The following is a 487,587-nucleotide window of genomic DNA, read 5'->3' as shown; positions in this document are numbered from 1 at the left end:
AACAACTGCAGTAACGTTATGAACCTATTTAAAAAATATTTAAAAAAAAATATTAATATTCATAAAAGTTATGTGCATATTACATAAAAATTGCCAAATCTTAAAATCCAAAATTAATTGCTTTATTAGATGCGCAACTTAAATCCCAGATAAAGAAATTTGCAAAAAAAATTTAAAATAAAACAGTTAAGACAAATTTTTGTTTTGGCCAGTTGGCCTTTAAGTGACCCGGTGAAGTCATATGCATATATAATTATAAGTTTATACAAAATTTTCTTTTTTTTTTTAATTTGAACTTCAATTTACCAAAACAACTGCAGTAACGTTATGAACCTATTTTAAGAATATTTTTCAAAAATATTAATATTCATAAAAGTTATGTGCATATTTCATAAAAATTGCCAAATCTTAAAATCCAAAATTAATTGCTTTATTAGATGCGCACTTGTCTAACTTAAATCTCAGATAAAAAAATTTGCAAAAAAAATTTAAAATAAAAAAGTTAGGACAAATTTTTGTTTTGGCCAGTTGGCCTTTAAGTGACCCGGTGAAGTCATATGCATATATAATTATAAGTTTATACAAATTTATTTTTTTTTAATTTGAAATTCAATTTACCAAAACAACTGCAGTAACGTTATGAACCTATTTTAAGAATATTTTTAAAAAATAATTCATAAAAGTTATGTGCATATTACATAAAAATTGCCAAATCTTAAAATCTAAAATTAATTGCTTTATTAGATGCGCACTTGTCTAACTTAAATTCCAGATAAAGAAATTTGCAAAAAAAATTTAAAATAAAAAAGTTAGGACAAATTTTTGTTTTGGCCAGTTGGCCTTTAAGTGACCCCGGTGAGGTCATATGCATATATAATTATAAGTTTATACAAAAATTTTTTTTTTTTTAATTTGAAATTCAATTTACCAAAACAACTGCAGTAACGTTATGAACCTATTTTAGGAATATTTAAAAAAAATATTAATATTCATAAAAGTTATGTGCATATTACATAAAAATTGCCAAATCTTAAAATCCAAAATTAATTGCTTTATTAGATGCGCACTTGTCTAACTTAAATCCCAGATAAAGAAATTTGCAAAAAAAATTTAAAATAAAAAAGTTACGACAAATTTTTGTTTTGGCCAGTTAGCCTTTAAGTGACCCGGTGAGGTCATATGCATATATAATTATAAGTTTATACAAATTTTTTTTTTTAAATTCGAAATTCAATTTACCAAAACAACTGCAGTAACGTTATGAACCTATTTAAAAAATATTTAAAAAAAAATATTAATATTCATAAAAGTTATGTGCATATTACATAAAAATTGCCAAATCTTAAAATCCAAAATTAATTGCTTTATTAGATGCGCAACTTAAATCCCAGATAAAGAAATTTGCAAAAAAAATTTAAAATAAAACAGTTAGGACAAATTTTTGTTTTGGCCAGTTGGCCTTTAAGTGACCCGGTGAAGTCATATGCATATATAATTATAAGTTTATACAAAATTTTCTTTTTTTTTTTAATTTGAACTTCAATTTACCAAAACAACTGCAGTAACGTTATGAACCTATTTTAAGAATATTTTTCAAAAATATTAATATTCATAAAAGTTATGTGCATATTTCATAAAAATTGCCAAATCTTAAAATCCAAAATTAATTGCTTTATTAGATGCGCACTTGTCTAACTTAAATCTCAGATGAAAAATTTGCAAAAAAAATTTAAAATAAAAAAGTTAGGACAAATTTTTGTTTTGGCCAGTTGGCCTTTAAGTGACCCGGTGAGGTCATATGCATATATAATTATAAGTTTATACAAATTTATTTTTTTTTAATTTGAAATTCAATTTACCAAAACAACTGCAGTAACGTTATGAACCTATTTTAAGAATATTTTTAAAAAATAATTCATAAAAGTTATGTGCATATTACATAAAAATTGCCAAATCTTAAAATCCAAAATTAATTGCTTTATTAGATGCGCACTTGTCTAACTTAAATTCCAGATAAAGAAATTTGCAAAAAAAATTTAAAATAAAAAAGTTAGGACAAATTTTTGTTTTGGCCAGTTGGCCTTTAAGTGACCCCGGTGAGGTCATATGCATATATAATTATAAGTTTATACAAAAATTTTTTTTTTTTTAATTTGAAATTCAATTTACCAAAACAACTGCAGTAACGTTATGAACCTATTTTAAGAATATTTTTAAAAAATAATTCATAAAAGTTATCTGCATATTACATAAAAATTGCCAAATCTTAAAATCCAAAATTAATTGCTTTATTAGATGCGCACTTGTCTAACTTAAATTCCAGATAAAGAAATTTGCAAAAAAAATTTAAAATAAAAAAATTAGGACAAATTTTTGTTTTGGCCAGTTGGCCTTTAAGTGACCCCGGTGAGGTCATATGCATATATAATTATAAATTTATACAAAATTTTTTTTTTTTAAATTTGAAATTCAATTTACTGAAACAACTGCAGTAACGTTATAAACCTATTTTAAGAATATTTTTAAAAAATAATTCATAAAAGTTATCTGCATATTACATAAAAATTGCCAAATCTTAAAATCCAAAATTAATTGCTTTATTAGATGCGCACTTGTCTAACTTAAATTCCAGATAAAGAAATTTGCAAAAAAAATTTAAAATAAAAAAATTAGGACAAATTTTTGTTTTGGCCAGTTGGCTTTTAAGTGACCCCGGTGAGGCCATATGCATATATAATTATAAATTTATACAAAATTTTTTTTTTTTAAATTTGAAATTCAATTTACTGAAACAACTGCAGTAACGTTATGAACCTATTTTAAGAATATTTTTCAAAAATATTAATATTCATAAAAGTTATGTGCATATTACATAAAAATTGCCAAATCTTAAAATCCAAAATTAATTGCTTTATTAGATGCGCACTTGTTTAACTTAAATCCCAGATAAAGAAATTTGCAAAAAAAATTTAAAATAAAAAAGTTAGGACAAATTTTTGTTTTGGCCAGTTGGCCTTTAAGTGACCCCGGTGAGGTCATATGCATATATAATTATAAATTTATACAAAATTTTTTTTTTTTAAATTTGAAATTCAATTTACTGCAACAACTGCAGTAACGTTATCAACCTATTTTAAGAATATTTTTCAAAAATATTAATATTTATAAAAGTTATGTGCATATTACATAAAAATTGCCAAATCTTAAAATCCAAAATTAATTGCTTTATTAGATGCGCACTTGTCTAACTTAAATCCCAGATAAAGAAATTTGCAAAAAAAATTTAAAATAAAAAAGTTAGGACAAATTTTTGTTTTGGCCAGTTGGCCTTTAAGTGACCCCGGTGAGGTCATATGCATATATAATTATAAGTTTATACAAAGTTTTTTTTTTTTAAATTTGAAATTTAATTTACCAAAACAACTGCAGTAACGTTATGAACCTATTTTAAGAATATTTTTAAAAAATATTAATATTCATAAAAGTTATGTGCATATTACATAAAAATTGCCAAATCTTAAAATCCAAAATTAATTGCTTTGTTAGATGCGCACTTGTCCAACTTAAATCCCAGATAAAGAAATTTGCAAAAAAAATTTAAAATAAAAAATTAGGACAAATTTTTGTTTTGGCCAGTTGGCCTTTAAGTGACTCCAGTGAGGTCATATGCATATATAATTATAAGTTTATACAAAAATTTTTTTTTTAATTTAAAATTCAATTTACCAAAACAACTGCAGTAACGTTATGAACCTATTTTAAGAATATTTTTAAATAATATTAATATTCATAAAAGTTATGTGCATATTACATAAAATTTGCCAAATCTTAAAATCCAAAATTAATTGCTTTATTAGATGCGCACTTGTCTAACTTAAATCCCAGATAAAGAAATTTGCAAAAAAAATTTAAAATAAAAAAGTTAGGACAAATTTTTATTTTGGCCAGTTGGCCTTTAAGTGACCCCGGTGAGGTCATATGCATATATAATTATAAGTTTATACAAAAATTTTTTTTTTTTAATTTGAAATTCAATTTACCAAAACAACTGCAGTAACGTTATGAACCTATTTTAAGAATATTTTTAAAAAATATTAATATTCATAAAAGTTGTGTGCATATTACATAAAAATTGCCAAATCTTAAAATCCAAACTTAATTGCTTTATTAGATGCGCACTTGTCTAACTTAAATCCCAGATAAATAAATTTGCAAAAAAAATTTAAAATAAAAAAGTTTGGACAAATTTTTGTTTTGGCCAGTTGGCCTTTAAGTGACCGGGTGAGGTCATATGCATATATAATTATAAGTTTATTCAAAAATTTTTTTTTTAATTTGAAATTCAATTTACCAAAACAACTGCAGTAACGTTATGAACCTATTTTAAGAATATTTTTAAATAATATTAATATTCATAAAAGTTATGTGCATATTACATAAAATTTGCCAAATCTTAAAATCCAAAATGAATTGCTTTATTAGATGCGCACTTGTCTAACTTAAATCCCAGATAAAGAAATTTGCAAAAAAAATTTAAAATAAAAAAGTTAGGACAAATTTTTATTTTGGCCAGTTGGCCTTTAAGTGACCCCGGTGAGGTCATATGCATATATAATTATAAGTTTATACAAAAATTTTTTTTTTTTAATTTGAAATTCAATTTACCAAAACAACTGCAGTAACGTTATGAACCTATTTTAAGAATATTTTTAAAAAATATTAATATTCATAAAAGTTGTGTGCATATTACATAAAAATTGCCAAATCTTAAAATCCAAACTTAATTGCTTTATTAGATGCGCACTTGTCTAACTTAAATCCCAGATAAAGAAATTTGCAAAAAAAATTTAAAATAAAAAAGTTTGGACAAATTTTTGTTTTGGCCAGTTGGCCTTTAAGTGACCCGGTGAGGTCATATGCATATATAATTATAAGTTTATTCAAAAATTTTTTTTTTAATTTAAAATTCAATTTACCAAAACAACTGCAGTAACGTTATGAACCTATTTTAATAATATTTTTCAAAATTATTAATATTCATAAAAGTTATGTGCATATTACATAAAAATTGCCAAATCTTAAAATCCAAAATGAATTGCTTTATTAGATGCGCACTTGTCTAACTTAAATCCCAGATAAAGAAATTTGCAAAAAAAATTTAAAATAAAAAAGTTAGGACAAATTTTTGTTTTGGCCAGTTGGCCTTTAAGTGACCCGGGTGTGCATATATAATTATAAGTTTATACAACATTTTTTTTTTTTAATTTGAAATTCAATTTACCAAAACAACTGCAGTAACGTTATGAACCTATTTTAAGAACATTTTTCAAAAATATTAATATTTATAAAAGTTATGTGCATATTACATAAAAATTGCCAAATCTTAAAATCCAAAATTAATTGCTTTATTAGATGCGCACTTGTCCAACTTAAATCCCAGATAAAGAAATTTGCAAAAAAAATTTAAAATAAAAAATTAGGACAAATTTTTGTTTTGGCCAGTTGGCCTTTAAGTGACCCCGGTGAGGTCATATGCATATATAATTATAAGTTTATACAAAGTTTTTTTTTTTTAAATTTGAAATTTAATTTACCAAAACAACTGCAGTAACGTTATGAACCTATTTTAAGAATATTTTTAAAAAATATTAATATTCATAAAAGTTATGTGCATATTACATAAAAATTGCCAAATCTTAAAATCCAAAATTAATTGCTTTATTAGATGCGCACTTGTCCAACTTAAATCCCAGATAAAGAAATTTGCAAAAAAAATTTAAAATAAAAAATTAGGACAAATTTTTGTTTTGGCCAGTTGGCCTTTAAGTGACTCCGGTGAGGTCATATGCATATATAATTATAAGTTTATACAAAAATTTTTTTTTTAATTTAAAATTCAATTTACCAAAACAACTGCAGTAACGTTATGAACCTATTTTAAGAATATTTTTAAATAATATTAATATTCATAAAAGTTATGTGCATATTACATAAAATTTGCCAAATCTTAAAATCCAAAATTAATTGCTTTATTAGATGCGCACTTGTCTAACTTAAATCCCAGATAAAGAAATTTGCAAAAAAAATTTAAAATAAAAAAGTTAGGACAAATTTTTATTTTGGCCAGTTGGCCTTTAAGTGACCCCGGTGAGGTCATATGCATATATAATTATAAGTTTATACAAAAATTTTTTTTTTTTAATTTGAAATTCAATTTACCAAAACAACTGCAGTAACGTTATGAACCTATTTTAAGAATATTTTTAAAAAATATTAATATTCATAAAAGTTATGTGCATATTACATAAAAATTGCCAAATCTTAAAATCCAAAATTAATTGCTTTATTAGATGCGCACTTGTCTAACTTAAATCCCAGATAAATAAATTTGCAAAAAAAATTTAAAATAAAAAAGTTTGGACAAATTTTTGTTTTGGCCAGTTGGCCTTTAAGTGACCCGGTGAGGTCATATGCATATATAATTATAAGTTTATTCAAAAATTTTTTTTTTAATTTGAAATTCAATTTACCAAAACAACTGCAGTAACGTTATGAACCTATTTTAATAATATTTTTCAAAATTATTAATATTCATAAAAGTTATGTGCATATTACATAAAAATTGCCAAATCTTAAAATCCAAAATGAATTGCTTTATTAGATGCGCACTTGTCTAACTTAAATCCCAGATAAAGAAATTTGCAAAAAAAATTTAAAATAAAAAAGTTAGGACAAATTTTTGTTTTGGCCAGTTGGCTTTTAAGTGACCCCGGTGTGCATATATAATTATAAGTTTATACAACATTTTTTTTTTTTAATTTGAAATTCAATTTACCAAAACAACTGCAGTAACGTTATGAACCTATTTTAAGAATATTTTTCAAAAATATTAATATTTATAAAAGTTATGTGCATATTACATAAAAATTGCCAAATCTTAAAATCCAAAATTAATTGCTTTATTAGATGCGCACTTGTCTAACTTAAATCCCAGATAAAGAAATTTGCAAAAAAAATTTAAAATAAAAAAGTTAGGACAAATTTTTGTTTTGGCCAGTTGGCCTTTAAGTGACCCCGGTGAGGTCATATGCATATATAATTATAAGTTTATACAAAGTTTTTTTTTTTTAAATTTAAAATTTAATTTACCAAAACAACTGCAGTAACGTTATGAACCTATTTTAAGAATATTTTTAAAAAATATTAATATTCATAAAAGTTATGTGCATATTACATAAAAATTGCCAAATCTTAAAATCCAAAATTAATTGCTTTATTAGATGCGCACTTGTCCAACTTAAATCCCAGATAAAGAAATTTGCAAAAAAAATTTAAAATAAAAAAGTTAGGACAAATTTTTGTTTTGGCCAGTTGGCCTTTAAGTGACCCCGGTGAGGTCATATGCATATATAATTATAAGTTTATACAAAAATTTTTTTTTTTTAATTTGATATTCAATTTACCAAAACAACTGCAGTAACGTTATGAACCTATTTTAAGAATATTTTTAAAAAATATTAATATTCATAAAAGTTATCTGCATATTACATAAAAATTGCCAAATCTTAAAATCCAAAATTAATTGCTTTATTAGATGCGCACTTGTCTAACTTAAATTCCAGATAAAGAAATTTGCAAAAAAAATTTAAAATAAAAAAATTAGGACAAATTTTTGTTTTGGCCAGTTGGCCTTTAAGTGACTCCGGTGAGGTCATATGCATATATAATTATAAGTTTATACAAAAATTTTTTTTTTAATTTAAAATTCAATTTACCAAAACAACTGCAGTAACGTTATGAACTTATTTTAAGAATATTTTTAAATAATATTAATATTCATAAAAGTTATGTGCATATTACATAAAATTTGCCAAATCTTAAAATCCAAAATTAATTGCTTTATTAGATGCGCACTTGTCTAACTTAAATCCCAGATAAAGAAATTTGCAAAAAAAATTTAAAATAAAAAAGTTAGGACAAATTTTTATTTTGGCCAGTTGGCCTTTAAGTGACCCCGGTGAGGTCATATGCATATATAATTATAAGTTTATACAAAAATTTTTTTTTTTTAATTTGAAATTCAATTTACCAAAACAACTGCAGTAACGTTATGAACCTATTTTAAGAATATTTTTAAAAAATATTAATATTCATAAAAGTTATGTGCATATTACATAAAAATTGCCAAATCTTAAAATCCAAAATTAATTGCTTTATTAGATGCGCACTTGTCTAACTTAAATCCCAGATAAATAAATTTGCAAAAAAAATTTAAAATAAAAAAATTTGGACAAATTTTTGTTTTGGCCAGTTGGCCTTTAAGTGACCCGGTGAGGTCATATGCATATATAATTATAAGTTTATTCAAAAATTTTTTTTTTAATTTGAAATTCAATTTACCAAAACAACTGCAGTAACGTTATGAACCTATTTTAATAATATTTTTCAAAATTATTAATATTCATAAAAGTTATGTGCATATTACATAAAAATTGCCAAATCTTAAAATCCAAAATGAATTGCTTTATTAGATGCGCACTTGTCTAACTTAAATCCCAGATAAAGAAATTTGCAAAAAAAATTTAAAATAAAAAAGTTAGGACAAATTTTTGTTTTGGCCAGTTGGCCTTTAAGTGACCCCGGTGTGCATATATAATTATAAGTTTATACAACATTTTTTTTTTTTAATTTGAAATTCAATTTACCAAAACAACTGCAGTTACGTTATGAACCTATTTTAAGAATAATTTTCAAAAATATTAATATTCATAAAAGTTATGTGCATATTACATAAAAATTGCCAAATCTTAAAATCCAAAATTAATTGCTTTATTAGATGCGCACTTGTCTAACTTAAATCCCAGATAAAGAAATTTGCAAAAAAAATTTAAAATAAAAAAGTTTGGACAAATTTTTGGTTTTGGCCAGTTGGCCTTTAAGTGACCCGGTGAGGTCATATGCATATATCCTATATTACATAAATGTTGACAATTTTTTTTTAAATATTGCCAATTCTTGAATATCAAAATTTATTATTTTTTAATAACTTTTATGAATATTAATGTTTTTCGGTAATATTTAAAAAATAGAGTCCTAACACATTTTTGGTTGGTATGGTAAAACGATTTAAAACTAAAAAAATTTTTTTTTTTTATATCATTTTTTTATATCAAACATTATATCATTTTGTAGAATCAATGCTTTAACGTTTAGACAAAGTCAGTGATGTTACTTCAGTTTACGTCAGTGATGTTACTTCAGATGTTAAATCATTAAAAGTAATGTATAATGTAGTCAATCGTAATCCTTTTAATAACACATACTGTTACGTCTCTTTAAGTCACGTGTTCAAAATATTTAAATATTGTTATTGCATTATTGACAATTTTGGCTGTTAAGTTTATTAAAACAAAGTAAAAAATCATAATCTTTTAGGTTAATATTGTTGTTAATTTAAACATTTTTTTTAGTTTTAATTTTTTTTTTTAAATGATGTAGTTGCAATAATGTAAAGCGTAATTATCCACCCTCATGGATTGAAAGTTAGTACCCTCGACTTTCGATCAAACTCCCCAAGTTCGAATCCAGTTAAGAGCCCAAATAAATTTATTATAGTTCGAAATCTTAGATTTCAAAACATATTGTTATTGTCAATATTATTGTTATGGTTCGAAATCTTAGATTTCGAAACATTTTGTTATTGTTATTATATCTATTATTATTATTATTTTTAATGTTTTTTATTCTTACTAATCCAAATTTTGGTTTAAAATATTTTTTGTTTTGGTACTTTAAAACTTTTGAAATTTTAATATGTTGTTTATAAAAATATTGTTTTTTGATCCTTCTATTCTCAAAATTTAAATGTTACTAATTACTAAGTGTATGTTTATTAAAATTTAAAGATTGTTATCAGGTTTGTAAACTTTAGTCAGTTATATATTATGATATTAAAAACTTAAAAATGAATTAAAAATTTAATTTTTATCACTTTTTACTAATCAATAGATGTTTGTTCATTAAAATTTAAAGAGTTTTATCAGGTTTTTAAACTTTAGCCAGTTATATATTATGATATTAAAAACTTAAAAGCGGATTTAAAAATTAATTGCTTTTTGTTTATTATATTTTAATAGTTGTTTATTTATTCAAAATTGAAGATTGATGTTAGGCGTTCAGAATTGGTTCTTATGTTTATTAGTAATTAAAAAACATATTTAAAAATATTTTTTGTTTAAAAAAAAAAAAAAATATATATATCGAACCAACCGAATGCAACTTACATATTTGCTTACATAAACGAAAATAAAAACAATTCAAAAAAAATAATTTGTTTTAAAATACGTTAAAGATATATATTTTTGGCATAAAAAACAATAAATTCTTTTGTTCATATACAGTATTGCAATATTCTTTCTTCAAAATTTCTGAAATACAATGGTAGAAGTTATTTACCCTGTTTAAAATTTCAAAACCTGTTCAAACAAAAATTTACCCCAATTCTTAATTATTAAGATTTTTCTCGAATTTTTTTATTAAGTATTTAAATTATATAAATTCAGCTCCATTAAAACAATTTATTTTGATATTCAAGAATTGACAATATTTAAAAAAAAAATATGTTATATAGGAATAACTTTAATGAATATTAATATTTTTCGGTAATATTTAAAAAATAGAGTCCTAACACATTTTTGATTGGTACGGTAAAACGATTTTAAGATTAAAAAATTTATTTTTTAGTTTATTTATTCTGATGACGTCATTTAGTATCAGAATGAGTTAAAACAAAAATTCACTCTTTTTATTTTTCAATATTTTTGCAAATTTCTTTATCTAGTGTTTAAGTTAATCAATTGCGTTTCCATTTGAACAATTTCTTTTAATATTTAAGATTTAGCAACATTTATGTTATATTTCCATAACTTTTATAAATATTAATATTTTTTGGTAATATTTAAAAAAAGGTTCCTTACGTCAATAAAGTTGTTATAGCAAAACGATTTTACAATTAAAAAAAAAATATTTATTTTTTTGTTTAGGTTTTTATATGCTGATGACGTTCGCTACCATTCAAACAATTTTTTTTTGATATTCAAGAATTCGCAACATTTAGGTTATATAGGAATAACTTTTATGAATATTAATATTTTTCTGTAATATTTAAAAAATATGGTCCTAACATATTTTTTTTTCAAAAAAATTTTTTTTTTCAAATTTTTAGTTCGGTTTATTTATGCTGATGACGTCACAGGGTTATTTAGTATCAGAATAGGTTAAAACAAAGTTTTGCTCTAACTTTTTTATTTTTAAATATATTTGCAAACTCTTTTATCTAGTGTTTAAGTTAATTAATTGCGTTCCCATTAAAACAATTTATTTTAATATTTGAGATTTAGGAATATTTATGTTAAATGGGCATAACTTTTTTGAATATTAATATTTTCGGTAATATTTAAAAAATGGCCTCCTAACATCTTTGCGGTTGGTATAGTAAAACGTTTTAAAATTAAAAAAATAATTGTTTTTGAAATTTTTTTGTACGAGTGTATATTTGCCTCCAATGTTAATGGTTTATTTGGGGTCAGTATTGACCAAAACACAAATTCAAACTGGTCTAATTTTTTGTTTTCTAGTATTTTTACGAAATGTAATATAGCCATAACGTTTATAGAAATTAGAATATTTTAGTGATTTTTTTTAAATAAGGTACTTAACGTCACTGCAATCGTTATAGTAAATCAAAGTTTTTGTACATGATTTTATATGTACACGATGCACAGATTTAATTGGTGTCATAAGGATATTATGTTGTAAAATGTTATATATATTTTAATTATTTTACCTTTATTTTTCGATCTTGTTTGCAGAAGACAAGAAATCAGTGAAATTTAAAATAAGGGTTTTAAATTCGCTTGTCAGATTTTCTAGCTTTAGTTTTCGTTGATTGACACAAAACTAAAAGTTAGAGAAATTTGTATTTGTGTAAATCGGTAATGTAAAGTTTATAACACAATTAAAATTACATAACTTTGCAGTTTTGAATAAACATAGTCATAGAGCATTAGGTTGCCAATTGTAATAGCTACTTACTTTAACAAAAACTATTTTTCCCTGATCTTGCTGAGTTTTTAAAGTAAATTCGTCAGCTAAATCTTGTTCCATTTTGATTAAATATAAATGGTGACGTCGCCACTGAGATAGATCTACAAACTTGCTTGTTATATTTCGATGAAGGTGTTGTCTTATGTCGATACCTAATAAATCAGTTTTTAATATTTAAATAACCAGTATGAGTATATCTATAAACACAAAACTTAATAGGTTTTTGATAACAGTTTTAACATGCATATGCTCCTATTACTAAGTTAAACATAGAAAAAATTAACTTTGAATTTACATACTGTAATAAAAACTAATGTATAAAACCAACCTCCAAGATTTAACGTAATTTCATTACATTCTTTTTTAAAAACAAAATTTTTTAGTTCAATTTCATCATTAAGTCCAATGAGTTTTGCAATTTTAATTCCAATTGCTTCAAGTTCTGCTTTAAAACGCTTCAACTGTTCTATGGCTTCATGATTTATCTCGTCAAGTTCATTTTTCATGCGTATTTGTGGCAAAATTAAATCTACAAATGCAATTTTAATATAAATTATCAGCTGTTTAAGTTAAATATAGATTTAATTATATTTAAACTTTTATTTTTATATTTTTGACCCATTTTTATTCCAAACTTTTTTATTATAACTTACGTTGTAATTTTTGTTTGCAGTTTTTCGTTTCAAGTATTATATTTTTCTGTTGTCGATTAAGATCCATTAATTTTTCGACAAAACTTTCATACCGAGAGGAATATTTATAAAACTGATTTAGAATTCTGTCATATTCCAGGTCCAAAGCTATTTTAGCTTGAAGTAAAATTTCATTCTCAGTCTAAAGAAAACACCAAATTTATTTTAAGTATAATATGAGGTTTAGATAGAACTTATATATAATTTTCTAATATTTAGTTTCTAATATGTTAATCTTAAGGCTAGTTAAAAACCGTTTTAGTTTCAATGCTCTTGTTGATAACATCAATTTTTCTGATAAAATTTTTTGTCATGATGCCTAATTTTTTCTGTTTTTTAGTAATCTTAAGTCTTAGTTCAGCCTCCTGAATATCTAGTTCCGCAATTTTTTTCATTAATTCATCATATTCATTTTTGTAATCATCTTTGAGTTGTCTTCATTTAAAATTTAATTTAATTCTACATTTAGATAATTTGTACATGTTTGTATTTTTTAAATCTATTCTAAACACAAAAAAATATTAATTTGTTTCTTACAGTGATTTTTTAATGTCGTTTTCAGATTTCTCAAAGTATTCTTTCGTTACTTTGTTCCAATGCTTTAAAACAGTTACAGAATCCTCCCAGTGGCTTAAATGTTTCTTTCTACATTACATAAATAAGAAAAAAACAATTCAAAAAGTTTATAACATTATTAACTGTACCATTCTTTAAAAAAAAGGTTTAAAAACATGTGTTAACTAATATTACTAAATTTGGTAAGAAAACAAATTTTTAATAACAATTATTGCTATTTTATTTAAAATTAATAAATATTAACAAAAAACACTAAGTGTATTAAAATTTACCAAGTATAGTGAATTAAACGGCAGCGTGGTGTAGTGGTAAGAACACTTGCTACATCACACGTGAGGTCGTGGGTTTAATCCCCACTGATCTCATCCTGTACTCAAGGGCGCTATAAACGGTATGAACTTCTGCCAAGCCAGCACTTAATCAGCAGCATAATTATCGGGCAGTTATAATCTATAATAACCCAAACTGCTACAGGCAACTCGAGACTGGGTCAGGGTAACTGATGTTACTCTATGTTTAAGTCGCGCAAATCGACTTTCCCACATCGAGGATAAAGATATATACAAAAAAAATATGTAGTTTTATCAACTAATAATCTACATTTAAATAAGTAAAAAAAGAGCAAAATGTATAGGCCTACATATAAGATAGGCCTACCTTAGTTTTCTTTCCTTTTCGACAGTCTTGTTTAATTTGTTTAATTGAAGGGAGAACATTCGTTCCATTTGATCTCTAGTTTCTCCAACTGTAATCAAACTCTTCTTGTATTTCATTCTTGCCGCTCGGGCTGTGGCTTCATCTGCTACCACCATATTCATCTATAAAAAAAAATTACCAATTTTTATTACTTTAAAATTTTGTTTTTGCAATTTTTTTTTTTAATAATTAAAATATTTTTGGTAATTTTTTGTTTGGTTCTAACAAAGGTATAGCATGTGACAAATTAGTTTTTGAAACACAAATATATACTAAAAATTACAAAAGATGAACAAAGTTGTTACAGAAAATCAAGTTAATTCCTACCATGCTTGTTATTTCCATTAGTTCATTTCTCCTTTTTCTTTTTTTCTCTTCTTTCTTGTCTTGATCAAGGCTTACCTCTGTCAGCCTTTCAGTCACCATCAATTTTTTAATTTCAAGTGTTTTTCCGAACTTATAGGTTTCCATGCATTCTTCTCTTGTCTTGGCATCATTATCTTCTAACTCTTTAATATGTTGCTATAACAAAAATTCTAATTAAGAAAAAGTCTGATATAAATTCAAGTCTTACCAATATCACTGTCTTAAAAAATAGTCTTGCTTAAAAAAAGTTTTTATTTTAAAGAAACAGTGCAGATTTTATTTTATTTTTTTTGTATATATCTTCATCCTTGATGTGGAAAAGTCACTTAAACATAGAGTAAGATCAGTTACTCCGACCAAGTCTCCAGTTGCCTGTAACAGTTTGAGATATTATAAATTATAATTGCACGATAATTATACTCCTGATTGAGTTCTGGCTCATCAGGAGTTTATACTGTTTACAGCACCTTACTCAAGAGCGCTACAGCATGAGATCAGTGGGAATTCAACCAACGACCTCATATGTGGTGTAGCAAGTGTTCTTTCTACTACATCACGCTGTCAGACAGATCAAACTCGTTTATAAACCTAACTGCTATAAAATTTTGTTTAAAACTTGGTATTTAATTTAACCCAACCTCATAGTCATCTCGAAACCAACTCAATTGAAGTTGTTTGTTTTTTATTTCAGTTTCAATTTCTCCTTTTTCATTTAATTTCAATCTTACTTGTTGTTTAAATCCCTCAGTCTGAAAATGAGAATAAAATTTAGGTACAATAGCTTAAAAATACAAAGTATTTTTTTGCGTAATGATATGGTTTAAAGACACTTAATATATTTAAAAAATAATTGTACAATAGCACAACTTAGTAAAAACTTTAAAAAATAAAAAACTTCAATAAAAAATTTAAAAAATAAAACTTTTTAAAAAATTTTAATCTTATTATAAACACTAAATACATAAAAAAAAACTTACCTTTTTCTCTAACTGGGCCAGTTTTTCTTCTTCTGCCTTTTTTTCCATGTTAGCTTTTAAATTTCTTGTCTGTGACCATCTTGTCTCCTCCTGTAGATCATCCATCTCAACTTTAGCCTCATTAGTTTTTACATCTTGTTTTAAAATCTTTGTAATAAAAAGAATAGTTGGAAGAGGTTAATATCTAGTGTAACACTAGAGTGACAATTATAAAACAATAAGTATAATTAATCAACATCAAAATTTAAAAGTGCTTTATATATATTAATGGAAATTGCCAAAATATGATTTAAAAAAGATTTATAAATTACCTGTACAAGAATAATAATCCAAACTTAAATTGTTTTTTAATCCCTTCGTTTAAAATACATTACTATGAACAAAAAAATTATCAAGAAATAAAATAAAGAAATTAATTACTTCTGCCTTCCAGATATCAGCAGCTGATTTAATTTTATTTGCTTGCACGCAGCAATATTTCCAATAATTCTCAATGTCTAATTCAATTTCCTCACATTCGCCAAACAAAGCAACTGCTCTCTGATGTGATTCAACAGTTTTACATCTGATTGTAATATAAAGTTAAAACACATGTTTTAATTGAAGTTCAATAAAAAACATATATGAAATCATTATCAAACTGAATATATTTTTTGTATATATCTTTATCCTCGATGTGGGAGGGACAATGCGCATACTAAACATAGAGTAACAACTGTTACCCCGACCCAGTCTCGAGTTGCCTGTGGCAGTTTGGAAATGTTATAGATTATAATTGCCTGATAATTATGCTGCTGATTAAGTGCTGGTTCAGCAGGAGTTTATACCGTTTTTATTGCCTTACTCAAAGGTGCTACAGCATAAGAGAAGTGGGGATTGAACTAACAACCCATGTGGTGTAGCAAGTGATCTTACCACTACACCACGCTGCCGTTGTTTGTATACAGTATTATATAATGTAAAACATTAGTTTTGGTAAGATAACATTTTATTTATATAAAATGCGTGGTAAAACATTTTTTTATTATTTTTAAAATATATTACAAATACAAGAAAATTTTTTTAACCTTGTCTCGTTAACTTTAATTTGGAGCTCAACCTTTTTTTGCATGGTTGTGTCCATCATGGCTGATAATTGAGGCCACATTAGCTTTGCTTCTTCTGCCTTTACTTCAAGCGATTTATTCTCATAGTTTAATTGCCTAGCTTTCTACAAAAAATTTTTATATGCCGTAAGAGTTAAACTCTATACTTTATGAGATCTACTTCAGTGTATTAATAATATAAAATATTGAAACATAACAACAAACAAATATAAAAACCTGAATTGCTTGATCCATTTCAGTTTGTATGTCTTCAGTAATTTGTTTGACTTCTTGAATTGATTCGTCATTCTGTTCTTTAGCTGCGCTTACAGCTGCAATCTTTTTTTTTAAACAATCTTATTTCTAAATCAAACAATTTCCTAAGACCTAGATTAATATAGTTTTCAATAATATAGTATTAAAACTAATATTAATAATTGCTTGTTGGTCAAACTACGCGCTGTTTATAAAAATTAGTAAAATAGGGTATTTTTTATCACGTGACTCAACACAACAAAAACAATATAATATCATACTGCATTAAAATATCATAAACGTTTTACAATTTAATTTTAAATCAATACTTATAATAATATTAATACTTCTATAAAATAGTTTGACTAAATGCGTATTCTAATACTTATTTATAATCTTTTATTACTAATTGCTAACTCAGTGAAATATTTTTACAATATTGTAACGTAAATTTGCCTGATATTCTTTTGTATGAAAGCCGTAGTTATATTTAAAGTAGTTTTTTGCGCGAAGTTTAACGAACAATCGTCCACAAACTCGTAACACGAAAACTAACGTACAATACTTTTGAAACAGTTAACTAACAAATCACGTGATAAAGAAAAGGTGTCAGTACGTGACTTATGGTGTAAACACGTGACTAGGACCTGATAACACTTAGCGTAAACTACAAGATGGCGGATTTGTTACAATATTGTTACCCATTCTTTACTTCTTTCTTTTTCTAACTCATTATGTTTACGTTGCAGACTACCAGCTTTTATTGTATTTTCCTCCCATTCCGATCTTAGCTGAGTTCTTTCTTTGAATAAACTCTCAACGCATTCAATTAAACTTTCTATATGACCTTGGATTTCTGGGGCTAATTATTACAGATTATTTTCACAAAATTCAGATACTGATTTTAATTTTTTAAAAAGCAACCTCTTTATACATACTAAAAATGCAAAAAAAAACACTTATCGAATGGACTTTTATTATAAACACTTACTATTTTTTAGCTCAATATTTTTCGCAGCGTGATCTTGTAAAATTGCAACGCTATTTCTCCAATCGTTTTGACACTGCATTTTATTTTATATATACCGATTTTAAGGCAGTCTCGTGAAATATTTTTTCATAGTATTTTACATGTTGTTTACATAAAGTTTATTGTGACAACATAACAAGTTTTTGTACTACGTATACTTTCTGTTTTTCATTGATAAAAAGTATGTAAATATTTTAACTAAAAACAATTTAAACCAGAAAAATTAAATATACAACATTATTAAAAGCTTTTAATTTTTAAATCTTACTATGTTCATTTTTTATAAAGTAAAACTCAACTTCAAGTTTTTAATTATAAAACTTTTCTGGGGATAAACTTTTATTTTAAATATACTTTGAACCGTGACGTATTGTCCATGGTAATCAATGTAAACAACAATAAAATGAAAAATTAAATTTTCTAGAATGGCTTAATTAAAGACTTACAGTAAAGGTAAATCAATTTATTTTTTTAACAAATTTGATATTAAAACTAGAAATAAAAAAGTAAAAGTCAAACATTTTATGTTTTTACATGCATTTATTTACTTATCATATATTTTAAACTTTTATTTCTTTTTAAAAATTATATTTTCTGTAATATGTTTTTAATATACTAAATAGTTAAATTGTTTTAGGTAACATATGGATAAAATAAACCTTTAACCTTTGATTTAAATTTATTTTTAGAATGAATAAATCCCAGAAATTAGATAGTTTAGTTTCCAAGGAAGAGGTTTTTACTGTTGATCATTTACATGATATTAGAACAGCGGTTGTTTGTGTTTTAAATGCAATTGGTGGAATAATAAGCAGTAGACATGAAGGAACTGATTCTTATTTTGCCATGACAAAGAATTTAAATATTTTGGTTTGTTTGTTATATTTTAATTTAACATACATTTTTCTTTTATCATATTTACCTGATAGTTTTAATGTTTTTGTTTTCGGCATTGGTTTAATAAAATTTTATATTTTAACAATTTAGGATGAGGAATTATTTAAAGGAATACATGATAGATATTTATGGTGGACATCAAGCATAACAAACAAACAACAAAGAACAAAAAAATTGGTTGAATACAAAAACTTACACAGCCATGGATCACATTTAAATCGACCTCGTTTAAGAGCCATGACTGCTAATGGAATAGCTTTAAAGTATTTGTTTAAATGTTTTAAAAAATTTTTAAAATGATTTTGTTATTTTTCTTCAACCTAGTATTTTGTAAAGTTAATATGTATTTAAACTATAAAATTTACACATTTTTCATCAAATTTTGCAGTTTAAATATTATTATTTAAATAAATTAAAAGGAGCTATATTATAAATGTAGTTCAAATTCTAGGTACAGCAGAATAGAAGCAGACAGATTTCTTCAGAGTTTAATCATTGCATTTGATTCATGCAAAGCCACTCTTCTTCAATCTCTTAAAAGAAGATCAAACAATGAAGTGAAAATAGCTGAACAGTTACGGAATTTAAAAAGTAAACCACAATGTTTATTACAGTAATCACGGTATATATACTATACAGGATCGAATGGATCGAATGGATCGAATAAATAGAATGTACCCAAACGTATATCAAATGGTTTTCGAATAAACCAAATGGATCGAATGGACCAAACGGATCGAATGGACCGAATGGATTACATGCATTATGCTTATTCTGAATGGGTGAGGGTCGGGGTTAGGGTTTGATTTATGCAATATTTTTGTTCCATTCTATCCATTTGATCCATTCGATAACAATTTGATATACATTCGATCCATTCGATCAATTCGATCTATTCGATCCATTCGATCCTGTATAGTTTATAGGTACCCCAGTAATCATAGAGATTGTATTTTAAAATACCAGTGAACAATTTTATGAAAAAAACTTACTATACAATTATCTGCCAATACTTTGTTGTATTACAATAACTTGATGATATGTTGTACCCTCTTATTAGTTGAATTTGAAAATAACAAAAGAGAATTAAAACTTGCTACAACAAAGTTAGATGAACGAAAAAGGGAAAAAGAAAACTGGTGTTCCCGCATCAATAATCTTGACGAACAATTAAAGATTGCTTTGGAGAAAATTGAATAGTAATTCACATTTTTTATAATTTATAATTCACAGAGAATTAAAGTATTACAAAGCATTTCTTGTGTTTTTAGTTTGCAGGCAAACTCATCATTTATTGATTGGCAAAACAAATACACAGATCTCGAAGAAAAACACCAACTTCAACTCGAAAATCTAACTAATAAGTTAGCACTTGAGCGTGAAAAATATAAAGAAAAATGTCTGACCATGAAAAACAAAATTAAAGTAATTTAAACCAAACATTATTGATATAACTTTGTAAAGTCAAAAAAAAATAATATGATTTCTACTTAACTTCCTTTAACAAATTAATTTATTACATTGTAGAAGTTAGAATATGAAGTGACAAGAGTTAAAGTAAAGAGTGAAATAATTCCAACCTATGACCATTCATTCGAGAAACTGAACCATGCAAATCGGCAAATTTACTTAAAAGATCAGGTAGACAACACTAAAACAATTACAAAAATACATAACAAATTCATAAAAACCTAAACCTTTTATATTGTTAAAGGAAATTTTTCGGTTAAAACATGATTTAGAAAATCAGCAACAAGCAATTATTGGTTGCATGAACGGACTACAACAGGACTTTAGGTAATAAAATTCTTTTTAACAAATAAATTTAAATAACTATATTCTACTTTACATAAAGTTACTGTTATAGATAATTTACATTGTAGTTGCAAAAGAGCAAAAATTACTTGGTAATTATACTAACTTTTTTTATTAATTTAATAAGAGGTTTCTGTGTTAAGGGGTCTAGTTTGTGCTTGGGAATCTGAAAAACCTGGAAGAAAATTTAGCCCAGATCCGGAAAAAGTTAAATATCAGGTGTTATATAATAAACATTTACTAGAATATTCAAATAATACAACTCTAATTAAAATCTTTAAAAAAAATCAGATTTAATTAAGTTGTAATGAATAAATTTTTTTTGTGCAGGCCATGTTGCGTTACATACACGAGTTAGCACAAAAGGGAAATTTATCAGAAAATAAATCAAGTTTACCTCCACATTACAAAAGCTCAACCAAAGATCTAAATACACCAACAGGTTATGAAAAAAGGTATAAACTTATATTCAATCAAAAGAATAATTATTATATTTCACTTTTTTATTAAATTTATTATTTTAAGATCTAGTCCAAAAAATGACAACAAAGAAACTAAAACACAAAATGAAGGGGGAATGGGAGATTTTTTGTTACCAACTGATGTAAAAATAAGATCCAACAGCGTTAGTGCTGTTAGACCAAGTAGGATTATAAAAATAATAAGAACTAGAATTTTTTTTATATTATTGGTTTACATGTTTAATACTTAATAAGTGTCATTTTTTGTACCACAATGTTTTAGAAATTGTAAAAGAAAACACCAAAAGACCTATTAGTGCCAAGAACTCATTTCTACAAACAAACCATTCAACATATCATTCAACCAAACCAGGTAGAAATATTTCAATAAAACAATTTTAATCATATGCTCATTTTATTTTGTAATATATTTGAATATTTTACAAAGTTATCCTTTTTAGTAGTGACAAAAAAACTTCCCCACCCACAACTTGTTAGTAAAGTTACAGGAAGAGCAAACATTATGCTGATCAAACAACATTTTCCTTACTTAAATATGAACCAGGTAATTAAATCTACATCAGTAAATATTTATTCAATATTTGGCCTTTACAAATGCAATGAAATGTAAGGTTGCTTTTTATTATATACTTTATATGGGACATTTTCCTATTGATTTTTAATTCTACACTTTATATCTTACATTTAATTATTAACAGGTCACTCAACAATGGGAAAACTTTTGTAAATACAACAAAAACAATGATTTCAGTTTAGATTTACCAGAGGTATATAATTATATAAATTAAGATATCTTTACCAAGCTTGATATTCATACCATCATATGTTATAGTCATTAAAGAAATATTTATTATAGCTTTACGAGGTACTTCAAGATGTATGTGGATTGAAAATAAGTATAAGCGAAATGAAGGAACTGATGAAAGAGGTAGATAGGGATCAATCGAATAACATTGACTTTTACGAATATTTGAAAATTGTTGAAATAGTCATCAAGAGACAAGGTAAATTTATAAAAAAAATTAAATATTACACTACATAAAAATATGATAATTTACCATACCTTTTCTAAGCATACAATGTCTTTAAATAAACAATTTATGTTTTTATGTAAAATAACTGTGTTTTTTTTCTGTGTAACTGTATGACAACTATTTTATATATTTAAGGATACTTGACTGATTCATCTACAGATTGCTGCATTCAATAATAAAACTTTTCTTTTTTCAAAAGTTACACCTTATATAGCATTTTCTTGTATTTTAAATGTAAAAAAGGCTTTTGGGCTTCCTAAAATTAGTTTTTAAGTTCGCACTGTCTTCTTTTACACCTTTACTGTTTAAAAACTCGTTCAGAACTAGTGACCAATAGCTTTTTAGTTTGTAGTGGACATAGGCAATACTAGTAAAATGCAATGCCGTCAATACCAATTTTTTATGCATCCTTTAATTGTTCTTCCTCAGTTAAAATAATTTAATTTGCAGTTTTCTTAAGTGTATGCAATTTTATGTTTTTGAACAAAAGCAGTAAATGTCAACTTTTTTAGGTTTTTTTATTTTAAAATTTTAAATTAGTTTAATTTAAAAAAAATTGAAATTGCAAAATGTTAGTTTATTTTTCTAATTTAACATGGTTTTTATGTTTAACTTTCTTATTTAATTTTTGTATTGTCATACATTTAACCACGCCATATTTAATCATAGTCATGCAATAACCTTTTTTTGCAACTTATATTTGCACAAATGCTATTTATACCATCAGTCACAATAAAACAACATAAAAATATGTGCGCATACTAACTTAATCTTTAATATTTTAGAACCCTTTTGGAAATTCAAGGGTTAAAAAATTTAGATCTAGTTTAAAACTATTAGGAAAACACATTATGCTTTATATTTTTAGTAAGACCAAAACAAATAAAAAATTTAACTTTATTTAAAGTAAATATTTCTACTATAAATAAAATATTTAATAACATGTATTTAAAACAATATTAGGGCATAGTTTGCTGAAGAATTCTACAACAGCCTTGAAGAATTCTACAACAGCTAAAAATAATTTTTGAATAAAAGCACCTTACTAATTTAACATTGTTTTAAAAACAATTATTATAAAGCAATAGTACAAAACTGCTTCTAAGGTGCAATTCAAAAACACCTTCTACATCTAAAACATTAAAAAGAAGGAAATTTAATGAAGATTATCTTGCATAAAGTGAGTGTAATAAAAAACAAACAAAAAAATAATCAAAAATAAAAAAAATACCCTGAGTAATATTTAACTAAGAAAAATATGACTTATATTTTTACTAAAAAAATTATTTTATCTAGCATAACCAGTTTTATGAAATGCTATCCCATTTATTTTTTATAATAGATGAAACATTATCTAAAGATATTTTTGGCAACGGAATTGTATTTTTGGTAGCAGATAACTGCTTAAACACATTTGAAATTGAAGTTATAAGATTGGGATTCTTGCTTTGTTCGTACTGATCGGTTACTGATTTTTGACAGAAGAGATAAAATAATTCGTAAGCTTTGGAATGGACTTCTTGTAAATTTAAAGAGCCCCGAATATTACATGCAATATGAAATACATCTGATGCTTCAGTGCAGGCTAAAAACTGTTGCCGTTTAAGCATTATTACAGCGACGCACACAAATATTTCATAAGTGTATTTGGGGATTTTAGCGACGTGGTTCGGGGTTCGAATCTTACCCTGGTCTTTTTTCACCTAAAAATGTAAGGGTAAAATTTTAAGAGAAAAATTAGTTTTAAAACATTAATGTTTTTCAAAATTTTAAAATAATAGTAAACCTCCAATCTATGTTGTTCTTCCTGTACTGAGATTGCTAATGGAGAATCGAGCTCCAAAAATTGAGATTGTGCAATTTCAAAGTATTTAATCGACTCATTGTAGTCAAATTCTCGTTTAAATGAAACGAGTAACCATCTATGAACAAAAACTAGATCTTCTACATCACAATCAGCCAGGTGGCTATAAAAATAAAATGGTTTTTAGATTATTGTTTTTATTTAAATTCTATATATTTCAAATAGTATTAGGTTAACAAATCAAAACCATTAAAAATTTTAATTAAAAAAAAGAATATATATTTTTTTTTTCAACTTTTTTGTTTTTATTTTCTTAAACATTGTGTGGCCGTCTATTGCTTTTAATACCAATTTATTTTGTTTTGTTTACATATTAATGTAATTAGGCAAACCTAATTTTGTTGGCAATTAAAACAATAAGGCTGACAGTACATGCAGTTAATTATTAATTACGTATTAATAGGGTACATTAGCAATATAAATAGTATTTAAGTAATTGAAGCAAATACACATTTATAAAAATAACTTTAAATAATGAAAACTGAAATAAAATTAAAAAAAGAATAAAAACATGCACAAATTTACTGGAATTAAAATATCAGAAATTTACAAAATTAAAGGATTTTACCTGTATAAGTTTGGTTCTAAATCTTTTAAAAGATTTTGAACGAGGGTTACTTTTTCCACCATTCCATCCTCTTCAAAATCCCTCGCACAACCCTCCATATAATGTGAGAAACACCAGTAAGCATCAACCTCATTGTCCAATACCACCAAAAATCTTGTTAAAATGTCGTTCATACCCTAAACATATTAATAATAGAAAATAAATTGTTTAAAGGTATATAAAACAGATGATATTTTTATATTTAAATGCTCAATATCTAAATAAATACCTGTACATAGCCGACATTTGGGTGAAAAAATCCAAAAGTAACAAGAATATTTTTCATTTTTTCTGAGCATTCTTCATCCATGTTTTCGAAGTAAGGATGATCGCGATCCGTCCTGGGTATGTCTTTTTTTATCACTCGATACCAAGAGTCAACGGTACTTAACTCAATGTTTTGCTTACCAGCATAAACTTTGGCAGTGTTCATGTGATGTTTATGTGAAAAAAAAGAATCATCAGAAATACATGTACTATGTCTCGGTAAGTCCAATTCATCACTTAAATAATAATCCACGTTAGAATCATTTGATATAACAAGATTGTCATCATATGGATCTTTGCTTGGTTCATTTAAATACATGAAACATCGTGAACGTAGCGCATGATATTTATAATGATTTTCAATGTCTAGTTCTTTTCGCTCTAATGCAGTTGACAGCATTGGATAAAGACCAAATAAAAATGTCCATATTTTGCGTCTAACATTTTCCTCCGCACCACCATAAAATAAGGATTTTTGTAGATTGGATTCCTGTACTAGCCTACCTTCCAAATCAAAATACTTATTCAGTTCATCTGAAGTTATTGCAGAAAATATAAGATTTTTTGGTTTTTCCTCTTCCTGGCTATTCTCAACAAATTCATAACTGGCACTTGGTCTTCTGTTTTCTTCTTCAGCTTCTGAAGTTGAATTATTTGAATCAATTAACACAAAATCATCAACAGAACCTTGTTTTGAAATTCGGTAGTTGTCCATAACAATTATTTTATACGTGTTCAGTAATTTTCTAAAAAGTAACATGTGTTAAACAACACAAAATAAAAATCGTAAAAAAATAAAGGTTGCAATCGTCAATTATCAAAAAAAACTTTTTTAACGTTCAGATTTTTTTTTGACTTTTTAACGTTTAGATTTTTTTCTAAGCAGTTAAGCTATCTGATAAAATTTAACAATACACAGACAGTCCGTTCGTATAGCCACCTTTCCGTCTGGACTAAATAATCCTTTTGTTTACAAAACACCAAAAAAACAACAACGTTAATTGACTGCCCACATTTTGTATAACAGCTGACGCTTTTGTAACCAATTGCAGTCGCTTATGTTTACGTTTTCTCACGAGTTGCCACGTGACTATGATGTCATCAGTATCTGTCATGCCCCTGTGGTCACATGACAAATTACACGTGATCGTCTACCTTTGTTTATTTTATATATGTCGTAATTAGGATTTTATACCATTTTCTATTTCCAAAAATAGCTGCCATTTACACCACTTGTTACAAAGAAGTCCTTTATATTTAAATGCATTATATATTATAAAGTTTAAACAAGCATGTACAATGTTTTATAACAACTTTTTATAAAACAAAAAGTGTTTGATATTAAGAGGAACTATACTGAAAATTGATAACAAAATATTATTAAAAAAAAACGTTTGGCAAACACTACAATACAATTATAATTACGAAGGATACCAAAGAAAAAAGTAACTTAGTTCAACAAGTTTTAAAACACAATTTGAACTTTTACAAAGATAAATATTATTAGCAATTACACCTTGCTTTTAATTTTTGCTTAAAAAAACTTTTAAAACTGATTGCGGTATTACAAAAAACTCCCTAAAATTAAATGTACTATTACAAAAAGCAGGTATTAAACTTAAAAAACGTTTTAACAGTGAAGAACCAAATTATTAAATAACCAATTTATGTTTTTTAAATTAATACGTTTTCAAATTACAAATAAGTTGTACCTTATGCAACACTAATTAAATACAAATAAAATACACCAAGTTATAAAAAGAGAAAAAAGTTGTTTATATTTTAAACATTACACTTTTATACACAAGACTTTAACAATTAATTCTTCGGAATTTATATCAAAATGGAAAAAGAAAAATAATGCCCAAATTAATTCGAAAAAAAAAATATGTCAATTAAATAATGGAACTATAAAAATTAGTAAAATAAACAATATCAACAAAAGTTGTAATCTGGGAAAAACGAAATAAATGTTAATTTGAATCAGCTCTGCCAGGAGGAGTTGTATCTTTCTCCACTTCCTCAATATTGTTCTCCTCATTAGTTGTCGAAGCTGTATCACTAAGATATTGATCTTTATAACTCACAGGAAGAGTGGAGGAAGGACATTCGAAATGAACACAGTGAAACACCTCGTTTGCAGTGTTTCCGGTGCCTATAATTCGAATAAAAGTGGCGGCAACCCTGTCAAATTCAAGCACCACCCAAGACACACATTCTTCATTTCTCTTGTCAGCAACAATCTTCCAATTTTCTTTATCCTTGGACACTTCAACATAAAAACTGTAACTTCTTTCATCAATGTCCCATAGCAGTAAACGCATTGAACTAAATACATAGGGCTGTGCAAGTTGAACGATGATAGAACCATTCCCAAGTTGATGGCAAGTGTAACCAGAATCCCAATCATAAGTTGTAGTATCCCCGTTAATCAGTGCATTCCTGTCTCTGCTTACCCCTTCAATAATACAAGCACTTTTGTCGACCGTTGCTATGTTTTCAGTGGCAACAACAATCCCGTTATGAAGTCTAACTTCTTGTGTACTGTACATTGCCTCCAAGGCAACAAGATGAAAAAGCTTGTTGATTGAATTTCGAGTACCCACGATTCGGATAAACCTAACGACTTTGTCTGGAAAGGGCAGATCTTGCCAGGAGCGACAAAAATACTTTGAGTAATCAACAACCAACACCCAATCCTTATCATCCATAGAAACCTCAATGTAATATGAATATGACCGACTATCCTTATCCCACAGCAAAAGCCGAATTCGATTAATTATAGAAGGTTGGCCAAGTTTCACTTTAATACATCTTTCTGTTCGGCAGTTAACATCCCCACTATCATTAATATCGTGCCTCGTATATCCACGATCCAAGTCATAATTTCTTGTGTCGCCGTCCAAAAGTGAAGCACACATTTCACCTTGAACCACTTGTGCACCATGCTGAGCTGTTGCGATGTTTATGTCTGGCATTAAAATGCCACGATATTCTAACTCCTTGTCACTACACTCTGATTGTGCTTTTATAGCATCGAGTAAAATCTCTGATGGTACTAAACCTGTTGGCCGAACAACGTTTAAAAGATCAGGTAAAGGGATAAGAGGAAGTCGAACAGCAGAGAGTAACACATCTCTCTTCTTCTTCTCAGCTTTATAGCCCTCCTGGTTTTCATTCGGTATTGGATTTGCAAGACACCACATCTCTATGCTTTTAAAAATGTGTTTCTCTGGTACACAGAATGAATCTCGTTGTAGAATAGTATACACAGCATCAAGAGACATCTTCGTAAATTCATTGCAACCTAAAACTTCAAGAGCATTGCGATCCATAAACTCAGAGGTGGCAACATTTAAATCTGTGAGGCAATAAAGCAATGAAATGTCATAAATAACACATGCATTTTGCGGAGTCAGTGTGCTTTTTAGATGAACAGAAATATCCTTCTCCAGAGCATCAAACCCATACTTGTTGGATAATTGCAGGATTTCAATAATATGCATCTCCTTCATGTCGTTCAGGTTCATTTTTCCAGTGTAAATATACTTGAGTAAAATTTCGAATGCAATTGCTGAGGCATCACCGATATTAATCACAGCCGATGGGACTGACTCTCTCATGCCACCAAACAACAAAGCTCGAAAATAAGAACATCGTGCTGCTAATATAACACGGTGGGCAGGGAAATGTTGTCCGTCTACAACAAAAGTTACATCATGGTAATCTTCTTTTAAGACAAGATCTCCGATATTTTCAGCCAGTTGAGCACAGTGGTCGATTTCACTTTTATTTGGACGAACTACAACTGGAATGTTATCATCACCACTACCCTCACAAAGGGCAACAGACATTTTTTTTTAATTATTTTTTAACAGGTTTCTAAAAATAGAAAAATAATTCCCGATTAATTTTATGCTAAAGTATCCTTAGTCTAAGAGTATCCATTAAGCTGATATTAACACCATATTTTGTGATTACAGTACATATTTGGCAGTGAAAAAACACAGAAACACTAAATGTGCAATAAGTAATGTGTATGTGATTGTAAAATTAAACAAAAAACAATTTATGATTAAGCATAGTAGGCTTTAAATGAATTACTACCAAAATCTCTATAAGTTTCAGCATTAACAAGACGATTTTCTAATTTTGGAACATTTTCAGGGAGATGTGGTGTATGAATAACTTCTTCATAACTCAATGAATAATTTGGCAACTCAATTTTCTGCTCAGGAAAGCTATCCAAGAACAGTACAAACTGTTCTCTTGTTATTAAACACTCTAAAAAAGGCTTTACACAATGAGCAGTTGCACGAAGAAAGCCTCCACTTAAAACTTGCAGCATTTCGCCAGTTTGAATTGCAAAGCAGTCTTCAGGTATGTCTATTGCAATTACTTCGCCAGTTGGTGATTTAACATGCAAGCCGCAATTATCAGGTTTTTTAACCCTTTCCCCTTGTAAATCTAAGTACAAGGGAGATAAAAGAACTGTTAAATAACCATGATCTAAATGCCAGCCACACAGACCATCAAAGTCATCCATTGAATTTTTATTTGTGTTTTGAAAGTAATGCAAAATTCGTCCAGTGCAGTTATTCGACTTTGCTATCATGTTATAAAACTTTTCCTTGTCATGCTTTTCACCAGTTAAAACATGAAGATAACTGTCTAATAATTTTAACATAATTCCTCCAACTTTTAATTGCAGCTTCATCATCTTTATGTAGGCACTTTTTAATCCAGGTAGCTCTTCATCAGGCCATACATTATCTCCATATGTCTCAGGATATTTCTTTTTTAAATCATCAGTTGACTCTAATTCTGTCGAGTTAACATAATAAGATCCCTTTCTTTGATCAGGAGTTCCCTTTTTCATTCTTTCTTTTCCATGGGACCAACCAACTGCATAATTAGCATCAGGTCGAGAATATTTATTTCTTACACATTCAGGCAAATTCGCAAACTTTCGAATTGTATGAAACAAAGCTAGACGTTCTTCTTGAAAATTTGGAAAATCTTTTAACAAGATTATACCCAATCCATTTTTACCAAAGGCTTTCTCAATTGAACTTGAAACATCAATGTTATTGAGAACATCTTTATAGGATATACTTTGAAGGGTACACATTTCAAAAACTTAAACAGCAAATTATTAAATCATGCAAAATCAAAATACCTAAATTAAGCATGGTAAAAAAAATTAACATTAATTGAAAAATTTAGAATTAACTAAATAAAATTTAACGTGAAAGAGTGTTGACTAAAAACAGTTTTGTTGTTGTGATTCATTGTCAACATTAAACTGTAAACAAACCAAATATTTATTATTTTATGCAAACAAATTTTGATGTAGGCCATGTCTACCCCATGCATAAACATAAGCATATTAACTTTTGCATTGAAAAGAGTAATTTCAAATTAAAAATTGATTTTAAGAATTTAAAACTGCTTTATATGATTAAGTTATACGTTGTTTGGCAAACATTAAATTGTTTATAACAAACCATTCTTATTCTATAACACAGGTGTCTTAGGCCATTTTATATATCGGAAAACTGTCTTGCACATGCAGATTGCCCTCCTTCTTGATATTCCTCTAAAGTTAACCAATGTTCAGATATATTTCCATTATTTGCCCAATGTAATCCACCCTGACAGGCATATGTGATTGGATTTTTCGGTAAGTGAATATCAACATCTAAATAATCAGGAGCCAAACTTCTTACATCTTGTTTTAATCTTTCTAAAAAGTTTGGAAACAGACAGTTGCCTCCAGTTAAAACAACATTTCTTAACATGTGGGGTTGTAATTCTTGGGGGCATTTTGATACTGAATATAAAATTGCTTCAGGTAAGCCCATTTGTGAGATACCAACGTCAGAAGGATGAAAAATTATTTCAGGAATTTTAAATCTTTCGACCGAAAGTCGGATTTTTTGTTCCTGAGTTTTAGTTTTTTGGTCTTTTGATGGTTCGTCGAGTGTTTTAAGGTAACCACGTTTAATGTGAGTATAATCGGGTAAAATATAATCTCTAACAACAGTGTTTTCAACACCCTTTTTCCGACACAAGGACATATCTTTTTGAAAATCCATGCTCACAAAACATGAATCTTCTTTAACTTGATTCATAACATAGGTTTCATCCATAACTTGTAACTGCTGGTATGAAATTACTTCTTTTAAATGATTGGATAATAATTTACCACCAACATCGATTCTACAAACGCCTTCGACTATTTTTTTGTGTTTATGATAAGGAGCAATGTGAGTAAAGGAAAAACCACTATCAACTATTAAACAGCAATTTTCACCTGCATTTTCACTTATGTATTGATGACATGAAAGAGTTGTGGGGTTGGTTCTTAGAAGACTTTTAAACTCATATTCCTCAAAGAATATCTCGTTCATTGCCTCCTGAATTGATGTGAAGTTAAAATGAGGTTCCGTAATTATTAGCGAGGTGTCGTTGCATTTTAAATTTAAGTTGTCTCGTCCGAATAAAAAATCCCACACTTGTCTTTGCACGTCCCAGTTTAGAAGATATCCTTTCTGGAACGGCAACAAAAAGAAAAGACTCGAAAAATCTTTGCAAGTATCGAGCTGGTTTGAAATAAAATTTTTTCTTCTTTCGTTTTTCGAACGAAAAATACAATTTGGTATAGTTTGAATTGTGCTACTATCTTGACCAACTTTTAAAGAGTTAGCCCCATTATCCAAAACAATCGTATTCATTTTTAATTTTTTTAAAACACTATCTAGAAAGGTTTATATTATTTACTAACTTTTGCCTGTTAAAAATCTTGCGATAACCTCATGGAGTTTTAAACAATAATAAAAGAAACATACGTTGTAATCGAGATGTGACAAATATAATTTCAACAAAAAACGTAACAATATTTTTTAGAAGAATAAAATTATTTTTATAATAAGAATAAAACAAAAAAATTGTAAAAGACAAGCAATATATTATATTAAATTAAAAATGTATAAAAAGAAAATGCAGTTTTAAATGTTATTTATTAGCGTTTCGAAATAGATTATATATATATACCGTTAAATAAAAAATAAAATAATTATGATTATTTAAATATCGCATACTACAAAAACGACTATCAGAAAAACAAGTTGATATTTAAATAAACATAAATCGAAAGCAGTACAATTAAGGTTTTTTTGACATTAAAAGAACGTTGTGTATATGTCAAGCCCATATTTAATTTGGCCTACGGGTTCTAGCTAGACATGTTGACTTAGCCTTGGCGTTAAATACATACAAGCTGCGTGAATACAAGTTTAGACATGTAAGAAAAATATTGACAGTTATATTATTAAAGCGACATTTTAAATTAGTAATAGTTAAGTTACATAACTAAAAATGTAACAAAAAATATCACATTTTTAATGAGTTAAAAAGGAGTGTACTTTTACAAAAAAAAAAAAACTAAATGCGTTTATAAAGTTAACTTCAGTACAGTGAATTAATGTTATATGTCTAAGTAAAAAACCACAATTTTAAATGGGAACCAATTTAAAAACGACTGACAGAAGATCAATAACGTGTGTTAATAGTAAAGGATAAGCGACTCGAAGATTATAAATTATTCAATTTATGAATACTTAGCCTTCTATTATATTAATTTCAAATGTTAAAACTATTTTTGCGGTAAAAAATAACATTTATATAGTAATAGAAAATCAAATTGATTTAAATGCTAGTTTTTAATAAATTCAATGCTACTGGATTTCGAGAACTCGCTAGCGTGTAATTGCTCTAATAACAATGTTGCGTTAGCACAAATGTTAAAATTGGACATATAATAACAGCATTAAGGCATACAATTTCCCCTCAGGGAAACAGAAAAGGTAACTTTTTGATGTTGTTTCCGCTCGTAGCACTTGAGACTGGAATGTCCAACCAAGCGAAGCGATTTTTCACAAAGGAGAGCTTGTGTAAGATAACATAGGTACCGGCTGAGCCTATGCTATCGCCTATATTTTGGATGACTAACTTTAACGCAAACAAACTAAACAGTAACATATTTGGTTAGGCAGCCTAATGGTTTATTGTATTTAGGCTTTATTAATGTGCTATACTGTATATTGAATAAGAAATTGCTCACAGGCATTATAATACAAAAAACGAATATTAACCGAAACTTTCAAAAGAAACTGTTACATTGATGGGTAAACAAACCATAACATTTTACTAATAAAGTTAGACTTAAGTAGTTTAAATACTTTAAAATTAGAGCAAAGAGAAACAGATTTAGGTAAAAACTTAAGCCTTACGAGATTATTATTCTAGTGTTTTTACATTTTCGTTTTATATCATAAAGTAAACATTTACTTTCATGACTTATAATATCATAATCGCTTGTACGTTGTGTGTTTAGGTATTAAAATTCCTTTCTTACTGTGTATAAGTGTATAATATGGCTATTACTAAACCCCTTAGTGATTTGGTATCTAACCTATCGGAAAAACTAAAACCAGAGGATTTAAGTTCTTTGTTAAATGCATCTAAAGATGATATCGACGGAGTAGACGAAAAGGAATTAGAAAAGTTGTCGTCGAATGCTCAATGGTTTCAATGGCTTTGCGATAAACTGTTATTAACAAGTGGTAAGATGTAGAGCCATTAAGTTAACTTAGAACTTGTGACTTAATTTATAGAAATGTTTATGTACGCTTGAATGGTGTGTAATATAATTCTAACTCCCTAAACAGACTGACTAATAGTCATTTAAAGTCACAGCCATATTAATCATAACATAGCTTAGTATAAACCACGAATTCTAGGTTTCAGTTAATGTTTATCTAAGTTGCAAATACTTTTATTATAACCCTCCAATATGTAATGTGTATAAAATTTTGTGTATTTTACTTGCTTTGCAGACGACTTAAGTTTTATCGAACATGTATTTGAGCTGTGTTGCCGACCCGATTTACTAACAACTGTATTAGAATACAGAGTTAAAAACCTGAACACAGATCAGCAAGAAGACGAACTGCCAGCTCGTACGTTATCCCGTGTTTCAAGCGCAAAGAAATACATAGGTAAGTTGATTTATAAGAAGTATAACAATTACAGTCTTCTGAGATTCAGGTAATATTACTATATAGGGTTGTAGGCGTTTTAAACAAGTATTGTCAAAAGCTTTTTAAAACCAACCAAGCAATGAATATATTGGATAGTTATATATGCAATTTAACAAAGTACTGTTGTTATAACACATTCCATTCAGAAAGCTATAACCCGTTCTTTCCGTAAATGTTACTTAACTGTGCATATAAACCGATCTAAAACTAGTTTTTTGTTCAGCTTCACAGCTCGATTCACCAGAACGAGTAATCAAATCAGATCTAAAACTTTCTGAACCACCTAAAACTCGACGAAAGAGCACAGCTTCATAGGCATTTAAACCAACCTATCAAAAAAAACTTTTTTTTATCTGTATTTGTCGTTTTGTTATGCGAAATTTTCAGTTTTTCTTGGCAAGGCCGTAGATTTATTAAAAGCTTGTTATGCTCAAGTCTTGGTTGCGTATATTAGTTTATAAATTTTCTGTAATTTTTTTGTTTTTATTTTTTTGTATCTGCAAAGCTAAGCTTGTAGATAAACATTATTATGTAAATAAATTTCTAACGTGAAATTTGTGTCAAAAACTTGTTTTTTTTTACCTCAAGATGTCTCATTTGAGCTAGAACCTAATATTTAAATATTGTTTAAAAAAATTTGCCTCTGGGCTACAATTTTTTACTAAAACTCATTTTTTGTGGAGAAAAAAAAATCGATATAAATTAAAAAACAAGAAAATACTTGATTGCATAAAATTATGAGCGCGAGATATTTAAAATTGAATTCAAGCGTTTTTTCATTATAAATATTTTCAATTTACACATAGAGTCTGGAGTTCTTTGAGCGAGCGTGGTTAATTGTCCAAACCGATGACGCTTCCCCGTCGCTCGTGACGTCTCTTTCTGACGTAGTGAAACTAACTTTTGACAGGGACTTATATGGGATATCTGGGGGATCAACGTATGGGATATAGTACCCATGTGGCACTGTGGTTCCATGAATAATCACCCTACCCCTCGATAAACCGTTGCTAGGGTAATATTCATCCACAGTGCCTAGCAACTGATCTTGTTTTACACTAATTGCCATTTTCTTGCAGCTTTGCTTAATTTTAAGTACTCCTAGGTAATGTAGCTCAAATAAGTTGATTAGAATGCAAATTATTCCTACCCCAAACATGAAATAAAGAAAAAAGGTTTTTTCCATTGATCTTGATACGTAACACTGAACCGTATTTGGGCAAGAATTATGTGTACATTCAAATATCTCCTTAACACTCCAATCAAACAAGTAATACTAAATAAAATAAAATAAGTTCTGGTGTGGATTTAATGAATGGGACATTTTAATCATAATGGGTATTTTGTTAAGTTCATTTATATATAGGACTTAACTTTACAACAAAGCAAATTTACAGTTACCTGTGCGTAAGTGCATGCTGCTTCGATTAATGTACTAATGACAAGAGTGATGATGTACGCTTTTAATATTAAATTTTTAATGTTTTGAATAATTTTTTCTTTGCAAACCTTGAAAAAATGGTAAATATTTTAAGTATTTATCAAAAAAAAGTTTTTAGAATTTATTTTACAAATTTGAAAACTAATAAAGTACAGTGAATTGCGATACCCCCTTGCGGCATCAATAAATAATAAAAATATTAAGATAAAACAAAATTTATTTTAAAATTTTACTTTTGCATTTTGTGGTGATGCACATGAAGCACGGTTGTCTTTTAAAGTTACATCACTACAGATGAGGGAGTGTTGATTAAAGCTTTGTGACTTTTTAAAACTTAAGTAAAAATTAAAACAAATTTGGTTTAAATAACAAAATAGAAGAAATGACGTTGTTCATGCGACCCTATGTGTAAATGTAAACGAAGAGTGATCACTTGTGTAAAATTAAATTTTAACTCTAATGTGTTGCAATTTAGTTTACCTAAGCCACCTTTTAAAGGGGGGATTTTGCAAAACATTTGAACATAATATTTATTTAACCTGTGTATAAATAAAATATTAATTCTAAGAAATCTTAACAAATAACAAATAAACAGAGTATTAATATAACTAATAAAATACCCTTTTGTTTTACAATTTTTTTTACAAGTGGGCGTAAAAAGGGTGGTGACTTAACGTTAATTCTAATATTAAAAGTAACCTTAAAAGGGATAATATGATTTACCCAGAAATTAGTTCCGTATGACCTTTTTTCCATCTTTTGTTTAAAACTGAAGCGCGTCGCCAAATTGTTTGAGTTTCTGCATCTTTGCTCAAATTATTATTATTCTCTTTGTTTGGGATTATTGCTGATTTGTGCATAGCGTACGTGATAAAAAGCTAAACATAACACAAAGCAATTAACAACCACACTTTAAACGTAGAAAAATAAATGCATATGCTTTGATATAATTAACGCTTAACCTGCATAGATTTACTTTTTAAATGTATAGTCTTATATAGAAAGTGTTCAGTTTGTTGTTTGATTTAAGTACTTACTACACTCGGTGTGGCGGTCGCTATGATTTGAAAAGCCCAAAATCGAATATGAGAAATTGGAGCAAATAAATTGTAGCAAACTTGCTTGCAACCTATATCAAGTAAAGACTAAAATTAAAATTTCTGGAAATCGAATCTATAATATTTTAAAACTAAAACTGCATTTATTTTTGAATAAATAGATTCGGAAATATTTGCTACACTGCATATTCGACCTGTTTTTTTTTTGTAATTTATTATTTTTTAGGCTGTATTTAATTGTCTTTTTCTTTTTACATAAAAAAGTTATTAGCAATATCACCTGGTTGCTTGGTATTGCAAACGAACTCAGTCTGTTCGTCTGAGTAAACCGTGTCTCCGATGCTCACAACAACAATTATTCTAAACACAAACATTATTGCAATCCACCATTTTCGAAATAAAGTAGAATATGGGGCAAAATGTTCGATTGCATTTTCCAGTAAAAGCCGCGCCATTTAGACTTTTTTTAATTTATTTGCCAAACCAACGTCTTACCCTTATGTGTCTCACGAATAAACATATTATATACAGAAATGTATTTATGTTAAATTTTATTTGCATGTGGTAGTGTTCAATTATTTAATTAACAAGTCATTAAGCAATTTGGACTATGTGTAAATTAAAAATAATGAGGTTCCTTAAAGACCAAACAATCTAAAAACAAAACATAATTACTATAAAAGTTAATATTTGACGAATTTTTTCTAAAATTCTTACGCTTCACGCGACATGATAATTATCTTTAAGTTGTTGGTGGTGATTTAGTTAATAACATAAGCATTATAAAACTTATTTTAACAAATTTTTTGACGCGGACTATGCCTTAAAAGTAAGTTGTATTGTATTTTTGTGCTTACTTCTTTCTATGATTTATATCACGTTTTTATGCTTTAGGTTTTATATTTTTAAGATGAAGCTAATCGATAACGAATTTTATAAAAAACTTAATTTATTTGTATAAGAAGGCACAATTTATATTCAAAAGTAAACTTAAACGTTTACAAATACAGCCTTGAGTTTTTAGAGCGAGCATGGTTAATCGTCCCGACCGATGACGCTTCCCCGTCGCTCGTGACGTCACTTTCTGACGTAGTAAAACTGGCGGCCCGTAATCGAATAGGGGGAAAACCGTTTGACGGGGACTTATACGGGATATCCGGGGGGTCGACGTTCGGAATATAATACCCAGGTGGCGCTGTGGGTTCGCGGATAATCACCCTTCCCATGGGTAAGCCGTTGCTAGGATAATATTCATCCACAGTGCCTAGCAACTGGTCTTGTTTTACATTAATTGTTTTTTTCTTACAGATTCGCTTGATTTTAAGCACTCCTAGGTAATGTAGCTCGACTACGTTGATAAAAATGCAAATAACTCCTACTACGAACATAAAATAAAGAAAAAATGTTTTTTCCATTGGTCTTGAAACGTAACATTCAACTATTTTGGGACAGGGATAATGGATACATTCGAATAATTCGTTGACACTCCAAGTGTACATGTAATACTGTAAAAAATATTAGGTTAAATACTTTAGATATTTTTTTAAATTTTTTTTTCCAAATCTCAAAGACATAGTTTAGAACAAGGATAGAATTATAGTTTTACTATATAGGATTATTTAGTTTGAAATCTAATATTATTATTAAGTCGGTAATAGTAAGTAAGTTATAAGAATAAAATACGTCAACTTTAAAGCTATTATGAAACGTAATAGGTTTTCAAATCTAGACGCCCATTGTCGCCTTATAGGATTTGAAACTAAATCTTAGTAATAATAGGTTAAAAACAATGGGATCAAACATTTAAGTTAAACTTTTTTTGGTAAAAAATTAAATATTTACCTGTGCGTAAACGCATGCTATTTCAATTAACATTCGAACAACAACGTTTACTATATAAGCCTTTAATATTGAAGTTTTTGTGTTTTTGATTATTGCTTCCCGGCTAGTCTGCGTTTAATAATAAAAAAATATAAAACTAATATAGACTTTAAATAAAAACATTGTAAAAAAATTACTTTTTCGTATTTTGGAGGATCAGATGACGGTGTATTCACATAATCTCTTACAGTTACTTCATCATAAGATAAAGGGCTTCGATTTGAACTTCGCGTTTTTTCGGAACTTAAAAAAAGTAAAACGAATATAAAAAAAAAATTCAATTTGCTATTACTTAAACTAATAAAGCATTAAAAGTTTAAAGAGAAACAAAGTTTTATTCTGGTTGTAAATTAAATGTTGTTAAACCCAAAGTGGTAAAAATTTCTCTTTAAAATCAACTTTATTAGTTTATTCAATAAATTTAATAAGAAGAATTTTATAAAACTTTGTTAAATATTTGTTAACACGTTTATCATATAATGAATGGGTTTGGAGGTCAACATGTAAAATGTTGAAATAAAGTTAAATACATAAACTTGACATTTATATTCAATAATTAATTTTAAGCTTGTTGAATTTGGTTTTATCTATAACAACTTTTAAATTATTTGTTTTAAAGTAATAATTTAAACTTCATGACATTAACAAATATACGAAGCGCTAAATCTCATGTTAAGAACAACTTTCACAATTACAGCTTAATTTAATTGGCAAAAATATTTACAATTTTTCATCGAATAGTTGTTTTTTCTCACTATCTCGACTTTCTTTTCTTTTTTTGTTTAAAATCGAGGCACGACGCCAAATCGTTTGAGTTTCTGCATCTTTACCGGGGTTATTATTTTCCTCTTTGTTTGGGATTATTGCTAATTTGTGCATAGCGTACGTGATAAAAAACTAAACATAAATCAAGATTTTCGATATATAGATCTACATTCAAGACACAATAAAAAAACGAATTATTTTTTAATTTATTGTCTATTACAGAAAGTGTTTACCTAATTGTTTAGGTAAAGTACTTACTACACTTGGTGTGCCGGTCGCAATGATTTGAAAAGCCCAAAATCGAATATGAGAAATTGGGGCAAATAAATTGTAGCAAACTTGCTTGCAACCTATAAAGACATTTAAGTATTTATTCTACAAGCATTTTTGTTGGTATTAGCATGAGTTAAATCTATTTAAAGTATGTTAAGCGTATGTTAAATCGTGCCTATATAAGCATTAAGGTTGTAACTTTGTTTTGGTAAAACAAAAGTTAATTTGGTTAAAGTTCAAAACAATACACGCTTCGTAACAATGACGTTAACAACAAATTGCGACCCAAATTTCCTTTTTTTAAAACCAATAAATATAAATTAATTCTTGACTCTGGGTGGTCACCACGTAACTTATGTTATAATGACGTCATAAATAAAAAAAAAAGAAGTAAAAAACAAACAAGACGTCACGATATTAAAATATAACAACGCGCCAGGTAAAAAAATGAACGTTATAAAAATATGACGTCACAAATTTAACGATGACGTCACCTGGTTGCCTAGTGTTGCACACAAACTCGTCTTGTTCGTCTGAATAGACAGTGTCTCCGATGCTGGCAACCACGATTATTCTAAATACGAACATTATCGCGATCCACCATTTTCCAAATATGGTCGAATGTGGGGCAGAATGTTCGATAACTTTTTCCAGCAAATGCCAAGCCATTTAAGCTTTTGTATTTTTTTCGTTAATGTCAATCTCTAGAAACTGAAATAAATTAATATTGTTAGTTTTTTTTTTAAATAAAATTTTAAAATAAATTTTATAAAAAACAGCTGTTTAATTACCTTGCAGTTTTATTTAAATTCCGCTTTTTGTTTTTCACTTTGCAGCAACATCCGCTTAATGTTTAACTTTATTGTCTTTTTACGAGATCAACTTTAACATGAGATTAGATGCAAATATTGTTTTAAGCTAGCATAAAAACCTTTGCTTTTAAAAAAACATAAGAAAACCCACTGTTAGTTGTTTAAGTTGTTGAGCAATAAAGTTGTCAAACACAACTTATTTAATAACTTGTAAAAAAAAAAGCGGGCAATATGCTAATAAATCTGTTGCGGTAAATTACCTAGTATATGTAAATTCTTTCGTGAATACGTGATGTTATTTCGTTACATTTCTGTTTTATTTTATTGTTTTCTAACACTTAACTAAGTTTTACTTCTTGAAATTAAATTTTATACCTTCTTTAATTTATCTGAATGACTTTGATTCGTCGATCGCTTTTAAATTGTGCGCTATTTCAATTTACTCTAACTTGCCTAAAGCTAGTAGTTAAATTAGTTACCTAAAACTTGAGGTCCTGAATTATTATAAAAACAAAAAAAGACGCGATTGAAAATGATTGATAACTTTGAATTGAAATAACCGTTTTGTTAACGTTAAAGTCTGATGATTGACGGATATTATTTTAATATTATAGAAAAGTTAAAAAAAAACGGTGGGAACAAATGAAACGCAGGTTATATATTAAAAAAAATTTTTAGTAGTACTATTATTAAAAAAAATAATTTATTTTTTTGACAGATTTTAAGTTTAAAAGTTTAAATTTCAGGTCACGTTGTTTTAAAAAGCCAGAACAGATTTTTTTTCTACCAGTTTCACGCTCGAAATCACATCAAAAAAATTTTAAGTTTGCTTGTTCAAATTTTCGAATTTTAAAATTTTTAGCCAAAATTATTTTGTTATGACTTTTGATATGAACATGAATAGCTGGTTATATAAAGTTTTAAAATTAACGTCTTGTTAGACTCTGCTATTTATATCACACCAGTTGTTCTATAACTTTTATAATACCTCCAAAAGCTTATTTTTTTAACTTTTTAATTTTTTGATTGAGGCACTGGTTTCTAAATTGTTGTGACGTAAACTATTGCACTTGTGAAGTAGTTTTGGGGTCCGATGTCAGTAAAAAGTTTGTAGTAATTTTCCCAAATCATTTGGCGTGACTTTAAAAAGTTAATAAAATGCATCTAAGTTCTTGTTTTATTTATATATTTACCACTGCTTTCTATATACAATCTCAAAACCTTAAATCCATTAACAATGGATTTTTCTTACTTAGGCTATCTTTTAGCTTGTTTAAGCAAATTTTGGTATTCTCTAATTAAACCGAGATATTATTGTTAGCACTTATAACATACTTATTAACATTTTCTAACTTTAAGTCCAATTTTCAGTTTATCTACTTAAAAAAACATTAACGCATTTCGGTTCTCTTTTTAAATACACTGACCCTAAAAAAGTGGGTGAAAAATGACCCAATCGGGGCTTTTTAGATGAAATGGAACGAAACGGGGGAGCGACTATATAATATTACGAAGTTAGGTTGCGTACTGACGTTCTTACTCAAGCCATCTATCTTATCGTAAATGAAACCAAAAATCAAAAAATCTTTTAAAAAGTACTAGATTTAAAATAAGGCGCCATATCTCTGTTTTCTTCTGTTAATGTAACACCAGGTATTATTTTTATAAAAACCGTTGGTTCTTATAAAAATACCGGTATTTGTGAAACATTTATAACCATATTTCGAATATTAAACATGATTTTTATTGATTTCAAAACCTCAAGAAATGTAATATTCAATAAAAATTAAATTATCTATGATGTATAGGTTCACATATATTTTTCCCGCCAAATTTTTTTTTTTCAAATTCCGTTTTCGTTACATTTAATTTAATAAAGTAAGACGATCAAAAAATTGTTTAAATGTAAACCACTGGCGTTTAAGTAACCTTAAACAAATAGGTATTTAATATTCATTATTACATTTCGTTAAAGGCACAAAGTTGGTACAAAATTATTTCTACGACAGAATTATGGTGATTAAACTTTTTTACCCATTACATAATAAAGATTGTTTTAATATAATTTATTTTATGAAGGCATTGCGTTAAAAAAATATGTATTGCGCTTACAAAATGAATTTATTCCCAAAAATTACATGAATGACAAAGTGACATTAAGAAAATGGTACATAGAGCGACGTCTAGCGGATGATCAAAGAGACACGAATTTATTTTGTACAGTCTACCAACAGTGTATAGTTGCATAGACTACGTCGTTGTACTGCCAGGGGTGATAAAAATTCATAGCTATTTTCACATTTTATTCAATCTGTAATAAGAAAATTAGTTTCGATTAATTAAGTATTTCAGCTTAGTATAAAAATACATTAAAATGGTGTTAACGAATATACCTGTTTACTATAGCGTTTAGATTGACCAGAAAGTCTATTGTCAAATCTATCGACCGAATTTCGATTTCGAATAAGCAAAACACAACAAGCGGAAAACAAAAGAAACGAAGAAAATAAAACCAAATAAAAATCCCGATCCAATCCTAAATTCCGCATGTTGGTTGCTACGCGACGAGACCAAATTTGTGCATCTGTAACAAAAATATATTCATAGTGACGTCAACTAAAAGCCTATAGCTTTAAAAGTAGGCACAGAACGAAACCTAAATTTTCACAAACAACACACCCTTTATTTGAATGAAACATAAAGCGCTTTTGGCTTAAAGAGAAAATAAAGATATCAAGATTTGTTTTAAAATTTAAACAAATGGTTGTATACTTTTCTAATGTCGCCAAGATAAGATATAACCTAAGTACAAAGGTATACAAAGTGGTTTCTTTTTATAATTTCCATAATTCACCTGGTAAGTCTTTCATTTTCCAGTTTATTTGTAAGATTTTTGAATAAACTAAATTAATGCTAACGAGCATATCGTTGTAGAACTGGGATCGATCGTTTGAATACGAACGAGATAAAATGGTCATTGGTAAAAGACCAAGTAAGCACAAAGTCCCTTAAAAAAGCACAGAAAATAATATAACGAGAATAATTAAAATACTTTATACAAAATATGCAATTTAGTGTACATTGAACTAATTTTATCAATAAAGTAGTGGCCAATTTTTCATACAAGTATTTCTTACCCGAAATAAATAAGAAAAATATTGAGCAGTAAATCAAAATTTCGTTTAATTGTGAAAACTTGGTATTAGCAATTTGATAAACCGAAAAGCTGATCAGCAAAACTGAAAGAATTGACAAACTAGCACTTAATATAATAGTAACAACGGTTGTTTTTTCAGGTTTCGCCCACTTTCGCTCTAAACATAAACAAATTTGAATTTATCGTGACATAAAATCTATATATAAACGTTTATTGTTTCAATAAATACACTTAACAAACCTTTATTAGAAGTAAAATACAATTGATAATCTTCAAATGAATAAATTGCATCTCCATAAATGCAATAACCAAAAAAACCTTGCGAAAGGCAAATCTCTTTGGTTAAAATTTCGTTGTAAAGCTTCCGTTTCTGTAACATAAACAAACGACCTAGTTTAATCGTCGGTAAAGTATGCCAGTGTGTGTGTATTGTGATTCCATTAAAGCACATTAGCAGTTAAACTTTAACATTTGAAAACTATAAACCTACGGTATTTACTTAAAATTGAACTTTAAAAAAGATCCAATAAACTTTAACTTAGGACATAAAAAAAAATAATTTTGGAAATGTTTAATATTTTTTTACATAGATTTAACTTTAAAAACTATTTTTCTAAATCGTTTATTTTTAAACGTTTAGGCCTTTCAGCTGTTTAGATTTAAAATAGAAATCAAAAACGGTTTTAACGAAATATTTGTTGAAAGGCTTACTCGTAAAAGTAAAAAAATCAAATTAAATACATTCCCAACGATACGTTGGTATCATACGAGATTTAAAAAAAAGCTTTTGTAATATTTGTATAAAAAAGAATAAAAACACATAGACAAAACGAAGGTACCAGCCTATAGAGATCGCGGTGTTGAACAAATAGCAATTCATTGTCTCCTGACAGTTATACAAACATTAAAACCCGGGCTTTTCAATGTAAAGGTTTGGTAATAATTGTCACGGTTTAGGAGAATAATCTTTTAAGAGAATGTGAATCTAATTTTTTTATATATATCGAGTCCAAGTCTCTTTTTAAGGTTTTATATTTACGCCATACAAATTGTTACCCTACAATTTGTAGTATGTTAACTAATTTATTAACCTACCTCTGGTATAAATTCTATATCAATACTCCCATCATTAGTGACGATATCATTTTCCATTAAGGACGAAAAAACTGATTTTTTGCTGGCTTCCAAATGTGATAAATCCACAATGTCATTATCGAATAAGATTGCTGTTACGGGAACACAAGTTGAGATCCATTTCGGTGACGTCATTGCTATGTATGACGTCACTAAAGAACCAAAAACGAGGCATGAAGCAGTTACTAAACTAACCACGGGATTCATTTTAAAAATTTTCTGTAAAAATAATTAATTAAACCATTTTTATTTTGAATCAAAAAACAGAATTTTTCGAAATTAAATTAAACGTTGGCTAATAACTTTAGACCTACTCTGGTTAAACTAACAGAAAACGTGAACAATATGTAAAAATAAATACTTTAAAAAGTACCTAGGCTGTTTTTCATAAAAATAAACAGCCCTGTCCTACGTATCATAACAAACAGTATAGGTTGGAATATTCTAACGCTTATAGACTACATATTAGATTCTATTCTTACGATACACCCTGAGAATCAATAATTAAACCTTTTCAATAAAACCCTTATACAAATATTACCTCAACCGTTCTATATGATTTCTTATTAGACGCTTTGTTTATTGAATACTAATTATCTGGTATTTAATTTAATTTTGAATTCTATAGTGTCAAACTATAAATGTCTATATAATAGCATACAGTATACTTCTAACACTAATAATGCATTTTTTGTAATGCTGAAAGCTTTAGAAAATCCCCTTTAACTATTAATAAGTCGTTTAAAACTTTTAAACAGACCTGCACATACTTTTTGACTGTACTACAATATGATTTTACAGGCAGTAGAGCCAGCAACGGAAGCTCTAAAGCTGTGTTAGTCATAAAGTAGTTACGAAATATCAGTGCCTATTATAATATCCTGAACAAAAAGGCATTTTTTGTTTACAATTCCGTTACAAAAAGGTTATTATGAGTTTCCCAGTACGCAAACTGGTAACTACCTAACGCATTTGTTTAAAAAAGATTTACAAGCGGAGATATTACGTATACTATACGCTGTGAAAGCCTACGCAAAATTTCCTTACTGAAATTTACCACCAGTGCAGTTTATGTCAAAATCTATGCTGTTCAAAATTCATTAAAGTTTAAACGCTTAAAGCATTCCTTTAAAATTGAAAAAACTTTAACTGTCGTACTAGCTACTCTTTAGGTATTTTTAAGAAGTTTCTTACAGTGTATTTTTAACTAATTTAAAACTTTCTCTTAAAATTACAAGGCGAGTTTTCCTCATATGTTTCCTAAACGACAAATAATCATATCATCGTCATTATTGTCTTATACTAAACCAAAATACAAGGATGTATGCTTCCTGTGCCTTTACTTTGCATTCTACAACAATTCATAACAAACCGATCAGTTACACAGCATATGAGAAATCTGTTGTCAATTATATTAAAACCTAGTTTCTTTTTCAAGAATCTAAACCGTATGTAATAAAACAACTAGCTAATATAGCACGGCCCGTTAGACGAGTATAAACAAATGTTAGTCAGGTTGTTTGAATAATAAGAAATCGTCGCTTTATACTGTACAAGCTTGTTCAGTAATACTATTTTAGATTAATATATATATATATAGATGTTATGTATATATTCAATTTTGAAGCTTTTGTTTGAATATCGTTATAACTGTGTTGAAAACAATTTCGTGCTTATAAATTATTCATCTTAGATGTTACGCTACTTTAAAATTAGAAATTAAACTGTAAAAAAAACTAATAAAAAATTTATATATTAAATGATATTATAGTAATAAATCCTTATTTAACAATAAATACTTATAAAAAAAACTAAATAACTTCAACACGTTATAGAAATCATATATTAAATATTGGTTTGTTTACTTTTTGAGGACGATTTATAAAGCACGTGCCCAAGAATGACGTCACTACCTAACAAATGTTGTTTACATAACACAAAAATAAATTTTAGACAAAATTAAGTTATATATAGTGTTTGTAAGTTTGTTATTTTTGTATATTATCTGGTATATTTGCAGGTTTTGTACTTGATTTATTAAAATGGAAAGACAGATAACTTGTGTTGTTATTGGTGGTGGACAAAGAGGAAAAACTTACGCAGAATTTGCCAACATTTTTCCCAAACAGGTATCACACAAATTATATAATTTTAAATTATTTAACAATGTTTTATAAAGTCTACCTTTTATTTTATGCTTAGTTAAAAATAGTGGCAATAGTGGATCCAATGAAACAAACTTTAGCACATTTTCAAAAAAAATTTGACATAAAAGATGAACACTTATTTACAGGTTTGTTTTAACTTTTATATGCATCATTTTGTCTAATAAATGACAAAATAAATGTTGGACTAACTTAACAACTTTATAAACTTTTTTTTAGATTACAGGGAATTTGCAAAGTTGGATAAAATGGCTGAGGTGGTTTTTATTTGTACACCAGACAGAACTCACAAAGAAGTTGCTCTTACCATGGCAAATAAGAAATATCATATTCTTCTTGAAAAACCAATGGCTGTAAAAATGTTTTTTTAACTTTAAAGATATTAAAAATTTTTCATGGTATATGTATATCTATAAAAGTTATTTTAAATTACAGTTATTAGGGTCATTAAAAGTATATAAATAAAAAAATTTCATTTAAAAAATAATGGTTTAATTTATAGACAAAAGAACAGGATTGTGTTAAAATAGCAAAAGCTTGCAAAGAAAACAAAGTAATGTTGTGTATCTGTCATGTATTAAGATACTATCCACCAAATGTTAAAATTAAGGAGATAATAGATTCTGGAATTATAGGAGATATTGTGAATATCCATCATTTTGAACCAGTATGAGTTACATAAGCAATTTTTAATTTTCATTTTTTTTTAATGTAACATTTTCTTGCAGCAAATCAATAAATAATATAGAAACATTTTTTTAAATGTTTGTGTAAATGTTGTACCATTAAATGGCATAATTAAAAGGGTATTTAATCAATTTTTAATTTGAGATCATAAGTCTAACTTTAAACTTTTTCCCAAGGTTGGATTTTATCACTTTGCACATTCCTATGTGAGAGGAAATTGGAGAAATGAAAAGGAAAGTTCATTTTCATTACTGGCAAAATCATGCCATGATATTGATCTCATTCATTACTGGATGGACAAAAAATGCACAAAACTTTCGTCCTTTGGATCTCTACAACATTTTAATAAAAAAAATAAAGTATGTATAATAGCCAATCACTTTGGCTCGCAGATATCTTTAAGAAAAAACTGCAGGCTGAAGTGTCTGTGGACCGAAGTGACTAGCATTCGTATATACCATATACCCTTAAAATATATATTTTTAAATTAACTTTGTATAAAAACAGTTATCGAATGCAACTAATTATTTAAAATTCACTAACAGCCAAAAAATGCTTCAAATCGATGCATGGATTGTCAGGTAGAGTCCACTTGCCCATACTCGGCCAAACAAATTTACTTAGATCGAGCGAAATGTGGATATTATGGCTGGCCTATTAATATAGTTACTGACATTGAAGATATAAAAGTGTTAGAGGACAAGTTAAAAAAAGGACCATATGGAAGATGTGTTTATGAATGTGATAATGATGTTTGTGATAATCAGGTAAAGTTTAAGTTAAATTTTGCCAAACCATTTTAGTGTATCACCATTCCTTCTTATATAGTATTCTATAAATCTTAATTTAATTGCTTTAAGTTAACTTTTTTATATATTTTTATCCTTAACTGAAAGGTTGCTGTCACAACCTAAACATAGAGTAACAAATATTACCCTAACCCAGCCTCGAGTTGCCCTTGGCAGTTTTGGATATTATAGATTATAAATGTACGATGATTAAGAGTCGGGTCAGCAGAAGGTAAACCTGTTTATAATGCCTTTCTCAATGGCACTACAGCATAAAGCAGTCGGGATCAAATTTGTGTAAATATTTCTAAAAACAATTTTATGAATTTAGATTTTTTTATATTACATGATTTAAAAATTTAAGGTGGTGAACATGGAATTTAAAGATGGCACAACCGCATCTTTTACAATGATTGCTTTTACTGAGAGCATTTGCCAGAGAAAAACAAAAGTGTTTGGAACGAAGGGTGAGATAACATATGATGGGGGTAAAAATGTGAAACATTATGACTTTCTTACAAGACAATCTACGGATTATAATTGTACATCTGATGCCCCAGCATCCATGAGAGGACATGATGGGGCTGACTATCATCTTATGTTGTCATTTATAAAAGCCATTCAGGTAAATCATTTATTTTAATATTTTTTTTCGAAAAAAAAAATTTTGGTAATTGTCTGAAGTTAGCTTTTGAACATAAATTAAAATATAAGTTAAATGCACCTAGAAAAATGTTAATTTGATCTATTTTTTATAGTTTAATGATCCAAACTTGATTAAGAGTGGAATTGATGATTCCCTATACAGCCATCAGCTAGTTTTTGCAGCTGAAAGATCAAGAGTCCTTGGCCAAACTATGTATCTACAAAGCGATAACAGTTGGGCTGATAATAAAGTTTAAAACTTAAAATTTGTTTAAAAATTAGTTATCTTTTCCCGAGATTAATTCTTTTATATAAAAATGATTTGAAATATTTCATTGGTTGCGTTTTTTTTTACTTTAGTATTACTTGTACATTATTTTAATTATTTGTGTTATGTTTTTCACTATATTGCTGAAATGTAACATAAATTAATTTTATAGTTAAAAAATGTTGTAATTTCAAGTTGTGTATAGTATATTTTTTAAATGTTGGTGATTACAATATATTGTAGATACTTTGGTCCATGATTTTGCAATTCATTGCGCTTAAATAAATCCATTAAGAAATAAGTAGTTTTTTATCATATAACAAAGTAGGTATACTTTTGAAGAACATGCATTTGTTACCTACAATGCATTAAAATTGTAGCAAGTGCTTTACTCTTTATCCGGTAAGTTTAAACAAGTTTGCTGAACCGACACGTCATTAAAATTGGTTCGGGCGTCAAGAAATGTAAGGCGAATGACGACGTTTTACCGGTCAAACTATAAACAGTGTAATTAACAGACCCAATAACGCAATCTATCGAAACGGCGATCAATGTAACAATCGGATTTCTAACCGCTCCAGGCCCAGTTTGACAACATTTAGATTTTTGCAATCATTTTACACAAAACCAGGTAACTGAACGCTAGTTTGTTCTACTTTGATCCTAAGCAAAATGTCCTATTTTGATTCTAAGGAAGGAAGCGATAACTTTTTTAAAGATTTTGCTGATCTAAACAAAGTAGAAGATGGTGATGTTAGTTCAGTTTTATAGATATATGATCAACTTGGTCCTGGGTTTACTCTGCATATGGAAGATATTAATATTCCTATATATGAAAAACTTATTAATTTGCTTTCCGAACAAATAGAGAAAAATAAAAGTTTAAACAAGAATTGCTCGGTTTTAGATGTATGTTGTGGTACTGGTATAGTTGGTCAATGTTTGCGCAAAGCTGGTTTTACTGGAAATATAGAAGGTGTTGATGGCTCACAAGGTATGCTCAACGAAGCTGCCAAGTTGGAAAATGTATACGACAAACTGTATACAGAAATTCTGACGGCTGATAAAGTGACATCTTTGCCAATAAACAATTATGATGTAGTTATTGTCGGGCATGCTTTCTACCCGAGTTACCTTTCAGCTAGCGAAATAGAAGTACTACTTGGATTTTTGCGATCTGGTGGTCTATTTTTGTTTAACTTAGCCTATGAAATTGTGGAGGGACCTAGTGAAGTAAAAGAGTATATTAACAGTATTCACACAAAGATGAACGAGTTGTTGACTGTTGGAAAATGTGAACTTCTTGTCGCCTGTGATGTTGATGGAATCTCAAAACGATTGAAATTTTACGAGCCAAACAAAGAGTACAAATCAAAGGCCGAATTCTTGCACGAAACGCATTATTGCTATCGAAAATTATAGATAACCTAAATAAAAATTGATAACAATATCAAGTGCAAAAAGTGTGTAAATGTTATAATGTAACAATATAGTGAAAATTGTTAGTTTTCGCTTAATAAACAAACCCTGAAAATAGGTACCACTCTACTAGTGTACCTGACTTTGTGTGCTAAATAAACAGCCATCTTTTGTTATCTTTAAACTTGCAATGTAAGCAACAATAAACTAACCCAAATGCTAGGAGACAAATTTAAAATAAAGCATTTATATAAAAAAACTACTTTATAATACAAGTAAATATTGCGTAAAACACATATTGGTGCTGTACAATTGACTAAAATAAATTTAATTAAAAATTTTAAATTGTATTAAAAAAAGTAATACCAAAAAGTCATAAGGTTAAAAAAATAAAAATAATTGTTTTGGTTTTATGTACATATTTTTTCATTCTTTGAGGATAACCAAAAAAAGAGATTAAGATTTATTTGTTCAAAAAAGAAAAAAGCTTTAATGCTTTTCGAGTCGCGTTTTGTGAAGTTTAAAAGTAAAGTTAACATTTGAATAACAAGTTGCTTGGTTAATTGTGGATAGCTAAATTTAATTAAAGTACATATTATTAGTAGAATGTCCTACTTCGATCCTAAGGATGGAAAGGATAACTTTTTTAAAGATTTCGCTGTTCTAAACAAGGTAGAAGATGGTGATTTAAGTTCAGTGTTAAAGATATATGACCTACTTGGTCCTGCGTTTACTTTGCACATGGAAGATATCAATCTTCCTGTATATAAAAAGTTAATGGATTTGCTTTCCGAACAAATAGAAAAAAGTAAAAATTTGGACAAGAATTGCCCGATCTTAGATGTATGCTGTGGTACTGGTATAATTGGTCAGTGTTTGCGCAGAGCTGGTTTCACTGGAAGTATAGAAGGTGTTGATGGTTCACAGGGCATGCTTAAAGAAGCAGCAAAGTTGGAGAAGGTTTACGACAAGTTCTATACAGAAATTCTTTCGTCAGATAAAGAGACATCGTTGCCAAAGGAAAAATATGACATTGTTATTGTTGGGCATGCTTTCTACCCTAGTTATCTTACTGCTAATGAAATAGAAATGTTGCTGGAACGTTTACGTGTTGGTGGCCTATTCTTGTTTAACTTACGATATGACACTATTGAGAGACCGAACGAATTGCAGACCTATATTGAAAGCATTCACGCAAAAATGGACGAATTGGTCAAACGTGGAAAATGCGAGCATGTTGCAAATGACGTGGATGGGGTATCGAAACGATTGAAGTATTATCAATCAATCAAGGGGCATGATTCGAATGAGAAATACGTTCACGAAACTCATCATTGCCTTCGAAAATTATAAAACAAATAAAAACCCAAAAGCAAATTCAGATGACACCATTTTAATTTACATACATTTCATTAACAGGCTGGTTTAGGGCATATGTTTATACATTTCCTGCTCGGTATGTTCAGTATGTTCGGTATGTTCATTTTAACAAACAACATTTCTTGAAACTGGTGTTATACGAGTAATTACATCCGTTTTGTATTACAAAGTAAAAGTCTACGCAGTATGTCATATGGTTATCAATTCATAGTAAAACTTTTATAAAGGATTAAAAATCATAAAATATTAATTTGTATGCAAATGGGTGTTATCATTATCGTCCAAAAAAAAACAAATCATGCAAAGAAAAAATGTGTTTCGTTATCGTTTAATATTTATTTAAAGGAGAAATGGAGGTTAATAAAAAATGACGTTTTTAGCCATTTATTTTTTAATAAAACGTGAATTAAGTGAAATAGTTTTCTATAATATGACAAAAATTCTTGTGAATTTTGTTAACATATACTTTCATGTAAATAAAGTTATTTAAGTAATAAATGACTGGGATGCCTAAAAACACAAAAGTTATAATTTGTTTTGTTTGTCAAAGTGAATGCTTAACGTGGTGCCTTTTTCATGTAAAGGCCAGCTTATTTTTTATGTAACTGACACGACTTGATTTAATTTGTTTGTTAAAAGTTTTTAAAATGTCGTATTTTGATTCCAACGATGGCAGTGACAATTTTTTTAAAGATTTATCGCGTTTGAATAACATAGAAAATGGTGATGTTAGTTCAGTGATGAAGTTATATGACCAACTTGGCCCTGGGTTCACCCTGCACATGGAAAATATTAATGTTCCTGTCCACCAAAAGCTTATTAATTTGCTTTCTGAACAAATAGAATTTGATAAAAATTTGGACAAGAACTGTTCGATTTTAGATGTATGCTGTGGTACTGGTATAGTTGGTAACTGCTTGCGCAAAGCTAGTTTTACTGGAAATATAGAAGGTGTCGATGGCTCACAAGGTATGCTCAACGAAGCCACTAAGTTAGATAAAGTATACAACAAGCTGTATAACGAAATTCTAACGCCGTATGGTTTTACTTCCTTGCCAAAACAATATTATGATGTAGTAATAGTCGGGCATGCATTTTACCCTAACTACCTGACTGCCAATGAAATAGAATTGCTGCTTGGATTTTTACGTTCTGGAGGTCTGTTTTTGTTTAACTTAAGCTACGAAGTTACTGATAAACCAAATGAAATAACTTTCTATATTAACAGCATTGACGCAAAAATGAACGAATTGGTAAAAGTTGGAAAATGTAAACTTCTAGCTGCTCGTGAAATAGATGGAGTGACACCCCGACTAAAATACGATCAGCCAATAAAAGGGTTTCAAACGAAAGCCGAATACATTCACGAAAGACACCAATGTTTTCAGAAAATATAACTTGCCCTTACACGAATATCAACGTCAATACTGCGACCTTTTCTTTTGCCTCATTTAATGTTTAAAGTAATCAACTATAGGTCATGTGAAGTACGTCCGTATGTTATACACGCATTTCCGATATAGTGTCTACCATGCATTTTACTAACATAACTAACAACGTATTTCAAGTGGCTAAATGTATTATGTAACCTTACGTGTCCGGTTGTTTGCTGAGCTTACATGTAAAAACTACTAATTTGTAATATCCTTTACTAGTTAAAATGCTTTATCACACAGCTAATTAATAAAATTTTGCGACACAAATCTTGTGTTATGGTTACTAGTTATAGTTCAAAACGAGTAAAACACATGTACGTTTAATGAAAAAGTAGCACGACCTAAATATTAGGATTTGTTTAATGTTAAAACTAGGTTTTGAAGAAAGCAAGACACAAGTAATATCAACTAGTTTTTGAAATGTCAAATTTTGACTCAAAACATGGAATTGACAATTTTCTTAAAGACTTTGCAAAAATGAAGAGGAAAGCAGACGTTGAAAATAGGTCGACAAGTCCTTTGTATGATAATCTTAGCACCAGATATAATTTACATATGGAGAAGATTAATACCACGGTGGACCAGAATTTGGTTAATCTGCTTTCCCAGCAAATAAAAGTTAATGAAAATTTGGACAAGAGTTGCTCGATATTGGACGTGGCATGTGGTACTGGTATAGTTGGTCAGTGTTTGCGCAAAGCTGGTTTTACTGGAAAAATAGAAGGTGTAGATGGCTCACAAGGTATGCTTAACGAAGCTGCCAAATTAGAAAACGTGTACAACAAACTGTATACAGAAGTTCTTTTGATCAATGGCAGTAAAACAATACCAGTCAAGAACTATGACGTAGTTATAGCTGGCCATGCATTTTTTCCAAGACATCTCGATGCTGAACATATTGAAATATTACTAGATTTCTTACGTGTTGGTGGTTTATTATTGTTCAACTTAAAGTACGACATTGTGGGGGAACCTGATGAAATGATGACCTATGTTGCCAAGATTGACAAGAAGTTGGATGAACTTGTGAAAGATGGAAAATGCGAACGTCTTGTTGACTCTTGTGTAGAAGGGGCTTCACCAAGACTGAAATACGTCAATCCTTTGAAACAAAATCAAACAAGTTCAGACTTTGTCCACGAAAGAAGGTTGTGCTTACGAAAGCTTCTTGAATAAATAAGATGAAATTTTGAAATAAAAACAGCAACAAAATTTGAGTTAAAAACAAACGGAAACAACTAACTGTTTACGGAAATACCAAAATTTTTAAATTGAATGCCAATGCTCCTATAATAATACCAAAATAACCTCATCACTTTATTTTTATACTACATTTTTATAACTCATGTATCACAACACCTCAAAGAAATTTTGAAATTGTGCCGTTTAGATAACTTTGATTAAAATATATTTTTTAGAATGATAAAAATAGATTTTATTTTTATATTGCAAATATTATTTTATCTTATGTATAATACGTTTACCTTTTGTTTTTTAAATATTTTAAAATTTTTATTGAACTATCAAAACACTAAACCTCAAAATTTGGCCAATACTGCCTCTTTTTTAGCAAATTCGAATACAACATAATATACATTTTGTATGCGGAAATATTAATAAATATTAATAGGTTGAAATTTTGAATAATGTTACTGTCCTTATGACAAGATTTGATTTATTAATAAAAAAAATTAAAAAAATTTATAACACAGGGGAAGATATTGAAATAATGTAAGCCAAAAAACTAAATAATTTTCTGCTTTAAAAATCATGAAAATTTGTTATGATAAATTGATTTTAAAATTTGTTGTGGTTAGCGTTATCTCATTTTTCATGAACAGGTTAAAAAAGGGAAAATCGTGCGCTTTTTTGTATTCAAAATAAATGTTACACTATTAACAGGTGCAAGCCAGTCAAGCATTGATATTGTTGTTTAGAATTATATGAAAATGTCGTACTTAGACCAAACAGATGGAGAAGAAAATTTTTTTCAGGACTTTGCTCACTGGATAAAAGTCGATAATACGAAATCAGTTATTTCACTTTTTGATAAAATTAGCTCTGGATATACTGTTCATATGAGCCCTATTGTTTCACCAGTGTTTGAACAACTAGTTAGCCTTTTGTCGAAACAAATAGAACAAGACAAAAATTTGGACAAGAATTGTTCGATTTTAGATGTCTGCTGTGGTACTGGTATAGTCGCTCAGTGTTTGCGAAAAGCTGGTTTTACTGGAAATATAGAAGGTGTCGATGGCTCACAAGGTATGATTAACGAAGCTGCCAAGCTAAAAAATGTATACAGCAAACTGTATACAGCACTTCTTACACCCGAGGGCACTTCTATATTGCCAAAACAAACCTATGACGTTGTTGTTCTAGGCCATGCATTTTTTCCAAATTATCTTAGCGCTAATCATTTGGAAATGATTCTGGGATTGCTACGCGTTGGGGGTTTGTTAGTATTTAATTTCAGATACGACGTTAAGGAAGGCGAGGACGGGTTAATGTCCTACATCGAAACCATCGATCAAAAGTTAGCACAAATGGTTAAGGAAGGAAAATGTAAGCTTATCGTTTCTAAAGATATCAACGAGTTAGCCCCACGTATAAAATATGTGGAAACCAACGACTATGACACCATCGTGCGGTTAAAGAAAAACTTCATCCACGAGCGCCATGTTTGCTATAAAAAATTATAATCAACAACTTTTAAAAAATGCCACCTTAAGTATTAATTAGTTACCAACGTAATATTCCGCTATGCTACGTGACCCGTTGATCTCATATTTTTTTGTTATATTAATTGAAGGGCTTATAAATCATATTGACTAAAATAAGTTTTAAATTTCCGGTCGTGCCTGTATTTTTAATTTACAATCAAAAAATGGCATAAAGTAATAAGTATGTTCTAAATGTTTTTGTTGTTGTGGAGATTGAAAATTTACAGTAAATTAATCCAAATATATACTAATCGTTATATGTTAACATCCCGTCATTGATATTTAACGTTATGCAATATACTCAATCAAATAAAAATTCTTACTAAAAAAATTATGTATTTGTGCTTGATTTGTTTCATGTATTTGTGCCTAGACAAATAGTGTTGGCATTTTTTTTTAGTTAAATTAGCATAATATGCCAAAATAGTTATCTGCATTATTTACAAATTTGTAAAAATATTAATAGCGTATATCTAAACACGACCAGTAACATTGAAAAAAGCAACAGCAAATAAGAAAAAATCCGTATTCTATACATAATAAAAAAAATCAATAGTTTTTATATGTACTTGTTTAATTTGCAAGGCAAGATTATATAAAAAATAGCTTTAAATGTCATATTTTGACCCAAAGAATGGAAGCGAAAAAGACTTTACGGAATATTTCGAAATAAGTAATAATGATTCGAATGCAGTTGTTTCTGTTTTTGATAAAATTACCCCTGGATACTCAATCTCTATGGGTCCAGTTATATTATCTGTTCATCAAAAGTTAAGTATTTTCTTTTGGACCAAATAGAAAAAAAATAAAAATTTGGACATAAATTGTTCCATTTTAGATGTATGCTGTGGTACTGGTATAATTGGTCAGTGTTTGCGCAAAAGCTGGTTTTACTAGAAATGTAGAAGGTGTTGATGGCTCACAAGGCTGGTTTTTTTACTAGAAATGTAGAAGCAAAGCTGGTTTTACTAGAAATGTAGAAGGTGTTGATGGCTCACAAGGTATGCTCAACGAAGCTGCCAAGTTGGGATATGTATGCGACAAGTTAGATACAGAAATTATAACATCAGAAGGACCAACACTTCTAGCCAAGCAAAATTATGACGCTGTGATTATTGGCCTTGCGCCTTTTCCTAAATATTTTAAAGCTGACCACATGGATATATTCTTAGGTCTGCTACTTATTGGTGGCTTGTTAGTTTTTGATTTAAGATACGATATTGTGGAAGGCCCAAACTTAATGATGTCCTACATTGAAACGATCGACCACAAATTAAATCAAATAGTAAAGAAAGAAAAATGTGAGCTTGTAGCTTCTACGGATATCAACGAAGAAGCTACTCGTATACAATATGTTGAAACCAATAAGTTCAATGGCTGGAATCCCTTTAAAGAAAAGTTTATGCACGTACGCCTTATGTGCTATAGAAAATTAGAAACGTAATTTTCTAAAAACAAAGCTAAAAATATATGCTTTAATATCACTGTTGTTTTATGATCCCTAGTTATAATCTTTTCTAAACATTACAAAGTGTAAATTTCCGGCTGTGTCAATTACTTCCTTTCTGCTGTTATCACAAATATTGTGTTAAGTACAAAATTTTTAAAATAAGTGATCTTAATGTTTAAAATATAATATAAAGCTACACAAACTAAATTGTGCTGTGCTTAAATTTTGGTTGTGTGGTTTTAAAAATCTGTTTTATAATGGTTGTTAAAAATTTTAACGGCGGAAACAATTTAACATTTCCTTGAAATCATTAACCCAAAAACCAGAAAAAATTTAAAATTTTGCAATTGCTAAAACATTATTTATATATATAATTCCCACTTGACCAAAAATAAACTAAATTTCACATAAAAGACCCTTATTATTTTTTACAAAAAAAATATTTAATATAATTACATTTAATATAATTACAAACAGGGTTTTCAAAACTTGCATATAACACAATGTCTACAGGGCGTATAATTAAATAAAAAATGAATATAATATTAAATTACAAAGTTTTGTTTAAAGTTTTTTTTTAAATATTAAGACAGATTTATTGATGACCAAATTTCTCTTTAACCTCTGCGCTAAATCACAAGCGTATCACTAAATCACAAGCGTAAACTGCCTGCAAGGCGGATATGTCAGTCTAACAGTCAACAGTTGAAAATGTCGTATTCAGATTCAAAAGATGGAAGAGAAATATTTTTTCAAGGATTTTGCCGAAGTTAATCAAATAAAAGATCATGATAAGAATTCAGTCATTTCACTGTTTGATAAAATTAGTTCTGGCTACACTTTGCATATGAAAACAACCAGCACATTCATTCACCAGAAGTTGGTAAATCTATTATTTAAACAAGTAGAACTTGACGAAAATTTGGACAAGAATTGTTTCATTTTAGATGTGTGTTGTGGTACTGGTATAATTGGTCAGTGTTTGCGCAAAGCTGGTTTTACTGGAAATATAGAAGGTGTTGATGGCTCACAAGGTATGCTCAACGAAGCCGCTAAGTTAGAAAATGTGTACAACAAACTGTATACAGAAGTTCTTATGCCAGGTCAGCCTACGCTAATACCCAAGAAAAACTATGACGTAATCATTGCTGGTCATGCATTTTTTCCAAGTTTTTTAAATGCTGAGCACTTGGAAATACTTTTGGATTTTTTAAGTGTTGGTGGCTTAATGATTTTTAAATACGATAAAGTGGAAGGTCCTGACAAAATGATGACTTACATTGAAAAGATCAACAAGAAATTAGACCAACTTGTTGAAGATGGAAAATGTGAGGTTGTGGTTCGCCAAGACCTTGATGATTGTGTTCCTCGCATGCAATATCTAGAAACAAACAGCTATAACAACATGGTACCTTTAGAAGAGGATTTTATACATACAAGCCACAACTGCTATAGAAAATTATAACAAACTCTTTTTTTAATGTCAAAAAATATCAATGCTGATTGCACTATTCCAAAATATTTTTTTTGTTTTCATTTTTTAAGTGTTTGACAGCGCCAAATTTTTATCTTCATTCATTCATTTATATCGTATGTCAACTTTAGCAATTCATAATTTAAAAAATTCAATTACAAGTTTCAAAATTTAATTAAAAGATTTATTGCAAATTCAGTATTACTATTATTGTTTTTTGTTTGGCATAGACGTTTTTGCATTATAGGCCATGCAATATAAAATAACTTTTTCAAGATTTTCAAAAGTTTTTTGAAATACTTTTCCGATCAATTTACGATACAAATACCGTTAACCTACATTAAATTTTTCAAGCAATTGGTTTACGTTATCTATTTTTAAAAAGGGGCGGTGCTCATTTAGCAAAAAGAAAACAACTAAACAAACACCAAAAAGGAAAAAGGAAAAAGAACGCATATTGGTAACAAAATTAATTATTTGATCACAGCTACTAGTGCAATTCAGCGGAGCAGTGTTGAATTTTGAAATATTTAAGAATGTCTTACTTTGATCCAAAAGATGGCAGTGAAAATTTCTTCAAAGACTTTGCAGATTGGTTTAAAATAAAAGAAAATGATTCGAATTCAGTTGCTTCTTTTTTTGATAAAATAGGTTCTGGATATTCATTACATATGGAACAGAAGGTTTTATCTATTCATCAAAAATTAGTCAACCTTCTTCTAGAACAGATAGAAATAGATCAATATTTGGATAAGAATTGTACGATTTTAGATGTGTGTTGTGGTACTGGTATAATTGGTAAATGTTTGCGCAAAGCTGGTTTTACAGGAAATATGGAAGGTGTTGATGGCTCACAAGGTATGCTTAACGAAGCCGCCAAACTACAAAATGTATACAACAAACTGTATACCGAAATTATAAAATTGAATGGGCCAACCCTTTTACCCAAAGAAAGTTATGACGTTATAATTGTTGGCCATGGGTTTTTTCCTAATTATTTAAGCGCTGATCACTTGGATAAATTCTTTGGTCTGCTGCGTGTCGCGGGGTTGTTAGTTTTCGATTTAAGATACGATGTAGTAGAAGGTCCAGATGTAATTATGTCCTACATTGCAACTATTGACAACAAACTCAAGCAACTGGTTAAGGAGGGAAAGTGTGAGCTTGTAGCCTACAAAGATATAACCAATGACGCCCCACGTTTAAAATATGTTGAAACCAACCAATATCACAACTGTGTGCCATTGAATGAGAATTTTATACACGAACGGCACATGTGCTACAGAAAATTATAAACGTAATTTAACAAAAAAATAAAATAAATGCTTCTTTGTTATTTTAATCTCAGTAATTTTAAAGAAAATTCTTATGAAAATGGACCAAGCATCATTGTTTTTAGTCGATTTCCGGTAGTGTCAATAACTTCCTTTTTTCTTTATCGCATATGCTACAGTATCTACAAAAATCCATGTTAAAAAATCGTTTTTAAATATAATATCAAAAAATTCTGGTTATGTATATTTTTTTAAATATTTAGGTACTGGACCCTTGAAAATATGCATGCAACATGCTGTAGGTTTTTCAGTTTTTCATTTGAAAAATAGTAAGGTGAAGTGTCTTGTTTTGCTTGAAATCTATGTTAGTTTAGAAGAAAACTCCCAGACAATATCAATCAATCTTTCAATCCTGAAAAATAATTTAATTTAAAAGACAGAAATAAAAATAAAATTAATTTTTCAATAAAATGAAACTTACCTTTTATATGAAAAACATTATTGAAAAATCACACTTCTGATGTTATCAATGTTAATTTTTAAAAACTTATCACAGCAACTAAGATTAATGTATATAAATATGAAATCATACTAAAATCAAATATTTTTTTAGATAAAATGATCAAATACTTGTTTTAAAAGGTAACCAATTATATTTTAAAGTAAATAAATATAAGATGACATCATATAATACTATTACAATGTTTAATAATAAAACAGTTAACTAAAATTAATGTTACAGACATGTAAAAAACTAATATATTAAAATTATAACTGGTTTGTAAAAAAGGGCAAGCTGATATGAATATTTGAAAAAATGAAACAAAGTTTAACCTGTTACACTTGTTAATTTACCCTGCTTAACTTTAAAAAAATTAGGTAGTGAAGTCTAAAAATTTTAAATAAATTATTTAAATTAACACAAAAAAAATGAAAATTTATAAAATCGATTTTTCAAATTGTAATATTGCATATATTAGTAAATATATGGGCAATTTACAACAATATAATAAAAATGGCTTAAAGCTAACAGCAAATATACATATTATGTTAAAAAATAAGTAATGCCACATATATAATATACTGGCTTGTGTTATAAAGAATTTAAAATATACTTTAAAAAGTAAAAATTTGGGTACAAATTTTTCTGAAATGGTTATACCATATTTTTAGTAGGGAAGCATGGGCTTAGATGGATATTTGTAAAAGAAATAAAATCGCACAATGCTGGATAACATTCCCAGAAAGTTAGGGATCTGAAAAAATCACAAAATTTATAAAATCTACTAGTCGATAGCTTGCCCTACAATTGGCAATTTATTTGTCTTAAGCAATAAATATAAACGTACTACTCACCACAATGAAGCTATCTTTTAATGAAATTCCATAACAAGTCCAAGAAAACCCAACCAAAAATGAAGTAATTGTTAGTGGGAAAGAGATACTAGCCGTTGATTTTTCTTCATAAACTGTTTTCTATATTAATCCAGGAATATTGTTTAAATATAAACTGTTAATGATAGAATTTTGTTCAAAGTTCACTAAGGAAAAAAAGTTAGAAAAAGGTTGAGAATAAAATACCCAAACTCACAATTTCAGCCAAGGGTGATGAAAACATCAAGACAGTAATACAACAACAAACAATCCCCGAAATATTGATGGCAACTTCTGAGCTGTCGAGGACTCTTGTTGCAATAAACCAACCAGTCATTATTGAGATTAGGGCAACAAATGAGTGAAACAAATTCTTGAGCTAATAAAGATAATAAAAATTTATATTTGAAACCAAATTATTATTCAAAAAGAACAATATATTTAAAACACATAACTTACCTTGTCGGTAGAGTAATACACATAAACAATCATATAAATAACTTGCAAAATAGATCCGACTACGTTCACAAAAATAACTGTTTGGTTGTTTGTCATTTGTGCGTAAATTATCCACGACAAATTACTAAAAAACAACAAAAAAAAACATTTACAAAGTTGAAAGTAGAAAAAATTTAAAAACTTTAATAGTCATTAAAAATTGTCCAACTTACCTAACATTTGTCATCAAAAATACCAAGAAAGAAACATTTTTTGTGGAACGCTGAACCATCATTTGCCAGCATTGAGGACTGAAAATAATTAAACAAGTTTTAATCAACTATAATTAAAGACAGATAATATCTATTTAAAAACACTTTTAATATTGGTAATACAAAATATTTTTTTCTGACATAATACTTACATTCCAGTAGCAAACATTATAAGTGTAAAAAATATACACATGTTTGGAATTATAACCTCAAAACTTAATACATCACTCATCTTGTCGATTTATGTCCACAACTAACTTTTAAAACTAGACTTATTGTCTAAAAACTAAAAACATTTAAAACATTAAACGTATTTGTAAATATAAAACAAATATTCAATAAACAAATACTTTTTAACCTAGCAGTTTAAAAGACTTATTGAACTACACTTTTGTAACATTTTTTTTCCCAAATCTTTACTGTTTTAAAACATATTAATTCATTCTTATAATCAATCCAGAAATGCAATTTTTTTCAAAGATTTTGCAAAATTGTAACGTGTTGGTGATTTCCCCAAATACGTCATATCAGTGTTTCCAATAACTTACTTAAATATTTATAATATTTGAATTTTAAATGCTTAAGCAATAACGTGGTTTTTAAGGTCAAGTTAATAACATTTCAGTATTATTAATAACCAGAAAATATATGTTATAAAGAGCTTAAGTTACTAAAATAGAAAGAATATTAATTTTAAGAAAAATAATAAAAAAAAAAAACATGTTAAATTTGATTTCATCTTTATTCAAAAAATAAAATTTAAAACAACAAGGTTAAAAACAAATTAATTAATTTACAAACATATTGTGTGCTTTGCAAAAAAGGCAATATTTTATGATACAACATTTTGATTTTATTTTAAAGTGAGGATAAGGCATAAAAAATAACAAATAACACTGGACAACTATACACACAGGTAACATACCACTAAGGACACACCTAATAAGGGCTCTAACGTTAAGTTTTAATAAAAGATAATGCAATATATAAAATTCTAAAAACATAGTTTTTCTAAAAATATAAAATTGTGTATTTTGACATTAACAATTTATATTAAATACCTGATTCAAGTTGTAAAAATTAATTGTTTACTGCAAAAAATATTAAATTAGTTATGTAAAGGGCATGATTAAATTATTTTTGGCAAGAGAATATATTTTGCATAAAATTTAGGCAGTTACTTCGTTTTTATTATCATTCCCTTTTTCGTCTTTTTCTTTTTTCTCTTCGCTTTTTATACTACTATCATTACTTGCACTTACTTCTACTACTTTATCATTTTCTGATGAGCCATTAATTGATTTTTTTGTTCCAAAACCAAAACTTTTACTCTGGCGACGCTGTTCTATTTCCTTTTTGATATTTTTGGTGGCTAAAAATATTAAAAAAAAAAATTATATTTCTAAATATAAAAGTTTTAGGTATTTATTTATTCAAAATTTAAAAATAAATATGTATATCTTTTTGTAATTTTTTTGTAAAAAATGGCAACTAAATTAAGATTTATAGACTACCACAGTATGTAGGTTATCTTTACTAAGTCAATAAAAACAAATGGCACAGATAAGATTTGATTGCTTAGGTTATAACATGTTTGTATGGTGACATATGTTTACCACATACTCAAATTTATTAAGATATTCTCTAAGGGTAATATAAACATTTTTATAAAAGGTAACAATTTAAAAATTTTCCCTCAAATAATAAAAATAATGTTCTTCATTTATTTTTTTTTTTATAAGAAATTAAAAAAAAAAACACCAAAAATAGAAAAATTGAATTAACTTACTTTTAGACATTCGATCAGCTACACTTGCAATAAGGGTAATCATAAATGCAAGGCCAAATAAAATCCAGAAAAATACCATAACTCGATATAATTCAATGTAATCTATTTTTGGATTCTCCCCTATTAATTTAAAAAACAATGATTTTTTTTAACTAATTTATATAAAAATAATAAAAAAATGTTTTTAGTATATATATATAATTATTAAATAAAATTTTAGGCAAAAAACATATAAACATTTTCTAAATTTAAATTTTTTACTTTTTTTATTAAAAATTTAAATACCTGCAACATAATCTCCAAACCCAATAGTGGTTAGAGTGATAAAACAATAATAAAGACTGATGTGATAAGGCCAACCCTCTACATAAGTAAATACAAATGATGGTATGCACATAAATAGAACAAACCCAATAAACATGAAAATTCCAAAAATGATGATGTTTTTAAGCCAGGGCTTTATATTCTGTAATCAAAAATATGCAAATTTTTTTTGGCAATTTTGATTAAAAAAATTTAAATTAAATTTTATGTCATCATGGCTTTGAGACACTTAAGGCATTAGAATTTTAATTCAATGTAATCCCTTGATAATTAAATCACAGTAAGTTAAGCCAATACACTAACAGGGTAAAAGTTATACTCTGATAACTTATATTTTTATAATATTTTTCTATTTATATAAGTGTATAAAAACTGGTGTGTTTATAATTGAGTTTAATAATTTATGACATGACAAGGTGATAAGTTATTATTATTTGTATCCTGTATAAGTATTTTCATTATTTATAAATAATGAGTAGGTATAAAACATAGTTTGAAATGGGTGGCACTCTATTTCAATTACAGAATATAAATAGTCTATAGCAATATTTTTTTAATACTACTACACTAAATAAATTGAATTTTTATAATTCATTTTCGCCCCCAAAAAATTATTAAACCTAATATTTAAATGGGAAAGTACCTGGTGATCAATAGGCCCAGCTATTTTGTTAATAAGTGCTGCAAACATTAACCCAAGTGTATTAAACATAATACCAAACAGAGGTATTCCAATTATTGCATAGATTACACAAAACATTCGACTTCTATCTGTAGTGGGTGCAATATGACCATAACCTTTAAAAAATATAACAGATCCTTTTTGAAAAACAATATACATTGATCAGACATAATAATTTCATTATATTACTCTTTCGAATATGAAATGCTAGAAAGTTTATTTTAAAATTATAAAAAAAATCACCAATAGTTGTAATGATTGTCCCTGAGAAAAAAAATGAACTTTGAAAATCCCAATTACTTGGACAGCTTATGTTACCCCGGAAGTCAATATCATGATCTGTAAAAACTCTAAGAACCTGTAATTAAAAAAAAAATATTTTTAATAATTTACAAAACCGAAAAAAAATCTAAACGCTAAAAATTGTATACATACACACAAATATATTCAAATGTAATACCTATTAAGTATATTGGTTTTAGATAAACAAAAAGTGTAACAGTATTACATAAATTATTTTTTGCCAAACCTACATCAATTAAATTCACTAAATCTTCTCTTGTAAAATTGCCAGTCATAGTCTGATTCATGATTTGTTTTTTATAAGCCTTGGCAACTTCACATTGTTCAATTTCAATTCCTCTTTCCATTGAGAAAAACACACCAGCACCGAGTAATAAGTATAAGAGATACAACAAACCGAGAAATATTAATGTTTTGATTTTCATGTTAATTAATATGGGGGCTAAAAGTTAATTTTTTATCCTAAAAAAATTAAATAAAAACGTTATATATTTTAAACAACTTCAACTTAGAATAATAAACTCTTAAACAAATATTTTTCTATTCTATTTATAAATTATCAAATTAACTCATGCATATTTATCATATATATATATATATTAATTTATAATTTATGTTGCATTTATTTATTTTAACATATAAAAAGTACAAAACAGTAAATATTTGTTATTTAATTGCTCTTTCATCTATCTTCCTGCCTAATCTGCTAATAACGTTTGTTAAGCTTCAGCGCTTACTCATATAACTATGCAGTTTTTCACGTAGATAATTAATCATCCACAACCGTTAGTCAACGCTTAAATCTGACGTAGTTAAATTAAATAAATTACTTGTCTGCAATAATGCACGTTGCAACTAAAATTTCCGGCTGAAAAAATAACGTGATAACCGATTTTAAATTTGGTCGCAAATATTTTTGTAAACAATGACAATGATCTACACAGGGGATTACCCAAACACAGAACCGGCAAATGTTAAAAACATTTTTTTTCGGTTTTGTTTTTAATATACTTTAAATCCTATTTTTTTTCTTACAAGGTTTGGGTTAATGATGTGAAATCGTTACCTACAAATTAATAATCGGATTAGTTTTGCCTCGCTTAGTGATAACATAATACTAAAATATAAGTTTACTCTCTTATGCTTTAACACTTTTATAGAAATAGTCCCAAAGCAAAAGGTGTTTCTTTATAACATATGACGTACTTGTAAGACAATACTTACTTAATGCATAGGTTTTAAACAAAGGCCATGTGACTCGACTTTTCTCTGCTTTAATTGATTAAAAATTATATTTTTAAAAATAACATTTTTAACTTGTTTGAAATGTTGTATATTTTTGTTAACCCGATTTTTTTAAAGATTTAATACAAGTTAATGTAAACACTTAAAGAACGTGGGCTGTAAATAAACAAAGGATTTATATGTCGAATAAAAACGATTTAGGTTGAAGCGCTTTGATTAAAAGGCAGAAATTGAGGTTTATGACCCCGGGTTCGCAAAAAGCGCAAGAAATTTTAAAATCTGAACACGTGACCCTTTCTTGGGTATGCTCAGTTCATATCAAGTTTAATCGTCAATTTTTATCGTTTTTGCATCGTCAATTTTTATCGTATGTTTTTCTAACAAACAAACATTTTTTATTTGCCAACAAATAAAAAAAACAATCATAAGGATTAGACAAATAGTATAACGAAAAATAAAATCAGTTACATTAACCAACAGTAGTTTAACACAATTGCATATCAGGCAAAAGATCGACATTTACACTCTAAAGCAGCGAAATGCAAAATAGACAAAATACTAAAACCTATAGACAAACAAACAAATCTCAGTTAATTGTTAAACAAGGTTTATGCCCCGCCTGAGTACACACTTACCCTAACACATTGTCTAGAGCAAACAAATGATTACTAGAATACGCTCTAGTCACGACTAGATCTTAGTTAATGATACATATTAAGTATCTTTATTTTGAGAAAGATAATAGTAATTTTTGCACTTTGTATGTGTTTAACTTGGGTATAAAATAATAACGCAGCTACTTGAATATGAAACATTCAGTGTATTTTGTTTTGTTTTGTGCATTTGTGTTATATATGCCGATAAGTAATGCGAAAAAAGAAAAAGCTAAAAGCAAGGTAAATGAATTTTAAAACCTATCAGCTAGTGAATATATGTTTTAAGATGTTTCTTTTGATTCACTTTCCTTGATATTATTTTAGGTCGTTGATTCTAAAGTAGAATGCCCTTCTACGTGTAAGTTAAAACGAAGAATCGGAAAAGTTGAAGCTACTTTAACTGGTACAAATTTTGATTTTTTATAATCTTATAAGTAAATTAAATTTATTTTTTATTTAAATTTTTATAAAAAATTATTGCAAACCACGTGATAAACATATTTTCAGATCAAATACAAGAACTGATCAATAAATTTGAAAACGCCAACGCAACCAATTATCAGGAATTAACAGACTCGATTCAGAACTTGCAACAAAATCTAAGTCAATATTTAATAAGCTATGTGAATGAATCAGTTGGGGAGTTGGAAGTTTTATTGAGTGAGGGGCAAACCGCAGTTCAACAAGCATCAACAGATGTAAGTAACATGGTGCTAAGTCACCCTAGGATAGCAAACTATATTTCTTACGTTTTTACATCACCTGCGACTCTAACGATAAAACTTTGGCTGGTGATTTGAAACCCTTGCAGTTATTTCAAACTACTGTTCTGAATTTTAGAAATGTCAGCATATTAGAAAATACAGAGAAATGATAGGTTGTAGTGTGCAATATTTAACGTGTTACGAACCTATTACGACCAGCAGTTTTTATCCTGACCTGGCAAATAATATTAAGTTTAAATCATACACAAATATTATTTATACCAAGCCAAAGTTTACCTTTTTTTTCAGGTAACTACTTTGATTCAAACTATTCCAACATTAATCTCACACAAAGTTCAGCTTCAGTTAAGCAACAACAATATACAAAACGAACAACTTATAACATCTTTAAACACAACTATCGACACTTTAAAACGACATAACCGACATCTATTGAGAAAAGTCAAGGTAATTTAAGCGTTATTATTAAAAAAAATTTTGTTTAAATTATACTTATTGACTAAAACTATAAGACCCATTTTTATGAATTAAAGTTTTTATTTCTAATTTAACAACATTTTTTTAAATTTTAAAAGTCCGGCGAGGATTTGGAGAAGATAATACGAGAACAAAATGATATTCTGTCTTCGCAAAATCGTGAGCTAAGAGAAAATAATCACAGACTTAGTAGAAAGGTAATTTAAATTTTAAATTAAAAATGTTTTAAATATTAATGTACTAAACATAAACGTCTGAATTTATTTTTATTTAAATACTTAATAAAATTTCAGTCAAAATTTAAAAATCTGTTAATTGTTATGCCGTTTTGATTTTAGACAGATTTTTTAGTCGAAAAACTGGAATCGCTAGAGGGCGTAGTTGCGTTTCACAACACGACATTGGGGTCCAACGGTGGTAGCAATACAGGAATTTCCCCAGCCACTCTATCAAGCATCGATATTAAAATTCGCGACGCAAAATCGACCGCTGTCGACGCTAAGGAGCGAGTGGCGCGAATTGAAAACTGGTTGTCAGAAGCCGGAAGTGACGGCCTTCGACTTCCGCTGCTTACCCCCACCACCCACCCACAACCCGACTCGCCACCTAACGGTAAGTCTAGGTAATAAAAATGGATTTATTTTTTAATGGATGTGCAATCATTAAGTATTTTAATTGTTTAAAAATGTTTAGCAAATATTGATCCTTTAGGTCTATATCGTTATTGCATAGGTTAAATTTCCTGGCTTATATATAAATTATATTATTGGCTACAATTGTTTTTGAATTGGAACATTATTTTATTAAAAACAAAACACAATTTGGCAATATTACGCGCACAGTAAAAAAAGAAAAAAATATGATGAAACTTTACAAATAATAAAATCAAGTACAGAAAAATAGTGAAAACAAACAACTAGAAAATGATTGTCTAATATAAAACTTTAAGTAGAATACTGCAAAACTTAGGCAGCCATAAAAACAAAAAACTACAAATTTTAAGAATAAATAAAATGCTATAAACAGATATGTACAAAAGGCATCAATTACCCTTAGACGTACTTGTATAGTATCAAGGTTATGAAACTAATTCTAACACATACGTTTTACTTTAAGTGTGTTTGGAACAAAAGTTAAAACACTTAAACGAAAATTGTTTTAAAACAAAACACTTTGAATTTGTAGTATGATAGATTCTATTGGCTAAGTTCAAATTTGCAAGAGATTCTTAACCGAAAAAATGAAAAAATGCCGCTACTTTTTGAATATTTAAACTTTTGAAGTGGAATTCAAGTGTTGCTAATTTTCTTTCAAACTGTCATCCGAGATTTTTTGTTTCTACCGTCACATGATCGAACGACGAACATTTCCCTTCGACAACCTCGCATTTCAGTAGAAGTATTTCTGATTTCATAATCATCTCTTTTTCCGACTTTTCGAGTCAGATTCCGACAGAAAAGTGAGAGTTTTAGACTGCAAGTAAGTCCCTTTAATCTGCGCATGCTTCTGCGTGCAATTCGCAACACTGATTGCCTGAAATACGGCATCCTAGCGCCATATATTACAAAGTTCCAAAAACTGTTCGAAAACAAAATTATAACCGCCACAACAAAGGTGGTGACGTCACTTCTAAGATATTGTGTATCACTGTATGTGCTCATACGTATCATCACAGTTAGTAATGGTAACACAGCCAGAGTTATGGTCACGACAACAGCGATTAGAGTCTTGGCAATATTTGTTTCGAAAGACTTGGATTTAAGTAGCTCCCTAGCTCTGTAAACCGAAGATCGTCTTCGCTGCATGCGATTGGCTCGCCTAACTGGTGGCCGCGAAATGTCACCTTTGCTGTCACCTAGTGAATTATGCATTGGTAAACTCGGTATTGGACTATCTGAGTTTCTGAGCGGGCGCGGAGAAGGCGTTTGCGGAATCTTTCTTCGCACATCAAGCGATGATTTGGCAACTAAACCTGATTCCTCGACGATTCCGCTCCAACTGCGGCGATACAGTAATCTCATCGCCACAAAACTAGCAGACGACTTTATCGAGTCCTCAACAGCCACGTTCGGCGCTGTTTCATCCTCTAGGGAATTTCCCCTTGCGTTTTTCAGTTTCATCAGTTGTTCGACCTGGGGTAACAAAGTCGCGTCAAAACTGGAAGGGCGACGCTTTTTTCGATCCAGTAGTGGGCGCTCTACAATCGGGGTCGGGGGCGAGTCCGAGGTTCGAACCTGCGAACTGTCGTCTTCAAAAACCATCGGATAGCCCTCCGTGTCTTTAACGTCACTCATGACACGTGACTCACTCATGCTCGGGTGAGGTCGGTTTGTCTCGGATATCTTACGCCTGCTAGCTTTATGCAGCGAAGACTTAGAAGAATGAGCGCTTCTTAATCGCCGCTTGCGTCGCCAGAGCGTAAGACAAATAAGAAAACTGAACAACCACGTGACCAAGAGAGGCAAAGATAGAAACACGACGTAACTAAAATCAAGGTCACAGATTAAAATTTAATTGCTTATAGGGTTAATACAAAATTAAAGAGATCCTAATAACAGCAAAAACAGGAAATGTCACATAAAAAAACGGAAAATGTTAATCTGCGAACACTAGATAAAACTTTATTACGCATTACGTTATCTGTTTTTTCTCCTTAAGTGATTACAAAACGCCCAAAATAATCAATTTTTGATAAAAAAATCACGATTTTACTTACCACATTAATATTGAGGTATATATCTCTGTCGAGGATAAAAAAACGAATATGTGACCCACGGTTTCGTATTTAACCACGGGGGATAACCCCAGTGGGGTTAGGGAAAACACCAGACCCAAAATCCAGATAAAAATGACGAAAAATGTCGACCTGTTGATTTTGGCGGGTCTGAATTTTGGGAATTTTAAGGAATTGATGCGACTTAGTCTTGAGCTAAAAAAAAAACAAAAAAAATATTTTAATACATTTTGGTTTTAAAATACCTGGCATATTTTAATCCATGTGAACTTAAACCACTAATAATAAAGGTGACATACAAATGAAAATCTTATTCAATTGCGACGCGCTGAGGTGAAATTACAAAGTACATGCCCAAAAAATGACACGAATCCGACTTAAGTCCCAGATAATGTCTAATCATATGCGACGTTAAATGCAAGGCTGCGGTCAGCAAGCGATTAATTTAATCAATAGCTCAAGGATTACAACTAAATATCGGCACCTTCAGTCAAATTACGAACTAAGGTATGCTTTCTAGACAAGTAACGATGAAAAATTAATGAAAAACCAGATGCTCCAGGATAACACAACGTATCGAGATTATATCAATATTTGATGTGAATTTAAGAAGGATATAATTCAATTAGCTAATAAGGCGATAGGAACTTGATATTAGATAAAGGATCATATTCCGTAGTCGAATATTATACGGAAATGGTGATTATATATTATCTATATCAAATACACTTTTTTAGTTTTCTTGAAATTGTAATTTTTTTTCTAAAAATTTTTTTAAAACTTGATTTTACTTACCCTGAAAACTTGATTGATTTGTGACTAATTGGATTAGTGGAAGTGTAAAAGCGGTCCGCACTTGCGCTGGCGAGTGTAAACAACGACACAAAAATCGTCAAATGAGTCAAGACTCCCACGCAAGTTTTCAAAGCTTCAAGGCTCGATTTATCTTCACATTCAAGTGTAAAAATATTATTGTTCGTTGCCAAATTCGAGCCAATTAAAACACCTTGATCGCCAGTTACATTAACCTCGGTGTTATTACCGACAATGTCTTGTGCAGTGGAATTGTGGGTTATAATTGCATGGTAGGATTCCGTGTAGTTAGTATTTAACTGTCGTGGTGCGGTGACATTTAAGTAGAAGTACGCTGTAATAAGAGGTAGTACGACTGCACCAACTAGCAAGTCAGCAACAGCCATGGAAACGACATACGTGGAATAATTCAGCATGGTTGGGTTCCTATGTAACAGACGTCGTGTGTTAGACGACAGGCTGGCGACCAAGGCCATGATGTTGAATATAGTTGTAAAGAAAGCCAGCATTGAGAGCAGTGCGATGACAACTTCAAGTTTTCGCTTGCATTCCGAAGGCATACATTCCCATAATGCAACTGTGGTTTCGTTGGTTTTGGGTTGGCACAGAAAAGGGTTACAGAAGGGTACGTCACGCTCAATATACCACGTGCTTTCCATTTGTGACGTCATAGGTAGTTTTAAAGGGAAAGATGTCCGTATCATAACATTTCACTTTTTAGTTAATTTTATTAAAACCTGATAATCTTTCGTACCTTAAAAATAGGGTTTGGTTTAAACGGTTTCCTCATACCACCGCGAAATATTTAGACGAACCCCGACAAGTTTAGCGACACCATAAAACACATGTAAACACTTCATTAAAACAAGACTGACTGATATTTTTCAACCTGTTATGAGTTTAGGATTGGATAATTTTAGGGAAAAATGTAAACAGACGCCAAGCCTAAATTCTGCCCACTATTCACTAATTTTTATTCTAAAATCCCCTGAATTTCGACAAACTCTTACATGCCGAAAGACTAGTCCAAACTTTTAAAGCTACATTTTGCTAACTTTTAAATTTTTAATCTGTAAACCAGTTGTTCTCCCCCAAGAACAAGAAGCCTACATTTCATTGCAACACTTCATCGTTACAACCCGCCATGACGTTATTGAACTTTGCCAGCCCCCGACTCACTCAGCCTTGTTTATTTATCACTTCAAACTACGTCATAGTCATATATGCGGTCACGACAATCGACTATTGTCGAGTGTAAGCCTGTAATAGCGCGACACATTTATATTAGCTGCTACTCAAATGTATAGAAAGCGTAGCCAATTATATGTAAACTGTCACTACCGGTGTTTATCCGTTTTTTAAGCTTAAGCAATTGGAATCAATTTGTTGTTGACTTTTGTGCCAGACTCGAGTTGTTTAAAAATGACGTAACTGATCGCGTATGGCGCAACTTGTTAATTTACGCGCAAGCGATTTTGATAGGGAACTTCGAAGGCGGGAATTACGGACAAGCAACATCAGCGAAATTTCCCTTTCTAATATTTTGAAAATAACCCTAAACATAATTCCTCCGCAACCTGAACTATCTTAATATATGTAGCCGGAACATTAAATAAATAAAACCAAACTAGGCTTTCCCATTTAAAACACAAACAGCATTAAATATCAAGGCAACTTAGAAACCAAAAAATTTCCGTAAATTTTTAAATCTTATCGACCGTAAAATTTTCGCAACTCTGCCTTATATTATTACACCCGCTCTTCAACTACATGTTGATGCTGTAACTAAGCTTAAGCTAAGTGCAGTTTAATTAATAGAACAGTTCGATTTAAGGCCCATAAGCAGGCACTTAAAAAAATAATGCCCACGGCATGTTAGCCGCTTTCCCAGAACTAAAACTGAGTTCATTCTCAACGTATTATGTCACGTTTACCTTCAGCTATGTTTTGATTTTTTAATACGTCTTCCATATCATTAAGGATTGCTCTGTTTACACTAGCTGAATTACACCAGGTTTTGTTTATATTTTCTTAAAACGCGCTGTGACAAAAATTTTTAGGTTTTAAATTGACCAACACCATCTATAAGATAAAAGTGTAAAACAACTTTAAATTCGGCTGGTGCAATAATAAATTTTTTTTATTTATTTTGCATTTTTAAATTAAAAATACAAAAAAGCCCACTGACCAACCGAGCTTTAAATCATGCCTCGTTAAGAATGCCAAAAATTTAAAATTGAAATATTTACAATTTCGCCCTACCTCACTATCCAAGCAAAGTTGTGCCAAGCAAGACAGGCTAAAAACAAATAAGAAACTGACAAGTAGTGCTCGTCAAATAGAACTGACCTTCGACGGCTTAAAACATTTTCGTAAATTAATCTTTCTTTTAAAAATGTCGGCTAAAAATATCAAATTAGCACAACCGTGTCGAGCGCAAAGAATTCAGGTAAACTGATTTTCTCTTTCGGTTTACTTGATTCCAATAACATTCAAAAGCATTTAAGGTAGGCTTATATGCCTGGCAGTCTTTCTAGTACAACGCTTTCTATAACATATACAAATCATATCCTCAGTTGATTTCCTAATTTCCTGGATAAACCTTCGCATTTTGTCGGTTGTGGTACAGCCTAATCACAACAAATGGCTTACAGTCTTATTAGCCTAGTGTAAAAGTTCCCTACATGAAGTCTATGATTTTTATATATGTTATAATAAGGGACTGTTATGGTTTCACCAATACTATCGCTATAAGCAAACTAACACGTATTCTAAGTTAGCGTTTCTAATTTAAAAACCGGATTAACAACTACGCTAAACTGTAATAAACAAATATATATATTTTTGAAATAATGTTTCGTTACTTTTAATATACAAGTTAAATTTAATATAGCTGAGACGTTTCTCATATTCGCGTCAATGAATTAAAACGCACAACTAAGAATATCCACTAGTTGTTGAACTCTAATACATATTTATAAAGACATCTCAAAATAATTATACTGATACCATAATTTACCATATCCACTTAAAATAAAATGTAAAACCATCAAAACATGTTTTTTAGGATAAAAAATATGGTACGTGCTAGAATTGCATGATCATTTTTAATTTGTTTATTGTGGTTTAAAATACAAGCTTAAGTTTCCTTAAGGGTAGAACTCAAAAATATTTTTTTACCTAGAAGTATTTTTGACAAAATTTCCGATAACGTTTTAAGGGGGCGGCAACAAATTATTAACACAGTAAATATCTCAATTGCAGGCACGAAATTCCAGTAATACAACACATTACTTAACTATTGCATTTAACACCAACAACATGTGACTACAATTCTTCTTAATTTGACCAAAAAATAATAAATAAATCATTTGTGTATACAGCCAACGTAAAATAAGTTTTCCTATTTGTGGTACGGGCATAAATATTATATTATTTGACTAGCTTACGACTTAGTAAACAAGCAGATACTTATGTACAGTGATTTAGCGTTTTCTTCAAACAAAATTTTTAAAACCAAAAATCTTTGATTTTGAAGTAAAAATTTTAAAAACGTTTTTTAGAGAGTCGATTACATTACATAATAGCTTTATTATTTGCGCGCTTAAAAATTGCATTTTTATAATCATATCAGCTATAAAACTTGACATATCGATTAAAGATTTAAAAAGATAAAGCTTCCCAAATTTGATCTAATTATCAAGGTGAATTTTCGATACAGATTATGGAATTATCCGTTTAAATGCCATATAATAAATACAAGATCAAACAAAATGCCAAACAAACAAAACCTAATTGACTTTTAACTGCATCTGAAGTTCACACACTTACAAAACGCACGTTTTTCGTACACAAGATTAAGGAGGTGTGTTCAAAATCTTAATTACGGGATTACACAATTTCACGGAATATATGACGTCAGAAAAAAAAAAAAAAACGCGGATGAATTTTCACAATAGAACTGATTCGCTTAATATGCGCTTTGCGGGTAAAAAATAAGCACGTCGAGAATTGGAGGTTTTTGTGATAGTTACGTCAAAGAAAAAATTACGGGACCTTAGGTTACCCTAATTCCATATTATAATATTTCATTTCAACAGTTTAAACGTTGAACAATAAAATACCTTATTATTATTTACCATATGATAGTTTTAATCCAAAAATCAATTTAAAAGATAGGTTTTTAAGAAACAATGGCCGATAAATAATTTTGATTTTTTAGTTTCAATCGAAAATAAGAATTTTTTCAGTCCAAAATATTTTCGAAAATCTTTAAAAAAATTCCGACAGTTTATTTACATTATTTTAATTTATTTGTTTTGATTTAAACAAATCAACAAACAATTGATTTTATATCACAATGACTGGCAACTTAATTGATGCGTCATCGTTGCGTTGGATTTCGAGGATTGTGACGTCATAGTAACAAGCGAAAGACAACGCATCGGCCCTTTAAGTCGCAAGTTGAAAGTAATTTAATTAAACCGCAAAAATAGAACCAAATATAAACTAAAAAAACAAAAGAAAAGAAAATTCTTAATTTTAACCTAAGCTTAACGAGATAATTAATACGCAATGGCCTTTAAAAATATTATTGATCCAAAAATATCAAAACTTGTTTACAAAATGCTACAACATATTTACGTCTTTAGTTTAGTATATATCTATTTAATTCTTGTTTGCCATAACAACTTTACAATTGGTTTTAACTTTAATGATATTATTGTACATTTACAAAAAAAATTTTTTTTAATTAGTTAGAAAGTTATGAATTATTTTAAACTGCTGTTTTTTTGCGTTTTTACAGTTTTTTTACTTAAAATTAGTTACAACCATTTAAAAATTTAAAGATTTTAAGTTATTCAATCTCAAAAAACAAGTTTTAATCTAAATCCCAATATTTAAGCCAAATTAACTAATTCTAACCGGTATGAATCATGGTTAGTGACGTCATAATAACAATTATTTGCGAAAAATCACAGCGAATCGGCAAATCGCAGGCGATGACGTCAATTGAAAGCTGATAATTGTTGTTTTCAAATATTTCCAAAACTTAACGGGTTAATAAGTTGTAATCATAAATGGTATGTTGTTTCAACTACTTAACCAAAAAATTACTTAACTCTTGAAATTTTAATCCAAATATTTTAATTTTCTAAACTAATTAAATTTAAATTCAAAATATTTATTTTTTTGTTTTTTTTTGCTAAAATTTTAATCTAATTAAAATTTTAATTTAAAATACAATTTTTTTGCAAATTTTTGTTTAAATGTCGTCTGCAATACAATTCAGATAATACGTTATAGTTCACCGGTTTGCATCCTAATTAGCCACACAATTACCCCGGAAGTGACGTCACTGCTTCTATTTTGTATCCGGGTTATTTAAGTTTAAAAGTCACGTGACCACAAAACAACAATTAGTTGATATTGTTTTCGGTCTATTTTTAAAACCCCAAATTTCCTAATTATAACTCTTTATTGCCATTTGTCGCCCTTTTTCTATAACTTATAGCGTAAGAATGGGTTTATGGTTTGCTAAAGAGTTAAAAAGGTTATAAGTAGCGGACGGAAGGAATTAAAAGTCCTAAGTCCAACTTTTTACGTTCTAATGCTTCGCACATGATTTTTAGGACGTACTTACGGCACTTTTCCTGTCAAAAACAACACTATCTATCTCCTATCTGCTTAACATGAACTTGCTAGCGAAAAATGACAAAACTTAAATACCAAATCTTTAAAATCTAACTATGTAAAAATCGTCCTGCAAACATACAAACCTTTACAAAATCCTATTTTAGCAAAAATTGATTTAATTCAATAACCAATTTTTGTTTTGTAATTGTACTTTGCGGTGAAAGGTATTGTTAGCAAATACTTTTTTTAAAGTTTGAATTAATTAAAAATTTATATTTTGTTTCCTTTATTTTTTAAAAACTAGCGCGATTGATTTTTTGCTATTGATTTTTCACCTTACGTTTTGCATAATGGATAAACAAAACCTACGTAAGTTTACAAGTTTACTTTGTTAAACATACAATTATTCAAAGAGTACAACTATAAAGACATCTTATGCTGCAAAAAGTCAAATTTAATTTAATATTAGAGCTTATTTTTACTTACATAAGCCTATATTTCTTTGTATTACAAAAAATAAACCGCATATGAAGGAACATATATTATCCATTATTTCGAATTCGAATAACGTTACTTCAAAATTTAAAGACTAATTAAAAAGCAAAAGTAACACCAGGAAAAAAAACGTGACTAATAAACCTTTTAAATAGAATGTTCACAAGGTAATCATAGTGTTCATAAAACAAACTTAAACTTAAATATTTTGGAAAGCACCGACTAAACGCTTAAAGGTACGACTTTGATATTTATTCAAGTAGCAGTTTTGCAAAACTTGTGAACCGTTGTTGGATATTAAGCAAGATTAGCGTGTTTTTAGTTACAGCAACGCGGTTAAAAATTCAGTTTAAATTACACCTAATCATCGTTTTAATAGTGGATAACTTTACCGTTTTTAAATTACTGGGAAAAATCGGTATTTAATCATCTCAATCTTATTTCCTGAAGCTTGAAACATTGTTTTAAATGAAAGCAAACAAACTATGTCGTACATAAAAACATAAGACAAAAAAATTTCAACAAAAATCAAATATTTATTTTTCTAACTAAACTCTAACGCATTCGGTAAGAAATTTTACTTAAAAAAGTTTTATATTTAGGTCAGTCAAATTTTTACTTTCTTATCTTATTATAATTGCTACACTTTCTACCCTATATTTCTTTAACTTCAGTCTAAGATAGTGGCCACATGCGAAGTTTATACGATGCCTGTTACGTCACTGGGCAAATTTGTCGTCCTCGTAAATCATGACCCAAGAGGCCATACAGTCACGTGTAGAATTTGGAAACACGCGACAAGAAAAGACCGAGGACCATAAAGCAAATATCAATTCAAATAAAAAATAATATGATTTTAAACTACAACAATCAAGTTAGGCATTTAACAACACGGAATTTTATTCATAAAAATGTATACAAAGTTTCATTTTTACCATCTCTAATTTTTATCCCAAATTTTTTTGCAAATTGTTTTTTTTTTGTGCTACCATAAATGGACACAATGCTATAATGTTGACGTTAAAATATTTGTTATCTTTATAATCCCAATAAGTTGTTAAACAAAACAACCGAGATAGGATCATGACAAATTTAATCCATTACCATAACAAGCTCACTTAAAAATTCGTGCTTTCGTTAATCACGAAAAATTGTTTATTTTATTTGGTTAACAATTTATCAAATCGATTTATATAAACAAAAATTCAAAATTTTTATTTAAAATATTTTATTAAACTTAACCCTTCTAAAATAATATATGTATAAACAATCAGTTGCCAACATAAACAAATAGCGTACGTAACCTTAATAACAGATCATTACATAGCGAAGAATGTAAACTTCGTAAAGGGCAAAAAAATTTGCATATAAATTTTATAAAATAAATAATTCAGCTGTTATATTAGTGATATTATTGTCGCTATTTTACTGAGAATAAAATATCATTTTACGGATTCAATGTGATTTAAAAATGAATTTAAAACTGCCTTAAAAAAAACTAGTATTCTAAGTGTAGTTAACTTTTTTTCCTAACAGAACTTTACACTTGCAGAATGTACAACTTAATAACTAATTGAAATGATAAAGTAAGCCTTATATATATTCATTTTTTTGGTTATGGAATTTCATGGTCAATATTTTTATTTTCATTGTACTTTAAAATTTCTTGGAAAATCCGGGTTTATTTTTTTCCCGCGAAAAATTCGGGTTCCGTGTTTCTGCGAATTATTTCGACAATCCAGCCTATATATCAAAACAAACGTCACATTGTGACGTCACTGCTTTGTAAAGGGCTCTTTATTGCTCTATTTACCTACAGCATTTATTAACTCAAAAAACATTTACGTTTTTTTAATGTCCCATTACTTTTTATGAATTGTTTGAGTTATCGGTAAAAGGGCTTATAGGCAAATGTATGGTTTTGGTGCGGCTCGAACCTAAAACCTATCGGCTCGTGAGTCGATGTCATAAACGGTATAATACACTACCAGCCAACTAAAGAAATATAAATATTTTTCTTTGTGTAGTACAGCACAGAACTGCCCTCTACCGGTAATAATCTACGTTAATATTGATTATGTTTCGCGTTTTTTTGTCCTAAGTGTCTTGAAATATTATATTATAGGATTATTTTATCAACAACTTGAAATGTCTTACATATAATCACATAAAATTTTTAGACAAAAAATAATAAACTAATTTATTTTCTTTATGTGTCCCTATCAGCAGAGTTTACGAAATTATAATCAATCACAATATGACCTATGATGCCTCGGTCATCTTAGCGTTAAAAAACAAATTAGTTAAACTTAAACACAATTTAATAAAGCTAGAACTAGCCCAGGGCCAAAAAGTGCATCATTTTAAAATCAAAATAATAATATTTTTATATTTGTTAACCCTATAAACCCTCGACAATATTAAATTGATTTAGTATAAAGTAACATATACTTAAATTAACAAGTAGTAAAATATATATTAATCACAGATTTCTTCAAGAACATTTAAATCTAAATCTTACTTAATAGTTTTCTTGTAATGTTATCACAAAAGATTTTTATTAATTCCATTGAAGTTTAAATTCTTGTATATCTATGTTCTAATGTCATTATTCTTGATCATTGTTTAGTCTTGTTTCTAGACTATATAAGCTTTTAAAGTAACTTGACAAAAGCGTATAAAACTTTGTTTAAATTGTAGATATATTCAAAAGTTAACTCACCGTTTAAATTACTTACACAACATAGCATACCAAACTGTAGCAACGTTCAAACCAAAGCGTAAATGTAGTTTGAAGCAGAGAACGCAAAACGCTTTTAAATTCCACGCGTCTTAAACCTTTAAACTACTTGCAATATAGAATATATATTAAAATAATTCAGAGCAATGTGAATTTTATATTTTTAGTTGCATTTCAAGTCCCTTTTAAAAGTAACAAATCCATTGTGAGTTTTTACTAATCAAACCTTTACATTTTTTGGCAACAAATTTGCTGAAAGTTATCTTCACAAGAATTCTAAATAACTTTGTATTTTCAGACTGCCAAGAGTTATTCGATATGGGGTACACCGAATCAGGATCTTACCGAGTCATGCCGTGGCAATCCCGAGAACAGTTTGATGTTTATTGTGAGCAAAGTTATTATGGAGGGGGTTGGACTGTTATACAACGAAGAAGAGATGGATCCGAAACCTTTGACAGAGACTGGAATGATTATGCGCTTGGTAAAATACCTTCGTCTTTATAGTTATTTGCAAAAAGTAAAGTTAAGGTGAAGAAATTAGGTTATAACTGTCTATATTTGTCCTATACCTTTTTTATTGTACATTTTCTTTAACTAGTAACCTCGCCAGTATTTAAAAAGTTTCTAATTTTTATCAAAACTATATTTTTTCATAAAGGTTTCGGTAATGTAGAAGGTGAATTCTGGCTCGGCAATGAAAAAATCCACCAACTAACAAACCAAAACACATACAGACTTCATATCGTATTGCTGGACTGGGAAAATAACAGAGCGTATGCTGAATACGACGGTTTCAAGGTCTCAAGCTCTCGGGATTACTACAGTATCAGGTAGTCTTAATTGGTAACTTTTGTTGCCAGATTTACTTTTTAAATTTTAGTTACCTTACCAAAGTAAAGCGTTTTTGATTATTATTTATGACAAGCCTTTTTGTTGTTTATTAAGGTTCGGAGCATACCGTGGAACGGCTGGTGACGCTATGCGTGGAATGACTGAAGATGGTTCTAGAAATCTTTACCTAACTAGGTTCGGAACACGTGATCTCGATAATGACGTATGCGATCCGTGCATGTACGAGGGTAGAGGTAATTTTTCGATTTAAATTTTAACCAGCTTACTTCCATTACAAAATTCTCGGATCACTTGTAATTTATGGTTCTCTAAAAAACTCACAAAAAAGAATTAGGTGGGACCGTAAAGTACAATAGAGAATTAGCGAGGGCCGTGATGTAGAACTTTTCTTTTTCTGAGAACTGTAAAGTGCAAGTAAACCAAAATCTCTATTTTAAAGTAAATAACACCCCATTTTTTGTTTTTAAGCCTTTACAAATTGTGCCAAATTACAAAACGGTGGATGGTGGTATAAGGCATGTGCTGATGCAAACTTGAACGGTAGATATGTCAGTAGAGAAGACTTAACCAGTTGCAATAGAGAAGACTGCTACGGAATTAACTGGAGAACTTGGCATAATGAAGTTGATTACTCACTTAAGGCAACTCTTATGATGATTAAAACCATATCACCAGACCAAGAAGAATATGAAGATAGCTAGTCAATACATTTTATTAAAAATTAAACAAAAATATGCAAAAAACGTAAGCATCTGATAAGATTTATTATACAATTAATCAAACATATTATAAATTTATAACGGTTAAAAATTTAAATATTTTACATATTTTTAAATCTATAATTTATAAATTAATTATTTGTTTTTAAATATTACAATTACATTTACTCTAATAAAGAAAATAATATTATCGCACGAAAAAGATAATTTGTGCTATACCCTTGTACAAAAAAATTATATAAATAAATATATAAATATTATTGTACAAAAATTTCTAGATTTTAATCATGTGCAAATAAATAATAGTGCACAAATCAATGTTAAAACAAAATAAAAAATCTGAACTTAAAATAAATATTAAATTTTATTTAAAATATTAGAACTTTATAAATATTAAGAGCATAAATAGAGATAAAATTTTCAAATATATATTTAATAAAAACAATATTAATTATAAATATTTTACAAACCTATGATTTGCTTATAATACAAATCGTAGCCAAATTAAAACTGTTAAAACCTCTATCTATATACATTATATAAACTCTTAATTACTTTCACTACACTAAAAAACAAGTAAAGCACAAATCACATGCAAAATTATCCAAAAGGCAAAAAACATAAGATATAACAATTAAAATATTTACATTAAATACATTAAAAATTAATAATATTGAAAATGCATTTTAAAAGTCAAGTAAACTATAAAAAAATATAGATTATAATTCAATAAGTGTAAAATCCACTAATTTCAGCAATTTCTTGAAAAGTAATCGCACGTGTTACCTTGAAAGGTGCATCTTTCCACTTTTTTTTAAACTTAATTACATCTCCTTTTTGCATAATAAAGCTACTTATTTTAATCACAGATAAAAAACACCTTTTGTATTTCATTCTAACTCCCCAATCTTTTCTAAAAATAAAAAAAAGAATTTTTTAAAATTAAATTTGCATTTTGGTTTAAAAAAACAGTTCAAGTGGCCTTACATTTTTACTTTGCGTATATAATTTTTTTTTAGTGTGCTGCTGTATATCTAAATCTCTCAGCAGACTAATATTTATTTTGTTTAGGATAGTTAAAAAAAAATTAGGTAACAATAGGCTATAACAAAACATTATATAAAAAATAATAAATCTTAGTAATACATGTAACTAATTTGCTGCATTTAGTTAAAGTACTGTTGGTTTTAAAGAAAAAATAAAAAGTAATAGTTGTACCCGCATTCTGAATTATTACAGTAAATTTTGCCAACCATATATTCATCCTCTCGAATTTGTTCTGGAGTCGAATAGTCTTTATAAAAAGCCACGTTACAAAAATTAACATCCGCTGCAATATGGTGCTAAATAGAAAGTTTCATCAGTTAGACAACAAAATATTTAAAAATATTAATTTTTCGTATTGAAAAAAAAAATTGATTTAATTTTTAATAAAATGTTTACTGAAGAATTAGAAGTGTAAACTTGATAAATGTACCTGATTATTCAATACTGCAAGTTTGTTAGACGATATAACCTCAGTTCTACACTCTTTGCAACTTAATATCCAAACTGATTCAGAAGCAGACTCTCTCATATCCTCAGTTGATATATGTTTCTCTAGATCTCTATCTATTTTAAATTCAACTTGCTTCTCTAAAACCTAACATCAAAATAAAAAACAATTTAATTCCATAACATTTCAAAATTCAGGTTCTTACCAAAGCATTGTCTTAAGTTCTACTAATAAATACTTTTTTTATGATCTTGTTACACAAGACACACAAATTTTAGTAATTAATAAATACCCTTTCTTTAATTTCATTGGGAGAAAGTTGATACATTTTATCTAATGTTAGTTTTGTTCGTTCTGCATTCAATTGATTTTTCCTCTCCAGATTAATAAATTTGCTGTCTTTGTGTGAAATTATCACAGTTTTGATTCTGTCTGCTCTTGCACGACCTTTCAAATAACAAAAAATCAAACATTTTAAAAAGTATGAAATAGTTGGACCAAGTTTTCTAAGCTTAAAAATAATATTTAATTTAATATACTTCAAAACTGAAGCCAAAGTGAAAAGGCCAGCGTCACAACCTAACAATAGTTGACTTTTTCAATTTACTAATGTAGCTGAAAAATATTACCAATTCTTTGAACAGATCCAATTTCAGAGGTGGAATAGTTGTAAGTAATGATCATGTTGCAGGATTGTATATCCAAACCTTCTTCAGCTACTGAAGTTGCTACAATCAACTTGCAATTTCCTTTGAATGATTGCACGACTGTATTCTGCATTGCAGGAGTCATTCCTATTTTAAGTACAAAAAATAAGTTTATTACCGCTTATAATTTATATTACCACTAACAACACATATTACCAGCAGAGTGTAGTGTATAAAACACTTGGCTCAACTGCATGAGGCCCTAGGTTCGATCCCCACTGCTTTCATGCTGTAAGGCCACTGAGAGCACAGTTTAACTTTTGACATTCAGAATCTATAGTATTTTTAACTGCCACCTCAAACTAGGTCAGGTAACTAATATAACTTCATGTGTAGGTCTTGTGGGAGTCAACCTTTCCACATTAAGGAAAAATATTCCGTTAAAAAAACAATACCTAAAAATTAACAAATCTTACCAAATTCTGTCTGTTTTGCATTGGTGCCTGTTAAACGACTAGCATTTAAATTCAGAGGTCTAAGCTTCTTATTTGCCTGTATAAACCACACCAAACCAGCAGCAATTGCTCTAGTTCGAGCAAAAACAATACACTTTGAGTCTGGCTTGTCTTGAAATTGTTTTAAAATTTCCTCTTGAAGATTAGTTAACATTGGGTTAATATGCATCGGTTCGTAATCCTCCACTAAATAATAAAAATGCATCGAAAAATGTATTAACTTTATTACTTGGACATATAGTACAAGTTAAAGTTACTAAGGATCATTCTTTAGGACCCTAATTACCAATTCGAAAAAAAAATGGTGAAAACCAAATTAATAACATACTGTGTTGTTCATAAAGTTGTTTCAACTGCCGTTCAATTGAATTACGGGCCATATTTTCAAATAAGTTTTCATCAATATATCGCACTGCATCAATTGCCCGAACATGATCATTTATTTCAAGTGAATCGTTGTATTTCTAGAATTAAAAAATTGTCCTTGCTGAATTCTGATTACATTATTATTTTAAAACGAAATACGTAAAAAGAATGTAATTTATAAAAATTACATTAAAGCTGTTATCTTATATTTAATTAACAAAATAAAATAAGTAATAACCCTTAAATGAGTTGCATAGTTAATAAGTTTTCGACTTATCTCATCAACAGGATGTACAGCTGCTTCCTTATTGTAAAATTCAACAATAAATTGAACATAATGCTCAGTGCCTTGTTCAGGAAAACTTACAACTGACTGATTGTAGTTTTCATCTAAAATATCAAAGTTACATTTTTAAATATCGTTTTCCACATGTTTATTAACTTATTTTTAAAGCACTAGCATTAAAAAAAGGTAAACTTTAATTTTCTAGTAATTTTTAAGTATTAGTTTTTAATCTAATTTAATATTTACATTCAACACTTATCCAGGATTCAATAGTTCTCATAATTTTCGAAATTCTTGGGGTAAATGTGTCTTTGTCAGGTTTTAGAACAGCAATGACAACTTAAAATAAAATAATATTTATTAATAAAAAACAATTACTAAACAATATTGGGCATCTTCATAAACAATGTGTAAAATAATAGTACATCTCCAATACAAAAGAAATGTTTTTATAGGCCTTCAGTCATGTGTTGGTTATACAAATATTACCATTCTTTAATCCCCCAAACAAATAAAAGGTTTAACCTGCATACTAATCATTGTTGGGGCTAGTTGAAACTATGTTTAATTAAACACCAAGTCGTTTTAAATATTAAAAAAAAAAAGATTTAAAAGTTGAAGCTTAACTAAAATAAATTTAATCAACCAACTTTCTTCTTTTTGTTTGCTGTCATATTGATTTAACTCCTCAATGTTTTCACGAACCAAGATTGGATTTTGCGTTACATCCATATTCGCCATCAATATTAAAATTGATTCCAATGCCTTTTCTGGTTCTTCCCCCTTTCCAATACCTGGTGAGGCAGTCAAACCAACAATCTAACAAAAAAATATTATTTTAATTTACTTTTTTAGAGCATACTTTAAAATTAATAAAAAAGTGATATTTTTTCCAACATTTAATAAAAATTTATCACCTCTATAAAAATTGTTTAATAAAATTCATGTTTACTGAGAAATTGTAAAAAGGAAAATAAAATACTAGATATATATAGATTAAATTTTTTTTTTTGTATATATCCTTATTCTCGATGTTGAAAAGTCGATTGCGCGACTTAAACATGAGTAACATCAGTTACTCCGACCCAGTCTCAAGTTGTCTGTGGCTGTTTAGGATAATATAGATTATAATTGCCCGGTAATTATGCTGCTGATTAAGTGGTGGCTTAATGAAGTTCGTATCGTTTATAGCGCCTTACTCAAGGGTGCTACAGCATGAGCTCAGTGGAGATTGAACCCACGACCTCATGTGTGGTGTAGCAAGTGTTCTTATCACCACACCAAGCTGCCGGTGAAAAATTATTATGCAATTGCTCACTTAATATTTTTTTTATTTATAATAGGGGAGAAAATTATTTTATATAAACCTGTGGAAGTAGTAGATGGTTTTCATATTTTTCATCAAAATATATTCCCATGATTTGATTGTAAGGATGCCTCTGAACAGCATGGTGACATTCATCAAAAATAATCAAACTTATTTCTTGAATGTTCAACAACTCTGACTTATCACTTTAAAAACAACATTTTAAATTTTTTTGACTACACCCAAAAATTTAATGTTGTTTTCGTAACATAAAACATAAAAGTTAAGAACTATTTGTACAAACAATAGGCAAATTAAATTTTGTACCTAGTGTTATCATATGATTTTAGCCTATCTTTCAGTATTTGTGGTGTCATGACAGTTACAATTGACTCCGTTAATGTTGCTTTAACAGGCACCATTGGACTTATTTCACCGCTTAGATAGTTAACTACATTTCCGTTTTCATTCTCAAGATAACTAATAAAAAAAAATTAATAAATTTTTCATCATAAAAATAGTATTTCTTTATATTCTATAGGATTTTAACATTAAAATTATTGTAACTAAAAGGTGAACAAACTAAACAATAAAAAGTATTTAAAAAAAACTATTTTATTAAAATGAATTTAGATTCTAAAACTAATATTCTTACTGCCTTAATGATTTGTATTGTTGGTTTACAAGGGGTACTGTCGGTACTAAGAAGATGATTTTAGCTTTGGAATTTTTTTTCATGTGTTCTTGGCATATTTTAGTGGCAACTCTTGTTTTTCCACTGCCTAGAAGTTAATGTTAAAAGCAATTTTTAAACTAAATAAATTTTTAGTTGAACAATAAATATAACTTATCCCACCATACTTTAACCATACATTTAATTCAAATTATTTATAAACCTGTTGGAGCAACAATTATACAATTTTCTCCTCTTAATGCAGGCTCTGCGAGTTCTATTTGGTAAGCTCGCAGCGACAAGTTATCTTCCTCTTCTTCTTCATCATCTAAAATTAATTAAATTTAAAAATAAATTTCCAGCAAAAAGTAAATGAAAATATGCAGTAAACTAATTTCTAATCTCCAAATAGCTATTTTATTCACTAATTTATAGGTACTATTAAAAAAAGGTCTTAAGTTATACAGATTTAAAAAAAAAACTTTTGATAATGCAAAATAACTGCAAATACAAAAACAATCATTCTTCATAATACTGCTTTTTTACAAAAACCTTACTTTCGAAGTCAGAAATTAAGGTCGAACTGTTAAAGATTGCTGCAAGTTTCGTAGCCATTATAAAAGCTATATCTTACTACATAGATAAAGCTTAAATGTTTCCTCAATACAAAGCGAAAAGTTAAAAATAAATCGGTACCTACCTTACAATATTTTACCTCTAGGGGATTTCCCAACAACAATAACATTCTGTTTCTCTGTAACGTGATACTTCGCTTGACTAATTTCTAAAAATAGAAATTATTTAATGATTTAAATTTTAAATGTAAAAAATATTAGCTAATGTTCAACAAAACACAATTAAAATTATATTAAAGTAGCGAAAAGATTACAATAAAAGTTCAAATAAAAAAAAAACAATTCCAAAGTATTTTTTAGGCTATGGTTAACATGCTTAAAATTTAGTTTACTGTTTATTTTTAGGCGAAATGTTCACATTTGGCGGCTGCAACGCATTTTCACTCGTAATCGAAAAAATGTCTAAAACAATCTTTTTAAAAGTTTCGTTTTTTAAACACCGATTTATTATCGTAAAATTTTTTTTTTAGTGTAGGCAGAAAATGATCACTTACTACCAAATTTCGTTACATTTAAAACAGGCACTAGCAATTTCAAACCTGAGTTTTGGTATGATATCCAAAACTTTTTATTAAAAATTATAAAAAACGGCTTTTGAGAAAGGCTTCTGTTAAAAGGTAAAAGATTTATTCAGTATAATTTTATCGCCCACACAATATTTCACAGAAAAAAAAAATTTTGTCAGCCAATAACTCTGAAACTTACTGTTATTAAATGCTGTGTAAGTTTTAAGTCAATTTGTTCGCGGCATCACGAAAAGACGAATTTTTAGCAGGTTTGTTTATCATTTACAGCTTTAGTTTGTTTATTGTTCAAGTTTTATTTTTCTTATATCACGAATATAGGAAGCAATAAATTATTACAACATCCTTAAGTGAACGTTTAATGTTTATAAGAAAGTTACACCAAAAGTATATATTGCTAACTATAGTCTAAATTACATTAAATTCAAGATGAAACTTTGCTTTTTTTACTACAGTATCAGGTAGACTAAATTGGTAACTTTTGTTGCCAGATTTACTTTTTAAAGTTTAGTTACCTTGCCAAAGTAAAGCGTCCTTGATTATTACTTATGACTAGCATTTTTGTTGTTTATTAAGGTTTGGAGCATACCGTGGAACGGCTGGTTACGCTATGCGTGGAATGACTGAAGATGGTTCTAGAAATCTTTACCTAACTAGATTCGGAACACGTGATCTCGATAATGATGTATGCGATCCGTGCATGTACGAGGGTAGAGGTAATTAGTAACTTCCCAATTTCAATTTTAACCAGCTTACTCCCATTACAAAATTCTCGGATCACTTGTTTCTTATGGTTTTCGGAAAAACTTAAGACCGTAAAGTACAAGAGAGAATTAGGTAAGACCGTAAAGTACGAAAACGCATTCGCTAAGCCCGTGAATGACAAAAGAGAATCAGAAAGGACCGTAGAGTACAATAGAGAATTAGCTAGGATCTTATAGTAGAACCTTTTTTTCTAAGAACTGCAAGATACAAGTGATCCAAAATCTCTATTTTAAAGTAAATAACACCCCATTTTTTGTTTTTAAGCCTTTACAAATTGTGCCAAATTACAAAACGGTGGATGGTGGTATAAGGCATGTGCTGATGCAAACTTGAACGGTAGATATGTCAGTAGAGAAGACTTAACCAGTTGCAATAGAGAAGACTGCTACGGAATTAACTGGAGAACTTGGCATAATGAAGTTGATTACTCACTCAAGGCAACTCTTATGATGATTAAAACCATATCACCAGACCAAGAAGAATATGAAGATAGCTAGTCAATCCTTTTTATTAAAAATTGAACAAAAATATGCAAAAAACGTAAGCATCTGATAAGATTTATTATACAATTAATCAAACATATTATAAATTTATAACGGTTAAAAATTTAAATATTTTACAAAATTTTAATCTACAATAAAAGTTAATTATTGTTTTTAAATATTAAAATTACATTTATTCTAATAAAGAAAACAATATTATCGCACGAAAAAAGTAATTTGTGCTATACCCTTGTACAAAAAAATCATATAAATAAATATTTATTTATATTAATGTACAAAAATTTCTAGATTTTAATCATGTGCAAATGAAAAATAATGCACAAATCAATGTTAAAACAAAATAAAAATCTGAACTTAAAATAAATATTAAATTTCATTTAAAATATTAGAACTTTATAAATATTAAGAGCATAAATAGAAATTAAATTTCTAAATATATATATTTAATAAAAACAAGACTGATTAAAAATATTTAACAAATTGGTTAAATGCAAATCATAATTGAATTAAAACTAATAAAAACATCTATCTATATACATTATATAAACTCTAAAATACTTTTACTACAGTAAGACAACAGTAAAGCACAAATCCTATGCAATATTATCCAAAAGGCAAAAAGTATAAAATCTCACAAATTGAAATACCTATATCTAAATATTTAAAATTATTAATATTAAAAATGCATTATTAAAGTCATCTAAACTGTTTGTTATAACTTTAATGAGTGTAATCTCCAATAATTTCAGCAATTTCTGGAAAAGTAATCGCATGTGTTACCTTAAAAGGTGCATTTTTCCATTTCGCTGCATGCTTTGTTTCACCTCCTTTTTCCATTACGAAGCCGCTTATTTTAATAACAGACAAAAAACAGTTTTTGTATTTCATCCTATTTCCCCAATCCGATCTAAAAAAAATTCTGTCTGGTTTTAGAATTTCTTACGAATCATTTCATGATATTTGAAAACTAACTAGGTCACAAACTTAATTGCAATATAAAAACATTTTTAATCAAAAAAAAGTATAGATACAAAATACAAGAGTAATAATAAATGCATCAATTTGTTGCATTAAGTACAAAATGCAACTAAGAAAATACAAATTAATGTACCTGCAACCTGAATTATTACAGTAAATTTTTCCAACTGTATATTCATCGTCTCCAATTCGTCTTGGGTTCTTCAGATCTACAAACCTGGCCTTCATTCGAAAATTAACATCTGCTGCAATGTGGTGCTAATATAAAATGTTTTTATTTACTTTCCAAAAGAGTTAAGAGTAAACTTGTAACTGTACCTGTTTATTTAATAATGCAAGTTTGTTAGACGATATAACCTCAGTTCTACACTCTTTGCAACTCAATAGCCAAACTGATTTAGAAGCAGGCTCTCTCATATCCTCAGTGGGAAGTTGTTTTTCATGAATTCTTACCCCTTTTAATTCAACTTGCTTCTCTAAAACCTGTTAGATATTCAAATCTATTTAAACCACATACAACGAAAAAACGGGTTCTTGTAATTTCTATGCAAAGTCTTAAGTTACAATTGTCATTTTATATTATTGCGTTAGTGGTAATATTTTTATAATATTGTCATAAAAGTAGTAGTTACCCTTTCTTTAATCTCACTGGAAGGTAGTTCGTACATCTTGTTTAAAGTCAGTTTTGTAAGTTCTGCATTCAACTTATTCTTGTTTTCCAACTTAATAAATTTACTATCTTCATGCGAAATAATCACAATCCTGACATTTCCAGCTCTTGCCCGACCTTATAAACAAAAAATATAAGTAATGTATTGATAATTAAGCATAGTTTTGAATTTTCTTGATAACTAAGCATAGTTGAAAAGCCTAATAGTAGGTAGGCAAATACAACTTAAAACTGTAAGCTATCCTATAATAGGGCTGCATACAGTTCGCCTTCTTACATAGAGAAAACAAGAGTAGCAATTAAAAATTACCAATTCTTTGAACAGAACCAATTTCGGAAGTAGAGTAGTTGTAGGTTATGATCATGTTGCAGGATTGTATATCCAAACCTTCTTCAGCTACTGAAGTTGCTACAATCAACTTGCAATTTCCTTTAAATGACTGCACCACTGTATCCTGCATTGCAGGAGTCATTCCTATTTTATGTACAAAAATAAATTTTCTTTTACATGAATATATTGGTATGTTTTACTGCTTTAACATAGGTTACCACCAACAACATATCTTACTGGCAGCAGTGTGTAGTGGTTACAACACTTGACTTTACTACATGAGGTTCTGGGTCCGATTCCCGATGCTTTAATGCTGTATGACCCTTGTACAAAGCGATATGAATGATGTAAACTCCTGCTAAGCCAAAAACCAATCAGCAGGTCAATTAACAGACTACTGTAATCTATAATAGGCAAAACTGCCAAAAACAATTTAAGGCTGGTTTGGGTGACTGATATATCCCTTTGTTTGGGCCATTAAGCCAACCTTAATTTGTGAAGTCATCCCTTTAACAAGGGTGAGTAAACACAAAAACTACACAAAAAAACAAATTTACCATATTCTGTTTGTTTTGCATTGGTGCCTGTTAAATAACTAGCATCTAACTGCAGTGGTTGAAGCTTCTTATTTGCCTGTAAAAACAACACTAAACCAGCGGCAATAGCTCTAGTTCGAGCAAAAACAATACACTTTGAGTCTGGCTTTTTTTGAAAATGTTTCAAAATTTGATTTTCAAGATTTGTCAGCATTGGATTAACATGTGTTGGTTCGTAATCTTTCACTAAAATATAACACTGATAATTAAAAACAACTTTATTAGTCATAATTTACTTTAATCTTTAACAATTTGGAACCACTAAATATTAAACAACATTAAGTAATTGTTGCAAAGCATACCTACATCAGTCAAACAATGATAAAATTACAGCTTTAAAGAAGTAAGTTAAATAATAACATACTGTATTCCTCATAAAGTTTTTTTAAATATTCTTTAATTGAATTTCGGGGTTCATTTTCAAACAAATCTTCGTCAATATATTTAACTGCATCAGTTGCCCGAACATGATCGTTTATTTCGAGTGAATCGTTGTATTTCTACAATTTAAATAAAATATTTTATGTTCAATGTTGTACGCTTCTAATTAAAGATTACTATGTGTTAATATTGAAATTGGTTGAAAAATTTTAGTTGAAAAATTAAATATTTTCATACCCTTAGATTGTTTGCATAATTAATAAGTTTTCTTCTAGGACCTATCCTGGGAAGAACAACAGCAATCTTGCTAAATTCAACGATAAATTGAACATACTGCTCAGTTCCTTTTTGAGGAAAAATTATATTTTCTTCATTGATCTTGTAAACTAAAAATGTGAAATTTGGTAATTAAAATTTCACGAAAGTTTTTTTTAAGCGGTTAGGCCAAAATGCAATTTTAAATTTCTCAAAAGTTTTATTTTTTTTGCAAAGATAATTAAACAATTACATTCATCTTTCATCTGGGATTCAATGGTTGTCATTATCTTTGAAATTCTTGGAGTAAATGTGTCTGTGTCAGGTTTTAATACAGCAATAACAACTTTAAAATAAAACCAAATTTATTAATTATTTACAAATTTAGTTCCAAAATGGTAAGAATATTAGTCAAAATCTACTTATTGCATTTCAACCGTTACAAAAGCAAAAATTTACAAGCATTCATCATGTTTCTGTAACACAAAAAAACATGCTCTATCAAAAAAAGTCTTTTGTTTTAATAGCTTACAAAACAATGCATAATCTTAAAATTGTACAAAGTTGGATGCTCTAAGTATTTAAACTAAAATTAAGTTAAAAAAAACTAACTTTCTTTTTTTTGTTTCCTGTTGTATTGTTCTAATTCTTGAATGTTTTCACGAACCAAGACGGGATTTTGTGTTACATTCATATTCGCCATTAATATTAAAATTGATTCCAATGCCTTTTCTGGTTCTTCCCCCTTTCCAATACCTGGTGAGGCAGTCAAACCAACAATCTAACAAAAAATTATTATTTTAATTTACTTTTTTATAGCATACTTTAAAATTAATAAAAGAGTGATATTTTTTCCAACATTTAATAAAAATTTTTCACCTCTATAAAAATTGTTTAATAAAATTCATGTTTACTGAGAATATGGAAAAAGGAAAATAAAATACTAGATATAAATTAAAATATTTTTTTGTATTAGCCTATATTTATCCTCGATGTTGGAAAGTCGATTGCGCAACTTAAACATGAGTAACATCAGTTACCTTGACCCAGTCTTGAGTTGTCTGTGGCTGTTTGGGATATTATAAATTATAATTGCCTGATAATTATGCTGCTGATTAAGTGGTGGCTCAGCAGGAGTTCGTACCAATTATAGCGCCTTACTCAAGGGTGCTACAGCATTGCTCAGTGGGGATTGAACATAAGACCTCATGTGTGGTGTAGCAAGTGTTCTTATCACCACACCAAGCTGCCGTTGAAAAATAATATGCAATCGCTCACTTAATATTTTTTTTATTTATAATAGGGAAGAAAATTATTTCATTTTAACTTGTGGAAGTGGTAGATGGTTTTCATATTTTTCATCAAAATAAATTCCCATGATTTGATTGTAAGGGTGCCTCTGAACAGCATGGTGACATTCATCAAAAATAATCAAACTTATTTCTTGAATGTTCAACAACTCTGACTTATCACTTTAAAAACAACATTTTAAATTTTTTTGACTACACCCTAAGATTTTAATGTTGTTTTCGTAACATAAAACATAACAGTCAAAAACTATTTGTACAAAAAATGGGCAAATTAACTTTTGTACCTAGTGTTATCATATGAGTTTAGTCTATTTTTCAGTATTTGTGGTGTCATGACTGTTATGATTGACTCTGTTAATGTTGCTTTAACAGGCACCATTTGACTTATTTCACCGCTTAGATAGTTAACTACATTTCCATTCTCATTTTCAAGATATCTAATAAAATAAAAAAATAGTTTACATTATAAAAAGGATTTCTATATATTCCAGTGGATTTTGACAATAAAATTATTGTTATTAAAAGGTGACAAACTAAACAATAAAAAATATTTAAAAAAACTATTTTATTAAAATGAATTTAGATTCTAAAACTAATATTCTTACTGCCTCAATGATTTGTATTGTTGGTTTACAAGGGGTACTGTTGGTACCAAGAAAATGATTTTGGCTTTGGAATTTTTTTTCATGTGTTCTTGGCATATTTTAGTGGCAACTCTTGTTTTTCCACTGCCTAGAAGTTAATGTTAAAAGCAATTTTTAATCTTAATTAAAGTTTTAGTTGAACAATAAATATAACTTATCCCATCATACTTTAATCATACATTTAATTCAAATTATTTATAAACCTGTTGGAGCAACAATTATACAATTTTCTCCTCTTAATGCAGGCTCTGCGAGTTCTATTTGGTAAGCTCGCAGCGACAAGTTATCTTCCTCTTCTTCTTCATCATCTAAAATTAATAAAATTTAAAAATAAATTTCCAGCAAAAAGTAAATGAAAATACGCAGTAAACTAATCTCTAATCTCCAAATAGCTTATAGTATTCTATTTACACAATTATTTCTTATATTACTGCTTTTTTACAAAAACCTTACCTTCGGAGTCAGAAATTAAGGTCGAACTGTTAAAGATTGCTGCAAGTTTTTTAGCCATTATAAAAGCTATATCTTACTACATAGAAAAAGTTTAAATGTTTCGTCAATACAAAGCAAAAAGTTAAAAATAAATCGGTACCTACCTTACAATACTTTACCTCTAGGGGATTTCCCAACAACAATAACATTCTGTTTCCCTGTAACGTGATACTTCGCTTGACTAATTTCTAAAAATAGAAATTATTTAATGATTTAAATTTTAAATGTAAAAAATATTAGCTAATGTTCAACAAAACACAATTAAAATTATATTAAAGTAGCGAAAAGATTACAATAAAAGTTCAAATAAAAAAAAAACAATTTCAAAAAATTTGAAACGGAAAATTTTTAGCGGTAAATAGCCTACATATTTTTGCACAAATTTTAGGAAAAAGGTATTTTTAGGCTATGTTTAACATGCTTAAAATTAAGTTTACTGTTTATTTTTAGGCGAAATGTTCACATTTGGCGGCTGCAACGCATTTTTCATCGAAGAAACGTCTAAAACAATCTTTTAAAATGATCTTTTTTTAAACGCCAATATGTTATAGTAAAATTTTAGAGTAGGCAGAAAATGATCACTTGCTACCAAATTTCCGTTACATTTAAAACAGGCACTAGCAATTTCAAGCCTGGGTTTTGGTTATGATATCCAAAACTTTTTATTAAAAATTATAAAAAACGGCTTTCGAGAAAGGCTTCTGTTAAAAGGTAAAAGATTTATTCAGTATAATTTTATCGCCCACACAATAATTCACAGAAGAAAAAAATTTTCGTCAGCCAACAACCCTGAAACTTACTGTTATTAAAGGCTGCGTAAGTTTTAAGTCAATTTGTTCGCGGGATCACGAAACGACGAATTTTTAGCAGGTTTGTTTATTATTTACAGCTTTAGTTTGTTTATTGTTCAAGTTTTATTTTTCTTATATCACGAATATAGGAAGCAATAAATTAATACAACATCCTTAAGTGAACGTTTAATGTTTATAAGAAACTTACACCAAAAGTTTATATTGCTAACTATGGTCTAAATTACATTAAATTCAAGATGAAACTTTGCTTGTATATGTTTGCGATTCTTATTTTAACATTGGATGCAAATGCATTTATTTTTGGGTAAATATATAAAAAAGAAAGTTTCAATATATTGCAAATGATTCTCAATCTCTATATTTAAAACAATTTAAGCAGCTTAATAGCCTAAAGTAAAAGGTGTAAGTAAGAAAAAGCATAAATTTGCAGTTATATTCACTTACAATTTTTTTTTATTAAAAGTCGCAGAGGACGTCGTAGACGAACACCAATAAACTGCTCGTGGTCTAGTTGGAAAGGATTTGGAAGGTGTACAGCCAGTTGTGGAGGAGGTCAACGAATAAGGACTAGAGATATTCGCAGAAATAGCAACGATGTGGGAAAACCTTGCCCAGGAGCTAACACCGATATTCAAAAGTGTAACATTCAACCTTGTCCAGTTGATTGCCGCATGGGACCTTGGGGGGCATATAGTGTATGTTCTCGTTCTTGTGGTGGAGGCGACCAAACAAGATATAGGTCCACAGCAGTTCTAAGTCTATTTGGCGGGCGAAAATGTTATCACAAAAGTGAAAAGAGAAGGTGTAACACACAATGCTGTCCAGTGCATGGTCGTTGGGGAAGTTGGGGTCAATTTGGTAGATGTTCAAAAACATGTGGGCTTGGAATAATGACCAGATCAAGATCAATTGCGGTCAGTGCTCGTTGTGGAGGAGACGCTTGCGTTGGATCCTCAACTGACACCAGAACATGCAACTCTAACTGCTGTCCGGTGTCTTGTTCTCTTGGTTCTTGGGGCGCCTTTACTACATGTACAGCTTCTTGTGGAGGCGGCAGGACGACGAGATACAGAGCTATAACAGTTAGCCCTCAATGTGGTGGAAGTGTATGCAGAGGACCTCTTTCTGAAAGCGAACTGTGCAACACCCAATGTTGTCCTGTGGATTGCCAGTTGGGTGAATGGAGCGAGTTTAACGATTGTTCGAGAACCTGTGGTGGTGGTCTTACCTCCCGAAGTAGAGCAGTTTTAGTACCAAACAGTTGTGGAGGAGACATGTGTGAAGGACAATCCAACGAGACCGTAAATTGTAACAATCAGTGTTGTTCTGTTGATTGTGTATATGGAAACTGGAGTGAATTTGAATCTTGCTCAGCAAGCTGTGGAGGCGGACAAAGAAAAAGAACTCGACCTATTGAACAAATTGCTGAATGTGGTGGAATGTCTTGTACAGGACCGGAAAGTGAAATAGAGAAATGCAACACTGATTGTTGCGCAGTGGATTGTCAATATGGAGAATGGAGTGACTTTAATTCATGCTCTGCCACTTGTAATGGTGGTGAAATGACAAGATATAGACATGTAGAAGTAAGCAGTCAATGTGGAGGTGTAGATTGTGATGGTCCAATGGAGGAAACAATGAACTGTTCAACACAATGTTGTCCAGTAGATTGTACTTGGAGCGAATGGGCAGAATTCGGAGATTGTTCTCGAACGTGTGGAAACGGAGAAAGAACAAGAACAAGAGAAATTTTAATTCCAAGTAGCTGCGGAGGTAATGAATGTGCTGATATGCCCATTGATATGGAGGAATGCAGCCTGCAATGTTGTCCTGTTAATTGCGCATTTGGGGAATGGAGTGAATTTGGAAACTGCTCACATTCTTGTGGAGGTGGGTATATGATAAGAACTCGGGATCTCGAAACCTTGGACAGTTGTGGAGGCGATGAATGTGATGAAATGCCATTTGAAACACAGTCATGTAATACACAGCCTTGTCCAATTGATTGTCAGTTAACTGAATGGCAGGAATGGAGTGACTGTTCAAGAACATGTCGACAAGGAACCCAAACAAGAATAAGATTTGAAATTGGTCCTTTGGATGGTGGTGAACCTTGCGAAGGTCAGACAACCATGGAAAGGTGAGTTTATATCTATTCTTATAATAACACATTTTTAAAATTAAAATGTTTAAATTGTACTCTTAAATGTCATAAAGTGCTAAGCACATGTTGTCAAAGTATATGGAGAAAATAAAGTTATGGCATCATATGTTATAGATCTTGTAATGAAGAAGTATGTTGTCCAGTCAATTGTGAAGAAAGACAATGGGGAAATTGGGGAGAATGTTCAGAATCTTGCGGAAATGGTAAGCTACCAAAACAATATACATTCTTAATTCTAAATATATGTTTGAGATCGTGCCTACATCTACTTAAAATAAAAACAATAATATTAAACTTATTTCAAGGTCAACAACAACGAAGTAGAGAGATAGATGAAGAGACATGTGAAGGAGAAATTTGTTCGGGAGAAACTCGGGACTGTAATGTAACTTGTTGTCCAATGGATTGCGTGTGGGCTACGTGGACAGCTTTTAGCAAGTAAAGCTTTATAGTTTATTACATTTTTATGTTTAAAATGCCGTTTTAAAAATTAAAGATAAGAGAAAACAAACACTACCGTTTTTTGTTGTTGAATAGTTGCAGTCAAGACTGTGAAGGAGGCATGACGTCGCGGAGTAGAACGATCTTAACAGCAGCATCTTGTGGCGGTGCAGAATGTTCGGAAAATGCAACAGAGTCAACAGATTGTGGAGAAGGATGTTGTCCTGGTAAAATATATTGTTTTCATTTTAAAAATTTAGATTAATAATATGTTGAAAATAAAGTATTACTTTATGTTTGTTTAAAGAAAACTGCAGCACAAGCGAATGGGGTGAATGGTCGGAGTGTCCCGTGACGTGTGGGGACGAGGGGGAACAAACTCGCAGACGAAGGGTCACTGGGTTATCAAGTTGTGGGGGAGTGGAATGCAGGGATACAAATTTAGTAGATCGAAGGTCGTGCGAAAGGATTTGTGAAAATGGTGGAGTTTTGAACAATAACGAATGTTTTTGTCCATTGGGTTGGACAGGACTGTGTTGTCAAATTGGTAAATATTGTAAAGAGCTGGATATCAATCTGTAGTTTAAAGTTATTCTTTTGTTAGTGATATAAAAGGTTAAGGTAAACTTATCAAAACAGAAAGTAATTTTTTAATAGTTTGTTTAAAAATATTTAATTTTATTTTAGTTTTAATTAACTAAAGGTTAAAATTAATATTTTTTGTTCAAGGTACCTTGGAAGAATGTGATCAGGAACAACCTCCTGTAACTCCGGCAGAATAACCTTAATTTAATTATATTTATTCAAAAAATATATATTTATATACCAATAACAAAATCGTTGTAACTTAATAGCATATACTTTGAGTGCATATTCTAGATTTTTAGTAAAATGTATTTTAAGCAGTGTTGTACTTTATAAAATGTACTGTGTTCTATCTAAGTGTTTCCTTATACCAATAAAATGGCTTTGTATTAATGTTTTGTTAAAAAAAATATTAGTTGTGTAATATTAAAGAAAAATTTTAAGGTTTACCAGAATTAGGAAAATATGTTAAGAATAATAAAGAAGAGATAAATATATGTTTTTACAAAAAACTAAAATCTTTATATTAAAAGAATTAAAAACGAGATAATTTTTTAAAACTTTCCATTTACAGAGTAACTATTTTAAATGCACAAACTTGCCTAAGTCTTTTTGAAAATTAAATTTCAGTGATTAAGTTCAAGTTGTTTTTTGTTTTTATATCATATCTTTTTACTGTTGTTGTTTATTAAGTTTTAGACAAAACAAATACATTGCAAGATCACGATAAGACAAATTTTTCAATGTTTTTGTTTATAATTCACAGCCTTAGTTTGTTTATTGTTCAAGTTTTATTCTCCTTATATCACGAATATAGGAAGCAATAAATTAATACAACATCCTTAAGTGAACGTTTAATGTTTATAAGAAAGTTACACTAAAAGTTTATATTGCTAACTAAGTGAGTCTTAATTACATCTATTGCTAGTCTAGATAGGTGAAATGAAGCTTTGCTTATACATCTTGGGTCTTCTTATTATTGCTTTAGTTCAAGATCAAGCACATGGGTAATTAAAACTTACATACTTGGAAAGTAATATTCGAAAATAAAACTTGAAAGAAAGTTGAATAATCGTACAGCCTTAAGAGCTTTATAAATAAAAAACACGGAAAATACTAAATCCAATATGTTAAATTTAAATGAGACATTTACAGAGATTAAAGATCAGTAAATATTTTTAATGATTAATTTTAGTTTATTCTTCGGTCGTCGTCGCCGAAGAAGAAGAGTTCCACAAAATTGTGTTTGGAGTCGATGGAGCTCTTATGGAAGATGTACAGCAACATGTGGAGGCGGTCATCAAACAAGAACAAGAAATATTCAAACAGATAACAGTAACGGTGGAATACCTTGTCGAGGATCTACAGGTGAAGTTCGAAAATGTAACACACAGTGCTGTCGTGTAAACTGCGTGTACACACCCTGGGAGGGGTACGGTAGCTGTTCACAATCGTGTGGTAGTGGTCAACGGGAAAGATATAGAAGCATTGTGGTTGAACCAAAATGTGGTGGAACAGGTTGCCCTGGTTTAAAAGGAACAAAAACTTGTAACACACAATGCTGCCCAAGGAATTGTAGATGGGGAAGCTGGAGTCAGTTTGGTAGATGTTCGAAAACTTGTGGACTTGGATCAATGACTAGAACAAGGTCAATTGTAGTCAGTGCTCGATGTGGTGGAGATGCTTGCATTGGCCCTTCGACTGATACGAGAACATGCAACTCTAACTGTTGTCCTGTGTCTTGTTCGCTAAGTTCTTGGGGTGTTTTTGGAACATGTTCTACAACTTGTGGTGGCGGACAAAGAACACGATATAGATCAATAGATGGTAGTCCTTCTTGTGGTGGCAGTACATGTGGAGGAACAACATTTGACAGACAAGTGTGCAACAGCCAATGCTGTCCTGTGGATTGTCAGTGGAGTGAATGGCAGAAATTTGATGATTGTTCACTAACATGTGGAGGTGGGAGAACGTCCCGAAGTAGAACAGTGTTAGTTCCTAACAGCTGTGGAGGCAAAATGTGTGAAGGACAATCCTCTGAAACTGTAATATGTAACGATCAGTGTTGTCCTGTCGATTGTAGATACGGAACCTGGAGTGAATTTAATTTATGTTCAGCTAGCTGTGGAGGAGGACAAAGAAGAAGGACAAGATCCATTGAACAAGTTGCTGAATGCGGTGGTATGTCGTGTACAGGGCCGGAAACTGAAATAGAGAAATGCAACACTGATTGTTGCGCAGTGGATTGTCAATATGGAGAATGGAGTGATTTCAAATCATGTTCCTCCACTTGTGGTGGGGGTGAAATGACAAGATATAGATCAATAGAAGAGAGCAGTCAATGTGGTGGTCTAGAATGTGAGGGAGCAATGATCGAATCAATAAACTGTTCCACACAGTGTTGTCCTGTAGAATGTACTTGGAGCGAATGGGCAGAATTTGGAGATTGTTCTCAGACATGTGGAAACGGTGAAAGAACAAGAACAAGAGAAATTCTAACTCCAAGTAGCTGCGGAGGTAATGAATGTTCTGGCACTTCTTCTGAAACTGTAGCCTGTGGAGCACAATGTTGCCCGATTGATTGCTCATTTGGTGAATGGAGTGCATTCGGAAACTGTACACTTGCTTGTGGTGGAGGTTTTATGGTAAGAACTCGGGACATTGAAACTTTGGATAGTTGTGGAGGTATTGAATGTGATGAAATGCCATTCGAATCACAGCCATGTAATGTACAGCCTTGTTCCATTGATTGCCAGTTAACTGAATGGCAGGAATGGAGTGACTGTTCAACAACTTGTCAACAAGGAACCCAAACCAGAATTAGATTTGAAGTTGGGCCCTTTAATGGAGGCGACCCTTGCGAAGGCCAAACAACCATGGAAAGGTAAACAAACAAATATCTAACACAGGTAATGTTTGAAATTATAAAGAAAGGAAATTTAGAAAATGTAGCCTCAATTAAAGCCATGTAACCTTGAGTTTTGTGTTATAGGAGTTGTAATGAAGATGTATGTTGTCCAGTTAACTGTGAAGTAAGAGATTGGGGAAACTGGGGAGCATGTTCAGAAACTTGTGGAACTGGTGAGTAAGCATTTTGCAATTAAATATATTAAGATTAAAAAGTGCCTTTAAATTTTACAAATATTTGTTGGATTAAAAAGTCTTAAAATCTTTTGTTAGGCCAACAACAACGAAATAGAATGGTTATCGAAGAGACATGTGGGGGGGAGAATTGTTCAGTTAATTCTCAAGAAACCCGAGATTGTAATGTAACATGTTGTATGATAGATTGTGCGTGGACAGAATGGTCCGAGTTCAGCAGGTATTTACTTGTTTTTATTTATATAAATCTTTAATAACTGATACTGTTAGGGTGTTTTTCTGGTTTATAAACCGCCAAAAGGTTGTAACAAAATATTTTAAAATAATGAGTTTTTATCTAGCAATAGGTGCAATTACATATTAACTACCTTGTTTTGTAAATTAGTTGCAGTCAAGACTGTGAAGGAGGCATGATGTCACGGAATAGAACGATCTTAACAGCGGCATCCTGTGGCGGTGCAGAATGTTCGGAAAATGCGACAGAATCAAGAGGTTGTGGGGAAGGATGTTGTCCTGGTAAAATATATTGTTTTTTATTTTAAAACTTAGATGTATATTATATGTCATATAGGAAATTAGAATATTATTTTAAATTTGTTTACTACTAATTAAATTATTTATTTAAAGAAAATTGCAGCGTGAGCGAATGGGGTGAATGGTCGGAATGTTCGGTGGGATGTGGGGACGAGGGAGAACAAACCCGCAGCCGAACAGTTACAGGATTATCAAGTTGTGGAGGCATTGAGTGTAATAACACGAGTTTAGTGGAACAGAGAATGTGCGAGAGAATATGTGAAAATGGCGGAATTCATAACAACAACGAATGCCTTTGTCCATTAGGATGGACAGGGTTATGTTGTCATTTTGGTAAGCATATTAAACATATCTATGCAAAATTTAAAAAATGCCTAAAACAACATAGTTAGTGGCCACATGTGCTGGTCTATATACCTTATACAGAACCTAATGTTTGCTTTTAATACAGCGGGTCAGGGATGCTATATAGAAAACAAAATTAAAACCTTACAAAAATTCAAAATTTATATTTATTAACAAACGGGTTGATTTTTTCCAAACTTTTTTAAAATTAAATTTACGATTACTACAACTTTTAATAATATAGAATTCTTAAATTTGTAATTTTGTTTCAAGCTACTTTAGAGCCATGCAATATGGAACAACCACCTGTTACCCCGCAGCAATAAAACAATCAACAAACCTATCAAAATACTCGGAGCTTTTTTAAAAGTTCTCGAACGATCTTATTAACTTTACATATTTTTCCAAATATCTCTTCACTTTTATAGTTGTTTGAAATATTTATACATATACTCTATATATACCATAAATATATATTCTCCAATTCTATAAGTAGAATGATGTTTTGAATTATTATATCACAGAGCATAAAAATATGTTCTTAAGGTATATACTCTAGTAAACGTTATGTTTATGGATAAATATTCGTATTAGTTGGTGTAATAAATATTTGGTTCAACCGAATGGATTTAGTTAATTAAGGATAGTAAATGACCACCCAATAGTAAAAACAAAGACTTAGTGATATGATAAGTTTAATGAAATGACAAAGAACTTTGAAAGGTTGAAAAAAAAAACACAAAACTAAAAAACTGTTAAAAATATATACACTTACAATGCAACATAAAAAATTCAAAACTACTGCATATTTTTACAACAACAAAAAAGTTAAAATTTCTGTACCTTTAATATTTGAAATGTTGTTTGAGTGTACCGCATATATATTCCAAACAGTAAGATATCCATATTTTATAATCAAACAATACAATATAAAGTTAAACTACCTAACTTTTGCCTTAACTAAAATCTTAAAAGAGAACCAGTGGAGAGTATGGAATGCTGAAAAAGAAAGAGAAACTGCGAAATAACGAATAACCACCCCAAGGCAAAAAATGATTGAAGTGAAAAATAGAACTTAGCGATAAAATGATTTTGGTTAAAAGCACAATCGTCGTTAAATAGAAAAGTATGGTGAACATTTAGGTTAAAAAAAATTACATAAAACAAAAAGTTGAATAGTGATAATGTTTTTAATTTTGTTTTGGGTTGGAATATTTCTCAATTCCATCATTATACGAAGTTAGATTTTGATTCCTAAATGAAAAAAGAAAATGTTTATATTTTTACATTTCCCGCTGTTTTTGAACAAAAAGCTTTGTTAATAATTTACCCTTCGACTTTTCCAACACATATAAGCACTAAGAACGATTATAAAAACCACAAGAATCACTATTATGCTGATAACTGCTTGTAACCAAGGTTGCAGGCCGGCTATGACACCTAAAATTAAAGAAATTAATTTTATTAAACAAATACTATAACAACAACTTAAATCTGTAGTACATACATCATAAATTTTTTTTAATGGCAGTCTAAGGATCAAAACTTTTACTTACATAAAGTTAAGTCCGAATTTAACGTGCTTCCAGGAGGACAAACGCACGCAAATCTTCCAGAATTCTCGCTAACACACATTGTATTTCCATGGTTACCACATACGCCAGGCTGTTCGCAGTAGTTAGGCTCGCAAACGATCAAACTTGTCACGCAATTGTTCCTAAGCGTTCCTAGACATGAATTACACATGTACTGCACGCCTTCCGAACCTTAAACACAAGTTTATTAATAATCTCGTCTTTAGTTTAGAGTTGTGTAAATTTACCTACAGCACAATAATCTATTTAAAAAATGCAATTACATTAGTTTGTTAATGTAAAAAATTATTTTAAATAATCAGTAAAAACTTACTTGATTCTGATATAGAACATAAACCTCCAAACAAACAGTTTTGATTTAGATTGTCAGAGGAACATGCCTCTGCTATTGTTACATCTCCGCACCTACATTCATTACCGTTTCCTATAAATCCAGCGTTACAATTGCATGTAAAACCTCCAATTATGTTGGAGCAAGTGGCATTTTCGTGACAATTATGCAAAGGATTTGTTAAATCACATTCAAATATATCCACACAGTTTACCCCATCACCAGAATAGCCGTTGTTGCAAGCACAAGTAAACGATCCAGCTGTGTTAGAGCAAGTTGCGTTATCATGACAATTGTCTGTCATTAAATCACATTCATTTACGTCAGTGCAAGTTTCTTCATCACCAGAATATCCAGGTAAACAGATACATTCGTCAGAAAAAGGTCCTGTCACTACACACGTAGAATTGGGACTGCAAGTTAAAACGTTTTGGCAATGTTCATAACCACAATTTACCCCATTTCCAGTAAATCCTTCATTACAAGTACAAGTAAATGAACCATTTCTGTTATTGCAAGTAGCATTGTTATGACAATTGTCAGTTATTAGAGCACATTCATTAATGTCTACACAGTTTATTCCATTTCCAGAATACCCGATGTTACATGTACAAGTAAATGATCCAACTGTATTAGAGCAGTAAGCGTTATCATGACAATTGTCTGTCATTAATTCACATTCATTTTCGTCAGCGCAAGTTTCTCCATCACCAGAAAATCCAGGTGAACAGATACATTCGTCAGAAAAAGGTCCTGTCACTACACACGTAGAATTGGGACTGCAAGTTAAAACGTTTTGGCAATGTTCATAACCACAATTTACCCCATTTCCAGTAAATCCTTCATTACAAGTACAAGTAAATGAACCATTTCTGTTATTGCAAGTAGCATTGTTATGACAATTGCCAGTCATTAGAGCACATTCATTAATGTCTACACAGTTTATTCCATTTCCAGAATACCCGATGTTACATGTACAAGTAAATGATCCAATTGTATTAGAGCAGTTAGCGTTATCATGACAATTGTCTGTCATTAAAGCACATTCATTAAAATCATTACAGGTTTCTCCATTACCCGTGTATCCAGTTAAGCAGACGCAGCTATCAGTAGAAGGTCCTGTTACTACACACGTAGAGTTTTCATTGCAACTGGAAACATTTTGACAGGGCTGATATGTACAAGATACCCCATCCCCACTAAATCCTGCATTACAACTACAGGTGAAATTTCCAATAGTGTTATTGCAGATAGCATTGTCATGACAATTATCTGTCATCAGTTCACATTCATCGATGTCCGCGCAGTTTACTCCATTTCCAGAATATCCATTATTACAAGTACAAGTAAAAGACCCGTTAGTGTTAGAGCAATTGGCATTATCATCACAATTATCTGTCATTAATTCACATTCATCGATGTCTGCGCAGTTTACTCCATCTCCAGAATAGCCAGCATTGCAGGCACAAGTAAATGACCCTATTGTGTTAGAGCAATTGGCATTATCATCACAATTATCTGTCATTAATTCACATTCATCGATGTCTGCGCAGTTTACTCCATTTCCAGAATATCCAGAGTTGCAGGAACAAGCAAATGACCCTCCGGTGTTAGAGCAATTGGCATTATCATCACAATTATCTGTCATTAATTCACATTCATTTTCATCAGTGCAGTTTACTCCATCGCCACTGTATCCAACATTACAAGCACAAGTAAATGATCCTATTGTGTTTGTACAAGTAGCATTGGAATCGCAGTTGTCACTAATATTGCATTCAACAACATCTAAAACCAATTTAATCACTTGCTTAGCTATTCAAATTTTATAAAAAGAAATACAAAAATTATACCGATAGAATCATATACAAAGTGTTATTTTTTTTAGAAAAGTTACTAATATCAATTTACACAAACCCGTAAAAATACTAAAAGTTGAGTTTGGTGATGATAAAGTGTTGTTGGAAGCTGACCGAACACTGACTTCTACATCGATAGAAATATTCATGTTTGAAGGTAATGTGCTAAGTTGGACCTAAAAATAATACCAATGTTTTTTAATAAGATTATTTGCGCAAAAATTAAACGAATAATATTTATTTACGCAAAAAATTGCTGAGTTTTTAAGAAAAGCTTAAAAACACATAAAAAAATGTAAATTCTGACTTGGTAGGTGTTTGATCCGTCCAAGTCATTTTGAGTTAATCTTCCAACTTCTATTCCACTGTAATAAAACCTGTAGCCTGTTGCCCTTTCTGTTGTGGTAGAAGGTAGAATAATTGTGGCACTGGTTACTTCGGCACTTTGTGGGTAAGAAGCAATAAAGTTGTTTGTCATCACAGGACCTGGATCTGCAAATAAAAACAAGTTGCAATCCATAAAAGTCAAAACTGGTTAAAATAAACTGTTGCCAAAAAATAGAACGTTATTTATTGATCCAAAAAATCAAAAAGGTTTATAATAAGGCAATATACCAGATCACTAAAACACCAATCTGACGATAATAACTTAAGATTAAATATGTTTTAGCTGTTTAGTCATTGACCTCACAAAAAGTACATTTAAAGATAAAGATAATCTATTATATAGATTGGGTAAATTACTTGTAGTAAATATAACAGAATATCGTCGAAAGTCTTGTCTAGTTGCTATACTTGTTGCATCGTAATATTTTCTTTCGTAGACTGCATTCCGGCAACCCAAATAATAGTTTTGTTCAATTCCGTAAATCGTGTTTTCCGATAAGTTAAAAACAGTGGCACTATTTGTAACATCGCGAATATCTAAAAAGAAATACACACTTGCAGATATCGGATCATGTACGTTGTCCGGTTCTAGACAAAACATAATTACACTATGGCTCTACTAAATTCTCTTGTCTGGATTACGGTGCGAGAGATGTATTACCTACAGATTACGGATTCTCTCCTATAGTAAACGACACGTTGTTTTGTCTGGAGCCGAACAACATACGTGACCCCAATATCACAAATATTGGTAAAAAATTTTATTGTATTATGTAAATGTTGTTTAACCAAAGGTTCGAATAACCTAAGGTTATTGAATAAGAATCAGTTTAAACTATTAGGCAATATTAGGATAATAACAAACTAACCACTGTTTGTAAATTCTACTTCAGTTTGTGTCTGTGCGCTAGAATCAGAGGAGCCAGGAATTGCAAAGGTATGAGCCCCAAGCAGTCCGTTACCCGAATACAAATTCCAATTTCGTATATCCCTACTGAGACATGGTGGACTATTGTCAGAGACGTATGCTATAAGATCATTTGAGGTAAATGCGTAAGCACCATCGAATCGACCTACAGATTGAAAAAAAACAGACTTGATTTGAAGGGCTGTCACTTTTTTCGGAAAATGTCTATTAATTTCATAAAAATTTTTACACAAATTTCGGTAAAATTTAATACTTATATTTACTTCCAGCTGAAGTAGCCATTACAGTATTATTTCCAAACATCGAGGACAAAGGTGTAGCTATCAAATCAGCATTGCTTGGAATATTTAAACTATCAAGAAAAAATATTTCATGATCAACAAAACTATCATCATTCAGTTCAATAACTTGTACGCTGGCCACATTGGCAGATAAAGCCATATAGGCTGTTGTAAGATCCGCCGATATTTCGTTTCTAAATGTTTCGTTGCTGATATCACTTGCAGTAAACGATCTAGTTGTTGACTGCACTCTTCCAAATCCGGAAGCCATTCCTTTAATTTAAAAATAAGCTTACTTTACTTTTATTTTTTTTATCTTTATCCTCGATGTGGGAAAGTCGAATGCATAACTTAAACACAGAGTAACATCAGTTACTCCGACCCAGTCTCGAGTTGCCTGTGGCAGATTGGGATATTATATAGATTATAATTGCCCGATAATTATACTGCTGATTAAGTGCAGGCTCGGCACGAGTTTGTACCGTTTATAGCGCCTTACTCAAGGGCGCCACAGCATAAGGTCAGTGGGGATTGAACCCACGACCCCATGTGTGAAATAGCAAGTGTTCTTACCACTACACTACGCTGCCGGTTTACTTGTTAGTATATTGAGTTGAAATCTAAAGAGCAGATTTGTTTTGTTTATTCTTAGGCTTGCTTTGTGTAAAACGCTGACTAAAAACTTTAACTGATAATACAGAACGTATGTAACAAAGTGACAAAGTCAACCTTAAAAAACTTGCAGCAAGGTGGCAATAAAGAACCGTCTTAAAATTCAGTAATACTTGCGTACAAGTCGTAACATCGTATTGCGGTTTAAAAGTTCGAAGTATGATTCGCACCAGTGCCTTGCTATTTTCACTTAAAGCAGACGCTGGGTGCTTTACCAATAAACAGTTTATTAAAATACCTGTAGTGATTGTAACTGGAGGTCCATACGGGCTTTGTACTGCAGAAAAGGGACTTGATCCGAATAGTGTTCTGACTCGTGCTCTTACACTGTATTCTGTATTTGCCGTTAGATTTCGAATTCTAGTAAATAAACACATAAATTTTAATAACAGAGGCTATAAGATACAAACAGCCATATGCAAATCACTACACATAGGATTCACAATAGTTTAATAAATTATTTTAGAGATTGTGCATAAATCTTACATTGCCAAATAAGAAGTAGCAGGCGTTATACCGTCCGGTACAATAACAGTGTTGATCACATTTGTATCCAAGTTTGTGTATTCAATTTCCCAGCTTGTAGCACCGGGATTTGGCTCAATGAAAACGGTAATAAACTCAGGAGTGGAAATAAAACTAGAGATGTTAGCACCGGAGGGCGCTATTTAAATAATAATAACAAAAATTAGGTTTTGAAATTTAAGTTTTGAGTAATTTGTGTATAGAACCTAAATATCCACTTTTTAATTCTTTTTTTTTAAGACAATATAGGCGGTTAATTTTTTGCATTGTAACTGATAAAAGACAAAGTAATTTAATACGGTCAAATTAAATAAAACATAAAACCTGTTCTTGCTACGATGATGTCACTTAAATTCCCCGAAACACCGTTGACATCAACACCACGAACTTGTACGTCATAGTTCAAGTTGGCCATTAAATTTGTCTAGAACAAAAAATAAGAATTAAAAATAAAATACTTTAACACAATGTCAATAAAAGAAAATAAAACTTTTTAGTTTTGACAAAATAAATTTGGCTTACTGATATTGTGATTGGAGATGTGGCTCCATTAGTAATTGCTACATTAGCTGGATCGTGTTGGGGAGAAAACCGAACCTGGTAGCTTACTGCGCCACTCAATGGGTCAAAGGTCACATCGAAACTTGTACTGGTAGTTAATGATTCCGGAACAGCAACAGTTGAGGGCGCTGTTAAAAAAATTTATTTCAAGTTTTTTTTTTTGGGGGAGGGGGGGGGGAATAGGTGATAAGCAGGTAAATATAAAAGGTCATGTGTTAATAGCAATTTGAGACTGGTTAAGAGTAACAAACGTCACCCCCAGTTAAGTTTTAAACCAGCCATTGGATCGGCCAAATCAAAAATAACTGTATAAAAAAAATTATACTTAGATGTGCACTAAAATTGCTTGAATAATTCAAAAATGTGAAATAGTATTTACATTTTTAAACGTCATTTTAGTGTAGCCGGTTATCAAATTTTTAGTTTTTTTTTGACATTCAATGTATAATGTTTTTTTAACCATAGCTTCGCTAACTAAGCCTTTGTAAAAGTATAACCCCTACTAAATAAATACACTTGAATACTGGTACAACAATAAATAACAATCTTTGTATACCTTGTAAGGTCTGAGCGAACCCCAATTGTAAATTCAAGATAAAGAAAATCAAAACTTTGACAGCAATCGTCATCACTTGCGATTTAAACATTTTCATTTCTTAACGTAACTTAGCTCAGTTGAATTCCTTTAAAATAAATATTTTGTGTTAGTGTCACATGCTATAAGGTCTGTGTCACATGCTTAAACCACAAAAAAACATATATGTGTAAATCAGAAACCCCCGATTCGTGCTTCAATCTTTCTCTTTTTTTTAGTTTTTTGAGTTAGCGAATAAAAGAAATTCAATGGCGAGTGCACTTAAATAAATAACAAAACAAAGAAAACCTTGATTCTTTCAAAAAGTTTTTGATTCGCTTTCAAAAAGTTTTTTTTATATCATAATATATCTACTGCTGGTCTAATCGGTAAAAAAAATGCGAATCAATACACCTAAAAAATTCCTGTGTCAAATTGATCGTGCAGCGCAGTTGGTACTTTTACCCACAAAAAAAATTTTATACTAAAATGTAAATTTTATGCTAGTTTTGGTTTTATGTACAAGGAACCATAAAAGATTACACCATAGGTTGCAAAACCTTATTTTTAAGTCGAGCCTTTGTAATTTATCTGTCTTTTATTGTCAGGTGTTATTTAAACTCTGTGCACTTTTTTAGTATACAAAAATATTATGTATTCAAATGACGTTAAACCACTTTTCTTCGCATCTAAGATCTTTAATTGCTGCAACATGTTAACTTCCTTTATATACTTTTGCCTGTATACCTGCAACTCCATACAAAGGGTTTATGCGGTTAAGGTTTAGTAAAGAGAATAGTCAAACGCAGTTGTAATTCAATCTGTAGCTTATTGAAGCATAACAAAGAATAGAAAAATGGTTTTAGTTACGTCAACTCTGGTTTTCGTTACGTTTGTTAAATGCGCTATCTCCACTTTTTACGGCGTCATAAAGTCGACTAGTTTTATATTTACTCCTACTTTTCAGACGTCATTTCCGCCTTGCAAGTTACCGTATGATGATTTTGAAAGAGATAAAGTTTAAATATAGATCACTCTGTGACGAAACCACCTACAAAATATAGCATTAATTACATTATCTATTACAACATGTCTTTCTTAATTTAGTTCATTAACGAAACCTCGCTACTAACTTGATTTAAGTCAGCTTTACCGAACCTGAACACAAATAATTATTTTGTTGCGACATGGATTTTAAACGACGGATTCGTTTTTTTTATAGACCGTGACGATCGCAAAATAATTAAAAAAACAACTTTAAATAATTCAAGTTTGACGAAATAAATTTCTGTTTGTGTTTTAAAAATAGTCACTGAACCAAAGCGAATGTAAATTTTCAAATATTTTAAGTAACGCCTACTATTTTTCGTTAAGTCTTGATGTTACTTTAGATGTAATATGCTTAAAATTAAATTTAGCACTAAATCGAAACTACAACTATTAAAAATCATGGTGAAAAACTTAAAACCTAACTAAAATAGTCGCACTACTCGTACATCGCAATTGTAATACAGTTAAATTGATCTACTTACGACAATGCAATTACGTTGATCTACTGTAGGTGGTGGTAAAATAAAATAGCCAAGCTGATGAGCGCATGAAAATGAGTCATTAAAATTCAATACAAGATTAACCATAATACAATATTAAAGTATATTAGTCTTAATTTTAAATATTAATGTTTTTATAAGATTTTGCAAGGGCTTACCTTTGGTTAAATACTGCAAAGTCTTGATGTATTTATGACAAAGTGATGACGTCATTTTTTTCTGCATTAAAATAATCCTTTCCGCAAAGAAAATTAAATTTCTTTCCCAAACAAATCAACTTAGTTTGTTTTTGTTAAAATATAGTAAATTGAACTAAAAATAAAATTGTCTCATGTTTACAAAATGTGATATTGAAAAACGTAGTTTAAAAAAAGCGAAAAACAGGGCGCTTTAGGTAATTGAACGCTGCATTCCAAAGTGACGTAGCTATGTTTCGCTTTCGTAAAAAAATTGGATTTTAGCAAAAGTCGAGTTTACTAAAAAAAAGCAGATAAAATGGTTTTAGTTTTATTTATTAATTTTTCATTGAGATTTTTGCTTATAATTAAACTGTAAAATCTATATTAAAACTGCTTTTACACATATAACATTTGAATTTGTCAAACAAGTTCAAATTATTTAAATAAATCAATTAATTACTATACCATACATGAGGTCGTGGGTTCAATCCCCACTGATCTCATGCTGTAGCAACCTTGAGTAAGGCACTTTAAATGGTATGAACTCCTGCTGAGGCAGCACTTAATCAGCAGCATAATTATCGGACAATTATAATCTATATAATATCCCAAACTGCCACAGGCAACTCGAGACTGGGTCAAAGTAACTGATGTTACTCTATGTTTAAGTCTCGAATTTGACTTCACCACATCGATGATAAAGATATATACAAAAAAATCAATTAAACCCAACCAGTAACGAAACACACTTATTTTCCAATACATTTAATTTTAATAATCAGATATATACAAAAAACAAACAGCGCACCCCCTACCGCTTATTCGCAACGTTTTCAAATTTCGATCATAGTAAAATAAACATAAATGTTGCACAAAAACACAAAAATGTATTGTTTCATTTGAGATACAAAAATACAAAACCAGTTTATAAACACAAGTAACTGGTTTGTATATATGATTAACAGGACTATATAACTGAAATGTACCTAATAAACATTTTGGTCAACACAATGCACAAATTTTTACAACATCAAAATTTTGGAAAAAAAACAAATTCTAAAAATATACCCTTTATAGGAATTTGTGTGCAAAAATTTGTCACATTTTGAAGTGCATTATTTAACTTAATGCTTCATAACAAGTAAAATATTTTGTACTATATGATAATAATCAGGTACATTTAAAAATATACTTATCTAATATTAGTTGAAATTTACAACAAAAATGTAAGGCCTGTTTTTATGAAGTTAGTTAGAATAATAAAAAAACTATTGCACAAAATTACTGAACAAATTATCTTTAAGTGCACTTAATAATCTACAATTTTAATATTTTAACAATATTTAATTTGGAAATAATGTTTAAAAATTTGATTGTACAATATATACATATATTAACCTTTTTTTAATGAAGTCTTTAGTTTAAGAAAATGATAAGTTGATATAGAAAAGTGATAACTAAAATGAAAATGCTTCAAAAAATTGTAAATTAAATTTCAAAACACCTTAAAGTTTGTAAAAACGTTAAAAATAAATAAATGAAACAGCTATTTATCAAATGGGTTAAAATGTCACACAGAAAAAATATTGTACAAAAATTTCAAGTACAAAATTTTAAAATATGGCCTCGTTTTTTTAACTTGTTTGCAACGATTTGGCTTTAAAAAGCGATAATTTCTTTCTTGAAGGTAAAGTATTGGATGGATCGGATTTTCTTCTTGTATCACCTGTTTTTATTTGAAAGCAAAAATGATTAATCAAGTTTAAAACAGTCAGCAATTACTCGAAACTAGCAATGAAATTTACAATAAACATGCACAAACTTTTCATGCAGTACATGCAGCTAAATACACCAAAAAAATACAAAATATTACGCACTACACAAAAATTATTTTGCCAACTAAAATACCACGAAACACCACAAATTAACATTTAAAAATAACACACTAATGCCATTTCACCTGTTAGATAAAAGTCAAAATTTATTTTTTTTGTTTCAAATAAAAGTTTTGTAAAAACAAGATTATTTTGTTTTTACCACCCTTATTAAGATAAGCTACAACTAAATCACCAAATTTGCTAATATTTTTACCAGGTTTTTTTTAACTTTTTGAACTGCTATGAACAAATAGGTGACCAGCTGGAAAAAATGAAAAAAAAATTAGATTTTTCAAATTTGTCAAATTATAAAATTACTGATTGTTCGCAGTTCAGTTACATTACACAATTAATCATAAATTGGTTATATAAATTATCAAATAAAATCATTACAATTTAAATTTGTACAAATTACCCAAATTAAATATTATGCAATTCAAATTAAACCCATGAAATGAAAACTTTTAATTACTGAAAAAGGAATAAGCAAAAATACAAGATAATTTTAAATTTGCAAAAAATTTGACGTATATATTGACAAAATGTGCATAAAAAACAAAATAAGTGAGTTGATAAAAGTGCAAAGCCCATTATTCTGAGCTTTTGATACTACTGCAAAAAATTTAATTCAGAAATAAAAATTAGAATTAAAATTTTCTAGACTACAAAAAATTTTTGGTAAAATTAAATTCCGTTGTGAAACATTTGACCCGATGAATTTCTTCGTTCTTCGGATCTTGAAGGGATTTTAAGCGCTAAAAGTTGGCAAAAATTTATTAAATTTCATTTTATACAAAAGTAAAAAAATTTTGAATTTTAATATATAACTAAAGCCCTATAAAAACAAAAACAATTTGCAAAAAATAAATAAATTTTAAATGTTCTTTTTACATCGATATGAAAAATGCAAATTTACAAAATATAAAAAGGTCTTACTTATTGTTTTTAGAAATAAAATTCATTTTTTTATCATGCAGAAATAATATAACACATTAATGATTTAACTAACATGTGTAAAAAATAATCAAAAAAGCATGTATACATAAAAATCTATACAAAATAATTTAATATATAAAAAATATATTCTTACCTTTTTTTATTGTTTGTAATGAGTGGGAAGATAAAAGGCTAATTTTGCAAAATGTCACTTTCAGTTATAGTTTAAATGGTCACATAATATACATTAAGAAATTTAAAAAAAAAGAAGTTTATTAATTAAAATTTAGCATTTTGTAAAAAAAAATTTGAAAATAAATAAAAGTAAAAGTTAACTATTTTTAGAATCAGTTGAAGATTTTACAAAATTTAAATTTACTTTTGAGAAATTACTAAATTGTTACAATAAAAAGTACAAGAAAGAAGAAATGAAATTAAGGAATTTCGTCGATTATAATAAACTCATTTTGAAAAAAATAGTGCAATTAATAAGAAGTAATACATAGAAATATTAAAAACAATTTTCAAATAATTGTACAATTTAAATCTAATTATACAACATTTTTTAGCACCTGAATTGAACAAATCACATAATTATAACAATTTTTTTTTCGAAAACTAAAATATAATAAATAAAATTAATATTTTTCAAAAATGGCAAAATAAATTGACAATGAAATAATGATAGAAAAACATTCCCCCAAAAAATTAGGTTTTCATGCAAAAAAATATTGCTAATTAAATAAAGCTATTACTGGTTTTTAACTGTTGTTAAAATATTACAAAAATAATGTAAAAATCAAAAGGGGATATTAACCATGCATTAATATATAATATCATTACTTAAAAAAAAATTGTAGCTCAAATTTAGACATATTATATATAATTTTCGTAGTTTTAGAATTTTATAAAGGTAATTTAAATGTTAGTGAAAATAAGTTTTATACTTTAAAAAAAGTTAGAATTTTGTTAAAAAATAGGTTTGGCGAGTGTTAGCATTTAAAGTAAACTTGTTAGAATAATTTTACAAAAATTTTAAAGTTGAAAAAAAGAAAATTTATAGAAAATATAGATAGCATAAAGTAGTGCAAAAAACCTGATGTCAGACAGAAAAAAAGTAGTTAAACTAAAGGCAGCTTTAAAGCAAAATAAAATAAAAAAAAACTATTTGCAAACAAAAAACATGAATCAAAAAAATATCGATTTTTAATTAAAAAATCCTGAAAAATTTTTTAATTTTTTTTATCATAAAATGTATAAAAATGTTGTTATAAATAGGTAATAAATTCACAGTTATTTTCAGAAAATGAACTGTGTCGTTTTGGCTTACTTGAAGTGAGTTCTGAGCGCCGAATCTCATAAATTTTGTTTACGTTGTTCACATTTTCTTGATATTCACGATCAATTTTTTCCATCATCTATAAAATTTTTTTTTTAAATATTTAAAATTTATTTTGCAATTTATTTAAAAAAAAAGAGATTTACAAAATTGGTTTTTAGATGCTTACATTTTTTCTTTCTAGTTCAAGATTTCCGAATATCTCGTCCTGTTGTTCCTTTACCCCGTTTTCACGATTATGTTGTTTTGCAATTAACTACATTTGCAAGTAAACAAAAAAATATTTAAAAAAATTATAAAAAATTAAATTTTTAATTTTTTAAACTTACATTTGAGCGAATATTAACACAAGCTTTGATGTGGTTTTGCGTGATGTCCTTTTTCCTTTTGAGGATTTGATCCGGAGACAAATTAACCGGTATCATCTTCATCTTAGCTTCTTTCTCCACATCTTTCTGCTTCTGGACTTTAGTCTCCTCCCTAAATAGTTTAGATGCTGTATGTCGTGCATTTTGAAAAACGAAATAAAAATTAAAATAAAAAATAAAAGCAGCTAAAATTTAGATTTTTAAGTTTTAAAATACATTTTGCTGATTTCTTCCAATTTCCTCCTTTCTTGCTGCTGATTTATTTTTACAACGTTCCCGAATTTTTCTATATACTAAAAATTCATTTAAAATGTGTTATTTATATCTTTAAAAATTTGGCATAATTTTTTCGGAAATTTCATTTAAAATAATATAAAAACAAATTTACGTTAGGCACATCTTCTATTTGAATCTTCCTCTCTTCATTAAATTGCTCTTTGAGGAGTTTAATCAACTCATCTTTCTTTGCCTCCTCTGGTAGAGCAGGATTGGTGTCTATTGATGACATTGAAGAATCTGTGATGTCATAATTAAAATCATCGTCACTTTATACTGTCATAATTATAATTACTAAAAGGCCACAATAATATAAAAAACTGCCATTTGTGGTGCAGGCAATTAACTAAAGTTCCTATTAGACTTATTAATTAATAAAAAATTTAAAATAACAAACTTATGCTTCTTCTGTTTAAACTGAAAAAAGGTTTTCTGCCGGAAGGAAACATTTCTTTGTAACATCTTGTAAATTCCTAAAAAGATGATTATTTTTGTGAAAATTCATAAAACAAAACAATAGAACTTTTACGTTTTTAGAATAGTGATTAGATTGGTTTATTTACCTCCTTATGTTTTTTCATTACTTTAGATAATTTCTTTTCTTCTTCTTTGACAAGCTTCTGAAATTGTTTTCCCAATTTGATGTCATTCAAATTCTGGGGTTCGAAACTCTGGACTAAAATTCAAAAATTAAAAACAAAAGTTTTGAAAACTCAACACAATAATTAAAAAAATATATAAATACTTAAAACCACGTTAAAAAAAACTCACAAAATTCCCAGTCTATTTCTGGACTTTTCTGTGGTGGGGGTTTGCCCGAGGGAAAAGGGGGTAATTTGTTTGGATTCTGGCCCGAAGAAAAAGAATCTATGCTATTGGGTCTACCAGGGGGTTTTCCCGGTGACGGTTTAGACCCATCATTCTACAAAAAAAATTTAAAAATTTTTACAAAAAAATAAAAAAAATTTTACAGAAAATTTTTTTTTTATTTACTTTAAAAATATTTTAAAAACTTATTTAAAAGTGAATATAATACAAAATGTTTGTCACCATGCTATTAGCAGCACTACTGCGCTGTGGAAAAATGGGGGGAAGTTTTTCAAATTCCTCATTGTCCATTAATAGCTTGAGAGCCTTTCCTCTTTGTTGTCTAACTTCTTCTTCCTTATCTTTATCACTTAAATATTTGATTGGGTTTGCAAGTGCATCAGAAAACACTATAGAAAAAAATTAAAATTTAAAAAGAAAAAAAATAACAAAAAAGGCATGTAAGAACTATTTTTGTTTAATTTATTTTCTGTATTATATTTTCACATAACTTTGATAGTAATGCTCGTAAAAATATCTTCAGTTATATTTAACTAATGCTACACAGTCCTAATAAAACATATGCTGTAGTTATATTAGTGACTGTTTTAAAAACTTACTTTGTAACTCTTCAGGCACAAAATCTTTTACTTCAAGATGAATAAAAAGTGAGGGCATTGTAAGTGGTTGATTCCCTTCATTCCTTAGTGTAATGTACCTAAAAAAAAAAGTATTTTTAAATTTTTACAAACTAAAAACAAGTTTTTTTTTTAATTAAAAAGTGTTAAATTGGCTGTTTTTTTACCTGTAACCAGGTCTTATGCCTTCTATGGGGAACAATCGATGCCCAATTAAGTTGTTGCTGTTATCCATGACTGCTATTCTTAACGTAGCCATCTGAGGCAAGATAATCTAAAAATTTCCGCCAAAGCGTTAAGATATTGAAATTTTTTTGTAAACAACAATAATAAACTTTTGTAAAAATTTTAAACAGATATTAATATTTAATTCTTATACGAAAATTCAACTTTTAAAATTAAAAAAATCTACATTTTGAAACAAGAAAGCAGGTGAATCGTAGTGGGGGTTGATCGAATTATTGTCAATCGTTTTCGTCTTAAATTTCTTGCGGTTTGTGTCTTCTGGTAAACCATATGTTTCCACTTCAACGTATGTACTTATCTTCGATGTAGACAAATACTGTCCTGATATTATCTAAACAAAAATGGATTTTTAAGATTTAAAATTAATTTTTTTTTATTTAATTATAAATTAAAATCATAAAAGATATTAAAAAGACCAAAAGTTTGGTAAACCGATCATGGCATAACAGTTTAGGCTAAATGGCTTTAATATTCACGCACACTATTTGCCTTTCACATTGTGTTTTTAAACCAAACAAATAGAAATAGCTTAAAATATACAAAATCACACCATTTTTCATTAAAATTAAAAATGACCTTGAATGGATTATTGGAAAAATAATCCAAAATACACAAAATACAGGTGTAACTATAAAAAATTTGCATAAAAAATTTAAATAAATAACCTTGATGGAAATAGATGTAGCAACCACTCCGTCTATGGTTTTGGAAAATGGATCAAATTGTCGCCCGATAGTTTTCATGATATCAGGTTTTAATAAATAACCAGTACTTCCGTTAAACTCAAACAAACCAAGATTCAACTGCATCGGCAAGTCTAAAAAATACAAAACAAAAAATTTAAAAATTTTTTTCTACAAAATACAAAAATTTTTAAAAAATGTAAAATTTTGACTAAATTACCTTTTAGTAAAATTAACGTTATCAAAAAATAATTTAGTTTTAAAAAAGTTGTTGTACTTTACCTAGAACTTGAAAGTTTAATGCCACAAACTGACAACCCGCATTCCAAAACACATGAGGCATGTAATTCGAAGAATCCATTCTGGCACCTTTAGGGTAAATACGACTCGTCTGCCTACGGTTGTAACTAACAAACTCACGAGGATAGTAAGTCAACATCCGCATGGCCGCTGTCTCGGTAAAGGAGGAGATCTCATGTGATCGATTGCGACGTTTTGATTGGTCGAAAGATTTGAATCTAAAAAAAAATTTTTTTTTAAAGTCAGTAACAATCATTTAAAGTTTTTTATTAAAAGGATATTTTTTTCATTTTACAAAAAAATTTATTTTGTGATTTCAAAAAAATTAGAATTAGACCAAACATATTTTCAAGCATTTATATAAGTATTTGTAACTTCTGTCATCATTCTAATATTTAAAAAAAAACATAAAGATTCTTTTTACATTATTACAAAACATTTTTTAGAAGTAAAAAAATTTCTTAAAAAATTAGTTGTTACTTCAAAAATGTAAATTAGTAATTCTGCTTAAAACTAATCACATTTTACATCTTCTTAAAACTAATTAACTAAATAAATGTTAACTTTTCAGATATTTATAGTTCCACTAAACAGAAAAGATAAACATTTAAAATGCAAATTAGCATTTTAGCTTAACATTTTACAACATCATTAAACTAATTAAAGGGATATATGCCAAATTTTTCAGATTTATATTAATAAAAATTAATTTATTGATTCTACTAAAACTTAAAATTTTAATCAACTGCTATATAAAAAATAAATTGAAAACTTTTTACCTGACAGGTTGAACATAGTTCACCAGAGCTGACATTGCCTCGTAAGCTTTACTTTCCTTCAATGCTGTACCACATTCCTTCGCATTCTCCTCAAACTCCAAGTTGCTCAAACTTCCCTCATCCTCACTGTCATCATCCTCCTCATCTTTGGAAAGAGTAAAAATATTTTTTTTAAATTTTAGAAATAAAAATTTTTTAAACATAAAAAAAAAAATTGAAAATTAAAACCAAATTATAAAATTTTAAAATCCAAGAAAATAACAAAAATATATTCTTAATTCTGTGAATATTTGTTTGGTAAACTGACAGCCATGTCAAAAAAGGAAAACATAAATTACTACATCAACAAAAAAGAAAATTTACATATGATATCATGTGACATTGTACTTGAAAAAAGCACTTGATAAGCATAATTTACAATCAAATTTCAAGGAACACTTAAGTCTTATCTTAGTTTAATCATTTACTAAATTAATATATATGGGTATGGTTATAACTTAACCCCCAATTTTTGCATAAAAAATATATATTTAGACCAAAAGTTATAAATTTTTTGAATTTTTTTTAAGTTTAGAAAAATTTTTTGAATTTTTTTACAAACTAACCAATAGTTGTGTTAACTTTTGTTTCCTTTGATTCACCATCTTTTTCTTCTGTTTTTTGCTCTTCATTTTCATCTTTGGGTTTCCCTCCCCCATTTTCCACCTTCTCTCCATTCACCTTTTTCTCTTCTACAATCTCCCTTTTTTCTTCCCCATTCTCTTTTATGGTTGGTTTTCTGACCTCTGGTTTTTGATCACTTTCTTTTTTATCTTCTTTGTCAGTTGGTTGTGGAGTTTCAACAGTTTCTGTTTTAGTATCATCTAATAAAAAATAAATAAATAAAGAATTTGGTGAAGAAGCCCATTTATAAAAAGTTGGCCTTCCCACATCAAGAATAAATCAAAATAATAACAAAATAATATAGAAATTTATATATCGCTTAACAAATCACTGATATTAAAGTAATTTTTATTTCAAATTACTTTAAAGGAATTGCTTTAATAATCAATTTTTAGGTTAGTCAATTTAATTTATTAAAATCTTTAAAGATTTGATATTAAACTTAAGACATTATGGACTTGACAACATAATAACATGCAAAAATGCAAAAATGACCGTTATGACAAAAATCAAAAGATGAAAAATTGCCCTGTAAAATTAAAGATCTTAAATATCCCTGATTGCAGTTATGTACTTACAAATTATTGATTTTTAACAAAACAAAAAACCTGAGTTTGGTTCTTCTAATATTGTGTTTCTCTCCATAGATGAAGATTTTAACGTGGCTTTACGCTTTACCCCATCAGGGCCATACCCATTTAGGAAGTTCGTAGGGGTGTCAGGGGTAGTGACATGTTTATGTCCGAGGGGGGAAATTGGTTTTGATAAACTTGAGGCCGCTGACTGCGACCTCGCTGATGGACGGGGGGCTTTTGTTGGACTATGTAGTGCATTTGATGAAACTGTTCTTGAATGAAGGTTTCTCTGGGGGGAGTTAGTTGCCGACGACGACAAAGTTATATTGATTTCTGATGCGTTTGACCCCCTCTTGTGTTTAGGTTCTTTTTGATTTTCGAGCAAAAATAAAAAATAAAATAAAAACAAATATTTGCATTGCACATGGCAGCCATGTCAATGATATACTTTTTAAAACAAAACGGTGATGAAAATGTAAAATAATAATTTTCAACAAAAAAAGCTAAAATAAATTGACAAGTAAAACAAAAAATATTTGTTTAAATATTAAATAATTTCCAAATTTTATTACTAAAATTAGTTACTAGGAGACAAATTACAAATGTCTACTTTATTTATTTTATCGTGGGATTAAATATTTTACCGTGCCTTTCATGCAAAATTTATTCATTTATTTCAAAAATATAGATTCAATATCTTTTGACTTTTAATATTAATTTAAAAATATTTTTCAAGTTCTTACCTTTTACTTCTTCTTTATCTTGAAGTTTGGAAACTATAAATATTTTTTTACGTTTAATTTTTTAATTAATATATTTTTTAACCCATTTTAATATTTAAAACTATGCGCAAATTTTCATGTTTAAAGATTATGGGGTAAATTTATTGACCAATGACTCGGGTTAATTAAATTTATAGAAATTAGTATACATAATTGATCAAACTATTTGATCAAAATCAATAACTTTCCAATAAACATTTTTTTATTTAACAAAATAAAGTTGAATTTTTTCAACCAAACCGTTTTTTTTTATTCATTATAATAACAAGAAATAGTTTATAAAAAATGTATATATTTAAATTTTGAAAAACATTTTAAAACTATTTGATATTATTAACTACCTGGCACTGTAGTTTTTTGTTTCTTGTTTTTTACAATAATTTTGTACATTAATTTTTTGGGGGGTGGCAACGGTTTACATGGTTCAATCTGAAACGATAAAATACAAAAATTATCCATAAGCACTAAACTTAATGAAAAATATAGATATTAACAACTGATAAACATGAAAAAATAAATGCTTTTAAATTATTTTATGTTCAACATCAAGAAGTATAAATGTAATCAATTTTTTTGTTTAACTACTTACGTTAAAACCTTCGATAGGATCAACTAATAACTTGTCTCCAAAAATGTCCCTGCAATATTGCGCCATCTTTGCTTGTTGTTGGGGGCTGATAAAATAAAAAAAAGATTAAAAAATAAAATAAATTAAATTCTTCCAAAAACAATGTTTAAATTTTATTCTTTGTGCAAATAGTGTACTTAAACATACCCTATAATGTTCATATTTAAAAAGTAACAAATAATGTGAAAATTTTGATTAAAAACAATTTTAAAAACACAAACCATGGGCAAAAACAATAAAACCACACTACAATATTATAAAAGTATAATGATAGTGAGAAGAGTCTTAAACAATGTCAAAAACAATGCAAATAACAATGTGATAGTTTACTTGTCAACATGGTTCTCGAATGACAACACAACAGGATACGGGGAAGTTTTAAAAGCACATTCGTTGATCGCTTCAATAACTTCTCTAAACAAGACGGGGGAACAGAGCGTAAATCCGTGGTTAATGATTGGTTCCTCGTCACCGTCCCAACAATCGAGCTCAACACAGCGACACCCAGTGAGCAAAACTTGACGATACATCTCAGCAGTTGACTTGGAACGATATTGATTGCCTTAAAAAAAGAGTTTTATTTTAAAATTTTAATTACAAAAATAATAAATTTTTAAAATAAACTGTTTTTTTTAATTAAATTATTTTATTCTTAAATCCCCATACCTGTTAAGTAAGTATTATGTGATGAGTTAATAAAGTAAAAAGACATGGGAAAGCTCATGTCTTGATGTTCAGCATATCTCTCAATTCCTATAATGTGGTTTTCGTCAGATTGCAGGTAAGCATCCAAACCTTCTAATGTTAATTGACCTGGAAAATATTTATTTTTTTTTTTTAAAAAGTTGAATAGTTAAAAAAAAATGTGGGTAATTCCAACATGATGAGAAAAAAACTGTTTTTACCATACATTTAAACAAAGTAACAAACAACGTTTATTGACTTCAAAATATATTTTCGACTTTTAGAGGCTATGGATTACAGAAAAAATGTTGATTAAGTAAATGTTAGAAAACATAGAAACCTTATAGGCTTAAGACTTTAAACCAAAAAAAAACATATAAAAAGTCTTGGGTTTTGCTTAATAACTTTAAAATCAAAATTAAAATCAACACAAAATCATTGCTCCAGTTTGTATTTCTAATTAGTAAGTCATTAGCTGTCGCGATATAACTACGATGAGTAATGAAATGTTTACATTTTATTCTTTATTATACTTGATGGCAATCAATCAAACACACAACGCACCACTGCAATGATAAACAGTACTTTAAAGTAAACTGATATTGTCTGATTGTCACGTTTTTAAAACCACATAGAAAAATCTTAAAATAGAATGGAAGAATGTCGCTTTTTTTGAAAAATTTTGTATTCTAAAGGGGTCAACATCAAAAATAACTGATAAAATTTTTAAATTATTTTACAACAAACTAAAATTAAACTAAAGGCATTTTGTTAAAAAAAATAATTTTTAGTATATAATTTTGTTACAAATTTACTGAAAAAAATAATAATTTTGTGACAAAAAAAAATAATAATTACTTTTATTAGCGAACATCTGATTAGGTTCGTAATCTCTAATCAAATCTACAGCTTGGTCATCTGTTTTCTTCGGATACAAAATTTCCAAAAGTTTTGGGTCGCGCTGTACAGTGTTGACAAAATCTTTAAACTTTTGTTGATGGACGTACATTTTTTTCGCCCCAGTGCCCCTATTAAATATAATTATTTGGTTTAAGATATAGAGTTACATCAATGGCGTAATTAAAATAACTTAAAAAATTTACAAATTATGTTTGAGCTGGATAGTCTAGTATTTTTTTGAACTTATTGTCTAATGTTTTATATTAAATCTAAATATAGAATAAAAACCAAAAGTAAATTAACTTGAAATAACAATAAAGCCTAAGGTTGTTTTTGCAATTAGATAAAAAATACAATAAAATGATAGTAAAAAAATATAAAACAAATTATTTGTAACAAAAATATTATCTTAAAATTTTAGTTTTGAATTAAAAAAATTTTTTTATAAAAAGATTAGGAAATATCAGTCATTTAATGTGTTCTGCCATGCTTAGGTATAAAGGTTAATTGGCTGGTAATAATGTAGTAATCTTCCTGAAATAAGGGCCGACATGATACACTAAGACTATAAATAACATGCTCAACTCACATTTCTGAAAACACGAGATCCATTTCAGGTCGATGGCAACTCAGTTGTAAAACTTTTTTAAATTGGGTTAGTTGAAACTGGGTTGGGTCAATGGTCTGATCCTTTTGCTAAAAACAACACAAAAATAATTTTATTCACTAGTTATATAATAAGTTAACACACTTAATAATGTTCCTAATTTTTAAGTAAATTTCTATAAATTTCTATAAACTCAGTCACTAACACATATTTCAAATAAAAAACACTTAAAAAAAGTGGTTACAAAAATTTTGTTGTGATATCGTAAATGTAAAAATAATGATAGCAAAAAAAATATAAATTTGTCCTAAAAAATACCACAAAAACAGCAAATAAAAGTAATTATTTGCTGCGTCATTTTATAAGTTACTACAGACTTAAAAAACACAAGGAAGTATTAAAAGTAAATAACAGCCTACTTATTAATTACTCAAGTTTGTAAATATTTAAATTTTTACATTTTTTTTCAATTAAGGCTTACACAAATGCATGAAATTTTTGTAAGAATTTGATAAATGAATAATTAGGATACAGGAAATTTATCAGGTAATTTAATCATAACAGGACGCCAATCAGTGCATATCATCAGCACATTTTGTCAACCACAGTATATAAACTAAATTCATATTAAAATAATACCAAAAAAATAATTTAAAAAAACATAGTTTACTATAAATTTTTTAAACTTAAAATTGTATTTAAATTTAACTAATATTTAGTAAGTCATTTAAATATCAGTAAATTTTACCTGAGTTGACATAAATTAAATTTAAAATTGATAAAATTAAATTGCACAAGCAGACAACTATATGCTGAATATTTACTTTTACACAACTCCTACATTAAACTTATCCGCTAATTACACAACACATTATATCAACAAACAACATTTAGGTAATTAATCACACAAATTTAATTAAAAAGTTGTCCACAATCACAAAAATACATCAAATATATCCAATTAAAAATTACAAAAATTAAAAACACATATAAATATGAAAAAATACTAAATTGATTATTAATTTTTGAATGTTGATCATTTTAATTGCAAATAAAATCATAAAAAATTGCGTGTGTTAAATTGCTGCTTAAATTAATGTCATTTTACCTGTTTTTCTTCCCACATCTAGGATGTTAAAGCAATTAAAAAATTAAAAATTAAAACTTTAAAAAAATATTTTTGTGTTTTTATAGTATTATAAATACAAATTTATTTTTTATAATATGAACCCTTTAACAATTACCATTACCAATCACTTAAAGGCACATAAAAATGTTAATTGACTTTAACAATTAACCATCATACCAATTAAGTCAATTAAGGATTGCATATATTGAAAATGTACATTATACCTTAACCTACTTTATATACTTTTACTTAAGAGGGATTACGAAGCTGTAGTATTGTGATGTTCGTTTAAATAATATTGCTTATTTTAAATTGAACACACTCAAAAAACAGTAGAAAAATTAACCACACACCAAAAACCCATTTAAAATTTTTTGTTTTTGACAAAATCCTAAAAATATATTTTAAGAAAAAGGAATTTTTACCTTTCCAGAAATAAGGCCGACTGATGTAAGTGCATTTTCAACTCTTTTTGACCGGCCACCGAGGGTTTTTAACAACCTAATAACATACAAAACAGGATGTTTAGTGGTTATCATTTAATGCCAGGCAGGTACAAATTACTGTGCTTTGTGTCATACAAACAAGACTGCAATATTAAATTGACATTTTTAAGCATCATTAAAATTATGAGTACCATCGGGATAGGCTTTTTAAATGTCATAATTGTAATTTCTAATTTAAAAAAATTAAAGATAAAAATGATTGACTGGGCTGCTTACTTTCTTACAGGAATTTCTCCAAATTGGTTAGTCTCCAATTTCAATTTTGTGAATCTAAATTGAAAAATAATAACCCGGTAAATAATACAATAATAACTTGACCCAATTCTCGTTTTTTAATTGTTATGAAAGTTCTAAACAAAAGTGTTAGCAAGATTTTCTGTAAATGAGGCTTGTGTTTACAGTAAATAAACAAAACTGTAAATGTTGTCTTTATTAAATGTCATGTTTACAGTTTATTTCTAAAATTACATAACAAAATATCTCAGTATTAAAATATATCACTTTATTAAATGTATATTAAATAATACAATTTGCCATTTTTTTATACCATTTGTCAAAAAAACTAAAAAAATAAAAAATGGTAAAATTTTTACAGACTAAATATAGCAAAGTCATTTAATCAACCAGAACAAACTATTTTTAGTATTTTCAATAAAAAAAACGTTTAAAAAAATGGTAAGAATACATAACAGATCCTTCAACCATAACGTTTGGATACAAAAGCTTTGTAGAAGTATTAGTAGATTTGAAATTGAGTAAAATTGTTACTTACGCTTTTTCTATAGAAGTCTGAACAGATATGTGTCTTGTGGTGGGATGATAAGCAAGTTTTAACAAAAAATCTGCCCATTCCTAAAAAGTTATTAAAAAATATAAGTGAAAATATATATTTTGGAATGTAATAATTATGTGTAGTAATTCACCTAAATACAAAAACATTTTTTAATTCCAAAATGTATAATTGCCGTATTTTAAATATTTAAAAGTTTTAAACCTTTATTTAGATATATACAATAAATAGAAACATTTTTAATCACCAACAAATACTTCAAAGTGTGATATTAATAGGAGATGATTAATGTAAATTGAAAAGGGAAGTATTTAATAATAATTTGATTTAAACGTAAGTTCGCTTAAAGTGAACAAATAAAAGCACAACAATGCGAAAAAAAAGAATTCAAAAAAATTATAAAAAGTAAGTTTGGTAAATAAAAAATAATTTACAAAAAAAAATTCCGAAGGGTATTTTTGACTAAAAATAAAGCTACAAACTTATAAAAATTTACATACTACACCCTTTATGCTGAGGTGACATATAACGTTAAAATTATTACCTTGACAACAGCTTGTGGGTTAACTTCAACAGCTACAAAGTTCAAGAAGTTTAAATCTACAAGTTTAGGTCCATAAACAATAGTGAAACATTTCTCAAACAATGGAATATTCGAGTTACAAACCATTTTACCAAGCTGTGGATCCTAAAAATATAATTTTTTTAAATTTTTAAAAATTTTTTTTTTTTAAATTTTTAACAAATATGGAATAACTATTAATAATTTATGTATTTTAACTCGAAACAAAAAGCAAATAATGTGGCATGGTGTGATAAAAATTGTCTGTTGCGCAAATACTTACCGTTTAAATTATTAATTGCAACTGCTTAGATATTACTGTGTGTTTTATTTTTCAGTTAAGCTTTACTACAAACCAAGATAAAAATTAAAACTACCAAGTTAAATTAAATGTTTTTTGTTTTGATAATTTTATTAAAAAAAATTAAAACAAAAAGTGTTTACAAATCATATACAAAGGTTATGACTGGTTTTTAATAAAAAATCAACACATATACAATCAAATTTAAAAATAACAACTTCATTTAAGTTGACCAATTTTTGACAATACATACAAATTTGCACCAAAATTTTGCATCCATTCAATCTGCACCTTATACCAACCCAATACTAATTCAACTGACTCAGTATAGCACAATACAACATAAAATAATTTCTATAAAAAATAGTCTTTGTGTCCAAAAAAAGAAGTTTCCTTATTTTGGTAAAAAACAAAAAATGCAGTTAAAACATTTTGACAAAATCTGATAATCGACAGATTTGTTTTCTTTATGCACCATTTTTTCTCCAAAAATCAACATAAAAAATACATAATGAACATGCATAGTACACAAAGTGTATCACCAATATTTTGTGTTAATATTCTTATTAACCACATGCACCGAAATGGCACCGAAATAATATGACAGCTTTTTTTTGATTATCTTACCCCTATATTTTGAACCAATTTTTCAAGTTTGTCTTGCTGTTTAGGGAAAATAAAAGAAAAATAATAAAAAAACTCACAAAAAATGTATCATAAAAAAATTCAAGATAGAGCCATAGAAAACAAAGAACTTAAAATATTCATTTATAACACTTCATATTATTCTATATAGGCTACTATAATAAAAAATGAACTCAAATATTAATGTATTTTTAAAGCTGTTAAAGCTTAAAGATTAAGTTCAATCTAACCCATCTATATCATCATACCTGTCAGTCAATATTTAACATGGTAAATATAGAAAGGAAATCCTTTTCAGTACTTAGGATTTAAAGTAACAAGCCTATGATTTATATGCAAAAAGTAACAACTTATAGCAATTAAGATAAAAATGTGTTTCAAAATTTGACACTTCTTAAAAAGTAAAAAATATAAATAAAACTTTTTTAAATATATATTTTATTTAGATTTTATCAAAAATAATTAACATTAATTTTTACTGTGCATACCTTTGGTTCTTTAGCATATTTTCCATATCTTGTGTCTCTAATGTTAGAAATTTCCAAACATTCAGTATCCTTAAAACAAGATTTAATATTTTATTTTAATAAATTAAAACAAGAATCTGTTTATAAAGTGTTTTAGGTGGAATTTAGAGTAAATTTTTTTATTCAAATGTGAAACTAAGTAATCTTGAAAATGTTGTGATGAAATGGTTAGTGACAAAGTGAAAAATGACTAATAACACTTTCCAACATTTCCTTTTAGACTCACAAAAAGCAAAACAAAAAAACCCAACATCATTTCATGATAATTAGTTCAAAAATTCCTAAGTATTATACATGCTGGTGTAAGCTAAGAAACACAATGGCACATAATGATATATTTACATTTATTTTGTTTTTGTTTTGTAAAAGCCATAAAGACTAAGTACATATTAAAGCCATTCACACAGCCCATATAAATCAATTAATAAAACAGTTTAAATCCACACTATATAACCTTAATCTAATATTTGTTTGTCTTTTTTATCGATCAATAGGAAACGTCCTTCAAATTTGAGGGAAAAATTACTATGGAATTTACATAAAGCCTGCTAGTGTATTAAAGGCTTATTTAACAAACCTTAATAAAGATTAAAAAAATTACCAATATTTTTTTATTGTAAACCTATATAAATTTCTAGAATTTATTTTTTATTATTTAACAATTTTTTAACTATATATATATTTTTACTTTTTGTATAAAAAGTAAATTACCTTGTTTGGTTCTTGCCAAAAAATAAGAAATCCTTTTGGATCAACTCTTAAAGTGATAGGTAATCCAACTGTAGAGTCCTAAAAAATACCAAATTAAAGATAAGTTATAAAATTTATATTGGTATAAAACAACCAGACTGAATAGTAAAATCCTGGTAAACAGTTTAAAAAAAAACAATTTATACTAAAAAAATACTAAAAATAAAAAAAGTTATAAAAAATAAACCAATTTAGCACTTAAAAAAGTTTAAATTAAAAGTTTGGTTTAAATGTTTAAAAAATCATTTTTTTTTGTATTGTTTTATGTTCATTTACTGAATCTTTTATGTTTATGGCTCAATAACCAATTTATTTACTTACTGTTCAATTACAAAAGAAAACCACAAATCAATAAGTTTAACAATGTTTATTGTGGTAAGTATTTTAGTACTTTTTATTGTCTAGTGTGTCTTAAAAGATTAGTCTCTCTACTTTACAAATATATTATCTAAAATTTTCAAACTATTTATAAAATTGAATTTAAAGAAATTTTTACACCTTAGTCATCAAATTGTATTAAATTAAAAATGAAAATAAAAACAAATAAATTTCTCACGTCTCCATTCCATTTTAAAAATTTGCTTCCTTTTAAAAGTCTAGCAGGAATTTCAGGTGCTTCAACTACCATTCTATGCACAGTTGCTTCTGCTCCAGCCATGTTTAATTAACGGTAATACTTATTTGATAATTAAAATTGTAATACCATTATTCATAAACAATTAAAACAATGCAGTTGTTTATGTTAGATTCTACACGTACAGACGTAAGTTAAATAGATTAACAATTGGTAATTGTCAACGTATTGTTTAATGCTGCTGTTAGAAATACATTAACTGATTAATACCATTAAATAATATTCGCAAGTTATGTGTAGAGACTAAACACTGCCGTTCGTTTGGTGTTTAAGTAACCCTTTTTCGGTATCGTATACGTCAGCTGTCGGTATATTAACTGTTTATTAACTTCTGCATTGTTTATTTAAACAGGTAACACCCAGTTCTGCAACACAGCAGCAACAAACCTTGCTAAATATTCTTAGCGACATTAAAATATATTTAACTAAAAACTAATAGCAATTTTAGAAACTAACACGCCGGACATATTATAACTGCAACCACGGCTGTTTTCGTTTTTCGATTGGTCTCTTTCTAAACCTTTGCGTTACTGTGATGTATTAAGAGAAACAGACGACATTTTCCCTTTTTCTTTTTTGTGCACCAACAATCGGTCATTCATTTAAAACTATAATAAATAAGTTTCTCTCACAGTTTATTTTATGTAACAATAAAATAAATGTTAATTACTGCATAAAAACTAAATTTACAACGTAGTAACTAGTTATTTTATATAAATATTTAATAGTTTACTCCATGCTTCAACTTGAATTTTTTTTGGAACCTTACAAAAAAGGGTTTTCTTAGCAAATATATTAGGGAAAAATTATTTTGTTGCAAAAACATTTTCATTTATTAAATCTATTTAATATCTTGTTTAAAAAGAGTATGTCTTAAAACAAACGATTAAAAAATCGCTAAAATAACTTTATTATGATTCTATAACGCTTATATCTTCAGGATTCACTCACCCGGAACCATAGTCTTGGCTACAAACAACGCCAAATATATTTTTTGGGAAAAGTAAAAAGTTTTGTTAATTTTTATTTTTATTATAATCAAATATTAAAATTTAAGATTTTAGAAGTGAGTACTGTAACGTTTTACTGTAAATTTCGTAGCTTGATTAAAGCTTAAAGTTATTTTTAAATATTTTCATCCCAATAAATCAAAAGTAAAATGTCAAAAACACCTCGAAGTTCCAGAGCAAAAAGTAGTGGAATGAGATCTTTAGGTTCAATGCGACTGCAACAAGGACCAAGTCCACAAGCATTTAGGTAGTAATAGAAATATAATATGTTCAATATGTTTATTTTTTGACTTTGTACTGTTTTTTTTACATTGTATATATAACCTTTTCTAGTGTGCAGGTAAACTTGTTTAAATTTGCTTTTGCCCTTTATGAATGTTTTTTCCATAACTTGATTTTTTAGAAATGATCCTGCCCTTCACATCAACCAAATACAAAAAACTCAAGTTACTGTTCCTACAAACACCGACAGAGATTTTGCAAAGGAAAAAGAGTTTTTGGTTTGTAGCACTTAATTTTATTTTGAGCAAAAAATAAAAATGATATTAGGTAGAACAGCTCTTAATTTTAAAATATAGACTACCTTTTTTAGGAAATTATCACATTTAAAGTATATATAATTATTTTGATTAATTTATTTTGTAGGATCGTGAAAAAAAATTGAGAGATCAAATATCAGCCTTAAAAAAACTTATTTCCCAATTAAGATCTGAAATTAAACAAAAAGTTGAAACTTGCAATAATCTGAAACTTACAATTCAAACAAATGTACAGCAAAATATATTTGTTTAAACCGTTTAATTTAAGTCTAACAAATTATTTTTTATAATTTACAATCATTTTTAATAAAATAGAGATTATGAAATATTCCATAACCCGTTTTAAATCAAATAATATTTTTTAGTTAGATCCTAACAAATAAATAAAAAATATTAAAGTTTTTGTATTTTGTAATTAATTTAGGAAAAACAATATGAAGAGAAATTAAATGAGGCTGAAGTTCAACATTCCCACACAAAAGAAGCTCTTAAACTTTCAGAACAAACTTTACAAGAAAACAAACTGGAAAAAGATCAAATGCAACTTGATTATGAAGAAAAAATTAAATCTATTATAGAAGAAGTAAAAATTTTATTTTGTTATATTTATTTAATTGAATACCATAAAATGATAATTTTTTATGCAGTTTTGTACCTAGATGACTCATAATTAAATAAGATATGTAAGTAGAATATAAAAATAATTGTTGAAATTGTTTTCAGTATGAACAAAAAATCAAAGATTTGAAGGAAACACATGCACAAGAGATTAAAGAAAAGAATGAAAAGATGAATATGTTAAAACATAGAATGGCAGAAAGCATTGGAAAAAACTCACAGTAAATTTTAAGCTTTTTTATAAAAACATAGGCCTAACTTTTTTAATTTTTTCAATATATCATTTAGAGAAAGACAACAGCAACTTGAAGAGTTAAAAAAAGATTTAATTAAACAAGCACAAGAAGCTAGAGATTTACAACAAAAACTAAAATATGTTTTAATGAAACCAAAACAGGTAGATTGATTTTAATATAAAATATCTATATTTTACAAAATTAAAAAGTAAGGCAACAATTAAATAAAATCTTATAACCTAAGCTAAAATTACCATCTTAGTTGTATTTTTTAACCTTCTGAAGTTTTTTATTTTTGTATATATCTTTATCCTCGATGTGGGAAAGTCGAATGCGCGATCTAAACATACAGTAACATCAGTTACTCCGAACCAGTCTCGAGTTGCCTTTAGCAGTTTGGGATAATATATAAATTATAATTGCCTGGTAGTTATGCTGCCGATTAAGTGCTGGCTCGGCAGGAGTTCATACCGTTTATAGCGACTTACACAAGGGCCCTACAGCATGAGAGCAGTGAGGATTAAACCCACAACGTCATGGTGGTGTAGCAATTATTCTACCACTACACCACGCTGCCGGTTGGAAATTTTAGTAAGTTACATTGGAATTTTATTTACCTGTATATTATTTTATGTTTAGTGCGACAATTGTGCCAAATTAGAAACCAAATTGGAAGAGAAAACTCTCCAGGTCAGGTTAAAAGAAAATACAATCAATGAACTACAGGGCATAGGAAGAAAAATGCAAGTTCAACTACAACAACAAGTAAGTTTACGTCAACAAAAAAAATCTTGTAGTAAAAAATAAATGCAGGGAGTATACAACAAGTTAAATCAGTGAACTATTTGCAAAGGATTCAATTTGATGCATGCCATTATTAACCAATTAATTCTAAACAAAGTAAAGATCATTTAGTTAAAGTGATATTTGGATGAATTGATATTTATGTTTTGTTTTAAGAGTCAGAAAGAAGATTGGTGTAAAAAATTGGACAAAGGTGATCTTCCTAAACTGAAAGACAGAAAAAAAAGAAATAAAGAATAAAAACTCAGCATTTTAGTTCATTACAGTTTTAAGACAATAAAAAATGTGCCAATAGCTGTAATCAAATATTAATGTATCTGAATAGTTTAACACACAATTAGATTAGCAATAGCAATATGTTGTTATTATCATTTTAATAATTAATAAAATTTCTAATTATACTGATTTGTAACATGGTTAAAATTTTTTTGAAACAAAACAAACAAACTTTTAACTTTTTAGGATGTAATATTAGAAAAATGGGAGGAAAGAGAAAATAAACAATATTGATTTATCTTAAAATAAAAAAGCTTAATAAATAACCCCTGCAATTACTAACACATTTTTCTATATGCAATATATCAAAATGTTTTAACAAAACAAACTCTTGAAATGAAAAGCGTTGTTTGTAGGCGTTAGTGTTATCCTTTTAATACTTTAGTTTGTGTAGGAGTCTCTGTGCTGTATCAACTAACAATTGTGTTCTATTCTAACTTAGGAAGAAAAGGGATCTTATGAAAGAAAAATGTAATGTGAAAAGTTTGTTTTGTAGTTTCTAGTTGCTCTAGCCTTAACTCTAACATTAGAATGTTATAACCATGTCAACAATCTTGGTGTTTGTTTATACTGTAATTTGCACATAAACAATATTTGTATTTTACCTTTGTTTAACTACTGTTTAGTTTTATGATAAAAAGGGTTTTTAAGTTAATGATCAGTATCGATATATATTTAACATTTTAAGTTGTGATTATTTGTTTTTTGTGTCAAATTTTTTTCTGAAAAGTAAACTTATACCTTTATTTTTTTAAATATATAAATAACAAAATTGCAATAAACTGGATAGTTTTAGTCGAAAGAAAATAAAAACTTTAAATTTAAATTGTATTTGCAAGACAAATTCTCACGTGAAAATATTTCAAGCAAAACAAAATGATATTAATATATATTTAAACACAGTGTAAATGTGTCTTTAATATAACTTTAGGTTTTAAGTGGATAGCAGCAACATTTGACAAAAACGTCAAAAATATTTTTTTAGATTAGCACCTTAAAAAATGCCTTCATAAACACACTAAAAAATTTAATTAAAAATACAAAGTTTTAAGACTAAGGAGTTTTAGCAACTGGTGTATTAGTTACAGCATTCATTGCTTCTTCATCGTTTTTAGAAATTTGTGTTAATTGTTTTCCTATTTTTTCATGAATGTCCAAATATTTTGCAACACATCGATCGATACAAACCGATTCACCTTTTTCAAGATCACCACTACCATAATGAGTACTTATACACTTTTTTTGGCAACACTGGGTCATTCTAAATTTATTAAGATATTTACAAAACTATTTTTACAAACTTAAATTTCCAAAATTTTCATTTTATTACTATAAAATTATTGTTACTATTAAATTTTTGTTACTATAAAATTATTGATTTTATTACAATTAAATTATTTAAATAATAAAAACAACTACTCTTAAAATCATATTTATTTTATAAAATTCTTATTAGATAAACAATTTTCAGTATTCAACATTATTGAAAAATTTTGCTTTTTGTAAACTGTATAATGTAAGTAAGATGGGACAATTTTAATTTAATGTCCAAACTTAAACTGTTCACATTACACCAAAGTTAACTGGCAGCGTAGTGTAGTGATAAGAACACTGCTACACCACCATGAAGTCGTGGGTTCAATTCCCACTGTTCTCATGCTGTAGCGTCCTTGAGTAAGGTGCTATAAAACGGTATAAACTCCTGCTAAGCCAGCACTTAATCAGCAGCATAATTACCAAGCAATTATAATCTAAAATATCCCAAACCGCCACTAGTTTAGCCCGCGCATTCGACCTTCCCACATCGAGGATAAAGATATATACAAAAAAATACAAAATACTAATAGGAGTATATCAGTGTTAATTTTAAAATTAAATCTTACAAACATGTTTTAATGTATTAAGCAATTTTATTATAGTTATAAACCGCAAAACCGGCAAAGGCAAGCAAAAAATATACTTTCTGTTTACCTCGAATACATGTCTGCCATCATTTCTACCTCTAACTCTGCCGCAAGTCGTTGGGCATCAGCAGGATCCATTTTACCAAGTTAATTTTTACCTTTTACTTTAAAGAATGCGTTTAAAATTTATTATTTTTTTCGTTATTAGATCGCTAAGTTAAATAAATTTAGTTGTCAATAAATGAAATTGATGACGCACGTGTTCAAGGTTGTCAACTCTTTTTGATATTTTTTAAAATATATAAATGTCCTCAATTAGTTTTCTCCTAATTTCAAAACATTTTAATATTCAGTTTCAAAACTTTAATATTTAATATACAGTTAAGGTAATAAATCTTTTAACAAAAAGTAAACAATGGTATAATACAAAAAAAATATAAGATGATACTTGAGTAATACTAATATACAAGTAATATAAATATCAAGAGGTAGTAAAGTCATCTATTTAACATATACTTTGGGCTGTTTTTTTCTTAAACGGTTAAATATCAACATGGAAAATAGTAAAAGCACGACAACAATGCTAATCAGGAAAATGTTATAGTTTTTTTCATTTCGCAAATGAATTTCTTCTGCAAAAAAAAGAAATAACTAATTAAATTCTACACAACCAACTTTTTAAACAAATATTTAACTACCTTCATAAACAACATTAATGCAAGTTACTCCATCTTCACTTAATATTTTTCTTGGTGAACATGTACAAACAATTTTTATGTCCACAGTTAAACATATATCTTCACAACCTCCATTGTTCTGCAGCAGAAAAGTACACTATTACGGTTGCTTTTATGCATTATAAAAGAACTGAGTCAAATGGAATAAATGCTTACAATTTTACATAATGTCTTTAGAGAGTTCTCCATTTTTAGTGGTCCAACGCTGACCACATGACCAATCTCAGTGTTTAATGAACGTTTTGTTACTCCACATGGCTTTAATCAAACCAAATTAAAATTGAATTTATATACCAGTTCTTATATAAAATCAAATTTATCTATAGAAGTTTAGTAGAGTCCAGTTCATGATGAAGTTAATGTTAAAGTAAAAGTACAATCTAAGTAAATTAACATACCAAATTTCGGCATGTATGATTAAGTACTTCGTTACATAAAACTGAGCTACAGTGAACATATATAAGTGGAACCGCTGAATCTTTCCATTCAAATGACTCAAAAGAAAATTCTACCTTGTTGTCATAATTTGTAATACTTGAACTATCTGCTGAACAACTGCAATTAAAATGTTAACATATTACATGAAGTAAGATAGGCAAAGTAGTAATTGTAATATTTAATTAGTATTATCTTACCTATTAATAAGAATGTCAAATCTATTAACTCCTTCCCCATCCCCAGTAGATGTTGGTGATGCCCAACATTGAGTTGCCTAAAAGAAAAAAATTTATCATTTGTTTTAAACAAGATTAACATTTAAAAAATTGATCATTTCATGCTAACATTTAAAAAATTGATCCTTTCATGCTAATAAAATTGATCATTTCGTGCTAATATCCTGTAAAGTGCCCATTAAAATCTTAGATAAAATATATAAAAACATCCCCCGATAGAATTTCCTGTAAATCACATTGTTAAGTGAATCATCTTGTTATGTTATATTGGGTATACAGAATTCATACAAGGATTTAAAATAGGAATATACCGTATCGTACATTTTTATTATAAACAAATATACCAAGCTAGGAAAACATATTGTTATTCAATTTAAACGTTTATATGTAACAAACTGTATCTGTTTAAATAAAAAAAAACGTAGGTAATCCAATAACCTGCTCATTTACACACCACCTATATTTAGAGAGCAAAGTCCTTCATACAATCATTTAATCAATAATCAACATTTAGGTAAATAATCGTAAATTCGTAAAAAAGTGCAAAAACGGCAGATTTTCAATGTGTATATCTTGGTAGATTATTGCATTTGTCAATTTTTGTAATAGTGCAATGAACTCACTACAAACAAATGTTAACATAACTTTTATATTTTAAAAGGTATAATATTTTAGAAAAATGGGAAAGCAATTTATAGCAATAACTAGTTTAGTCTTGATAGCGATAGGTTTAATTTCTTCACTTCTGGTTGTCTTTTTGCCGACATCACCTCAAGAAAATACCAACCAAGGTGAAAATATATTTAATAAAACTAGGTTTTAAAGGATTTGAGTAATGGCAACTTAAAATGTGTATTGTTTTACGGAAACTGTATAATTACCTTTCGTTTGCAGTGCGAGGTTAATACACAGCACCAGATGTACGTAACTACGATAAAGTGCTAGAAAAGGGTTATTTTTTATAACGAATAAACATTTAACAATTTCCGTATAAAATTGCAAATATTAACCCTAATTGTAAAACTTTTACTATCCTTGCAGAGCCTCTAATTTCAAAATCATGCATTCCACGCCAGTTCGAATATGATTCGTACGTCTGTGTTTGCAACTCCACTTATTGCGACTCCATTGCTCCAATACCTGACATTGAAACAGGAAAAGTTTTATTCTACACCTCAACAAAGAGCGGCTTGCGATTTGCAGAAAAAATGTTGGCGTTCGAAAACACTAATTTGCAATCAGGTAATAACAATTTATGTTAACAAAAAATAAATTTCTACTATATCGTAAGTTGGCTAGTTACACTAACTATATTTAAGCGCAGAAAAATACTAACTTCTGAAGTATGTATACAAAAATTGCGTATATTAAAATTATAAACAACATTTTTTAAAGATACCAACTTTACTGTTGATTTAAAATCGGCAAACAGATACCAGAAAATTAAGGGTTTTGGAGGTGCATTTACTGATGCAGCTGGTATTAATATTCTTAGTTTGTCCGAAAAAACGCAAGAACACTTTTATGCAACATTATTTTCTGATACAGGTGCCTTTTATAATTCATCCTATTTTAAAATCTTTGCAAATTGTATTTGTTTGTTCTATCGACCGGTTGTGGTTAAAACATATAGTTAGGCAAACAAAGCAGATTTGCACACAATGTATTTTGGCATACCTGAAACAATTATATTATGATACAGTCAGTAAAAAATATTTAACAACTCTCTGTATAGGCATTGAATATAATATTGCTAGAATACCAATGGCAAGTTGTGATTTCTCAACGCGACTTTACACGTATGCTGATGAGCCTGATGACTTTGAAATGAGCAAATTTAAGTTACAAGATGAAGATTTTACTTTAAAGGTAACGTTTTATTGAGTTTCGATCCACAAAAAAAAACATTATTGCCATTAATCTTTGTAGATTCCGATTATTAAAAAAGCGCAAGCTATTTCAAAACACCCAATCAAGTTATTTGCAAGTCCCTGGAGCGCCCCCGCCTGGATGAAAACAAACAACCAACTGACGGGAAACGGATTTTTAAAGGGGGAGGCTGGAGGTGAATACTACCAAGCATGGGCTCTTTACTTTGCAAGGTTAGTAAGTATAATTAACTAAGTTATTGATTTATGCATTTGACATCTTTCAAACCAAGGTAAATGTTTTTTGGTTTAGCAAAAGTTGCAAAAAAACATATCAAGTTTTCAATACACTAATGCAAAGTGGCATTAAATATTTTACCTACAGGTTTGTTGAAGAATATAAAAGCAACGGGATAGAGTTATGGGGTTTAACAGCACAAAACGAACCAATGGCTGCATTTTCAAAAAACTTTTCCTTTCAGTGCATGGGTTTTTCACCAGAGGACCAACGAGATTTTGTTAAAGTTGACTTGGTAAGAAAAAAAAAAAATGTAAAACATGCACCATGTCTTACAATAGCAAATAAACCATTTTAAACAGACTAATATGCCTTATTCGTAACCTTTTTTTTACAAGAAATCTGTAATCGACGAAAGTTTTTTACTCTTAGGGACCTACACTGGAAGCAAGAGGACATGGTAATCTAATTCTTATAATAGGAGATGGTCAGAGGCCATTTGTTCCCAATTTTGCGGATTCCGTTTTAAACGACGCGGAAGCAGCAAAATATGTGGATGGAATAGGAGTACACTGGTACATAAAACTACGCCATAATTATTCGCATAACCCTTACTACACAGGCGATAATCAATATTAAAAATAATTCTTGACATGTGTAGGTATATGGATTTTATCACTAACCCTCAAATTCTTACTGATATGCACAACTTGTTTCCCGATTATTTTATTCTCGGAACAGAAGCTTGTGGTGGGTATCTTCCTTTTACTACAAGTCACGTTAAACTTGGTGACTGGTTTCGAGGTCAGAGATATAGTGTGGATATACTTGAGGTAATTAAAACATACACCTGACTACATTTTTTATTATTCAACACATTCGTTCTATCAAAGTATGACTTAATAATGAGAAATTTTGCCCAGGATTTAAACAACTGGGTAACTGGTTGGGTAGATTGGAATTTTGCATTAGATTTAGAAGGGGGACCGAACTGGGTTGGAAATTTTGTTGATGCTCCGATCATAGTGAATAGCAAAAATGATGAGTTTTATAAACAACCAACGTATTATCATATGGGACATTTTAGGTATTTTACAAATTATTCAAATTTTATTAGTAGATAGAATAACGTTTTTAAGTCTACTAAATAACAAATCTAAACGCTTTTTTATTTACCAACGATTTGGAAAATTAGAAATACAAAAATGTTATTTTTTTTAGCAAATTTCTCCCTGAAGGTTCGGTTAGAATCGAAATCAGTGGACCAAACGACAACAGCAGCTTAAAATTTACTTCGTTTTACGACGAAACAAACAATAGAATTGTGCTAATTGTTCTCAATACTTCGGATTCGGTTATTAGCGCGACAATTACCGACGTTTCTCAGGGTCAGGCACAAATTGAAATTCCAGAATTTTCGGTTCAAACATATTTATGGAACGCAAAATTATAAATCAATAGAATAAAAAAAATCATGTTAAAAAAAGTCATCAACAAGCGTTAAACCAATGTCACACGTTTTATTGCCAAAAATGGTTGTATAGAATTATTCACATTCGAACTTTAATAAAAAACAATCTAATCAAAAAAAATTAATCATTGTTATTAAAAAAATTATTTGGAAACACTTAATACCACGTGACTTTATTGACAATATTTTCGTCGCCATGGCAATAAACGCCGCTAAAACATTTTGTGCTAGGATTTAATAATTAAAAAACATCTAAAGAGAGCTGAAAGTAAAAAAAATTGTAGGTTTAACCATTTTTATTGTATTTTTTAGCTTTATAATACATAATACCGAAATAAGGGTCATTAAGAACTTATATTGTCAATTTGCTAGGCCGATATAACTGAAAAATCAAAGGGCGACTAAACTTTGGGCGCAGGTTAATTATAATGGAATTGCGTAGGGGACATGGCGAAGTTGGGTCAGACTTAAATCGACATGATCTTAACCTAACAAGCACCGGCTGTGGTCATTATTATTCTAAAGGATATTATTTTCCACCTTCTAACTTTAGAGTAAGTATTTAAATAGAAAAATATCTTTTTCTGTCCTTAATTGGTTTCTGCCTTTTTGTTATGGAATTGTATATTTAAAAAAATATTAAGCAGGTCAAAATAGCTTACTTTAGTTACCATAATTGGTTGTAAAAGTTTAAATATTCCACATAACAAGTAATTTAAATAAATACCAAGATTTGTCACCTTCATTAGACAGAAAATACAATCAGACAATTATTAAAAAAGAATCTTTTAAACATTGTACATAGACTATTTCTACTTAAATAAATTCATTTTTTAGAGAACTATTAATGATCCCCTACCACCCCCATTAACTGCCCCTGACCAAGTTACCCCAAATGATCAAGTTATAAACCATTATGACACAACAACAGGAACCACCCACAATTTTAAACACATGGGCGGGGTTCTTTCTCACCCCAGCTACAAAAAAGCCCCAGGTTCATGGAAAGTTCATTATGTGAAGGACAATATTGAAAAGGTAAAACAACCATGGAGAAATATTCATTAATCAAGAAACAAAATTAACTTCACCAATCATTATTTTTTTGTTTAATATCTACCTCAACTGTAAAAATAAAAGCAGGTTTAAAAAAGTAATTTATTACATTGATTTGTTTATACTTTATCTTACTATATTTTTTGTTAGCTAGATATACCATTAATACCATACTATTTTCTTGATTTAAATATAGTTTAACGAAATCTATAAGCTCAAATGAGATAAGTTATAGCAAAACAAAATGTTAAGTTAGACAAAGTAGTTAGGTATTTAAAGGGTCTAGATGGCCTATAGTTATTTAACATATAAATCAGTTCTTTATGACATCACAATAAAGTTAAGATGAGGTTATAAGATAAAAAAAAATTGTAGTAAGATTTAGTTGAATTATAAATTTGAACAAGAAGCTCATAAATTTATAAAAATGAATGCATATGATTCTTCAACAAGAACACAGGTTAGTAAATTAAGTTAAATTATAGTTTAGTTCAACAGAAAAGCTACTGGTTTATTTTTAATTTAAACAAGCTAACGCCTTAATAATTATTTCAACAGATACCTTTCCACTGCAGGTAAAATTTTCTACTTATAAAACATAAAGAATGTATGTTAAAATACAATATGCTATTATTTAAAAGACCATTCAGATATATTATTTTTATAATATTGTACAATAGCTGTTAATTTTATGATATGTCTTTACAGTTACAACCAAGGGAATGGCGAACGCCACTTACAATGGGATTCCAATCATCAGAAATGAAAACAAAGTACAATGGCAGTCGTGGTCTCTCCTTGAACACAAATTTTAAAGCCGGCCCACAACCATTTGTTTTATCCCAACATCATAAACAGGGCCCCTCACAGAAGGTTATAGGAAGCACACAAAACAAAGCAGTTTCAGGAAGGCCTTTCTTTATAAGAGACAAGCAAATGCTTAATTTAAATGATGTTTATATCAGTACATCTCAACAGGCTTGGAGATCGTTTAAAAGGTAAGATTAGCTATTAAAGTTGGTGGAGAAAAAAGAGCACTGTATTATTAGTAATCAAATAAAGACAATCCAATATTAAAAAAAAGGAAATTTATTTTTCTTTGTGTTTTTCTTAGAGAAGAGCTGCTAGATTACCCTAAAAAAGATGCATCAACTTATTGGGAATGTGAAGAGTACCCGAAAGCATGGGGTCATGGGTCAAAACTTAACCCCTTACCCAAAAACTCAGTGCCAAGAGAGCCCCATCCAATGAGGGACCCAACTTGGTTTACTACTCCCTCGAAAATACCCCGACTTCCTAAACCAATGGTCCCAGTCCCACATACCGGTAACGAAATAACTTTCGTAATTAAAGATCATTTATAAATGAATATTGGTCGGAAATAAAATAACATATAAACCAGACTCCACTTCAAGTCTAAGTAATAAATTCAGTTATAATTTAATAACTATTGATTTTATTTTATAGGTTTAAGCACACTGGTTACGGATTCATACAGAAAACCATCAGATATAAAACTTAAGGAAATCTTTTCCTGCCCGATAGACACGCCTTGGGTAATTGCTAAACCAGGTTCCAAAGAAGTTATGTCCATACCACACATGTACAAATCTGAATATACAACTTATGGGAGCGACAGGCCTGTAACAGTCACTTAAAATTGCAAGATTGACTGATTATTACTATCGATGAGCATCTATTCAACAGTCCTATTCATTATTAGTCTTTTCATTGTAATAAAACTATAATTAGTATATTGTTAATGGACTGTTATCATGCTATATATTTTTAGGTACGTTGCTTTATTAAAAACAATTATATTTATTATGTAAAAAAATAAAGAGTCAGCAAAATTATATATAACAACAAAAAGCAACCCACTAATTAAATATTCTATTGTTTTTTTTAATCAATGATTTAAAGTTGATGTATCAAAAAAACAATGCATATTACTCATCTTTAACAATAATTTTGACTGTTTAGTAATTACCATAAACAAAATTAAACAAAACCAAATATTTACCATGTTGATGTTCTGTGTTGATTGGTTAATTAATCATCAAATTAACAAGTAGGTTAAACATTTGTTAACAACTCCTACCATTAACCTGATAAATAAAACAAAATTTAAGATAAAGAAAACTACATTTATTTTGAACTAGCACATTACAGACAAGATATAGCTTAGAAAATATATATAAAAATAAAAGTACTTGATTTTTGAGAATTACTATTGTAAGTTATCAATTGTTTCCCAAACTACAAAAACATGAATTTATCATTGTGCAAGTATGATAAACAAAAAGGAAGAGTTTAAAAATAAAAACAAAAAATTAAGTTTGCAATAACTTCTCAATTGCTTACTTTACAACAAAAACACAAGTAATAAAATAAAAAAACATCTATACAGTATATATAGCCTATATAAATGAATATATGTATATATCATAAGAAAATAACATATATAATAAAGCACAAAACTAGTACATAATTTCATAGAAATTTGCACAGATAAAAAAAAAAAAAATGTGCTATTGTATTTAAGCTAAATATAAGAAAATGTTGTCCTTTATTTAAAATAATATATATGTATTGTAGAGCCCTTACATTTATTTCAGTTCTTATGATTTAAGTACTTTTGGTCAAGCGTTGGTGAAGGACAATTTTAGTGTTGTGCATAAAATAAAATTAAGCTAAACATTACACAGTGAAAAAAAAAACAATAAAAACCTTAATTGACAAACATACTACAGTGAAAAAACTAAAACAATAAAAACCACACAAATTAAAGATTTAACAAGCCACCAGCATTACCCTTATGTGAGAAAACTGTTTTATGATTTAAAGGATTATCTTCAAATATCCTCGTAGAGTTGACTTCTTCTGAATAGACGTCTGGTGCGCGATAGTTTTCAGTCGCCTTTTTACCGGCTAATATCTTAGAGTCTAATTGCTTTAAAAACGAGAATGCATCTTGCTCTTGGCTTACTTCAATTACTGGAGCACTTTTCTCAGATTTCTTACCATTTTCGTCTATTTTTACAGAAGCGGTTTCCTTTGTTTTAACTTTTTCAACCAAACTTGATTTCGTGACTTCACTGTTAGGTTTGTTTTCTGTAAGACATTGACTTGATGTAGATGGGATGTTACTTTCAGGAATTAACAACACCTCTTTAAGAAAAATGGTATCTGAACTATAAAGTTTATTTACTCTTCTTAATTCTTCAGTAGTAGTCCCATATTTTAAAGACAATCCTTGCAAAGTATCGGAAGGTTGAAGGTGGTGTTTGTAATATGAAACTGTTGATTTCGTAGCAGTTCTTACACACGAACCATAAGAAGATCCTCTGTTTGATTGAATTATTGAATCATATTCACTCATTTTTTCTATTTACGAAAACTAAAACATTTAAAAATTTCTAAACCTGGATTTTCAAAAAAAAGGTTGGGTTAATTTTTGTAATAAAAGTAAGCCTACAAAATTAAGATCTATGATTGAAATTCGAAAACAGTTACTTTGTAAATATATAATTATTTAAACACAAATTAATGTTGTTAAAAACAGCACACAATTAAATTATTAAACCTTACAGTAAATCAAATATAAAAAACTACACATTGTAGTTTATATTCATATAAATTATTCCTTAACTGAAGCAGCTGCAATTGCCCGATTAGATTCAGGATTTACAGTTGACGACAACTGTTCAGACGACTCTATTTGTTTTGTTTGTTCTTCATTTTCAGTTTCTTTAAAATTGTCTGTTTTGGAATCTGTACTTACATCGTCATCTGACGTTCTATAAATTTCTTTATTCTCGGCTAAACAATATTCCCATTTTGTAAAATTCTCAAAACAATTACTTGCAAAGTTTTCTTCGTCGTCTCTGTTTTCCACCCAACATGAGAATGCTTCTTTAAATGCAGGGCCACATGGCCCACTGGGAAGATTTCCTAAACAGGGACAGTCCCAATTTATCTCACCATTTGGTAAAATAGCGCTAGCATTACTAGTGTCAATGTCACTTTTATTGTCAGGTGCTAAAGTTTCTGTGCTTGGGGTTGATAGAAATTCTTCTGTGGCAAATATAATTGTATCTTTGCCTTCTTTGCGGCAATAAGACATAGTTTAAAAGTTTACTCTAAAAATTTAACAGCCTGTCAGTCTAAAAAGGCAAACAGATTGACAATTGTTATAACTGCATGCAATAAAAAATAGTTGATATTTACAAAAATTGTTTTTTGTTTACAAGTTTTACAACCGCATTTTACAAACTGCTTAGTCAGCACCCCGCGGCGGTTTAGCTAATTAGCTTGTTATTACTTAGCTGACTCACTGACTGCTCCCACGAACTCGCTGTTGGGCGACATTAAACACTTTTCTTTTAACATTTTTAACAAAATAACAAGCGCTTTTTCTTAGTTAATGGTGGAAGTAAACAACTGATATCTAAACAAAGCATTATAACGTTTTAAAAGCCTTACTAATTAAAAAAATGAGGAAAGGTCATTGCAATCACGAGAACTTATTTAAACAGAGGTTATAACCGCTTTTTATATAACTTCTATTTATCCCCATGAATGCCAAACTTATTGTTATAATTTCTAAGTAATAATAGATATTGGTATTTAAGATAATTGATTTAACTATAAAAAATTAAATAGGGTTAAATTATTAAACTTTGGTAAATGTTTAAATTTAATAGCTTAAAAGACGTTTTGTTTTCCACTAGAAATAGAACCCTATGTGGCTAAAGTAATTTAACAAATACATAACTTAAAAATAAACCTTTTTTTAAAGTATAAACACCACTTATCTCTGACAAAAAACGTGTAATTAAAAGGATCCAAACCAAGCTTCTCTGGCCTTTTAACTTATCCTTGCCAAGAAAAGTAACTAAAAATTAGACACACTAGAACCTTTAAATGTTTTTGCTTAAGCCCAACAATTATTTTAATATTCTCTGTACATATTTAGCTACAAAATTGAGTACAAACAAAAATCAACACGAGAAGGCAGAAAAAATTATAATGAATTCAACAAAAGCAACAGAAAGAAATTTAAAACTGATGAAACATGCATATTAGTACAAATAACATGGTTAAAAAAATAATTTGTAAATAATTAATACATTTGTTCTTCTTCACAATCGTTCGTCCAGTGTCCAAACACTAAGAAATAAAAAAGATATTTGTTTAACAACAACTTTTAAACTAAAAAACTATATATTTTTTAAGGTTTGTGGTAATCCCGTAGTGTAAAATAAATTATTCTATACATTTAAGGGAATAACTTTTTAAATATATTTAAATAAATAGACTTAAAAATTTAGTAGTTAAAATTTTTTAATTCAACTCAAAATAAACAGTTAGTACATCTCAAAAAAAATTGCAAAGAGTTGTTATAACAAAAACCCATGGTATTATTTCAATTTATATTTTACCCTTTTGACTGAACATGTTTAATTAGACACTGTAAATAGATTGGTAAAAAAAACTGAATTAAAACGTAAAATATAACCTAAATAGTTAAACAGAAGTTTAGTTAAACAGAAGTTTAAAGTAATAATTCTAAGACAGTAATTTACAAAAAAAAATAATTTGATGCTTAATTTAAATTAATTTAAAGACCTTCACAATTTTCACAGTATGGTCTCTCTTCTCCTCTCTGATAATGATGCAACGATCCGTGTCCTGCTTCCGGATCCTCCATGCTCTGTGTCGGACAATCTTCTGTGTCATGAGCATCAAAGATGTCACAAATATCACAAAACAACCGAGGGGCTATAGTTCTTGAAGGATCACTTTAAAATTGAAAAAAGGTAAAAAAAAAAAAAATTTTCTAGGTTTTTAAAGCTGTGCTTTACGAAGTGACTAAAATAGTTGGAAAATATAGGCTGGTTTATTCATAATTAAATTAATAAAATCAATCCATTTGCTACTACCAAAACAATACCAATACATTAATTATCTACCCAAATTGTAAACTCAAATAATTAGTAATTAACAACAAATCCTACCCATCATCATCTAGATCCCTGTCATAATTATTTCCATTCACCATCATATTCTCAAGTTCCACGATTCTCTGATTAAGTTTTGTGATTTTTTGTTGTTGATCAACTATTACTGTGTTAAGAAAATCAGAGGAACCCCCATTTTGGCTCACAACTTGATTGGACTCTGTAAAAAATAAAGTTTTTTTTATATAATAAATATTCGTACACAACACAGATATGTCTAACTAATACATAAGGCTTTAAAATAAAAGATCACTGTTTGTGTAAAAATTGATGTTTTATTTTTCTTCTATCTTTTTACCTGTGCCCAATGAAGTTTGTTGTTTTAATTTTTCGACATCTTGTTTAAGAAGAAACTTTTCATTTTCAACATGTTTAAGATTTAATTCAAATTGATCAAGTTGTATCTTGTTCGCTTGTAAGTTCTGAAAACATCAATAAAAATAATGTACGAAATTTACTATCAAATGTCAAGTTCCTATAAAACAGTGGACCAAAAATGTACTAAAATTTTAAACCAAATCTTGTAGTTAATTTGTTTACCTCTTTACAAGTTTGAATTTCTTTATTTTTCTCTTCAATAAGTGAAGCTGTTATATCAAGAGACCTTTGCAATGATTCTCTTTCTTGGGAAAATTCCCTTTTTAGAACATTTTCCCTGGGAAAAAATTAAGTTAAAAATAAATATCAGAGAACATTTATTTTTTCATATTATATTTACAACAGTTTAACAAAAAATAAAAATTATACATGCATTTTGTAAGCAAATATCATGTTGTGATATATATTTTTTTTAAATAAATATATTATGCAAGTTTACAAATTTATGTTCTATATAAAATAGTACATTAAAACATTATTCAGCTTATAAACTTTAAATAGAAATACAATTCATGCAAAATAATATGAATTGAATACCTTTCCTCTATATCAAGTGCACTGCAATAAATTTTAACAAATTAATTTAAACTACAAGTGTTTAGTTAAAGTAGTAAACACACTAAAAAGCATAATAATAAACACAATTTAGCAGTGTATTATTATTATTATTAACTAAAGTGTAAGTTTCAAGTCAAAAATTTAACAAAAACTAAGATAATAAAAACTTACAATACGTCAAATTAGGGTTTAATTAGAAAAACCTACCAAAATTAATTTTAAAAACTATTTTAGGTGTTTACGTAAGTGCAGTTTAAGTAAATCATTTACCTTTTTTCCATAAGTTTTAGTTTCTGTTCATGTCCCTCTTTTACATTTAATGCCTTAAAATATGGACGTCATGTTAAATTGTTAATTGTAAACAAAGTGACGTCAAAAAAATAAAATATTCACCAAAAATTGTACTTTTACCTCTTGATTTTGTGTTTCTAGTAAATTAAGTTTTTCGTGAGTGTCTTTATTTGTATTTTTCAGCTCATTAAAATCTTTTTCCAGGTCAATGTATTTCTATAAAATACAATTTTATATTATAAAGTAAAAAACATTAAATTTAGATGAGTTTCTATATTTATCAGTATTTTACATTGTTGTAAAAACCCTAAAGTAATAACCACCTGATTGTTGCTATTGTTTTCTTGTTCTAGTTGTATCAAATTATTGTTAATTTCTTCTTTTTCATTCATCACCTAAATTTAAAACAATAAAATATATCAACACTGTATTGTTATTAAGGGTTACAAAATATAAAATACATTAATTTTAAACGATTTGTTTTCCTTAATACCTCTTTATTTTGAGTTTCGAGTAAGTTATATTTATCAAGAACCTCTTGGTTTGAATTTTGTAAATCATTGAATGCTTTTTCCAATTCAGAAAATTTCTAATAAATAAAATCATTAATTTTTTTTTAAAACATCAGTTAATTTACATAGTATTTTGTTAATGTAAGCTTAGTTGGTAAAATATATATGTTTTTTATGATTTAAAGTTAATTGTGTGTATATACAATACCTCATCTTTGCTACTATGTTCTTGCTGTAGTTGTAATAAGTTAACATTTATTTCTTCCTTGTCGGTGGTCACCTAAAAGTAAAATCAAAAAAGTTGGCCACAAATTTCATTTTATTTTAGTTAATAAATTAAGGCAAAGGTATTACTTTATGATAAAATGTTCACTTACTTGCTGACTCTGAGCTTCAAGTAAATTATATTTCTCAAGTATCTCATTATTTGATTTTTTCAAATCATTGAATGTTTTTTCTAAGTCAGAAAATTTCTAATAAAAACAAAAAAATTAAATAAGATTTATGTAAGTATATCACTTAAAAAATCATCTTTTTAAATATATAAATACCTTATCTTTGCGAATATTTTCTTGCTGTAACTGTAATAATTTAACATTTATTTCTTCTTTGTCTGTTGTCACCTGAAAGTAAGATCATAAAAGTTAGCCACAAATTTTTGTAATAATGGTTTTAAATATAATTAAAGATAACTTAAACCCAGCAGCATAGTGCAGAACAATTGCTACACTACATGAGGTCATAGGTTCGATCCCAACAGCTCTCATGCTGTAGCGCTCTCAAGTAAGGTGCTTTATACAGTATGAACTCCTGCTGAGCCAGCAGTTATTGGCAATGTTATTATGAGACAATTATATATTCTATAGTATCCCAAAATGCTAAAGGCAACTTAAGACTGGGTCGAGGTAACTGTTACTCTATGTTTAGGTAGTGAAGTCGACCTTTTCACATTAATGATAAAGATATATAAAAAAAAACTATAATAAAATCTTCAGCTAAGCTCACCTGCTGACTTTGTGTTTCAAGCATATTTAATTTGTTTACAGTTTCTGTATTTGAATTTTCTAATTCATTAAAAGCCTTTTTCAAGTCCAAATATTTCTAAAATTGTAAACAAATTTTTATAAGAAGCTAATAAAACATTTCAAATGTAGTTTTTATATTAAAAAAATTTACCAATAAATTAAGCAACAAAAGTATTATTTGATTAAGTTAATATGCCTGATTATTAGTGTTGTTTTCTTCTTGTAATTCTGTATATTTAACATTTAAATCTTCTTTCTCATTTGTAACCTAAAAATTTAAATTAAAATAATATTATAAATTTAAAATAATGTTATAAGAAGCTTTACTTTAAAAGGCGACAAAATATGAAAGAATATTACCTCTTGATTTTGTTTGTTGAGTACATTCAACTTTTCGACATTTTCTTTATTTGTGTTTTCCATTTGATTAAATTCCTTTTTAAGTTCAAGGTATTTCTAAGCATATAAAAAGATTTATTAAACAAAACAAAAACAATTTATGTTTTTTTAAACATAAAAGTACAAAATATCAATAAGATAAATTTACTTTGTACAAAATTGTTACAGTACATAAATATTTAGCCTTACTAATTTAATGATACTATTAAATTAATTTAATTAAATGTACAATTTGGTTTTAAGATATAGTGATTAAACTACTAAAATCAAGCAAAACAATGAAATAAACTTTCTAAAAATGAACAAAAAATCAAATTTGGTTCTACATGTAGTAATTACAACATCATAAATTAGATTTTGTTAAAAAATCAAAGTTAATATATTTAGGTTAAAAAAATAAATTTAGGTTAGTTTCTATTATAAATCACTTAACTTTAATACCATTACTTACTTTATAATTATAAATGTTTTATTCTTATATTTAAATACCTTAAAGTTACTTTAGTTGAACAGTTTTTTTTATAATATAAGATATTTAAATAGCAATAAATTATAAACTAACTAATAATTTTAATTTTCAATTAAATAATTTAACTAACCTTAAATTTAATTTAATTGCAATATTATTTATTAATTAAATTCACCTCGTTTTTAGTATTACTTTCTTGTTGCAATTGTGTAAATTTAATATTTATTGCTTCTTTTTCGTTAGTTACCTAAAAAAAAATAACAAAATAAAAATGAAAAAATTTGCCTAAAAATATCTAACCGAAAAAAATTTAAAGTTTTGTCAACTTTGTCCCTTATAAACTTACTATAATAAGTTGATTATTAACAGATTCAATTGTAGATTCCGAATGTAATTTATTTTGATTTTGTACCTCAGTAATACTTTGCAACCTGAAAAAAAATCATAAAAAATTAAAGCACTAATAAATATAAATCACTGGCAGCGTGGTGTAGTGGTAAAAACACTTGCTATACCACCTTGAGGTCTCGGTTCAATCCCCACTACTCTCATGCTGTAAAGCCCTTGAGTAGGGTGCTATAAATGGTATGAACTCCTGCTGAGCCAGCACTTAATCAGCAGCATAATTACCAGGCGATTATGATCTATATAATATCCAAAACTGCCACAGACAACTCGGACTGGGTCGGGGTAACTGATGTTACTCTATGTTTAGGTCGCACATTCGACTTTCCCACATCGAGGATAAAGAAATATACAAAAAAAAATATAACAAAGTTAAATAAATTCTTTTATTAAAGAGATAAAAAGTTTTTAGATTTACCTTTGTTCTAACTCAGAAATTGTAGCCTCTTTTTTAACGACATTTTCACTCAAATTCTCATTTTTATTTCTGAAATCTGTTAAACTAAATTCAGTTGAGGCTTGTTTTGTTTTTAACGCGTCAAATTCACTTTGAAGCTCATTTTTCTTTTGAGTCAAGTTTTCTAACTCCGAGGTTAACTTTGAGTGATTATTTTTATGGTCCTCAATTTGAGTTTGAGATGTTGTTTGTAGTAAAACAAGTTGTTCTTTCACTGAAGAGTGATTTAATTCCATATCTTTTAACTGTGTTCTGAGGCCATCGCCCATAGTCCTAAACCATACAAAAATACAAGTTTTAAAGCAAATGATAAAAACTAACATAATTGCCTTATGAAATTGACTTATAAAATCCAATAAAAAAAATAATGATATATTTGTATAATTTGTTTTAATAATGTTAATTTTACCTTAAATCATTGGTTTTTGCATCCCCAGAACTAATTGTAAGTTGTAGTTTTTCACTCAAATTTTCAATTTTTTGTTTCGAGTTTTCATTGCTCACATTTGCTTCATTCACCAACTTTTTTAACTTTTCAATTTCACTCAAATTTTGAATCTTTTCTTTCTCGAGTTCACACTTAATTAGCTCAACATCTTTGAGTTTGAGTTCATTTTCAGAATTAAGTGCAGTAAGAGTAGAATGCTCAGTTTGTAACTCACTCAATTTGGATTCTGAGTTTAATTTTTCTTGCTCTAACCCACTCAATTTAAGATTTAGATTTTCAATTTTCGAGTTTAAATCAGTAAGATTTTTGTTTAATTCCTCTATTTGAGTATTTTGATTTTCGATAGTTTCAGAGTTTTGACTCAAGTTCTTACTCAAGGCTTGATTATTAGTGGTGACAATTTCAATTTGAGTTAACACATTTTCTTTTTCTGATTTCACAACAGTGTTGAATTTCTCCAACTCAAGAATTTGTTGGTTAAGGTTATCAATTTGGGATAATAATTCTTTTTTGTTGTTGTTTAAATCATTTATTTGTACTACTAAAGTCTCGTTTGATGATTTCGAATTTTCAAGCAGTAGTTTTTTTTCCGTCTCCAAAATTTCACACATCGAATTTAATTTAGTAATTTGTGACAAATTTTTCTCTAAATTTAAAGCATTTTCTGATTGAACTTCAGTTAGTTTGATTTCCAATTCTGACAACTTTGCTTCGACAGATTCTTTATCTGATTTTACTGTACAAAAGTTATGATTTAAATCTTTAATTTCTGTTACTTTATTTTCAAGATTTTTGTTTAATTCGTCGTTTTTAGTATTTAATTCTAGAATTTCTTGAGATAGATTAGTTTTTTCACTTTCCAAAGCCAACTGGGTCTCCTTAAATTTCGTTTCTAATTCCGATAATTTTGATTCAGTTAATTCTTTCTCAGTTTGCAAAGAACTATAATTGTTATTTAATTCCGCGTGTTTATCAGTCAACTCTTGAATCTCTTTTGAAAGATTGTCCTTTTCATTTTTCATTGTATTGGTGAGGTCATTAGCATCTTTGAGCTGATCCATTAAATTTTTAATCTCCAATGATAATTCAATTGATTTTGTGATTGCATCTTTATGATTTTTGTCCAAATTTTCAAATTCAATTTGTAATTCATCAGATTTCTACAAAGCAAAAGAAAAATTAAATATTGGTTAAACTAGTAACTTTACCAGTAATAAATATTTATGTAAAAGTTTTAAAAAACAAAAATTCATTTTATATATATATATATATATTTTTTATATCTTTATTCTCGATGTGAAAAGGTTGCAAATTTAAACATAGAGTAACATCAGTTACCCTAACCCAGTGTCGAGTTGCCTTTGACAGTTTTGGACATATACAATACAGTTGCCCAATAATTATGGTAATGATCAAGTGCTGGCTTAGCAGGAGTTCATACCATTCATAGTACCATATTCAAGGGGGCTACAGCATGGGAGCAGTGGGGATCGAACCAACGACCCTATGTAGTGTAGCAACTATTCTACTACACCATGCTGCCATATATTTATAAAGTGACACTAAACACCACAATTGTTTTTGTTAAGTTAAATTTAACAAACCACAAACCTTTTTTAACAAGTCATGGTCATCACATTTTTTCTCGTAGTTGTCTTTCAACTCAGTAACAATAATCAACTGCTCGGTATAATCAGCAATACTTTGTCCCTTGTCACTCTCTAATTCATCACATAATGATTGAAGTTTGCTTATTGTTAGTGTCTGTTTCTCAGTGGTCAAAGTATTTTCTGATTCCGTTTCTTTGAGTTTTTTCTCTAATTCTGATAACTTTGATTCTACTGATTCTTTTTCGGTTTTCATTGAATTTATATTTTCTTCTAAGGTGGAGATTTCTGATAATTTTGACTCAATGATTTTTATGGATTTATTATTTTTTGTAGTCAATTCTTCAATTTTCTTGGAGAGATCAGATTTTTCATTTTCAAGATTACATTTTGCTTTGTTAAGTTCACTAATCTGGTCACAGAGTGTTTTATTTTCAACATTCTTCAATTCGAAGTTTTTATTTGCCTCGTTATTCTTGAGAGTAAAATCTTCAACTTTTTTTGACAAATTCGATTTCTCTAGATCAATATTTAAATTTTGTTCTTCTAGTTTATTTACTTTTTCGTTAAGGGAGTTATTCTCCAAGGTAAATTTGTCCAGTTTTGTGCATGTGTCAGCATGGCTTATATTTAGCTCATCAAATTTACTTTGTAGTTCTTCAGATTTCTGCATATATTTTATAATTTAAAAAAGTAAAATTTATAACAACAAAAAAAAATAAATACTTTTCAATAAATCAAAATCATTTTTAGAAAGACCGAAAAAATTTGAACCTTTTTTAATTTATTTTCCAAGTTTTTTTACAAAACCCAAACTTGTATTCTAAAACAAGTTAAGTTATAAGCCGACTAACCTGTGTTAATGTCTCATGTTCTGTAGATTTTTTCTCCAAGTTATTTTTTAATTTATTGAGTGAGTTAGTTTGTACTTCATAGTTGGATTTATGTTGTCCTATTTCTTTTTCTAAAGCTTGGATTTGATCAAGATAATGAAATGATTTCTAAAAAAATTATAAAATTTGTTACAAAACAATTTTAAAAATTGTGGTATTTACTAATGACCCAAAATGAAAAAAAACAACTATTTATTTGTATTTTAAATCTAAACCGTTGTTGCTAAAAAATGTATTAATTATAACAACACAACAATACTTTAAAAGTAAATTTAACAACAAAATAATCAACAATTATAGTTTTAACCTGCTCTGTATCTCCCTTTTCCTCCATCAAACTATTCAACTTATCCTCCAAAGTTTTGACTTCCATTTGAGAGTCTCGGAGCAGATTTCCACTGTTGACAGATTGCAAACTTTTCTGCTCACCTTCTGCTTCTGCGAATTCTAAATTTTCCTTCAAAGTTATTATTTCCTCTTCATATTGCTTTACCTAAAAAATATAAAATTTGTAACTAAGAAATAAATAAAAATATTATTTAACGTTATCAAACATTAGCAACATATTGCCACAAAAAACTATACCATGCATTTACTGAAAATGCATTTACTTAAAACCTTTTTTATCAAAAAAATTGTAAATAAAACATTTACCGATTTTAGGTTAGGTAACATTTTTTTTTAATTTAAGGGCCTTTTTAAACTAAGGGGTTAGAGTGTAAGAGATATTACAAAATGTCTTATTGCCAGCAAAATGATGTTCAGAAAAATAGCTTTTTGGTAAAATAGTTTTCAGTAGTATATAAGTCAATAATTTAATCTATACAAAGCCTAATTCCAGTAAAAAAATACAAATTTTAGAACAGTTACAATTTTTTATCAAGGTTTTTTACCTTTGCTTCCAAATGATCTAACACCGTTAACTTCTCATTTAACTCATGTTGTATTTTCTCTAAAACTCGATTTGTCTCAGTGAATTTATCTTTCAAATCCTCCCAATTTTCCAACATATTTTTTTTTTCAACCAACAAGCTGCTTGCTTGATTGGTTTCTGCTTCAAGTTGTTTCGAAATTTTTTCGTTCTCTGATTTTAAATTTGTGATATCTTCATCAGCAAGATTTAATTTCTAAAAAAATACATTTAAAATCTTCAAATTTAAATGCAGTAAATTTTTTTTTAATAATGTTATTATTGGAGGTAGTTTAACCCTTGCCTGATGGCATTAATATTTTCCCACTTGTGGGGTTATTAATGATTAAATTGTTTTTGAAAGTGGTCGCAATAAATTTTTGCATAGCAGCAGTTTCATATTTTTTAAGGGCCATAAATAGAACATATTATACATAACATATTATGTCCAATATATACAATTTAAATATATAAATATTGGGTATATATCCAATTTATATGTATGTAATTATATATATATATAATATCTATTATCAATATTGATAAATGTTATACCTTGATATTAGTTTCAAGCAATTCATTTGCTTCATTTAATTTTCTTTCACTGTCATTGAAATTTGATTTTTCAGTTGCCAAGTTTGCCTCTGCAATATCCTTGTTAGCATTTGCTTCATTCAACATTTCAGTGAGGTTCATAATTTTCTATAATATATTAAAAGGTTTAGTCACTGCTGAAAATATAATATCATAATAGCAGTAAGTAAAAACAATATAGTTAAAATTTTAGCTTCACACAATAATTTTTTAAATGAGGTTCATGTAACAAAAAATATGCATGTTTTGATAAAGAAATTACAAGCAAATGTAATTAACAAAAAAATCAAAGTAAATTAAAAAATAATCATAAAACAATTATTTTAAATACCTTATTGGAATCACTCATTTTAGATTTTAATTCATTTAATTCATCGGTAATTAAACTTTTATAATTAGCATCGGATTTAGATAATTCATCAGCATCTTTAACTAAAGACCGAAAACGATTTAAATCAATTTCCAGTTGATGAAATTTTGCATTTTCTTGTTCAAATTTTGTTTCGTATTCCTGTATTTCTTCGTTTGTTGATCTGATGATTTGGTTTGCTACATCTAATTGAGAATACAGTTCTTCGATTTTAGTCTTATATTGTTTTATTTCTTCTGATGCCTCTTGATGGGTTGTTGCCAACGCTTCGTTAATTTTTGTCATTTCGTTGAGTTTTTCTGTTGTTTTTTCTAAAGATTCTTTTAGTTCGATAATATGAGATTCATTTTCTAATAATTTTGTTTTAGAAAAATTGTCACTTTCTTGTAAAACTAATTTTTGTTCAACAATTTCCTGGTTTTCTTTCTGTAAGATTTCAATATTTGAAATCAACTTTTCGATCTGTTCACTTTCTTTTAAATTGTTTTCTTTTGTTAAATTTTGCAAAATTTCGACTTTTTCAGCAAGCTGAGTATTTTCTTTTCTCTGCTTTTTTTCCAAGGTTTGAGATTCTGCTAAAACTCTTTGACTTTCTTCATTCGTGCTTTTTAGTTTACTAATTTGTGCCTCAAAGTTAATTTTAATATTCTTTAACTCTTGTACTTCAGTTTCGAAATCAGATTTAGCTTGTTTTGTTTCATTCAACTCTTTTTCTGTTGCCTGCAACAAATTCTTTAGTTGATCAACATTCGTAACATGCTTAACATTCTCGTTTTTCTTTTCAGATAACTCCAACTCAGTTTTCTGAAACATTTCTTTTAATTTTTGAAGCTCTTCTGCTGCAGTTTGTGATTCTTTTTGACTTGAAGCCAGTTTTTGTTTAAGATCAGTTATTTCTTGGTTTAAGTTGTTTGTTTTTTCTTGCATTTCAGTTGATCCATCTCCTTTATTTTGAATTTCTAATTTGTGATTAGTTTTTATTTCATTAACCTCTACAGTTTTGATCTCAATTTGTTTATTTGCATTGTCCAATAATGATTTGAACTCATCAAGTTGTTGCATGTTTGCTTCTTTTGTCTACAAAAAAAAGAAACATAGGCAAAAACTAAAATTTATATGTAGTCAAGAAATAATTCAATCATATATTTAAGGGCCAATATATGCACATATTAAAAAAAATAAAAAATTATTTTATAAAAACTTTTAAAAATGTAAACACCCTAAAATTAAAATAACTTAAAATAAAAAACAACTTACATTATTAAGATTTTCTATCTCTAGTTTAAATTCTTTAATTTGCGTCATCATATCTTCTTTCTCCTTTTCTTGTGCTGAAAGTTTTGCTCTAAACTCATCTAAAGCCTGGCACCAAAATTTTGAGGCAAAAAATTGATTTTTTGTGAAATGTTAATCAAAAAGGTGAAGTGATTAAAATGAAAATATTAAAAATCAAATTTACTACTGATATAAACTGATTAGCGCTATAAAAAGTCAACTAACTAACACACAAAAACACTCATGAAAAATTAAAAATATTAAATTATAATTATGTAAATGAACGAAAATCAAAAAGTTAATGTGAAAAAATGATTTTAATTTTTTTACAAACCGTATCCAAATTATCCTCTTCTAGTAATTTAATTGTATCTTGAAGGGTTTCGTTTTCCTTTCTTAAACTTGATAATTCATCGTTTAGTTTTGATAAATCTGATCTATCATTTACAGTCAAAGCCTTAAAAAAAATATTAAATTTTAACACTTAAGAAAAAAAAATAATATCTGAAATTGTTATTTTTTTGCCAAGTAAAAACCAACCATTAAACCATGCACAAACCAGAATTTAATTGTGTTAAAAATAAACATAATTGTGTTTTTAACAAAACTCAGTCGGAAAAAGGTTATTTTTACATGCTTCATAAAATAACCTAAATTTGAGTCAACTCAAAAACCAAAAAAATTTAAACATTAACAAAAATTTAAAAAAGTTACATTTACTAATTTGAAGGTTAATAAAGCTTTAAATAAAAAACAAATTTATTTTAGTTGTAGGCCACCTTAAGCCTTGTTTAAGTAATATGACAATAAAAATATGTTAATGCCTACAAATATATAAATTTAACCATCTGATCACTACAAGAAATCTATTTCTTGTTACCCTTGTGTTTTCCAAGTTAGTTTGCAAACTTCTTGACCGATTTCTCTCAATTTGAAGACTGGAATCCAGCTCTTTGCTTTTTTCTTGAACAGTATGAAATTGATTCTTTTTTCAAAGTGTTAAAATGAAAATAAATGTCAGTAAAAAAGGTGCAGTTGTTATTTTCGTTTCAACGTGCACTTTTTATAAATACATGCGCATGCAAACGTGAAAAAAAAGTTCGTAAATCTTATTTTATAACTTTAACCAAAACAAAATAAAATAAATTCATTTAAAAAAAAATTTTTTAACAAAATAATTTAGTATATTTTGTAACTATCGTACAATAACCATTTTTTTAAGAATTTATAGGATTTAAATTTTTTTTTAAGTTTTATCATTTTTTTGTCAAAATATTAAATAATTTCTTACTTCTAGATCTTCTTTATCAATTTGCCCTTCTTCTATCTGAAATTGAAGATCTTCCACCTTAGTTTTTTCTTCTTTAAGTTGATTGGAAAGTTGAAATTTTTCCTGGTCAGCTTCCTGAACTAATTTTCGAAGTTCATCTAGTTCTATTTCTTTTGATTCCACATACTAGAAAAAAAATAAATTATTAACAAAAAATAATTTTTTAAATTCAACTCGGTATATAAAAATATATATTTCTAAAAACAAAAAACTATTTTTTTTTTTATCGCATAGAACAAAATAAATATTTCTTTCGGGGCCAAGTTAAAATCTCTATATTAACATTTTATAAAAACTATTTATATAGTTTAATAAAGCATATATGCAATAAAACAATAATAATAAAGTTCTGAAAGTATGGAGTTTTTACTAAAATTAACTAACTATGAGACGCTTTAATACAAATATATATACATAAAACCTACTGTTGCATATTCATCTTGTACTTTCTTTAGTAAAGCTTGTTTCTCTGCTGCTTGTAAATTTATTTCCATAAACTCATTTCTTTCAGCTAATAATGAATCAACATGCTCTTCTTTCTCTTTTAATGCTTCTTGTAATGCTTGCATACCTGTGGAAGTAGTTTTCTGGGTATATCTAGAGGAAACATCTTTCCTTGCCTAAAAATTTGAGTATTAAAAAAATGTAAAAAAAGGGGAATGTGATAAGAAAGTTAAATGAAAACTTTGTGTTTATACTGTATTAAACATTGTTATTAATATACAATAGTAACAAAACAACCCTTAAGAGAAGTAAAAATAAAAGAATGCTCATTTCCAAAAAGTTGTTATAAATACAAATATTGGACACAAAAAAATTACTATATTGTTAAAAGTTTAATTTATTTAGAAAAAAGTAAATAAATGCCCACTTTTAAAGATTTGTTATAAGGAATGAAATGTTCAATAAAATTGGTTTATTTTAAAAGGTTTTATTTATTTAAAAAAACTCTTTCATCTTTTAACAATAGAAATAAAAACATTTTAAATAAACTTTTATTTCCTTAGACCTGTTGTAAGTTATTATTACAAAGCTGAAAAGTAAACAAAGAAATATGACTTTTTGAATGTGTGTAGATTTTATCTTTTAAACCAAATAATTCAACTTACTTTTAAGCCAGCTGGTCGTTTAACACTTGATATTGAACTCATGCTGCTCACTGATACATTTGAACTTGGAGATTTGATTCCTGTTCTTGGTTTTGCTAAAACAAAAACAAAAACTTGCATGAAAATATATTTTAATAGTACTTATGTTAGGTTTGTGTACAACTTTAATATTTGTTTTAGTTCTGTTTTGAAAACTTATTTTTTACAATTACTTTAATGTTAAGCCAATTTTTTTTTTAAATTACCTGTGCCAGAAGCTCCAATTTTTTGAACTTTTTTTTCCAAAGCAAATAAACCGTGATTAGGTGCACACTGAAAATATCTGAATCAAAAATTAATTTTTTAATTAAACCGAGAAAACAGTTAGAGACTAGAACATAAAATTAAATATTTGATTAGGTATTTAAGGGACCTTTTTACATCAAGTATAAATTGGGAAATCTTTAAATTAAATTACCTTTTTCCGGCAACAGAACCATCATTCTTTCCTTGTGGACCATCTAATTCAACCCCAACCCACTGCCCCTTTGCAAAGTCTGTCTGACCAATAAATTTTACTATACCTGTAATGAAAAAGTGAATGACATCACAAAAATATATTAACAAATAAGGTAAACTGCTTTTCAAATATTTTTTCAAATATCATACAAATTTTTTTTTTGATTTATGTTAAATACTTGGTTTATTTTAATCGTTTTTGCTGTCTTTAAAATTAACAAATTTTTCAAATGATAATTTTTTTTCCAAAATTTTTATGCTTTACCATTTTTATCTCCGACCACAACTTTGTCTCCAACTTTTGTATCTGAAGGTTTTTGTACTTTAGGGGTTCCCCCTAACTTTAAACTTCTCAGTGAAGCAGTTGGACTTCTCAAACCTTTAAAAAATTTATGTTTAAAATTAAAAAAAATTATATATATTTTAAGTTTGGTAAATACTATTGATTAAACTGCCAATGTTGAAAAATAAAAATCAATATTAAGTTAAATAAAAAATGAAAGTTGTATTTTATTGTCAAATATAAAAATAACAAAAACCATCAAAGTTTTAAATCTTTTATAAAATGGAACACCACAGGCATCTGTCATTACTTGGTAAATAAAAAATTAAACAATGGCAAAGTAAATAGTGATAAGGTTTTGTCAATAAAAATAAAGCTCCTTTATAAAAGTCCTTGTGTATACAAAACTGACAAAAAATTAATCATCTATTAGCTTTTAAATTTTTATTTTATACCTAGCCAAACGCCACAAAAATTTTAAATTTAAAATTATTAAAAGTTTTCAGAAATTAAAAAATTAAAAAACTGTTTTTTAATTTGTCCCCAAAATTTATAGATTTTTTTGCATATTTTTTAGCCATCAACTAAACAGTGAATGCATTATCTTACCACTTTTCTTAGGAGCGGGAGTAGAAGTGGTAGAAGCTTTGACATTCTCAACAGTTAATGCAGAAGGCCTTGCTGTTGTGGTTTTCGGTTTTGTAAACGTGGATTCTAAAAACCAAAGTGTTATGTTACTAAGTTCTTTATAACACAAATGAGTTCATTGTTATTTCACAAAATTTAATTAAAACTTTTTTTTATAAATCATATAATAATAATAACACACCTGTAGTTTTTGGTGGACCTCCATCCGCTTTTATTAGTTTACTAACTCGAGTAAAAACACCGTGCAATGGCTTACACTAAAAATATTTAAAAAGTTAATTTAATTTTTAATAAACTTTTTCTAAAACACTAAATTAAAAAAAAAAATTTATGATATTATATAGGCTATTTATAAATCAACACTCTTATTTAAGTAAGGCTATTAACCTGAAAATATTTAACCCCCGCGACTGACCCATCATTTTTACCGACAGGTTCATCCAACACAACCCCGGCCCACTGACCTGGGGCAAACTGAGTTTCACCCAAGAACTGGATTCTACCCAATTTGTTCCCAGTCACATAAACTTTGTCACCTGAAAATTAACTTTTGTTAATTAACACTACAGTGGCCTTCATGATATTACGAATATGTTAAAGTTATTCTTATATGACCAAATTTAACAATACAGCTACAATGTATCAACTTTAATAAATAGGCTATGTAGTAAAACAAATAAAGCCAGAAAACTTTTTTCAATTATATAGGCTACCTATAATAAATGTATCTTCATTCGATAGACTAGTTGTGGTTGCAGTTAAATGTGTTCCTGATTTGGGAGGAATTCCACCTTTAAAAATAACTTTATTAACATACAAATACAATAATATCAGAAATAGGTAGAACAGACCGGCAGCGTGGTGTAGTGGTAAGAACACTTGTTACACCACACATGTGGTCGTGGGTTCAATCCCCACTGATCTTATGCTGTAGCGCCCTTAAGTAAGGCGCTATAAACGGTAAGAACTCCTGCTGAGCCAGCACTTAAAAACTGCCACAGGCAACTCGAGACTGGGACGGAGTAACTTATGTTACTCTATGTTTAAGTCACGCATTCGACTTTCCCACATCGAGGATAAAGATATATACAAAAAAAAAACAATTAAAATGTGAGGAGTTATTACAATTATATAACATCACATGGTTATAAAAACAAGATTTAAACTTATGTCAACATTTAGTTTGTGAAAAAAAAAAAGAAAAATAAGAAACTTACTTGGTTTGGCAACAGATTTTTTAACCAACTTTGAAGGAGGTTTTAATCCGGACGTCTTTTCTGAAGACATCTTCTTTTTCAATTCGTTATCCTTCGTATTTAGCCAATATTAGTTCATTTTTAGTTAATATTATGAGTACAAAATATAATAGCTTTAACACTTCTAACTAAAAAATCGATAAAACTTTACATTATTACAATAAATGGGTTATTATTTGTAATTTTAATCGATTTAGCAAACAATTCTATTTTAATGTTGACGACGCGATGTCGTACCAGAGCGAAACGATATTTACATTGCCGGTGACGTGTGACGAATAAAATGCGGAATAAAAGTTGTACAATTTTGCAGTCATTTGTGGTATCTTGTTATAGTATATATGTACTAGGTCAAATAAAAAAGTTTTGTAACTCGAAATTGTGTTAACATTTTTATAGTCAGTAATAAAAAAATTTATATAAATTATATTATAAAAAATTATGCGTAAAACTATTCTGACAATTTCGTCCGACTCTCCGCTTTTTTTTTCTAATGGATTATTTTTAACTTTAATGTTTTAGTGATGTAAACAAAAAACTTGAGCAGCAAAAGTCTGAAATTAGGTTAACTTTAACTAAGTCGAAACGAGTTTAACCCGAGTTTACATAACCTGTTATTTAAAGAAAAAATACTAAATCTTGTAATGTTGTTAAAATTAGTTGATTAACACTTTACTAAACCTATATTTTACAACCCAGATTTTTTAATTTAACTTTTAAATACATGAGTACGAACCATGAGTTCAAATTTAATTAGAAGAAGTGCAGGAGCTGTTAAAGGAGTTGCAGTTAAACCAATTTCCTCAACAAATTCAGTTGAAGCTAAAAGAAGGGTTTTGACCTTATATAAGCAGTGGTATCGAGCTGCCCCAGATATAAGTAAGTTCTTTGGTTTAATAACATTACAAGTTATTATATTTTATTGAAGATATTTTTGTAAATAAAATAGTTTTTATTTCTGTGTATAAAAAAATTTAATAGTTGTTTTTTAAGTGTAAACTTGTCAAAAATTAAATTGTTTTAGTTTTTCAATTTCGTCTGCCTTATACTAAACAAATTGTTCGGAATAAAATCCGTGAACAATTTCTTAGAAATGCTCACGTGAGAGATGTGCGTGCAATTGATCTACTAGTGGTTAAGGTAATCATTTAACATTATAAGCTATTAAATCAAGTCAAGTTTGTGCTTTTCAGATTTACTTACTGTTTTTAAATATATTTGATAAACTGTAACTTGCCAATTACTATTTTGTTTTTGTTATATTTATAGTTCTCATGTTTTAACTTTGTGAAATTTGATTTAGGGACAAATGGAGTTGCAAGAAACAGTTATGATGTGGAAACAAGAATGTCACATTCACGATTATTTTAAGAACGAAGTTGGTGTTCAAGAACACACCGATTTTCTGGGCAAATTTTTTACCCAAAAACATTAATTATCAGAACCTTTTTTTGTAATATTTGATTGTTTAAATTATTTTGTCTATTTTGAATTTGTTTATTAAAATAAAGTTTTAGTGCTTTAACATATATTTTTTTTTTTAAACCTAGCCATTTCTACCTTGTTTATATAGTTTATAAGTTCATAAAGATAATCATTTTTAGGCAGAAATGACGTCATAACCCCTGTGTTCAACATTTTTTTTGTATATATCTTTATCCTCGATGTGGGAAAGTCGAATGCGCGACTTATACATAGAGTAACAACTGTTACCCCGACCCAGTCTCGAGTTGCCTGTGGCAGTTTGGGATATTATAGATTATAATTGCCCGGTAATTATGCTGCTGATTAAGTGCTGGCTGAGCAGGAGTTCGTACCGTTTATAGCGCCTTACTCAAAGGTGCTACAGCATGAGATCAGTGGGGATTGAACCCACGACCCCATGTGTGGTGTAGCAAGTGTTCTTACCACTACACCACGCTACCAGTTTTTCTATTGCCAATTCCTAAAAGAAATTTAATTTGCAATAGAATGAGAATATCTAAAAGTTGGCACAAAGGTAATGCAGGGGTCAATATATGACGAAATTACATATTTCGATTATCAGTTTTTGGGCAGAAATGATCATTAAACCCATGTGTGCCACATTTTTATTGCCACATTCCCAACAATAAGTGACATTAATTGCTTACCTCTGAGTTATTGGTAAAAGTGCCTACCTCTGAGTTATACGTAAAAGTGCCTACCTCTGAGTTATAGGTAAAAGTGCCTACCTCTGAGTTATAGGTAAAAGTTCCTACCTCTGAGTTATTGGTAAAATTGTCTGCCCTCTCGAGATATTGATAAAAATGCTTACTTCTAAAAGATAGGTAAAAGTGTTTATCTTCTGAGTTATTGGTGAAAGTGCCCACTCTCTGAGATATTGGAAAAAGTGCCTACCTCTAAAAGATAGGTAAAAGTGTTTATCTTCTGAGATTTTGGTGAAAGTGCCCACTCTCTGAGATATTGGAAAAAGTGCCTACCTCTAAAAGATAGGTAAAAGTGTTTATCTTCTGAGGTATTGGTGAAAGTGCCCACTCTCTGAGATATTGGAAAAAGTGCCTACCTCTAAAGAATAGGTAAAAATGCCTAACCTCTAAGTTATTGAAAAAAGTTCTTACTTCTGTGCTATAAGTAAAAGTGCCTATCTCGAAGTTAAACTTCCACACATGCCTCCTTATGTGTTATAGGTAAAACCTTAAAGTTAAAGATACAAGAGCTTATTTAAAGTTAAAGTGCCTACCTCTAAAGTTAAAGTAACTCAAAAAAGTCTACATCAAAGTTTACATAGAAGTGCCTACCTCTAAGTGGAAGGTAAAAGTCCATACTTTATAGTTATACATAAAAGTGACTACTTTAAGGTTAAAATGCTTGCCTTTAAGTTTGAGATAAAAGTTCCTATTTTAAAGTTTTAGATGAAGGTGCCTACTTTAAAGTTATAGATAAAAATGCCTACTTTAAGGTTAAAGTGCCTGCCCCTAAAATATAGATGAAATGCCTGTTTTATATATTTAGGTTAAAGTGCTTTCCTTTAAGTTTTATAGGTACAAGTACCTATCTCAAAGTTATAGATAAAAGTTTCTCTTTTAAAGCCCAAGGTAAAAGTGCCTACTTTTAAGTTATTGGTAAAAGTGTTTACCTTAAAGTTATAATTAAAAGTGCCTTTCTTAAAGTTATGGGTATATATGACCTGCCTATAATTTAGAGTTAAAAGTGTCTAAGTTATGGTTATATATATCCTATCTCTGAGCCAAAATTTTAAAGTAAAAGTGCCGACATGGAATAGTTAGTAAAAGAGCTTGCATCAAAGTTATAAACCAAGTGCCTACCTTGAATTCTAAGTAAAAGTGCCTATCGTAAAATATATTTGCAAGGCGCCTTGCTTAAGATTAACAGTTTCCAAGTTTCTGCCTACCTTAGAGCCTAACTAAAAATTAAAGTACTGCACCTAAACAAGCACAACAAAAATATAACACAACACCGAAATCAAAACAACAAGAAAACACAAAACAAAAAGTATAGGATGAAAAAAAGTAAAAGCATCGATTTTCGTAGTTAATCAGCAGTATATATCGTAAATTTAGTAAATACATCGACATTTCAATTTACCCATACTTCAAGGGTAGGTTTATTAAAGACATATGAGGTTATGCTTGTCTGATCCAATTTTTCCAAATGTTTCTTTTGCTTTTAATCCAATTTTTCCAAATGTTACTTTTGCTTAAAGTTAACCACTAACCAATTGTCAAAGTTTTTTTTTAGGTTTTCGTTTATCTTGGGAAGTTTTTCCTTAACTTTACAACAACAAAAAATAAATATTTGTTATATTAAAACGATTTAAAACATAAACTAATTTAAACTAACTTTTATATGGAAAAAGTAACTTTCCTTTACTGCATGCAATGAAAACATTATTCAACTCTTTTTAACCGAGTTTAGGTTATCTTATTAAAGGTTGGAAGATTCCTAATGGAATAAGTGAGTGATTAAATAGTTTATCAAATGCTTTAAATTGTTAGATTATTTTTATAATTTAAAAACTGAGTCCAAAGTACTTACATGAGTGTATGCACATTTTTTAATCTTTATTTTTTTTAATAAAATAATTTAATCAACGATTGATTTCTCCTTCCTGAGAGGTTGAAAGGTCGCAACTGGATGACAAAATGAAAATAAAAGTTTAAAATAAAATTATGTGTCTAATAAACTAGTATTAAAACTTTACTTAAAGGTGCTACAGTATGAAAGCAGTTAAGATCAAAAAAATTTGGATCACTCGTACATGGCGGTTTGCAGAAAATCTTAGAACTAGACTGTATAAGAAAGAATTAGCGAGATCTGTTAAATAAGAGAGGATAAGCTAGGACCATGAAATACAGAAAAGCATTAGCATTAGGCCGGTCAGTAAAAAATGTGTGAAAATTAGGTAGGACTGTTAGGCAGGAATGTAAAGTCTAATAAAGAATTCAGCAGTACCATAAGGTGTGTAAGAGAATTAGCTAGGACCACAAGTCCAAGAGTTTTTCTAAGAACCTAAAGTACAAGTGATCCAAAAAAATATGTTTTAAACATCAAACAAAAGTTAAAGTTAAACTTTGAATCTTTAAAAATAATAAACTGTTAAAAAAGACTTACCCGCTGGGCAAGGCCCCTGGGGGCTGCTACTCCCATTTACACACCACCCTCCCCTAGGACATTCCCAACATTCATCCAACCAAGCTAAATTTGTTTTGTTTGAGTATGACCCTGCGGGGCATGGGTGTTGGGTCGTATATTGGGTCCCATTGGGGCAATAATAACCTTGAGCACAGTTGGAAGGTGGTTGGTTTGTTCCGCCAGTACCTTAAAAATATTTTTATTTTTTTTGTTAATTTTTCAATTTTTTTAATTTACAAAAAAAATCTTTTTACAGATCTACCAACCTTCAAGACAGGCAAACCTCACTGGACAAATATCGCATTGGTCAGCAATTGTTAAATTAAATTGGTCAGTAAAAGTCCCAGCTGGACAGGGGTTTGCTGTTTCTAGATAACTTCCAGCAGGACAAAAGTAACTTTAAAAAATAAAATTTAAAGTTTTAACTTATTCAAAATATGATAAAGTGTAAAACTAAGGTATTTAAAATACAATAAAATTTGAAACTAATTTACTTAAAAATCAATAAAAATTAAAACATAATAAAATTTAAAGCTTTTTATTTAAAATACAATGATAGTTGGTTAAAAAAAATTGGCTTCTGGCACTAAAGGTGGTGGGTTTAATTCCAATTGGTGGCATGTTAATAAACTTCTACCTTATCTATAAAGTTGACTTACCTTATCTATACCTTATCTATAAAGTTGATAATAGGTTCGATTCCCACTGAAATCTTTTTTTTTTTGACTTTTGCTCAATCGCTTAACCTTATTTTTTGTATATATTTTTATTCTTAATGTAGGAAAGTCAACTGTACCACCTCAACATAAAGTAACATCAGTTACCCCAACGCAGCCTCAAGTTACCTTTGGCAGTTTAAAATATTATGAAATATAAAAGTGCTGGCTCAGCAGGAGTTCATAATGTCTATAGTGCCTTAATCATGAACTTTACAGGATAAAAGAAGTAGGGCTTAAACACAGGACCTCATGCAGTAAAGCAAGTGTTTTGATTACTACACCACGCTGTCTGTATCAATTTTTAAAAATGGTACAAAACATATCTTACCCAGGACTGCAAGGCTTATCAGGTCCAGTTAAGCCAGTAGTTGAACAGACTTGCCCAGCAGTACATTCCACACAGTTAGCCGCACTAACTTGTTTAATATCAGGTTGAAATGTACCTTGATCACAAGTATCTGGATTGGCAGTGCCCGATTCACAGTACTGTCCAGCAGGACAATCAACACATGCCCCACCACCTAAAATAATTTAAATTAAAAACTTTTAAAAATTAAATTAAAAAATTACAAAACATGCATAACTCTAAAAACCCATAGTGGATATTATAGGCAATGTGGACAATCTTAAAAAAATTTTAAATTTAAAGAAAATTTTATCATAAATTTGAGATTTTGGGCGCATAAGGTACTTAAGTCCAACGTTTATTAGTATCCTAATGCTGATCTAAATAACCAATTGTTAGTTTAAGGCTTAAGATATATTCATATATTTTTTTTCAACTCTAAAAACCTATAGTGGATATTATAGGCAAAGTGGACAAAATAAACAATAGGCAAATGTGGCTAACTATGCTATCACTACTATTAACTTAAACTATAACCTTGCTTGCTTTAACTATACAATAAAACTTAAAATCACACTTTGCTTACACCTAAGTAGCTTTTAGTAATACTGCTTATATCTCAAACTTTAGGTTTTTTAGCATAACCCGAATATATATAAAATGACAATTTTGTCCAACACAATTTAAATAAAAATTTCAAAAAAATTTTTCTAATATTACACTTGTTACAATAAAAATCTGTTATTACGTTTTTGGCAATATCTTCCCGCAGGGCAATCCTTACATGCAGAAACTTCATTAACTTTCTGAAGGTCAGGACCATATGTACCAGCTGGACATGGATGTTCGCCAGAGCTTTCAGTATTAATTGGACAGAATGCTCCTCTTGCACATATATTAGCAACAGTAGGAGTACCAGCAGTGCCTTCTTCACAAAAATAACCTAAACCAAATTTAAAATAAATAATTTTTTAAGTGTCATATTACCAATACATGTTATGCAAATATTATCACACGAACATTCAATTTTTTTTTTTCAAAAATTTTTATTTTTTATCGCAATCAAAGAATAGTATTAGAATAGTAAGAATAATATAAAACATTGTGTTTTTGTGCTATTCTTAAATTTATATATAATAAAGCTAAATAGACAATAGATCCGGCAGCGTGGTGTAGTGGTAAGAACACTTGCTACACCACACATGAGGTCATGGGTTCAATCCCCACTGATCTTATGCTGTAGCACCCTTGAGTAAGGCGCTATAAACGGTATGAACTCCTGCTGATCCAGTACTTAATCAGCAGTATAATTATCGGGCAATTATAATCTATAATATCCCAAACTGCCACAGGCAACTTGAGACTGGGTCGGAGTAACTGATGTTACTCTATGTTTAAGTCGCGCTTTCCCACATCGAGGATAAAGATATATACAAAAAAAAAAAATACAGAAGTTAATTAGTAAACCTTTAAAATTAAAAAAAACTGCTGTTTTTTGCCCGTGGAAAATTTTTAAAGGCAAATTTTTATTGCAACCATATTACAACATAGATTAAATAGTAACTGGCCAAATAAACAAAAATGCAGCCTGTAGGGTTAAGTATTTAACTAGTGATATTAATTACCTTCAGGGCAATCAGTACATTCTGCTTGAGATTCTAATTGGACTGTTGCACCATAAAATGCTGGTAAACAAGGTTGTGCTACAGTAGCCCCCAATTCACAATAAAATCCTTAAAATATAAACAACTTTAAATACACCGTTGACCCAATTTTATTTGCCATTATATATTATAGTTATTTATAATAAAAATTGAGCGTACATTTTTTTTCTATTTTACTTATAACTTTATTAAATTTATATGTAAAAAAATTGATTTTTTTAATTTTAAAGTATTTTTCATAAAAAAATTTGTTTTACCTAGTGGACAAATTCCATCCTCAGGAGTAGGATTTGTGCTTGCTTCACCGCATAAATAACTAGCATTACAATCTGTACACATTGTTGCTTTTGCAGGGGAATATGTACCTGTAAAATAAACAAAATAAACCAAAAACCAATGCTATATTTTAAAAGTTAGATAAGTTAAACTTTAAATAGTAGTAGGAACACTCAGTCATACTACATAAGATCCTGTGTTTGATTCCTACTGCTGACATGCCAAAAAAAAAGCCAACTGATAACCTAATAATTGGACAAAATTACACAGTTTATAATATCCAAAACTGGCAAATGCAATACATAAAGGTTTAGGATAACAAATGTAAGCCTAAGACTGTAAAGACCTCTTTGATAAATTAAGAAAAATAACAATCATTTTTTTTTGTATATATCTTTATCCTCGATGTGGGAAAGTCGAATGCGCGACTTAAACATAGAGTAACATCGCAATTACTCCGACCCAGTCTCGAGTTGCCTGTGGCTGTTTGGGATATTATAGATTATAATTGCCCGATAATTATGCTGCTGATTAAGTGCTGGCTCAGCAGGAGTTCATACCCTATATAACGCCTTACTCAAGGGCGCTACAGCATGAGATCAGTGAGGATTGAACCCCTGACCTCATGTGTGGTGTAGCAAAAGTTCTTACCACTACACCACGCTGCCGGTATAATCATAGCATAATCATTTGGTATTTTTATGATAAACAGACTTAATACTGGTTTGTAACAGTTTAATTTGTTATGGATGAAAAAATGATCTCTTTATTATAACCCCTTATTTTAAGTAGCAAATGCCCAACCTATAGTATTAAAATAGCAATACCATTACTAGAAATGCTTAGAACTTAATTTAATTTAAAGTACCTGCAGGACATGTCACTGGTGCAATTGTATTATCAGCACACTGAAACCCAGCAGGGCAATCTGTACAAGCTATTTGTCCACCTAAACTATAAGTACCAGTAGGACAAGCTACCCCTAGTGATGTAGTAACTTCACAGTATTGTTCCTTCGGGCAAGTAGTACAAGCCTAAAAAAATTATTTGGACAAAATGTAAAAAAAAGCCAAAAGTAAATAAAATATTTTTTTTTATTTATTTATTTTTTTTTTTGTACATATCTTTATCCTCAATGTGGGAAAGTCAATTGCGCGACTTAAACATAGAGTAACATAAGTTACTCCAACCCAGTCTCAAGTTGCCTGTGGCAGTTTTGGATATTATAGAGACCATAATTGCCCGATAATTATACTGCTGATTAAGTACTGGCTCAGCAGGAGTTCATACAGTTTATAGCGCCTTACTCAAGGGTGCTACAGCATGAGATCAGTGGGGATTGAACCCACGACCTCATGTGTGGTGTAGCAAGAGTTCTTACCACTACACCACGCTGCCAGTAAATTTATTTATCCTCATTATGAGAAGGTCAACTTTACGACCTAAACATAGAGTAACAACAGTTACCCTGACCCAGTCTCAAGTTGCCTTCGTCAGTTTGGAATATTATAAATTATAATCGCCCAAAAATTATACTGCTGATTAAGCGTTGGGTCAGCAGGAGTTTATCTGTTTTATAGCATCTTACTCAAGGGTGCTACAGCAAGAAAACAGTGGAATCAAACCCATGACCTCATGTAATGAAGCCATGTGTTCTAACCACTTTACTTTGCTGCTGGTTTTTTAATCTTCTTAAAAAAAACAATTTTACTAACCGTTTTTTTGGCTTCAGCAAATGTTCCAACCGGACATGTAATTACGAAAGCAGTAAAAACAGTCGGACAAGCTGTGCCAGGCTGACAGTCGGTGCAAGCATCTTTACCACCTATGCTATATGAACCACTGTCACATGATTGGGGGGTGGCAGTTGTTGTTGAGGAACAAAAATATCCTGCTGGACATTTTGTACAGATCTAAAAAACAAAACATTTTATTACAAAAAAACATAAAAATATTTTTTTTATTTATACATCTTCATGACCTAAACATAGAGCAACATTAGTTACCCCAAGTCATTACCAAATTAGCTTTGGCAGTTTGAGATATCATAGATTATAATTGCACGATAATTAAGCTGCTAATTAAGTTTTGATTCAGCAGGAGTTCATACTGTTTAAAGCTCCTTACTCAAGGGCGCACAGCAAAAGATCACTGGGGATCAAACCAAGGATCTCATTCAGTGTAGAAAATGTTCTGACCACTACACCATACTGCCGGTGCTTTCCAGCTTAGCAAGGGTACATACTGTTTATAGCATCTTACGTAAGGGTTACAGCATGCAAACAGTGAAGATTGAACCCAGAACCTAATGTGGCAAGTGTTCCAACCAATACACCATGCTAACGGTTTATTTTTAGATAAACATGTAAAACTTTACTTGACGATAAATAAAGAAAAATGAAATACATACTGTTTGGTCGGCGACAGCATAATACCCAGGCTGACAAGTAATCACTAAATTACTATTAGTATAGGAACAAGCTGTACCAGCAACACAATTTTGACACATAGTTGCTCCAGCTAAAGACCAAGTACCCTAAAAATAATATAAAACCTGGTTTAGGCTTGCTATAAAATAAAATTTGAACAAAATGTAAAATAAGAATTTAAAAAAAAAAAAAATAATTCTATATCTAATGAGCTTAGTGAAACTATATATAAATATAACCAATCTACAGGCCTACAAAAATAATAAAACTGCAGTTTGTGGCGCATAAGACTGGTGCATAAGATAAAATCGACTAGTTTTTAAAAAGAAAAATGACACACATTTAATACCACATTTTAAGCTAAAAAAACTAAATGTGATTTAAAAATCTATATATAATAAAACAAAGTCAACCCCTGCAAAAATAATTTCATAATTCAGATAAAAAAGATAAAAAATAAAATTCAAACAAAACAAACTTACCGGTAAACAAAATACATTTCCGCTTCCATCTGTGTTTGGACATATCTGACCAGCAGTACATTCGGTGCAAGTCTTCTGCCCCCCAAATGAGTAAAAACCAGTTCCACAAGCTGTCATGTTCATGTCTGAATCTGTATCTGGACATTCAAAACCTGGTGGGCAAGGGGGTACATGATGTTTGCTTCGCCAATGAATACGTTCCTGTTTAGAATTTGTGATATATCATTTAATTAACTTATAAATCAAATTTAAAAATATACAACTATCAAAAATATTTTAATTTAAAAAATATGCAAAAATACACTTTATTATTTATCCTTGATGTAAAAAGGTCAACTACACAGCCTAAACTTAAGTAATATTTGTTACCCCAGTCCCAATTTAACTGTTGCAGTTTTGAATGTTATTAAACAAAAGTGGCCAGCACTTAATCAGCACCGTAACTTCGGGCAATTATAATCTATAATATCCCAAACTGTTAAAGGCAACTCCAGACTGGGTCGGAGTAACTGATGTTACTCTATGTTTAGGCCGTGTAGTCAACCTTCCCACATCGAGAAAAATGATATATATAAAAAACTGCCATTACGTTTTTGCCTCAACAAAAGTTTATACAATTTAAAAATTGAACCTAAAACCTCATATACTATAGCCACTAAACCCTTGTCTCCAAATTAAAATCAAAATTACAAAATTAAGTCCATACATAACCTTAAAATAACTATTGAATTAATTTAATCAAATTATGCTAACCTTCTTGGCATGTTACTATAGAGGCCTGATCAATATAAGGACAAGCAAATCCAGGATCACAGTCTGTACAAGTTGTTTCACCATAAAGAGAATAAGTACCGGATAGACAAGCAGTAGCAACACTCTAAAAAAATAAAGTTTGTATATATACTCAGCATTACATTAAATGGTTATAGTAATACTTAGTTGAAGACAGTTGTAATTATTACTGTTAGCAATTCCTACCCAGACCAAGTCTTAAGTTGACTTCGACAGTTTAAGATATAATTATTTTTTTTTTATATATATAACTTATCATCAATGTGGAAAGGTTGAATGCGCAACCTAAACATCAAGTAACATTAGTTACTCCAACCCAGTCTCGGTTTGCCTTAAGCAATTTAGGATATTATATAGTTTATAATTGCCCATTAATTATGCTGCTGATTAAGTGCTGGCTCAGCAGGAGTTCATACCAGTTACAGCACCTTACTTAAGGGTGCTACAGCATAAGAGCAGTGAGGATTGAACCCACAACCTCATGGTGGTGAAATCTGACTTGGCAGTAGTTAAATACTTATAGTCTCTATAGAATAAAAACAGTAGGAATAAACCTCAACCCTTATATAGCAAAGCCAAATGTCCTTAGCACTACTTCATGATAATAAAAAGTAATACAATATAATAAAGAGTATAATTATTGATTACCCATTAAATATTGCCTTTTTTTATAAACTTATGACTAAATATTTTTGGTCAAAGCAACTTACCCCAGAGCAGCTAGCTCCAGCTGGACAAGCTTGACATTCTGAGCTTCCAGGAGGAAGATAACTTCCGGTCGAACAATTTACAGGAGCAGTCCTAAAAAATTAAGATCACAATATTTTAAATAAATAAACTAATAAACTAAACAAAAAAAACAGTTTAAGGTCAAATTTTCCAAGAAAACTTTTGCACAAATACTTTAAAATATTTTTACTATAGAAATTATTTAAAATCATCCTTTAAAAATAAAACCGGAAGTGTGATGTAAAGGTCAGAACATAACACTTTCTTTACTACATGATGTCCTAGGTTTGAACCTCAGTGCTCTTATGCTGTAGCACCCTTGAGTAAGGCGCTATAAACGGTACAAACTCCAGCTGAGCCAGCACTTAATCAGCAGCTAAATTATCAGGCAGTTATAATCTAAAATATCACAAACTGCCATAGGCAACTCAAGACTGAGTCAGAGTAACTAGTTTTATTCTATGTTTAGGTCGTAAAGTCAACCTTCACAAATCAAGGATAAATATATCTAAGAACAAAAAGAACAAAATAAATTTTATTTACTCAGGGTCGGCGCAAGATGATCCAGTTGGGCAAGCATCACAAGTTGTTGCTCCTTGCGAACCATGTGTTGTTGTTCCTACAGGGCATTTATAAGGAGCAATAGATGCATCAGCACAAGAATATCCTGAAAAACAAAATTTTTAAACAATGTATTTAAACAAGTAAGTAAATATTTAATATAAAATAACGATTTTACAACCTAAATATAGGATGACATTAAATAAATTATTTCAGCATTGAGTTGAATATGGTAGTTTTTTATATATATCTACATATTTTTTTTATATATAAATTTATTCTTGATGCGGAAAGGTCGGCTTCATGACCTAAACATAGAGTAACATAAGTTACCCCAACCCAGCCTTGAGTTGCCTTTGACAGTTTGGGATATTATAGATTATAATTGCCCGATAATTAAAAAGCTGATTAAGAGCTGGCTCAACAGGGGTTTATATTGTTTATAGCACATTGCTCAAGGGCGCTACAGCATGAGAGCAGTGGGGATCGAGCCCAGGACCTCATGTAGTAAAGCCAAGTGTTCTAACCACTACACCTTACAATATTGAATAAAAAAATAACATTTTGTTGACTCTTACCAACTGGACAAGGCTCACAAGTACTTTGTTTACTAGCACTATAGTCTCCTGATCCACAAGCTACTGGACTTACACTTTTGTCCACACATGAAAAATCAGCTGGACAATCACTACATGGAGCATCCCCCTTAAAAAGGATTTCAGATTAATTTTTAATATAGCATTAAAAAAAGTTAACTCTTTTTTAATTAATTTTATTAACCTTTATTTTACTATTAGAACAAATTTAAGTTACCTTTTTTTCGAAATAAGTTTACCAAGTTTTTTAAAACAAGTTTACCGAAATTTACAAAAAACTAATTTACAAAATTTCCTTTTTTTTATCTTAAATTGTAGTCAACATTTTTTTACGAAAACAATTTTTTAACAACAATCTAACTCTAAAACCCATTTAACAGAACATTAAGTGTAATATATATGTATTTATTATTATTGCATTAAAAGTGCATGCCTATGATTTAAATTTACACCAAAAAAAAATTTAATTTTTAACTATTAAAAAAATATATAATGAAAAAAAAAATTTTAATTTTCCAACTAAAGTATTATAATTTACCAGCAAAGAGTAAGTTCCATCACCGCACCCTACTGGTAGTTCACCGCGATCTTCACAAGATTGCCCTCCAGGACAATTAATGCATGCAGTATATGCTCCAGTAGTTGAGTATGTCCCTATTGGACATTGTGTTGGAGAAGCTGGTGAAACTGGGCAGTAAAAACCAGCAGGACAAATAGAGCAGATGGCCTTTAAAAAATACAAATTTTTCTACATATTTTTTTTTTTTAAATTTATCCTCAATGTGGGAAGGCTGATACTACAGCCTAAACATAGAGTAACATTTGCTACCCTTACCAAGTCTTAAGTTAACTTTAACAATAAGAAATAAGGTTTCATAACAGTTTATACTGTTTATAAAGCCCTACATAAAATCACTACAGCATGGAGGCAGTGAGTACCGAACCAAAGACCACAAAATGTGGGTTCAGTCTCCACTGCTCTCATGCTGTAGCGCCCTTGAGTAAGGCACTTTATGCAGTATAAACTCTGCTAAGCCAATACTTAATGAGCAGTTTAGTTATCGAGCAAATATATTCTATAATATCCCAAGTTGCCAAAAGCAACTTAAGACTGGGTCAGGGTAGCTGATGTTACCCTATGTTTAGGTCGTGCAGTCAACCTTTCCACATCAAAGATGAAGATATAAAAAAAATACATAAACACAAACAAGACAACTAATTATTAAAAAAAGTTACTTACATCATTTAGGTGACTAAATTCACCATTGCTACATGGGGTAGGAGCATCAGCTGGATTAGTACATGAAGATCCTGCTGGACATTGCAAACATGTACTTGCCTGTGGTTTCCCATCAGTATGCTGATCTAAAATACAAAATTTTTATTGTAATAAGTATAATGTTATAAGTATAATTGACCGGCAGCGTGGTGTAGTGGTAAGAACACTTGTTACACCACACACGAGGTTGTGGGTTCAATCCCCACTGCTCTAATGCTGTTGCGCCCTTGAGTAAGGCCCTATAAACGGTATAACTCTTGCTGAGCCAGCACTTAATTAGCAGCATAATTACCGGGCAATTATAATTTATAATATCCCAAACTGCCACAGGCAACTCGAGACTGGGTCGGAGTAACTGATGTTACTCTATGTTTAAGTCGCGCATTCGACTTTCCCACATCGAGGATAAAGATGTATACAAAAAAAATGTAATTGTTTTTAATGTGGAAATGCCTACTTTGCAGTTGTAACTATATTAGTAGTATGACATTAGTTACTTTAATGTAGCCTGGGATCCAAATTTTAGATTTTATTTTTTATCCTCGATGTTGAAAAGCCGACTTCACATCTTAAACATAGAGTAACTTCTTTAAGTTGGCTTTAGCAGTTTAAAATATTACTGATCAAAACCTAAAAAATATTCCTATTTTTATGGGCTACAGCTTAAAAAGCAGTGGGGATTGAACCCAAGTTAGCCTTGTCAAAAAACTCAAATATTACTAATTAAAATTTTTTACTTTTTTTAAACTTGAAACTGTTTTATAAGCACTACAGCATGGGAGCAGTAGGAATTAAACCACGAATAGCCTTTTTTGGCTTTAAATCATAAATTAAAAATATGTCATTTTAATGTTTTACCAGGAAGACAGGCCTCGCAAATTCCACTTCCAGCGATAGAGGATGTTCCAGCTAAACAATTATTTTCCACACCCCCTACACACTCCTTACCAGCTGAACAAGGCAAACAAACTGAAGCTTTTGCCCCACTGTAATGCCCACTTTCACATGGCTGAAAACAAAAAAATTAAAACAAAAATAAGAAAAAAGGTCAAAAATTTGCCAACTATTGCATCTATTTATAGATTTCAAATTTTCTAATTTAGGCTAAAAAGTAAACATTTATTAAAATTAAAAACATTTATATTAAAATTTAATAAATTAAGATTGACTCGTTTTCAATTTGTTTTTAAAAATCTAAAATAAACTTTTTTTAGGCTACTTACAATACAGAGTGAAGATCCTTCTGGGCTGAATTGTCCAGCATTACAATCTACTGGAGAACCTGCCACGTTCAAACAACTTTGCCCTAAAAATTTAAAAAAAAGTTATTAAAAATAAAACATACTCAATTGAAATAACATATTAAAGCTTGTGGCAGCCTTTTTGTGCAGTTATTGGTTTGTCAAGGTGCCTAATAAGAGTTATAGTCAAACTTAGAAAGCGCTTTCCCAAATTTGCCTAACAAGACTTCATTAAAAAAATTAAGTAGTTTATTTAAAGGTAAGTTGGTCACAGAAATAAGCTTATCCTAATAAGCTTACGAGTTGGTGGGATTTAAGCTGATTGCTTAATCGTTCTTAAACTTAGACGCAAAATGTTAGTTTTAATAACAATGTCTTCAAGAACGTAGGGCAAAAATCTTGAAACTATAAATAAAGGTTAAAATGTAATTAGAATGCTTTAAAATTAAACACTAGGTTTATTATAATACAAAAGTTACTTACTTTTGGTGCACAAGCAAGGAAAATAATATTTCTTTCTTTTTCATCGAGTTTAGGTTATTTTCTAGGTAAAGTTTTATTTTTGTTGAATATCGCGAGATTTCTAATGGATACTAATGATTTTTAAGAGTAGGTTTAATAAGGAGGAAAAGGCCAATCCAGGTGTAAAACTATATTATTGTCTACCCAGAATCAAAATTATAGAGTTGGTAAATAGAGTCGATATATCAGTTTAACTTGAACTTAAAAGGATAGGTTCACTAAAGGAGGAAGGACCAATCCAGATGTAACGTTAGACTAGTGTCTACCCAGTATTTAAATATATATGGTGGTAAATTTATATGATTCTATTGTCCACCCAGTATCAAAATTATAGAGTAGGATAGGGCAAGACTGATCCAATATTGACGACTTTTTTTTTTAATAATACTAAAAGGTCATTAAAGTTTTTTGTTTGGTTCATCTTTGTCTTGAAAAGTTTTTTTCTTCCTTGACATTTACAACTAAATAGATAAAAGTTCAATAACATTTTTTTGTATATATCTTTATCCTCAATGTGGGAAAGTCGAATGTGCATTTAACGTAGAGTAACATCAGTTACTTCGACCCAGTCTCAAGTTGCCTGTGGCAGTTTGGGATATTATAGATTATATTTGCCCGATAATTATGCTGCTGATTAAGTGCTGGCTCAGCAGGAGTTCATACCGTTTATACCGCCTTACTCAAGGGCGCTACAGCATGAGAGCAGTGGGGATTAAACCCATGACCTCATGTGTGGTGTAGCAAGTGTTTCTTACATATATAATTTTTTTTAAAAATCATTATTTAATTCTTTTTTATCAGGTTTAGGTTATCTTAATAAAGGTTGGAAGATTCCTAATAATAGAGAAATCCAAGTTTTTTTAACAAATATTATAAATTGAAAAATTATTGAAAAAAATTTAAAAACTGAGCCAAAGTACTTACATGAGTGTATGCACATTTCTTGATCTTTATTTAATAACATGATTTAATCAACAATCGACTTCTCCTTTCTGAGAGGTTGAAAGGTCACTAGATAAACAAGCGAAAATAAAATTTAAAACTTTTATTTAATAAACTATTATAAGACAAGCGAATTTATTTTATACAGAGACAAAAAAATTATGTTAAGTTTTTTTTTAAATTAAAAAAAATATTCAAATAAAAATTTTACTGTACTTTTTGGTATATCTTCCTTGTCATTTATCTAGATTACATTTTTTGAGTAAAATATCAATTTCGTTGAACTTAAATAAAAGATGTTTGTTAAAATTATAAAAAAGAGCTTTTTTTAAAAGTGATTGGTTTGTACAAAGGCTTACCTAAAAATAGGTTAAACAACAAAAGGACCTACTCATACTTAAATTGTTCGTAGATGCTAACATAAAAATACTATAAAAAGTGCCTACCCATATTTTATTACTTTAAAAAGGTTTTTACACAAAAAACAACCTTTATGTAAATAAAGAAATATTTATCTAAAAGTAATTTAGTTACAAAGATAAACTCACCCAAAGAAAGTTTTCAAGTTAAGATTTGTTGTTTAATCTTACTTAAACTTGGACACAAAAGGCTAGGTTCAATAACAAAAATTCTTTTTCTTAGAAGACTTCTAATACAGTAACTAAAATAATATGAGAGTTGATTAAATATTTTATACAGTATTCTAAATTGTTATATTAAATTTATTTTACCAAAAATGAGTTAAAGTACATACATAAGAGCACTCAAATTTCTTGATACTTATTCTTTGATAAAAATGTTTAATTGACAGCTGACTTCACCTTCTTGAGAGGTTTAAAGGTTGAAACTAAAAAAACAAGTAAAAAATAGTAGATAAATATAATTTTTTTTTTAGATAAATATAAAAATTTTAGTTTGATATTTTAAACTAGTAAAATACTTTAACCTGATTTGGTATAGTGGGTTACAAAACAAACTTTTATAACCTACTAATAATGAATAATCTTGCAAATTTTAATTAACAAACTATCAGTAGAATAAAACAGGGACAAATTAATATAGTAAGTAATTTTTTTGTATAGGCCTATCTTTGTTAGCGTGACAATTTTCTAGATTACATAATAAAGAAATCACCAATTTGTTGTGCTAAAATGAATAATGTTTGTTAAATTTATATAAAGTATTTATTAGAAGTAATAGGTTTGTAAAAGGGCCTACTAAAAAAAGGTTTTATATTTAAATTAATTTAAGGTATCAATCGAAAAATATTACAAAATGTGCCTATTAAGATTTGATTCGAACAAAACATGTTTATCTAAATCAAAACATGGTAATTTAGTCACAGAAATAAGCTTACCCAGAGTAAAGTTTTCAAGTTGGTTTTATTTAAGCCAGTAGTTTAATCTTTCTTAATCTTGGACACAAGATGCTGGGTTCAATAACAATGTTGGTCTCGGAGACTATAAATGAAAGTTTAAAATGTAATTAGAATACTATAAATTTAAAGATGTAAAATAAAAAAGTACTTACTGTGGTGCACACACAAAGAAGGTGGCAACGGTCTCAAAACAGTCCGAAAATTGTTAGAAGGGCCAATCCAGATGTAACGTTAGACTAGTGTCTACCCAGTATTTAAATATATATGGTGGTAAATTTATATGATATTTCAGTTTCATTTAAACCTTTAGTGTAGGTTGAAGGACTTCTGAGATAATCAATACTAGTCCAATTTCGACAACTGTTTCTTCAATTTATTAATATCCAAAGACCATTAAAGTTTTTGTTTGGTTTCCCCTTGTCTTTGAAAGTTTTTCTTTTTTTTAAATTTACAAACTAAAAAAATAAAAATGTAGTAAGTTATTATAAAAATTTAAATTAAAAACATAAATAACTTTCATATTGAAAAAGTTGCTTACTTTTAGTACATACAATAAAAAGATTATTCAATTTTTTTTATCGGTATTAGGTTATCTTTTTGAAGGTTGAAAGGTTTCTAATAGAGTAACATTAGTTATTAAATAGTTTATTAAATTCTATAAATCAAAATATTATTTTTTTATTACAAAAACCAAGTTTGAAGTACTTACAGAGGGTATGCACATTTCCTGATCGTACTTTTTTTAAATATTTTTGAAGCAATTATCTAGATTGCATTTTCTGTGTAAAATATCATTTTTGTCAGGCTAAAATATTAAAATCTTCGGTAAATTTATAAAAAATGCTTTTTTAAAGTTATTGTTTTGTAAAAAAAGCTTTGTAAAAAGTAGTGTGTCTACCAAAAATTTATTCCAACAAAGGAAAGTATTTATAATTTAGTTACAAAAATAAGCTTAGAACTAATTATGTTACAGAAATAAGCTTACCTAAAGTTACTTACTTAAACCTGAACACAAGATGCTTAGTTAATAACAATGGCTTAAAGGGTTAGGTACAACAGTCACGAAATAGTCCCAAAATTGGTGAATAAGCCAATCCAGATAGGCTTGGTAAAGTCTGATCTGATAGGTCAGCTGCATTAATAAAAGTTTAAAATGTTAAATATGAAGATTACCGTTTAAAAAACATGTATATAACTTTTAAACTCACTCGTGAGGCCCACACAGAGATCTAATTCTTTTTTATTAGGTATTTTTTATTGACAACTGATTTCATCTTCTGATAAGGTAGAAAGGTTACAACTGTAGAAATAAGCAAAAATAAAAATTAGTTATTAATATTTTTTCTGTTTGTTATTCTTAACATATTTATCCTATCAGTTAAAAAATATGAAACAAAAAAATTAAGGAACAAAAAAAATTAAGAAACAAAAAAATAAGGTAGGCCTAGTGTTTAAATATAATGTATATCTTTGGTAATGTTTATCTAGATTACATTTTCTGAATAAAATACCAATTTTTGTTCCGAAAGAAAAATACAATTGTTAAATATATAAAAAGTGCTTTTTCAAAATTATTAGTTTTTTTGCATTCCAAAATTTTACTGTAAACTGAAAATGTGCTTACCCATATTTAAATTAATCTGAGGAGGTTCTTACAAATAAGTGGCTTTTAAGACTATATTTTCACAATAAAACATTTATTTAAAGTTAATTTAGCCAAGAAATAAGCTTACTTTATTTGTTCGATCCTATCTAGGCTTTAAAAAAATGTTGGTAAAATAACTATGTTATAATCGCTTCAAAGGCTTTGTGATAATAAAAGTAAAAAGTACTATAGACTGTAACAAAATAATAAAATTTAGTTAGAATTGTAAGGTACTATAACAAACTTTCATAACCCTTTATTGATAAATAATTCTGCAAAATTTACAAAGGTAATACAAAATGTGCCTACCACAACTTTAGTCAGAAAAATATATTTATATCTTAACTTAATTTGATTACAGAAATAAGCTTACCAGGAGTAAAGTTTTTGAGTTGATTTTAACTAATCCAATTGTTTAATTTTTCTAAAATTTGTACACAAGTTGGTGGGATTAACAACTGTCTTCCTGGTCTTAGGTGCAAAGGCAGTGAGAATGGCCAAGAACGTGAAAAATTTGCTTTCTTTATCAATAGGGTTGTTGACTTAATTAAAGAAAAAAAAATAAGCATAATTTAAAGCGCCTAAAAAATTATAAATATTTAAAAAAGTTTTTACGTGAGTGCTCGCAAATAAAAACTTCCTTGGGTTGCAGAAATCTTGATTGTTCTTTTTTACGTTCAGTTATTCTAAACAAATATGTCGAACTGAGAAATTAGTTAGATGAATAAATACTAAATCTTTTGTTCATTATTTTTAATATGTATATTACTTTAAAAATAAAAATCATTTACTTTAAAAACTATACTTATAAGTTTAAATGAGAAAATAACACTTACTCAACAAAATTCCACATTTGAAAATAAAAAGAGTTTTTAATTTAATTATATAATGCTTACCATACTTATTAGTGATATTTTATTCTGATTCAGGATTTTTTTGGAAAGAATTGAACTACTTTCTTTAAACCTTTTTTTAATAAAATTGTCATAAACCTAAATAATAACAACATCTTGTTAAAACAAACAGAACTTTTGTACTTTATGGTCCCCAGTATTAGTAAGGATCATAAAGTACGAAAGAAAAGTAGCAAGGACTGTGAAGTACAAGAGTTCATTTGACAACTGTAAAATAAAAGTGATTAATTCGAACAATTGTTCATTAAACAAAACAAATTTTAATTAAAATTAATGAAGGTTGTACAAAATAAAATTTATATATTCAAAAAAAAAAGGATAACAACAAAAATATTTTATGTTTGTATGTGTCATGTATATAATAACAACATTTAAAAAAAATAGACACCTTATGCCTGATGGCATGCACATTAACTGGCTTCTTTTTTAGTCAAATATCATAACCATAATAGCAATATTTACAATCTTTATACCATGCACACATGCCAGAATGTTACCGAGCAAAAATGAGTAAGCTATTTCATGACACACCTGTAGCATAATTCTGCATACGGTTTCTAAAAATAGACCCTGTGAAACGGTTTAGATTGTTTAAAAACTTTTGGCACAGAGTCATTTTAATCTATCATGGGATTGTTTATGGTAGGATAATAAGAATAACTTGGTAGTGCATATATAGCAATGTAAAATTTAGTTTTGGAGTTAAAAATTGTCCTTATGCAATTTTGAATTTAGTTTTAATTAAAAAATAAAATTTTTAAATTTTTTTAAAAAAAATAAAATTTTTAAATTTTTTTGCCTACAACATTTTACATATTTTAATAGTTTTAGTATAAATTTGACCATAAAGATGTTAAGGAATTTTATAACAATAAACATCAAAATATAAGTTTAAATAATTTTATTTTATGCATGTTAAATTTTTTTCAACAAAATCCATACTTTTAAATTTTAAAAATTTTGTATATACATGCTTTTTTTACAAAGCTTATATTAGCTTCGGTATTAAAAAAAAATAAGAAAAAGGACATTGTGATCACAAAGAATGAACACACTTTAATTAAAAACAAAGAAGTTTAATTTTGTGTTATTAATGTATTGTATACATGTGTTGTGTTAAGTTTGCCAGGAATAAACTAACACCACATATTGTTAATTGTGTGTTTTTTGCAAAATATTTGTTGAAGCTTGACAAAAGTTTTTTTTAAGTCGTCACTCTTTGAATTTTCTTTGCATGGTTACTTTTTAATTGTGCTTTGAAAATACACAATTCAATAACCAGCTGTTTGGTTAACTTTGCTTGGAAATTTGTTATTATTCACTTTCCACCAATTTTTCTTTTCCAACAGTTTTCTTTAAATTAACATTGTAGTTTGGCATGTTTTTGTAAGCAATTTAGTTTTTCCTTTTTTCAAAATAGTTTTTAACATGCTTTTAGTGTTTACAATGTTTTTTCATAGTAAGTTTTATTTTGTTAGAGCATAACAACAGCAAAAATGAACCTCAAATTTTAAAAAGAAACGATGTCCAAGTTTTTATACTGCAGTACGTGTGTATTATTCTTTACTCAGTATTGTTTTTTAAAGCTCTTTATTTCTTTTCAAGGCTTTATTTAATGTAACACAGCAGCATTTTAGTTGTTCGTAAATTCATTGAAGTAAAATTAGCATAATGTCTTGTCTGCACAGTTTTTTTAGTTTTGCTCTAAATTTCAGAAAATTTTCAACCATCACTATTTTACTTGTTGTTACATAAAAATAGTTTTTAGTTTTTTTATGCACATTTTTTTCATTTTTGGTTCATCAGCAAAATATTTTTATTTATTTTTCCTTGATTTCCCTTTTTTCACTTTTTTTAAAAGGGTTTTTAACATGCTTTTAGTGTTTTCAATGTTTTTTCAGAGTAAGTTTTATTTTGTAGAGCATAACAACAGCAAAAATGAACCTCAAATCTTAAAAAAGAAACGATGTTCAAGTATTTTTATACTGCGTATGTCATGTGTAAAACTTTTTCTTCAGTATTGCTTTTTAAATTCTTTTATATTTCTTTTCAATGCTTCTTTTATGTACCACAGTAATATTTTTAGTTATTCGTAAATTTGTTGAAGTAAAATTTGCATAACATCTGCATAGTTTTTTTTGTTTTTGCTTTCCATTTCAGATAATTTTCAATTTATTACTATTCTACTTGTTCGTTACGTAAAAATAGTTTTTAGTTTTTTTGAGGCACATTTTTTTCTTTCTTGATTCACCAGCAAAATATTTTATTTTTCCTTGTTTTTTAATTCATAAGTAGAATTATAACTTGGTGTATCAGCATGATGATTAGCTCTTTTACTGTTCTTAGATTTGTTGTCCATCTTACAACATCATAGTTTTTTTGACAGTAATGCTTCTTGGAAAGTTTGTTTTAACATTTCATTTTTTTTGCTTCTTGGAAAGTTTGTTTTAACGTTTCATTTTTATTGAATAATTAAGCTCAAAATCAGTGTCCAAAAGATATGCAGATTGATGTCAGTTTCATATTTTGCAATATTTGCACAAGTTTTTTTGTGTTTATGTTTTGTTGAAAATTGTTTTATACTAAAGTGGGTACTCCAGGAACGACCACACTTTAATATCGAAAAGAGTTTTTTAAAAAAATTATTTATTATTCAATGTATATATAAATATAAAAAAATTTTAGTATTGTAGTGAGTACTCAAAGAGCAACCACACTACAATAATTAAAAAAAAAAAAAGGTTTTAATATTTTAGTGGGTTCGCCTCGAATGACCACACTATAATATTTAAAAAAAGAAAAAAAATATTTAAACTTCATATATTTTGATTATTGTTAATAAAAAATAAATTAGTTATTGGCTTAACATCTTTTTCAGTATTTTTTTTGCAAATAAAGAAAGATTAAAGCAGTTTGTTTTTTTTAACAACTACTTATTTTTTTTAGGTATGTAAATGTTGTTTAAGAAAAAAATTCTTATTATTATTTAAATTTTGTCATATTTAGTTTTTTCAAAAAAATTTTTTTGATTTAGTTTTAACATAGGCTAGAATATATTAAATTTAGGTTTTAAAAAAACTACATTGCATTACATGGCTATAAGTTGAACTACCAATCATTGTATCAATAATTTTGACATAAATTTGTACATAATTTTTTATTTTTTTAATAAAAGATTAATTTTTTTTTTTAAGTTTTTTTCAAAATTTAGAAAAATTTTTGCTTATTTTATGTTATCCTACCAAAATTAAACAATCCCATGACAGTATTTTAATTTGAAACAATTTTTTGGATTTTAATGTTTTTTTTTAAATTTAACACTCCATGCCAAAAGCGTTTAAGCAATCTGTTTGCCGTTTCTATGTAGAGATCTATTTTTAGAACGCGCAGCAGCATGTATGCTACCTGTGGACCATAAAATAACTTAGCCATTTTAGCAGGCAAAAGCATTCTTGGAATGTGCACAGAGTACAAAGAATTATAAAGATGCCACATGGCTACGTTACTTAACTAAAAAGATGTCAGCAAGGTGAATGCCACAAGGCATATAGTATATATTAGGTCCAAACATGTTACTTTATACATAAAACATAAAAACATAAAAACACATACTGATATCCGTTAATTAAACTAACAATTAGCACAAATAAAAAAGTTAATCTGGTTTTATAGTGAATGTAAATGCCATATGGTAACAAGAAGAACATAAAACAAATCATAGATATTTACATCAATATTTACAAAGCCTTTTATATCTAAAAAACAAAATTGTGCCAGGGTAAATAAACTGTCATTTTGGTAGATTTAAATACTTCTTGTTTTTATATGACAAGCACATTTACTATAAACCTGTTAGGCAAAGGTGGGCACAGTTATTTAAAAATTTAACCTTAATGAGTGTTGATAACTACCTATTCGTTAATAGATAGAAACATAACACAAGTTCAAATAATTGTTAAAATTAATCCTAAAAAAATAAGATTATCGAAACTGATATTAACAGTTTGCATTGTTAGAAACCTAGCATCTGATAATTTTTATAGTCACTTTAAAATTCTAAATTTTACAGAGTTTATTATTTTAGTAATTGCCAAAGTTAAATGATTTATTGACCACCTTTGCTATAAGACATAAATCTTAATAACATAAAAAAAAGCAAATGAAAAAATGAGTAAAACCTTACCTAGTCTGAAAAATAATGCAGCGTGTACACACAAGATTAAAATTTGGGTACCTGTATAAGCACAATCACAATAACGCTAGATAGTGTCAAAACTGCCCTATTTTCCAGACTATGTCCCTACCACATCTGTTAGTTGTAAAGAAAGTGTATGCAGATCAATTGCTCAGTCCAGATCCTGATAATCCAATCATGATTTGAATATCTTTTAAATAACAAAATTTTAAATATAGGCTATAATAATTTTTAAAAATATAAACGTTAAAGTATATCTGTATGTAGCTGGTTTAAAAATTCAATTTGTGAAAACAACATTTTTTAAATCGACGATTGTCTATGCTTGCTTTGTTTGCTTTAAAAATTTTTTTTTAAATATTATAATATTTTTTACGAAATTAACTTACCTTAAAATATTTCCATTTATTGATATATTACTTGTCTTCTTGTTTCTTTATAGGCTCTGGTAAATATATATTAATATTATTTATTAACATTCTTAAAAAATCAATAAACTACTAACAAAATAGAAAATTTTGCTCATGCTATCAGTAAAACGCGCAAAAATCACTTCAAAAAAGTGCCGATTTCGCACCTTTTACTGATAACGATACCGTGACAAAAAAGTTTAAAAATTAGTGTTTCCCCAATAAAAGTTAAATTTTTTTTTAATTTTCAAATTATAATGTTCTGTTAAAAAACTTTATTAAAATAACTTAAATTAAGAATTCTGTTTAAACCTTTACATTCAAATGTTTTAATCCATTTTTGTGTGTTAACCTAGCGTAATATTTAAAATAGAAAAAGTGAAAAAATTTAAATAAAATTAAGAATTAATTACGAATAGGTTGCCTAATATAGTGTACATGAATATAAGCGACTGTAACTTGTTATGTAAAAGTTTTTTAACATATAGGAAATACAGAAACTTCTAGATAGTATCGTTCGATTGCAAATTGAATTTACTTTTGGGACTGGGCAATAAAAACGTGGGACACAGGGGTTATAACGTCATTACCGCCCAAAAACTGATAATTGAAATACATTATTTCGTCATATAATGCACCCATTGACTGCGTCACCCCCTTTGTGCCAACTTAAAGTTAGCTTCATCCGATTAAAAAGTAAATTTACTATAGAATTGGGGGAATAAAAATGTAGCACACATGGGTTATGACGTCATGTCCGCCTAAAAGTTATTATCATTTATCAGTATCTGCTGGGTATAGTTTTCTACATTTTAAGTACCACAGATGGTTGTATGTTAACCTTATGCTATCATCGTACCAACATAACATTCTGATGACGTCATCATAAGTTACGTCAATAAAAAAATCAAACAGAACACTCTGCACAAGCACTCCGCCTTTTACATAGTGCCCAAAAGTTTTTATCCTACGTGATATAAATTTTAGGGGAAATTCCCTAAAATGAACAAATGACGAAATTTCGGCGTAAACAACATTATTTTGATTCTTTCTCCTGTTTTGACAAATAACTATCAACTTTCAGATGTTATTCATTTAACGTTAGCCATTACTAGTATAACCTTAACCTTGGGGTGTTAACAACGTTATATAACGATATATATTAGAATTGATATTGCGTAATACTCTTTCTTTAAAAAAAAGAAAAAGGCAAACTTTGTAAAAGTTAAAGGTCGTTTGGTTATTTATAATTTCACGTATTGAGTTGAATCATCCCACTTTATTAGTTATAAAAGAAGTTCAAGGAAGTGACTTTGCGAGTTTTTTGTTTACTTACCTCAAGTATATTTGAATAAATTAATTTTAAGGTTTACCTCTGTTTGTCTGTCCGTCTGTGTTGAATAAACTGTTTTTAGTTTTAATAGTCAGAATTTTAAAATTTACCTGCATGTAATTCGTGAAATAAACGTTTATGAACAAATATCTGAAATGAATTTTTTTTTAATTTCTAGTTATTGCATTGTTACCTTGAAATAAATTTAATATATAGGCCAAAATATTAAAACAACATGTCTGGAAAACATAATAAACCTGACAAAACTCTGTTTTATACAGGTAAATTGTTTAAATTAAAAATAAAATAAGCACATAGTATTAAATAATTTTTAAAGTTTTATTTAAACAACCAAACAAGGTTATTAAAATGTTTTTTTTTATTGATTTTTTAGGAGTTGGCTTGCTTACTAGCATAGTTGCTGTTGGATTTTACGGAATCAGAAAAAGAAATATTCGACTTTCGTTGTACCTAATTAATATGCGGCTTGCAGCACAAGGCTCATTTGTAAGTTAAAAGACATGTTACTGTTTTAATATACTAGCCTTTGAAAATGCACCTTTTTAATATTATATTACGCCCAAATAGGTAACAGGCTATTAATATCTTTACAGATATAATATGTAATATGTTAAAAGTTTTTGACCAAGTAATAAGATAAATTAATTATTACCTTTGTGATGTTTAAAGTAGAGTAAGCAGTTTGTGGTTTTACTTTAAATGACAATAGTAGCAAAAGTTCTCTTTTTTTTCAAATAAATAATCTTGTTTTTCAGGCCGGATTGTTAGCATGTGGTGCAGGAGTAATGTTATACCAAAGATTGACCGGCAAAACTGAAGCTGAAGAATTTGCAACAACCAAAAGATAATCCCTGTTCTACCTTTTTCATTTTATCAGTATTTTATTTTAACTTAAATATCGCCCGGCACTTGAAAAGTTGCTGTGAATAAAAAAATTGCAAAATTAAACTGTTACTAACATTTGTATAACTACATGCTGATGTTTGTTTTAAAAGCCAATCATAACTTTAATCTAAGTTATTGTTTTTAAATGTTTTTGCTGTGTCGCTGTCCGATTTTCTTCTCAAATAGCAACTTTAATTTGTACATTTATATATTCGACAAGCTGTTATTATCGTATATTAAATTTATGGAATAAGCTGTTTCTATTGTACAATAAATGTTATGTGAAATAAATAAAAAAATAACCTTTTAGTTATATATAAGTTCAGTACTTGAAATCCCTACAGAAGTTATTTAAAAGCTTTTGGTTGGAAAGTTACTTTATGGGCTTAGTTCCAAACATTTTTCTGACAACTGACTACAAAGTAAAGTTTGTCAACAACTGCATGTTATCAACACTTTCTTATTACTTCAATTAAATAATCTTCTCAACTTTTTTTAATATTAGTTACTTAGTTTATTTCACCATTCTATCTTAAGTCTACTTTTTTACCCATGCTATTTAAATTTACCTTTTACCATATGTAAAATTAGTTTTTGTTACATTATTTAACATGTTTTTAACATGCTTGCCTAGAAAATTATATATTAAAACTATTAGAAAACGAAGTTGCACGTGCTCTAAATAGAAATCATAATAAATCTGATGTTTTTCCCCGTGAGCAATCATGCGGTACTAAAACCGTTGTCAGTCCAGCTCGTTCAAACGTAAATTACGTATTGTGATGTAATAAAAGTCAAATAAATACGAGCAGGCATGCCCGTCTTCTGCCGATTGGTTTCACAATGTAAAAAAACACAGTTAAATTCCCTGACAACACATACATATAAATACTCCACGCTTTTCAATTGTTATTAGTTTTTAACTTGACTTATACAGTTTAATTCGGGCAAAGTTAAACTGCTAGATTATTTTTTGTTTTAAACACTTTATTCATTTAAATTCTGACTAATTTTAAATTGCATTTTCTTCGTAATTAGGTTTCTTGTTATAAAGTTCTGGTCTAACTTTTTATGTTTAAATGGATGACTCAAATTCCACGAAATTTTCTTGCGATTACAGCAAGCGAAAATCAAACTGCAAAAAATGCAAGCAACCGATCGAAAAGGGGGCGGCTCGGATCGCAAAAGTGACTCCAAATTTTTTCTCAGATGGCGAAGGCACGATGAAACAGTACCATCATATCCCATGCATTTTTCTAACTTTTGAACGTGCAAGAGCTACAACAAAAAAGATTGAGGATCCCAGTGATTTAGAGGGATTTGTGGACATGAAAGATGAGGAAAAGGATGAGATTAGGTCACTTATTAAAACGTTATGTGAGGCACAAGCTAAAAAGAAAACGCCTAAAAAGGGTACCCCAAAGAAGCGAAAGGCTTCTGACCCAGTAACAAGCGCTCCCCCTGCAAAAACAAGCATTAAAACATCTCCTAAAAAAGACAGTCCAACGACATCTGTGTCAGTGTCTCCTATCGACATAAAACCTAAAGTTTCTATTTCCAAAGATGATCAATTTCGTGAATTTCGACGTTTGTGTGGAGCTGTTGCAGAAGAAGCAAGCTATAATGAGAAATCTAACATCTTAAAACGATTCCTGGAAAAGGGTACGTCTGGAAACGGTTTCACTGGTGATGTGTATATGATTGTTAAGCTTCTTATGCCAGGGTCAATTAAAAGAATTTACAATCTTCAAAGCAAACAACTAGTCAAATTGTTCAGTCAAATTTTTGTGCAAGATCTAGATGAAATGGTTGAAGATTTGGAGCAAGGTGACGTTTCCGAAACAGTTTTTACATTCTTTGAATCCAGTATATCGTGCCCTCCTTTAAAGAAAAGCAATCTTACTGTACATGATGTTGATAATTATCTTGAGAGGTTATCCAAACTTACTCGTGAAGAGGACCAGATGACTTTACTGAAAACAATCACAAAAAAATGTACTGCAAATGACCTAAAAACCATTGTTCGTTTGATCAAAGGAGACCTTAAAATAACTGCTGGCCCTAAGCATATCTTGGATGCACTAGATTCAAACGCGCATGAAGCATTTAAAGCATCCAAAGATTTAAAAGATGTTATTGATCGGATTTTTGAAAAAAAGAAGAATGGAACCAAAGAGCTTGAAATCAGGGCTTCACTAATGACACCTGTAGCTCCAATGTTAGCTGAAGCCTGCAAATCAGTTGAACAAGCAATAAAAAAGTGTCCAAACGGAATGTATTCCGAGATCAAGTATGATGGTGAAAGAGTACAACTTCATATGAAGGAAGGTGATTTCCAGTTTTACAGCAGAAGTCTTAAGCCAGTGCAAAAGCATAAAATTGCACATTTTGAAGAGCATATACCAAAAGCTTTTCCAGGTGGCAATAGCATGATTTTGGACAGTGAAGTTTTGTTGGTGGACAATAAAACAAGTAACCCACTTCCATTTGGTACTTTAGGTGTTCACAAGAAATCAAAATTTCAAGATGCAAATGTTTGCTTGTTTGTTTTCGACATTCTTCATTTCAATGGGAAAAATTTAATGAAATTATCGATGAAGGAGAGGCGCAAATATTTAGAAGAAAACATGACAGAGATACCAAATCGTGTTATGTTATCTGAAATGAAATATGTTAACAAGCCCGATGATCTTAAAAATATGATTATCAGAGTTATTAAGGAAGGATTGGAAGGTCTTGTTTTAAAAGACATAAGAGGCCTCTATGAACCTGGAAAACGCCATTGGCTTAAAGTTAAAAAAGATTATCTAATGCAGGGTCAGATGGCTGATACTGCGGATCTTGTGGTTCTTGGTGCTTATTATGGTACTGGTAACAAGGGAGGGCTGATGTCAGTGTTTTTAATGGGAGTTTATGACCATGTAAAGAAGCGATGGTGCACTGTGACAAAAGTAGGTAATGGTCATGACGATAAAACCCTTGAAAAAATCAACAAAGAACTTAAAACCATTAAAATAAGCAAGGATTACAGTAAAGTACCTGCCTGGCTTAATGTAAGCAAGCAGCATGTCCCAGATTTGGTTGTTGAAGATCCAAAGAAGGCTCCAGTTTGGGAAATTACTGGAACAGAATTTACAAAGTCTGATTTACATACTGCTGATGGATTGTCTGTTCGTTTTCCAAGAGTGACAAAAATTCGCAAAGACAAAGATTGGGAAACAGCAACATCTTTAAAAAGACTACATATTTTGTTCGAAAAGTCAAAAGAAGAATCTGACATATCCTTACTACTTGACAAACCATCTACCTCAACAAAATCAAAGAAAAAGTCATCAGAAATATCAAACGCAAGTGGTTCTGAGTTACTTAAGGCTGGACAAGCTGATTTTTTGAATGATGTTTTCAAAGGGGTTCAGATTTATATTCCTAAGGATATTTCAGACTTTAAACTTTTAAAACGACATGTGGTGGCATGTAATGGCGATGTTATTGAAGAGTATGAAATAGAAAATGCAACCCATGTTGTGGAATCTGATTTGATTAAACCTAATGACATACCAAAGTTAGCAAAGTTGGTGACCTTAGAACAAATCTGGAAGTGTATTAAACAAAAAATTTCACTGTAAAATGTAAAAATGTTATTTTAGTTGCAATTGTGTTGGCGATAAATTTGTTAAAAACCATTATTTACTCATTTTAAAGGATTTATTTTAGATTATGCTGTACTAACAATAAATTAACTTTCAGTACTAAGTTTCAATGAATAATAATGTTGTAGTTGATTTCGTTTCTAATCTTATTTAGAATGTTAAATGTTAGCATTGTTTATTTTTTATGTAAATTTAATTTTAATTTTGACATGCCCTAAATATGTAGGCGAAAGTTGTTATTTTCAATAAAACAGTGTAACAAAATCTTTGCTTACTTTTGCATTTTTGGCCAATATAAAGACTGGCACAGAAGTAGTTTATGTTTAATAACAAATCAGAAATAACTAGGACCACTAAAATGGCAGGATACAAATATAACAATTATGTTATATTTATAAACAATTTTAGTATTACATAAGGTGGTTAGTGGGTGGGAAATTACTTAAAACTACATCACTGTTGTTAATTCCATTGGGCCACCAACTCGGTACCAACAAAAAAGTGATTTGCATAGTATCACACTTTTTTATTAAATTTTAAACCTTTGGTGGCCCTTGGAAGATCTTACCCGCCGCTAAGCACCATAAAAGGTGACTGCACGGCCGCTTTGGGCAAGAAATTCACAAGGACCGGGTGTGGAAGGGAATTGGGGTTGTCAAGAAGTTTTTGAGGCTTCCGACGGAAAGAAGGGGTGGAACTGCATGAAAGCAGCGCCAATTTCGATGAAATCAGTGCTGTGGGCGTGGTGTTATTTCTCCAACACGACGGTTTCTTTCCAATGAAATTGCGATGTAAGCGAAGTGAACACGACTTGAACTGCCATGGTTAACCCTTCCACGTCACAACAGAATCGAGTTACATCGGTAAGCGAGCGATGCCTTTTATACTCCAATAAAAAAACGTTGCCTTTTTCTTTTTACTAGGTTGCTAGGAAACAAATATACGCGTCATAATCATGCCGTCATAGATATGATGTTTGTACACACACAAAGGTTTTATAACTTTAAAAATATCATTTGGTGGACTGTATCTTTAAAAAAATTACGTTCTATAACGTACAAATACTTTACTAAGCTAACTAAAATTTGTGGGAACGTTGTCACTTTCCAAAGGGCCACCAAAGGCATCAGCAAAAAAATAAAATGCAAAGTAGCACACTTTTTTGTTAAATTTAGTACCATAGGTGGCCCTTGTAAGATCCTACCCGTCGCTAAGCACTATAAAAGGTGACTGCACGGCCGCTTTGGGCAAGAAATTCACATGGACCGGGTGTGGAAGGGAATTAGGGTTGTCAAGAAGTTTTGGAGTCTTCCGACAAAAAGAAGGGGTGAAACTGCATGAAAGAAGGGGTGGAACTGCATGAAAGCAGCGCCAATTTTGATGAAATCACGTGTGGTCTTTGACGATGGTTTCTTTCCAGTGAAATTGCGATGTAAGCGAAGTGAACACGACTTGAACTGCCATGGTTAACCCTTCCACGTCACAACAGAATCGAATTACTTTCCGAACAAAGGGAAGCTTTTTATACTCAAAACGAATTCATAAATCTTTTTTCTTTTGCTGTAGTTGCTAAGAAACAACTTTACGCGTCATAACTAATAATAGAAGTTTGGCGTTATGACAACATTGCGCAACGTAATGTAATGTGACTGAATGTAAAGTAAATAATAAGGTAGGGCACGGAATTAATCTACAAATATTAATGTTTATCACATATTTATTTTCTAGCAGTTAAAGGTGGTAATAAGATTTATTTGTACAGCTATTAGCACGCCTTTGTAGATCATTTGTTCATCTACATTTCCTAAACAACTGCCACAAACTTCTTTTAAAATTGATAAAAAAAAATTGATGTGCTTCCACAAAATAACTAAGTTTTGCTTTTGTTTATTTCGATATTGCAATGACGCGGTAGCTTATAACAAAAAAAATCGACATTAATTTAAAAGAAAAAGAATTGCCAAGAATAAACATATTTAATTCCTTTAAAACACGATTTTAAAAACGAACTTTGTTACTTTTTATGCTTAAATAAATTTAATTTGCTCTTTGTTAAGCCTTAAAAATGGCTTATTTTTAATATAAACAGTTGCTTAACAAATACCATTAAATGTGCAAATATAACACAATGAATAAATATGAAAATCAACACAATGACCATTTAAGCAACATACTAAATATTTTCAGAAACATGTAAGTAAAAAAATAGTTAGGAAAAATCAACTCTTTTACATAAACTATTTTGCTATAAACTGAGATATAAATTTTCTTTTGCACCTTAATCAGTAAACATAAAAAAGGGGAAAAAATATTTAAGTGTACCGGGTAGTGATAAAGTCTGATAACTCAATTGCAAGTAATAATACTTTTCTCTTAAAAATAACACAGCCTTAACACAACACTTTAACAAAAAGGAATGCTATCATTTGTTCAACCTAAACAGTGCGAATTGGAATAACAGATTATTTTCAAAAACACAGCAAATCATTTTTTAAGTTAATATCTTAACAGTCGCTTTATTTTTTGAAGATTACCTCTGTTTTAAATGCACCATGGCATTGTCAATTCACAGTGCGACGATTTTAGAGTTCAAATTGTGAGAAAAAAAAGCAAAAAAGGTGATTTTGGCATGGCGGAAAACATGATCAAACTTAAATTTGTTACAAAAAACCTATTGATATTTACTATTTGCGTAAATAAATGTTTTATGAACTTAGCCATCAAGTAACAAAAACTTGAATTTAAATCAAATTCAACCAATGTTTTAAAGGCATACGAATTTTATTTATTAAAATTTAAACCCAAGATAAACTAGAGCAAGCGGACTGCGCTTGATTGACAGGAAAATCTTGCGCCGGAGTCACGTGACTGATGGGCGGAGCGTAAGTTTCGTGCTGGTAGTAGTTCAACGAGGCAATACTTGCTCGCGAATAATTGGAATTGTTTGTGTTTTGTTGCCTGTTGAACAACATACCCTCGGCGTACGACGCGCGCTGTTGCTTTTTACGCGGCGTGACGTCATAACTGTGGTGAATGACGTCACGAGCTGGGGAACTGACGTCACAAAATGGGCGAATGGTATCACGTGGTGGGTGAACGCTGCTATGGGGAGGATTAATGTTGTCACGAGTTGGGCGAATGACGTCATGCGGACGAGTGACGTCATCAAAATGTTGTTGTCGTTGGGAATTATTTTCGCCGAAGTCGCGATTTAAAACCCTGCGTTCCAACTGGTTTTGGTGAAATAATTTTCGACGGGGAGGGTAGGAATGTTGTTGTTCGTGGTAGTAATTGGGTTTGTCAAAATATGGCTCCACGTTTTCGACATACTCGTACGTTTTATTGCTGTATGACGTACCTGGGTTGTCGTATGACGTCATGGGAAAATTGTTCGACGTGTCAGAAGTGGTGTTTGGTGGATTAGGTGAGTTATATTGGTGGTTTTGGTCATGAGATTGTGATGGGTGACCTAAATTATAAAAAAAAATTAGAAATTAAATAATATTGATTATGTTGTTTTAAAATGTAGCTTACTTGAATCGGAGAGTCTTCTTCTGCTATTGCTCCAACTATTGCTATTAGAAGGTGGAGGATAGCTAGGTCCATGAGGTGAGGACCTTGATAATCTTCTTGGAAGAGGAATAGGCCTTGCAAACTCCGGAACATTATGAGGATCTGTATCGTCTCCAGTTGACAAAGATCGACCATGCTTTCTTGGTGCTGGTAACGGATGATAAGTGGTACCGTTGCGGTGCTGTGTGGTAACGGAATGGTGCCGTTGAGGTAGTATTGCAGTGTGAGTGGGTAAATCGTGCAAGTTTTGGTGATTATTGGTATCATGAGATGGATAGGAATCAACACTTTGTGAACGGTTGTGATATAATTTCTGTTGATTTTCGTACCTTGATGAACTTGAGTTAAATAAGTTCATGAACTCAGGTTTTGGCGGGGTCAAATCGATATAATCTTGTCTTTGTTTACCTTCTGGGTTAAATGTGTCAAGTTTTGGAGTGTAAACTGTACAAGAATGTGCTGATGATTTATAAGTAAGACCAGCTTCGCTGTCGTAATAAGTTTTATCACATTGATAACCTACTAGTTTCATACTGTGTGAATTCTGCGACATTGGATAATTCTGGTGATCAAGTTTAACATTAGATTCAAAGCGATTTGAATTTTCACTTAAAAAATTAGGATGATTATTATGATTATGGCTGTTTTGATGTGACAAGTTGTTGTACACTTGGTTTACATTGGGCTGTCTCCATTGGTTAGCTGGGTAGTGAGGTTGCTTAAAATCCTTTCTACTATGTGGTTGAGTGGTATAGTTTTCACTGTAGGTTTTATTTAATTTTCGATGTGATTTTGAGCTGCTTTGATCACTTTGATTATAATTTTGGGACTGTTTTTCATCTGGTTTTAGACCAACAAGAGCAATAAATGAACCATAATGAGATTTTTTCTGAAGACCCTTATCTTCTGGTATGGAATAACACTGAACACTGTATCGTTTATTAGAAGTTGTGAAATCAATTGAAGCTTCTTTGTTTAAAGTCGTGACCGTTTCTTTATCTTTTAAATCCAAAACTTTAAAGTTCTCGTTCAAATCAAGATGTAAATCATTCGTATCTTCATTGTTTGGTAATTCAGAATTACCTTCTTCGTTATATATATTCGAAATTTTTTCAGTCTGTTTAGTTTTGTTAATTTTCATTGATTTTAAATTGTTTTCCCGATCTGGACTTAATTTTCGAGGAGACACGCCAAGTAATTCTGCTGCACTTAGTTTGGTTTGTTTTTTAAAATTATCAGAAACAAAAACGCAATCATCAGCTGTTAATTTATCAATATTTTTAATAGATTTCTCTTTGAAATGGCTTGCTATTTCTTGTTTTCTATGACTTCTTACATTTTCCTTTAAAGAAATACGCTTTAAGAGTTGATCTCTTGCAAAAGTTGATTGTTTTTTAACAGAACGAGCTGATTTTGAACCAGAATTATCAAAATCGATTGATTCCGAAGTTAATTCTTCAAGTTTTGAAGTTTTAGACCTGGTTTGGTGAATTTTTTGATTGTTGTTTTTGTTTTGTGACGAGGTTTGTTTTACTGTTGATATGGCAGCAAACATTGGTTCACCAGTTAACGACTGCTCTGAGGCTACCCTTTTGATGGTAACCATGGCATTGTCATCGGAATTGTTTTCTACCAGTTCTGGTGTTTTTGCTAAAAAAAATTCTACTTTTCAAAATTTGTTATAAAAAAGTTATAATAAATTTAAACATTCTAGGAGTACCATTGAACAAATAAAAATAAACTTAAACTTGGTTTAAATTTCCAGACTTCAAACTGCAAGAACAAAATTAATACCTTTTAAAAGTACAGAGGGTCTGTAATTAAGTGGGTCAAAATCTAACCCCCTTTCACCCATGATGCTTGGAAAGTCAGATGCAAGGCCAGAGAATGGACTACAACTTCTAATTAACTCATTACTTGGCTCTGTGGGCCTGAAAACAAAAAATATAAGTTTATAAAAACAAACTTTTTTTGCTTGGCAAAAATTCCATGAAAATAAATTAAATCTATATTAATAAAATTTAATTTACTTGTTTTTCAGGGGTAAAAAAGTGGGATGAAAAGGATGATTTCCACTTTTCGTGGGACTGATTTTCCCCGAATAAATTCCACCTGCAGGGCGTGAATGTCGTTTTCGAGATTTATTCTCTTTATCGCCATCCACTGTCGTGTGATGTCGCAAAACTACGGGGGAAGTTTGGGGTTCGGGGAATTCTCGTTCCAACATACCAGGACCCTGAGTAAATGTTATATTTTTAAGGTCTGATGTAGTTTTGAAAACAAATTTTCTTCTGTTTTTTTAACAGTTATGTATTAAGCCTGACCTCTAGTGATACAGCATGAGTTAAAGATGATTTTGAAAAGTCAAGGGGTCGCTTTACTTTTGATAATTTTTGTTGGGAACCGTGAGAAACTAAAGAATCATCACTCTGACATCTACGTAGAGATGCTAAAGATAAAAAAAATAATTGATAAAGGAAATTTTTTACAAAATCATATTTTTTTAACATTTTGTTTTTTTAAGATTAAAAGATCCAGTAATACTTTAAACAAAATAAAAAATAATTCCCTTATTAAGCATATTTATTTTGGTTGGTAGAAGTTATGCTTTAACTTATGTGTTCCTGTTAGAAATGCTTTGAATTAATATAAACAGGAAATGGGCAATATAATATCAAATTTCAATTGAATTAAAAAATGTCCTAATTTTTAAATTTTTTTATCAATTTTACACCTTAAATTTAAAAGCAATTTTACCTTGTCTTTGCACAGAGTTGCCATGTCCTTTTTTCAGTAAACTTCCAAGTTTGGTTTTCCAACCAAAATGTTTGTTGGTTGGTGACATTTCTCCCGGTGTTCTTAATTCTTCAACAGAACCAAGATGATCTGTATATTGATGAAGCACACCACCTAACAACATGGTATAATTCAAATTTAAATAAGTATATATTTGTAATTTAAACTAGGGAAAAAAGTTAGGACTCGTTTTTTTTATGAGCTTTAAATTAATTCCATTGAAGTTTTCTTAATTATATGGTTTACACAATTTTTTTTAAAAGTGCAACTCTTTTAAGTGAAAACTCCATAATAATTTTGGTATAGTATTAAAAAATGTTGTGATTTAAAATCACTGCATTACTGCTATAAAAATCTTTTATTTACCTTGTTTTTTAACCCGAGATGAGTAATTATGGGGCAGAGTGGAAGAGCCGGCACCTCTCTTATGCCCACGTTTTCTACATTAAAATATTAAGAATAATTTACTTGTTAAAAATATCAATAAAACTGTATTTGTTTAATGTGTTGGAAAAATAAATAAAAATAACAACTAACATGAATACAACAATCAAACACAACTTTTAGATTACTTTAATGCACTTTTAACAAGAACATAACTGTTAAGCCAATTTTTAATATTTTTTGTTAAAAGTTAATTTAATTTTACATTTAAACAAGTAAAAAATTAAAGTGCTTTTAAATTTAAGGTTAAAAATCGTGAAAAGTAAAACAGAAGAAAACTTACATAACCACCAATGCAGATTTTGAACTCACGAAAACAAACAACAACTTAATCTCGCAGATTATGATGTCACAAAGGTTATAAATAAAGTGACAAGGTTACATGCAAGATTTCGAAAAAGGTAGAAAACAAAAAAAACATGCAAAACAAACAAAGTGCAAACAAATAACAAAAAAGTGAATCGATTCAACATGCATTAAATTAAAATTTCATAAAATCTTCATGCAATTCTTAAAATTATTTAAACTAATAGAATTTTTGCATAAAAATTAAAAAAAAACGTGTTTTGAATTTAAGTAATTTTTCTCCTTTTTCTGTAAAAAAAATGTTCGTTTTTAAGAATTTTTGTACCGATTATTACAAAAACTCATAGTGGCAGCTAAAATAAATAAAACAATTGCTACTCAAAAGCGATGATAATAAAAACTACTAAAAAACTAAATATTAGTTGCATATTTACAGCTACGTAAAACTTTTGATCAGTAATCAACGAAACCCAAACTTAAATGAAAGCTAAATGCTGAGGTTAGGGCACTACAAGAAAGCTGCAAATTAAACCAAAGAAAAGGGTTTTATATTAGGTTTGTTAAACTTTAAGTAAAAGTTGAAAAAATTAAATTTTTTTAAATTAATTTTTTGCTCTGAAAAAAATTAATTTTGCAGATTGCAAGATAAGGGTAGGGCTGCAAATTATAATCGGAGCAAAAAAAGAAATAGAAATTAAAGTTGAGAGGATTTTCTGCGAGATTCTTTGTCATTATCAATGTTGGTTTTAGTTTGTGTGTCGGCCGGCTTGTTATCGTTTTGAGTAAGTAGCTCACTTATCGTGACATGACGGTTACGTCGTTTTTGCGAGAAGTCACCATAAGAACGACGTCTGTCACCATAAATTTAATTTAAATATTTAAAACTATTTTTTATGATAAAAAATTAAAGTAAAAAAAATTATTTAATTAGAATAGAAATTGGAATAAAGGATAATTTTGTTTTGTGTTTATCTATAACATTTAAAAGCTTAAAAATTTGACTTTTGAAAAAGAAAAAATATATTTGTTGCTTTACAATAAAAACAGATAAAAATTAGATAAGTTAAAGAAAGGTTCAATTATCGTTAGTGGTTAATTCCTTGTGCTTAAGTTTTTTAGTGTAAAAAATTTAAACTTTTAGGCTATCCAAAAATCTAAGAAAAAAGTAAACCATGAACATATAAATATAAAACAATCCTGTTACCCTGTTAACGTTATCAACCTATCTACACTGCTAAATAGAACTTTAAATGTTAATTGAAATTAAATGTTAGGCAGCCAAATAGGTTCAGTAAATGAAGTTAGTAAATGGGGCAGGCCAAATAAAATAATTGACAATCAACATCACAAAATTACAACAAAATACTAAATTACGAAAAAGTTTTTTATGCAACATAACAAAAGCTACTAAAACAAGCTTTTTTCAGCATGTATAACTTAGGGCTTTTCAACTTAAACTTGAATATATTTCTAGGTCTTATAAAATGTTAAGAGACACTTAAATATAAGGGATAACAAACCATAAACTATTTTAAATATGAACCTCAATTTTTTGCATAATTTGTTTTGCTTAAGTATAAGTAATATCAAATATCTACGTTTTAATTTTAACTTTAAAAATGAATGCTAGTATTTTGTGCAAAATTCATAAAAACTAAAAGTACCAATAAAATAGGCTATAACTTATATAAGTTTATACGTTAAAGTGAATTTTAAACAAAAACAAAACATTACAAAAAAATAACAACCCAGAATAGAACAAAAAATGTTTTTTCATTCAAACATAAAAATAAACCAAAAATTTTTAAAACACAATTTTGTTACCTTCTTTCATAAGAAGAAGATTTTCCTTCCTGACTCCTCATCCTCGGAGTAGCTGTGGTGCTAAGATCTGAGATGTTGAGGCTGTCGGAAGATGCAGGAGCTACCATTCCTCCTCTGGATCTTGCTTGTGCTTCCTCCAAGCTGATCAGCTTAGGAGGGGGAAGGATCATAAGGGATCGAGGACGGGGAGGTTTGTGCTCTATGGAGGCGAAAAAAAAATAAAGTTTTAAAATAAAGAAATTTACTTATTTAACAATTTTTTGTGATATCACACAATTTACATTTCAATAAAAGGTTACGAGATAGCAAAGTGCACTTACCTGCGTCATATTGCTTGGTTTGAAGCTTATCACTAAACAATAAATCTCCATTTACAATAAGAAATTCAGTCACAACAGATTGAACTCTGGCTTCGGTAAAGGCTGCTAACCCGGCCTCTAAGTCCCTAGATCTCAGTAAATTCGGTGCCCACACTATAGCTAAGTTCCTGCAATGCATTGAAGTGTTGGCATCACGTTGGGCCATGAATCGTAAATGTGTGATAAGGTGTTTAAGAGTTCTAAAAAAATAAAATTGGTAATAAATTTTTTTTTTCTTAAATTAAAAAAATTATTTTCTTTTTTTTTAAATATTAACATGAGCAACATTTAATAATTACTTAATAAATGTCATTTTTAAATGTAAAACAAAACACACCTTGGTATTAAGTAATTTTGTTACATTATTATTGATTTTTCCTTAAAAATCACAACCTCATTAATTATTTATCTTATTACCCTAAATTAAAATTAGATTTGCACATCAGACGTTTTTAAAAAAAAAGGCTAAAAACCTAAAAAACAAATTAACATGATTAAATAACTAACACTTAATGAAAACACTTAATTAATACATTAATCATTTTACCTGTAATGTGGAGGTGGTAGTTGTTGAATAACGTCATGAACTTTTAATAATCTTTCCTCTGCCTCATATTCTGTAACTGCACTTGCAAATCGGTCATAAAGTTGGTACGTCAATAAGGGATTGGGTAGTTCTCTGGACAAAAACAAAGTTTAATTTGATTCATATGTGAAAAGACAATTTAAATTTATTTAATCTTAGTTTTTTTTTAATTATATTGTATATTGTTCAGAAATTGAATAAAAAAAAATTCAACTTTTTATGATTTACTAAAAATAGAAATTTCAATAAAGGTCATTTTAAAATTTGATAATTTTTTTCTGAAATCAAAACTGTCACTATGTATAACTTTATAGACAAATGATTCATTAATTTGTTAGAAAAATCTGCCCTGCAGCATCATTAAATATTAATACTCTTAAACCACAGCATAAAAATAGACTTCAATGAAAGAAAAATTGAATTATTTTTTAAATGAAAATTGACGGGTTGTTTTATAGTCATAAATCAAAAAATAAAACAACAATTTATAACAAAAATATTCGATAAAAAAATCAACAAAAAATATATATAACTAATGGTTTGTGAAAATAAATAAAAAAGGTTAAAAAATATAAAAAAATTGTAACACAAAAAAGTTATTCTGAAGCCTTACTAGCAAAATATAACTTGTTAAAATGTGAAATAAATAGTCTTAATTACAAGGTGACATCATGTTATACACAGCTTAATTTAATGGTAAGAAAACTGTCGTTTTAGTCAGACAAAACACTAATTATAAGATGCACAAGTGCTAATTAAAATATTTTACATTTAAACCATTGAAAAATTTGTCTAGATTTGGGTTAAGAAGATTTGGATATAAAATTTCATTAACTAAAAACATGTTTTATTAGGGACAAAAATAGATAATTAAAAAGTAATTTAAATGTTGTGTCGATTTGTGATGTTATAAATAATATACTTATTTTAACTTTAAGAAATCATATAGTGCGAAATGTATTATTTCAATTGCCCTATTTTTACTAAATTGTATTTTAAAGTCATTTTTCTAACCTGCTTAAAGTTAAAAGTCTTAATATGAAACTGAATTTACTCTCTAATGGCAAATTATTTATTCAAAAATCAAAAAACTAACCTGAAATAAAGTTTACAGAGTCCTGCAACACTATGAGGATCACAGATTAAATTTCCATTTTTTGACATCCCAGGTACATGAGCATTGTTAGGTAATCCTACAATATCCTTCTCCAAATCTGGCCTACGGTCAGAATCAAACTCGTAACGCAGAAACCGAATATGCGACGCGACACCAGAGATGCGATATATTCCATCTACAATTCCATGTTGTTCCACAAACTTTGTGCAATCAGTAACAACTAGTGGAACTAAAAAAATTTAAAATTCAAATTAAAACACTGCATTTTAAAACATAAATGAATATTTAAATCTATATTGAACATAGTTAATTAATTGACAGGGTTTATATTTTAAATTAAAAAAGAAAAAATTTTGTTCTTCTTACTTTCATCCCCAGATCTGTGTAGAAATTCCCCCAAATCGCAACCAAAAACCCGCTCTCTTAAAATTCCCTTTCTTTTAAGTTGAGCTTTTGATGGTCTAGTGTCCAGAAATGATCTTAAAAACTCCATAAATTTTCCATGTTTTCTTGTAACTGTAAAAAATAAAAAGTGAATAAAATTTTTTTTTTAAACATCAAAGAAAAATTGGGAGGGATAAAAAATTAAAAATATTAAAACTTACTCGGCTTACTTGGTGACCCAACTCCATGCAAAGGGGGTGAAAAAGGACGCTCATGCGTGGCAATAACGTCAGTGGCACTATTTATCCTTCGAACACACTGGGAGGGGAAAGACCCCACTTTTAACCCTTGTTTACCCCTCCACCAACCTGTCGCCCCCATTTCTATAATGGAAACCATGTCACCCACCTAAGAAAAGTAAAAAATTCTGTTAAAGCAAAGAAAATGACTTTTTTATTTAATATTTAAAAATAAATAAAATCAAAAAAAAAAATTACTATTACAACTCAAACTTCTAACTTACCTCCAGACTTATATCATCATCTTCTTGTGCTTGATACCTTCTCACAACTCGTGCTGCTGCCACAGCCGGTATATTAATATCTGCCACATCACCAAGTGCATGTGGAGCCAGGTTACGTCCATGATTGTCAATTTCAAGCCAATGTAAGACTGGGGCACATGCAATCCCGCTACTTATATCACCTCTAGTGAGGGAGGTTAGTTGTTGGAGGTAAATTCGAAGTCGATTTTGAATAATCTGTTAAAAGGTTAAAAATTTATAATTTTAGTCACACAGTTTTTCAATTTATTAAATGGTATTTTTCAGTTCATTTTAAATCAGTTTTTGCCTTTTTAAAACAACTGTTTTAAATTAGTATAGCATTTAAAAATATGGTTGCAAGTTTTTATATTTAAATATATATATATATATCATTTGGTCACTTATTAAGAAAAGAGACAAAAAGAGGAAGGGGTATGGACTACAAAAATTATTAAAATTTGCAACTTTTTTGATGTAAAACTCACGCTGATAGTTTTGGTGATTAATTCAGATTCGACGATAGGTGGAAGTTGTGAAAAACTTCGGTCATAAACACATTCATGCAACCATTTATCTAAGGTTTGAAAGTGCGACAAACTTCGTCTTACCACACAAGAATTTCCCTATAAAATATTACTTTCAAATTTAAAACAGAAGGTGATTAATTTAACAACATAAATGGTCAGAAAATATAACAGAAAAATTGATATCAATAATTGAAATTTGATACTACAAAAATTATAACAACAAAACAATATTATGATTACTTGAATAATATACTTTTAATTTATACTGAATTAATTAAGGGTTTTAAATGAAAAAGGGCTACAATTGTTTACTAAGCTGTTTAAAAAAGTGATAAAATTCTTACCTGACATGTTATCCTCACACCAAAAACTGGTCTGCAATCCTCAAAATTAAACGAACCATTTATTTTTAAACCATCTGTGGTGTCTTCTAATAATGCAACCTAAAAATATATATAAAATTACAAATAAAAATGTTTAATTTTGATAGGCCTATTCATTTTTTTTGTATTATTTACTTTGATTTTTTTTACAAACTGTGATTTGCTAATGGTTTTACATTAAAACATTTTATTTGGCTTATTTAAAAAGTAATTTTCTTGAAGCATTTGTATAACATCAGGTTCGAAAATAAATATGATTTATATATTTGAATTTACTTTGATTTTTCCGTAATCAACTGAGTCATAATGAAAATGTTCACATTCTTCTATCCTTGGAAACTTGCTTTCTGTATCTGTAACTTCTATTAATGATTGTCTGCAAGAAAACATTGTCTCAACATTAATTTGTATATAAATGCCTTAATTTAAAGGCAAAATAATGTGCATTTAACATTAAAATAATGTGCACATATTTATATAATTAGAAAAAAGCTATAAACAATTTAGCAGAAGTTGTATTAACCTTGTTGTAACTGGTGCAGAAAGTGATCTGAAAGGTTTGTGCTTGCTTGTGTTAGAGACTTGGACAAAATTGCTTTCATGCGGCATATTGCAACAATGTTGCTGTCATTTTACATTGAAACTAAGCACTTTCTGACTTTTCTTTTAACTTTGCATTTTTTAATTAATTTAATAAAGCCTGCAAGTATAAAGTTAAACAAAGTTAAATAGTTGTAAGCCTATAACAGTTGAAGTATCACTAATACATACAAAAATAATTTATCATAGTTATTAATATAAAAATAAGTGTAAAAATTTTAAATCTGAAAATAAGATCCGTTTTTTATTTTTTCAAAATATCAAAAAACAAACAGACTGACTAATAATTAATGAAATTAACACCTCTTAAATATGCTTTCAACCTACAAAAACCTGTTTAATCTAAACACTTTAATGAATGTTAAACTATAGCTCATTGTCTTTCAAAGCGTAAACTTAGAAAATGCGAAAACAATAAAACGAAAAATCTTTCGCTGTGTATATCAATGCGGAATAAGGAATAAGTCGGAATTATGCTGATTGAGCGAAATGCGGCATTGCTGTAGAAATGGCGGAATAATTAAATATTTAACTATTACAAATAAAGTTTAACTAGTTTTGGTATATAAAAACCATTAGCATTATTTTATAATTTTTTCTAGTATTTATTAAATTTTAAATACAGCAATGGAACATATTTTTGTGATAACTTTTTATTTGCAAAATCATAATAAACAAAACATAAAGGAAAATTAGAACCCTAAAAAGAATAATTTGTAAGTAACAAAACCTGTCACAAAGACCATTAAAAAATCATCATAACCCCTATAAATATATTCATACTCCTCCTAAGGTCTTAACATTCGGCTGTAAACTTAAAAAGAAATAAAAAAATGGGAAAATAAACCTCAGCTAACGTAGTTATAAAAAGAACTGATTTTATGACAACATGATATTTAGAACATAGTGGAATTGTAGCAACTGTGGCAGTGGAGAATATGATCACGCGGTTTTTCTGAACCCCTTAAGTATTGGGTAAATATTGTTAAAGGCTTCGTCTATTTCATGTCGAACTTTTGCTCCTAGAAAAAGCAAAAAAAGTTACATTTGCAGTTACATTGCAAAATTAAACAAAACAAAAAATAACAAAATAATCCAACTATCATTTATAGATGAAATAAAATTACATTTTTGTATAGAAAATATATCTTTTGAACTCATTTTACCTGTTAGAACTACTTTTCCAGACACAAATATAAGTAGAACAATTCGAGGTTTCACCATTCTGTATATCAAACCAGGAAACAATTCTGGTTCGTAACTAAAATGCAAAAATTATTTTGTATCAATTTAAAATATATATACAATTTAGACGCTATTATATTACTCTATATATCACTTAAATGGTCATTCTATTTTATTATTCTCATTTTTAGATTAGCAATTTTAGAGAACTATTTGAGAACTATTAATTTAAAATAAAAAAAAGTCTATAAAACTTAGTAGTTATTAGATACCCACCTTGAGAACTGACTGTGGGTAAGAACTAACCCTTCAAGTCTAATTGGGAATTTAACATCAACACTGCCGACCATATTCTGTATTTTAAAATCCAAAAACTTTGCAGGAAAGTCCAACTTTTGTACTACTCTCGCATATTTTCTGGCAGCTAAACGAGACTCATTTTCACTTTTTGCACCGGTGCAAACCATTTTTCCCGAGCTGAAAATTAGAGCAGTGGTCCTGGGTTCTCGGATCCTCATAATAACTGCAGCAAATCGCTGAAATAGACAATTTTAGATAAGTAGCTAATCTGTAAACCTTTTTTCGTTGCTTAAAATATAAAAAAATTCAAATACCTAAACAAAACAAAAGTTACCAATTTTTAAAACCAGTAAAAATTTTAAATTTATAAACACAACTTACTTTTGGGTTGTACTCAGCATTTCTGGCATGCAATGCAATCTTTTTTAGGTCAAGTTTACAATCAAGGTTGACAGTAGAAACAATGTTTCTGAAAATAAACAAAAACATTAATAAACCTACAACAATCATAAAACTTGTATGAACAATTCTAGTTAAGTTAAAATAAAAATAAATTCTATTTTATACTTACTGCAATTGAGGAGGTCCCACACCAAGGTCAGCAGGAGTTTTAGGGGTCATTGGGGTCAAAGTGGACATGTAAGGGGTGGCTGCAGAGACAGATGGCGGTCCCTTAAAAATAAATAATTAATGTAAAACAAGTATTTTATTTAAAAGCGTTTATTACTAGTAAATAAAAACGAAGCTTGATATTTTTTTTACATAAATATTTAACAAAAATTCTTAAACAATCCAATTCCTATTTATATGCTTTCTACTAAACAATAAATAAAAACCAAATTCCTACCATGTTCATTCTTGTAGCTGGACTTGGAGCTGGTCTTAAGAAATCAGTTCCCCTTTCTAAATATATACAAAAATTCAATTGGTCATAAAATACAATAATTCATAAATTAACAAACTGTGTTAAATGCATATAAATAAATTTTACCAAGAAAGATTGAAATATTGACAATTAGGGCATAGCATCAAAAAATTGTTAAAAGGAAAAGGTTCTGTTTTTTGGATTTCTTAATACCATTTTGTTTGTTAAGGTCATCTTCCTGTTGCTGTGCACCAAATACCTGGTGTTTATAAGCAATCTGGTGTTGGTTGTTTGGCTGCTGGTAACTTGGGTTGGGAAGATGTAAAGGCGCAGGCCCACCTCCCATCTAAATAAAAAATGCCTTTTTTAAATTTTTATGTCCTTTTTTTTGTATATATTTTTATCCTCGATGTGGGAAAGTCGATTGCACGACTTAAACATAGAGTAACATCAGTTACTCCGACCCACTCGAGTTGCCTGTGGCAGTTTGGGATATTATATAGATTATAATTGCCCAATAATTATGCTGCTGATCAAGTGCTGGCTCAGCAGGAGTTTATACCGTTTGGCGTTTATAGCGCCTTACTCTAGGGTGCTATAGCACGAGATCAGTGGGGATTAAAAAAATTAATATTTATGTAAAACGACTATATAATTGATTTTGTAAAATAGCTTTTATTATTCAAGATGTTTAAAATTACACAAAAATGCCTAATAAAAATATTACGTAAAATTGCAGAAGTTTTTTGTTACCTGACTAGATTGCATCATACCAGACGAAATTTGTTGTGGTAAAGGCTGACTGCTAGCTAAAGTGTGGGGGTGTAACGAATTAGACATACCTCCAGATAAATGTTGTTGATTCATTTTTATTTTTTAGATAAAAACAAGATTTTCCACAGACACAAACTACGATTTTTCGTCGTTCACAAAACAACGTTAAATCGAAACAAAAAATATAACCGATTTGCGTTTAAAAAATTTTTGATATTGTTTTGTTTTTAGTTGATATTTTCGTTTTAAATTTAAAATATTGCAGGTATGATACATTAAATTTATATCAAATAACTTTAAACAAAAAAATATCAAATTTAAAAAACGCTAATTTTTTAAAGTATTACGACATAAAAATCACAATTTAATCATGTAACGCATGTAAACACTGCAAAAAAATATTTTGTATAAAATTGTATAGGTTGATAAGATTAATACAACAAAACAGCCAGCATTATTTTTAAACTAACAAAAAGGTTTCTGACTAACAATTGTGCAGGTTTTGTATATTTGATCAACACGAACATCCTCATTTTTCATTTCTTTTACATTCCAGGCCAATTTAATTTCCTGTATAAATTTTTCCAAAATATCATGTTTGTTTTTGTCAAAAATTTCTTCCTTTTTTGCTAAACTGTTACGAACGGATGTGATATGCTCGACATAGTTTTCATTTGATTCGAAATGACCACGTAAATCACTTAAAGTTCCTTTGATTTTTAAAACTAGTGACCGATCGATAACTTTATTTTCACCAGGTAGATTTTTAAATATGTCGTCGTATTTTTGATCAAAAAGATGATGTACTATATTGGGATGATTATTGCACTGTTCGACAAATGTTTTCAAAAGTTGTTGTGCAGCATATGTTTTTCTTTTGGCCAGTTTCGGTGAATTTTTAGCTTCTACGGTTGGGTAAGCAATTTCCGGAAAAAAATAACAAAATATTGCAATATGGCCGCCTGGTTTAAGTACTCGCCAAGCTTCTGATACAAACTTGTTATAATCAAACCAATGTGCTGCAACTGAGCACAAAACTAAGTCAATACTTGGGCTTTCAATGGGTAAATTTTCAGCAGCAGCAACTTGAAACTGGTAACCTTTGTTTTTATGTATTTTCCTAGCCATTAATATTTGTTGCTCACTTATATCAATTCCATAAACTTTATCAAAATATGGACCTAACAAAGCAGTTGCCTGTCCGCTTCCACATGCGACATCTAATAGGGTCCCCCATTTATTAAGGTTTTTGGTTTTACCATTTTTTCTCATGTTAGAAATTATATATGTTGCAATTTCTTGTACTAATTTGGGGCGGTACTGCAAATATTTTGAAACAATTTGACTGGATTCATAAAATCTATTCATTTTAATGGTCTAATTTTTCTGTAAAAATTAACTTGTTGAACATCATTTTTGGCATCACATTCTAATTGAAAGTAATTTTTGTGATTAAAACCTGTCTATTGGTATAAATTTGTTTAATTAACATTACTTTGTCACGTTTAGTCGATTAGCTTAAAATTAAAAATAAAAATTACTCACAAGGCACATACGAAATTATGCTGTTATTTCCAAACAAATTGGTCAACCAAAACAACGTCGTTTAACAGCATAAACCAAGCTTTAAATATAATAATGTCAATATTTTATACTTCTTACGCAACAATTAAATAATATTATCTGGTAAGCCTCACTAAAATTTTTTTTATGTTTTAAGAACGTAAAACTAATATTATTACAAAATTAATGAAAAAAAACATTTAGTTAAATCTTTAACAAGGGCGTTAAAAACCAACATATAACTTAAAATATGAAAAATTGTAATTCAATATATAATAGTTGATGTTGCGTTGTATAACATCCGGTCACATTACGAAAAAGTCGCCTGAGCGTGGTTTACCCTTATATAGCTTTACGATAAGTTTTAGCCAGGATTTTTTCTTTTTTTTAAATAAAAAAGGCAGAAATTTTTACAAACAGTTTTTAACTTGTTTTTGTTAAAATGTAAATAAAGCTGTATGCTAACAACCGTTAAACAAGTTTTTTTTTCACTTTGTATAAAGTGTGCAAATGTTTGTTTTAATCTTATTGTATTTAAATCTATCTGTATAATATTTTATTCTTTCTTTAGTAACTCGTTATTGCGTTTTACAGTTAGAATCGACTCTTTATATTGTTGTGTGTCAATTTAAATATTATTTCAAGTTTTTTAAGCTTTCAATAAATTAAAAAAATTATATAAATTTTTTTTTTTACATTTTAATTAAAGTGCGAAAAGCTTTCTCATTGTTTAATGAAGGTAAGGTTTTCGCTGACACCAAATCTACAGTATAGACATTGTATTCTTTTTAAAGTGTGTATTTTGTGCCCGCTGCGACTATAGTTAAATAAAAATTAAACAAATGTCTTTTGTTTGGGATTATATTTAAGTTTTTTTTTATAATATTAAATAAGGTAAAGTTTAAAATCCACAAACACGCCTTTTGCTTACACTTAAACCCTTGTTTGTCTTTAGCCGTCGGCATCAAAACTATAAAACATCTTGTCAGTCATAGCAATTACAGAGACTTAAACCGACAGTCTTAAAATTTTACCGATACAATAATTTGCATATTTTTTTATTTAAAAGTGTCGAGAAGCAATAACACTTTAGTTTGATAGTTGTTTTTTTATAGAATTTATAAAAGTTTTATATAAATTAGTGATAATATGAAAGACATGAATAAAAGCCGATCATTTATAACAACTAGCAAACAAGAATTGCAAGAAATATTTGAGCTGTTTGATTTTAACAACAATGGTTCAATAAGTTTGGACGACTTTCAGAAAATCATGTCAAGTCAAGGATTTTTTCCTACAAAAAGCGAAATAAAGTCGATGTTAAATCACAAGGTTGCTGACGACAATCCCCATGCGTCGTCGCAAGATGCTGACAGCAAAGATGTCATCAATTTCGAGACTTTTGTTCAAATTGCTAACGACAAAATTAATCAAAAGCACATATACGAATTAGATGCTAAAACTGCGTTTTCAGTAAGTTTTAGGGAATAAATTTTTAGATGGTTAAAAAATTATGTTTGCTTTTTGAGTTAGTTTCATCAGTACAAAGCTAAACTCGTGTTCTTTAAAGTAATAAATATTTGGCAAAACTGTGATAAAAATGCTTATCGTAAATTTGTTCCAGGTGCTCGATAAAGACAGCGATGGTTTGATATCGAGAGGAGATCTAAAAAAGACGTTACAAGCTTACTTGCGCCACCCTACGGAACAAGAAGTCGACAAATTAATGGAAGAAGCGGGTGTAGAAAGGGATGAAGACATTGATTTTAACCATTTTGTTTTAGCACTAGGTTTGGAAGATTAATTACTGTTTACATATATTATCCACAAATATATATTATATTTTTATAGTTCAAAGTGTCTTAATTCTGCTGTTTTTTTAAAAACATTTTTGTAAAAACAGGTAACATTTTTTTTAAATAGATATTGATTTGAATAATTAAAAATATTTTTTTTAAGCTTTACACTCGTTTTTGTAATTTTTGTAAATACATATTATGTTATATTTTTCTAATTACGCTTACTTTTACATTAAACACCGTTTTTATCTGTATAATGTAAATATATATATCGCCCTAATTTAAAAAGTTTTATGCTTATGTCAAGTTTAAATTGAAAAGGCTAAATTGCCTGAAGCAAAACATTTATTAAATCTGCAAACTTTCGTGGTTCAATTTAACCTTTTTTGTGGTAAATTTTAGACTTTCGTATTAATTTTACAACACTCGCATTTCAGCATATAAAAAGCGGTAGTTGAAGGGGATAAATTAGGAAATAGTTTTATAAGAACGTCACAATTTGTAGTGAAGACTAATCAACGACCCGTAACATGTAAACAAAAAAAAGAAAAAACAAATAGAAAACAAATTTGAAAATGGACTTAGGACTTGCAGGTTTAAGGGTTTTTCAAATTACTTAATTACAATATAGAATAGTGCTAAATGCATGCTGTACAATTAAATACTTATTTGTTACAATTTTAAAGTGAATTATAATAGTTTGCATCATTGCAGATTTTACAGTTTAGGTCGGGCGTTTACCAGTTATGCAGGAACAAAATCGTTCTGCTTATTGCGTCGGCTATATGGCTATGGTGTTTTAGTTGCGTTTGGTTACCAGTTACCACGACCTAGTTTACATAGTTTGTTCTGTTTTAGTATATGAATGACGCATGCCCGTATGTGCAAAGCGTAGCATACCATACAGCTCGTCAATCATATGATAGCAGACAGTTAGTTATCTGGTTATGATTAACATATTGATATTGAAATGCTTTGGCAGTTAAGTCTTATAAATAAACGTTATTTTTTTATGCAGATCAACATGCCATTTAAACTAATTTGTTGTTAACATGAATTAAAAATTAAATCAACTACAATTTGTTTAAATGAGAAGAAAAAAAATGTTGCTGAAAGAATACAGAATATGCATGCCAATGACAGTTGATGAGGTAATAAATATTCAATTTTAATATAAACCTTAAGTTTCTATGAATATAATTTTTTTTTTAAATATTGATTTTTGATCAGTTAATGGCAAACTAGATTGTTTCAATATTTATTTTTCTTTTATGTGCAAAGGCTAATTACTAAAAACTTTTGTTCAACAAAGCCCTACAATTTTAATTTATATTCTTTTATTAACAGTACAGAAGGGGGCAATTATACATGATTAATCGTCATAGCAGTGAACAAAGTGTAGAGGGAGAGGGGGTCGAAGTAATGTGCAACGAGCCATGTGAAGATGAGAACTTTGGAAATGGACAATTTACTGAGAAAAGAATTCACCTAAACAAGTTTGTGTTTTTGCAAACATTTCTTTCAAATATATTTAATGGTGGGACTTTAATGTTTTATTGTTGAACGCACACCATTTCGATTTTTTAAAAATAAAAATCACATAAAACCCTTCTTATTCAACTGATTTATGGCAGGTGTTAATTAAGTTATATATTGAAATATTACTTAATTATGAACATCATAAATCTGTAAAAAAAATTGTGATTTATTGCTTATTTATTTTAAATTTTAGCCATTAAAAATGCACCCTTTTTGTAATTTTGGATTCCCAAGGGTGAATGATACAGATGCATATATGCATTTTTGTTAGCATTGCTATGTCACTTCAATATATTTTATTGATTAGTAGTTGGTGACAATATTTGGACATTATTTTGGACATTAAAAACATTTCTATTTAAACAAATCAATAATGTATTGCAGTTGTCAGTAAAGTCATATGAGTTTATGTCAATGTTAACTTAACAACCACAATATTTTATCAAGTTTTTATGTTTTTATAGTCGTCTTCCTAGTTGGGCGAAATCATTTTTTCCAAGTATTTATGTTGTTGAAAAAGCTTGGAATTATTATCCCTATACAATTACAGGTAAAATTAATATGCAATTTAAGTATATATATATATATATTAAATTACTTACATATTTGTATTAATTTTTTAATTATCAAAATTGAATTAATTTAGCAAGACAATATATATGGTGAATCATATTTAATGATGTAACAAAATTATAAATATCATTTTTTGTTTTTCATGTTCTTCAAAAAAGAATACAGTGTGAGTAACTTTGTATTAAAAAAATTCTTTTGTAATATTTTATGTCAATAAACGGGAAACTATGTTAAACCCATAATAATAACTTCACGGAAACGAGATTTAGATTATGCATAAGATAAAAAAAACAAATACAGTAATAAGGATGTAAACTTAATTAATACTCATTATCAAAACAGAAATTAGTGTGTCATATATTAAGTGTTTATTTAGCATGACTAAAATTTTAAACCTAAAAAATAAGTTACTTCACCTACTTAATCAATAAAAATATTTTAAAAATTGTAATGTACATATTAATTATTAATTTGGCATAAATCCCCTTTAAAAATTTTATAAAAATAGTTACCCTTAACTTTTTTTGATATTATTTTATACTTTTTCTAATATTTGTAATTCAATTATCTTAAAACCTTTGTTTAAATCAATCGCAAAGTGTAAGTGCTTTGGAATCAATAACATTTAAATCCTATCACTTTATTTCGCATTTTATTTTTTAGTGCCCTTGGTTGCCGAGATTGCAAATCCATATTGAGACCAGATATGAAAATAATAAGGGAGATAATGATGACTTTAGCTCGGCAAAGGTACTTGGTTAAAATATTAAAAAGATGGTCGTAAAATATTTATTGACACTTCTAATTACTAAAAGCAATTTTATTAGTATCTGTATACTTGTCATATTAGTGTCATCAAAATAATAAATAAAACATTGCTTTTATTATTTGTGTAAAGATGCTTTGCAGAAAATGTAATTAATAATTATTCGATATTATATTTTAACAAAATGTTTTATTTTCTTATACCAATTTACATATTAAAAAAAAAAAATTAACAATATTTGTTTTGTCTTTATTTTTTTATGATAGGTAAGAGGTGAGATTCCTGTTGAAGAGTTTGATGGTAGAAAAGTTGAACACATTGACCTCGCTTTCGATCCTGTCCCAGAAAAACATTACAAGGCTGATGAGGTGATTAAGGATTCAAATCACACAATCTTTAAAAAAACTCTCAAACTTCCCTGTAAGCAGCAAACTTTTTAATTAACCCCTTCTTTCCTCATTTTTTTAGGATTGTACGAAATTTCGATCAAAGAAAACCGGAAGAGGCCCTCTTATGGAAGGGTGGCGGGTAAGAACTTTTTCATTCTATAATTAAGTTTAAATGCTAAAAATATATGTGTCCAAACTTTGTAAACCTACCTATATATATTGTTGTTTAAATAGGACACACAAGATCCAATTATGTGCTCTTATAAATTAGTTGAAGTTAAATTTGAAGTTTGGGGTATGCAGGGTAAAGTGGAAACCTACATTCATAAAGTTATAAGGTTCGAGCAATGTGTTGTTTAGCTTAAAATAAATATTGGCATATAATTTGGTATCCACCTTATAGTACTGAAAACTAACTTATCAAATATATTCCTTTAGGCAAAATTTTATTGAAAATATATGGATTTTTTTGTAAAGCATAAGAGAAAAAGAGGGTTTTGGCAATATTACATTGATTCATATAATTAACCTTTTGTTTGTTAAAAAATTGTCTTTTTTAATTAAATATTTCAATACACGTGTTGCATGCATTGTCTGCAAGACGTTGTTAAAGTTTGGTGCATTGGTAATTTGATTGACATGTCCTAAAATTTAAACTAGGAAATATGTATCTTTTATATTTATAATTTATGGCAAAATAAATTATTAATGTAGCAAATTTTAACAGGGATATCCTAGTATTGGGTCACAGGCAAGCTTTTGCGTGGATTGATATTTGGTATGGTAAGTAACTTAGTATTATAATTTTTCAAATATTTCCATCAAAAAAACCTTGAGAAAAAAAACAAGAGTATGATATAAAGACTAGGATATGGAAATATCTTTGATTAAATTATTTTTTCTGATGACTAACTATTCTAAAATAACTTCAGATATGACATTTGATAACATCAGGGAATATGAAAATGAGATTCAGGCCGAAACCAACTTAAAAGTGAAATCTGTTGAGACCGAACCTTCCCCCAAATCTCCACCAAAGCCAGTTGGAAGTAAAATTTATTTTTTATATTTTTTTTTTAAAAACAAAAAACTTTACAGCCTAGTTGTAAGTTAATAACTTGATGTTTGCCCAAAAATTAAATTTTGTGTTAAAAGTTTAGATTATAAGGCAATTTGTAAAATTATGTTTTATGTTTTTGACTTTTTAGATTCATTTTTTGGTTCCAAAGCGTGAAGAAAATGAAGGTTGCAAAGATATATATATTATATTATTATATTGTAATTAATCTTTTATACTTAAAATGTGCAATAACACAGCAAGCATTCATAAAAATCCAAAATAATTACTTTTCCAAAATCAAATTTATATAATTTGTGAATATTACAAGTTTCTTAAAACTTAAATTGGGTTTATGCAAATTTTAAATAATATTTCAACAATTTATAAATTACTTATTTAAGGCTTCACACATAATCAAGAAAAGTTTAAATTTTATTTTCTATGTCCCTTTACTATGCACATAAAAAAACATTGTTGTATTTAAAAAGCTTATAAAAGTTTGAAACATTGTGTTTGTTAATTAAATTATAAAGGCACTTGAGAAATGATGTTTAATCAAATCTAAACTTGCCGAATTTTAATTTTTTTTATTATATAAATGTAATCATTTTTAAAGGTCTTGTGTAATAAGTTTGCATAATCTTTTTTTAAGTTAATATTTGTAACAACTAAGTTTTATTTGTTTTAAAAATATTTTTGCAGTATCTCTATTGTAGATAAACTCTAATCATATTTTTAATTTAAAAATTTCATATTTCTCTATTTTTGGCAATCTAGCAATTTAATTTTAGTAATTTTCTGCATTTTTAAAAACATACTTAGTTTTGTTTTTATTAATTTTAAAGCTTACATATATGTTCAGTTGTTTTATTATTAATTTTATCAACCTCTGCTTTTTTGTAGTTGTTTGCAGTATAGAAATGTAATGCTATAAACAAAGAAATAAAATTTATTAAAAATAAAAAACAACAACCAAAGTTTATTTATCACCAAGAATTGTGACTCAGACCGACAGTTAGTTTGCTGTTAACATAAAATTGCCTTCTGATTTTGTGAAATTGTTGTTTTTAACCCACTGCATCTAAGACAATTAATTAAAGTTTATATATATTCTAAAATGTACAAGAGCATTAGGAGAGGCTTAGTTTAATAATTAAAAATAGATACCAACTTTTTGATTGGTTAATGCCCATTAAGAATTGTTTTTTTGTTGTTTTTTGGGGGAGAAATCAGTGGTTTTTATTCACGCTTCTTTTGTGTTGAAGTCTTTTTAATTTTTTTGCATCGACTCTGTGAATTCTGTTTCCATAAAGTTTATCTTGCAAAAATTGTTTTGCCGAATCATCCACTGGCTTGTGTTTTATTTTATTTAAATTTACATATTTTTCTTCAAATATTTCTTCATCATTGTCAGCTAATAATGCTCTAAAAAAAGGGTTAAAAAATGATATAAAGGTAAAATACATTTTATATTTATAAATGAAACACATTTACTTTTCATTTAATTCCTTCAGTTGATCATCTTTTAATTTGTTTAAAATTTGTCTTTTTTCTTCTTTGTTTTTAATTGAAATATCTGCTTTTCTTAAAACTTCTGCAGAGAGGAGTTTGCTTTTCTGCAAAAAAAATAAAAATAAAAAATAAAAAATAATATTATTCAGGTATTAAAAATCGGAATATTAAAATCTAACTTTTTGTTGGAGGTTTCTCTGTTCGCGTTCATATTGAACTTGCTTTTTAGCACTTTTGTCCCTAAAATATAAATGTTTTTATAATTCACAAATTAGAATTTCAGATTTATCTTTTTATTATTCACTAAAAAACAATAAGTTTTACCTTTCCAAACTTTCCTTAAGATCTTGAATATCTTTTAACGCTAGTGTTTTACTGTTTTGAAACGGAACGGCGTCTGGCATTTCATTATCGGATTCTGAACCGGACGACATATTTAAAGTTAAATTTAATGTAAATAACTGTAATAACTTAACTGGCGGTTTAAAGATAACTTAACAAGGTAAAATATACCCTTTATTTTTGTTTTAAAATTACAAAAAACGATGCAACCAAATCAACAAACTAAATAAAAAAGCGCACGTGTTAACGAAGAGCAGAAGTAGTTAGTGTTTCGTGACATGAGACATCACTACGATGGTTAAAATTCTGCGTTTTTTATGATGAACTTAAATTTTTAGGTCCTTGGATTACCAAACTAAAAAAGCTTATTTATAATTGTCTATACAGGCTGCTCTATTAACCCCTTACATTTAAAAATTAGGACAGAATTTATGCTATTTATTTGTGTATTTTTTGTATTTTTACTATTCACAGTGCGTAAAGTATTTGTTAAATAATTAGTGAGGTTAAGCCTCAATTATACAGTGGAGCTTAGGATTTTTGTGTACTTTAAATCACAGAACAACAATGCTGAAAAAAGGGCAAGAGTTTATCCTTTAGGTCGCTTTTTGTTCTCGTGCAATGAGAAGATAAGTCATCCGACCTGTATTGTATTTGCAACCTTACAATTCACTTGCGTTTGCAAGAAGCGATTCTAAAATCAAAAGTACCAGTTAGTTAAAGTTTAAATCTGCATATTTTGTGCTCTAATATAATAAGTTGAAAGTTGGTACTTGATTTAGGAAAGTGTTTTCTTACCGTCATCAATAACTAGAACGCATTGAGCCAGTTTCCTTCGTTTTCTCCATTTTAAAATAATCACTAACAAAACAATGCTTAACACTAGAACAAATACAATAGAAGGAACCACAATCGCCCAGATTGGAAAACCTGCTTTAAAAAAATCGGGTTTTTAAGATATTTTGTAGAATAATGTAAATAAAATGAAATGGCCAATTCTTAAAAATAAATTGTTACCACGTGGATTTAACGGGGGTATGACGTCACAATCACTACAGACTACAATCGTAGCAGTCGATGTTGCCCGATTTCCTATAACAAAAACAACACGTAGAAAAAAAAATACTTAAAATAGATTAATTTTTATTTTTTAAGAATATTTACCATCACTTCTACTCCCTAAATCCTTGACCGCAATCTTGAAAGTGACCACAATATTATCTTTAACATAATCTGTCGCTAAAATTACTTGTCCAGTTTTCCATATCGAAAAAATAGGATACGGCGTTGTAACTAAAAAACAAAAAAGTTAAAAAGCTTGTAAAAACCAAATAGTAAATAATAAAGTTATTATCCTTATTACGAATAAATAATGATTAAAGTCTTACATTTCGTTCCATTTTTAAAATGAATTCGTTGAGTACCCAATACATAATTGTAATTGAGTAAAGCGTTTATGCCTACGTCAGCGTCCGTCGCACGTGGGAGCATTATGACGTCACCTAGACAACAAATCAAGATATGGTAATTAAGAAAGTAAATATTTAAAAAAACAGTAAAATTTAATCCAAAACTTGATGTCATTTTTTTTGCAAATTTTTGAAAGTTTAATTTTTTATAAGCTTACCGAATTGAACACTTGGTGGTATTTGAGTATTTAAGGAAGAAGGAACAAATACTGGTGTGTTGTCATTGATGTCAGTTACTTCAATTATAAACCAAAAAGGCACTTCAGTCTAAAAAAATGTTTTAATCGTTATTAAAGAAAGTTAAAAAAGCCCCTTTTTTCCAAATTCAAAGCCTGGTTGTGCAAACAAAAATAACTTACTTCTGTATCATTGACGTCACTGCAATGGACTGTGATCACGTGACTTGATGCCTTCTCGCGATCCAAGTCGTAAAGTTGCACCAACTTTCCTTCTAATATCGGTATATCGTCTGTAATGATGTCATAATCGTATATTGAAGCCGTTGTTGTAGGCGGGACAGTTTGTAACGATAAAGAATTATTTATTAAATTGCCACTTGCAGCAGTTCTATTTTCAGTTTTGATGTCGCGTTTCGCTTTTGGCTTTTTATTTTTAACGATATTCCTGAACTTTTTGTTTTGAGGCGAAGTTGTGACCTCATGACCCATTGTTGTGACGCCATAACCCATTGTTGTGAGGTTATGACCCATTTTTGTGACGTTATGACCCATTTTTGTGACGTTATGGCCCATTGTTGTAACGTCATGACCCGTTGATATGACCTTGTAAGCTGTTGTTGTAACGTCACGAGCTGTTGTTGTGACATCACGATCCGTCGTTGTTACGTCACGAGCTGTTGTTAAGTTAAGGTTTGTGGCTGTGACGTCATAAGAACCTGTAAACGTAGATGTTGGAGTCGTGACGTCATCGGCTGATGTTAAATTTAGTTTTGTAGTTGTGACGTCATAAGTTGTTGTTAGATTAAGGTTCGTAGTTGTGACGTCATTTGTTCTATTATGTACACTTGTAGTTCTGCTTGAAGTCGTTAATGGCACTGCTGTGGTCACGTGAGATGAGGTAGTGACGTCACTCGCCGTTGTCGTAATTGGAAATGGTTGGATCATGATTCCGAACAACTTGGGTATAAGTGGGGTTCGTTGACCGTTTGGGGGCACGAAAGAAACCGAATCTATAGAACATTTTGTCGTTGTGATGTCATAAAAAGGAAGCTGTTAAACACAAAATAAAGTATTATTTATAAGTGTCAAGATTTCTTTTACTGGATTAAATTAAAACACTGGTTTTGGATCACATAAAATGAATTATTTACCGTTGCTAACACTTTAGGGTAATTCCCTATTCCTTCCGCAACCTTCAAAGTTTGTTGACCTTAGACAAAAATTAAGCAATTACTTTTATTTAATATAAACCTAATTTTAAATTTAAATCATATTGTTAAAGGAAAAAAAATTTCAAAAAATCATCGAATAGTTATAATTAAATATGCAGGTTTATTTACAAATTGATATTCCTATAAGGAAGTAAATTACCTTTTACTAAGTGCAATTGTTTTATAAATATCAACAAGGAATAAAACAATAAGAAAATTTCCATCCTAAGACAGGATATCCCATGCGTCTTTTTCTCAGTGACGTCACAAACAACAAATATGCATTATTTTAGCAATAGTCAACACATTCACATTAAGCCTAAATAGGGCTAAAAATGCAAAACTTAAAACCTGAATATTAAAATTCTAAATTGTCTTACTGACACGTCATTTACAAATCGTCTTTCCAATAGTTTAATCTTATATGAGAAAATGAAATACAAAATTATATTAAAGCTTATAGTATTGCGTTTAAACAAACATTAAGAATGTGTCAATAACACCTTTTCCTTTGAATTCGTACTGTTCAAACAAAAATTTTGCGATAACAGGCATAAAGGTAAGTAAGTATATAGCCACAAAATAACATATGCGACATAAAACATATGTATATTTTAACCATATATTTACGGTGAGCAATATTTTTCAAACTGGAATTATTTCCATATTTGACATACCTTAAACGCTCTCACATATTTTAAATCGAATATAATTCATAATTTAGTTTCTAAGTTTTCTTAACCTTTAGCCACTAAGTTCGCTGTATTATGATGTCATAGCTAAGTGGTTTTTAAAATCATATCTTTAATTTGCTGTCATATAGAATGACATTACTTTCACAATATCTGAATATTTCATGCTTTAAAATTTTATAAACTTTACCTAATCTTTACATTGACTTGTAGGTAATAATTTCTGATCTAACAATAATATTTATTTAAAACGACAAGGGCTTATGTTTCACGTTTTGTGTTACATAGCTAATGCTCAAGAGAGATCAATAATAATTTGATTTAAACAGTCATGTATGTGGTTTTACTGTACGCTGTAAAATCTGTGTTAGTATTTTTCTTTGAACAGTTAATGCACTAACAGACTAGCTGACTTAACGGAAATCTTTAAAAAAAGGCTTGATTTTTAATTAAATTTTATTCTGAGCTAATTTATATCAGATATTCCATAATTTATTTCAACTGACTTTTAAAGGATTTTTAATTAAATATTAATAAGACGCAGTATAATTCAATATTTTAATTATTTTTCGCTCAGATTATCTACGTGATCTTACTTGAAATTTAATATTATTTATTAATCACCCAACCGGAAATTGCGTCACTCAATGCACTTTTTTAAACTAGCTACAATGCCCACATTGTTTAACTCATTTGACGACTATAGTCAACATTTTTCTGTTTTCTTTTGTAGCAACAGATTTTGCGATTAAGAAATCTATTTATCGATTGCTATAAAAAAGCAAAAATAAAAAACTAAAATCGAACCAATTTTTAATTTCGAATTACTAACAAAATAATTAAACATTTAATTCAAATTTTCAAACTTGGGTATACATTTTATCCTTGAATATATAACACTGTATTTTTATAACTGATTAAAAAAAAGTATAAAATATATTGAAAATATATATGATAAAAAATCTACAAAAATATTTAGTATCTTATTCTAAATTCTACTTAGCTATTTGACCTCTAATTTTTACAAACTTCAACTGAAAAAATTTTAAGTGGTTTTGCACACCGATTGCCGCTGTGGAATGTGACGTCACAAAGATCATTATGATAACTATAATAGTTGTAATCACTAGATTTTAAGACAACTGTAAACAAACAAAAAGTTCATTTAATTTTCGACTGTCTTCGTTAATTTATGATGGTTTATGTCGTCATAGATGAATCTACATGATTCGATTGTTTCGTAAACAATCGTAATTGTCCTTTTAACCCTTCGTAATGATAGGCTGAACGTACAAGCGCAAGATTAAGGCGTTTGCTAACTGTCACTAGAATTCAGGTATTTATTTTTTAAATTTTACTTTTTTAAAACAAATTGCTTAATACGTCACGAACTTAAAACTAGTTTAATCATTTAAAAAAAAGAAATTATTACTAATGCTTTCTTATCAACCAAACTACCCACTCTTTTTAAATAGATATTATTAATCAATAAATATGACCTCTAAACATATGGTTCTAAATTTTTAATCAGACATTTGTAAATGATTAACGAGCAAGGAATTTGTAAAAATGATCAACGTTGTCATTTTATTGTTAAATTCTTCATATTCATTGTTATAATAACAATGGTTAACAATGAATAATTCCCTGTGGGTTTACCAGTTCATCTTAACTATTTTTGTTAAAATAAATATTAAAATAACACAAACAAATTTTTAAACAAGCTAAATTAAATTTATTTACAGATTTGCATATTACTATTAAAAAATATGATAAAAATACTAACACCACACAGTTAATGGAATTAAAAATTTAAATTGCAATGCAATAAAAATGCTTTTAAAAAATTATTTGCACCAAAAAAAAAATGTTTTACATAAACAATGAATCGACGGCTGGACTAATTGAATTATTGCATTAAATATTTTGAAAAATTACAGATGGTTGTTTTGAAGAATACAGAATTATACATAATTATAAAATAAAATATTTCAATATAAAAAGATACAGAAATTACATTGCATATAAGAATTAAGCATCAAAACTGTGCAAAACAAAAAAAATATTTTACAAAGCTCATTTATTGATTATTAACACAAAAATTACAAACTCTTCAAAATTTCCTTAAATTTAGATTGATCTAGTTCTAAATATTTTCCAAATAATCTTGTGAATTTGGGATCAAATGGACTTCCATTGTGAATATTAGCTGGATATTTTGTTCCAATTACTTCAATGTTATAACTACCCTCCATCAAATTTGGGATTTTATTATCAACATAACTGAAATTTAAATAAATTTTATAGCTATATAACACAGTTAAGTTAATGAAGTCTTTCAATTTAAGATTACCTTTTCAAGCATCAAAATTGGCAACAATGTTATTATTCAATAGATTTAAATTTTAAAGTTTAAACTAAAAAAATTAAAAAACTGCTTTTAAAAATTTTGATACCAACCCAAAAGCAATTCCTTTATCCATAGCAAAGGCGTGAACAGCATTTCTTACATACCCAACTATTTTGCCATCTTTATAAATGGCTTCATGTCCTAATAACTGAACTTTACTAAAAAAAAAAAAAAAATTTTTTTAAATTAAAAAAAGAAAATGAATAATTCCTAAAAAACAGTCTCTTGCCTATACACTTACTCATCTACTGTAAAACAAGCCAATATTTTATCAGGATTTGTTTCCCTCATATTATTAACAGCATTGCTTCCAACATAGGTAGCATCTTTGTCGCACAAATGCATTAAATGTGATTCAAGTGGAGTGTCATCAGTTCTAATACTGTGACCCCAATGGTGAAATCCTAAAAAAAAAGAAATCTTGACAGCTTAAAAATTTAAAGAAAAAAAATTTTTCCAGTTAGATTTTTTATTTTTTTGAAAGAAGCATTCTGTAGAAATTGTAGCGACACAAAGAAAGTGGTATAAATAGAGGTGGTTTTAAAAGCAAATAAAAGTAATTACTTTTTGAAAAGTGTTTAAAGTATTTACTTTAAAGTATCTACCTATTTCTGTACTGAGTGATTCTAAAGCCCTATACCCAGCATCACAAATTCCATTGTCTTCGCTCATTATGACATCATAGATTGTCTTTGCATGCTCCATTGAACAGTGAATCTCATAACCAATTTCACCAACAAATGAAAGTCTAACAAAAAATTTAAAACGTTTATCCCTACATATTTATTGTGTAAATAGACTTAACCTAATTTTTTAATCAAAAGTTTACCTCATAATTAAAGCTGGCAAACCAGAAATATTTTCTTGTGTCCATCGGCTAAACTTCAATTTACTGAGATTTTTATTTCCAATAATTTTTTGTAAAATTTCTAAACTGAGCAATAAGATGGTAAAACGTAACTTTCATTTTTACACTGCATTTTTAATGTACTGCCTAGGTAAATCAAATAATAAAACACAATTTTTGTATAATAAGCACATGCCTCTTTTTGTTAAAATAATGTTTGTTTTAAAAACCAAACCTTTCAGGTCCCTGTAAACTTAATATTGCCATTTCCTCAGTTCTATCTTCCATTGTACAATTAAGTCCGAGTGAGTTAAGATGATCACTAATATGCCCCTTGCAATACTCAGCAGCATACCCACCAACAGTTAGGTAATATTCAGGTTCTAATTTAAAATAAAAACCCAAAAAATTGATGTTAAAATATATATAAGCCAATGTATTTATATATTTATTTTAAAATATAGAAATACTGTTTTACAATTTATAAAAAGGAATTGTTACTAAAATTAGAATATATATTACAGAGTTAACTTGTTGTTACAAATTCACCTCCGTTTTGATCTTTGAGTTTTGCCACAACTAGATCAGCTTCAATACCTCCTTTATCATTTAACATTAAAGTATAAGTACATGGGTTTAATTTCTTTCCACCGCTAACATCTCGTGAGAATATATGCCTAGATTAAAAAAAATAGTTAAAACACGTTTATATATTTATATGTTTTTAATTGACAAACATTACTTTTTTCAGACTGCTGCATGTTAAATGTTATATTTATATTTAGTTATATTTTCTATTCATGTATTTGGTTGATCAATTATAATAACAAGAATAATAATAAAATATGTACAATAAAAAAATGACAAAATAAGTTTAATGTTTTAAGTTTGTGTATATACTATAACTGTAAGAATGAAAAGAAAATCAGGAATACATGAAATAAACTGGATCCCATACCCACTTGTAAAGTTTTAAAACTAGAAAAAAACAATTCACCTTGCGGCCTTGTCAGCATCTGGTCCTTTAATAAACAATTTTCCCATATAAGTTTGATTAAACATAGCAGCATGGGTTCGACAGGTCAGGCATTCTCTGCCAATCTAAATATAACCATAACATAAATTTTATTTATATCAAAAAACAAAATTTATACTAAAAGTTTGCTTTTAATATAACACATAAAATTTACAAGAAACTCACTTGCTTATGAACATCTCCTGGGTACTTAAAAGTATAATCTTTTAGCAAGAAATCGTTGTACAAGTAGTCTTTGTGTTTGTCATGATCATAACTGCCATAAAAATCATAACCTAACACCTTAAGGGGGTTACTTTGTTGTAGAAGTGGTGTAGGAAAATAGGAAGGTCGCTCCCAACCGTGTTTTTCTTCAAAGAAACATCCACGATCAAGTAGCGTCTAAAATATAATTTCGATTAAAAAAAAATAATTTTCATCTTAGAATGAAAAACAATACAACATTATATAAGTTCCCAAGTTAGTTTTAAGATGTAGACATTAGCTTTGGCATAATTAAATTGGACTTGTATTATATAGAAAGTTAGTGAAAACAATAAACCTGGTGTAGTGCATCTTTTCTTAGGTTTCTTCCAGCCAAGGGTTGATCATGATGGAAGGCTATACTGTAATGTTTGGCATAAGCTTCATGAGATTTTTCATTCAACCAAGTCTTGTTAGTAAATAAACTTGAAGGAAATCGCCTGCAAATAGTGTCAGCATATAATGTGATTTAACTTGTAAATTTTAAAGTTGGGGGTTGTAATTTAAATACAATACTTTAACTAGTAATTGCAATAGTAATCACATTAGAAACTGTTTTACTAATAAATGGGCACAAACAATACCATAGCTTTTCAGAAAAAAGTAATACTTTTTACAACTTAAACAAAATAAATTGAAAAAAAAAGATCCAAAAAACTTCTTTATTTTACAAACCTAATATCCCATGCAAACATATCTATCTCTGGTCTTCCATTTATTACCCAGTGTGCAAGTTGTTTACCTGCCCCGCCCCCTAACATCATGCCCCCACTGTTGAACCCACTTCCGTAAAAGAATCCTCTTACAATGGGTGATTCCCCAAGCAGTGGGTTGCGATCAGGAGTAAAAGATTCTTTAGAAAATTTAAAATTTTATGATTTTTACTGAAAAAAAAAAGATAAGCTGTGGGAAAAGTAACAGAAGAAAATCTTAAATTTAAATTATGTTTATGCTTTTTCTTAAAAGTTTAAAATTCATAAGCATCTGCTAACAAATTACCTGGTCCACATACAGTTGATCTTACTCCAGTTTGTGATATGGCGGGAATGGCTGCACATGCCAACTCAAGATGGCGACCAAAAACATCCCAGTTTAAATCATACAGGCCAAATGCAAAATCTTGGTCAACCTGAAAACAACGAATATTAAACATTTTTTCTTACATAACAGTTTAATAACTTTGGCCTAAATTTAATTTGAACCATTGCCTTAGTAAAAAAAGTTGAAAAGAATATATTTCTAAATAATTAAATGAAAAAAACAGAAAACTAACCTTTTCCTGTGGAATAGGGTTAGCCTCATATCCTCCTATTTGTAGAGTATCACCCTGTCTTTTAAAATACACTGAAGCATCATGGTCCCGAACATTAGGGGTATTTTTTACCCCATCAATAGATTCTGTCACTATGTAAGCATGCTTGTATGTCACTTGTGGCACAGGAACACCAACCATCTAAAAAATATTAAATTATAAAACCTATTTTTACATAGTCTTGTAAAAAAACATTTTTTAAACATAAACTGCACTGCAAATAAAGTTATAAATAGATTACCTGTCCAATATAAGGGGCCCAAACCCCAGTACAACTGACAACATTTTTAGTTTTAATCACACCCAGATTTGTTGTAACTGAATCAATTCTCTTAACTCCAAGTGAGTCTTCCTTAGTGCTTATATCTAAAACACCACAATCCTCTATTATCTGAAAAAAAAATATTTATAAAAAATTATTTATTAAAAGAATATGAAATGTATAACATATTTTATACAGGCTCAAATAATAAAACTTTTTTTAGAAAATTTTTTAAAAAAATAATAAAGCTTTTTTTAGAATTTTTTTAACCTTGACAAATTATAATAATGTTCATGTTTGTTAAAGTATATCTTAAGTTTCTATTTATTATCCTTGCTTAATATTAATGCAAACAAAGAGAAGGGTTTGTTAGTATATGAGCACAGGTCTTATTGTTAATATAGGGATATTTTGCACTATTAAACTTAAAATAAACCCAAGAAACAAAACAGTGAAATTAAAAAGATCATTAAAAAAAACAACTTTTCATCAATTTAGTAACTTGTAAAAGCACACAAGTTGATTTTTAAAAATCAAAAAAATTGTAATTACCTGAGCTCCATATTTAGCCGCAGCCCTGGTGTAGGTAACACAAGTTCCTGCCGGGTCCATAGTGCCATCAAGTGGGCTATAGCTAGCTCCAATGAGGTTCGTAGCATCCACTAGTGGGTGGATGTCATTAATTTCATTTTTCTTCAACATATGTGATTCTACACCAAAAACTTTCGAAATCTGACAAAAAAGTTTAAAAAATTATTAGACCATTTGTTTATTACACTAAAATTATAACATATCTTGGCCAATTTATCAAAACTAACTCACAGTTGCCATATATTTGTAAGCATCCATTCTTTCCTTAGTGTAAGCTGTAAACATTCCTCCAGTTTGGACCCAACCTGTCTCTAAACCTGTTTCTTTCGGGAGAATTTCTGTCATCAGCTTACGAGTATGTTCAACAATTTGTATTTCAGTGTCATGGCCGTTCAACCTCCATAATAAACCTAAAAAAATTCATATATTACAGAAGGTGCATTGTTACAAAAATGGCAATTTTAAGTAAGATTCGGCAGCATAGTATAATGGACAGAATACTTGGCTTTCGTACACGAGTTTCTGGGTTTGATACTCGCTATTCTGTAGCTCCCTTATGCGTTACAAACAAAATAAACTCCTGCTAAGCCAACACCTAATCATTAGTTTAATTATAGTGCAATTTTATGTTATAATATGCTAAACTGCCAAAGGCATCTCAAGATTGGGTCAGGGTAACTATCAACAATATATAAAAAAAAGATTTCAATTATAAAGAATTTGAAACTGTGTTTTTTCACAGAAGGAAATTACCTGCAGTGTGCCAAGTAGTTCCAGCAGTTAGTTTATGTTTCTCTAACAACACAACCTTCCCAACTCCCATCTTAGCCAAGTGGTATGCTGTACTACATCCCACACTCCCTCCTCCTATAACCACAACATCTGCCTCAGTTGGAAGAGTTGTGGTCTGTATTTCATCTTTGCTTTCATGCAGTGAAGATGCATATGGCACTGCCTTTTTCTCAACTTTGGTAGAAAACCTTTGTAATACATAAAAATAAAAAAAAATTCTGTATAGGGGGCAGAGGTTGAAAAATAAAAACCTAACAAGAGTTGAAAAAATAGTAAGAAAAATATTAAAGTCCTAGGAATAAATGTTAAGTTTTAAATAAACTTGCCAAAAAATTGAACAAACCTTTGAGTTATAATTCCTGAAATTCGGCTTGCACCGGAAATACTAAATCTTTTATCTTTAGCAATAAATCTTAACATATCTGTGAATTTTGTTAAGATCTATGCAATTAACATTTTAAACAACTAAAAATATATAAAGAAAAAATATGCAATCATTTTTATAGTTATTATAAGCATATAACAAATTCAAAAAACTTTTTAATTGTTTAGTAATAGGTTTTTAATAAAAAAGTTTTTAAATGCAGTTTAAAAATGAGTCAATTATCTGTTTGTCGTAGCATTAAAAATCCTATAACTCTATCAGTAGATAAATGTTGTATTTCTCTATATTCATCAGAGTTTGAATATCTTAACTTTGTATGTGGATCTGTATATAAAGCAGGTAGGCCTGATATATCAGAATACTTCTTAATTGGTTTCTTTGAAGGTCCAGCAGTTAAACTTGCATAAGTTATTTGGTTTTGCGATTTCTGTGATTTTTCACTGACTAAAATTTGCTTCAAATTTTTCCATGTCTTCGTTTTTGCTGTAAAACCAGTTTCTCTATACTTTGGGTTTTTAAACAAATTTTGTTTAGGTATTTTTGTTTGTTTGTTTATATTAGGTTTTATTTCTTCTACGTCTATTTCTATTTCTTCTTTATTTACAGTTTGCCTCTTTTTGCGATTTTTGGTCGGATTTGAAGCGGGACTTTTGCCCCGTTTTCTGTTGTTTTTTGCAGCTTTTGTCTCCATCTTTCTTAGTAAGTTTGCAAGTTTATTTTACCACGTGTACAAATGTTTACAATAATAAACAATCTTTGCTGTCCTCATGCAGATTTTAAAAGGTGTTATTCTTACCACATTAGGCTGCTAAAGAGTAGATTTTATACAAAAATGTAAATTGTGTATAATTTTACTTCCATTTAAATAAGAATATATTTATTTGTTAAAAAACACTGTTTAATATTCCAGTGTAAATTATAAGTATTAACAGAAAATGCCCCAGTTTATTTTTAAGATACAACAAAGGTGTGCAATTAATTTGATTGTTTGGCTTGGGCTTATCAATACTTCTTTATTGAAATTTCTAGGAAAATTTCGTAGAAAAGTCGTGTTTAGGCTAAAGGCTTGTTTAAAGTGCGGCTCGAGAATTTGCAAACACGCCAATTAATATTAACAAATGAGAGAAAGAAAGAGAAAAAAAACGCAGAGAGAGAATTCTCGAAAAGTTGTTGTTCGCACAACTGAAAGTTCTCGAAAATTCGTGATTTTGTTTGGTGTAAAAATATTTATCCTACAAAAATCAAGATTATCAAAACATGATAAAAAATTTCTCTTTATTGCTTAATGCAATTTATGCATCTAAGAGAAAGATAATTGTAAATTTAAAATCAAAATACAGCCATATTATTATCTATTGGGTAAATGTTAAAAAAATTTCAATTATTAACCATAAATTTTATTTGGGCCGAATTTTTAATATAGTTTATCCGTTTACATTTTTACATATCATTTAAGAAGCTGTTGGCTTTGCTGAAAAAGTGTAATAAGCAAAATTTTTTAACTTCTCAGGTTTAATTTGGCCAGGGTTAAACGCGTTTAAACTTCACATAAGGGGTGTGTTTATTCCAAAAGGGGGCGTGCAAACTGTTTCGAATTTGAGTAAACAAAATTCCTTTTCGAATTAAAACAAATGGCCTTGATGTTTTTAACGAAACTTGGGTATATCATTGATGTGTATCAGACATATCTAAAATTATATTGCTCAATTTGAAAGAAAATTTATATTAAAAACTAATGATTTTGCCTAATATAAATTTTTTGTTGAGTCAAAGTTAATTTTGCTGACGCAATAACAAAAATCATGATATATTCTTAGATTTTTTTCTTGTTTTTCAAGATTTTTTTAGTAGTGGTTAAATTTTTTACATATTAAACATAAATGTTAAGCTAAAATAAAAATTACTGGGGACTTAAAAAATAATACAAATGAAAAACCGAAAATTATTAATAAATATTAAACAGTTTCACGGTACAATTTAAGTAAATTGAACTTTTGCTTTATTTTTTAACCTTATTTATTTATTGGTGTTTCTTTAAATAAAATAAATGCCAAAACCAAAAAATGCGCCATCACAACACGATTGCTTAAAAAAAGCCTTCGGGCGTTCTAAACGGTCAGCGCCGCCATGATCATAAAGCTAAGCGCACGTACACATTTTGTTTTGACGGATCCGAACAAGACTCGGTCAATAAACCGGTGTTGAATTACATTATAACGCCTTGGCTTAGATGTAATTGAGTATAATATTACCCTTGTTGTATATTCTATTGATTTTGTTTTCTTTTATTTCTTGTTATTTGGTATGGTACGTCTGAGTAATTTAATAGCCTTGTTTTTTTAAGGTGATTCGTCATTTTTAGGTGACAGTTTAAATACAATATTACCAAAATTTTTGCTAAAAATCTTGAAACTTTTGATTTTTTGACAAAACAATATCTTAGTATATCTTAGTTAATTTACCCCTTAATTTAGTCATAAGGTAATCAATATTTTTTACGAAAATTATCAAAAAAAACTTCAATTTTTTTAGTATTTTATTCTCCTTAAAGTCTATTCAACAAAGCGAAATAGTTTTAACACAAGAAGAGCAATTAATCATGAGTCTGCAAATAAAGTTTCGGAAGGTACACAGAAAGTAGAAAGGAAAAGGTATGATTTATGTTAGCACACACAAGAAAAAAATAATAAAAAAAAATCTTACCCAAGTTTAAAAATTAATGAAAAATTGATTTAAATTAAATATGGAAATAAATTAAAAGTTTTTACCTACATAGGAACTTTGTGTTTGAAAATTAAACAACACCTTATACAATTAGAAATAATTTCACAATTTTATTATCACCACATTAGTGATACAACGATTTTAAAAAGTGACGTCGCGACAACAGCGAAAAGCAACGCAAGTGACGTCATAAAAAAACGCTAGTAATGTCACAACGCCAGTGATTTCATAAAAAAAAATTTTTTATCGCAATAACTACAATAAAACATTGTTTTTGTGTTCTCTTTGTCTTTAAACTCGCACATGATTTAATTTTACGAATTCTTTCACAAAACGAAGCAAAATTATTTACACGATTCGCGCCGCACAAGCTCGCGGCCCCAAAAACCAAAACAGTCCATTTTTTGCGTCACATGATTATGACGTCATCAGAGAATGGTAAAATGGCAAGCCCGTGGAATCGTCCAGGGCGTGAACGCAGTCGACACCCCTGGGTAAACCCCCAGTGTTGAAACCGAATGGGGCGTTAACTTGGCAATCATGTAGAGACAGCTCGGGTAAGAAATTCGGGTTGCTCAAATTTTTCGTTAATCCTAGAAAAAAATTTAAAAATTAGTTTTTTTGATTCAAAGCAACAAAAGAGCTTTATTCAATGTTAGGAGAATTGGATTTCTATTTTAAAAATTTTTACCAAACAACGTTACTCAGTTGCTAAATTTCGACACAGTTTTATAAGAAAATTTTTGTATTTTAAGCAAATAAAAAATTTGGAAACAACAAAATTTAAATTGTTGTTCAACTTTTAGATTTCGACACTCCTTTAATAAATGAACAGAATTACAATGTGGTATTACCTTTGGCATTTGCAAAGTTCAACTCGGGCTGAAATAAATCCGAAACACTGAATTCACCTCCATTTTTAAAAGAGTTTCCTAAAAAAAAAAAATATTATATATAGACCTATTGAAAATTTAAACGAAAAAATATGTAATCAATTTTCACATACAATATTTTAAAAATAGAATAAACAAAATAATTAATGAACATTATGATCAATATTGCGTAAGACTATAAAATATTAATCACAAATCCAATAACCCGGACTTATTTTATATATACACCAATAATCAAGGTCTTATTAACATGTAAAACCCGTATATATTTTAATAATTAAACTCACCTTTTTCGTTATAATTCTCGCTAAACAAAGAATTCATAAACTCCTGATTGGACTTTGTAACACCTAAGTGGAAAATATTAAACAAATTAAATAAATATTGCAACTTCAACATTTTACAGCCATATAAAAAATGTTTTAAAAAAAAAAATAAAAAATTTAAAAAATAACCAACCTGGTTGCCGCAGAGAAGTTCTTGGGTCGTCGCTATAGCAACGCTTCTTGTTGTTCTCAACAAATAGTCCTCTGCCCTCAGGAGGATGTTTAGGTAGACTTCGTTTTCTGAAGGTGCGATTTGGGTCATCAATTCTTCCTCTCAATAGATCGCCAGCATGTTGGTTGTAAACGCTATTCGAAACTTTTACGTTCTGGTACATTGGTTGTTGTAACGGCATTGGGTAACTTGAATTCATCACAGAACTTTGCTGGTTATAGCTGCTGGAATATGGACTTCTGGCGGGACTAACACAGGCCAGCGGTGGGCTAATAATGCCTGACATCGGGCTATTGTAAGGTTGTGGACTGGTGGTGTTGTATGTTTGTGGGCTTTTCATGTATGATGGTGAATTGGTGTTGCTGTACGACATTGGACTGTTGTTGTAGCTTGGGCTGTTGTTGTAGGATTGGTTTGGGCTTTGAAATGGGCCACAATTTGTCGATGACATCTGTTTAAAAAAAAAATTTAAAAATTAATTTTAAGTAAAATTAAATGTTTTTACATGATTTTAAAATGGTAAACTTAAATAATTTTTACCTCAACAATTTGATCAACGTTGAAACTTTCGCTTGGAGTGTTGTTAGTTGGGGGAACCACCTGGTGGTTCTTTTTGGTGTTTTCGAGCACCACATCTCGGAACAAGTCATCGAACGTTTCTGTAAATAAAAAAATAAATAAAAATTTCAAATAAATATAAAAAAATTGTACAACTATTGGTCACATTTAGTGTAATATAGAAATACTCCCATATTTTTGTATTTAAAACTCAAATTTTTTACCTTCATTTTGCTGTGGGACTAACCAGCAGGGATCTCCAATAGAAGGTGAGTTGAAATACATGCTCGCCATTGAAACTTCTGTTATACCAAAAAAAATAAATAAAGTTTTGAATACATGCTTTTAAAAAAAAAAGATTTTTTATTTGTTTTTAACAACAAGATATTGGAGTTTTTGTAATAATGTTACCTTCATTGTCGTCTAAGTCAGCAAAAGTTGGGGTAACAATACTACAATCTGATCCAATAATCGGAACTAAAAAAATATAAATATTAGAACCTAACAAATGTTTTAATGGATATAGTTATATACTTTTGAAGTAATGACATTTAATATTGCTATTATGTGTAACAAAACAATTTTCAAAGTTTATGGGTATTAAGCATTTTTTGACTGTTTGGTATTTTTTCACTTGACGTGTTTTCACAATTGTTAAATAAGTTGTGCAAAAACATGTTTTTACGTTTTCAACAAACAGACAACCCACGATTTTACATCATTATATTATGACTCAATGAATTTATCAATTTCCGTTTACGCAGGTTAGGTTATTCATTAAATTTCAATAAACAACAAAAAGTTATTTACTTGTTTCTTTTTCCTTGTTTTTGTTTTCATTTTCAATCTCATTTTCCTCCATGAAGAATGGATCGATTTCCTCAAGAATTTCCTTAAAAAAAAATTTAAATTTAAGATTTTAAATAATAAAATGTTTTGTAAGGGAGTGTTATGTAAGCTTTTAGTCATAGAGTTTAAGATTATGATGTCACATATGGTCTTATGTGCTCACAAACAATATTACGAAATCTAAAAACCACCGAAAATGAGAGAACCTCTCTCTTATATTTCTGTTTGACATTGAGCATGTGAATATGAGGTGATATTTACCTTTGTGATGTCACACTGGCCTCGGTTGACAGCAGACGTTATTGCATTTTGACATTGATTGACAGAAAGTGAAATTGTCGGTTCTACACAATTGCTAAAAAAAATTGGGTTTTGAATTATTATTAATTTTGCAGATTTTATTGTTTTTCAATTCTAATGCCGCATTCAAAAAAATTAAATAAAAAATCTAAAAAGTGTTTTTTTAACAAATTTTAATTTACAAAATCATGAAACTTACCTTGTAACATAGTGTACACACACCACACACTCTGGGGTTAAGTTCCGAGGGTTACTGATTACTGTTGCCTGGGTAACAACCCAATGATAACCCCCAAATTTGGACAAAAATCGGTAACAATCTGTCTCTACTTGGCCAAGTTTATACACTAAAAATAAAAAAAAAATTTTGTAAAATATTTAAAGTTTATTTGGTAAAAAATGTTTTGATTATAGAGTTTTTATTAACTTACATTTTTTAAAGCTTTCTTCAATATGTTTAATGTCTAAAACATGACAATAATCGTAGAACGACTTCCCCAATAAATCATCTTCACTGTAACCCAATAAACCGGAAATTCTAAATTACAAAATATAAAAATAAAAAACAAAAATAATTTTTTATAAATAATTTATGGAATTCTGCTTCGAACAATTAATATGCAAATATTGAAAAATTTATAAACTTAGATTTATGCAAATTAGGTATAATTATAAGATTATGCAAATAAAACAAGGACAATGACTCTTTATTAATATTTTTTAATAATATTATCACAACAAACAAAAATTCCTTTCATGTCAAAGTCGTAAAATTTAAAAATAAAGTTCACCTTTCGTCACAATAAGTTAATTTCATGTCAGGAGTTTGTTGGGTAAGAAAAGTGCTACTGTCCATGAAATGTTCGATGTTAGAAGGGTGGGGTATGACCTCGGCATGTGCCACAAAACAGTAACGAGTCGGATCCTCGACATTTTTATTCACAACCCCACTGCATCGTATTACCTTAAAAATAAAAAAAAAATTTTAATATTTTATTGGGGTAAAAATGCAAAACAAAAACTTATGAATTTATTGCCAAAATTAAAAATATTTTTTACAGTTCTATAAAATCATTATTAAACTTTACACCTGGATATAAAGTTAAAGAGAAAAATTCATGGTAAATATTCTAAGGCCTAGACAGATAACTTAGTCAACAACATATGTGAGAGAACATAAAAGAGAGAGTGGAAAAAGGGGAAATTTGGGTACGTGCAGAGTGAAAAGCTAGAATGGTGGATATAATTTCAAGATTTCAATTTTTTGGGAAACAAGAAATAATCTGCCAATCTTATTGATTTTTTTTACAAAAATACTCATTTTCGACAATGTATCAATGCATGTAAAAGGTTAAACTAGACGTTATTAAAAAAGTTTTTAATATTTATAAAATATTTTATTGAAAAATTAAACAAAGATATTTCTGAATAAAACGATTCTTACTTTATATGTTGCGGATTTTAGGTTAATATTTTTTCCACTGACAGTCAGAGTACTTTTAATTCTAACAATGAAACTTTTCCTTTGACCGCAAGTTTCTAAAAAAAAATAAAAAAATTTATTAATAAAATAATAATTAAACCACAATCACAAGATTTAAATTTTAGTTTCAGTTTTATTTTGGGCCGAAGTAGACATCTAAAAATAGGATTAAAATTTTCCTTTTTTCATAGTGTTTCAAGTTTATTCTTAAAACTAGTGTGTTAATTATCAATACAAGTGTGTTGACTTTGGAATACAAGTGTGTTGACTTTGCCATTAACATTGAGATGACCTTGATTATATAATGATGCCTTTATTTCCTATATATGTTGTGTATAAATTACCATTTTAACCCAAATAAAAAAAACTTTGCAAAAACCTTATATTAAGACTTTAGTAATTAGTATTGCTTTAAAAATTGTCTTTTTGATAAATTTTTTACCTTGATTTGATTTTGAAAAAACATTTCTTATTTCTTCGTGGTCTCCTTCATGAGTGAACATTAAAAGACTTTGCCCAATCAAATCCAACTACAAATATTAAAAGTTTATAATTACTTTTGTGTCTTAACCACTTAAATCTTTACATAAAATCACAGTTTACGTTAAATACCAAAAAGTAGTTTGTCATTTAAATGCAGGTATTAAAATCATGATTGATATGTTATAAATTAGTTTAAATGAACACAAATTGATTTTAAAGATTACATTAGATAAGCCGAGATAGTCTTTAATATTTTCTGAGGTGTAAAGCAGATCGAAATCCGAGGATAAAACAAAAACGAATCCGTTTAAAGCGTTCACGCAATCATCGCTCTGCATGTAATTTGCACATCCAACTTCTTGCTTAACCCCGGCTTCTAAAACCACAAAAACAAAGAAAATAATATAAATTAAAATACAGGGGCCTACTTCCAAAAATAGTCAAATTCGTAAATGAAGAGTTAAAATTACCAAATTTGATTTGTATCAGTTTTGATATTTTGACACTTTTTTAATAAGATAAAGTTTAATATATGAGCTCTTACATAGATGCTTTAATAAATTTAATTAATTTCAAACCGTAACTAGTAATAAGATCCCAGTTCAAAAAACCTGGTTAAATTTTAACTAACAATTGTATGTCTAAGTTCAAGTGTATTTACATTGAGTAATTCTTAATTTTATGGCACAAATAGATGATTGTTCAACTGTGTATTAAGCGCAAATATCCGAACTACATCTTTTAAATTTAGCTCTATTTTAAAGAAAGTGTCTTTGTCTTTAGGTTTGTTTTTTCTCCTAATGTTTAGACTACTGTTGCATTACCTACAACAGGTTACATTACAATCATATGAATTTTTTAACTAGAGACTATAATCTTTACAGAACTTACCATTGATTGCTGGTTTTGGGCTGGAACCCGTTATGGCATGCCTTAATTTGATGTAACTGTTCACCAATCTCATGGTTGAGGATCTGTTACATTATGATTTAATTTAATTTAACTGATAGTTGTTAAATTTAAAGTTAACACATAGGTAAAATTATTAAAAAATTGAAAAGATTTTGAAAGCTTGTCACTGAAACCCATTGAAAAATTAAGCACATAATTTTTTATTCAATTTTTTATTTATCACAATTTTCAAATAATATTGACCTGTCAAGTTGGCTAACAATGTCATGAGAGATGGGAATTGCATCACAAATATCTTGAAATGTGTCAGTTTCTTTATGTCTTCTACATCTTGCTGCCTCTTTACTCTTTTCCCTTCGCCTTTGCCTAAAAGAATTTTAAAATCGAGTTAAAACCATATTTTTTATTATAGATTAATATTTACCTAAAAAATTGCTTACATACTAAATTTAAAATTCTGTCAAAAACTTTTTCAAGTCAATTAGAAATATTTTATTATTTTTTTATATAAAATAATTCTTCAGAAAGTATTTAAATTAAATTTAAATAAAATTATTACCTTTTAAAGGCTGATGGTTTTGTTTCCAATACAGATAACATTATTTTTTTTCAATATTTTGTTTTTCTTATAAATAATTCTTTTGATTGTCAAATAAAATCTAATAACCATAAACAGTATTTAGCAAAATTCATTTCTAGTAAATCTGTTGCAATTGAAAAAATATCTAACTAAGTTAGAATATAAATAAAAAATCTATGGTTAAGTTTCATTTTTCAACTTCAAATTTTTCGCATTTAAAATACTGATGCTATAACGTATCCACTTCTATATACGGTGTTAGCAGGTAATGTTTTTAGACAAACAAGTTTGCTAAATTGCATACAAAGCAAGTCCAACCCTTACCTAAATACTGATATTACACAAGCAATACGCAATACATACAGCTTTGAAATGTAAAGTACCGAAACGCGAATGCTTAAACAACAACACCAGCTATTGACGTCAATCGCTTCCCTTTTTCTATTTTAAGCGAAACTAATAAGGGAATAACGTTTAGTCGGTCGTCAACCTACGTAACACCAGATAATTCTCATTTGGTTTCTTTTTTTTAATGGTGAATAATAATTGTAGCTCTTTTACACCATCGCTTGATTATAATTTTTGAATGGAACCAGTGACAATGTCTATACTTACACCATATACAACTGTTTGTTACGTCATATGGAAATAACATTTATTTATACTTAAGTGTTGAAAATTTTTGTAGTATTACTAGTTTAAAAAAGATTGTTTTGAAAAAAGTTGGCTATTATTTATGTAGTTTTAGTCTGTATAAAAACGTTCTTCTCGAACAGAGTATTTCAGATTTGTAATTTATTAATAACAAGCCTGTTTCGACTAGAAAGTTCTGTTAAAAATGAATTTACATATAAGATTACTCTTGTTTTTAATGACCCAAATGTTTTCGGCCATTTTATCAACTATGTATGACGTAAATTACACATTTCCGTTCGGCGATTGCAAATTCCCCTTTCAATTCTTTCATGAAACCTATAACATGTGTGTTAGGAAGTATAAAAATGAAATAAAAAATGAAAAATGTGAAACAAAATCAGGCCGTTTTTTCACTCAAGTACTATGCCCTGAAGAGGCAAGGGGTACATGGGGGGAATATCATTATTATGGTGATTGTACAAAATCATGTGGAAAAGGCTTTCAGGTGCATATAAGACAATGTTATTTTCCACCTTGCGAGGGCAGTGGTATTCAAATTCATAAAACATTACCGTGTAATGATATTCCATGCACTACAAGGTTTAAGAAAGACGAGTGTTATACCGGTAGAGGAGTGCTATATAAAGGACTTGAAAAAATATCAATTACGGGAACGAAGTGCAGACCATGGTCGGACCCTGGAGGGACAATAAATTATAAAAACGAAAACATTCCTGAAGGTTATCCAACAGTTGATAGTAATTTATGCCGCAATCCTAATCCTCTGGTTTACTATGGACCGTGGTGCTATGTACGTCCAAGACTTACTCCGGTATGGGAGTACTGTGATGTACCTCGTTGCCCGACAAATCCGTACGAAGTATTTGGAATTAGTCAGAAAAATATGCTACGTCAAGGCCCCCCAAAACCTTGCGTATTTCCTTTTGTAGGCGCGGATAAAACAATTCACTACAACTGTACACAGAGTTTTAATAAAGCAAATTACTGCGGATTTAGACCGGCTCCGTCTGGTTTTAAACCACCCGCTTCTAAGGTAACAGCAAGAGCAGAGCGTGAGGAACTGAATCTTGGATTGTATCATACCGTGTACGGTTATTGTCCACGACATGTGGAGGGTACCTGGTCGAAATGGAAAGCCTCAGAGAAATGTTCAAAGCGCTGTGGAGGTGGCCTGACTGTATCAGAACGACACTGTTTGTATCAACCTTGTGCTGGAGAAAGGTACAGACTACATAGCGGAGGTAAACCTTGTAATACACACGCATGTGTTACTTTAATGAAATGTTTAAATGGCAACGGAGCAAGTTACTCTGGTTACGTCTACAAAGGATACACTAAACCTTGTCTTTACTGGTCTAGTTTTGAAAATAAGACAACTATATTTAAACCAAGTCATTTTAGTCGATTAAGAAAGAATTATTGCCGAAACCCTGGCGGCCATAGGGCCTTGCCTTGGTGTTTTGTTGGACAAAATCTCATATGGGAATATTGTCAACCCGAACATTGCAACGAAACTCAAGGATTAGACACGATCCCTTACACAATACCCCATGCTGGAATGGCACAAACGGCACAACCATGTCACTTTCCATTTAAATACAATGATGATTGGTATCACACATGTTTTGCGCATCGAGTAGAAACGGGCGAACCCAACTTTTATTGCCCACTTGTAAGCACAATGTTCGACCACACGACAGTTGCCTTATGTCCAAAAAAGTTCAAAGGCACGTGGAGTAAATGGAAAGATTCCGGATCGTGTACAAAAATGTGCGATGGTGGTAAAAAACTACTGGTTCGTGAATGCATGTACCATCCTTGTGATGGTGAAAAATTTATGGATGGCAGTGAATGCAATACACAGGCTTGCAACTGGCAGAAAACTATGGTTGACCACTTTGATTGCTTTATCGGAGAGGGTTTGTATTACACGGGAACGGCACATACAACTATTGAAAAATATGAATGCAAGGAATGGCCGAAAAATCAACCCTATTCCCACCGTTTTTTAGAGTTCGGAGTAAACGCGACTCGTGCTTGTAGAAATCCAAGTCCTGTTGGTCATCGCGTTGCTCCGTGGTGTTACGCAGACAACAAAGCCGGGAATAGTCGATGGGGTTATTGTGATGTACCTCGCTGCCCAGCGCACGAGGGCGAAGTACGGACAGTTGTAGGACCTGTTCATGACAAACCATGCTACGGACAATGCACTCATTTCCTGTTCAGGTTTCAAGTTTATCTATATTTTTGTTCTACAGACATAAAAATAGAAAATCAGGGTCCGCATATAAGTGGGTCAAAACAGTGGGGGTGGTGCCCGACAGCAGCCCTCGGAACATTTTCCTCTTGGGTTATATGGGAAAAAAACGGATGTACCAAATTTTGTGGCGGTGGAGAAATCAAATATGTTCGACAATGCATGTACCCATTCTGCGATGAAGACGCTCCGCTTGTCAAACTTCTTGGCGTTTGTAACACACAAGAGTGCGAGGAATGTATAAATGGAATAGGCGTAGAATATTTGGGGACTTCTAGTTATGTTCCACCCTACAGACATAAAGGTGAATGTTATTCGTGGGAACGTGCAAGAACTACCCCTTTTAGAAGCTTAAGGCTATCAGAGGAAGAATATGCCCTAAGTGATGTCGCTGAAGATCATTCCTATTGTAGAAATGTTTTACCACAAACTTACACTCTGCCATTTTGTTTCACCGAATTAGACACAGCGGCACATATTGACACTATTTTAGCCTGTGACATTCCGCGATGCAAACCTCTAGAAGGTAAAGTTAGAACAGTTGGATATCCCATGAAAAACACAGGCAAGGTATGCGTTTTTCCGTTTAAAGTGTCAGGCGTTTATACATACCATTGCATTTCACATCTTGGAGCAAACTGGTGTGGTGTTGGTATGGGAAACGTTGATATTTTTGAAGAAGAATTAAACGGACAATGTTCGAAATACGATGTTGGAACATGGGGGTCTTGGAGTAAAGTAGGTTGCACGGCGACATGTGGTAGCGGAAAAACAAAGCTTTTTAGACGTTGTAACTATTTGCCCTGCATCGGAAAAACAAACAAAGAAGGAGGGCCTTGTAACACACAGTTATGTGATAAACACACTAATTGTTTCGATGCTAGAACGCGCGGCGTTGAGTTTTCTAGCATACCCGCTCCACATGATTCTTGTGTTGAAGCCCTGTGCAAAAATGAGGGTGCACTAAAGCCAAGACCGTATTGTACTGATAGTATTGATAATACCGTCCATTTTTGCCACGTCAAAGCTTGTCCTGGTACAATTAGTCTGTTTAACGCTGTAACGTACGACCCAAACAGGCGGTTAAAGAAACGCATTTTTCCATGTTTTTTTCCTTTCGTGTGGCAAGGGACAAGTTACAAAAATTGCGTTCGTCATGACGTAGCTAAACCACCTCAAATTGCTGGTATATCTCTCCCGCGACTTTCACAAAATGCGCTTTCGAGGTTTTGGTGCGGCACCGTTGACAACGTTACCAAATTTCACACGGAGTGGGGTTTTTGTTTTTTGGAAGACATGGGTAAATGGGGGGGTTGGGTAGACGAAGCCGACGTGTGCAACTCAGCTTGTCTTACAGTACAAACCCGCGTTTGTGGTTTGAATAATTGCGAAATAAACGTAGAAGATACTGCCACTAAAAGAATCGGTGATTCGATTTGCGAAGGTTTTAATTGTTTTAAAGGATCTTGGACGACATGGTCATTATGGACTACATGCAATAAATGCATAAATTTAAAGTCACGTGACAGGCTTTGTCGACTTCCTGGTGACGTAGAGGCACCAACAAATCAATGCCCAGGGATGTCATTTCAAACATTAATATGTGTGAGGGAAGCAAATAAAGAATTAACCAACATTGCTGACGTTTGTCGTTCGAAATTTGCTTTTGGTCACTCTGAAAACGTCGATGTTGAAACACTTTTGGAAAAGTACTCAAAAATTAAATTTATGGGAAGCAGTTCGGCTAAAAATTTAAAATCCGCTGTTAATGTATTACAGTGTACATTCTTGATGGCCTTATTCTCTGTTTTAGATTTTTAAGATAGTTTTTCGTTAGTTATTTTAATGTAGAAAATCAAGAAGTTAATATTTTAATGTTCCTAAGTTAATTGTTTTAATAATCAAAAAAATATTTTGATTATTTTTAAATTAATTTCTTTGTTTTAGTTAACTGGCAACTTTTTTCAATCTCGATATTTTTTTGTTACAAAAATTTTTTATTTGACAACGCTAAAATTGCGCCATCTTGTGAATAACAAATTACAAATGTATGTAAAGCACGTGAATTCATTTGTGGAGTTGTAAATGCTAAAAATTGTATAATGTAATATACCTTTTGCAGTTTTCTTATTTGTATTGCTTAATTATTTTACAACAGGCAAGCATTGGTCTTTGTTTGTAGAAGTAAATATATTTCAAAATAGGTTTAGCTTAAAAATTTAAACTTAGAAAAATTATAAAATTTGACATTGAGAAAAATTAGGAAATGGGAAATGCCCACGCAGCAAGTTGGAGTTGGGGGTCTGCACCTGAACCAGGTTATTTTTAGATTTTTTTGTTTCAAATAATACAACTAAATTTTTATACAGTATTAGTTTATACACTATCTGACTATTTTTAATGGTAACAGGTAACAAAATCAGAAAATATACTTTTTTTTTGAATATATCTTCATTCTCGATATGGGATGGTCGAATATAGAATAACATCTGACCCAGTCTCAAGTTTTCTTAAGCAGTTTGGGATATTATAGAATATAATTGCCCAATAATTATGCTGCAGGAGTTCATACCAGTTAAAGCGCCTTACTCAAGAGCGCTACAACATGGGAGTAGTGGGAATGGAACCCACAATCTCGTGTGTGTTGTAGCAAGTTTTCTCACCACTGCACCACGCTGCTTGTCCACTACACCACGCTGCTTGTCCACTACACCACACTGCCGGTAAACTTTCAGGCTATTGATATTTTTAGAACCCCCAACTACAACCCCTACTCCACCTGTCATTCCCCCAAACACAACAACACCCCCTGTCACACCACAATCCACCCCTGTTGATACAAAAACAGAGGCAAAATCAAAAGGAGATGGTTTGGGAAGTTTTGAAGAGTTACACAAACTATGCAAAGGTAAAACTTTTTTTAAGGTTCCTTGTTTAATGTCTGCACACAATTACCCATTAAAAGTTGTATATATATATTATACAGGTTTTTGTATTATTTTTGGTGAAATTTGTTTAAAAATTTTAATTGATTTGTTGGTATATTGATTTGATGTATATATATACAATAAAAATGTTTGTTAAAAATTTTTGCATTTCATATATTGTTTTCAATTAAATTTTACTTTTAAGTTTGTTTTAGCAATTATTAAATTAAATTTTTAGACCTAGCATTCCAGCCATTTGAGGGAATAAGATTTGTTGCAAACAAAGGACTGAGCTCACATTTTCAGGTACTTTAATTATGTTGCCAATTCTGTAGTCAAATTAGCTTATGTTAATCTAAAATTTAGCATGGCCAAAACACAGTATATATATATAGACATCAAATCCCATCTATGTTTAGGTCCAACACACAGTTCATTTAAACAATGAGAAATCCACTTACAGTTTTGGCTCAACTTTTGTTGGTTCGAAACAACCAAGTCCAACCGAGGCTTTTCCAGTAATGGTTGGTGAAATGAATAATGAGGGAAATTTGCAAGCTCAATTTATTCACCAAGTCACCGACTTATTTCGCTTAAAATGCATAGCTCAGGTTCGTTGACGAGAATTTTAAATCATTTGTTTCTACCTTTTTTGCTTTTTAATATATCACATGTAGGCACTAAGAAAAGCTTGTTACTCTGTTGTATACAATCTTTAAAATCATTTTCTGTTTTTTGTTTTGCTCAAAGGTATTTTTTCTTACATTTTGACGTAACTAATTGTTTGATATTGTAACAGACGGCTGGATCTAAGTTGCAATCTGTCCAAGTTGGTGGAGATTTTAAATTTAAAGACTCAACCTTGTCTGTGGTTACCGCTGACCCTGATCCATTAAACGGAACTGGTAAAAACATTCTATATAATTTCCTGCAATTGCTTTTGTATTAAAAAGATGAGTTGTATAGTTTGTGCTATAAAATAAATAACATAAAAAATTTGACAAAAATTTATCTCTATACAGTAGACTCTGGGTTTGATCCCCGCTGGCTTCAAGCAGAAACCCTTAAATAAAGTGAAACTATATTAACTCCCGATAAGTTAAAAACATATTGGCAGAATAGTTATCGAAAAATTACATTTAATAATATTCCACAATGACAAAGTATTGACATCGGATTAGAGTTACCAATGGAACTCTATGTTTAGGGTATCTATGTTACACTGCTTGTTTTAATTTTTATATTTTTGTTATTATAGGAATGTTAATTGTCCATTACCTCCAAGCCATTACCCCGAGACTAGCTATCGGATCAGAATTATTGTACCAGAAAGGTGCCTCAAGACAACAAGCTATTATTACTATGGCTGGGAAATATGCAAGTATGGGTTGCTTCAATAAATTGTTTTTTCGACTTTTAATTTACAATAAAATTTATTTTTGACATTTATATAACTGTTTTTTTTTTAGCCAAAGACTGGCAGTTAGCCACTACCTTGGGTATGGGAGGATTACATGCAAGTTTTTATCGAAAAGCAAACGAGAATGTTCATGTTGGAGTCGAACTTGAAGCTTCACTTAAAAATTGGGAAAGTGTGACAACTTTTGCTTACCTACTCGATGTGCCGAAAATGAACCTCATATTTAAAGGTAAGGAAAAAGTATAGGTTTTATAATAAGATTATCATTTTACTGCATAAAAAAACCATGATACTTATACATAAAATATTTTTTTTAAGATTTGTGCTCCGGCACAGTCTTGCCTTTGGTAGTGTTGAACATTATTTTTAATACACCACCATGGGGTTGTGGGTTCTGTCCCCCCACTGCTTTTATGCTGTAGCGCCCTTAAGTGAGGCGCTATAAACGTATGAACTCCTGCTAAGCCAGCACTTAATCAGCAGCATAATTACTGGGCAATTATAATCCATAATATCTCAAACTTCCACAGGCAACTCGAGACTGGGTTGGAGTAACTAATGTTACTCTATGTTTAGTTTGCGCATTCGACCTTCCCATGTTGAGAATAAAGACATATACAAAAAAAAATAGTATTGTTAACGTTAACTTTGTTCAAATATTTTAAAGGAATGTTGACTTCAGAATGGACTATTGGAAGTTCAATTGAAAAGAAATTAATGCCGCTTCCAATTAGTCTAAACTTAACTGGGACTTACAATATTAAAAAAGACAAAGTTGCTGTCGGTATTGGAGCTGTACTAGGCTGAAAACTATTGAATTAGTATCAAAATATATGAGTTTGTTTGCTGCTAAAATTTGACCAATTATGTTAAAATCTGCTTTAAGATATAGTACACAATCAGTTAAAAAAATAATCAATTGTCAGGTCAACTACATACAATCTAAAAAATATATTAAAATACCATGCTATGGTTTTTTTTTAACATCAAAGAATAATTCCACTTGCTGCAGTGTAAAATTGGTGCTCATACCTCTTACCTTGCTATTGTAGCAATATAATCATGCTGCTATTAATATTTATTTGTGTTCTAGGTAAAATTTCATTATACAGGTGTAATGTCACCTTTCGTGTTCTTTACTATTATTCAATAAAACAAACCACCTTTTTTCTTTTTAGTTCGCTTGTTATTAGGAAAACTTTAAGAACATGGATAGTCTTTAACTTAAATACTTATTTAGGAATCCAATTTTGTTAAAATTAGGCCATAACTTACAGAAAACACACAAAAGTTTTATTTTAGGAAAATTTGGTTTATTTTCCAATATAGAAAGTAATAATGCAATACATAAGGCAGATAATGTACAATAAAAGCATATGACAAAAAGTTCAACAATAACACAAAAGCTGTAAAAACTCTTTAAAATTTACCACAATAAATTTTTTTTAAATATTTGTATAGCCTACTCAAAAAAATTTCAATTCGACAATGTTCTGAATAACTTCAAAAATACATAAAACTGTTCTGGTGTAATTTTATACCAACATATAAAAAGAATATATATATAAATGCAATTCTAACTATTGTTTATTTATTTCTTCTCAAAATCAAGAGACGCACTGTTCATACAATATCTCTGTCCTCCTTCCTTTGGTGGACCATCATCAAATACATGACCAAGATGGGCATCACACTACAAAAACAGATCATTAAAGTAATTAGTAAACTGAATGCTCTATTGCCATTAAAGTTGTATTTAATCGGAATGGAAAAGTTTAAAAGACCCCGAAAATGTAAAAGTAGATTTTTATCTTGAAATTAATTTTTTTGTAAAAGTTTCTCAAAACTTGTAACAATTTTGAGTTTACTTACTTTTTCGCACACTACTTCTACTCTCTTCATGCCATGACTTTCATCTACATTTTCAGTCACCGCGTTTTTATCAAATGCTTTGTAGAACGAAGGCCATCCTGAACCAGAATCAAACTTGTGGTCCGATCTGGAAATATAAACATACAAACTTATTTAAGGGTCACATTTTAACACAAAAATAAGTGTGGGAAAACCATGATCACGTTTCAAATCCTAAAAATGTATAAAATATTAAATTCAATGAATCATTTTCTTACTTGAAAAGGTTGTTTCCACATACAACACATTTGTAAATTCCCTTTTCTTTGTTTTTTTCATATTCTCCACTAAAAGGCCTAGAACGGAATGTTTTTTCAAATTAAAATATTTTCATGCCAGTTTTATATATATATACCTTTTATTTTACAAATAATTTTAATGTAAATTTTTTATATATATATATACTAACGCTTCTGTTCCCTTTTCCTGGGTAACTTTGTATTGAAGAGGAGTTAATCTTTGCTTTAACTCCTCTTGATCAATAGGTTTTTTGGCACCTGAAAAAAGAAATATTAAAATTAATTTAAAATATTAAAACCTTTGGTACAAATTCTTTAATTTAAATAGGAACACATATACTTCTTGAGCATTTTTTTCAAGAGATATTTACTTTAAAATTCAATGTACTTTATTTTAATTTTTTAACAAAAAATTGTCGAATTTTACCAGCGTCCGGCTGTCCGGCCTTATTTAAGCAACCTACCTTCGTTAGTCGACATATTTCTTTCCTTTGTATTACTGACTCCCATAAACAGTGTTAATTTCGTTGGTTTATCACCTGTTAGAACGAAAATTTTCTGATTTATTAGACGCCCAACTTGCCTGTTTATAAAACGAGTATTTCCGGAGCGTAAAATTTGTCGTATCATGATATTTACAATGCGTCATCTAGCGTTATGACGTCACTCTATTTTTATACCACAGAGTTTCCAATTTTATCTGAGGCGATATTATAATTTTAAGTTAAACTGTTTTTACATAAGCTATATTTAATGACCTGACAGATATACCACACTACCGAACCTTGGTATATATATATCTATTTTTGCATTACAAAAATGTAAAAAGATCACAAGTTGTGGTGCGCTATATTTCGCTTGTTGAGACCTTATTTTGATCAACAATTTACTTAATAGTGACCTATCAATAAGTTAAAACAGTCGTAAATTACTGTTACCATTAAAAAATATATAGTCGTTAAATGGTTGCTACACACCATATATTTGACAATAAAACTGCTGGTGTAGTTTGGTTGCAACAAGCAAATCATTGCGAACCTCAACTGCTGAATTTTATGTTTTTTGAGAGTAATTATTGTTTTTACAAACAATATTTTTGACAACTGCATGATTCCCGGTAAATAGGTATTAAAATATTTTATTTAAATGAAAAAGAACATTTTAACGTTTGTGTTGTCAAAATATTGTTCTCTTCTTAGTTTGGTTCCTGCTTTTTTATTCTATAGGACAAATAAACATATACTGTAACAAAAATAATACTCAAACTATAAAGATAACATTCTACTTTCAATGTCACACGGAAGTGCTCAGTCCAATTTTGTTAAAAACAAAAGTATAGAATAACAATAGAACAAAAAGACGCGACATAAACAAAATATTGTAAAAATTGCCCTTTTTTGACCTTGAACATTAAAAAAAGCTAATTGCTTGGTACGTCAATTAAGTTTGCTTTATAAATTCTCTATGAGGAACTATATTGTATTGCACAGAAACTTTCCGATTGTAATAGAACTATGAAATCCGATAGGGTGTATTTGGCTTGTAAATTCCTTTCTTAAACTACAACCATACGTGAAATTGGAATACAAAGATGTTTAAAACAAAAAGTTTAAAAATATGGAAACATTTAAATTTTATGGAAATTACTGTTAAAAACGGTTGTTGTTATATTTTTGCTTTTCAGCTTTTATTATGCTCAATATTGAATTATTTTTAAATTTTGGGTTATTTAATATAATTTTAACACATATACATTTATTAGTACTATTCAAACAAAATATAAGTATGGTTTAAAAATTTAATATGGATTCTGACGAAGACTATTCTGAGTTAGTTTCGCAATTAAAACGGGAAGGTTTTGGAACAAGTGAAATACAAAGTTCGATCAACGCTACAAGTAAGTGAAAAAAACTACTATTACAGTAAAATATAGATACAAAAATTACATATCTTTTGTAGATGTTTCTCCTGAGCTGACTGAAGAAAATCTGAAAATTTTAAGAAAAAACATAACTAAAAATCGCGGTATAAATATTTAACAATATAAATTTAAGTTTAATCTAGTGTTTTTAAATGTTTAAGTTATTGAACACCACTTTTTTAAGCCAAGTTAATTATATTTTAATAATGAAAATTTGTACTGATGGTAAAATAAAAAAAATGTATTTGACAACACTAATTTACAAACGCACGTGTTAACATAAACAAACGTCATTTACATAATCTATCGTATGTTTTAGTTTTAAGGAACGGAAAACCAGTACAGCTTATACGTCCAAATAACGTTTTGGATGAGAACTACAATGGTTTAAAGTTGAACAGAAAAGCACTTGAAGAAATATTTGGTGACCCTAGTGTTAAAGACAACCCCGTTGCTTTGTATTCATTGACCGGAGCCTTTCGCAAAGGAAAATCGTTTTTGTTAAACCTCTTTTTGCACAGATTACGTTCCGATGAGGTATATTAATTGTTACAGTAAAAAGTATTAAATCTTAGGCAGCTATATTGGCATGTTTAACAATATATTCAGAGTTTTTACAGATTTGTATGTAGTTAATATTTTTCCCTAATTGGTGTAATTATCAGTCTGAAAAGTAGGGCAGTTTTCGACGAGATCTCGTGCGTGCAAGCGTAAAAAATTGCGTGACCGCGCGTGCACGCGTACCAAAATTTTCGGTCTAGGCGTGCACGCGTGATTTATGTTGGCGTGTTTTAGGCGTCAGTACTGTGCGTGCACATTTTTTTAAGACACCAGGCGAGCAAAACGCTAATTCCAGGCGTGCATTTTTTTAATGAAAAAAATCTCGTGCGTGCACGCTGCCCTACTTTCCAGACTGGATTATATATATCCACTGGATTATATATATGTATTTATATATTGAAAGTATTATATATATGAGTGTGTGTGTATAACATTTAAATTTTTGCAGCCAGAGGAATGGCTGCACGACCAAAATCAAGTTTTAGAACCAGTGAATGGCTTTCACTGGAGAGGTGGTTATGAAGGAGATACTAAAGGAATATGGATATGGAGTGAACCATTTCCTGTCACCCTTTTAAATGGAAGAACAGTTAGTATATTGTATTAGCTGTATTATTAAAATCATAAACCGAAATTATATATAACTTAAATTTAATATAACTTTTCTCAAATTTAATAAAAAAAAAATTTTTTTGGAGAATTTTTTTTTAAACTTTTTTCACAAAAATATATATTTTTATTAGATTAACTTATTTTTATTGGACACTGAGGGAGCAGTTGATTATTTATCAGATTCGAAGCAATCTTCAATTATATTTGCCCTTAGCACCCTAATTTCTTCGGTTCAAATCTACAATGTTTCGCAAAGAATAAGTGCAGATGACCTTGAAAATTTGCAGGTAAGATTAGTAAAAATATTTTTGTATTTTAAAATTTTTTAAACCATGCCAAAAAAATAGTCAAAATTTTTTTTAAATAGAATAACACTTATTTTTTAGTTTATTGTTGATTATGTAAATACTGCAAATGAAGTTTTCACAGACAAAAGAATGTTGACTCCAATTCAAGTACATAAATTATTTTTTTAAGTTTTATTAAAAGTTAAACTTTTAATTTTTTTCAAATCACAATTTTATTTCTTTTGTCTTTATCATAAAAATAGTATTTTACCAACCGTCTTTTAAGCTATGATTTTTGGTTCAACAATATAAATTATTGTTTTACTGTATCATAATTTGCAGGAATTAATTTATCTAATTAGAGATTGGTCAGATACCGATGTGAGTTTAGGATTCAAAGGCGGCGATAAATACTTACGAAAAATGTTAGACCAAAGTAGACAGGAGGTGGCTGAGGAAATAGCTGACAATGTTAACAAGTATTTTACGAGTTTGCAATGCTTTTTGTTGCCCTATCCTGGAAAAGTAGTAGCTGAGAGGGGAAAACAAGGAAGTTTAGTGTTTCTAAAAGGTAAAATATTTTAAATATGTAGTTTTTTTTTTTACAGATTTTTTTAGGCTGTTACAAATAACATAGAGGGTTTAGTGACCATGCTATATCTTACTTAAAATTTTTAAGCAATCAATAATTCTTTTGGCATGTTTTAAATCATAAAGTTGATTTTATCATTTTTTTTCTGTCGCTTTGATGTAATATTTATTGTATAGCCTATTTTTATTTAATTATAATAATGCGCGAAAAAAACACATCAAATAAAAAAAAACATGGAGTGTCAAGGTTGCGGTAATTTAAACTAAATGACTGTTGTACAGTCTTATTTATATTCTATATATACTATATATTCACAGATATTGATCAAAAGTTTTTACAATTGGTTGACCACTTACAAGACCAGCTATTTCAGCCCAAAAACATCGTTGTAAAACAAAACAATGGCTTTGATGTCATGGGACATGATTTTATCAATCTTGTAAGCTTATATTTTGAAATATTTGAACGTGGAGAAATGCCAGAGGTGGAACTGATTTTAGAGGTAGTATTGTTTTGAAATACACAAATTTAAAATTTGCCCATTTTTTTGTTAAATTAACTAAATAAACGCTTAACAAAGTAAAAACAGTTAGTACCCTATTTAAGAATAAATTTGTTAAATCTTTATTTATTTTTAAACTGTTATAAGGTTAACCCATTGAAGCTTTTTTTTTATTTAGGCAAATCACAAAGTTTCAATTGTAACTCTAACCCAAAAGGCAAGGCAACAGTATGAAAAATACATGCAATTAGTGAGTAATATTTGTTACTTTAAATTCATACTTATGGTATAATATATCAGAAATATGCAGCATTCTCAGTTTTAACAAATTTAACTAATTTAAAATAATAAAATTGTAAAAAACTTACTGTCTAACAATGTTTTAGTGAACGTAGTTATCAGTAATAACCTATTTTTATTTAATAGATATGCCCAGAGTATAAAAGAAATCTTATAGATATACACCAAGATTGTAAGTCGTTTGCTCTTAATTTTTTCAATACTGATAAATCTTTAAAATTTGGAAACAAGAAATTTATTCAAGTTCAAAGAAAACTTTTAGAAGAGCAGATAGACCAACAGCTTGAGGTCTTTCTTCAAACTAATTTGATATTGAAAGTAAGTTGAAATCTTTTGTTTGTGTTGTATGTTTATTTATAAAAGTTAAGAATAAAAAACTTTTCTGTTTTAAAAATAAAAATTTAGTTTAAAATATTTCAACTATATACCCATTGTGCATTGCCTATTTAAATAGTCATTTACGTAATATTTGTTTATTTTTTTTAAAGGAACGTTTGAGGAATAATCTGGAGCAAATTGTTGAAAGGCTGATTGAGAATTTAAAATCAGTTTTAGAGCAGGCAAGTAATGAAAATTGTTTAGAAAAAGAACTGTTTTTAAGTTTTAAGCACATTTTTTTATTACGTAAGGGTTATTAGCACGATACAAGTAAAACCGGCAGCGTGGTGTAGTAGTAAGAACACTTGCTATACCACACATTAGGGTCGTGGGTTCAATCCCCACTGATCTCATGCAGTAGCACCCTTGAGTAAGGCGCTATAAACGGTATGAACTCCTGCTGAGCCAGCACTTAATCAGTAGCATAATTTTCGGGCAATTATAATCTATATAATATCCCAAACTGCTACAGGCAACTCGAGACTGGGTCGGAGTAACTAATGTTACTCTATGTTTAAGTCGCGCATTCGACGTTCCCACATCGAGGATAAAGATATATACAAAAAAAAAACGCTGTGACATCAGGATTAAATTGAGTATCTTAAATGGTATATTGCAGTGAAAATCCTTGCTTTAATTGTTTTTTGTTATTTTGAACATGCCTACATGTAAAGTTTATTTCAGGAAAGTGAAGGGAAATATTTCGAAGAAGCCGAACAACTTTGCTCTGAAAATCAAGTGGCCATCATTGATTCTTTTTACGAAAAAGTCAAAAATTTAGACCAACAGCTTTGTGAAGAATTTAAAGAAATACTCGAAGAAGAAATGCAAAGATGCTTAAAAGCGTTTCTTGAACTTAATTTACACAGAAAAGTATACAGAAATGTTCAATAAAATATAAATTATTTGATAGAATATTGTTTTTCAATGGTGCTTATTTATTGAATAATTATTTTAAAATCATTTATTTATATTTTTCCCTGTTAAATGTTTAGAATGAATTGGATAGAGAATTGTCAGACTTGGCACATTATTGTAAAGAAAACTACATATCCACAATGAACCGGGTTAGACACTAAAATTTTATAAAAACTCTGTAAATTTAGAATAGTTGTAGAATAAGATGTTAAAGCCTAACACATTACTAAAACTACAATATCTAAGGTCAATAATAATTTTGGACACATTTTCACTATATTGAACAATAAATAAATACATACTTTTAAACAAAAATAATCTTTAACAGAATTGTGCCATAGTTCTTGACAGCACAGCATATAAAATGGCCCATAACTCTGCTCATGCAAGTTGTTTACATGCATTTGAACAGTGTGAGCTTGGGAGAAACACTAATCTTAGATCTAATCACAAAGAAAAGCTTTTGACTGAACTACATGAGGAAATGTCAAAATTTAAAGAATCTAACAGAATAAAAAAAGTTTGTTGTATTTTGGTGTTTGCTTAATAATTTATTTTTTGCGATAGATAATAACTGAATTTTTTAATTTATCTGGTTTAAATAATGTCCTAAAAAAATTTTATTAAACATTTTTATTTCAGCAAAAGACAAAAGCAAAGGAAACGGAAATTATGAATCTGGCAAAAGAAAAATATTACGAACTTATGAATAATGTGAGTTTATCTAAAATAATTAAATTCAGATTTGTCAAATCCATTTACAAAAAACCTAATGGTGAATAACATTTAAAATATGTAGACTTAACTCTGCGTCAGCATAATGTGGGTTCAATCCCCACTGACCTCATGCTCTAGCGCTTGAATAAAGTGCTATTAACGGTATGAACTCCTGCTGAGCCAGCACTTTTTTATACTAATCAGCAGTATAAGTATTGGGCAATTATATTCTATACTATCCCAAACTGCCACAGGCAACTCGAGACTGGGTCGGAGTAACTGATGTTACTCTATGTTTAAGTCATGCATTCGACTTTCCCACATCAAGGATAAAGATATATACAAAAAAAAAAAATAAATAAATAATAACTTTTTTTTTGTATAAGCTAAAAAGTCCAAACTAACAGACTACAGTGAAGCCAGATGAACTAAAAATACTGTTTAAGTTAAATGTAAATTGAAATGTTATAGAAATTTGAAGGCCATTATGTTGAGCCAATTAAAATATTAAGAGCTCATAGACAATGCAAAGAAAGAGCTGTGAAACTCTTTGATATACTTAATATTAACCAAAGTTGGGCTGCAAAATGTGGAACTCGATTTAACGAAGTTGCAGATGAATTATTTGAGAAAATTGAAAAAAGAAATAAGAAGTACAAGGTGATGTATCAAAAAAATTTCCAACATTTAATAAAAAATAATGCCTAATAAAATTTTACATGTAAACTTTTAATGTATATAAATGCGAAACAATTTTTTTAATATTGCATCAATATGTATCTATAGATGGCAGCTGTAAATGAATTCAAAAAAATTAAATGCAAACATTTTGATTTTTATGAAAACACAATGGAAAGGGTAACTTTAATTTTTATTTGTATTTTGTAAAATATTCTAACGGTTTAGGTAATTGTTTTTTTGGAAGGCCAAAAAAGGTTAATTCCTAAACTATTAAAATTTGCCAAATTTGAATTGTTTTGAATATTGTTTTATTTCAGTACCTACAAAGCAAATTGTATGAGGAAAGAGAATTAATGAAATACCACGAAGTTACTAAACAAAAAGCAGTAGTGAATTTTGAGAAAGAAGCTGAAAAAATTCCAGAAGAAGAAAGATCAGAAGTTAAAGAAACTCTAGAAAACGACATAGACAATTGTTTCGAAAACTTAGAATTGCAATTTGCTGCCGATAAGGTAAAAAAAAAGAAGTTTTACATATAAATCTTTTAATTTTCTGTGACATAAAAATAATAAATACCTTTTTTTAAACTTTTTGTTATTTTATAGATATATCTAGATAATGAGTCGAAGTTAATTCTTCAGGAAATAAAGACAAACTATTTGCATCAGATTGATAAGGTATCATAAACAGTTTTATTCAACCTTTTGTTTAAAAAAAATAATCTTATCTTTAGAACAGTAAAGTTTACCCTTTTTTAAATTCAGGCATTCGCAGTTGAAAACCCAGACAGTTTTATGCCTAAGAAACTACATGAAACGGCTAAACAAGAACAAATTTATCTTCTAAAACAGAAAATTAAAACCAAAAAAATCTTCTCTGAAGCTAAAAAGCAATTTCTCCAGTATGCTGAGGATCAGTTTATTAAAAGAATAGAAATAAAAGCCATGATTGAGTTTAAAAAAATTAGATGTGAACTTCTTGATTTTTATGAGAATGAAATGGGAAGGGTAAGTTTTATTTAAGTAATTTTTTTGTGTTTTGGATACACAATAACACTGTGTCTTTTAAATATTTGGTTTAACATTCTAATTAAGTTCAAAAATCTGATTTTTTAATAAATGCAATAAAAAAGAGCTAGCACACAACCTCTATATTACCAATATACTAATCACCATTTAAAAGTTAAATTTATAATAGGAAAAGTTGTTTTTTTTTTTTTAAATAACTTGGTTTTATTACAGTACCTACAAGGCGAGTCTTTTGCCAAAGAGAATTTAAACGAATACCATAACATTTCAGAATTAAAAGTCTTTCACAAGTTTGAAAAGAAGGCTGATAAAAATCCAGAAAAAATAAGATCCGATATTAAAAGTTATTTAAAACAGGACATGAACAGATATTTTAAAATTTTACAAAAGGAATTCGATTTGAAAATGGTAAATGTAATATATAAGGGTTTAACTTTTAAACCACTTTATATGCGTAGAAGACCTTGGTTGTGGAACATTAAATTAGAAATAATTTGTAGAACTTGTAATTTTTTGCTTCTTGTAGGAAAGCTTAACCAATGAATCCAACTTATTTCTCCAAGAAGTAAAGATGAACTACTTGCATCAAATAAATAAAGTAATCTAAACAACTTTATGTAATAATATTTTAGTTTTTTATTTTTTATTTAAAAAACATATTTTTTTTTATTGATACAGTTGTGTAAAAGTGAAGAAAATCTGGACAGTTCTAAGCTTATGGAATTACATGAAATTGCTAAACAGCAACAAATTCATGTTCTAAAGCAAAAAATTAAAACTGAAGATCTTTTTATTAAAGCTAAGGAGCAATTTGATGATTTTGCTGAAGTGGAGTTTAATCAAAGAAAAAAAGAAGTCAATAGATTAGGAAATGTTATTGGTAAAACTGCACTTAAGGTTGCGCCTTTTGTTACAAAATTAAATCCACTCGCTGGAGGTGGAGTATCAGCAGCAGGTGGCCTAGCTGAATTGTTTTTATAAATGACACTTAAAATACTTAGTAAAAACATTATGTGTTAATTTTTTTAAATCTCTTCAATATACCACTATTATTTCAAGCTGTTATTAAATTAAGATTGATTGGCAAAAGCTTATTGGTTTTTTACTTACTACAGTGTTATGTAAGTTAATGTTTTATTTTGCATTGCAAACTTTATAGTTTTGTGTCTAACATGTAATTTTTATCAGGGTGATTTAATTTGCCTTAAATATTGTAAGATTGTGTATATAATTGTGTTTTATACATAGTGTATGTTTTTTATGTGACTTTGTACAATACTTCTCTTAACAGCCTCTTAAAAAAATATACAAAAAAATTTGCTTTTTTAATTTATTAAACATTATAATTTAACAATAGTAGTCTAACAAACTCTTTGCTAGAAATAACAAATTAAATATCATTATTACACAATCACAACATGATTTAACACATAAAACATTAATTCAAAAAAGCCCAATATATTTTAAACAGAACTTATTCCAATTCCAAATTGAACTCCATCACATAATTTATCTGAAGCTTGTGCTCTTATTGGGTAACAAAAATTAAGTTCAAATCGTGCACTCTGCATAAAACGATAAACCAACCCAATACCACACGAAAGTCTAACATTTTTACGCCCCAATTCAAAATTACCCTTTAAACCAATTTCTCTATTAACATCAAACAAATTTCCGGCGTTAAAAAACAAATGTGTTCGTAAATTACCCAACCAGGATCCACTACCAACTGCAGACCAATAGAAAGGAAGGGGAGTGTAAATATGAGCTCCAAACAACCAGAACGCAGTTGAACCCAAGTTATTTTCACCATTTTCTTTACCAACTTGATTGAATCCAAAACCACGAAGAGTAAGGGGTCCACCAATAAAAAATCTGCATTAAAACATTTGTTCAGGTAAATTAAAAGGTTTTTAACCGAATTTTTGTCTTTAAATTGGTTAAATCGTTCAATGAATATATAATGTGATTGCACTAACTAATCATAATGAATATACTTGTGGTCAAGTATTAGTCTTATTTTGGTGATATTTTAATTTAAAAAAATCTCACCTATCATTTATCCTCGATTGATAATCACCGCCGTAGTTAACCATGAAACCGGATCTCATTCCCAGAGCAAAAGTAATGTTATCAAATATACTGGCATACACATTTGCTTCCACAATCTCTTTAGCGAACTTAACATCACCCCCCAACCCACTTATCTCTTCTTGCATCTTAAAATAAACTCCATTTGTCGGAAGAATTGTGTCGTTGGTCTTATCAATAACCATAGAATGAAGGATTGACGATTTTAATGACTGTCCCATTTGTTTTCGTACGTCAAACGAAGAGTTTCGATTTCCGCACAGCAATTCTCTCCATTGGCCTTGCCATGATAGTTGATGTTGATTTCCTAGGAGTGGAAAATTAAACGACGTTTCGACACCTTTTGTTGTTTGGTCGTAATTTGACCAAAAACAATCCTGTTTTTCTTGAATGACTGAAATTGTAAACTTGGAATTTTTGTATGGCTTTGTAAATGAAGTTTGAAAGTCAGTGGGTTGATAAATATGAGCATTATTCGTACCAGAAAGTGAGTTTGAAATTGACGCTGAAAAATTTTCGCCCCGGCCGAGAATATTCGGTGACACGAGCCGCATAACCCAGTTTGGTTTTTCTGTGTTCGACATTTCTGTCTTTACCTCTCCTCCAATAATTCTTCTCTCCTTTACTTTTAACACTACCTGGATTGCATCTTTGGATAAATTTTTGTAAGCATCACAAGTATCAATCATCACTTCTACATCGTTGAATATTCCTTTGGACATTAACTTCTCTTTGCAGACTAGCGATTGTTTGTAAACATCGAGAAATGTTTTTGCATCAAAAAGAGGTTTAACATCGTCAACTATAAAGTCTGATTTTGTGCGTAAAAGTCCGGAAATATGAACTTTCTGAATGAAAAGATCTTTGTTTTCAAGAACAATCTCGCGTTGTCGACCACCTCCCTCATCATGGTCAGCTATGTCACGTTCTCGGGCATATGCATTTGGCATTGCTGACTTAATTTATTATTTAAATTACTTAATATCTAACATACAATAAACTAGTAAGTTACAACTAATTACAGTATCAGTCAATCTTGACAAATGTTAAGTGTCTTGAAAACGTAATTTGCCATCTTGCTAGCTAGGTATTTAAATAATGATAAAATAAATTGTGAGAATAATATTTTTTTTTTCCCTATAATATTTTTTTTCCTATATGAACAAGGCGTTATAACCTAACTATGGCAAATGTGCCACCAGATTTTTTAAAATCTGAAATGACGTCATAATTTTACATTGCATGACGTCATTATTTAGGCGTTTATTCTCAAAAACAATAAAAATTAGTTTAAAATATGTTTAATGAATTATTAATATTACCCAATAAACTACCCTTATTGGTTAATAACTCTAGTTTTAGTTAACCAAATTAAACGATTTAAAGTTTGCACGAAAGAAGAAGACTTTACCCACAGCAATCACCCATCAAATTAACTCTATCGCTTTCAAGCGGAAAATGCGTAAGCTTTAAAAGTTAAAATTGAGGACAAATTGAAGATAAAGTATATTGTATGATCATTGGCAGGTCATATTTTAAAAAATTACTAAAATAATAGCACCAATAATTAAGTACACTATTTCAAACTAGCATCACAGCTAATTTTAATACAAATTAAATAAAGAAAAATCACAAGATTGAAACATAGAAATACATAAAATACACATTCGTAGTTTAGCTTTTTTATTTTTATTTCGTCACAGTCCTAATTGTTTTTTAACAATAAAGCTTCATATAAGAAAACATAGTCTGATTGCAGTCGTTCTAACTTTTCCACGAGGTTGATGTGTTTTAATTTTGAGCATCTGTAGGTACTCTTGAAATATAAAGATTATTTCAACGAGCATGTATAGTAAGAAGTTAACCAATTTGTATTAGTCCTCATTTTTTAAAACAAGGTTACCTATAAAATAGATCTTTGATTCTTGTGTAAACTTAAGGATTTTATCATTTTATGTTATTTATATTGTAGATTTAAACTTTAAAAACATATTTATTTCAACGAATGGTAGTTAAAAATAGTGTTAGAAGTTAAAAGTATTAAAATGGAACGTTATACTAGGGAAATACCCCGCCCACGCAGCAGTGGATTTTCGGAGGCATTGACACCACAACCAAGTATGTTACATACACGTTAAACTCGTTAAAACTAGTGAGGCACAATTACAACTACAATTTAATTTTAGGCAATGCTTTTTGGAATTGGTGCCCGATCGCACTAGTCAAACACTAGAAGCATTAATTCTCAAGTACGTTGCGGTAGGAACGACAATTCACACCGACTGTTGGCGGCATATAACAACTTAGGAAGTAAATTCACTGTCATTTTTTTTTAATTTTTACTAGTAGCTATCTGCTTTAAAAATATTTTAACATCACCAGATTTGGGTTTTATTCACCGAACGGTGAATCACCAGGTTCAATTTGTTACGCCGGGAGGTGTCCACACCAACGACATCGAATCCATGTGGGGTGAGATGAAGCGCAAGTTTAAGTGGATGAAGGGAATTCCAAGAGAAAACCTGCCGGGGTATTTGGACGAATGGTTGTGGCGCCATCGATATCCAAAAAAGCGCCATTTCCAGGAGTTTGTGCCGGCTATAACATCTAAATACCCTGTGCGTTGATGCCCTGTCCTGCCACATTTTTATTGTCACGTTCCCAAAGTAAATTGAATTTGCAATCGTACATTTATTTTCCATATGTTAAAAAACTTATATCATAAGTTACAGTCGCTTATATTCATGTACACTAAATTAGGCAACCTATTCGTAATTAATTTATAATTTTTTTCCAATTTTTAACTTTTGATATTTTCAAAAATAATAAAATATCGAGAATAAACCAAAAATTCGGCGTAAATATGTACGGCTTTTCACCTGTGAGTTTTTAAAATGTTTTGGTTATATATAACTACATTTTCTATCGATGTTTTACTGTTATAATATTATTTTGATGTTATAATATTATTCAGCGTATAAAAATACATGAATAGAAAACAAGGTGAAAGGGTACAAAGAAAGCTTTTGTTTGACCGCTATAACACCGCAAACAGTTTCAAAATATAACATAAAGCAAGGCAAAATCGTAAGAATACTATTACAACAGGCTTGGTTATGCGCCATACACATGACCTCAGTAAAACTAAGAGAGATAGTCTATCTCAAGATAGTTGACTGTTTATTATTGTTTTAAAGCTGATTTGCAATAGATTTTGTATCGTGTTTTTGTATTCGTATATAGTCTGTCGTCATTTCCTTGTTAAAGGTAAACAAGATTTTTCTTTTTTAGTAAGTTACAATAAGATAGTTAAAAAAATGAGCTAAAATTATAAAGGGTAATCATGGATAAACGAAAGTTGTTATTTTCTGGAAATGAAGTTGAAATAACGAAATCAGAAAAATCGAACGTAGTAAGAGTGTTTATTAGTTCGACATTTGCAGGTAATAGTTCAAATTATCCAAAAGATTACTAAACTGAAAATAGTACAAAATATTAATAAATTGACGAAGAGGCCTACTGCTAATTTTTATTTTACCTTATTTTTCAGTCTGTTTTTGTTAGGTAAAATCGAAATTAAATATTATTTGATGAATAATGTTATTTAATGACAAACAAAAATAATAAAAGCAGAATTATAAACTTTTTTTTAATGTTAGATATGAAAGATGAACGGGACATTCTGCTTGAAAAAGCCTACCCGGTTCTGCAGTCATTCTGCCAGAAAATTGGCCTTGAATTTCAGGTTACCATTTTAATTATTTTTAAAACTTTGGTAAATGTTAAAAAAAAGGTTTTAAACGGTAAATTATGTTTTTATTTTAAATGTTTTTACCTAAAATCAGTTTATATTAAAAACTCTTTAAATTGTGACGTCATTTGATTGACAGGCGATGGATATGAGATGGGGAATACAAGGTTCGGCTTCAGTTGATCATTCTACTTGCGATTTGTGTTTAAAAGAGATTCAAACCTGTAAGAGATTTTCAGCTGGCCCATACTTCGTGGTAATTAAAAATAAATTAATAATATACTTTCATTTTTGACTTATACCGATACTGAAATATTGTAAAATCGAATTACCTTTTTTTATATTTCTGACTGGTTAAAAATATCACAAATTTAAATTGTTAATTTTTTTAGGTTTTTATGGGGAACAGATATGGTTGGCGACCTATACCTTCTTCTATAAACGTAGAACACTTTAAAACATTTGTCCAACTTGCTAAAGAAACAAACTCAGAAGACTCTGAGTTGTTAAAAACTTGGTAATCATCAAATATTTTACAGAAAAAAAATTCTTTATTAATGTTTTGTTTTATTTTGGCAAAAATATAAAAGAAATACATTGTATGACTTGTTTTTTTATATTTTGTACTTATTATGTGACGTCATAAGGTTCTTTGTTTAAGGTACGAACGAGACGACAACATTGTTCCGCCCTTTTATGTCCTACAACCAATCACGAAGCTGTATCGCTATTATGATGACGTCAGTCCCGACAACGTCACAAAGCGAAACGAGGATCGGGAGAAATGGTCAGTGACGTCAGAGCGCTTGGCCGAAGTGATTCGTGAGTACGCTAAGCTTGCAATGGAGCGTGAAATTATTAGCCAATCAGATGGTGACCAGTATTTTAAATCAGGTAAATACGAGATTAAAACTTTTTTCACACATATTTATCCTTAATGTGGATAAATAAATGTCAACTTTACGACCTAAACATAGAAACCTAAACATAACAACAGCTAATCAGACTCAGTCTTGAGTTGCCTTTGGCAGTTTGGGACATAATAGATAAGTATTGCCCAGTAGTTATGCTGCTGATTGAGTGTTGGTTTAGCAAAAGTTTATACTGAATACGGCGTTGCAGCATGAGAGCAGTGGGGGTCGAACCCAGGACTTCATGTAATGTAGCAAGTGTTCTGACCACTACATCACGCTGCCGGTCAAGCGAAATTTAAGATTTTTTAAAAATTCAAATATTTTTAGTAACGGAATCCGAAATCGAAGAAGGACTTTTAAGCCAATCAGAATCAAAGGAAATCTCGCATGTTTACCGCCGGGAAATAAACGGAATAAACGATTTTTCCGAAGAAGAATTAGCTCAAAAGTATCTTGATATGAAAGATAATTTGGGACACGTTGACGAAGAAGCTCAGGTTGGTTATTATTCATTAAAAATAAACTTTTTATTTTCTAAATTTTGTTACTTTTAAGTTTTCTGAAGTTTAGGGAAATTCCCTATATTAAGACAAACACGTGACGTACAAGCACGTGTTGTTAATAATATTATTTATGTCGTCTACGTTTGATTTTAGAAATTATTAAACAACTTAAAAGATGGAATTGGGGATTACATGAAAGATAATAACGAAAATATCAAGTTATATTTGCTGGAATGGCTTGATCAAAACGGTAAGTAAAATATTAATTAATTCAATTATTAAATTTTTTTTTTTTTTTTTTGTCCTTACTGTATTTTATTTTAAAGGAATAAGCAAAGAAAAACATTCTCAGTACCTTACCAAATTTTGTGTGGATTTTGTTGATGACTTAAAACATTCAATTGAACTTTCCAACAAAGTTAGTCTTAGCACAAATGAGAATAGTAAGAAGAAAGATGATTGGTTACTAAAAGAGGTTACTCACCAAGCTCTGTTCTGCCAAACTAAATGCAAATCATTCTGTGGAAGAAAGACTTTAATTGGTAGGCTTTAATTTTTTATATCAAGAAATTTTTTTATGGACAACACTTGCAAATGTTTAACTAGTTTAACTTTTTTTCTCTTATTTATTTATCCTAAATGTGGAATGGATAACTTAAAGTCTTAAACATAGTATAACATTTGTTACCCCAACTTAGTCTCAAGTCACTTTTATAGTTTAAGAAATATTTAATTATAATATCTTGAAAATTATCCTACCAACTGGTTTTGGGTGTGATACTATGGTCTAAATTTGGTGGTTATTAAACCAAGGACCTTGCATAGCAAAACCAGGTGTTCTAAGCTCTACACTACACCTTTATTTAAATTTTAAAATAGCTAATTTTTTTGTATTCTTCACCCAGAATATATTTTGAAAATCCTGATTGATAATACGACTTGTCACCCAGTTGTTTTATATGGCAAATCAGGTCGTGGAAAAACTTGTTTAGTTGCTATGATAATTAAAACTACACAGTCACGCTCAAGCGAAGATATTTTGGTGTACAGATTTTTGGGGTCTTCGCCAACATCATCTCATATCCACAATGTTTTACAGGTTCATAAAATTTTCTATAAATTTATATACCCTATATATTTTTTTATCCAACTTTTGTCGTAATGTTTTTTTGTTACAATTTTTTTCCTTAAATATATTGTGGACAAAATTTAATTTAAATTATTTTTAAAGTTATACAATTTATAAACAATGCTTACATTTTTTATTCCATGTTTAATATATATACTTAGTATTAAAAAAAATGTCTTACAGGGTGTTATTTTACAAGTCAGTGAAGTATTTAATCTCCCCCCACCCCCTTCTTATATACTTCAAAACTCCACAAGCGTTGTACAAAAGTTTTTACTCTTACTTGATGAAGTGAGTTTAATACTTAGCAAAGAAGAGAAAAAAAGAAAACTGATTATATTTTTTGACTCTTTGGACCAATTATCTAGTTTAGATGGGGCATTAAGGTAAGGAAAAACAATTTGTTTATTTAAAAATAATGATTTGTTTAACTTGTAATTTTATTAATACTTACTAAACATTGTTTTTTTCCAAATTCAATAGAAGGAAAGCTACCATAATTTTTTAACACTTTTTATTAATCTTTCTAACAGGTTAAATTGGTTGCCAAAAACATTACCTACTAATATTTCAATCTTACTTTCAACCTTACCCAACCCAAGTTTAAATATTCTTCAAATCTTGGAGCGCACTTTGCCTCAAACTAATTTAATTGAAGTACAAGAGTTGGATGAAATTACTGGGATAGAAATCTTAAATACTTGGTTGGCGAATGTGAATCGTTCGCTAACTGAGGAGCAACATAAACTGGTGATGGACGCTTTTAAAAAGACACCACAACCCTTATTTTTAAAGGTACCAACTCTAATTTAAAACCATATTTTTTTGCTTTGCCAATTGTAGAGTATAATGTGTACTTTCAGTTACAGTATAAATAATTTTTCTTAAAAAAAAAGATATTTTATAACTTTTTTGAATTTATTTAAAAGTTAGTCAAATTATTAAACTCTTTAACATATTTTCCTTAAGCTTGCATTTGACGAGGCAATACGATGGCACTCCTATACTGAGTTAAACAACTTGGTTTTAAATGACACAACACAGGGAGCTATCCATCGATATTTCAACTATTTAGAAAAGCAACACGGAAACTTGTTCGTTAGCAGAGCTATGGGTTATTTGGTGGCTTCAAAGTAAGTTTGAAAATAAATTAAAGTATAAATATGTAGATAAATGGTTTAAACTTTTACTTACTAAGAATATTTCTGTAGCCTTATGGACAATATATTAATATAAATGTTTGTTTAATTTATAGCATTTCAAAATAGAATTACTTTTAAATATTTATTGTAATTTTTACACTTCTGATTTTACCCAGGAATGGTATTACTGAAATTGAATTAAATGATCTACTCTCATTGGATGACGAGCTGCTAGATCAAACTTATTTGCATTGGCCACCCTCATCTAAATCTGTAGTTAGAATGCCACCTCTGTTGTGGTCACGATTGCGTTACAAGCTTGGCTCTGATATTGTGGAAAGGCAAGCGGTCAAGAACACTGTTCTCGCATTATACCACCGGTATCTTCAACTTATTATCTTTTTAAAATCACAGTAAAAATTAAAAAAAATTAATTTTATTTAAAGTGAGTAGTTACTATTTTAATATTATTTTCTAGTAGTTTCAGTCATTTTAAAGATGCAATTTATTGTACATTAAAATAGTAATTACATTTGAATTAAAATGACTAGTTACAATTTTATTTTTCTATTATCTTATGTATTTTTAAACAGGCAATTTATTGAAGTAGCAAGGGAAAAATATTTAACAAATTCCACGAAAAAGTTGATCCACGAAAACTTGGCCGAATATTTCTTAGGAATGTGGGCTGATGGAAAAAAGAAAAAATTAAAACTAAAAATTTGGAACAATGAAACTATTGAAACCGACAGAAAAGTTTCTTCTCAGGTAAAAAGTCTTTGTATTTTATTTAAAATAAATAACTAATGAAATTTATTTTTTTATTTTTTTGCTTATTTTGTTAAATAATATATTAGAATTTTTTATAAAAAAAAAAATTAAAAAGGTTAGTAATACCGTTAAAGTAAAAGGGATTTGGAGATTTTTTTAGGAATTTATGTTGTGTTTTTTTATTTTGATAAAATAAAATATTTATTTAATTGTCAATACAGTTGAAAAGTCTAAAATTTTATTAAATTAATAACTCTAAAACAGTTATTTTAAATTGAAATTATTTTTTTAATCACGAAATAAAATTGCTTAAAATTGTTTTTAGCCTTTGGAGTTTGGAAAAGAAATTTACAACCATCGTAAATTAAACGAACTTCCTTTTCATTTACTTAACAGTGAAAAATGGGACATTTTATTCAATGAAGTTGTGTTCAATCTAGATTGGATTACAACAAATATTTATGCTTCCTCTATCAAAGGTTTAAATTTTTAACTTTTCTTAGTTAAAAATTTTTTATTCTTAAAATAATTTTTTAACTTATATTAATATTTTTTACATTATTAATAGATCTGTTGGATGACTTAGACATGATTCTTGAAAAGATACAAGAGACTGGAATTTTATTAATTAGGGATACAATTAAACTGGCAAAGCCCACGTTAGAATTTTCAGGTAATTAAATTTAAATTTTTTTTTAATAAAGTTTATTTAACAAATTTTTTAAAAGTGATGAGTTGACCTTTACTGAATTAAAACATTTTTAAAACAAATAAAATACTAATTTCTGGTTTGATTTTAGGTGGTGTACAAAACAGTATTTGTTGTGAACTATTTGGTCGCTTGGCTTACTTTGAGAATACTTTTCCCAACACTATTGGAAAATTAGTAAGAGAATGTAGAAGAGAATTAAAAAAAGAAGTTGGATTCTCTTTTGTGCCTTTATCAGGCTGTTTTCAGCCTCCTGGTAAAAAATAAAAAATATTTTAAGAAGATTTTAACTTTTATTGGGACTTGTTTAAAAACTCTTGACTCATATCATTCTCTTGATTTTATAGGTCTTATTTTACAGCTTAATTCTATGTAACAGATGTTACTTTAGTCTAGTCTTTAAGTCTCTATGCTTTAGCTAATTTTGGCCTAAAGAGAATGATATATCAGTAATCATTAACATTCAAAACTTGTAAATGTCATAATTTTTATTTTATTAAATTGAATATAAATTAACTTTTTGTAGGTGGTCCACTACGCACCACACTAACTGGATTGAGCAAATCTGTAAGTTGTGTGACAATGTCTGACTCCATACTTGTGGCAGCCTCATGTGGTGGAGAGTTAATGGCATGGGAAGTTGGTCGCGATGAGGTTATTCACTCAATTAAAGCACATGATGGAGCTATTCTCTGCATGGCAACACATGGTTATTAATTGTTTCATTATAATTTTAAAATTTCTCTAACCAGTTTTAGGCCTAAATAAGTGTCTTTTAAAGATAATCTTTTTATTTGTTAGGTTTAAGAGTAGCATCTGGTGCTTGTGATAACACAATTCATATTTTTAATCTTGATACTGGAAGCAGGGTTGCAAGATTAAACGAGGATCATTCTGATTATAAGGATCATGCCAGCATGAAATTTACACTTGACGGAAACGCTTTGATTTCAGCTAGTGGAAACCAGGTAAAATTAGATCTACCGGCAGCGTGGTTTAGTGGTAAGAACTCTTGCTACACCACACATGAGGTCGTGGGTTCAATCCCCACTGATCTCATGCTGTAGCGCCCTTGAATAAGGCACTATAAACGGTATGAACTCCTGCTGAGCCAGCACTTAATCAGCAGCATAATTACTAAGCAATTATAGTCTCTATAATATCAAAAATTGCCACAGGCAACTCGAGACTGGGTCGGAGTAACTTGTGTTACTCTATGTTTAAATCGCGCATTCGACTTTCCCACATCGAGGATAAAGATATATACAAAAAAAACTAAAATAAAAAAAAATAAATTAAAAAATAAATTTTCACTAAAACTTTGTATTAACTTATTTTAAATGCTATTTAGATAAATATTTGGAACCTAAGTACCCTAGAATGTTCAGCAAAGTTAAACAGGGGACATGTTTTAACTTGTGATGTCATAATAAACGATAATGACCTATTGTTTGCGGGTTATAAAGATGGGAGTTGTGTTTGTTGGTCAATTAAAAAAGGTGAACTAAAATCTTTATTTAAATGTGTTAACTTTTGAACAGTAAAATACCAAGATATAGTAGTTTTGGATAATAATAGTGTATACATAAAAAATAATGACAAAAAAAACAAATTAAATTATGTTTTAAATTAAGGCGCAGAAGTTTACTCCTTTAAAAGTCCTGGTCAACAAAATTCTAAAGTTACAAACATTTTTGTTCGTGAAAATCAAATAATCACTGCATTCAACACTGGTGATGTCACTATATCAAATACAGAAACTGGAACTCAAATTTCTAAATTAAATTTGCCAGAAAGTAATGTCTCTGCGGTGTCACCAAGTGGTCACATTGTGGCATGTGGTGTTGGAAATTCTGTCAAAGTTTTTAGGCTTCAGAATAATTCAATAAAGGTTAGTAATCAGTGTTTTATAATTTTCATCTGATATTTAGTGCTAGTATAAAAAATCAACAATATTTTTAAGAATTTTGGTTTTCACTTGACTCTTTTTTATAGTATTTCCAATTGCAACTTATATTTACAAGCAATACTTTACTCATGAACTACAACCTTAGTTTTATTTATTATGTAGGCTTAAAATTTAGACATACATATGTGTATTGTCCACTAAGTTTCATTGTATAGCCTATTCATAGCATTTAATATTTTTAATGTTGTTTATCTTTAGGATCAGGCTTTCCTTTCATATCACCATGGTGATGTTACATCCCTTTTGTTCCAAAATGACACATCACTAATAGTGGGAAGCAAAGATCAGATCATATCAGTTTGGAGTTTGGCAGGAAAACTTTTAAGTTTGAAACTCAGTGAAGTGATTACTGGAATGGGGGCGTCTGTTGATTATTTGTTTCTTGTTAATCAAGTTCTCATCTCAGCTTCTAATAAGGTAAATATACAAACGTAAAGGTATATATATATTTTTTTGTATATATCTTTATCCTCGATGTGGGAAAGTCGAATGCGCGACTTAAACATAGAGTAACATCAGTTACTCCGACCCAGTCTCGAGTTGCCTGTGGCAGTTTGGGATATTATAGATTATATTTGCCTGGTAATTATGCTGCTGATTAAGTGCTGGCTCAGCAGGAGTTCATACCGTTTATAGCGCCTTACTCAAGGGCAGTACAGCATGAGAGCAGTGGGGATTAAACCCACGACCTCATGGTGGGGTAGCAAGTGTTCTTACCACTACACCAAGCTGCCGGTGTTTTTAAACAGTCAGGCAGTCAGGGCATATATACTTCGTGGTTATAATATGTTTTTAAACTATGCTTATTTTTGTGTTTCAAAGTTCTGATTTCCTGAACTTATATCTCTTTTAGGTATTTTATTTAAAGTTATGGAACTTGAACCGAAAGAAAATTGTTAAAGAACCTTTTTCATTTGACTTTGAACTAAACAAAAATGCAATTAGTAAATGTGGAAAATATTTGGCAAATATTGACAACCATGAACAGAAAATTGCAATTCATTTTTTAGCCACCGAGAATTATGAAAACGTTGAGAATATTTTAATTAAAGACAAAAACTTAAATGATGAAGTGGAGGCGTCTTGTGTTTTGTTTTCTAATAATTCCAAAGAAATTATTTACAGCACAAACATGGGTGGGATTTACAAAAAAGCAAATCCATTCGTGAAACCCAGAAAATTATCTCCAAAAAGAATTCGACCAAAAATACAAAACTTAAAACTGACCCAACCTATCTCTAACATGTCTGCAAGCTGTGATGGTCAATATATACTAGCTGTGTCATGTGACCAAATCGATGATTCTGATTGGATAAATCTTGTACACATGGACGATTTACATCTTCTGAGCAAGATTTCTGCTAAAAAGTTAAATTTAATTGGTCGTATTTCTACAGTTTGTTTAGGCAATGAAATTTCAGATGAAATTCAAGTATTTGTTGGAACTGATAATTGTCTTGTTTACATCATAAAACATAATTTGTCACAAGCCAATTGGGAATTAATTCAAACACTAGATGTGCACAAGAGTCCTCTTACTTGTGTGAGGTTAAATGAGGATAATAATTTATTGTTTACTGGTTCAAAAGGAAAAGCAATGAGACTGTGGGGCTTTAAGGTAAAAAAATTTTTTTAACCTAACATTTTACGCGGCAATTTCGTCGCCGACCCCCCCGCGTTTTTTTGCGGGCCAAACCTTCTGGTCCCCTTTTACAAGCAACTAGCATACCATAATATTTAAAAATATGGCTTTAAATTTGAATTATAATTAAATTTTTTTAAGGATGACGGATGGTCTTTAAACCATGAGATGATATTTGATTCGCTGATGCAGTCAGGTGTGACATGTTGTGCGTTCATGCACGATGGTAATCATGTGATCACAGGGTCACATGAAAGGTCGGTTAAGGCTTGGGACATCAAAACAGGTCAGATTGTAAAATTATTTTTATTGTAATACTGAAAAAATAACCGATAGCGCTAACTAGTGCTAGATAAGTATAGAAAAGAAGAATATAAATGTAGAAATAAAATAAAAAATAAAAAAGCAATTTAGAACAATAGATGCAGTTTAAAAAGTTTGTTAATATAAGTGGAAACATATAAAATAAGATAAAACATTTTTTCAATTTCTGTATAAAAAAAAACATTAAATAGGTGTTGGAATTTACCTTAAAGAAGTCTTAGTATAAATATACAGATACTATTAATATAATGTAGAAAATGTACGCTGTTAAATTAAAGAGCTTAAATTATAAAATCTTAAACCTCGCCAATTTGGTTAAGTTTCTCAATCCTTCTCATCAAACTATTCTTCTCATGTGACTTTTTTTTTTTCGTATCCTTTTTAACATCATTCTTTTTCACGATCGCCACATCTGGCAACTTTAAAACCCCGGCCTTGACTTTGTTGTTATGTTCTTTAACATATCCTGGTACAGCAAAGTAGGAGAAGCGAAAATTCTGTGTAAAATTAAGCACTGAAAACTTGTCAAGAACATCATCAATTTGAGGTAAATTTTGTTGCATGGTTCGGGACGACGTCTTTCGTCCCATCGATCCTGTGTTCATTCTCATGCGTGGTGCACGCTCTTGTGGCTGGTTATCTTCACCAGGAATGTATTGACGAGAAGAGCGTTGGGATCCGAGGGTGCTTCGACTTGTTTTCGATCCTCCAAGAGTTAACTAAGAAAATTATTGGTGTTGCTATCTTATCAAAGTATATTTTGACTTTTTGATTAGCCTATATATTTAATCTTATCAGTTCCATTTTATAGGTGTTCATTAAAAACACAAAAAATGGTAAATTTATAAAAAGATTTATAGATTTCTGTGCAAAGTTTTCTTTGGAAACAATGATTCAATATTTCTTTTCAACTATTAAACAAGTTTTTATCAACCTGATCCTGGTCAGCACTTCCACCACCTAATGCACTGTGATGAGCAGCATTCTGATATTTTGCCTTCACACCCTCCTTCTCCTTTCGTGTTTTCTTCTCAATTTCTCTTTGCCGAGCAACTGTAGCTGGTGTACTGGATTTTGGGTCTGTAAAAGTTTTTTGTTGTTATTGTTAGGAGTTATAGATATTACTTTTTTAACTTTTATGTTTTTTATCTGTGTTAATGAATGTTCAAGATTTTAATGTCCAGGTCATAAAAACAGATTTATTAAAAAAATTATCTTACGTTCCATGTTGAACTGTGAACTTTTTTTCCGATCCGCCATTTTTCTCTCTCCACCAGTGGCACTCACGAGCCTTGTTGGCCTGTTTGTTGCAGTATTAGTTGTTGAAAGTCTTCTTCCTTGAGTTAGAGTGGTTTTACTTTCAACAACGTTCTGTTGATTAAAATGTAAATTTGTGTTTTAAATAATTTAAAATTTTATGGTTTGCTGTATAACTTTGCTAGAGGTTGCCGTAAATCAGTTTATGGTTTTTGAAATGGTTTTCTATAACAACTTTTAAAGTTAGAAGAAAACTAAAAATAGATTAAAATATGTTATTTACTTACTGTTGATTTCTTTGGTGCAGCATTCTGTAGCATTAATGCATCTTTACTTTTAACTCGGTCAGCTGTGAATGAAGATCTTGTGACAATGTCTCTGTACAAGTTTGTTTGCGATCCTGAGGTTCCTATTCCTCCTACCTTACTTTCACCAAATTGAGGAGCTTGGATTCAATGAAAAAATTTATGTTCATTAAATAACAGAAGTGGGAAAAAATCAAGTAATTAGGATTTCGAAAAATTAAACATTTCACTAAAATACATAACGTAAACTTGAAAATCATAGAAAGAATTTTTTGCAATTTTAGTCTAAAACTCTTAATTGATTGAGCTTTAAAATAAAAATCCTGATCTCAAACTTACACATAAAGGCATCAGCCAATCTTCCAGCCTTAGTTGTTGGTTTTCCAGTCCTGTTCTTAACATTGGTGTTGACCGTTTTTAAATTCACCGAACTTTCTGGCTTGGTTGGTTTTTTAGTATCAACTAACTCTCCTGAACTCACTTCTTTCATTAAAACCAAACTAGGAGTCCGTGACAAACCTTCAACTTTTCTAAATTTGAATTATTTTTTTAGATATATATTTAATATATATTTTTACAAATAGGCATTTTAATTATATTCTTACTTAACTAGTTTTTAGATTTACATTTTTGTAAGAAATAATTTGACATTACTTGAATGCTTTAATAATCTTGTTTTACCTGTTGAAAATTCTTGACGATTCTCTACTATGAAGTTTTGTGCCATCCTCATTTACTCTCCTCTCACTTTTCCTACTTTCTGCTCCATTCTCCTCCTGAAAAGAGGTGTCTGGAAGTTTCTCTTCACTCTGTATTTATATTTAAATTAAACTAAAATGAATGGGCGGGGGGGGGGGGGGGGGGGGAATTAAATAAGCTTATATAAATATTTGTGATTAAATAGTTATGAAAAAATACCTAATTTTTTAAAATTTTTGCTCTTTAAATTTTACCCAAATTAAAATTTGTTACAATTTTAGGCATTTTAAAAATGCTATCAAAAAAATCTTACCGTTTCATTAACTAGTTTTGAATCTGATAACATTCTTAAAGCTTCTTTTAAATCAGTTTGGTCAGTTTCATTTAAATTTGTGTTTTCTTGAATCTTGATCCCGAACTTAGTTTCAAAATTCTTTGCTGCTTCTCTAGCAGAACTTTTGTCTCGTAGTTCTGTAAGATTTTCCAAAACAGGAGAGCCACCTAAAATAGTTCATAAAAAAGTGATATAATACTTAAAAAAAAAAACGTTTAGTAAAAGGTATTTAATGTAAAAAAGTATTTGTTAAAACAATATTTTACCTGGGTTAAACGAACCATCGTCTAAATAAGATCCATAAGGATATAAAAGCTCGTCTGGTCCTAATTCCCCTCCTACATATACGCTTAGTTCGTCTCGCTCATTTTCAACTGCAATACCCGTATCTTTGTTGTTTGTCTCTTGGCTTATTTTGGCGCCTTGTTGTATTTTTGTTTGTGGAGAACTCTTCACTGTGATTTTTAAAGGGTTCGTGATGGTTTCGCCATTTTTAACACAAGTCCAATCCGAATTCGTACTTTCATTTATTTGGTTTGCGTTTGGTATCTTTGGAAGATTTGAAATCTGGTTTATAGCTGCTCTTAAGTCTAAATCGCTTGCCTGAGCAACAGGCGTTGAACTAGTAACAACATCACCTTCGTCATTGTAGTCTGCATTTAAAATAAACTGACCCAAACCATCAGTAGCTCCTGGAATGACGTGCCCATCTTTTGTGATTAGACAACTAGCCTTAAAATCACCGTTATCATCGTAGACACCTGCTAAGTACGAACCATTACTAAACCAAAGACCGCTTTCGAAGGCTAAGGCTAAATTAAACTCTTGACCTTCTTGAAATGCAAATTTGTATTTGCTGCCAGATGATGATGAAGAGCTACTTGTAGATGACGAATCTACCGATTCTGCTGAATTCTGGGCTAGAATTGACGAACTTTGTGCTGCAATGGCCTGCTCTAAATTGGGAAATTTTACGTCACAGTTGTCGTTGTCTTCGTAAGAATGAAAGCAACCGTCGTCGTCAATTCTTCCTCGAGGTTTAAACAACATTGGTCCTTCTGGATTTTGTGGATCTTTAGCAAAGAACCCTGGGTAAAAACAACCATCTGCTCCTCTAAATCCAATACTTTTAAACTTGTTAATTTTTGGCTTGGTTGAATCTTTTGATTCGTCTCCCAGTATTTTATTTCTTAAGGACTGAGCTTGTTGTACTGCTACTTGTTTATTACTGGCATTATCTGTGAACAAAAATACTTCGTATAATGAACGAGGTAGTAATATATTAAAAAATAGTGTTTAATTGAAAAGTTTGGCTATAAGTTTGGCCTTATTTTTTCGAAAATAAATTTAAGAAAAAAAATTTGATTCTACCTTGATAATCTTTTTTTAAATGTGGTGTTATTGAATCCATGATCATTTTCCGTTCTTTGTCAGTTTTGTCCGGAAAATATTTCTCCAAAACTTTTTGTTTTTCGACTTCGTTGTCTTTTAACAAATCCATGATCTGCAGCAACTTTTTTATCTCCTCTTTAGATATATATGGAAACAAAGACTTTGACAGTTCCTCGATGGCTAATGTATTGTCAGTTTTAGGTGTTAGTGAATTGATGAGCTGTTGTTTTTCCCCTATAGTCAGTTGAGGTGCAACATGTTTCAATATCTCCTGTTTTTCTGCGTCGTTTTTGCATGAGATTAGTGACGTCATGATATTTGTAATTTCGTCGTGCGTTCTGTTTGGAAGAAAATTCTTGAAATTTTCTTCTGCGTTATTTGAAACGTTTTCAGAGTTAACAAACGAGTTGATAACAGCGTTTCGTTCTTGCTCACTAGATTCGGGAAATTTTTTTTTCAAATATTTTTCTTTTTGCACTGGTGACAATGTTTCCATTTTCGTATAAAAATCTGTAATTTCTTCGGTGTTTCGAAAGCTAAAAATCAGTTCTAATAACTTTGATCTCTCAGTTTCGCCTAGGATTGGTACCAATTGTTGCATTAAAGCTGCCCTTTCCTCGGCGCTTCTTAAATATCCAATTATCTTAAGAAAATTATTAATTTCTTTTGAACTTTTATCGAGAGCAAACTCCTTTAAAAAATTTTTCAAATCTTCTTCGTTTTTTAAAAATGAGATCATCATCAGCAAATTTTCGTCAAATTTTGGCGTGGTATCGAGCGAATCTAAAATCTCGTTGCCATTTTTCCCGCTCATCAAAGACGGGAGAATTTTCTCGAGTTCTGATGACGTCACAAATTTTTTGCTCGATCGTATGACGTCAACAAGATTGGCAGCTTGGTTGGGATCAAGTTCGATTAAAGAGCCAGTGACCATTTGCGCTGTCTAGAATGATGTTTTTTTTTAATTTGTAAAACTAAAGCAATTTTAAAAAGTATTTTAGATATGATTTTAACACAAACTTAACCCAATGCTTAACATTCAAATATTTCATTTAAATAATTTATTCGGATAGTTAATCTTTGAATATCTCTTTTAATTTACATGGTCACAGGAATCCGGTAACTTCCCTGTTTTCTCCCAATATTGGAGACATTTAGGGCAATGAAAAATACTTCGAACTCCTGGTGTGCTCCCTTTTTTGTAATCCGAACCTCGAAATAAAATCTAAAAAGATTTAAATATAAATTAAAATGATTTATAGTGGCACTCTGAAGTTGGTTGTATATTATAGTTAAAGCTTCACTGGCGCAGTTTTTCTTGAAGTTTTAAAATTTTTTTTGGTAGTAAATTTTGGTTGAAAATTTATACTTTAAGTGGAATTCCAATTGAGTGAATTTGTAGAATTTTTTGTATTTCTTGGTAGTCCAGTTGAAAGTTGGGACCAATGCTTATCACATATCGGTTTGCCTTTCTGTTTATAGAATGGCGAAAAGTTAGAAATATGTATATTTGTTTTTTACAATTAATTATTCGGTTATTTTTAACCTAGCATCTGTGATGTTTTTGTTGATTGGCTGATTTACGTCAGGATGTCTCGTCTAATAAAAAAAAAATAATTTGGAAAATAACACGTTGATGTATTGTTTTTAATTTAAAGCCAACTTAACGAAGTTTTATGTCTCTATCTTCTTAAGTTCTTAAGTGTAAAAAGTATTTTTAATACGCTTAAATTGTTAGAAACCTTAAAGAAACCGTCCTGGGTAGTTGATTTAGCACCATCTTTCTGTGTTGTGCTTGATTCTGTTTTCTTTAAAACAAGATTGATTTTCGATTGATCTTTTTCTGTTCCTCTATCTTGAATTCTAGATTTACCTCTACTAGCTAAGCTCTGGCGAGAAGTCGACGTTGCCAAGCGCTGTAAAAAAATTATTAAAAGGAAAAAAGAAACATTAATATTTATAAGTAGTTATCAATACATTAACCAACAACTATCTAAAAGTATTTCTTTACACTTTTTTGTCCCTGGCGACGTTGACTCGTTGCAGTTTTATCACTTCCCGAAATTTCTTCTTTAAAAGTATCTTGACTTTCGTCGGCTATGTTGCCTAGTTGCAATTTTGAAGCACTGTCCATGATTTTACTTTGCCTAAATCTGAAGCTAGCTTTAACTTAACTAGTTTAATAATAGGCAATATTAAAGTAAATTAAAAAATGCAATAGTCTTCCTAACTAGGTTATAAAACGCAAAAGTTTAGACGATTTATCATAAATTTAAATTCAGGATGTTTAGAAACATTTCTTTTAGAAGATTTATAATTTAACCAGCCATGTTTAATACTTAGCTAATTTGTTGTGTTTATTTCTGACGTCACAATAAGAACTATTTAAATAAACAAATGGATGATGTTACGGCTGGTTAAACTTGTTTGTAAACAAAATAAATATTAAAATTCATGATTTCTATTTTTTACCGCCAGCATGATGTAGTGGTCATAACTCTTGTCTTTACTACGTAAGGTCCGGGGTTTGATCCCCACTCCTCTCATTCTGTAGCGCCCTTTAGTTAGGCAATATAAACAGTATAAACTTATGCTGAGCTAACACATAATCAGCAACTTTTAATTACGGGAGAATTCTAATTAATAATATTTTAAACTAACAAAGGCAACTAGAGTCTGGGTAGGGGTAACTGATGTTACTCTATAGGTCGTGAAGTAGACTTTCCCACATCGAGGATAAAAAATGTAAAAAAAAAAATAAAATCATATATTTTTGTCGTTGTAGGTGAACTGGTAACCGCACAATATGTTTACGCAAGCGTGACTGGGTTAACAATCACGAACGATGACCGAATAATGGTCACCACCAAAATGGGTTACGTCATAATCAATAAGTTGTTGGAGGGAGGGTTAGGAAAAGAAGTTGATTACGTCAAACCACTAGAAACTAGTAAAGGTCGTTCTAAAACGCAGTCAAGGGCATGTATTGTGACGTAATAAATATTTCACCAAAATTTTTTTACTAGAATTTTATTTTTTTAAAGTAGTTTCTCGATGTTGTGACTGAAAATAAAATAATCAATGTCCTTTTCATTTTTATTATTGCAATATTAAAACTATACAGACAGAAAATAATTTAAAATTTTACTAATTCTAATGTTTAAACTAATGATTAAAAGAGTTTGTTGTGTTGAAAAAAAACAATTTTATATCCCTTGTTTTGAGATCGATATTGTGACGTCATTTCTTCTATCGGTGTCGGTAGCGGCTGGGAACGTAACTTGATGAAGCCTAAACAAAATATTAGCAACTAAATGGACATGAAGTTATGATTAAAAAAAAATGTAATTTTATTAATATGTTTTTTTAAACTATAAGCGCTTATGCCTACGAAATGACTGTGACATCAAATAAATAAGGAGAATTTTAAAATCTATAAGTTTGCAGAATGACGTAACAATGCCCCTTATTGTTTTGTAAACGTTTTGTGAGCACCCCAATACCTATCTTCCGCTTCAACATCAAATGTTGTTTCAGGACTCATGCTCGAGAGTTTTGGTCGAATGGTTTTAGGTTTTGGGGGGTTATTTTGTGCGTTTGGACTTTTTCTCGAGGGTGGTTTGTCGGCAGCCGAGTTTCTTTGTTCGTTCGCGTTTAATGCGTATTTACCTTCGACAGAACAATGCACACTTACTGCTTCGTGGGTTGTCGCTTTTCTTCTCTGTTGGGGAATTCCCCTGCGCCCCTTGCCGCCTCCTGTGGACATTGTCGAGAAGTTCTTGCCGGGTCCGGATTTCGCTGGTCCAAGGTTAATCGGTAAAGCTCTTTGTTGTCCGGCCACGTGCGGGTTTATATTTGGACCCCTGCGGCTCGGGATCTGCCCGGAGTAGGGAAAGAAGGACGGGGTGTAATCGGGGTTAGTCCATTGTGGGGGGTTACCAGGAACGGGGTTGTATTGGTTTGGTTGGAACGCTTTACGCACACCCGGGCCTTTGTTAAAGGTACTCAACCGCGGCGCATATTGTGATGTCATAGGCTGTGGATTGTACGTCACTGGCGTTTCAAGCGGCCTCGCTGAGGAAAATGACATCATATGTGGTTGCATGACTTCACTAGGCACATGTGACGTCATCATAGGCTCCTGCATAAACATCTGATTGTTGTTGTTGTTATAAGCGAATTGTGGAGCAATTCTTGGACTTTGAAAAAGTTGTTCTCCGTTCATTGGTGACACAATAGCTGGGTTTTCCCCGTTCTTGTTACCGTCAAAATCACGAGCTAAATTTCGAATCTGCGACTCCAAGTATCTGTACAGGGTATATCCAGTTAATAAAAACTTTATGTTTTTAATAGTTTACTTGAATTCAAACCTAAAAGCACGCATTAGTTACGACATTTTAACAATTAAACTCGTGCATTTAAGGCAATTTGTGTTATTTTCATAAAAAAAAACTGTCAATATTTGGTTTTTATATCCTAGATCTTTTTGAAATATTTTAAGCATTGTTTTTAAATACCTGCAGCAAATTGACACAACCCCTTTAATTTGCAAAAACTTGGCAGCCGACAAAATATCCTGAACATTTTTCGACTCCAACTGAAGCCTTGAAGTGTACATAAAATGTAGCACAGCTCTAAAACTTTCAGCTGTAATATGCCTTAGAAACACCCCGTCATTATCAGTTGAAAGCAGACTTTTGAAGTAAGGACTGTTTGCAGCAAGAACGCATTTGTGAGCTGAAAATCTCTGATGTTCTACTAGGACTGTGATGTCGCAGAACTCACCGGTTAGTCGTTGCTGATTGAGATCCTGTAAAAGTGTCTACTATGCAATAGAATAGCAACCTAACCTTTTTAATGAGGTTTTTATGACCGCTTTTTTAAAATTTAAATCAAAAAACAAAATATATTGAAAAACTTTAATATTACTTGCACAACGTTGTCTCCATGTGACGGAATCCGAAAAGTTCTGGTTTTAAGTCCGGACCCTGAATCATGTTTAATTTTTACGTCCGAACTTGTGCTTTCTTCGCTATAGGAACTAGACGAACCCCTTCTCTGTTTTTCCTTTTTGTACATCTCAGATACTTCGTTTTAATCGATAAATTTTAAGACACTATAACTAACTTACAACTAGCTGTTTATGTTTTTAATTTATATATATTGCAAATAAATATACAAGCCTACTGACGCCAACAATAAAATAAAATATGTTGAGATAAAATATCAAATAAAGAAGAATACTTCAACATAATTACATTAGAGTTATTTGTTGTACTCAAGTACAATTCATTTTTCCACTTAACAAGATAACAGCTTGTGTATTACCCACTAGCATGGTACATGAGGGCCCAAATATTGTTAATCTAATAAGAATGGAGTGGTAACGGTGTCCGGGTTGGTATTCTAAAATTAGGCGTGTGGTTTTGTGTACATTTTTTAAGTTACGATATAAGTTTAAATATATTTTTGTATTTTTAAAATATATATGTATTTAGTAGTGATAATTTACTTTTTTAACCTAAGTCGAATTTATTTTTTTTTTATTTTTTGATGTAGTTACTGTATGTTAAAACGTATGTAATTAGTTTTTTTAAATACATTGCTTTATATGCCTTTTTTATTTTTTTAGCAGGATTGAGGATAAACCATTTAATTTCTGGTTTTCACTTGCTCAAGTTCTGCTCGAGTGAATTTATTAAGAAACGCATGTTGTTGTGAAAAATTTTAGATTTCACAAATTTTTGAAATATATTTTGTTTTAAGCTTTTTAGAAAGGTTTAAATGCAGTAATTATTATACATTATCTTGAACTAATTACTAAATAAAACATAAGTGGTTTGTTTTTACTTCTGCAAAGCTTAGTAGGTAAAATTTGTTTAATACATAATTATACAACTTTATATTTAATGTTTTCATTATTCTGTTATTCTAGTAAAACGTTTAAGAGAACAAAATGTTTAGGAAAAATGTTTTTGACACATTTGTTCCCGGTCAATTTGATGATATTGATGTTAATTGTGATGTCACAGAAGGTACAGAAACACAAGAAGAAGTTGACATGATTGTTGATAACGATGAAACTGTAGACAAAGAAGATTTTGTCGAAGATGATTTAGATATTTTGGAAAACGAAATTTTAATAAATTACTCAACATCAACAACTTCTGCTTTAAACGAGCGATATTCACAACCAAGCAGTAAGTTGCTTTCAAAATTTGAGAACAAAATTCAATTAGATTCTTACGACAAACACATAAACAAAAAAGGACAACAACAAAACAGTAAAGTAAAAGATAAATCTGATCGTGCTACAATTGAACAAGTATTAGATCCAAGAACTAGGATTATACTTTTTAAAATGCTAAGTCGTGGAGTTATATCGGAAATTAACGGAGTTATAAGCACTGGAAAAGAAGCAAATGTATATCATGCTACCACTGCAACTGGTGGTCATAGGGCAATCAAAATCTACAAAACTTCGATTTTAGTTTTCAAAGATCGTGACAGATATGTCAGCGGTGAATTTCGATTCAGAAAAGGTTACTGCAAAGGTAATCCACGAAAGATGGTTGCAACTTGGGCTGAAAAAGAAACTCGGAATTTAACTCGACTTACAAACGCTGGAATTCCGTGTCCACAACCTCATTTACTTCGTGGCCATGTTTTAGTAATGGACTTCATAGGTCAAGATGGTTGGGCTGCTCCAAGACTTAAAGATGCTGTTCTAACTGAATCAAAAAGCAGGGAATTATATCTTGAATGTATTCACATAGTTCGTAATATGTATCATGATTGTAAACTTGTACATGCAGACTTAAGTGAATTTAACCTTCTCTACCACGAAGGTCACGCCGTTGTAATCGATGTTTCACAATCAGTGGAGCATGACCATCCGAGAGCACTCGATTTTTTAAGAAAAGATTGCACGAATATTAACGCCTTTTTCAGAAAGAAATCCGTTCCTGCAATGAATTTAAGAGAACTTTTTGACTTTGTTACTGACTTGACGATAAACAACTCAAATATTGATCAGTATTTGGATAAGGTTATGGAAAAAGCCGTGGAAAGATCAAATTTAGAGGACAATAATAACAATTCTCAGTTTGTAGAAAACTTTGAAGATGCGATTTTCCGTCAATCTTACATTCCACGTACTCTAGATGAAGTTAAAGACTTTGAGAAGGATGTTGCAAATGCTAAAAAGGGGGACACTAAAGAACTGTTGTATCAAACAATAACAGGAATAAATACAAACCTTTCTGGTGTGCGAACAGTCCCTGATATTTTGGTTGAAAACCAAAATGACAAATCCAAAAATTCGGATGAAAATAAGGATTGTGACTCTGGTGTGTCAGAAGATAGTGATGATGGTGACTCAGAAATGACAAAGCCAAAGTTACAAGTTTTGTCTCGTAAGAATATGACAAAGGAAGAAAGAAAACAACACAGACAACAAGTTAAAGAAGAGAACAGAGAAAAAAGAACTGAAAAAGTTCCAAAACATATTAAAAAAAGAAAAGCTAAATTGGCACAAAATAGATATTCTAAATAAATTTTATTATTTATTTTCTATTTGATCATATAAATTCATTAAACAAATACATATATAGTATTATATTTAAAATTTGATATTAGTTTGACTTAAAATTATATTTATTTATAAACAGTACCAAAGCCTTTTGCAACAAACTATCTAAAATTTTATATTAACAAAATCAAATAGAAACTTTTTTATATTTTTGTAACGATTATTTTTCATATTTTTATGATTTAATTATAGGTAATTTAATTGTAATGGTGTTTTTATTGAATTTAGGTATTAAAATTTTAATAAATTAAAATGGTTGAATCATTGAGTTTTCCTAACTTAACTTCTGTAGATCATGCCAGACTTTGTCCTTTATATACTAATGGTAAGTTATAAATTTCGTTTTATTGAATAAATTTATATAAAGATTGTTTTAATTTTGTAAGTCTATTTTAACTATCTTATGTTTGTTTGATTAAAAATTAATCGGCAATATTTAAAATTAAATTACAAACAAAACTTTGCTATAATGATCTGAATATTTTTTGTATATAGTTCTTAACAGAAATGATGAAACAGTTACTGTTGATGATATTGACTCACTACAAATGGATTTTGAAACCTTGCTTGCTGCTGCCACAAAGAGGATGAGATTACTTCAAAATGAAATTCAAATTTTGGATGATTCAAGTGATAAAAAAGACAAAAAGAAAGAAGTTGATCTTAAAAGATCGAGGACCCAGGATGAAAAGGGAAGCAAGAAGATGAAGTTTTCTGATTCACCAAAGTATTCTTTCACCACCGGGGGGACAGGAAATAGTTCTACGAAAGATAGACTGAAAGCAAAAGGAGCTGCAGTTCTACAGGTAAAAAAACCTAAATTATTGTCTTGTTTAATTTTTTTTCAGTTGATCTTATAATAAAACCAATGTCTATGTAGTCTCGAAACTTGCAAGAATTTGAAATCGAAGACCAAGAAGACAACCAGCCGGTTCGAATCCCGATAAATGACGCTCCAAACAGGTTCTGGCAATCAGTGGAGCCATATTGTGCTCCTATTCAACCATCCCATGTTAAAATGTTGGAGGATATGGCAAATTTAAACGATAATATTGATGATTATACCCAGGTTTGGATTTTCAAAAACCTCTAGTTTTTTTTTATAACCATTGGGTATTTTTTATATATAATTAAAATTTTTTAGTATTTATGTAGCAAGAATATTAATTTACTTTCTTTTTAGATCCCTGAACTTGGAGTTCACTTTAGTGAAAAGTGGGCACTGGAGGACATGAGAGAGGAGCAGGGAGAAGGAAATCGAGCAAATTTTAAAAACTTTGAGAAACTTGGATCGCAAGCGGAAGCTGTGATCAAGAAAGCAACAGATTCATTGTAAGTAGATTCAACGGTAACTATTAGAAAATGAAGTTGTAGCATAAACAAATGATCATACAAATAACTTTTCAATTATTTTTGCTAATTTAATTAAACTAATCAAGTTAATTTTTTTGGATAGATTTACACACTGTGTCCTTTTTATAAAAATTGCTATAACTTACTAATGTTGCCACAAGATTTTTACCGAACCTAATTTAATAACTATTCATTCTTTAACAAAATTAAAATAGAGAATGTTTATTTCTAAAACAGAGGTAAGGAGGATACTTGTCCTTTTGGTTCCTTAACCCAGAGATTAATTTCATCTTTTGTTGACAAGAATATCATGGCTCCACCAGATGAGATATTACAAGGAAAAAGTAAGTTAAATTTTGTTTTTTTATTGAGAACAAATTACAAAACATGTCGTTTATTATCACTTATTACTAAACAACAAAAATTAACTTATCTTTTTTTTGTGATTTTTTTTCTCCTGGTTGATTGAAATATTGAATTAACTGTCTTATATATTTTTACTTTTTTGTTGTATTTATAATTAGATAAAAATGAAAAAAATGAGCACCCAAGGTTGTTGAAACCAGTAACAAAACAACATACCCATAAATTGGAAGCCAGGATTAAAATGGAGCTAATTGAACAAGGTTTTAATGATAGAAAAATTCATGTTATACCGAACATTTGTATTACATATTAACTGTAATGTACAACAAAAAAAATTTTATAAAAACTTTGCAATTATTTTTGCTTCAGGTATTTTAGAACCAGACTCGTCCGAGTCAAACCAGGAAGATGAAATCTTATCTGAGTTGACTCGCTGCCAACGAGAGCTTAGTGTCATCCGAGGAAGAAACAAAGATGTTATCCAACAACTATTGGATGTTGCGAAGGAGGAGCTGGGAAAACAGGAGGTCAGAAAGAAGATGGAATCAGCTAACACTGAGGTTAAACTTTGTTTAATAAAAAAAAATTTAAAAACAAAAAATTTTTACAGAATTTTGTTGTCATAACTTCTCTTACTTAAAAGTTATAAACTCAATTTTTATTAAATTAAAACTTTATTAGTGTAATTGGATTCGTTACCTTCTAATTTTTTACATTTTTCTAATTTTTACGAGTTAACTTTTGGATTTTTTTAGGTTATGGAAAATTATCGAAGAGTAATGGCTGCTCGTCAAAAGAAGAGAACTCTCTCGAAAAAAGAAAAAGATTCAGCTTGGAAATCACTCAAGGATAGAGAAGCTTTAATTAAACAATTATCATAAAAGAACTCTTAAGAAAACTAGAAAAATAGAATCAATATTGAATCAAAAAAAAAAAACTTTTACAAATATGAATTCAAATATTTTTTTATGCAAAGTTTTCGATTATTATTATCATTTTTATATGTTAAAAAAATGTTATTAATATTAAAGTTTTTGTTGTTAATTTTGATAGAGTTACCTATAAATCATTAGTTTAATTTTATTTTGCTTTAAAAATTACTTTTTTATTTATAAATTTATTTTTGTTATTTATTTAGAAAATATATAAGTAAATCAAAAAAATTAAAATGAGAAAGTTGATAAAAGTTTTGCAAAGAGTTCCTCAATACAGACAACTTTCAACTACAAACAATATTAAAACAATATCAAAACCCGATCAACAAATAATAAATGTTTCACAAAATCAAGTTTCAATAAAAGATGATATTATTATTGACCCCCTTAAACATCCTGATTTTTTTGGGGTCAAGAAAATGGTCACCGTTAAAGATTTGTTCGAAGCTAGGGTTCATCTGGGACACAAAAAAGGATCAAGAAATGAGTAAGTTTACTTGTTAACTATAATGTATTTTTTTAAATTATTGTTTAATGTTTGAAATTATTTTAATATTAGTTTTTAGTTATTGTTCCTTTATTATTAAAAAATCTTTTGTAGAGTTTTTGACCCTTAAAGTTATAGGCTTAATAATACCTTTATTTGCTACAATTTATTTAGTAAACAAAATTTTTGACTTTAATTTATTAAAAAAATCACTTTTTTTAGCTGAATTATTAATATTAAAAATAGTAGAGTTACAACCACCAATAAAAACAAGTTTTTTTAATGTGCCAACTTTTATTTACAGACTTATGCAGGAATATTTATTTGGTTGTCGTCTTGACGTTGACATTTTTGATTTGGACAAAACTTTAGAACATTTACATCGAGCCCTCAACTTTCTGGCTCATATCGCTTACAGAAAGGGAATAATATTGTTTATAATGAAGTCAGGTGAACATGGACATGCTGTTGAACAAGCTGCAATAAAATGCGGGGAATTTGCTCAAACTAGAAAGTGGCCTTCAGGAATCTTCACCAATTATAGCGCAAGGGTAAATTCATATTTAAACAATCAAGTTTTGATTTGCAGTTGGTTATTGTTTAATAATTATTTTTATGTTTATTTTAATTTCTTTTGTTGATATTTTTAATGATATGTGTGTACAAGTTTAAATTTTTTTTCATTTTTTTGTAGTTAACATATATATAACCTACATGGACAATAGTATTTATTTACTATCAGTCTTTAACATACGAAAAGGTGTCGTTTAATTTTCATATGCAAATAATGATGGGCAAACATTTTAACCCTAATACTATAGAAATGTATTGGTAAATACCAAAGTTAGTCAACCAATAACCTATAGAATAGGCAATTAACTAGCGTATTGAATTATATTTATAACAGAGAATAAATCTTTATATTTAGTTTGAGTCTTCAGCCCATGTTCAACTACCTGACTGTTGTGTGTTCTTATCCTTACATGACACTGTAAAAGGAGAGCACCCCGCTGTTGTGGAATCAGCCAAAGTTTTAATTCCAACAGTGGGTATTGTGGATAGTAATATAGCACCAAGTCTTATCACTTACCCAATACCTGGAAATGATGATAGCTTGGCTTCAATCTCTCTCTATTTAAAGTAGGTTTTATCTAAATAATTTTGATACTTTTTAGACATAATTTTGATAATTTTTTAGACATAATTTTGACAATTTTTAAGTTTATTTTCATGTAAAATTTACCTATTTTAGTTTAATAAGGATCTATAGATATTTAATTAATAAATCACTTAAAAAATACTATTTAAACTATGTTTTGTTTTTAGATTATTTGAACAAGCAATTTTGGTTGGCAAAGCAAAACGAAAACAAATGGAAAATTTAAAAAATAAAGAAAATAAATTTGCTAATCTATCAGAAAAAGTTTAACGTTTGTAAATTACTTTGTTGTTAATTTTATTTTTTGTGTTTTTAAATAAATTCTTTTAAAAATTATAAGATACTGGGTTAGTTTTTAAATAAAATAAAAAACAGGAAGTCAATTTGTAACTAAGTACGAAAACAGTATTAAACAGTTGTCATGAAAAACAATGTTTTTTTTTCAAAGTAAATTGTTGTATAAATGGCAAATAACTTTAAAAGGTGCATACATTTTTTTATGATAAGTAAATAGTACAACACTATACAGAAGTATCAATTTATTATTTAATATATTTCATAGCACTCCATAACGGCACTTGAAAGAAATAGTAAAAGTTTAAATGAATGGTTTTTATATGCTGCCATTCTTCTCTTGTGTAAAACCTAACAACTAGTGCATTTAACATTAGTGTGTGTAATATCATTGCTTTAATGGAGGGGTCTTGACTTTGTTGTTCTTTGGCATGTGCCATGGCTTTATCTAACAACAAAGTTGCAAGTCCTGTTCCTCGATAGAAGGGGTCAACATACATTCTCTGTAAATTAAATGATTTTTAAAATTAATTTGCTAGGTTTTATGTTAATGATGTTAAGTTATTTTTGTAATTATTTGTACTTAATTTAGGACATTTTATAAACTTTACTTAAGTGGGCTAACAAGTTAGAAATGGGGCTCGAACCCTGGATCTTATGTGGTAAAACCAAGTGTTCTAACCACTATGCCATGCTGCTTGTTTTAGTTTTATTAAACTAAAATTCGAATAAATTTAAATAGGCTTACACAAAGTTCAAGTGAGTTTTCCAACCCATCTTTAAGCCCTAGTTGTTCAATTGTATCTGGTCCAGGTAATTTTAAAGCAACAGAACCAATTATTTTATCTTGATTGTTTTCTGGAACTGCTGCCCATATACCACATCTCTTGTCAGTAAAATAAGTTTTCTATAACAGAATTAAAAGTGTTCATTATTTATTCAAAGTTGTAGTGAGTAGATATTTTAATAGCTCACAGCAAATGGTTTTAAAGGCTATGTTATTACGTTTTTTAATAATTTATAAAAAATTAAACATTACCTAAATGCTGTAACTAAAAAATTCCACGCTTTTAAATGTGATAAGAGAAATATTAAAGATAAAAAACGATCTTACCGTGAAAGAGTCAAGTTCAGATAGCTCAGTAACAGCATAAACCGTTGTTTTTATGTACATGTAGACGACTAAAAATAAAAAACTTGCAAAAAGCAATATAAAAGGTCTATAAACATTACGTGTGGTTCTATTTAACCGAAAATTTAACGTTTGCCGAATTTTAATTTTAAAGCAATTCTAAAACCACAAAAATGCACTTTGTTTTATAAGCCTGGTATTAGTGGTTTTATTCTTTTCATACTTACAGGTAGCGAAAAACAATAGTAGCGTGATAGCAAGGCAGCCAAGGAAAAGCAAACAGCTATTTAAGATAGTACCATCGTTAAGTAAGAAACTTAATACAGCCGCTATACCAACATAGAGGGCCTAAATATATATAAAGCCGTCTTGAAACTTGATACGTATGACTGGCTATAATACTAGCGGCACTATAACACATTGGACATTAACTTTTGATTTGAAAATGCCAGAATTTGTAAGTTTGGAAAACATTTAACATGTCGTTAAAGACAAACAGTTTCTTAAAAGTTAGGTTATTTACTACCTTTGCTTTATTACTATACGTCATCAGCTTAAATGAATTCGCCGGCCAAATTTCGAAAAATCCATTTTCAATTGATTTTCTTATTTGGGTTAAATCATTTTGCACAGGTCTTACTGGCCTAATTATAATTTTTCTACCTTTAATACTATAAGTTGTTGACTCCATTTTAACGTCTTTTATATTAAACGGAAGTTATTGATCCAGTTATGTATATAAACACATGCCTTTTTTTAAATGTGGTATTTTGTCTCGGACAAAACAATTTGCCTTCTTCTTAGCGGCCACTCTAAGTCTCAAAACTTATGGTGGACAAATATGAGTCTAGCAAGTATTGTAAAAATGTTTTTTTTTTATTTTACGAAATTATAAACATAACTTAAGTATCGGAATTTTTATATATAACTTAAGTATCGGAAAAAAAAAAAAAAAAAAAAATTTTTTATTAGCTCCATAATTCTAAAGAATAATAGTGTAATATAAATTATTGTTATCAAGAAATAACGATAATTAAAAATTTTTGTAATAATTTGCAAAAAAGTCTATAAATAAAAAGAGGGATTAAAAAAAGCTTGACAAAAATATATTTTTAAATAATTGTGTTTTTAAGTAAAGAATTTATAATATGAAAAATTAAAACATTTGAAATAATTTTATCAAAGTTGCCTAATTCCAACGAATACACGACAATTAACAATATAAGCAAGATGTGAGTCCAAAGTTTTAAAGTGCTGAAACTTATTTTTTTTGTAAAATCTCACCGCTGCATTAAAATAACTAGAGGTTGTTAAAAAAACACCCTTAATGGAGGGGTCTTGACTTTGTTGTGATTCAACATGTGCCATGCTAATATCTAACAATAAAGTTGCAAGTCCTGTTCCTCGAAATTCAGGGACTACGTTCATTCTCTAAAAATAGTATAACAATTTTTAAATTTTATTACATTATTTTTAATTTCAAATCATTAATTTACAAAATTCAGTAGATAAACTGATAATTAGATTATAAATAATTAAATCTTACACATAGTTCTAAAACATTTTCCTTAATTCCGAAACGTTTCTTCATCAACATACTAGGTATTCGTATTGCAGACACTCCAATAATTTTAGCTGGATATTTCTTTATTGTTGCTACCCATATCCCATAATTTGAGTTTTCAAAGTGTGTTTTCTTATAAAAAATGTCCAATTTTAGACAATATTGTTAACTGTTTTAGAAAAATGATGTTTTAAACTAACTTTAAATTCCTTTATCGTTGATATATCCAATGTATCTTTATTAACTGAACGACTTAGGAGATATACATCTGTAATTTGAATTGTTCAATTACTTACACCATTTGTTAGAAATTATATTTAACATTGTTTAAGTAATATCAAATAGCCAAAGTTAAGATCATGCTTTGTATTTATTTATTAGAAAATTTTAATTAAATTTAAAAATTACCAATCATGCAATATAGGAGAAATGTTAAAGTAAAACATCCAACCAAAACTAAACACTTGTTTAAAATCTCTTCTTCCATGAAATAATAACTCAATATTGATGATAAACTCATAACAAAAATGAGTTCCTAAAAAAAGGTGTATATTTAAAAATTAATGTAAAATATAACCTTTATGCTAGATTATCTAATATTTACCTAGGTAAAATAAACCATTAAAGCTTATTAAAGAATTTTATTTTACAATAACATGTTTAATACAAATACCCTTTTTGTAGCCATGAGATTTCCAAGCATAACACTTTTCCATTGTTTTAGTAGTCCTTGAGATACCAGATTTTTAATTTTAAGAAATTCTTCAGGTTTAGCCTTTCTAATGACAACGTTTTCTCCTTTAAAGCAGTACATTATAAAAATTATGCTTACATTTTTACCTAAATGACGTACCTGCATAACCAATATAGTACATTTTTAGCCAGAATATATAAGTATACCCATAAATAAAGGTTATGTACTTCAGTATTGTTAAAATTCTAATTATCGTTTCTGATTTGCAATTTTTATTGCTTGATTATTTTATATATGTTCGACGTTATTACCTAACTATATAGACTTTAATAATTTTGCGCTTAGGTTTTTTGTTAATATTTAACTTTACTTTATTTTGAACTTGGGTCACGTTTAAATATGTTCAAGCAATCAGCGACGTGTAACGAAAATGAAAATTTTGCTTATTTCGCTAAAATTAGTTTTACAGAATGTGGTTGCTGTTGTAAAGTCGAATACCTTATGTGGTTAGGTAATGTAAAACAACCTGCTGTAGGCAACATTTATAAAAAACCAAATAAACAAATTTAGAACAAAGGCTAAAGTAAAGTTTTTTGTAAGGATTTAAGACATTAGTTATTTTTCAGACTTAAAAATGGAAATTGAATATCGACTTTTAACTGTTGATGATCACGAAAAAATTTGTGAAATGTTTGACGGCAATAATCCACCAAAAAACATATTACATTCGTTGTTTCGAATAAAAGACGAGGATTCAAAAAAACGTAGTCAAAAAAGGGCTTTGAACAAATTAAAATATGGAATGAGTTGTGGAGCTTTTGTTGGGGAAAAGTTGATTGGTATCAGTTTAAATTCGACTTACGAAGTGTTTCCAACACATTTAGAGGTATCAAAGGAAAAAATGAATTTGGGTCGTTTTATTAAAATGTTTGAAAGTCGAAAACAACTGCCTTTTAATCAAGAAAAAAGTTTGTTTCTAGGCATGGGTAGCGTTCTTCAGGAATACTGCAAGCAAGGAATATACACGAAACTTATTTCTTTGAGTTTAAAACATGCTAAAGAGATGGGATTTGCATTTGTAACTGCGACTTCTACTTCAGCTTATGCTCATAAAACTTTTGACAAATTACAATTTAAAATTTCTGATGAGATTTTATATTCGGAATTTTACGACCCAGTACTGAAAGAATTTCCGTTTAAACATCATCAAGGCCCGCATACTTCGGTTAGGATTTACTACAAGCAATTGTAAGGTATAACTTACTTCGGCGAAATGAAATTAATTGTAATAATGTTAATTTTAGAATATTACGACCAAGTTCTTAAAAATGTCTATTTAAGTTAAACTTAGAATCTCATACTTCGGCTAGAATATACTACAAACAGTTATTAACAAAAAACTTGTAACTAATTTATTACAATTTGCATGTTTTCTGTGTACAAATTCAATTTATGAAAATTTTGTAAAACATAATGAACAATAATATAAGTATGACATTCAAGAACAATTTAAAACTGCAGTAAGTAAAGAATGATGGCAAAAATGTCAAGAATAAATGAACCGTTAACTGAGTTTTTAACAACAACAGATTAGCGCATTTAGTTACCGCAACTTTTTTTTAGAATGGTTAAAATGGTTAAAAGGAGTTTTCCTAAATTTAACCACTTTAACTTCGTAAAAAGGTTATCAGTCCTAAGAAAATTTGCAAAGATAAAAACAATTAGGCAAAGAATTAGTAAATAGCTTTAAATACTTGATATATTATTTAGATTTAAATATAGGTACAAAATTATTTTTATTGCTAGTCTAGTATTTGCAAAGTTTATATAATCCTAACTAATTTACGTTAAGACATGAATGTAGAATATCGAATTTTGACTCTTGAAGATTACAATCATGTTTGTAAACTTTTTGAGTGCGACCAAATGCCAGATCAAGTCCTTGATATATTGTTTAAGTTAAAAAAGAATGAGTTAATTCAAAATCAAAAATCTCGAGCATTTTTGTATTTAAAAAGTGATCTGAGTTTCGGGGCTTTTGCAGCGGATAAATTGGTTGGAATAAGTTTAAACACGACGAATTCTCAGATAAACGAAACTAAGGATCCTTCAATAGAAGTTTCGAACATGTTGCGTTTTCTCATATGGTTTAAAAATAGAAAACCCCTAACTTTTAACCCGGAGAAAAATGTAACCCTTAACTTGGGTAATGTTTCACATGAATACAGTAAGCAAGGAATCTACACCAAACTTGTATCTTCGAGTTTAAATCATGCTAAAAAGATGGGCTTGGAATGTGTTACTGCAGTATCTACTTCAACTTATGCTCATAAAACTTTTGACAAGTTACATTTCGAAATTGCTGATGAAATTTTGTATTCGGAATATTACGATCCGGTTCTTCAAATATTTCCATTTAAACTCCACCAAGATTGTAATAATTCAGCCAGAATTTATTACAAGCTTTTATAACGAAATCAAAGACCTTGTTTTTACGTTATCTGAATATCAAATGTTCTGGTCTTTTGTTTAGAAATGTACTAATGATTTTAAAATTTAAATAATCATTTTTTTGATAATAATTCTAACATTTTATTTTAGATATTTTTTTTTAAATTTGTGATTAACAACCATTTAAAACTAACATTGTAAACATTAGTAAACTGTTAAGTTATCAAAATATAAAGGTCGTTAAAAATGAGTAATAATAAACTAAAATAAACTAATCACTATTAACAAAGTATATAATCAATAAAAAAAACTTTATTGTTCAATTCTGGGGAAAGAAAAACATCGTTCAATTTTTTTTAAAACTTAATTATCCGAATTTATGAACAGCATTATATTATACCGGAAGCGATTAGGAAGTAAATTGTTTAGGACCATACATCATGCTGTAATATTATCACAGACATTTGGGCAGCGCAGATTAAATTATGTTTATATTCGTGACCGGGTTTTAACCGGAGGGCTAAAAATAATCTTGTTAGTATGTAAAAAATAGGTTTTAATTACAGTGGACATGGCTTTAAGTCTACTGTCTGAGTTAAGGTAATATTGCAATGTTATAAACAGATTTAGTAATTGCACTTGGTCAGTCTGATTTAAAAAGGAGTGCCAATAACATATCCTTATATATTTTACTTATATTTTTGTAGAGGGTGTTATATTATTAGAAGATATTTTTACCCGTATTTTGCGCAATTTTTATTGTTAGACAGCTGTTATGTTTTACACGCTCGTTTCAGTATAGTTGTAAAGGCTGTTTCCACCAACTACAGAAATTACTTGCTTATTTAGATATTTAAAAAAATCACACTAGTAAAGCTTTATGCGGTAAACTTGAATCTATATTTAAAACGTTTTGCGTGGGCGTTAATAGTTAAACCTTTTGTACAATAAGTTTTATGACTTTGTTTTAAAATTTCACGTGCTTCTGTTAAAGCTTTGATAATTTTTAAAAGGCGTATTTTATTATGGTTTTACACAAAGGATATTAAGTTACCAGGCTAATACAAACAGGAAAGTAAAGGGTAATACAAAGGCTGTCGCTTTTTCGATATTTATACGTAAATGCCAATTGCCATCTAATTACAAATTTTAAAAGAATTTCGTCGTTTTTACTAAGAAAAAACAGCCATATGGCTATACAGTAGTAAAAACATAATCTATTGTATGATGCAGTTGGTATTCGTCATTATCAGTACAGAAGTGCAAGAAACAGACGATTTCAGTATGGAATTAGGATTATATTATAATTATAAGTAAATACCCAGAATATAATATGATATAAAAAATTGGCTTGCAATTAAAATACACCAGTGGTTAGATACAGGAAAAGTTAAGGATGTATTGTGGTTACAACAAAGAGAATTTTAATAGAAATTTGGAATTATAAATGTCAATGTATGAAATTTACTAGTATATTAATAGCCTTACAACTAATATCAAACAGCTTTTACTTAGCAATTGTTAAACCCAAGGTAGTTGTTACAAAATGAATTATATTAAGCAAGCTTATACGGGCCACTTCACTCAACTCACTGTACGCTAGGCCAATTCCCAATACTGTAATTACATTCGCTATTTTAGTGCCTCAGGTAAGCTAAACACACCGGCATTTAACATTTCAATTACACTTGCCATAGCAAAGCTTTTTAAACTTATTTACTGTATTGCTATAATATTAAGCAGCTGTTCGTATAGCCAAGCATATTATTTCTCAGGAAATAGACGAGTTATAAGTTAATAAAATTTTGTTTATGTTTGCTTGTATTGCTTTAACTTTACTAGTAGAATTATATATTGTTTTGTATCAACAATGTTTACAGTTTATTTAAATATACAATGCTTTAATTGTTTACCAAAATTAATTTAATAATTGAAAGTCATAAGTTAAAGGTAATGCAACCCACTTTAAATTTTAGTTAAAAATGTATTAGTTTCCTATAAATGCTATGAGCTGTATTTATAGCATTTATAGGGTCTTGTATCACAAAGGTTGTTTTATTAAAGGTCACAGATATTAGCTTGAGTTCATCTACTAAGGAACTATAAGGTATAGCATAACCTTAACAAAAAAGAAGCGCAACGTATCCTTCATGGGTTTATATAAAATAGGCATATTATGTATTTGCCGCTATATGCCACGTTGAAGAACGATAATACAAAAAAGTGGGCGTAAAAGAAAATATAACATATAACCGCATATTTGTATTTGCTTTTGCGCAAAAAGGTCGGTGTTTTAAAACAGTTTCACCGTTTAGGGTATAGGCAGATTTTATTTAGCAAATAGTAAACCTTGATGGTATAAGGTTAGATAGAGAATGTAATTAGTCATTTTTTACATATTTAATAACGACTGAAAGGTATTTTAGTAAGATATTATAGAGTCAACATTTTGTATTGATTTGTTGGATAAACAGCATACTTACCCTTTGTTGTTATAACAAAAGGTTTTAAGCTTACAGGTTATAACAAAGTCCAAAAATACTAAGTAAAAATACGAAATGTAAGGTTTAAAATGCAGAATAGAAAATAGTTGAGTTATAAATTTAAAAAATTGTGGAACAAGAATTAATATAGAATTTGACAACGCTTTTAGTTTTTTTTTGTAAAAATAAGCAAATATACCTTAAAAAACAAAAGTTTTTACTTTTTTACGTTTTTTCTAGTCTTGTTAATTAGTTAGTAGAAAAAAATGACTGAATATCCAGGAACAAAAGTTGTGAATGAAGATTCGAACGGTAAGAACAGTTATATTTTGTGACTATTTTGGGTATTTTAATTTTAAGGTAGACTAAAAACTTGAAAATTGCGATACAGTTTGCAAATTTAGATTTAACTGTTTTTATTTAGTTGTTAAGATGTTTTTTTGAATAAAAGCACAACCTTTTATAACACAATTTTAATTCCAAATTTTACCAACAAAAATTAATTTTTATTATTACCAAGCTGATTTTTTTTAAGTGGACTTTCATGCATCATGCAGCGGATTGTACGACACCGACAAACTGTCGAACGAATACAGGCTGGAAATCAAAATCGATGTTGATAGACCAAATGCTTTTCAACGTTCAGTTGATTTTGTGAGTGGCACTGTCAAGACAAAGGCCAAGACAATGTGGTAAGTAGATTTTTATTTTACATTTAATTAGAGTTAGGCTTTAAGTAAAAAGAAACACTTAGTTTGAACTACAATGGTTAACAACAACTATGTAACCAAGTTCGTGTTAGGTTTATAACTCTTAATTTACAAGTTATAAACTTATGTACAGTCATGTACAAAGTCAGTAACTTTTGATATATAAACAGTGTTAAAATCCCACACAAGTTTAAATTAAATATCACAACATTCTTAAACTTAAAAATAATCTCGATATTTATTTTGAAAGGAGTGGGCGATCAACTGCCGCCTACTTCCGATCCCAAAAAGGCTGCGTCGAGATTAGACACGATAATGACCTCATAATCGTGAATGCTCCGATCCATGTAACGCTTAGCGACGGCGGGTCGCGAGAAGGTGACGTCTGTGTCACGTGCCGAAGATCGCGCGGGAAATTTTACTGTGACGTCAGAATTCATATCGAAAGCACGTCAGTGACGTTTAAGAACGTTCCGCGTCTGAGCACTGTAAGTTTACCACGACTTGATTAATATTAATTTAGGGATCTTTTTTTAAGTTACTTATTTTTCTGATAATAGCATTTCCGTGATGTCACTATTGATATTGATTACGTCACCGAGCGACATTGGCCGATAATCGAGCTCAAAAATTACAAGGGCCTTCCAGAAAAATACCGGATCCGTAAATTGGATCTTTTTTCCGTGTTTGAGGACGCTGGTTTGAAATTGCATTACGACCCCAATAACTCGGAAAAGGTATAATTTAAAGTTACTTAAAACAATATCTATTTATTAATAACTTTTAAATTTTATAATTTTTTTAACAAATAAATTGTTTTTTGGTTAATACAATGACTATTTTAAGGTATAGATTACTTAAACTTTGAAATTATTCTTTAGGTTGAAGATCCAACTAAGAACACTCCTTGGAGCAAGGGCGACATGTTCGAGCTGATGAAAGATTACTTTGATGAAGAAGTTGTTAAAGATGTGGACCAGAGTATTTGGTGTCTGATGGCCAACAAACCCCCAGATCCTAGATATATGGGGTACTCGTTCGACTATGAGGGAAAGAAAGGTTTTGGATTGTTTGCTGAGTAAGTTTAGTTAATAAGAAAACGGTATATTCATGTTTAAGAAGCTTGGTTAACACTTATTTCTTATAATGCATGATACCCTTTTACTTCAAAGGGTAGAATTTATGTTTTTCTAAGTAACAAATAAATATTTTTAGTCATACATCGTTTGACGGGATGAAAAGCTCTTGTCCTAAAGTTAGAGCACAGGCAACTCGAAGGTTTCTTCACTATCTGGCGCATGAGTGTGGGCATACCCTTGGTCTTGTTCATCCTTTTGAAGAAGGTAAAACATTTAAAAGTAAAAAAAATCCGACTACGAGCCGAAAGGTTTCGGGTTTGGGCCGCACCAACGTCACACTATTCGCCCTTGAGCCCGGCGTTTACGGATAGCTCAAAACACGTCATAACAGCACGCCCTTCCCAATTGAATCATTTTTTTATTTTAAATAACATACTGAACTTTTAGCTTTTAGTTTTTTGCTATAATTTTTATATTTACAAATTAGGTAACATAAACTCATTATCTTGGATGAATTATGCGTGGAAATATAATGAGAGCAACGGAGAGGGAATGTTTTACAAAAACTTTCGATATAATTTCAGTGACAATGAGCTCATTATTCTAAGGCATCAACCTGATAATGTAAATTATTTTATTTAAAATAGAATTTAATTGAAAAAGTTTTACAATATAATTGTGAAAATAAGTTAACTTTAGTTTAAGCACTATTTGAGAAATTTATTTTAAATAACAAATTTTTTTTTAGTTGTTTAAGAACACTTACAAGAAGGAGTCGGGCACAGATTACCAATACTCATCCGGACCAAAATCTGTAGCGCCATCCACTGGTGATAGTGATGACGAAGAGGAAGACAACCAACAGAAGGTGACGCCAGGGAGAAAGCTTAAGTTTGACATCAAAGTTCGCCCTCAACCTTACTCAAAGGTAAAATAGTTTATATTTATCTGCTGTGTTTTTAAGTTTGGTGTTGCTTGTACAATTCACCAAATTTTTTTCTTATTTTTAAATAAATTTTCTCTCATTCAGGGTGATATTGTTGAGTTTGAGGCAACGTTGAAAAATGTTGGAAAACTTCCGTGCAAGATTGAACCTGGGTTGGTTCCGGGTGAAGGGAATTTGAACGTATATGTTACCAACCCTCTTGGACAAATTAAGGTAATTTAGGCTTTTTACAAAACTGAATAATTAAGATACATAAATTAAATTTTTAAAGTTAACGAATGTAATTATTACAGAAATTGAGCAAAAGAAACAAACAATTGTCAATGCAGATTTGTTTAATATTTTCAATTTACAGTATCTCTTAATATACTTTACAACATACAATCCAATTTTTGTTTTAAGTAACTTGAACTGGTTAAACCCTTCTACGGGGCAAATAAGTTTAGTTATGTAACTTTGAAAGCCTATCAAAATAGTCTAGACCAGGTCTTTTGTTAAGTCACGCAACATCTCAATTTTAAACCGAGAATATCAATCACAAAGCAAAAAGATTTGTAGTACGTGCCTTGGTGTGCATTTTATATTCAAATATTTTAGTTTTTGCGATTTTAGAAGGTTTGTTAGCGTAATTTTGATGTGAACTTATTATATTAGAACAGAACGTTTAGTAATACATTTTTTTAATTGTTTATTATATTTTTATTTAATTTTACTTTAAATATGTACTTTGTAAAACCCGATCGTGTAATAATTTAATCATAGCACATTCTTACTAGTTTTATTTACTTCAACAGATTGTAAAACCTTTTGCTGGTGGAATCGACGCCCCAACTCGCAAATACCTTATTCTTGGTATTGCTGGAAGTTCAGTAAACCCTGATACGTACAGTGAAGTTGTCCCACTTATACAATGCAGTAATGGGGGGTTGTTTGAGAAGATTGGCACGTACAAGATAGAAGCAAGTTATGAAGGAGCTGGATTAAGGGCAACATCAAGTAAGAACTTGAAAGTTATAAGATTTTTGAAGAATTTCCAAATTAAACATTTCGAAAAAATTTTTTTTACAAATTTTTGAACAATTTAGTGAAAGTTATTGTTATTTAAATTTATTTAATATTTTATTTTAGAAAGTGTAAACGTTGTTGTTGGCGAAGACACAGATGATGACGATGATGACATCACAAAGACTGATGTAAGTGTGATGTAATAGTTAAGTTAAAAATTATTCTTGAGCACATTTAAAGAAAAATTTACAAAATACCTGTTATCAATATATTACACATTGTATATTTTACGTGAGATTATTAAAAACAATATACCACGGTCAATAGAAATTTTAATATGTAATTAAAATGTGTCTAAAGTTTAATATTTATAAATATATCCTATTAGGTGAGAATTTCAGCAGAATTGGAAGGTAATGTTTGTGAAACAAGGAAAAGAGTTGTTGAATATTGGGACAAACAAGTAAAGAAACCTGCTGAGATAAAAGCAAAGAGAATCCAAGCACTGCTTCGATTATTGAAAGGTATTTAATTAATGTTTTAAAGAAAGCATATATTTTTTAATATTAATTTCAAAAAAGGAATTTTATAATATTATTTTTCCATTGCATTTGTTTAACAAGCGCAAAATCAGTATATTTTGTGAATAAAAATATTAATTTATTGATTAAATTGTTTATAAATGTAATTCTAATCTTCTATTATACAAAATATTATGTTATTTTTTGCCTTTTTATTTAAGTTTTATATTATTTTTAGGTTTAAGCAAGTCAAGTGTAAAGCTTATTGCAGCTGGAAGGGCTACACGCAAGAAAAGAAAGGGAAAGAAAGTTTCGTCTGTGCCTGGGTACAAAACACCTGAACAGTTGTGCAAAGACACAGCTGACTTAGTGGAATACTTTCACTCTAATGTACGTTTAAAAATGTTATTAAAGATGTTTAAAATTTATTGTTTCTTAATGTAAACAGACTTTGTAGCCTATCGACTTTATAGCTTATATTTGATTTAAATTTATTGGATAGTTTTTTTTAAATTTCTTTGCCAGTTATGAATATTTTGACCTAAAGTTAATTTTTTATTACACTTGATAGTTGCAACACTGTTAATGAACTTAAATACTTACAAGTTAAGAAAACATTTATTTTATTTGTTTTAGTATGGCAATACTCCGGCTGAGAACCAATCGTATGCAAGTTTAATTCTTGAAAGAAGCATCTTGCTCAAGGAAAACGATTTGGGTCAAGCTCAAATTGAGTTTAATCAATTAGTTGCTGATCTTATTGACAGAAATGCAAAATACGATTTTGTTAAAAGTGTTGCCAAGAAATGGAAGGAAATTGCTTTACCAAGTAAATATTAATGTTATTTTAAATTAAAGGTTATTGTTTTAAAACCAAAATAAAGATAAACAATTTTGTTATATTAGGACAACGTTTCAATTGCTTACCTTTATTTTTTTTTTCTTATAGAAACGCAAAGCAGGGAGGAATTGTTGAAATCTTACCAAGAACGAGTAAGCAATATTATGTACTGGACACCGAAGGAGAAGGTGGAATTGGGAACAGAGGAGCAATCTGGAATTGGGCTTGGAATGTGAGGATTCAATTTTTGATTATCTTATGTTTTTTAGCATCCATACTTTTAGAAAAAATACAATATTCTTGATTTTTTGACTCTTAATTTGTGAACAGCTGCGATGGCTAAATAGTTATGCTCTTTCAATTTAAAAACGGTTTAAAATTTTTTTTACGGTTTAAAATTTTTACTTGTAAAACATTTTCAATTTATATATATATTTGTACAGGCCTTTCAACACTTTTGATGATGATCACCGTGGCAAAGTAAGCAAGTTTGTGGAACAACTTCAAAGCATTGAGGAAGATACCAACGACTTTGGTGCAGTGTTGGACTACATCGAAGCCAAACAGCAAAGCATGGAAGTCAATTACTTGTTGTTCCAGTTCACTTTTGAGTGTTATTTGGTGCACAGCAAACTTGCAAAGAAACTTCATATCACGTTAGTTTAATTAACATTTAATAGATATAAATAGGCTGTTGTTACAACTTAAGGTTTTATACTAATTATTACAACTTAAAATGTATACAAGTATCAAAGTTGAATTTATTAATGTAAAGATTATAATATATTTCACTTTCTATATTAAGTTACCCAAACCCGCTTAAAATGGATCGCGAATATCTGACAAATGCGGCAATTGTCACGACAGTGAGAAAGGGAACGCCGCAAGAAGTTTGGATGAATTACTGGAGATGTAACGGGGAATTTAATCATCATCACAGGTCAGATGTTGGCTATTAGGTTGTAAGATTTTTAGCACATTTTACTTAAGTATAGCTTAAACCAAAAAAATACAAGCTGTTGTCTAGGTATTAAACGTTAACATTGCTTTAAATGTAAGTGTTAATAAGTTTAAAAAAATAATTTCTGTTTGTGTAGGCATTGGCATGCGATTTATGGTGGTGGCTTCGACTTTGCGCAAACCAAACGTCAGGGTGAGTTGTTTGGTTACATGCACGCCCAGTTACTTGCTCGTTACGACGCTGAGAGAGAATCCTGGGGTTTGGACACAGTCAGGGTAAGATTGCTTTCAATTTATGAGTTTTATGTATTTTCATTTTAGGGAATTTTAAATTTTAGGGAATTCTTCCATCTTTTTGTACAAAATATTGGTGTCTTGGTCAATTTTGTTTGATTACATAAACCATTTTTCGCTTAGTATTATTGGGTTAAATAGAAGTAAGTTAATTTATAAGTACAAACTAGTTTATTAGTTTAAAAATCCTATGTGTTTGTTTTACAATTTATTTGAGATCTAAAACTTAGGCTCATTAAATAAACTTTTTTTCAGACTCAAAACTAAATTAATTGTTGTTTTTAGCCCTACGAGTATGACGAGGTCGAACCGGATGGTTTCAATGCTGGTTTGGAATTCCACACGGCGTTCACCAACTTCGCACCTCGACCACCCAACCAACGCTGGGACGAGAATTTGGCACGAAGTATCAAAGGAAACGAGGAATCTGTTCTGGAAGCATTTCAACGGGGAACACTGCCAAGAACTGGGGCCCAGTAAAAATTTGTTTTTATTGATTTGTTCTGTTGGGTTTTAATGTTAATCTTGTTTTTGCCCTTTTTTGCCTCAAATAACCCTTACCGGCCTAAATATTAATTTAACATATAAAGTTCACAACGTACTCAAAATATGACTTACTTCATAAAAAAAAGTTTATGCTTTGCTTAGTAGACTACCACTCTTTTAAATTATTATTTGTTACAGCCTAAAAAAATTAATTACTTTTTATTTCTGTCAGAACTGAAGACCCAGCAATCACTTCGAACTTAGCAGGACATATTATTGAAGCCTCGTCAAGGCAATACCAAAGATATTATGGCTCAATGCATAACTCAGGGCACATGGCTTTTGTAAGACTTGCAGGAATACCACGATGGGTAGGTTTGAAGAAATATTTATTTTCGAATTTTAATTTTTTTCTTAGAAATCATTTTTTGTTTGTAAGCAATTTAAAAATTGCTTAAGATATATTTTAATATAAACTTTTGTTCTATGTAAATAAATGCTAAATTTTTAAATTTGTGTTTTTTATTTAATTTAAGACACATTTATAAAAAAAAGGGGCAAAAACTTTATAAAAGTTTAAAATCTTTACGAAAATCTGAAAAATAATGTTTTACAGAAATTTATATATAAAGGAGCTTAATTATTACAAAAGCTTTATTACATTTAATAACAATTAAAGTGCAGTCGTTGGGGCCGGCGATTGATTTTTTCAAATGTCAACATTTAAAAATTTTTCAAATTAAAAAGCTAACAAATTTTTATTTTTAGTTGACTTCTTACATGGGATCCACAGTAACTGCAGTTCGTGATCCGATTTTCTTTCGCTGGCATAAGAGGGTTGATAACTTGTTTCAATTTTGGAACAACAAAGTTCTGACGGAAATTGCTGAAGATGCTCCTGGAGTAATTGTTGAGTCAAGTGATGTGATTATTGCTGGGGGTAGAAAACAGCCAGACGGATTTAAAGAGTAAGATAATGTTACTTTTAAATATTTAACTAAATATTTTACTCTATAGGACTATATAATGTTATTATTTAAATGTATTTAATACCTTACATAATATAATTATTTCTATTTACATACACTTTAAATGGTTGTTGGTATTATCCTATTAAACAAAAAAAAAAAAAAAAAAATCATTACATTTTACATCACTTTTAAAAATACGATTCTACTTTTTCAATATACGAAATATGTTTTTACACAAATATTTTTATTAAATCCTGTAGCTGGACTGGATCTAACTGGAAGAACACTGGATTCAAGAGTGACAATATCAAGACAACATTAGTTCCCTTGGATAAAGACTCGTTCCAGTTTGAGTGGGATAACAGGCTTGAACATGATCAGTTCACTTACCATATTAGAGTGCGAAGAAAACCCAATGTTCAAGGTATATTTGTCTCAAGTTGCGATTACCATTTTAAATATGAATAACCACTCAATCATTACGTTTTTTTTGTAACTTTGGCAAAAGATGGTGTTATTGATCCCGTGATCAAGCTAGAATTAAATTCAGCACCTCATGTGTTGTTGTCCAGTATTTATTTGCTAAAATATTCTATATAGTAAACTAACGTAACTTTTGAATTTTTTAGGCGACATTGCAATGACAATTCGGTTGTTTATCTGTCAGGAACGACATGTTAACAATAGAAGGAAGTGGATCGAAATGGACAAATTTGTTCATGTGTAAGTTGTAATAACGAAATGTATCATGGGACTATCACAAAATATCAAAAGAAATTAATTAACTTGATATTTTTATTAATATGTTTTAAAAATACTGCTTATAGAAACTGTTCTTTTATTGATTTTAATTTTGTCATCAAAAACATATAAAAAAATTATTTTAAAAATGTAACCACATCAATATTAACAAAATTGCTGCAATTAAAAAAAATGAACCGTTTTGATTTAGTATGAAATCCGATAATGATCACATAGTGGTGGAAAGAAAGGACATCGAAGCATCAGTAATTAAAAGAACTCACGATGCTTCAGCTGACAGCACTGAACTTAAAAATTCTTTCACAGAATCTGTTGAAGGAAATTGCGAATGTGGATGGCCTTATGATATGATGTTGCCACGTGGTGAAAGGGTAAGCCAGAGTTAAAAATTTCTGTAAAAATAACTTATTGAGATTTAATTGGTTAATTATTTATTGATGATATTTTGCATGTAACATTTTTAAATAGTTATTAAATAAATATGCCCTAAACAATATTTTTAATTTCATTATTTCTAAGTGTACGTTACTGTTTTAAACTACATTCAACTGTATGTCACTTTCTTAACATTGTATTTAATCAAATTTTCATAAAGGATGGTGAAAATTGGGTATTATCTTGCATTATATCCGACAATACCTTAGACATGATTACAAGAACAGCTGCTTGTGGTAGCATGAGTTATTGTGGAACCATGGACCAAGTTTATCCTGACAAACGGACGATGGGATACCCGTTTAGCACCCCTATTACACTTAATGGCAATCTGGTAATTAAGTTTTAGATTAAATTTATAACGTCTAGTAAATTATAAAATATTTTGCATTTAACAAAAGTTTTTTTTAAATTATCAATTTGTTATTTATTAACTTTTTAAGGCAACCATAACTGAAGCTGAAGCCAACTTAACCAACTTCACGTTCTCGAAATTTGTTATTCAAAACGACTACGACTTTCAAAAACCCGGGCCCCCAGTTCGCCCACCTACACCAACACAACCTGTTGTTGTTTGGGCCCCGTTTTCCATTTCTCCCCCAGATGGCAGGGGTATTTACAGGTTAGTTTACTTTATGCAGAAGTTAAAGTAAAGTGCATACATAGGCATTATATAAAAAACTAAGGCACAAACCTTACACAAACCTAAACATTTCAAGTACGTTTGTAAAAAAAACAAAAATAAAAGCACTAGAAAGTGTCTTAACCTTTGCATATTTAAACTTGACATTTAACTATATCAATGATACAGCAGGTTCATAATAACGCTTTTCTCTAAATATTCAATGTTTTATACAGTTCCAGTAGAATAACTGACAGACGTATACGAGTTTTATTGGACGACACTGACTTCCGTGGAATGGGAACAAATCGTATCAGGTTGACCTTTAAGAGTAGAAGCGATGGGGAGAGTTACTCGATCTACAATGTCAAAATGGCGCTGAGAAGTGAAAATACACTGAACGTGGACTCAAGGTTTAACGTCCAGGTGTTGTTTAATGGTCAGGATACAGCAAGGGTGGATCCAACGAGACCACAAACTGTCAGTGACGAAATTGTTCTCGCGTAAGTAAATTTTTCTGTTTTAGATTATATTAACTTTAATTAAATTTTATTAATGAATAAAATTTATGCTTAACTTGGCTTAGGTTAATACCAATTTACTATTCACGTATATTACCCCCTTTTAATTATGATTTATTTATTTTGAGCTTTTTACTTTTACACTTTCTTTATCTAATGTTGTGTTCCTTTTTCAGTGTAAAGCCAGCTCCAGGACGTGATTATTTTGTGACATTTACTCTTCGAAATGCTGGTTGTTATTTGTACAGTTCTGACCTGACTCGTTACAACAGTTATTTTGTCAACCAAAACAATGTACGTAGGCTATACCATACCTAATTTATTTTTTTAGTTTCAGAGTATTTAAATATGTTTTTGAGCACAACTTAAGGCCGTGCTAACACTATAAAATTGGCTTTAGTCAAACTATACCTCTGTGGGACTTAGGCTAAATTTTATGTTCAGTATTCCTTAACGTTTTTTGCTTTAAATATTTAAACATATTAATTTCAGATTGAAGCGGCAACAAGCGATGACAATTGGGAGGATAAGGGTTATGTTGGTAGGAGATTTAGAAGTTTGTACTGCATTGAATCTGCGTTGAGTTTTGAATAAGTGGTTTTGAAAGTTGTACAGAAGTTTGTAACCAAAGAAAATTAAATAAACTCTTTATAGCAAGCTTGAATATATTCTCATTTATTAAAAATTGTGATATTAAATAACATTTGTGAACAATTCACAAACATAAGCTGTTATTAAAAAAGGATAATATTTTTTAAATTGTAACCAAATTCTATTCTTATAGCACTGTAAATGCCTATTATAAATGGACGATACAAATTTGCTATGTACTAAGAATATTTACAAAAAAATATTATAATTGCAGTTATGTATACTCTTACCGTATGATATTTAGTTTTTTTTATTATGCAGTAATCTTCGTATTGTATATTTTAGATAAATGAAAATAGTTACTCGGTTGATTGTTTTCAAATGCAATATTTTCTAAAATTCAACGGTATAATTTTAAAACTACAAATGGTTTCAAATTTCGTCTTTCTGTGTATTAATAAAGGAAATGCTATTACATAACGTAATAAAGTTACATGAATATTAATATGTTGTTTATTATTTCGTTTATAATCAAAAATCACGTGAAGCTAATAATAAGGTTAGTGTAGAAGGGTTAGCAGCTTATTTGTCAGGATTTAATATAATACTCGATGACGATATTTAACCGTCAGTAACCTCTATTAAATGACCTTTAGTAACTTCTGGGTGTCAAAGTTAGTAAAAACTTTTTAGTAATGTTTTATTCAATATACTTCTAAACTATAAATTTATTAAGTTATTTTTATTAAAAAAATATAATGTATATATGTGAATTTTTTTTAAAGTTATTTATGTAATTAAGCAATTAAATTTTGGCAAAACGTACGAAAAATATTTTAAAAAAGTGTCTACTGAAATATTTACGTTTGTTTACATTATCAAGTCTTTGATATGACCATTGATCAGCTGATTTTTGCCTTCTGTGATTGGTTGAAAACGCCTCTCCCAGACATACAAGTTATCGAATGGTTGTGTATAGTTGAGGTTAAATGTTATTGGTTCTAGTTTGTGGGCTCAACCTAGCTTATAAAAGAGAAGGCTAAAAATTTTCTTTAATTAGACAGTACGGGGAATCTTAATCTTTAAGCCTATTTTAAAGTTTTTTTAAGTAAACAGATGTTGTATAACGTTTTGTGTCGGCTTATTAGTAAATTTATGTTAACTAAACTATAAACAAGAACGTCTTACGTCTATAGTCAGATAGTATTTAAAACATTTTATGTTAAAAATAGTAAATGTTAATAACTTAATAAGTATTTTAACAGTAATATTTTATACCAAAGACAGCATTATTTTTTTTTTAAATACTGACTGCCTTATAGTTAAAATATGGTTTATGTTTTACTTGTCCAACCTGCCTTACCACTTCAACTACGCCAAGCTTATTCGAAAAAGCTATGTACCTGTACAAACTCTTGGTACAACTCAGATTCAACTAACTCTACAAATACTAATCCTATATTCACACACGAAGCAAGGTATTTAGATCAAAAAAGAAATTACCATGTGTTAAAAAGTCAGAGAAATGTTAAAAAATCCTTCCAAAACAAGTGTAAGAAATGTTTATCATCTCGTTCTTTTATGATTGGAAGTTTTGTTAATAAACAGACATGGAGTGGAGTATTTATGGATTACATTTCATCGGCACAAAATGCTGTTATATCGTTAAGAACCTCAAATTCAGAATTCCATCCAAAAACAGGATTTTTAGATGCCAAAAAACAAAGCAATATTGACTTCTACACACCAGATAATTATAACAAAAAAGACACCCAAACTAACACAGCAACTGACATACAAATTTTAACAACAAGTTTGAATTTAAAAACTAAACCAAAATTATCTAAAAAACAATTTATTTTAAAATCTGCAAAAGCAAGACCATCGATGATTAAAAATGAGGTTTTAAATAAAAAAGACAATGAACTACAGGTTACTGAAATTACCTCTAAAAGTGATGAAGATTTAGCAAATCATACGGTGTTTACATCAATTTATAAGATAGTAGAAAATCCGGTAAATAATATTTTTAACTTTCTCGCTCAAACATCGAAAATATCAACAGCAAAAACTCAAGCCAAAAATGAAAAAAGTGTCAAAGTTATAGAAGAGAAAAATGCTGACATCGACGAAAAAGAAGAACCACCAAAGTCGCTACTTGAAACTTTGTTTACTTATATCCCTTATGCTTTTGGCTCACAAAGTAATAAAGAAATTTCAGTTGATAAAAACACTAAGAAAATTGCAAAAGAAACTTCGAGAATACGGGTAAAAAATGTTGTTAAAATAATTTTTTAATATTAACTCGTTAACCTATGCCGTTAATAGTAACTATGATTTATTATAGTTTTCTATATTCTAGCGTGTAGGATAGAATGAATAGCCTGCCCAGTTGTAAATAATATGATTCGTATATACTAATAACATTTACTTCTATGTGTTATGACTGTTGATAAAAGAAATTACTCAAATAATGATAAAAAAATTGGCTTTAACTTAAACATAAGTTGTTGACACTTTAATTTTGTAACTACTAAGTTAAAAAAATGGGATGTTTTAGGCTGAGAGGGATGAATTAGTACAAAGAGTAAGCATCAACAATCGGACAAGATACTTGATTCAGTGTATCAGGGATTCAAATAGTTTTCTTACAATATCACAAAGAGTTGATGAACTGAGTGATCACTTGTTACGATTTCCTGACACAAGGATTACTGCTGTAAAGGTAGAATACAAAATATTACAATCCTCTGCATAGAATATTTATTTTGGATATTCTATAACATTACTTAAAGCAGTACATATCATAATATTTTATCATTAAATAGAAAATTTCCTACAACAATAAACTTTTGACCAGTACCAATTACATTATTACTTTAACATCTTAATTTAAAAAAACTTAAAATTTTTTTTATAAACAGGAGAATGCGATTCAAGACATTATGCATTTATACAGAACCACTTATGATCATGAAGTTGTACCCAAACTTAGAATGACTTTAGCAATGTTAGGAGCTGTTGATCCACCCAAACAAAAGGGAATTAGGATACTAACTATTGATGGTGGGGGGTGCAGGTATAAACAATGCTGTTGTGTTTTTTTAGAAATTTTATGTTTTGAACAAGACCAAAAATTACCAAGAGACTGGACCAACATTTATTTATGCTTTATTGTGGCCTACAGAGTTTACTTGCTTTACCAGTATTTTAAAATAAAAATGTATTTTGTTTTTTACAGAGGGGTAATATCGGTTGAAATTTTAATGAAATTGGTGGAATTATGTGAGCAGCCAATCAATGAAATGTTTGATTATATTTGTGGTGTGAGTACAGGAGCACTGTTGGCTTTTATGACTGGTTTAAAAAAGAAGCCAATTCATGAATGCGGCAAATTTTACAGGTTTGTTAAAAAGCATTTATAATAGCATTTTTAAACACTTTTATGATTGGTATAAAGGAGGGTATATTACAAATTATATTCAGATTAGAAATCGGGTTTTTCTGTTTAATAATTTCTTAATCTATACCGTTTATTTTGTGTATTTCATAACAATATGTGTTATTTCTCAACCCCTTTTGCATTAATTAACAAAAAAGGGTTTTTTAAAAGTGAATGTATGAATACCATTATAGTATGTGTTTCCAAGTAATATCTTTTTATTACATTAACAGGGATTTAGGTTCATCAATATTCAATCAAAGTAAATTAGCAGGCACCAGTAACTTGATGATGTCACATGCTTACTATGATACCGAGATGTACCAAAAGATGCTGAAAACTACTTTTGGTAAAGAAGCCATGTTGTTTGCAAATTCAAAAATCATTTTTTGCATTATTAAAGTTTGTTTGTATATAACCAATAGATTGCTAATGAATATTTATTATTAATTTTTTACTTTTACATATTTTAGGTTCTGACTTGATGATTGAAACAGCAGCATATGAGAATGTACCAAAGTGTAGCGCTGTGTCATGTTTAGTCAACAGACTTGTTCTTAAACCATTTGTTTGGAGAAATTACAGGTAAAAAGTATAACCGTAATACATATGGTTACATCATGCATTGTAAGGCATTGTTAAACCATTGTTTCTCATTGTTACAGCATTGTACCTGGCACCAGACACACTCATTGGCCAGGAACATGTCGTGCAACAGTGTGGGAAGCTTTAAGAGCTTCTTCAGCTGCTCCAGGATATTTTGAGGAATTTAAAAAAGGAAATAACATTCACCAGGTTTGTGAAAATAACTCTTTTTTGATTTGTTAATCTAAAAAATTGTTTAAATATTTATACCCTAAACCATGTTTTTAATTACAACTTGTGTATAATAGGATGGTGGTTTATTGACCAACAACCCAGCAGGAGTTGCCTTAAATGAATGTAGATTATTGTGGCCCAACTCACCTATACAATGCGTTGTATCAGTGGGCACTGGTAGATATGAACCTACTGTTGGGCCTACCAGTAGTGAGTTCCTGGGTTTAAAAGACAAATTGTTAAAAGTTGTGGATAGTGCAACAAGTGTTACAGGTAATGTTGGTCATTTTTAACCTAAAAAATTCATTTTTTTGAATTGAAGTTGATAATAACATTAATTAATATTGATTTTTTATTTGCAGAGGTCCACACTGTTATGTATGATCTGTTACCTCAAGGAACTTATTTTAGATTTAATCCCTTTATTAAAGGTAAGTTTAAGTTTAATATGAAATGGGTTATTTATTGTTATCCATTATAACAAAGCTACTATAAGTAAAAGATACTAAAATTTTTGTATATTGTAATTATACTTATTTTAAAAGTTACCTAACATTTTGAATTTTTGCACAGAACCATTATTACTTGATGATTATGAAGATGAAAAGTTGGACATATTAGTTAAAGATGGTCAGGATTACATTAAGTTGAATGACCATAAGTTTCGGGCCTGTGCAAACACTTTAATGGGCAAAAATCTGCAAGAGACATTGTGAAATTTTAAAAAGTTCAATTTTGAAATCAAGGCTTAGATTTGAAGACTTCAAATATTGTAGGGAATTTTAAAACTTTGAAAATGCTTAAGAGATTTAAAAATTTGACTAAATATTGTTAATATTGAATTTAAATACAAGAATGTAATTTACCAAGGACTAAAGATCACAGAAATAAAATACAAATTACTAAAAATCTACTTTAAGTTTACAAAAGTCATATGCAAAAAATTTATTCCACCACAAATATTAAACATTTAAATCATATTCTAAACCTTAATATAAATGTAAATTTATAGTATTATAACTTTTAACTCATAATTTATTTTACTAATTTTCTTATCTGTGCAATGATAAAGTTATAGTTTAAGTTTGTTTTAATATATTTTCCTCAAATGTGTTAGTTAGTATATTTTGTTGTAAAATTCTATGACATTTTTGGTACTATAACAGCGCAAGTTCACTAGCCAGTTTATTACCGATATAACTGCACAATTATATGATAAATATTTATATTTTTTAAATGTTTTATTTTTAGACTTTACATTATCGTTATTTTATGTTAAAGGTATACATTTTATTATTGAACAATTACATTAATTACATTTTTAATGTTTTTTTTTAATTTTTGTCTTAAAGATTAATAAAACTACAGCCCTTTTTCGATAAAAAACATCTACGAATGTTACTAATTTAGACAAAATAAGATTTTTTAAATGTATACTTGTAGTAATGGCTGTATGTTTTCTAGTATAACTTTATAACTCAAGTAATATTAAATAGACGAAATTTTGTATAGTAACCCAAAAACCTAATTGCCCAGCTTTAAAAATTCTTGAACTAGTTTGAATCAAAATTTGTTTTAATTTGTTCTTACACTGTGTATCCTTTATGTTTTTGTGTTACATTATTGTGTTTAATACTAGTACAGCATTAAATACAGATTGATATTGTTATTTTTAAATGTGTGTTATATTTACATAAATGTGTTTAATAGAGATTATATTTATCAATTTTTTTTTTAACTTTACAAATCAGTTTTCTAACACTAATAGCAACTTTATACAAATATGATAAAAAATCCTGATTGCTTTAAAAATTTTTGACTACACCACACTAAATAAAAACTAGATTTATTTGATAAATAAAATATGGTTCAAAATCCTTTGCTATTTTTTAAAATTAAATTAAAATCTAAGATTTTGAACAATAAAAATACCTTACTGGTAAGCTATCGCGTTGATTTAGAAACCATGGCTCAACAACATACATAAATAACTGGGGCGACATATCACCCTAAAAGTATGAGTAATAATTTTTTTAAATTTCTGCATTCACGAGGGTTCGAACCTTAGATTTATGTTTAAAACGGTTATATGGTAGCAATATAGGTCAAGTGAGGTCAAACACCTAAGATAAAAAGAACACCTAAGATAAAAAAAAATTCAAAAAATATTGAACATAACAAAAATTACATCATTTTTATATTACGTATACAGTTTAAATTCATATATCGCGTGTAATTTAAGTTTTCAAATTACGTTATGTAATATTTTATTAAATATATTTTTTGTTTTACAGGCAGTATTGATCATAACAACACATAACAACATCGGTTGTTCAACTTTATAAAATCATTTTTGTATAATAAAATTGATCATAATATTTTTTTATTATCGAAAGTCTCTTGCAAACATATGTATATAAATAAGTAACGCTTATATATCGAGTCCGGTAGCTCAACGCGTAATGCCATACGCTGTAACTAGCAAAGTCTAAGGTTCGAAACCCAGCTTCCCCATTGAAAATAATTTTTTTTTCATTTTTTTTTCACGCATAGCTATAGTCACGACTTGTAATATAAAAAAAATTTATGTTATGAATACGCAAAAAGTGCTGAAAATTTTTGTTCTTTTGACTTTTTGAAAAACTTTCTTTATCTTGAATCTTAGTAACGTCATTACAATTCTAATTAACTATAAAATTTTAAGTTTTGCGACAAAAAAAATTTTGGTCGAGCCAATGATCATACAACCCTTGTATGATCATTGGTCGAACTAAGTATACAGTTTTGATAGGTCAAAAGGTCACGCGAATGATTCTGTGTACGTGAAATAAAAAAATGCTCTTATTTTTGTTTTTTTAATTGTTTTCGAAAATTTCTTGGGTTTAATTAGGTCACGTGATATTTTTGGCCAATAATATTGCATACAAATTAAAAAAAAAAACTTTTAAATCAAAAAATAATTGTTGTGTTAGAACCGCACAGGTCCAATTACCGTGTTTACAAAATATTTTTCGAAAATATTAATATTCATAAAAGTTATGAAACTTTTATTAAAAATTTATAAAATCTCAAAACCTAAAATTTTGTATTTTATTACACGCGCATTGGCCTAACTAACATTCAAGATAAAACATTTCGCGAAAATTTTCAGTAAAACAAAAGTTTGAGGTAATTTTTAATTTGGATTTCATTAGGTCACGTGATATTTTTGGCCAATGATATTGCATACAAATTTTTTGAAAAAAAGTAAAAAATTTTAAATCAAAAAATAATTGTTGTGTTAGAACCGCACAGGTCCAATTACCGTGTTTACAAAATATTTTTCAAAAATATTAATATTCATAAAAGTTATAAAACTTTTATTAAAAATTTATGAAATCTCAAAACCTAAAATTTTGTATTTTATTAGACACGCATTGGCCTAAGTAACATTCAAGATAAAACATTTCGCGAAAATTTTCAGTAAAACAAAAGTTTGAGGTAATTTTTATTTTGGGTTTAATTAGGTCACGTGATATTTTTGGCCAATGATATTGCATACAAATTTTTTGAAAAAAAATAAAAAATTTTAAATCGAAAAATAATTGTTGTGTTAGAACCGCACAGGTCCAATTACCGTGTTTACAAAATATTTTTCGAAAATATTAATATTTATAAAAGTTATGAAAGTTTTATTAAAAATTTATGAAATCCCAAAACCTAAAATTTTGTATTTTATTAGACGCGCATTGGCCTAACTAACATTCAAGATAAAACATTTCGCGAAAATTTTCAGTAAAACAAAAGTTTGAGGTAATTTTTATTTTGGGTTTAATTAGGTCACGTGATATTTTTGGCCAATGATATTGCATACAAATTTAAAAAAAATAAATAAAAAATTTTAAATCGAAAAATAATTGTTGTGTTAGAACCGCACAGGTTCAATTACCGTGTTTACAAAATATTTTTCAAAAATATTAATATTCATAAAAGTTATGAAACTTTTATTAAAAATTTGTGAAATCTCAAAACCTAAAATTTTGTATTTTATTAGACGCGCATTGGCCTAACTAACATTCAAGATAAAACATTTTGCGAAAATTTTCAGTAAAACAAAAGTTTGAAGTAATTTTTATTTTGGTTTTCATTAGGTCACGTGATATTTTTGGCTAATGATATTGCATACAAATTTTTTGAAAAAAAGTAAAAAATTTTAAATCAAAAAATAATTGTTGTGTTAGAACCGCACAGGTCCAATTACCGTGTTTACAAAATATTTTTCGAAAATATTAATATTCCTAAAAGTTATGAAACTTTTATTAAAAATTTATGAAATTTCAAAACCTAAAATTTTGTATTTTATTAGACGCGCATTGGCCTAACTAACATTCAAGATAAAACATTTCGCGAAAATTTTCAGTAAAACAAAAGTTTGAGGTAATTTTTATTTTGGTTTTTATTAGGTCACGTGATATTTTTGGCCAATGATATTGCATACAAATTTAAAAAAAAAAATTAAAAATTTTAAATCGAAAAATAATTGTTGTGTTAGAACCGCACAGGTCCAATTACCGTGTTTACAAAATAATTTTCAAAAATATTAATATTCATAAAAGTTATGAAACTTTTATTAAAAATTTGTGAAATCTTAAAACCTAAAATTTTGTATTTTATTAGACGCGCATTGGCCTAACTAACATTCAAGATAAAACATTTCGCAGAAATTTTCAGTATAACAAAAGTTTGAGGTAATTTTTATTTTGGCTTTAATTAGGTCACGTGATATTTTTGGCCAATGATATTGCATACAAATTTTTTGAAAAAAAATTGAAAATTTTAAATCGAAAAATAATTGTTGTGTTAGAACCGCACAGGTCCAATTACCGTGTTTACAAAATATTTTTCGAAAATATTAATATTTATAAAAGTTATGAGACTTTTATTAAAAATTTATGAAATTTCAAAACCTAAAATTTTGTATTTTATTAGACGCGCATTGGCTTAACTAACATTCAAGATAAAACATTTCGCGAAAATTTTCAGTAAAACAAAAGTTTGAGGTAATTTTTATTTTGGGTTTAATTAGGTCACGTGATATTTTTGGCCAATGATATTGCATACAAATTTAAAATAAAAAATTTTAAATCGAAAAATAATTGTTGTGTTAGAACCGCACAGGTCCAATTACCGTGTTTACAAAATATTTTTCAAAAATATTAATATTCATAAAAGTTATGAAAGTTTTATTAAAAATTTATGAAATCCCAAAACCTAAAATTTTGTATTTTATTAGACGCGCATTGGCCTAACTAACATTCAAGATAAAACATTTTGCGAAAATTTTCAGTAAAACAAAAGTTTGAAGTAATTTTTATTTTGGTTTTCATTAGGTCACGTGATATTTTTGGCCAATGATATTGCATACAAATTTTTTGAAAAAAAATAAAAAATTTTAAATCAAAAAATAATTGTTGTGTTAGAACCGCACAGGTCCAATTACCGTGTTTACAAAATGTTTTTCGAAAATATTAATATTCATAAAAGTTATGAAACTTTTATTAAAAATTTGTGAAATCTTAAAACCTAAAATTTTGTATTTTATTAGACGCGCATTGGCTTAACTAACATTCAAGATAAAACATTTCGCGAAAATTTTTAGTAAAACAAAAGTTTGAGGTAATTTTTATTTTGGGTTTAATTAGGTCACGTGATATTTTTGGCCAATGATATTGCATACAAATTTAAAATAAAAAATTTTAAATCGAAAAATAATTGTTGTGTTAGAACCGCACAGGTCCAATTACCGTGTTTACAAAATATTTTTCAACAATATTAATATTCATAAAAGTAATGAAACTTTTATTAAAAATTTGTGAAATCTCAAAACCTAAAATTTTGTATTTTATTAGACGCGCATTGGCTTAACTAACATTCAAGATAAAACATTTCGCAGAAGATTTCAGTAAAACAAAAGTTTGAGGTAATTTTTATTTTGGGTTTACTTAGGTCACGTGATATTTTTGGCCAATGATATTGCATACAAATTTTTTGAAAAAAAATTAAAAATTTTAAATCGAAAAATAATTGTTGTGTTAGAACCGCACAGGTCCAATTACCGTGTTTACAAAATATTTTTCGAAAATATTAATATTCATAAAAGTTATGAAACTTTTATAAAAAATTTATGAAATCTCAAAATCTGAAATTTTATATCTAATTAGGCGTGCATTGGCCTAACTAACATTCAAGATAAAACATTTTGCAAAATTTTTGAGTAGAACAAAAGTTTGAGATAATTTCTATTTTGGGTTTAATTAGGTCACGTGATATTTTTGGCCAATGATATTGCATACAAATTTTTTGAAAAAAAATAAAAATTTTAAATCGAAAAATAGTTGTTGTGTTAGAACCGCACAGGTCCAATTACCGTGTTTACAAAATATTTTTCAAAAATATTAATATTCATAAAAGTTATGAAACTTTTATTAAAAATTTGTGAAATCTCAAAACCTAAAATTTTGTATTTTATTAGACGCGCATTGGCCTAACTAACATTCAAGATAAAACATTTCGCGAAAATTTTCAGTAAAACAAAAGTTTGAGGTAATTTTTATTTTGGTTTTCATTAGGTCACGTGATATTTTTGGCCAATGATATTGCATACAAAATTTTTGAAAAAAAATAAAAAATTTTAAATCAAAAAATAATTGTTGTGTTAGAACCGCACAGGTCCAATTACCGTGTTTACAAAATATTTTCTGAAAATATTAATATTCATAAAAGTTATGAAACTTTTATTAAAAATTTGTGAAATCTTAAAACCTAAAATTTTGTATTTTATTAGACGCGCATTGGCCTAACTAACATTCAAGATAAAACATTTCGCAGAAATTTTCAGTAAAACAAAAGTTTGAGGTAATTTTTATTTTGGGTTTAATTAGGTCACGTGATATTTTTGGCCAATGATATTGCATACAAATTTTTTGAAAAAAAATAAAAAATTTTAAATCGAAAAATAATTGTTGTGTTAGAACCGCACAGGTCCAATTACCGTGTTTACAAAATATTTTTCGAAAATATTAATATTTATAAAAGTTATGAAACTTTTATTAAAAATTTATGAAATCTGAAAACCTAAAATTTTGTATTTTATTAGACGCGCATTGGCCTAACTAACATTCAAGATAAAACATTTCGCGAAAATTTTCAGTAAAACAAAAGTTTGAGGTAATTTTTATTTTGGCTTTAATTAGGTCACGTGATATTTTTGGCCAATGATATTGCATACAAATTTAAAAAAAATAAATAAAAAATTTTAAATCGAAAAATAATTTTTGTGTTAGAACCGCACAGGTCCAATTACCGTGTTTACAAAATATTTTTCGAAAATATTAATATTTATAAAAGTTATGAAACTTTTATTAAAAATTTGTGAAATCTTAAAACCTAAAATTTTGTATTTTATTAGACGCGCATTGGCCTAACCAACATTCAAGATAAAACATTTCGCAGAAATTTTCAGTAAAACAAAATTTGCGGTAATTTTTATTTTGGCTTTAATTAGGTCACGTGATATTTTTGGCCAATGATATTGCATACAAATTTTTTGAAAAAAAATAAAAATTTTAAATCGAAAAATAATTGTTGTGTTAGGACCGCACAGGTCCAATTACCGTGTTTACAAAATATTTTTCGAAAATATTAATATTTATAAAAGTTATGAAAGTTTTATTAAAAATTTATGAAATCCCAAAACCTAAAATTTTGTATTTTATTAGACGCGCATTGGCCTAACCAACATTCAAGATAAAACATTTCGCAAAAATTTTTAGTAAAACAAAAGTTTGAGGTAATTTTTATTATGGGTTTACTTAGGTCACGTGATATTTTTGGCCAATGATATTGCATACAAATTTCTTGAAAAAAAATTAAAAATTTTAAATCGAAAAATAATTGTTGTTAGAACCGCACAGGTTCAATTACCGTGTTTACAAAATATTTTTCAAAAATATTAATATTCATAAAAGTTATGAAACTTTTATTAAAAATTTGTGAAATCTCAAAACCTAAAATTTTGTATTTTATTAGACGCGCATTGGCCTAACTAACATTCAAGATAAAACATTTTGCGAAAATTTTCAGTAAAACAAAAGTTTGAGGTAATTTTTATTTTGGATTTCATTAGGTCACGTAATATTTTTGGCTAATGATATTGCATACAAATTTTTTGAAAAAAAGTAAAAAATTTTAAATCAAAAAATAATTGTTGTGTATGAACCGCACAGGTCCAATTACCGTGTTTACAAAATATTTTTCGAAAATATTAATATTCCTAAAAGTTATGAAACTTTTATTAAAAATTTGTGAAATCTCAAAACCTAAAATTTTGTATTTTATTAGACGCGCATTGGCCTAACTAACATTCAAGATAAAACATTTCGCGAAAATTTTCAGTAAAACAAAAGTTTGAGGTAATTTTTATTTTGGTTTTCATTAGGTCACGTGATATTTTTGGCCAATGATATTGCATACAAATTTTTTGAAAAAAAATAAAAAATTTTAAATTGAAAAATAATTGTTGTGTTAGAATCGCACAGGTCCAATTACCGTGTTTACAAAATATTTTTCAAAAATATTAATATTCATAAAAGTTATGAAACTTTTATTCAAAATTTGAGAAATCTCAAAACCTAAAATTTTGTATTTTATTAGACGCGCATTGGCCTAACTAACATTCAAGATAAAACATTTTGCAGAAATTTTCAGTAAAACAAAAGTTTGAGGTAATTTTTATTTTGGCTTTAATTAGGTCACGTGATATTTTTGGCCAATGATATTGCATACAAATTTTTTGAAAAAAAATTAAAAATTTTAAATCGAAAAATAATTGTTGTGTTAGAACCGCACAAATCCAATTACCGTGTTTACAAAATATTTTTCGAAAATATTAATATTCATAAAAGTTATGAAACTTTTATAAAAAATTTATGAAATCTCAAAATCTGAAATTTTATATCTAATTAGGCGCGCATTGGCCTAACTAACATTCAAGATAAAACATTTTGCAAAATTTTTGAGTAGAACAAAAGTTTGAGATAATTTCTATTTTGGGTTTAATTAGGTCACGTGATATTTTTGGCCAATGATATTGCATACAAATTTTTTGAAAAAAAGTAAAAAATTTTAAATCAAAAAATAATTGTTGTGTTAGAACCGCACAGGTCCAATTACCGTGTTTACAAAATATTTTTCAAAAATATTAATATTCATAAAAGTTATAAAACTTTTATTAAAAATTTATGAAATCTCAAAACCTAAAATTTTGTATTTTATTAGACACGCATTGGCCTAAGTAACATTCAAGATAAAACATTTCGCGAAAATTTTCAGTAAAACAAAAGTTTGAGGTAATTTTTATTTTGGGTTTAATTAGGTCACGTGATATTTTTGGCCAATGATATTGCATACAAATTTTTTGAAAAAAAATAAAAAATTTTAAATCGAAAAATAATTGTTGTGTTAGAACCGCACAGGTCCAATTACCGTGTTTACAAAATATTTTTCGAAAATATTAATATTTATAAAAGTTATGAAAGTTTTATTAAAAATTTATGAAATCCCAAAACCTAAAATTTTGTATTTTATTAGACGCGCATTGGCCTAACTAACATTCAAGATAAAACATTTCGCGAAAATTTTCAGTAAAACAAAAGTTTGAGGTAATTTTTATTTTGGGTTTAATTAGGTCACGTGATATTTTTGGCCAATGATATTGCATACAAATTTAAAAAAAATAAATAAAAAATTTTAAATCGAAAAATAATTGTTGTGTTAGAACCGCACAGGTTCAATTACCGTGTTTACAAAATATTTTTCAAAAATATTAATATTCATAAAAGTTATGAAACTTTTATTAAAAATTTGTGAAATCTCAAAACCTAAAATTTTGTATTTTATTAGACGCGCATTGGCCTAACTAACATTCAAGATAAAACATTTTGCGAAAATTTTCAGTAAAACAAAAGTTTGAAGTAATTTTTATTTTGGTTTTCATTAGGTCACGTGATATTTTTGGCTAATGATATTGCATACAAATTTTTTGAAAAAAAGTAAAAAATTTTAAATCAAAAAATAATTGTTGTGTTAGAACCGCACAGGTCCAATTACCGTGTTTACAAAATATTTTTCGAAAATATTAATATTCCTAAAAGTTATGAAACTTTTATTAAAAATTTATGAAATTTCAAAACCTAAAATTTTGTATTTTATTAGACGCGCATTGGCCTAACTAACATTCAAGATAAAACATTTCGCGAAAATTTTCAGTAAAACAAAAGTTTGAGGTAATTTTTATTTTGGTTTTTATTAGGTCACGTGATATTTTTGGCCAATGATATTGCATACAAATTTAAAAAAAAAAATTAAAAATTTTAAATCGAAAAATAATTGTTGTGTTAGAACCGCACAGGTCCAATTACCGTGTTTACAAAATAATTTTCAAAAATATTAATATTCATAAAAGTTATGAAACTTTTATTAAAAATTTGTGAAATCTTAAAACCTAAAATTTTGTATTTTATTAGACGCGCATTGGCCTAACTAACATTCAAGATAAAACATTTCGCAGAAATTTTCAGTATAACAAAAGTTTGAGGTAATTTTTATTTTGGCTTTAATTAGGTCACGTGATATTTTTGGCCAATGATATTGCATACAAATTTTTTGAAAAAAAATTGAAAATTTTAAATCGAAAAATAATTGTTGTGTTAGAACCGCACAGGTCCAATTACCGTGTTTACAAAATATTTTTCGAAAATATTAATATTTATAAAAGTTATGAGACTTTTATTAAAAATTTATGAAATTTCAAAACCTAAAATTTTGTATTTTATTAGACGCGCATTGGCTTAACTAACATTCAAGATAAAACATTTCGCGAAAATTTTCAGTAAAACAAAAGTTTGAGGTAATTTTTATTTTGGGTTTAATTAGGTCACGTGATATTTTTGGCCAATGATATTGCATACAAATTTAAAATAAAAAATTTTAAATCGAAAAATAATTGTTGTGTTAGAACCGCACAGGTCCAATTACCGTGTTTACAAAATATTTTTCAAAAATATTAATATTCATAAAAGTTATGAAAGTTTTATTAAAAATTTATGAAATCCCAAAACCTAAAATTTTGTATTTTATTAGACGCGCATTGGCCTAACTAACATTCAAGATAAAACATTTTGCGAAAATTTTCAGTAAAACAAAAGTTTGAAGTAATTTTTATTTTGGTTTTCATTAGGTCACGTGATATTTTTGGCCAATGATATTGCATACAAATTTTTTGAAAAAAAATAAAAAATTTTAAATCAAAAAATAATTGTTGTGTTAGAACCGCACAGGTCCAATTACCGTGTTTACAAAATGTTTTTCGAAAATATTAATATTCATAAAAGTTATGAAACTTTTATTAAAAATTTGTGAAATCTTAAAACCTAAAATTTTGTATTTTATTAGACGCGCATTGGCTTAACTAACATTCAAGATAAAACATTTCGCGAAAATTTTTAGTAAAACAAAAGTTTGAGGTAATTTTTATTTTGGGTTTAATTAGGTCACGTGATATTTTTGGCCAATGATATTGCATACAAATTTAAAATAAAAAATTTTAAATCGAAAAATAATTGTTGTGTTAGAACCGCACAGGTCCAATTACCGTGTTTACAAAATATTTTTCAACAATATTAATATTCATAAAAGTAATGAAACTTTTATTAAAAATTTGTGAAATCTCAAAACCTAAAATTTTGTATTTTATTAGACGCGCATTGGCCTAACTAACATTCAAGATAAAACATTTCGCAGAAGATTTCAGTAAAACAAAAGTTTGAGGTAATTTTTATTTTGGGTTTACTTAGGTCACGTGATATTTTTGGCCAATGATATTGCATACAAATTTTTTGAAAAAAAATAAAAAATTTTAAATCGAAAAATAATTGTTGTGTTAGAACCGCACAGGTCCAATTACCGTGTTTACAAAATATTTTTCGAAAATATTAATATTCATAAAAGTTATGAAACTTTTATAAAAAATTTATGAAATCTCAAAATCTGAAATTTTATATCTAATTAGGCGCGCATTGGCCTAACTAACATTCAAGATAAAACATTTTGCAAAATTTTTGAGTAGAACAAAAGTTTGAGATAATTTCTATTTTGGGTTTAATTAGGTCACGTAATATTTTTGGCCAATGATATTGCATACAAATTTTTTGAAAAAAAATAAAAATTTTAAATCGAAAAATAGTTGTTGTGTTAGAACCGCACAGGTCCAATTACCGTGTTTACAAAATATTTTTCAAAAATATTAATATTCATAAAAGTTATGAAACTTTTATTAAAAATTTGTGAAATCTCAAAACCTAAAATTTTGTATTTTATTAGACGCGCATTGGCCTAACTAACATTCAAGATAAAACATTTCGCGAAAATTTTCAGTAAAACAAAAGTTTGAGGTAATTTTTATTTTGGTTTTCATTAGGTCACGTGATATTTTTGGCCAATGATATTGCATACAAAATTTTTGAAAAAAAATAAAAAATTTAAAATCAAAAAATAATTGTTGTGTTAGAACCGCACAGGTCCAATTACCGTGTTTACAAAATATTTTTCGAAAATATTAATATTTATAAAAGTTATGAAACTTTTATTAAAAATTTATGAAATCTGAAAACCTAAAATTTTGTATTTTATTAGACGCGCATTGGCCTAACTAACATTCAAGATAAAACATTTCGCGAAAATTTTCAGTAAAACAAAAGTTTGAGGTAATTTTTATTTTGGCTTTAATTAGGTCACGTGATATTTTTGGCCAATGATATTGCATACAAATTTAAAAAAAATAAATAAAAAATTTTAAATCGAAAAATAATTTTTGTGTTAGAACCGCACAGGTCCAATTACCGTGTTTACAAAATATTTTTCGAAAATATTAATATTTATAAAAGTTATGAAACTTTTATTAAAAATTTGTGAAATCTTAAAACCTAAAATTTTGTATTTTATTAGACGCGCATTGGCCTAACCAACATTCAAGATAAAACATTTCGCAGAAATTTTCAGTAAAACAAAATTTGCGGTAATTTTTATTTTGGCTTTAATTAGGTCACGTGATATTTTTGGCCAATGATATTGCATACAAATTTTTTGAAAAAAAATAAAAATTTTAAATCGAAAAATAATTGTTGTGTTAGAACCGCACAGGTCCAATTACCGTGTTTACAAAATATTTTTCGAAAATATTAATATTCATAAAAGTTATGAAACTTTTATAAAAAATTTATGAAATCTCAAAATCTGAAATTTTATATCTAATTAGGCGCGCATTGGCCTAACTAACATTCAAGATAAAACATTTTGCAAAATTTTTGAGTAGAACAAAAGTTTGAGATAATTTCTATTTTGGGTTTAATTAGGTCACGTAATATTTTTGGCCAATGATATTGCATACAAATTTTTTGAAAAAAAATAAAAATTTTAAATCGAAAAATAGTTGTTGTGTTAGAACCGCACAGGTCCAATTACCGTGTTTACAAAATATTTTTCAAAAATATTAATATTCATAAAAGTTATGAAACTTTTATTAAAAATTTGTGAAATCTCAAAACCTAAAATTTTGTATTTTATTAGACGCGCATTGGCCTAACTAACATTCAAGATAAAACATTTCGCGAAAATTTTCAGTAAAACAAAAGTTTGAGGTAATTTTTATTTTGGTTTTCATTAGGTCACGTGATATTTTTGGCCAATGATATTGCATACAAAATTTTTGAAAAAAAATAAAAAATTTAAAATCAAAAAATAATTGTTGTGTTAGAACCGCACAGGTCCAATTACCGTGTTTACAAAATATTTTTCGAAAATATTAATATTTATAAAAGTTATGAAACTTTTATTAAAAATTTATGAAATCTGAAAACCTAAAATTTTGTATTTTATTAGACGCGCATTGGCCTAACTAACATTCAAGATAAAACATTTCGCGAAAATTTTCAGTAAAACAAAAGTTTGAGGTAATTTTTATTTTGGCTTTAATTAGGTCACGTGATATTTTTGGCCAATGATATTGCATACAAATTTAAAAAAAATAAATAAAAAATTTTAAATCGAAAAATAATTTTTGTGTTAGAACCGCACAGGTCCAATTACCGTGTTTACAAAATATTTTTCGAAAATATTAATATTTATAAAAGTTATGAAACTTTTATTCAAAATTTGTGAAATCTTAAAACCTAAAATTTTGTATTTTATTAGACGCGCATTGGCCTAACCAACATTCAAGATAAAACATTTCGCAGAAATTTTCAGTAAAACAAAATTTGCGGTAATTTTTATTTTGGCTTTAATTAGGTCACGTGATATTTTTGGCCAATGATATTGCATACAAATTTTTTGAAAAAAAATAAAAATTTTAAATCGAAAAATAATTGTTGTGTTAGGACCGCACAGGTCCAATTACCGTGTTTACAAAATATTTTTCGAAAATATTAATATTTATAAAAGTTATGAAAGTTTTATTAAAAATTTATGAAATCCCAAAACCTAAAATTTTGTATTTTATTAGACGCGCATTGGCCTAACCAACATTCAAGATAAAACATTTCGCAGAAATTTTTAGTAAAACAAAAGTTTGAGGTAATTTTTATTATGGGTTTACTTAGGTCACGTGATATTTTTGGCCAATGATATTGCATACAAATTTCTTGAAAAAAAATTAAAAATTTTAAATCGAAAAATAATTGTTGTTAGAACCGCACAGGTTCAATTACCGTGTTTACAAAATATTTTTCAAAAATATTAATATTCATAAAAGTTATGAAACTTTTATTAAAAATTTGTGAAATCTCAAAACCTAAAATTTTGTATTTTATTAGACGCGCATTGGCCTAACTAACATTCAAGATAAAACATTTTGCGAAAATTTTCAGTAAAACAAAAGTTTGAGGTAATTTTTATTTTGGATTTCATTAGGTCACGTAATATTTTTGGCTAATGATATTGCATACAAATTTTTTGAAAAAAAGTAAAAAATTTTAAATCAAAAAATAATTGTTGTGTATGAACCGCACAGGTCCAATTACCGTGTTTACAAAATATTTTTCGAAAATATTAATATTCCTAAAAGTTATGAAACTTTTATTAAAAATTTGTGAAATCTCAAAACCTAAAATTTTGTATTTTATTAGACGCGCATTGGCCTAACTAACATTCAAGATAAAACATTTCGCAAAAATTTTCAGTAAAACAAAAGTTTGAGGTAATTTTTATTTTGGTTTTCATTAGGTCACGTGATATTTTTGGCCAATGATATTGCATACAAATTTTTTGAAAAAAAATAAAAAATTTTAAATTGAAAAATAATTGTTGTGTTAGAATCGCACAGGTCCAATTACCGTGTTTACAAAATATTTTTCAAAAATATTAATATTCATAAAAGTTATGAAACTTTTATTCAAAATTTGAGAAATCTCAAAACCTAAAATTTTGTATTTTATTAGACGCGCATTGGCCTAACTAACATTCAAGATAAAACATTTTGCAGAAATTTTCAGTAAAACAAAAGTTTGAGGTAATTTTTATTTTGGCTTTAATTAGGTCACGTGATATTTTTGGCCAATGATATTGCATACAAATTTTTTGAAAAAAAATTAAAAATTTTAAATCGAAAAATAATTGTTGTGTTAGAACCGCACAAATCCAATTACCGTGTTTACAAAATATTTTTCGAAAATATTAATATTCATAAAAGTTATGAAACTTTTATAAAAAATTTATGAAATCTCAAAATCTGAAATTTTATATCTAATTAGGCGCGCATTGGCCTAACTAACATTCAAGATAAAACATTTTGCAAAATTTTTGAGTAGAACAAAAGTTTGAGATAATTTCTATTTTGGGTTTAATTAGGTCACGTGGTATTTTTGGCCAATGATATTGCATACAAATTTTTTGAAAAAAAATAAAAATTTTAAATCGAAAAATAATTGTTGTGTTAGAACCGCACAGGTCCAATTACCGTGTTTACAAAATATTTTTCAAAAATATTAATATTCATAAAAGTTATGAAACTTTTATTAAAAATTTGTGAAATCTCAAAACCTAAAATTTTGTATTTTATTAGACGCGCATTGGCCTAACTAACATTCAAGATAAAACATTTCGCGAAAATTTTCAGTAAAACAAAAGTTTGAGGTAAATTTTATTTTGGTTTTCATTAGGTCACGTGATATTTTTGGCCAATGATATTGCATACAAAATTTTTGAAAAAAAATAAAAAATTTTAAATCAAAAAATAATTGTTGTGTTAGAACCGCACAGGTCCAATTACCGTGTTCACAAAATATTTTTCGAAAATATTAATATTCATAAAAGTTATGAAACTTTTATTAAAAATTTATAAAATCTCAAAACCTAAAATTTTGTATTTTATTACACGCGCATTGGCCTAACTAACATTCAAGATAAAACATTTCGCGAAAATTTTCAGTAAAACAAAAGTTTGAGGTAATTTTTAATTTGGATTTCATTAGGTCACGTGATATTTTTGGCCAATGATATTGCATACAAATTTTTTGAAAAAAAGTAAAAAATTTTAAATCAAAAAATAATTGTTGTGTTAGAACCGCACAGGTCCAATTACCGTGTTTACAAAATATTTTTCAAAAATATTAATATTCATAAAAGTTATAAAACTTTTATTAAAAATTTATGAAATCTCAAAACCTAAAATTTTGTATTTTATTAGACACGCATTGGCCTAAGTAACATTCAAGATAAAACATTTCGCGAAAATTTTCAGTAAAACAAAAGTTTGAGGTAATTTTTATTTTGGGTTTAATTAGGTCACGTGATATTTTGGCCAATGATATTGCATACAAATTTTTTGAAAAAAAATAAAAAATTTTAAATCGAAAAATAATTGTTGTGTTAGAACCGCACAGGTCCAATTACCGTGTTTACAAAATATTTTTCGAAAATATTAATATTTATAAAAGTTATGAAAGTTTTATTAAAAATTTATGAAATCCCAAAACCTAAAATTTTGTATTTTATTAGACGCGCATTGGCCTAACTAACATTCAAGATAAAACATTTCGCGAAAATTTTCAGTAAAACAAAAGTTTGAGGTAATTTTTATTTTGGGTTTAATTAGGTCACGTGATATTTTTGGCAAATGATATTGCATACAAATTTAAAAAAAATAAATAAAAAATTTTAAATCGAAAAATAATTGTTGTGTTAGAACCGCACAGGTTCAATTACCGTGTTTACAAAATATTTTTCAAAAATATTAATATTCATAAAAGTTATGAAACTTTTATTAAAAATTTGTGAAATCTCAAAACCTAAAATTTTGTATTTTATTAGACGCGCATTGGCCTAACTAACATTCAAGATAAAACATTTTGCGAAAATTTTCAGTAAAACAAAAGTTTGAAGTAATTTTTATTTTGGTTTTCATTAGGTCACGTGATATTTTTGGCTAATGATATTGCATACAAATTTTTTGAAAAAAAGTAAAAAATTTTAAATCAAAAAATAATTGTTGTGTTAGAACCGCACAGGTCCAATTACCGTGTTTACAAAATATTTTTCGAAAATATTAATATTCCTAAAAGTTATGAAACTTTTATTAAAAATTTATGAAATTTCAAAACCTAAAATTTTGTATTTTATTAGACGCGCATTGGCCTAACTAACATTCAAGATAAAACATTTCGCGAAAATTTTCAGTAAAACAAAAGTTTGAGGTAATTTTTATTTTGGTTTTTATTAGGTCACGTGATATTTTTGGCCAATGATATTGCATACAAATTTTTTGAAAAAAAATAAAAAATTTTAAATTGAAAAATAATTGTTGTGTTAGAATCGCACAGGTCCAATTACCGTGTTTACAAAATATTTTTCAAAAATATTAATATTCATAAAAGTTATGAAACTTTTATTCAAAATTTGAGAAATCTCAAAACCTAAAATTTTGTATTTTATTAGACGCGCATTGGCCTAACTAACATTCAAGATAAAACATTTTGCAGAAATTTTCAGTAAAACAAAAGTTTGAGGTAATTTTTATTTTGGCTTTAATTAGGTCACGTGATATTTTTGGCCAATGATATTGCATACAAATTTTTTGAAAAAAAATTAAAAATTTTAAATCGAAAAATAATTGTTGTGTTAGAACCGCACAAATCCAATTACCGTGTTTACAAAATATTTTTCGAAAATATTAATATTCATAAAAGTTATGAAACTTTTATAAAAAATTTATGAAATCTCAAAATCTGAAATTTTATATCTAATTAGGCGCGCATTGGCCTAACTAACATTCAAGATAAAACATTTTGCAAAATTTTTGAGTAGAACAAAAGTTTGAGATAATTTCTATTTTGGGTTTAATTAGGTCACGTGGTATTTTTGGCCAATGATATTGCATACAAATTTTTTGAAAAAAAATAAAAATTTTAAATCGAAAAATAATTGTTGTGTTAGAACCGCACAGGTCCAATTACCGTGTTTACAAAATATTTTTCAAAAATATTAATATTCATAAAAGTTATGAAACTTTTATTAAAAATTTGTGAAATCTCAAAACCTAAAATTTTGTATTTTATTAGACGCGCATTGGCCTAACTAACATTCAAGATAAAACATTTCGCGAAAATTTTCAGTAAAACAAAAGTTTGAGGTAAATTTTATTTTGGTTTTCATTAGGTCACGTGATATTTTTGGCCAATGATATTGCATACAAAATTTTTGAAAAAAAATAAAAAATTTTAAATCAAAAAATAATTGTTGTGTTAGAACCGCACAGGTCCAATTACCGTGTTCACAAAATATTTTTCGAAAATATTAATATTCATAAAAGTTATGAAACTTTTATTAAAAATTTATAAAATCTCAAAACCTAAAATTTTGTATTTTATTACACGCGCATTGGCCTAACTAACATTCAAGATAAAACATTTCGCGAAAATTTTCAGTAAAACAAAAGTTTGAGGTAATTTTTAATTTGGATTTCATTAGGTCACGTGATATTTTTGGCCAATGATATTGCATACAAATTTTTTGAAAAAAAGTAAAAAATTTTAAATCAAAAAATAATTGTTGTGTTAGAACCGCACAGGTCCAATTACCGTGTTTACAAAATATTTTTCAAAAATATTAATATTCATAAAAGTTATAAAACTTTTATTAAAAATTTATGAAATCTCAAAACCTAAAATTTTGTATTTTATTAGACACGCATTGGCCTAAGTAACATTCAAGATAAAACATTTCGCGAAAATTTTCAGTAAAACAAAAGTTTGAGGTAATTTTTATTTTGGGTTTAATTAGGTCACGTGATATTTTTGGCCAATGATATTGCATACAAATTTTTTGAAAAAAAATAAAAAATTTTAAATCGAAAAATAATTGTTGTGTTAGAACCGCACAGGTCCAATTACCGTGTTTACAAAATATTTTTCGAAAATATTAATATTTATAAAAGTTATGAAAGTTTTATTAAAAATTTATGAAATCCCAAAACCTAAAATTTTGTATTTTATTAGACGCGCATTGGCCTAACTAACATTCAAGATAAAACATTTCGCGAAAATTTTCAGTAAAACAAAAGTTTGAGGTAATTTTTATTTTGGGTTTAATTAGGTCACGTGATATTTTTGGCAAATGATATTGCATACAAATTTAAAAAAAATAAATAAAAAATTTTAAATCGAAAAATAATTGTTGTGTTAGAACCGCACAGGTTCAATTACCGTGTTTACAAAATATTTTTCAAAAATATTAATATTCATAAAAGTTATGAAACTTTTATTAAAAATTTGTGAAATCTCAAAACCTAAAATTTTGTATTTTATTAGACGCGCATTGGCCTAACTAACATTCAAGATAAAACATTTTGCGAAAATTTTCAGTAAAACAAAAGTTTGAAGTAATTTTTATTTTGGTTTTCATTAGGTCACGTGATATTTTTGGCTAATGATATTGCATACAAATTTTTTGAAAAAAAGTAAAAAATTTTAAATCAAAAAATAATTGTTGTGTTAGAACCGCACAGGTCCAATTACCGTGTTTACAAAATATTTTTCGAAAATATTAATATTCCTAAAAGTTATGAAACTTTTATTAAAAATTTATGAAATTTCAAAACCTAAAATTTTGTATTTTATTAGACGCGCATTGGCCTAACTAACATTCAAGATAAAACATTTCGCGAAAATTTTCAGTAAAACAAAAGTTTGAGGTAATTTTTATTTTGGTTTTTATTAGGTCACGTGATATTTTTGGCCAATGATATTGCATACAAATTTAAAAAAAAAAATTAAAAATTTTAAATCGAAAAATAATTGTTGTGTTAGAACCGCACAGGTCCAATTACCGTGTTTACAAAATAATTTTCAAAAATATTAATATTCATAAAAGTTATGAAACTTTTATTAAAAATTTGTGAAATCTTAAAACCTAAAATTTTGTATTTTATTAGACGCGCATTGGCCTAACTAACATTCAAGATAAAACATTTCGCAGAAATTTTCAGTATAACAAAAGTTTGAGGTAATTTTTATTTTGGCTTTAATTAGGTCACGTGATATTTTTGGCCAATGATATTGCATACAAATTTTTTGAAAAAAAATTGAAAATTTTAAATCGAAAAATAATTGTTGTGTTAGAACCGCACAGGTCCAATTACCGTGTTTACAAAATATTTTTCGAAAATATTAATATTTATAAAAGTTATGAGACTTTTATTAAAAATTTATGAAATTTCAAAACCTAAAATTTTGTATTTTATTAGACGCGCATTGGCTTAACTAACATTCAAGATAAAACATTTCGCGAAAATTTTCAGTAAAACAAAAGTTTGAGGTAATTTTTATTTTGGGTTTAATTAGGTCACGTGATATTTTTGGCCAATGATATTGCATACAAATTTAAAATAAAAAATTTTAAATCGAAAAATAATTGTTGTGTTAGAACCGCACAGGTCCAATTACCGTGTTTACAAAATATTTTTCAAAAATATTAATATTCATAAAAGTTATGAAAGTTTTATTAAAAATTTATGAAATCCCAAAACCTAAAATTTTGTATTTTATTAGACGCGCATTGGCCTAACTAACATTCAAGATAAAACATTTTGCGAAAATTTTCAGTAAAACAAAAGTTTGAAGTAATTTTTATTTTGGTTTTCATTAGGTCACGTGATATTTTTGGCCAATGATATTGCATACAAATTTTTTGAAAAAAAATAAAAAATTTTAAATCAAAAAATAATTGTTGTGTTAGAACCGCACAGGTCCAATTACCGTGTTTACAAAATGTTTTTCGAAAATATTAATATTCATAAAAGTTATGAAACTTTTATTAAAAATTTGTGAAATCTTAAAACCTAAAATTTTGTATTTTATTAGACGCGCATTGGCTTAACTAACATTCAAGATAAAACATTTCGCGAAAATTTTTAGTAAAACAAAAGTTTGAGGTAATTTTTATTTTGGGTTTAATTAGGTCACGTGATATTTTTGGCCAATGATATTGCATACAAATTTAAAATAAAAAATTTTAAATCGAAAAATAATTGTTGTGTTAGAACCGCACAGGTCCAATTACCGTGTTTACAAAATATTTTTCAACAATATTAATATTCATAAAAGTAATGAAACTTTTATTAAAAATTTGTGAAATCTCAAAACCTAAAATTTTGTATTTTATTAGACGCGCATTGGCCTAACTAACATTCAAGATAAAACATTTCGCAGAAGATTTCAGTAAAACAAAAGTTTGAGGTAATTTTTATTTTGGGTTTACTTAGGTCACGTGATATTTTTGGCCAATGATATTGCATACAAATTTTTTGAAAAAAAATTAAAAATTTTAAATCGAAAAATAATTGTTGTGTTAGAACCGCACAGGTCCAATTACCGTGTTTACAAAATATTTTTCGAAAATATTAATATTCATAAAAGTTATGAAACTTTTATAAAAAATTTATGAAATCTCAAAATCTGAAATTTTATATCTAATTAGGCGCGCATTGGCCTAACTAACATTCAAGATAAAACATTTTGCAAAATTTTTGAGTAGAACAAAAGTTTGAGATAATTTCTATTTTGGGTTTAATTAGGTCACGTGATATTTTTGGCCAATGATATTGCATACAAATTTTTTGAAAAAAAATAAAAATTTTAAATCGAAAAATAGTTGTTGTGTTAGAACCGCACAGGTCCAATTACCGTGTTTACAAAATATTTTTCAAAAATATTAATATTCATAAAAGTTATGAAACTTTTATTAAAAATTTGTGAAATCTCAAAACCTAAAATTTTGTATTTTATTAGACGCGCATTGGCCTAACTAACATTCAAGATAAAACATTTCGCGAAAATTTTCAGTAAAACAAAAGTTTGAGGTAATTTTTATTTTGGTTTTCATTAGGTCACGTGATATTTTTGGCCAATGATATTGCATACAAAATTTTTGAAAAAAAATAAAAAATTTTAAATCAAAAAATAATTGTTGTGTTAGAACCGCACAGGTCCAATTACCGTGTTTACAAAATATTTTCTGAAAATATTAATATTCATAAAAGTTATGAAACTTTTATTAAAAATTTGTGAAATCTTAAAACCTAAAATTTTGTATTTTATTAGACGCGCATTGGCCTAACTAACATTCAAGATAAAACATTTCGCAGAAATTTTCAGTAAAACAAAAGTTTGAGGTAATTTTTATTTTGGGTTTAATTAGGTCACGTGATATTTTTGGCCAATGATATTGCATACAAATTTTTTGAAAAAAAATAAAAAATTTTAAATCGAAAAATAATTGTTGTGTTAGAACCGCACAGGTCCAATTACCGTGTTTACAAAATATTTTTCGAAAATATTAATATTTATAAAAGTTATGAAACTTTTATTAAAAATTTATGAAATCTGAAAACCTAAAATTTTGTATTTTATTAGACGCGCATTGGCCTAACTAACATTCAAGATAAAACATTTCGCGAAAATTTTCAGTAAAACAAAAGTTTGAGGTAATTTTTATTTTGGCTTTAATTAGGTCACGTGATATTTTTGGCCAATGATATTGCATACAAATTTAAAAAAAATAAATAAAAAATTTTAAATCGAAAAATAATTTTTGTGTTAGAACCGCACAGGTCCAATTACCGTGTTTACAAAATATTTTTCGAAAATATTAATATTTATAAAAGTTATGAAACTTTTATTAAAAATTTGTGAAATCTTAAAACCTAAAATTTTGTATTTTATTAGACGCGCATTGGCCTAACCAACATTCAAGATAAAACATTTCGCAGAAATTTTCAGTAAAACAAAATTTGCGGTAATTTTTATTTTGGCTTTAATTAGGTCACGTGATATTTTTGGCCAATGATATTGCATACAAATTTTTTGAAAAAAAATAAAAATTTTAAATCGAAAAATAATTGTTGTGTTAGGACCGCACAGGTCCAATTACCGTGTTTACAAAATATTTTTCGAAAATATTAATATTTATAAAAGTTATGAAAGTTTTATTAAAAATTTATGAAATCCCAAAACCTAAAATTTTGTATTTTATTAGACGCGCATTGGCCTAACCAACATTCAAGATAAAACATTTCGCAGAAATTTTTAGTAAAACAAAAGTTTGAGGTAATTTTTATTATGGGTTTACTTAGGTCACGTGATATTTTTGGCCAATGATATTGCATACAAATTTCTTGAAAAAAAATTAAAAATTTTAAATCGAAAAATAATTGTTGTTAGAACCGCACAGGTTCAATTACCGTGTTTACAAAATATTTTTCAAAAATATTAATATTCATAAAAGTTATGAAACTTTTATTAAAAATTTGTGAAATCTCAAAACCTAAAATTTTGTATTTTATTAGACGCGCATTGGCCTAACTAACATTCAAGATAAAACATTTTGCGAAAATTTTCAGTAAAACAAAAGTTTGAGGTAATTTTTATTTTGGATTTCATTAGGTCACGTAATATTTTTGGCTAATGATATTGCATACAAATTTTTTGAAAAAAAATAAAAAATTTTAAATCAAAAAATAATTGTTGTGTTAGAACCGCACAGGTCCAATTACCGTGTTTACAAAATATTTTTCGAAAATATTAATATTCATAAAAGTTATGAAACTTTTATAAAAAATTTATGAAATCTCAAAATCTGAAATTTTATATCTAATTAGGCGCGCATTGGCCTAACTAACATTCAAGATAAAACATTTTGCAAAATTTTTGAGTAGAACAAAAGTTTGAGATAATTTCTATTTTGGGTTTAATTAGGTCACGTGATATTTTTGGCCAATGATATTGCATACAAATTTTTTGAAAAAAAATAAAAATTTTAAATCGAAAAATAGTTGTTGTGTTAGAACCGCACAGGTCCAATTACCGTGTTTACAAAATATTTTTCAAAAATATTAATATTCATAAAAGTTATGAAACTTTTATTAAAAATTTGTGAAATCTCAAAACCTAAAATTTTGTATTTTATTAGACGCGCATTGGCCTAACTAACATTCAAGATAAAACATTTCGCGAAAATTTTCAGTAAAACAAAAGTTTGAGGTAATTTTTATTTTGGTTTTCATTAGGTCACGTGATATTTTTGGCCAATGATATTGCATACAAAATTTTTGAAAAAAAATAAAAAATTTTAAATCAAAAAATAATTGTTGTGTTAGAACCGCACAGGTCCAATTACCGTGTTTACAAAATATTTTCTGAAAATATTAATATTCATAAAAGTTATGAAACTTTTATTAAAAATTTGTGAAATCTTAAAACCTAAAATTTTGTATTTTATTAGACGCGCATTGGCCTAACTAACATTCAAGATAAAACATTTCGCAGAAATTTTCAGTAAAACAAAAGTTTGAGGTAATTTTTATTTTGGGTTTAATTAGGTCACGTGATATTTTTGGCCAATGATATTGCATACAAATTTTTTGAAAAAAAATAAAAAATTTTAAATCGAAAAATAATTGTTGTGTTAGAACCGCACAGGTCCAATTACCGTGTTTACAAAATATTTTTCGAAAATATTAATATTTATAAAAGTTATGAAACTTTTATTAAAAATTTATGAAATCTGAAAACCTAAAATTTTGTATTTTATTAGACGCGCATTGGCCTAACTAACATTCAAGATAAAACATTTCGCGAAAATTTTCAGTAAAACAAAAGTTTGAGGTAATTTTTATTTTGGCTTTAATTAGGTCACGTGATATTTTTGGCCAATGATATTGCATACAAATTTAAAAAAAATAAATAAAAAATTTTAAATCGAAAAATAATTTTTGTGTTAGAACCGCACAGGTCCAATTACCGTGTTTACAAAATATTTTTCGAAAATATTAATATTTATAAAAGTTATGAAACTTTTATTAAAAATTTGTGAAATCTTAAAACCTAAAATTTTGTATTTTATTAGACGCGCATTGGCCTAACCAACATTCAAGATAAAACATTTCGCGAAAATTTTCAGTAAAACAAAATTTGTGGTAATTTTTATTTTGGCTTTAATTAGGTCACGTGATATTTTTGGCCAATGATATTGCATACAAATTTTTTGAAAAAAAATAAAAATTTTAAATCGAAAAATAATTGTTGTGTTAGGACCGCACAGGTCCAATTACCGTGTTTACAAAATATTTTTCGAAAATATTAATATTTATAAAAGTTATGAAAGTTTTATTAAAAATTTATGAAATCCCAAAACCTAAAATTTTGTATTTTATTAGACGCGCATTGGCCTAACCAACATTCAAGATAAAACATTTCGCAGAAATTTTTAGTAAAACAAAAGTTTGAGGTAATTTTTATTATGGGTTTACTTAGGTCACGTGATATTTTTGGCCAATGATATTGCATACAAATTTCTTGAAAAAAAATTAAAAATTTTAAATCGAAAAATAATTGTTGTTAGAACCGCACAGGTTCAATTACCGTGTTTACAAAATATTTTTCAAAAATATTAATATTCATAAAAGTTATGAAACTTTTATTAAAAATTTGTGAAATCTCAAAACCTAAAATTTTGTATTTTATTAGACGCGCATTGGCCTAACTAACATTCAAGATAAAACATTTTGCGAAAATTTTCAGTAAAACAAAAGTTTGAGGTAATTTTTATTTTGGATTTCATTAGGTCACGTAATATTTTTGGCTAATGATATTGCATACAAATTTTTTGAAAAAAAGTAAAAAATTTTAAATCAAAAAATAATTGTTGTGTATGAACCGCACAGGTCCAATTACCGTGTTTACAAAATATTTTTCGAAAATATTAATATTCATAAAAGTTATGAAACTTTTATTCAAAATTTGAGAAATCTCAAAACCTAAAATTTTGTATTTTATTAGACGCGCATTGGCCTAACTAACATTCAAGATAAAACATTTTGCAGAAATTTTCAGTAAAACAAAAGTTTGAGGTAATTTTTATTTTGGCTTTAATTAGGTCACGTGATATTTTTGGCCAATGATATTGCATACAAATTTTTTGAAAAAAAATTAAAAATTTTAAATCGAAAAATAATTGTTGTGTTAGAACCGCACAAATCCAATTACCGTGTTTACAAAATATTTTTCGAAAATATTAATATTCATAAAAGTTATGAAACTTTTATAAAAAATTTATGAAATCTCAAAATCTGAAATTTTATATCTAATTAGGCGCGCATTGGCCTAACTAACATTCAAGATAAAACATTTTGCAAAATTTTTGAGTAGAAAAAAAGTTTGAGATAATTTCTATTTTGGGTTTAATTAGGTCACGTGGTATTTTTGGCCAATGATATTGCATACAAATTTTTTGAAAAAAAATAAAAATTTTAAATCGAAAAATAATTGTTGTGTTAGAACCGCACAGGTCCAATTACCGTGTTTACAAAATATTTTTCAAAAATATTAATATTCATAAAAGTTATGAAACTTTTATTAAAAATTTGTGAAATCTCAAAACCTAAAATTTTGTATTTTATTAGACGCGCATTGGCCTAACTAACATTCAAGATAAAACATTTCGCGAAAATTTTCAGTAAAACAAAAGTTTGAGGTAAATTTTATTTTGGTTTTCATTAGGTCGCGTGATATTTTTGGCCAATGATATTGCATACAAAATTTTTGAAAAAAAATAAAAAATTTTAAATCGAAAAATAATTGTTGTGTTAGAACCGCACAGGTCCAATTACCGTGTTTACAAAATATTTTTCAAAAATATTAATATTCATAAAAGTTATGAAACTTTTATTAAAAATTTGTGAAATCTCAAAACCTAAAATTTTGTATTTTATTAGACGCGCATTGGCCTAACTAACATTCAAGATAAAACATTTTGCAAAAATTTTCAGTAAAACAAAAGTTTGAAGTAATTTTTATTTTGGTTTTCATTAGGTCACGTGATATTTTTGGCCAATGATATTGCATACAAATTTTTTGAAAAAAAATAAAAAATTTTAAATCAAAAAATAATTGTTGTGTTAGAACCGCACAGGTCCAATTACCGTGTTTACAAAATGTTTTTCGAAAATATTAATATTCATAAAAGTTATGAAACTTTTATTAAAAATTTGTGAAATCTTAAAACCTAAAATTTTGTATTTTATTAGACGCGCATTGGCTTAACTAACATTCAAGATAAAACATTTCGCAGAAATTTTCAGTAAAACAAAAGTTTGAGGTAATTTTTATTTTGGCTTTAATTAGGTCACGTGATATTTTTGGCCAATGATATTGCATAGAAATTTTTTGAAAAAAAATTAAAAATTTTAAATCGAAAAATAATTGTTGTGTTAGAACCGCACAGGTCCAATTACCGTGTTTACAAAATATTTTTCGAAAATATTAATATTCATAAAAGTTATGAAACTTTTATAAAAAATTTATGAAATCTCAAAATCTGAAATTTTATATCTAATTAGGCGCGCATTGGCCTAACTAACATTCAAGATAAAACATTTTGCAAAATTTTTGAGTAGAACAAAAGTTTGAGATAATTTCTATTTTGGGTTTAATTAGGTCACGTGATATTTTTGGCCAATGATATTGCATACAAATTTTTTGAAAAAAAATAAAAATTTTAAATCGAAAAATAGTTGTTGTGTTAGAACCGCACAGGTCCAATTACCGTGTTTACAAAATATTTTTCAAAAATATTAATATTCATAAAAGTTATGAAACTTTAATTAAAAATTAATGAAATCTCAAAACCTAAAATTTTGTATTTTATTAGACGCGCATTGGCCTAACTAACATTCAAGATAAAACATTTCGCGAAAATTTTTAGTAAAACAAAAGTTTGAGGTAATTTTTATTTTGGTTTTCATTGGGTCACGTGATATTTTTGGCCAATGATATTGCATACAAATTTTTTGAAAAAAAATAAAAAATTTTAAATCAAAAAATAATTGTTGTGTTAGAACCGCACAGGTCCAATTACCGTGTTTACAAAATATTTTTCAAAAATATTAATATTCATAAAAGTTATGAAACTTTTATTAAAAATTTGTGAAATCTCAAAACCTAAAATTTTGTATTTTATTAGACGCGCATTGGCCTAACTAACATTCAAGATAAAACATTTTGCAAAAATTTTCAGTAAAACAAAAGTTTGAAGTAATTTTTATTTTGGTTTTCATTAGGTCACGTGATATTTTTGGCCAATGATATTGCATACAAATTTTTTGAAAAAAAATAAAAAATTTTAAATCAAAAAATAATTGTTGTGTTAGAACCGCACAGGTCCAATTACCGTGTTTACAAAATGTTTTTCGAAAATATTAATATTCATAAAAGTTATGAAACTTTTATTAAAAATTTGTGAAATCTTAAAACCTAAAATTTTGTATTTTATTAGACGCGCATTGGCCTAACTAACATTCAAGATAAAACATTTCGCAGAAATTTTCAGTAAAACAAAAGTTTGAGGTAATTTTTATTTTGGGTTTAATTAGGTCACGTGATATTTTTGGCCAATGATATTGCATACAAATTTTTTGAAAAAAAATAAAAAATTTTAAATCGAAAAATAATTGTTGTGTTAGAACCGCACAGGTCCAATTACCGTGTTTACAAAATATTTTTCGAAAATATTAATATTTATAAAAGTTATGAAACTTTTATTAAAAATTTATGAAATCTGAAAACCTAAAATTTTGTATTTTATTAGACGCGCATTGGCCTAACTAACATTCAAGATAAAACATTTCGCGAAAATTTTCAGTAAAACAAAAGTTTGAGGTAATTTTTATTTTGGCTTTAATTAGGTCACGTGATATTTTTGGCCAATGATATTGCATACAAATTTAAAAAAAATAAATAAAAAATTTTAAATCAAAAAATAATTTTTGTGTTAGAACCGCACAGGTCCAATTACCGTGTTTACAAAATATTTTTCGAAAATATTAATATTTATAAAAGTTATGAAACTTTTATTAAAAATTTGTGAAATCTTAAAACCTAAAATTTTGTATTTTATTAGACGCGCATTGGCCTAACCAACATTCAAGATAAAACATTTCGCAGAAATTTTCAGTAAAACAAAAGTTTGCGGTAATTTTTATTTTGGTTTTAATTAGGTCACGTGATATTTTTGGCCAATGATATTGCATACAAATTTTTTGAAAAAAAATAAAAATTTTAAATCGAAAAATAATTGTTGTGTTAGAACCGCACAAATCCAATTACCGTGTTTACAAAATATTTTTCGAAAATATTAATATTCATAAAAGTTATGAAACTTTTATAAAAAATTTATGAAATCTCAAAATCTGAAATTTTATATCTAATTAGGCGCGCATTGGCCTAACTAACATTCAAGATAAAACATTTTGCAAAATTTTTGAGTAGAACAAAAGTTTGAGATAATTTCTATTTTGGGTTTAATTAGGTCACGTGGTATTTTTGGCCAATGATATTGCATACAAATTTTTTGAAAAAAAATAAAAATTTTAAATCGAAAAATAATTGTTGTGTTAGAACCGCACAGGTCCAATTACCGTGTTTACAAAATATTTTTCAAAAATATTAATATTCATAAAAGTTATGAAACTTTTATTAAAAATTTGTGAAATCTCAAAACCTAAAATTTTGTATTTTATTAGACGCGCATTGGCCTAACTAACATTCAAGATAAAACATTTCGCGAAAATTTTCAGTAAAACAAAAGTTTGAGGTAATTTTTATTTTGGTTTTTATTAGGTCACGTGATATTTTTGGCCAATGATATTGCATACAAAATTTTTGAAAAAAAATAAAAAATTTTAAATCAAAAAATAATTGTTGTGTTAGAACCGCACAGGTCCAATTACCGTGTTCACAAAATATTTTTCGAAAATATTAATATTCATAAAAGTTATGAAACTTTAATTAAAAATTAATGAAATCTCAAAACCTAAAATTTTGTATTTTATTAGACGCGCATTGGCCTAACTAACATTCAAGATCAAACATTTCGCGAAAATTTTTAGTAAAACAAAAGTTTGAGGTAATTTTTATTTTGGTTTTCATTGGGTCACGTGATATTTTTGGCCAATGATATTGCATACAAATTTTTTGAAAAAAAATAAAAAATTTTAAATCAAAAAATAATTGTTGTGTTAGAACCGCACAGGTCCAATTACCGTGTTTACAAAATATTTTTCAAAAATATTAATATTCATAAAAGTTATGAAACTTTTATTAAAAATTTGTGAAATCTCAAAACCTAAAATTTTGTATTTTATTAGACGCGCATTGGCCTAACTAACATTCAAGATAAAACATTTTGCAAAAATTTTCAGTAAAACAAAAGTTTGAAGTAATTTTTATTTTGGTTTTCATTAGGTCACGTGATATTTTTGGCCAATGATATTGCATACAAATTTAAAAAAAAAATAAAAAATTTTAAATCGAAAAATAATTGTTGTGTTAGAACCGCACAGGTCCAATTACCGTGTTTACAAAATGTTTTTCGAAAATATTAATATTCATAAAAGTTATGAAACTTTTATTAAAAATTTGTGAAATCTTAAAACCTAAAATTTTGTATTTTATTAGACGCGCATTGGCTTAACTAACATTCAAGATAAAACATTTCGCAGAAATTTTCAGTAAAACAAAAGTTTGAGGTAATTTTTATTTTGGCTTTAATTAGGTCACGTGATATTTTTGGCCAATGATATTGCATACAAATTTTTTGAAAAAAAATTTAAAATTTTAAATCGAAAAATAATTGTTGTGTTAGAACCGCACAGGTCCAATTACCGTGTTTACAAAATATTTTTCGAAAATATTAATATTCATAAAAGTTATGAAACTTTTATAAAAAATTTATGAAATCTCAAAATCTGAAATTTTATATCTAATTAGGCGCGCATTGGCCTAACTAACATTCAAGATAAAACATTTTGCAAAATTTTTGAGTAAAACAAAAGTTTGAGATAATTTCTATTTTGGGTTTAATTAGGTCACGTGATATTTTTGGCCAATGATAATGCATACAAATTTTTTGAAAAAAAATAAAAATTTTAAATCGAAAAATAGTTGTTGTGTTAGAACCGCACAGGTCCAATTACCGTGTTTACAAAATATTTTTCAAAAATATTAATATTCATAAAAGTTATGAAACTTTTATTAAAAATTTGTGAAATCTCAAAACCTAAAATTTTGTATTTTATTAGACGCGCATTGGCCTAACTAACATTCAAGATAAAACATTTCGCAGAAAATTTTCAGTAAAACAAAAGTTTGAGGTAATTTTTATTTTGGTTTTTATTAGGTCACGTGATATTTTTGGCCAATGATATTGCATACAAAATTTTTGAAAAAAAATAAAAAATTTTAAATCAAAAAATAATTGTTGTGTTAGAACCGCACAGGTCCAATTACCGTGTTCACAAAATATTTTTCGAAAATATTAATATTCATAAAAGTTATGAAACTTTAATTAAAAATTAATGAAATCTCAAAACCTAAAATTTTGTATTTTATTAGACGCGCATTGGCCTAACTAACATTCAAGATAAAACATTTCGCGAAAATTTTTAGTAAAACAAAAGTTTGAGGTAATTTTTATTTTGGTTTTCATTGGGTCACGTGATATTTTTGGCCAATGATATTGCATACAAATTTTTTGAAAAAAAATAAAAAATTTTAAATCAAAAAATAATTGTTGTGTTAGAACCGCACAGGTCCAATTACCGTGTTTACAAAATATTTTTTGAAAATATTAATATTCATAAAAGTTATGAAACTTTTATTAAAAATTTGTGAAATCTTAAAACCTAAAATTTTGTATTTTATTAGACGCGACAAAAGTTTGACCTAACTAACATTCAAGATAAAACATTTCGCAGAAATTTTTAGTAAAACAAAAGTTTGAGGTAATTTTTATTTTGGGTTTAATTAGGTCACGTGATATTTTTGGCCAATGATATTGCATACAAATTTAAAAAAAATAAATAAAAAATTTTAAATCGAAAAATAATTGTTGTGTTAGAACCGCACAGGTCTAATTACCGTGTTTACAAAATATTTTTCGAAAATATTAATATTTATAAAAGTTATGAAACTTTTATTAAAAATTTGTGAAATCTTAAAACCTAAAATTTTGTATTTTATTAGACGCGCATTGGCCTAACCAACATTCAAGATTAAACATTTCGCAGAAATTTTCAGTAAAACAAAAGTTTGCGGTAATTTTTATTTTGGCTTTAATTAGGTCACGTGATATTTTTGGCCAATGATATTGCATACAAATTTAAAAAAAAAAAATAAAAAATTTTAAATCGAAAAATAATTGTTGCGTTAGAACCGCACAGGTCCAATTACCGTGTTTACAAAATATTTTTCGAAAATATTAATATTTATAAAAGTTATGAAAGTTTTATTAAAAATTTATGAAATCCCAAAACCTAAAATTTTGTATTTTATTAGACGCGCATTGGCCTAACCAACATTCAAGATAAAACATTTTGCGAAAATTTTCAGTAAAACAAAAGTTTGAAGTAATTTTTATTTTGGTTTTCATTAGGTCACGTGATATTTTTGGCCAATGATATTGCATACAAATTTTTTGAAAAAAAATAAAAAATTTTAAATCAAAAAATAATTGTTGTGTTAGAACCGCACAGGTCCAATTACCGTGTTTACCAAATATTTTTCAAAAATATTAAAATTCATAAAAGTTATGAAACTTTTATTAAAAATTTGTGAAATCTCAAAACCTAAAATTTTGTATTTTATTAGACGCGCATTGGCCTAACTAACATTCAAGATAAAACATTTCGCGAAAATTTTCAGTAAAACAAAAGTTTGAGGTAATTTTTATTTTGGTTTTCATTAGGTCACGTGATATTTTTGGCCAATGATATTGCATACAAAATTTTTGAAAAAAAATAAAAAATTTTAAATCAAAAAATAATTGTTGTGTTAGAACCGCACAGGTCCAATTACCGTGTTCACAAAATATTTTTCGAAAATATTAATATTCATAAAAGTTATGAAACTTTAATTAAAAATTAATGAAATCTCAAAACCTAAAATTTTGTATTTTATTAGACGCGCATTGGCCTAACTAACATTCAAGATAAAACATTTCGCGAAAATTTTCAGTAAAACAAAAGTTTGAGGTAATATTTATTTTGGTTTTCATTGGGTCACGTGATATTTTTGGCCAATGATATTGCATACAAATTTTTTGAAAAAAAATAAAAAATTTTAAATCAAAAAATAATTGTTGTGTTAGAACCGCACAGGTCCAATTACCGTGTTTACAAAATATTTTTCAAAAATATTAATATTCATAAAAGTTATGAAACTTTTATTAAAAATTTGTGAAATCTTAAAACCTAAAATTTTGTATTTTATTAGACGCGCATTGGCCTAACTAACATTCAAGATAAAACATTTCGCAGAAATTTTCAGTAAAACAAAAGTTTGAGGTAATTTTTATTTTGGGTTTAATTAGGTCACGTGATATTTTTGGCCAATGATATTGCATACAAATTTTTTGAAAAAAAATAAAAAATTTTAAATCGAAAAATAATTGTTGTGTTAGAACCGCACAGGTCCAGTTACCGTGTTTACAAAATATTTTTCAAAAATATTAATATTCATAAAAGTTATGAAACTTTTATTAAAAATTTGTGAAATCTCAAAACCTAAAATTTTGTATTTTATTAGACGCGCATTGGCCTAACTAACATTCAAGATAAAACATTTCGCGAAAATTTTCAGTAAAACAAAAGTTTGAGGTAATTTTTATTTTGGTTTTCATTAGGTCACGTGATATTTTTGGCCAATGATATTGCATACAAAATTTTTGAAAAAAAATAAAAAATTTTAAATCAAAAAATAATTGTTGTGTTAGAACCGCACAGGTCCAATTACCGTGTTCACAAAATATTTTTCGAAAATATTAATATTCATAAAAGTTATGAAACTTTAATTAAAAATTTGTGAAATCTCAAAACCTAAAATTTTGTATTTTATTAGACGCGCATTGGCCTAACTAACATTCAAGATAAAACATTTCGCGAAAATTTTCAGTAAAACAAAAGTTTGAGGTAATTTTTATTTTGGCTTTAATTAGGTCACGTGATATTTTTGGCCAATGATATTGCATACAAATTTAAAAAATAAAAAATTTTAAATCAAAAAATAATTGTTGTGTTAGAACCGCACAGGTCCAATTACCGTGTTTACAAAATATTTTTCGAAAATATTAATATTCCTAAAAGTTATGAAACTTTAATTAAAAATTTGTGAAATCTCAAAACCTAAAATTTTGTATTTTATTAGACGCGCATTGGCCTAACTAACATTCAAGATAAAACATTTCGCAAAAATTTTCAGTAAAACAAAAGTTTGAGGTAATTTTTATTTTGGTTTTCATTAGGTCACGTGATATTTTTGGCCAATGATATTGCATACAAATTTAAAAAAAAAATAAAAAATTTTAAATCGAAAAATAATTGTTGTGTTAGAACCGCACAGGTCCAATTACCGTGTTTACAAAATATTTTTCGAAAATATTAATATTCATAAAAGTTATGAAACTTTTATTAAAAATTTATGAAATCCCAAAACCTAAAATTTTGTATTTTATTAGACGCGCATTGGCCTAACTAACATTCAAAATAAAACATTTCGCAAAAATTTTCAGTAAAACAAAAGTTTGAGGTAATTTTTATTTTGGTTTTCATTAGGTCACGTGATATTTTTGGCCAATGATATTGCATACAAATTTAAAAAAAAAAATAAAAAATTTTAAATCGAAAAATAATTGTTGTGTTAGAACCGCACAGGTCCAATTACCGTGTTTACAAAATATTTTTCAAAAATATTAATATTCATAAAAGTTATGAAACTTTTATTAAAAATTTGTGAAATCTCAAAACCTAAAATTTTGTATTTTATTAGACGCGCATTGGCCTAACTAACATTCAAGATAAAACATTTCGCAGAAATTTTCAGTAAAACAAAAGTTTGAGGTAATTTTTATTTTGGCTTTAATTAGGTCACGTGATATTTTTGGCCAATGATATTGCATACAAATTTTTTGAAAAAAAGTAAAAAATTTTAAATCAAAAAATAATTGTTGTGTTAGAACCGCACAGGTCCAATTACCGTGTTTACAAAATATTTTTCGAAAATATTAATATTCCTAAAAGTTATGAAACTTTTATTAAAAATTTATGAAATTTCAAAACCTAAAATTTTCTATTTTATTAGACGCGCATTGGCCTAACTAACATTCAAGATAAAACATTTCGCGAAAATTTTCAGTAAAACAAAAGTTTGAGGTAATTTTTATTTTGGTTTTCATTAGGTCACGTGATATTTTTGGCCAATGATATTGCATACAAATTTTTTGAAAAAAAGTAAAAAATTTTAAATCGAAAAATAATTTTTGTGTTAGAACCGCACAGGTCCAATTACCGTGTTTACAAAATATTTTTCGAAAATATTAATATTCCTAAAAGTTATGAAGCTTTTATTAAAAATTTATGAAATCTCAAAACCTAAAATTTTGTATTTTATTAGACGCGCATTGGCCTAACTAACATTCAAGATAAAACATTTCGCGAAAATTTTCAGTAAAACAAAAGTTTGAGGTAATTTTTATTTTGGTTTTCATTAGGTCACCTGATATTTTTGGCCAATGATATTGCATACAAATTTAAAAAAAAAAAAAAAAATTTTAAATCGAAAAATAATTGTTGTGTTAGAACCGCACAGGTCCAATTACCGTGTTTACAAAATATTTTTCGAAAATATTAATATTCCTAAAAGTTATGAAACTTTAATTAAAAATTTGTGAAATCTCAAAACCTAAAATTTTGTATTTTATTAGACGCGCATTGGCCTAACTAACATTCAAGATAAAACATTTTGCGAAAATTTTCAGTAAAACAAAAGTTTGAGGTAATTTTTATTTTGGCTTTAATTAGGTCACGTGATATTTTTGGCCAATGATATTGCATACAAATTTAAAAAATAAAAAATTTTAAATCAAAAAATAATTGTTGTATTAGAACCGCACAGGTCCAATTACCGTGTTTACAAAATATTTTTCGAAAATATTAATATTCCTAAAAGTTATGAAACTTTAATTAAAAATTTGTGAAATCTCAAAACCTAAAATTTTGTATTTTATTAGACGCGCATTGGCCTAACTAACATTCAAGATAAAACATTTCGCAAAAATTTTCAGTAAAACAAAAGTTTGAGGTAATTTTTATTTTGGTTTTCATTAGGTCACGTGATATTTTTGGCCAATGATATTGCATACAAATTTAAAAAAAAAATAAAAAATTTTAAATCGAAAAATAATTGTTGTGTTAGAACCGCACAGGTCCAATTACCGTGTTTACAAAATATTTTTCGAAAATATTAATATTTATAAAAGTTATGAAACTTTTATTAAAAAATTATGAGATTTCAAAACCTAAAATTTTGTATTTTATTAGACGCGCATTGGCTTAACTAACATTCAAGATAAAACATTTCGCAAAAATTTTCAGTAAAACAAAAGTTTGAGGTAATTTTTATTTTGGGTTTAATTAGGTCACGTGATATTTTTGGCCAATGATATTGCATACAAATTTTAAAAAAAAAATAAAAAATTTTAAATCGAAAAATAATTGTTGTGTTAGAACCGCACAGGTCCAATTACCGTGTTTACAAAATATTTTTCGAAAATATTAATATTCCTAAAAGTTATGAAACTTTTATTAAAAATTTATGAAATCTCAAAACCTAAAATTTTGTATTTTATTAGACGCGCATTGGCCTAACTAACATTCAAGATAAAACATTTCGCGAAAATTTTCAGTAAAACAAAAGTTTGAGGTAATTTTTATTTTGGTTTTCATTAGGTCACGTGATATTTTTGGCCAATGATATTGCATACAAATTTAAAAAAAAAATAAAAAATTTTAAATCGAAAAATAATTGTTGTGTTAGAACCGCACAGGTCCAATTACCGTGTTCACAAAATTTTTTAAAAAAATATTAATATTCATAAAAGTTATGAAACTTTTATTAAAAATTTGTGAAATCTTAAAACCTAAAATTTTGTATTTTATTAGACGCGCATTGGCCTAACTAACATTCAAGATAAAACATTTTGCAGAAATTTTCAGTAAAACAAAAGTTTGAGGTAATTTTTATTTTGGCTTTAATTAGGTCACGTGATATTTTTGGCCAATGATATTGCATACAAATTTTTCGAAAAAAAAATAAAAATTTTAAATCGAAAAATAATTGTTGTGTTAGAAACGCACAGGTCCAATTACCGTGTTTACAAAATATTTTTCGAAAATATTAATATTTATTAAAGTTATGAAACTTTTATTAAAAATTTATGAAATTTCAAAACCTAAAATTTTGTATTTTATTAGACGCGCATTGGCTTAACTAACATTCAAGATAAAACATTTTGCAAAAATTTTTAGTAAAACAAAAGTTTGAGGTAATTTTTATTTTGGCTTTAATTAGGTCACGTGATATTTTTGGCCAATGATATTGCATAGAAATTTTTTGAAAAAAAATTAAAAATTTTAAATCGAAAAATAATTGTTGTGTTAGAACCGCACAGGTCCAATTACCGTGTTTACAAAATATTTTTCGAAAATATTAATATTTATAAAAGTTATGAAACTTTTATTAAAAATTTATGAAATCTCAAAAGCTAAAATTTTGTATTTTATTAGACGCGCATTGGCCTAACTAACTTTCAAGATAAAACATTTCGCGAAAATTTTCAGTAAAACAAAAGTTTGAGGTAATTTTTATTTTGGGTTTAATTAGGTCACGTGATATTTTTGGCCAATGATATTGCATACAAATTTAAAAAAAAAATAAAAAATTTTAAATCGAAAAATAATTGTTGTGTTAGAACCGCACAGGTCCAATTACCGTGTTTACAAAATATTTTTCAAAAATATTAATATTCATAAAAGTTATGAAACTTTTATTAAAAATTTGTAAAATCTTAAAACCTAAGATTTTGTATTTTATTAGACGCGCATTGGCTTAAGTAACATTCATGATAAAACATTTCGCAGAAATTTTCAGTAAAACAAAAGTTTGAGGTAATTTTTATTTTGGCTTTAATTAGGTCACGTGATATTTTTGGCCAATGATATTGCATACAAATTTTTTGAAAAAAAATTAAAAATTTTAAATCGAAAAATAATTGTTGTGTTAGAACCGCACAGGTCCAATTACCGTGTTTACAAAATATTTTTCAAAAATATTAATATTCATAAAAGTTATGAAACTTTTATTAAAAATTTATGAAATCTTAAAACCTAAAATTTTGTATTTTATTAGACGCGCATTGGCCTAACTAACATTCAAGATAAAACATTTCGCGAAAATTTTCAGTAAAACAAAAGTTTGAGGTAATTTTTATTTTGGGTTTAATTAGGTCACGTGATATTTTTGGCCAATGATATTGCATACAAATTTAAAATAAAAAATTTTAAATCGAAAAATAATTGTTGTGTTAGAACCGCACAGGTCCAATTACCGTGTTTACAAAACGTTTTTCAAAAATATTAATATTCATAAAAGTTATGAAACTTTTATTAAAAATTTGTGAAATCTCAAAACCTAAAATTTTTAATTTTATTAGACGCGCATTGGCCTAACTAACATTCAAGATAAAACATTTCGCGAAAATTTTCAGTAAAACAAAAGTTAGAGGTAATTTTTATTTTGGTTTTCATTAGGTCACGTGATATTTTTGGCCAATAATATTGCATACAAAATTTTTGAAAAAAAATAAAAAATTTTAAATCAAAAAATAATTGTTGTGTTAGAACCGCACAGGTCCAATTACCGTGTTCACAAAATATTTTTGAAAATATTAATATTCATAAAAGTTATGAAACTTTTATTAAAAATTAATGAAATCTCAAAACCTAAAATTTTGTATTTTATTAGACGCGCATTGGCCTAACTAACATTCAAGATAAAACATTTCGCGAAAATTTTTAGTAAAACAAAAGTTTGAGGTAATTTTTATCTTGGTTTTCATTAGGTCACGTGATATTTTTGGCCAATGATATTGCATACAAATTTTTTGAAAAAAAATAAAAAATTTTAAATCGAAAAATAATTGTTGTGTTAGAACTGCACAGGTCCAATTACCGTGTTTACAAAATATTTTTCAAAAATATTAATATTCATAAAAGTTATGAAACTTTTATTAAAAATTTGTGAAATCTCAAAACCTAAAATTTTGTATTTTATTAGACGCGCATTGGCCTAAATAACATTCAAGATAAAACATTTCGCGAAAATTTTTAGTAAAACAAAAGTTAGAGGTAATTTTTATTTTGGTTTTCATTAGGTCACGTGATATTTTTGGCCAATAATATTGCATACAAAATTTTTGAAAAAAAATAAAAAATTTTAAATCAAAAAATAATTGTTGTGTTAGAACCGCACAGGTCCAATTACCGTGTTCACAAAATATTTTTGAAAATATTAATATTCATAAAAGTTATGAAACTTTTATTAAAAATTAATGAAATCTCAAAACCTAAAATTTTGTATTTTATTAGACGCGCATTGGCCTAACTAACATTCAAGATAAAACATTTCGCGAAAATTTTTAGTAAAACAAAAGTTTGAGGTAATTTTTATCTTGGTTTTCATTAGGTCACGTGATATTTTTGGCCAATGATATTGCATACAAATTTTTTGAAAAAAAATAAAAAATTTTAAATCGAAAAATAATTGTTGTGTTAGAACTGCACAGGTCCAATTACCGTGTTTACAAAATATTTTTCAAAAATATTAATATTCATAAAAGTTATGAAACTTTTATTAAAAATTTGTGAAATCTCAAAACCTAAAATTTTGTATTTTATTAGACGCGCATTGGCCTAAATAACATTCAAGATAAAACATTTCGCGAAAATTTTCAGTAAAACAAAAGTTTGAAGTAATTTTTATTTTGGCTTTAATTAGGTCACATGATATTTTTGGCCAATGATATTGCATACAAATTTAAAAAATAAAAAATTTTAAATCGAAAAATAATTGTTGTGTTAGAACTGCACAGGTCCAATTACCGTGTTTACAAAATATTTTTCAAAAATATTAATATTCATAAAAGTTATGAAACTTTTATTAAAAATTTGTGAAATCTCAAAACCTAAAATTTTGTATTTTATTAGACGCGCATTGGCCTAAATAACATTCAAGATAAAACATTTCGCGAAAATTTTTAGTAAAACAAAAGTTAGAGGTAATTTTTATTTTGGTTTTCATTAGGTCACGTGATATTTTTGGCCAATAATATTGCATACAAAATTTTTGAAAAAAAATAAAAAATTTTAAATCAAAAAATAATTGTTGTGTTAGAACCGCACAGGTCCAATTACCGTGTTCACAAAATATTTTTGAAAATATTAATATTCATAAAAGTTATGAAACTTTTATTAAAAATTAATGAAATCTCAAAACCTAAAATTTTGTATTTTATTAGACGCGCATTGGCCTAACTAACATTCAAGATAAAACATTTCGCGAAAATTTTTAGTAAAACAAAAGTTTGAGGTAATTTTTATCTTGGTTTTCATTAGGTCACGTGATATTTTTGGCCAATGATATTGCATACAAATTTTTTGAAAAAAAATAAAAAATTTTAAATCGAAAAATAATTGTTGTGTTAGAACTGCACAGGTCCAATTACCGTGTTTACAAAATATTTTTCAAAAATATTAATATTCATAAAAGTTATGAAACTTTTATTAAAAATTTGTGAAATCTCAAAACCTAAAATTTTGTATTTTATTAGACGCGCATTGGCCTAAATAACATTCAAGATAAAACATTTCGCGAAAATTTTCAGTAAAACAAAAGTTTGAAGTAATTTTTATTTTGGCTTTAATTAGGTCACATGATATTTTTGGCCAATGATATTGCATACAAATTTAAAAAATAAAAAATTTTAAATCGAAAAATAATTGTTGTGTTAGAACCGCACAGGTCCAATTACCGTGTTTACAAAATATTTTTCAAAAATATTAATATTCATAAAAGTTATGAAACTTTTATTAAAAATTTGTGAAATCTCAAAACCTAAAATTTTGTATTTTATTAGACGCGCATTGGCCTAACTAACATTCAAGATAAAACATTTCGCGAAAATTTTCAGTAAAACAAAAGTTTGAGGTAATTTTTATTTTGGGTTTAATTAGGTCACGTGATATTTTTGGCCAATGATATTGCATACAAATTTAAAAAATAAAAAATTTTAAATCGAAAAATAATTGTTGTGTTAGAACCGCACAGGTCCAATTACCGTGTTTACAAAATATTTTTCAAAAATATTAATATTCATAAAAGTTATGAAACTTTTATTAAAAATTTGTGAAATCTTAAAACCTAAAATTTTGTATTTTATTAGACGCGCATTGGCCTAACTAACATTCAAGATAAAACATTTTGCGAAAATTTTCAGTAAAACAAAAGTTTGAGGTAATTTTTATTTTGGTTTTCATTAGGTCACGTGATATTTTTGGCCAATGATATTGCATACAAATTTTTTGAAAAAAAATAAAAAATTTTAAATCAAAAAATAATTTTTGTGTTAGAACCGCACAGGTCCAATTACCGTGTTTACAAAATATTTTTCAAAAATATTAATATTCATAAAAGTTATGAAACTTTTATTAAAAATTTGTGAAATCTCAAAACCTAAAATTTTGTATTTTATTAGACGCGCATTGGCCTAACTAACATTCAAGATAAAACATTTCGCGAAAATTTTCAGTAAAACAAAAGTTTGAGGTAATTTTTATTTTGGTTTTCATTAGGTCACGTGATATTTTTGGCCAATGATATTGCATACAAATTTTAAAAAAAAAATAAAAAATTTTAAATCGAAAAATAATTGTTGTGTTAGAACCGCACAGGTCCAATTACCGTGTTTACAAAATATTTTTCAAAAATATTAATATTCATAAAATTTACGAAACTTTTATTAAAAATTTGTGAAATCTTAAAACCTAAAATTTTGTATTTTATTAGACGCGCATTGGCCTAACTAACATTCAAGATGAAACATTTAGCGAAAATTTTCAGTAAAACAAAAGTTTAAGGTAATTTTTATTTTGGCTTTAATTAGGTCACGTGATATTTTTGGCCAATGATATTGCATACAAATTTTTTGAAAAAAAGTAAAAAATTTTAAATCAAAAAATAATTGTTGTGTTAGAACCGCACAGGTCCAATTACCGTGTTTACAAAATATTTTTCGAAAATATTAATATTCCTAAAAGTTATGAAACTTTAATTAAAAATTTATGAAATCTCAAAACCTAAAATTTTGTATTTTATTAGACGCGCATTGGCCTAACTAACATTCAAGATAAAACATTTCGCAAAAATTTTCAGTAAAACAAAAGTTTGAGGTAATTTTTATTTTGGTTTTCATTAGGTCACGTGATATTTTTGGCCAATGATATTTTGCATACAAATTTAAAAAAAAAATTAAAAATTTTAAATCGAAAAATAATTGTTGTGTTAGAACCGCACAGGTCCAATTACCGTGTTCACAAAATATTTTTCAAAAATATTAATATTCATAAAAGTTATGAAACTTTTATTAAAAATTTGTGAAATCTTAAAACCTAAAATTTTGTATTTTATTAGACGCGCATTGGCCTAACTAACATTCAAGATAAAACATTTTGCAAAAATTTTCAGTAAAACAAAAGTTTGAGGTAATTTTTATTTTGGTTTTCATTAGGTCACGTGATATTTTTGGCCAATGATATTGCATACAAATTTAAAAAAAAAATAAAAAATTTTAAATCGAAAAATAATTGTTGTGTTAGAACCGCACAGGTCCAATTACCGTGTTTACAAAATATTTTTCAAAAATATTAATATTCATAAAAGTTATGAAACTTTTATTAAAAATTTGTGAAATCTTAAAACCTAAAATTTTGTATTTTATTAGACGCGCATTGGCCTAACTAACATTCAAGATAAAACATTTCGCAAAAATTTTCAGTAAAACAAAAGTTTGAGGTAATTTTTATTTTGGTTTTCATTAGGTCACGTGATATTTTTGGCCAATGATATTTTGCATACAAATTTAAAAAAAAAATTAAAAATTTTAAATCGAAAAATAATTGTTGTGTTAGAACCGCACAGGTCCAATTACCGTGTTCACAAAATATTTTTCAAAAATATTAATATTCATAAAAGTTATGAAACTTTTATTAAAAATTTGTGAAATCTTAAAACCTAAAATTTTGTATTTTATTAGACGCGCATTGGCCTAACTAACATTCAAGATAAAACATTTTGCAAAAATTTTCAGTAAAACAAAAGTTTGAGGTAATTTTTATTTTGGTTTTCATTAGGTCACGTGATATTTTTGGCCAATGATATTGCATACAAATTTAAAAAAAAAATAAAAAATTTTAAATCGAAAAATAATTGTTGTGTTAGAACCGCACAGGTCCAATTACCGTGTTTACAAAATATTTTTCAAAAATATTAATATTCATAAAAGTTATGAAACTTTTATTAAAAATTTGTGAAATCTTAAAACCTAAAATTTTGTATTTTATTAGACGCGCATTGGCCTAACTAACATTCAAGATAAAACATTTCGCAAAAATTTTCAGTAAAACAAAAGTTTGAGGTAATTTTTATTTTGGTTTTCATTAGGTCACGTGATATTTTTGGCCAATAATATTGCATACAAAATTTTTGAAAAAAAATAAAAAATTTTAAATCAAAAAATAATTGTTGTGTTAGAACCGCACAGGTCCAATTACCGTGTTCACAAAATATTTTTCGAAAATATTAATATTCATAAAAGTTATGAAACTTTTATTAAAAATTAATGAAATCTCAAAACCTAAAATTTTGTATTTTATTAGACGCGCATTGGCCTAACTAACATTCAAGATAAAACATTTCGCGAAAATTTTTAGTAAAACAAAAGTTTGAGGTAATTTTTATTTTGGCTTTAATTAGGTCACGTGATATTTTTGGCCAATGATATTGCATACAAATTTTTTGAAAAAAAGTAAAAAATTTTAAATCAAAAAATAATTGTTGTGTTAGAACCGCACAGGTCCAATTACCGTGTTTACAAAATATTTTTCGAAAATATTAATATTCCTAAAAGTTATGAAACTTTAATTAAAAATTTATGAAATCTCAAAACCTAAAATTTTGTATTTTATTAGACGCGCATTGGCCTAACTAACATTCAAGATAAAACATTTCGCAAAAATTTTCAGTAAAACAAAAGTTTGAGGTAATTTTTATTTTGGTTTTCATTAGGTCACGTGATATTTTTGGCCAATGATATTTTGCATACAAATTTAAAAAAAAAATTAAAAATTTTAAATCGAAAAATAATTGTTGTGTTAGAACCGCACAGGTCCAATTACCGTGTTCACAAAATATTTTTCAAAAATATTAATATTCATAAAAGTTATGAAACTTTTATTAAAAATTTGTGAAATCTTAAAACCTAAAATTTTGTATTTTATTAGACGCGCATTGGCCTAACTAACATTCAAGATAAAACATTTTGCAAAAATTTTCAGTAAAACAAAAGTTTGAGGTAATTTTTATTTTGGTTTTCATTAGGTCACGTGATATTTTTGGCCAATGATATTGCATACAAATTTAAAAAAAAAATAAAAAATTTTAAATCGAAAAATAATTGTTGTGTTAGAACCGCACAGGTCCAATTACCGTGTTTACAAAATATTTTTCAAAAATATTAATATTCATAAAAGTTATGAAACTTTTATTAAAAATTTGTGAAATCTTAAAACCTAAAATTTTGTATTTTATTAGACGCGCATTGGCCTAACTAACATTCAAGATAAAACATTTCGCAAAAATTTTCAGTAAAACAAAAGTTTGAGGTAATTTTTATTTTGGTTTTCATTAGGTCACGTGATATTTTTGGCCAATAATATTGCATACAAAATTTTTGAAAAAAAATAAAAAATTTTAAATCAAAAAATAATTGTTGTGTTAGAACCGCACAGGTCCAATTACCGTGTTCACAAAATATTTTTCGAAAATATTAATATTCATAAAAGTTATGAAACTTTTATTAAAAATTAAGGAAATCTCAAAACCTAAAATTTTGTATTTTATTAGACGCGCATTGGCCTAACTAACATTCAAGATAAAACATTTCGCGAAAATTTTTAGTAAAACAAAAGTTTGAGGTAATTTTTATTTTGGTTTTCATTAGGTCACGTGATATTTTTGGCCAATGATATTGCATATAAATTTTTTGAAAAAAAATAAAAAATTTTAAATCAAAAAATAATTGTTGTGTTAGAACCGCACAGGTCCAATTACCGTGTTTACAAAATATTTTTCAAAAATATTAATATTCATAAAAGTTATGAAACTTTTATTAAAAATTTGTGAAATCTTAAAACCTAAAATTTTGTATTTTATTAGACGCGCATTGGCCTAACTAACATTCAAGATAAAACATTTCGCAGAAATTTTCAGTAAAACAAAAGTTTGAGGTAATTTTTATTTTGGGTTTAATTAGGTCACGTGATATTTTTGGCCAATGATATTGCATACAAATTTAAAATAAAAAATTTTAAATCGAAAAATAATTGTTGTGTTAGAACCGCACAGGTCCAATTACCGTGTTTACAAAATATTTTTCAAAAATATTAATATTCATAAAAGTTATGAAACTTTTATTAAAAATTTGTGAAATCTTAAAACCTAAAATTTTGTATTTTATTAGTCGCGCATTGGCCTAACTAACATTCAAGATAAAACATTTCGCGAAAATTTTCAGTAAAACAAAAGTTTGAGGTAATTTTTATTTTGGTTTTCATTAGGTCACGTGATATTTTTGGCCAATAATATTGCATACAAAATTTTTGAAAAAAAATAAAAAATTTTAAATCAAAAAATAATTGTTGTGTTAGAACCGCACAGGTCCAATTACCGTGTTCACAAAATATTTTTCGAAAATATTAATATTCATAAAAGTTATGAAACTTTTATTAAAAATTAATGAAATCTCAAAACCTAAAATTTTGTATTTTATTAGACGCGCATTGGCCTAACTAACATTCAAGATAAAACATTTCGCGAAAATTTTTAGTAAAACAAAAGTTTGAGGTAATTTTTATTTTGGTTTTCATTAGGTCACGTGATATTTTTGGCCAATGATATTGCATATAAATTTTTTGAAAAAAAATAAAAAATTTTAAATCAAAAAATAATTGTTGTGTTAGAACCGCACAGGTCCAATTACCGTGTTTACAAAATATTTTTCAAAAATATTAATATTCATAAAAGTTATGAAACTTTTATTAAAATATGGTGAAATCTTAAAACCTAAAATTTTGTATTTTATTAGACGCGCATTGGCCTAACTAACATTCAAGATAAAACATTTCGCAGAAATTTTCAGTAAAACAAAAGTTTGAGGTAATTTTTATTTTGGGTTTAATTAGGTCACGTGATATTTTTGGCCAATGATATTGCATACAAATTTAAAATAAAAAATTTTAAATCGAAAAATAATTGTTGTGTTAGAACCGCACAGGTCCAATTACCGTGTTTACAAAATATTTTTCAAAAATATTAATATTCATAAAAGTTATGAAACTTTTATTAAAAATTTGTGAAATCTTAAAACCTAAAATTTTGTATTTTATTAGACGCGCATTGGCCTAACTAACATTCAAGATAAAACATTTCGCAGAAATTTTCAGTAAAACAAAAGTTTGAGGTAATTTTTATTTTGGCTTTAATTTGGTCACGTGATATTTTTGGCCAATGATATTGCATACAAATTTTTTGAAAAAAAATTAAAAATTTTAAATCGAAAAATAATTGTTGTGTTAGAACCGCACAGGTCCAATTACCGTGTTTACAAAATATTTTTCGAAAATATTAATATTTATAAAAGTTATGAATCTTTTATTAAAAATTTGTGAAATCTCAAAACCTAAAATTTTGTATTTTATTAGACGCGCATTGGCCTAACTAACATTCAAGATAAAACATTTCGCGAAAATTTTCAGTAAAACAAAAGTTTGAGGTAATTTTTGTTTTGGTTTTCATTAGGTCACGTGATATTTTTGGCCAATGATATTGCATACAAATTTTTTGAAAAAAAATAAAAAATTTTAAATCAAAAAATAATTGTCGTGTTAGAACCGCACAGGTCCAATTACCGTGTTTACAAAATATTTTTCAAAAATATTAATATTCATAAAAGTTATGAAACTTTTATTAAAAATTTGTGAAATCTTAAAACCTAAAATTTTGTATTTTATTAGACGCGCATTGGCCTAACTAACATTCAAGATAAAACATTTCGCGAAAACTTTCAGTAAAACAAAAGTTTGAGGTAATTTTTATTTTGGGTTTAATTAGGTCACGTGATATTTTTGGCCAATGATATTGCATACAAATTGTTTGAAAAAAAATAAAAAATTTTAAATCAAAAAATAATTGTTGTGTTAGAACCGCACAGGTCCAATTACCGTGTTTACAAAATATTTTTCGAAAATATTAATATTTATAAAAGTTATGAATCTTTTATTAAAAATTTGTGAAATCTCAAAACCTAAAATTTTGTATTTTATTAGACGCGCATTGGCCTAACTAACATTCAAGATAAAACATTTCGCGAAAATTTTCAGTAAAACAAAAGTTTGAGGTAATTTTTGTTTTGGTTTTCATTAGGTCACGTGATATTTTTGGCCAATGATATTGCATACAAATTTTTTGAAAAAAAATAAAAAATTTTAAATCAAAAAATAATTGTCGTGTTAGAACCGCACAGGTCCAATTACCGTGTTTACAAAATATTTTTCAAAAATATTAATATTCATAAAAGTTATGAAACTTTTATTAAAAATTTGTGAAATCTTAAAACCTAAAATTTTGTATTTTATTAGACGCGCATTGGCCTAACTAACATTCAAGATAAAACATTTCGCGAAAACTTTCAGTAAAACAAAAGTTTGAGGTAATTTTTATTTTGGGTTTAATTAGGTCACGTGATATTTTTGGCCAATGATATTGCATACAAATTGTTTGAAAAAAAATAAAAAATTTTAAATCAAAAAATAATTGTTGTGTTAGAACCGCACAGGTCCAATTACCGTGTTTACAAAATATTTTTCAAAAATATTAATATTCATAAAAGTTATGAAACTTTTATTAAAAATTTGTGAAATCTTAAAACCTAAAATTTTGTATTTTATTAGACGCGCATTGGCCTAACTAACATTCAAGATAAAACATTTCGCAAAAATTTTCAGTAAAACAAAAGTTTGAGGTAATTTTTATTTTGGTTTTCATTAGGTCACGTGATATTTTTGGCCAATAATATTGCATACAAAATTTTTGAAAAAAAATAAAAAATTTTAAATCAAAAAATAATTGTTGTGTTAGAACCGCACAGGTCCAATTACCGTGTTCACAAAATATTTTTCGAAAATATTAATATTCATAAAAGTTATGAAACTTTTATTAAAAATTAATGAAATCTCAAAACCTAAAATTTTGTATTTTATTAGACGCGCATTGGCCTAACTAACATTCAAGATAAAACATTTCGCGAAAATTTTTAGTAAAACAAAAGTTTGAGGTAATTTTTATTTTGGCTTTAATTAGGTCACGTGATATTTTTGGCCAATGATATTGCATACAAATTTTTTGAAAAAAAGTAAAAAATTTTAAATCAAAAAATAATTGTTGTGTTAGAACCGCACAGGTCCAATTACCGTGTTTACAAAATATTTTTCGAAAATATTAATATTCCTAAAAGTTATGAAACTTTAATTAAAAATTTATGAAATCTCAAAACCTAAAATTTTGTATTTTATTAGACGCGCATTGGCCTAACTAACATTCAAGATAAAACATTTCGCAAAAATTTTCAGTAAAACAAAAGTTTGAGGTAATTTTTATTTTGGTTTTCATTAGGTCACGTGATATTTTTGGCCAATGATATTTTGCATACAAATTTAAAAAAAAAATTAAAAATTTTAAATCGAAAAATAATTGTAGTGTTAGAACCGCACAGGTCCAATTACCGTGTTCACAAAATATTTTTCAAAAATATTAATATTCATAAAAGTTATGAAACTTTTATTAAAAATTTGTGAAATCTTAAAACCTAAAATTTTGTATTTTATTAGACGCGCATTGGCCTAACTAACATTCAAGATAAAACATTTTGCAAAAATTTTCAGTAAAACAAAAGTTTGAGGTAATTTTTATTTTGGTTTTCATTAGGTCACGTGATATTTTTGGCCAATGATATTGCATACAAATTTAAAAAAAAAATAAAAAATTTTAAATCGAAAAATAATTGTTGTGTTAGAACCGCACAGGTCCAATTACCGTGTTTACAAAATATTTTTCAAAAATATTAATATTCATAAAAGTTATGAAACTTTTATTAAAAATTTGTGAAATCTTAAAACCTAAAATTTTGTATTTTATTAGACGCGCATTGGCCTAACTAACATTCAAGATAAAACATTTCTCAAAAATTTTCAGTAAAACAAAAGTTTGAGGTAATTTTTATTTTGGTTTTCATTAGGTCACGTGATATTTTTGGCCAATAATATTGCATACAAAATTTTTGAAAAAAAATAAAAAATTTTAAATCAAAAAATAATTGTTGTGTTAGAACCGCACAGGTCCAATTACCGTGTTCACAAAATATTTTTCGAAAATATTAATATTCATAAAAGTTATGAAACTTTTATTAAAAATTAAGGAAATCTCAAAACCTAAAATTTTGTATTTTATTAGACGCGCATTGGCCTAACTAACATTCAAGATAAAACATTTCGCGAAAATTTTTAGTAAAACAAAAGTTTGAGGTAATTTTTATTTTGGTTTTCATTAGGTCACGTGATATTTTTGGCCAATGATATTGCATATAAATTTTTTGAAAAAAAATAAAAAATTTTAAATCAAAAAATAATTGTTGTGTTAGAACCGCACAGGTCCAATTACCGTGTTTACAAAATATTTTTCAAAAATATTAATATTCATAAAAGTTATGAAACTTTTATTAAAAATTTGTGAAATCTTAAAACCTAAAATTTTGTATTTTATTAGACGCGCATTGGCCTAACTAACATTCAAGATAAAACATTTCGCAGAAATTTTCAGTAAAACAAAAGTTTGAGGTAATTTTTATTTTGGGTTTAATTAGGTCACGTGATATTTTTGGCCAATGATATTGCATACAAATTTAAAATAAAAAATTTTAAATCGAAAAATAATTGTTGTGTTAGAACCGCACAGGTCCAATTACCGTGTTTACAAAATATTTTTCAAAAATATTAATATTCATAAAAGTTATGAAACTTTTATTAAAAATTTGTGAAATCTTAAAACCTAAAATTTTGTATTTTATTAGTCGCGCATTGGCCTAACTAACATTCAAGATAAAACATTTCGCGAAAATTTTCAGTAAAACAAAAGTTTGAGGTAATTTTTATTTTGGTTTTCATTAGGTCACGTGATATTTTTGGCCAATAATATTGCATACAAAATTTTTGAAAAAAAATAAAAAATTTTAAATCAAAAAATAATTGTTGTGTTAGAACCGCACAGGTCCAATTACCGTGTTCACAAAATATTTTTCGAAAATATTAATATTCATAAAAGTTATGAAACTTTTATTAAAAATTAATGAAATCTCAAAACCTAAAATTTTGTATTTTATTAGACGCGCATTGGCCTAACTAACATTCAAGATAAAACATTTCGCGAAAATTTTTAGTAAAACAAAAGTTTGAGGTAATTTTTATTTTGGTTTTCATTAGGTCACGTGATATTTTTGGCCAATGATATTGCATATAAATTTTTTGAAAAAAAATAAAAAATTTTAAATCAAAAAATAATTGTTGTGTTAGAACCGCACAGGTCCAATTACCGTGTTTACAAAATATTTTTCAAAAATATTAATATTCATAAAAGTTATGAAACTTTTATTAAAATATGGTGAAATCTTAAAACCTAAAATTTTGTATTTTATTAGACGCGCATTGGCCTAACTAACATTCAAGATAAAACATTTCGCAGAAATTTTCAGTAAAACAAAAGTTTGAGGTAATTTTTATTTTGGGTTTAATTAGGTCACGTGATATTTTTGGCCAATGATATTGCATACAAATTTAAAATAAAAAATTTTAAATCGAAAAATAATTGTTGTGTTAGAACCGCACAGGTCCAATTACCGTGTTTACAAAATATTTTTCAAAAATATTAATATTCATAAAAGTTATGAAACTTTTATTAAAAATTTGTGAAATCTTAAAACCTAAAATTTTGTATTTTATTAGACGCGCATTGGCCTAACTAACATTCAAGATAAAACATTTCGCAGAAATTTTCAGTAAAACAAAAGTTTGAGGTAATTTTTATTTTGGCTTTAATTTGGTCACGTGATATTTTTGGCCAATGATATTGCATACAAATTTTTTGAAAAAAAATTAAAAATTTTAAATCGAAAAATAATTGTTGTGTTAGAACCGCACAGGTCCAATTACCGTGTTTACAAAATATTTTTCGAAAATATTAATATTTATAAAAGTTATGAATCTTTTATTAAAAATTTGTGAAATCTCAAAACCTAAAATTTTGTATTTTATTAGACGCGCATTGGCCTAACTAACATTCAAGATAAAACATTTCGCGAAAATTTTCAGTAAAACAAAAGTTTGAGGTAATTTTTGTTTTGGTTTTCATTAGGTCACGTGATATTTTTGGCCAATGATATTGCATACAAATTTTTTGAAAAAAAATAAAAAATTTTAAATCAAAAAATAATTGTCGTGTTAGAACCGCACAGGTCCAATTACCGTGTTTACAAAATATTTTTCAAAAATATTAATATTCATAAAAGTTATGAAACTTTTATTAAAAATTTGTGAAATCTTAAAACCTAAAATTTTGTATTTTATTAGACGCGCATTGGCCTAACTAACATTCAAGATAAAACATTTCGCGAAAACTTTCAGTAAAACAAAAGTTTGAGGTAATTTTTATTTTGGGTTTAATTAGGTCACGTGATATTTTTGGCCAATGATATTGCATACAAATTGTTTGAAAAAAAATAAAAAATTTTAAATCAAAAAATAATTGTTGTGTTAGAACCGCACAGGTCCAATTACCGTGTTTACAAAATATTTTTCAAAAATATTAATATTCATAAAAGTTATGAAACTTTTATTAAAAATTTGTGAAATCTTAAAACCTAAAATTTTGTATTTTAATAGACGCGCATTGGCCTAACTAACATTCAAGATAAAACATTTCGCGAAAATTTTCAGTAAAACAAAAGTTTGAGGTAATTTTTATTTTGGGTTTAATTAGGTCACGTGATATTTTTGGCCAATGATATTGCATACAAATTGTTTGAAAAAAAATTAAAAACTTTAAATCGAAAAATAATTGTTGTGTTAGAACCGCACAGGTCCAATTACCGTGTTTACAAAATATTTTTCGAAAATATTAATATTTATAAAAGTTATGAAACTTTTATTAAAAATTTATGAAATCTCAAAACCTAAAATTTTGTATTTTATTAAACGCGCATTGGCCTAACTAACATTCAAGATAAAACATTTCGCGAAAATTTTCAGTAAAACAAAAGTTTGAGGTCATTTTTATTTTGGTTTTCATTAGGTCACGTGATATTTTTGGCCAATGATATTGCATACAAATTTAAAAAAAAAAATAAAAAATTTTAAATCGAAAAATAATTTTTGTGTTAGAACCGCACAGGTCCAATTACCGTGTTTACAAAATATTTTTTATAAAATATTAATATTCATAAAAGTTATGAAACTTTTATTAAAAATTTGTGAAATCTTAAAACCTAAGATTTTGTATTTTATTAGACGCGCATTGGCCTAACTAACATTCAAGATAAAACATTTCGCAAAAATTTTCAGTAAAACAAAAGTTTGAGGTAATTTTTATTTTGGCTTTAATTAGGTCACGTGATATTTTTGGCCAATGATATTGCATACAAATTTTTTGAAAAAAAATTAAAAATTTTAAATCGAAAAATAATTGTTGTGTTAGAACCGCACAGGTCCAATTACCGTGTTTACAAAATATTTTTCGAAAATATTAATATTTATAAAAGTTATGAAACTTTTATTAAAAATTTATGAAATCTCAAAAGCTAATATTTTGTATTTTATTAGACGCGCATTGGCCTAACTAACATTCAAGATAAAACATTTCGCGAAAATTTTCAGTAAAACAAAAGTTTGAGGTAATTTTTATTTTGGGTTTAATTAGGTCACGTGATATTTTTGGCCAATGATATTGCATACAAATTTAAAAAAAAAAATAAAAAATTTTAAATCGAAAAATAATTGTTGTGTTAGAACCGCACAGGTCCAATTACCGTGTTTACAAAATATTTTTCAAAAATATTAATATTCATAAAAGTTATGCAACTTTTATTAAAATTTTGTGAAATCTTAAAACTTAAAATTTTGTATTTTATTAGACGCGCATTGGCCTAACTAACATTAAAGATAAAACATTTCGCAAAATTTTCAGTAAAACAAAAATTTGAGGTAATTTTTATTTTGGGTTTAATTAGGTCACGTAATATTTTTGGCCAATGATATTGCATACAAATTTTTTTTTTTAAAATAACAAATTTTAAATCAAAAAATAATTGTTGTGTTAGAACCGCACAGGTCCAATTACCGTGTTTACAAAATATTTTTCGAAAATATTAATATTCATAAAAGTTATGAAACTTTTATAAAAAATTTATGAAATCTCAAAATCTGAAATTTTATATCTAATTAGGCGCGCATTGGCCTAACTAACATTCAAGATAAAACATTTTGCAAAATTTTTGAGTAGAACAAAAGTTTGAGATAATTTCTATTTTGGGTTTAATTAGGTCACGTGATATTTTTGGCCAATGATATTGCATACAAATTTTTTGAAAAAAAATAAAAATTTTAAATCGAAAAATAATTGTTGTGTTAGAACCGCACAGGTCCAATTACCGTGTTTACAAAATATTTTTCAAAAATATTGATTTTTAATAAAAATTTCATAACTTTTAAGAAAAATAATTGTTGTGTTAGAACCGCACAGGTCCAATTACCGTGTTTACAAAATATTTTTCGAAAATATTAATATTTATAAAAGTTATGAAACTTTTATTAAAAATTTATGATATCTCAAAACCTAAAATTTTGTATTTTATTAGACGCGCATTGGCCTAACTAACATTCAAGATAAAACATTTCGCAAAATTTTCAGTAAAACAAAAGTTTGAGGTAATTTTTATTTTGGTTTTCATTAGGTCACGTGATATTTTTGGCCAATGATATTGCATACAAATTTAAAAAAAAAAATAAAAAATTTTAAATCGAAAAATAATTGTTGTGTTAGAACCGCACAGGTCCAATTACCGTGTTTACAAAATACTTTTAAAAAAATATTAATATTCATAAAAGTTATGAAACTTTTATTAAAAATTTGTGAAATCTTAAAACCTAAGATTTTGTATTTTATTAGACGCGCATTGGCCTAACTAACATTCAAGATAAAACATTTCGCAGGAATTTTCAGTAAAACAAAAGTTTGAGGTAATTTTAATTTTGGCTTTAATTAGGTCACGTAATATTTTTGGCCAATGATATTGCATACAAATTTTTTGAAAAAAAATTAAAAATTTTAAATCGAAAAATAATTGTTGTGTTAGAACCGCACAGGTCCAATTACCGTGTTTACAAAATATTTTTCGAAAATATTAATATTCATAAAAGTTATGAAACTTTTATAAAAAATTTATGAAATCTCAAAATCTGAAATTTTATATCTAATTAGGCGCGCATTGGCCTAACTAACATTCAAGATAAAACATTTTGCAAAATTTTTGAGTAGAACAAAAGTTTGAGATAATTTCTATTTTGGGTTTAATTAGGTCACGTGATATTTTTGGCCAATGATATTGCATACAAATTTTTTGAAAAAAAATAAAAATTTTAAATCGAAAAATAATTGTTGTGTTAGAACCGCACAGGTCCAATTACCGTGTTTACAAAATATTTTTCAAAAATATTAATATTCATAAAAGTTATGAAACTTTTATTAAAAATTCATGAAATCTCAAAACCTAAAGTTTTGTATTTTATTAGACGCGCATTGGCCTAACTAACATTCAAGATAAAACATTTCGCGAAAATTTTCAGTAAAACAAAAGTTTGAGATAATTTTTATTTTGGCTTTAATTGGGTCACGTGATATTTTTGGCCAATGATATTGCATATAAATTTTTTTTTAAAAATAAAAAATTTTAAATCAAAAAATAATTGTTGTGTGAGTACCGCACAGGTCCAATTACCGTGTTTACAAAATATTTTTCGAAAATATTAATATTCATAAAAGTTATGCAACTTTTATTAAAAATTTATGAAATCTCAAATTCTGAAATTTTATATCTAATTAGGCACGCATTGGCTTAACTAACATTCAAGATAAAACATTTTGCAAAAATTTTAAGTAGAACAAAAGTTTGAGATAATTTTTATTTTGGGTTTACTTAGTTCACGTGATATTTTTGGCCAATGATATTGCATACAAATTTTTTGAAAAAAAATAAAAATTTTAAATCGAAAAATAATTGTTGTGTTAGAACCGCACAGGTCCAATTACCGTGTTTACAAAATATTTTTCAAAAATATTAATATTCATAAAAGTTATGAAACTTTTATTAAAAATTCATGAAATCTCAAAACCTAAAGTTTTGTATTTTATTAGACGCGCATTGGCCTAACTAACATTCAAGATAAAACATTTCGCGAAAATTTTCAGTAAAACAAAAGTTTGAGATAATTTTTATTTTGGCTTTAATTAGGTTACGTGATATTTTTGGCCAATAATATTGCATACAAATTTTTTTTTTAAAAATAAAAAATTTTAAATCAAAAAATAATTGTTGTGTGAGTACCGCACAGGTCCAATTACCGTGTTTACAAAATATTTTTCGAAAATATTAATATTCATAAAAGTTATCCAACTTTTATTAAAAATTTATGAAATCTCAAATTCTGAAATGTTATATCTAATTAGGCACGCATTGGCCTAACTAACATTCAAGATAAAACATTTTGCAAAAATTTTCAGTAAAACAAAAGTTTGAGGTAATTTTTATTTTGGTTTTCATTAGGTCACGTGATATTTTTGGCCAATGATATTGCATACAAATTTTTTGAAAAAAAATAAAAAATTTTAAATCAAAAAATAATTGTTGTGTTAGAACCGCACAGGTCCAATTACCGTGTTTACAAAATATTTTTCAAAAATATTAATATTCATAAAAGTTATGAAACTTTTATTAAAAATTTGTGAAATCTTAAAACCTAAAATTTTGTATTTTATTAGACGCGCATTGGCCTAACTAACATTCAAGATAAAACATTTCGCGAAAATTTTCAGTAAAACAAAAGTTTGAGGTAATTTTTATTTTGGGTTTAATTAGGTCACGTGATATTTTTGGCCAATGATATTGCATACAAATTGTTTGAAAAAAAATTAAAAACTTTAAATCGAAAAATAATTGTTGTGTTAGAACCGCACAGGTCCAATTACCGTGTTTACAAAATATTTTTCGAAAATATTAATATTTATAAAAGTTATGAAACTTTTATTAAAAATTTATGAAATCTCAAAACCTAAAATTTTGTATTTTATTAAACGCGCATTGGCCTAACTAACATTCAAGATAAAACATTTCGCGAAAATTTTCAGTAAAACAAAAGTTTGAGGTCATTTTTATTTTGGTTTTCATTAGATCACGTGATATTTTTGGCCAATGATATTGCATACAAATTTAAAAAAAAAAATAAAAAATTTTAAATCGAAAAATAATTTTTGTGTTAGAACCGCACAGGTCCAATTACCGTGTTTACAAAATATTTTTTAAAAAATATTAATATTCATAAAAGTTATGAAACTTTTATTAAAAATTTGTGAAATCTTAAAACCTAAGATTTTGTATTTTATTAGACGCGCATTGGCCTAACTAACATTCAAGATAAAACATTTCGCAAAAATTTTCAGTAAAACAAAAGTTTGAGGTAATTTTTATTTTGGCTTTAATTAGGTCACGTGATATTTTTGGCCAATGATATTGCATACAAATTTTTTTTTTTAAAATAACAAATTTTAAATCAAAAAATAATTGTTGTGTTAGAACCGCACAGGTCCAATTACCGTGTTTACAAAATATTTTTCGAAAATATTAATATTCATAAAAGTTATGAAACTTTTATAAAAAATTTATGAAATCTCAAAATCTGAAATTTTATATCTAATTAGGCGCGCATTGGCCTAACTAACATTCAAGATAAAACATTTTGCAAAATTTTTGAGTAGAACAAAAGTTTGAGATAATTTCTATTTTGGGTTTAATTAGGTCACGTGATATTTTTGGCCAATGATATTGCATACAAATTTTTTGAAAAAAAATAAAAATTTTAAATCGAAAAATAATTGTTGTGTTAGAACCGCACAGGTCCAATTACCGTGTTTACAAAATATTTTTCAAAAATATTGATTTTTAATAAAAATTTCATAACTTTTAAGAAAAATAATTGTTGTGTTAGAACCGCACAGGTCCAATTACCGTGTTTACAAAATATTTTTCGAAAATATTAATATTTATAAAAGTTATGAAACTTTTATTAAAAATTTATGATATCTCAAAACCTAAAATTTTGTATTTTATTAGACGCGCATTGGCCTAACTAACATTCAAGATAAAACATTTCGCAAAATTTTCAGTAAAACAAAAGTTTGAGGTAATTTTTATTTTGGTTTTCATTAGGTCACGTGATATTTTTGGCCAATGATATTGCATACAAATTTAAAAAAAAAAATAAAAAATTTTAAATCGAAAAATAATTGTTGTGTTAGAACCGCACAGGTCCAATTACCGTGTTTACAAAATATTTTTAAAAAAATATTAATATTCATAAAAGTTATGAAACTTTTATTAAAAATTTGTGAAATCTTAAAACCTAAGATTTTGTATTTTATTAGACGCGCATTGGCCTAACTAACATTCAAGATAAAACATTTCGCAGAAATTTTCAGTAAAACAAAAGTTTGAGGTAATTTTAATTTTGGCTTTAATTAGGTCACGTAATATTTTTGGCCAATGATATTGCATACAAATTTTTTGAAAAAAAATTAAAAATTTTAAATCGAAAAATAATTGTTGTGTTAGAACCGCACAGGTCCAATTACCGTGTTTACAAAATATTTTTCGAAAATATTAATATTCATAAAAGTTAAGAAACTTTTATTAAAAATTTATGAAATCTCAAAACCTAAAGTTTTGTATTTTATTAGACGCACATTGGCCTAACTAACATTCAAGATAAAACTTTTCGCGAAAATTTTCAGTAAAACAAAAGTTTGAGGTAATTTTTATTTTGGGTTTAATTAGGTCACGTGATATTTTTGGCCAATGATATTGCATACAAATTTTTTTTTTAAAAATAACAAATTTTAAATCAAAAAATAATTGTTGTGTTAGAACCGCACAGGTCCAATTACCGTGTTTACAAAATATTTTTCGAAAATATTAATATTCATAAAAGTTATGAAACTTTTATAAAAAATTTATGAAATCTCAAAATCTGATATTTTATATCTAATTAGGCGCGCATTGGCCTAACTAACATTCAAGATAAAACATTTTGCAAAATTTTTGAGTAGAACAAAAGTTTGAGATAATTTCTATTTTGGGTTTAATTAGGTCACGTGATATTTTTGGCCAATGATATTGCATACAAATTTTTTGAAAAAAAATAAAAATTTTAAATCGAAAAATAATTGTTGTGTTAGAACCGCACAGGTCCAATTACCGTGTTTACAAAATATTTTTCAAAAATATTAATATTCATAAAAGTTATGAAACTTTTATTAAAAATTCATGAAATCTCAAAACCTAAAGTTTTGTATTTTATTAGACGCGCATTGGCCTAACTAACATTCAAGATAAAACATTTCGCGAAAATTTTCAGTAAAACAAAAGTTTGAGATAATTTTTATTTTGGCTTTAATTGGGTCACGTGATATTTTTGGCCAATGATATTGCATATAAATTTTTTTTTAAAAATAAAAAATTTTAAATCAAAAAATAATTGTTGTGTGAGTACCGCACAGGTCCAATTACCGTGTTTACAAAATATTTTTCGAAAATATTAATATTCATAAAAGTTATGCAACTTTTATTAAAAATTTATGAAATCTCAAATTCTGAAATTTTATATCTAATTAGGCACGCATTGGCTTAACTAACATTCAAGATAAAACATTTTGCAAAAATTTTAAGTAGAACAAAAGTTTGAGATAATTTTTATTTTGGGTTTACTTAGTTCACGTGATATTTTTGGCCAATGATATTGCATACAAATTTTTTGAAAAAAAATAAAAATTTTAAATCGAAAAATAATTGTTGTGTTAGAACCGCACAGGTCCAATTACCGTGTTTACAAAATATTTTTCAAAAATATTAATATTCATAAAAGTTATGAAACTTTTATTAAAAATTTATGAAATCTCAAAACCTAAAGTTTTGTATTTTATTAGACGCGCATTGGCCTAACTAACATTCAAGATAAAACATTTCGCGAAAATTTTCAGTAAAACAAAAGTTTGAGATAATTTTTATTTTGGCTTTAATTAGGTTACGTGATATTTTTGGCCAATGATATTGCATACAAATTTTTTTTTTACAAATAAAAAATTTTAAATCAAAAAATAATTGTTGTGTGAGTACCGCACAGGTCCAATTACCGTGTTTACAAAATATTTTTCGAAAATATTAATATTCATAAAAGTTATCCAACTTTTATTAAAAATTTATGAAATCTCAAATTCTGAAATGTTATATCTAATTAGACACGCATTGGCCTAACTAACATTCAAGATAAAACATTTTGCAAAAATTTTAAGTAGAACAAAAGTTTGAGATAATTTTTATTTTGGGTTTACTTAGTTCACGTGATATTTTTGGCCAATGATATTGCATACAAATTTTTTGAAAAAAAATTAAAAATTTTAAATCGAAAAATAATTGTTGTGTTAGAACCGCACAGGTCCAATTACCGTGTTTACAAAATATTTTTCGAAAATATTAATATTCATAAAAGTTATGAAACTTTTATTAAAAATTTATGAAATCTTAAAACCTAAAATTTTGTATTTTGTTAGACGCGCATTGGCCTAACTAACATTCAAGATAAAACATTTCGCAAAAATTTTCAGTCACGTGATCATATGACCGGCCCTATGTACGCAAAATACAAAAAATTGGTAAGTTGATTATTTTGAGGAGTCTAAGTTGGGAACCAAAACTCGGAACTCAGTACTGAGAGTTGTGGGCCTTTCGCACTGAGCTAACTGCCACGACCTTTCAAAGATGCAAAATTGTATACATAGCTTAAGTAAGCACTTGTAATAATAAAAAAAACTAGATTTATTTGATAAATAAAATATGGTTCGAAAATATTTGATTATTTTTAACATAAATTTTTATAAATAAAAAAAGATATGCATAAACATTAACTAAGAATATTACAAACCTTTGATTTTTAATAAACAAACAAGCATTTATATATATAATACAAACAAAAACTAATATTTAACCCAGTTTTAAGTTGGTGATATTAGGATATAAATTATAGTAAATTTTAAATTTTTAAAATTGATTTTTATTAAATAAACAAGCATTTAAATATGATAAATAAACGAAAATTATTTTTCTAATATGTTTTTTAATTACTTATATTAAAAAATACATCATACCAAATTTTCAATGCTTAATGTCGAACTTTAATTTTTAATGAACAAACCAGCATTTAAATATAAAAAACAAACAAGAATTATTTTTTAATTTATTTTCGAATTATAAATATTATAAGATAAAACCGACCAAAATTTAAAAACCTAATAACAATCTTTAAATTTAAATAAACAAACACCTATTAATTAGTAATTAGTGACAAAAATTAAATTCGTTTTTAAGTTACTAATATCATGATATACAATTGACAAAAATTTAAAAAATTAATAACAACCTTTAAATTTTAATAAACAAACACCTATTATTAAGTAATTAGTGATAAAAATTAAAATTTTAATTTATTTTTGAGTTAGTAATATCATAATATACAATTGACCAAGATTTAAAAAATTAATAACAACTTTTAAATTTTAATAAACAAACACCTATTAATTAGTGATTAGTGATAATTAAATATCGTAAATAAGAGGTTTGCGATTCGTTGGGATAATAACAAACATACTAAAAATTTAGAACTTTTAGTTTTAAAGAACAAAAGTTATCGTCTTTCAAAATTCTGACTAGAAAGAATAAAAATAATAACTAGATTTATTTGATAAATAAAATATGGTTCGAAATCGTTTGATTCTTTTTTATAAATATAATTTATTTAGTAAGTTTATTAATTAAATTATAAATTTAAATATGAACTTTTTTATATTTAAACCTAATTTTAACAAACGAACACGCATTCATTGATATTGTAATAGAAAAGTAAACTAAATTTAAAAGCAAAATACCGATCTTAATTTTTTAGTAATCAAACGAGTATTAAAATATAATAATAACAAAACAATTAAAAAAAAAATTTTACACATTTTTGACTTATACTTTAACATTTTACTTAAATTTTCAACCAATATTTTTTACTTTAATAGACAGCGAAAAGGACGATTTTTGACGGCGACCAGAACGCTATTAAATTATTCAAGCGTTAAACTCACACTGATTCGTTATTTTATAAAAAAACTAAAATAATGATTAAACGATATTTAGCTAGAGTTAAATCTTCATTTTAAATAGCAACATACAAAATAATAATACCAACAACATATTAAAATTTCAGAAAATGTAATCTTTAAATTTTAATAATAAAATATATTAATTAATAATTAGTGATAATTAAATGTCGTAAATAAGAGGTTTGCGATTCGTTGGGATAATAACAAACATACTAAAAATTTAGAACTTTTAGTTTTAAAGAACAAAAGTTATTGTCTTTCAAAATTCTGACTAGAAAGAATAAAAACAATAATAACTAGATTTATTTGATAAATAAAATATGGTTCGAAATTGTTTGATTCTTTTTTATAAATATAATTTATTTAGTAGGTTTATTAATTAAATTATAAATTTAAATATGAACTTTTTTATATTTAAACCTAATTTTAACAAACGAACACGCATTCAATGATATTGTAATAGAAAAATAACTAAATTTAAAAGCAAAATACCTATCGTAATTTTTTAGTAATCAAACTAGTATTAAAATATAATAATAACGAAATAATTAAAAAAAAATTTTTACACATTTTTGACTTATACTTTAACATTTTACTTAAATTTTCAACCAATATTTTTTACTTTAATAGACAGCGAAAAGGACGATTTTTGACGGCGACCAGAACGCTATTAAATTATTCAAGCGTTAAATTCACACTGATTCGTTATTTTATAAAAAAACTAAAATAATGATTAAACGATATTTAGCTAGAGTTAAATCTTCATTTTAAATAGCAACATACAAAATAATAATGCCAACAACATATTAAAATTTCAGCAAATTTAATCTTTAAATTTTAATAATAAAATATATTAATTAGTAATTAGTGACATTTAAATGTCGTAAATAGGAGGTTTGCGATTCGTTGGGATAATAATAAACATACTAAAAATTTAGAACTTTTACTTTTAAAGAACAAAAGTTATCGTCTTTCAAAATTCGTCAAATAAGAATAAAAACAATAATAATAATAATAATAAATATAATGACAATAACAATATGTTTCGAAATCTAAGATTTCGAACCATAATAAATACACTGACAATAACAATATGTTTCGAAATCTAAGATTTCGAACCATAATAACTAGATTTATTTGATAAATAAAATATGGTTCGAAATTATTTGATTATTTTTAACATAAATTTTTAAAATTAAAAAAGGTTTACAAAAATTAACTAAAAATATTACATATATTTGATTTTTAATAAACAAACAAGCATTTAAATATTAAATACATACAAAAATTAATATTTTAACCGAGTTTTAAGTTGTTAATATTAGGATACACATTAGACTAAATTTTTAATTCCTAAAATTGATTTTTGATTTTTAATAAATAAACAAGCATTTACCTATGATAAATAAACAAAAATTATTTTTTAAATATGTTTTTTTAACTCCTTATATTATAAAATACATTATATCAAATTTTAAATACTTAATGTCGAACTTTAATTTTAAATAAATAAACAATAATTTAAATATAATAAACATACAAAAATTAAATTTTTTATCTATTTTTGAGTTACTGCTATCATGATATACAATAGACCAAGATTTAAAAAAGCAATAACAATCTTTAAATTTTAATAAATAAACATCTCTTAATAAGTAATTAGTGATAAAAATTAAAATTTTAATTCATTTTTGAGTTACTAATATCATGATATACAAAGGGCCAAGATTTAAAAAATAAATAACAATCTTTAAATTTTAATAAATAAACACCTATTGATTAGTAATTAGTGATCAAAATTAAAATTTTAATTCATTTTTGAGTTACCAATATCATGATATACAAATGGCCAAGATTTAAAAAATAAATAACAATCTTTAAATTTTAATAAATAAACACCTATTGATTAGTAATTAGTGATCAAAATTAAAATTTTAATTCATTTTTGAGTTACCAATATCATGATACACAAATTGGCCAAGATTTAAAAAATAAATAACAATCTTTAAATTTTATTAAATAAACACCTATTAATTAGTAATTAGTGATAAAAATCAAAATTTTATTTCATTTTTGAGTTACCGATATCATGATATACAAATGGCCAAGATTTAAAAAATAAATAACAAACTTTAAATTTTAATAAATAAACACCTATTAATTAGTAATTAGTGATAATAAAATGTTGTAAATAGGAGAATGAAAACACAATCTGATAATAAACAACATACTAAAATTTCAAAACTGTAAATGTTCACAAAAAAAAGTTATGTTAACTCAAAATTTACAGCTTATAAGACACTGGAAAAGATTAATAATAATAATAATAATATATACCTGACCAAAATTTGAAAAGCTAATAACGATTCCTAAATTTTAATAAATAAACACCTATTAATTAGTAATATTTAAATTATCAAAATAAGAGGGTTGGAACACGATATGATAATAAACAACATATTAAAATTTTGAAGATTTATATACACAAAATCAAAAGTTATTCGATTTCAAAATTCGGATTAGTAAGAATAAAAATAAAAATAATAAAAATACGGACAATAACAATATGTTCGAAATCTAAGATTTCGAACCATAATAATAAATACACTGACAATAACAATATGTTTCGAAATCTAAGATTTCGAACCATAACTAGTTTACCTTATGTTTTTTACAGTTTTCAACAACAAACTTTTATTTAAAAAAAAAAAAGAAAAAAAGGCATCTACAAGCCGAACACCTTACTAGTGAGCTATCAAGCTTGTTTGAAAATTATTGCTGAACTACATGCATTAGTACCTGGAACAATACGACAAAAAATAAAATACAAAAATTTTTGGTAGATGTGTCATAACTTTATTAAATATTAATACTTTTTTTTTAATAATTGCGCTATTTGGGTCAATGCATTTTAATTGGTATAATTAAATTCAATTTAAAAATTTTGATTTAAAAAAAAAAAAAAAAAAAAATTGACCAATGTTTATATGGTACCAATATAGGTCAAGTGAGGTCAACTTAGGCAAATAAAAAAAGTTTCTAATTTATTTTCTACAGAATAGTTTTGCAAATTTTTTTATCAAGTATGTTAGTTAGGTCAATGCTCATCTAATAAAACGCTAAATTTTGAGTTTTGAAATTTAGCAAAAATTCAGTAAATATGTCATAACTTTATTAATTATTAATATTTTTTAATAATTTTTCATAAATACGCTATTTATAAAAAAAAAATTATTAAAAAATATTAATATTTATTAAAGTTATGACATATTTACTGAATTATTGACCTAACTAACATACTTGATAAAAAAATTTGCAAAAATATTTTGTAGAAAAAAAATTAGAAACTTTTTTTATTTGCTTCAGTAAATATGTCATAACTTTAATAAATATTAATATTTTTTTTTTATTTTTTATTAATGCTTAGGTCATATTTAGGTCTATTTAGGTCAATGCGTTTTAAGGAGTATAACTAAAAATCGATTGAAAAATTTTGATTCTTGCAAAAAAAAAATTATAATGAATTACGGCGGTTTAGAAACAATTGCTTAACTACATACATAGATATCTGGGGCGATACGTCACACTAAAAGCACGAGTGATAATTTTTTTAAATGGAATCTCTGCGTTAACGGGGGTTTGAACTTAAGCGTTAGGTTTAACATCTAAACACCTTAGTAGTGAGCTATCAGGCTTGCACGAAAAGAATTGCTTAACTACACACATTAATACCTGGAACAATACAACATACAAAAAAATAAAATACAAAAAAATTATTACATTTTTTATTACATAATTTAAAATTCATTTAAAAATTTTGATTTTGAATAAAAAATTTTGACAAATATTGAATGCTACCAATTTAATTCAAGGGGGGTCAACTTAAGCCAATGAAAAATATCTCTAACTTGCGTAGAACTTTAACATCTAACATAGAAAAGTTCAAAGTTCACGCAGCTAGTTGCAAAGGGTGAGATTGTTGATTGAAGTTGGCGAAACGTAGCATTGAATTAGCACAGGCATCTAAAAAAATAATGCGTTTTTAAAATATAGTTAATGCGTTTTTAAAATACAGTTTCCTAAATAAATCGTAAGGTGTATTAATACAATATCGTAAATGCAATTGTGTATAATGTAGTCTTGTATTATACTACTATCGTACTTTTTCATTATTAGACAAACGCTTTAAATTGTTAATGTCATGACTGTTGATTAACCTAACTGCGAACTTACAATGTTAATTAGCCTGAAGTATTAATTGTTTTCCATTTTTACTACCATGTGACCCTAGGTTTATTTATACAATTTTCCACAGTATTAAATCAAAAAGTTAAAAAGAAGTAGACACAAATAAATTTAATAAACTAAATTTATAACAAAAATATATAATTTTACTGATTTTAAGTTATTAAAATTATGAAACTGTTATTCTTATGTTGTCGCGATTAGTTTAAAATAAATAAGTTAATCACAATTTTTAATTTTTAACTTTATTGAAAACCTACTTTTGAACACTGATAAAATGTGCTTTCGAATATTGATTTTCTTGTACGAAAGATTGTTTTAAATAACCTTTGCCACGAATCTATATAAAAAATATTTACAAGTTGAACTACGACACATTTAGTAACAACCCTTGATGCAAAATTAAACTTTTCAATTTACACTCAAAACTAAAACGTAAAACAATCTTAAATTTAGTTGTCATGGTTTTCGTTAGACGCTTACAAGTAAAACTAGTTTACCTTATGTTTTTTACACAAAACTTTTATTTTAAGTTTATTTATAGGCAGATATAAGACTGATAAATCGCATGCTAATAACAACTAACAAAAAGTTTAAAAAAATACACGTAATATGTTTTTTTGTTAGTGTGCTGTCTGTTTAACTTAATTTTTAGCAAATCTTTGACTAAAATGACCTCAAATTCTCAAAGTGTGTTTGGCCGGGTAAGAGCCAGTTCTAAAATTGGTGCAGATTACGATCAAGCAGGAAATGTAATAAACATTGAAACAAGGGAAGATTCGGAACAACAAGTTCGTTTTGATAAAACTATTGACCTTTTGGTGGCCGCTGGTTACTTCCGAGCTCGAATTAAGGGTTTATCTTCTTTTGATAAAGTAGTTGGTGGAATGACATGGTGTATAACCAATTGTAATTACGATTTGGATATCGATTTGTTGTTCCAAGAAAACTCGACAATCGGTCAAAAAATTTCGCTCACCGAAAAAATTGTGAGTGTTCTACCGAAAATGAAGTGTCCTCATGCAATTGAACCTCACCAAATTCAGGGTCTGGATTTTAAAAGTATTTTTCCAGTGGTTCAATGGCTTGTCAAGAAGGTTATTGAAACTAGAGAAGAAATGGGAGATCTGATTAGAGCTTACAGCATTTCGCAGTTTGACAAACATCATAAAATGCCAGGAGATAAGTTAAAGTCAGCTAAAAATGATTCAATTTCTACTCTTAAATATCATTATCGGCCAATTAGGAAATACAAGAGATCTGATAAGTTTAATTTAACAACAGAAGAAGCAAAAGTATCATCAACACTGTTGGAATATGGCGGACGATCAACTGTGAAGTCAAGAAAAAAGAAAACCGAAAATGATGAAAAAAATCAAGACATGGAACGGGAAGGTATGAAAATGAAATCTGCAGATGAAGAAGCTAATATTTCACTTACAAAATTATCGATTTCAAAATCGCAAAATCTTCAAGATGAAAATGAGAACGAAGAAAATGAAATTAGATTAGCCCAAGAAAAAACTCTTCAAAAACTTCAAAAAAACATGTCAGAAATGAGCGGAAAGGAAATAGAAGGGAAAGTTGCCTCGAAAATAATTGGATCCTTCGTTGAAATGCAATCAAAGGAAATTCAAGAAATTTCAACTGAATATGCAAAAAAAAAGGAAGAAATTGAGACCAGATTAAAATCGAAACCAGTCGTTCCTGCTCGCTTGACACCAAAACAAAAGCATGAAATTAAAGTTGAAAAACTTACGAAGATAGTATTAGAAAAAAAAGAGGCCTACAAGGAAGTCAAAAATAATGCAAAACCCCTTGCTTTGGAAAAGAGAGAATTTGAAGCTCGATTTGAAGAATTAAGTGAAAATAAAGAAGTTTTGGAAGAAAAAATGAGAGAGGTGTCAAGTTTAGAAGAAGGTGCTGATGTTAGCGTCTTAAGTAAAATCCGGGAGCTTGTTGCTTTAAACGAAAACTTAAAACAAAAAGAAGTCAAGTTTAAAGCAGATTGCAAAGAAAAGGCTGCTGCCATGAAGGAAGAAATAGCCAACCTTCAAAACCAGTTAAACAACCGTTCTTCCACCGACAATGAAAACATCTCTGTTGTAGAAAAACAGTGGATGGAAGACTCCAAAAGACTTGCCAAAATTCGACTCTTATTGGCCTCTAAGAACCGTGAAGTTGCAAAGTTAAGCAGAAAAATTGATGAGGTTCCAACAAGAGCTGAGTTGACTCAATATCAACGGAGATTTGTTGAACTTTATGACCAGGTTTGGTTTTAATATCTTTTGCGTTACGTGCATAAAAGTGTCATAGATTACAAACTGTAACATTAAATAATTTTTTTTAATATTTATTCTAATTTATTTTCAGATTTCCTCAACTCATAAGGAAACGAAGCAGTTTTACACAATGTACAACACATTGGATGATACAAGAAGATATATGGAAAAAGAGGTCGACTTATTGGACTCCATTTATGACAGTTTTGAGACAGCTAAAACCTCACAAGCAACCATGGTTCAATATCTCAGACAGTTTGAGAAAATTGTGGCAGGAATTCGAGGAAATAAAATCAAGGTAAGTTTGGTATTTTGTCTGTACATCTTTTAATTTTTAAGTAGGCCTATATAGAAGTGTTTACCTTCTTTTTTATTTAATCACTTCAGCTGTCCAATCTAGAATTTTTTATAATTTTAATCTTTGTTTAAGGTTGAGAAAACAAGACAAGCAGAGAAAATGCGCCGCGACGAGCTTTCCGATCGACATTTTGAGCTCGTAGAACAACATCGACTTTATGTGAAAACTATCCGGGATTTTCAAGAAGAATGCAGAAAAAATGAAATTCTATGCTCAAAATTAAAGCAATAGGTGTTTAAATTCTCCATATATTACTCATCAGTGTATTTTTAATGAAACAAATTGTGTTCCTATTAATCTAGTAAATTGCCATAAAACATGCTTTGAATTGGACTGCTATCTTTTGTGCAATATGTTGATTTATGTAATGAACTTCAAGTGTTACTATATTGCGTTTAATTAAAATGCCATAAAATTTCAAACGTATGTTATCAATTTTTACTATTTTCAGATCAATATAATATTTATTCATTAAATTCCTGACATCAATTAAAAACCATATTACGTAATGGACATCTTCCCCAAAACATTATTTTACTGACAATAAACATTTTTTATTAATACTCTTTTACCCCAGCCCTCCCCTTTAAAATGCCCTGAAAAAATATTCGGTAAAACGTGGCTTTTAAAATTTTTTTTTGGAAATGTGTCCATTCTATAATATACTCCAATACTAAACATATTTATTGATTATATTTTTAATCATATTTTACTATTGAAACCCACTGACCTTTATATAAATTACTCCGTTTTTGAGTATTATTTTATTTTTCTTGATTTGATTTTTACTTTGCAGCAAATAACTTCAATTTCATTGCATTTTGATTTATTAAACATAAAATAAATATTCTCATTATTATTGTGATTAATAGAAAAAGATTGTTTTTTAGTCATCGATAATTATTGGACCTTTCAGTTTTGTCGGCTTTGATATTTTCTAAAAAAAACAGGATTTTGAAATTTAATTTTATTACAGAAATAGTTCTACCATAAATTAACTTACATATATATATAAGTTATTAAAAAAAACTTTAAATCTAGGTTTTTGACGTTAAACTATTTAAACAAAAGTAGATATTAAAAAAATACATTTAAAAAAAATATTTTACACGAGTTTAATTAAAATAAAATACCAAAGTTTATTTACCTTTTTTTTGTCCACATAATAAAGTCCCATCTTGGTCAAACCACAATTCACTTTCTCAGCACAATCATCACTGTGAATCTGAATTTCACTACTCCTATAAGTACATGAAATATTTCTTAAAAGTCAATTTTTGTTGACATAAAATTTTTTTTAGAATGACCAACAACTTACTTATATAGTTGTCCACATGTAGGGCATTTCATTAACTTACAACCTTCAAAGTCTGCCCTGTTAATTCTTTTCTGGTAAGGTTTTGGTTCTCTATATAATAAAGAACGTTATAATTTTATAAATATTTAAAAAATTATAAAAGTTGGTTTACTTGCTATATTGAATCCACTTGAGTTGTTCGTCTGGAGTTAGAGTTGAGTTCTCTGAAGTATCAACATGACTGCCTGGTGCATTGCTCTATTATTTAAATTTTTGTTCTTCAATTATATTAGGAAATTTATTTAAAAATTTTTTTTTAAATACTAACACTCTTCCAAAACATTTTTTTACCAGAAAGTAAAACAAAATAATTAATTAAAATTTTAACATTTTCGTAATTGCAAAATCATCTTAATGGGACAGTTAACTGTGATGAAAAAATATTTTAACAATTAACAACTATTATAGAATATAATTACTAGTTGGTTTATTCTATTAACAGTGTTGTGGGATTGATTGCTTAAACTTGGTTCAGAATTATAAGTTAAACTATCACCACATGAAGCAGCATGGAGCTCTATGGTGGAACCAGCAAACATTTCTAAAACAAAAATGATATTTAACTAAACTTTTTCTACAATTTTTTTATATATATACTAGATTTATACATAAAATATATTTTAGATTTATACATAAAAAAAAAATATAAACTGAACTTACCCATACATATAGGGCAAGCTACCATTTCAACAGAAGGGTCAAGAAATAATTGCTGGGGTTGAATGGAAGGGGATGAAGTTATTACAATAGGAGGAGATGGCTTCTTTACTTTGGCTGGAGACTGATGCGATGGTGATTCACTTTAAACAAAAACAATAAAGTTTTAAAAAAAATTTTAAACAAAACAAAAAAAATTTTAAAGCAATAAAAAATTAAAACCACTTTTTTGTCAAAAAAAACAAACTAAACTAAATAATTATAAAAATTTTTGTTGGTAGTATGAAAAAACATAGCATGCTAAAAATATTAAACTTACTGAAGTTTTCTTTTTGCAGAGGTACCAGGCAAGTTATCAGATTGTTGATGTTGTTGGTGGTTTGACACGAGGTTAACAAATCTACTTGTTACCTCTTGAAAATATGATCTCCCATCTCTGTTGAGTTTAACATCGTTTTTCGATTCAAATTGCTTGCGCAGATCTGTAAAGTTCAACTAAGTGGTAACAGTAGTCCATGTAAAATAATAAAAAATTGACATTGGTTATATTGAAATTTAAAAGAAAAAAATTAATGTGGAATAGCTATAGGTCAGCCAATTTATATATTTTTGCATTTAATTTTTCTTTAAATAATTGAAATTTGTATACCTTTAAGTTTAACTTCATTTGGGTTAAAATTATCCATATCCAATTCATTAAAAAATCTTTTAATTGCTTTCTTAAGTTGTTTTATTTGCTTCTCTGTATACACTGTTTCAGTTTGAACAGTTGGGCTTTCAATTAATTCACTTTTTGGAATATTTTTTTCTTTTATTTGATTTTCAGATATAATTTTTCCTGGTGAGATAGATTTTTTATGTTGATCTTTGTTAATTTTTTTATCAGTTGTTTTAAATTCATTTTGATTTTTTTGAATATTTGATTTGCTGGGAGTTAAATTTTTTTTAACTTTTGTATTAGTTTTATGACATTGTTCTTTATGTTGAGAACTTGTACTTGAACTTTGGTTCTAAAACACAAACATATTATATTTAAGGTGGTATATACATTTTATGTTTGTTAAATTTAGGGGGAAAATTAATCATATTTCTTAATTAATAAACAAGAAAAAATAAATTTATTTACCTTTGGTGGAATTAAGAATTGTTTCTGTTGTTTTGGATTTTTCGCTGGAGTTATATTTTTTACTATATTTAAAGATTTTGATGGGTTTGCAGAATTTTTAATGCTTGAAGGGGACTGTTAATTCAATAAGAAATAAAATTATTGAAATATTTAATTTATTACAAAATATTAAGTTTTATTACCAGCTTGTGAAGTGAGTGTTATTTTAAATTTGTACAAGTATAACACTCTGAGTCTTTTTTTTGTATATATCTTTATCCTCGATGTGGAAAGGTCGAATGTGCGACCTAAACATAGAGTAACATCAGTTACTTCGACCCAGTCTCAAGTTGCCTGTGGCATTTGGGATATTATGAAGAATATAATTGCCCGGTAATTATGCTGCTGATTAAGTGCTGGGTCAGCAGGAGTTTATACCATTTATAGCGCCTTGTAGCAAGTGTTCTTACCACTACACCTCGATGCTTTTGTTACCATTCAGTAAAAAAAAAAAAACTTTAAGTGAATTTACCTAAAACAGTAAAAACTATATATATATACCTTAAGACCATTAAGATTTGGAGATTTCATTTTTGAAGCAAGAACCATTTTTGCTGTTCGGTTTAATGCTGACTCATCATTTTCTACATGACCAGATCCTGACAACCTTTTCAACTTTTTCTCCAACAATGAATTATTGGGAGTCAGGTTTCTATTTAAATAAGTAATGTAAAAACTTTCTTGTCTTCGAATAGGGCTTACATAAGAGTTACATGTAAACAAAAATGTACTCACTTTTGTCTAATTTTTTCCATTAATTTGGTTAAATTTGGGTTTTGTGATGTGAAATTTTTATCCTGATAGTCTGTAATCTTATAATAAAAAATAACTACGTTAAGAGTTTTAACAACATCACTAGATAAATAATATTTAAAAAATAGTGAAACAAAATTAAAAAATATCTAATTAGTATGTACAAATACACTTTTTATTATTTAGAAGTTTTATTTTTTCTCAAACACAGAATTACCCCTACCTGCTTTTGGGGTGTAGTATTTAATTTTGTTTCTGTATTTTTTGGAGTTCCAAACCTGATAAACTCTAAACCAAACTGTTTGTTTTTGGTATAGGGTTGCCATAAAATTACTTTAATTTTGTCCCAAAATTTTTTGGCAACATCAGGTTTCAAGTGATCTAAAAATAGATTGAAATAATTTTTTTTTGTTTTAAAAAATACTTAACAGTTCATTTTTTTGTTTTTTGTATATACATCTTTATCCTCAATGTGGGAAGGTCAAATGTAGAACCTAAACATGGAGTAACAACAGTTACCCTGACCCAGTATTGAGTTGCCTGTGGCAGTTTGGGATTTTATAGATTATATTTGCTCAATAATTAAGCTGCTAAAAAAGTGCTGGGTCAACAGAAGTTTATACTGTTTATAACGCCTTACTCAAAGGCACTACAGCATGAAATCACTGGGAATCAAACCCAGGACCTTGTGTATGTTAGGGGAGTGTTCTGACCACTACACCAAGCTGCCGGCTTAATAAAATAATATATTTATATATTACCTTCATAATTAAACATTTTGCATCCCGATTTATTTTTTCCCATTTTTGCATCAATAGAAGTCTGGGTCATCATAGTTGGAAGAATAACCAACATTTCCTTATAGGTTGGCCATGACTCCAACCCTACTTGGATTTTCATTGAAGCCACATTACAATACCCTGGCAATTATAAAAATATATATTTGATACTGGTAGTTTTAAATAAGTTTTTTTGATAATTGTGGAACTAAAAACACAATGTTTTAAGGAACTTTATTAGAGTTACCACATGAAGGTGAACAAATTAGTTTATTTTTAAAAATTACCAATATCAATGTAATGAATTTGCATAGGTTTTTCAAACAAAAATTCAACACTAATTTCCGCAGTTTGATCCCCGACAGCAGACATCCATTTTTTTCCGTTTAACAAATTGGCCGCAGGGTATTTTTCATCCTACATTGAATAAAATTTTATTTACAAAAAGCTAAAATATTTGTAACAATCAACAAAAGGTTTTTTAGGGCCATTAAAATTTCCAATCTTTGTTTTCTTTGGAATTGAAATTAACCTAAATTTTTTTATAAAAATTCAATGGTATCTTTAATTATTTAAAACAGTTTTTCTTTGAAGTGGGGTCAAATTAACCCCAAAAAAGTTGGTGCCTCATTACCCAAAAAAAACTATTGCACCTACAGATTCTGTAAAAAAATATTTCCCCAAAAAGGGGAACCAGGTCAGGTAAAAAAGTACCCCAGAAATATATTTTAAATGATACAGAATCTAAAATTTAAATAATAATAATATTAAATTTCTGATGATATTACTAAAAAATAAGAATTATTATTCAAAAAATAGGTAACATAATGAATCTAACCACCACCAATATGTCTTTTATTGTTAATTGGCTGTTGTTTAAAATAAAACATTTTTAATAATTATAAATTAAATGTTTGAGGTTTTTTTAAAAGCGATAATTATAAATTTCAAAAATATCTACCGTTGCAAGTTTGTTAACAATTAAAAACACAAACAATAAAGAAAAGGTTTGAATAATATTTAAAAAAACGCCAATTTTTAGACAGAATTATAAACTTATGTAAATTTATAAACTTAAACTTACCTCGGAAGTTACTTTGGTTATTTCTTTGATAATTATTGGTGCCATATTTTATAAAATCCACCCTTATTTAAAAAAAATTTAACTTAAAGTCAAGTTTATTCGCAACAGATTTACAAAAACGAGTTAAGTACCGCCACGTGACGTCATATTTTGGTTGGAATGAAATCATGCGAAGAATTCGCAATGCTCTTTTATCCTCAACAATACTTACTTGTTTATTGATTAAATTTCAAAATTTTAAAGAATGACTAATTTATTTCACAATTTCAGATTTTGAACTTCAATATAAAATTTATAAGTCTTGTATGCTTTTTAGGAGAATTTTTTATTTTTGAAGAACCTAGACATAATTTTTTAAGTAACCTAGACTTAAGAGGTCGTATCTGAATGACACAAATTCAAATGTTCAAAGATATGCAAAACACCTTAGCAAAGTAATTTAATCTTTACAATATAGATTACAAAATTTTGCAATCCAATTAACAATAAAATCAAAGACACCTTGTAAGAAAACAGATGTGAACATAAATAACAAAATTGATTTTTTTTTGGAAATTTCGACCTGGCATGGAGAAAAAAAAATTTAAGTCAGGGATACCTTATTCCGGGTCAAATATATTGTACAACGAGGTATTCCTACAATCCAGGGGGGATTTTTGAATACAAGAGCCGGCAAATTTTCCCACTAACAACTCTGGTCTAAATAGCAAATAAAACTAAATCTAGTCTAACTATATAGAAACCTTATGCATTTTGCTAAAATTAAAAGTTTAAAATCTTAATTTTAGTGCATTTTTATATTAATAGCCTACAACGTCTTTAAATATCATTAAACTTTGTTTTGGTTAATAAATATAGAGTTAGTTGCTAACAAAAGCCTCGTAGTTGCCTTTGTTTTGGTTAATAAATATAGAGTTAGTTGCTAACAAAAGCCTCGTAGTTGCCTCATTGATACTTGATATGTGTTCTATTGTTTAACCAATCCAGTGACGAACAGAAAATTTGATAGTAAAATTTTGGCCGAAAATTGTTTAACCTTATTTTTATGAGAATTAAAATCGTATAAATTGCGAAAAATTCGCCATGAAAAGGCATTCGAACAATATTACAGAGTTGAAACAGTTGAAAAAGAAGTTTATAATAAAACATAAACGAAAAAAATAAATCGAAAAGAACGTTATTAAACTTCAAGAAAATGCTAAAGGTATGATTAAAAATTTTATCAAACTATTCATTAATGATCTAGAGTAAACATAATTTTATTAATAATTTTTTTTAGATAATTTTTGCCATCTCCGTATTGCTTTTTGCAATTTATTCAACAAGAGTCGAAGGAAAAGTTGTCGAAAAAAATGTCTCGTAAGTTTTACTTTAAATTTTTTAACTTTAAAAACTCAGTTAAATAAACCCCAAAAGTTTATTGATTAATTAAATTAAAAAAAACTGCCTTAAATAAAAACAGTGTTTAAAAATTCAACGCGAAATGCAATAAAATTTGCATATAAGATGCATAGGCCTACACGCAAATTTGTGTATCGATAAGTAGACGAAATTTTGCTGTTCTGAATCGTAAAAAGATTTAAACTTGGCCCTTTTTTTAAAAAACTGTTATTTTACCAAATACTTACAGATAGTAAGGTTCGTTGATCGGTTATTTTAACTTGATAAAAAAATAATTTTCGGGGTTTAGTTTAACAAAAAAAAAACAAATAAAGGGAGTTATTAGACTGACTTATCTTGTTTTGTCGTTAAACTGACGAGAAACGCTTACGTTTAAAATAAAACTTAATATTTTTTCAGGTGCGTTTCAAAATTTGGTCGCGTAGTACGAACAGCCTGCGTTAACTGGACCGAAAGAATAACACATTGCTCCAACCTTAAAAGACCTTACGTCGACGTCCGATGCCCCAGTACCTGCAAATCAATGTGCCGAAAAAGAGCACGTGGAAAGGCAACCAGAGTCCATGACGTAACGTATGGCATCGCTTTGAAAAGTAGAACCAACAAAAAGGTTTACAAAGATATAACCGTCGCTTGTTATTGCTGGTAAATCAAAACTAAATTAAAAATATCCTACTTATTTAAACAAAATATATATATATATTGAATTTAAACATTATTTATTTAAATTATTGTAGTATTTATATTTAATAATAGCCTTGTCATAATATGTAAAAGTTAAAAAATTGGGTTCAATATAACTTCGATGTTTCTTCCCTATTGTTATTATTATTCATTATGTTTTTTTGTAATTATTTTAATATTGATGCTTATTGTTAATTTATTATTATTGCACTTATACGGGATATGCAAATTGTAAATAAAATGCTAATAGAGTGTATAAAACTATAATTACCATTTCTATTAAAATAACATAAAACAGGGAAATTAAATACAGTTAAACATAGGCTAAATAATGATGATAGCAGTTATCGAAGACAAGAAGGAAAATACATAATTGCCTTAATTTAAAAAAGCAATTGAACTTTACAGCATAGAAATACTAATAATTTTTCAATTAAAATATTTTTTAACAAGAACAATAAAAACTGAAAGTACATTTCATCAATAATTTTACAAAAAAATACATTTTTCTTTAAATACTTTACCCGTTGGGGTAAAAAATTAATATGACAACTTTTTTAATTTTATTTCTTTATATATATTTATCCTCGATGTGGAAAGGTCGAATACACGACCTAAACATAGAGTAACATCAGTTACTCCAACCCAGTCTTGAGTTGCCTTTAGCAGTTTGGGATATTAGATAGATTATAATTGCCTGGTAATTATGCTGCTGAATAAGTTATGGCTTAGCAGGAGTTTACACCATTTATAGCACCTTACTCAGTGGCGCTACAGCATGAGAGCAGTGGGGATTAAACACACGACCTCATGGTGGTGTAGAAAATGTTCTTACCACTACACCATGCTGCTGGTATTTTTAACATTTTTGTCTTGGAAATAATCAGTTTGACTTTAAAACGAAATTAAAATATTAATCAATTGTTTGTTGCTTTGCTCTTCTACTTCCAAATGGTGTTGATTTAACTGGAGGCTGAGTCATTTTACTACAAATACAAATAAACGGCTCCGACAATAGTTTTCTGTTAAAAATATTTGTCTCAAAAAGTCTAACTTTTTCCTTCGCAGCCCAGTTTTGAATTTGTGCCGAATCAACTTTTCGTTTTTCATTTAAATCCGATTTGTTGCCAACAACAACAACAGTTATTTCTTTTCGTTCTCTGACTTTGTCGATTTCTTTTTTGATAATTTCAACATATTTAAAAGACTCTTGATCAGTAATATCATAGACAAGAACAAATCCATCACCATAGTGGTAATAATGCTTTGGAAATGTAGCCAGGTTTTTTAAATCCCTTCCAGGCGTGTCTTGTATACGGACAGTTTCTTTAACGCCGCGGTCGGTATCAATTTGTGCCAAATAAATATCTTCTATTGTTGTATAAGGCGTGTTGCAGTAATTTTCACCGTAAATTAAACGCTCGAGAATGGAGGTTTTACCGGTTCCGTTTGCACCAATTACGACTAGTTTCGTTATTTTACCCATTTTGAATACTTTAATAAACTTAAATTGTTTTTGAAGTGTTGCTTTTGTATATAAACTAATTTAATAACGATTTTACGAAAACTTTTCGAAAATGAATTGTTTACATTTTTTAAGTAAGAGTTGTAACTGAAACAGGTAACTACGTTTATGGTGACGTTAAATTTCAATAAATTTATCCTCAAAATTAAATTAATTTTTATAAATGTTATATAAAGACCTAAAAAGTATTGACTAAAGGCAAACTTAAAGACAAAACCAAACTCAATAGCATAAATTTTATTTTTTTGTTTTTAAACGAGTACAAACAAAGAAATAGAAGAGTTTGGTACTTTAGTAGTTCACCAAAATTCATTTTGATTACTGAAATTGTGTTTTCTGCCACTATTAAACCCTCTGTTGTTAAAACCACCCCTGTCTCCAAATCCACGAAATCCTCTCTAAACAGAAATTGTTTTTAGTAAAATAACTTCAAAAAAAATATCGAATACTGAGCTTACCTGAGAGCCTCTGTAACCCCTATAGCCTTCACCCCTTCCCTGCATGTTGTAACCCCCTCTGTTGTTGTTGTATCCTCCCCTATTGTCCTGATAACCTCCATAGTTACCCTGGTAACCTCTGCTTCCTCGGGAACCTCCATTTCCACGAAATGTTTTATTTGGTGGAGGTCTGCTTCTATCATTATGAAAACTAAAATAAAATTAAAATTTAGAAATGTTCGTTTTTAAAGTCAAAATCATTCAAAAAATCAAGTTTTAAATCATAAAATAATTTTATGCCATAACGAATTTCAATCTAAATTGTACCTGTTTAAAGCATCTTCAGGTTTAATTTTGTTGCCAGCCGCAAAAACATTTGAAATATTCGTGATAAGATCCAACAACTTAACATCATGTTCAGATGGAGAAATGATTGATTCAGGATTCGTTGTACTTCTTACAACTACCTCTTGAATTGCTGACCTTATTGATATTATGTTGGCTGCAGTTTGAAAATCCATTTTAAGTAGTATCCTGAAAATTTATTAACAAATTTAAAAAAAAAAAGTAAAAAAAAAAGATTAATTTAACTTACCAGTCATTTATTTTAACATGGTTGTTATTAGCAACAGCTGAACAGGAAGTGAACAGTAAAAGTTGAAGGGGGGTGATCATAGACATTTGTTTGGCACTTATTGCTCTTGTGCGTATCTAAAATAAGTTTAAAATTTTTAGTTATCAAATAAATAAATAAATAAACAAAGTAAACAGTAAATTAGTTTTCGTAATGATATATTTAAACGTGTACTATTATTTATAAAAAAGAAAAAAAAATTATTCACCTTTTCACCGAACACAAAAAATGGGGAGGGAAAAATACATCCTTTGTTTCCGAAAGGACAATTGACTGAACTTTTATGAATTAAAGCTGGTTTAGTTTCACATAAAACCTTTCTTTTTTCTTTGTAAATACAAATATTCGGGTACAGACCAATACAGAGTAAAGATAAAGCTACATCCAGTTTACTGTCTGAACCTTGGTTGTGAAATTGTTGAAATTGTAAACTTTCTTCAGGAAAACCCTAAAAAATCAAACGAAAACTCAAATTTTAAATTAAAAATTGTCAATTATAAAATCTAAGTCTATCCACCTTCAGTGTTTTATACAAAATTTAAATAGAACTTTATAACTTGATGTTACATTACCTCGTTGATGAGAATTTGTTTAAGTTGATTTTTAGCTTCCCAAGTCACCTTCAAAGTTTGTGAATTAATTTGTTTCATTTCACAAAATCTTTCCGCATTTTCCTCACCATTCATTCTTGATAAAAATGTGCGAACAATAAAAAATAATAAAAAATGCTAAAAAAAAGAAAAAAAAAATTTTAAATTTCTTTTTACCTTGCGTCCTCCCACGCTTTAAAACACATGAGAAGAGCAACATGATCACTGAACCTCTCTCCTGAGAAAGATCTATGTTTCCATGACAACCGTTTTCCCCACATTTCAAAAGGTTCGCTGAAGCAAGATGCAGCAGCTATCGTACACATAGCATCACCAATACTAAAACACAGAAGTTTTTTTATTATATTTTATTGTAAAGTAAAGAGCAAGTTAAAATAAATTTGTTGCATTTTCGTCAAAGTTAAATTTCACTTAAATCTGTTTTATAAATTTATCTATTTTTCTTAAGGTAAGACCAAAGTATATATATAAACACAGGTAGTTTAACTGATTCAACCAAATTGTTACTTCATTTTTCCCATTTATGGAGGCCAAAATGGGTCTTAGAAATGCATTACAAGCATAGAAAAAAAACATGAATATTTTGATTTACGAAAATTTCTAACACGGGCACCTGAAAATTTAACCAGAATTCTATTATACTAATATTTTAACACTTTTATATGCAAAATTTTTTATTAAAAATAGAAAATTGTATTTTCTCAAAAAATTGTCGCATGCCCCGAGTATTATTTAAGTTTGTCCCTAATTTCCATTCATACAACAATGTGTTTTAGGACGTAGTATATTTTTTCTTTTTTACTTTTATTTTCATTATATATCTATTTAATAACAACATCGCACAAAAAAAAATGCATGTAAAAATGTCAAAATATTAGTAAAATGGAATTCTGGTGAAATTTTTAGATTTCTACATAAGGAATTTTCGTAAAATGAAATATTTGTGTTTTTTCCTATACCTGTAAAGCAAGACCCATTTCGTTTTTCTAATTTTACTTCCGGTCATGTGATAAACTACTTGTTTTTATATATATACTTTGGGTAAGACTGCCAATTTGTGACATTACCCTTTACAGTATTAAGTAACCTTTGTTATTAAGATATTGACTCTAAATATTATCAAGATATTGACTCTAGAAATGTTTGACTTACTAAAAACTACATCCAAGTATAATCATTTTTCCCAGTCTTGGTTCAAGTGGCAACTTGGCAAGAATTCGACCAAGTTTAGTGAGTTCATTATTTTCATCCAAAGCTTTAATACGATGAAGTAATTTCTCTGCTTCTGTAACTGCATCAGAAGGTGGTGGTTCCAACGCCTAAACATAACCAGAAATATTAAATTAATTTAAATAAGAGTTTATAAATTTTAAAACATGCCTAATTAAAAATACCTACCAAATTTTTAATTTGATTTTTTTAGTCACACCTTAGCCTAAAAAGACCAATTTTAAAGTTATTTTCAAAATCAAAAAAATGTTAAACATTTTACCTTGGACAAAAATGTTTTAATGTTACCCAGCCTAAGAAGTTTAATGCTTAAAGATATTTCATGGAGTGGAGTTCTCAATATTTCTGCCTTGGAATGTGAGTCCAACCTAAACAATACACAAAAAAATTATTAAAAAAGGGAAAAAACAGTTTCTTTGTCACGTTATTCTTTTACTTCAAATTTTCTTACATTAAATGTCTTGCTCTGCTGCAAAGATAAAAACAGAACCCGGGTCTGACTCTTCCCGCTCTTCCCTTCCTCTGCTCCAAGTTACTCTGAGATGCCCACACGGTGGCATAGTTTGTCATGTTGTTGTGAGAAGTGAACATCTTCATTTTAACTCTGAAAAAAATCAAGTTATTTTGGGGTCCCAAAAACACAATTATTTTAACGTTTTTACTTTAATATTTTTAGTAGGTTTAACCATTAAATTTTATTTACTTGCATGAATCAATCACAAAAACAACGTCGTTGATCGTAATACTCGATTCTGCAATGTTGGTTGACAATATTACCTAAAAATTAAAAAAATTATTTACAGTTTGTTTTATGCTTAAGAATTAAAATTTATAAATTTTTAAAAAGTGTTAAAAAAATTATTATTCCAACTTTAACTTTAAATGTGTATATTATTTATAATATTTTTTAACAAAATTGCTGTTACCTTGGTAACACCAGGAGGTACAGGTTGAAAAACTTTACGTTGATCTTCTCTCGGTATTTGGGAATGAAGTGGTAATATTTTGTATGTATTTCCACCTAAAAAAATTAGAAATAAAAATATTTAATAAAAAGTTCAATAAATTTTATATATTTTTTAGGTAAGTTTATCCTCAAAGTAAGATAAGGCTGACTTCATGGCCTAAACAAAATAAAATGTGCTACAACATTGATGCAGTAGGAGTTAAACCTATGTCTTTATGTAATGTGTTTTAACTACTACAATTTATCACCAGCTCTTACCAAACACACGATGTTTTTGTAAATGTTTCATGAGCGAAAATATCAAATTCCAGCCAGGAAGAAATACCAGGATTGCTCCATTCACATTTAACCCTGTTTAACATTCAATGCACACATAATATTAATTTTTTTTGTATATATCCTCGATGTCGGAAAGTCAATACGCGACCGTGAACAGAGAGTAACAACTGTTACCCCAACCAAGTCTCGAGTTGCCTGTGACAGATTGGGATATTATAGATTATAACTGTCCGATAATAATACAGCTGAATAAGTGCTGGCTCAGCAGGAATTCATACCAATTATAGCGCCTTACTCGAGGGCACTACAGCATGAGAGCAGTGGGGATTGAACCCATGACCTCAAGGTAGCATAGCAAGTGTTCTTACACTGCACCACACTGCCGGTTTAATAACAACTAAAACAAAAATTTTTATTTACAAATTGATATTGATAATTACAAAAAAATTATTAAACTGTAAACACTCACCTTTAATATATTTGAGTAAAGCTTCAATTATTTCAAAACTTGTTTCTCTTTCACTTAACTGCGCCATCGTGCGTCGAGTCATGGGTGAATATTTTTCATCAACCTCCAAGTTCATGTTTTCCTAAAAAAATAATTTTTAAAAAAAATTAAAAAAAAAATTTATGAGATTTTTTATCCTTAACTAAATATCACTAAACTCACGTTGTCTTCATCATCCTTATTATTTTTTTCTTTTTTCTCTTTCTTGTTCATCCCCGGTTGTGATTGAAACTTTAACATCTCCACACAGTCTTCCAAGAAATATTCTAAATGAAAAGAAGAAATTTAACAACTATGCAAAAAATGCAACATTTCAAATTTATCTGAAATTTTGTTAGTAAAATCCCCTTAAAAAAAGTTTTTTTTATTTTCAAATACCAAAAAAATGTAGTGTTGAAATATATGAAAATTCTCATATTCCCACCTTTTACTGGATGAGTTCTGCCATGAACTTCTAATATCGGACAATTATTAAAATATTTACTGAATATTGATGTGTCAATTGTGGCTGACATTAAAATAATTCTTATATCAGGAAATGTCTCAACAACATCTCGTAATACTACTAACAAGAAATCAGTCTGTAACATAAAAATATTGAATATTAAACATTTTTTATGATTTTTGCAAAACTGTTTATACTAATTTTTAGTTTTTATAGTTAAGATTAATATTTTTTAACAAAATCATTAAAAAAAAAATTAAGATTGAAAAGCAAAATATGCAGAAGAAAATGTTACAAAAAACAACGGTTTATTTAAAATTAGAAAATGCCAAATATAAGTTTAACAACTTTACATTAATATCTCTTTCATGAATTTCATCAACAACAACATGAGAAATTCCCCTTAGACCATTTGTTAATTTTCTTAACAAAACTCCTGTATTAGAACAAAATATTAGATTCACAAAAACTAAGATTTACAAAATTTAATAATTTTATTTTATTGCTTTTTAAATTTATCCTTCATCTTAAACAGTATTCAAACAAAAAATAAAGCTATTAACCTACCAACAGTACAGAAGAGTATTCCAGCATGGGGCCTTGGTAATACAGATTCAAACCTCACACTGTAACCCGCCATTCCACCCAATTGTTCACCCCGCTCTTTAAGTCAATAAATTATATTTTATAAGAAAAATTTTTTATTGCAATATCTAATTAAACCAAAAGCCTATTGCATATGCAAAATCACCAATTAAAATTGGTTTAAAGTCAATCTTCTAAAGGCAAGTAAGTAAATTATTAAAATGAATAAAGATCCAACCTTCTGCAACTCTTTCAGCCACACTAATAGCGCTAATTCTTCGAGGTTGTGTTACAACAATATTGCAATTACTTGCTTGATTTGATTCAATAAATGCATCTAAGATATATTGAGGGACCTGTTATATAACAAAAAATTAAATTTTAAACATGTTAAAAATGGATTTATACAGAATTTAATATAATAAATGGTATAATTTTAATTCTCAAGGCAATTATGTATAATAACTTGTTTAAAAAATTAACATCATATTGGAAAACGTAAGATTAGACGAAGATTAGACGATATTTATATTGTTAATGAACAAGAAAAAATAAACAAATCTTTAAAAAGAAGAATTTTGAAAATCCACCTGTGTAGTCTTTCCACACCCTGTTTGCCCTTTTACAATAATCACATTATTTTCTTTAATTAATCTCAACAACTTCTCTTTGTAATCCACTATCGGAAGATAATTTCTTTCCTCTAACATCTAAAAAAAAATTTTATAATTTGAACGCAAAATATATTTTATAAAAAAAAGATTTTTAATGTGTAAGATGTTTATTGAGAAAAAATGTAAAACTAAAATACGTACTGCCTGATATGTGAAATTGTTTCCAACGTTGTAATCATAAGAGGCTTTCAAATCTGCATTAATTTGTTCAGGTGTATACTTAAATATAAAAAAAATAAAAATTTCATAATTAAACTTAAAATTTATGTATATTCATGAAATGAATATTTAACATTTATTTCATAAATAATTTATGCATATATTATTTTATTTTTTATTTTTAAGCCCTTTTGAAAACAAAACAAAACTTACATAAGCTAAAGGCCCTTCATCAATGTTACAACTTGTCCAGGGGTTCCAATTAACTTGTGGAGGAGACCACGGTATCACATTACTAATAGATTTCACATTATTATTTGACAACTCTGTATTTTCAGGCACAAGATTGAAAGGTGTTGATATAACTTTTGGTGGAAACACTGGTTTTAAGTTGTGTAGTTCTACGAGTTCTTGAATTTGTGATTGAAGTTCTGGAGTAATTGTGACCTCATAAGGTTCAACCTAACAGAGGAATATATTTTTGCAAAAATAACAAATTTTTTTTTGCATTTTTAATGTCCATAAATTAAACATGCAAAATTCAAATATTAAATAAACCATGCATAAATGGAGCTTATTGTCCAATAAGCTTTATTATATATAGGCAAACTCCAAACAACCACATAAAATCTATATAAAACATAAATATTATTTTTATACCCTTGTTACAAATTTTTTAGATGTTTTGCGAAAACAACTTTATCAGTACCTCGTCGATTGGTTTCTTTTTAGTGACTCCTGTATATGGTTCAATAACATGTAAGTGAAATAATTGTCGAACTATTGATAAAGCAGCAGATTGTGATGCATTTTTCTTATTTGAACCACTGACGCTAGCATGTAAAGCTGTTAAAATAAATAAGTGAGAAAAAAAATGATAGAAAAAACTTCAAATCAAAAATGACTAAAAATTCCAATTTTTTTTTTTCCCGCAAAATTAAACCCTTGGTCTTACAAAAAATATTTACATTACACATAACAAAACTTACTTTTGTTCAGCCTTCTTACGTATACTGCTAGGTCGGCAATGTAACTTCTATAAAACAAAGTTTAATTTTTAAAACTTAACCAAACCTTACTTAATTAGTAATTGATATTTGAAAAGTTTTAAAAATTTACTTGTGCAAAAATATTATGTATATAAATTAAAATTCATACTTTTACATAAAAAATTGAAAAAATTCAGATAAATAAGAATACATCATACCTTTATACATTTCATTTCAGCTTGATTATTAAAAGGCAAAATGAAATTAAATCCAAAATTAAAACATTGTCAATTGATTTCTAACAAATTGATAGGACCAAAATATTACTCTACGTAACAAAATTGATCCTGTATATTTTAGGGTTAATTTTTTATTTTTGCAATTCTAATTAGTTGACAATATGATTTCTATGGCAAAATAAAAAATCCATAATGTCATTTTATAAAAATAACAACTGACAATATTTCAAATCTTGATTTAATTTCACCTTGCCCAATTTTATAAACCTGTTATGTTCTGAGCCAGTTTGTGTATATTTATAATCAGAATTAATTTTCTCTTTTTGGAAGAATTCGTGAAGTCTTCCCTTAGCATTATCTACTGTCCAATTTCCATGCAATTCAGAGTTAATATCAATTGTTTCTGAAGCAAAAGTCTAAAAAAAACAAATTAAAATAAAGGTAAAAGCTCGATAAAAAAAATAATAAACAATTAGGAACAATAGGAAAACCAATTTATAAAATAATTTTACCTCATTTTCTTCTATTCTTCTCTTCTTCTCATAATCTTCATAAAATCCTCCTCTCTCTAAAGACCCAGATCTCTTGTTTCTAAAATATAAATTCACTTACTACTGTAACTATTAAAACTATTAAATTATTATTTTTTAACTTTAATTCACCTAATACTGTTACTAGCATATAAAAACATGTTTTAACTGAAATTTTTTTTGTTTTAGCTATAAGTTAGTTTCATAAAAATCGAAAATTTTACTAAATTATTTAAATTTTTTAGTAGTTTAAATTATAAATGTAACAACTTACAAATTAGATGAAGAAATATTTGCAGAATTTTCAAACTCAAGTTTAAGATGAGGAGGGAGAGCACCATCAGGAAGTTTTCCTTCTATTAGATTGCTTCCAAAATTCTCGTTTGAATTTATAGATGGTGGGTTGGTCTGAGCCTAAAAAAATTAAAATTAATAAAAAATTATTTTTTAAAGGCAAATTTTTTTAAAATAGATTTTATTTTTTTAACTTACATTTTTAGCCGGTAATTCATCTGCGTTCATTTTTCCAGTTCTAACAAGATAATTAGCAAAATCATAAGCAGCATTAGATTGTGCATCTTTTTTGGATGTGGAATTTCCTATACCAACATATGGTATACTGTTCACTCTTACCTATACAAAATATTACAAGCAATATTTATCAATTTATAATATTAAACAAGTTTTGAAAAATAAAAAAAATGTTTTAAGATGGTAAATGTATATATGATGTTTGTTAATGTCGAATTTAAAATAAAAATTAAAGACCGTTTAATATTGTTATTAAATACTAATACATTTAACTGAATGTACTTTGAATTAAATATAAATCTTACTTCACACATAAACTTGGGTCTCATTTTATTCCCGCTTGGTTGAAAATCATAACTTGGAGTTAACTTTTGTTTTCCCAGCCATGCATACAAAAACCCTTTTATTTCATTCATAATAAACTATTATACCTACAAAAATATATCAATTGAATGTTATAAAATTTTAATCAACGTAAATTTTAAAAGTACAGTGTTCTAAAAACTAAAAAGACTTATGTCTATATGAATTTAAAAGTGTTACCTAACAAAAATAATATATGTACATGAAATACAGAAATAACAGTGGATTAATTTTAAAAAATCAAAAATTAATAAATTTGTACTATAAAAAATTATAAAATATAGTGTTTTAAAAACTAAAAAGACTTATGTCTATATGAATTAAAAAGTGTTACCTAACAAAAATAATATATATACATGAAATACAGAAATAACAGTGGATCAATTTAAAAAAAATAAAATGCAAGCTGTAAAAAAATAGGCCTATACAAAATAGTTTGATTAAAAAGTATATTGTAAAAGCAACAAGTAAAATACAATTTTCTAAATTTAAAATTAGAGTTTTGCATTTTTTAAAGTTTTTATGAGAAAAACTTTAATTTTTAACTGTAGGATAAAAGATTAAGTTCATAACAACCATCAACATCAAATCTCCCAATTTCAACACTTGGCGAACTATCCTCGACTTTTGTTGTTAAATTTAACATTTTAAACAAGTTCTGAGAAATTATTTCAGAATCTGAAGACAAATCAGTTTCAGTTAAATCCACTTTATTATTCTCACATTGGTTGGTGTTTATAAGTTTTGCAGGTTTAAAAATGTAAAGCTCTTCAATTGTAAAAGTTTTCCAAGAAGGGGAAGGTTGATATAACACAAATCGAATCGCGGTCACATTTTTGGGTGAAACCTTAAAGTCATGCTCATACAGAGTGAAGTAACTCTGACTGTTGGTCTCGCAATGTGCATTTGGCATTAACTGATATTTTTTTAATCCTGTTTTCCATTTTGATTTATTATCTCCACTTGAATCATTAGAAATTTTAAATTTAATGCCTAGAAATGCAGTGTAATTGTTGACAAATGTTATTTTTGAGATATCGACAGATTTTGTATTTGGAAAAGTAACTTCTATTACAGCACAACCACTGTGAAAAGTGGTGTTTCCGAAGGAGAGGTAATTTGGAGGTTTTATGTTGCAAAAAATTTTATCATTTGTCTCCGACATTTTTGCTGTTATAAAAAATTTCCTAGTTTCTGTGCAAAAAATAATGATTGTTAATTAGTAAAAATCTCTATTACTAGGTAGTTAACAAAGTGTACTGTACAATAATTATAAATTACTACAAAATACAAATGCTTTCACAAATTTCAACTACAGTTTTTAAATATAAATCTTGTAAAGTAATGCATACAAAATTGTAAGTAAAATAGGCACGAACCTATATTAAACTTGTAATTTTTTTAAGGTAAACTTGCATAATCATATACTGGTATAAAACTTTAAATTTAATTAACTTATTGCAAAAAAACTATGATAGGAAAACTAAATTTAACAAAGTTAATATTTTTTGGACAATAAAACAATAATTTTTTTTTCAAATTTCTTTTTATCTTTCTTCCTCGAGCCATTTAAGAACCTTTGGAGTGTAGTACGTAATTATCAAGTCAGTCCCAGCTCTTCTTAAAGCTGTAAAACTCTCCATAACTGCAGATTTAAGATCAAGTGCTCCGTTATTTGCCCCATGCCACAAACAAGCATATTCCCCAGACACATGATAAGCAGCCATTGGTACGTTTGGATATTTTTGTTTAATTTGAGATATTATATCTAAATAAGGCATTCCGGGTTTTACCATAATCATATCAGCTCCCTCAGCAACATCTCGGTCTGCAGCTCTTATAGCTAAACCCTTAGCACCAGGTGGTAACTGGTAACATTTCCGGTCTCCGAACGCTGGTGCTGAACCTGCAGCATCACGAAATGGTCCATAAAAGCAAGATGAGAACTTGGCGCTGTAGCTTAAAACAGTTGCTCTGCCACCATATCCATGTTTGTGTAACTTGTGTTTAATGGCTTTGATTCTGCAGTCCATCATGTCGCTCGGTGCAACAATATGAGCTCCTGCTCTTACATAATTTAACGCAACCTCTGCTAAGCGTTTAATACTTGGGCCATTTTCTATTACCCCGTCTTTAGTAAGGATCCCGCAATGCCCATGTTCTGTGTAAGCACATAAGCAAACATCGGCTGCCACCAATAACGAAGGAAAACTTTGTCTTAAAGCTTTTATTGCACGAATCACAGGACCATTTACATCATCAGCTGAACTTCCATTTGCATCCTTGTTAGCTTTTGTAGGTACACCAAATACCAGAACAGCTTTTAAAGGCACGACTCCGTCCACCAAAGGCCTTAAAAACTCGATTAATTTCTTGACTCCATATCTTGCCTGCTCTGGTAATGATGGTATAGGTTCGTATGCATTATCATCTTTGTCGGTTACAAATACTGGAAACATTAAGTTATCAGCACTTATTTTCGAATCAATGCAACTCCAACTTCTTAAAGTTGGATGATGTATTGAGCTGTGTAGAATATGTTTAAACACAATTTCTTCATCTGCCATGTTTAAGTTAATTTATTAACGTTATACTAAAAGTTTACAATTTCTGTAATAAAAAAATATTTTAATTTTTTTTAATTATTATTTAAACACTTCGCCCGTCGTGTTTTTTACGATTTTGAAACACATCTAAACTAGATCTGTTAAAAATCCAACTCAATATTAAACCTTCAGCAACTGTAAAACATAAACGCGTGCCTGCAATAAGAATCGAACACAAACCTTTCGTTCGTTAAGTCGAAAAGTAATTAACTGCTTAAAAGCGCCAACTTACGGATGGTGAAAATACGAAATCGTTATACGCATGATGACACAAGTCAATCACTATGTAAACAACGCTACTTTTTTCTTATTTCATTACACAGAAAAGCTTTACAAACGTTGACCATGTGTAACAAAGATTATGTAATTACTGTTTACTAGTGAATAAGCTGTAGGCTCTTACTTTACATTTAAAAGTGATCTGATAGAGTTTAAGTTCAACTAAATATAAGAAAATGTGTATGTTGCTTAAATGTAAAACATTTATAACTTTCGTAACTCGATAAGGGTGTAAGAATAATAAGTTACGTAATAGTAATAACTTTACGTTTTAAAGGCATCTTCATTGTTTTGGATTAACTGTTTTTACATGATACCATTGTTCTTAAGATATTACTAATAGTTTATAAATAATACAAGTTATGTAGTTATTGTTTATCATTGTTTTTAAACTAATAGGTATAAGACACCAAGGTATAATAATATTTAAATGTACTAATTAATACTGGTTAAACATTATGAAAGCCATGCTTGTTCCAAAGCATGAAAAGTTATCAAATTCTATTGGAGTTTTGGATATTAAGAAGTTGAATATAAGATGAAAATATGCTTAAAACTGCCCTTGCTTTTTATGAGTCAATTTTTGACAATTAATCTGCAAATTCTACTAAGAACTATGGGAGTTTTGATGCTGCAATCAACTGTCTACGATTTTACACAAACTAATTTTGGGGTTAATGGAAAATGTATTCATGATAATATAGAATGGACTTCAACTCATGTAAATCCACAAGTATATGACAAGCGATTGACATCACCAAAAACAATTACAAATCCATCTTCTACTGTACAAACCACTACACAAATTACTGCCAAATTAAAATCTGCAAATCTAGAAAGTGCACAAAAAACTACTAGTCAAAATGTCGCTTATTCGTTTGTAAGTCAAAAAATGTCCAGATTTGAAGAAATTGTTTTTTCGACTAATAACATTAAAAGAACTACACGCCAAATTAATAATAAACCGAATTCAGATTATGAAAATCTAGAAAATGACAATATTCCTGTTACCAATGACGATATAATTTATGTTGATGAAAATGAGAATATGGATTTATACGAAAAAATTAGAATAAAAATTTGGTACGATTTTGAACATATTTCTTATGGTAATGAATCTGTTGAATCTACAAGACTAAAAAAGGGAATAAAACAAGCTGTGGAACAAATAGAAAATCTTCTGTCAGGTATAAATTAATATTTTATATATATAAATGTTTTAGTTTAAAATTTCGTTAGCAAAAGATAAAACAAAATTGAAAAAATGAGCCCAATAATACCTTAACGTTGCATTAAAAGAATGAACATTTCTACAAATTTAAGACTAATTAAAAAATAAATTATCCCCCACTTGATGTTAAATAAATCTATTTCCCATTTGATTAAAAGTAAAAAAACAAGTAATGTTTTTATTTTGTATTGGTTGTAGCCACAACACTGTTATGACGTCAGCCCATTAAAGTGACTTAAATTCTTTCAAGTTAGCCCTTCTGTTAATAATCAAATGACACTTGATAGTCGTTATCCTAACACACTTTAACACACTTTAATAAACCCGTAAATGTAAAAAACAAAGACTATGATGTCACAAAGAGTTAATTATGATGATAGATTGTGGTTTTAGACAGTCTGATATTATGGTTACGGTAACCATAATAAATAAAAGATTAAACCAGGAATTCTATCTAAAAAAGCAAACATATAAATAATTTCAACCACCAGAAAGTTTAAGTTTTTATTTTTACAATTTTTTTATGGTAACAATTTTATATTCAAATTTTCTTTTTATTTTCCACTAAAAATATTGTTTTTTTTGAGGGCAATTTCACATTTAAAAAAAACATAAATTAAAATATTATATGACATACAAAATACACACCATTAATCTATTATAACATTGCTTAAATATATATTTTTTAGTCGTCCCTATCCAAGGATCTTTATTATTATCAAGACATGATATTTGTCAAGGAATTTGGTCAGACTCTAATTTACCCAACTTTGGAAGGTATGACTTTTCAACTTCTTTTAAGTTTTCCAATATTTTGCCAAAAATTTTAAGAATTTATAAAATATGTGTTATATTGTACATAAACTAAAACCAAATAACACTTTAAGTCACTTCATAATTGGTTAAAATTAACAAGTTTGTGGTTAAAGATAATAATTGGTTGAAGAAATTAATTCTAACCATAATTTTTGTTTAAAATTGTGTCTAAAACCGCTAATAAAATGGTTAATTGTTATATTCTTTTAAATGGTTTTTGTCATAGTTTTAACAATAAAAATTTTAAAGTATTATTGTATTTCATTCTATTAAGACATACAAAAAAAAATTTTAAATTTTAAAGTGTTTAAAAAATAATAATTTCAAAATATTGTTTTTATTTTAGATGTGGTCAAATTGATTCAAGTTATAATGGGGAATCTTGTTTGGATGATTTTAAGGTAATTTAAATAAAAAACTTTCCAAAAATATCTTACAATTTATCCAGAAATTTTTATTAGGAACAATTGTCACTTGCCTGTTAAAACATAATTCAAGCGTAAAACTGCATTGTTTATGTTTTCTTGGCATGACAACAGATTTGAATTGCAACTTTGCAGTGTAGTTCCCATTTATTGGTTTATTTATTTAAAAAATTAAATATTTAAGTTTTTTAAATAAATTTTTCTTTTAAAATTATAGTTGCGTAAGTTGCCAAATTAACAACGAATTTTTTGTATATTTTAAGATACCTGATGAACATTTAACCGGTTTTGAAATTTTCGATCGAAATACTTCCGATCCAAAGGTTATACATTATTTAAATGGGACGGGAATCCCCGATACTGATACTGTGATTTATGTGAGGTCCGACCCCACTTCAAGATGTGCTGAAGGGGTAAACACTTTTTTTATAATCGGATAGTCGATACTTTTTTAATTAACTTCTTATGTATAAGATGACGAAATAATTTGAAAAAATTTTACTTTCAGGACACTGTCGCTTATGCAAAGTTTTGTCAACTAGATCAATTTAATCGACCAGTTGCTGGTTTCGCCAACTTTTGCCCAAAACATCTTTCTGACGAGAACTATAATGAGGATAAATTTTATTTGGTTTGTTTTTTTATTTTAAAATTAAAAGTCAAAAACCTAAAAAAAATGAATATAAGATTATTTTAATTTGTTTAAAATGAAAAAATCATATCTGTGACAATTGTATTTTTAACGTTATTTATTTAATAAAGCTAAGTGAATAAAAATATTTTTTATCATGTTTTCTTTAAAATATTTTTATTTATTTGCTTAAGAGATTACTACACGATCGATCACAATTTTAAACGAATTTTAATTAAATTTATGCCTTAGGGCAAAGTAGAATTATTTGTACTTCAAAGAACCGCAATATGACACAACACGACGCCAATATTTGCCTAAACATGTCCATTAACTAACATGCGCTTTGTGATTATTACAAGAGCACTTTGTTAATTTAATGTTAGCTTTAACTTAATGACCACCGATTAATCAGTGGTTTTATGACAACAATGAAAACATTGTGTTGTTGTGTGATTTTTGTCAGGTTAATTGGGTTGTTTTTGAAATAACAGAAGTATTACTGACCACTAAATTGTTTTTGGATCCTTTATGAAATAGTTGTCTTTTAAATATTTATGGAATGGTTTAAACATTGATTGATGAAATTTTAAACTGTAAGTGTAATATGTTGGTTTAGCTAATGTAAATAAATTTTTCTCTGATATTTATTTTTAGACTGTGCTACACGAATTGTTTCATGTCCTCGGTTTTTCCAACAGTTTATTTGACAAATTTCAACAATGCACTAATCAACCTGTGGATGAGGTAGAAAATAAATTTAAAAATAACATTGGCTTCTTGTTTTACGTTATGATACCACATATCAATAGGCTAAAAGCATATGAATGTACAACAAGGATTTTTATATATTTTTAAGTTGTTGGTATGAAATATATTTAAAAGCTCTTAAGGCTATTTAACTTAAGTTCATGTTAAAAATGACTTCCGATTCTAAGGAAAAAGGTGTGTCACATTAAGAAAAAAAACATGGATGACTATATAATTAAAGTTTCAAAAGTTAATTAAACGACATAAGTTTAATAAAAAAAATTTTTAATTACAGAAATTTTAAATTAAAAAAAGATTACATAAGTTTAACAACAGTTTAACCTAAGGTTACTATTTACAAAAATCTAAATTTTCCAAATTTTATATTTTAATGACAGCAATAATACTTGAGATTAAGTGTTTAATTATTGGTATAAACTATACTTAAATTCCAACTCATTGGGCTGATCTACAATTTACTATGTCATTGTGGTATTTAGTTGCTTCATTTTCCGCACACAAATTAAAAACTAATTTTAAATATTATTACATTCTCGAGTGGTATTTAATAAAATAGGTCTATTTTAAAGTTGGAAATTTTGTTTATTTTGAAATTGTTGTAATGATTTAAATTCAGTTAATTTCTTTGTATAGAATATGTACAACTAAATTAAATTTATATAAAACACAACAGATTTAACTATATTTCTAAGTTTTTATAACTATTGTCTAGTCTTACTAAAACATTGTTTCTATTTTCTGTTAATTTTTTTAACTTAAAAACTTGCTATTTAAAATGAGTTTGTAAGGGGTTACCAAAAACTGAAATTTTTAATTAAAATTCTGCCAAATTTAGGTACCAAATAACCTACTACCTGGTCAAGAATACATTAGAGTATGTGAACAACGAAGTAATGTTGTTGATTATGTGAATGATTGGTATCGTGTTTTATCACCAGCCGTTGCAAGAGAATCTGATGAACATTTTAACTGTAGCGAAATTAAAGGGCCACTGGAAGGATCTTTGGAGGTAAAATTAAATATATTTTAACCATATAAAAGTGTGTGTGGTTTCTTCCAAGTCTTAAACTTTATATTTTTAACTTAGCATCAAAGAATCACTTCACACTGGGAATCAAGATACTTGCAACCTTCTCTTATGACATCATCAATTGGTTTAGTAAGTTATTTTTTACAAGTTTAAGAAAAAATATACATACAAAGAATATAACCGAATGTCAATTTTTTATCATAAAAAAGACAATCCACATTACCATTGGATTTAGCAAATTTTGGACTTCACCATATCTTAATTACAAAATCTTATTTTGTTTTGTAGCCCCATTTAACAGTATTAGATCGAATAACACTGGCAGTATTTGAGGACAGTGGATGGTATAAAGTTGATTACAGTCAAGCTGATGCTTTATTCTGGGGCAAAAATGCTGGCTGTGAATTTGGAACGAAAACCTACTGCACTTCAGGAAAATCACCCTTTTTTTGCACTGCAGCAAAGTAATTTATTTATATATTATTTCTGTTACATTCATTGCTTTAATTAAATTATTTTCATGTACATCTAACTTGCAAAAATGTTTTTTTGTTTTTTTTCTTTGACTTTGTAACATCTTGGGTTATTTACCATGTTTATTTGCAATACAGTGTAGTTAATGGTTGTCACTACTTGCACATGGACAAAGGAATTTGTAAAACAACCTCATTTCTTGACTCTTGTAAAATTTACAAACCTGATGAAGATAGTGGGTGTTGGAAACAACCTAACAGTGACGAAAGGTAAACAACTTTTTTTTTATTTATTGATTATTAAAGTACTGTAGATTTATGCATGTGTTTTGGATGAAAAAGGAAAAGTAAATATTTTGTTGGTATATTCATTCTTGAAAATATTTTGTGTTTAGTGATGAAGTGTTATCGGGGCAGGTATACAATGTTAACAGTCGATGTTTTATTTCAAATTTATCCATGGAGACAACTACCGTAAGTTAATCAAGAAATTTAAGATGTAGTATATCTGCATTTACAACTGCTAAAATCAAAAAATACATTAAAGTTAAACAGTTTATCAAAACAAAAATTTAATTTTTTTTTTGTAGACAAGTCCTTCACATCACATATCAAGACGAAGTTTAAAAGAAGAAGGAAGGTGTTACGAACATCGGTGTAATGATACAAACACCCTTGAAATAAGGGTCAGGGGGTCAACATGGATTGTATGCCCCCAAAATACTTACAAGAAAGTCCCCGGGTATGAAGGGAGAATTCGGTGTCCATCCCCAAGGGTGATTTGCTCAGCAGAATTCAGTGGAAAGAAATTTGCAAAAGCAGGTAAGTGTATTCACGAAAATGTCTTTATAATATTTTGAAACTCATTTTAAGCAACCAAAATACTTTTTTATCTTAAATTGTATAGTATCTAACTGTATATTATGTTCTTTTTACAGTGTCAGATATATGTGCAATGGTGAACATTTCATTTAAAGATCTTCAAAAGTTTTTGACTTCTCCTTTGCAAACAAACCAAACAAGAGCAAAAAGATATAACAAATTCCTGGACCAATTTAGTATAGCCATTAATAACCTCATTAAGGGCAATGGGTAAGTATTTACATAAAATAAAAAATATATCCTTTGTATTTATCCAAAAGCAAGATGGGAATTTTTACTTGGTCCAACTAGCAGTTTAGAATTTTTGATCTTTGTACAAATTTACAAATAATGTTTTTTTTAGAAGCGAAGTTGGTAATTCACCTTCACCTCATTTACGGGGTTCATCCGAAACAATTTCGTTCCAAATTCGTACAAATTCATCGTCAGAAGACAACGAACAATCGGTTGAGTGTTCTGAAGCGATCAGAAGACTAAAAGTGGCAGTTGAAGAAAACATATTTTCTGTTCTGATTGGGGAAGTGGAATTAATGGCAAATCAGATCAATGTGTAAGTGTTTTGTTTATTCTGTTTTTTCTTATGCTAAAAATAAATTTTGCAAAGTAGAAATAACAATATGAAATTCCAGTTTCTAAAGGGTTTAATCCCGTATTACTTCTATTTCAAAAAAAGATGAAAATTTGTCCTTTGGCAAGGATTTTTAAACTTTCAAAATAAGACCATATCAAAAAATGTTTTTTTTTTAGAAAATACAATCTAAAAATGTGTGGCTCAGATCCAGAACCCACCGATGAAGATGGAATAAAAGAAGTTGAAAATAGAAAACCCCCATCCAAAAGCCCCCCAGGAGGAGTGGTGGGGGCCATAACAGTGGGGGCAATATGTACTGTTGTATTTGCATCTGTTGGGGGGATATTATATTGGAAAAGTAATATACCGAGATCGATTGGTCCCGCCACTGTGTCTTCTGTTGAAGTTGCTTATCAAAACACATCAAGAGCCTCACCAATGTCAAATTCAGAGTGTGGTAGTGTTGGGCAAATAGAGTTTGCAGTGTGACATCACAGTTTACCTTTTATGATGTCACTTTTAAAAAAAATGTTGTCTTTTTTTAGGTGACAATGTTAAATTCTCTTTTAAATACATAATACACAAGCCATTTACAAAACAATCATAACTATTAAACATTAACTTTGTAAAATTTAGCTTTTAATGCTTGCTATCTAATGACGATTAATTTTTTTACAAAATTATACCAAATTAACTAAAGGCTTTTAGTTTTGCGGTGATTTTGCTTGTGCCGTTTTTGCAAAGGCTATGACCAGTTAATATGTGACGCCATTTATTTTCTTATAAACTCTCTGAATTTCACTAATTGCCTTAATTTTATTGTTTATTTACTTTGTGCTTTATTAAACGTGCAGTATTCTGTTTTGTATTTATAACTTGCAATTGTTGGTGCTATTTGTTAGAACATTTATCGTAACTTGATACACAATTATTTGGCGATCATTTTAAATTGGATGCTGTCTTCTTATAGGTGCTTTAACATTGTATTCATTTTTGAAATTTTTATTTTTAAATTAAGGTTTTTGTTTGTTCCTTTATCCCCTTAGTTCAACAATAACGAATGTCAACTTATTTTTTAAATCACTGTTGAATGTGTAAATGCCTCATTGCTTTTTAATCAAAATTTTGTTATTATTTTATTAGTTATTTTTTCGTATATAAATAAAATATATTATGAATGTTAAATTTATTCACGACCATCGGGGTAAAATCCTTTCATAAAAATTGGAGTTTAAATTTTGCTTTAAAATTATTAGTTATTATATTTTTGCAATTTTTTAGTGTAATTTATTATTTATTTGTCATTTTTGCTTTTTGTGTAATTTGCCGGTCATTTAAATAGCAATATGCTTGATGATTTAATATTATATCTTTTGGTTTGTAACACTTGAGTATTCATATAAACAATTAAATATGCACTGTTTAAATCACATAACTAACCTGGTATGATGAAAAGAAATTTAAACGATGCTAATAAAATTTCATTCGGTGGACTTTGTAAATTTTCGAAAGTTTGAAAACTTGAAGTTTATTAACCTGGGTTTATTTTTTTTGTATACATCTTTATCCTCAATGTGGGAAAGTCGAATGCGTGACTTAAACATAGAGTAACATAAGTTACTCTAACCCAGTTTCGAGTGGGATGTTATAGATGATAATTGCCCAATAATTATACTGCTAATTAAGTGCTGGCTCAGCAGGAGTTCATACCGTTTATAGCGCCTTACTCAAGGGCGCTACAGTACGAGATCAGTAGGGATTGAATCCACGACCTCATGTGTGGTGTAGCAAGTGTTCTTACCACTACACCACGCTGCCGGTATTACTAATGTAAAGAGCTACGTAGTAACATATTGCTCTAGTTAATACAAACATACTATCATACACCTCATCTCCTTACTATTTTATGATTTATGATAAACACGTGCGTTTCAATTTCAAAATAAAAAATTTAAAGTATATCCGCTTGATATCGCTAAAGATAAACACTTGAGTACGCTATTTTGGTTTCCAATAACTACGCGACGCTTCGTAGTTGTTTAATGTTTTCCGATTTTCGGATAATGTTTGCAATGATTTAATAATTGTTTTGACCCTTTCCCACGTTTTGATTGTTCGTAAAAGGTATGGAGATATACCTGGCAAGAAAAAAACGGGTGCCGTCCCATTACAAGTAAGAGTTTTCTTATTTAAATCATAATAAACTTATATATTTTTGGTACTAAACGATTGTTTTATTAATGAAAAGGTTTAAACCAAGCAATTTTAGTTGTATTACATATTTTATTTTTTAGTCCAAATTCGTACCGAATATTTGACGGAGATGTAACGGATGCATCTTTAGGAGACTCCAGGATGAACAAGACCCACATCGAGAAAAAGAAGTCCCCTCCACCTCCCCATCCAAGGGAGCCAGAAAGAAGAAATTGTCCTCATCCTTGGCATAGTCGGTTTTTAAGAAACAATGTTAGGTATAAAACAAAAATTGTGACTTCTTTCAATAAATACATTGAACAAGTATACATAAACATTTGTTAATTATTTGATATGTAGCCTTTTAAATGAACCTATCTGCGTCATGGCAACCAATGAAACAGACAGTATACAATCAGATTGGTGGCCACCAAGTGCTCATGAAGAACCATTAAAACAACCACCAGTAACCAAAGACACCACTCAGAGGATGGACTTTAAAGCTCATGAGGATATAAAGGGGAAAACAAGACATGGCAGCAATCCCCTAGTTGTACCTTGTAAAGGAATATGTAAGTAACTTTAATCATATACTAATTGTATGTCATTGTACTTTGAGTAAGGTCAAAATTTGATGTAATTATGAGCCAGGGTCATAGTTTGTTGTAGTAACAGTGTGTTGCGTTAGTCCAAAGCATGTACAGAATAACGATGTAACTTTGAGTAGGTAAATTACTTTGGGAAATTTAAATCTAATACACTAGGGTACAAGTTTTTAAGATGTAAATTAGGTCACCACAACAAAAAGTAGTTGTTTTAAATCCTTGTTTATTTATTTTTCTGTTTAGTGCCTGTTTCCACTCCAAAAAAAGAAGAGGACCCTGGTGATTTATTGTTGGAGAAAATATCTTATTCTCATGATTATAATTGTAGATCCGATCCTAGCGAACCAATCAGAGGAAAAGTAATTATTCCTTTTGTTTTTAATTATTCAATTCTTCAAACATCCAGTTAATAATTGTATATCTAAAAAGTTTAAAAACCATATTCATTTATTCAAACAAACTAATTAATTTTGTTATTTATGTTAGCGGAAAAATGATAAAAAAAAGTAACTTAGTTCATTTTTAATCAGTTTTTTTTTAATTCCATTTTTTAATAGTTGCATGGAAGTTTTGTTTGGAACCAAATAATAAACAATCAAAAAGGAGAAAAAATTGTGGAGACACCATGGGCAAAAAGAGACGTCGCAAATGCTCTTAAGAAATCTGTTACCTTAAAAAATTCTGACACTAAAGAAAATATTTCGCAAAAAACTAAAAACGTTGAAAGTAAATCAAGTATTCCCCCTATTGATGGTATACCACCCCCTGCTGAGTAATATATATTTTAAATCAAAAAAGGGGTACCAGAATAACTTTTTACCTAAGAACTGTTAAAATTATTGCTAGCTTTATAAGATACTGTCTTCCCCCTTTTAACCTCTTTTTTATTATATAAAAGTGTTTTTGTTATTTTGTTTGTAGCCATTTTTGATACGAATGACCATTCAACTTTTATAATTTAATATAAATATATAATCTTGTTTACATATATTATTATTGCAATAGTCTAAAATTTGCATTTAAATTTGGTATTGCTTATCGTAAGTGCTGTACTATTTTATGTCTTATTTGTATTTAAACAGATCAAGAGCTTTAGTCCATTGTGTAAGGTTTTGTCTTGTACTTTTAATGAATAAAGAGCTGTTTAAAATGTTGAAGTAGTTTAGTATAAAGGTGTCACTTATATAAATTCATTTAAACATATTAACACTTTTTAAAAAAAATCAATATATTTATCATAAAACAGGTACATCCATAAATATAAATATAGGTAATTTACAGTTTTAAAATTTGATCTGCAATTTTTAAGTCGTTTCTTTAGCATTCCTGAGCTTATTGAAATAGGAGCAATATTTTTTGACTACCATCTCTTGAATAGTTTGGTTGTTTTGCAATATTTCGCTAAGAGGAGTTTCTTGTGTATTAACATGGAACAAATCAAATACTGGAAGATCCCTAAAAAATGGAATGAAATATGGTTTAAAAAATGTTATATTTATTTTAAATTTTATTGCATTAAGTTTAAAAAAGAAAAACATAGTAAATTTATTGCCTAAAAATTTACATAGATTACATGTAACAAAACACAACCTTTTTAGATTAAACAATTTTAAAATATATTAAATTGTATTACTCCATTTTAACATTATCTGCTTACCCCTTTTCTACATAATCTAATGATTCCTGATCCAAAAAACCTGTCCATTTAAATATTTCATTTTTATCTTCCAATTTAGCCAGAAATACAAGGTTAATAAGATTGATTGCTTCATCTGTGCTTACATTAAGTGAAGGGCACATGTTAAATGAAGTGTAAATTGCTGTCTCAACAGTTTTTGGGCTTGACCAAACGACAGCATCTAAAAACATTAAAAAAAACAATAAATGCACAAATCAAAAAACAAATTATTATTTTTTATCATACAGTAAGTACCTAATTTAGAATATGTTTTAAACATGCATGTTAACCTAAATAAATATATAGAGCCTTGAAATTAGATTTACAATCCAATATAAACAATAAGGTAAGTTAAGTGGTGCTAATCCATTATGTAAATAAAGATTAGGTCAATTGACTAAGTTAAACCTTAAATTAACCACTTTAGTTTACAAAAAAAAAGAAAAACTTATAAAAAAACTACAAAAAATTTAATTTTAAATCTAGTATATAGTTACAGCTAAAAAAAACAAATTAATATTTTAGGCCTAAATACATAATCTTTAAACCACCATTGTTTCAAAACAATTGGTATAAATATGTTATCTTGTTAAGTAGGATTAGAAGCAAATCATATTAAAATTAATTTGTAAAGTAAAGAGCACTTAGTCACATATTCTTAATCTACTTTAACATTTTAAGCAGATAATGTAAGAGAAAAATTCAGATTAGAGTAGCACAAACAACTAAACAAAATACCACGGAAAATGAACCAAAACAGCTAGAGAAAGTAGGTCTAAAATATAAATTTTTGCTTCAAATGTAGAATCATACCAAGGCATTATAAGGGCTATTTGTGTAACATTTTTTAATAGCAATCTAAGGATAAAACAATATGTGGAAAAATTTACAGTATGACAAAATTAAATATTTTAATACTTTGTCCATTTACCTTTAATAGACTTAGGTGAAAGTGGGCATGTTAATTCGGCAAGCCAATCTTTTTCCAATGCAGTAACCACATCGTCTCCAATACACCAAGGTTTAGTTAAATTATCTTTTGACCAAGTAAAGTCCATTTTAGCAATATTAGTGTGCTGCAGCATTTGACGTAATCTAAATGTAAGGATTTTATGTGATCGACTTAAAAGTGAAAAAGGGAATATAAAAAAGGCAAAGTTAAAAGCTAACTTACCTCGGTAAAGCAACTCCAGTTACAAAACTAAACACAAGACATTCAGCAGAGATATAACCAGATATATCAGATGAAATAACTGACATATTTGAAGGTAGACAACATAGAAAAACTATGTTGCAGGTGGTTATTATTTCTTTGTTGTTAAAAATACATTTGATTCCAGCATTTTGAAACAAACCTGAAGATTTAATAATAATTTGTAATATTTAAAAGTTTAGTTAAACAGAAGATCAAAACCAAACAAATTGCGTATATGTGTACACCTAAAACTTTGGCATTACTTTAATTTGGATAACAATATAACAACTAGCACAGTTTTTAAATAGATCAGTATTTTTACTTAGTGAGTCAGGTCTTCTAGTAGAGATTGTTATTTCATTAGGCCTAATATCAGAAAAAGCAAGTAAAGATGAAACAATTTGTCTTCCCAATCTTCCACATCCAATAAGCCCAACTTTGAGAGGGTTTCTTGGGGGGGTCTGATTCAAAAATTTGATTGTTTTCTTGTTGATAGGATTTCGAATTTCAGACAAAACTTGCCTAAAAATATATGAATTGTTAAAAATGTGAAAAAAATAAAAATACATGTTGAATTTTATTTATTTTTCATATTGCTTTACCTCATCTCGTTCATGGTAGCTACAATATAGGCCGCGTGGGCGCACGAAGTAACAGTAAATGCATGATAACGTGTTCTTATTGGTAAATACTTTCGTTCTTCAGTTGATAAAGCGTGCTCGAAACTCAATGACGCTAAATCGTTTGTGATATCATTTTCATTCTTATTTGATGTTAATTCATGTCGGCTTATTCTTTTTTGCAAACTCATTTTGTCATTTTTCGAATTTAAAAAATGCGAAAAACTAATCAGTAAATGAATACTTAAATTATATGTTTATAAATCAGTATGCCTTATTAATATTACAACTATAAATTAACAAGTCATAACACAAACAAATATGGTCTAATTGCTATTATTTATGCGCATAATTACCCAGCAATACACTTTCTAAAATTACACGTTCACTTAATTTCAAACTTAGCGGGGAATACCCCGAACAAATATTCGTCGTCACAGGCAACTGTGTCACGTGACAAAAATACGACACGCTCGATTTGTTTTGGAGTCACGATAACACGTCCCGCTGAACAAAAGGTTACTCTGTGTCATCACAATGTTCAACTTAATGAATCTATTTTGAGCTGGGTATTAAAATTCGATAGCTAGGCTCGCTTCTTTGTTATACATTTCTTTGTTAAGTTTTCATTTTTGAAACCATTCTTTGAATTTTTATTGATTTTGTTTGGCGCCCAATAGCATATTTGTTTATAACGTCATACAGTAAATAGGGAAATTGGGATTGTTTTTATGGCGCTGATCGCTAACAACAGACGGCATTGAAACGTGTTAAAGGTTATTTAACTGCTTGACAGATGGTGGTCTTGGTAAATAGAGCACTGGTTGATCAGAAGGCGTTGTTATTGATAAAATGAACGAAAAAAATATATTTTTAAGTCAAAATTAAATCGTGTTTTGGAAAGTTTTAAATAACTTTGAAGCGAAACTACGTCAGAAAATTTATCAGAAAAAAAGAAAATATTTTTGCTTTATTAATGATGATTATTTAATGTAATTACTCTCAACGTGGGGTTGTCTGTGCGCTGTATTTGTTCGTAAAATTAATGATCCACTAGTTTCGAAATTGATTAATGTGTGTATAGCAGTGGTATGGTATTTGCAGAGTCATTAAAGGTTATTGAAAGATTCTTGAGACGGTATAGATGTAAAGACATGACATTAGTAACATGTAGTATTGGTAAATACGCATGCAAATTCTCAAGCAAAAAATGGTATTATTGATTTATCGGTAAAGGGTTATTATTTATTAAAGTTATTTTTAAATTAATGTGACTGTTTTATGTGTTTGTTTACAATATTTACTATATAAACTGTAAATAAATAGGTTATATTGACATATTTGTGATAGATTAATATAATTGTAGTAAATACCATTTATTTTTCAGGTATTTAAGTTTAAATGGACAATATGAAACAGCCAAATGCTTTAGAATTTACTAAAAATGGTGTTGGATATTCCTTTAATATAAAAAACAATAAACTACTTGTTGAATGCACAAAACTACCCCAGAATAACATTTTAAAAAGATCTTTTTCCTATTTTAACAAATCCGTACCATTAGTTGATATAATTTCATGCCAATATGAATATAACAAATTATGGAATGAGAAAAATGAAATAGACAAAAAAGAAAACTTGATTGGAGTTTTAGGAAACAAAAATGTACAGAAATACACTTTGAAGCTTGATTTTATCACAAGATCAAATGGTCATCGATGGAAATTGCAAAGTTATAAATTTGATTCAAATAATGAAACTTTATGTAGTGATTGGTCTCAATATATCACCTCAAAAGTCAAAGAGAATTTAGAAGAACTGAACGTTATAAGACCAACCAACCTTCTTATCTTTATAAACCCATTTGGTGGTAGACATAAGGCAGAAGAAATTTACACAAGTATCATTTCATCTATTTTTGAGGTAGCCCAAATTAAACAAACCGTCATTAAAACAGAATATCGAAACCATGCTCGAGAATATGTTGAAAACGAAGCTAAATTATCGGAAATTGATGGCATTATTGCCGTCGGTGGTGATGGTATGCTTAGCGAAGTTATCAACGGACTAGTAGTGCGTACCCAACAAGAAATGGGAGTAAAAATGGATAATTATGATGATGGAGCACCCCCTAGTTTTGTGTCACCCAACATTAGACTGGGGCTCATCCCAGCAGGGTCAACAAACTGTTTGAGTTTTGTCACCCAGGGGACAAGTGACCCCGCTACATCCGCTTTGCATATAGTGGCGGGTGATAATCACTCTTTGGACTTAAGTGCAGTGTACAGCCAAGAAGGAAAGTTTTTAAACTTATCATTTTCAATGACCTCTTACGGGTTTTTCGGCAACGTTTTAACCCAGAGTGAGAATATGAGAAAAATTGGACCTTCGAGGTACGACATCGCAGGAATTCATGCTTTCATGAAACAGAAAGCATACCCAAGTGAAATTCAATACCTCCCTAGCTTAAATACCCAGTATCCAAAATCGAAAAAATCAAAATGTCGATATCCTTGTTCTACTTGTCTTGATAGACAGACAAGTTTTGATGCATTCTCTGACCAATCATCAAGCAGCTTGGGTAGTAGCCCGAGCGATGGTATGAGTGGCAGTTGTGACCTTGGGAACAGAAGTTGTGAATCATTTGTGGGATCTGATGATGAAAATAGCAACAAAGGGTGGAAGGTAACAAAAAAATATTTTTATGAAATCATTAAAATTAAGCGAATAAATTATTTATAATTTTTTGTATTGTAATCCTACACAATTTTTAACATTGGTTATTAAATAAAAGTGTAACTTTTTACACAATAAAAATGAAAACCCCCAAAAATTTAAAATATTTAAATTATATACATATTTTGCCATTGTTAGATATCAGTGATAAAACAAATTAAATTTTATCATTTAATTCATCATTCAATTGCAACATATTTGCCGAAGTAATAAACATAACCGCAACTCAAACAACCTTTAACACTCTTATAAGTATATAGGTAAACAAAAAGAAATTAAAATAGAATTCTTTTAAAATCTTGATATTGGATATGGTAAGACAAAAAAAATGATGACTTTGCTGAAAGCTCTGTGTTTAAAATCAAAGGTTAAAACCTGATAAACAAGTTGGCAAAAGTTGATTTTTAACTTTTTTGTTTAAATATATGAGTCATACACAGAGAAGGCTTATAAGGTCACACAGTATTGTTAACGTTATCAAATTTATTTTAAATAATTGGGGTTTTCCAATTTTATATAGTGTGTGTATTTCAGTTTTTTAAGAGCTATTGTTTTGATATTAACTACCAACCCACATCATATTAATAATTTAAAATGAAATTTGAAATTATTCATTCGTTTCCAGGATGTAATTCGATAATAAAAAAGGTTTTGTAAAGGAACTAGAATTGACATTATATTTTTAAAACAGTATCATTTCCTAAAATATCTTAAATTATTAAATAACAGCAATTTATAAAAAATTTTTCTTAATTTTGTTTTGCTCATACCTGTATTTTTTTTAATTTTAAATATTTTCAAAATTTTTATTTATGAACAGACAACTCGGGGAAAATTTTTAATGGTCAACTCTGTGCTGACCACTTGTGCCAACGCTAAATGTCCGGAGGGTCTATCCCCCTCTGCCCACATCTCAGATGGTAATTGTGACCTCATAATGGTTCGAGATTGTGCAAAAGCGGATTTTCTACGCTATCTAATGTCGCATACTGGAAAAGGAAACCGATTTAATTTTCCATTTGTGGAAGTACAAAGAGTGCGGGCATTCAGGCACATTCATAACCCATCAAACATACAGCAGTCCCTTTCAAGCTCTAGCTCAATTGGTTCTGTAAATAAAAACGAATCCAAACCCAGCACTTGGAACACGGATGGTGAAATTATTAACGAACCAAATATATCAGTCTGGGTACAAAGAGGTTTAGTAAATATATTTTGCCGTGGGATTGAAGTAATTAGTTAAATTTAAAATATGCAAGTTTAATTTAATTTTTGAACTTCCCTAAACCCTTTATTCAGGGGAAAAATATTTGTTTTATGCACACTAAAAAATTATTTTTATATTAAAAAATTATTTTTTTTTTTTTGTATGATTAAGAGTGGGTTTGTCAGGATATTACAGAACAATATTTAATTTTATTCAATTACACATATTGCAGTTTTATTGTAAATAACAGCATGTTAAATAGCTTTAAACTGCGTAATAGATTTACTATGAACTTAAAACAAATTACACCCAATTTTAGACAGTTTGCATAACAAAAACTTGACCTAAATGCTTATGTTGCAATTTCTTTTTTTGGTGCATCATGATATTGTAAACATTGTTTTTCTTTGGTATTTGTATGTTATCCTGATATATTTATATTAATACCTATGTCAAATTTATTTTTCCTATTTGTAAATTATGTTTTACGAATGAATATGTTACACGCATTTATTATGATTTCGTATTTCATGTTTTTGTTCCAAATATTTTCGAAAATTGTGCTACCTATAATTAATCCCGATTCGATTATGCTTATCAATTCAAAATTAATACCTTTTTATATCCTGTGATTTTGTTTAAGAATTAACGCAAAAAGCAACTTAAATGCACTAATATACAAAAACATTCACTGTAAAAATTTAATTATTAAATATTTCCAAATTAAGGTTTGGTCATTTACCATAAAGTATTTAAATTAGATCCGAACTCAATATTGTCTATTGTATTTCACAAAAAAGCCAATATATTGAATAGATGAGATTTCTTTTGTCATTTTTTGCTGAATGGACATTTTTTTAGTTCTATTGAACAGATAAACTTCTGTTAAACAACTAAAGCTTTTGTGACAATGGATTTGTTGACTTTTTAGAAATTTAATGTGTTTCACTTTTAATATTAAAATTTTTAAAATCTAAAAGAAAAAGCTGGCAAAATTTGCTTCATCAAATTATTGATTTAATTTTAATATGACATAAATTACAGTATGACTAAATAATTAATGCTTTCTTTTAATACTTGAATTATAAAGTGCCTAGAGGCAATAATTTAAATGAAGAGCAAAGATCAATTTTAATTCGATTTACCTTACAGTTACTTTTTTGTTAATTTTTTTTACGAATTCATTCCAATTCATTTTCTTTGAGATTTAAAATTATTGATTGTTCAGATAAAACTGCATTTAAATTGGATTTTTATCACAATATTGATTTACTATAAATTTAAAATAAATTGCAAGTGTATTCACTTTAACATGAACTACTGTTTTACTAATATAATTTATATTGAAAAATCAATGCAAAGTAATTTAACTTTTTAATTATGAACTAATTAAACAAATTGATTGCAATGCATTTTTATTCGTCCTGTCAATTTTCGTATTATTTTCTTTTTTCGAAGCAGTTTTTATTTTTTCTATTGCAAAACTTTTTCTTGTACATAGTAGCTTAAGAGTTTAAAGATATATTAAGCATTATATTATTCCAAAAGTCATTTTGCTTATGTCAATAAAACAAAAATTTAAAAAATCAGTTATACTTAATAATACTATTAACCCAATATAGAACAATAAGTACCGGAAGCGTGGTGTAGTGGTAAGAACACTTGCTACACCACACATGAGGTCGTGGTTTCAATCCCCACTGATCTCATGCTGTAGCGCCCTTGAGTAAGGTGCTATAAACGGTATAAACTCCTGCTGAGCCAGCACTTAATCAGCAGCATAATTATCAAGCAAATATAATCTATAATATCCCAAACTGCCACAGGCAACTCGAGACTGGGTTGGAGTAACTGATGTCTCTATGTTTAAGTCGCGCATTAGACTTTCCCACATCGAGGATAAAGATATATACAAAAAACAAAAGTAACTGTTAAATATTATTTTTCAAAATACTTTCTTTTTTTAGGGGTGTTTTAATCTACATTTTTTTAGACTTTTAAATTTTGGTAAATAAATATTTCTTAAAGAACGGAAACTTTATTATTTAAAATTGTTGTACAACAATTTTAAAAAATACTAATTTTAGCTCGTATTCAATTAGTTTTGTTTTCTAGTTTTTTAAACCAAAGTTCTTTATAATTTTCCCATTTAGTTTTAGTTAAAAAAACGACTTTATCTGTTCACTCAACAATATTTATTTTGCCCCCAAAGGGAAACAAATACAGCAACTGCACGCGTAAGTGCTTATAACACTACTTAATAACAAACATAGAAAATAGACTTGTATACTACAGAGGAATAAGCACCATCAATAGGATGCACTTTGCTAGAAAAAAGACATTTCAGGAGCATCTAAGAGTTGGTATTATTTCAACAGTGAAAATGTGTGGTAGCAAAACTTGAAAAATAATTTTAAAAATCGGGAAAACGCTGTTGTGATGCGCCGACGAAGTTTTTTAAAATTTATAAAAAATAAAAGAAAAAATGGCGATCAAAAATCGAAGATGTAATAATAGTTGGAGTGCTGTTAATATTTTGAACTTCATTGAGTTTTTGTTTTCAATCTCGACCGTAGTTGTACAAAAAAAATTCAACAAACAAAGAAATAAAAAGGGCAATGAAAAGTAACAAAAAATAGGTCTGCGACAAAATAAAATTAAAAAAATATTGATCGATTTGATGTTTTTTCGGGAAATATAAAAAGTAACAAATGACAGAAAAAGTTTTGAGTTGTAATAGTTCAATTTTTAATAAGAAACGCACCATAGAAGTAATGTAAACAGCCAAGGGTTTTAGTGCAAGTCGATTGGTAGCCAAGAGTAGCAAAATAGCACCAAAAAAAGTAAGAAAAATAATACAAAATCTTTGCTCATCCGCGTACAAAATATAAAAAAGAAATCACGTTTTTTTAAACCCACAAAATAAAAAAACCTTTTATTTTTTAAATTAGCACTTTTTAAATCTGTTGAGTAACAATTGGTTTTTGTCGTTTTTTTGTTATAGCACAATGGAAAATGGTGGTGTAAATTTTCGATTGAAAAAACTGTTTTTCGTGGATTGGAAGCAACTGCAAACAAAATGATGACATCATAAAGAAAAAAAACAAACAAAATGGAACTCTATGGCACAACCTAGTGGCGAAGCTAACTAAAAAGTGCCAATATCGATCGGAATTACATAAGCGGGCGGTTTAAGGGAAAATTCGGATGCATTTGATTGTTTGAAGGCATCATTTGTGGGCGAGAGTTCTCCCATGAAGGGGACATGTATTCCTCATTGCTATGGTAACTAGGGGGATTCCCACCACCCATAAAGCTGCTTGGGGGTCGCATTGAGTGATTATTAAAATTATTACCACCAGGTGTCATTGGTCGTTGCTGACCACCAGGTGCCATTGGTCGTTGTTGACCTTGACTCATCGGAAATCTAAAAAAAAATTTATTTTAAATTTTTTTCGATTTAACTTTTAAATTTATTAATTTTATTTATGTTAAGGTTAAATACCTGGTTGGAGGCATAGAGGGTGATGACCTCATATTTAAACCAGGATCTAATTTCTCCTGGTTGTTGTTACCAGCGGGAAAATAAGAGAGAGTCTGTGAGGGCTTCTCACTCGGTATCATCCCTGTTAAATCAAATTCTAATAAGCCACCTCGATTGTTATTCTGACCCCCTGGGTTCATTTGACCACTGGGGGGGCCAGAGTTTGGTTGATTTCCAGGGTGACCAGGAGGCAAGTTAGGGACATAACCCGATGGGGGACCCTGCATGTCCATCATATTTCCCTGAGGGGGCATCATGTTCTGACCCCCTTGCATAGTGGGTGACATACACATGCCCCCCGGGTGAGAAGGGGGTCTAAAATCAACAGGGTAACCTTCAACCATCATTGGCCCCATCATTCTTGGTCTTTGGGCATTTATCGGAGGGTCATAACTTGGGGGGCCAACTGGGTGATGGTTCATCATGGATGGATTTCTGTTTATTCCCATATTGGTTCCCATAGGCATAGGTTCCATTGGATTATGGGATAAGGGTGGGGGTTCTTGCATCATGGGACCATTGTTGATGTGACTCAAAGGTGGAGGACTGGCTGTGTCTTTAACCTAAAGTTATATTTTATATTTAAATTTTAGAAAACTTGGTTCAACCAAACATTTCTCACAAATCTATTACGAAAATCTAAAAACGAAAAGCTCGGCAATAATCCTCCACTACTTACGTGACTTACCGCATCTTGATATAAAGGAGATTGCAGGGGTAGGGGAATGTTATTAACTCGGTTGATCATGGTTGATAAAACCGAAGATTGGGGGTGCTGTCCAGACATCATACCACCACTAGAGGGTGCTCTCTGGGGCTAAATTTAAAAAAAAATTTAATAAAAATAAAATTTTTTTATAAAATAAAAAAACATAAATTAAAAAAAAAAAAATACCGGTAAAGATTGTGGCAATTGACCCCAGTCATTAGGTTGTGCCCCTGCAGAAGTTGGACCCATATTTTCCATGTTGTTATGCCCCATTGGCCCCATAAACTGACCCACCATGGGTGACTTCATCATCTGAGGAGAGTTAGTCATCATGGGTGACCTGGGGTTGTGATGGGGTGAAACTTGGGGTAATATATCCATGTTAAAGTGGTTGGGGTTTATCATATTGGGATTGTTGTTAGGGGGTAGGCTGGTAGGGGTTGGGTGACGACCTAAACATAAAAAAAATTTAATTTTTTATTGTAATTATTCTTTAATTAGAACTTTTTAAATAAAAAATGTTTTTCTTTTTACCTGAAAAACCGAGCGGAGATCTTGGTATATTTATGTCAGGTGGCCGTGACTCCCCTCTCCTTGCCATGGCATCCATCATTAACATTCCATGGTTTATTTCACCCATTGGAGGCCGCAAGTCTTGTTGAGACATTGGGGGGCCCATTGAATTTTCGGGGTAATTAGGTAAGGGGTGTTTGTTCGGAAAATTTGACATGTAGGGATTGTTCATTCTTATTTCCATACCTGGGGTTAACCGATTGTCTAAATTGGGGTCTATGGGTTGATTTGGTCCCCCTGATGACATCATCATTCCCCCTGGGGGTCCACTCATGGGATTATGAGATGGGGAAATTGTTTCAGGCATGTGGGATAATCTATTATTAGGATGGGATGGCATATTTGGATTACCATAATTCCACTCAGGGGAATTCATTCTGGGCCCCATGTTTGGGTCACCAGGATTGTTTATTTCAAAACCCATTGGGGGATTTTGCGGGTTGTGCATTCCCTCACCCCGATACAAACTTGCTTGCTCTTTTAATTTCTCTGAGAATGGGTAAGCTTCATTGGGGTGACCACTCATTGGGTGTTGAGGGGGTAATCTAGGAGTTCTAGGAATTCCTGGACCCATCATTTGCCCAGTTTGGGGCCCCGACCCAGGGTACATATGCATTCTTGACCCACCGGGGGGCACCATATAACCCCGAGGAAACCTACTTTGCATATACCCTGGAGGAAAATGAGGGTCCCCATGGGGTAACCGGATTGGACCCCTTATATTCATATGGGGTGGAAATCTCTGGTTTGGTATCATGGTGTCAGGACCCGGAATCATGTTTGGTTCCCGGATTGGATGACCAGGGCCCATCCATCGGCTTGGGCCATTATAGGGAGGTGGTGGTAAGTCGGGGTCCATAGCTATGTTGTCTGGGTTTGTCCCGGGACGAACTTGGGTTCGCATTCGTTTTTTCTTCTCGTTGTAAGCCTTTAACACAAAGGAAAATTATTTTATATTTTGAGGGAAAATATAAATAGAAATAAATTAACAAAACTAAAACTTTTTATATAAAAAAACAAATACAAGTAATAAATACAAAATATTAACAAAAAATATCACATTTTAACAGTTAGGTTAGTAAAAACAAGTCGTGTGCATATTTGTTAGTAGTGCCTTCAACGTCAACAATGTTGTTCTAATAAAAAAAGATTTGCTAAGCTGGTACACCGATGGCAAAGACCAAAGATAAAAAAGGGATATGTGATAGAATTTTGTAACAAAGGTATGAAAACATGCATTTTCAATGGTTATAGACCTAATTTGGACAAAAAATGTGATAGTGACAATAAAATAGCAAACAAAAGTAATAGAAAAAATGTTTAAAAATATGGCTTGAATGGCTAGAAAAATGCATTATTATACAAAATTTAGTAAAGAAGTATATGGCTTTAAAACATTGACCGAAAAAAATGGCAAAGTGGCTTAAAACTGGCTTGCAGCACGTACTTGCACTAGTTTAAACCACTGATTATCATCCTTTCCACTGACCGGGTTATTCAGTTCTTGTTTTACTTTTTCCAGGTGATTTGTCATCGCGTAAGTGTTGTTCGGCCGAACTTGGGGGTTCATCGAAAAGGCGGGGTTCGCTGACGAACTGGGGTTGCTGGATGGTCCAGAAGGTCCACCTATGATGTCATAATAGTAAATTGTTAATTGTAGTTTTATATTTATTATTTAGTCTTAAAAACATTAATTTTTTAATTTTTATTATGATTATAAATTGTTTACCATGACAAAATCTTTGTTTGATTTGACTTATTTTACTTAAAGCTTCATTGCGGTGTCTTAACTTTTCATCTGAAAGACTCTGAGCGGGTTGGTTTTCATTCTTAATCTGTAAGAATAAAAAGTTTACTAATTTGCTACAAAATAACTAAATTTATTTTTAAAACTTGAAATTTTACAATTCACTTACATTGGTACTAGTATTTGGAGAGGTGGAAATTGTTGGATTTTGAGCAGAATTTAAATTTTCTTGCTTTATGAACATATCCAACGATTTTGGGTCCTCAACTTTCAGACCTCTTGGACTAGCTTGGTTATTGGGCTCTGATTTAGGCATCTGTAACGAGGAAATTCCCCCAAGAAACTGACCCTTACCGTCTAACTTATTTCCGTTATTGTTCATAGTGTTAGGTAAAGGTTTGGAAGGTATTAGTGAACAATTCCCTTTAAATTTGTTATGGTAAGTGATAATTGACGGTGATTTTTTCTGCATAACCATAGTGGCTGCTTGGTTCACATCTTCAGTATTAAAGATATACATGTAAGGGTTCGCCTGTAATTTTAAAACAACAGTTAAATTTTTTTTTTGATATTGTTTTCAAAATTTCTAGTTTTTTTAAAAGTTTTAGATTTTTAACTTCGGTTAATTAAATTTTGATAAACTTACCTGGTGGTCTATCGAACTGTTTAGCCTCAACTTGGCATCAGCTTTCTTATCTAAATTTTTAAAAAAAAGTTAGTTTTATAAAATTCAAAAAACTAATCACTAAAATAATAATTTTGTTTTACTATCTTCGAATATCACTTACTTTCATCTTTTGATTTACTTTTTCTTCTCTTAGGTTTGGGGCCAGACTCTACAAAACAAAATAAATTCAATTTAAATTTTTTTTATCAAACCATAATTTTTGAAGGAATCAAAAAACAACATTTCTTGAAATAAAAACAAATATAGGTTATTAAAAAGAAAAAAAGATGACCTTTATTTAACCGTCTTGACCTAACATAGATTCAAAACCACACAAAATTGCGACAAAATTTGTAACTTACCTTTTCCTTTTTTATCCCCATCCTTAGATTCCACTGACAACCCTCTTTCCCTTTTGTTTCCCTTCGTTTTACCCCCACTTCCCATTGGGCCATCCGAACTCATTGTTCGTTTGTCTGTTAGGGGTGAGGGGGGTGGAAGCATGCTTCTACCAGTGGGTGACATCATTGGGAAATCCCCCATATTAGGGGGCCCCATGTTGTTGTTATTGTTTTTTGTCATCGAACCAAAATCGTTGACCATGAAAGATTCTGGAATTGACGCAACTGTTTTCTGTAACCGTGACATTGGGTCTCGTTCTTGCTGTTGCCTTAAAGGGTAATTCCCACCTCTGGGGCTCTTACTACCTTCAATGATCGGGGCATGGGGTGACATCATACTTCCAACTGACCCAGGTCGTTGCCATGGTGATTGTTGTGTGGGTGACATCATGTTGTAAGGTGGCATGTGATGAGGGGACGATGGAACTTGTTCAAAATGTATTCCATGCCTCGGTCCCATATTGGGTTCCATAAACCCTGGGGGGATGTTGTTACCTTCAAACCCGATATTTTGGTTCGGCCCTGCGGAGCTAGGAAACCCAGTGTTTGGCATTCTCATCATATGCCGTGGTACATAACCTGGCTGATTTGGTGGCACAAAGCGACGGTTTGGTGGCATTTCAGTCGGCGGATGGTGTCCGTTAGGTGCGTCCGATGTATAGGGGTTAGTGGTTGTGCTAGTGTTAAATGAGGTAGGAGTGGAAGTTGGGTGAAACTGAGTCGTGCCAACCGGTCGTGACATGTTTTTTAATCTAAAAAATATTAAAATAAAGTTAACGTTTTTCTGTGTTTTTTTATTCCCAATGTTGAAAGGTCAACTTAACAGCCTAAACATAGTATGACATTAGCTACCCTGGTTTAATCTGTTTTTTTTTTGGACGTTATTAAATATTTGCCAAATAATTAATTACTGATTAGTTTTTACAGTTTGTAGCACCTTATTTATGAGCTTTACATCATTAAAGCAGTAGACTTAGAACCAAGACCTTATGTAGCTAAGCCATGTGTTCTAAACACTTTTTTATGCAACCAACCTATTAAAAACAATCAGTTTTCCATTGTACAGTTTACCAATATTATTTAAATACAAAAGATTTTTTTACTTTTCGGTGTCGTGAGATCCTAATATTTCTTCAAGTTGAGAATGAGAGGAAGTTGATGGAAAACTTGTGATAAAATTTTCACGATTGTTGAAAGTTGAACTTGGGTTACTTGTGTTTTGGCTCGGTGACGACTAAAAAAAAATTTATTTAAATTAATACAGTTTTACTAAACACTATTATACACCAATATTAGATAAAAAGTTTTTTGCCTTTTAAAATAATTTTCTCCAAAAATTTGTTTAACTTACCAAAGTTGGCAATGATGGTTGTGACGATGTTGTGCTTGCGATAACTTGCGTTGTCGACGAGACAGCAGTTGTGACAACTGAAGTGTTAGATGAGGTAGTGTTTAGTGCAGACGATGGAGACAAATTTGTAAAGTTATTTAAATTATTATCCTGGCCAAGCAAGCGATCGTCGAAACTCGTTGAACCATTTGTAATTGAATTTAAATCTGGCAACCCTGACTCAGCGGAGACTGAATCAAGAGTCTTTTGTATGTCCTCTGCCGATAAGTTTAGGTCCTCCGGACTTATGTCTCCAGCTCCATTGACTGACTCAGAAAATTGAAAATTCTCGACATCATCAAAACTTACCTGGTTGTGTTCTAACTCATTATTTCTTGTTGATTCTTCAGCGATATCTTGTAAAGTGTCAACAATTGCCGAGTCATAAGTATTTGGCGATGCAATTAAAGTGTTCTCGATGCTCAATTCATTGTTACTCTCGCTTAAAGGGGGTAAATATGAAGGGTTGGTGATTGTTTCACTTGTTGTATGGACAGTTGTTGCTCGGTTGTTTTCGTCTGGTGTGTCATTCGACGTTAAACTTGAATCAGAAACACTGTTGCACGATGACGTTCGACTTATATGGTTGTTCGCCACGTTTTTACTCACATTCTCATGTGGGAAAGTTTTTGTTTTCCCACGCAGTGAATTAACATTACCAACTGGCTCATTCGATAAGGGAGAGGGGTACGGTGAATCTAAATCACTTGTACGATGGTGATCGTTCACCGAAAACTCAGAATTTCTTGGACTCTGTCGAAGTTTGTCACCGAGTTTGTTAGTAATATTGTGAGAGGTTGGGCTGTGCATCCCACCTGCATCTACTGTGTTCCTCCTCTGAGTAAACATCATATTGTTCGTTTCTCTTCCCATTGCTGAATAACTGCGATGCAAAGTCGAGTTTTTTGGGGCCGGGATTTCCCGCTGATATGGGTTTGTATTTCCCTTTACACCATTAGGACTTGGTATACAGTTGTTGTTTAAAACTCTGTGGTAAAAAACAACATGATTTCTTTAAAGTTACTTCTGATAAGTCTTTAAACTAAAATTAGTTTATTTTGTATTTCTAAGAAAGGGTTACGTAAGAAAATGACTCAACAATTTCTAATAAAAATAATAACAATGTTTTAATAGATAGTCTATATTTTTAGTTAAACCTTAGATTATATATTGATTAATTAAACTTTAAATAACTAGCTCAAAAACATGATTGATTAGCCATAAAAAGATATTTAAAAAAAAAATTAAATTTCTGAGAAGAAATGACAAATACCTTGGTTCAGTTTGTGGATTTTTTATAATTGTCATTTTAAGTGGATCTTTCTTTGAATTTTTTACATTTCCAACAGAAGAACGATGACTTGCGGTCAATCCTGCGGGAGCAGAAGTGGTGACCATTGTTGGTTCTTTAATATCAGAGTTGTGAACACTTGAATCTGGAATGATAAAAAAATAACAATTAAAAATACAAAAACTTTATTTTAAATTTGACACTAAAATAATTAAACTTCTTAAAAAAAACAAACCTATTAAAGCAGCGTTTCCACCATTTTTTGCTAACTTTCCATCATCCAGTTTTAAATCTTGATTAAATCCACCAAAACTTGATACAATCCCGTTATTATTGGTGTTTAAAGGTCCATGTGGGCTACAGTTGTTGTAGCTGACCGGTGAGTTGACCGTTTTAAGTTTTGTGCCCCCCGTTACATTTGCCGACATTCCTAAAATCGGTGACGAATTCATTTTAGTTGTGTCCATCTACACGAAATCTAAAAAAATTGTTATATTTACTTTTAAATCTGAACTAAAAAAATTATATTATTTCAGTAAAATTGAAATAATTGTTATATATATATACTTAAAAAAACAAACAAATTAACTTAAATAACCAATTTTTAAAATTACATTTTCTTTGAAAAAACAAAACAATTTTCATTGTTTTTAAATTTTTTGTCAATAACAATATTTGTCATTTCAATTTTTTTCAAATAAAAGGGGTTTAGTTTTGTTTAAAAAAAATATATACATTGAGATCATTTTTTTGCATTCAAATTTCAGTTATATATATAAGAAAATTTATATTGTGATATTTCTTAAAAAAACAACTCTGCAAAATTTAAAAAATAGTTTTCTTACTTACATTTTTGATAGAAGAATGATTCAAATAAAAGCTTTAATTTTCTTCTATTTTCAAACATATTCCTTTATTTTAATCAACTCTTTAACTTTCTAATTAACCAACATCTAAAAAATTAAAACATGAATTTTATAAGAATTAGTTAAAAATTTATCACAACAGATAGTAACACTATTACTACTAACTTTATATTGTATTTTAAGATGTCAAAAAATAATAAAATTAAAAACTAAAAATCTGACTAATAAATTATCTTAAAAACTTCTAATCTAAAATAATATTTAACCTATAAACTTACAGTTCTTTAACTAAACAACCCACAAATCAACAACTTTTTACAGTTTTTAACAATGAAAACTTAGTTGTAGTTTAACACTTTTTAAATCCAGGCCGAATAATAAATCTTTCTAGTAATTTAGTCGTTCAAGCGTAAATGGATTTAATTGAATGAGAACCTTTATAGAAAGCACAATAGATTTGTTAATCAGTACACACTGTTAAAACTTGGTGTCTTCAAGTGACAAAAGAAAGTGAAATAAACATTAAAGATAAGTATGTAACAAAAATACTTCGAAATTTTAAATTTTAACCAGTATTTATATAAGTTAATTACAATATTAATTACTAAAACAATTTATTATTAAAAATTTTGTTTTTACCTTTTCCTAATGATATTTTTATTTTTTGTTACAATATTTACTATGAAGTTTATAACATCATGATTAACAATAAAATCTATTGTTGTTTTTAAGAATATGAGCTAGTGAAAAGGCAGTTATTTCACAAATCGAATTGTCCTACTTTCAGTGTGTTTAAGTGTTTGTGCTAAGGAGAATAAGAGAGAATAAAAGAAAAAGAGAATCGCACACACACCAACGCAAAAATGAGAATAAAGAGAATTAAAAGAGAAAGGAGAAACTGAGAGAGAAGGACAATAAAATAAATTAAACTGGCAAACTATCCAATTAGTAAAACTGTATTAATTTAACTAAAAATTTAATAAAATTAATTCAAATTAACAGAAAAATGTTTTGTAAAATTAAAAATATTGTAAAAAAATAATTACTAACCTTACTATTAAAGACAATTAACAAAAAATATTACAAATTAATCAAATTAACAAAATTTATCTAAAATAATTAGCAATAAATAATTTGGTTAATATAAAAGTATTTTGTTAATTTAAGTAAATCTAACTTATATTTATAAATAAATTTTAATCAATAAAAAATAATTTAAAACTAATTTTCATTGGTTTAGGTTAACTTAACCATATTACATAATTCGTAAAATTTACTAAAGACAATAAAAATTTTAACAATCAGAATTCAACAATATACAAATAGTAGATTTGCATTCTAAAAATACTTAATCATAAAGTCAATTTACATATAAAAGTACCAATAAAAATGTGGGGGCTATTTAAAAAAATAATTAAACATTAAAAATATTAAGTCAATAATTTTATGTAACAATATATAAGAAAACAGTTAAAACCATTAAGAGACCAAATAGGCTTTCTATAATACAGGAAAGTAATATGATCCAGTTTCTATAAAAAAAAACTCGGCAAAATGATCAATTCAGGTATAAAAGTTAATAATTAATTATTGAGCGCGTTCTGTTGGCATTATTATCTCACATTCTTGCTGAATGGAAAGTACATTATTAATATAACAAACAAAATATACTGATATGAGTTTGCATCCTTATATATCGGAGCACTGTATTTGCACAGACTTATTCAAACAGAACTTGTTTGTTTTATAGGATTCGGCAAATTGCGTGATAAAAAAAAGGATTGCTTAGTTACAGAGACGGCTTTTTAATATATATTTACCTTTACTATATAACTCTTAACATTGAACACTTAATAAATGTTGTTTAACAGCTTTTTTAACAAAGCCTAATAAAAGATAATTTAAGAACTAAATAAGATAACAACGCACCCCAATACCTCGTTTTTTAACAGATTAAATACATTTCATGATAAAGTCAAGCGCCGTTTTCACCTAAAATCAATAAGATTTATTAATAATTAAATTTTCTCAATGCTGTTTGGAGTGTTCATTTATGTTATGAAAGTAAACTCTAATATATATTTAACAAGCATTACAGCGATATTTAAATTTAAAATTACAATATATTTATTTTATGACCAGATTTTACAAAATAAATTTTTCCTTTTTTTATTCTAAAAATATTTTTTAATTAAGAAAATTTAAAATATACCAATTTTAAAATATAAAAAATTAAAGATTAAACATAACCTTACAATACACTAAAATATTTTCAAATACGTAATTATATAATACCTAATCTGTTGTTAAAAAAAAGTAAAAATATATTATTCTGAAGTACTACCAATAGCTAGCTACACAAACCAATAACATTTTTAAAATTTAATTTTAGAGTTTTCTATCAAAATAATTTTAATTTTTATGATTCAAAATTATAAGTATATAATGTGTCATAGGGTAGTGTTGCCTGGTGACTTGAAGGCACATGGCTAGACATCTACTATTCACATAAATACTTGGATAATTGGTAACAGCCAATAAAAATGTAACCATGTGATATTTGTTTAAGGAAATACATAAATTGACTTCAAATAATTATGTCTAAAAATAGACGTGAAAAATTTTTGTAAAATGTAGAATAATAATACAGTGAAGTGGAATTTGCATAAAATGGTCTACAATGATGTTATTTTATATATATATATCGAATATTTCAAAAATAAAACTTAGATAATAAAAATAGAATATTATTTTAAAATAAAAACAAACTATAAATGACATATACCAAAATAAAAAATTGTAAAGCAGAAAATGTTATATTTTTAACATAAAAACACAAAATTATTTTCAAAACAACAATATTAATTGTCATTAAATTCTTGCAGCAAAAATAATTGCTAACGATGCACCATTTTGCAAAAAAAAATCTTTTTTTAAATCATTTTAAACCTATAAAAATTGCAATAATATATTCAATATTACCTAAGTAAATTTATCATAAAATTAAGATTAGTTGATAAGACAATTGCATACTTAGTCCCAGTTTAAAATTTCCAATAATAAGGCCTAAAAGACAGTAGGGTGGTTTGAAACAAATAGAGAACAATCCCCAGGGAGTTAACACACAGAGAAAATCAATAAAAGAAACATTAGAAAAATAAAAACAGACCTAATGCATAAAACATAAGGTTTAGTTAGCCAGCATACTCAACATTGAATTGCCAGTTTGCCAAAACTTGCGATAAAGAAGTTTTTATCGATTAAAAATCCAATTCGATTGGTGTAGAATCTAACAAACAATTACAGTATATTGTGATGTCATAATCATAAATAAAGATAATTGTTTATCACATCACAGATTAACCCACAACAAAAATTTTAAGATCTCACAAGACAACTTTTATTAAATTTTAAATAAAAAAAATAATTTGATTGTTAAATTAAAATTTAGTATATTTTAATCAATTTTTAAACTTAAAAATGCCATTAAGCAATATAATAATTATAATAATATTATTAATTTAATAATTAAGCATCAATCCTAGCAGAACAAACAAAAAAAAATAAAACACTTTTACTTAATCTCACCCACTCTTACAAAACGAAGTGTTTAATCTAATCCATTATCTTGTAATAATAGATCTACTTATGTGATGTGTAATACACGATGTAGTTTACAACACTTCATTATCTGCACACGCCCGCTAAGCGAGCCACTTTGATTGACAGGTGTCAATCAAATATCTTTCAAATCTGTATACACGTTCGCTAAAGACCTGCGAAAAAACCGCGACTGTTTTACGGCTTTTTTAAACCCTAAAAATCGCGTTTTTTCTGTCAACTTTAAGCTGATACACATAATAAATCTAGTTTCCTTAATTTTTGCTCTACTGTGTAGCGAAATAAGGTCACAGATCTACTTGAAAATCGTTTCGAGACCACCACCAGTATAATAACGAGCGATAATAGAATACTAAGCGCGTGTATAAACGCACTAAACCTCGCACATCTCCATTTCGATGTCGCCTGAAACTGTTAGAGCATGACCCCCGTCACACAGAGCTAAAATCAGGTATGGTCTTTTGTCAGCGTCGAAAATCAGCGAAGCGACGCGATTTGTTCTCCGACGAGCTAGCGGCGTTGTAATCAAAAAAGAAAACTTCGTAAATGTCGGCGGCGGCGGTAGCTTTCTCTCTCTCTTTTAAAAGCGAGAGTTCGCGCGGGTAGAAGGCAAGCAAACAGCGTTCAACTCAGATGGGAAACCTAAACCAGTTCTCGGTAAAAACGCAAACGAACCCGCGCACACAAATCGGCGCACACCCGCGCTCAAATCGTCGCGCGTAAATATTGTTCGATTTGCAATAGGAAAAACAATCACGACAAAATTATGTCTTCTCTCTTCATATTCGCTGCTTTCACGTGTGCCGTTATGTAGCTCCTCTCTCTCTTGCTTTCGGGCCTTTTTTATTCGCCTAAATGTAGCGACAATTCAGGCTTCTCTATTTATTGTACATTACGATTGTGTATACACGAACCAGGGAAAGTATTTTCTTTTGTTACACACCGTTTAAGCGTTGGAATTTTAACGTTGGAAGTCGAAGTTTTTATTATTTTTTGATAAGGAACTCCTACAAATTGTTAGCGTCAAATTCGAGCGATACATAAAAATTTTTTTTTCATTTTAACCGTTACGCATTTTTACTTCAATTATCTTTATTTAAATAAACAACTTGTAAACTTTTGCAAAATCATTAACAATGCAAAAAAATAAAATGTTAATAAATTTAAAATAAATACACTAACTTTCTAACCGATAAAAGTTAGGCTTTAATTAATTTAAATAACTCAAATCGTAAAACAAAACCGTAATTAAAATATTAATAAAATTCTGATAATGATAATTCAAGCATCCTTATTTAATATATTGCATTACATATCCAAACCTATACAAAGATTATTTAACACGTTGTTTATAAAATACACATTTTTGTTATATTACCTTTTTTAAAAAAAAAATAAAGACAAAATTTGCAAACGACATTTTAGTGGTAAATTCAAACTACTTAAATACAAAAAAAAAACATTAAATTTTAAACAAAACTTTTAGCAATTTTTTTTTATACATATATTTAAACGTAAGTTTTAACAAAAATAGGTGTTTGAATTTTAGTTTTACTTTTTGTACGTTACGTGCAATTTTTAATGCTTTTTGGCGACCGATATTTTACGTTACTTTCTATTTTACTTTTTTTCTAATTTTGGAGACTGGTATTGTTAAGTTTGTAGACATTAAAAATAATGGCCCACTTCCGCTGTAATATTACAATATCATTTAACCGTATCGCTTCAACTAAATATTTTACCAAAAAACGCCATATTTGTATCTTAAAATCATACACGAAAAATTTAAAAGCTAAAAAAAATTATATGTTAATAGATTTATGCCCATTTTTAAAATATAAAAATATAAACTATTTAACGATTGGTATAAGATTATAAAACATACCAAGCAAAACAAAATATATCAAAATTCTAAGAAACAAAAATACTCAGTTTTAAAATTATGCGCTTACAAATTAGTTTTTCTTGGGTTTAAGGTTAAAAATCAATACGTCATAATGGTTTAATTGTTAACGCGTAAGTCGGCATTTGTGATGCTGTAAATAAACACTGGCAAAGGTTAAAGATCATTTCGGTTTCAATTCAAGATTTCAAGATTTTTTTTGCTAACCAAAAAAATTATATACCAAAAATATAAAAAATTAAAATTTTAAAAATCGAAAATCTAATTAGTAAAAAAATGTGATTTTTAAATTACCTAGAATTTCGAAAAAAAAACGCAAATTGAAAAGTCGAAAAACCACCTGTATTATAAGGTCGTTTTTAACCTTATTTTTAGCCAATCACATTACAGTCTTAACCAAGCATCGCTAATCACTACTCACATTGCCTTAAGCAAAATTACGCCAGCAATTTGGCGGGCCAACTTGGTAATTATTTTAGTCGCAGTTTAAAGATAAAAAAAGGAAAAATGTTAAAATTTTTTGGCAGAAAAAAAATATTTTCAAAATATTTAATGCAAAATATATTAAAATCAAAACATATAAATACCTTTAGTAAAAACAATTAAACACACTTTGACTAATTGCTTTTTTTAAATTACATAAATCATAATTTTTCTAGTAAAAAATAATGCCTTTTTTGGGACTTATGAAATCAATTTCAAAACCCACAAAAAATTATTCAAATTTTTCCATAAAACGCTTTGTAATAGATGACGTCATGATAAAAAAGTGACGACATTTCATTGAAATAAAAATTCGAGTACTCGTGAATAACAAAACAAACATTACAAAGAACACATTTGATGATTTCATTTTTGTTTCTTAAAAATATAAAAACCAAAATAAAAATAGCACAGCCTCCCTAATGCCACCATGTGGCCGTATTACTGTGTATTGAATCAAATGAACTTTGAAATTATATTAACGTTTATACATAAAACCATACTTTAAAATAATTTTTAATTATCTTTTTTTTTTAATTTTAAAATTAAAAAAAAAATTCTTAAAACAAACTCATTCTACCAAGCAAACTAAATTTGCTTCACAAACGCAATAAAAATCAAGGACATACGCTTAAATATTAACAGGAAGAAAAGAGTAAGGAGGTGTCCTATTACCTTTAATTCATTCGATACTCTATTTTGTGTAGATTTTTATAACCTTAAATATCAAGTCACTGCTTTGTAAGGTTGCTTTATATAAACTCATTGACTGGTTAAACATAGATTACATAACTAAGATTATGTAAAAGCCTTTTTACTTAATCGTAGGCTATGATAACAATATTATATAGAATACTATAAATGGTAAAATTAAAATTGCAAAATTAATAAAAAAAAAATTAATAAAACCTGTTAATAAATAATAAAATTAAATGAAAATGCAGTTTTAATAAAATTTAAATAAAACATATACCACCAAATGTAATGTAACTTAAATTAAATAAAAAAAAATCATTTAAAAAACTAAACTTATTTGACATAAAAAGTAATAAACTACAATTTACAAGAATGCTAAATTGATATCGAAGAATTTTTACAAACAAACAAATACCACACTGCCCAATAATCCTAAGTGATACCAGCAAGCAAATTATTGAAACAAATTAAGCGGTTTAGCTAAAAAGGTGCGATATAATTGAAAACTTAATGGGCAACCAGGTAGCATAACTTTAACTAGTTCATGCTTGGCAATGCGTGACCAGACCAATGTTAAAGCAATGGAATTGGCCTTAAAACTGCCCCACAAAAATGTCTCGGCGTTTTGCTACATTTCAACTTGAAAATTTCTAATTGAGCTAAAAATTGAGCAAAATGGGGTTAGGTTATCTATTATATTCACCCAAAATTGAATATATTTTGGTTATTCAAAAGCATATGTATATTCTTACATGTTTTTTTTTATAATAAGTCAAAATACGGACATTTAATTTATGCATTTGCGAATGTAATTATAACATTTAATAAACATAGCCTGCAATTAGTTTTATAATTATATGAATTTACATTTAAAATAAAAAATAAAAAAACAAACCAATTTAATTTTAAATGTAATTGTTTAAATAAACAAAACATCTTTACATAAACACAATTTTGTTTTTAAAAAAAATTCTTTTTATAGAGGAAATTTACATTATTATAAATGATATTTGGTAGAAAATTGTCATGTTATATTTTACATCAAACTGCCCCAGGCATTAGGAAGAACTTAAACTTAACTAAAGACTGCAATAACTATATATAGAGATAACTATATAACAATCTCTTCAAACTGCAATGGCACAAAGGTAAATTAAAAACAAATTCAAAAACAAAATAACGATTGTAATTTTTTATTTAAACTTTGATAATTTTTTGTAACTAAAAAATGAAGTTAAGCAACACTGTTTAAGTTAATTTAATTTTGTGCTATAAAGTTAATAATTGTCAATTTTATGAACATAATGTTTTAGTTAAATAAATTTTATTACTACAACAACGAATAAAGTTTGAAAAATTGTTTGTAGTTGGAACTCTAGTTAATCATTTATTTTAGAAAAGTTATTTATTTTAATATATATATATACCGCATACCAATATTTTTTTTAAATATCAAAATGTACCGGTTCCTTAATAGTTAGTGATTTATAATATTTTAACAACCCAAATTTGCTTTTTACATTTACACATATATATAAAGTTGATAAAATATTTTCTAGTTCCATTTCAAAACTAATACAAAAAGGCCTTCAAAAAATTAATAAGAAGTTTCTAAAAAAATTATGCATAATATAACAAAAATTTTTAAATTAATTAAATAAAAATTGCTTATTAAAAAATAGGCTACATTATGTCTATTTAAACATCCAAGTCTAAGTTAAAGTGAAAAAAGGTATTTTATACAATGTTACTTTTATATGGCCTCAGGATAAGTCATAGAAAATATTTACTAGTAATTAACATACCAGAATTTATCACTAGAATTATTTAATTACAAGTTTCTTGTATTGATATAGTTAAAAAACATAGACATTGCTAAACAAAAAATATGTTAATCAAATAAATTTGTTTTTTGTACTAAGCCAATTTTTAATAAATAAATTCATTGTCTTGTAATGTAATTTGTTATATATATATAAATTTTAACAAATAAATAAAAACTTTTTAGAAATTTTACTTTCAATTTCAAAAAAGACATAGTTTATGGTTTTTATTATCGTTGATACTACAAAATTTTTAAAACTTTCTGGAGCTAAGTAAAATTAATATAAAACATTATACACTTGACATTTAACTTTAATTTAATCAGAAAAAAGTAGGATAAATAATATATATAGCAAACCCTTAATATTTAAACCTGTTGTTTTTATGAGTTGTTGATCGTATTAAAGTTTTCTGATATTTATTTTATTTTCCTTAACACAATTTCAATTGATCTTGCATACCAATAGATGTAGGCCAATCAATAAATTATCAATATTATCACTTTACTAATTTCAGCAAAATTATATATTCCAAATACGCACTCTCTAAAAATAAGTTTTCGAAAAATCCCTTACACCTAAAAAACAAGAAAAACGGTAAACATATTGACTCAAACCACACAATGAAAATTAAACTGTATAAATTTAATAAATATCTATTAAAAATCTATACTGATAAAAAGTTGTTTTATATTTAATTTTAAACTTAGTTTTTTTATAGCTAAAAATATTGTTAAAGCTAGTAACAAAACAAGATAATAAAACGAAAAACAATTTATCAACAAAATCGTTAAAATTATGATTTTGCTTGGTTAAATTATTAAAAAAATAATCGCAACTTCTTCAGAATAACAAAACTAGAAATTATCTGCAACTATTTTTATATAAAGCTAAAAACAATATTATGTTTACAACTTATATAACTGCGTACACATGCGTTGCCTCTGTAAATTAACCTAGCTACTGATAAACAACATAAACCGCAATCAATTGAACTCAAACTCAAACGATACTTAACTCAAACTGACAAAGCAAAATGTTTTTAAAACTCGAGTGACCCCATAGCGCCCACTGTGAAAAAAGATAAATTATTTTTCACGCAAAATTCTTATACATTTGTTGTAACTTATAAAACGTTACCTATATTAAATTTTTTTTTATTTGAATAATTTTAAATTATAATCTTTTACAAGTATAACTTCAATTTGTTAACTTCAAAAATTGTTTGTTGACGGTACGAATTTAACAAACCCGTCACTCATTATCTACATGACGTCACTGCTAAGTTTATGTTGTTGTTATAGACTGCAAACGAAGGACGTTTTAAAAATAGAATACAGGTATTGAATAAATGTATTAATTAGCATAATATTATTTACATTGGTCTTGTTTTAGATTTTTTGCATTGTTGTGTAAATAAAAGTATGTCACTCCGTTTAATAAATCGTAGCAGGCCGTTTCTTAACAAAAATTACATTGGAATTATTCGAACTTTGTCTAACAAAACATATATAGGTAAACCTGACAAACAATCTAACATTCGACCTCTGTTTATTGAACAAAACGACAAAGACACACCCTTAGAAAAACGACTTAAGAACCTACAAGTCGAAACACAAAATTGGCACCATCGGTTTTGGGCCGAACACAATGAGAAATACAGCAAAGGAAGAGAGGATTTTATCCAAAAATGGTTGAGCGAAAAAGGGTATTTACCCGATGAGCAGGGGAAGTTAGAACCAGAAGACATGGCTGTATTTCATCGCGAATTCTTAAAAGATAATTCAGTTAAACATCGGAAATACGACAAAGAATGGAAATCTTTAAACAGAAAACTTTTGTTGTTGATGTTTCAAGTTTCGGTTCAACGATTTTTTTATCGATTTTTACCTTTTTTAAATCGAAAAGCTTAACACTGTGATTATTTAAATGTTTCTCAGAATATTTATTATTAAACGGTAATATTGATAAATGTTAAGCAAAACACTGTCCAATGTTTTAAACAATTATTTAAAGTAATTCACTTGCCCTCGAAACTTAATAAAATATTTAAAATTTGTAATTTAATGTATAGCTGCCAGTACATGTTATACAATTTTAGTAAAAACTACATGTTAATATTTGCTTTGTTTTTTAATACTTTCTTCCATTTCTTATGTAACTTGTTCTATTTTGTTATAGGTTAAATTAGTTTTAGTGACATTGTTAGTTTTAGTGACATATGTATTTATTATTTTATTGTAAAACAATTTTTGTTGTATTTATTAGAAAATAGAATGACTTCTTTAAATATAAGCAAAAGTATTTTTTCGCTTGGTTCAATTTTTAAAACTAGTCCAATTTCACACAATGTTATAAGGTAAATTAATTTCTTCTTGGCAGTTTATATAGTTATCCTTTAAAAGGACTTATTTTGTACTTAACTCTTTTATTTAAATAATAAACATAAATTCTATATTATTCTCGAACGTTTTTTTAGGTCAGTTAGTTCTTCGGATTTCAAGAATTTTTTTATGCCTAAAGTTGCTCCTCGAACTGATTCACAATCGAGTTTGCTTACAAAAAAAGATGAAAATCATATTTATAAACTACAATGTAAGCAATTTTATATTTAAACCATTATAATTTAAACTTTACGTAAAAAAATTAAATTAAGTATAATTTAATTTATCCTACTAATGTAATTTCTTCATGATTTTATACAGAATGAAATTTTATTATTTGCTTTTATTTTTTATTTTTAGTTCATCAAGTTAAACCTGATGCATTGGTAGATTACAGGAATTTGTGGTAACCATAAAAACAAAATTATTTTTTACACTTAAGTAGTTTGTTTTTATAACATTAAATTAGTATCATGTTAAAGTGATGAATTTTTTTTTCGTATTTTTTTAAACATTTCCCCTCTAGTGTTGAGAATTTACCCCGATTAACGAAAGATCCAAACTTGCCAATGGAGTTAGTGGGTAGTTGGTCGTGTTGGTATGGCTCACAAGATCAAGTTGGTAAATACCAATTTTCATTAAATTTATACAACAGCATTAAATTTTATAAATTTTTTTTGTATATTTTATTTTACTAAAAAAATGTCACCTCTATTAGCAGCACTTCACTTAAGAGTGCTACAGCATGGAAGCAGTTGGGACCAAACCTAGGACCTCATGATGTGAAAAAAGTTTATTACATTTTATAATTTTTTTTTAATTTAGTTCATCTTTGGAGATATACTGATGGCTTCCCAGGTATCAAAGAAACAAACAAGAAGTTAGGAGGAGAGGATTGGTATCAAAAGATGAGGAGCGAGAGAAGCAAGATGTTGATCTCAAGGAGCAACCAACTCCTCTTTGAATTTTCCTTCTGGAATGAGGTTCTTCCAAGAGAGGGACCGAATATTTATGAATTAAGAACTTATTATTTAAAGGTCATTATTTTGACAATTTTTTTACAAATAATATATTTGGTATAACTTTTCACATATATTTAAATTCTTTTGTATCAAAAGGTGCTTTAATATTTTTTGGATTTTATTTCTAATATTATGTTCTATGTATTATACCTACCCTTTATGTTAAATATTGTAGTCTGTCTATTTAAATCTGTTATTGTAATTAATATTTCCCCTGAGAATAATGAAGCTTTAGTTAAAACATTACTTTACAGCATGTAACACTATTTTACTGTTTTATTTTATTTGATAGCCTGGAACGATGATAGAATGGGCAAACAATTGGTAAGTTATGTTTTTACTAGATTAAAATGACAATTTTTTTTCTTCCTAATAAGTATTTTTATCTGCATTGCCTACTGTTAACTTTTTCTAAATACCTGTTAATTGTCTAATATATTTAAAATGACTTTTGCAACAAAGCTTTCTTTTTTTTGTAACCTTAAAAAAGTTTTCTATTCGGCATTCAGTTAATCACAATTAATTAATTTTCAAGGGCAAGAGGAATTAGAGCAAGACAAGAAAGCAAGGAAGCAGTCGGTGGTTTTTTCTCAGAGATTGGGGAGTTAAACGTGGTGCATCACTTATGGGGTAATTTTAGTGTTTTTTATCTGATGTCGACATTTTAATCAGTTGTTCTCTATTTTTTATTGTTCTGTATTTGGATTTAGATGCAATGTTTTGTAGTTTTCTAGGTTCAAATTTGTTCCTTTTTGATATTTTTTAGTAATTTTCCAAAGCAACTGGGTGTTTTTTTTTTTAAATATTATTTAGGAAGTTTTAAGTTATTAGTTATATTGTTTCTTTACTGAAATGTTGTCATGTTTATTTTAGTTGTGTGTTTAATTTTTTAGGAGATTACGATACATTTGTTTTTAAAACCACAAGGTTTACTTAAAAGGGCAATATATTTGTTTAATGTAAATGATAACGGAAGTATTATAGTTTTGTTCTCTAAAACTTAATTGTAATTTGTTTAAATTAACTTTTGGGATTTTTGTAACATTTTTCCCAGATACATTTAACTTGCAAACATCCTTTGAAAATTTTTCGTATTTTGAATTTATTTTGTTGCCTCACCACTTTAAAAATGGCGGAAAAAATTAACCTATTTTTAGATGTGTTGTAATGTTTATTTACATGAATTTTATTGATTTACTATAACTCATAAAGTTTAAGTAAGGATTGGTAAAGATTAAATTAAGATGTAAATGTCGGACGATTTTTTATTTTTTTTGGCGTAATTTAAAATTTTGTTTGAACAAAATTTTTCTGAGTCAGATTTTTTTTTACAATACGTCCATGACATTTTCTCATTAGGATATTGCGTAAAATATTTAACGTCTTATTGAAAATTTGTACTATTTACAGTGTTTTAACTATCTACTCTTCATTTATGGCCCGTTTTTCTTTTTGATTCTTCAGTTTACTGCCTAACTTTTTACGTATATTTAATTTAATACGCTCTTATGTTTTTAGCTTATGAATCACTGGATCACAGGAAAAAGACAAGAGAAGCGGCCTGGCAAAAAGATGGTTGGGATAATACTGTTTATTATACAGGTAAGATAATACGAGTTTTATATTTATTTTTTTTATTATTTTGAATTTTTTTGTTTAATAAATTTTGATTTTTTTTTTAATCATATTTTAATTATTTTGAATTTTTTTGTTTCAAATTTGTTTTTTTATTTGCAGTTCCTTTAATAAGAAAAATGAGCTCTATGATTTTAATTCCTTTGGATCATTCTCCACTACAATAAAAATGTCCATTTTTTTTCCAAAAATTTTCATTTTTTGGTCTCTTAAAAAGTTCAAAAAATAATCCACTGAAATATTTTTAGGGGTTATATTGTTTTATTTGTAAAAAATATTGGGGGCTATTGTACTAAATCGTGTGCTACGTTTCCTAAAAAAAGCCTTTTTTGATAAAATATTAGTATTTTACTATTCTAAATCATATAAATTTTCAGTTCCATCTATTATGCTAATTAGAAAATTAGCTCAGTTTCTGTAAATTATGTAAAACTGTTTAATTCAAATGTTGTGCTCCATTTGTATTTACGCTAACTCTGCATTTAATTTTTTTTTGGGTCAAATAAATTAAATTTTTCATTTTCCAAATTTGGTTGTTTTGTTTAGCAGAAAGTGGTAATAAAATATTTAACAAAAAAATAACAAGATGTTTTTACTAAAATGGGACAAAGGTAAAAAAAAATTGAAATATCAACTTTTTTAAAGAAATTTTTTCTTTAAATAGATTTAACCTACGCATAATAAAACTGCAGCTAAATAAATTTTAAGGCCATTAAACGTGTTTTCTCAAAATTCACAAATTTATATTTTCGAGAAAAGGACGATTTTGTTCGCCTTGATTTGAACTTCGGTTTAAATGAGTTTTATAGATTTGTATGGCGCGAAAAATAAGGTACCTCAATTGTCAAAATAAAAATATATATTTATGTAAATTGTTTTTTACAAGTAACAACTCGTAATATGACAAGTAACGATTCGTCATATGCCATAAATATCCATAATTTTATTATCTGTTAAAGTCAAGTGTTAACTAGATGATCTTGGTTTACAATTTTCCAATGATAAGTTAATTTTACCATATATGTCATTCAATTGTATATGTTAACCACTAACTTTCGTTTACTAGTTAATAAAGTTGTGACACAATTTCAATATCAAGGCAACTAGGTTCAAAATAGACTTGCATAGATTCCGCAAATAAAATATTCAAACATTGCGTAGCCTAAGCTAACAACTTCACTCACAGTTTTTAGTACTGTAGTCTAACTTTGAAGTGCAGGTTGTTTGCCAATCTAGCTTTAAATTCGGTTAATGGGAAGTGTGTAATTAACAAAGTAGTTTTTGTTTGTTTTAATCTATAAAAACGCGGGACTGTTGCTGAAAGGTGATTTCCTTTCGAAAAATTCGTGCGTCTAAATTAAGACGCAGTTCGCAAGAGAAACTTTCTATAAAAGGCCGGCATGGGTTGGAATAAATCATCATTCGACAGTAACCAAAGTATATTGAACATCTAAAAACGAAAACGACAAGCAGAAATGGCAAAACTAGTATTTGTACTCGCTATTCTTTGCATGATCTTCATTTCAATGTCACAAAGCAGAAGATTGCCACAGAGAAGAGCCACTCGTCGATATGTAAGACGCCATAAATGTGGAACGGTGGTGAAATTGTTCTGCAGAAACATTAAAGAAACCTGTAGTCCTGCTGTTACTTCAAAACGAAGCATTTCCGACGAAGGTAAACATTTTAATAAAACTTTGTTTTCATAAAAACAATAACTTTTTACAACATTTAAAAAAAAATTTTTATATTGAATTATCTACCTTTTGTCATCAAGTATTTTGTCAATAAACAAACATTTTTTTAACAGAAAATACCGAAGTTTCCAGAACTAAACGTTCAACTAGAAGGCTAGTCAACCTTAAACTAAATTGTGCAGAATGTAGAAATCTTTGCTGGAGTTAATAACACGGGTTCATTATTTGCTGCTGCAAAAACAAATGTTTCATTTTGAGTAATGCTTTTTATACTTTTTTACATATTAACTGCTTTTATATATATAACTAATTTTTTTTTTTTATTATCTGTTAAATTTTTTTTTATTATCTGTTTTTTTTATTATCTGTTAAAGTCAAGTGTTAACTAGATGATCTTGGTTTACAATTTTCCAATGATAAGTTAATTTTACCATATATGTCATTCAATTGTATATGTTAACCACTAACTTTCGTTTACTAGTTAATAAAGTTGTGACACAATTTCAATATCAAGGCAACTAGGTTCAAAATAGACTTGCATAGATTCCGCAAATAAAATATTCAAACATTGCGTAGCCTAAGCTAACAACTTCACTCACAGTTTTTAGTACTGTAGCCCAACTTTGAAGTGCAGGTTGTTTGCCAATCTAGCTTTAAATTCGGTTAATGGGAAGTGTGTAATTAACAAAGTAGTTTTTGTTTGTTTTAATCTATAAAAACGCGGGACTGTTGCTGAAAGGTGATTTCCTTTCGAAAAATTCGTGCGTCTAAATTAAGACGCAGTTCGCAAGAGAAACTTTCTATAAAAGGCCGGCATGGGTTGGAATAAATCATCATTCGACAGTAACCAAAGTATATTGAACATCTAAAAACGAAAACGACAAGCAGAAATGGCAAAACTAGTATTTGTACTCGCTATTCTTTGCATGATCTTCATTTCAATGTCACAGAGCAGAAGATTGCCACAGAGAAGAGCCACTCGTCGATATGTAAGACGCCATAAATGTGGAACGGTGGTGAAATTGTTCTGCAGAAACATTAAAGAAACCTGTAGTCCTGCTGTTACTTCAAAACGAAGCATTTCCGACGAAGGTAAACATTTTAATAAAACTTTGTTTTCATAAAAACAATAACTTTTTACAACATTTAAAAAAAAATTTTTATATTGAATTATCTACCTTTTGTCATCAAGTATTTTGTCAATAAACAAACATTTTTTTAACAGAAAATACCGAAGTTTCCAGAACTAAACGTTCAACTAGAAGGCTAGTCAACCTTAAACTAAATTGTGCAGAATGTAGAAATCTTTGCTGGAGTTAATAACACGGGTTCATTATTTGCTGCTGCAAAAACAAATGTTTCATTTTGAGTAATGCTTTTTATACTTTTTTACATATTAACTGCTTTTATATATATAACTGATTTTTCTATACTTTTAATCCATTTGTATATATATTTATGTTTGACTAGCTGTTTCCTATTTATATATTCTATTACACATTTCCAATGATATACATACACATATATGACCAGTTCAAATTTATATTACATATACCTTTTTGTGAAGTTATTTTTTTCGTAGTTTGTTTGTACTACTGCGACTGTATCAATATTTTTTTTTATCAATGATGTCGATTTTTATTTATTGCCAAGCTTTTTTGTTTTATTTATAAAAAAATAAATTGATGTACATATTACGACTGCGTGGAGACTATTTTTCTTAGCAACCGTTGCTATTATAACACAGCTTCGATTTTGCGAGGATTTTAAAATCTTTGGTTGACCGTTTTTAAATATGTAACTAAGTATTATGTTTTTGATCAATTTTAAAGTTACTATAATAACTAAAACCTAAAAATTGTTGAATAAATAAATAAATTGAAAAAGGTCTTAGGTTTTTCGGCATGGAATTATATATTTTTTTATTTTTAAAGATAAACATCGCTTTCCCAAAGCCACATTTTGTAAAATAAATCTTGTAAAAAATGTCAGATCTTGGCTCAGACGAATTTGAGGACGAACAAGGACCATACTTAGGCGTAAGTTTACCTTTCAATATTACTAAAAAAAAAACTTCAATTTGTTAACTTCAAAAATTGTTTGTTGACGGTACGAATTAAATAAACCCGTCACTCATTATCTACATGACGTCACTGCTAAGTTTATGTTGTTGTTATAGACTGCAAACGAAGAACGTTTTAAAAATAGAATCTAGGTATTAATTAAATGAATTAATTAGCATAATATTATTTACATTGGTCTTGTTTTAGATTTTTTGCATTGTTGTGTAAGTAAAAGTATGTCACTCCGTTTAATAAATCGTAGCAGGCCGTTTCTTAACAAAAATTACGTTGGAATAATTCGAACTTTGTCCAACAAAACTTACATAGGTAAACCTGACAAACAGTCTAATATTCGCCCTCTGTTTATTGAACAAAACGACAAAGACACAGCCTTAGAAAAACGACTTAAGAACCTACAAGTGGAAACACAAAATTGGCATCATCGTTTTTGGGCCGAACACAATGAGAAATACAGCAAAGGAAGAGAGGATTTTATCCAAAAATGGTTGAGCGAAAAAGGGTATTTACCCGATGAGCAGGGGAAGTTAGAACCAGAAGACATGGCTGTATTTCATCGTGAATTCTTGAAAGATAATTCGGTTAAACATCGGAAATACGACAAAGAATGGAAATCTTTAAACAGAAAACTTTTGTTGTTGATGTTTCAAGTTTCGGTTCAACGATTTTTTTATCGATTTTTACCTTTTTTAAATCGAAAAGCCTAACACTGTGAATATTTAAATGTCTTTTACAATATTTATTATTAAATGTTAATATTGATAAATGTTAAGCAAAACACTGTCCAATGTTTTAAACAATTATTTAAAGTAATTCACTTGTAGAGTTACTAGATTTTATTGTTGTAGTTATTTTGGTTGGTTATTCGGTTTAACTGTTTACTTTGGCTTGACTCCGTTTACCGACTCATTCTATTATGATTATATTTGGTTTGGTATTTTGTTTAAGTTTTAGTTATAAACGACAAGACGTTAACAGTAATACTTTTATTGTAATACGGCAAAACACTTACACGGTTTGATTTAAAGTTACATTACAAGATCAGCTAGATTGCTAGACTGACGTTAAAGTTAAAGTACGGTTTGTAGGTCCAGTTATTGCGAGATGCGACGGTGGCCAACTATCGCTAGATTGGCCCGACGATATAACGATGACCAACTATCGGTAGATTGGTGAAGAATGTTTAAATTGTTCCAGTATTTATAGCACAACCGAAAGGCAATAAAAGTTCGTTCGTTGTAAAGCCGCTGGCCTTCTACGACAGGTTACGTGGCTAATTCTCGTTAAGGGCGATTTTAGAGTGCATTGTTTGAAGTTGACGCCCGTTGTAACGAGAATAATTGTTGTACGTGTCCGGTCAATGACATTAAACTAGCTTGAACTTAGAATTGATTGTAATAGGCTTATTACAATTGATTCTACACACTTGCCCTCGAAACTTAATAAAATATTTAAAATTTGTAATTTAATGTATTGCTGCCAGTACATGTTATACAATTTTGGTAACAACTAAATGTTAATATTTGCTTTGTTTTTTAATACTTTCTTCCATTTCTTATGTAACTTGTTATATTTTGTTATAGGTTAAATTAGTTTTAGTGACATTGTTAGTTTTAGTGACATATGTATTTATTATTTTATTGTAAAACAATTTTTGTTGTATTTATTAGAAAATAGAATGACTTCTTTAAATATAAGCAAAAGTATTTTTTCGCTTGGTTCAATTTTTAAAACTAGTCCAATTTCACACAATGTTATAAGGTAAATTAATTTCTTCTTGGCAGTTTATATAGTTATCCTTTAAAAGAACTTATTTTGTACTTAACTCTTTTATTTAAATAATAAACATAAATTCTATATTATTCTCGAACGTTTTTTTAGGTCAGTTAGTTCTTCGGATTTCAAGAATTTTTTTATGCCTAAAGTTGCTCCTCGAACTGATTAACAATCGAGTTTGCTTACAAAAAAAGATGAAAATCATATTTATAAACTTCAATGTAAGCAACATAATATTCACATCTATTATGTAAAAAAAAAAATTATTTCGTCTTACTAACTTAACATACTTTATTTTATCCTTCTAATGTATTTTTATTATAAATACAGTATAGCCTATTCCAAATTTTTTTATTCTTTTTCATTTTATGTTTTTAGTTCATCAAGTAAAACCTGATGCATTGGTGGATTACAGAAACTTATGGTAAACATAAAAACAAAATTATTTTTTACACTTTAGTAGTTTGTTTTTATATATAACATTGTTCAACATTAGTATTATATTAAAATGACGAAGTTTTTTTTCTTATTTTTTTAAACATCTCCCCTCTAGTGTCGAGAATTTACCCCGATTAACGAAAGATCCAAACTTGCCAATGGAGTTAGTAGGTAGTTGGTCCTGCTGGTATGGCTCACAAGATCAAGTTGGTAAATAACAATTTTTATTAAATTTATACAACAGCATTAAATTTTATAAATTTTTTTTGTATATTTTATTTTACTAAAAAAATGTCACCTCTATTAGCAGCGCTCCACTTAAGAGTGCTACATCATGGAGGCAGTTGGGATCAAACCTAGGACCTCATGTTGCGAAAAAAGTTTATTAAAATTTATAATTTTTTTAAATTTAGTTCATCTTTGGAGGTACACTGACGGCTTCCCAGGAATCAAAGAAACAAACAAGAAGTTAGGAGGAGAGGATTGGTATCAAAAGATGAGGAGCGAGAGAAGCAAGATGTTGATCTCGAGGAGCAACCAACTCCTCTTTGAATTTTCCTTCTGGAATGAGGTTCTTCCAAGAGAGGGACCAAATATTTATGAATTGAGAACTTATTATTTAAAGGTCATTATTTTGACAATTTTTTTACAAATAATATATTTGGTATAACTTTTCACATATATTTAAATTATTTTTATATCAATAGGTGCTTTTATATTTTTTGGATTTTATTTCTAATATTATGTTCTATGTATTATAAATACCCTTTATGTTAAATATTGTAGTCTGTCTATTTAAATCTGTTATTTTAATTAATAATTCCCCAGAGTATATTGAAGCTTAAGTTAAAACATTACTTTACAGCATGTAACACTATTTCACTGTTTTATTTTATTTGATAGCCTGGAACAATGATAGAATGGGCAAACAATTGGTGAGTTATGTTTTTACTAGATTAAAATGATAATTTTTTCTTCCTAATAAGTATTTTTATCTGCATTGTCTACTTTTTTTTTAAATTCCTGGTAATTGTCTAATATATTTAAAATGACTTTTGCAACAAAGCTTTCTTTTTTTTGTAACCTTAAAAAAGTTTTCTATTCTGCATTCAGTTAATCTCAATTAATTAATTTTCAAGGGCAAGAGGAATTAGAGCAAGACAAGAAAGCAAGGAAGCAGTCGGTGGTTTTTTCTCAGAGATTGGGGAGTTGAACGTGGTGCATCACTTATGGGGTAATTTTAGTGTTTTTTATCTGATGTCGACATTTTAATCAGTTGTTCTCTATTTTTTATTGTTCTGTATTTGGATTTAGATGCAATGTTTTGTAGTTTTCTAGGTTCAAATTTGTTCCTTTTTGATATTTTTTAGTAATTTTCCAAAGCAACTGGGTGTTTTTTTTTTTAAATATTATTTAGGAAGTTTTAAGTTATTAGTTATATTGTTTCTTTACTGAAATGTTGTCATGTTTATTTTAGTTGTGTGTTTAATTTTTTAGGAGATTACGATACATTTGTTTTTAAAACCACAAGGTTTACATAAAAGGGCAATATATTTGTTTAATGTAAATGATAACGGAAGTATTATAGTTTTGTTCTCTAAAACTTAATTGTAATTTGTTTAAATTAATTTTTGGGATTTTTGTAACATTTTTCCCAGATACATTTAAATTGCAAACACATCCTTTGAAAATTTTTAGTATTTTGAGTTTATTTTGTTGCCCTACCACTTTAAAAATGGCGGAAAAAATTAACCTATTTTTAGATGTGTTGTAATGTTTATTTACATGAATTTTATTGATTTACTATAACTCATAAAGTTTAAGTAAGGATTGGTAAAGATTAAATTAAGATGTAAATGTCGGACGATTTTTTTTGGCGTCATTTAAAATTTTGTTTGAACAAAATTTTTCTGAGTCAGATTTTTTTTTACAATACGTCCATGACATTTTCTCATTAGTATATTGCGTAAAATATTTAACGTCTTATTGAAAATTTGTACTATTTACAGTGTTTTAACTATCTACTCTTCATTTATGGCCCGTTTTTCTTTTTGATTCTTCAGTTTACTACCTAACTTTTTACGTATATTTAATTTAATGCGCTCTTATGTTTTTAGCTTATGAATCACTGGATCACAGGAAAAAGACAAGAGAAGCGGCCTGGCAAAAAGATGGTTGGGATAATACTGTTTATTATACAGGTAAGATAGTACGAGTTTTATATTTATTTTTTTTATTATTATGAATTTTTTTGTTTAATAATTTTTGAGTTTTTTTTTTAATCATATTTTAATTATTTTGAATTTTTTTGTTTCAAATTTTTTTTTTTATTTGCAGTTCCTTTAATAAGAAAAATGAGCTCTATGATTTTAATTCCTTTGGATCATTCTCCACTACAATAAAAATGTCCATTTTTTTTCTAAAAAATTTTCATTTTTTGGTCTCTTAAAAAGTTCAAAAAATAATCCACTGAAATATTTTTAGGGGTTATATTATTTTATTTGTAAAATGTATTGGGGCTATTGTACTAAATCGTGTGCTACGTTCCCTAAAAAAAGCCTTTTTTGATAAAATATTAGTATTTTACTATTCTAAAATCATATAAATTTTCAGTTCCATCTATTTTGCTAATTAGAGAATTAGCTCAGTTTCTGTAAATTATGTAAAACTGTTTAATTCAAATGTTGTGCTCCATTTGTATTTACGCTAACTCTGCATTTAATTTTTTTTTTGGGTCAAATAAATTAAATTTTTCATTTTCCAAATTTGGTTGTTTTGTTTAGCAGAAAGTGGTAATAAAATATTTAACAAAAAAATAACAAGATGTTTTTACTAAAATGGGACAAAGGTAAAAAAAATTTGAAATATCAACTTTTTTAAAGAAATTTTTTCTTTAAATAGATTTAACCTACGCATAATAAAACTGCAGCTAAATAAATTTTAAGGCCATTAAACGTGTTTTCTCAAAATTCACAAATTTATATTTTCGAGAAAAGGACGATTTTGTTCGCCTTGATTTGAACTTCGGTTTAAATGAGTTTTATAGATTTGTATGGCGCGAAAAATAGGGTACCTCAATTGTCAAAATAAAAATATATATTTATGTAAATTGTTTTTTACAAGTAACAACTCGTAATATGACAAGTAACGATTCGTCATATGCCATAAATATCCATAATTTTATTATCTGTTAAAGTCAAGTGTTAACTAGATGATCTTGGTTTACAATTTTCCAATGATAAGTTAATTTTACCATATATGTCATTCAATTGTATATGTTAACCACTAACTTTCGTTTACTAGTTAATAAAGTTGTGACACAATTTCAATATCAAGGCAACTAGGTTCAAAATAGACTTGCATAGATTCCGCAAATAAAATATTCAAACATTGCGTAGCCTAAACTAACAACTTCACTCACAGTTTTTAGTACTGTAGCCCAACTTTGAAGTGCAGGTTGTTTGCCAATCTAGCTTTAAATTCGGTTAATAGGAAGTGTGTAATTAACAAAGTAGTTTATGTTTGTTTTAATCTATAAAAACGCGGGACTGTTGCTGAAAGGTGATTTCCTTTCGAAAAATTCGTGCGTCTAAATTAAGACGCAGTTCGCAAGAGAAACTTTCTATAAAAGGCCGGCATGGGTTGGAATAAATCATCATTCGACAGTAACCAAAGTATATTGAACATCTAAAAACGAAAACGACAAGCAGAAATGGCAAAACTAGTATTTGTACTCGCTATTCTTTGCATGATCTTCATTTCAATGTCACAGAGCAGAAGATTGCCACAGAGAAGAGCCACTCGTCGATATGTAAGACGCCATAAATGTGGAACGGTGGTGAAATTGTTCTGCAGAAACATTAAAGAAACCTGTAGTCCTGCTGTTATTTCAAAACGAAGCATTTCCGACGAAGGTAAACATTTTAATAAAACTTTGTTTTCATAAAAACAATAACTTTTTACAACATTTAAAAAAAAATTTTTATATTGAATTATCTACCTTTTGTCATCAAGTATTTTGTCAATAAACAAACATTTTTTTAACAGAAAATACCGAAGTTTCCAGAACTAAACGTTCAACTAGAAGGCTAGTCAACCTTAAACTAAATTGTGCAGAATGTAGAAATCTTTGCTGGAGTTAATAACACGGGTTCATTATTTGCTGCTGCAAAAACAAATGTTTCATTTTGAGTAATGCTTTTTATACTTTTTTACATATTAACTGCTTTTATATATATAACTGATTTTTCTATACTTTTAATCCATTTGTATATATATTTATGTTTGACTAGCTGTTTCCTATTTATATATTCTATTACACATTTCCAATGATATACATACACATATATGACCAGTTCAAATTTATATTACATATACCTTTTTGTGAAGTTATTTTTTTCGTAGTTTGTTTGTACTACTGCGACTGTATCAATATTTTTTTTATCAATGATGTCGATTTTTATTTATTGCCAAGCTTTTTTGTTTTATTTATAAAAAAATAAATTGATGTACATATTACGACTGCGTGGAGACTATTTTTCTTAGCAACCGTTGCTATTATAACACAGCTTCGATTTTGCGAGGATTTTAAAATCTTTGGTTGACCGTTTTTAAATATGTAACTAAGTATTATGTTTTTGATCAATTTTAAAGTTACTATAATAACTAAAACCTAAAAATTGTTGAATAAATAAATAAATTGAAAAAGGTCTTAGGTTTTTCGGCATGGAATTATATATTTTTTTATTTTTAAAGATAAACATCGCTTTCCCAAAGCCACATTTTGTAAAATAAATCTTGTAAAAAATGTCAGATCTTGGCTCAGACGAATTTGAGGACGAACAAGGACCATACTTAGGCGTAAGTTTACCTTTCAATATTACTAAAAAAAAAACTTCAATTTGTTAACTTCAAAAATTGTTTGTTGACGGTACGAATTAAATAAACCCGTCACTCATTATCTACATGACGTCACTGCTAAGTTTATGTTGTTGTTATAGACTGCAAACGAAGAACGTTTTAAAAATAGAATCTAGGTATTAATTAAATGAATTAATTAGCATAATATTATTTACATTGGTCTTGTTTTAGATTTTTTGCATTGTTGTGTAAGTAAAAGTATGTCACTCCGTTTAATAAATCGTAGCAGGCCGTTTCTTAACAAAAATTACGTTGGAATAATTCGAACTTTGTCCAACAAAACTTACATAGGTAAACCTGACAAACAGTCTAATATTCGCCCTCTGTTTATTGAACAAAACGACAAAGACACAGCCTTAGAAAAACGACTTAAGAACCTACAAGTGGAAACACAAAATTGGCATCATCGTTTTTGGGCCGAACACAATGAGAAATACAGCAAAGGAAGAGAGGATTTTATTCAAAAGTGGTTGAGCGAAAAAGGGTATTTACCCGATGAGCAGGGGAAGTTAGAACCAGAAGACATGGCTGTATTTCATCGTGAATTCTTGAAAGATAATTCGGTTAAACATCGGAAATACGACAAAGAATGGAAATCTTTAAACAGAAAACTTTTGTTGTTGATGTTTCAAGTTTCGGTTCAACGATTTTTTTATCGATTTTTACCTTTTTTAAATCGAAAAGCCTAACACTGTGAATATTTAAATGTCTTTTACAATATTTATTATTAAATGTTAATATTGATAAATGTTAAGCAAAACACTGTCCAATGTTTTAAACAATTATTTAAAGTAATTCACTTGTAGAGTTACTAGATTTTATTGTTGTAGTTATTTTGGTTGGTTATTCGGTTTAACTGTTTACTTTGGCTTGACTCCGTTTACCGACTCATTCTATTATGATTATATTTGGTTTGGTATTTTGTTTAAGTTTTAGTTATAAACGACAAGACGTTAACAGTAATACTTTTATTGTAATACGGCAAAACACTTACACGGTTTGATTTAAAGTTACATTACAAGATCAGCTAGATTGCTAGACTGACGTTAAAGTTAAAGTACGGTTTGTAGGTCCAGTTATTGCGAGATGCGACGGTGGCCAACTATCGCTAGATTGGCCCGACGATATAACGATGACCAACTATCGGTAGATTGGTGAAGAATGTTTAAATTGTTCCAGTATTTATAGCACAACCGAAAGGCAATAAAAGTTCGTTCGTTGTAAAGCCGCTGGCCTTCTACGACAGGTTACGTGGCTAATTCTCGTTAAGGGCGATTTTAGAGTGCATTGTTTGAAGTTGACGCCCGTTGTAACGAGAATAATTGTTGTACGTGTCCGGTCAATGACATTAAACTAGCTTGAACTTAGAATTGATTGTAATAGGCTTATTACAATTGATTCTACACACTTGCCCTCGAAACTTAATAAAATATTTAAAATTTGTAATTTAATGTATTGCTGCCAGTACATGTTATACAATTTTGGTAACAACTAAATGTTAATATTTGCTTTGTTTTTTAATACTTTCTTCCATTTCTTATGTAACTTGTTATATTTTGTTATAGGTTAAATTAGTTTTAGTGACATTGTTAGTTTTAGTGACATATGTATTTATTATTTTATTGTAAAACAATTTTTGTTGTATTTATTAGAAAATAGAATGACTTCTTTAAATATAAGCAAAAGTATTTTTTCGCTTGGTTCAATTTTTAAAACTAGTCCAATTTCACACAATGTTATAAGGTAAATTAATTTCTTCTTGGCAGTTTATATAGTTATCCTTTAAAAGAACTTATTTTGTACTTAACTCTTTTATTTAAATAATAAACATAAATTCTATATTATTCTCGAACGTTTTTTTAGGTCAGTTAGTTCTTCGGATTTCAAGAATTTTTTTATGCCTAAAGTTGCTCCTCGAACTGATTAACAATCGAGTTTGCTTACAAAAAAAGATGAAAATCATATTTATAAACTTCAATGTAAGCAACATAATATTCACATCTATTATGTAAAAAAAAAAATTATTTCGTCTTACTAACTTAACATACTTTATTTTATCCTTCTAATGTATTTTTATTACAAATACAGTATAGCCTATTCCAAATTTTTTTATTCTTTTTCATTTTATGTTTTTAGTTCATCAAGTAAAACCTGATGCATTGGTGGATTACAGAAACTTATGGTAAACATAAAAACAAAATTATTTTTTACACTTTAGTAGTTTGTTTTTATATATAACATTGTTCAACATTAGTATTATATTAAAATGACGAAGTTTTTTTTCTTATTTTTTTAAACATCTCCCCTCTAGTGTCGAGAATTTACCCCGATTAACGAAAGATCCAAACTTGCCAATGGAGTTAGTAGGTAGTTGGTCCTGCTGGTATGGCTCACAAGATCAAGTTGGTAAATAACAATTTTTATTAAATTTATACAACAGCATTAAATTTTATAAATTTTTTTTGTATATTTTATTTTACTAAAAAAATGTCACCTCTATTAGCAGCGCTCCACTTAAGAGTGCTACATCATGGAGGCAGTTGGGATCAAACCTAGGACCTCATGTTGCGAAAAAAGTTTATTAAAATTTATAATTTTTTTAAATTTAGTTCATCTTTGGAGGTACACTGACGGCTTCCCAGGAATCAAAGAAACAAACAAGAAGTTAGGAGGAGAGGATTGGTATCAAAAGATGAGGAGCGAGAGAAGCAAGATGTTGATCTCGAGGAGCAACCAACTCCTCTTTGAATTTTCCTTCTGGAATGAGGTTCTTCCAAGAGAGGGACCAAATATTTATGAATTGAGAACTTATTATTTAAAGGTCATTATTTTGACAATTTTTTTACAAATAATATATTTGGTATAACTTTTCACATATATTTAAATTATTTTTATATCAATAGGTGCTTTTATATTTTTTGGATTTTATTTCTAATATTATGTTCTATGTATTATAAATACCCTTTATGTTAAATATTGTAGTCTGTCTATTTAAATCTGTTATTTTAATTAATAATTCCCCAGAGTATATTGAAGCTTAAGTTAAAACATTACTTTACAGCATGTAACACTATTTCACTGTTTTATTTTATTTGATAGCCTGGAACAATGATAGAATGGGCAAACAATTGGTGAGTTATGTTTTTACTAGATTAAAATGATAATTTTTTCTTCCTAATAAGTATTTTTATCTGCATTGTCTACTTTTTTTTTAAATTCCTGGTAATTGTCTAATATATTTAAAATGACTTTTGCAACAAAGCTTTCTTTTTTTTGTAACCTTAAAAAAGTTTTCTATTCTGCATTCAGTTAATCTCAATTAATTAATTTTCAAGGGCAAGAGGAATTAGAGCAAGACAAGAAAGCAAGGAAGCAGTCGGTGGTTTTTTCTCAGAGATTGGGGAGTTGAACGTGGTGCATCACTTATGGGGTAATTTTAGTGTTTTTTATCTGATGTCGACATTTTAATCAGTTGTTCTCTATTTTTTATTGTTCTGTATTTGGATTTAGATGCAATGTTTTGTAGTTTTCTAGGTTCAAATTTGTTCCTTTTTGATATTTTTTAGTAATTTTCCAAAGCAACTGGGTGTTTTTTTTTTTAAATATTATTTAGGAAGTTTTAAGTTATTAGTTATATTGTTTCTTTACTGAAATGTTGTCATGTTTATTTTAGTTGTGTGTTTAATTTTTTAGGAGATTACGATACATTTGTTTTTAAAACCACAAGGTTTACATAAAAGGGCAATATATTTGTTTAATGTAAATGATAACGGAAGTATTATAGTTTTGTTCTCTAAAACTTAATTGTAATTTGTTTAAATTAATTTTTGGGATTTTTGTAACATTTTTCCCAGATACATTTAAATTGCAAACACATCCTTTGAAAATTTTTAGTATTTTGAGTTTATTTTGTTGCCCTACCACTTTAAAAATGGCGGAAAAAATTAACCTATTTTTAGATGTGTTGTAATGTTTATTTACATGAATTTTATTGATTTACTATAACTCATAAAGTTTAAGTAAGGATTGGTAAAGATTAAATTAAGATGTAAATGTCGGACGATTTTTTTTGGCGTCATTTAAAATTTTGTTTGAACAAAATTTTTCTGAGTCAGATTTTTTTTTACAATACGTCCATGACATTTTCTCATTAGTATATTGCGTAAAATATTTAACGTCTTATTGAAAATTTGTACTATTTACAGTGTTTTAACTATCTACTCTTCATTTATGGCCCGTTTTTCTTTTTGATTCTTCAGTTTACTACCTAACTTTTTACGTATATTTAATTTAATGCGCTCTTATGTTTTTAGCTTATGAATCACTGGATCACAGGAAAAAGACAAGAGAAGCGGCCTGGCAAAAAGATGGTTGGGATAATACTGTTTATTATACAGGTAAGATAGTACGAGTTTTATATTTATTTTTTTTATTATTATGAATTTTTTTGTTTAATAATTTTTGAGTTTTTTTTTTAATCATATTTTAATTATTTTGAATTTTTTTGTTTCAAATTTTTTTTTTTATTTGCAGTTCCTTTAATAAGAAAAATGAGCTCTATGATTTTAATTCCTTTGGATCATTCTCCACTACAATAAAAATGTCCATTTTTTTTCTAAAAAATTTTCATTTTTTGGTCTCTTAAAAAGTTCAAAAAATAATCCACTGAAATATTTTTAGGGGTTATATTATTTTATTTGTAAAATGTATTGGGGCTATTGTACTAAATCGTGTGCTACGTTCCCTAAAAAAAGCCTTTTTTGATAAAATATTAGTATTTTACTATTCTAAAATCATATAAATTTTCAGTTCCATCTATTTTGCTAATTAGAGAATTAGCTCAGTTTCTGTAAATTATGTAAAACTGTTTAATTCAAATGTTGTGCTCCATTTGTATTTACGCTAACTCTGCATTTAATTTTTTTTTGGGTCAAATAAATTAAATTTTTCATTTTCCAAATTTGGTTGTTTTGTTTAGCAGAAAGTGGTAATAAAATATTTAACAAAAAAATAACAAGATGTTTTTACTAAAATGGGACAAAGGTAAAAAAAATTTGAAATATCAACTTTTTTAAAGAAATTTTTTCTTTAAATAGATTTAACCTACGCATAATAAAACTGCAGCTAAATAAATTTTAAGGCCATTAAACGTGTTTTCTCAAAATTCACAAATTTATATTTTCGAGAAAAGGACGATTTTGTTCGCCTTGATTTGAACTTCGGTTTAAATGAGTTTTATAGATTTGTATGGCGCGAAAAATAGGGTACCTCAATTGTCAAAATAAAAATATATATTTATGTAAATTGTTTTTTACAAGTAACAACTCGTAATATGACAAGTAACGATTCGTCATATGCCATAAATATCCATAATTTTATTATCTGTTAAAGTCAAGTGTTAACTAGATGATCTTGGTTTACAATTTTCCAATGATAAGTTAATTTTACCATATATGTCATTCAATTGTATATGTTAACCACTAACTTTCGTTTACTAGTTAATAAAGTTGTGACACAATTTCAATATCAAGGCAACTAGGTTCAAAATAGACTTGCATAGATTCCGCAAATAAAATATTCAAACATTGCGTAGCCTAAACTAACAACTTCACTCACAGTTTTTAGTACTGTAGCCCAACTTTGAAGTGCAGGTTGTTTGCCAATCTAGCTTTAAATTCGGTTAATAGGAAGTGTGTAATTAACAAAGTAGTTTATGTTTGTTTTAATCTATAAAAACGCGGGACTGTTGCTGAAAGGTGATTTCCTTTCGAAAAATTCGTGCGTCTAAATTAAGACGCAGTTCGCAAGAGAAACTTTCTATAAAAGGCCGGCATGGGTTGGAATAAATCATCATTCGACAGTAACCAAAGTATATTGAACATCTAAAAACGAAAACGACAAGCAGAAATGGCAAAACTAGTATTTGTACTCGCTATTCTTTGCATGATCTTCATTTCAATGTCACAGAGCAGAAGATTGCCACAGAGAAGAGCCACTCGTCGATATGTAAGACGCCATAAATGTGGAACGGTGGTGAAATTGTTCTGCAGAAACATTAAAGAAACCTGTAGTCCTGCTGTTATTTCAAAACGAAGCATTTCCGACGAAGGTAAACATTTTAATAAAACTTTGTTTTCATAAAAACAATAACTTTTTACAACATTTAAAAAAAAATTTTTATATTGAATTATCTACCTTTTGTCATCAAGTATTTTGTCAATAAACAAACATTTTTTTAACAGAAAATACCGAAGTTTCCAGAACTAAACGTTCAACTAGAAGGCTAGTCAACCTTAAACTAAATTGTGCAGAATGTAGAAATCTTTGCTGGAGTTAATAACACGGGTTCATTATTTGCTGCTGCAAAAACAAATGTTTCATTTTGAGTAATGCTTTTTATACTTTTTTACATATTAACTGCTTTTATATATATAACTGATTTTTCTATACTTTTAATCCATTTGTATATATATTTATGTTTGACTAGCTGTTTCCTATTTATATATTCTATTACACATTTCCAATGATATACATACACATATATGACCAGTTCAAATTTATATTACATATACCTTTTTGTGAAGTTATTTTTTTCGTAGTTTGTTTGTACTACTGCGACTGTATCAATATTTTTTTTATCAATGATGTCGATTTTTATTTATTGCCAAGCTTTTTTGTTTTATTTATAAAAAAATAAATTGATGTACATATTACGACTGCGTGGAGACTATTTTTCTTAGCAACCGTTGCTATTATAACACAGCTTCGATTTTGCGAGGATTTTAAAATCTTTGGTTGACCGTTTTTAAATATGTAACTAAGTATTATGTTTTTGATCAATTTTAAAGTTACTATAATAACTAAAACCTAAAAATTGTTGAATAAATAAATAAATTGAAAAAGGTCTTAGGTTTTTCGGCATGGAATTATATATTTTTTTATTTTTAAAGATAAACATCGCTTTCCCAAAGCCACATTTTGTAAAATAAATCTTGTAAAAAATGTCAGATCTTGGCTCAGACGAATTTGAGGACGAACAAGGACCATACTTAGGCGTAAGTTTACCTTTCAATATTACTAAAAAAAAAACTTCAATTTGTTAACTTCAAAAATTGTTTGTTGACGGTACGAATTAAATAAACCCGTCACTCATTATCTACATGACGTCACTGCTAAGTTTATGTTGTTGTTATAGACTGCAAACGAAGAACGTTTTAAAAATAGAATCTAGGTATTAATTAAATGAATTAATTAGCATAATATTATTTACATTGGTCTTGTTTTAGATTTTTTGCATTGTTGTGTAAGTAAAAGTATGTCACTCCGTTTAATAAATCGTAGCAGGCCGTTTCTTAACAAAAATTACGTTGGAATAATTCGAACTTTGTCCAACAAAACTTACATAGGTAAACCTGACAAACAGTCTAATATTCGCCCTCTGTTTATTGAACAAAACGACAAAGACACAGCCTTAGAAAAACGACTTAAGAACCTACAAGTGGAAACACAAAATTGGCATCATCGTTTTTGGGCCGAACACAATGAGAAATACAGCAAAGGAAGAGAGGATTTTATTCAAAAGTGGTTGAGCGAAAAAGGGTATTTACCCGATGAGCAGGGGAAGTTAGAACCAGAAGACATGGCTGTATTTCATCGTGAATTCTTGAAAGATAATTCGGTTAAACATCGGAAATACGACAAAGAATGGAAATCTTTAAACAGAAAACTTTTGTTGTTGATGTTTCAAGTTTCGGTTCAACGATTTTTTTATCGATTTTTACCTTTTTTAAATCGAAAAGCCTAACACTGTGAATATTTAAATGTCTTTTACAATATTTATTATTAAATGTTAATATTGATAAATGTTAAGCAAAACACTGTCCAATGTTTTAAACAATTATTTAAAGTAATTCACTTGTAGAGTTACTAGATTTTATTGTTGTAGTTATTTTGGTTGGTTATTCGGTTTAACTGTTTACTTTGGCTTGACTCCGTTTACCGACTCATTCTATTATGATTATATTTGGTTTGGTATTTTGTTTAAGTTTTAGTTATAAACGACAAGACGTTAACAGTAATACTTTTATTGTAATACGGCAAAACACTTACACGGTTTGATTTAAAGTTACATTACAAGATCAGCTAGATTGCTAGACTGACGTTAAAGTTAAAGTACGGTTTGTAGGTCCAGTTATTGCGAGATGCGACGGTGGCCAACTATCGCTAGATTGGCCCGACGATATAACGATGACCAACTATCGGTAGATTGGTGAAGAATGTTTAAATTGTTCCAGTATTTATAGCACAACCGAAAGGCAATAAAAGTTCGTTCGTTGTAAAGCCGCTGGCCTTCTACGACAGGTTACGTGGCTAATTCTCGTTAAGGGCGATTTTAGAGTGCATTGTTTGAAGTTGACGCCCGTTGTAACGAGAATAATTGTTGTACGTGTCCGGTCAATGACATTAAACTAGCTTGAACTTAGAATTGATTGTAATAGGCTTATTACAATTGATTCTACACACTTGCCCTCGAAACTTAATAAAATATTTAAAATTTGTAATTTAATGTATTGCTGCCAGTACATGTTATACAATTTTGGTAACAACTAAATGTTAATATTTGCTTTGTTTTTTAATACTTTCTTCCATTTCTTATGTAACTTGTTATATTTTGTTATAGGTTAAATTAGTTTTAGTGACATTGTTAGTTTTAGTGACATATGTATTTATTATTTTATTGTAAAACAATTTTTGTTGTATTTATTAGAAAATAGAATGACTTCTTTAAATATAAGCAAAAGTATTTTTTCGCTTGGTTCAATTTTTAAAACTAGTCCAATTTCACACAATGTTATAAGGTAAATTAATTTCTTCTTGGCAGTTTATATAGTTATCCTTTAAAAGAACTTATTTTGTACTTAACTCTTTTATTTAAATAATAAACATAAATTCTATATTATTCTCGAACGTTTTTTTAGGTCAGTTAGTTCTTCGGATTTCAAGAATTTTTTTATGCCTAAAGTTGCTCCTCGAACTGATTAACAATCGAGTTTGCTTACAAAAAAAGATGAAAATCATATTTATAAACTTCAATGTAAGCAACATAATATTCACATCTATTATGTAAAAAAAAAAATTATTTCGTCTTACTAACTTAACATACTTTATTTTATCCTTCTAATGTATTTTTATTATAAATACAGTATAGCCTATTCCAAATTTTTTTATTCTTTTTCATTTTATGTTTTTAGTTCATCAAGTAAAACCTGATGCATTGGTGGATTACAGAAACTTATGGTAAACATAAAAACAAAATTATTTTTTACACTTTAGTAGTTTGTTTTTATATATAACATTGTTCAACATTAGTACTATATTAAAATGACGAAGTTTTTTTTCTTATTTTTTTAAACATCTCCCCTCTAGTGTCGAGAATTTACCCCGATTAACGAAAGATCCAAACTTGCCAATGGAGTTAGTAGGTAGTTGGTCCTGCTGGTATGGCTCACAAGATCAAGTTGGTAAATAACAATATTTATTAAATTTATACAACAGCATTAAATTTTATAAATTTTTTTTGTATATTTTATTTTACTAAAAAAATGTCACATCTATTAGCAGCGCTCCACTTAAGAGTGCTACATCATGGAGGCAGTTGGGATCAAACCTAGGACCTCATGTTGCGAAAAAAGTTTATTAAAATTTATAATTTTTTTAAATTTAGTTCATCTTTGGAGGTACACTGACGGCTTCCCAGGAATCAAAGAAACAAACAAGAAGTTAGGAGGAGAGGATTGGTATCAAAAGATGAGGAGCGAGAGAAGCAAGATGTTGATCTCGAGGAGCAACCAACTCCTCTTTGAATTTTCCTTCTGGAATGAGGTTCTTCCAAGAGAGGGACCAAATATTTATGAATTGAGAACTTATTATTTAAAGGTCATTATTTTGACAATTTTTTTACAAATAATATATTTGGTATAACTTTTCACATATATTTAAATTATTTTTATATCAATAGGTGCTTTTATATTTTTTGGATTTTATTTCTAATATTATGTTCTATGTATTATAAATACCCTTTATGTTAAATATTGTAGTCTGTCTATTTAAATCTGTTATTTTAATTAATAATTCCCCAGAGTATATTGAAGCTTAAGTTAAAACATTACTTTACAGCATGTAACACTATTTCACTGTTTTATTTTATTTGATAGCCTGGAACAATGATAGAATGGGCAAACAATTGGTGAGTTATGTTTTTACTAGATTAAAATGATAATTTTTTCTTCCTAATAAGTATTTTTATCTGCATTGTCTACTTTTTTTTTAAATTCCTGGTAATTGTCTAATATATTTAAAATGACTTTTGCAACAAAGCTTTCTTTTTTTTGTAACCTTAAAAAAGTTTTCTATTCTGCATTCAGTTAATCTCAATTAATTAATTTTCAAGGGCAAGAGGAATTAGAGCAAGACAAGAAAGCAAGGAAGCAGTCGGTGGTTTTTTCTCAGAGATTGGGGAGTTGAACGTGGTGCATCACTTATGGGGTAATTTTAGTGTTTTTTATCTGATGTCGACATTTTAATCAGTTGTTCTCTATTTTTTATTGTTCTGTATTTGGATTTAGATGCAATGTTTTGTAGTTTTCTAGGTTCAAATTTGTTCCTTTTTGATATTTTTTAGTAATTTTCCAAAGCAACTGGGTGTTTTTTTTTTTAAATATTATTTAGGAAGTTTTAAGTTATTAGTTATATTGTTTCTTTACTGAAATGTTGTCATGTTTATTTTAGTTGTGTGTTTAATTTTTTAGGAGATTACGATACATTTGTTTTTAAAACCACAAGGTTTACATAAAAGGGCAATATATTTGTTTAATGTAAATGATAACGGAAGTATTATAGTTTTGTTCTCTAAAACTTAATTGTAATTTGTTTAAATTAATTTTTGGGATTTTTGTAACATTTTTCCCAGATACATTTAAATTGCAAACACATCCTTTGAAAATTTTTAGTATTTTGAGTTTATTTTGTTGCCCTACCACTTTAAAAATGGCGGAAAAAATTAACCTATTTTTAGATGTGTTGTAATGTTTATTTACATGAATTTTATTGATTTACTATAACTCATAAAGTTTAAGTAAGGATTGGTAAAGATTAAATTAAGATGTAAATGTCGGACGATTTTTTTTGGCGTCATTTAAAATTTTGTTTGAACAAAATTTTTCTGAGTCAGATTTTTTTTTACAATACGTCCATGACATTTTCTCATTAGTATATTGCGTAAAATATTTAACGTCTTATTGAAAATTTGTACTATTTACAGTGTTTTAACTATCTACTCTTCATTTATGGCCCGTTTTTCTTTTTGATTCTTCAGTTTACTACCTAACTTTTTACGTATATTTAATTTAATGCGCTCTTATGTTTTTAGCTTATGAATCACTGGATCACAGGAAAAAGACAAGAGAAGCGGCCTGGCAAAAAGATGGTTGGGATAATACTGTTTATTATACAGGTAAGATAGTACGAGTTTTATATTTATTTTTTTTATTATTATGAATTTTTTTGTTTAATAATTTTTGAGTTTTTTTTTTAATCATATTTTAATTATTTTGAATTTTTTTGTTTCAAATTTTTTTTTTTATTTGCAGTTCCTTTAATAAGAAAAATGAGCTCTATGATTTTAATTCCTTTGGATCATTCTCCACTACAATAAAAATGTCCATTTTTTTTCTAAAAAATTTTCATTTTTTGGTCTCTTAAAAAGTTCAAAAAATAATCCACTGAAATATTTTTAGGGGTTATATTATTTTATTTGTAAAATGTATTGGGGCTATTGTACTAAATCGTGTGCTACGTTCCCTAAAAAAAGCCTTTTTTGATAAAATATTAGTATTTTACTATTCTAAAATCATATAAATTTTCAGTTCCATCTATTTTGCTAATTAGAGAATTAGCTCAGTTTCTGTAAATTATGTAAAACTGTTTAATTCAAATGTTGTGCTCCATTTGTATTTACGCTAACTCTGCATTTAATTTTTTTTTGGGTCAAATAAATTAAATTTTTCATTTTCCAAATTTGGTTGTTTTGTTTAGCAGAAAGTGGTAATAAAATATTTAACAAAAAAATAACAAGATGTTTTTACTAAAATGGGACAAAGGTAAAAAAAATTTGAAATATCAACTTTTTTAAAGAAATTTTTTCTTTAAATAGATTTAACCTACGCATAATAAAACTGCAGCTAAATAAATTTTAAGGCCATTAAACGTGTTTTCTCAAAATTCACAAATTTATATTTTCGAGAAAAGGACGATTTTGTTCGCCTTGATTTGAACTTCGGTTTAAATGAGTTTTATAGATTTGTATGGCGCGAAAAATAGGGTACCTCAATTGTCAAAATAAAAATATATATTTATGTAAATTGTTTTTTACAAGTAACAACTCGTAATATGACAAGTAACGATTCGTCATATGCCATAAATATCCATAATTTTATTATCTGTTAAAGTCAAGTGTTAACTAGATGATCTTGGTTTACAATTTTCCAATGATAAGTTAATTTTACCATATATGTCATTCAATTGTATATGTTAACCACTAACTTTCGTTTACTAGTTAATAAAGTTGTGACACAATTTCAATATCAAGGCAACTAGGTTCAAAATAGACTTGCATAGATTCCGCAAATAAAATATTCAAACATTGCGTAGCCTAAACTAACAACTTCACTCACAGTTTTTAGTACTGTAGCCCAACTTTGAAGTGCAGGTTGTTTGCCAATCTAGCTTTAAATTCGGTTAATAGGAAGTGTGTAATTAACAAAGTAGTTTATGTTTGTTTTAATCTATAAAAACGCGGGACTGTTGCTGAAAGGTTATTTCCTTTCGAAAAATTCGTGCGTCTAAATTAAGACGCAGTTCGCAAGAGAAACTTTCTATAAAAGGCAGGCATGGTTTGGAATAAATCATCATTCGACAGCAACCAAAGTATATTAAACATCTAAAAACGAAAACGACAAGCAGAAATGGCAAAACTAGTATTTGTACTCGCTATTCTTTGCATGATCTTCATTTCAATGTCACAGAGCAAAAGATTGACACAGAGAAGAGCCACTCGTCGACGAAAAGTACCCCATAAATGTGGAAAGGGGGTGAAATCGGTCTGCAGAAACATTAAAGAAACCTGTAGTCCTGCTGTTATTTCAAAACGAAGCATTTCCGACGAGGGTAAACATTTTAATAAAACTTTGTTTTCATAAAAACAATAACTTTTTACAACATTTAAAAAAAAAATTTTATATTGAATTATCTACCTTTTGTCATCAAATATTTTGTTTACCTTTGTCAATAAACAAACATTTTTTTAACAGAAAATACCGAAGTTTCCAGAACTAAACGTTCAATTATAAGGATAGTCAACATTAAACTAAATTGTGCAAGATGTAGAAATCTTTGCTGGGGTTAATAGCACGGTTTCATTATTTGCTGCTGCAAAAACAAATGTTTCATTTTGAGTAATGCTTTTTATACTTTTTTACATATTAACTGCTTTTATATATATAACTGATTTTTCTATATTTTTAATCCATTTGTATTTATATTTATGTTTGACTAGCTGTTTCCTATTTATATATTCTATTACACATTTCCAATGATATACATACACATATATGACCAGTTCAAATTTATATTACATATACCTTTTTGTGAAGTTATTTTTTTCGTAGTTTGTTTGTACTACTGCGACTGTATCAATATTTTTTTTATCAATGATGTCGATTTTTATTTATTGCCAAGCTTTTTTGTTTTATTTATAAAAAAATAAATTGATGTACATATTACGACTGCGTGGAGACTATTTTTCTTAGCAACCGTTGCTATTATAACACAGCTTCGATTTTGCGAGGATTTTAAAATCTTTGGTTGACCGTTTTTAAATATGTAACTAAGTATTATGTTTTTGATCAATTTTAAAGTTACTATAATAACTAAAACCTAAAAATTGTTGAATAAATAAATAAATTGAAAAAGGTCTTAGGTTTTTCGGCATGGAATTATATATTTTTTTATTTTTAAAGATAAACATCGCTTTCCCAAAGTCACATTTTGTAAAATAAATCTTGTAAAAAATGTCAGATCTTGGCTCAGACGAATTTGAGGACGAACAAGGACCATACTTAGGCGTAAGTTTACCTTTCAATATTACTAAACAACAGGAAAAAGTTTACAAAAGGTGGGCCAGTCTAACTTGTTATGCACGTGTTTTAAAACGCAACGTATTGGAATATCGGTTTTTCTAATAAAACTTAAATGAGCTATAGTTTAAAGTAGTACAATGGCTTTATAAAGACCGTATTTTAATATTTATGTGCACTAATGGAATATATTGGCAGCGTGGTGTAGTGGTAAGAACACTTGCTACACAACCATGAGGTTGTGGGTTCAATTCCCACTGCTGTCATGCTGGAGCGCCCTTGAGTAAGGCGCTATAAACGTATTGACTCCTGCTAAGCTTGCACTTAATCAGTGGCATAATTACGAGCAATTATAATCTATAATATCCCAAACTGCTAAAGGCAACTCGAGACTGGGTAGGAGTAATAGTTGTTACTTCATGTTTATGTCGTGCATTCGACCTTCCCACTTCGAGGATAAATTTATATACATAAAAAAAATTTATACACCTTTTATTTGCTACCAAATACTTGTTTATAGGAATATGAAGGGGATAGAAATGAAGAGGGTGAAAGGCATGGTTATGGAAAAGCAACTTTACCAAACGGAGATACATATGAAGGTCAATATGATAAAGGAAAAAGACATGGACAGGTTAGAAAACAAGCTATTAATTAAACTTAATAATCTTTTTGTCTTCTATTATAAATTCCTTTTTTAATCAACATTTGGTTTTTACTAATATTTTAGAAATACAGGTGTAATAGTGTTGTCGAAATTTTATTTTTAGGGTACCTATCGGTTTAAAAATGGAGCACGATTTATTGGGGAATATTTAAGAAACAAAAAGCACGGTCAGGGGACTTTCATATATCCAGATGGCTCGAAATTTGAAGGTAAAAACATAATTTTTGATATATTTTGCCAATTAAATAGTTTTTACTGTTTAAAAACATTAACACCATGCCAGATTGTGTGCTTTTTAATTTCAGGAGCTTGGGTGGATGACCAAAGGCACGGTAATGGAAAATATTTTTATGTAAACGGGGATTCTTATGAAGGGGAATGGTCAAAACATGAAAGACATGGGCAGGGAACTTACATTTATGCTGAAACTGGTAAAGTTCCTTTTTATAATTATCAGAAAAAAGTTCTTACAAAGTTTAGTGGAAAGCATCAATTTATTTAGTCTTTAGATTTACCTTTGTAATTTAATTTGTAGGTTAACAAAAATTCGAGAAAAATTATTTTATTTAACCCCACTTTTCAGCAGTTTAGTCTAAACAAGTTGTTTATATATAAACTGTGTTCAGGTTCAAAATATGCTGGAACTTGGGTGAGCGGCAAATGTGAAGGAGCTGGTGAATTTATTCATGCTAATCATAGATTCCAGGGCAATTGGACTGATGGAGGGGTAAAAACATTCATTCTATTTTACTATGAATTTATGTGTATATTATAATGTTTGTTACTAGTAGCTATAATTTTAAAATATAATATAGTTAAAATATAAAAAAACTGTACCCTATCATACTAGAGTTTTACAGCTAAATATTAGGAATTGTAAATATAACTTTTAATTTTATTTGTATAGATGCAAGGTCCGGGTAAATATATTTTCGATATTGGATGTGAGCAACATGGTGAATATATTCCAATAGAACAGGTTAATGCTTTAAAGTTTTAACTTTTACAAACAAATGCTTTAAAAATCCTTTTTAAATGTCACATGAGAAATAATTTCAGCAGTTTGTCAATAGAGAATTTTTATAACATAACATTTTTAATTTTTAATCAGCAAGAGTTAAAAAATCTACTTCAATATTTTTTTACATAATTTTTTTTAAAGGCTCAAGGAGATGGTGAAGAAGAAGAAGCTGTTACCGTGACGATACCAAAATGGAAGGCTGGAAAGATCACAGCAATCACTCTTTACTCACCTGAAGAAGAAAAAGGTAAAATATTAAAGAATTTTTAAAAATAAGCAACACTGACAAATTAAGAAAAAAAATGATCCTGGTGTATTAAATGGTCGAAGTCAGTATTTGGTAAGTTTCTTGAAAAATGCAACAGATTCCATTAAAGACGAATTCCTAAAAAATAAAGAATAGATTACTTTATGGCAACACTTTCTAATAAATATTAAAATAAAACTTACCTTTTTTAGAGATAAAAATTTATAATATCAAAGCTTTTTTCACATTGGATAAACAGCTTTAACCCCCTAAAAACAAAAACCAAAAACTTTTTTTTATTAATTATTGACAAAATTGTGAATTTGATTTAGAAACTTCGCCAGAAGAGGCACCCGCAGAACCCACACCAGTTCCAGAAGAGGACCCTAAACCTGATGAACCCAAACCTGATGAACCCAGTGCTCCCTCACCTGCCCCTGCTGAACCCGAACCAGAACCTGAACCCACTCCCCCAGCTACTGTGGAGGAAACGCCGGAAGGGGAAGCCCCAGCAACCAGAGAAGAAGAAGAGGAAGAAGAATAACTTTTGTGTTGGAAAAAAAATTTCTGTTTTTGTATTTCGTATTTATCCTTGTTAGTAAAAGAAAATAAAAAGTTTATTATATAAAATAGATTATTAAATTTTAAAATCAGATGGTGGTATAAAGCATAACTTTACAAAAAATAAACAACAGTTAGGCTAGAATACAGTTTTATTACAGAAATAAATTTTAAACTTAAGCTTTGAGAAAAAAAAAATTACATGATTGTTTTAATTTTTTTAAATTAACAAATAAATAAAGTATTATTAAAATTATACGAGTTTTTACCTTCAAATCAAAAACAAAAGATTTGTTAAACTAAGCACCATTAAAATTATAAAAAAAATTACAGTAGATTCAATAAAAAAAAATTCCTATTTAAAAAAGTCAAAGCAATTTGTACCAATAAAGTTTTTGCAACATAAAATAACATGACAAAATTATATACCACTTTGCTACAGAAAAAATGCACCTTAGATTTTAAACAAATATAAAAATGTGTTAAAAGTTAAAATAAGTAAAAACAATACACAATAAAAGCAATATGAAAAAAAATTAAAAGCATCAATTTATATACATTATTTTTTTTAGTTATAAAAGAGGATCACAAAAGGCAAGTTCAATTAATAAAATATTAAAAGATTTTTATAAAACAAAGTTTTCATGAAAATAATAAAAACATATTTTTAATATCAACTCCTATAAGCCACCAAAAATAATAATATAAAACAAAAATATATATTTTCAACTACCTACATGGAGGGTTTAAAAGTATATAAATATATTTTGATCCTGGTTTAGTTTATAACTATAACCCTTACAGTTATCAGTTAATTATGGGACTTTTTAATAAATTTAATTAAAAATACTTACAAAATGTTACAAACTAAATCACAAACTCCTGTTTAGATTTCAACCTCATAAATTTTACCAGATTGTGGTTGTTCTCTATCCCCTATCTCAGCTACAATGGTTTGTCTAGCTTGCTCATAAGACATCACAATTTGTTCCAATTCTTTCTTCATTAACATCGTTAACATTTCACTAAAGCAATCTAGTTCATGGACTTGAAATAATTCAAATTGCAGGTTGTTGTCAAATCTGAATTTAAAAAAAAAAGATAAACACTAAAGACTGAAAAAATTTGCAAAAAAGCACTATCTTCTATTTTGAACATCAATTACTTTTGGGGTGCCTTTGAGTAGACTTGTAACCATAATGGAATCTCAGTGGAATAAAGGTAAGGGTTGGCGGGTACAACCTGATTCAACTTCCAGGTATCATATTGTTGGTTAGGCTCAGCTGGTGGTAGTGGTTGTTCTGGTTTATTTGGTGTTTCCTCTCTAAAAACATAATAAATTTTTTTTTAGGGCTACTTTTTAAGTTAGAATAATTTTTAGTAAAATTTCTTAGTTTTTAAACATTTATACTGATGTTTATATGAAAAAAACTTCAATTAAAATCAAAATTTTAATGTACATCATTAAACAACATATAATTTTAGTTTGAAAAGAATTTTAAGTATTACAGTTATGTAAAAAGTGCCAATTATTTTGACCACATACATTTGGTTTCCTATTAAAAACAATAACATTATTATTTCCTTTAAACTTTTATGGTATATACTACTTTAGGTGTGCAAAAAAAATTAATTAAAATAGTTTATTAAAAAATTCTTCTTTTAAATTGGTATGAAGTGTTTTTAAACTAACAAAACAAGAATTCTTTGTTACCAAATATGCCTATAAAACAAGTTATCAGTATGATGACAGAATTAAAAAACAAGCAGTTTTATTGTGGTGATATAGACCGCAAGAATGTGGTATGACACCATACTTCGAATTTGTAAAGTAAAGATAAATATCAAATATGTTTACTTGGCAAATAAACTGAACTATTGACAAGAAACAGTTATCAAACAATAATAATTTCCTAGAAAATCGAATAATTATTAAGCAACTAAAATTTATGAAAAAATATTTTTTTTACTAAATAATAAATTAAAATAGTATATTATAAACAAACCATATGTAATTTACCATATAGCTTACATTTTAGATTCTAGACAAAACAGATAAAAACATAATTATTTTGACAAATATTTTAACATACCTGGGTGCAAGTGGATGTTCATACTGTGTCATTTTCCCCACATGGTTAACAAAATAGGTCCCGTACTTTGATGACGTCACCTTTTCCCAACCAGGGGGTAAACTATCGTTATTAAGGGGATGGGTCCAGTGTGTTGTGTTGGTGTTATGGTCGATGTAATAGTTGTGACCGTTAATCGTCCAGTCTATTGTCCATCCTGGTGGAAGGTTTGAGTCGTCGTCGGTCGGTTTTATTCCATCGTGTTGTTGAGGTTGATGGTTGACTGCAAACAACAAATCATTGTTTTACCTTTTTTTTCTACTGTGTTTTTTATATTTCTAATTTCATAAATGGTTGATTTATTTAAGCGAAATCAATAGAATATTTACATTTGCTGGTATTAAGTAAATGTGTTTTTAATCCAAATAGCAAAATCTTTTAATTATGTATATATACACCTGGTACTAGGAAACTTACCAATGTATTGGTTTTGTGCCAAAACTTGTTCCAGGTGTTCCTGGCTCCTAACAAGTTGAGGGTTAGAGTAAATATTTGGGTTTGTATCAGTAGCAGGTAACATCATGTGTTGGGAGTTAGAAGTGGGTTGTTGGGCATGATGCAGAATTTGCTATGAAAAAAATTTTTAATATTTTAGTGCAATTTTTTGTTTAGGCTCTTTTGAATAGCTTTGCTTTTAAGAAAAATTATGTTTACCTGTTGGGCAAAAAGACCGGAATTTCTATCTCCAACTTGTTGTTGATAAATACCAGAATTGCGGTCAGAAGATTGCTGTAAACTTTGTCCATTTCTATCATTTCCTTGTGTGTAAATACCAGAATTGCGATCACCATTTTGTGCAAAAGCACCTGAATTTCTGTCGCCTTGAACATAGATTCCAGAATTCCGATCACCTACTTTTGTAAATATTCCAGAATTTCTGTCACCCCCTTGTATGTAAATTCCAGAGTTTCTCTCAGCATTTTGGTGATGTTGATAGTTATTTAAAGATTCCCGAGATTGTCTTAAGTGAACTTGGGATGCTGTAACAGGTCGATGGACAATATGATCATTATTTTCAGGGTAAGAAATAGTGTAGCCAACCGGCTGCCTTTTTGACATTGCCTGTTCTTCAGAAACAGCATTTAAACTTGTGTTTGATCTCAAATGTTGGTTGTTATAGTATGCATATTTTCCTTGTGGTGCTTGTTTATGATAAATTTGTGCTTTGTGATGAGGGTGTGATAATTGGGGTGGCAATGGAATGCTTGTAGATCGATTTTGTGTCATAGCTTGATTATGACCTGGAAACTGTCTTTGTGGGATCACATTAGGCTGATGATGGTTTTGAGTTGTTATCATGCTTTGTGCCGGTGGTTGCAAATTTCGATACACAGGTTGCATTAATGGTGGTCTGATTTGTTGGTGCATTACAATCTGATTTCGGTTATCAGTTTGTTTGTAATGACCAGGGGTTCTTTCTACAACATTTGGAACACTCATGACTGACTTTGACGCAAAATTGTCAACATTTGTTCGAGTGTATTGTACATTTCTAGGCATCTGTGGTATGGACGACATAGAACCACCAACTAGGCCTTGCTTAGCATGGTATTGTGAAGTTTGTATTTGTTCTACAGGACCTCCTACTAACCGTTCATTGTACATAGGTTTGGTTGGTCTTTCGTTAATTGGTTGGCGAGAATTGATATTAGAAATATTCTGTGTAGATTGTGATCTTCTTTGTAAAGTTGGACCATTACGAAATGTAGTAGAAGGTGTTGAACCTTAATTTAAATTTATTAAAAAGTATAAAACAGACATAACATATTGCATGTGGCTTATAGTTTCACGCAATTTTGGAAGAACTACGGTAAGACGGTTAGGAGCTGTAGCACATAAACACAAACTTGCACTATTTAATTTTTAATATATTTTTTAACTTTATTTAAAAATAATAAAACAAGATTGCATTTTAAACTTACTTGGAGGTTTTATAAATCTTGAAGTTTCTTTTTTAACGTATTTTCCGGGCAACGGAACTACATTTTTCGTTTTACTTTTTTTTCCGAATTGAAATAACGGCATTTTGAAACTATTTCGGCCTGCACTAATAACTACTACTTTTATAATTTAATCATGTCTATTTTAACGTGTAAGTTCTTTTTATGTTATTTTCAGACTTACATTTTGTTTATATATAACTTCCAAAACATTGCGTAGGCGCATACGAAAAAATAACGCAGATGACATTTTAACAAGAGTCGTGACATTAATTGGACCAAGAGTAGAAAATCTAACTTTCATCCTTGAGATAGGGACTTTAAACCTTGGATTATAATGACGGACGCATTTACAGGTAAATGGTAGTTTAAAACATTAGTTATTTATTTACAAATGTTTATTATGGTTCGAAATCTTAGATTTCGAAACATATTGTTATTGTCATTATATTTATTATTATTATTGTTTTTATTCTTATTTGACGAATTTTGAAAGACGATAACTTTTGTTCTTTAAAACTAAAAGTTCTAAATTTTTAGTATGTTTGTTATTATCCCAACGAATCGCAAACCTCCTATTTACGACATTTAAATGTCACTAATTACTAATTAATATATTTTATTATTAAAATTAAAAGATTAAATTTTCTGAAATTTTAATATGTTGTTGGTATTATTATTTTGTATGTTGCTATTTAAAATGAAGATTTAACTCTAGCTAAATATCGTTTAATCATTATTTTAGTTTTTTTATAAAATAACGAATCAGTGTGAGTTTAACGCTTGAATAATTTAATAGCGTTCTGGTCGCCGTCAAAAATCGTCCTTTTCGCTGTCTATTAAAGTAAAAAATATTCGTTGAAAATTTAAGTAAAATGTTAAAGTATAAGTCAAAAATGTGTAAAAATTTTTTTTTTTAACTGTTTTGTTATTATTTATTTTAATACTTGTTTGATTACTAAAAAATTAAGATCGGTATTTTGCTTTTAAATTTAGTTTACTTTTATATTACAATATCAATGAGTGCGTGTTCGCTTGTTAAAATTAGGTTTAAATATAAAAAAGTTCATATTTAAATTTATAATTTAATTAATAAACCTACTAAATAAATTATATTTATAAAAAAGAATCAAACAATTTCGAACCATATTTTATTTATCAAATAAATCTAGTTCACATTATTAGTGCAAAGCATTATTAAAACTTAATGTTAACTGTTGGGTGTGTATAATAATAAACAGTTGTAAGGGCGTCAAATCAATTACTAATTGGGTGTAGATAACTTGACAACTGCTTTTCCGATGTATTCACCACTTAACATTTTAATAAAAACGTCGGGTAGATTTTCAAAACCTTCAGTAACTGTCTCCCGTTGCTTAATTTTACCCTAAAAACAAAAGCAAATCATAAAGTTAAAAATATATAATACCAAAATATAAACAAGATATTTAAACCTCTTTAATCCATTCTGCCATTTGCTTGATTCCAGCAGGAACTTCGTCATGCCAACGACTTAATATAACAAAACCTTCCATTTTTAATTGATTCCCCACTATACATCTCTGTATAATGGGAGCTGGAACAAGAAGTGTTACTTGTTTTATTGTGTTTTTACTTTATAACAATTTTAAATAACAGTAAACCTATTTCACAATTTAAATACGCTAAAAGAATCTTTCAAAAAATCATTTTTACCCAATGGTTCTGATGTTTCATTATAAGCAGAACTTATCCCACAACAAGCAACCCGACCAAAAGAATTCATTTTGTGCAGAACATCAGAAGCCATTATTCCACCAACCTTTGTAATTTAAAAAAAAAATTGTAATTTTTTTCATACAAATGTGTTTAATCTTTAAACGACCAAACTTACGTTATCAAAGAAACAGTCAATTCCTTTTGGAGCCATTCGTTTTAAAGCATCGGGCCACGAAGTCTCAGTCTTGTAGTTAAACGCATCATCAAACCCGATCGATTTTACCCAAGCAACTTTCTCATCTGATCCACATGAACCGATTACCCGACAGCCCTACACAAAAAGATACGGTAAAAAAAAATTTTAAAAATTGCCTATAGATGATTGTAATTGAAATTTGAATTTACCAAAATTTTGGCGATTTGTCAACCAAGCTCCCGACCGCGCCTGCACATCCGGTCACCATTACGGTCTCCCCCTTTTTCGGGTGACAAATATTTCGTAAACCAAGGTAAGCGGTCATACTAAAAATAAAGTTTAAAGTTTTTTTACACACCCAGAATTTGAAAAATTCCTCATGTAATAAAGTTACTATTAAAACGTCATTGTTCTTACCCAGGCATGCCCAGCGCTCCAACGAACAACGATGCTGGAAGATTTCCTTCCACTTCATCAAATCTGCTCCAAACAACTTGAGGAACAGTCCCGTCAAGCTTGCAAACTGTTTTCCAACCTCCTTGTGTACAAACCAGACTTCCCTTTGGATATTTTAAGTTTTTACTCTCTAGTACCCTAAGGACCAAAAATAGGCAACGTTAATCATAACCTAACAACTTTATTAAGATGTTCAGCATTTATTTTATTACCTTGCTGCTTGAAAACCAATCATCACCGTGTTTGGTAATACGCGAAAGGCTCTACAATAAAAAGAAAATAATTTATTTGTTAGTAAAATAAATTTATGTGATTTTTTTTTTATATTTTTCAAAGGTAAATATCACGCTATGGTCTATAGAAACAACAAAAAACGTAAACAACTTAACTAAAACATTAGGTTAAATACAATGAGAAGAAAACACAATGTAAAAAAACCCGTACCTGTTAAAATGATCTGGACTGATTACCAAGGCTTGGGTCAGAATTTCTTTTAAGATAAAATATTGGCGAAAATTAGTTTTAAATTTCATGAATAAATTTCAAATTGTTAATTTTTAATAATAAGAACAATGTTTAAACCTCCATCTTTTAAATCCGGGTCAATTTCTTCTTCGACGATTTTAAAGTCGGATAATTTTGACATTCCATGAAATTCATTCGCTTTCACGTAATGACGAGATTTTACCATGTTAATGTTAGATTTTTAACAACAATTTAAAAAACAAGTTTCTTAAAAATCAAAAAAAAAACTCACGTAATCGAACAGGCAAAATCGTTTGTTTGTTTTTGCCTGTTTATTGTTGCAAAATGTTGCTTAATTAAGAATTTAAATTCAGCTCAAGTGCTTATATAGACTTTATACGTGACCTTTAAAGTAGCATCATCAGGATTACTCATAAAACGAAAGAGCTTATGAAGCCAAACAACGTGACTTGTGATTTAATTTTTAAAATTCCAAATAATTTTTTTTCGAAAAAACTTATTAACCCCAAATATATACAATCCATATATAATGGAGCTAAGTGAACGATGTCCGGTTAAAATAAAATAATCTGCTTTGTGTGATGCGCGGGTAAATTAACGGGAAAATATAAATTGAGAGTTGCGACCATATAACGACAATTAAAATCCCGAGTGTTTAGCGGGCTATCGACTAGTAATCAATTTTCCAAACACAAATTTTCGATGCAGATTTAACAAGCTTCATGAGTGCAAGAATTTCCAATTTAATTTCTATATTAGGAAGTTATGATTCAGCAATACTAAAAACGTGAAATAACGAAGGCCAGCTCCAAGATTTAGAGCAACTTTGGGACGTGACTTACTAAAATAGCACACTTATACTTAAACGTGGTCTTGCAACGAATGACTTACAATAATTATTAAAAATTAATTAATTTTTCTTTATGTTTTATTTAATAAATTGGCATGATATTGCTATAATCAAAACAGAACGTGTCAAAGGAAAACACGATTTTCTAAAAAAAAATAACAACTTTAGGGAGTAATGGGGGCCTTGTTTTTAATGCAATACACAATGATTTTGGATTTGTAGATTGTTCATAATACTCTGCCTAGATTGTGGCCTTTTTCGTAGAAGTTTACAATTATATCATGTAATTTTTTCAACGATTTATTTTCGCTTTTTATTAAGTGCAAATATTCGTTTTAAAAACAGATAGGCAATATCGTTCTGCTGAACGGACGCCACCTAATAAAAATGGATTTCAACTCAACTTAAATTCAGACTTTATTTCCGTAAGAATTAGCCAGAACTTTATATTCTTGTCAACTACCAACAACTAAGAACAGTTCTCGAAATTAAAAAATCGCTACAAAATGATGCTTTTTTGACGTGATTAAGGTTTTAGGATTTAAACAAAATTTTGTAGCTTTTGTTCTTAAACCGAATAAACACCTTTCGAAGAGTCGCGCAAACGAAAATAAGCAGCTTTTTAGCTTTTGATTATCAGCCAAAACTTTAGAAAAAAACAGACGATTAACAATTTTTAAATGGCAAAACGTTATTGCGAGCTTTGATATAAACAAATTTATTCTCAATTCTTAGTTCCTGAAATTTTTGGTTAAATTGGATTGTTAAAAATTAGATATAAAGAAATACTTTTTACCCTACAAATAGAAATGTAAACAATACAAATTTAATAAATCATTTTTTTGTATTTAATCATTCTCAATGTGGAATGGACAACTTTACGGCCTGAACATAGAGTAACATGTGTTACCCTAACCCAGTCTCAAGTTGACTTTTACAGTTTGGCATAATATTGATTCTAATTGCCTATGATTAAACTGGTGGTTAGGTGTTGGCTTAGCAGAAGTTACTGTTTATGGTTCCCTAATCAGCGTTACAGCATTAAAAATCGAACCAAAAACCTTATGTAGTAAAGCTGTTTCTAGCCACTAGCAACTTTGGGCTAGTATTTAAAATTTTTATTTTAAATAAAAAAGTTATACGCTTTAATATAAAAAGCATTACAATTTTTTAAGCCTGAACAACCAGTATTGTAAATAAAAGAGGAATATTAAATTTATCCCCACTACTTTAATGTACTTATCTACTTTAAAAGCAGTAACGTTACAACCCGATTACGTCACTAAATAGGTTTATGTCATTAAAAAACAGCATATGAAATTTTGTTAATCAAAATTTATTAAAATCGATTAATAGTATCAAAATAAGGAAAAAAAATAAGTCTAAAAACATAAATAATATCGACAACAGAAAAGAATACGAAAAAGGAAGGTTAAAAACACAAATAATATCGACAACAGAAAAAAAAAAAAAAAAATTAGACTGAGAACACAAATAATATCGTATGTGAAATTAAGGCTAAAAACATAAATAATATCAACAACAGAAAGAAATACGAAAAAAATAAGGCTAAGAACACAAACAAATATTGATTACAGAAAAGAATACGTGAAAATAAGGCTAAAAACATAAATAATATCGACAATAAAAAGAAATAAGAAAAAATTAAGGCTGAGAACACAAATAATATCAATAACAGAAAGAAGTACGTGAAAAATAAGGCCAAAAACATAAATAATATTGACAACAGAAAGAAATACGAAAAAATAAGGCTAAAACATAAATAATATCGACAACAGAAAAGAGTATGTGAAAATTAAGGCTAAAAACATAAATAATATCGACAATAAAAAGAAATAAGAAAAAATTAAGGCTGAGAACACAAATAATATCAATAACAGAAAGAAGTACGTGAAAATAAGGCTAAAAACATAAATAATATCGACAATAAAAAGAAATAAGAAAAAATAAGGCTGAGAACACAACTAATATCGATAACAGAAAAGAGTATGTGAAATTAAGGCTAAAAACATAATTAATATCGACAACAGGAAGAAATACGAAAAAATAAGGCTAAGAACATAAATAATATCGACAACAGAAAGAAATACGAAAAAAATGAGGCTAAGAACATAAATAATATCGACAACAGAAAAGAATACGTGAAAATAAGGCTAAAAACATAAATAATATCGACAACAGAAAAGAATACGTGAAAATAAGGCTAAAAACATAAATAATATCGACAACTGAAAGAAATACGAAAAAATAAGGCTGAGAACACAAATAATATTGATAACAGAAAAGAGTACATGAAAATAAGGTTAAAAAGCATAAATAATATCAACAACAGAATAAAATATGTAAAATTAAGGCTAAAAACATAAATAATATCGACAAAAGAAAGAAATACGAAAAATATAGCTAAAAACATAAATAATATTGACAACAAAAAGAATACGAAATAATAAGGCTAAAAACATAAATAATATCGACAACAGAAAACAATACAAAAAAAATAAGGCTAAAACCATAAATATTATCGACAACAAAAAAGAATTAAAGAAAATAAGGCTAAAAACATAAATAATATTGACAACAAAAAAGAATGAAAGAAAATACGGCTAAAAACATAAATAATATTGACAACAAAAAAGAATTAAAAAAATTACGGCTAAAAACATAAAAATTATCGACAACAAAAAAAATACGAAAAAAATAAGGCTAAAAACATAAATATTATTAACAACAAAAAAGAATTGAAGAAAATACGGCTAAAAACATAAATAATATTGACAACAAAAAAGAATTAAAAAAATTACGGCTAAAAACATAAATAATACTGACAAAAAGAATATGAAATAATAAGGCTAAAACATAAATAATATTGACAACAGAAAAAAATACGAAAGAAAATAAGGCTAAAAACATAAATAATATCGACAACAAAAAAGAATATGAAAAAATAAGGCTTTAAAACATAAATAATATTGACAACAGAAAGGAATATGAAAAAATAAGACCAAAAACATAAATAATATTGACAACAGAAAATACAAAAAAACAATATTACTAAATAAATATTATGTATAATATAACCCAGTATAGCTTTAGTAAAAGAGCACAAACTGGTCACATTGAGATGTGTTTGATAAAGGGACTAACTGAATATAAATCTATCGAATGAACGAATGTCTCAACTTGGCAAACATCATTGGGAAGTGGTAGCAACATCATCAGAAAATGGTAGCAACATCATCAGAAAATGGTAGCAACATCATCAAAAGGTGGTAGCATTATCATTGGTAAGTGGTAGCAACAGTTCATTTGATAGCGGTAGCAACATCGGTGGAAAGTGGAAGCAACATCATTGAAAAGTGGTAGCAACATCATCGAAAAGTGATAGCAGTAATCGGAAAGTGTTAGCACATCTTCGGAAGTGGCAGCAACATAGTAACATCATCAGATAGTGATACACCATTAGAGGTAGTAACATTATCGGTATCCGGGGGGTGTTGGGTAGAAACATCATTGAAAAATGGAAGAAAAA

The 487,587-nt window shown here is 28.4% G+C and overlaps 80 protein-coding genes, 1 long non-coding RNA gene and 1 pseudogene across 98 annotated transcripts; 40 read left to right on the top strand and 42 right to left on the bottom strand.

Moving 5' to 3' along the window:
• Window positions 1-11,847: 11,847 nt before the first annotated feature.
• Window positions 11,848-12,825, bottom strand: LOC145752689 (uncharacterized). Its single transcript, XM_082569009.1, has 4 exons — window positions 12,759-12,825; window positions 12,434-12,634; window positions 12,094-12,257; window positions 11,848-11,958 (listed from the first exon to the last, which is right to left on the bottom strand). The coding sequence occupies exons 1-4, from the start codon at window positions 12,823-12,825 to the stop codon at window positions 11,848-11,850; spliced, it is 543 nt and encodes a 180-aa protein (XP_082425135.1).
• Window positions 12,825-14,523, bottom strand: LOC145753247 (uncharacterized). Its single transcript, XM_082569647.1, has 4 exons — window positions 14,397-14,523; window positions 14,031-14,191; window positions 13,335-13,442; window positions 12,825-12,939 (listed from the first exon to the last, which is right to left on the bottom strand). Exons 1-4 carry the CDS (start codon window positions 14,493-14,495, stop codon window positions 12,906-12,908), a joined length of 402 nt encoding a protein of 133 aa, XP_082425773.1. The 5' UTR covers window positions 14,496-14,523; the 3' UTR covers window positions 12,825-12,905.
• Window positions 14,524-18,210: 3,687 nt separating this feature from the next.
• On the top strand, window positions 18,211-22,763 carry LOC145752076 (uncharacterized). Its single transcript, XM_082568281.1, has 16 exons — window positions 18,211-18,235; window positions 18,472-18,652; window positions 18,770-18,942; window positions 19,131-19,270; window positions 19,740-19,878; window positions 19,951-20,104; window positions 20,207-20,320; window positions 20,394-20,476; window positions 20,638-20,713; window positions 20,825-20,949; window positions 21,020-21,138; window positions 21,239-21,328; window positions 21,417-21,520; window positions 21,675-21,743; window positions 21,833-21,980; window positions 22,146-22,763. Exons 2-16 carry the CDS (start codon window positions 18,473-18,475, stop codon window positions 22,184-22,186), a joined length of 1,755 nt encoding a protein of 584 aa, XP_082424407.1. The 5' UTR covers window positions 18,211-18,235; window position 18,472; the 3' UTR covers window positions 22,187-22,763.
• LOC145752077 (uncharacterized) lies at window positions 22,526-25,726 on the bottom strand. The gene is made up of 4 exons (XM_082568282.1): window positions 24,711-25,726; window positions 24,443-24,618; window positions 23,797-23,977; window positions 22,526-23,713 (listed from the first exon to the last, which is right to left on the bottom strand). Exons 1-4 carry the CDS (start codon window positions 25,506-25,508, stop codon window positions 23,318-23,320), a joined length of 1,551 nt encoding a protein of 516 aa, XP_082424408.1. The 5' UTR covers window positions 25,509-25,726; the 3' UTR covers window positions 22,526-23,317.
• Window positions 25,727-26,312: 586 nt separating this feature from the next.
• LOC145752027 (BTB/POZ domain-containing protein 9-like) lies at window positions 26,313-28,776 on the bottom strand. Its single transcript, XM_082568212.1, has one exon. The coding sequence runs from the start codon at window positions 28,600-28,602 to the stop codon at window positions 26,722-26,724; it is 1,881 nt and encodes a 626-aa protein (XP_082424338.1). The 5' UTR covers window positions 28,603-28,776; the 3' UTR covers window positions 26,313-26,721.
• Window positions 28,777-28,823: 47 nt separating this feature from the next.
• LOC145752686 (uncharacterized) lies at window positions 28,824-29,879 on the bottom strand. Its single transcript, XM_082569007.1, has one exon. It carries the CDS (start codon window positions 29,877-29,879, stop codon window positions 28,824-28,826), a length of 1,056 nt encoding a protein of 351 aa, XP_082425133.1.
• Window positions 29,880-29,927: 48 nt separating this feature from the next.
• On the bottom strand, window positions 29,928-31,557 carry LOC145752028 (actin-related protein 6-like). Its single transcript, XM_082568213.1, has one exon. The coding sequence runs from the start codon at window positions 31,483-31,485 to the stop codon at window positions 30,292-30,294; it is 1,194 nt and encodes a 397-aa protein (XP_082424339.1). The 5' UTR covers window positions 31,486-31,557; the 3' UTR covers window positions 29,928-30,291.
• Window positions 31,558-33,150: 1,593 nt separating this feature from the next.
• On the top strand, window positions 33,151-34,411 carry LOC145752952 (astrocytic phosphoprotein PEA-15-like). Its single transcript, XM_082569332.1, has 3 exons — window positions 33,151-33,375; window positions 33,649-33,810; window positions 34,076-34,411. Exons 1-3 carry the CDS (start codon window positions 33,186-33,188, stop codon window positions 34,165-34,167), a joined length of 444 nt encoding a protein of 147 aa, XP_082425458.1. The 5' UTR covers window positions 33,151-33,185; the 3' UTR covers window positions 34,168-34,411.
• Window positions 34,412-34,648: 237 nt separating this feature from the next.
• LOC145752685 (gap junction delta-2 protein-like) lies at window positions 34,649-36,806 on the bottom strand. The gene is made up of 5 exons (XM_082569006.1): window positions 36,632-36,806; window positions 36,331-36,422; window positions 36,017-36,171; window positions 35,527-35,626; window positions 34,649-35,128 (listed from the first exon to the last, which is right to left on the bottom strand). The coding sequence occupies exons 1-5, from the start codon at window positions 36,804-36,806 to the stop codon at window positions 34,649-34,651; spliced, it is 1,002 nt and encodes a 333-aa protein (XP_082425132.1).
• An 85-nt stretch (window positions 36,807-36,891) lies between these two features.
• Window positions 36,892-40,203, bottom strand: LOC145752744 (gap junction delta-2 protein-like). The gene is made up of 7 exons (XM_082569074.1): window positions 40,062-40,203; window positions 39,765-39,981; window positions 39,256-39,347; window positions 38,957-39,129; window positions 38,370-38,475; window positions 38,194-38,301; window positions 36,892-37,856 (listed from the first exon to the last, which is right to left on the bottom strand). The coding sequence occupies exons 2-7, from the start codon at window positions 39,937-39,939 to the stop codon at window positions 37,350-37,352; spliced, it is 1,161 nt and encodes a 386-aa protein (XP_082425200.1). The 5' UTR covers window positions 39,940-39,981; window positions 40,062-40,203; the 3' UTR covers window positions 36,892-37,349.
• Window positions 40,204-41,899: 1,696 nt separating this feature from the next.
• LOC145752560 (uncharacterized) lies at window positions 41,900-44,587 on the bottom strand. The gene is made up of 6 exons (XM_082568863.1): window positions 44,335-44,587; window positions 43,480-43,609; window positions 43,220-43,396; window positions 42,937-43,089; window positions 42,476-42,666; window positions 41,900-42,393 (listed from the first exon to the last, which is right to left on the bottom strand). The coding sequence occupies exons 1-6, from the start codon at window positions 44,578-44,580 to the stop codon at window positions 42,385-42,387; spliced, it is 906 nt and encodes a 301-aa protein (XP_082424989.1). The 5' UTR covers window positions 44,581-44,587; the 3' UTR covers window positions 41,900-42,384.
• A 1,727-nt stretch (window positions 44,588-46,314) lies between these two features.
• Window positions 46,315-49,212, top strand: LOC145752559 (putative oxidoreductase YteT). The gene is made up of 8 exons (XM_082568862.1): window positions 46,315-46,502; window positions 46,576-46,666; window positions 46,758-46,891; window positions 47,041-47,205; window positions 47,402-47,584; window positions 47,771-47,992; window positions 48,378-48,638; window positions 48,772-49,212. The coding sequence occupies exons 1-8, from the start codon at window positions 46,416-46,418 to the stop codon at window positions 48,913-48,915; spliced, it is 1,287 nt and encodes a 428-aa protein (XP_082424988.1). The 5' UTR covers window positions 46,315-46,415; the 3' UTR covers window positions 48,916-49,212.
• Window positions 49,213-50,889: 1,677 nt separating this feature from the next.
• Window positions 50,890-51,991, top strand: LOC145753086 (methyltransferase-like protein 27). The gene has a single exon (XM_082569476.1). The coding sequence runs from the start codon at window positions 50,952-50,954 to the stop codon at window positions 51,696-51,698; it is 747 nt and encodes a 248-aa protein (XP_082425602.1). The 5' UTR covers window positions 50,890-50,951; the 3' UTR covers window positions 51,699-51,991.
• A 381-nt stretch (window positions 51,992-52,372) lies between these two features.
• On the top strand, window positions 52,373-53,122 carry LOC145752682 (methyltransferase-like protein 27). Its single transcript, XM_082569003.1, has one exon. It carries the CDS (start codon window positions 52,373-52,375, stop codon window positions 53,120-53,122), a length of 750 nt encoding a protein of 249 aa, XP_082425129.1.
• Window positions 53,123-55,074: 1,952 nt separating this feature from the next.
• Window positions 55,075-56,232, top strand: LOC145752981 (demethylmenaquinone methyltransferase-like). The gene has a single exon (XM_082569360.1). The coding sequence runs from the start codon at window positions 55,105-55,107 to the stop codon at window positions 55,861-55,863; it is 759 nt and encodes a 252-aa protein (XP_082425486.1). The 5' UTR covers window positions 55,075-55,104; the 3' UTR covers window positions 55,864-56,232.
• A 1,835-nt stretch (window positions 56,233-58,067) lies between these two features.
• LOC145752680 (uncharacterized) lies at window positions 58,068-58,799 on the top strand. The gene has a single exon (XM_082569000.1). The coding sequence runs from the start codon at window positions 58,068-58,070 to the stop codon at window positions 58,797-58,799; it is 732 nt and encodes a 243-aa protein (XP_082425126.1).
• A 545-nt stretch (window positions 58,800-59,344) lies between these two features.
• LOC145752678 (uncharacterized) lies at window positions 59,345-60,103 on the top strand. Its single transcript, XM_082568997.1, has one exon. It carries the CDS (start codon window positions 59,345-59,347, stop codon window positions 60,101-60,103), a length of 759 nt encoding a protein of 252 aa, XP_082425123.1.
• Window positions 60,104-60,879: 776 nt separating this feature from the next.
• Window positions 60,880-62,453, bottom strand: LOC145752965 (sugar transporter SWEET1-like). The gene is made up of 6 exons (XM_082569344.1): window positions 62,319-62,453; window positions 62,128-62,205; window positions 61,916-62,039; window positions 61,674-61,835; window positions 61,439-61,558; window positions 60,880-61,338 (listed from the first exon to the last, which is right to left on the bottom strand). The coding sequence occupies exons 1-6, from the start codon at window positions 62,396-62,398 to the stop codon at window positions 61,252-61,254; spliced, it is 651 nt and encodes a 216-aa protein (XP_082425470.1). The 5' UTR covers window positions 62,399-62,453; the 3' UTR covers window positions 60,880-61,251.
• A 528-nt stretch (window positions 62,454-62,981) lies between these two features.
• LOC145752934 (potassium channel, subfamily K, member 16-like) lies at window positions 62,982-65,689 on the bottom strand. The gene is made up of 6 exons (XM_082569308.1): window positions 65,495-65,689; window positions 65,205-65,319; window positions 64,923-65,077; window positions 64,241-64,421; window positions 63,956-64,075; window positions 62,982-63,538 (listed from the first exon to the last, which is right to left on the bottom strand). Exons 1-6 carry the CDS (start codon window positions 65,687-65,689, stop codon window positions 63,336-63,338), a joined length of 969 nt encoding a protein of 322 aa, XP_082425434.1. The 3' UTR covers window positions 62,982-63,335.
• A 1,674-nt stretch (window positions 65,690-67,363) lies between these two features.
• On the top strand, window positions 67,364-82,342 carry LOC145752677 (angiopoietin-4-like). The gene is made up of 10 exons (XM_082568996.1): window positions 67,364-67,405; window positions 67,490-67,568; window positions 67,673-67,863; window positions 68,179-68,337; window positions 68,466-68,564; window positions 68,706-68,979; window positions 81,085-81,270; window positions 81,448-81,619; window positions 81,735-81,874; window positions 82,110-82,342. The coding sequence occupies exons 1-10, from the start codon at window positions 67,364-67,366 to the stop codon at window positions 82,340-82,342; spliced, it is 1,575 nt and encodes a 524-aa protein (XP_082425122.1).
• LOC145752840 (uncharacterized) lies at window positions 69,150-74,949 on the bottom strand. The gene is made up of 3 exons (XM_082569191.1): window positions 71,897-74,949; window positions 71,084-71,296; window positions 69,150-70,851 (listed from the first exon to the last, which is right to left on the bottom strand). Exons 1-3 carry the CDS (start codon window positions 72,616-72,618, stop codon window positions 69,678-69,680), a joined length of 2,109 nt encoding a protein of 702 aa, XP_082425317.1. The 5' UTR covers window positions 72,619-74,949; the 3' UTR covers window positions 69,150-69,677.
• Window positions 82,343-82,861: 519 nt separating the features above from the next.
• Window positions 82,862-88,307, bottom strand: LOC145753634 (antiviral innate immune response receptor RIG-I-like). Its single transcript, XM_082570044.1, has 15 exons — window positions 88,206-88,307; window positions 87,872-87,976; window positions 87,631-87,757; window positions 87,303-87,455; window positions 87,037-87,181; window positions 86,320-86,488; window positions 85,916-86,008; window positions 85,622-85,773; window positions 85,346-85,481; window positions 84,979-85,203; window positions 84,485-84,649; window positions 84,148-84,302; window positions 83,838-84,002; window positions 83,579-83,703; window positions 82,862-83,273 (listed from the first exon to the last, which is right to left on the bottom strand). The coding sequence occupies exons 1-15, from the start codon at window positions 88,261-88,263 to the stop codon at window positions 83,087-83,089; spliced, it is 2,160 nt and encodes a 719-aa protein (XP_082426170.1). The 5' UTR covers window positions 88,264-88,307; the 3' UTR covers window positions 82,862-83,086.
• Window positions 88,308-88,814: 507 nt separating this feature from the next.
• Window positions 88,815-94,840, top strand: LOC145753636 (techylectin-5B-like). The gene is made up of 4 exons (XM_082570047.1): window positions 88,815-89,058; window positions 89,384-89,523; window positions 89,837-90,112; window positions 94,590-94,840. The coding sequence occupies exons 2-3, from the start codon at window positions 89,418-89,420 to the stop codon at window positions 90,067-90,069; spliced, it is 339 nt and encodes a 112-aa protein (XP_082426173.1). The 5' UTR covers window positions 88,815-89,058; window positions 89,384-89,417; the 3' UTR covers window positions 90,070-90,112; window positions 94,590-94,840.
• On the bottom strand, window positions 90,519-98,385 carry LOC145753635 (antiviral innate immune response receptor RIG-I-like). Of its 2 annotated transcripts, none has more exons than XM_082570045.1 (16): window positions 96,989-98,124; window positions 95,694-95,920; window positions 95,444-95,548; window positions 95,202-95,328; window positions 94,881-95,033; window positions 94,614-94,758; window positions 93,899-94,067; window positions 93,540-93,632; window positions 93,269-93,417; window positions 93,015-93,150; window positions 92,612-92,836; window positions 92,034-92,198; window positions 91,686-91,840; window positions 91,372-91,536; window positions 91,187-91,311; window positions 90,519-90,982 (listed from the first exon to the last, which is right to left on the bottom strand). In XM_082570045.1, the coding sequence occupies exons 2-16, from the start codon at window positions 95,749-95,751 to the stop codon at window positions 90,796-90,798; spliced, it is 2,157 nt and encodes a 718-aa protein (XP_082426171.1). In that variant the 5' UTR covers window positions 95,752-95,920; window positions 96,989-98,124; the 3' UTR covers window positions 90,519-90,795. The 2 variants fall into 2 exon arrangements, 1 of the variants encoding a protein (XP_082426171.1); XR_014283852.1 differs by having other exon boundaries at window positions 90,842-90,982; window positions 91,187-91,298; window positions 96,989-98,385.
• On the top strand, window positions 96,771-104,041 carry LOC145752676 (SCO-spondin-like). Its single transcript, XM_082568995.1, has 14 exons — window positions 96,771-96,848; window positions 97,008-98,684; window positions 98,823-98,911; window positions 99,014-99,146; window positions 99,246-99,376; window positions 99,457-99,696; window positions 99,879-99,913; window positions 100,501-100,505; window positions 100,930-102,618; window positions 102,727-102,815; window positions 102,915-103,056; window positions 103,222-103,352; window positions 103,464-103,703; window positions 103,989-104,041. Exons 1-14 carry the CDS (start codon window positions 96,781-96,783, stop codon window positions 104,039-104,041), a joined length of 4,722 nt encoding a protein of 1,573 aa, XP_082425121.1. The 5' UTR covers window positions 96,771-96,780.
• A 479-nt stretch (window positions 104,042-104,520) lies between these two features.
• On the bottom strand, window positions 104,521-111,560 carry LOC145752818 (uncharacterized). The gene is made up of 14 exons (XM_082569164.1): window positions 111,411-111,560; window positions 110,816-110,982; window positions 110,618-110,717; window positions 110,255-110,432; window positions 110,007-110,128; window positions 109,079-109,369; window positions 108,757-108,960; window positions 108,245-108,424; window positions 107,808-107,992; window positions 107,559-107,676; window positions 105,624-107,429; window positions 105,272-105,481; window positions 105,046-105,155; window positions 104,521-104,969 (listed from the first exon to the last, which is right to left on the bottom strand). The coding sequence occupies exons 1-14, from the start codon at window positions 111,505-111,507 to the stop codon at window positions 104,946-104,948; spliced, it is 3,792 nt and encodes a 1,263-aa protein (XP_082425290.1). The 5' UTR covers window positions 111,508-111,560; the 3' UTR covers window positions 104,521-104,945.
• Window positions 111,561-113,915: 2,355 nt separating this feature from the next.
• Window positions 113,916-132,265, bottom strand: LOC145753915 (1-phosphatidylinositol 4,5-bisphosphate phosphodiesterase beta-1-like). Of its 6 annotated transcripts, XM_082570449.1 has the most exons (34): window positions 132,012-132,265; window positions 131,417-131,494; window positions 130,667-130,735; window positions 130,161-130,196; window positions 129,215-129,358; window positions 128,653-128,732; window positions 128,097-128,150; window positions 127,800-127,875; window positions 126,228-126,334; window positions 125,597-125,766; window positions 124,721-124,867; window positions 124,385-124,616; window positions 124,016-124,100; window positions 123,768-123,855; window positions 123,388-123,420; window positions 122,678-123,010; window positions 122,012-122,269; window positions 121,407-121,551; window positions 120,610-120,845; window positions 120,310-120,461; window positions 119,811-119,975; window positions 119,566-119,672; window positions 119,381-119,478; window positions 119,004-119,170; window positions 118,725-118,875; window positions 118,517-118,629; window positions 118,351-118,426; window positions 118,066-118,193; window positions 117,894-117,970; window positions 117,639-117,789; window positions 117,479-117,565; window positions 117,301-117,388; window positions 115,249-115,296; window positions 113,916-114,883 (listed from the first exon to the last, which is right to left on the bottom strand). In XM_082570449.1, the coding sequence occupies exons 1-33, from the start codon at window positions 132,111-132,113 to the stop codon at window positions 115,259-115,261; spliced, it is 4,071 nt and encodes a 1,356-aa protein (XP_082426575.1). In that variant the 5' UTR covers window positions 132,114-132,265; the 3' UTR covers window positions 113,916-114,883; window positions 115,249-115,258. The 6 variants fall into 6 exon arrangements, with proteins under 6 accessions (XP_082426575.1, XP_082426572.1, XP_082426577.1 ...); XM_082570446.1 differs by lacking the exon at window positions 115,249-115,296; XM_082570447.1 differs by lacking the exons at window positions 113,916-114,883; window positions 115,249-115,296 and adding an exon at window positions 115,306-115,789.
• Window positions 132,266-133,098: 833 nt separating this feature from the next.
• LOC145752322 (uncharacterized) lies at window positions 133,099-136,343 on the top strand. 3 transcript variants are annotated; one of them, XM_082568588.1, is made up of 9 exons: window positions 133,099-133,346; window positions 133,503-133,599; window positions 133,745-133,867; window positions 134,063-134,221; window positions 134,362-134,477; window positions 134,545-134,653; window positions 135,132-135,257; window positions 135,453-135,489; window positions 135,759-136,343. In XM_082568588.1, the coding sequence occupies exons 1-9, from the start codon at window positions 133,249-133,251 to the stop codon at window positions 135,794-135,796; spliced, it is 903 nt and encodes a 300-aa protein (XP_082424714.1). In that variant the 5' UTR covers window positions 133,099-133,248; the 3' UTR covers window positions 135,797-136,343. The 3 variants fall into 3 exon arrangements, with proteins under 3 accessions (XP_082424714.1, XP_082424715.1, XP_082424713.1); XM_082568589.1 differs by lacking the exon at window positions 135,453-135,489; XM_082568587.1 differs by having other exon boundaries at window positions 135,453-136,343.
• A 58-nt stretch (window positions 136,344-136,401) lies between these two features.
• On the bottom strand, window positions 136,402-137,698 carry LOC145752323 (mitochondrial import inner membrane translocase subunit Tim10-like). Its single transcript, XM_082568590.1, has 2 exons — window positions 137,544-137,698; window positions 136,402-136,833 (listed from the first exon to the last, which is right to left on the bottom strand). Exons 1-2 carry the CDS (start codon window positions 137,612-137,614, stop codon window positions 136,626-136,628), a joined length of 279 nt encoding a protein of 92 aa, XP_082424716.1. The 5' UTR covers window positions 137,615-137,698; the 3' UTR covers window positions 136,402-136,625.
• Window positions 137,699-139,566: 1,868 nt separating this feature from the next.
• LOC145752673 (lysosomal acid glucosylceramidase-like) lies at window positions 139,567-142,446 on the top strand. Its single transcript, XM_082568989.1, has 10 exons — window positions 139,567-139,667; window positions 139,942-140,129; window positions 140,283-140,435; window positions 140,623-140,756; window positions 140,817-140,989; window positions 141,141-141,288; window positions 141,426-141,568; window positions 141,655-141,826; window positions 141,917-142,080; window positions 142,215-142,446. The coding sequence occupies exons 1-10, from the start codon at window positions 139,567-139,569 to the stop codon at window positions 142,444-142,446; spliced, it is 1,608 nt and encodes a 535-aa protein (XP_082425115.1).
• A 335-nt stretch (window positions 142,447-142,781) lies between these two features.
• On the top strand, window positions 142,782-145,616 carry LOC145753956 (stabilizer of axonemal microtubules 3-like). Its single transcript, XM_082570507.1, has 5 exons — window positions 142,782-143,018; window positions 143,302-143,502; window positions 144,229-144,518; window positions 144,635-144,846; window positions 144,988-145,616. Exons 1-5 carry the CDS (start codon window positions 142,893-142,895, stop codon window positions 145,176-145,178), a joined length of 1,020 nt encoding a protein of 339 aa, XP_082426633.1. The 5' UTR covers window positions 142,782-142,892; the 3' UTR covers window positions 145,179-145,616.
• LOC145753957 (lysM and putative peptidoglycan-binding domain-containing protein 2-like) lies at window positions 145,375-146,941 on the bottom strand. The gene is made up of 2 exons (XM_082570508.1): window positions 146,335-146,941; window positions 145,375-145,628 (listed from the first exon to the last, which is right to left on the bottom strand). The coding sequence occupies exons 1-2, from the start codon at window positions 146,900-146,902 to the stop codon at window positions 145,624-145,626; spliced, it is 573 nt and encodes a 190-aa protein (XP_082426634.1). The 5' UTR covers window positions 146,903-146,941; the 3' UTR covers window positions 145,375-145,623.
• A 4-nt stretch (window positions 146,942-146,945) lies between these two features.
• On the bottom strand, window positions 146,946-147,703 carry LOC145753958 (mitochondrial intermembrane space import and assembly protein 40-B-like). The gene has a single exon (XM_082570509.1). It carries the CDS (start codon window positions 147,644-147,646, stop codon window positions 147,161-147,163), a length of 486 nt encoding a protein of 161 aa, XP_082426635.1. The 5' UTR covers window positions 147,647-147,703; the 3' UTR covers window positions 146,946-147,160.
• Window positions 147,704-148,454: 751 nt separating this feature from the next.
• Window positions 148,455-165,381, bottom strand: LOC145752024 (uncharacterized). 3 transcript variants are annotated; one of them, XM_082568207.1, is made up of 40 exons: window positions 165,220-165,381; window positions 164,716-164,793; window positions 164,390-164,538; window positions 164,184-164,259; window positions 163,964-164,068; window positions 163,337-163,450; window positions 163,031-163,136; window positions 162,819-162,895; window positions 162,574-162,668; window positions 161,890-162,084; window positions 161,426-161,590; window positions 161,015-161,119; window positions 160,469-160,591; window positions 160,117-160,221; window positions 158,821-159,936; window positions 158,451-158,597; window positions 157,879-158,112; window positions 157,293-157,478; window positions 156,947-157,093; window positions 156,097-156,759; window positions 154,447-155,645; window positions 153,999-154,310; window positions 153,522-153,606; window positions 153,351-153,422; window positions 152,668-152,763; window positions 152,504-152,575; window positions 152,288-152,383; window positions 151,834-151,905; window positions 151,660-151,755; window positions 151,491-151,562; window positions 151,264-151,359; window positions 151,094-151,165; window positions 150,891-150,986; window positions 150,750-150,802; window positions 150,459-150,479; window positions 150,084-150,198; window positions 149,842-149,965; window positions 149,541-149,703; window positions 149,152-149,324; window positions 148,455-148,692 (listed from the first exon to the last, which is right to left on the bottom strand). In XM_082568207.1, exons 1-40 carry the CDS (start codon window positions 165,287-165,289, stop codon window positions 148,646-148,648), a joined length of 7,188 nt encoding a protein of 2,395 aa, XP_082424333.1. In that variant the 5' UTR covers window positions 165,290-165,381; the 3' UTR covers window positions 148,455-148,645. The 3 variants fall into 3 exon arrangements, with proteins under 3 accessions (XP_082424333.1, XP_082424335.1, XP_082424336.1); XM_082568209.1 differs by lacking the exon at window positions 150,459-150,479; XM_082568210.1 differs by lacking the exon at window positions 161,015-161,119.
• A 580-nt stretch (window positions 165,382-165,961) lies between these two features.
• Window positions 165,962-166,783, top strand: LOC145752920 (NADH dehydrogenase [ubiquinone] 1 alpha subcomplex subunit 6-like). Its single transcript, XM_082569288.1, has 3 exons — window positions 165,962-166,137; window positions 166,283-166,398; window positions 166,562-166,783. The coding sequence occupies exons 1-3, from the start codon at window positions 165,996-165,998 to the stop codon at window positions 166,691-166,693; spliced, it is 390 nt and encodes a 129-aa protein (XP_082425414.1). The 5' UTR covers window positions 165,962-165,995; the 3' UTR covers window positions 166,694-166,783.
• A 9,111-nt stretch (window positions 166,784-175,894) lies between these two features.
• Window positions 175,895-181,239, bottom strand: LOC145752671 (uncharacterized). The gene is made up of 10 exons (XM_082568988.1): window positions 181,230-181,239; window positions 180,990-181,072; window positions 180,625-180,775; window positions 179,728-179,852; window positions 179,026-179,214; window positions 178,470-178,596; window positions 177,874-177,997; window positions 177,312-177,402; window positions 176,563-176,686; window positions 175,895-176,010 (listed from the first exon to the last, which is right to left on the bottom strand). Exons 1-10 carry the CDS (start codon window positions 181,237-181,239, stop codon window positions 175,955-175,957), a joined length of 1,080 nt encoding a protein of 359 aa, XP_082425114.1. The 3' UTR covers window positions 175,895-175,954.
• A 541-nt stretch (window positions 181,240-181,780) lies between these two features.
• Window positions 181,781-182,756, bottom strand: LOC145753217 (uncharacterized). The gene is made up of 3 exons (XR_014283836.1): window positions 182,688-182,756; window positions 182,454-182,540; window positions 181,781-181,990 (listed from the first exon to the last, which is right to left on the bottom strand). It is a non-coding gene; the product is annotated as an uncharacterized LOC145753217 (long non-coding RNA).
• Window positions 182,757-192,477: 9,721 nt separating this feature from the next.
• LOC145753006 (HIG1 domain family member 1A, mitochondrial-like) lies at window positions 192,478-193,561 on the top strand. Its single transcript, XM_082569384.1, has 3 exons — window positions 192,478-192,627; window positions 192,741-192,853; window positions 193,123-193,561. Exons 1-3 carry the CDS (start codon window positions 192,582-192,584, stop codon window positions 193,213-193,215), a joined length of 252 nt encoding a protein of 83 aa, XP_082425510.1. The 5' UTR covers window positions 192,478-192,581; the 3' UTR covers window positions 193,216-193,561.
• A 739-nt stretch (window positions 193,562-194,300) lies between these two features.
• On the top strand, window positions 194,301-197,105 carry LOC145752134 (DNA ligase 3-like). The gene has a single exon (XM_082568348.1). It carries the CDS (start codon window positions 194,332-194,334, stop codon window positions 196,876-196,878), a length of 2,547 nt encoding a protein of 848 aa, XP_082424474.1. The 5' UTR covers window positions 194,301-194,331; the 3' UTR covers window positions 196,879-197,105.
• A 1,688-nt stretch (window positions 197,106-198,793) lies between these two features.
• On the bottom strand, window positions 198,794-210,439 carry LOC145752681 (uncharacterized). Its single transcript, XM_082569002.1, has 18 exons — window positions 210,269-210,439; window positions 210,022-210,121; window positions 209,707-209,805; window positions 209,321-209,458; window positions 208,815-209,051; window positions 208,513-208,699; window positions 208,274-208,423; window positions 207,887-208,136; window positions 206,752-206,883; window positions 206,166-206,404; window positions 205,846-206,044; window positions 203,638-203,711; window positions 203,233-203,385; window positions 202,800-202,924; window positions 202,506-202,711; window positions 202,270-202,406; window positions 200,437-202,125; window positions 198,794-200,371 (listed from the first exon to the last, which is right to left on the bottom strand). The coding sequence occupies exons 1-18, from the start codon at window positions 210,352-210,354 to the stop codon at window positions 199,698-199,700; spliced, it is 4,875 nt and encodes a 1,624-aa protein (XP_082425128.1). The 5' UTR covers window positions 210,355-210,439; the 3' UTR covers window positions 198,794-199,697.
• Window positions 210,440-210,992: 553 nt separating this feature from the next.
• Window positions 210,993-213,633, bottom strand: LOC145751881 (uncharacterized). The gene is made up of 8 exons (XM_082568011.1): window positions 213,449-213,633; window positions 212,909-213,041; window positions 212,678-212,733; window positions 212,402-212,502; window positions 212,212-212,299; window positions 211,807-212,066; window positions 211,512-211,606; window positions 210,993-211,367 (listed from the first exon to the last, which is right to left on the bottom strand). Exons 1-8 carry the CDS (start codon window positions 213,560-213,562, stop codon window positions 211,288-211,290), a joined length of 927 nt encoding a protein of 308 aa, XP_082424137.1. The 5' UTR covers window positions 213,563-213,633; the 3' UTR covers window positions 210,993-211,287.
• A 2,548-nt stretch (window positions 213,634-216,181) lies between these two features.
• LOC145752669 (neo-calmodulin-like) lies at window positions 216,182-216,836 on the top strand. The gene is made up of 2 exons (XM_082568983.1): window positions 216,182-216,505; window positions 216,657-216,836. Exons 1-2 carry the CDS (start codon window positions 216,182-216,184, stop codon window positions 216,834-216,836), a joined length of 504 nt encoding a protein of 167 aa, XP_082425109.1.
• A 1,011-nt stretch (window positions 216,837-217,847) lies between these two features.
• On the top strand, window positions 217,848-221,612 carry LOC145752155 (cytoplasmic phosphatidylinositol transfer protein 1-like). Its single transcript, XM_082568376.1, has 11 exons — window positions 217,848-217,982; window positions 218,179-218,327; window positions 218,835-218,920; window positions 219,102-219,109; window positions 219,607-219,693; window positions 219,976-220,077; window positions 220,178-220,237; window positions 220,333-220,436; window positions 220,826-220,881; window positions 221,031-221,147; window positions 221,307-221,612. The coding sequence occupies exons 1-11, from the start codon at window positions 217,920-217,922 to the stop codon at window positions 221,330-221,332; spliced, it is 858 nt and encodes a 285-aa protein (XP_082424502.1). The 5' UTR covers window positions 217,848-217,919; the 3' UTR covers window positions 221,333-221,612.
• A 350-nt stretch (window positions 221,613-221,962) lies between these two features.
• On the bottom strand, window positions 221,963-223,234 carry LOC145753111 (uncharacterized). 3 transcript variants are annotated; one of them, XR_014283816.1, is made up of 5 exons: window positions 222,995-223,234; window positions 222,850-222,910; window positions 222,653-222,774; window positions 222,326-222,583; window positions 221,963-222,239 (listed from the first exon to the last, which is right to left on the bottom strand). XR_014283816.1 is itself a non-coding variant. In XM_082569508.1 (4 exons), the coding sequence occupies exons 1-4, from the start codon at window positions 223,102-223,104 to the stop codon at window positions 222,388-222,390; spliced, it is 489 nt and encodes a 162-aa protein (XP_082425634.1). In that variant the 5' UTR covers window positions 223,105-223,234; the 3' UTR covers window positions 221,963-222,387. The 3 variants fall into 3 exon arrangements, 1 of the variants encoding a protein (XP_082425634.1); XR_014283815.1 differs by having other exon boundaries at window positions 222,330-222,583; XM_082569508.1 differs by having other exon boundaries at window positions 221,963-222,583.
• A 212-nt stretch (window positions 223,235-223,446) lies between these two features.
• On the bottom strand, window positions 223,447-226,281 carry LOC145752809 (uncharacterized). Of its 2 annotated transcripts, none has more exons than XM_082569152.1 (9): window positions 226,032-226,281; window positions 225,812-225,870; window positions 224,841-225,710; window positions 224,640-224,748; window positions 224,401-224,514; window positions 224,177-224,305; window positions 224,030-224,104; window positions 223,811-223,942; window positions 223,447-223,706 (listed from the first exon to the last, which is right to left on the bottom strand). In XM_082569152.1, the coding sequence occupies exons 1-9, from the start codon at window positions 226,093-226,095 to the stop codon at window positions 223,675-223,677; spliced, it is 1,584 nt and encodes a 527-aa protein (XP_082425278.1). In that variant the 5' UTR covers window positions 226,096-226,281; the 3' UTR covers window positions 223,447-223,674. The 2 variants fall into 2 exon arrangements, with proteins under 2 accessions (XP_082425278.1, XP_082425277.1); XM_082569151.1 differs by having other exon boundaries at window positions 223,811-223,945; window positions 226,032-226,277.
• Window positions 226,282-228,422: 2,141 nt separating this feature from the next.
• On the bottom strand, window positions 228,423-234,567 carry LOC145751911 (sarcosine dehydrogenase, mitochondrial-like). The gene is made up of 18 exons (XM_082568063.1): window positions 234,400-234,567; window positions 234,018-234,244; window positions 233,496-233,674; window positions 233,226-233,405; window positions 232,653-232,802; window positions 232,373-232,552; window positions 232,099-232,228; window positions 231,775-231,952; window positions 231,398-231,539; window positions 231,022-231,237; window positions 230,818-230,921; window positions 230,370-230,497; window positions 230,056-230,203; window positions 229,803-229,907; window positions 229,579-229,721; window positions 229,215-229,377; window positions 229,024-229,131; window positions 228,423-228,846 (listed from the first exon to the last, which is right to left on the bottom strand). Exons 1-18 carry the CDS (start codon window positions 234,474-234,476, stop codon window positions 228,666-228,668), a joined length of 2,739 nt encoding a protein of 912 aa, XP_082424189.1. The 5' UTR covers window positions 234,477-234,567; the 3' UTR covers window positions 228,423-228,665.
• On the bottom strand, window positions 234,536-235,504 carry LOC145751912 (uncharacterized). The gene has a single exon (XM_082568064.1). The coding sequence runs from the start codon at window positions 235,130-235,132 to the stop codon at window positions 234,656-234,658; it is 477 nt and encodes a 158-aa protein (XP_082424190.1). The 5' UTR covers window positions 235,133-235,504; the 3' UTR covers window positions 234,536-234,655.
• A 1,455-nt stretch (window positions 235,505-236,959) lies between these two features.
• LOC145752623 (uncharacterized) lies at window positions 236,960-243,873 on the bottom strand. Its single transcript, XM_082568926.1, has 18 exons — window positions 243,701-243,873; window positions 243,385-243,507; window positions 243,121-243,203; window positions 242,454-242,605; window positions 242,189-242,276; window positions 241,708-241,802; window positions 241,055-241,227; window positions 240,695-240,801; window positions 240,463-240,610; window positions 240,225-240,318; window positions 239,925-240,006; window positions 239,526-239,591; window positions 239,339-239,416; window positions 239,097-239,215; window positions 238,518-239,007; window positions 238,346-238,408; window positions 238,020-238,097; window positions 236,960-237,758 (listed from the first exon to the last, which is right to left on the bottom strand). The coding sequence occupies exons 1-18, from the start codon at window positions 243,739-243,741 to the stop codon at window positions 237,583-237,585; spliced, it is 2,256 nt and encodes a 751-aa protein (XP_082425052.1). The 5' UTR covers window positions 243,742-243,873; the 3' UTR covers window positions 236,960-237,582.
• A 4,924-nt stretch (window positions 243,874-248,797) lies between these two features.
• Window positions 248,798-252,139, top strand: LOC145752362 (mitochondrial import receptor subunit TOM40 homolog). Its single transcript, XM_082568637.1, has 8 exons — window positions 248,798-248,953; window positions 249,388-249,543; window positions 249,801-249,868; window positions 249,982-250,173; window positions 250,362-250,467; window positions 250,821-250,943; window positions 251,032-251,211; window positions 251,650-252,139. The coding sequence occupies exons 1-8, from the start codon at window positions 248,902-248,904 to the stop codon at window positions 251,787-251,789; spliced, it is 1,017 nt and encodes a 338-aa protein (XP_082424763.1). The 5' UTR covers window positions 248,798-248,901; the 3' UTR covers window positions 251,790-252,139.
• Window positions 252,140-252,271: 132 nt separating this feature from the next.
• LOC145752059 (peptide methionine sulfoxide reductase MsrB-like) lies at window positions 252,272-253,777 on the bottom strand. The gene is made up of 5 exons (XM_082568253.1): window positions 253,597-253,777; window positions 253,303-253,390; window positions 253,112-253,189; window positions 252,855-252,981; window positions 252,272-252,675 (listed from the first exon to the last, which is right to left on the bottom strand). The coding sequence occupies exons 1-5, from the start codon at window positions 253,760-253,762 to the stop codon at window positions 252,574-252,576; spliced, it is 561 nt and encodes a 186-aa protein (XP_082424379.1). The 5' UTR covers window positions 253,763-253,777; the 3' UTR covers window positions 252,272-252,573.
• A 1,011-nt stretch (window positions 253,778-254,788) lies between these two features.
• On the top strand, window positions 254,789-262,915 carry LOC145752605 (uncharacterized). Its single transcript, XM_082568909.1, has 23 exons — window positions 254,789-255,029; window positions 255,092-255,157; window positions 255,373-255,590; window positions 256,063-256,203; window positions 256,358-256,513; window positions 256,613-256,681; window positions 256,856-257,084; window positions 257,423-257,607; window positions 257,786-257,857; window positions 258,034-258,225; window positions 258,396-258,467; window positions 258,970-259,158; window positions 259,281-259,352; window positions 259,532-259,723; window positions 259,846-259,917; window positions 260,392-260,580; window positions 260,707-260,778; window positions 260,919-261,113; window positions 261,207-261,278; window positions 261,366-261,608; window positions 261,843-262,037; window positions 262,156-262,227; window positions 262,308-262,915. Exons 1-23 carry the CDS (start codon window positions 254,936-254,938, stop codon window positions 262,608-262,610), a joined length of 3,360 nt encoding a protein of 1,119 aa, XP_082425035.1. The 5' UTR covers window positions 254,789-254,935; the 3' UTR covers window positions 262,611-262,915.
• A 138-nt stretch (window positions 262,916-263,053) lies between these two features.
• LOC145752767 (sorting and assembly machinery component 50 homolog) lies at window positions 263,054-264,785 on the bottom strand. Its single transcript, XM_082569100.1, has 2 exons — window positions 263,682-264,785; window positions 263,054-263,504 (listed from the first exon to the last, which is right to left on the bottom strand). The coding sequence occupies exons 1-2, from the start codon at window positions 264,668-264,670 to the stop codon at window positions 263,093-263,095; spliced, it is 1,401 nt and encodes a 466-aa protein (XP_082425226.1). The 5' UTR covers window positions 264,671-264,785; the 3' UTR covers window positions 263,054-263,092.
• A 2,278-nt stretch (window positions 264,786-267,063) lies between these two features.
• Window positions 267,064-283,647, top strand: LOC145752667 (NACHT domain- and WD repeat-containing protein 1-like). Its single transcript, XM_082568981.1, has 25 exons — window positions 267,064-267,163; window positions 267,380-267,465; window positions 267,611-267,727; window positions 267,864-267,988; window positions 268,133-268,365; window positions 268,713-268,882; window positions 269,042-269,138; window positions 269,215-269,430; window positions 269,794-269,987; window positions 270,201-270,403; window positions 270,551-270,812; window positions 270,987-271,150; window positions 271,336-271,539; window positions 271,753-271,927; window positions 272,256-272,409; window positions 272,499-272,603; window positions 272,731-272,895; window positions 273,166-273,348; window positions 273,441-273,607; window positions 273,991-274,138; window positions 274,274-274,530; window positions 274,807-275,025; window positions 275,462-276,226; window positions 276,392-276,536; window positions 283,347-283,647. Exons 1-25 carry the CDS (start codon window positions 267,064-267,066, stop codon window positions 283,556-283,558), a joined length of 4,866 nt encoding a protein of 1,621 aa, XP_082425107.1. The 3' UTR covers window positions 283,559-283,647.
• Window positions 283,648-286,507: 2,860 nt separating this feature from the next.
• Window positions 286,508-292,835, top strand: LOC145753812 (serine/threonine-protein kinase RIO1-like). The gene is made up of 5 exons (XM_082570259.1): window positions 286,508-288,000; window positions 291,188-291,293; window positions 291,598-291,844; window positions 292,222-292,433; window positions 292,620-292,835. The coding sequence occupies exons 1-5, from the start codon at window positions 286,518-286,520 to the stop codon at window positions 292,720-292,722; spliced, it is 2,151 nt and encodes a 716-aa protein (XP_082426385.1). The 5' UTR covers window positions 286,508-286,517; the 3' UTR covers window positions 292,723-292,835.
• LOC145753813 (transcriptional adapter 3-B-like) lies at window positions 288,362-290,926 on the top strand. The gene is made up of 8 exons (XM_082570261.1): window positions 288,362-288,477; window positions 288,648-288,958; window positions 289,033-289,221; window positions 289,336-289,484; window positions 289,743-289,849; window positions 290,030-290,131; window positions 290,241-290,431; window positions 290,627-290,926. The coding sequence occupies exons 1-8, from the start codon at window positions 288,405-288,407 to the stop codon at window positions 290,750-290,752; spliced, it is 1,248 nt and encodes a 415-aa protein (XP_082426387.1). The 5' UTR covers window positions 288,362-288,404; the 3' UTR covers window positions 290,753-290,926.
• Window positions 292,647-294,564, bottom strand: LOC145753814 (uncharacterized). Its single transcript, XM_082570262.1, has 5 exons — window positions 294,405-294,564; window positions 294,106-294,226; window positions 293,861-293,928; window positions 293,495-293,653; window positions 292,647-293,249 (listed from the first exon to the last, which is right to left on the bottom strand). The coding sequence occupies exons 1-5, from the start codon at window positions 294,426-294,428 to the stop codon at window positions 292,995-292,997; spliced, it is 627 nt and encodes a 208-aa protein (XP_082426388.1). The 5' UTR covers window positions 294,429-294,564; the 3' UTR covers window positions 292,647-292,994.
• A 231-nt stretch (window positions 294,565-294,795) lies between these two features.
• Window positions 294,796-296,291, bottom strand: LOC145753138 (uncharacterized). The gene is made up of 5 exons (XM_082569533.1): window positions 296,116-296,291; window positions 295,851-295,977; window positions 295,643-295,710; window positions 295,425-295,574; window positions 294,796-295,309 (listed from the first exon to the last, which is right to left on the bottom strand). Exons 1-5 carry the CDS (start codon window positions 296,254-296,256, stop codon window positions 295,058-295,060), a joined length of 738 nt encoding a protein of 245 aa, XP_082425659.1. The 5' UTR covers window positions 296,257-296,291; the 3' UTR covers window positions 294,796-295,057.
• A 342-nt stretch (window positions 296,292-296,633) lies between these two features.
• On the top strand, window positions 296,634-297,609 carry LOC145753115 (uncharacterized). The gene has a single exon (XM_082569513.1). It carries the CDS (start codon window positions 296,771-296,773, stop codon window positions 297,386-297,388), a length of 618 nt encoding a protein of 205 aa, XP_082425639.1. The 5' UTR covers window positions 296,634-296,770; the 3' UTR covers window positions 297,389-297,609.
• A 3,699-nt stretch (window positions 297,610-301,308) lies between these two features.
• LOC145752106 (uncharacterized) lies at window positions 301,309-312,268 on the top strand. Its single transcript, XM_082568321.1, has 29 exons — window positions 301,309-301,382; window positions 301,606-301,762; window positions 302,031-302,268; window positions 302,341-302,517; window positions 302,662-302,858; window positions 302,996-303,123; window positions 303,347-303,483; window positions 303,608-303,787; window positions 303,890-304,018; window positions 304,600-304,801; window positions 304,934-304,998; window positions 305,199-305,334; window positions 305,570-305,721; window positions 305,968-306,160; window positions 306,281-306,404; window positions 306,616-306,828; window positions 306,978-307,112; window positions 307,270-307,408; window positions 307,712-307,902; window positions 308,145-308,283; window positions 308,681-308,880; window positions 309,144-309,307; window positions 309,513-309,606; window positions 309,836-310,016; window positions 310,241-310,414; window positions 310,524-310,702; window positions 310,939-311,205; window positions 311,400-311,517; window positions 311,716-312,268. Exons 1-29 carry the CDS (start codon window positions 301,337-301,339, stop codon window positions 311,815-311,817), a joined length of 4,557 nt encoding a protein of 1,518 aa, XP_082424447.1. The 5' UTR covers window positions 301,309-301,336; the 3' UTR covers window positions 311,818-312,268.
• Window positions 312,269-313,100: 832 nt separating this feature from the next.
• LOC145752306 (calcium-independent phospholipase A2-gamma-like) lies at window positions 313,101-317,603 on the top strand. The gene is made up of 10 exons (XM_082568569.1): window positions 313,101-314,082; window positions 314,375-314,539; window positions 314,739-314,893; window positions 315,056-315,217; window positions 315,490-315,605; window positions 315,730-315,841; window positions 315,922-316,051; window positions 316,150-316,348; window positions 316,438-316,506; window positions 316,649-317,603. The coding sequence occupies exons 1-10, from the start codon at window positions 313,144-313,146 to the stop codon at window positions 316,789-316,791; spliced, it is 2,190 nt and encodes a 729-aa protein (XP_082424695.1). The 5' UTR covers window positions 313,101-313,143; the 3' UTR covers window positions 316,792-317,603.
• Window positions 317,604-382,474: 64,871 nt separating this feature from the next.
• LOC145751993 (uncharacterized) lies at window positions 382,475-391,319 on the bottom strand. The gene is made up of 16 exons (XM_082568173.1): window positions 391,185-391,319; window positions 390,388-390,517; window positions 390,083-390,241; window positions 389,545-389,702; window positions 389,304-389,380; window positions 389,070-389,220; window positions 388,530-388,643; window positions 388,053-388,413; window positions 387,723-387,885; window positions 387,407-387,546; window positions 387,166-387,287; window positions 386,859-386,944; window positions 386,708-386,797; window positions 386,537-386,630; window positions 386,120-386,326; window positions 382,475-382,527 (listed from the first exon to the last, which is right to left on the bottom strand). Exons 1-15 carry the CDS (start codon window positions 391,227-391,229, stop codon window positions 386,276-386,278), a joined length of 1,941 nt encoding a protein of 646 aa, XP_082424299.1. The 5' UTR covers window positions 391,230-391,319; the 3' UTR covers window positions 382,475-382,527; window positions 386,120-386,275.
• Window positions 383,382-386,179, top strand: LOC145751992 (coiled-coil domain-containing protein 93-like). Its single transcript, XM_082568172.1, has 3 exons — window positions 383,382-385,019; window positions 385,123-385,329; window positions 385,462-386,179. Exons 1-3 carry the CDS (start codon window positions 383,421-383,423, stop codon window positions 385,618-385,620), a joined length of 1,965 nt encoding a protein of 654 aa, XP_082424298.1. The 5' UTR covers window positions 383,382-383,420; the 3' UTR covers window positions 385,621-386,179.
• Window positions 391,320-393,545: 2,226 nt separating the features above from the next.
• LOC145752372 (NF-kappa-B inhibitor-interacting Ras-like protein 2) lies at window positions 393,546-394,842 on the bottom strand. Its single transcript, XM_082568647.1, has one exon. It carries the CDS (start codon window positions 394,753-394,755, stop codon window positions 394,183-394,185), a length of 573 nt encoding a protein of 190 aa, XP_082424773.1. The 5' UTR covers window positions 394,756-394,842; the 3' UTR covers window positions 393,546-394,182.
• Window positions 394,843-395,083: 241 nt separating this feature from the next.
• LOC145753644 (ATP-dependent RNA helicase A-like) lies at window positions 395,084-404,045 on the bottom strand. Its single transcript, XM_082570055.1, has 29 exons — window positions 403,918-404,045; window positions 403,574-403,714; window positions 403,356-403,495; window positions 403,064-403,142; window positions 402,819-402,967; window positions 402,313-402,359; window positions 402,033-402,169; window positions 401,537-401,785; window positions 401,306-401,383; window positions 401,081-401,200; window positions 400,729-400,846; window positions 400,473-400,568; window positions 400,259-400,341; window positions 399,885-400,041; window positions 399,623-399,726; window positions 399,422-399,542; window positions 398,932-399,024; window positions 398,633-398,727; window positions 398,410-398,483; window positions 398,158-398,310; window positions 397,969-398,074; window positions 397,629-397,795; window positions 396,633-396,794; window positions 396,438-396,552; window positions 396,074-396,313; window positions 395,827-395,942; window positions 395,559-395,765; window positions 395,253-395,442; window positions 395,084-395,192 (listed from the first exon to the last, which is right to left on the bottom strand). Exons 1-29 carry the CDS (start codon window positions 404,026-404,028, stop codon window positions 395,094-395,096), a joined length of 3,747 nt encoding a protein of 1,248 aa, XP_082426181.1. The 5' UTR covers window positions 404,029-404,045; the 3' UTR covers window positions 395,084-395,093.
• A 224-nt stretch (window positions 404,046-404,269) lies between these two features.
• LOC145753012 (nicolin-1-like) lies at window positions 404,270-405,157 on the bottom strand. Its single transcript, XM_082569391.1, has one exon. The coding sequence runs from the start codon at window positions 405,138-405,140 to the stop codon at window positions 404,517-404,519; it is 624 nt and encodes a 207-aa protein (XP_082425517.1). The 5' UTR covers window positions 405,141-405,157; the 3' UTR covers window positions 404,270-404,516.
• Window positions 405,158-405,282: 125 nt separating this feature from the next.
• Window positions 405,283-406,576, bottom strand: LOC145752214 (delta-aminolevulinic acid dehydratase-like). The gene has a single exon (XM_082568449.1). It carries the CDS (start codon window positions 406,540-406,542, stop codon window positions 405,523-405,525), a length of 1,020 nt encoding a protein of 339 aa, XP_082424575.1. The 5' UTR covers window positions 406,543-406,576; the 3' UTR covers window positions 405,283-405,522.
• A 688-nt stretch (window positions 406,577-407,264) lies between these two features.
• On the top strand, window positions 407,265-415,177 carry LOC145752208 (ciliated left-right organizer metallopeptidase-like). The gene is made up of 15 exons (XM_082568440.1): window positions 407,265-408,047; window positions 408,781-408,868; window positions 409,254-409,308; window positions 409,596-409,745; window positions 409,841-409,963; window positions 410,621-410,710; window positions 411,570-411,743; window positions 411,822-411,893; window positions 412,053-412,228; window positions 412,376-412,507; window positions 412,633-412,711; window positions 412,828-413,059; window positions 413,176-413,329; window positions 413,463-413,669; window positions 413,867-415,177. Exons 1-15 carry the CDS (start codon window positions 407,399-407,401, stop codon window positions 414,177-414,179), a joined length of 2,694 nt encoding a protein of 897 aa, XP_082424566.1. The 5' UTR covers window positions 407,265-407,398; the 3' UTR covers window positions 414,180-415,177.
• A 550-nt stretch (window positions 415,178-415,727) lies between these two features.
• Window positions 415,728-417,641, top strand: LOC145752359 (ciliary microtubule inner protein 6-like). The gene is made up of 5 exons (XM_082568633.1): window positions 415,728-415,863; window positions 415,985-416,161; window positions 416,244-416,455; window positions 416,732-416,847; window positions 417,046-417,641. The coding sequence occupies exons 1-5, from the start codon at window positions 415,817-415,819 to the stop codon at window positions 417,262-417,264; spliced, it is 771 nt and encodes a 256-aa protein (XP_082424759.1). The 5' UTR covers window positions 415,728-415,816; the 3' UTR covers window positions 417,265-417,641.
• Window positions 417,524-420,201, bottom strand: LOC145752358 (NADP-dependent oxidoreductase domain-containing protein 1-like). Its single transcript, XM_082568632.1, has 6 exons — window positions 419,964-420,201; window positions 419,684-419,883; window positions 419,341-419,521; window positions 419,098-419,261; window positions 418,146-418,347; window positions 417,524-417,943 (listed from the first exon to the last, which is right to left on the bottom strand). Exons 1-6 carry the CDS (start codon window positions 420,170-420,172, stop codon window positions 417,793-417,795), a joined length of 1,107 nt encoding a protein of 368 aa, XP_082424758.1. The 5' UTR covers window positions 420,173-420,201; the 3' UTR covers window positions 417,524-417,792.
• Window positions 420,202-421,127: 926 nt separating this feature from the next.
• On the top strand, window positions 421,128-425,105 carry LOC145751962 (ceramide kinase-like). Its single transcript, XM_082568134.1, has 3 exons — window positions 421,128-421,211; window positions 421,369-422,666; window positions 423,538-425,105. Exons 2-3 carry the CDS (start codon window positions 421,383-421,385, stop codon window positions 423,958-423,960), a joined length of 1,707 nt encoding a protein of 568 aa, XP_082424260.1. The 5' UTR covers window positions 421,128-421,211; window positions 421,369-421,382; the 3' UTR covers window positions 423,961-425,105.
• A 998-nt stretch (window positions 425,106-426,103) lies between these two features.
• LOC145752740 (uncharacterized) lies at window positions 426,104-435,200 on the bottom strand. 3 transcript variants are annotated; one of them, XM_082569069.1, is made up of 16 exons: window positions 435,096-435,200; window positions 434,482-434,724; window positions 434,229-434,391; window positions 432,917-433,943; window positions 432,669-432,799; window positions 431,527-432,317; window positions 431,286-431,333; window positions 431,144-431,193; window positions 430,667-431,029; window positions 430,480-430,585; window positions 430,198-430,376; window positions 428,712-429,678; window positions 428,364-428,629; window positions 428,148-428,285; window positions 427,430-428,031; window positions 426,104-427,351 (listed from the first exon to the last, which is right to left on the bottom strand). In XM_082569069.1, the coding sequence occupies exons 2-16, from the start codon at window positions 434,711-434,713 to the stop codon at window positions 427,099-427,101; spliced, it is 5,316 nt and encodes a 1,771-aa protein (XP_082425195.1). In that variant the 5' UTR covers window positions 434,714-434,724; window positions 435,096-435,200; the 3' UTR covers window positions 426,104-427,098. The 3 variants fall into 3 exon arrangements, with proteins under 3 accessions (XP_082425195.1, XP_082425196.1, XP_082425197.1); XM_082569070.1 differs by having other exon boundaries at window positions 428,157-428,285; XM_082569071.1 differs by having other exon boundaries at window positions 430,240-430,376.
• Window positions 435,201-445,062: 9,862 nt separating this feature from the next.
• On the top strand, window positions 445,063-445,551 carry LOC145752666 (cytochrome c oxidase assembly factor 8-like). Its single transcript, XM_082568979.1, has one exon. The coding sequence runs from the start codon at window positions 445,063-445,065 to the stop codon at window positions 445,549-445,551; it is 489 nt and encodes a 162-aa protein (XP_082425105.1).
• A 331-nt stretch (window positions 445,552-445,882) lies between these two features.
• LOC145753695 (protein NipSnap homolog 1-like) lies at window positions 445,883-449,201 on the top strand. The gene is made up of 9 exons (XM_082570119.1): window positions 445,883-445,997; window positions 446,118-446,233; window positions 446,383-446,428; window positions 446,549-446,643; window positions 446,848-447,059; window positions 447,337-447,368; window positions 447,580-447,674; window positions 448,563-448,646; window positions 448,782-449,201. The coding sequence occupies exons 1-9, from the start codon at window positions 445,915-445,917 to the stop codon at window positions 448,844-448,846; spliced, it is 828 nt and encodes a 275-aa protein (XP_082426245.1). The 5' UTR covers window positions 445,883-445,914; the 3' UTR covers window positions 448,847-449,201.
• Window positions 449,202-452,158: 2,957 nt separating this feature from the next.
• Window positions 452,159-457,398, top strand: LOC145753696 (protein NipSnap homolog 1-like). Of its 2 annotated transcripts, XM_082570121.1 has the most exons (10): window positions 452,159-452,173; window positions 452,311-452,415; window positions 454,339-454,454; window positions 454,612-454,657; window positions 454,787-454,881; window positions 455,085-455,296; window positions 455,575-455,606; window positions 455,811-455,905; window positions 456,789-456,872; window positions 457,009-457,398. In XM_082570121.1, exons 5-10 carry the CDS (start codon window positions 454,830-454,832, stop codon window positions 457,071-457,073), a joined length of 540 nt encoding a protein of 179 aa, XP_082426247.1. In that variant the 5' UTR covers window positions 452,159-452,173; window positions 452,311-452,415; window positions 454,339-454,454; window positions 454,612-454,657; window positions 454,787-454,829; the 3' UTR covers window positions 457,074-457,398. The 2 variants fall into 2 exon arrangements, with proteins under 2 accessions (XP_082426247.1, XP_082426246.1); XM_082570120.1 differs by lacking the exons at window positions 452,159-452,173; window positions 452,311-452,415 and adding an exon at window positions 454,039-454,218.
• LOC145752662 (cytochrome c oxidase assembly factor 8-like) lies at window positions 452,676-453,164 on the top strand. The gene has a single exon (XM_082568969.1). It carries the CDS (start codon window positions 452,676-452,678, stop codon window positions 453,162-453,164), a length of 489 nt encoding a protein of 162 aa, XP_082425095.1.
• Window positions 457,399-459,791: 2,393 nt separating the features above from the next.
• Window positions 459,792-460,280, top strand: LOC145752661 (cytochrome c oxidase assembly factor 8-like). Its single transcript, XM_082568968.1, has one exon. It carries the CDS (start codon window positions 459,792-459,794, stop codon window positions 460,278-460,280), a length of 489 nt encoding a protein of 162 aa, XP_082425094.1.
• A 961-nt stretch (window positions 460,281-461,241) lies between these two features.
• Window positions 461,242-464,551, top strand: LOC145753758 (protein NipSnap homolog 1-like). Of its 2 annotated transcripts, XM_082570200.1 has the most exons (9): window positions 461,242-461,334; window positions 461,455-461,570; window positions 461,728-461,773; window positions 461,903-461,997; window positions 462,201-462,412; window positions 462,691-462,722; window positions 462,927-463,021; window positions 463,905-463,988; window positions 464,125-464,551. In XM_082570200.1, the coding sequence occupies exons 4-9, from the start codon at window positions 461,946-461,948 to the stop codon at window positions 464,187-464,189; spliced, it is 540 nt and encodes a 179-aa protein (XP_082426326.1). In that variant the 5' UTR covers window positions 461,242-461,334; window positions 461,455-461,570; window positions 461,728-461,773; window positions 461,903-461,945; the 3' UTR covers window positions 464,190-464,551. The 2 variants fall into 2 exon arrangements, with proteins under 2 accessions (XP_082426326.1, XP_082426327.1); XM_082570201.1 differs by lacking the exon at window positions 461,242-461,334 and having other exon boundaries at window positions 461,423-461,570.
• A 1,818-nt stretch (window positions 464,552-466,369) lies between these two features.
• On the top strand, window positions 466,370-468,398 carry LOC145753727 (cytochrome c oxidase assembly factor 8-like). Its single transcript, XM_082570158.1, has 3 exons — window positions 466,370-466,404; window positions 466,542-466,646; window positions 466,878-468,398. The coding sequence occupies exon 3, from the start codon at window positions 466,907-466,909 to the stop codon at window positions 467,393-467,395; it is 489 nt and encodes a 162-aa protein (XP_082426284.1). The 5' UTR covers window positions 466,370-466,404; window positions 466,542-466,646; window positions 466,878-466,906; the 3' UTR covers window positions 467,396-468,398.
• Window positions 468,357-471,666, top strand: LOC145753726 (protein NipSnap homolog 1-like). Its single transcript, XM_082570157.1, has 9 exons — window positions 468,357-468,449; window positions 468,570-468,685; window positions 468,843-468,888; window positions 469,018-469,112; window positions 469,316-469,527; window positions 469,806-469,837; window positions 470,042-470,136; window positions 471,020-471,103; window positions 471,240-471,666. The coding sequence occupies exons 4-9, from the start codon at window positions 469,061-469,063 to the stop codon at window positions 471,302-471,304; spliced, it is 540 nt and encodes a 179-aa protein (XP_082426283.1). The 5' UTR covers window positions 468,357-468,449; window positions 468,570-468,685; window positions 468,843-468,888; window positions 469,018-469,060; the 3' UTR covers window positions 471,305-471,666.
• A 1,802-nt stretch (window positions 471,667-473,468) lies between these two features.
• Window positions 473,469-476,342, top strand: LOC145752150 (radial spoke head 1 homolog). The gene is made up of 9 exons (XM_082568370.1): window positions 473,469-473,529; window positions 473,667-473,771; window positions 474,304-474,417; window positions 474,554-474,659; window positions 474,756-474,881; window positions 475,077-475,177; window positions 475,358-475,429; window positions 475,613-475,718; window positions 476,051-476,342. Exons 2-9 carry the CDS (start codon window positions 473,718-473,720, stop codon window positions 476,260-476,262), a joined length of 891 nt encoding a protein of 296 aa, XP_082424496.1. The 5' UTR covers window positions 473,469-473,529; window positions 473,667-473,717; the 3' UTR covers window positions 476,263-476,342.
• Window positions 476,343-476,419: 77 nt separating this feature from the next.
• On the bottom strand, window positions 476,420-480,578 carry LOC145752269 (uncharacterized). The gene is made up of 6 exons (XM_082568525.1): window positions 480,334-480,578; window positions 479,066-480,135; window positions 478,829-478,979; window positions 478,373-478,634; window positions 477,445-477,603; window positions 476,420-477,361 (listed from the first exon to the last, which is right to left on the bottom strand). Exons 1-6 carry the CDS (start codon window positions 480,434-480,436, stop codon window positions 477,166-477,168), a joined length of 1,941 nt encoding a protein of 646 aa, XP_082424651.1. The 5' UTR covers window positions 480,437-480,578; the 3' UTR covers window positions 476,420-477,165.
• Window positions 480,579-481,615: 1,037 nt separating this feature from the next.
• Window positions 481,616-483,392, bottom strand: LOC145752655 (prostaglandin reductase 1-like; annotated as a pseudogene).
• Between the last annotated feature and the right edge of the window lie 4,195 nt (window positions 483,393-487,587).

The sequence above is a fragment of the Corella eumyota genome, chromosome 5 (genome assembly GCF_963082875.1).
Source record: "Corella eumyota chromosome 5, kaCorEumy4.1, whole genome shotgun sequence".
In the NCBI taxonomy this organism is placed as follows: domain Eukaryota; kingdom Metazoa; phylum Chordata; class Ascidiacea; order Phlebobranchia; family Corellidae; genus Corella; species Corella eumyota.
Note: the sequence above shows the minus strand (reverse complement) of the source record. Positions and strands in the feature narration are given on the sequence as shown.

Bases quoted from the DNA above. Each gene is read 5' to 3' on its own strand.
- LOC145752685 (XM_082569006.1), bottom strand. From the start codon at position 36,806: ATGGCGCGGCTTTTACTGGAAAATGCAATCGAACATTTTGCCCCATAT. The intron at 35,627-36,016 runs GTAAATCATATT...TTTTTACTTAAG, and splicing joins CATACGGAACTAATTTCTGG to TTTTAAAAAGTCACAAAGCT. The intron at 35,129-35,526 runs GTAAAATTTTAA...TATTTTATTTAG, and splicing joins CATCACCACAAAATGCAAAA to TATTACTTGTTTGATTGGAG.
- LOC145752676 (XM_082568995.1), top strand. From the start codon at position 96,781: ATGAAACTTTGCTTGTATATGTTTGCGATTCTTATTTTAACATTGGAT. The intron at 99,147-99,245 runs GTAAAGCTTTAT...GTTGTTGAATAG, and splicing joins ACGTGGACAGCTTTTAGCAA to TTGCAGTCAAGACTGTGAAG. The intron at 103,353-103,463 runs GTAAAATATATT...ATTTATTTAAAG, and splicing joins TGGGGAAGGATGTTGTCCTG to AAAATTGCAGCGTGAGCGAA.
- LOC145752605 (XM_082568909.1), top strand. From the start codon at position 254,936: ATGGATTCTGACGAAGACTATTCTGAGTTAGTTTCGCAATTAAAACGG. The intron at 257,085-257,422 runs GTAAAATATTTT...ATATATTCACAG, and splicing joins AAGTTTAGTGTTTCTAAAAG to ATATTGATCAAAAGTTTTTA. The intron at 259,724-259,845 runs GTTTGTTGTATT...TTTTTATTTCAG, and splicing joins AATCTAACAGAATAAAAAAA to CAAAAGACAAAAGCAAAGGA.
- LOC145753695 (XM_082570119.1), top strand. From the start codon at position 445,915: ATGACTTCTTTAAATATAAGCAAAAGTATTTTTTCGCTTGGTTCAATT. The intron at 445,998-446,117 runs GTAAATTAATTT...ACGTTTTTTTAG, and splicing joins ATTTCACACAATGTTATAAG to GTCAGTTAGTTCTTCGGATT. The intron at 448,647-448,781 runs GTAAGATAATAC...TTTTATTTGCAG, and splicing joins TAATACTGTTTATTATACAG to TTCCTTTAATAAGAAAAATG.
- LOC145752744 (XM_082569074.1), bottom strand. From the start codon at position 39,939: ATGGCTTGGCATTTGCTGGAAAAAGTTATCGAACATTCTGCCCCACAT. The intron at 38,476-38,956 runs GTAAATATTTTT...ACTTTTTTTAAG, and splicing joins CAACTATTCGATGAAAAATT to TTCCGAAAAAACGCGAAGTT. The intron at 38,302-38,369 runs GTAATTTTTTTA...TATTAAACGCAG, and splicing joins ATCCTCCAAAATACGAAAAA to ACTAGCCGGGAAGCAATAAT.
- LOC145753644 (XM_082570055.1), bottom strand. From the start codon at position 404,028: ATGAATGAAATAAAAGGGTTTTTGTATGCATGGCTGGGAAAACAAAAG. The intron at 400,342-400,472 runs GTAGGTTAATAG...GTTCTAATACAG, and splicing joins AATACTCTTCTGTACTGTTG to GAGTTTTGTTAAGAAAATTA. The intron at 396,795-397,628 runs GTAAGTCAAACA...TCTGTGTTTTAG, and splicing joins ATACTTGGATGTAGTTTTTA to TATTGGTGATGCTATGTGTA.
- LOC145753813 (XM_082570261.1), top strand. From the start codon at position 288,405: ATGGTTGAATCATTGAGTTTTCCTAACTTAACTTCTGTAGATCATGCC. The intron at 289,222-289,335 runs GTTTGGATTTTC...CTTTCTTTTTAG, and splicing joins ATATTGATGATTATACCCAG to ATCCCTGAACTTGGAGTTCA. The intron at 290,432-290,626 runs GTTAAACTTTGT...GGATTTTTTTAG, and splicing joins TGGAATCAGCTAACACTGAG to GTTATGGAAAATTATCGAAG.
- LOC145752059 (XM_082568253.1), bottom strand. From the start codon at position 253,762: ATGATACGACAAATTTTACGCTCCGGAAATACTCGTTTTATAAACAGG. The intron at 253,391-253,596 runs GTAGGTTGCTTA...TTCTTTTTTCAG, and splicing joins AAATATGTCGACTAACGAAG to GTGCCAAAAAACCTATTGAT. The intron at 253,190-253,302 runs GTTAGTATATAT...ATTCCGTTCTAG, and splicing joins CAGGAAAAGGGAACAGAAGC to GCCTTTTAGTGGAGAATATG.
- LOC145753814 (XM_082570262.1), bottom strand. From the start codon at position 294,428: ATGACGTATAGTAATAAAGCAAAG. The intron at 293,929-294,105 runs GTAAGTATGAAA...TTTTATTTTTAG, and splicing joins ACTATTGTTTTTCGCTACCT to TCGTCTACATGTACATAAAA. The intron at 293,250-293,494 runs GTAAGCCTATTT...TTTAATTTACAG, and splicing joins AAAACTCACTTGAACTTTGT to AGAATGTATGTTGACCCCTT.
- LOC145753696 (XM_082570121.1), top strand. From the start codon at position 454,830: ATGGAGTTAGTAGGTAGTTGGTCCTGCTGGTATGGCTCACAAGATCAA. The intron at 454,882-455,084 runs GTAAATAACAAT...TTTTAAATTTAG, and splicing joins TGGCTCACAAGATCAAGTTG to TTCATCTTTGGAGGTACACT. The intron at 455,607-455,810 runs GTGAGTTATGTT...TTAATTTTCAAG, and splicing joins ATAGAATGGGCAAACAATTG to GGCAAGAGGAATTAGAGCAA.
- LOC145752076 (XM_082568281.1), top strand. From the start codon at position 18,473: ATGAATAAATCCCAGAAATTAGATAGTTTAGTTTCCAAGGAAGAGGTT. The intron at 20,321-20,393 runs GTAGACAACACT...ATATTGTTAAAG, and splicing joins AAATTTACTTAAAAGATCAG to GAAATTTTTCGGTTAAAACA. The intron at 21,744-21,832 runs GTATATAATTAT...TATTTATTATAG, and splicing joins TCAGTTTAGATTTACCAGAG to CTTTACGAGGTACTTCAAGA.
- LOC145752920 (XM_082569288.1), top strand. From the start codon at position 165,996: ATGAGTTCAAATTTAATTAGAAGAAGTGCAGGAGCTGTTAAAGGAGTT. The intron at 166,138-166,282 runs GTAAGTTCTTTG...AAATTGTTTTAG, and splicing joins TCGAGCTGCCCCAGATATAA to TTTTTCAATTTCGTCTGCCT. The intron at 166,399-166,561 runs GTAATCATTTAA...AATTTGATTTAG, and splicing joins TTGATCTACTAGTGGTTAAG to GGACAAATGGAGTTGCAAGA.
- LOC145752809 (XM_082569151.1), bottom strand. From the start codon at position 226,095: ATGGAAATTTTCTTATTGTTTTATTCCTTGTTGATATTTATAAAACAA. The intron at 224,515-224,639 runs GTAAGCTTATAA...TTTGTTGTCTAG, and splicing joins ACCACCAAGTGTTCAATTCG to GTGACGTCATAATGCTCCCA. The intron at 223,946-224,029 runs GTAACAATTTAT...ATTTTTTTAAAG, and splicing joins ACCCCCGTTAAATCCACGTG to CAGGTTTTCCAATCTGGGCG.
- LOC145752965 (XM_082569344.1), bottom strand. From the start codon at position 62,398: ATGAGTGATGTATTAAGTTTTGAGGTTATAATTCCAAACATGTGTATA. The intron at 62,206-62,318 runs GTAAGTATTATG...AATTATTTTCAG, and splicing joins ATAATGTTTGCTACTGGAAT to TCCTCAATGCTGGCAAATGA. The intron at 62,040-62,127 runs GTAAGTTGGACA...GTTGTTTTTTAG, and splicing joins TTTTTGATGACAAATGTTAG to TAATTTGTCGTGGATAATTT.
- LOC145752077 (XM_082568282.1), bottom strand. From the start codon at position 25,508: ATGTTACTTTTTAGAAAATTACTGAACACGTATAAAATAATTGTTATG. The intron at 23,978-24,442 runs GTAAAATCCTTT...TTATTTTTATAG, and splicing joins TTAGAACCAAACTTATACAG to CCACCTGGCTGATTGTGATG. The intron at 23,714-23,796 runs GTTTACTATTAT...TTACATTTTTAG, and splicing joins AAGAACAACATAGATTGGAG to GTGAAAAAAGACCAGGGTAA.
- LOC145752952 (XM_082569332.1), top strand. From the start codon at position 33,186: ATGGCTATTACTAAACCCCTTAGTGATTTGGTATCTAACCTATCGGAA. The intron at 33,376-33,648 runs GTAAGATGTAGA...CTTGCTTTGCAG, and splicing joins TAAACTGTTATTAACAAGTG to ACGACTTAAGTTTTATCGAA. The intron at 33,811-34,075 runs GTAAGTTGATTT...TTTTTTGTTCAG, and splicing joins AAGCGCAAAGAAATACATAG to CTTCACAGCTCGATTCACCA.
- LOC145752028 (XM_082568213.1), bottom strand. From the start codon at position 31,485: ATGAATACGATTGTTTTGGATAATGGGGCTAACTCTTTAAAAGTTGGT.
- LOC145751993 (XM_082568173.1), bottom strand. From the start codon at position 391,229: ATGGCACCAATAATTATCAAAGAAATAACCAAAGTAACTTCCGAG. The intron at 389,381-389,544 runs GTAGGGGTAATT...TTTTATTATAAG, and splicing joins ATACTACACCCCAAAAGCAG to ATTACAGACTATCAGGATAA. The intron at 388,644-389,069 runs GTATATATATAT...TTGAATTAACAG, and splicing joins CAAATCTTAATGGTCTTAAG to TCCCCTTCAAGCATTAAAAA.
- LOC145753086 (XM_082569476.1), top strand. From the start codon at position 50,952: ATGTCCTACTTCGATCCTAAGGATGGAAAGGATAACTTTTTTAAAGAT.
- LOC145753115 (XM_082569513.1), top strand. From the start codon at position 296,771: ATGGAAATTGAATATCGACTTTTAACTGTTGATGATCACGAAAAAATT.
- LOC145753006 (XM_082569384.1), top strand. From the start codon at position 192,582: ATGTCTGGAAAACATAATAAACCTGACAAAACTCTGTTTTATACAG. The intron at 192,628-192,740 runs GTAAATTGTTTA...TTGATTTTTTAG, and splicing joins CAAAACTCTGTTTTATACAG to GAGTTGGCTTGCTTACTAGC. The intron at 192,854-193,122 runs GTAAGTTAAAAG...CTTGTTTTTCAG, and splicing joins TTGCAGCACAAGGCTCATTT to GCCGGATTGTTAGCATGTGG.
- LOC145753727 (XM_082570158.1), top strand. From the start codon at position 466,907: ATGTCACTCCGTTTAATAAATCGTAGCAGGCCGTTTCTTAACAAAAAT.
- LOC145752359 (XM_082568633.1), top strand. From the start codon at position 415,817: ATGGAGATATACCTGGCAAGAAAAAAACGGGTGCCGTCCCATTACAA. The intron at 416,162-416,243 runs GTATAAAACAAA...TTTGATATGTAG, and splicing joins TTTTTAAGAAACAATGTTAG to CCTTTTAAATGAACCTATCT. The intron at 416,848-417,045 runs GTAATTATTCCT...ATTTTTTAATAG, and splicing joins GCGAACCAATCAGAGGAAAA to TTGCATGGAAGTTTTGTTTG.
- LOC145752024 (XM_082568207.1), bottom strand. From the start codon at position 165,289: ATGTCTTCAGAAAAGACGTCCGGATTAAAACCTCCTTCAAAGTTGGTT. The intron at 160,222-160,468 runs GTTTGTAAAAAA...TTTTGGTGCCAG, and splicing joins AAGAGGATAATTTGGATACG to GCTTTAGATGAGTTTAGAGC. The intron at 149,325-149,540 runs GTAGGATTTGTT...TCAATTTTAAAG, and splicing joins AGGGATCTAGATGATGATGG to TGATCCTTCAAGAACTATAG.
- LOC145751992 (XM_082568172.1), top strand. From the start codon at position 383,421: ATGACCTCAAATTCTCAAAGTGTGTTTGGCCGGGTAAGAGCCAGTTCT. The intron at 385,020-385,122 runs GTTTGGTTTTAA...ATTTATTTTCAG, and splicing joins TTGTTGAACTTTATGACCAG to ATTTCCTCAACTCATAAGGA. The intron at 385,330-385,461 runs GTAAGTTTGGTA...TCTTTGTTTAAG, and splicing joins TTCGAGGAAATAAAATCAAG to GTTGAGAAAACAAGACAAGC.
- LOC145753957 (XM_082570508.1), bottom strand. From the start codon at position 146,902: ATGAGTGAATATGATTCAATAATTCAATCAAACAGAGGATCTTCTTAT.
- LOC145752106 (XM_082568321.1), top strand. From the start codon at position 301,337: ATGACTGAATATCCAGGAACAAAAGTTGTGAATGAAGATTCGAACG. The intron at 304,999-305,198 runs GTAAGTGTGATG...ATATCCTATTAG, and splicing joins ATGACATCACAAAGACTGAT to GTGAGAATTTCAGCAGAATT. The intron at 309,607-309,835 runs GTAAGTTGTAAT...GTTTTGATTTAG, and splicing joins ATGGACAAATTTGTTCATGT to TATGAAATCCGATAATGATC.
- LOC145752306 (XM_082568569.1), top strand. From the start codon at position 313,144: ATGGTTTATGTTTTACTTGTCCAACCTGCCTTACCACTTCAACTACGC. The intron at 315,842-315,921 runs GTAAAAAGTATA...TCATTGTTACAG, and splicing joins TTTGTTTGGAGAAATTACAG to CATTGTACCTGGCACCAGAC. The intron at 316,507-316,648 runs GTAAGTTTAAGT...ATTTTTGCACAG, and splicing joins ATTTAATCCCTTTATTAAAG to AACCATTATTACTTGATGAT.
- LOC145752662 (XM_082568969.1), top strand. From the start codon at position 452,676: ATGTCACTCCGTTTAATAAATCGTAGCAGGCCGTTTCTTAACAAAAAT.
- LOC145752767 (XM_082569100.1), bottom strand. From the start codon at position 264,670: ATGCCAAATGCATATGCCCGAGAACGTGACATAGCTGACCATGATGAG. The intron at 263,505-263,681 runs GTGAGATTTTTT...GTTTTAATGCAG, and splicing joins CAATCGAGGATAAATGATAG to ATTTTTTATTGGTGGACCCC.
- LOC145752981 (XM_082569360.1), top strand. From the start codon at position 55,105: ATGAAAATGTCGTACTTAGACCAAACAGATGGAGAAGAAAATTTTTTT.
- LOC145752214 (XM_082568449.1), bottom strand. From the start codon at position 406,542: ATGGCAGATGAAGAAATTGTGTTTAAACATATTCTACACAGCTCAATA.
- LOC145752740 (XM_082569069.1), bottom strand. From the start codon at position 434,713: ATGGACACAACTAAAATGAATTCGTCACCGATTTTAGGAATGTCGGCA. The intron at 431,194-431,285 runs GTAAGTGATATT...TTAAAAATTTAG, and splicing joins AAGTAAATCAAAAGATGAAA to ATAAGAAAGCTGATGCCAAG. The intron at 428,286-428,363 runs GTATTTTTTTTT...TTTTAAATTTAG, and splicing joins AATTGCCACAATCTTTACCG to CCCCAGAGAGCACCCTCTAG.
- LOC145752667 (XM_082568981.1), top strand. From the start codon at position 267,064: ATGGATAAACGAAAGTTGTTATTTTCTGGAAATGAAGTTGAAATAACG. The intron at 271,540-271,752 runs GTATCTTCAACT...ATTTTTAAACAG, and splicing joins GTTCTCGCATTATACCACCG to GCAATTTATTGAAGTAGCAA. The intron at 274,531-274,806 runs GTTAGTAATCAG...GTTTATCTTTAG, and splicing joins TTCAGAATAATTCAATAAAG to GATCAGGCTTTCCTTTCATA.
- LOC145752155 (XM_082568376.1), top strand. From the start codon at position 217,920: ATGAGAAGAAAAAAAATGTTGCTGAAAGAATACAGAATATGCATGCCA. The intron at 218,328-218,834 runs GTTTGTGTTTTT...ATGTTTTTATAG, and splicing joins AAAAGAATTCACCTAAACAA to TCGTCTTCCTAGTTGGGCGA. The intron at 220,882-221,030 runs GTAAGTAACTTA...AAATAACTTCAG, and splicing joins GTGGATTGATATTTGGTATG to ATATGACATTTGATAACATC.
- LOC145752671 (XM_082568988.1), bottom strand. The intron at 177,403-177,873 runs GTAAATAAAATT...TTAATTTTTTAG, and splicing joins TCATCTTGCGCCGACCCTGA to GACTGCTCCTGTAAATTGTT. The intron at 176,011-176,562 runs GTTAGCATAATT...AATTCTAAACAG, and splicing joins TATAGTAACATGCCAAGAAG to GAACGTATTCATTGGCGAAG.
- LOC145751881 (XM_082568011.1), bottom strand. From the start codon at position 213,562: ATGAATCAACAACATTTATCTGGAGGTATGTCTAATTCGTTACACCCC. The intron at 212,734-212,908 runs GTATTAAGAAAT...GTATATATTTAG, and splicing joins TGACCTTAACAAACAAAATG to AAAGGGGAACTGATTTCTTA. The intron at 211,607-211,806 runs GTGGGTATCTAA...TTTGCATTTTAG, and splicing joins ACCCACAGTCAGTTCTCAAG to TTACGAACCAGAATTGTTTC.
- LOC145753636 (XM_082570047.1), top strand. From the start codon at position 89,418: ATGCGTGGAATGACTGAAGATGGTTCTAGAAATCTTTACCTAACTAGA. The intron at 89,524-89,836 runs GTAATTAGTAAC...TTTGTTTTTAAG, and splicing joins GTGCATGTACGAGGGTAGAG to CCTTTACAAATTGTGCCAAA.
- LOC145752686 (XM_082569007.1), bottom strand. From the start codon at position 29,879: ATGTGTACCCTTCAAAGTATATCCTATAAAGATGTTCTCAATAACATT.
- LOC145753812 (XM_082570259.1), top strand. From the start codon at position 286,518: ATGTTTAGGAAAAATGTTTTTGACACATTTGTTCCCGGTCAATTTGAT. The intron at 288,001-291,187 runs GAAAACAACACA...ATATTATTATTG, and splicing joins GAATATGACAAAGGAAGAAA to ACCCCCTTAAACATCCTGAT. The intron at 292,434-292,619 runs GTAGGTTTTATC...TTTTGTTTTTAG, and splicing joins TCAATCTCTCTCTATTTAAA to ATTATTTGAACAAGCAATTT.
- LOC145753956 (XM_082570507.1), top strand. From the start codon at position 142,893: ATGGAATTGCGTAGGGGACATGGCGAAGTTGGGTCAGACTTAAATCGA. The intron at 143,019-143,301 runs GTAAGTATTTAA...TTCATTTTTTAG, and splicing joins TTCCACCTTCTAACTTTAGA to AGAACTATTAATGATCCCCT. The intron at 144,519-144,634 runs GTAAGATTAGCT...TGTTTTTCTTAG, and splicing joins GCTTGGAGATCGTTTAAAAG to AGAAGAGCTGCTAGATTACC.
- LOC145752362 (XM_082568637.1), top strand. From the start codon at position 248,902: ATGGGAAATGCCCACGCAGCAAGTTGGAGTTGGGGGTCTGCACCTGAA. The intron at 248,954-249,387 runs GTTATTTTTAGA...TGATATTTTTAG, and splicing joins GGGGTCTGCACCTGAACCAG to AACCCCCAACTACAACCCCT. The intron at 250,944-251,031 runs GTATGGGTTGCT...TTTTTTTTTTAG, and splicing joins TATGGCTGGGAAATATGCAA to CCAAAGACTGGCAGTTAGCC.
- LOC145753635 (XM_082570045.1), bottom strand. From the start codon at position 95,751: ATGGCTAAAAAACTTGCAGCAATCTTTAACAGTTCGACCTTAATTTCT. The intron at 92,199-92,611 runs GTAAATTTGTTT...TACATAAAATAG, and splicing joins TGCAAAACAAACAGAATATG to GAATGACTCCTGCAATGCAG. The intron at 91,537-91,685 runs GTAACTACTACT...AATATCTAACAG, and splicing joins CCAGTGAGATTAAAGAAAGG to GTTTTAGAGAAGCAAGTTGA.
- LOC145751911 (XM_082568063.1), bottom strand. From the start codon at position 234,476: ATGTTAAGATTTATTGCTAAAGATAAAAGATTTAGTATTTCCGGTGCA. The intron at 232,553-232,652 runs GTAATCTATTTA...AATATTTTTTAG, and splicing joins GGGCCCCTTATATTGGACAG to ATGGTTGGTGTTCCTGTGCC. The intron at 230,204-230,369 runs GTGAATTTGTAA...ATTTTAAATTAG, and splicing joins ACTCAAAGATCAAAACGGAG to AACCTGAATATTACCTAACT.
- LOC145752269 (XM_082568525.1), bottom strand. From the start codon at position 480,436: ATGCCGTTATTTCAATTCGGAAAAAAAAGTAAAACGAAAAATGTAGTT. The intron at 480,136-480,333 runs GTAAGTTTAAAA...ATTTAAATTAAG, and splicing joins AAGATTTATAAAACCTCCAA to GTTCAACACCTTCTACTACA. The intron at 478,635-478,828 runs GTAAGTTTCCTA...TGTTGTTTGCAG, and splicing joins GGCACAAAACCAATACATTG to TCAACCATCAACCTCAACAA.
- LOC145752673 (XM_082568989.1), top strand. From the start codon at position 139,567: ATGGGAAAGCAATTTATAGCAATAACTAGTTTAGTCTTGATAGCGATA. The intron at 139,668-139,941 runs TACCAACCAAGG...GCCTCTAATTTC, and splicing joins CCGACATCACCTCAAGAAAA to AAAATCATGCATTCCACGCC. The intron at 141,289-141,425 runs GTAAGAAAAAAA...TTTTACTCTTAG, and splicing joins ATTTTGTTAAAGTTGACTTG to GGACCTACACTGGAAGCAAG.
- LOC145752818 (XM_082569164.1), bottom strand. From the start codon at position 111,507: ATGAAAATGTTTAAATCGCAAGTGATGACGATTGCTGTCAAAGTTTTG. The intron at 110,718-110,815 runs GTAAGCCAAATT...TTTTTGTTCTAG, and splicing joins CATCTCCAATCACAATATCA to ACAAATTTAATGGCCAACTT. The intron at 108,425-108,756 runs GTTAGTTTGTTA...ATTTCTTTTTAG, and splicing joins AGTAGAATTTACAAACAGTG to ATATTCGCGATGTTACAAAT.
- LOC145751962 (XM_082568134.1), top strand. From the start codon at position 421,383: ATGGACAATATGAAACAGCCAAATGCTTTAGAATTTACTAAAAATGGT. The intron at 422,667-423,537 runs GTAACAAAAAAA...ATTTATGAACAG, and splicing joins ATAGCAACAAAGGGTGGAAG to ACAACTCGGGGAAAATTTTT.
- LOC145752934 (XM_082569308.1), bottom strand. From the start codon at position 65,689: ATGAAAATCAAAACATTAATATTTCTCGGTTTGTTGTATCTCTTATAC. The intron at 65,320-65,494 runs GTAGGTTTGGCA...TTTTAATTACAG, and splicing joins ATTTAGTGAATTTAATTGAT to GTTCTTAGAGTTTTTACAGA. The intron at 64,076-64,240 runs GTATTTAAATTT...TTAAATTAATAG, and splicing joins GTTTGGAGATTATGTTGCAG to GGGAGAATCCAAAAATAGAT.
- LOC145752372 (XM_082568647.1), bottom strand. From the start codon at position 394,755: ATGGGTAAAATAACGAAACTAGTCGTAATTGGTGCAAACGGAACCGGT.
- LOC145752666 (XM_082568979.1), top strand. From the start codon at position 445,063: ATGTCACTCCGTTTAATAAATCGTAGCAGGCCGTTTCTTAACAAAAAT.
- LOC145752560 (XM_082568863.1), bottom strand. From the start codon at position 44,580: ATGAATCCCGTGGTTAGTTTAGTAACTGCTTCATGCCTCGTTTTTGGT. The intron at 43,610-44,334 runs GTAGGTTAATAA...TTTATGTTACAG, and splicing joins ATATAGAATTTATACCAGAG to AAACGGAAGCTTTACAACGA. The intron at 43,397-43,479 runs GTTTGTTAAGTG...GTTTATGTTTAG, and splicing joins GTATTTTACTTCTAATAAAG to AGCGAAAGTGGGCGAAACCT.
- LOC145752208 (XM_082568440.1), top strand. From the start codon at position 407,399: ATGAAAATATGCTTAAAACTGCCCTTGCTTTTTATGAGTCAATTTTTG. The intron at 412,229-412,375 runs GTAATTTATTTA...TTTGCAATACAG, and splicing joins TTTTTTTGCACTGCAGCAAA to TGTAGTTAATGGTTGTCACT. The intron at 412,712-412,827 runs GTAAGTTAATCA...TTTTTTTTGTAG, and splicing joins TATCCATGGAGACAACTACC to ACAAGTCCTTCACATCACAT.
- LOC145753758 (XM_082570200.1), top strand. From the start codon at position 461,946: ATGGAGTTAGTAGGTAGTTGGTCCTGCTGGTATGGCTCACAAGATCAA. The intron at 461,998-462,200 runs GTAAATAACAAT...TTTTAAATTTAG, and splicing joins TGGCTCACAAGATCAAGTTG to TTCATCTTTGGAGGTACACT. The intron at 463,022-463,904 runs GTAATTTTAGTG...TTATGTTTTTAG, and splicing joins CGTGGTGCATCACTTATGGG to CTTATGAATCACTGGATCAC.
- LOC145752027 (XM_082568212.1), bottom strand. From the start codon at position 28,602: ATGTCTGTTGCCCTTTGTGAGGGTAGTGGTGATGATAACATTCCAGTT.
- LOC145752669 (XM_082568983.1), top strand. From the start codon at position 216,182: ATGAAAGACATGAATAAAAGCCGATCATTTATAACAACTAGCAAACAA. The intron at 216,506-216,656 runs GTAAGTTTTAGG...AATTTGTTCCAG, and splicing joins ATGCTAAAACTGCGTTTTCA to GTGCTCGATAAAGACAGCGA.
- LOC145752323 (XM_082568590.1), bottom strand. From the start codon at position 137,614: ATGGATCCTGCTGATGCCCAACGACTTGCGGCAGAGTTAGAGGTAGAA. The intron at 136,834-137,543 runs GTAAACAGAAAG...TAATAAATTTAG, and splicing joins ATGGCAGACATGTATTCGAG to AATGACCCAGTGTTGCCAAA.
- LOC145752678 (XM_082568997.1), top strand. From the start codon at position 59,345: ATGTCTTACTTTGATCCAAAAGATGGCAGTGAAAATTTCTTCAAAGAC.
- LOC145751912 (XM_082568064.1), bottom strand. From the start codon at position 235,132: ATGGAGACAAAAGCTGCAAAAAACAACAGAAAACGGGGCAAAAGTCCC.
- LOC145752681 (XM_082569002.1), bottom strand. From the start codon at position 210,354: ATGCCGCATGAAAGCAATTTTGTCCAAGTCTCTAACACAAGCAAGCAC. The intron at 208,137-208,273 runs GTAAGAAGAACA...AAATTTTTTTAG, and splicing joins ACACAGATCTGGGGATGAAA to TTCCACTAGTTGTTACTGAT. The intron at 203,712-205,845 runs GTAACAAAATTG...ATTTTAATGTAG, and splicing joins TCTTCTTCTTATGAAAGAAG to AAAACGTGGGCATAAGAGAG.
- LOC145753012 (XM_082569391.1), bottom strand. From the start codon at position 405,140: ATGTCGGAGACAAATGATAAAATTTTTTGCAACATAAAACCTCCAAAT.
- LOC145752150 (XM_082568370.1), top strand. From the start codon at position 473,718: ATGTCAGATCTTGGCTCAGACGAATTTGAGGACGAACAAGGACCATAC. The intron at 473,772-474,303 runs GTAAGTTTACCT...ACTTGTTTATAG, and splicing joins AACAAGGACCATACTTAGGC to GAATATGAAGGGGATAGAAA. The intron at 474,882-475,076 runs GTAAAGTTCCTT...AACTGTGTTCAG, and splicing joins TTACATTTATGCTGAAACTG to GTTCAAAATATGCTGGAACT.
- LOC145753634 (XM_082570044.1), bottom strand. From the start codon at position 88,263: ATGGCTACGAAACTTGCAGCAATCTTTAACAGTTCGACCTTAATTTCT. The intron at 87,758-87,871 runs GTTTATAAATAA...ATTAACTTCTAG, and splicing joins TATAATTGTTGCTCCAACAG to GCAGTGGAAAAACAAGAGTT. The intron at 85,204-85,345 runs GTATGTTATTAA...TTTATTATTTAG, and splicing joins ACAACTTTATGAACAACACA to TGGAGGATTACGAACCGATG.
- LOC145753726 (XM_082570157.1), top strand. From the start codon at position 469,061: ATGGAGTTAGTAGGTAGTTGGTCCTGCTGGTATGGCTCACAAGATCAA. The intron at 469,838-470,041 runs GTGAGTTATGTT...TTAATTTTCAAG, and splicing joins ATAGAATGGGCAAACAATTG to GGCAAGAGGAATTAGAGCAA. The intron at 471,104-471,239 runs GTAAGATAGTAC...TTTTATTTGCAG, and splicing joins TAATACTGTTTATTATACAG to TTCCTTTAATAAGAAAAATG.
- LOC145752840 (XM_082569191.1), bottom strand. From the start codon at position 72,618: ATGATACGGACATCTTTCCCTTTAAAACTACCTATGACGTCACAAATG. The intron at 71,297-71,896 runs GTAAGTAAAATC...TTTTTTTTTTAG, and splicing joins AAATCAATCAAGTTTTCAGG to CTCAAGACTAAGTCGCATCA. The intron at 70,852-71,083 runs GTAAGTAAAATC...CCTTGATTTTAG, and splicing joins TATACCTCAATATTAATGTG to TTACGTCGTGTTTCTATCTT.
- LOC145753915 (XM_082570446.1), bottom strand. From the start codon at position 132,113: ATGGCTGGAGCAGAAGCAACTGTGCATAGAATGGTAGTTGAAGCACCT. The intron at 118,876-119,003 runs GTGACAAACATT...TTTTTTTTGTAG, and splicing joins GTAGTGCTGCTAATAGCATG to AATGATGGGTCTAAACCGTC. The intron at 117,790-117,893 runs GTATTTTAAAAC...TAAACTATTTAG, and splicing joins TTGGAAGAAATCAGCAAAAT to GGAGGAGACTAAAGTCCAGA.
- LOC145752661 (XM_082568968.1), top strand. From the start codon at position 459,792: ATGTCACTCCGTTTAATAAATCGTAGCAGGCCGTTTCTTAACAAAAAT.
- LOC145752677 (XM_082568996.1), top strand. From the start codon at position 67,364: ATGCCGATAAGTAATGCGAAAAAAGAAAAAGCTAAAAGCAAG. The intron at 67,864-68,178 runs GTAAGTAACATG...CTTTTTTTTCAG, and splicing joins TTCAACAAGCATCAACAGAT to GTAACTACTTTGATTCAAAC. The intron at 68,980-81,084 runs GTAAGTCTAGGT...TTGTATTTTCAG, and splicing joins ACCCGACTCGCCACCTAACG to ACTGCCAAGAGTTATTCGAT.
- LOC145752623 (XM_082568926.1), bottom strand. From the start codon at position 243,741: ATGTTATCTGTATTGGAAACAAAACCATCAGCCTTTAAAAG. The intron at 239,592-239,924 runs GTAAATAACTTT...ATATTTTTTTAG, and splicing joins AAACAAGGAAAAAGAAACAA to TTCCGATTATTGGATCAGAT. The intron at 238,409-238,517 runs GTTGGTTATTTT...TTTTCCACTTAG, and splicing joins AACTTCTCTGCGGCAACCAG to GTGTTACAAAGTCCAATCAG.
- LOC145753138 (XM_082569533.1), bottom strand. From the start codon at position 296,256: ATGTACTGCTTTAAAGGAGAAAACGTTGTCATTAGAAAGGCTAAACCT. The intron at 295,978-296,115 runs GTATTTGTATTA...ACCTTTTTTTAG, and splicing joins ATCTCATGGCTACAAAAAGG to GAACTCATTTTTGTTATGAG. The intron at 295,310-295,424 runs GTAAGATTTAAT...TACTATTTTTAG, and splicing joins AAAATGTTTTAGAACTATGT to AGAATGAACGTAGTCCCTGA.
- LOC145752322 (XM_082568587.1), top strand. From the start codon at position 133,249: ATGTCAAAAACACCTCGAAGTTCCAGAGCAAAAAGTAGTGGAATGAGA. The intron at 133,347-133,502 runs GTAGTAATAGAA...TTGATTTTTTAG, and splicing joins CCAAGTCCACAAGCATTTAG to AAATGATCCTGCCCTTCACA. The intron at 133,600-133,744 runs GTTTGTAGCACT...TTTATTTTGTAG, and splicing joins CAAAGGAAAAAGAGTTTTTG to GATCGTGAAAAAAAATTGAG.
- LOC145752134 (XM_082568348.1), top strand. From the start codon at position 194,332: ATGGATGACTCAAATTCCACGAAATTTTCTTGCGATTACAGCAAGCGA.
- LOC145752682 (XM_082569003.1), top strand. From the start codon at position 52,373: ATGTCGTATTTTGATTCCAACGATGGCAGTGACAATTTTTTTAAAGAT.
- LOC145752689 (XM_082569009.1), bottom strand. From the start codon at position 12,825: ATGGATCTTAATCGACAACAGAAAAATATAATACTTGAAACGAAAAAC. The intron at 12,635-12,758 runs GTAAGTTATAAT...TTGCATTTGTAG, and splicing joins CTGCAAACAAAAATTACAAC to ATTTAATTTTGCCACAAATA. The intron at 12,258-12,433 runs GTTGGTTTTATA...CTGATTTATTAG, and splicing joins AATTACGTTAAATCTTGGAG to GTATCGACATAAGACAACAC.
- LOC145752559 (XM_082568862.1), top strand. From the start codon at position 46,416: ATGGAAAGACAGATAACTTGTGTTGTTATTGGTGGTGGACAAAGAGGA. The intron at 46,667-46,757 runs GTTTGTTTTAAC...ACTTTTTTTTAG, and splicing joins AGATGAACACTTATTTACAG to ATTACAGGGAATTTGCAAAG. The intron at 47,993-48,377 runs GTAAAGTTTAAG...TAAAAATTTAAG, and splicing joins ATGATGTTTGTGATAATCAG to GTGGTGAACATGGAATTTAA.
- LOC145753958 (XM_082570509.1), bottom strand. From the start codon at position 147,646: ATGTCTTATTGCCGCAAAGAAGGCAAAGATACAATTATATTTGCCACA.
- LOC145752358 (XM_082568632.1), bottom strand. From the start codon at position 420,172: ATGAGTTTGCAAAAAAGAATAAGCCGACATGAATTAACATCAAATAAG. The intron at 419,522-419,683 runs GTAAAAATACTG...TTAAATCTTCAG, and splicing joins TAGAAGACCTGACTCACTAA to GTTTGTTTCAAAATGCTGGA. The intron at 419,262-419,340 runs GTAAGTTAGCTT...CCTTACATTTAG, and splicing joins ACTGGAGTTGCTTTACCGAG to ATTACGTCAAATGCTGCAGC.
- LOC145753111 (XM_082569508.1), bottom strand. From the start codon at position 223,104: ATGTCGTCCGGTTCAGAATCCGATAATGAAATGCCAGACGCCGTTCCG. The intron at 222,911-222,994 runs GTAAAACTTATT...TTTATATTTTAG, and splicing joins CTTAAGGAAAGTTTGGAAAG to GGACAAAAGTGCTAAAAAGC. The intron at 222,775-222,849 runs GTTAGATTTTAA...TTTTTTTTGCAG, and splicing joins AGAGAAACCTCCAACAAAAA to AAAAGCAAACTCCTCTCTGC.
- LOC145752680 (XM_082569000.1), top strand. From the start codon at position 58,068: ATGGAAGAGAAATATTTTTTCAAGGATTTTGCCGAAGTTAATCAAATA.
- LOC145753247 (XM_082569647.1), bottom strand. From the start codon at position 14,495: ATGGTGACTGAAAGGCTGACAGAGGTAAGCCTTGATCAAGACAAGAAA. The intron at 14,192-14,396 runs GTAGGAATTAAC...TTTTTTTTATAG, and splicing joins TAATGGAAATAACAAGCATG to ATGAATATGGTGGTAGCAGA. The intron at 12,940-13,334 runs GTAAGAAACAAA...TGTTTTCTTTAG, and splicing joins AACGACATTAAAAAATCACT to ACTGAGAATGAAATTTTACT.